Source organism: Caloenas nicobarica, chromosome 1 (assembly GCF_036013445.1).
Source record: "Caloenas nicobarica isolate bCalNic1 chromosome 1, bCalNic1.hap1, whole genome shotgun sequence".
NCBI classification, from domain to species: Eukaryota; Metazoa; Chordata; class Aves; order Columbiformes; family Columbidae; genus Caloenas; species Caloenas nicobarica.
The window spans coordinates 81702538-82279253 of NC_088245.1; the positions used below are offsets into that span (position 1 = coordinate 81702538).

The 576716-nt window shown below is 38.4% G+C and overlaps 4 protein-coding genes across 4 annotated transcripts; 2 read left to right on the forward strand and 2 right to left on the reverse strand.

The window, feature by feature from the left end:
* Positions 1–121856: 121856 nt before the first annotated feature.
* CAPZA3 (capping actin protein of muscle Z-line subunit alpha 3) lies at positions 121857–122778 on the reverse strand. The gene has a single exon (XM_065626950.1). It carries the CDS (start codon positions 122748–122750, stop codon positions 121857–121859), a length of 894 nt encoding a protein of 297 aa, XP_065483022.1. The 5' UTR covers positions 122751–122778.
* Positions 122779–123092: 314 nt separating this feature from the next.
* Positions 123093–179327, forward strand: PLCZ1 (phospholipase C zeta 1). The gene is made up of 13 exons (XM_065653408.1): positions 123093–123106; positions 123707–123830; positions 127355–127589; positions 137299–137500; positions 139152–139296; positions 140758–140910; positions 152633–152860; positions 155027–155183; positions 156611–156727; positions 168718–168890; positions 174392–174524; positions 175916–176065; positions 179245–179327. Exons 1-13 carry the CDS (start codon positions 123093–123095, stop codon positions 179325–179327), a joined length of 1914 nt encoding a protein of 637 aa, XP_065509480.1.
* A 2460-nt stretch (positions 179328–181787) lies between these two features.
* On the reverse strand, positions 181788–381479 carry PIK3C2G (phosphatidylinositol-4-phosphate 3-kinase catalytic subunit type 2 gamma). Its single transcript, XM_065643202.1, has 32 exons — positions 380817–381479; positions 374914–374996; positions 371268–371425; positions 367776–367887; positions 361056–361158; positions 353023–353093; positions 346605–346668; positions 341821–341943; positions 335654–335687; positions 327760–327955; positions 324552–324674; positions 317192–317323; positions 309602–309716; positions 307709–307839; positions 300898–301086; positions 293365–293458; positions 292431–292525; positions 262934–263114; positions 261482–261589; positions 259121–259213; positions 256813–256942; positions 254561–254697; positions 251869–252038; positions 237739–237895; positions 233064–233173; positions 225052–225244; positions 224357–224478; positions 219484–219592; positions 211324–211399; positions 203920–204014; positions 188354–188479; positions 181788–182413 (listed from the first exon to the last, which is right to left on the reverse strand). The coding sequence occupies exons 1-32, from the start codon at positions 381477–381479 to the stop codon at positions 182261–182263; spliced, it is 4446 nt and encodes a 1481-aa protein (XP_065499274.1). The 3' UTR covers positions 181788–182260.
* An 89400-nt stretch (positions 381480–470879) lies between these two features.
* Positions 470880–480788, forward strand: RERGL (RERG like). Its single transcript, XM_065657145.1, has 5 exons — positions 470880–470946; positions 471089–471145; positions 473626–473699; positions 477320–477468; positions 478614–480788. The coding sequence occupies exons 1-5, from the start codon at positions 470895–470897 to the stop codon at positions 478894–478896; spliced, it is 615 nt and encodes a 204-aa protein (XP_065513217.1). The 5' UTR covers positions 470880–470894; the 3' UTR covers positions 478897–480788.
* Positions 480789–576716: the final 95928 nt, after the last annotated feature.

The window sequence follows — 576716 nt, forward strand, 5'->3', positions numbered from 1 at the left end:
TCTCATGCGAAGGTGCAGTCTTCAGAAGCGGGAGTAAAGAGATGCCTTTTTTTGGTTTTTGGGTTTTTTTTCACGTAAACGCCCCTGTCTGAACCCAGCGCCTGTCCTCCCAAAGGGATCTACGATATGACATGCGTACATGTTTTCAGTGTTTAAGGAGGTGGTAGTAATTCAGGTAAAAGGCATGTCTGCAAAGATGAGTGCGTGTATGTATTTTTATTCACATGAATAGTCAGATTGCGTGTGCATTTATACAGAACTATGCACACCTTTGATTGAAGTTATAAATGACAAATGTAAATTACTAAAACTGTGTAGTGGCCATGATATCCAAGAGAATCTTGCTTTAGGAAAACACTTTCTGAATTAGGAGTAAAGCTGGGAAGTCTGATGGTATTCCTGTGTCCACGAAAACATTTGAAATTCGCAGCTGACAGTATTCTGCACAGCAGCTTTGTCCTCTCTCTCATTTTGAACACCTTGGCAAAAATAGAATTTGATGGAACAAGTTGCTGTGTGGTTTGGTCCACACCACAGCATGTGGTCAAAGCCAAAACCCAGCTGTCCCACATGAGATACTCCAGACCTGATGAGCAGTGAACATGTGAGCAGATCTTAAGTTATCCTTAAGTAACGGGATGTAAGATAAGAATTCCTCCCTGTCCAACAATAGCTTTCATTTCCACTCAACACTGACAGCATCTGGGATTTATAGTCTACCAGAAAAAAAAGATACGCTAGAGAAAACACAAGTTACCCCACACGGTTCCCTTCTCTCCTAAGAGCAAGAATCCTTGGGTGACAAGTAAAAATGAATAATGACTCTTCCTCTGAAGGGCTGTGGAAAGCTGCCTGGCAACAGCATGGGGGAAATCACATGCGCGTTTTGGGCTGCTGAGGTGGCAGCGGTCGAATCCTGATACTTCCTCATGCAGCCTGACTAAAGCTGAGAGCAAGTGCTCTTATCTCCAGAACACTGGATACCTTCCACCGTGCAGAATCAGTTTTCTTCTCTAGCAGAGGAGGACATGCAGCATACCAACTTATATTGTCCCAGACCCATAAGTTAGGTATTTCGGTAGGTTTTAGGTCCATAAATCCTGTCTAATCCTAGCATGTGCTTTGCCAAACACCTTCCTGAGACAACTAAATTTTGCCAGTACCTTGCCTTACAGCCTCTTTTCTTCTTTGCATATGCTTAGAATTGCTGCTTTCTTCGTAAAACCAGGAGCGTGGTACCTAGAATACATCAGAGCCTGGCTGAATTCTCGGGCAAGACCTTCCTCCAAGTGCTGTGGAGGCCTGATAAATCAGATACATTCAGGCCACACCTAAGAAGGCCTTAAAAGATTAGTTTCTGTATAACTCACAGCAAACAGGTTGGCGGCAGAGTCATCACCATTAATACTACTGAAAACCTCTTCAGCCTGAAGGATGAAGAGCATTTAAAACGGTGTCACTCTATTCCCCGGAAGATGCTTTTGCTCCAAGCTAAAAGCCATTCTGAAGCTGAGACTATTCAATGAGTATACTTAAGGTACTCCTCCTCCCCTCTGAAGTCATATTGTTTTGCAAATATAATTATTGGGCTATAGGGTGGTGACATGACTTGCTGGTCTCATTAGTAGGAAGCTCATCCAGGGAGTGATGGAAGAGCTTGGTTCTACTCCATTGTTCAGGGACTACTGTGCATTTTACTCACCAAATTCTATATTAGTTCTTGAACACATGGAATGCACATTTTCACTGTATTTGTGGGAGCTAGTGCTGCCAGGTGCCCTGCACCATGATCTCACGGTCATTTCTGAGAGCCCACAGTTTTGCCATTTTGTGAAATGGAGCTCATGAAGTTGAAAGAGTCCGAGAGAAACCACACTGGCATCATTAGTGCAGGCTGGTGCCATCAGTTGTTCTTTCTAAAGGCTGCAGTTGGCTAAAACTTCTTCTTCAAACTTAGTGTAAAAGTTTGATAAAAACAAATTACACATCAAGTTTAGACAAAGTTCACTAGAAGTACGTCTTTTTACAGTTGGATAAGTGCTCGAATGCTTTTAAAAAAAGAGACTCAAGAATAACATTTTTTAAAAAGGCACATCACTAAGGGGATTAAAATCTCTCTTAGAAGCAGTTTATATCACTGCAACTCCATGCACAATTTAAGATACTACTTATTGTACCTTTCACATGATTCTTTTTTACTATAAAAATGAGCTAATGATTCCAAATGTGAAATTGGTCAATCTGATTCATAAGACACAGATAAATCCATCAGGATGTTCCCATCTGGCCCAGTTTTTTGTTTTGTTTTGTTTCCCAGGAGAGCTGAAGATGACCTGTTGAAGTGGTGCCCGTCACTGATACGACTGTTCTCTGCTTTCTGCATATCTGGCCTGATCTATCTGCTGCTTCTGCCACTGATGGGAAGTGGTTAGAGGACGTGGAGCAAGTTGTTAACCTGTGTGTGAGGCAGAGCCCTCCCACCGGTATATTGGCCCCCCATCACTAGGAGCTTGGCATAAAGTAAAAACCCAGCTCCACTGAGCTTTTTCCCATGGTTGTCCATTCTGATCCCACCTTTTTTCCTTCTTCTTTCATCTCCCCATGACAGTAGCTTTCCGAGCAACTCCCTCAGGGTCAGGGAGCAGTAAGGGAGCAGTAATTTTATTGATGTTTAAAAAAAAATCCATTTGGCTCAATAATATATTCATAATCAAAATATTTTAAATTCCTGAGGCAAAAGAACCCTACCCACAAAACAATGAATCCCTTTAAATGGGATTAATTAAAAAACAGCATTGAGAGAACGTTCATTGAATAAGACTCAGAGAAATCCACCCACACCTCTCCCAACAGGTATGAGGTGACAATGAACATATGATGAGCCAAGGAAAAAAAGGACAACATCTAAGCACAGCATCTGACAAAGCCAGTAGTCTCTGAAGTAGGGAGTGGACTGCAGTCCTGACACTCCACCGAAAACCTCTTCACAGGATTGTGTTTGTCAGGGTTGATTCTGTGTATTCTGTCCATATGAATCAAATTGGATGAGGTTATTTCATGGAGTCTGTGACTTTACATTTTTTATACTATTTAACTAGCAAGATGATGTAACACTTAACAGGGCAAGAAAAGCTAGGGCTGCAGTTTTATGTTACACATTCTCATGAGGGAGCTGCTTCTGAAGGGTGGGTTCCTTTTTGCCCCGTCCATTAATATGATTTTTTTCTTGCTTCTGCAACAGTATTAAAGCCCATGGTGAATTAGATCAGTTTGCTGATCTAGTAGAAAAGTAACCAAAAATCCTCTCAATTTGTTTCCCATCAGATCAACAAGCTGATCCAAGTTGACCTGAGGTCACTTGATAGCTAGATCCAACACACGGGATGGAAAGAGAAGATCCACTCCTTTTAGGCGACGTTCCTCAATGAGAGAGGAACAAACATGCTGATTGACATTCTCTGGAGTGAGGGTATCTCTGTGTAGATGAAAGAAACAATTGGCCTTGGGCAGAGGAAATAAGAAAAAGCAAAAAACCTGTCTAACACAGCCTCTGCAGACAGCTCTGTTGGTAGAATGGAGCCTCTCCTTTGCTCTCAACGAAGAGCCTGATAACAGCCCAGCGGCTCTGAAGGCTGCGAATGTTTCTGGAGGTCATTGGTACAAGTGGCACAGCAGTCCAATTCTGCGTTAGTGTAAAGCGTCAGTCTGACTGAACAAGCATTGGGTCATTAGCCTGCCTGTCATCAGCACAAGATATCCTAGCAGCCTGGTTTCACAGACTGTGAGATACAGAACTAAAGCCTGCACCTACTCAGGCACTAGAAACAAAGCGTTTGTTTTACGGTTTAGTAAGTTTTGCAGTCTATGCTTGACAGAAAAAGCAGGTTAGCTCATTTCAAAACCTTTTTTTTTTTTAAGTTGAAATTAATGATTTCCAGGTACGGCAATGTTGTGTGAAAATTTTGTTACCTTTGAGACAGTGAATCCTTCTATAAGACGAATTTATGTTAAAGTTCCTGTCAGACTAATACAGAACAAACTCCAAAGCCAGAGCATGAGATTTGTTTTTCCCTGGCAAGAAACATCAGGAAAGCAAAAGGGCTTATTACTCTCCAAACCAGCATCATCTTGTCAGAATCATATTGACCATTCAGTGCAATTTTGAACCATGAACACTCTTTTTGTAACAAGTTTCTTTTCAGAGACTTGTTTACCTTACTGTCCGTGTCATTTATACCATAATGAGCGTCTTGCCTAGTCTTCCAATGTGAAATGACAGACACCATAATCAGGACCTTCAGGTTTCTTTTACTGATCATACGATATCTCAGAAAAGACTGAGGCCTCAATATCAAGAGAAGCTTTACTGGAACCTACTTTTCTTCCTTTTTACACCATTTCACAGCCTTCATGTTTAGGAAGCCCTCAAGCCTACCACAACTGATGTTGTCTGTGACTTTCTCGCAGCAGTCAAATGACATTTTAAAATCACATTTATTACCAGGATTAGTTTAAAACAATACTAGAAAGGAAAGAATTTGTGAGGGAAAATGCAGCTATCTCAATATCCCACTTGTCCCCTCACTGGCTGAAGCCAGGAAATTTCATCTTTCAAATAACCCTCTCTTTTGAATCATCCAGAAGAAAATCATATGCAGTACAACACAGATAAATTCTCTGTCTCTCAGCAGGCTCCTCTGTTTCACAGATCTTCAGTATCTGGTAGACTTCAGCATCTGCTTTTCCTCAGTTCTCTTCATTGCTGCTGTCCAACTCCTCACAAACCTGCTCTGTTTCAAATCCTAGGAGATGCAGAAGCTCTCTGTGTTCTGGAAGAAGCAGAAGATGACCTGTATTTCTCCTAAGAATTGTCTTTGTTCAGTAATTGTTTGTACAAAGAAGAAGAAACTTCATGTGGAATATCTGGAAGGGTTTGCATTATGTAATATATACAGAGCCCTATGGCTGCAAGGCCTTTCACTTACGTGATCCTTTCTCATGTGCATTTCCCCCCCACCTTTTTTTTTTGTTAATGGGTCTAGTAAGTATCTTTGCAGTATCTTTATATTTAATACTACCAACTATATAATGAATTTTAAACTCTCCTTGTTAAACTTTCAGCAGCTGATAGTCGGTTTTCAGAGTAAGGCAAAATAATGGTGTTTCACTCTTGAGATTTTTGTAGACACCTTTGTTGCAGTCTTGATGACATTTTCCATAAAACCATTATGTTGTGGATAACTTGGCCTTGAAGTGCTTTAAGCGATACTATTTTTGCAAGTCATTTAGCATCATAATCAAATCATGGTCCATTTTCTGTAATTACCACAGTTGGTGTTATATGTATGTCAGTCTTTATGGACTAGACATAAGATTACCAGGGTAGCAGTGATTTTCTTTAATAGTGTTATAGGAGAATAACAAGAAAAGTAATGTGTTTTCAGTCTGTAATTTTCCCAATATCATAGGCAAATCCAGGCCACCTCTTAACTTGTTGATCTACCTTTTCCTTGAGTATACTTAGATAGGAGCTAGTATTTGTTCCAACACTTGTTTTGTTGTTAACAGCACTCACCTTTTATCATCTTAGCACTTTCTTTCTGGCCTGGACAGTTTGCTAGAAATTCTATTCTTATTTTGCTATATTTTTGTGTATTTCAGCTTTCATAGTCACATCTTTTTTAGTTTATCTTCATGGACTCCTGTTCTTCCATAGCTCTCCCAGTGGGAGGTAACACAGTCTTGTTCTTTCACATTAGTTTCCTTTACATCTGATTTACATTCTCCTCACAGTAAGAATATTTTGTTCACTGCATGACATGAGTTTTACCGACTTGTGTAGATATAGGTGTATAACTGAAAAAAAAATTATCAAAACTTTTGTTGCAAAATTCTGTCTAACTCATATTCATGATATTTCAGGTACTGGGATAGGATTTTTCTGAGCAAATGAAGGTGTGTACCGAGGCTGCTTTTACAGCAGCAGTAGGCTAGTCAATATAGTCAACACAGTCTATGGTGCAATTCTTCTTATTCTGATGTAGGTGCCTATACCTGCTCAGTTGGATCACACCTCGAACTGTTCTGACCACAATGATTAGCACTTGACTAACAACAATGGGATTCTTCCCCAGGCAGAAGTAGAAACCTACATTGTAAACTGCTGCAGTCAGAGGAGATAAATCCCACCTGAAACATAACTATCGTTTGAACAGTTCCCGCAAAGAAGCCCTCATATAGAATATTTCTTTTAAAGACACTGGTAGTCACTGATGGGAAATTTTTGCAAAATATTTTTGCTTCTTATGAATATAGCTGTGCATTTTCTTCCAGTGAGTCTCTTCCATTGTTTCTTGAGAATTTGCTCTGATTGATTGCGTTTTTTAGACTTCACCTCTGAATCTTCCAATCTGTTCTGCTTCTTCATTTTGTGACGTGGTTCTGTAGCATCAGCTGGCTTCCATTTCAAAACTTGTAATCAGATCTAGCTCTGTTCTGCTGCCAAGTTAATTCTCACAGTCCTTACTAAGCTAAAACTGTTCTTCTAGAAGCCTTTTTCTGAGTTTTGAGTCTCTTTATCCCCATAGTATTCTAATCTTAGACCTGATTTTGAAAATTACACGACTCACAGTACTTTTGAACATTATAAGTGTCTTGGAAAATTTCCTTTTTGGTTTCAGTTATGCAACGAGTATGTCTCAAATATTTCAGTCCTTCCAAGAGTGCAATATTTTCTCAAATCTCTATAGCACAGGATTTCTCATTTGCAATCTGGTGCTTTTGGTCTTGCAGTATTCAGAAAGAGAGTTACCTTAATTCATACTCATTTTCATTAGTCCTATCTCCTTTTTAAAGAAAAATTGTGTTATTTGATCGAATCTCCTTCAACCATAACCTCCATTTCTGGAGAATTTAATCTGCTTTGAACTTTTTTAGTTTCTGTTCCGTAGTGTTTTCCACTTATCACTGCTCCTAGTCTTTTATTTCTCTGTGCTGTCTTTTATTTTTACCTCTGCTAGTGCTCAGATGTAAGCCTTTTAAGTTGCTTTAAGGAAAATGCTGGATTAATGATAAAAAGGGCGTCTTTAATACAAAAAAAGGGTAACATGCATACACATAAAAGTAATAGATACAAAAGCGGATGGAATTTGTGAAGGAGAAACTAAAAATGCTCCAGTAAGCCAGTTGCTGGCACCAAGTGTTACTGACAACAGTTGCTGCACTGGAGAATGTTCCATCCTCTAAGGCAACAGGTCACTTGGTTACAGCCAGAAACCCACTGTCATTTCTCTCACTAGTTCTTACATAATCTCAGTTGCTAGTCTGTAGATTAAGTTTTATGCTCATATAGTACTGTCATACTCTGTATATTCTCATATATTATTGTCGTTCAAATGGTTTTCAACCTTTTTTTTATTTGTGGAGCTCTCTGTCCCAGGGGAGGCAGGAGACCTGTGTGGCAGGGTTGTATTCACTGAAAACAGGATTATCTTTCATTAAACGCTTAGTAGTTCACTGATCACACACAGTCAGCAGCTCCCTGGATGAATATTGCTGTTAATACTTTTTTTTTTTTTCCCCAGTTATTTCTGTTTGTCCCAGCCAGTAGCAAAGTTAACCCAGCTTGATTTGTAAGAGTTCACTTTTATTGTTCTACTTTATGTTTTCTAAGATTAATTTTTCTTTTTTGAGCAATATTCATCTCTAGTTTTTTCTACAGATTTCTGCATATTTGAAATATCTTGTTTAAAGTATTTATTCACTTAGAGTTCGCATTCTTGCAGTCCCTGTAGATTGTCCCCCCTTCATTATTTGGCATTAAATACCCAAAAGCTTCCGTTTTGGTGTTTGGGTTTGTTTGGTTTTTTTTTACTTAAGAATTGCTGTTGTCTCTTGCATCAAGTTCCCTAAACTTTTTAATTCAATTACCTCACTAGTCAATTCCCTTACTGCTAGAAGAATCTTACAGAAAAATAGCACTGTATTCTGTTTGTTCAGTGTTTCAAATACCTCTTTTCACTATCATATAAGTTTTCTTTCCCTCTGTTTCTTATCTGCATCTCTGCTCCGTTGATCCCACTAGCTTTTACCTTCTCATTTTTGCTCCCTTTCCTTCCTTTTGGTACCTCTGAAATGGTTGATGCCCATTCTGCCTTGAACCCTACTACCTCCTCATCATCTGTGCCTCTCCCAATGTTCCCGTTTAACTCAGCCTCTCTCTCCTTCCATTTACACTTCTGCTCTTTTCTAGAGAGGACCAGCATAGCACAGAAACAGCTAAAAGCTGGGACAGAATTAGCTCTTCTCTGCTCTTTGTTTTCCCCAAAGGCTGCGTCTTCTCTCCAACACTGGCCCTCTCTTGTGATAATTTCAGCAAAACTCTGCACCTCCAGCTGGTCCCCAGAGGGGTCTGATGGGTGCTGTGAATGATGAGGCTTCCTTCCCTCCAGTCTGTTTTGTCTATCGCTTCTTTTTTCTACCTGCCCACTTGTTTTCTATGTTTAATGTTCATGTGACACACATTCTTCTCTCACTCCTGTACTAAGATTTCTGTTACAACTGGCTTCTGGCTTTCCATTTTGCTTTTTGTGTAGCTGATGATTTCATTTTCTACACATCTGTGCTCCTCTGTAATTCTAGATCAGCTGCTTTATTTCTCCAGATAGCCATTCAGTTTGTTTTTCTTTCCTCGTGCCACTTTAGCATATTCTTGTTCCTTCCACCAACCAAGCTACTGACAACATTAAGCTCTACTGTATCTTTTTAATATTTCAGGTTTTAAAGCGGGCACGAAGGCATGTGGCAGACTTGCAAATTGAAGAGATGAACTTCTTGAAGCTTTGCCACCATGAATTATTATTCTTAAAACATCCTGAGAAAAAAATGGATACTATTCTCAAATTAGGAAGAACACAAGAAAATCTCTATGAGATCAGGCTGCTGGGAAAAGCTTGAAAGAAAGACAAGCAAACTCTTGGAAAACTGAAAGAAATTAAGTAATCCCAAATCTTAGGAAATGACAGAAAAAGAAAATCAGGATTCCTGAGTCAAGGCGGGGGAAGGGCATTTAAATAGATCCTATAACAAAGACAACTGCAGAGGGGATTGCAAAAGCACAGAAAAATGAAGCAACCCTACTCAATAGAAAACAGGAGTAAGCAGCAGCATGACAGAGGCCCCGGAGACTGCTGGTGTTCCGTAGCAAGCTGTGAGAGCAGAGCTGCCCGTCACACTAGAGAAGTTATGTAAATCTCGTGGGTGTATTAAACTGCATTCAGAGGAGCCGCAAAAGTATCAGATAAATGTCCTAATATTTGTGGTAGGAGATGGGACAATGCAGTTGTTATAATCTCTGTATCCCTTTATTAATGTTGAGGGGAAAGGAGAAAGTTTGCAGAGGAAAGGACATGCTTGATTCCTGCTTGATGGTGGACAGGTTTTGTTTCTAGCACCACTTATAAAGACTGCCTGTTGCAACAAAAGCAGAAAAAGAATATGGTTTTTTTAACAAGAGTTGTTCAGTGCTGTGTACATGATCATGAAAACAAAAGATTTTACCAGTTCAGCTATCCCAGGAAACAGTTTCTTAAATTTTCTTGACCACTAGTGAAAAGATCATGTAAACCATCAGAACTGTTTATGCCACCAGCAGAATATACAATGTTTCCAGTAACACAATGAAGTCAAACGAAATGTGAGAGAAATGAGAAAGACAGGTTTCCGTTATGATAACATTAATGCTGTAGAAATACTCACACCAGAACATATTTAAAAAAGAGAATAACAATAAGCTGCACAAGAGGCCATGGTTGTAGGCTCCCTCCAGCACAGGTAACAAGAAGAAAGAAAGGCAACAGTATGTAACCACATCGCAGCAGCGTACAAGTATCTAAAAATACTGGAAGCCGCCCCATGAGGACTGACATCAGAAGATACTTCCACAATCCCATGGGAAATAATGTAATGGGATAGACAGCACCATATTACACAAAAGATAAATCTATTAATAAATGGACGAGAATTCAAGTTGATTCTGGAACGGTTCTGCAAGGGACAATTGTGCCAAAAGAGTACAAGTGTTTCAGCCATATATCTGAAAAGATTATAGATTCTATGTCCACCCAGTAAAGCTGTGTTAGATGTTAATTGACAGTTCTTAGGGAACTGCTACAACCAAATACAGAAGAATGAATGCAAGTGGAAGAAAGATAAAACTGGTTTTGGAGCAGTTGTCATTGGGGAAAAAAACCAAACCAAACCAAAACAATCTAACAACAACAACAAAATGAAAACAAACAAACAAAACCCACAAAAAACCCCACCCAAGCCCGTTCAGTTGCAGACCTGAAAGAGACCTGATTGAGTTCTGGACATATGCAGTATTACTATACTGCATATATGTATAAGGTGTTTAGAGCCAGTTCCTAAGGAAACTAGAGAAAGGAAAGAAAATGTTCCAAGAAAAATATGAGAAATTATCAGCTACTTTTACTGTGATTGCTAGGAATGAAAAGAGTTCTCTGTAGAAGGAGAGCTTGGTTACACTGGTGATAGAGAGGAATCTATAAATAAATGCATTTCACAGGTCTTCACAGGAGTAGAAAAAAAGGAACAAAATAAGATTGAGATAATTTGCCACTTCCTTTGGTGTCATAGTTCTTCATTACTTTTCAGTATCAGGGCACTATAGTTATTTCCAAGATAGGGCATATTGAATAAGTACTTTTTAAGTAAAAATCCAGTTACTTCTATAGACATCACAGAACTTAATACAAGTATGGTTTTGGAATTATGCTTGCTTCATTCAGCACACCAGATATTTGTTAGGTTATCCAAAACCAAAATACTATCAGAAATAAGTAACACAAGAAGCTTTTGGCAAATGATTTCATGTGGAAGAATCGACACTAACTACAGACCCTGTGTTTACAGTCACATCCCTTAAACATTTCTTTAATGCTCTGTTAGTCTTAAGAAAGAATCAGCCTTATGGGACCAGATTATTAGCATAATATCTGACTGGTAAAGTCGTCAGAGAACACAAAGCTGAACAAAATGTATAGCCACATGTAGGTCTAACAAGATAACATTGCCTTACATAGAAGTAAACATCAAACTCTAGAAAATCTGAAGAGGAAATGAGAAGTCTTTCAAGCCTTAACATATATAATTTTAAACAGGATCGTAAGAATTACTTTATTTTTTTTTAACTTACTTTTTACAGATTCTGTATGTACCAAAACCTGTAGGGAATCTGAGATGAAGGTAGTGCGTAGAATCTAATTTGCTTGCCAAAAAGGTCCATTCCCAGTGTGCCTCAGCAACTGTAGAAAACAGTGCGTCTTTGTAACATTTAACAACTGTGTTTAAGAAGAACAAATGAAGAGGAAAACCAGAAGCCTGTCACGTATTTCAAGCATTGCAAACACACAAACAAACCCAACCCAGCATTATGTCCCAGTGGAAATGAAAGTCTTAGTAATGACACAGACATTTGAACAGCTTACTGAGTATTTGGTATGGTTTGTTTCTGTTGTAAAAATGCCTCTCTAAGCCTTTAGTGGCACGGTTGAATCCAAAAACGTTAAATGAATTTTTACCCAGAATACAAATGCTGTTACTGCAGCTTGGCAGTTTTCTTTCTGAACTGAGCTCTTCCCACAGAATGCAGTCTTAGGGACACATGTTTTGTCAAGAGCTCCAGTTACGCAATAACACAACAGGAAAGAGCTCAGAATCAAGGAAAAAAAAAACCAACAAACAAACCCGAGGCCTTTGCTGACCTTACAACGAAAGCAATTTCAGCATCAGCCAGCTGACTGGAGCCAGTGAGAGATGTACGGCTAAAAAGCCTGCTGGAAACTCACACAAAGCTGGGTGGAGCTGGAGAAACAAACCTCTGCCAGGTTCACTCTCCTCTTGGCAATGACCTCTCTGTCACTGAGAAAGTGTTTCTGAAAGAATAGCATATTTTTACAATTTCAGTGCTTTGAAAGTAGCTGCTTTATGATATCCACAAATGATTCTGATATAAACAAGCCTAGGACAAAGATACAGCAGTCAGGTGGATGGCCTTGACCACACAGACAGACTCATACTCTATCACACAGCTGTAAAATACATAACCTAAAGAGAAAAAAACAACCTCTTTTCCCACCCTGCAGAGTCACTTAATGGATTTCAGCAGCAAGTAGGCCACGAAGCTGTTTTTCTGGAATGGAAAAGTTGTAGTTATTTCCTTCTTTAAATACACAGAGCAGGCAATAATGCTCAGAGAATCTCATCCGTAAAGAAACAGAAATCAATATTGCCAGACATGATACTCGTGAAGTCCTGATTTGGCTAAAAGCTCTTAATATCCGGTATAGCCCTTCATGGCATCTGTGCTGCTGGCAGGAAGCTGCCCAGCAGTGATTTATCAGCAAGGAAAATAGATATCTGAAACAGGCCTCTTATGTCCATACTTAGTTACTGAAATAAATTGCCTGACTTTCAAGCTTGCCAAGAACCAGAAGCTCCCAGGAGCACACATGTGATAGAGAAGGAACAATTACATAGCAGATCAAAGCTAAAGCAGACTAACCACAGTCCACTAAATTACAGAGGAAACCAAGCCTTTAGTGCCAACTGGAACATATCTTATTTCTTTTCGCTTTTCAGTTCCAGGTCTGTGACCCACCGAGAAAGCTAGTAACTCCAGAAGCACCTGTTGGTGACCAAATTTGACAAACTGGAGACCAATCCAGGAAGTTTTCACCTGACATTTTAGGACGGGTTTCTGAAGCTCTGCCAGGTCACTTACACGTCCAAATATCTTCTAATCCAGGATAATGTAATGCATTTCAAATCACTGTCTCCAGATGTCTAACACAGAATAGTTTAAGACACCTTAAACTCATTTAAATCAGCTTTCAGTGGAAAAGAGCATAACATTTCGATATTAATGCATTATCTGCCATGTTTCCTGCTTGATACAAGCATAAAATTAAAGGTCTGTATTCAGAAAGTGTCTGATATTGTCAGAGCTCCATGTTTCTTATAGCTCCAAGTGGCCAGAAGTCAAATCAAACTACCTTGGGCAGATGCTGTTGACCCTAATTGGTGCCACTCAGGCAGAAGAAAATAGCCCCAAAACACAACAATAATTCAAGATATTACAAATAATTTATTCACAAGTAAAGCTTCAGGCTCCTGTGGACTACAAACATTTCATGTTTCAAGACAAATGAGAAAAAAAGTGCTAATAAATTCAGGCTTGTTTGCTGCAAAAGAAGTTTTTCAGTTTGATTCAAAGATATCTAGTTGGCAATGACTGAGTGAGCATCCAGAAAACAAAACCTAAATATTTCATCCTCATCACATGTTACCACTTACATAAAAGGACCCAGATTGCAACCATAATGAGGTCAGTGAGGGCCCAGTCTCGTTAGAGGATATGGATGCCACTAGAATAAATATAATCTCGGAAATATTTAGCACATTAGAAGAAAAAGACCTCAGAATAACAAATCTAGTGTTCTATGTTTATTCTGACATATTAGAAAAAAAATACTGTTACCATTTGCAGCTACATCTGATCCAACATTTATTTGAAGTAGTGTTAAAATCACTTATGTAGCATTTTAGAGCAAACTGTGTAGTCAGATAGAGTCATGGAAGGTCTTTCATAAGAAAATTACATAGCAAATCTGTTTTGGTATAGCAAAAAAATTTCTCCTCGTTATATCCCGTTTTGTTATGTATTCAACTTAGCTCTCCTCTTCCAATATATTTTTTCATCTTGACACAAATATGGCTGATTTTACGATGACAAAAAGTTAAAATGCTCAGTCTCAAATGCGCCTACACTAACTTGCAGCATACAGGTTAAGTGCTATTCAACTCATATTACAGGGAAGTGGATTAGACCTGTAGATCTTGTAATACTGACTGTACCTGGCATGACTCGACTGTATTTTCGGTTTAAATTAGTGGTGAGGAGCATGAAAGGTTCCTTCAGTGAGAGACTTGCTGTTGTTGAAGAATTACCTAGAATTTTTACATGTAAATCTATTTATTACCATGAGCTTATGATTTTTTTGGGATAGTTCTCTTCAAATTTGCATATCTGTATGTAGGGCTCAGGCATAGTCTCATTTGTCTGCTCTCCTCTTCCTTGCACGCTGGTGACACAGTAAGGTTCTAAGCTCTTGCAAAAATATGACTCATATGGAAAAAGGTTTGCTTTTTGGAACCTCCATTTCATTAGGTCTTGTATGAGCCACCCTCTTTTGACTGTCCCAGCTCAAATATTAGAGGACACCTTTGTTCGAAGACTTCAGCTGTCTCATTCTCTGCCAACTCCTTCTCATGAAGAAAACTGGCCTCATAATTTCTCTAGGAAGCCTCAGCCACAGTCTTCTGCTTCCCTCTCTAATTCCTGGACTTCACAACTTTTATTATTTTGTTTAGAGGCTCTGTCGCCACTCTCTTTCATTAGATTCTTCAGGACACAGGCAGAGTTCTTAAAGCTCATCAGTGCCCAAGTTCTTGTGCATGTCCTCATGGACCGAGTGGCTCTATCTGAGCCCCATCTGAAGACCCTTCTCCTTGCCCTTGGCCTATCACTCTTGGACTAACCACCTAACGCCCATTCTCATCTCGTCTGACTACTAAAAATATCTATGGTCAAATCCTACATCAAAAGTCTGTGTTTTATGAATGCTCTGCTACTTTAACTCAACAATGTTAGCATTAAGACATCGCAGATTTCAGCATGAAACTTGCAGGCTGCAAGTGAAAGTCCTCAAATCCATTCTGCACATATTTTTCTTCTTAGAAATCTGTGCTGAACAGGTAAACCAAGTATTGTAACATACTTGGAAAAAACACACAGTGGATCAACCCAGTTGAGTCTAAAACCTGATCCTGGAATTACCACTTGTTTTATTTTAATGAAAAACATCCTGGAAAATAGGAATCATGAGATTATTTTGCTATTTGTGCAGCCCCAATATTCGTTGTCCAAATATCTGTGAGCAAGAGTTGAATCTTCTTGAAAATAATCACACATCCTAAGGTTCTTATTTTTTTCCCCAATTCTTACTGATTAGCACCATTTTCTGATTTTTCTAGATACAAATTCCTTCTCTGTTCCTGTGGCATTCTGTTCTTGTGGCATCCAGTTTGGGGGGAAAAAAAAGAAGTGACCTTATGCATATTCAACTTCAGTGTTCCAGAAAATCCATATGCTTGTTAATTCCCTCAAATTACTTGAAAAGCATTTATATTGAATTTAATACCAACCTAGAGATGCCCAAATAAAAACAGCACAACTTACTGAGGAATAGTTTGAGAGGCCACAGTTAAAAAAAAAACCAACACCAAAACCACAGAATCAAACAGTCAGAAGCTCAGCAACCTTACAGTATAATATTTTGACATACTAAGACAGCAGAGAGAGATGGGTCAGATTTCCCATTTCCTGTGCTCATATGATATTTGTGCTCATAATGATATTTGCTTCTTAGCAATGTTACTTTAAAGATATACCCTCTAGCATATCAACAACAAGTGTACTTGAAGAAATCAGGATCAGTTAAGAAATGATTCATGAGCATGAAGAAGGGCTGCATTCGTAACAAATATTCAGCCATCTCTGCGCGTTTTCTCTTCTCACCTCCTGCCTAATAAGCAGCTTCTGTTTGAGAGTGTGCAGTAATTCCCTGTGGAAATGGAAGTGCTAGTCCAGTCGTCAACCATACCTTTTTATTTTTAAATACATGTATTAGCACCAGGTGAGTAAGGGTTTTTCTTTCCAAATTAAACAAGATGTTTTCCTACATAATCACTACTCTAAATTTTTCTTGCTGCTTTAAAGCTTTGTGGAGACAGCAAATTCTTATTTTACTGTGAAACTGCATGTGGAGTCACTTACAGGTATATGATGTAGTGTTGACTTCACTTCTCTGCTCTCAGTGGAAGTATAAAGGTTTCTCAACACTGGGATTTTAAAGCAAGATAACCACCGTGACGTACTTATCTCCCTGTATAAGATACAGCAGTGGAGAATAAGCTTGAAGTGTGAACTAATTTCTTACTCATCAGCAAGTATGTAGAGCCTCTAGACCTTGTCACATGCAGTTGCTGAACATGTTGCACAACAGAGCCACAGTGACTCGTACACCTGTCACGAGGGAGTCTTGTCTTAACTGAGCATTTCCCCGATGTCATCAGTGTTAGAGCTGACGAGGAGGTGTCAGAAAAAAAGATTTGAATTTTTTCGTAACAAGACCAATGAGGGTAGGCAAATCACAGACTGGGGTGGGAAGTGTGGTTGTGACTTGCTGAGAAGATCAGACCCTTGGAGTGTATTAAGCCTATGATACAGTAACACGTTATTTCAGCAGCAGAAAGCACCCTCAAGTTATAATCTAATTAGAGACATTAAGATTCATTTGCATGTTATGGGATGTATTTTAGGGACAAGCTTCTTTGATCTTTAAAAAAGACCGATAAATAGTCGTCCTCTACTGTATCTAAATCAGGTAACTCGAAGTGAATATGAACTGCGTTTCAGTATGCTAGAATTTACATAGAGATGATTAACATTTCAAAGGGAACAGAGCAAACATTAAATGCAGGCATGTTATGTGTTTATGACTGGCAGGAGGGTTGGTTTATTGCTGTCCTAGGAGATGAGTCCTAGGTGACTTCATAATCTTTCAAACAGAGTAGACAATATCCAGCTGGATTCAAGTACCCCCAAAATGGGTTATAAAAAGCATTACATGATGGATGTAAGTACTGGAGAGAGGGGGAGAGGGAGAGAGATTTTACTCTCTAATGGAGACTATTTTCCTGAAATACGATCATGGTTTTTTATTCAACTCCTTCCTTAGGTTAGTATAATCAGGTAATTCTTCCAATCTGTATTCAGGACATTTGAGCCAGTAATAATTTAGGAATGAGAAAAAATATTCAGGTCTCTCTTCACCTTTGCAGAGTCTGGAAATTGACTGCAGACTGTGGGCTCAAATGCCTCATGTTATATCTGGGAACAAGTTGCAATCAATCCCCTGGTTTAGTGCACATGTTTATGTGAGTGAGATTATTAAAGATCATATATAACAGAGCAGCCTGTTTGTGACTCTCTGTGAAGCCCAAGTTAAAATAAAGTGGATGTATGGCATACAGCTCTCTCCTCTCCAGCTGCATTTAAGAGGGGGGAAATTCCCCTTTTTTTAATCTAGCTTGCTGAACAGTTTCCACACTAAGCTCTGCCTGTGTTTTGGCCAGGGCACTGTTTCTTCTGTTTCTATGTACCTCTCTTTTTCTTCTGTACAGCATCAGCAGTCTGAGGTCCTCACTGTTGGCATCCTAAGTTATTTTCCTATTAGTTGTTTATTTTACAACTGTGCTGTCTGCCTGCCTTCTTCTGATGCCGTTAGCTATCGCTGGATCTACAATACGCATTACAGGCTTTTCATATGTGAGTCAGTTGCTGCACTAATGTAGAAACTGTGCTGTGCTGGAGATACAAGTGCTTTGGGGTAAAAATGGTCTTTTTCTTATACGGAAATCCTGCCCCTAGCTGCCACTCATTGCTGCTCACATTTTGTACTTGCATTCAGAGAGCTGGGTAAGATAGTGCAAAATAATACCAGCATCTTTTCTCATGCATGTTTACTTTCTCCAAAGAAGATTTAATAGATTCCTTGTGTATTGAGAAAGGCTCTGTGTATAAGCACATAAAGGAGATGGGTAGACAGGCTGCAAAAAAAGGGAGAAAGGAAAGATTATGGTAGAAAAGATAAATAAAATCTACTAGTAGAATTTTTTTTATAGTGCTCTTATCTATTCCACATCTAAAGCCCAATGTCACTTACAATTTCTTTGTAAGATTATCATGGTTGTGAAAGACTGTTTCTCTTTGACATTCTGCTGCATCAGTGGCCTTTTCTATTGTTTTTAGTTTTGTACATGGGCAACAAGTCCTTTGAGGCTCTCTAGTTATTTTTCATTCCTACTGCTATTAATTATTATGAACAAATTATATGGGCCATAACAAGTGAAAGGTCAAATGTCTAGATCATGAAGAGATGAAAACCAGGTCACTGCTAAGCTTATCTTTTTCTCAAGAATCCACAGATTTAGATTGTGTTGTGTGGCTTTGAGAAAGTGTTCAGTTGTATCTTATCTCAACTTGTATCTGTAAACACAATTATAAATAATAGCAATACTATATGACTATTGCAAATATTGACTGTTTTGGGAGCTTCAAATCAGTAGTGTTAGGTAAGGACATATTATTATTAAAGACAACAAGTATTGCCTGTAACACTAAATATATGTTCATACATTCATTCATTCATTCATTCATTCAGTTTGGACCCATAAAACATACTGAGCCAAAGCCTGAGATCTCCATCCAGGTTTTTAAATGTTTTATTTAGACTAGCCCGAGGTAAAAAACACGGTAAGCAAACATTACTTATAATGCTAACTGAATGAGTCTAGAGATGCTTCTTGGCTGTGCTGGCCTGTTCATTCCAAAGGTGGCCAGAAAAGAAAAATAAATGGCACCCTCTTCACCCTGTTTTATTCTGTAGTGAAAAGTAAGGAGGGTCTGAAACAACTTTTTTTTTTCTGTTTGTTTTTTTTTCTGCTGTGCTTTTTATGTCAGAAATTCAGATTCTTTTTACACTGCCAGACCGGAGGAAAAAATGACAAGATGATAATAAAAGGCCTAGAACTAGGGCCAAAGGTTTTCATTTGATATTACGTTGAAATCTTTTTGCCCGATACCCTTGTCTATTCCAGATTTTATGCTCTTCAGATTATCCAAAGGAGCTAAAATGTACCTGGCTCTGGCAAGGTGGCAATTCTCTGTGTGGATAACTGGTTTCAGCAGTCACAGCATTCCCGCCTCTGTATCCTGCACCGTGCCCCCTCTTACCTGCCAAAAGCGGGAGGGAGGGCTGAGGCCCCCCACCAGAGCCCATGCGCCTCCCCCAGCTGGGGTGCTCTCCCTCTGGGAGCATCGCCAGCCCTCAGGCTTCTTATCAGCCACTTTTCCTTCACTGAACCGACTGAAAAATCTGCCAATGTGTGGTTCCGTTTTGAGAACAGGTACGTGTGACAAGCGTGGGGGTGCTCCTGGCTGGTGTGTAATAGTTTGGAAAAGGCTGCCGCTCGTGTGGTGTGTTTGCATTATGAGCAGGATAAATATTTCACTCTGAAGAGGTCTGTCTAGTTAGCAGAACTATGCATCTGGGCAGAGGCAATTTGTCCTTTTATCTGAACACAAGAAGGGTCTTCAAGGTGCAGAGCCAGAGCAAACAGCGAGAAGAATGCAGGGGAGGACCAGGTGGGCAGAGTTCACAGCCACGTGCAATACTGGATGAGCTTGAAACGTGGCTGCTAATTTTGAGTCTTTCTCTAGTACATTATTCTAGCTACTAAATAAAAATTTTACGCTATAAAAACATGTTGGTCAGTATGTATATGCCTATGTCACATTATATGTGGCCCAATGTCGGCTTGAGTTTTGGGACCCAAGCAGTGTGATCCAATTGCACCTGTACAGACAGTGAGGTAGAACACAAACATGAGCAGGTGGCTGCACCTTCAGTGGCAGGACAGTAAAAAATAATGTGCATCACTGTGTCCTCTTTCTGAGAACAAAGAAAGGTCCCTTCCTGGGGGAGGGATGGGCTATCAAGTGTGAAAGGTAAGGGCCAATGCAAAACTTTCAGGATAAACCTGGAAGAATGGCAGGATTATACCTGGGGGGAAATGCATGAGTGTCCATAGCCTAAGAAAAGACAGAAGCAGAGCTGCCTGTTACCATGACAATGGGCAACAGTGTATCTGTGTGCAGAACAAGATTAGCAGTCATCCAGGAAAGATTCTCATCAAACCCCTACCTTTCCTACAGTCTAATGAAAGGAAAATTAACCTTTTAGTTGAAAGATTGTAAACTCATTAGAGTCTCACCTTCCTATCCCACCAGCGACTAACACATCCTGTAGCAATCACCTATTTTGTGTATTATAACATTTTTCACATCCACCCAAAGGCGTATTAGAATTTCATGGTAGCTGTAAGTGTGATGTGAATGTGTAGAACTTTTACAAGAAAAAGGGTCTATCTGTAGTTTAAAATTTTGCTCTATCACTCTAGCGAATCCTAAATAAATTTATATTTTTACCCTTGATGCTATTATGTGGGTGGCCCATTAATTCATTATTGCCTTTCACATATGCAATCATTTGCATAAGTATGAAATGGTTATAAAATACAATCATGCTGATGAGTTGATATTTTACCTCTACTTTGCACTGTTAAAGTAATGATTCCTGGTTCAGGGCCCTGGTTAATAAAATTTAATAGCTTTTTCCACTGGAGCTGTTTTTGTGATCTTTCAGCTATCTCTGCTCTCATGGGGTGAAGAGAATGATATATCCAAGACTGGCATGTTCTAAGGCCTCAAACTGTCTACCATATGCTTAACTAGAAATATGAGCTTAAAAAGTTAGGCAAATGGTAGAGTAACCTAGGTGATGTGTTAATAGCTTGATAGAGGGACCAGCTTATTAAAAAAACCTGAAGGCAAAGAAATTGTTCTTAAAGTAGAATGTTTTACTGGATATTAATGCTATACACTGTAAATTAATTGCTTATTCTTATGTAGTAAGCGATTTTGCTTAATTCATGTTTGTCCGGCATGTAAGTCTATATGCATGTTATGAAACAAAAGGAATGAAAATGCGCTGATCTAGATGTACAGACACACGCAAAGAGCAGGTTAATTTGACTGGCTTTATACAAATACCTAGGAAGGCTTGTTCGGAATATTCATTCTAAGCTATTAGTCATCTTCCCAAATATTCATTTAGATTTTGTTAAGCTCTTAGAGGAGATATAATCAAATATTTGTGAAGCCTGTATGCAGCACTGCTGGTGGAATTGTGTTTTAGATTCTGTAACATGAGGGCAGAGTTACGTGATTTGCTGCTGTGCACTCTCTAACAGGCTTTGTGAAGCCTTCTAATTTGAAAGACAGCTATTATTTCCCCAAAGCCTGACACAGTGAGTGTTCATGTCCTGATTTTCATTACTTTCATTTTTGGTAACCAAAAGCCTCAGTCTGTGCACTACAGAGGTTTCATTCTAATCAGACTTTTTTTCTTTTTTAACTTTACTCAGCTACTGTTTGCATTAGAAGCAAAAGAAAGGCTTAAGTATTGCACTTTCTAGTCAGGTTCCTTCAACATACGTAGCATATGCAGGCCTCATTATTTTATCTTTGTACATAACATCATTCTTAAGACACATTTGGTGGTGACTCTTAGGAGGTTCCCCAGTAGTTTCAGAAAGATACTGCTTGACCTCACTCACAGTCTGTTTTTTTTAATCATGATAGGTGTGGACAGCCTATTTCTTGAAGTTTAGATGAAGTTTTAAAGTAATAAGGGTTGTAAACAGACATTTTATTTCACAGTGCTCTGCTTGCACTGGATACAATAGAAGAATTACAACCCTACATATAGGTATATATATTCTGTATAAAAGTCTACAAAACTACATAAATCATCATAAGAAAGAAGTAATCATTCAGTTTCTCAAGCATAATAGTCTTTAAGTACCAGTAGGAGGACTGTAAAGTGCATATAAGGGGCAATTTCTGCAGAGTAAAAATTGGCGGATACAAAATTTGCCTAGAGTTACTAATAATTTACTACTTACAATCCATGTAGTGTTCTGCAACTGATTTTTTGTATGCTAAAGTGAAGAGAGGTCTTTGTGCAATAGTGGTAGTTATTTACTACGGCTCAAGTGTGCATGTAAACATGTTCAAACACTTCTCTGTGTCTTGGAAATTCAAAATGCATTGGCATGAAAATCAATATTGTAGCAAATTCAGAATCCTGACCCAGTCAAACACAAAAGAGCATCAATTCATTTTTAGTTTAAGAACTTAATATGTTTTTGAATATCGGACTCTACTCGGGCTAGGTTTAAATCTGACTGTTAAGGGAAATACAATAAAACCATCAAAAATTTTGTCAATGTTTTAGAAACTCTTCCTTCTGACTCTGGCAAGGCCATAATTCAGAATACAGAAATATGGAAAGAGAATTCAAAAATCACAAACCCCAACTTTTAAGGCACTGCCTTAACTCCATTTACTTTAACAGTCTGTGTCAGTTCTGTGGCTCCATAATCATTCCCCAGATCTCAGGTCCAAGCACATATCCAGTCATGTTCAAATTCTTCTTCAGGATGAGACCTGGGTGTGCACCTATGAGATCTGGATGGATGGGCTAGGAGACACCTGCAGTGCTCTGGAAAACTTCAAGGCAACTGGTGGAGCAGTAGGGTAAAACATACCATGCAGTGCTCTAGACAATGTAATTGAGTCTTAGATGCTTAACTTCTCTAATTCCTCTTGAAATTCTTTTGCTGGTGGCTAGAAGAAAGGAACCACAGATCTTGTTTGTCTGTTTGCTTTGTTTGGTTGTTTTGGTGGTTTGTTTTGTTTTGTCTTTTTTAAAGTTTTGTTTCTGGTGGCATTTAGTTATGTTGTCTTTACTAGGGATATTTAAAACTCAGTTTATCTTATTGCAGAAGGGCAATAATGAAACCCACTTGCAAAATCAATATTGAATTTTAAGATAGCTAAATCACCTTTATCCAAAACATTCAAATATGTAAAACACTACTGCTGTGTGAGCTGCACAAATGTGCCCCATTGCTCAGGGAATGACTGGTTCTTGTTGTATTGCAATCCTCTTCTAATGAGCTGTTCTTGTAGTTCAAGATAGAAAATGTAAAAATAATCAGCTGGGATCCTGATTACTTTTGCCCATGTTATAATAAGACCTTTGTGATAGCAGAAAAAGTTCTGAACAGTAGCGTCTGCATCATCATCAAAAGCCAAGATTTAAATAAATGTTCAGTTATGTTTGGGAAAGTCTGATGGCCTGAGTATCCAGAATGTTTGGTGTATGGAAGCAAACTGTAATCAAGGTGCAAATGATAGAGAAAGTTAAAAGTAAGGTATTTACTTGTAAAGAGTAGTCAAAATGGAAAAAGTTAGAAATCAACTTTTACAAAATGAGTTCCTCAATAAGCCATGGACAATAACAACTTTAACAGAAGGGAAACTAAATTTAGTAGCATATATGGAATGAATGATTTAATCTATCTCTGAACAACTGCCAGTGCTGGGGTGGAATACAGCAGATGTTTTTCATGGAAACTTTAAACATAATTTTCCAATAGAAAGTGAAGCATAATATTGTCTCTAATTGAAATAGTAGGAAAATCCGTAGTGGATCCAGTAACTACTGCCTTTCTCCTACTAAAATAATTTACAGCCCTCTTTCTCATTTCAATTTTAATCATTTGTCTGCTAAAGAAGAAGGATATTTATGAATAAATTAAACAAACTGTCATAGTAAGATAAAGTGGAATGAATTCTGCAGAGTAGCAAAAGATTTAGCTAGTCTGAGGTGAGTAAGCTTGTGTACTATGCAAAGCCTACGTATTTAGACCGTGTTACTTAGCTGCTACATAGATGAGAGAACAAACGCTTGAAAAAGCTACTCCACAATTGCACCGCCAGGTATTAGAGGCAAAACAACAATGCATGATTTAGGTAATAATCAAATATAAGAGCCTACATTTGGTAAAGACACAGAAATGCCAAATGAGGCACTGGGAATTGTGACCTCTGACGCAGCTATTCTCATAACTTCTGCAGAGGATCCCTTTGGGGTATACCCAAGACGGGCTCTGTCCCTAGAGCTGTGTAATGCCAACTCAAATCTGAAATAATTGGGTTCTAACTTAGAAATGTCTATGCTAAGATGCACAATAAACAAATACAAAGAATCTTGACCCATAAAGGTCTTGCTTTACCTAAAGTTTCCTAGGATTAGACCAAAGAAGAAATATTTAGTACTATGCATAGTTATGGAGAATCCACATCACAAAATGCTTTCAAGAGTGAGCCAAAAGTTTTAAATTAACGTTTATATTTTTAGATCACCAGAAACAGAAGAACGGCAAACACCAGGACATTAATTCTGTTGGTAATCTTATTAATTTATTTGGGATAAGTATCTCTACAGGTTTTAAAGTCAAATACATTAATGTGTTGATATGGATTATCCCATAGTTCATGCCATGGAGATATAGAGGGAGCATGCTTGATTAGAAAGAGGGAGACAGAGGAACCGTAAGCCAGCCAACAGCCCCCACATTGTTGCTCACTATAAAGCTATTCCAACTCATTTAAAATGGCTCAGTGATGAGGTTTTCATGGCTACCTCTGGGAGTTTATTCTACAGAATTGCAAATCTCAGAAATGGGAGGTGTAAATATTCCCTCAGTTAATTTAATTAAGCTACTCTCCATTCTTACTCTTTCACAACCCAGTAATTTCTCTCTTTGCGTGTTCCTCTAAAACTATACGCTTGAATGGCTACTAATCTAACTGGGAATAGGGAGATGTCCTTCCTTCTCTTGTTTCTCCATGTTTGATCCACTGCTTGACTTGTGCTTGGAAGGGAGGGAGGAAGCACCGCCGGGCATCAGGAGGCCAGAGGAATGCAGGCGTTCACTGAGGGGCTGGCTTGGTCTGCACCACCACTGGAAGGACACCAGTGGAGTTCTGAGTGACTTCTTTCACTGTGCCGCCCCAGTACTTCAGTAGTATACCTGACTTTATCCCTATAGCACTTGCATAAGGAAGCAGAATAGCCCTATTTTAAGATGCTGGAAGTAGAAACTGAGGGATTCACATAAGTTGTTAAGCAAGTGATAATATGTCTCCAGCACGCAGTGTGGTACCAAGCTGAGATACTCGAGATACTTCTAACAGATTAGGCAGAGTGCCGGAAGCAGCATCTGCTGGTGTGCTCTGCACAGAATAATTTGCGCTGTAAAGAAGCTGACTTGGGTATCTTTACACTGCACTAAGAAGTGTAAGCGTGGTGTCTGTGACAGATGTTAAATGAGATCAGCTCTGTTAGGCAGCTAAGAAAGAAAAGACTAAGGGACTCCGGTGGAGTCCTGGTGAGAAAGCTGCTGACGGGCATGAAAATCACAAAAGATGATAGTGATACAGGACCTTTCTTGGCAAAAGCCCGGCATAATGTCATTTTAGCTCTGTAAACTTAGGGTAAAAATCAGTGAATATTAAAGCTATGGTTTTCATACCATTAATGGCTTGCCTCTGTTGCTTGGTTACTTATTAGGCTGCTAATTTTCTACTTTTTATATTCAACAGGCTATAATCTGCTGCCTTCATAATAATTGGAATCGGGTCACCTCCTCGATCCAGTAGACCTATTGAAATTTTTCTCCAATTTCACTGAAAGTGGGGTTTAGTCATTCTCTGTAAGGGGGAATTAGTGTTTACAGGCTCTGTCACATATGAATAAGAATGGTTATGCTCAGCTATCCTTGTCATACTAGTGATGAGAAAACTGCATGAAACTAATAGGACAGGAATACGTGAAGGGATTCAACCCTCTCTCTCTCTTAGTCAGAGCAGTCAAGATTAACAGATGTCCAATATCTTTCACCCTAATACCTTTTTTGTTGATGTTAAAAGAAATACTCTTTTACACTTCCTGACTTCCTGCTCATGGCTAAAATCCAATTCAGAGTATCAGTAGATCTGATGCTTGGAAATAGGAATCACTGACTCGATTAAAAATAAAAAATCAAGGTCAGATGATGAAGGTTGCCATAGTAAAGTCAGTAGAGTTACATCAATGTTAAGCAATTATAAATGAAAGAAGAACCAAACTCTAAATACACTCTGTAGGATTTGACCTTTAATGCACAGCTGTTACTACTTCAACTCTACTTTTTGTACTTTTGCTCAAATCTCCACTCCTGCCTGTTATCTCCAATTCCTTTTTCTACTTGGCCCCAACATGTTCAAATCTTAATGTCTACCCAATGACCTTCTCTATCCACATTTTTTCCACCTCTCTATTAACTTTCTCTTAAATTTACTAGATGCCAAAAGCTTGTTAAACATTCCCCTCTTTGTCCTTTACTAGCTTCAAACCTCCTCCCCACCCTCTTTAAAACCCTACTGTTCTTCTCTGCCTGTCTCCTGCTGGCGCTGGTACATACACTCAGTAGCTTAGAGGAGGCAGTTCTGCTTCTTCAAGCTCAGGAAATGGATCAGCTCAGCAGGGAAGGTCAGGAGAATAGCATGTCAGTGACAAGAAGATGCTTTTAAAATTGTCCAATGAGAAATGGAAGAATGAACAGCTAATGGTCAAGTAAGAGAGGGTAAAATTAGGTGGCAAATCTCTCCTGGGTTTACTTTATTATGTTAAGAATACATCTCCATGACAAGTGATGTGCAATATTTTCTAATAAGCTACATCTCATGTTCAGCATTTTACCCTTCATGCCTGCAAGGCATGTTTTTTTTAAATTAGGCTTGTGACCTTTCTGATTCATAAAATATAAAAATAGAAAGCTCTTATAGAATTTTTTTTTCTGGTAGTGTTGAATTTTGAAAGCATATGAACAGTATGAAGATTTTTCTTTGGAGTTACAAGCAGTGTTTACTCTGACACTTTGTGAAGGGATGTTCTATTCTCATGACGACCTTTTCTCCAAAATACTAAATAAACACAGAAATTTTTTAAAAGGCAACTATCAACCACATGTTTAAGTACATGTTCAGACTTTGTTTTTGCTGTCATGCTCACTGTTTCATTAACTGTTCTGGGTTTTTTTCATGTATAGGTCATCTTTATAAAGAATGCAATTTTGCTAAGAATGACCTTTTACTGTAACTGTTTTCAGGTTTGTAGAAAATGCCATTTTGCTCTCAAGTGAGGTGAGATTCCTGCAGGAAAGAGTGCTGCTCTGCAAACCTGAAAGCACTTGCACACTTCTGTCTTCCTAAATAGGATAAGCAGATGCTTTCTGCAGGCCTGCCTAGAAGAAAGTGTGGCTACCTGCTCTTAGTCAAGACTACTGTTGGCATGCCAGTTAGCCCTTTTCACAAAGACATATTGCACACTAAGGTACTGTTATCAAACAAAATGCTCTCATGTACTTACATAGGTTGCAATATTGCCCTCATCATTTTATACTTAACCTCCTGATAAACTTTAATCAATTTGTCAGCCTTTAAGGTATAAATCCCAAAGTAAAAATGACAGAAGTTCCCCAGAAGGCAAAGATTCATTCTAATATGTTTAAAAAAAACCCTATAGAAGAGGGGTAGAATCTCATCATGCCATTGACTACCCCATATTCTAAACCTTTTGGAGAAAACCTCTATCCAAAACGGTGATAAGATTGAATAGGAATTTCAAACAAGGAATTGGCATAAGCCTTCTAACATATTTGCCATGAGGTTCCCAACTAAGGTGCAGAGGCTCAGTCACTTCTCCTCACGCCGAGGGCCTTGGCTGCCCACATCCAAAGTGCTGGTGCAGTGCAGCAGTGACTTTGGGTGAGACCACTGGGCAAAGAGCTGGGTGAACAAGAGCTGGGAGAAACCTGGCTGGGGATCCCCCTGTTTGCACAGGAGCCACATCTAAGCCCAAGACCTCCCACTTGGTCCTCACTTGAGCTACACCACAGCCTTGCCCATCCCAGATACAGATGGAGAAAGATTACTTAAAGCTACTTTTATTCCTCAAGACATTATCTATGGGGAATTTCTGTTCATGATATACATGCAGCTTATTCAGAGATGTACAAAGACTTCCACCAGCAACTTCTTTTAACCTGATGGCATAGCCTCTGGAATGTGCTCCTTTCTGAAAAGTGTGATGGGTGGAAAGAACCTGGCTGCCACTCAGCATCTGTGATCCAAAATGGATGTGGGAGGGCGGGCACAGTATGACAACCATGCTCAGAGAGCACCTAAAAGAGTAAGGTATTGTAAGGTGAATAATTTTTGTCCTCTGGAGTAAGCAAAAGGATCCCCTTTAGGATGTTTAGCTGTCATTTGATTTGCAGATGGAAGTTTGATTTTACAGATGGAAGTAATTTTGTCCTCTTTAATGAAAAGAGAGAAGATCTTAAAGCTGTTCCTCCTAATTCGAACATTTAATTTCAGTGCTGTGATAAAAAACTAGAGAATTGTTAATGTGTGGATAGAAAACCATGTAGTTAGTTACACCTCTCTTATCAGCGTGGTTGTGAATAGGTCTTTGTTTGTGAATAACGTATTTCACTCATTTATATATATATATGGATCTGATATTTACAAAGGGTAACAACACTACAAAAGTATAGTCCGATTTTGTGTGCAAAGTTATTTTTAAATCATTAGATTGCTGCTAATACTTCGACGTTTCTCCTGTATTTAGTCAGTAGTAACCAGTGCTGATGTAGTCCCTGATCTGTTAGAGAATTAGCATATTGTTAAGTTTTTACAATGTAAGTATTCCTGTTAGCTTTGATAGGACTAATCATTGGACACAAGCATGTGTAAAAGCCTTAGTGAGAGCTGATGCCAAGTCCCTTGCTGTCTAACTCTTGGCAGGAGAATGACCCCAGGCTGGATTGGAATACTAGGAGAAATAAAAAGAAGCATATAGAAGCTGTTACTATTCTCCTGAGTCATACAGACTCTAAAAATATTTTAAAAGCTGTACACTTCAAAATTAAAGGGTGCATTAAAGCCTTCAAATTATTTGTTTCAATAGAGTATGTATAAATATACACCTCTAACTTTGTTTTTCTGTCTTTATTGAAAAGTATTGTTCCTTAAGTTAAAGGCATTTTTGTGGTTAACCTTAGAGGAGAATATCTGTTTATTAACTAATAGAAAAACTACATTGCTTGATGATAGCAGGAACAGCATCATCCTTCAGTTTGAACAGCTGCTATCGCTATGACCAGACCTGGCAATCCTTTTTGAATGTATGCACAGAATAGGCCCAAACAAGAAGATGTGATTCAGCAGTGTCCCTAGAAACACTTTTATGACCTATACTGAACCCACACCTATGTGGCTACATATGAGTCAGCAGAACAGAAATTAAATTTTCAATGAGTCTAGTGAATTCAGCGAGCAAATAGAAGTTGTCGCTTCCTGGTAATTCAGCTCCCCGTTGTGTCACTGACCTTGGGCAAGTTATTCAGCTTTCCAATATTTCATCTTCTATGTAAAATGAATTTAACACGACCTAATCATCACACAGTATTCTGTAGGCCTCAGTGGGACTGCAGCCATATAAAGGAGGGCAGAATTTAGCACGCAGCTCTGCCACAGTATTTTGCAGTTCTCACATGACTTTTGACCAAAATGAAACATAAATTGTGCATGAACTAGCTAATGTTTAATTAAGTGAAGCTTCTTGGTATTTCGAGAGCAGTTTTTTAACAAGCAGAATTAGCAGAAATATTCTGCTGGTAGAAGCCAATAGCTTCTTCAGGCAAAGCTGGTCTCTTCCCATCCTGATAAGGCTGTAAATTTCTTCTGTGCTTTGGGAATCATGTATCTCCCAATTTCTCATATTATGGGTCCAATTTTTCCTTTGCTTAGCACTGAAGAACCAGCACTCTAACAGGGTAAGATGAGGGCTGTTACCTTTGTACATCCATGAGCAGTATGGCTTAGTATAAGCCACTTTGCAACTGTACAAACACACTGTGAGCAGTAGGAATGCATTTATGTCTCCGAAGACCTAATCTGGCTTGCAAAACTTTCACTATTGGCGCAGATGTGCAAAAAGCAAAAAAACCAACTTCACTTTCTGATTGCATGTGCAGAATATGGATGTAGCTAGAAAATAGTATATTAGCATTTCCACACTGATTTTTATTAATATTCTCAAAGAATTTTATTTACATTGAGTGGTAAGAATCATATTGGTTTATATTTCTTATTTGGAAACTAAGCCCAAAAGTTACAAAATCATCCAGCAAGTCAGTCTTAGACAGAAATGGGCCTGTTTCACTAGACCATGTTGGTCTGTATATATCTTCTTATTTATAAACAGCTGTGACTATTGGAATCTATTATTTATATTTCCACTAAGTTTTTTCCCCCCCTGCAGTAGATATTCAACAAAGGCAGAATTGTTGTCATTTTTCTGCAGGTACTGTGATTTACTGGAGTATTATGGATGAACATGAAGCGGCACTGCAGATGCTGTTAAGCAAGAATCTTTGTAAAGCCATTTAAAATTAGTTACCTAAAACCAGTGTATCGCTTTAAAAAAGAATGAAAAAAAAATGCATGGGTTGTGATTTTTAGTGATAAGTAACTCAGAAAAGGTTTGTTCTGGCTGCATCATTGACCCCATGCCATCAAACATTTTCAAGCAGTGTCAGTGTTTATCCTCAATGCTAGCAGTTTGATTTACATGCGTACACTGTACTAACAACACATACACTGAGAGATGGTTACAACCTTAAATAGGGAGAATTTGTCACCTGTCCACGATAGTGGCCTGAGGTTTACACTGGTGACAAGCGAATTTTAAAAAGCCTAGAGGATTGGCTCCAGGCCCAGAATTTCAAATCATCAGAGGTTGGCACCCCACTAAAGAAAACAATGATAAAATGACAGAAATGGTTACTGCTGAGCTACAGAGCTCCCTAGCACAGAAGAAGTGTGTGTAAGGCATTAGTGATGGGAGGGCCTTGCTGCATGCCCTGTGATCAGTGGTCGAGTCATGTTTTAGGAGTCGTGGCTGTGGGGAAGTGGTAAAACAGGCTGTGCGAAGTGCAAAAGCTAACTAGCATTGACTGAAGATGCAGACGTCTGTTTTTAATTTGCAAGAAGCTGCTAATTTTTAAAGGACAAGTTAGCTTATCTCTAATTTTAACTAAGGGTATATAATTAGTATTTTCAGAAAATGTGGCAGTTGCTGCAGGCTTTGCCAGAGCAAAAACCAGGTCTGCACTGGTCACCTGGAGGAACAAACCCCTTTGGCCAGTAGGAGTAGGCAAGACACAGTGACCATAGCACATTTTGTTCAGTAGGAAAAAAACTCGGAAGCATCCCCCCCCCCTACCCCGCCCTCTTCCTCCCTCTCTCAGAAAACATCTTGATTTTCTCTCAGAGAGTGCAGCATTCTGATTTTCCCCCTGAGTGACAACAGACGGATTTGAAAGAAGTCTCTACTATTACAACAATATTTCAGTCCCTCAATTGTTCCCCCCCCTTTAGAAAACTAGTAGCTGATTTCATCCAATGCAGTTTCTCCTTCACAGTATTTTACCGCTCTAGAATCTATATCCTGTTTACTGAACTCTGGTTGATCTTCTGGTTTTCTCAGGTTCAGAGGTCCTGTGTCTCGCTGTAGAGTCACCTCACAGCCATCTTATAATGTCCACCCTGGTCACGCACCAAGAGCTGAGGAACCATCTGGCTGTTTCAGTGGTCTCCAGTGGCTGTAGATTGGGAAGAGAGCAATTCCTTGTGATGCTGAAACATGACATGACAGCTGTGTAGTGCATTATCTGCCCCTGACAAACACTTGGAATACCTTCCTTAGACTCTGGCAACACTCCTCTTGCTTGTCAAGCCAGTGAGATATTTTTTAACTGAATTGGAATTGAAACATTAACTCAGTTCCCAGAGGGGATAGTTTGGTTGTCTAAGCATCACATTTAAAATACCCAGACACTTTCAGTCTTGCAAGATCCACTTAGCCATTCACTCTTCTGAGACACAGAAAGGGAGTTTCATACGATTTACTTGGTATGTTTTCTTTTTCACATAAAATCTTGAAAATCAAGTAATGCATCTTGTGGCAATTTTTGGGCAAAGAGTTCTCCTTTTTAGCTATATACAAAAGAAACTTTAAAACCTACAATGATCATTTTCTCTGGTCACCTCTATGATGTTTATTGGATCACACCATGCAGTGATAACTGCTTTTTAGGTGGTAACCTGTCAGCATTACATAGACCAGCAAGCTGAACCTTGGTCACTCAAGACATAGTCTCAGCTTTCCACCATCTACATTTCCCCTGCCAGCTCTTGGCACTGGTTGAGCTTGTCCCCATCAGCAGTTGCTTTTAAGTGGTTAGGCAGGCTGTGTGTATAATTTGTAAAGTAATTTGTAATTCTTTGGAATGGAAAATGTAATACAACGTATCATCATGAGCCAGTTGCTCAGCATTTCTCTGTTGGCTTGAGACCTGTCTCAGATGAGGATGTGAGTGTTAAATATGTTCCTTTGACATGCTGTGATGTGCTCTTCAAAACTGACTTTTCATGAGTTTATAGCAATCGAGTTCATCCAGGTCTACGGGATTTTTTATTTGTGAAGTTTTGCATTCCAAAGCCTCTCGCAACTAAATGAGGAGCCCTTTCTCCCACAGATGACTCTGTCAATGCTGTGAGATAAACAAGGGTGATACTTCCAAAAGAACACGAGATTCTCCTACCTGCATAACAGCAGACAGATACCAACCTATATTACCATGCCACAATAGCTCCATTCATCACACTGTTGTTTGGTTATAAAGGAATAAAGACATCTTAGAAACCTGGACAGCCTCAATGGGAGGAAACGTGCAATTTAAATTTTGATTTAATGTCTAGAATATGGCTTTTTTGATAAAAAACATGGGAAAAAAATCTTAGAGATGCCCTTAAATACTTACAGAGGCAGGCCAAGGCCAGAGCTGGGTGCCTAGCTCTGAAAAGCCATGGACTCCTTCTCTGCCTGGAAAGGTGTCTTGGAGACCTGCTGGAAGGCACAGCACCTACTGTATTTTCCTACCTTCTGGCAATAGACTTCCTTTAGGGCTGTGTGAGTTCACTAAAGGCCTTTTTCCTGGGTATATCACTAACATTGCATCTCTTTTCTGGTGTAGTCCATACTAGTCACCAAGCCTTGCTATACCCTTTCCACTGTTTCTCCCCTGGAAGATGAATCATAGATCACAGGGGCTGATAGGGAGAAGGGAAAAGAGCTGCACAGAGATATCTGATATTCTGACAGAAGAAGAACAACTGTTCTCATGGGGATCTCTGTGTACTGAACTTGGACAAAATGTCTATATTCCACTTTTAAACCAAAACCCCCAAACCAAACCAAAATAACAACAAAAAATACAGTTTTGCACCTGTTTTGCTTTCACCTACTAGCTTTAGCTCTTCTTCCTTCTCTTCATAGCCCCACTATCATGATCTCCTTTGCCAGATCTTCTTTTTATAATGTATAACCTGCAATCTACAGATAGAAATTAATAATGTCAGAATATAGATGGACTGCTAATGGGAGATGTAATCCACTGAATAATGCTGCTTCAAGAGTTTGAGCTGTGTTTTTTAGGAGCAGCCTGGAATTTTCTGTAATAGTTCATTTTTACAAGAGCAAAACTCGTCTTTTGTTGTATTTGCTGTTTTCATTTCCTCCTGCTTTTTACAATATTCCTACATGTGCAGGAAGTAAGATTTCTTTTTTTTTTTAATTTTTTTTTACTGCACATCAGTTAGGTGAGCAACAGTGTAATACCTTTCAATATCTTGATTTTAATTGTATGTATATATATTTTGAAGCAACTAATATGGCTAGTTAAGCTTCCATGACATCTGGATTGCAACTGGCAAAGTTTTGATGTTTGACTGCCTGGCTTCATAGCAGAGTGACAATAAAAATACATTTAAACAAAAAGTATGAAGAAAAATAATACGATTTAAATGTTTCCCCCTCCTTTTTTTTTTTTTTTCCTGTCAGACAACGCAAGCACGATCATTATACAACAATCTCAGAGTGTAATGAACTAATTCTCTGAAACGAAGGCTCCAAAGGCTTGTGATTATTTTCAAACTGCCTGCCAAGATCCTAAAGCATGATAATTAATGAACTTTAACATATGTGACAAAAATCCTAATTAAAATAGGAGGGGTGCAGGGAGCATTAATGAGATGCAACTGATTTTTTGAAGTATCAGTTTTGAACCCTTCAATTTTATCTTTAATTATTAGTTTTAGGGAGAGCCTCCAGTTCAGTGACATTCTTGGTACTGTCAGAGACATTGTGGAGAACCGTGGAGAGAGACAATACCTCCTTAAGAGAGTTTTCAGAGAAGCTGGCAAACTTGCAAGTCTTGTCTATGTTTTTTGCAGACTCAGGGCCTAGGAAAAGGGAAATGGTGAAAAGCATAAGGAGATGAAATGGCTTGGGTGTACTTCACAGAGTAGGCAGGAGAGGCAGGAATAGGATACATCTGTTCTGATGCCTAAACCCAGGGTCCTACCCTTCAGGCCTCACTGACTCTTACCCCTCCAGCACTCCCATTCATATTTACAATGGAAATGTGATCCCAACAGTGATTAAAACCAAGTTAATTTGGGCAAGTTAGAAAAAGGCTAATCACGGAAATAAATGATAGAGTAGTTCTTGCATGAATGTGTCTGATTGGTTTTCGTTTTATTTTTGTTATTTTCCCCAATGTTTGACATAGTCCAAACATAAAATAGAATCTTATAGAAGAAAAAACCCCACTACCGATATGACAAAAGAGAGCAGTTATGTTCTACAAACCTTTCTTTATCTGCTTAAATTGTTGGTTATACTGATTTTGCATATCTGCATACTAGCTAGCTGATGAAACTTAAGCCATGTAACAAAATAGTCTTTTAGATTGTCTAGTGTATGGAAAATGCACCAGGCAGATGGCGCAGGAGTGAAGCAGGGGCCCAGCGACGCCGTGCATTCTCCATCCTTGGAGGCCTTCAAAATTCAGCCGCATGAGGCCTCCAGCAACCTGACATTTCCAGAGTTAGCCCCACTTTGGGATGTGGCGGCAAAGGACCCCTAGAGGTGCTCTCCAACATTTGTTCAGTGGATTTATTCTGCAGAACCAGTGCTGCTGTGTGTACCCTGAATCTGGATTCAGTTCCTCTTGAGAGAAGTGGAAACCCTTATGCATGATTGCATATAAAGGGGAGCAGAATTTGCTATGTGTTTATGGCTGCATCAGAAGAAGCAAGTTTGAAATAAAACTTCAGTTTTCTAATCACCTTCCCTTTTACTTATTTGCTTAAATAAAACCCAAAGAAAAAAAAATGACCTTTACTGCTGTTTTTCATTTGCTTTCAATTAGGAAATGCAATAATTCCAGCATGTAGAATTTGCTAATATTTCAAAGGATTCTAGACATAGTCCCTTAACTGAAGAAAAGTATATTGTAGCTTTTAAACTAATCCGGAAGAAATTCCTTTTCTAGTACCCCATATTATTTTAGAAATCCTTAAGACTGGTTCCTTCAGAACCATTGCATATATAAAAGATGAGAACAATGCAAATATCTTATTTTATGTTCTGCCATCTTAGGCTGAAAGTTAAGAATGCCATTTGACTCCAATAATATACACTTTAAATTATACTCGAAAATAAAACATTTTTCTTTTTAATACCAAAGAGTTCCAGGTTCCTTCAGACTACTTTAGAGAGTCAGAAAACATGAGAGTGAAAAGAAAAATGAAAATGCAAAGATGGACTAATAGTCATATTCCTCGGAAGAGAAGCAAATGCTACTATTAAAGTTTAAAAGAAAGGCAGAAAACAAGCCCAGTTCTTTGGCATTCTTTGCCTGCCATCACTCACATTTTCTCCTTCGAGAGGCTTGAATCCTCAGCGAGTCTGCAATTACTGCTGCCATTTGTGCTCTTCTAGTGCCTGCAGGTCTCGGTCAGGGACTGGGCCTATTGTGTATGTGCTGTACAAACACATTGAAGAGCTCATTGTAAAACTCTTCTAAAGCAATAGCTAAGCAGAATATGAGAAACAACTGAAGAGCAGATGAGGTGGTACACGGTCGGAGGGAGGTGATTATGATCACAGCTGAAGCAGCAGTCAGTGCAGCCACAGACTAATCACTGCTGAAGGGCTTTTTGGCATTTAATCTATGCAGCCATCGTTGGCTTATGTAGCCGCCAGCGCTGCAGAAAGCGAACGTCTTTAATATGTTTATCTTCCCTCTCCCTCCCTGTGATGGGAAAGCATTAGCCTCATTTAACACGGCATTCACATACTTCTCTCGGTTGGGGTACTCCACCCTCGGAGGAGCACCACAGGCAGATCCCCCCCCTTTCTCTTTGTCCTGGCCCCGCAGGGCACTGGGGGTGTCTGGCAGCCCCCAGCCCACCTGCCAGAGGGGACACCTCTGCATGACCCTACACACCAAAGTGTTTCAACCCCAGATCTCCCCAGCCCACCAGCTCCACTGGGCTCTTGGCTGTGTTCTGGCTCTGTGGCAGGGCTAAGGCAACCGTGATACCAGCAGCAGTGCCGACAGCTCGACCAGACTAACCCCGTCTATTTGCACATTATCTGAATCATGTGGTATTTGGATAGCAAAGGCAGTGGTAAAATATTATGACTGCCTCTGTCTTTCCCTTTCCTTGTTCTACCTCAGATTGCATTTGAGAAAATTACGTGTATATACATCCATATCCACAGCTCTAAGTGTTGTGCTTTTTTTTTTTTTCTTTTCTTAAATAAATGTCGAAACCCTGGGGAGCTTGATAAACCATTTATTTGCCTGATTTGCAAGGCAGGTAAAACGTGAAACCAGCATGTCCTCAAGGTCTCAAATAATTTCCAGTGCGTACTATTTTGAAACACAACCGAATGAAAATCTTGTGAATATGTGCCAGATATGGACTCATTTGCTGAAATATTCTTCAGTTTAATTTTGTCTGCCTCCTTTCAATTTTAATAACTAATTATCTTCCTAAATATACAACACAGATTAATTGACTCTGTGGTTTAACTACAAAAAATAGAGGCGTAATCAATACCCTTTATCCAATTTATGAGGCCTGCATGACATTTAGTAAATTGGAAAGCAAAACATAAGGATCAAAAGAGCACGATAATATATTATTAACAGTAAAAAGGACTCTGTTTTCTTTCCCAAGTGAAGTGGTATTAAAGTAGCTTTAAAGAGATAAAAATAGAAAGTTTGGCAGATGCATTTTGCCTTGTGTACACTGTTGATTCCATGTGCCTTCAAGGCCATTTAGAAGGTTTAGTATTATAATTTAAGTCTGTTATTCCATGCTGAATAGGAAAACAAACACACAAAAAATTGGAAAACTTCATGTTAATAAATAAGACAAAGGAATCTTGCTCCTGCAGCTTGCAGCCAAACAATGTTCCCATTGAAAGTGAAAATCCAAGTGTACACACTGGGGTTTTTTGCCTTTCCCCCAATCTCCTAACTGTCCATTTGAAACTATTATAACACTCATTTCATACACCTGAATATACTGAAAATTTTCTACTGCCATTGGTTCCTCATATGCTCCTTTTTCATTATCCACCACTAACATTTACCACAAACAAGTGCAAAATTACCAGCTATCGCTGCTGCAGGTGAGTTGATGACTTGCTGCATTGCTCTGACAGCTCCTTGTGCGACTCAGCTGCCCGTGCCTAATGCTGAAATGTAAAATACCACTAACCGGCAAAATAAAGAAAACCATGCCCCTTAACTAGGCCTCCTTCTTTTTTCCATCTTGTCTTCCCATGGCCCTTTCCCATGTAGTCCACTGTACAGAGGGTTTTTTTGTGCAAAATAGAGCAGGGCAGTCTGGTTATATAAAACTATGTGTGGCTGTCACCAGCTTTGTCACTGGCACGTAGCAGCTCTGAGCCTGTTAATTAGGGTTAGTGCAAATGCAGTGCGCTCCTCTTCTCCAGGAAGGCCAGACATTTCACCCCGTTGTTCGTGTTCAATACTTGCACCTGGCACACTGATCCTCAGCAAACAGCTCCAGAAAGTTGTTATTGTAGCCTGCAGTTATGTGAGTTTATACTCAGTTTTTGCCTATTGGCACACGTAATATTGAGCACCGCATTGCATTTTATATTCTGGAAGACTACCAAAACTTTCTGCTTCATGTTGGCCAGAGAACTGAAGGCCAAGACACAAGTGTTGCTCTGTTCTACATTGGCTCAATTTCTAGGAGTGATGTTTGTGTAAGGAAATACAGTGAAAATAATAAGTATTTCACTGGAGAAGCATGGAACTGCATTTTGCTTTCACTTTGTGCACTCCATTCAACAAATTGGGAGTTTTGTTTGGACTTGCTCAAAGCAGGAGGAGTAAATAACTCCTCTGCTTGTTACTCCAGCCTATGTTTGCCAGAGAGGAAATATCCCTAATACCCAATGTTTATGTATACCAGCCCTCACATTGGCCCTAAGCATCTTGGCAGAGCTACTACCAGCTTATGTTTGTGATATTTCTGCAAACACAGAACCTTCAAATGTCTCCACACATTCAGCTTTATTTGGATTTGCTGCCTTCATGGAGATGGAGTAGCCTGGGTTTGCCTATTTCACCTCACTGCACTTTGTACTCAAAATACTAGGCAAGGGTAGTAGTTTGAATAACTCCTCCCTCAATCACACAAACACACACATTTGCATTTATTGAGCAAGATTTGATGATGGGATATCAGCCAGACTACTAAAAGCAGGTAAACAAGCAGAGCAAGCATAGGTGCAATTCTGGGTTCTCTTGATAACTGGATGCCCGGTGTCTGTTAGCTAGAACACCTCAGGGGCTTTCCAGCTTTTCACACTGGAGGTTTAGGATATCTGCTAACGATACGCCGAGACTGTGCAATCTGAGGGACTTTCTTTGTGCCCTACTGGAATATCTCTGGAGTTCGAATTTCAGGTGTAAATGTGACTATTCCTTAGAGTTCCCCGGAGGAGGCTTACCAACCCTCTGGGGTACCGAATGGTGATTTCCCCTCAGACATAATTATTTGGGCAGACGTGGGTTGTGCAAATTGTTACTAAGGGGTCTGAAAGCGTGAAAGTTAAAAAGCTTTAGCTGTGTTCTTAGCTTGCCGAACCCACGACTGCCTCCTGTCTCCACCTGGGTAGGGCCCTTTATCTGGTTTATTGACACACTCATGGTAAGCAGACCAGGCACTGGTGACACAGACTCGCTGGAAAGGGTGACACTGCTGCTGTGCTGCAATTTTTTTTACAAAGAAAACATATGTGACATGAAGAATCCTTGTGACAGACTGAAGCCTAGTGTGAGCTTTAGGGGTGCAAAGCTTGGTATAAATAGAGCCTTTAACATTTTCAGATGTTTTGAAAAATTGTGTCTTGCTTCTCCAGTCTTTTTTTTACTTCTGTCATATTGCCACCAGTGGCCAAAGGTAATTTTATAGCTACTGACTCATTTCTGTCAGGTTACTCTTCGCTGTCTCTATTTTTCATCTGGTGCTATTCTGGGACTAGAGTGCTGTCTACTAGTTCCCAAGAAAAAAGTTCCCAAAGATTTGCAAATGAATGACAGATGAATTGACTTTCAAATTATTGACTTAAAAGTGTATGTGATTTCTAATTGAGTCTAAATACATTTTTCCATTTCTTTCTATTTGCTCTCTCTAGAATCAACTAGTTGCCCACATCACGTGCCTTTTCATTTTTTCTGCCTGCTGTTTACAAAGCTACAAACTTGAGGGCTGACTGTATTACAAATATCTTAGGCATTACAGAGAGCAAAATAAAAATGTCCTGCTGAGCATGTTTAGTAGAGTTTTGAAGAAGTTTTAGTACCACCTGCTGTAGTTAGCATCCAGAAAAAATACATCTGATCAATTAACTAGTCATACTGAAATCTAACTGTAGTCTAATTTTGCAGATGCACGTCATTTGATATGCACAAGATTTATAGATCTTTTGGTGCAGGGCCTTGTCTAATCAAGTTGTGTACCGTAGTCAAATTATGGGAGTACCAAGGCACTTCATGCAATACAACATTATTGTTAGGGTAGGCAGAATTCTGACAATTCATTATTAAAAAAAAATTAACCACAGCAAATATTCCTGCTTGTGAGTCACAAAAAGTCTTTCCTCTTCCCTCAAAGCCTTAAGCTTATGACAGAGGTAATAACATTAACTCACGTAACATTGTGAGGTACTAGGGGCTCTTATGCTTTTTTAAATGCCTGTCCAAATGTGGTAAAAGCTCCTTACACTACAAAGCAGTCCAAAACTCTTTTTCCTTTCAAGTTACAGATACGGTCACTTTTTCTGACCAGAAAACAAGTGCCGTTTCAGGCTGATGGCACTAGACTCCAAAGCATCATTTCAGCTGTCCTTGGCCTGGGTGAGTTTCCTGGAGCAGAAAGCAACAGGTTGTGTCAGCATAAGGAGCCCAACCAGTCCTGGCAACCTCGGCTGCTTATCCATGTAACTCTATTGCTCAGAGAAGGTTAAACTTGCTTGCGAAACACTGTGATGTTATTCTGCTAGACCATTGCTGGACTGTAATTCAGGTACTTACCTTTTGAGAAATATAGGACTTTAAAATAATCAAGTCCTGTGTGAAAGAAAAAGACATTTTGCTACTTAGCCGCGGGAACCAGGCTGTACATGCACTCTCCTGCTCAGCTTGACAGTGGCAATAACTGGTTTTCCAAGAGACACAGAAAATTAAGTTAATTTCATTTTAAGTTTTAATACAATTCACTCCTGTTCTTTCTAGATTTTGCAGTAGATTCTCTAAGGATGTCAGCGAAACAAAATCTGCAGGCATGTCATAACAAGACTTTTGTGTTATCTAAGAGGTAGCACGCTCTTAGTCATTTCTTTCATTCAGGTATTTTATCAAGATTGAATATTTATAAGCTATTGTATAGTTCAGCAAAAAGAAAAAGGAAAAAGTACCAGTCACCTGATCTCAATTTAGCCTTATTTACATAGCCCTCCTTTATAATAGTTATTCCCCAAGACAGGTTGCTGCTTAACATGTACCAAACACTTGGGAGGAAACATCACTGATATTAATAAAAATATTTACTCGCATTTTACAATCTGCAATGTCCTTTCCACAAAGCAGTTGTACAGGAACTTTTACTATGTGTAGACATTTTTGAGGATTATGTTTATGATGATACTGAGAAAGGAAATGTATTAGATTATGCTGTGGTCTGCTAATTTTCTGCCTTTCAGGTTTTAAACTATTTTTTGCCGTGTATCTTGTAAATACACGGCTTAAGCATTCTGATACAAGTTGATGTTAAAATGTTAGATTCTAATTTTAGAATTAGAAATATTGAACAAGGTAAGTCTATTGTACAAACTAAGCACTTCCAGTGGCACACTGATGTTAAAACTTGAGCTGCTTGTAGCTATCATTATTTTTTTCCTTTATTTTCTTCGTTTTTAAGAGTGTGTACGTATGCAGAAAACTGTGATTTTGTGCTCAGATTTGCTTTTGTTTCTTGATACCTTGCTAAATACACCCTTTGACTTCAGAAATCTTGAAGTTTTTCTTCCTTATTTTTTGTTTTGTTTAAACTAAAAAGCAATTAACATTTTGAGCTACTACAAAACATTCTTTTGTTTGAAGATGTGTTATACCACAGTTTTAACAGTTACATCTTTTCATTTCATAGTCTGGATTACACTGAGTTACTGAAACTGGAGAATCTTTCTGGAATTTTTTCACGGTCTACTCTGGTTTGCTGTTGATTTTACAAAAACTGGTGTTCTGTCCCTTTTTGGAAAGAAAAAAAAAAGAGCCAGATTTTAGCTTGAGATGACAAAAATTTTATTCGCTTAAATTTTATTTTTATTCACTTAAATATACGGGCGTCTCGAGACAAAGCTTTGGGCTTCCGAAAGCACATCAAACAGGACTGTAATCTGGTTTTGTAATAGTAGGTTTTCTTTGACTATGGTTTTCAGGCATTCAAAATCTCTGCGTGGTCTACAGAGAGTGTGTGATCCTTGGTAAGCAAAGCATAAAGGCAGTATTCAAGCTTTGCGGAAGCTTGTTTGGTTTTGCATATACTTGTAGTTGTTTTTCTAATAAGTAATTTTGGTTTAGTTGTTTGGTTTTGCTTAAAGAAGCACGATTGGAAAATCCCCTAATTTTATAGAACAGATTCTTTGCTTTATGAGACTTCCATGTAAAGTCCGGGGGAGTATCCTAAATAATTTCTGACTTCCTTAGTCAAATGTGTTATGGATGGTCCAAAAGAACTGGTTACATACCAACAAATTTCCCCTCTCCCTCAAGTCTGTATTCTCCCATCTTTCTGCAGAATTATGTCTTTTCATTTATAATTAATTAGAAAATCAGTATCCACAGATGATGCTTATTGATACACTTGCTAAACAATTTACTTTACATATGTGATTCTTACACTGTAGTGAAGTTTCTACTTTTTCTATTATCTTTTCTTAGATCTTCCTGCTTTTCTTTCCTTGCTATCATTTTATTTCTTTCTAATTACAAAAAAATGTATTTTCTTCTAGACAGGAGAGATACTTGGTAGGTCAGGTCTTTAAAGCAAGTATTGTCTTGAGCAGGGAAATCGTAGTGTAAGGGTAGTGTAAGGCGGAGGGTTCCACACAGAGCACAGGAAAGTCTTACTTTTTAAAGGAAAGGTGTTGGGTCAGCCCTTGTGCTGGACAAAGTCTTTGGAGGCTCTTGACCAGGGAACCGTGGCTGTGAGATGGTGCTTGTAGTGCAGACTCTCTGGTCACTTCAAGTACTAAGTTATTGAGGAATGGGAGGTAATAAGCACATCGAAGTTGTAGCATTAGTTTGAAACCACTTGGCCCACTTAGCACTCTAGTCTCCTGTCAGCTGTAGCAAAGGAGGATTATATCCCAGCTTTAACTCTAACTCTGTTTCTCTAGATATTATCAGCTGATCTGTCAATCTGCAGAGAAACTTCACAGTTTCTTTTTTATGTAAGCTTGTCGAAGATGAAGAATTTCTCCCTGGTATGAACTGATTTAAATGAATTTAGTGATATTTGCCTTCACTTAAAATACAAATTTTTGTAACTTATTCATCGCAAAAAACCCAAGTCTAGGTGACTAATGTTGATTGTACCGTGAAGTACCCAGCAGATAATTGTATTTAAGTATATGGGTTTAAGAATAAATAGTTGTAGCAAATTAATGCAAACTAATAAAGTTGTTTCTAGACGGAAGTAATTTCTTGAAGGAAGTACTGTGGCAGTTGTTTGATTTGTTTTTCTTTGATTTTTACTTTTTGCCTGAGAACATGTTTTAAATTGCGGCACTAAGTAAAAGTAAATAATAGAAAATGAGTGTGAAATTAAGAATAAGCTTATTTTTTGGAATTCAAGTGCAGTCTTTCACAGACTTACCTTAAAGTAGTCCAAAAGAAGAATCAGGCCTTTTGTCTTCACATCAAAGCAACCTTTGAGTGTGATTTTTCATTTTGCAAAGCAGGTTTTGATATACCATGTGGTATTAGAAATAGTGAAGACGCGTAGGTGTGCATCTAAGTCACTCTAATTGCTAGCTATGAACAGATGCATGTTCTGGAGCTGTAGTATTTTGGACAGTGACCATATTAAACTCCTCCCCTCAGATTAGTACATAGAAGAATATAAATCACATGTCATTTATTGTGGAGTAATAAGCACCATTCAGGTCAGGCTCTATGTAAAAGATGTTCAGTGCCCACCTCGAGACAGCAATTCTGAGTTTTGCATCAGAGTTTTATGACAGTTCAGCTGCATCTGAAAATGATGCAGCATGAATGTAATCAAGAACAAAAGAAACAGGCCCTCTCTTGTGCTAAAGCACAGCAGCAAGTGGTAGGGAATACTCTGCCTTGTTTTAGCTGTCAGCAAAAATGGGCTCCTGATTGATCCCTCTTCAGAGGAGGAATGGAGAAAAGAATTGTTCAAGAAATTGAGAAGACTTCCTATTTGTCCCTCTTGGGTACCTAAAGATAGTCTAAGCAAAACCTAAGAAAATCCTAACAAAGTGTTCATGCTGTTTGGATTTGAAAAATGAGTACAGTGTGTAAGGTACCAACTTAACCCATGGAAACTCAAGCATTTAAAGTTGTTCAAGCTAATTATCTTTTCACAGTGTCTCTGCTTCAGTTTAGGTTTTAGCTGTGAAGAGTTTGGTGAACTAAGTAAGAACATTTATGATACTAATAAAACAATGAAGCTGAAAAGAATAAAACATCCAGAAGTCAATAGAAGGAAGTGCAAGGTAGGCTCATAAATTTTTTTATTGTACAATTACTTTGTGAATATAACAGTCTGGCCACATTGGAAGAAAAAAAAAAAATCACCAACAATTGTTAAAGGCGAAACAAAGGCATACAGAATTCATGCAATTATGCCCAGAGTTAGGTGAAATGAATACATTAGGCAATTTATGCTAACTAACACTGAAGAGTCATGGGTTGAATGTCAGTCAGTCATTATGTATTAGTTCCAGTACATCTGCTTCAAGACATGCATCCATCCAGACGCCCTTCAAAAAGTGAGTGAAGATTTTGAGTTTTCCCTCTGCACAGAGAAAGTTGTTTTTCTTTTTTCTTTTTTTTTTCCCCCCCTAAAATCTTTCTAAGTTTCTAAAGCTCCAGAGAGCTTTGCAATTGTTAACTCTCACAAGATTCAATGGAGGCAGGCAGTATTATACAAAGCGTAGAGAAAAATTGTGGCACTTGCTAACAGGCTAAACTGTGGAATGGTTTGAACTTGTGACACTCTGCCTGTGTCGATATTACTCCCACCAAAGTGCTTCTGGGAGGCTTGCCTTGAAACTTGCCTTTCCTGAGACTCAGGAATCTTATCTGTCTTTTTGTAGGTGTCATTAGGGCTCTTTTACAAAGAAAGCCAGAGTTCAGAGGGCAGATGGGACAGCTTCAGGTCCAGAGCCCTTTGACACTGCAGGCAACTGCTTTATGTTGTAGATATTTCTGAAGAGTGTTCTATATGTGAAGGTTTGCCCTAATAATTATATAAAACACTCTCAAGATCTGGCCCTGGGAGTACTCTAGATCTCACCTCCTGCGGCCAGATACCAATTTTGGCTTTGACAGTGTTCCTGGGACATTACCTGCAGCAATGCAGATGTATCCATAAGGCTACATTTTCAGGAGTGAGCACAAAACATGTCAGTAACATCCAAAAAATTAGAATGAAAATATATGCTCCTGTCCAAATGGCTAGAGGACATCAAACAGAGAAAAAAGAAAGCTCTGTTTCGGTGCAGTTCTTGGAAAATGTGGTAATAAGAAATACAGCTAGTAATTTTGCGTTAATGGAACTCCAATAGATTTTCAAAATTTTGGCTGCACCGAAGAGGTTTTTGGTTTTGCTGCAGTTAGAGAAGTTGAAGCAGTGACTAGTATGTAAAGGAAGAAGTGAAAAGTTTAATAAAAAGAAAGGTAAGCTTTATGTTCTACTCAGAATAAAGGCTCATCATATTTTGCATTCCTCACATTTTTTGCCTTTGTTCCTTACGGACATATAATTATTACAGCTTTTTTCCTTTTTTTTTTTTTCTTTATATGTGCCTCTTTGAATAGTAAATCTTCTGTAATGTGAGCTATGAGACTGAGATGGATATCCCCTGCATAAAAGCAGAAACCTGATAGTTTTAGTGTTGTGTGGTAATTTATTACAGAGCTAATCAGGTTTATTATTCACTTTAAAAGGCAAATAAACAAGTGTATCCAGTTCTAGGTTGTGAGGGCGGGTTTTGTATGTGGTTTTTTAGTTCGTTTGTTTTTGGTTTGGTTTTTTTCCCCTTCTCATTTCACCAGTCTTGAGGTTTTTTGGAAATGTTACAACTTTGATTTTTAGTTACTTGTCCTCATGGAGCAGACTCCAGATTGGTGATTAAATTCAGACAGCAGAAAATTTCTTTAACATACAGTAAACAGGCACTAGTTAAACTTTGGGGGGTGAAAAGGAATGGCAATTCCTGGAAAATCTTCAAGCAGGAACTCTTGTCCCTGTCTAAATAGTGTAAAAGGTCAAAAGGAGAAGAGATTTTCACTGTGTATAAAATTTGATATTTACAGCTTAAGAAATTTTTTATATTGCACTTGGTTTACTCTAGCCTGGGAAATGGCTGGTTTTTTGAAATGTGATTTGTCTGAAATCAGCAGTGCCCAAGAATGTAACTGAGCAGTGAAACCTTTGTCTAAAAGCTTTTTTGAGTGATGGTCAGACTATTCTAAGCTTAGTTAAAACTATCCATGGTGAGTGCTTTAAAATGAAAAGCTCAGAAAAAGAAGTCTCTAGCTAGTCCTTGAAGGAAGATTCCTTAAGATTTTGGGCATCCTAAAGGCTTACCAATCCATCCTCAAACCAAGGCTAGCTATGACGACTGGTGAAATAGTCTGAATACTGTTGCCCTCTGATAAACAGGCAATAAAAGATAAATAATTTCCTCTGCCTACTCTAACCTACATGCAGTTATGTTCTTTTATGCTCCTTTGGACCTTTCTTTCTTTCGATTAAGTTTCCAACTTATTTTGATAACAACTGAAGAGAATGAAAGTGCCCATAATTTAAGATACTGAGGCAATCATAAGTGGCTGAACAGTTCTCACAACATGTTTGAGAGTTTGGAGACAAGTCATGTTGCCAGTGTGACCTACTGGCTTACAATTCTTGGCAGTGCAGCAGGATCCTGCTGTGACAAGTGAAGTCTGAAACCATCTTGATATATACATGTTTCCTAATCAAACCTCTGCTGATTTCCAAGTCAGGGGTGGATAAATCCCAGCTACTGCTCCCTCCTTAGTAAAAGGGTGGAGGAGTAAATGTTGTGGACAAGGCTGAGTAGGGGTCAATACAGCTTGTCCACTTCTGACTGGGCAAGACCTCTGTGTAACATTTTCTCAGGTGGAGCAAACACCTTCCTTCAGCTTTGGTTCATATTCTCTGCTGCACAGGATGCAACAGACATGTCTGGTGACAATGCCTTCTGTCTGTCTTAGTCTTCTGTCATACAATTGGATGAATCTGCTGATAGAGATGACTGCCTCGCTCTCCTCCCTCTTTGTGAACTACTGGAAGACTGCGGATGAACAGCTGTGAGGTGAAGCCTCCCTTGAAAATCCACAGTGGGATCTAAAAGTGGACCAAAACTGCCCGCTTCTTTTCAGGCAATGTCTCAGGGAAAAAACAAAACAAAACAAACAAAAAAATGCAAAAAAACACCCCAAAACCAAACCAACTGACCAACCAAAAAAAAAAATCAAAAAAACAAAACAAAGAAAAGAAGTAGTTCTTGAAAGGAAAGAAACTACTCCAAGGGGCAAGACTGATGACTACTGTTTTCCTACCACTCATCACTAGCTTGTGGCTTGTTAAATGTGCTGGGTTTGGACATGCTGCTGATTTTTTGTGTCCTAAATCTTATTATGAAATACTTTATGTTCTCTATGCAACAGATTGGCAACTAGTATGCCTAACACAGTTTAAGGAGGGCAGGTGCTTAGAAGTTGCAGACTTTTACTTCTGGATAACCTATCTGATAGGGAACCTTAATCTTACTAGACGTCAGTTCCCACGTATGTAAAGAAAGGCTAAAACCAGCATGTTAATACGTGCTCACTAATATAGGCAAACAATACTTTTTTGAATCCTACTTGTGACAAAGCCCCCCTAGAAAAATCACCACTGGTTTGGGAAGGTTAAATTAGAGTCCTCACCATGAGAATCTATTACTGAGCCAATGATTATGCTAGCAGTAGTCATAACCATTAAGGTATGAAGGCCTGTAGCCAAAATGTTGATGCTACACTTATTGTTGTATGACCTTTCCTATGTTTCCAAGAAAGCTTTGCTGTGCTGAGAAGAATCTCCTGACCTAAGCTTTTTAAAAGATTGGCAGACTGTTCTGAGTGGGAGGCTGCATGAGAGCAAAGAATAAATATTTGCAATACAATGGATATAAAGAGGAGGCTGGAAATGTTACTGCAGTACCAAGGCTTTATTTTACTTTTGCATTTGGGTAAGTGCCAAAAGAACTAAATCAGCACACTGGAAAATGCAAGAATGGACTTAAAAGAAAAAGATAAGTTACTAGCATCAGGAGTACAAGTTTCGTTTTTAATACAATTTTTTGTCTTCTGAACCTGAAGTAATACTAATGGAAAAAAGTGTTATGTTTTTATTTTCAGCCCATATATTTCTGCCTTTATAATTTACATAAGTATTGTAGTGGAATATTAACTTCCATTATTTATGAATCTATTGAACTTTGCAAGGATGTGCTGGCAGTTGAAGGATTATAATTTTAAAGGTAGTTCAGTTCACACCATAAATATCCTTAAAGGTCACATCCTACTTACAGTAACATCTGAAGGAGAAGGAGCTTAAAGTCAGGCTTGTTTCTGTCAATTCAGAAAAAGTTTCACCAAAATTATGATAGTAGAAATCCAAAAGTACATATTTGTTACCCTACGGGAATATTTTTGTACGTGTTTTTGTGATGTTCTGTGCTTACGAGGGTATTGTGTTACTATGTGAAGTCCCTCCTCTTGGTTCTTAGAGGATGCCTTCACTCTGGGGATACCAAAGACCAGAACTGAGACCACAGCATTCCCAATACCTTCATACAACAAGTACATTGCAATATCAGAATCCACTGGGTTCTTAACATCTTTGTTTCTGTTGTCTACCTACCCTTGAATTATCATAAATAAAGAAAGGCACTTAGCGTTTCTGGCCGTTAGGTCAGCTTTACCTTGTGGAGGTAGAAGAATCCAAAACATGGAAGTAATGAAACTTACTGTTTACCTGAAAACCTTATGCTGTGTTAATAATGACAAGCATAGCGGTTCGGTCTAAGTAGTTTATATGTGAGTGGTTTCCATTGAACAGAGATCACCACACCAATGATCATCACACCACTGTATCATTGAAAAAACTTTTAGTAGGCCATGGATAAAATACTCACAGGTAAAACTGGAAATAGTTTGTACAAGTGCACTGACTAGAGTAAGGAGTATTCATTTGTAGTAACTGTTCGCTTTTTTTTTTCTTGACAATATAATGACGAATAGTCATTTATTTTCATTTACCTATTTGCAATAGAGAGGGAAAAATAAAGCGCCTGTTAACTTGGTGTATTAAAATGGATGATACTGAAAAAAACCTGGAATATTTCATTGCATTGTAAAGGGTGCCTGTAAAATTTCTTGTAATATCGGTTTTACACGTGTTGTGTTATCTTCCATAATAAATACTACTAGCATAGATTTATAAGAACTCTTTATTATAAAGATGCGAAGGAGACTGACAAATATAAACTGATGCATTTTGGCTGGATTATTAAGTTTTCTTGAGATAGTTTAAAACAGCATGCTACACACACATTCGTGGTCAGCAACTAAGAATAAGGCCCAATATCTACACCAGGCATATTTTTGTTTATGACTGTTGGAATGAAAGTCAGGAACAACCTATTTTTGATTTAAACAGTTCCTAGATCTGAGACTCTCGCACTGTACCAGTAGTTTGTATAGCTTAAAGGACCGATCTGCTGCTACAGAACAGAGCAGTAGATCTGTCCTTAGCTGCTTGCGGTCTGCACGCTGCTGCATAACACGTGCCAGGCTTTGAACAAACTGGCCTGTTCAGATATGGGGAGCTGAAGTATCCCTATTCATGAAAAAAGTTAGCAAAATTATTTTCTAAGGAGAGAAATTCTTTTATTGTTTTAGTATTTTCACTATCATGGTAAAGACAAATTCTTTTTGCTTTTCAGGAGCAGAAAATATGCACATCAGTTGCAAATTTCAAGATTTCTGGTTTGGGGTCGATGAAAATGCTATAAACTTACCGGAAAAAAAAAAAAAAAGCCTGTGATTCTCCCTTCTTCCCCTCCCCGCCCCCCCCCCCCCCCGCCCCCTTCCTTCTCATAATTGAAAATAAGCCCAAGTAATCAGTGGGTTCTTAGAAGTGATCGTATAAACTACTTGGGCTAAGGGAACAGCAAAGAGAAATACAGGGCTGTCCAAGTGAAACTCCAAAGGAATTTAGGCAAATAAGCTCAAGAAATCAAGATGAAACCAGAATATCAGATTACTATACTTAAACACTTTCCTTAGGAAACAGTGAGTGATATTAACCCGCAGTCCTTACTGGAAATGTGTGCTCAATGGCTTTTCTTAGGTATTTCAGAACCAGGATTCCACCCTGTAACTTCAATGGGACTACTTGATAGGCAAAGGACGACAAATCTTGTCCTAAAGTGGAAGACTCTCTTGATAAATGTGCATCCTAATTCTCAATGACGTTTAAGTGAGTGAAACATATGTACAGAGAGAATAAAATGCCAAAATGTATTGCTTCGCCAAGTTGCCACAGTTGGAAGCTTTCAGTAAATTTCCATGTGTTTGTTGATAAATCCTCCATTTTGAATAAAACATTATTTCATTTTTAGAGCAGATTTAGAGTGACAAGCTCTTGAGGCTAAGCAATACCTCACTTTTCTTTGAAACACCTGTGAAAGAAAGTTGTTTCTTCACTTTTGCCTAGATATCTGCAAGAAATCCGAGTTTTCTGGTAGCTAATTCACTTGCTATACAAATTTGCATTTTTAAAAGCTTAGAGGCAAGTTTATTGTTAGAAGTAGAATGTTTATATATATATATATATAACAATGTTCATTGTTAGAAGTTATATATATATATATGTTATATATACATATCCCAATGTTTATTGTTAGAAGTAGAAACAAGCTTGGTTAATTGTTAAACAATGGACAATTTCCTGGGTGATTCAATACATCACAGGAGATAGATAACCTTGATCAGGACCTCAGAAATAATTGAACAAGATAGATTACAAAACTAGCTTAAAGTGCAAAGAATATAAGAAAGGAATTCACTCTAACATGAAGACTATTATCTTCATATTTAATTGTAGGGTTTTGGTATCATTCTACAGCGCGTTTCTTAGCTTGCTGCAGCTATTGAAAATACAGAGAGATGGCAACTAATATTTGGAATTTAAAGAGTATTATTTAATTATTTAACTTTACAGTAGTCAAGAAAGAGATTCTGTGGACTCTCATTAAAATTGGGTACTGTGAAACAATAACAGACCATTTTGATTGGTATTAGATTGCTTGATAATATGAGTTAACACAACACCAGCTCCTTCATGTCCTTAAGTGATCCTGTGATGCAGTTCGCATAGCACACAAGTCCTGAACTAACAATGCTGTAGCTGTTTCATCTGTCAGAAACCTTGTATAAATCAGAGGGCTTCGTAATGGCTGTACAAAGAGTCACAATATTTCGAAACCGACACTGTACTTTTCTCGGTTAAAAAAATCCATTCCCCTGTGCATCTATTAACCTCTTACCCTCTAAAGCTGCGTCCTCTATCAGCTCAAACTACAAAATCAATCAAATACCTAGGACAGTAAGGAGATCCACAACAGCTCTCAGCAAGGGGCTGTGCTCTCTGACCACAGCTGCCAGCAGATGCCCAGAGAAGATGTAAAGACATGGTAAATATACAGTTTATACCTCCAGAATATTCTCTCAGTATCCACCAATGTGTGACTCAAGGCCTTCTTATTTATTAAGGTAAGCAGAATCCAAGTTCATGCCTGGATGTTGGTAGACTCGTATTGCAGTTTTTGGAAGCATTCTTGGTGCATTGCTCCTTTCAAGCCATGAGCAGTGGACCTCCCAGTGCTCCAGAGGCAAACCCCATTGCCTCCACGAATGGCCACCTTTCCTTCTGTCGCTGTGTTCTAAAGGTCATTCCTCTCTTTGCTGTTATGGACTGGTATGCATTGTTTGTGGCTATTTGCTTCTAAAACCAGATTCATTCTCATTTTCCCTAGCAATAATTCTAACAGCGGTTGTGGTATTTTCCATCCAGGAGGCACCTTTACAGGATCCAGCTAAATCAGTTTAGACATTTTCTCTGCTACTTGATGAAGTTGCAGGGAAAATTACTGTAAAAAACTGGAAGGTTAGAATGGCTTGCTTACCCGTTATTTTATGAAGTTTGAAAATCTGTAGCATCTCAGACCAAGTGAAGGTTCAGTCTGACAGAAAGCTGAGTATTTTTCTGCAGAAGCTTATAGAAATAAATTGCCAGCAATTTGGTTACAGAAAGAAAATCAAAGCCTTTGAAATGCCACAGTGGCAAAGCTTTTTTTTTTTTTCTTTTTCTGTAGTATGGCTACTGTAGGCGATATGCTATACCTGGGTAGGTAGAGATTACAGGTCTATTTATATCTGTATCTGTCTATTCATCTCTTTCTAATCTCTATCTGTATGATATCATAGAAAATATTAAGAAAGCAAGTAAGATATATACAGTATTTGTGCTGGTCCTGATTATTATCTATCAATGAGTATATTAGGAAATCTCATTTACTAAGAAAGGAAGAGGTGCCTGGTCCAAAAATCGTGGATTCTGTAGAGTTATTAGTCTGATGGCACATATGGTCCTCACCTCCTGCTAAATCCTCCGTGTCTCATCATCAGCAATTACCTGCCCATACTTCTGACTTACTGGAGCCATCAACCTTCTCACCTGTTCCCTGGTAACATTACCTCTTGCTCCATATATTCCAACCACCTTTTTCTCTCGAGTTAGACTCAAGCCCCAGCCTGACTAGTGGAGTCATTTTGACTCACAGCAACAGTTCTCAAACTGGACTTTGATTGAGATCAGTGGCTTCTGAATGGGAACTTGGGTCCCTCAAAGATGGTATATCCAGCTATATCACTGTGTATAAAGGCAGCATATTCTCTTCTAGGCCTTGTTCTTAACTATTAATAAATCATTAGGGTAACTATGTAGGGTACTTCAAAAGCTCTTGCAAACTAGACAACTTCTAAAATGTAAATGGCTTAATCACAGTTTCCAATTTGTCCAAGTATCCCATTAAAGATGTGTTATTTTAAAAAGATATGATCACTTCTGAGCTTCACATATATTTTCTTTTTGATATCTTTGCCAATATCAATCCTATTATCATTTCATTCACCAACATGACTGCAAAAAGCTGGATGTTTGCATTCCTGAAGGAGATGTTAGTAGACGGACTAGATCCAGAAGCTCCTTGTAAAATCTATGTAGTCAATGAGCAGATGAAAGACTATTTTTCCAAATACACATTAGGTCACTAATAAAAAAAATAATCAAAAATATCTGCCAACCTTTAATATATTAAAATCATAATACATAATGAGGAGAGTGGGGCTATTTTGTAAACTTCTTTTAAAAATATATTGGTTCCAATGAACTGATCGTATGGTAAAGAGTATTACTTCTTGCTTGTATCTTGCTTTTGCTAGTTGGGTCAGCATTTGATTTTCACCACATACAGGGATAACCATGCTACCTAACTGTTCGCATTCAAACCAACCTCTCTGCCTTGGGGAAGGACAACCCGTTACCTTGGCTGCCAGTCTCATACAGCAATTTGAGCCAAGAAAACAGCACCACTGAGGATGTTGTCTGCAGAAGAACCAGCTAATGCCCCAGAGAGGACATGCAAACAGATCTGTAACCTTTGACTGTAGGGAGGATGGCTACAGGCAACAGTTCCGTGTACATGTGTATCTTCAGACATTACACAGGGCCAACCCTTTTTCTTTGCTATGTTACCTTCACAGACACATCCAAGGAGGTGCAGAAGCAATTTGGACCTTCTTGGAGACTGCCCAAGAAGACAGAGCTGAGCAAAGGAAGATTTGAGGATGTTTGCACCAAGACCACTGTCTCCAGTTTCTCCTGGAGAGCTTGGAAATGCTGTGGACACATGGAGAACCCACACAAGTCCCCGTACTGTGCAGGGAAGCTCATTATGTATTCTGGAGACCGACTAATCAACCCTCGCTGATTTTTTTGAAAGAGATGGCAACTGCTCCTGAGACATGGAGTGGCCTGAGCTGGAGAGCAACAAGCAGATCCTTGGAATAGTCTCACTGCACCTCCTGCCTTACCTATTTCTGATTATATTCTTTTGGAGTTGGGATTCTGAGCAGAAATCCAAATTTTTTTTGCATGACCTTATCTTAATCTAGGCTCTGGGGCATTTAAATGAACATATTGTCCATTTGTGGCCCATGCCTAAATATGCAGATTGTGGGAAGGCTTTTCCTGCAATTGACTGATTAGGAATTAAATATTTAAGATTTGTTTCTGTTTTGTTCCTAACCAGACATGTTACTACTCTGGAGTAAACTAGTCTGAAATAAAATGTATAATATTGAGTATTTTGTTTTACTCCACAGTAGCTTCATTTCTGTGCATTTCAAAAGACCATGCTAACATTTAATTAATTTAAGGCTCAATTTGTAAAACATTAACACATGAAGAAATCTTTATATATTTATTATTTGAAATGATCCAAAATGGCAGAGAAGTTTTGATTTCAAATATGGACTTTCACAAAGTTCAGGGTTGTCAGAATCAACAGTGTTGGTTCAAGCCATTCTAATAATGACTATTTACAGAAGGGATTGAGTGACTCACAAAAAGAGCTTTCAAGCCAAACTGTAGCAATATATTTCTAGAAAGTAGCTAGTTTCTTTTCAATTGTCAGCTTCTCACTATGATCAAAAAGCGTTCAACAGCGGTGATTTGTAGCACTCTTCATTTTCATCAATATTTCAGAATTTGTCACTTTCATACCTAAATAATACTGTATCTCACTGCAAAAGTACCTATAATCCTTTTCTCCTCCAGTCACCTGGTCTGCAGAACTGCAGAGGAAAACCCCCCACTGTTCAGCACTAAATATAAATCCTGCTTGAAACAGATGTCTTCCTCTTTATCTTTTCCATTGCTTTGTTGTTGCATTTAGTGATCTGTCCATGATTTCCCTTATTTTATTTCTTTTAATAACCAAGGAAGACCAGACAAATCCAATGTAACACACTCACTTCTTTGAAGTCTCCCACTTGATAATTATAGATAAAATGATGCTAAAGAATATTAAAAAAAACAACTTTAAGGGAGCAAACGTGCAATGTATCTGTAATATTATAGTCCATTGTACCTTCCTGCTTATTATAACCCTCCTTCTTTGAATGTCATACAAGAATTCTGAGACACCAATTGGTGTCAGATTTTATTATTACCATTTTATGGTGTAATTTCTGCATATTGATGGAGGTATTTTACAAATTGAATATTTTTATTTTAAAAATGTTATTTAAATAAAAAAAAAGAGATAGATATATCCAGGACATATGCCTCCTTTCCCAGTGCTCATCTCTTTAATGCTCAGTTGATATACCCCTTAGGTCTGATTTCCAAAAGAAACGAAAAAGCAAGGCAGGAATTTGAATATCCTACTTTCCTTGAAATCCTTGTTATTTCCTTAGTGTTTTGTTTGGGTTTTTTTTGTTTTTTGGGGTTTTTTTTAAATGTTTTGTTGTTATTGTTGTTTGGTGGTGGGTTTTGTGGTTTTTTTGTTTTTGTGTGTGTGTGTGGGATTTGTTTGTTTGTTTGTTTTTCTCAGCTTATTCTACAGAGTTTGCCAAGGTGTTGGCTTCCTTATCAATGTCAGAATTCACCACATACCTGAGAATTATCTCCTTCATCTCTTTGTTCTGTGTGACGGTGGGTTCCACAATACCATATCAGATTTCATCCTTCAGAAAGGCCCTCAGCATTTTTATTACAACTGGACTTGAAATGTTTTTATTTCCTGCAGACAATTGTGGCCAAGTAATAAGCTAGACTCCTCATGTTCTATAAGCAGCAGGTAAGCTGAGAGGGGACTGAATTCAGAGGAGATGCAAAAAGTTTGTCTGGATTGCAAATCAATTCTTGAAGAATCCCCTTGGACCTCATCACTCTCCCTAAGCTCTCCTCTTGTTCAGAGAACAGGGGTACTGCAGCAAGTAGTTTGTAGGTCCTTGAACTTGGGTAAATTAGTATAATTTAGATATGAATTCCATGTATATGTAACTGAGAGCAGCAAATTTTACTAGAGGAGATCCTTTAGGGATCCCATTGTGAGGCTCTAACTGGCTGTCTGTTCTGGTTTGCAGCAGAGACCAGAGTCCACTGCCCGGCCACACGTCAGGTGATGTGATTAGTTTGCATTGACATGCCCAAGCTTTCTTCTGCCCCAAAACAGATGATCACATCCAAATTGTACAGAACAATCTCTGGCATATTGTATCCCCTGAAAAGCACTCAGCATGAAGAGAGAGTGCTGGAAATTGGCATGTACTACCCAAAAGTTAGATACGTAGCATAAGTTCAGTCAGAAAAATTGCATTGTCTCTGCCATAGTTTTCCAAGTGCAGTGCAAATTACACAAGGATGTTTTAAAAGTCTTAAGAATTTCTCTAACATTATCCAAATGGGAGATACATAAATCAAAGGATCAAAGGATAGTTCTTGTTGGAAAGGACACCAGGAGGTCATCTTATCCAACCTCTTTCCCAAAGCAGGGTCAGATTTTGGATCAGACCAGCCTTCTCAGAGTTGAGTTCTGAGTCCAGCTGCATTTTGACTATCCCCAAGGATGGAGAGTGCACAGCAACAACTGTTAGGATCCCTGAAGCCACCCCTTTCCAGGCTCTCCAGCCCCTGACCCACCATGGCAGCGCTGCACTGAACCTGTGCCAGTTTGTCAATGACTTTCTTGTACTGGGAATCTGCAAGTGGACATTCCATTCTGGGCTGAGCAGAGGGGACGATCCCTCCGTTCCCAGGAGCTGCTGGCCGTGTCCCCGCTGGTACAGCCCAGGAGGCCACCGGCCGTCTCTGCTGCCAGGGCGCTGCTGGTGGTGCCCAGCTCGCTGCCCACCAGGCCCCGGGGCCTTTCAGCAGAGCTGCTCCCCAGGCAGGCAGGGCCCAGCCTGGGGCTGCCGGGGCTCGTCCTCCCGGGGCAGGGCTCTGCCTTCGGCCCTGCTGAGCGTCACTGGGCTCCCGGTGGCCCCTTCCCTCGGCCTGTCTGGGTCCCTGACCAAGGTGGAGAGCATTTTTTTTTTCCTGCAGTATATCAGTTAATTTTGTTGAAAAAAATTCCTTTTTCTCCTTGAGATTCCTCTGCTAATATTTCTTCTTGTGTCCTTCTTTCTTGTAGGTCTCTGTCATTCGTGACATAAATCCAATAGATGACTATTGCACTCCTAGGCTTTGTTACTTGTGAGACTGTCTCCTGATGTCTCTGAGCACTTGAAGTATTTTCTGCTGTTTCAAAATGTTGTCTGAGATATTTATTTATTACAATATGAAGAGGGATTCATTGACATTATTTAATAGTCATTTAGATAAGAGGTAAAAAGAAAGGTTTTAAAATCTGTGGAAAACAGTCATGCAAATTTCAAAGGAACTTTTAGAAAGAGTGAAACTGGTCCTTCTATCTAACCTGAACAGGCTTTTGCTATAATACAAGCCCTTCACTGCTACTGGCAATATCTGCTTCTACAAGATCTGAAATAAGCTACATCTTTCGAGCTGGAAAACTGGTAGATTGGATTGGCAGTTTGTGAAAGCACAACATACAGAAGAAGGCAAGAGCTTGATATATTTTCTGACATTATATCTTTGTTCTTGTATTTGTTAGACTGACAAATAACTGTGCAGTGCAGATGCATAAGGAAACCTTTTAAAAGAGAGCAGTGAATCAGTGTTGGGGACTGATGTTATGAATGATGACAATTTCCTGGCTTTCTGTGGTATTTCTCCTGTCTGAAACACTGTTCTGTATGTCATTTCCCATAGCTTGTTTTCCTTTACCTCAAGTCCCCTCTTCCCTTGTTTTCTTATGTAATAAAACACTCTAAAACATATTGCTTATACCATTCTGTCCTGGTTTGTTACACTGTCACTAGTGTCTTGCCTCCCACACATATGCATCTTCAACACAAAAAATTTTAAAAGTGGGAGCAATAGCTTGGAGGTCAACATCAAGCCATTCAGTCTGCTTCCCTAAGGAGAGGCATTGTTAACTGCACAAATATAGATGCATGTGAACAAAGACGCTAATGCTTCATTATCGCTACAACAGAATAATTGGTACTCTAATTTACATCCTCCCAACACTATCTGTATATCAAGATGTAATGAGATATTTAACATGTTGATTCTCTATGTACGCATATGTTTTATACATAACAACCTGTTATCTGTCAGCTTAAACCAGCACTGTACACTACAATTAGATTCTTTCCCCCATAATTATCCTAACATGTCTAAGCAACCCCACTAAAGTCAAGTAATATGCACTGGATATAAGTCATGACAGAATAAGGTCATGAACTCTTTTAGTTTGGTGTTTTATATTATTTCACTTTCTTGAAACTCCAGATACTTAAGAGAAATGGATTTTTTAAATGAAAAATCTATTCATTCTTCCAAGCAGATGGCATAATACTTATAAATGTCTTCTTTACATTCTTATTCAAGAGAAATAAGAAGAGACATCCAGCAGGGTAAAATATGGATCAATATGTGTTTTCAACGGCTTCTGGTTTTATTTCCGCTGAAGTCAGTAGGTGTTTTGCCACTCATTTCCAAGAGTGCAAGATCAGGTCCAAGTAGCTAAAATTCATATTGGTCCTGTCTATATCATTTTTAGGTGCACAAATACTCCAGAAATCTTAAAATTCCATTGCCTGTGAATAAAATGTGCTCAGAAAAGTGGAGTTCTTCCATAACTGAAAAGTTCTGCCAACACACAAAGTCCTTCCAGTTCTTCCATTCAAATGGCTGCTCTTGCAAATGAACTTTCTCAGTAAAATCAAAGCAGTAGTTTTTTCCTTGTTCTCAATTATATTAGCATCTGTTTTTTTCATGGTCATATACAGTAAGAGATTTTCTGCCTTCTGCGCCTCCTTTGTACAAAGAACTGCAGCGAACAGAGTATTTATATACTTAGTAGAGGTGATGCATGATAACATCAGGGATGTATTATAACAGGTTATTCTCTTCACCTTCCGTGGCTCCTTCTGTATGAGCAGGAGGTGTTCTTTTCTGACATCAGGTAAGCACACCCATTTTCCTTTAAATTCAAGAGATAGAAAAACAAAATTATTAAAAGGGAGTGATTCATTAAAAAGAATGAAGAATGTGCACTATTTTGAAAAACATTAGGTGGAAACAACTCCAACTGCACTGAGACTGATTGGACTGTTCTGTTCCATAGACATGCTGCAATATACTGGCAAAGTGATTTTAGCCCTCACTTTTGTTTCTTTTTCTTGAAAAGGAATCCCTCTCATGCAGACAATTTCTGTGGGGTGTGTTTTTTTGTTTGTGTGTTGTTCTTGTTTTGTTTTTTTTTTTTTCTAAACTACACCAACAGCAGTTTAACTGGAGTGAAGGGGATCTATTGCACCCAGTTCTCTTGAATGTCTCATAACATCCTTTTCTGTTAGCTGCTTAGATATCAGCAAGTAGCAAACTGTTACGCAATTTTATTTTCTTAAAGAAAACTCTTTAACAATAAATGTGAACTTCACAGAGATATTACTTTTGGATTTTTAGGGACTTGAGAGCTTAAAAAATTTTTTAAATTAGACCTGTTCATAGTTTTCAACTACTTTTGCTTTGCAGACAGTAAGAGTTGATAAAACATTGGGTGTACTCTCAGCATGGAGAAGCACTGAAATATGATTAGGCAAATGCTCTAGAAATTAGTGCACAGCCCTTTGGCATTCCAGATTTACATCTTAATTTCACCTTCCTGTAGAAAATTTTAGATGTATTTCCATGTGCTTTTGACCACCTAGCATAATGTGCTATGATGTATTTCATGTGTACAGACATTATGCTGAAATATAGCAATCTGAAGCTATTTGATAAATAGGTCTGGATGCTTTCTTGCAAAAACATTTCCCTTTCATTTGCAATTTCATATCACCTTACTGAGACTCTATTTATTCTCCTACAGACAAGACTGTTAGACAGATCAGTCCTTTCTTCTATACAGTAAATAACTTGGATCAGGGACTATAATTTACTCACTATCTGTACCATTGTCAAAATAATGTATTCTCAAATTGATTGACTTCTAGTTGCTACCAAAATACGAATGTTAAAATGGGGCTACATTTTATATTAAGGCAGATATTAGCCAGTCCTCATGGAAAGAAAATTTAATACGGGCTTGGCTGACTATCTACACTACACAGTTCAAAGTTACAGTCATCAAATGTCTGAAAGGAAGTATATCAGATAGCTAACCGGGCAGTCAAAACAGCTCAAATTGCAACTATCAGACACTTAAAATGAGTTGCTCATGAATAAGCAGCAGGCTAAGAGTTACTGACAGAAGCTATTCGGAGAGGAGTTTTAAACAAATACAGGAAAAAAAAATCATGCTCTTTCAATGACAGTTCACAAACAGAGAGATGACATTTGGCAAACAGATAATTCAACATGAATTACTCACTCAAGACTAGTAATAATACCTAGCAATTACATAGTGCTTTACACATTCAGTGGATTCTACAAACTCTGACATTAATTAAGTTGAACTACCTCTTCTTGTCTACTCTTTGCTTTAAAATTCTCCTTAGTAAAATACTTAGTTTGGCACACACAGATTTTCACACAGGCTGTCTGTGCAACTAGCAAAATCTCCATCTTTATGTGTAAAAGCAAATACATAAAAAGAAACCAGGTTAAAGTCTGAGGTAAAAACACAAGGCTAACTTGTCAGTTCATATACGCCATAAATTAGGAATGATGCACAGTTGTTGTGACAAGACTAGGGATGGACTTCTAATTTCTCAATTAGTGTCCTTATTACAAGGAAGAGAAGGAGGAGAAGGAAGGATTTGCCTGTTGAGTTGGTCCCAGCTGAAACCCGACAGCTGACTCAGGGGAGCTGGGTGGTGAAGAGCCGGCACACCCTACAGTGCCCATCTCCACTCCTGCATGGGAAGAAGGACCGCCACCCTTGCTGGAGATATTTACAGATCATTTAGCATGTGAAGTGTGTGTCAAAACACTTCAGAGGGACAGGAGGGAAAAGGTCTTTGCATGGCCTTTTTTTCTCCTTACCATCTCCCTGTCTCCTTTCCCATTGTATATATAGAAGTTGTTCAGGAGTGTATGTGAAAAAAACAAAACAAAACAAAAGCGGAACTGTACAACTAAGATGAGAGTAAAAGCTGTTGGAAGAAAACAGGAAGACTAATAGGTTTGGACCAGGCTCATAACCAAAGGCAGTATTTTCTATCCTAAAAAAAAAGAAAAGGTATTTTCCCCTAAAACATCTATGAAATTCATTTCTTAATATTGTCAAATCTCTCTGTTCAGATAGATGATGAATGCATCAAGTTGAGTAGCCTGTAAGGAATATATACTGAAATAATATAGGGCACCTGATACTGGTGCAATCCAGATTTTGGAGGATGTCTTGAATAGATTAGGAATTTTTCTTAATACACTCAAGACACTGCATTTCGATTTGTAGAGATGATACATGTTCTAAAGAGACAAAAAAAGAAAGAAAAAGAAAAAGACCCTCAGTGTTTTTAGTTGATGGAGTTAGAAGGCAAACTCATTAGTACATTTATAAGACATTTGCTTATCTGTACACCAGCTTTCTGCTGCTGAACAAACCTCCAGAGTATCCACTGGTTCATTTCTCCACCATTGTCAGCAGTGCCACATATATAGAGTTCAATATTGTCCTAGTTATTAATCACTGGAGAGTAATGAATGTCCCCAGTAGCCACTCACTCATGTAAGAAAATCAAATGGTTCAGAGTCTTGGATCTCATTGCATTTCATTGGTTGTGTAATTTATAGGGCTGATAATTGAGAGTGGTACAGGTTCCCTGAGTTAAATTCTCTGTTCATTTTATAATGTGCTTTGATAAATGGAGTAGGTTGGTAAGTATAATTACGGTTCTGTTTTTTTATATTTTTTCTCTCTTTTTAGGATTATATTTAGATATAATAGCAGTACAATTTTTAAAAACAGCTTTTCTTTAACTACCATATGTCGAGTCTGTCCCAAAGCTCAGCTCTTTTAGGTACAAACTCTTAGAGAACGTGTAAGTTTCTGACAGACAACCACCTGTCATGTATTTGAATATATGCATTACAAATTGTGTGTCCCTTTATGACTGCAGAAAGTGAACACTCATACTAAACATTAAAGGTTCATTAATAATCAATAGCTCTATCTTTTCCTGAAACTTTGTTATTCAGATGGAAGGGAATACATTCATGACGGTGTTCAAGTCTAGTGTGAAGTTTGGCTACACCTACATTACTAAACTCTCCAGCCTCAGGAAGCAATTCCTGGCTCTGCATCCCTGAGACATAACTAAAACATTTTATGTTTTCAAAGTGATAATAAAGTGAGATAATCTGAAAAAAAAAAAGTGAAATCTGTACTGCAGCCTACTGGAGCAGTGTCTCCAGAGCACGATGCCAAAAGGATGCGTTGCTTGCCCTGCAGCCTGTCCTGAGGGTATGTGCATGTCTTTGCGGGCACAGGGCCTGCTGGCATCACGTCAGATGTCTGTCCCAGACGGAAGGAGCCTGCTTTGGCACCACCTATTTCATGTTTTCTGCCTGGAGTGAACCCCGGAGCAAACTACTGCACCAGCTGTGCCCTGGTTTCCTCCTGGAAGGAGTGAGTTTACTCACTTGGAAAGGAGCCTGGAAAGGCCCTGCAACACCTGAGGTGTGGATAACCAGCAACCCAGGCTGGGAAGCTCGCTTGCTTAACAGCGTAGACGCCCCTTAGAACATCATGTGGTCTTGCTATACTGACTAAGGGCTATAAGTGCTACCACAGTTCAAAGAGAGAATTAAATACCACCCACACCACATTTTCCATGACTATGTGAGCTTGCAGAGCTTCTTATCCTCATCTGTGGGGTGTAAAGAGTAAGCTTTTTGTCCCTTGCAATGTAAGATCCTGGCTTTAGTACAACGATTCTTATTAAAAGACACTGTGTTCACGTCTTTTCCTATAGCATGATTTTTCATTGCATATTAAATAAGTTCAGGAGAAAATGGAGACAAGTGGTGAAGAGTAGTGGATCCCCACAAAGTGGCTATCAACATCTAGATGCTCCCTGGAGATCTGCCTTCCAAGCACTAACCAGGCATCATACCCTTTTCAGGATAGCTCTTTCAGTCCACGGCTTTTACAAGTATTAAGAGTAATTAAAATGACAAAAATAAAAAACATTGACTCTTACACACCTGTTTTTTAAACTGTAGCTTAATATTTTCTTAATTTTCATAATAGTGTTTAGCACATTCACTTCTTGTAGATGGTTCTGTAACCATAGCAACAACGTCATAATCTCATAACACATTCTTTAAAACCACATTCTGGAAACAACGCATTGTTCCAACTTGTATTGTTTACTCCGATGCTTTGAAAAAAAATGACTGAACCTATTCTGCTGTTGCAGAACGACACTCTGCAGTTCAGTAACTGCTTCCAAAGCACTTTTCACATGTCACTGAGTGGTCCTCAAAACCTTTGTTAAAGCTAATCTGCATTCCTACCTAGGTGAGGAAACTAAGGCGCAAATATATTAGCTGGCTTGTCCACTGTCAGACAGAAAGTATAGGCAAAAAGAGGCACCAGCACACATTTTCTGCACTTCCAGGCACAACACGTACTGTTCATCAGTCAAGCAATGAGATATCTTCTAGATCCTAAGTGGAAAAAAAAAAAAAGAAGAGATGTTTTACTTCAAAAATAAAGCTGAAGCCGATTAATTCCAGAGGTCTGAGTGCAATGCAGTATGGGTAAAAATTTGTTTCAACATCTAGGTCATTTGCCATAAAACACACTCAGAAAGCCAGTGTGGGATTTCTCTGGCTTACACGGCTATGTGTTTATGGTAACTGTTGAATTTCAAATTTATGCTGATTTGAGAGCAGAACTTGACCTCTTGTTTTCATGCAAACATCCACCAGATGAAAAGAGAAAGAAACAGTAAGAAAATCCAAAAGAAGCCGAATAGTTTCTCAACAGCACGATTTTCATAGTTCCTTGTGAGGCCTCTCTGAAGGGCGCAGTTGTGCTGCTTTTTGAGTAAAATGACATATTTTTGCCCCTACCCTTTTACGGCTATTCCTATTAGAACGGTGAACATTTTTAACGATGATATGTTTTCACTGATGATTCAACAAATATATGCAATGTCAAGTTAGAGGAAATGAAGCATGGAGTACTGCAGGCAGAGTTCATACAATGCACCACAGAGGCTTGAGAGCAGCTGCTGAAAGCCGTTGTGTTAAAATTTCACTTTGAAAAAGGTACACTTCTGTACAATAGGCTATAATGTTTCTAAAGGAACAGCTCAAAGCCTTTTGTGTAAATCATTTACATTCCCATTATGTAAATAGTTTCATTTTAAAATGCCTAGTCAGTTGAAATGTCACAAATATTTGTATGATTGGCATTTGGGCTTGAAAATGTGAAAATACAATTAAAATATCCATTATAAAGGCTGCAGGTTGTCCTTGGTTCTCCCTGCTTTGGAAACAGAGCATGTAGGGTAAGATACTCGAAGCTGCCTAGCACAGTAAAACACCTATTTAGTTGGAGCTAGGCACCAAGACACCTGTATTGGATTTGTGTGACAAGGTTTTGTTAGTGGGTGGACTACAAGGGTGGCTTCTGTGAGAAGCTGCTGGAAGCTTCTCCCATGTCCGCAGAGCAAATGCCAGCTGGCTCCAAGACAGACCCACCACTGGCCGCGGCTGAGCCCGTCGGCAATGGTGGTAGCACCTCTGCGATAACATATTTAAGAAGGGGGATAAAAACTGCACAACAGCAATTGCAGCAGGAGAGAGGAGTAGGAATATGTGAAACAACTCTGCAGACACCAACATCAGTGAAGAACGAGGTGGAGGAGGTGCTCTAGGTGCCGGCGCAGAGATTCCCCTGCAGCCCGTGGTGCAGACCATGGTGAGGCCGGCTGTCCCCCCACAGCCCATGGAGATCCATGGTGGAGCAGAGATCCACCTGCAGCACAGGGAGGACCCCACGCTGGACTAGGTGGGTGTACAAAGGAGGCCGTCACCCCGGGGAGAGCCTGCACTGGAGCAAGTTTGCTGGCAGGACTTGTGACCCCATGGGCAACCCACGCTGGAGTAGTCTGTTCCTAAAGGACTGCACTCCATGGAAGGGACTCACGCTGGAGCAGTTTGTGAAGAGCTGCAGCCCATGGGAAGAACTCACATCAGAGAAGTTTGTGGAGAACTGTCTCCCTTGGGAGGGATCCCACACTGGAGCAGGGGAAGAGTGTGTGGAGGAAGAAGTGGCAGAAACAACATGTGACGAACTGACTGCAACCCCCATTCCATGTCTCTCTGTGCTGCTCACGGGGGAGGTGGCAGAGAAATCAGGAGTGGAGTTGAGCCCAGGAAGAAGGGAGAAGGGGGCAAGAGGGGGAAGGTGTTTTAAGATTTGGTTTTATTTCTCATTGTCCTGCTCTGATTTGATTGTTAATATATTAAATTAATTTTCCTCAAGCCAAGTCTGTTTTGCCTGTGATGGTAATTGGTGAGTTATCTCTCTGTGTTCTTATCTCAACCCATGAGTCTTTTGTTATATTTTCTTTCTCCTGTCCAGTTGAGCAGGGGAGTGACAGAGCAGCTTTGGTGGGCACTTGGCATCTAACCAGGGTTAACTCACCACAATACTTTAGTAAATCTTTTCCTTTCATGTAAATAAACCTTCTTTAGTGCCATCGATTTTAATGGGACATGAGGATGCGTTTATATTTTCATGTTGCCAGATTTAGAAAGTAGCACAATGATGTCATTTTTATACTAATATACCTTCTGGCAGTGCTGAGCATGGACTGTCAAATGCCATTTCTGATGACTTATGCACATAACTGGTCATTCTTTTGCCTTGTCTTTCCTTTGATACTCCGGCCTTTCAACTTCTTTGTGATTCCTCTGCTCTTCTGAGCCGCTCTGAGTCCCCATCTGACCCTCACTTGACTCTGAACTCTCCGTCTCTCATATTAGGCAACCTGCTTCCTACCACCTATTTTTTAAAATTTCTTTAATTTTGCATAGAGTTTATCAGACTTCTTTGGGAGAAGGGAGAAATTAGTTTACTTTAGTGACAAGAAGCACAGTTTTAGAGCTGTGGATACCATGGTATTTATGAATGCTGAATAAAAGAATAAGAATACAATAGACCATAATATGTGAATGAAGGACACACTACCTGAGTGAGTGTCAAGGAATGGAAGGAAGCAATTAATTTTACCTTGTCCCTACTTTTTTTTTTTTTTTTTTTTTTGTTAAATAAACTCAAAGAAAAGGGAATTCCACTTAATTGAATACTGGTATCACAGTCTAAAAACCAGTAATGCACTCCAGCACTTTCCACAGAGCTGCTCTGTAGAAGGATGGGTCACGTGGTCTTTGGGATTTTCTGCTGATGGCAGAAAAACAGAAGACTCAAAACCAGCTGTAACTGGGTCCAGCCCTTTCCCAGCTCTTCCCCTGGGCTCCTTGCCCATCCAACCTCCAGTCCATTGCCTCCAGCTTCTTGTCCAGTTGGTTTCTCCCTTGTTGCTGTGCTGTCCACACTACGCTGTTCCCAGACTCTCTCTTAGGGCTTGCTGGGAAGTTTCCTTGTGCTCCGCCCTGTGTCTTTTCTCTTGTACCTGTTAAGCGTTCTCTGGGATCCAGTGCTACATCAGGTTGAGATAACTCACTGCAAGTCTCTTTCCCTGCCTCACTTTTCAGTTTCCCTATCCAGTGAAACTTCCGTCATGGCAGAACTACCCTTCACTGATAGCTACACTAATACCTTTCATTTTCCCAATGAGCATAACTTCAAAAAAAATTTAATTATCCTTATTCACTGTTACAGTTGGATGATGTGGCTCAGCCTATAGTTAACATCTGTACTAAGGCCAATATCTAGTATGGCAAATTTTAGCTCTTTCAGTAAAAGTTTGCTAGATTAAAAAAAAATGTATTATAAGGGATAGTGTCTGGCAATCTTAATAATAACCACAATAACTTTAATAATAATAATACCACCAGCAGTCACTCATAATATATATTTTTCCTTGATTGTTATGGAAGATTTCCTTGTAATATTACATTGAAATTATGCTATCTTTTCTCTCTATGAGTAAATTATAATTGACACTACAATTTGTCATTTAAGGATAGCACTGTGACATTACATTTTAAAAGGCTGCTTTTATTCAGTTCACACAATGGGACAGAATCTACACAATAGAAAAGATCATGTAGTTTGTCTTTCAAGGTCAATGAGATTACAGTGAAACAAGCAAATTTGGTCTACCATTGAGACATTTATTACAGCTGTATGCCACAGCTCAAAGATCTTCATTACATTCTTAAATGTTCTTCTGTTTCAACCAATGTCTCCTCTCTCTGTCTCTCCCCTTTCCAGGTCAAACAGATGTTAGCAGAGGAGAACAGTTTACTACTGTTATCTCCCTTCTCAGAGAAGAAAAGTGAAGACAGAATGTAAAATTTAAAAATGTACACTGCATTTAGTACTGAAACTAAATATAGGTGGATTTTGGCTTTATGTTTTTGAAGAGCTGACCAGAAAAATATTAGTGTGCAATCCAGGATGTTGATGTAGAGTTAATAATTTTCAATATTTCTTGCAACTTAAGAGAAAGTTTCCCAGAAGTGTGAGGGGGTTAGAGGCTGTGTTTACACTATGAAGGAAGCCGTTGCTTAGATTACTGAAAGGGAAATAAAGACACCTACAATACTACTAGTATAATTTAAGTATTTTTTAATCTTCAATTCACCCACAAGGTATACAGATGTCAGCAAAAATATCTACATAACAGAGGTATTATAAAGCTTTACTAATGTGTAATCAAAATCTGAGAGAATATATACCAAATACTATGATTGCTTTGCCTTGCCTTGCCTTGCCCGTTGTCTTTCCCCTTTCCCCTTTCCTCTTTCCCCTTTCCCCTTTCCCTTTTCCCCTTTCCCGTTCCCTTTCCCCTTTCCCCTTCCCTTTCCCCTTTCCCCTTTCCCTTTTCCCCTTTCCCCTTCCCTTTCCCCTTTCCTCTTCCCTTCCCTTCCCTTCCCTTCCCTTCCCTTCCCTTCCCTTCCCTCCCCTCCCCTCCCCTCCCTTCCCCTCCCCTCCCGTCCCCTCCCCTCCCCTCCCTTCCCCTCCCCTCCCCTCCCCTCCCCTCCCCTCCCCTCCCCTTCCCTTCCATTCCCTTCCCTTCCCTTCCCTTCCCTTCCCTTCCCTTCCCTTCCCTTCCCTTCCCTTCCCTTCCCTTCCCTTCCCTTCCCTTCCCTTCCTTTCCCTTCCCCTCCCCTCCCCTCCCCTCCCCTCCCCTCTCCTCTCCTCTCCTCTCCTCTCCTCTCCTCTCCTCTCCTCTCCTCTCCTCTCCTCTCCTCTCCTCTCCTCTCCTCTCCTGACATTTTTAGTCATAAAATCTTCCACATAGTTTCCCAAATCAAATTAATACCCTCAGTAATACTGAGCCTGACATATATGTTTTTCCTAAGTAAGCCTAATTTAGCACACAATGTGCAGAAAAGTTTTGCACTCTTCCTGTAGGACATTTTGCTGAAATTACTCCACATAAATAAAAGAAAAGGAACCAAAATAACTTCAATGAGTCTCCTGTTTGCTTAATATTTGCATGTTGGACGTAACAGATTCACTCTTTAGTGTGCCCTAGAGAGTTATGAAATCCAAAAGAGGAAGTGTTCTCCGTTGAAATGGTATAGTACTAATCATGAAAATAAAACAGCATTGGAAAAAAAAAAAGACCAATAATTAACAGGGGTCTACTGCAAACAGATCTATTATTTCCCAATATTAAATAATTAGCATTTTTATTACTGTACCATTACATACATAATTGGCTTATTTATTAAAGAGATGTAAGGGTTCTTAAACTTTCATGAATATGTTTTGATGCAGAAGAGAATTGCTTTACTGGAACAAACTGCTCCAATCCTTTTTTCTCATATTCATCACCCATTCTTAAAGGAATGAAAGCTGATGAGGCCAATAAAGCTGAACTTACTGCATATTTCCATATGTACGTGTATCATTACCATGACATATCAGTATGTTGCTTCTGTCATCTTTTCACATTTATGGTTAATACAATTCAAAAATAAACTAATTCATTAGCTTGGTCTCCCTACAAGAGTGTCTGGAGTTCTCGGAAGTTTTATTTGGAAACCCATCTTCTTTCTAAAGATGCTCAGTAGGAGTCACACATTCTTTAGTACCCTCATGCATTGACACAAGTCCATGCCCTGCGAAAATGTTCTAAAAAAGGGCACATGACAAAGTATAGACATATTTCAGTGCAGTCTGAGAGAGACACAAAGTACTTTAGGACTATCTTTGACTGTCCTCCGGTGCCAAAGAGGAATGCTGCAATGTGTATTCTGTTTCTTTCTTGGCAAAAATTTGATTGTTTTTAATAACTGGGTGTCAGTTCTCATTGAACAAAAAATGTCAGAACAATTGCGTGAACTATGGTCAGTGTCCAAATAGCTTTTGGCAAGCATCTCTGTATTATAGTATTTTGCCCACAATTGGGTTTGTTGATCAAACTAACAGCTATCTATTTATTAGTGGTGGAAGCAGTATGAAATTCTATTTATAAGCTATGGAATATTCTGACTTACTGAACTGTACAATCACAATAGCAGCATCAACTAATGTCTACATTCAATTTTTAGTGTTGTTCTTGGCTTATCTTTGCAAGCCTAATGCAGCAACAAAGTTGAACTATGCACTGTTCTGTATAGTTATGTCCAGGCATGCTAAATCACTCAAGTGATTGGCTTCCATGAGTGGATTTTTCCCCCTTTGCAAGGAGAGTGAGTTGGCAAAGACTGTTACAGCTTTAGCCTAACTTATTTAGACACAAATATTCTTGAGAAAGAACATTAGCTTGCAAAATGGAAGCGTACCCACATCTCACAGATAGAGGAAATAATTACAGAATCCATTCATAGGGGACAATCTCCCCTCCAATATGTAAATATTGGCCTGATTTCCAAGTCATCATAAAGCTAAAAATCATCATTATTTATGTTCTCAAATAAAATTGAGTCTAAACTGGCTGTGGTTACATATTCAGATCTTTCTGAAGATCCTTGTCTAGAGTAAAAGTGATAGAGTAGTTTGCAATAACAGAAAATTACAATCAAACTCTGAAATACAGAGCAATTCATGGCTTTGTCTTTGATATGTACTTAAAACTTATTATTGTAGGTATATGGTATATGGCAGAATTTGACTTGCATAGGACAGAATGCGTGTGTAATTTTGTATGAGGGATTATTTTTATTTTTCTTTTTAAATGATTTTTCCCATGGTATTCTTAAAAATGTAATCTGAAGTTAATGAATAACCATATAAAAATAATAAAGCCAACTAACCTAATACAGCTATTAGATTCTTTTAAATAAAGTACACTAGCGTACCATGAGCTGGGAAAGATTTTAAAGAGATTATGGGCTGAAGATAAGAATCCCTATCTGACAGATCCCTCTGGAGGTCAGGCAAGGAAACAAACAAGAAGCCATGTGGCCAAAAGACGATCCCCTAACAAACAGTTAAAGGCTGTATGGGTCAGAAAAGGAGGAGAGAAGGGAGACTAAACTGGAAATATTCAGTTCTGCAGGATGACGGAGTTGCTGATGGAAACAAGTATCATATTCCGTCATGCTGCTGATGTCTAAGCTCTTCAGCAGTTGAAACGCCATGTATTTTTTTAAAGGCAGTTGTACCCTGGTCTGGTTGAGCATTTGCCAGTGGTTCCCTCTCTCTAGCACATTTGTAGCTGATTGCAGTAAATGTTTCACGCTCTCCATAAGCAATGCTCAGCCCTCCAGGTTAGGTGGCTCAAGCTACTGCAGAGGTGGGAGAAGCACCACATGTGTCAGCTCTCCTCCTATCACTCTGTGAGATCCAGCTGCCCACAGGATAGTCCAGCTGTATGTGAGCAGCAGCCCTGGTGCTTCCCCAAATAGTGGACAGGCTGTATGTGTGATACGGGTCTCCACACATCCGCAAGTGGCTCCTGGAAAGGCAGTACCCAAGAAGTGTCAGATACGGACATGGAGCAAATGAGTTATCTGATGACAACATCCAATTCTGTCTGATTTCTATTTCCAATTCTATCTCAAATGCTCCGAATTAGACTGCAGAAATGATGCCCTGGTACCCATGGTGTATTGCACATGGCTCAACCTGAGAGTGGAGGAACTGGGTGGTTTCACTCCATATCAGATGCTAGGTCACATGTGAAGTACAGTAAACTCTGGGGTAATTATCCTTGAAAACATGACAACTTTTTTCAAAAAGTTCCAAGCTAATATTAGTGCTCTGACCGTTCTCATGAAGAAGAAATTGCCTCAGGAGGAAAAATGTCATTGGAAGGGAAGTGCCAACATTACAGATCTGGGGAGAGGCTGTAGATATGGGACAGAATGAGTAAGGTTTGCTCAAACAAGTCAGATTTGTATAGCATGGGAAGAAACAACATTTGCTCCTGGAGTCATGACCTTACAGGAAAAGAAAAGAATTTTACAGTCTCCAGTTGTTGAGGTTGTAACAAATGTGAATTCTCTCCAAAGACCTCAAATGCACTTAAATTATTGCTAAATTAATTTTGTGAACAATCCCAGCTAAAGTTAGGAGGCTGGAGAGGATGAAATTGCTTTTTATTTTTACTTGCTGTGAAAGAATACCTGCCGAATTAGAACACTAGAAGAAAGATGGATTCCACAGCATAAATTAGCAGTGTGCTGGACTGAAGGTTGGATTGTGTTTTCTGGCTGAAGTAGACTCAAAAATAGCAATGTCTATTTACAGAAGAGGAGTCCCCAAACAGAAAAAGAAAACAGTTAAGAAAAGGCAAGAATACAACTAGTTTGAAGTGATGCATCAAGGATATATTTAACATTTAGGTAACATACACTTTTCTAATATTCTCTGTTTCTCTGACTTTTTCTTTCTTTGTCACTTTTGTTGTTGTTGTTGTTGCTGTTGTTTTGATTTAGGGTTGATTTCCCCACCCAGCAACACTTTGGTCAGCTGTCCTATACATCAGGGGTTTCAAACTCATTTTCACCAGGGCCCACGTAAGGCTTGTGGCTGCCTTCAAAGGGCTGAATGTAATTTTATGACTGTATAAATGTAGGAGTAGTTACATTTATATAGTCCTAAAACTACATTCGGCCCTTTGAAGGCAATCACAAGACTGATGTGGCCCCCAGTGAACATGAGTTTGACACCCCTGCTATATGTAAATAATTCTTTTGCAATAATTCCTAGAGCTACTTTACTCAGAAGAAAAGATAACTGCAGAAGTGTTTTCTTCCTAAGCATTTCAAATAATCCTACACTAGTATGTAAGAAAAAAGATACACTGAAAAGTGAGTTGGGAGTGAAGGCAGAAAAGGAAAAAGACGGAAGGAAACACCAAAACTGCTGATGGCATCGTAGCTTTCCTGGTAAATGCACAGGATTTTTGTCCAAACCAAAAGGATCACTCGCTATTCAAGATAAAACAACTCGTGAACCACAGAGAATACTGATGAGTACCATCAGAAACACAGAATGTCAGTTGTTCATGGCTTTTTTCTACTCAGAATGATGTTCAAAACCACTGGACTACTTATTAATTTGCCCTTTTTTACCCACACTTCGTTTCATTTTCATTTGTTGTCATTATGAGATCTACTTAGGGTATGTAATGTAAAGCTAAACTGGATTGTATCAAAATTTTTTTCTGCAAAGAAATAATACAGAAAAACCAAACTCTTACTATTTCTGCTATTATAAAAGGAAGAAAGTTTTTGTTGTTGTTGTTTGCTTTCTTTAAAGGCATTTTTTTCTATACCTAAAACATTATTCATATTGGGAAATAAGACTTTTGTAACAACAATCCCCAAGTCAACTCTGTGAGTACTATTGAACTAATAACACTAAATTTAGATTGAGTATTTCATAAGCTACTGTAGCTTTTCAGAATTGTTATCACTCTTACATGCTAATTATATGTAATATGTCACCAGTTGTGCAAAACTTAGTTTGTCTCTTATCTATTTCTCCTTTCCAAAGCCTTTGCTAATGCAAGTGTTGTTAGTTCATATTTTTAACCCATCCAGTAAGACTGTCTGCACCATATCAGTGAAATTCAGTGGAAATAGCAATGGGTCTATGTAAAAGAGAGGTGGGACATAACCTGGGTGGTTTTACCCACTCAGGATTTAAAACTCTTTTTGCATGACTGTCTTGATTATCAGTCCTGGAAATGAAAGTGGTGCGCTTACAGTGGTGGTTGCAAACACCCCATGTAGCCATGCATAGCAAGTGGGAAAATCGGTCTAAATGTAACTCCATTCCATCACAGCTGGGCTGTTTCTGTTCTTGAGCTAACTTCCTTACAGCTGGCTTGTGCACAATCTCCAGGGTCGACATAACCAAAGGAAAACAAGGAATGTTTTAAATGCATCCCTGTGTGGCTAATGAAGGATCTTATTGGACTGAAAATTACAGCATTCATCATGTAGTTTTGTGCCTGAGCTCTTATGTGGAGGAGGCGAGGGTGTCTTCACCCTGGGAAGTTTCACTGGCGCAATTCACTGCAGCCGCTCCACTACACAGACACATCTTACACAACTTTGTTAATTAGTCTAGGCTTCATAACACAGCTCTTAGTGTGGCATAATTAGAAGGACTGCTGGACAATAGGTATGTGATGTAAATCACTGAATCAGGTCCCCAAGTGTGGAAATCTATGAACAACCTGGAAATATAACAAGAAAAGAAAGAGCACTACAAGGAAAATCCATTTGTATTCCGAAAACACAGTCAGGATGCAGTAAGGCAGAGTACATCAGAAAATGACCATGCAGAAGAAAAGCATCACTCAAGGAAAAAGGAAGTGAGCCGATTGTCATGATGGAACGGGAGGAGACGGCTCTCTCAAGGGCTGTATGGAATACGTTTGTGAAAGAGCAGAATGCATACAAATGCAATGCCATGGAAAAGAACTTAGATGACAAGTGAAGAGACAGTGACAGGACAGATCTGAGACTGAAAGTAGCTGCAGACTGAAAGAGAAGGCATGATAAAGAAAAAAAAAGGTGTTGAAAGAGTAGAACTTGTGACTCAGCTGTTGCACAACTCACAGGTGCTGGAGAGATGATGAAACCATTTTATGTCAGGCTTTTTTTGGAATCTGAAAAAGAGGATTTGTCTCATGGAAAAGGCAGCAGGCAAAGTACTCCAGTGCTGGTCTCTGGTTGCTGAAATGACTCAATCAAGCCATAAGCAGCTACACATAATTAGGGGTAACAGACTGCTCTAATCTGTGACCCACGAAAGTCCAGCCAATTTATTGCTACCTCTCCACTTTCTCTTGAGCTGCTGTGCACACAGCTCTTGTTTGGCATAGTTATGTTCTTCAGTGAGCATAAGATGCTCTCTGAGAGAAAAAAAAATGATGTAACTACTGTTTAGTGAAAAGTTGGTTAAGGCAGAAAACACAGAAATGCCTTTTCATCTGATCATTCAGACATTAGCAAGGTCTTCATGGTAGAACAGGTGGAACCAATTTGCAAAATGCTTTTCAGGCTACTTACTTTATGATAAAATGTTACTGGCGTCAGAACACTTCATTATAAACTTTGAAGAAAACACCTATTAAAATAATTTCGATCATATGTTATACACACACAAATACATACATATGAGAAAAACAAACAGTATTTGATGTGGAACAGTAAATGGCAGAAAAAAAATCCATCAAGAAAGATCAGGACTCTTTATAAGACATAAAACCCCTGGAGTTTTGTGTTTACTGACTGCAGGGCACTGAGGACAGGATGTAATCAGGTGCTCTGCTAAAATTCCTCATAATCTAGAACTCTCAGTATGGAAAAGTCTGCTCGAATCATGCTGCGATTAAAGCAGCATTGATGATATATCTTTGTCTGTATCAAGGTTCATTCTCTGAAGATTATGCTAGTACATCCTTATAAATCATGTTATGGGTGTCTTCAAATAGGGCTCTAAGAAATGTTGTGGCCAGAGACAATGAGTACATACACTAAATGAAGGCGGTTTGTTCCTGCCTGTCCGACATTATTTTAGCCAGAAAGAATATGGGGGAAAAAAAATCTGAAAAGGATGTAATTTCTGTATTTCCCTGTAATAAGAAATTGTTCTCATCAGTTTCTAAAGCACATTACAGGTATTTGCTAAGTTAAAGACTGTCATTTCCACAATCTACTTGTGAAGAAAACAGAAATTTGGACTCCTCAGTGAAGAAGGAAAGAGCCTTCCACTGCCATTTTAGAGTATCTGAACAACAGAGGTGTCCTTTAACAGCACACACTGAAAAATTTACTGCTTAAATTCATATTGAACAGAGCTGTCTGCAGATATAGCTACAAGCTCGGCAATAGCTTCCGCAGTCAGATGAGTACTCTGGAAAAGTATGCAAGATGACCCGGAATATGCAATCCAATTTACAATAGTATGGGTCAATAGAAAGTGTCCTCACCCTAAGTAAAGGTGAAGGAATGAATGGTGGTTTCTAACACAGGAATGGCTTGTTTAAGTTCCCTCATCATCCTTGTAAAGACAGGTAGTGTAACTTTATGGAACTGTAAACCCATGGCTGAATTTCAGACACTAAAATGAGTGGTACAGATAGAAAATAAAAAGAATCAGCTGCCAGAACATGATTAGAATTGTGTCTAGCTTGCTTTGTTCAGTTTTTGCTTTAGTAGTTTAAATCACAGTTCTTAGTATTAAAACATGTCAGTTCAGGCAGCTATTAATATCCTCCGAGATTTAGAAGCAATTACATTTAAAAATGGAATTGCAGAAGATGTATAAACAGGAATGATGTTTTAAAGAAATTAAACAAAAACCTTAATTGCAAATCCAGTCATATGGCTGAGAACAGGAACAAACCTTTGTTAAATAAAGTCTCAGTGACATGAAGAAGTAATAATCTGACATTTTATTGCATGAATTGGGTATTTCTTTCTAACTACTAAATACTTGCCTGACGATTAGTTGCTGTCACATTTAGAACTCTAAGTTTCACCAAAAATATGGAGTGTGTCCAACGAGATGCATTACTCACTATGCATCTAGGACAACAGCACCAGGGACTAATATAGACCGTGGTCCTGACACAGACTGTGACTGTAACATGTTAGGTCCTTTTCAGTAATTTCATGGAATAAATAATCACAATGAACGTTTGTAATTCTAAATGAGGCTGAGAACAGTCTTCGTCTCTTTTTTGGTCAGGTACTCTTCTCTAGCAATCCATGATAAGAAATATTATCTCACCCACTGTAAGTGAAATTGTCCAAGTTTTTTAGTTTTACACTTTAAATAAAAAACCTGAATCCTGTCCCGTTGTTCCACGCTTTCCTTATAAATTCCTCAACAATATGAAATCTACCTGGGTTCAGATTTTTTTACAATCCCCAAATTAAAACTGTGTTAGTTTTTGTAAGCTTAGCCAGAATTTTCAAAGAGGTTTGGGTGAAACGTAGAGTTGCATTACATTTAGAGAAAAATTTGGCTGATCGATTGGGTTGGCATTACTAAATGCTGATTTTACAGCACAATGACAGCTTGGCAGATACGACAATAATTTTTCTATCAATATTTATCTTAATTTTTTATGAGACTTCTCATCAGTTGTATTTTCCCAATGTTTACGTCTATGTTTGAGAATCCTGTAGGTCTTATTGAAGATGATGTTATAGTGTACAGTAAAACACAAGTGCAAAGATCTGCTGAAGAAAATGAGGCAAATCATGATCATGAGGCAAAAAGACACTAAGAATGTGAACAGTTATATCACATGCACATATACTTTCCTGACCTTAATCCTTAAAAAATGACTTCACATTTTGATGTGTTACAGCAATTCTTTAGTTTGTAGTTCAGGAAGCTCATGTAAAATTGAGAAGGAGGATTATTCTAGGTAACCTTTGTGTACAGTAACAACAAAAATAGCTCAAATATTAACTACTCAGAATAAATATTTGAAGATACTGTTGCGAAATAACTGACTTTCAAGAAAATAGTTAGCCAGCCATATACAATTTAGAATGTAAAAAGTAAGGATTTAGACAAAGCAGTTAGCCTGATTTGTTTTCTCAGTTCCAACTGCAATGCAATATCAAAAGAACATTTTAGCGTTTATTTAACTTTGTAGTTGAATTGTATACCTTAGATTCTACACAGTTAAAGTTTAAATCTGAGTAAGATTGTCTGATTTTATTGAACAAAGAACTGGAATTTTTAAAAGTATTCATTGTGTTTATCAAATTTTTCACTCGTCAGAAAGCAAATCCTTTCAAAATTGTTACGACTATTTCTTGCTCTTTTTGTAATAGTACATTCTAGGTCTTAAATGTCACCTTTTATAAGAGGACATTTTCAAAATTTTTGAGGCTATTAAACAAATGCTTTCTCAGCCAGAAACATGAATTAGAAAGGTGCTTCCTTTTGACTATAGAAGAACAGAAATAAGAGCTTCAAAGCTGTCTGCCTGAGTGGCCTGATTCCCCTCTGTTATTGTGTTAATCTGCTGAATTTTCCAATTTAGAACCTGACTTGGATAACTGAATACAACAAGAGATTTCTTGTTAACTTCTGAGAGATGTGTTGATGTCTTTAATGAAAAGTACACTCCAAATTGTTCTCTTTTTGAGCAGAGTTAGACAGGAACGGAAGCTGAAATTACAGCTTCAGTAAAGTCATATTTCCAGTCTTGTAAGAAGAGAAAAAGGTGACCAGGAAAATGAAAACAGCTATAATCACTGATCTCTATATTTTAAGCCATCAGGAAAAAAAAAATCTTCAAAACTAATGAATTATCTTTATCTGTAATAATGATATGAGTGAAGAAACACCTTTTTACATACTCTACATTGCACTTCTGAGCAGGTAGAATTGGATCTCCAGCCCACACTGCTCCAGGATAGCTGTACCTATTCTGTCAACATTATGACAATTTTCTGGGTATTTTTGAACATTTACTGTCAAGCTCTTTTGTTGCATTTACACTATGTAGTATCAGCACAGATGCTTTGTCCTAGCAGCCTTTGAAGACAAATGTTAATGAGGCTTGTGCATGGGCATGAACAGCAGGATCAGAGCTCTAGGTAATACAGGGAAGCATGAAACTGCCTGCGAACTAGGCATAAAATGAGAGTTAATGACTGAGAATGCTTGTTGCTTACTGAATATATAGCTCAGGGATATTTCACAATGCATTTTCATTGAACAGAAGCCTACTAGAAGGTGAGGAAAATGCACTAATTTTTGATACAAATAAAGGTACAACCTTCCCTATGAATACACCTGCATGTGGGTGCTTGCTTATTTTATCTGCAAAGGCACGACTCTGCTTTCTCAGTGGGATGAGCTATATGTTGCAGTACATCCTAGGAAAGGTAAACTATGAATCGAACTTGAAAGCTGAATTGTATTCTCACAAGTAAAGCTCTGAGCTTGAATGGAGTTTTCAGATGGGAGGTCAATATAACTAATAATAAATCTAAAGGATTATCCTCTAGTCCAATCACAACACAACTAATTCCTAGCATTCTACAGATTTTAATTCTGTTGAAACCAAGTTTAGGTGTAATGGTATTGTAAGGCAATAACCTAACATAACTATATTTGCAAAAGAGACGTCCTTCTGGGTGAACTAGACATAATTCATGACTTCTGCATATAGTGTTAGGAATTTCAAAGTTCAAGCACATGCTTAAGAGAGTTAGAAGCCTGGCAGATAGGGTGAATGATTCTGACTTTGTTTTTCTAGTTAAGTGACTGAGAAGTTCACTTTGATTGAAAGACAGCTGAACTCTTGCAGAATAGTAAATGGGCACCTGCATTCTTTGTTGCAGATTTTACATAAACATTTAATAAAGAGGAATAAAACCAGCTAACAGTAGTGCACTTCTGCTGTCCTTTGTACCATATATCACATAAAGAAAACGTACAGTGAAAGAAAAGAAAAGCTGCAAAATTAACTACAGGAAAAAATTGAATTAAGATTACCTGTATTTGAAGTTATCTTTCCCTTGTGTATATTAATTATTCTACAGTCTAATTACATGATCACATATTAATTTTTTCTCTAGAGTCCAGACTCAGTCATGCACAGAATGGATGGTACACGCTGCCTAAGGATTTGTCAACATTTGGTTCAACGTGCAGCCTCAGGCCTCATATAGATTCAAACCACATTCTGAAAACAAAATATTTCCTTTCCACATGGACTTTTCTACTTATATTACAATATCTAAGTGCCTAACCAATTTTAATTAAACGCGTTCCTAACAATTTTGTGAGCTAAATGGCCTCATGGCTTCTTATTTACGAAGGGAAAGTGAGGCACAGCAACATCTGCCTGTGGCAAGTAGTGTAGAAAATGTCAGCCAAAAAGGTTGAAGCATGGTGATGTCATGAGTTGCTAATTAGATGAACTAGTGATTGAAAACATCAACACCATCTGTAAGTGAAATTGTGCTCTGTGCCCTCTTATATTTTTCAGCATTTTTTTATAGCTACTTCCATCATTCTAGGGTATATTAGTAGTAATAACACTTTAGCCCTGCATTTCAAGAATATTATATAATGCCTTAAAACTATGGGAGTAATAGGATCAATGCCTAAAGCTGTTTTAGCTTGTTTATTTGTGAGCTGTGATCTCTTAAACAGAAGAGGGTCATGTTAGGTAAATACTTCAGAGTACCATCAGGAGAGGTTTCCAAGGAAATTTTAGATGCCACGGGGGATTGTAGGAGCATGCTTATTCTTCAGTGAGTGTTGCACATAGCTATACTTTCAACATGTTGATTATCTCCACCTTGCTGTGAATTTTCCAAGAGAGGAAATGACCATATAATGAATTTTATTTTGGGCTAGTGGTGATAAATCTATGCAAATCATAAAGACCCTAAGTTGTTATACCCAAACCAATGCTGTGTGCTATAACGACCAAAATAAATGAATAAATATATCCAGCTGTCTGGCATACCTTGCCAAATAGAAAGCCATTTTCCTGTATATTGAAGAGTGTACTAGTATAAATGTAGAAAAGATACACTGCTGCATAGTAGAGTTGTCAGAGAAAAAGCTGGTGATCATAGTTGTTTTATTTTGTTTTCAGAAGCAGAATATATTTTAAACAATTCAGAATAAAGGGAAAAAAACCCCATGCTTGAAGATACACTGCCAGAAATTAGTACGTGTATAAGAGCTGGTGCAAGAAGGTAGGAGTTAGTTGTATTCTGCAGATGGCACTCATTCTTTAGGTGTCAGTTACTCACCTTTGCATTTCCATTGCCTAGACGAGGATAATATTATTGCACAAGGTTTCTGTGAAACTTAATATAAAGAAAACACTTGGAAATGCCAGAGGGAAAGGTATTTTATAAATAACATAAATACTGGAAACTGTAAGATGCTATTGATGGTTGCATACTTATTCCTGGGTAAGAATTATGAATTTGTTCCTTTTCCTTGCATTGTTTATATTCCTTTCAATATATATGAAACACACATTTTACCCATGGAAGATCTTGGATTTTTATTTATTGTAAGACATTTTACTCCTTTGTTTTAAAGGAATATTGCATGTATTTATCTGCAAGCAAATTTCTTATTCTATTCAGGTGCCTAAAGCTTTCAGTAATTGAAGTCAGAGTGTAAAATTTACGGTTTTATTTGTAAGGTAGCTTACTGGAAAGTAAACCAAAAAAATCTAGTATTCTCTGCCTTGAATCTAGAGCAAACAAATTTTAGTTTCCCTGGCTGTTAGACTTAACTCTACCTCCTAGGGTCTTACTGTAAATCTCATGCACCTTATTAATAACACTGGTCTGAATTAGTAGGATAAAGACTGTTGTAAGGCTTATCTCCTGCTCCACAGTTGTTAAGTTGTCAAACCAGGGCACTTAAGTTAAGATTAATTCTGCTAGAATGCCTACTCCAATTAATTCCCAGAAACACTCTGCAATAGGACATATCAGACCAAACACCATAAATAGTTGTAGCGAAATATGATTTTAAAGTAAGACGTATGTACTGCTGCATTTATGGCTGGCTTTATTTGTACCAGGCTAGAAGAACAAGAAATTCATATCCCTGACACCTCTCCCCAATGTCTCAGTGTTGCAATCTTATAATTTAAAGCATATATACACTCACAGCCTGCAAGAGTCATGATTAGTTCTCTACGCATGAAAAAGTTACAGTTCGTACAATGGCCTAATGATGTAGATGGTCTTCTGATGATACATGGAAACAAAAGAATTTGAGAATTATAAGATTAAAATTAGAGGTGTCCAAATTGGCCCTGCAGTCTTCCTCTCTCACAATAGAGACTAAACTCTGTCTCTGACATTTTACTAAAACTACTTCTCAGGCAAATTCTTTGGCATCAAAGATATTTGGCCTCCTGTACCTCTGCCTCCTCTTTGGAAAGGTATATTTAACTCCGAAAGTGTCAATGGGTGGCTTTGAACTCCCTTATCAAGAAACACACAAAAATCTTACCAGCCTGAGACATAATCCAGTCAATAAAGGTTAGAACATGGAATTAGGGAAGCTGGTTTCTGGCAGCTACTGTTATATGCATAATTTAGCTACTTGAAGAACATTATGAACTGAATGGGACCTGCTCTACTCACACTTAAGTATTTAGCTCAGTTTGAACATGAGTCAAAGGCTGGTGCTTAGAACATTACAGCAATCCACTACACAGCATGTACCAAATGATAAGGAGTTGTGTGCAGTTTTAATTTTATTTCAGTTCTGTGTTAACTCAGGAATTCCTAGGCATGCATTTTTGCCAATTATTTCATTACCACGTGAAAGACTAATAGCACGATCTAAGTGCTGCATATCTAGTCCCACAGGGGGATTTGATGAAGCAGAGGTCAATGACCTGGCGCAGTATTTATGCTAATGGTTTCCAATAATGGATCAGGGCTCAGGTTTTCTGTGTGTGCCAAAGAATCTCCATATCCTATGGCACAGCAAACAGACTGTCACTTTCTTGAGCTGTATAGGTCTGATCCCAGGTGTGCAGCTTTTATTTGAAAATTGAACAATTCTAATTGTTGTGACAACTGAACACCACAAATATAACATTTCAAGAACAGCTTCTTTAAAAAAACAGGAAGCAAAAATGCAAAAAACCCTAGCTGTCCCAAACTATCAATCAGAAAACAAGATGTCCCCATCTAGAAAAACCCAGATGACATTTTAAATGACCAGCAGTTTTGCCTTTTTGATTCATATACTCTTTTATATGCTATAACTCATGATTATTGGGTGTGAATCAATTATATCTACTAAAACAATACAAGGGCATCAAAAACATGACTGTTTCAAAATACACCATTTTGAGACAACTCTTGTATTCTATTTAAAGATTATGAGATATACATAAATGCAGTTGGCTTTCTGGTCTTCCAAGTGATTATATTTTGCATGACTTGTTGTACCTGAGCTAGTTTATCACAGGTACACTTACCTGCAGCTTTTCAAAGAAGCTTTTAGACTATTAAATCCTACTTTTCTAGTACTCCAAGGGAGCAGAGCTTCATAGGTGTTCTTTAATTTAATTTTCCTGTTACAATACAAAAGTATCACAGAAGAAGAATTTGTATATATCAGAAAATCTAGAAACAGTGACCTTTCCCTGTCACCTTGATATAAAAAATCTAGTCCACGACTGAACACATCTCTTTAATCAGCTGAACAAAAGAAGGTGAGATATGAACAAATGGAAAACAGGAAAGACCAAAATGGATTTCGAGAAAGAAGGGATACGTACCCAGAAGGCATTGCTACAAATACGACTGAGTGTCAAACTGGTCTAGGCTGTTAGCAGATTTGCTAAATGTGTGTGCAAATCCTATTTTTGTATTAGATGACTCATGTTAACTACACACAAGCTAAGTAACTCTCTGAGTACAACAGAAATAACTTAAGTGCAAACATGTCCTTCGAAGAATGTTGTGTGTGAGCTATTATTATTTTTTATTTTTTTAAACAGACACATGACCTGTCAGTAGAACTGGTACAAGACATAGGCAGTTTCTTCATGAGGCTGTTGACAGGAGGTGGTACACACCTCCTTAGCCTATGCCCACATGTAGTTAGGTCAGGCTTGCTGCCAGCCAGCTCTATCAGTGCCACGGCAATTTGGAATTTAAACTGCCATCATTTTCGTCCACCAGAAATGAAAGAGTGAGGCCACATTACGCAAATAATACTAGTCAGGAGAAGACCACACTCACCAACCAGGTAGGTTCGGTACCCTTTCTCTCAGGAACTTGCCTCTTATCCTTTGTATAAGGAGCTGCTCCCTGTGTCAACCCTTTTTCTGTGTTGAACTGGAAGTTACATGAGAGGTGCGAGAAGTTGCAACTGGAAGTTAAATGCTTTTCTCAAGGACAGACCCAAAAACTTGTATAGCTAGCTAGATATTAGAAGTTAAGGTGCTTACAATAAAACTATAATTACTTTCTGATACAAATATCTCCATTTGTCTCTTGGGTATAATAATATTTCATCACATATCAAATACTTTAATCTTCTGCTTTTACAAACATCTTTCTCTCTGCCATTATCCTGCTATAGAGAAAGAAATTGGAGGGAAGACAAGCAAGTATGTATTGTGATGATCAACACGTGCTTCTGTAGCTAAACTAATGGAGCATAAGGTAGAAACTGTCAGCTTCACTTCTCAGAAAGATAGATCTATTGAAATCTGGCTCTGTTTTCTTAAGCAAATAGCTGGCCCAGTCTTAAACTCTTTATTTCAGATACACCTGACTAACAGGATTGACTTAGCTCTGTGTTAGCCACCCAACATAAACCAACAGGAACCCTATCAGAATTAAACTTAAGACTTCCTGGCAACAAGAAATTGCAGCTTCCTTACTGCCAGAGATGTTGGACTTAGTTGCATTCAGAAGTGATCACAAGTCCTCAGACTCACAATTTCCCAAATCTACCCCTAATTCCAGTTTTATTCATATCGCAGTGAATAGTTTTCACTCGACAACTAACAGAGCCCAGTAGGGTTACAGAGAGGGAGTTACTGAAGTGGTGCAGAATTCAAAGAAGGCAAGGCAAACCTGAGAACCGGGGCAGGTATGGGTAAGTGGCTTTTCCTTAGTTATGGTGGGGGATAGATAACTATGAGGCTGTAACCATCACAATGTAATAATAGAGTTCTCTTGGAGCGTTTGGGGAGGTCCTGGTATGGAGCTCTGGCTAGGTTTAGGATGTCTAGGAGTAGCTTTTAAGAAGGTACAGCAGGGAATGCTAAGTACAGCAGTACTAAATAACTTTAGTGTTTAGTTATAGGTCCTGTAAATATCTATGGGCTATGATGTATGACAAGGGTTAAAATTGGTGGTATGGGTTAGGACTGTAGCATCTAGAAACTAGGAACAATAAGATTAGGGAAAAAGCCATTGGTGGCAGATATTGCCTTATACTTCACTGTAGGAGAGGGTCATGTTCTCTGATATGGTTTTAGGAGTAAAGATAAGGATAAAGTACAGGCTAAAGAGACTAGGATTTACAAGACCCGCTCCAAAGCATCTATGATCCAGACTCCTACTGTTACCAGCTCTCTTCATTGTTGTACTTTATGACAGCTCATCATTCTGTCTCCAGTCATAATCCTGACTTCAATGCTGCTTTTTTCATCATAACTCAGCCCTTCTGAAGGCTGTACTTGGATCATCACATACAGAACCCACTACATTTCTAGAAGCCACGACAGCACAGTATTTTTTTCTGTGAATTAGTATTGAACCATTAAATAGTATCCTTAGTCAACCATTTGGCAGGATATGTTGGATGTTTCCAACAAAAATAAATACTGCTTCTTGCCAATGCTACCACCTCCACATCCTTAATCATTGTTTTAGGATGAAGAGGAAGCTGTTTATTTGTTCCTTCAAAGGGATTCACAGGCTATTTTAATAAAAGTACAGGTGATGTGTTGTTGGCAAAATTTTATTAATTACAATCTGCCTATCCGATATCCCTTGTTGTAGCTGTTCACTTTCCAGCACAGTGTTGTAGCATCTCTTCTATCAGAGATCACAAGGATGTTGTGTTTTACAGATAATGATACCATTCTGAATTACTGTTGTGATTTGTTATAAAATGCACCATATGTATCAAAGATTTATATAATGAACTGTACCATTCAAAGTAGCTGTTGGTTTTGTGGTTTTAAGTAAAAGTTTAAAGCTCCATCAGCTTGACCAGCAAGATGTTTCATCATCTAACTATTGCTTTGTCTTTGAATCTTGACTGTAAAACCTATCTAGCCTCTCATTCATTAAAGCATTTTCTAGCCTATGATAGAATGTGAGAATACCATAGCAAATAAGAGATATACATAGATGCTGTCATTGCATTTTCAGGCTAAAGTTATTAGAGGACGGAAACATGAATTACTGGAAAACATTTTTTTGGATAAAACAGAATGATCAGAAAAAAAGGAACGGAAGTAGGCAGAGTTTCATATGTTCCCTATATAGAAGTTAAAATTTTCAGATAGAGTTTTCTCTGCTGAAACCATGGTTAGTAATTTTGTGTTTGCTAAATGTTATAACCAGCAGAATTCATGAGCAGAACTTAGCATTGATTCTCAAAAACCTACTCTCTTTAAGAAAAATTACCTGTACACATTTGCTATCTGCTAACTGGAAATCAAAGTTCCCCAAGTAATACCAATACACAGTACGGTATATTACACATCTTCTTAAAGCACTTTTACTTTTCTGAAACCAGAAAAATCACCTATGCAAAATCCAAACACGGGAATAATCAAAGCATTTACAGATATTTGAACACTCATGAGAAAACACCTACAAGAGGGTTCTGAGTGTTTATTATTACTGATGTGGCCTACAATCAGAACATCAGTCAAGGATTCATTCTGTCACAACATTTACTGTCAGAAAGATAATGCTTACGTATAGCTAACAGCTAGAGAGATAGCACTGGCATATATAAATGGCTTATATGAGAATTGAGCGTAATAGCTTAAATATTTTTTACTTTGCACACAGCAAAGGATTGTAATAGATCAGCAGTTTAAATGGGGTTCCAAATGTATGCTAAAAATACCAACTAGGTGCTGCAAAACTAAACAGCAATTTTGTTCATTGTCTTGCCCCTGCTAGTCCTTGGTCCAGTGTGTAATACATTCACATAGGTTTATCCTTTTCTAACATTTCATTTAGTTCCCTAGTTTCAGAATCTTCTGAAAAGAAAAAAATGATCCTTCCCTGAAATGCCCTTTTTTAGTTCTTTATAGAACACTTGATCACTTCCCAGTGGGATCCAATAACAGCACATGCAGCTATCAGGATACTAGCTTCCTCAACTTTAGAGGACTTCTCCTGGAAGAAATATAGAACAGTCTCATTTAAAGAAACAAGACTAGTTTACTTTTAGTCATAGAAATGGAGTATTTAAGGACATGCTGAATCATATTATCCTAGTGTGATTCACACTGTACATCCACACACCCACAACTTCGGAATTTTGAAAAGGAAAAGGGAAAATTTACTATTTTCTATGTAGTCCTCTCACTCTCCCATGCGATTTGAAGAATCATCACTTGTTCTTCCCTGATGTCACCTCCCAACTCTACACTTACAGCACCACAGCCGCAGCAGCTCAAAATTGCAGGTAGCTGCAGCAATGGGCAGAGGAAAGGGGAAATTATTTGTTATTCACAGCTAGCAGAGAACTAGAGACCAGACGAGAGTAGAATATGTGGGTGGAGAGAAAACATGCTTTATAACAAGTTTTTGGGCAGCTAAACAATGATCTGAAAGCAATTATTGCATTGCACACTTGTTGTAGTCACTGACTTCTCAATATTTAAACTGGTTTGTAGTTAGAATATCTAGAATATATCAGGGATATATTCTGCCTTTTACGGTAATGAGAAACATCAGTTGTAAGAGAAGCATGGGGAGGTGAGTGGTGTGTGTCAGTAACTACCCTCTGATAGTCCTGAAAGGGTCTTACACTCTTCTGCTCCTGAAGAATTTATGAATTTGACCTCAGCAAGACAGAGCATACATTCTTCATCCTATATGAGTGAAAGCAAGAAGACATTCAGAAAGACAAAGTACTGCCATAGTAATACTGCAGTCCCTGTGCTAGGCTGCTGGCAGCACAGCGGTTGTCAGCAGAGCCAACAGTGGAACTGAACAGAAATGTTAAAAAGGCTGCATAAGAAAGCTTTAAAAAGCTAACATCTGGATATAGTTACTGGAAAAAAATTCACTGCTGTGACCGACATCTGGACCAATGACCTGCCAAAAGCTACCCATTAAGCAGCAAGACAGCAATTCTGTTGCTCGACTGAACTTCGAGGGATGTCAAATAATCACAGGGTCCCGTTTGTCAGCTGGAGGAGGATCGCAGCAGCGGCTCTGCGAGCAGCAGGAGGCACCTTGCCCACCTGGCTGCCAGGGGCTCCCCGGAGGTCGTAGCCCCACTCTCTGGTTGATGTTCTGTCAGAGCTCGTGCCAGCCTGCTTCCTGTTGCCATGGGGGGCATGGGGGTAAACAGCCATGGCCAGGGCTGGAGGTGGCCCCAGTGGGCAGCTGTGGGAAGCCCAGTGCCCCAGGGTGCTCCTCAGCTCAGTGTTGTACTTTCCCCTCACCGTATTTTCCCTCCCACGGCAGCAGAAGCGCAACTCCAGCCTCAGCTCCTGGCCTTGTGATGGAGCAAAATTCAAGAAGCCTGAAGCTGGCTCTGGAAAGAATGCAAAAGGCTCAAAGGTGACCATAATGGATGTACTAAAGAGCTACATGAGAAAAATAAGGCAGATTCCATCATGCAAGACTTTATTTTGATTTTGTGTATACTGAAATGGCAGTTTGCTTCAGAGTTTGCTGACACCTGTCCTGTTTGTGCACACAGATCTTGGGATATTCACATAGTTCACTAGGCCTGCAAAATGAGAGGCTGAATTCAAAATACCCCTTCTGAAACTATAGTTGAATGTATTTTTTACTAACTCTCTGTATCATCAAAGTTTTTAAGAGGCTAATTCTTTGAAGTCAGTGTGACTTTTGCATATGTACTAGAAGCAAGATTACAGGCTCAGCCATTTTCAGAGAAGAAATAAGCACATATTTACAGAGTTCTACAGTAAACTTGATTAATACTGCAGATTTCATGTGAAAAATCTGTTTATTTTACTTTAGTTAACAAACAGAGCAAGAGGCCCCTGCTGTCACTTGAAATAATTACATCAACAAAACAAGATTTCTCTGTCTGAATTTTGTTTTTAATGGTGAATGGAAAAGAGGAGTTGATTATATGATGATCATCATATTGTCTTGGAGAAAACAATTCAGCCCACATCCTGATGGCTGCACAAATGGCTAAAATTTATGTTTTGGAGAAAAGTTATGTAACTGTGGAAAAGCTAATGCCTATTATGGTACATGGCAGATTTACTACCTTAAGTTCTGGTGTATTCCCTGATCTTGAAAGTTAAAAGTCTAGCAATGCCTTTATGAACATAGCGCTAAATGTTCCATAAAGAAATTGCACTTATATCAGAATGTATTGTCTTCCATGTACATAGCTGAAAGTCAAAGCTGTGTTATTACATTGCTATCAAGTCACATTAATCCTAGGAAGCAGTTTGCCATCCTTAGCATCTGCACATCAAACAAATTACCAAGAAGTGAGGTGATGGAGAACCAGCAAAAAGTGTTAACATTGAAATATGCCCAAAACAAGAGGCAAACTACAGAGAGGTGTGACACACTTCATATTTTGAATGAACGTCTGTTCAGAATTTGCAGGGCTTTCTATGGAAAATATTCCAAAGTACTTCAAGGCCTAGGACAGTCCTGCAGGTACCCTGCTTCTCCTCTGCTCAAAGTAATTAAAATAACATTCTCTTCTGGCATAATTCATTTTTACTTATGGGAATTAGCTTCCGTGCATTCATGGCTCTTCTTGGGACTGATCTGTTCCTCTCCTTTACTAACATTTTTTGCAGGCTTGCACTGCTCTTTTTCCCACCCTCTGTAGCCTACAAGTTCCCCATTCCCCGAAAAGCCGTGCTTTCCAGCCTGGTCTGCCATAGCTTGATGATTCCTGGCACTCACTTTCTTCATTTTTCTACTCTTGGCTTTGAGAGCTCTGTAAAAAAGCCCAACTCTTGAGCAGGTCTTGAGACTTCACTGTACAACATTTGCCTAACTGTTTAATCCTTTCCTTCTCCAAGGCTTTTTTGTTAGGTAAGAGAAACACCTAGGCTCTAAGATGGGAAATGGCTATGACTTTCTTGACTTTTCTTGTCTCACAATCTTCCTTTCTGTTATTTACTGCTTGAAGTTTCCTTCAAATAATCTTTCTTTCCTATTTCCAGAATAGTGTATATGATTTTTTTTCCCCAAAAAGACTCTTCATCACCCCTACTTTTTCCTACCCTTAGATGCTAAGTATTCATTACAAGGGTCTTGACCAACTTTCCTTGAAGCCAACAGGAATTTTTGTCACCTCAAATAGAAGTCAAATCTTAAAATAAATCCTGTATATTTTAGTATATACTTCAGAGAAATATGATAGTTAGCTCACCTTACCTACCCATCCCCCAAATAAGGACAAGTAATTTGGTCATTAACTTCTTATTCAGGCACCTAAAATGTGGCCTTAATTTCAAAGTATTTACCATCCAGGTAGTTTCATTACACATAAAAACCCCACATGAAACAAGAGCATGAAAACAGCAAGGGTATGTTTTGAATCTGTTTAACTGCTACTAAACACATCAGTAAAAACAAACAAACAAACAAACCGAAACAAACAAAAAACAAAACCCACAAACAAACAACAAAATTGAAGAAGGTAGAGGAGCACAAATGTAAAAATTTTGTTTTCGTTATTTAAATGGCAAAGAAATTTTATCTGGTATAACCAAGAGTAGATAATTTTGAGGATGGAAAGATGTGCTGTAGCCATTGCGAACTAAACTGGATGTGTAGTTATGCATCCAGTGGGGATTTAAAAAAAAAGAACAAACTAATATGCTTTACTGATATTTCAGAAGATAAAGCCATTAAAGGGGAAAAGTTCAATTCAGTCTCTGAGCTGATGTGACAGGGGTGGTGAAGTATGCTCTCCATGAATAAAAGTTGAAAACTTAGAAGTACATAAATGAATCAAGAGCCTCTTAAAACACATGCCCTACAGCATTCACTTCTAGCAGTTTTGACACATTTGTCCATCCGTATAAGAATCAAGGAGATTATCTTGAAATTATTTACCTTGGAGAGAAGGAAAACACAAAGAAAGAAAAGAGAAAGAGTTTCTTTGCAACAGCTTCCATTTCTTGCTATCAGAACACTGAATAAAATGTTTTATGTACAAGTTGCCAGGCTGAAAAATATGGTTCCCATGCTGAAGTTTCTCCAATTGTCTGCCACATTTGACTGCATGCAAATAATAATACTCTCATGATGAGAAAGAGGATGAAAAAAAACCCCAAAAAACAACAACTAGCATTTGTATGCCAGAAATAAAAATCTTCAATGCTTGAGAAGAAACATGATCAAAAGCTGCTAAAGAAACATTTTCCTTTAATGAAAGTGTTACCAGAACACTACTTATGTTTTTAAGACAGCAAGCAGACAGGCTCGTTTCATAAGACACGTAACTACGGGGTACCGACATTGATAAATTAATATGATATTAATAATAATATGATATTTTTCAGCATACCTCATTGACCTCATATGTCATATTGTTCCATATAATAAAACTAATAGAGATCATTCTTCTCATGCTCCCCAAAAAGCAGTTTTTTCAAATGCAACAAAAAGTTGCAATATGTTACAAAACCTAAACCAAAAAGCACCATCCTAATAGCAATGTCAAAAAATTACTTCCCTAAAAATAAAAATAGAATTAAGGTACAAAAATTCAATATAACAACATTAATCATGTTACAACATTTAGAGTTTCCTGTGTTACTAATCTTTCTGGCTCAGTTCAGCTGCTCTTTCATTACACTTCACATGCTCTATTTGGACTTTCACAGGGCATGAAGCGTGGGACCTCTCATCTGTAGTACACAGCTAATATAAAGAAATTGAAGGCAAAGAGCAAGAGACACAGATGGACAGTCACTGCAAATCTGTAACAACGATACAGCATTGGCTTTGTGAACTGTAAAATATTTTCTAAATAAAACCACACACATATATCATACTTTGATACATCAAAATATACATACATATATGTACTCATAAAATATGTTATTTTCTGATATTTTATTCATTTATTATGCCGCAATAAGTTGTCAAAAATATCTTGTCTCATATCAGGCAAAACATACCACAGTCTAATAAAAACAATGGCAGAGACATTTGGTCACAGAACTCAAGTGTTTGTCATCTGTGCTTGCCAACAGCAAATCCCACACCAGCTAAAGGCAGACAAACAGCCTTCTCTTCCACTGTGCTCTGGCAGCTGCCAAAAATCAAAATTGGACAGATCGTGCATAGAAAAAAAAAAATTGGGGAGTTCAAGACACATTTGAGGCATATGGTCACTGTATTATGTATAGTTTTCTGTCATTCATTGTTTGACAGGACAATATTATTTTTCTTTTATATTCTAGTTTTCCTCTACCAATACCACTTATTGAAATTTTGAGGTCAAATGTGACCAATGCTTGCTGCAGGATGAAGATTTTTTTAATGATTAGGCCCTAATCCAGCTCCAATTAAAGTCAATGAAAAGACTCTAACAGCTACATTGAACCAGGCACAGGGCCATCACTTACAGACTTTACAAAAGCCCGAAACAAAGGTGCTTATTGTACAGTGAATCCCACATTCTCTAATCCAGCTATCTGCATCCTGTAAAGTGGTAGCCAGATTTTTGCAAACTGCTATAGCCTTTCTGACAGGCACTGACTTGCAAAAACGATGGCCAGGTTCTCTGGAAAGCTACTGAAAAAATGTGTGAAACAAAACATAAAACCACGTTTCAGTCCTTCATGAGCACAAATTATATTATTTGCCTTCTTGGTAAGAAGCACTTGTGAGTCTCCATTTGCAAACAGTGGGTTAAAGTGATTTACAGGAGCAGAACCTTACTAGGGAGCAGAGTTGAAAGGGAAAGTCAGTAAGACTAACAACTTGGAAAACTGAACAACCCGAAATGTGCAAGACCATCACCCCTCAGAACACAATGAGCGAGGGCAAAAGTAACTACCCATTAGCCATCCTCAGCAGTACCTTACATGCTCACTAGTGTATGGATGTGGATGAAACCAACTCCTGAGCAGATGGATCTGTTCCCCCAGGGACAGGCGTTAGTGGTGATCCAGGTTTGGGAATGTTGCTGTGCACCCCAGCCCCCATGGTCAGCATTCACTAGGAAGCAGAACTGCCAGTGTAGTTGCTGCTCTGGGCTTCTGATCTTGATGGACGTGCTGTCTGCCACCACTTCTTCTTGTGAATCTGGTTTGCCATTAGCTGTTCCCATTAGTCTCCTCTCTGGAGACCATTTCTGCTCAGAGCTCTGACCAGAGTTGCTGAGTCAGATCACAGCAAACCTCTGCAGCATCCCAGTTCTTCTTTAAAGGGGTGAGCAGAACACAGACTCCCTCTCAAAAAAACCCCTCAAAACCCCAACAAAAAGCCCCCCAAAAACCTCATTCCCTTCCTTAAAAATCATCTAAAAAAAATCATCTAAAAAAAGATTGGCTGCTGCAAGTCCTTTTGCCAACGATTCTTCACCTAAAACTGCAGCTATAAATACCTGCTTCACATGATTCCTTCACTCTGAGGCACAGAATCCAGCCATGTTGTCCAGGATCTATCAAACTTAAAGAAAAAGGCCATGTTTTCTTCAAATTTACAACTAGCAGTTTTTGAAAGAGAACTAAAAAATATTACAAGATATATGTTTAAATCAAATTTACCTGGGTGTGGCCCTTTGTAGCCATCTTACTTATCCCAAAACTTGAATGAATGGCGTGCTCATACTGCTGTGAGCACCTGTGCTTTCAGCATTTTCAGGCAGACACTACTTGCCTTCCTTTGGCCACTATGTTTTCTTGTCATTTCCACCAAATTACTTAATATGTATGCTTGATACAGTCCTCCCGTCAAATTAAATTAGTGTTAAGTGTTTTTTACCTGCAGATGTTAGCAAGAATTTGGGGAAAGAATTCAAGAAAGTAATCTAGTACTTGGACACAGTAGTACAAGGATGTAAGAGGGAGCAAGACAAAGTAGATCACTGACAAGGATATTTTTAAATCTATAAGCTCGAAGTCCCAGAATCACCCAGAGAAGGTATATATGACATCAGCAACACAAAGCAAAGGTAATGCTCTCTGCCCTGGGAGACATCGGGTTCACCCTGTTTTGGAATGGCTTTGCTGTGACTCTGGGGCCAAATATTCTGCTGGTGTAAACCAGCTAAATTTCAGATAAGCCAATGAAGCTGCATCAGTTTAAACTATCACAGAATCTGACAGAGAACTTTTAAGTTTTAATATATTGAAATGTCTTATATCTTTGCATGTATGCTACAATAAGAATATACTAATAATACTACCAAGAAATATTAACAGACAGTTCAGAAATGCTTGCCCTTTTTCACTGCAATGATCCAAGAGGCTCAAGAACAAAGCTTTATAAATACAAACGCAATAGAAAAAAGGAAAAAAAAGTTATTTTTGTACAGAATTGACATGATGCAAAAGCTCCCTGTCAGCAGTTCCTTCCTATGGTGCTGTCAGTGGTCTCCGTTATGCCGCAAAGAGTGAGTGGTCTTGGGGTAAATCTAGGACTGAAGAAATTTGGACATTAATTCTTGGTTTGGCATCAGGTCAAATGCTTGTATGGTTCACATAATCCAACACTCATGTCATTTGTCTTTTTGAAATGTTCAATTATAAGACAAAGGCTGTATCCTGTTGGGTTGGTAGAGATCAGTAGAATAGGAACCTGCTCTTGCTCAGCTAAGACCTCACTACTGTAGCTTTATAATGAAACAAGTAGTATCATATACATCTTTCCTCTAAGTGCTGGTGTGCTAGTGTTCTCAAATAACTGTAAGCCCCCAAAGGCTCATCTGGTTTCTAATGGTTAATTGAGGCTATATGCAGGGTCATCTCTCCAGAACAGATTGTTCCCAGAGACTCTGTATTTGTCAACAGACTGAAAAGGATAAATAGAAACTTAGTTTGAGTTGTGGGTTTTGGTTTCTTTTTTTCTTCTCTCTCTCTTCCCCTCTTCCCCCCCTGCCTCACCCCCCCATTTCCTCCTTGCAAAAAAATGTTGAAAATCTTTGTAGTTCTCTAGAATAAATTATTGCATCACTTTAAATGTAGAGAGGAGAACTTTTTGTATGCTATTCCAACTGCACTACAGAAAACATTTTAAAAGAGTAGATGCTATATTAAGTCCACATCACAGTGTTGTTTGTTGTGTGCTTGCCAGGTCCAATTAAGCAAAATTTATCAAGGCTGGCAACAATCAGCTTGTTTCATCTGCTTGTTGAAAGGCCTGATCCATATTTTATGTGAGAAAATTAATGGTTGGCCTGACTTAGAATACTGATCACCACTTTAGGTAAACAGTAAAAGATAAAGAAAGTTGAACAGACCAGGATGGTCTGTGTAGTTTATTATCCTCTGTGTGAAGTATTACAGTTAATACTCTTTTTTTTGTTTTGGACAGACAAAACATGATTCATTAACAAGTAAAAAAAAGGCCTAGATATAACCATCATGCATGACATAAAATTGGCAAAATACTGCTATTTTCAGTTAGCTGGGATCTGAGATACTGTTTATCATCTTACTGGAAATCTTTAACAAAATCACCATATCAGTTACGTTACACGTACCCAGCCTAACAAACAGGTCACTAGCTTTCTATCTAGCCTTTCTATCAACTGGCTTTTCTTGAAGGCTGTAAGAGAATGTTATGAGAGCACACTGAAAGTTGTGGTGCTAGACCAGTAGAGAATAGATAGGTACAGCAGTGTCAGGAACAATTACAGGATAAGTCACACTTTACACAGACAATTTTAGTGTGGCTCACTCTACAGAAAACATCCCATGCTGAAGTGTGGAGTAATGATGGGATATTCTGCTACAAAAAATGTTGTGACATACTCTTATCATTGTAAAAATTCTAAAAATTGTGCTCCATTATTCAAGCTACATAGTCTCCCAAAAATACTGGTGGACAGTCTTTTTACCTGTTTCCTTGCCTCTGGATTATGTTGGCTGTCACCAGTATGGCTCAGTTCTTTAAACAGGAAACTGTAGGTCATTCATTTGACAGCCTGGAGAGGTTGTTTTCTTCTGCTGTTGCTTACACAGTGGCCATCTGGGAAGGCTTCACTTGCCCTTCTGCCTTTAGGGGGAGGTCACTGATCATCTGAAAGAAGATGGAAGCTCATTGTCTCTTCTAAAAGACAGGTTTTGTGTTCTTGAGCTGCTTGCTAGCCAGCTTGATTTCCAGCATTAGTACCATTCCAAAATAAAGGACACAGATGATGTGACATAGCTAACATTCTGTAAATGAATGCTGACAGTACTAAGATAATTTACTGAGTTTCGTTATCTAAAAATCTTCATAAGTATTTTTGGAGAAAATGTTTGACAGCAATGATTTAGAATATGACAACTTTGTTTATCTCTGTAAAAGCAATCTCTGGAAGAAAACAAAGTCTGATGAAGAAAAAAGTTGTACCTATTTGCTCCTTTGAACTCCACTTGAAGAAGTTAGTTTTTGACTACCATTCTACAGCTCATATAAAGATTACACTGAAGCTCCTTGTTGAGCTACCTGAAAGAACACAGCAGAGAACAAAACATCTCAAGTGAAATAAATTTCATTAATTTGGTATTTTATTCTTCTTGCGACTCAAAGAAACAGCTCAAGATCGTTTTTAATATCAGGCTGTGGCCTCCCTTCTGCACAATTTATGACAGTAAATAAGAGTGTACCGTTCCCTTCCTCATTAGTTTTCCTTTCTGGTCGGAGACTTAATTTTGAAATTTCTATTGAATAGGCATATTTAAAGTAATGAAGAGCCAACAACTCAAGAAAGGCCCAGGTCTATTCTTCAGTCCAAATTAAATTTGACAGAGGAGAACTATCTTCTGATTGTTCCTCAGTACCCTTGCTCCAATGGACTCGCTGAAATCCTTCACAATGAAACTTAATTCAAGATTTGACGTAACGAAATTTTAGATGCCTGGAATTAGAGACCTCTTAACTAGACTGCTGTATATGACCCACATCCTTTGAATGCTATTTGTAAAGACAAAATGGACTTGCCAGGGGCAAGATGGGACTTTCTGTCTCAGGAACATTTGTTTATTAATTTCCCATGGGTTTTCTATTCGGCCACACTAATTTCCAACAAAAGCGTTGCTATAGTTTCTCTCTTTCCTCCTTGTCTTTAACTTAATACCCTTTCTGATCTATCTAATGATTCTTAGCATTTGCTAACAGACATCTCCACCTGAGCCTCTTTAACCAGCATATAGTTTGTTCACAGTAGCAAATTGTAGTAATTGCATGATATTCACTGGCAAATACTGAGCTAACTGCAGAAATGTAATTTTATTATAGAAAGCCAATAATAATGGAGGCAATTTATTTAGGATATTCTGTATCTCTGCCAAGTAAGTATTTTTCTTGCTTCTTCTTCAAATAACTGCTTATGAAACAACAAAGCATCTATTTTTAAGCAGTACACTAGACATGATGTAGTAATTGTCCTGCTTCCCCTAATCAGGCAGTGAATAGGGCACTCTTGGGTACTATTCTGAAAATATACATCTAAGTTATTAGGCACGTTCATTGTGGCTATCAGTGTTCATTTGTTATAAACAAAGATAGTGCATGCTTTGTTAGAGCACGAAATCTGTATGAAGAATACACAGTAGCCATTACTTTCCTAGTAACTGAAAACAGAGAGCAAGTTATCTGTATTGTTAGTTTATGTAGAAGTATGTTACAGTATTCTGTGAACAGAGAGAACAAATGTCAGTATCAATGACACATTCACTATTATACACTCACTATATAATAAACTCCTCTATTCCTGTTTTCCAGGACAGCTGGAGGATATCCTATCACTGTTACATTGTAGCCCATTACACAACTGAAAGAATAATGTCCTGACGCCATATTATTTAAGTTCTTGCTCCTTCTGCTGAGCCTGGTCTGTTCTGTGTACTTTTTATTTCTTACCATAGGCAAGCACAATATTGGATGACCCTATCTGCTTATTTTGTATTTCGTGGTTAATCTTTCTATCATGCTTATCTAGCAAAACATAAAAGTAGTTCAATTCAGATACAAATGTCGTGAACGGAAAATGGGATTCTCACAACCTACTAGTTACAGTTGCTCAGTTACTTCTGCTGTGTGATATGTATTTATCATAATCACATGCCTGCTAAAGTAAGGGACTCGTTTTGTGTTAATCTGATTCAGTGCTACGAAAGTCCAGTTTCAGTGTCAACTTCAACAAACCATTTAGGGATGTTACGCTGCCTGCAGGAGCACTCCTGAGCACTCAGAGCTCAGTGTTTAAGTGCTACAAAGGAACCGACCTCAGGCGAAGTGGTTATGGAATTCCATGCACTGGAGAGAAAGGAAGGTGTATTCTGTAGAATATTATTTACCCAGATGCCTAGATTTGTGTATAGCTTTATATATGCAGAATATACACATACTATATGGCACCATATATTTTTTCTTTTCCCCTGGAGAATTTGCTGAGTAAGCCAAACACCAAACAACAAATATCAAGAAGAACATTTCTGTATGAATATCAATATGCTGTGACTGGCTTTTGTTTGTTTGTTTTTTTCCTTAATGAAACAACAGTGATCATCTCCTTTAGCTCTCGCAACAGTTATTAAAAGACTAGCAAAGATCCAAGCATTTGTGGTGAAGGACATAGGGTGCTTCTGGAGAAAAAAATATCAAGATTTACTTGCAAGACAGACCTCTCCTGAGTTCTCAGCCTAATCTGCTGGACACATGGAGTAGTTTAAGATTGCAGTTTCAGTGTTTCAATGTTGCCATTTCTAAAACATGAACAGCAAGCATTGTAGGTGGTGCAATAGTTGAAACATACCTCAGCCCTAATTCAAGGATTCCACAAGTCAGGGATGCTCCTAATACAGTCAGAGGGACACATCGGTGTCTACTGAACACTTGCATCAGATATTGCATTCGCCTTCCTCAAAGCCTGAAGGTTTAAATGACTACCTTTGAGCTTTGTCTGCTGCTCATATATATAGAAAGTAGTTGAGATGTATATTGTGCCAGGAAGTTGTTCACAATAGTAATCACAACGTTTCTTAGTTATCAAGTGTTACATGCTACCATTTTAGTCTTCTGTCTTTTATACTCTGCTCAAAGGATATTGCACTATGCCACCACAGATAATTGCCAAGTCTTTTAACTTATATCCTTACAAGACAAGCTAGAGTAAAATAGAGTAAAATAGAAAAAATAGGACCTGCAATTAGTGCAGGTTAAGAGAGCTTTAGTATGCTTTCCACACCCCTTAAGTTACCAATGTAGTTATAGCAGTTAATTTTACAATACCCAAATCTCTAATAAAAATATTTCATCTACAATTTTATTGTCTGTTTGAAAAGACATTTTTGTGGGTCTCAGAAGAAAAGCACTTATATTGTCAAATGGCACATTCAATGGCTAAAAGACTTATAGATAATGCAGTAGCTTTTCATAAAGGGTCTTCTAAAATATTGTTGAGAGAAAATTTTCCTTTCTGGCAAAAGGAAATACTTAATTAATGCTATTTATGTTTATAAATTTTGGCTGTCCTACTAGAACAAATTCTGAAAGCAAACATGTGGTCAACAGATAGTTTTTAAGATAACTCTTCTTTTACTCTTCACAGCCATTTTGAACTTGAAAGTTTTTAAATACAACAGAGCTACCTGTTCTACTTGTGTATACAAGACAGGATACAATGCACAAGACATTATGTAAAACTGGGACTTTAAGTAGCCAAAACAACAATGAATCAGACCAAAAGCTGTCATTCTGCAGAATCACTTATTTATTCTTTCTGACCTTGGCTTTTTTGGTCCCCCCTGTTTTCATCACCTTTCTTCCTACTGCATAATATTTTTCTTTGTTTAGCACTTTCTTTTCCCTTTCTCTCCTAAAATGCACACTGAAATTAGTTTATTTAGCTTTTTTTTTTTTAAGTACCACCTCAATTGATAAAGGTCCAGATTCTTCCACTCTGTCTCACTCTACAAAGAACCTTATTCCGTATTCCAGCATAAGCCACTTTAATTTCTAGATATGATTTGTTGAGGGCAGCTGAAGACAACAGAACCAGGAAAAAAATTAAAGAGAAACAAACCTTGATTTTATTGCACATATGTGTCTTCTATTAAAGTGAATGATGTCCCAAATTGCATTTGGGGTTTTTATATGTCCTCTGTAAATACCGGGATTATTATTATTATTTTTTCAAATCTTTGTCTTCTATTGCGAAACTGTATGTTCCAGGCAATTTAAAACATAAACACATTGGTGATCTACACGCTCCAAATATCTGCATTTACAGTAGGAGATAAAGTACTGACATGAGTTTGATGACCTTAGTGCATTGAAGCCATAAAAGGATGCAAAAATTAACCTGGCTTATCACTACAGTGAACTTAAAAAATAAGTGGTGGAGAGAGGAATGAGTCTTGATAATGACTGTAACCTCAGCTAAATAGAATCCATATCTGAAATGCAGGGAGTTCACCAGCTGAAGATATGAGTATTACTGAGTTAATGAGTAGGTATGATTGCACAGAAACATGCTCTTCTTCCCCTCGTTTCTTCAGTGAAAATTGGCTATTAGAAATCTTTCACCCTTTCAGTGATTGACGCTTCTGCAATGTTTAATCTGCTTAATATCCGTCCCTATTCTTCCCGATCCTTGTAATGAATACAGTCTTGAAGGTTCTCCAATTGAAATCAGAACCTATGCTTTGCAAAGCACCAGCTGCATCCCAAGGGGCTTACAATCTAAACAGATCACAAAAGGGCAAAAGAAAGAGTCTATTTCATCTTCATTCGAGAGACAGAGAGCTGTGGCCCAAAGCATATGAGTCATTTCCTCAAGTTTATGGTGAAGTAGTTATTAAATCACATTTTGTACATCTCACTTCAAGAACTCTTATTCATAGTATCTCCTTTTTGAAGATTCATACTAAACAAGGAAAAAATAATTTTATGAGAAAATGGCATATAATAGTCAAAGAAATCTTATTGCCAATGACTATATTCTAGTCAGAAACACCAGTACTTTCTGAGGGCAAATGTGCTATTGTTCCTGACTTGAGGATGGGACAGCACCTGGGAGAGGAAGGCTTTTTGGCACAGGGGGAAATCCAGGGAACAGGAATGAGGGCAACCTTCCTGGAACATGATTCAGATAAATTCATCTGAATCACAGCTTTGCCACTGGGCTTTCTGGAAGGCTATGCAAAATCATTGTAGACAACATCGTTCTGTCCCTAATATGAGGAAAGTACTTGCTAAGACATCTCAATATTGAGCCAAAACAATTTCTGCTACTAGGCAGACTAATGGTTTGGCAGGAATCAAAAGCTAAGGTAGCAGCAGTACACAGAATTCTGAGGACAGAGAAGAAAAGAAAAAACATACAAATACATCTGCTTTGATTTGCTAATGATGGCTCTCAGCCAGACTATCGGTATTTGAATGCCTGGTAGTCACTGAAAAGTGACAGTAGTTATAAAGCAAATCACAAAGACACAGCTATTTGGAGTGACAATAATTACATAACTGGAAATTATTTACTTTTATGCATTTAAACTGAAACAACTTAAATAGGCCTCAGATTTGACGCTATCATCAGAAACACAGCTCAAAGCAACAAAAGACAAAATGTAAAAAAACCAATGCATGAAGTAGGAAAAACAGAGAAGAAATCAAACTTAAACAAAACTCTCAATTTACACTTGCTAAACTCTCCCCAAATATGTGTTCAGAATGACGGTATTTGTAAGACGCTCTGCAGATCCAGTATGCATGTAATCATGCACCAGCTATCATGTAGCATGATTGGGTTGATTATTTCTATAAATTGTGATCATGTGGACTAAATGTCAATTTTTTATATTTTTCAAAACATACATAATGTTCATAATAATGCTTTGGCAGTGTTAAATACTGCCTGATTATGTTTTGGCTAGCCTTAATCTTCATATGAAAATTTAAACAATTTTTTGTACTGAACAAATTGCTGTTTGCTCCCCTCTGCCTTTTGCTCTTCTGCCCTGAGATTCCATGGACCAAAATTTGTGATCTCATTATGTATTATAGGGGAGGCGTGGTGTGGAAAAAAAAAGAGGAAAACTGTTGGTTATTGGGACAAGATTTATTTGTATTGCTTGGAACAAACTGAATATTAAGGTATTTAAAATGGTAACTCATGAAAGGTACTCATGGTAACTCAATAAGGTACTGATTTCTAGTCTAAAATCAATACATGACATTTCTACAAACTATGTAAACATAAAACTTGTGGAGCAGAACACAACAAAAGGAAATCAGCAAGTAATTTAGGAAATGTTTGGAAATACAGATCTTCCATTTATTGTGTTGTCCACTTCAAAGTACAAACTTGTCTGCTCAATGTACACTAATTCACTGACATAAAAATAATGGGAGACTAATTTTGTATGTATTTTCAAAAATGTCAGTACAGTCTGTGCCAAATTTGGATGTCAGTGGGATTTGATATGAGTACTTGAGAGCAGACTATGTTCACCATCAATCAAATTCAAGGATTGACAGGATGTAGTATTACGCAGAGAAGTACTGTAGACATGTAAGTTCCCCACCACACAAATAGAGCATTTATGGGACAGCATGTGATTTAAAATCAAGATTTAGATAATTCTCCATGTGTACTTTTCAGAAGAGATTGAACTGGTAGATATTACTATAACCTTGACAGTCAGCTATTCTGAAAATGAATTATTTGTGTCATAGCTGAAATTTATGGAGTTCTCTTTTTTATTTGATTGGCTGCCATAGGGTTGAAGCTTCTCCCGTGTAAAAGCTTTAGGTGTCCAAAGCTGAGCGCAGATACACCAACTGATAAACAAACCAAAGTGAAACACCACGTATACTGATTACGAGCAGTATTATGGTCCACTTCTAGTAATTACTGTGAATTTATACCTAAATAAATTTCTACAGAAAATACTGCCCTTTTGTTAAAAAACAGAAAAGTGAGGAGCTTTTTTATCCCCTGGTATATTAGCTCCCATTTCCCAATATAATACAGTAGATTTATGTTCACTTGTTTAAATTTGTATGCTACACATATGACTAAATTTTGATCTCTCTCATGGCAGTAAGTTCACTGTAAATAATGTGATCTGCTGTTCATTAAAATTACGTGTAATTTGTGCTCTCATCATTACAACTCAACCTGAAGTCAGCAACAGCTATTGCTGTTTAAACTTTGATATCTAAAAATTTGATTAGAAACATTTTTCCTTATTTTTTACTGTTTTTCATATATGAAGACAAGCCTATATGAATTATAATAAATAATCGGTCTGTTGAGCAGAAATTCCAGGTGAATGAGAATGGTCTTGGAGGCAGAATTTGTGGTTACTTTGGTTGTAAGAGTATGTAGCATTGTAAAATAAGTCTTACAAAACACACACAAAAATGCTGTATTTTAAAAAATCCTAGACTAAAGTGACAAGGGAATAGCATATTTTGATATATATATTAATTATGCAGGTAACTATTGCCAAGCACTTTCTAATGAATTAGAGACAAACTATTCAGCAAACCACCTTTTTTTTTTTTAATTTGCCAGTCACCTTCAAAAAATAATAATATTACCTAATTTTTGGCATCAGTTTCACTGATGCTTCATTGCTCTATCAAATACTTCTACCCAGAATAATTCTGTACAGAATAGCATAGCAGAATTGTTCAGGATACATATAATATGTCTGCCCACACATCTGTGTTTGCAAATTAGCTTGCCAGCACTCTTCAATCCCATATCAGTCCCAGTTATACCTATTATAAAACCCATAACATTTGTTTCACAGTTTCTGATATAATGCTGTCTTGTAGCTGTCTGTCCAAAGACAATTTTCAATATATGTATATTTTCATCAGTGAAGTGTTACTAGCAGCCTTACAGACATTAGCCATGAGGCGAAATACATAATGTTCCACATTCTATCTTATCCATCAGCTTGCATTAATTTTCTTTGTATCTCAGAAAGTTATCACTGTACATTTGGTTCCAGGAAAATGTTAATTCTTAAATTATATCTATAAAAAATGTTAAGTATTTCTGTATGAAGTCACTGAGGTAGCAAGGAAAAATAGAGTAGCTTTTCATTCCCCAATGTTATATTCAATTTGTCTATGACAGAGTAATCAGATACATCTTCATCTATGTTAAAGATTCGAAAATACGAACGATTGGCCTGAAATAGGAAATAGTAAAATATGTGTTACACTTAGCAGCCTGCTAAACTGCTATTCAACTTTCTGATAAAAAACATGCCTGTCAACAGCCAATTTTTGAGATGATTTTAAGAACAGAAGCTTGGACCCTGTGGAAGAGTTTTCTGATTAATTGAATCATAGCACACAGTTCCTGTTAAGGATGGCAGAACTTATTCAAAGACGTAAATTCCATAAAGTAAGTTGCTGCTTCTGGAGAGGTAGAGTTAGTAGAATTGCAGAAAATCTATTGGGGTCTGGGAGACTCTAGCAGGAGCCTATAGATTGCAGCAAACTAGATGTTGGATGTTGAACTGCTTAAATTTAGGCTTTTAAAATTTTTTTTCTTCCAAATGCAAACAATGTCTGAGGACATTCTGGGTTAGATGTGTTAATCTTCTTGCTTGGGGAAATCACCTATCAGTGCTTATTCCTGTACTATCTATTTTAGAAGGCCTGTGGACTTCTGTCTGATGATAGATACAAGGGAACAGACTGCTCCTGATGTAAAACTGGGTGATTAACCTAATTAATTATACATTTTAGAATAATGTCCCTTTAATTAGGAGTGTATAAGAGAGAATACAGTACAGCAATTGCATCTAGTACAGTGTAAAGTATTATGGCCTGGGGGTTGACCGTGCAAGAAAACCGATGTATACAAATATCCAGCCATGTTTCCTTGTAAAACTGAGATATTCTAATATTAAATAAATATGAGATTACATAAAGAAATTACAGAAGACAATAAATTTGCTAGGGTACAATCTGACTGAATCAGAAAGACACAAGGAAGAAAACTTGAATACTTCTAAGAAGTCTGAGTTGGACATAAATGTGATTTACATTAAAAAAAAATGGAGATAGCTTCTCTCAAGCAGAAATTATCTTTCTGATCATATGAATTATGATTATCTAGGCAGGGACATAAGGGAAACAGTACATTTCTCAACAAGTGAGTTCTTCATGACTAATCACAACAAACAATACTTCGAACAGGTAAATATATCACAACACTACAACACATCTGGGGATCTCTCAGCAAAGACTGGAGTAAAGGCAAGTTTTTCAAGAAAACCAAACGTTAGTGAACAAACTGCTGGCTCAAAAATATAATTTGAACTCAAAAGGGATAAGTCAAATAACTGATTTTGGTTTTCAATTAACATTGTTTTGGATTTCCTCTGTATTTAGATCTCAAAGCAAAATTACATTTTGACCTGTTGTTGGTGAGCAAAGATCTGCAAACTAAACCCACTGTGATTCACAACACAGAGATACTATAAAAGGAGCTGGATGACTAAGATTAAGGCCCTGCTTCAACCTTCTATTCAGTGTTTAGAACAGCATAATGTCACCTACTTTATGAATAGTGGAGACTCATTCACCACTTTGACAGCAGTGCTAGATAAAATACTCCAGACAGGACCCACTGGGAACTGACAAATTGAAAATATGATGAAAGACATTCATAAATTTTAGATGGCCTTTGGTAACCTTAAGGACAAGAAATCAATTATTCTTGTTATTATTTGATACATGATTGTCCATAATAATTAAGTACACAACATTTTGAAGGCTGTAGTTCAAAAGGTTTGGTGACTGGCTGAAATTCAATAACAAAGGATTGACTTCTGTGGTACCATCTGCTGGAATTATTAAATTTCTTCCTTCCCAATGTTGATCCCAGTATGAGCAAGGGTACCAAATTTTCAGCCTTTAGTTTAAAATCATGATTTAATTATTTAGGTTTCCTTAAAGAGGAAAACTCCTGTCTCACAGATACGTACAATAAAAAAAAAAAAAGAGATAAAGTTCTGTACTTTCTGGCTCCAAGGTCCAAGTAAGCTCAGTGACAATATTCTAGTCCCAGGCGAGTAAAAGAATGAATCATGTCAGTAAGTCAACATCTTGGAAGCATTTGTTTGATATTGTAAGGGACGGTGGCTTTCTGCTTGCACAGACAACACAAGCCTAAGCAATCCTTTATCACAAAAAAGCAAAAGAAATAAAGGTCACATATTTTCAGTTTTAGAAGTTAACCTACAATTAGAGTAATTGCTTTTCGTATATTCTTACCTTAAAACTTTTGAGCCTTGATTACTTACTGCTGGCCTTTCCCCAGACAAAAAGTGGAGCTTTTCAGCTGTACATCCCATATAGCATCAAATCACACCTACAGATTCTGTTAGCACTCGCTGTTCCCTGCTTGATTTCTAAGTGGAGAAATAGCAGCAGAAAGAGATGGTGAGGTTAGAGTTTATGTAGTTTCTTCCCCTTTCAGGAGCTGGCAAAGCAGGAGAGGTACACCAAGGTGAACGTGCCCAGCTTATCAATCAGCTCACAGTGAGCTTCACAGCAGTGCAGAGAGTGAGGCCTGGTGGGTGACTGTAACCTGGATTTCTTTGTGATAGTTTTTGCCCAGAGAGTGCTATGCTGCACAAAGACTGCAATTTAACCTCTATTTCCTTCCCTCCCTACCCCTAAATGGATATATTTGGAAGTAATAACAGGGAGTGCTGTGGTGGTTAATTCCTTTTACTTAGCTTACCTACTTAAAAGAGAAAAGGTAAATTATTGCTGCTCTGCTCTGGTACATGACCTAACAATCTATGAAGTTTATGTATGTTTTTAACACCATGTAGATTAGAAGTTCCAGCCTTAACATGCTTTTGATTTTAATCTCTAGATGAAATATCGATTTTCCTGGTTTAGCCAAAACAGCAGTCTGTACAGCAGGAGATTTGTCTCTGTGGTTAGGCCTCAATCCTGTGTGCTCTCATCCAGACCCCAGTGGAGATCTGCAGCAGCTCCTAGGGATTCGTGTGATAAGACACCACTGCAAGAGTGAGGCTTTACACTGCAGAGTTTGCCTTCAGGGAATCTAAATTTTCAGGGAACCTCATTAGAGTTTCTACATCTTTTGTAATAAATCTTTTTGAAGAAAGAGCAGGATATGCAGCAAAAGCAAGGTCCTGCAGCTTAAATGAGAACAGGATCGATTTCCTGAAGCATACTCCATCTTCTCGAGACTAGGAACAAAAATTCAGTAACTGAAAAGCTGAGAGTGTATGTCACTGAGGTCTAGTGGTTTAACTGCCTTTCTTTTGCATCCAGGGTGTTTCAACTAATTAATGACAGAAATGAAAATCTGCAGTGCCCGTTCAAGTACTTTTGTAAAGAAATAAGATGAACAGTTATGTATAGCAAATTGGGGCTGATAGTCTGCTGATGAAATCGGGGCTGCTAAATTGTACCATTCTGGTTTGTATTCTATACAGCAATAGCACTCTGCTTAACCTATTTTAAAAACAGCACACCTCAAAATAAAAGATCTTTCTTCTTTTATCTCAATATATTTAGTGTTGAAAAAAGTAGAAAATTTAAATGATATCCCAAATTTATCCAAGAGAATAATCAAGGTAATGAATGAAACAGAGCTCTTACGCAAAACAAACTAACTACACACCAGCCAACCAAGCTGAAAATAACTAATGTATGATTGCACATTTAAAGAATGATTCAGAAAGTATGAATACTTAAAAGTGAATATCTTAGTGCTTTACTTTCAGTATATTGTTCTTTAAATAGAAAATGTAAATATAATTTTCAAAGAGTAAACTGACCCAAACAAGAATTCTTAAATCTGAAACAACATCAATATTACTTTCATGCACGAGAGTGGATCATTTAGCTATGCAGTGTAAATGTCTGTTACTTCAGTAAACGAAGGAAAAGGTCATAGCAAATTGACATACAGAGACCTAGCCATAAGCTAGAAGGTTATAGTTCGGCACAGAATTTCAGAGCTATATGCAAATAGTAGAATAAATTCAGAGTTGAGTTGCATGCAAAAACCAGAATAATATTCAGGAGCTATGGGCAATTGTGTTGGCTACAGAATCTGTTTGCCTTCAGTCCTTATCCAAGTCCCATTTTTCAGCTTCCTGTCCCTAGTTATCCCTCTTTTATCCTTCACAAATTTTGCTCCTCTGCATTGTAATACAGTTAATTGTCACTTTCTAGGCTGTGTGTCTTGCTATCACAGAAGTAGTAAAAACAAAGAAGAGATTATCTGTCTGCTTTCAGTGGCATGTAGATGTAGTTTCAAGAGAGATTCTTCCTAAACCTGGAAGCAATCTGCTCAGTAATGATGGGCTGTCTGAAGACTGCCCCTCTGTTCAGCACTTGTGAGACTGCATCTTTAGTACAGTCTCCAGTTAAGGGCTCCCCAGTACAAGACAGACACTGACATACAGAAGTAAATCCAGCAAAGGAGCGCCTTTGATGGGAGGGACAGGATGTTTGAAGAGGGGCTGAGAGAGATGTTCAGCCCTAAAGAGAGAAGGCAAAAGTGTGATGTAATTGCTGTCTACTGCTACCAAGTAGGAAGATGTAGTGAAGACAGGTTCAGTGTCCTAGAGACACACTGCGGAAGGACAAGGGAAAATGGGCACAAACTTGGAACATGAGAAATTCTAAATGAATATAAGAAAACATTTTTTTATCATGAGGTTGGTCCAACACTGGAACATGGGCTCAGAGAAGCTGTGACCCTGTTGTATTTTTTAGGGTGTTCTCTTTTACAAGTACCCCTTAGGGAAGCCAGTTAAATTGCTTAAATCACAACAGGCTACTTTTGCTCACTGTCTCTCCTGAGAGCCAGATGCTTCCTGCTCCATCATGTGACAGCACATATCCAGTCCATGCGATGTGGAATGTGCCTTATGGAAAAATGACTGTCTTGGGGAGTAACCTGCTGCATCTGCAGGCACTGGTTCCCCTGCAGCCTGATCTGCAGGAGCACGTGCACGGGGCTGAGGAAAAGCAGTGATGGTCTGTCTGAACAGCACTTGCAGCAGTTCCCCACGCCTATCCCTAAACTTTCCCAGCAGCAACGTGAGCCTGGACAGGAACTGTGTGCTCATCGATCTCACTGTGAGGTTGATAGAACTGATCCCACTTGGAATGAGGAGCTGAGTTTGCAGCTCCTCTCTGTTGGATGCCAGAGCTCTACGATTAACTCCACCTTGTTTCTCTGGGCGAACTTCATTCTGTCTCCAGGGGCTTACTATTTCTCCCACCTAAGACTGAATTATGGCTTGTTACAATTTTATTCCCCTCACAGGTGGAAACTGATTTTTCTGATGCTGTTTGTCCTTGCCCAAGAAGCCAAATTGTATTTTACTTACAATTTTTTATTTTGAGAGGTCTGTGTATGTAATTGCAAGTATTTCTATGTCATTACATCAATTCATTAGGATGTGACTTCCCATAGGATGGATACATGATACAAGATGGATGATACTGTTACAAGTACAGTTTATTCTTGGGAATTTATGAGAATATACAATACTATTATAAGCAAGATAAACATGTCTGTAATAAATATTTATATTCCTTCTTCTGTCTAGGTTTCTAAACAGGCATTGTCATAGCTACAAAAATCATGTATACACAAGCCTTCACTCAGTCTGGAAGCTTTTTGGAACAGATACGGACTCTTCGTGATATTTCACATGATTTGACACAACTGAGGCGTCTGAATATTATTTTAATATAAATAACAATTAAAAGTTAAATCAAATATTATTTTTAAAGCTATCCTTCTTTGTATAAGTGATGTATTTTTATGAATAGAATACATATGGGAGTATATTATTTTAATGTGGAATAGTTTCTTATCATGAGGCATAGTAAGTTTATATATAGCAACTCTGGTTTTAGAGGTATTTACAGTAATCTGTGATCAAAAATATTTTAAGTCCAATATTTTAAGTGATCAGATAGCATTTTCAAAGGCCGTTATTCTGAAAAACATAGAATTTGCTTTTTTTTTCCTTTTTAAATTATGCAGGCACCAACACATACCACTTATAAACCTTCAATGTTCTGTAATTATTATTAGATACAGTAGCTAAATCATTAATTCTAACTGCATATTTGTAAATCTGTTTGGCAATGAGGGAAAAAGTTTAGCTGTCAATCAATTATTATTGGATCACTAATTTTTGTTTCAAAGGAAAAGTTTGATTATGCTGAAATGTGTAGAGTGTTATAGATGTACGCATCATACTGAGCTTCCTCTTCCTTAGTTACATTTAATTTTCAATAATTCCTCAAATATGCCTTTCACCACAACCTTGTTTCTTTTGAGGATTGTTTGAAATCTGCATAGGATGAATCTTCAGTGATACAACACCTTGTATGTGGATTAAAGTTTAGACCTTTAATGATTTTTAGCCCTTTATTGGCTCTATTTCAAAGTATGTGTATATATATGTATACATATACAATCTTTATGTTTTTATATACACACACACACACATATGCACTTTATGTTTTTTATATATATAGCCTTTTTTCCTCCCCTAACATACTTTTTCTAATGTGAAGTCTGTCCTGTCCTATTTAGGGCATTTCATGCCCACAATGCATTTGCAGTGACCCCTGAGGTAGCAACATCAATGTTGGTGTAGTTATACTATGCGGCACAGCTGGGGATTCTATCAGAGATACAACATGAATTCTAAAACTAGTCTGGCTGCAGCAGCTCCATACTGCATGTAATCTCATTAGCCTGGGTCTTAGCTCTTCTCACAGAGCAGTAATGAATTTGTTTCAAGAACGAGGCTGATTGGTATTTTGACGTCCCAGTATCAAGATCTACTGTGCAAAGATTTTAGATGGATTTAATAACAAAAAGATGGAAGATTCTTACTTGATAGAAGGTACTACCCAAAATCTAGACAGCAATCAGCACTTAGCACATCAGTTGTAAAATCCTGAGACCAGGTTTTCACCTGATATAAAATTGAGTGGCTAAACTGTGACAAAAATATCCCAAACTGATCTAAGTGTAAAATGACACTTTTAATGGAGTGAAGAATAGGTTTTTCTAACACCTAATGCAACATGGTTGTGTTTTAGTGCACTATATTTAGTTAACATGTCTTTTGACATTAGCAAGCCATTGATCATATGGCATTTTTTTTAATACTATAACTGTCTTTAGTTGTTCACTCTAAATAATGGCTACGTGCTGGATTGGAAATAACAGTCCTTTTTTATTTAAAATATGAAGTAATAGCTTTTGTTACATTATTTTTGTGCATTATTCTTATGTAAGCACCATACCATCTAGAGGACACCGTATTTACTCTGAGCATTCTGAAATGCTCTTGTTCTCTAAGGTTTTTCTCTTTCAGGGTTCACTAGTCCTTAGTCTGACAGTCTGATAGAAGTATGTATGTCCTGCATGTGTTCTATTGTCTGTCTTCTTTTTCAGAAATGGGTCAGGCACTACTCTACTCTAAGAACAAGCACTCTTTTCCCCCACCCCATACTTGGATTTTTTTCTGTCTCCTTCCTTTTTTTTTTTTTGTGTGTGTGTGTGGGTACTCACATTCACTGAGCTGCTTGCCAAGACCTCTTTCCTTTCTATGCATCAGCAGAATACAGGATCTTCATCCTTTCCCTCTAACATGCTGAAGGAGAGCTTCTACTGTTCCATCTGAAGCTCTGAGTCAAGAGTTTGCTTTATAGAGAGGAAGCAGTCATTGCTCAGAGCTCTGGGTAGTGGGCGAACCACTACACTGAGTATGCAGCACAGGTCACACAGTGTGTACTTGGCAGGGAGAAAGATGTGTGCTAGTTTTGGCTGAGACAATTGATTTTCCTCATAGTAGCTAGTACAGGACTGTTTTAGATTTGTGCTGAAAAGAGTGTTGGTAATACAGAGAAGTCTGTTATTGCTGAGCAGTGCTGACATAGAGTCAAAGCCTTTTCTACTTCTCACCCCATCCCATCAGCAAGTGGGTTGTGGGTGCACAAGAAGTTGGGAGGAGACACAGCTGGGACACACAGCTAATGACAGACCAAAGGGACATTCCACACCATACACTGTCATGCTCAGCATCTAAAGCTAGGGGAAGAAGAAGTAAGGGAAAGACATTCGGAGTGATAGTATTTGTCTTCCTAAGTAACAGTTATGTGTGATGGAGCCCTGCTGTCCTGGAGATGACTGAACACCTGCCTGCCGATGGGAGAAAGTGGTGAACGAATCCCTTGTTTTGCTTTGCTTGTGTGTGGCCTTTGCTTTGCTCATTAAAGTGTCTTTATCTCCATCCACAAATTTTTTCACTTTTACTCTTCCGATTCGCTTCCTCATCCCATTGGAGGGGAGTGAGTGAGTGGCTATGTGGTGCTTTGTTGCCAGCTGGGATTAAACCACGACAGGCATTAAGACAAATTTCCAAGGGGAAAAGTGGAATCTGCTATTTCATACCAGCTTCTCTGGCATCAAAAACAATAAGCCTAGTTGAACTCCTGTGTGTGAAGTCTTTATTCTCTTTTTGACCAGTCTGAGCAAACAAACTGTCCAGCATTTAACTTGTGCACCCGAGAAACAGCCTTTAAGGTACTTAATACTCATGTCACACCAACCTAGAAGCTGACTTTTGGCCTACATGGTCTGAAGTCATGATGTTAATTCAGCTTTTATTTGAATTTTATTCAGGTCTCTAATGGGAGAAAGGAAACACAACAGGATGAGTCGAGCTCTCCTGCAAAATCATAACTTGGCGGTTAGGTTTGCACAGCTGAGAAAAGAGAGAAGTGGCAAAAAGAATAAAAGCAAACAGATGCTGAGCAGGACATTTTGGTTTTTTCACTGTTTTCCTGCCTCTGGATGAGGCAAATAATGTACCCAAGAAAGCATTTCTGCCACTGTTTATATGAGACTACAGATCTGTACGGAATACTTGAAAATGCATAAATTCCTCACTAATTACATCTTAAACAAACACTTACTATAATTTCAAATTTCGCTTCATCATACTAATTAGCTACAAACAGCTGTCCTTTGACCCACAGCTAACAGCCCCTGGCGATTCCTTCTCTACTTAGCACATCATGATGTCTTGAGGTAGCATTTTTACGGTATGACATAGTTAATAATTTGGCCTTTTAGAAGAAAATGAAATAGAGGGTATTCTTCTAGGGAGATAAAATTATCAGGATTATGCTGCCTGTGAGGCATTTAATGTAACAGGAACAAAAGCATCAAAGTGAGTTTTGAACACAGAATTTTATGACAAACATATTGAGTTCTTTTTGTTTCCGCTCCAACTTTTTGCTTATAAAGTCATTGTGCCAGTATCAAAAGAAGACATTGAAATTATCTATTTATTCACAGGGGTAAACTTGCAAATGCTTTGACCTCTTCTGGTATGGTCCTACATGTTCACAGAATTCAAAGAAATAATTTTAATAGTTAAAAGTATCTCTAGGAAGTTCTTAAAATCGATCTTTTTAAAAAAAATAGTACTGGAAATAATGTCAAAGTCTAAAATAAAAATGCTAATGACAGACAAAAATCCAAGTGTGTTTCTTCTCCTCCATTCTACTCCTAATTTTTTCCCTCCCGCCTGTTATCTGAAGACATATAAGTAGCCCCCACTCTTGCAGAATCTCAGCAACTCACATTCTTTCATGTGTTTACTTTCCCAATACACAACAGTCAACTACCTCATCATTAAAAGAATTATACTCTACTGAATCCGCAAAACTAGTTTGGAAAGTTTAAAGAATTTGTTTTATACCTTCATAGTACAAAAGAACAGATCAGAATGCAGTTCTCTATCTACCTTCCAGCTAAGTCATGAATTATTTTAATCTTGTTCTTTTGATGCCCCAAAATTGCACATTCTGTGGTACGCATTAATACATTTTCTACAGGTGTAGTGGAGTGTGCTTCCTATGAGTGCCAGTCCTCAATGCAGCTGTAAGGGCACTCCACTGGAAGAAGGAGACACAGAGTTGAACCTCCTTATATTAAGATGACATTGAACACTCTTGTAGGGAGTAAGCTTGCTATAGCTCGGAGCCTAAATAGCCATAGGCTGCATAGGTGCTTCACTTGACTGTTGTGTATTAGACTAGAGAATAAAGAAATGCCTATAATTCAATTTACTGAAGCTTCTAGACTTTTAAGTCCTTTTCTGGATCTATTGGTATTAATTTAAAGAAAAATGGATTGTTTCATAATCAACATGCTTCATAGAGTAAGACAACAAAATAGCACAGGATAATGTAAATTAATTTGTAAGACAGATTGGAGCAAAGGGCTGGAAATGGGTCTGTAGGAAGCTTCTTCAAGCCAGTCTAAAGTTTACAGTGAAAAGAGGGGAATATTTCTGCTGCTATCTGTACATTCTATATCAGGTCCTTCAGCTTTGTATGATCCAATTTAACCAGCCGTAGCATCATAGTACCTATAGCATACTATTCCTCCCGGTGGAAATAGTCAAATTCTTATAATTAATCAAACAATTAAGTACTTTGTGGAACTGGGACTTAAACAGAGGAGCCAGAAAACAACTGAAGGCAAAATAGAGCCTATGCATTTTAATCTTCTCTTTCTCCCCATTAATACTTTGCAGGACATAACACATTGTTTTGGAAAAAACCCTGCATTTTAGGCACAGTTTGTTCCATAATCTGTATCACACATTTGGCATCCTATGTAACTTTGATAATGGAAATAAATTATTGCACATAGAATACAAAAATATTAGTTATGCTTTTCATTGGCTTCAGCTAAATCCATGCATTGTAGTGGATTTAGGCATATAGAACTATAGCCCAGAAGCTGAAACAACAGCTTGGTTTTTGCAGGGCTTACAGATCATAGAAAGCATGTTGTCGATGTGTCTTCAAAATGACCTTTATTTGGGAAGAGAAAGAATGGAACTATAGATGCTCCATGAATACATACTGCACACTTGATTATAATTACTAAAGGAACTGGTCTGAGCAAGAATGTATTAGCAGATAATGTTAATTATTTAAGAAAGAACAACAGAATAAATTTGCATGTAGATGTTATATATGGAAAGCAATGGTACCAAATCTATGTAACACAGTACCTGAAGCAATCACATTTATTTTATGGACATGCAAAACTGATGAACAAGAAGGTGACTTTTTAGTGCAGATACACTTCTGGCATTAATTCATTAACAATATGAGAATGAATAACAAATACTTGAAACAAGCTGCACTTCTCATATCTGTCTCTAATGAGGACATAATTAAAAGTAAGTTGCAAATGAGAAGCCTTGTGTGAAAGTTCTTAAGTAAAATTAATAATATCTTCAGTGAACTGGCAAAAAATGTTTTTCTCAGAAGTAATCACAGGGATTTGTATAAGATATTTACTAATGAACTAATGAATTAGAAACAAAACCTACTTTTTCTAATCTGTTGAATGTTATAAAGCAAGGAGGATATCACAAGGAAACTTTATGACTTGGAATATATTTGATTTTAAATGTAAGTCATCTATGGCATTTGCTTCAAATCAATGGAGTCCTAATTATTTCATGATACATACAGGACAATGCAGCTGTTAAAAGCATATAGAAGAATGAAGAGTTTCTATTTCTCTGTGAGTCTGACTTCTGAGTGCTGAGATTCTACGAGGGTATTCTCTTAATGGTATCTTCAATGTAAGGTAAAAAACCCCAAAACTCCAGAAGGAAAAAAAAAAGTTTAATGATTTATACATCTTCTCCTTCCCTTTGATTATCTCATTCTAGACAGAAATTATTTCTATCTGACACCAAAGACATTTATTGAAACCCAGTGTTTTCCACTGAAACCACTCTCTATGAGGCTTAGCTGTCAATTCCCCACTCAGAGAGAAGTGGCTTGCAGCGTAATATGTATTTTTCCTAACCTTTTGAGGAGCTCAGGCTCTTTCAGCCGGTGAATTCCCAGATCTGGATACATTCTCCAATCCTGTCCCAACCTCCTGTCAGCACAGAACCCCAAATTATACATTCACATCCAAAGATGAGAAACATGGGAATGTAGGCAAAAAATGAGCCACAGGAAATGAACAGCCTACCATGTGCCCAGGCAGAATAACTAGCAGGGATGTCAAAATCATTTTCACCAGGGACCACATCAGCCTCACGGTTGCCTTCAAAGGGCCAAATGTGATGTAAATACTCCTACATTTATACAGTCCTAAAATTACATTCAGCCCTTTGAAAGCAAATGCGAGGCTGATGTGGTCCCCGGTGAAAATGAGTATGACATCTCTGGACTGGAGGACTAATGTAAGGAAGTGCCACTGTGACTGTCTCCAGTCGTGAACATAAACTCATATTTTCATCTTATTTGTGTGTATAGGACTCTGTATGGTGTGTATTCATGCATTTGGGTTAAAGTCTGACTCCTTGGTGGACAGACTATGTCTCAAATGTCAGATAACAGTGAAATTACACAAGCGGCACTGTACTCAATGTCTTCTTGTCTTCCTTGGGCCTCTAAATGTCTTATGAGCAATATGTGTTTAAGAATAAACAATTAATTGTAGATAGGAGAAGACTTTTCATCCCTTGCTTTACCATCACTCTGCCCCTGAGGGCTGTTCCTACCTGAAACATGAGCTCTTTGCAGTGAAGATTGAGATGAGAGTATCTAAGTAGCTGTGGGCTTTCAAGGGCTGGTGCACTGATCTATGATCTGTGTAGGCAGACCGTGAAGCTTTGCTGATAAGGAAGAACGACATACATGAGAACATAGCAGTGTGCTTGAGGATGTAGTTTTGTAATTCTAAGTTTCAATTAGGATAGAAAATTTACTGGTTTTTAATGCTTTTTCCTTTCGTGAAACAAACTTGTATTAGCTATGAAAGTTTCATTTGGGATCATGGTTACTTAGCTTATCATGAAATTATTCCCTATCTTAGTTATTAAAAGCCAAGTATTGTATTATTTATGAATAATTTTAATACATTCTCATAGGGTACCTCTAAGATCAGGAAATAACTGTTAGCTTTCCTGGGAACAGAAAGACTGAATATGGCATATACCAGACTACTGATTTGAAATCTCTAGGAATCTAGACCCATGTGACTCACCCAAAAGTTAAGGAAGGAAAGAAAGTGGGAGAGCTGAGATTTCAGTTCTCCTCTTCCAGACAGTCTCCTCAAGTTCCAGAACAGTGGAATTATGATATTCATCTCTATTTTCAAATTATAATGCTTGTCTCTTTCTTCTTCCTTTCTCCATTTGTGAATTCACCTTATTCATATTTTTCTTTTACTTCCCTCCACTTATGCCCTTTCCCTTATCCCTCCTGTTCCAGGTTGCTAGTTCTCCTATAATGTCATACTAGACGCTGGGCTTCCATTCCCCTAAGGAGAGACATCTGCCTCATACACATTTCTGGTGAGATGTATAGGTAGAGCCCTTATAAAGGTCTGTTCTGCAATCTGTATTTTAAAATTCTAATGTTTTATCGCTATCAGCATACTTTGAAGAGATTACTATGATTATTGACATACAGACTTTAAACTGCTGGTTCTGGAAGAATATTCAGAAAGGCTCTCAGCTGTTCTTGCTACCAACAGAGAAATTACAAATTCTATTTAAGAAGCAGTGTATATAGAAGTTGATATGTTCCTTAGTAAACAAATAGAAAATGTGAACCTTTAATTATGTATAAAGATTCAAGACTGAAAATCCTATACCTACACGTAGAAAAAAGCTGAGACTCACACTCCCTTTTCTACCAAATGTGTTATAAAAACAATAACATATAAAAACAAACCAACCAACCAAAACAAAACCCCGAAACCAGCTAGATCCTATTATTAGGATCCCACAATCTCAGGATATTTTCTGGGTATGAATTTAATGATGTTTAATAGTGCCTGTTCCATTAAAAAATAATCTGCTACAAAAATTATTTAGCATAACATGGGCCATCTGTTTTAATTATTATTAGGTCCCCTATTCACTTAGTTTTGTATGGTGGCAATTTTTAGGTCTTACTACAACAAATACCTCTTGTATTTTGGAGAGTCCCAGGATACTATGCTTTGAACAGTTCATAATAATTAATTGTTGAAATACTGACTTTTTGAAACCACTCCACTTTTCTTTAATTACTCCAAAGTTTTCATTAAAAAAATAATAAAGTCCACTGTTTGAGTAAGAGTGGCATACTGGCATAAATATGTGGAAAATATCTTGCACTTGGAATGTCATAAATCTGCCTTTTCAGATTTGTTGAACATGTTAAATCATTCTTACTGTAGAAGGGAAAATAATCCTTGAATTTGGTCTTATTATAACTGGAGCATGAATGCATTGATTATTTGAAATCAGTGAGAGATATATGCTTGACAGAACATAAATTGTATTTCTATCACTGAGGGAGCTGGGTCTCTTTAGCTTGGAAAAGAGGAGACTGAAGGGTGACCTCATTAATGTTTATAAATATATAAAGGGCGGGTGTCACGAGGATGGAGCCAGGCTCTTCTCGGTGACGACCAACAGTAAGACAAGGGGTAATGGGTTCAAGCTGGAACACAAGAGGTTCCACTTAAATTTGAGAAGAAACTTCTTCTCAGTGAGGGTGACGGAACACTGGAACAGGCTGCCCAGGGAGGTTGTGGAGTCTTCTTCTCTGGAGATATTCAAGACCCGCCTGGACACCTTCCTGTGTAACCTCACCTAAGTGTTCCTGCTCTGGCAGGGGGATTGGACTAGATGATCTTTTGAGGTCCCTTCCAATCCCTAACATTCTGTGATTCTGTGATTCTGTGATCACTTTTATTTCCCCTGTTTCCAAAACATGTTTTCCTTTCTTCTCCACAGCTTGATAAGGAGTAGGGAGCAAGGAATATGATGGGGTTTATAATACAGGCTACAACCTGGAAAGCTTACAAGTAGGAGTGGATTTTCTTTACAATATTGTCTTTCTCATTCCATGAATGAAGCAGAGAAATCATTAGTAGTGTTTTGGAAAATGTAAGGGGGAAACCATGAATTTCTTCTGAAGACAAGTAGTATTAATAGACCTTGCTTTCTGCTAGCAGATAACTTGAGGTTTTAGTGCCTGTTAAGTTCGGGCTATTTATTCTGAAACTACAAAGAAAGTTGATTTTAATTCAATACATATATTTGAAAACGAAATTATGAACCTCATTTTGCTAAGTGTCCTAATTTTGGTAGGTTTTCCACATGCTGTAGTACTAGAAAAACATGAAGCAAACCTTATAATGTGAACATTAAATATTAAATACTAATATTAAGTGTTGATTTTCTTCCCCTTTTTATGCAGCTGGAAGCTGACAATGAAGTCTAAGCTAAGCTTGAATGTTACTGGTGCAATAAAAATGATAATTTTCTTATCAGCAACAATCGATGGTAGATACAAAATTATTTTCAGAAATCAAAAATTTGAGCCAATTTGGTTTGGATAAATTGGTACGAACTTTATGATTCCAATGAATCTGCCAGCTTGTAAATGGAGGAGGAGAGTTTCAACAAAAATCACATTTTATTTTGAAAGAAAATTATATCTCGTCATGCAAATGTTCTGAACCGATAGAATAGGTGATCTTCTCCTTGAAATAAATAACCATGGCCACTCAATAACAACCAAAGATAAGAAGAAGGAGAAAGCACTATTGAAAGCATATTACAGAAAGATACTTGATGGTAATGCATTTTTGCAGACACAAAGCAAGTCCTTAACAGTAGGTAGTTGTGATTGTAAATAGGTAGACATAGCTTCAATTGTAGGTATGCTGTATTCCTGGCTGCAAGAGAAACCTATTGTAAAGTACAGTTTGACAACTTTAATTTCTGTTTTAGTTTTCCATGTCTATTCTTCATTTATTGTCTTAAAATAAGGGATACTGATGCCAATAAAAAAAGATGGATTCACAAGCAGATATAAGAACGTGAATGCTTTTCAAAACAGTAGAAAAAAAAGGAGGGAGATTTTAGATATAAAGATAACGTGAGTGGGAATGTATTCCCTATATAACAACAACAAAAAATCCAGTATCGGCAGAAGAGTAAGAACTTGCAACTAAATCTCAAACACATTCAGAGTCACAAAAGTGTATATGTACAAGTTCGGTGAAGTTTTCGATGGAGTTGCTCACCTTCACTTTCTTCTCATAACGTTTATTCCTCTCCAAGTTTCAGCTTTCCAAAAGAAAAAAAAATTCCAAGCCCATCATCAATAGTGTAGAGGGAAAATCGACAAGGCCTGTATTGTAAATAACTTTTCCAGATTAATTTCACAGGCCTTGCAAAAAATGAGTGAGCATTTTCAGCCAGATCAGAATCTTTAGTTTGCGCAAACTCCATCCCTCTGAGCAGCTTTTCTTGCAGATTCTGGTATCACAGATTCCCTCTTTTATAGAGAAAGGAAATTAAAGGAAAAGTTCATAAAGGTAGACTGATAGGGAAGATAGGAAAATGGCATATATTTGCATCTCATAAGGGATTAATCTGGTGGATTAAATGTTGAAACTGAAAGTCATCTGACTGCTTAATCTTTTCCATTGTTCCCTTCTGTTCCTTATTGTTGATTTATATTCAACGTTTGTGTTTAAATAAAGTGCTTTTTTTCACAATACAGAATTTCCAGTGCTATGACCCTGTTTCTGTTAGCACTTAAATTTATGTCCACGATTTTACCTATTATTCTGTACTGCAGACATGAACTACACTCAAAACAGACCATCTTCATTATAGCAGCCCTGGGTTACATAGCATCTTTAATAAAACTGCTCTTATTTTCAATAAAGAAATAATCACATATTCAAATAAATACCAGATGAAGACAGCTGCTTGCTCATTGAATGGTCTCTAGCGGCATCATAGTCACTAAAAAGGCTGGATTGATGTTGGATGGATCTCAGTAGCAGCTGTGGGGTGAAAAGATAATGGCCCATAGGCAATGCAGCTTTCTGTGAAGAACCGGAGGAGCACAGAAAATGCTCTCCATGCTCCATCCTTCTCCCTCTTCAAGTGCGTGGTGCAGATTCTCTAACAAATGGGCATCTGTAAAAGGCGTTGTCAAGGGACATTGTTACAAGGGCAGCAGTCTGCTTTCTGCTTGCGGGAAGGGAACCCTGCATGATAAGTGCCCTTCTGCACATAAATTAGTGCAACACTCGCAGAATCTTTGTGCTGAGTGACCGTAGAGATGAACAACCAGATGAAAAGTGTGCTCTAGTCAATGCCAATCTGAAGAAATTCACTATATATCAAAGGAATGATTTCATTTATTTCAGTTTCATTCCAACATTGGCAACACTACAACCTGTGTTAAGAAATTAGGCTTTGTAAATTAGTCTTCTCGTAAATAAAAATTGGGCATATGACTTTGTCATCAGCAACATAAAATGATGTAGAATGATGGTTTTCATATGATCATATTAGACATCTTTTTGTCATTGGTTCCTCTGGATAATTAACTATATTCAGGTGTATAGATTAAGAAACCTCCTAAATCAGGTGTAAGCATGGATGCAAAATCTTCATTTGGCTTCAGAACAGTAATCTGAAGATGGTATTTTCAGACAATGTTGGTTATCCTCAAAACCATAACCAGGTATAGTTCTTCACTACATTTTTAAACAAAGACTGTGAAAGCAACCGTGTCCAGTCTGAGCACTGAAGCCATAAAGCCACTGATCAGTATTTACAAAAGGGCATGTTCAACATGGGCGTGATGAACAAAAGCAAAATCTTATGCTTACATTAATAAATCTAATACTTGTAAGAATAATGTGTAAATGTTCACGTCAATATTTTTAAATTTAATTGTTTACGTCACTGCTTGAAATTAAACTTTGTCTCTAATAAAACTCTAATTTAAAGGTATGTTTGCAGAAAACAGCAAGTGTGGCAGGCACTTCATTTATTGTAATAAACATGTTGGCAATGCATCACTGTCATAGTTTGAAAATAAAGCAAGCATATGTGCATTCCTTTGACATTCACAATAAACACTGAGAGAAAGTAAATGGCATTACTTTGTTTTGTAATGCTGCAACACCCAGCATACATCCCTGGCCATTCCTGAAATATCTTCTGCACTAGTTATAAGAAATTTATTCCTCCTGTGTACTGATCTTGCTTCGTTCATGTGACTATGGTAGGGATGTTTCTTGTGCATACAGAGGCACATGCACAAGCAAAGCCTGAAGGCTGAATTTCCTGGGTTTCACTGTCAAAGAAAAAATCTAGAAATAATGCCTCAATATTTTTCCCAACCTACCTTACTGATTTCTTTATAACCAATGCTACATATAGTATGAAGTTACGTAAGTAAATAGAATACTGTGTAAAATTACAAAGGGAAGTAAGAGTTCGCTTGCTGACTCACCTCTAACACTGTACTGCCTTTAACATTTTGACCATTACCAGCACTTCTAGAAGCACACGAAAAGTACATGAAGAAAAAAAAATACAGCAAATTATCTTCAGTCACGACAGACAGGAATTATTTTCAAAGTGGTGATTGACTGATGACAGTTTCTACACTCTCCTGAGTAATCCAGAAATAAATCAACTGAATACCTTTATTCTGCCTTTTTCTTACTTTTTTTCTTTTCTTTTTTTTTTTTTTTTTTTTTTTTTTTTTTTAGGCCAGCGTATCAAATAGTATGTTTCAATAAGCATGGAAGCACTTCTGTACTGGAGACACCGGTGTTCAGATGCTGATCATTCAATAGCTCCTTCCAGTTCATAAAAGTGCGAGTAACAGGAAGTTTCCTTCGCAGATTTTTCTCCCATATATCCTCTGACAAAGCCTGAATGTCTTCCAGAATGGCAATATGAAACTTGGTGTCCTCAGCTTTCACAAATTTCACAAAATCTGTGGCAAACTGGCTTTGGTCTATCATGCTTAGAGTCTCACTCACAGACTTGCTGACACTTACGTGGAGGTTGGCATCTTTGAAGTAGTGTATCTGGAGGAGAAAGATCCCTGTAACCTCAGTGGTAAATGGAGTCAGGGCAAAAGTCCAGTCTGACTTCCAAAGGCAGTTCCAGGGATTCGAAGGCTGATATTGATGAGCCTCAATGCAGGCCACGAACATCTGCCTCTTCCCCAGGCTTTTTTTGAACACACAGCAGTTCCCTGCAGGGAAGTGGCAGCTCACATAGGCCTTCAAGCCCTTGTAGAGGGCGATTCGCCACAGTTCCCCCTCATCCAGCATCACGCCGTGCAGCTGGGGTTTGCTGGTTGCCCCCCGCAGGTGGTCGAACTCAAAAGAGAATTTGTCCTCGGGGTCAAAGAAGCGGTTTCCCCCTAAGTCGTTGTAGTGGGTCAGTAGGACAGTGTGCCCGTTGATTTGGATGGGGATGAAGTTGTTCTTGTTGTGACAGGCTGCCATGCAGGCAGCCTCCTTCCTCACCAGCTTGTCATCCTGGATAAGGATACAGAGATCATGGACAACATAGCCAAACTCCCCCGGAGGAGACTGGCGCAGCAGGCTGCACATGAGAGACACCTTCTCCTGCTCGCTTGGCTCCTGCCTTGTGCACATGCGAGGGGTGAGGGCTGTCCAAAGGGTGGGAGACGGCAGGCGAGGGGAGGGCACACTGGCCGCTTCGTGCTGGAGGGAAAGGGCAGAAGATGGTGGCAGGGGTTGGGGGAGCGGTGGTGGGAAGGGGCCTGTGCTGGTGTCCCGTGGTTTGTGACCTCACAGTGGCGCTGGGGCTGCGCTGGTTCGGGGCGGACGAGGGTCGGGGCTGTGCCGGGAGGGGGTGCGGGTGTGAGGGGAGGGAAAGGGCTCCACCAGGAACCAGAGCAAGCCGACGTGATGTCCTGCCCAACGACGCCAACACCACTGCAGTGAAGAGACCAGAGCAGGCGATGCAGAACCACCATGGAGGAGAACAGATATCCTCGTTCTGCTCTACCGCCTCCTCCTTTTGCTGTTCTGTCTCCTCCTCCCTTTCTCTTCTCCCTGCCCTGTGACAAATGCCATTGTGTGACCTTCCCCTGCGTGCCCCTTCCCCACCGGGCCTGAGTCCTGGCCTGTGCACACATGGGAGGTCCTGGGGCAGCCAGTCCGGTCTGGTCTGTCCTGGTCCAGACAGGGCTGACAGAGGCTGGTTGGACGGGCTCAATGCTGGGCACCCTCACCTTGTTGCTGCTGGTTCCCCACAACTCCTGAATCCCCTCGACCCCCACGCATTTCCCTCCTCTCGCTGCACCCATTTCTTCAACCCGATCACCCCTTCTTTGGCCTCACAACTTCCCCTTCTCTTTCTCTGGCCCTTTTTGTCACCTTTGCCCTCAGAGACTCTGGGCGTGGAGCAATAACGTCTTCTTGCTTGCCTCAGTGTCTGCTGCATTATGAGAAGACAAGGATATTTTTGAGTATGACAAAAGAAAAATGCAACCTTTTTAGGTTTTAAAAAATTTTACTTCTCCCTCTCCTGCCCCTATTAAAAGTCAATGACACAGGACAGAAGTTTCCTTAACCTGATCTCATACGTGGTTTTTGTCCATCATTCAGGATGAGTTCACGAGTGGGAAGATTGATTTAGACAGCACAATTAGGCTATTTGAAAAACTGCAAATGCCTTTTGATTTTGCACATGTAAAACATGCTTTCAAGGTGAGCAATATGTAGATTAAGCAACTAAATACATTTAGAAGTCCAGTTATGTGTCTTGTATTTGCTGACTTTTAAAAGTTAATGTTTTGAGAAGTGAATTTCATGCTAGTAGGGTGTGCAAAATCAGCAAATAATTTGCCTCCTTCAGGTCATTTGTTTCTGTGTAAAATAGATAACTGAGCGGTTGCATTACCACCACACCAAAATAGTGAGGGTTTTGGAAAATACCTAGGTTTTGATTCCCAACATTTTTGTATCAAGGCTTCGGTTGAGAAAAATTAAAATATTCTGGTTTCATCCCATCCAACTGTTCTGTGGTCAAGGTAACGAGCCCAGACGTGCCTGTCTGATGCTGAGCAGAGCCATTAGAGTGACTTCCTTAAAATCCTTTTGCCAGAAGGATAATATGGAGTTTTCTAATCTGCTCAGACTGCAGGTCAACATAGATCCAGCACACCTGTTCATTCAATTATCCACTATACCTCTCCTTTGAAGTATTTAGGAGGTGTGCCCAAACGCATGGGAATTGCACTCTAACACTTTGGAAAGGATATGGCCTTGAAATATGACAATGTTTAAAGATTTCTATGAAGGTTACATGATACAGATATAAAACGGACTTAGTAATTTAATATAGGTAAGCAAACTACCATGAAATGCAAGCAGTCCCAGTGAGCAAATACAGCAAAATGGAGTGTCTTTGCACATATTGGGTTTTCACATTCTTCAGGTTCCCTCTAGTAATTACTAAAAGAATGTATGATTTTTTATTTTAGCTCTTATTTTTTAACCAAAAATAACTGTTTGGTAACGCTGTTTTCCAAGGCATGAAATCATATATATATATATATATATATATGTGATTTTTTTGAGAATTTTTTAACCAGCTGGCCAATTCTGTCCAGATTCATAGCCAGTCAGCAACTTTTAGGCTATGTCATCCTGACAGGCAGGTAGGCAGGCAGAGGGAAGAAATTAAGATTTCCTCACTCCGTCTTGCTCCTCTCTAATTGTTCTCTACCTTGTTGAGCTGAGGTAAAACCAGCAGCATGAACTCAACCCTTGCTGAAGAGGCTGCCTGTGGTTTTTGAACTTGCACTGCATTGAAAGAGTTGCCAACCTTGAAAATCTCATGAGAACTGGAAACTATTTCTCATTGTTTCCTGTATTGTCCAACTGCTTTGCTTTCTGACAGAAATTTGAGAGGATAATCAATTAAGGGTAGAGAAGAGAGTCATTATTTGAGGAAGTAACCTGTACAGAATAAGTCTGATTTAGTTATATTTAACAATATACTCAACAGTCTGATCTATAATAGTTATTTGTAATGGCACTGTTAGGTATTTGCTGTTTGAGAGAGATTAGAGTATTTTCAGTAGTTTCGAGGCTCAAGTTGTTCATCAGTATAATAATATATAAAAATGCAATGCAGTCTGGAGGAATATCTTACTGGCATTGTCAGTAATTATGCATCAACAGTTATTCAAATGGTTATACAGGACAAAATCACTTTTATAGAAAAGAGTTTTAAAATAAATCTGCTTTTTTCTTGCCTATTCTCTTTGAATTTATTTTACTGTAGTGCTCCTTTGAGCAATAGCATAATTATGAACATTAAGACCTTAAAGAAATAATACATTTTCATATAATTCCTCTCAAGACTAAATCTTTGTCCAGATACTTCTTTCTATGAATAGCAAAGATTTGAAATGTATGAATAAAAATAAGAATAATAAAAATCTACCAAGAAAAATTTTATAACAATCTTTTTTTTACATCAACATGATTTTCATGACTTTAATTTGAAAAGCTTCCCTGTGTAATATTGTTGCCTATAATTCATCAAGAGGCAACTAAGACAGAAAATTTAATTTTTTGCCTAGCTTCGCTTTCTGGCAATACCTAAGTGAACATATCCCAAGTCCTGATAGATTGATTAATTCCAAAATAAGTTGCTATTTTCTTTTTCCATTTAACAGTTATGAATAAATTTGCAGTTTTCTTAAAGATGTTAAAAAATAGATTGGGAGTATCAACCTTAGATGTGGAATTTCTCAAGCAGTAATGAAATGCATATTATTAGCACTTGTATTGAATTATTTTGTTGCTGGTGATTTTTGTTAAAAATGATCATTACAATTCTCTTTCACAAACTCAAAGCAAAAAGTTAAGAACTGTTTTGTAAAATTTTTGGCTAGAACTCCTCATGAAACTTACTTTTGTACTTGTTTTGGTTATCTAATGTATTCTTACTTTTATTGTTATACTTATTCAGACTTCTCTTAGTACGAACTGTACTCCATAGGAAGAAGCTGGTAATGTATCATTAGGCTTTTAGTTTTTATGACCTCTCTTCAAAAATAATTTAGTAATAATCCAAAGTCTTCATCAAAGACCAGTCAGAGCTCATAAGCCATTTTACGTTTATGAACACTTTTGGGGAAGCTCTACCACATGCTATGTTATTAGTTGCTGAAATTTAGTCTCTTCAGTAGTCTCAGTTTAAGGAACCAACAATTATGCGTTTTGATCAGCTTACAGTGATAAACAATGACACAATGAATTGCCATTTATTTATTATTTTAATGAGTAGTTTTGTCAATAAATTTCCAAAGTTTCTCTTAATTTGGCAATTTTTTTTGAATAATACAAGCTAAACTGTTAGAAACGTCTATATTTCATATGCACAATTACATGCTTCATGTAGAAAATTTTAAAGGATAAATAAAATTGTTAAGCCTGAGAAAAATGTAAATGGCAGAAATTGTAAAAAAGTATTATTCTAGTCAAATTCTTTTGCCCTTTTGATTTTTCTAGTGGCTTTTATACTGAAACACTGAAATTAATTAATGTGCTAACATTTTGTAAACTCTATGAAAACAAGCTTACAGTTTAAGAAATCTGAAAGTGTGAATAATGAATCTGAGTTAAACATTCTGGTGTGTTAAGAATGGAACACTATGTCATAGGTTATTATAAAGTATCTTGTCTCCAAACTTCAATAGCGTTTCTTATCTGATGTATTGAAAGACTTGGATCTCATGATAATTTTGTCATCCTTATTTCATTTTTTAGATTGCTATTTGCTGTATACAAATTTGACTGATAGTATTTACGATATGGTTTAAAATGCTGTTGGAGAGTTATTATATTAAATACATTTTCCACTCAACAATTGCATGTTGCAGATTTTTTTTACTGCATAGCGTTTTAGATGTTTTATATAATGTTTTAATACTGCATATCAGTTATATAGAAATTTATTGTAATTACTGAGATGCTAATTATTATGTCTGATATATTTTAATTAGTATAAAATATTTCTAACGCACAAAGTAAAATCTAAAATTTACATATAGAAATAGAAAAATATAATTTAATAATGCATTGCAGTCACTGTTGCCTGAAGTTTTCTCTATTGTTTTCACTATTCTGATCAGTTATAATAGAGTTTTTCACTTGTATCTTTGTATCATTGCATGGGTTTATATTGACCAGTTTGATTTTTTTTTTTTCTTTTTCAGAAAACAGTTGACAAAAGGAAGGAAAATACGATTAACATGGAAGATTTCAGGTCAATTTATAGAACTATTGTACACAGACCTGAATTTCAGGAAATTTTCCGGATTTACTCTCCGAACAACAAAGTTCTAGTTGACACCGAGCTCATTGATTTTCTCAAGAAAGAACAGCATGAAACTGAAGGTTGTGAAACAACTGCATTAGAAATTATTTTGAAGTATGAGCCCATTGAAGAAGGTATGCGTAGTTTAAGTATTTGTTTCCTAGCTTTTATTTATTGTGCTTCTGTCTGTGACTGTGTTTATATTTTTGAATACTCGTCTGACTATGCAAATTGAACATTTTAAAGAAAACTAATATAAGCAATTACATTATAATTATGTATGATGTATATCTTTTGTAAGCACTTTTACAAAATGTTGATTATTTGAAATTCAGTTCTTTAAACATTGTGAATGTAACAATATAAGAAACCATTAATAAAGCACAATAAATTCACACAGAATATTGCTCAGTTATAGCACATAGCATTACTTAACAGATATGCCAATCTTCTTGTTGCAACAGGCGGGTCCAAGAGCCACATGTAGGTTGCTTCAAACAAAATAAATTTTTCATCCAGTAGATGAAATAACGTAAACTGCACTAAATCTTTTTAATGCCCACAGAAACATGTGAAAGACCACTACTGGGAAGCCAGACTAATTTTTTTTTTCATTTAGCTAAATGTTTAAAAATAATTTTGCTTAATTAATTAGAGGCATATAAATATTGGATTACAAAGAAAAAAGATAGAAAGTATGGGTTTTTTTAGCAACTGGTCTGTTCAGTACAGGATATTTCTCTTAGAGGAAATCAACCATAATTAAATCAGTAATAATGGATGAATTATTATTTTTTTTTAAATTCAGTGTTATAATCTGAGGACGGTATTTTTGACAGTATTTCTGAAGACTAGAAAATATCTGAATTTAATGTTGTGTAATTTAGTTTGGTATAACTACTCAGTACTGTGATTTGCAATCACTATGAAGTGAAAATAAGTTTAGTTAAACCCATTGTTCTTCAAAACATATTTTACAATTGAGATCGTTCTAATCCTACTTGGAGGTCACATTAATTGTTATAGCATTGTTAATATAGTAGAGCTTTCTGCTTAAAGCTTATCTTACAAATGGAAAGAATACATGTTACTAGAGTTTGATATAGTACTTCCATTTTGTAATATTTAAACCTACAATTTGTTTTAATAGAATGGTCTCCAGGAATCATACTTTTTGCACTGGGTACATCTATGTTTCAGTTTCATATGGCAGAAAGTTCAAATGTAGAAGTAATCTAGTAGATATTTCATAGAGGAAAACAACTTCAAAGGATGTAGGTACTGCAAAGGTTATATATCTTTTTCTTTACTGAAAAGACTAAAACCTTACATGGTTACACTCTGGTTTGCCCTCAGCTGGATATGATTGGTAACAGGGATGCATTGAAGCAGTCTTGCAAATATGGTGGAACCTCAACACCTTCAGCAGGAATGGAGTGTGGTTATTAATCTGTCCCATCATGTGTCTCCTGCTGTCATTATCCATGTTATTTGGGTTAAAGCTGAAATGCCATTTCCTTTTTGTTCTCTCATCAGCTTCTAAGAGTAAGAGTAGATCTCTAAACACACACTTTTACTATCACAGAATCAGGGAACTGTTCAGATGGAAAGGGACCACTGGATGGCAGCTGCTCTAGCCTTCTGCTCAAATCAAGGTTAACACTGAATTCACAATAGGTTCCTCATGGCCTTTTTTCAGTCAAAATTTGAAAACTGCTAAGGATAAAATAAGGATGAAAGTGAGGCTGGCCAACCTGCAGTTCCTGAACTGAATCATAGAATCATTGAATAGTTTGTGTTGGAAGGGACCTTCAAAGGTCATCTAGTCCAACCCCCCTGCAATGAGCAGGGACATCTTCAACTAGATCAGGTTGCTCAGAGCCCTGTCCAGCCTGGCCTGGAATGTCTCCAGGGATGGGGCATCTACCACCTCTCTGGGCAATCTGTTCCAGTATTTCACCACCTTCATTGTAAAAAATTTCTTCTTTACATCTAGTCTGAATCTACTCTCTTTTAGTTCAAGACTATTACCTGTTGTTGTATTGCAGCAGATCCTACTGAAACGTCTTCCATCTTTCTTATAAGCCCCTTTTAAGTACTGAAGAGCCGCAATAAGGTTGCCCCGAAGCCTTCTCTTCTCCAGGCTGGGCAACCTCAGTTCTCTCAGCCTATCCTCATAGGAGAGGTGCTCCAGCCCTTTGATCATTTTGGTGGCCCTTCGCTAGAGCCCCTCTGATCATTTTGGTGGCCCTTCGCTAGACCCCCTCCAACAGGTCTTTCCTGTACTGAGGCTCTGGAACTGAAAGCAGGACTCCAGGTGGAGTCTCACTAGGGCATAGTAGAGGGGCAGAATCACCTCCCTGGACCTACTGGCTATGCTTCTTTTTATGCAGCCCAGGATATGGTTGGCTTTCTGAGCTGCAAGCACAGAAAGTCCTGGTCCATTTCAAACTTGGGTGCATCATTTGTATTTCTGCAGTCCCGGGCACCTCCCCTGATCTCTGTGGCCTTTCAAAGATGGTAGAGAATGGCTTTGCAGTGATACCAGCCAGCAGTCTTAACACCCTCGGATACATCTCATTTGGTTACATGGAATTTTAGGTGTTGAGTTTCTTTTCTCCTCGAACCTTGTCTGTAGGCACAAAGCCTACACCCCTCTGATGAAGACTGGGAAAAGACAGCACTGAGTACTTTAGTATTATCTGTGTTTGCCATCATGAAACCACCCATCCTATTCAACAGCAGCCCCACTTAACTCTTTTATAAAAACACAGCTAACGAAGTAATAAAAGTGCTTGTTGCCGCTGATGTCCCTTGCCAGTTTCAATTCTGGCTGAGCTTTGGCTTTCCAAACACCATTTTGTCATACCTGAGCAGTGTTTCCATATTCCTCTCTTGCAACCTGTCCACACTGACTAGCAGTTTTATAGTTTCTTTCTTATGCTATTTCATTTTTACTCTGTCTCAAAGAATCCATGACATTGTTCTTTCAGTAGAAGGAAGCTTTCTAAGCAGCTAGCACTGGTAATTCAGCCTAGAATCTGCAGCTTAAGCTGGGTTCTTCAAGGTTTAAGTAATATTTTGCAGAGGAAATATTTTTCTAACCACTGATTTCTTCTTCCTATTGAGATAGGCATACATACAGAGCTCATAAATTCTTCTTTGTTTGGCTACTATGGATGGGTTTCTGTGTGATTGCCATTGTTTTTTGAAGGAAATTTTCCAGTTATATTTTGATTAGTGTTTAAAGTTGTCAAAATAATATACTGAAACCATTATGCAAAACCCTCATACATTTATTACTTTAAAAGCCTGATCTTACTTTTTATATATTTATTATTTTTTCTTTCTGTGTTTTAATATATTTATTTTTATGATGCTCTCCTTTCTCTGCTCCCTTCTTTTCTCTGTCACTTATTTATTTTTTTCCCCTTGTCCTTCTAGATACTCTGTTCCTCAACTTGTTGTTGGTCATTACAAAACATTTTTTACTTTATTTTTCTTAGGGTTCTTACCTACCATTTTTGTTGTTTGCTCATTATGCTGTCTTCTCTCACTTGAGTCATTTAGCGATAAAATATACCCCTTCCCCCTCAAACCCAAGGACTTATATGTGCCCTTGACTTAATTGCAGAAGAAACACTATGTAAGATCTTCACAGCTGCCTGATCACCCCTTCTGAATTATGGGAACTCTGAGATGAGTGGAGGTTTATTAAATCTATAATATGCATATTCTTCAGCTATTGAAAACTGCTTCAAGTTATGGTGTAACATTTCTGCTGAGTTTCACTGAACATAACTTGAGGCAAAAGTTGCAACCAAACTAAGAAGAGGAAATCTGAGCTAACTGCATTTTCTTGCAGTCTGCTACTTTGTTCAGTGGAAAATGAATCTCAGACATTTAACTTAGTTTCCTTTGGTTCTCAGTCTTTGATAAGGGATGGAATTGATAACTGGTTAAGAAAAATAAGCCCAAGAAGGATAAAATCTTCCTTTTGGGATAATAACCCTGAAATATCAGTGTCGATTGCTTCCACTCTGGCAGAAAGAAGAAACTGGATCACTCTTCCAACAAGAAGCAGAAGACATTTGGTGATTCATTAAGTCACTCAGTCCAGTAAGATCTACGAAACCTTTGATTCCTTATGCCATTATGTTCTGAGGTTGCCTTTCAAATTAGAAGGTGTTTTATTGAATATATTCTACTCTTTGTGAGAACTAATGTGTTTACTAATGAATGATATAAGTTACCAGTTTAAAAGCTTTATTTTGTTTTGAGTTATCTATTTTGATAGGAAAGTTAGTAGCTATCAAGCGGTTAAACAATGAAGACTGTTTAGTCAGTTAGAAAACACATTTGTAAATATCAATTAAAGTTTCTATTATTTTAATTTAATGTCTAGTTTAAGTTTCAGATGCTGAGCCAAATTCTTGTTTGTTTCTTCATCTGTGATAAAATTATTGGTCTTGTAATTGGAAACAGTCTTACTGAACAAAATAATAGCTGTATTGTTCATGCTCTTTTGAGTGGAGTTAAACTCCCACTCAAATATATTTAAGGAAAGTTCCAGATATGATTGACATAATAGTTGATTCATATGGTATTCTGATAGACCATTTTGTGTAACTGTCATTCTGAATTTGGTATAGGATATTCTTCATCAGGATGGTGTGTTGGACTCATCTTTGCCATCCTTGTCCTGTGAATTGCAGAAAGCGGAAGGGACAGATTTTGACACTTGATTGACTGGTTTGCTAATAGTAACAACCATTATATGATATACTTGATAGCACCAGTATATCCAGATTAAGATGAAAACAGTGACTAGATTTTGTACACAAAATGGTGATAAGTCCATCTATAACATTTAGTGCATCCCTAGCATTTGCATGCAGAGAGAGATGACTTTTCAATGCCATTGAGCTAGGTAACTCTGAATTAACTCTCTCAGGGTACTGTAGCTAGTTCAGGAACATTATGGAAGACATTACCCTTCCATTTGTATTGTACAATTTAAATTTCTAATGACAAAATGCTGCATTAACAGACTTTTGTGTGTGTCTGTGTGTGCTAAAGCTTGTATTTTTGGATGAGGGAAGCATTTTATGCAACTGAGCATAGAAGGGGTGAAAATGTGATTCACACCTGACAGTTGTGTCTTACTAACATCCAAAAGTCCATTTTTTTTCTACAAGAACACTTGATTGTCTCTCCATTTTATTATTTATTTTGAAGAGAAGTCTTGAGTAATTGAGTTTACAGAAAACATGCCGAACAAATGCACTTTATTTCTTTTAAGATTGGTATATATCTCTTAAAAAAAAAAAAAAAAATTGTTCATTTTTCAGTATTTACATGAGCAGGATTAGAGTCCCAGTGAGGATAAGAAGGTGCAGTCTGCTATCATTTACAGTGTAGTGACATTCAAAGACTTTGCTCTTGTCTTTGTATTTTCCTGCTAGCCAGTACAAAAACAGGTCAAAAATACAATCATGTCTTGAAAAACTTGCTTACTTTGTAAATAACAATATAAGCTTGGTGCATCTGTCAGATAAATGAGCAATCCAGAAGGTATTTGTAAATTAAAAAAAAAAAAATCATCAGTTTATCCCTAAGATACATATTCTTTTAAACTTGTTTTTTGTGTGCGTGTGCACGTGTGTGTGAGAGGACCAAGAGGAAGAATGTGCATTTGCAGGACACAACTTTTGATCCCACTGTCCAATGTAAATCAACTTTAACAGAGTAGAGACTTCAGTCAAATTCCTAGAGATTTCATAAAAAATAGGAAAGATGACTTAAAAATCTTGACTAAGACAATGGCTGAAGCTGGATTTATGACACAGAAAAATTAAAATATGTAAAAGAGTGTGTAAATATCCAGCTTTAGGAAAAGCTTTCATGAGAAGAAGAAAATTGATCGTGAGCTACAAACCCTTAGAAAACTTAACTGCAGCTCAGACTGCTACTTATTCCAGTATGTACCAGTATTAGTTACAAGTATGGGTAAGGTGAAAAATAAACTCCCTAGAATGTAAACTCAGAGTATAAAAGGTATAATAGTATTCTTACTTTAGCCAAGGCAATATTTCTGTCTTTACTGTTCATTTACAGTATAAGTGTTTTAGTATGACTTTAAGTAGCTAAATTTCATATTATGAAATTCCATCTGATAATGTTTCTGCCTTGAGTCTATTATTATTTGATGCTTTTAACAGTTATTGAAAGCCTCCTTCTTCCAATATAGCAGCATAACACCCTTGTCTCTGATTGCAAGTATTTCTCAGGAGTTCAGTCCTAAGATTTCCGGCAGACATACTTGTACCAGTTTCAATATCTCTGGTGGCCAGGTAACACCAACATTTAATTACTAATTTGGCTGTCGGGAAATAAAGAACACACACATTTAAACACATGGAAAACACCTTTCTCCCCATTCCCCAGGCTCAGCTTCAGTTCAGGCTCCTCTCCTCCTCACTTCCTCATCTCCAGTTCAGACACCTCTCCTCCCAAGGAAACAGGTGTTGAAGGAGGCTGTGGTCAATGTACAGTGATTTCTTTCTGCTGCTCCACCTTTCTCACACTTTTCTTTTGCTACTGCTTCTTTCTTCCTTGTTTTATCTGCTTCAGCGTGGGTCGTCCACAGGCCTCAGTCCCTTCAGGGTGGCAAACATCTTATGAAAGATTTCATTTTTTTCTTTCCATAAAGAATAGAATCACAGAATCATAGAGTAGTTTTAGTTGGAAGAGACCCTCAAGATCATCGAGTCCAACCATTAATCTAACACTGGCACTAAACCATGTCCCTAAGAACCTCATCTACACATCTTTTAAGTACCTCCAGGGATGGTGACTCAACCACTTCCCTGGGCAGCCTGTTCCAATGCCTGACAACAGAAAGAAAAATACTTTCAAAGAAGTTCCAAGATAAATAAACAGAAGCAGAACGTAATAAACTCTAAAAAGCATAAGCGTATAATACAATCCAAGTCTTTCAAATACTCAGGTCATATCCATAATTCCTCTCTGACGTGGCAGTATTCATATATAAGAAAGAGGTGGAATTTACCCTAACTGGAGAAATGGGGAAAACCTTTTCTTTTTCAGGATTATGTTTGGAGAAAAAGTATATTATTAATAAATTGTATTCCAGACAGTCCAAAAGGGGAGGACAAGAAAAAAGCTTTGCGCTTTGTAAACAACAAGAAGCTACAAGAAGACAGATATATTTCCTTGCTTTCTCTTTCTGCACCAAAAGGGTATGTTTGCACAGTAACTACTGCTAAAAGATCCTAATGGAGAAAAAGACTGAAGTTCTGATCAGGAAGAAATGCAAGGCTTTGATGAAAACATGTTTTCACTGTGGAATACTTATGGAGATGAAGTCTCTTTTCTTTTAATGTAGAAGCAAATAATACCTGCAAATGGTCAGAAAATAGTATGACTGTGCTACTCCTAGAACTTAAAAAGCACCCTCTTCCATTTCTAACTAGTTTTGATATCTTTATCAGACAAAGATAAGAGAGAGTTCTAAAGAAACCCAGTATGTATTCTACACTGTACTCAATGCTGGTGAGGCTCCAGCTCCAATCCTATGTTCAATTTTGGGGCCCTCACTACAGGAAAGACTTTGAGGTGCCAAAGAGAGTTCAGAGAAAGGCAACAAAGCTGGTGAGGGGCCTGGAGCACAAGTCTGATGAGGAACAGCTGAGGGAACTGGGGCTGTTTAGCCTGGAGAAAAGAAGGCTGAGGCAAGACCTCTTTGTTGTCTACAACTACCTGAAAGGAGGTTGTAGCGTGGAGGGTGTTGGTCTCTTCTGCCAAGTAACAAGTGACAGCATGAGAGGAAATGGCCTCAAGTTGCACCAGAGGAGGTTTAGAGTGGATATTGGGAAGAATTTATTCACGGAAAAGGTTCTAAAGCACTGGAACAGGCTGCCCAGGGAAGAAGTGGAGTCAACATCCCTGGAGGTGTTTAAAAGACATGTAGATGGGGCTCTTAGGGACATGGTTTAGTGCTAGATTTAGGTTACGTTTGGACTCAATGGTCTCGAGGGTCTCTTCCAACCAAAATGATGCAACGATTCTGTGAATCTGTGATAACAGGGAATAAGATTAGAAGTCAAAGTCATTTTGGCAAATGGATAATATGATAAAGAAGGGTGGAGTTCAATAAGGAGAAGCACTATTTTCAATTTAGGGCATCAAACGTCAAGAAGGAATTTTGCCAAACAGAAAGTGTTGTAAAGAAACAACAAAAACTACCAGAAGTTGAAGAAAACCTAATCTTAACAGACAGATACAGTGAACTGGATTTATTTCTTCTGGAAAGCAGTGGAATGAATAGAAGTGCAATAGCAGTCTTCATATGTGTATAAGACCGTGAACGAAAAAGAAGAGGAACAGTACAAACCAGAACAAATATTTTGGACAGCTAGGAAGTTTCAGGGTAAACTTTCTATTACTGAGGTTACTTAGGTACTGAAATGGGATTACTCGGGTGTCTGTGGATTCTTCATCAATGGAAGTCTGTAAGAATAGTGTTGATAGACTGCTGGTAGGAATAACATTTGTATGGTTAAGGACAACAGTGTATGTATTTATGATGTCTGCAGGGCCTTCATCCTTATTTTCTATTTCGGTATAGCATTTTAAAACATTGCAAAGTTTTCTAGTTAAAAAACCTGTAATTTAGAAATAGTTGGTTTTTGTGTTACCATCATCAGAATGATTTTCATAAATTCTCATTCAGATAGAAAACTTTCAGTCTGTACACACCCTGAAGATTGATAATTGCAATTCTAACTTGTAAATTGTGATTTTTGTAGCTGTACTAATAATTAACAGGTCAGATAAGTAGTTTTGGTCGTTGTTCGGTTTGGTTTGTGTGGGGTTTTGTTGTTGTTTTTGTTTGTGTTTGGTTTTGTTTTTGACAAAAGTTTCTATGCATTGACCTCTAAGTTCTTGTTAACATAAAGTGATCTTGGTTTACTAGCCTACTATGGTGACGATAATAAGGTCATTTGAGAGTCAGAACTGGGCAAAATCCCTGAATAATTCAAACTAGCTTATCTTTTGAAGCAAAGCTGACTTCTGAGATCATATCATTTGCAAAGTTATTACATTTGAACCATGACATTGGAGAAGCAGTTGGCAGTATAATGGATCTGTTTGTCATTAAATCAGTTAAAACCAAAATGAATGGTATGACTATCACTGTTATGGAGGCAATTAGCACTTTTTGTTTTAGATGCAGTAAGATAATAAGCTTGATTTGCAATTCCTCTTTGTGGGCTGTCATTTATTTTGTTAAGATGCTATTTTTATTTCAAATACTTCTAATTAAAACATTATTTCACCAGTATTTATTTGGGATTTTCTGCCGCTGAGGAAGATATTTGGTGCTAGGTATCATAGTTTCTGCACCATTATTTTGACAGTCTCCAACTGACATTTTGGAGAACAATTCCTGTTCTTTCTACAGAGAAAAGATTCTCTTTGTGCATTGACTGGTATGTTACCTTCCAAAACTAAACGACAAATATTTTCCTTTATATTTAATTAGGACTACTGCAAACTCTTCTCACTGGTGTCCACAGAAGAATAAAAATGTCAGAACACATTTATTCCGTCTCATAATTTTGAAACACAGCAATTCATCTCCAGAATTGCACACATCTGATATTTGTGTTTATATTGTTTGTTATGAATTTTAAAAAGCATTATGCTGTATAACCTTTAGCAATGTTCAGAATTGGCTATTAAAATTATGGAAAGTACACAGATATCACCATCAGTTCAACTTCCTATCAGAAATTTTTTGCTTTCTTTTGTATTCAGTCAGGAAAAGAAGACAGATCTCATTTGAAGGATTTATAAGGTACCTGAGCTCAGACGACTGTTCGGTATTTAAAAAAGATCACAGGACTGTCTACCAAGATATGAACCAGCCATTATGTGACTATTTTATTTCGTCTTCTCACAACACCTACTTGATATCTGACCAACTAATAGGGCCCAGTGATTTATGGGGATATACCAGGTACGGAGATACTGGGTTTTAATATTTTAAACTGTTGTGGGTTTTTTTTGTTTTGTTTTGTTTTTTTTTTAAGGAATACTAAGTCACATTCGATCCTGCTTGGCAACAAGGAACAAACTCATCAAAGATACAAGTAGAAAATGCAACAGTGGTATTTTATTTTATGCGTACACTTTTCAATATATGTGCCAAACCATCTGTTCATAGTCTGGAAACAATCTATTTTTTGCACATACATCTCAAAAAATCGGCCTTGCAGCAAATGGAATGTGTAGTATGCTGCACAGTATGTGACTAATTCAGTTTTTAATCTCAACCTGTCATGCAGAAATAAAAAAATTCCCTGAAATAAATGTAAAATTCCTAGGCAAATTCTAATCTGATCAATATACAGGACTTTAAGGACACAGTATGATGGAATACGTCAAGGATATCTGTAATCAGTGTATGTTGCAATGTGGTCAGTTTAGAGGCAAGAACAACATCAAAAAATGGATATTATAGTAGCCAGGAGAGAGAAGAAACTTTGTCTTTAAATGTGCAGCATATGACTCCAAGAAGAGACGGAAAGCAGGATGCCTTATTGCCAAGACACACTTAGAAGAAATGGTCGGGGAAGGAGAAAATGGGTTATGTGATAAAGGTAATGCAGAGGGGAATTTGGAAGACAGGTGTCCAGCATTCCATACCTTTGTACTACTTTAATGATGTGAAAGCAGTTGGAAGCTTCATCTATCTGAACTTTTTTGTTTTGGTTGTTCTCTGGATATTCTATAGTGGCTTGCAAGCATCAGAAACACTAGTGATTTTATTTCTAACAGTATTAAAAATATTATATTAATAGTCCATTGCTTTAAGTAATTGAAAAGAAGGTATAAATGCCCTCTCTTCCTCTTTACCTACTATTTGTGTAAGGAAAATATAAAATGCTGAAGCAACCTGGAAGCATCTTTGAGATATCGTTAGCATGTAAATGGCAGCATGTAAAAGACAGATTGTTAATTATGTTAAATAGTCTACAAGAAATGTTTAAATTAATAACAGGCCAAATATTAGAAATCTAAGACCTTTAAGGGGTGCCATTAACATATTAAAAACTAAACCAGAGTAAATTTAAGGCATCTGAGAAAATTTAACAATCCCCCTTAGAAATAAGGTGGAGGGAGAACAACTGAATTATGTAAAGACCAAGCAAAACCTGATCTGCAAGTGTGATGCTGTTATTATCAAGTATAATGATTCTCAAACATGTAGACAAATCCTGGAATAGTATTAAAAAAGGTCCTTTCAAAATTTCCTACTCTATTTGAAGCAACATTTTTCCATCATTTCACAATTCTTTTACTTAAATCTTTGACCTTTGTTTTTAGTCTCTTAATGAAGGTTATTTGGACAATCCATCTTATTCCTTGGTGCTCTAATAGAGTTTGTTACCTAGCATGCCAAGATAAACAACAGAAAATAGAACTATCTCATGTCAGTATAATTATATAGGATTTATTTTCTTTTGTGATGAAAAAGTAGTTTTTCTGTGCAATTATTCAATGTGCTTGTAATCAGAAATAAAGTGACTTGTATAAGAGTGTGGTATCTTTCTTTTCACTGTTTGTTGTTTGGTTTTTGTTTTGTTTTTGTTTTGTTTTTTTTGAAGTGCCCTCTTAAAAGGATGCCGTTGCCTGGAAATTGACTGCTGGGATGGCTCCAACAATGAACCTGTTGTGTATCATGGTCACACTTTAACAAGCAAAATTCTTTTTCGTGCTGTAATTCAAGTGGTAGACAAGTACGCATTTATGGTATGTGTACATACTTATATAGGTATGTTGGTTAACAAAGCCCAGGGATATGATTGCTGTCAGAGATTCCCCAGGGTAAAAAAATATGAAACAGAGACAGTGCTTGTGGTTGTTGAAATAAATTACAGGGAAATTGTGCTATCTGTTCTTAATATCTTTTTTACATATTCTGTTGATAATGATTATAAACCAAACTTTGTGCAAGGAATTCACAAGATCTTGCTCAGATTGTTAGATGGAATTCTCACCTGAGGTCATTTAAGCAAGGACTGAATATAAAGTGATCAGTTACTTCAGAATCAGTCTGATGTTTTACTCCTCCTTTATTATACCTTTTCATTTTTTTACCGCCCTTATTCTTATCTTGCTGTCAGTCTGCCTTATGACCTGTGCTTGAATTTACAAAATAGAGAAAAATGTTAGATTATAGCTGAGTCTGAGACTCACTCTGTTTTCCATTTCCTCTGTTTTTACTTTGAATTCAAGGCCTGTTAAAGGTTACCGTCTACTGCGGTCTTTTTGTCAGATGACTCATTAGGCCAATGTCCCCTCTGCCTATCTCTGGCAAAGCAGCAAGAGCTGGAGAGCTTTTGGCACTGTCTCAGTCTTTTGTATACATTCCTGGCAAAACTCCTACTCAAATGAAGTCCTGAATGACTATTAAGATAGTGCCTTCAGGCTAGCAGTAGTTGTGTGAATACATACACCTATGATCATACATTTATATGGACATTCATATATACTTATATCCTTCTCAGAATTAAGCAAAGCTATATTTTTCTGTCCTGATTTCTATACAAAATTTAATTAGCCTCCAATTTTAAAATATAATGAAAACATAAATATGGTTTTATTTCACTGTTTTTCACAACTCATTAGATGTAACTCACCTGTTTTTGCTAATACACAGCATATTACACTTAACTGTAATATAAACTTCATTTATTTTCTCTTCACTTTCTTTACATCCAACACTAACTGGTATGTTAAATACCTCTGATAAAGAATTTTCTATGGATTATTGGACAAATACACTTCAACGTGTGCTTTCCAAGTATCAGCACAGATATTACCTGGTTTCTCTAATGAAGTATTATGTTTTTTTTAAGTGATCTTAAGCCAAGAAAGGTTGGACCAGATGATCCTCAAAGTCCCTTTCAATCTATTTTTTTTTTTAATCTCTGCATATGTCTAGCCATGTTTAACTCTCCTAAGCTTATTGAGGATGCAATTTTTTCTCTTCTTCTGTTGTACTTTCTCTTTTCTGTAAATATTGTGAGGTTTTTTATTATCTTACTGAGCTGAAATGACTGACCTATATTCTGAAAGTTTTGAAAATAAAAGAAAATGCAGATTATTAAGGGGACTTTTGTAAGATATTTTGGGAAATCAGAAATTTTGGGAGGAAGATGTTCTCCTTTTTATTTATTAATAATAAAAGCCTTTAAATTTTGCTGCCAGGCATCTGACTATCCAGTGGTACTGTCTTTGGAGAACCACTGCAGCCCTACGCAGCAGGAAGTAATAGCAGAACATTTACAAAATACTCTAGGTGACAAACTTCTTACTTCAACACTTGGTGATCCAGAAGTGACTCAACTACCTTCCCCTGAGGTAACAACCTTGATTTTCTCTGTAAAAGACAGGGAAAAAACTCTAGTTTTGTTTTTTGTTTTTAATTTTCTGAAACTGAATTTATGAAACTGCTCATGTGGGGTCTGAAATAGACTTCAAGTGCTAACAAAAAGTAATTAAACAACACAAAAAAATCACACGAAAAGATAAAGAAAAGACAAAGCAAAAATTAAACATGCGGACTGATATAGAAGGTTTTGTTTAAAGGAAAAGTATTTTCAGTACAATGTTGCAGCATGTTTTTGTTAAAAGCTAACATACTAACATTTTGCAAAGCCTTAGATCTTGCAGTTCACATCAATCCAACATGTGGTGCTTTGGATGCATTAAAAGCTTTATTTTATTTTATAAAAGTTTTATTTTATTTTATACACAAATACAGTTAAGTTTGCCTCCTCTCTTTTCTCTGAAATGAGGCTTCTGGTGTTTTAGTTTTAAAAGGAGAAACAAAATATAAATTTTTAAACAACATTGTGCTTTGAAACAAAATTTTAAAATATTTTCTTTAAGCATATTATGGTATCTTTTTTTTTTTCTGCTAATTTATTTTTTATTCCTTAGATTGAAAGAATGTCCTGAAATTTAAACATGTTATTGAAATGGAAACCAGAATCTAAATTTTTTTGTCAAAAACAATGTTGATGGAACTATTTCATCGAGTTCTGTTACTGCAAAAACATTCTCTCTTTCTCAGTGTTTGTCAGCTGGTGGTTTGAGACCCCTGGGATATGAAGTCAGAAAAAGCAACTAGATGAGTGTTGAAAATTTTCTTGCAAACTAAAACAAATTAATTCCATTGTTTTAGTCTTTGCACATAATTTTCTTTCAAGGACAAAAGATTTTTTTTTAATCTCTTACAACACAAATACATGCATACATACAAAATAGGTACTTGAGCTTGTCACTGTTATCAGTGATATATCAGATTTTTTTATACCTTTTTTTCAGTAATCAAAAAAGGAACAATGCAAATGAAAATGTGGGGAGGAAACACTGTCATAAGGAAGGACAACACACATGTCTTTTTTTAAAGGAGTTATCATGGAAAAAAACATTTGGAAGTGGTGTGTCCAAAAGTCTTGCTACAGTATTACTATACTGTTATATTTTCATAGCAATGCTGTAAATATGTCTAATATCTATCTTAATAAATTTCTCAGTAAGGCAATGTATTTTTTTAGATTGTAGCATTATATTTTTTATATCACACTCCCCATTATCACTTTGCAAACCTGAAAACTGTTCTGTAAAGTAGAACAAAAGATAAACTGTATTAAACATGAGGGTTTGTTTTAAAGCTTCTCATAGCATAGCCGCGTTTGGTCTAACAGATGTTGAAGGATCATATGTTCTCTGTAGCAAGCACAAAATCAGTGTACTGCATCTGAATCATGGAGTCACATACTTAGAAATACTACTACTTAAAAATACTACTTTCTATGAGATATGTCCCTTACCATATGTTTCCTGTGATATATGGAATTCCTACTTCATATTTCCATAGCTTGGAGTTTTCTTAAGTCAGCTCTGTAGAATTATTTGCCAGAAAATGCATTGGTGGGTTCCATATCTATTCCTCACTTAAATGTATGCGGTTCAGGTGAGATTCATTCTATTGAACTTTTAATCTTTTAAAGTTATATGAAATGTATTCTACATCTATGTAATATGCAAGAGTTACCTAAATAATACCACTGCCCTCAGGTGATTTACAGAAGTCTGAATTTAATAAATCATTATGTTGAGAATGAACAAGGATTAGGATCATCTCCATTTCTCCTAGCTGCTCTGATCAAATATGTAACAAAAATCATTAGGATTTTATTTTGTGATAGAAATATGTAGTTATGATTAAATTTGAAATAGAGTAGTAAGCTTGACTTTTGGCTAGCATCTTTTTGAAGAACCACTTTTGGTCCATGTTCAAAAGGAGTTTAGTGGCATCACATCCTTAAACCATGGAACGTGGTGCATATTCAAGGCCTGGGTAAATTCATTATCATTTGAGTGAGTCAGATGCTGAACTTAGTCTCAAGCCTGCTTTACTTAAGCACTGCAAAATAGATGTTACGGAACTATAAATGATGAATTTAAAATGCTGTTGGTAAGAAGGGTTCTCAGTATAAAAAAAATAGTTGCCACCTATATAATATACTATTCCACTTTTTTCAAGACAGAGCACTAGCAAGACAGGGAAGAAGCTACTGCATCTTGTATGGTTCTACAGGAACCCAACTGGTAAAGCTATCCCAGGAAGAAAATGGTATCAGAGGTGTTAACATCAGTAACAGCATAAAAGCATTGTTCTTTAAACATGACAGCCTTCTGGTTTCTAATATAGGTCCAAGAAAATACAGTGTCAGGATGGTTAATGTTCATTGTAATTGCCCAGATATGAAATTTGTTCAACAGAATGATAAGTGTTCATTGATGTGGCTGAAGCACAGTAAATGCACTTGCATAGAGGCTGATGCAACTGATAACCTGATAACTCATTTTTTAAAAAATTACCATGAATAATGCACTCAAGGGAAATGGTGTACCTCCCTACATGAGTACTTCGACTAGCAAAATTCTTATCAGACACCTGTATCTATCTCTACTGTATTCACACACAACACAAAGGGAAAGCTTTGAAATCAGTTTCCTCTTTTGAAATTTTCCTACATAACTCATCTGTATATGTGAACCTGTATCTTTCATTGAATATTGAAATTTTAAAAAATAAGAACTAGAAAATATTTTAAAACAAGTAACATTTTTAAAAGAAATTATAATTTAACCTACTAACAGGTCTGAAGTTTTCTTAGTACAGTCCTGTTCAGCATGTTCTGTGGTCAACATACATTACTTTTTTATTATTAGATCATATTATTCTTTATTATTGGAATTATATAGTCATAGAATAGTTTGCATTGGAAGGGACCTTCCAAGGTCATTTAGTTCAACACCCCTGCAATGAGCAGGGACATCAACTAGATCTGGTTGCTCAGAGCCCTGTCCAGCCTGGTCTTGAATGTCTCCAGGGATGGCGCATCTACCACCTCTCTGGGCAATCTGTTCCAGTATTTTACCACCCTCATTGAAAAAAATTTCATTATGTCTAACCTTTAGATTAAAACCATTACCCCATGTGATATCACAACAGGCCCTGCTGAAAAGTCTGTCCCCATCTTTCTTATAGGTGCCCTTTAAGTACTGAAAGACCACAATAAGGTGCCCCCAGAGCCTTCTCTTCTCCAGGCTGAACAACCTCAACTCTCTCAGCCTGTCCTCACAAGAGGGGTGTAGCATCCCTCTGATCATCTTGGTGACCTCCTTTGGACCCTCTCCAACAGGTCCATGTCTCTCCTGTACTGAGGGCTCCAGAGCTGGATGCAGGACTCCAGGAGGGGTCTCAGCAGAGTGGAATAGAGAAGCAGAATCACCTCTCTGGACCTGCTGGCCACGTTCCTTTTGGTGCAGCCCAAGATATGACTGGCCGCCTGGGCTGCAAGTGCACATTGCCAGCTCATGTCCAATCTTTCATCCACCAGTACCCCAAAGTCCTTCTCCGCAGGGCTGCTCTCAATCCCTTCATCCCCCAGCCTGTATTGATACCGGAGGTTGCCCCGACCCAGGTGCAGGACCTTGCACTTGGTCACTTGGCCTTGTTGAACTTCAGGAGGTTCACATGGGCCCACTTCTTGAGCTTGTCCAGGTCCTTCTGTTTGGCATCACATCCCTCATGTGTATCAGCTGCACCACTCAGCTTGGTGTCATCCACAAACTTGCTGAGGGTGCACTTGATCCCACTGTCTATGTCATTGATGAAGATGTCAAACCATACTTGCCCCAGTATGGACCTTTGAGGGACATCACTTGTTACCGGTGTCCATTCAGACATTGTGCCATTGACCGCTACTCTCTGGGTGTGACCATTCAGCCAGTTCCTCATCCACCCAACAGTCCACCCATCAAATCCATACCTCTCCAATTTAGAAAGAACGATATTGTGGGGGACCATGTCAAAGTCCAGATAGACAGCATCCATAGCCTTTCTTTTGTCCACTGATGTAGTTACTTCATTGCAGAAGGCCACTAGGTTGGTCAAGCAGGACTTGCCATTGGTGAAGCTATGCTGGTTGTCTCAAATCACCTCCCTGTGCCTTAGCATAGCTTCCAAGAGGATCTCTTCCATGATCTTCCCAGGCACAGAGGTGAGGCTGACAGGACAGTAGCTCCTGGGGTCCTGCTTTCTTTCCTTTTTAAAAATGGGTGCGATGTTTCCCTTTCTCCAGTCACCAGGGACTTCATCTGACTGCCAGGACTTCTCAAATATCATGGAGAGTGACTTGGCAACTACATCAGCCAGTCTCTTCAGGACTCTGCGATGCATCTAATCAGGTCCCACGGACTTATGTATGTTAGCTTTTTCCTTAGCATGTTTATTGGATATACTTTTAAAGTCTGTTCTAAATATTAACTTTAAATTATTATTCAGTGTTGCTTTATTTTTTTAGGCTGTTATGCTGTCTTATATTAAAGCAAAATAAAAATAGGTAGTGAATTGCTTATATGCTAAAATATTTTCTTATTTTGATTATAAATGAAGTTCAGTATTAAGGTGAATATACTTCAAGTCACTTTACTATGTGTGTATATATGTATATATATATTAATTTAATTACTCTTAGTTTAAAAATTAAAGTATCTGGATGTACAGTGTCTTACCTCAATTTTCCCTACAATCTTGTTTACCTTCTTGTGTCATATTCACTGACACTGAATTGAGCTCCACCCTCCTTCCTTCTGGTTGGATCTTGGCAAAGAAGACGGGAGGGATTGAAAAGGTATATATGCTCTGTTAGAAAATGTTCCAATAGGACACAGCACAAACCTCTTTATTTCTACACATGCCTTACATGCCTATAAATGCAACAGGTATACTTCTGTCCCTCAAGTCCTCTGATCATCTGCATCACAACAAGGTATTGATCACTTAGTTGTCTCCTCTTGTGTTCATAACCTGTGCTGTTGCATTCTTTGCTAGGCTTTTTTTTAACAACTTGCTTGTAGGATCCCTCAGAGATTGGGCTCTAGACTAACCAGTTCAGTCCTACTTCCCTTTTCTCTCAGATCTCTTTGGCAAGGACCTTCAACATCCAGTTTCTCCCTGTCACATGAGACTGAAACATTATGTTTCTTGAGTTGGAAATCTTTCTCATCTGACAGCTGCTATTGTTCCGATTTTTGCTCCTCCTGTGAAAAAGTACATGCAGCTCATGAAAGGCTTCCTTTTAATATCCACTTCTCATTGTTCTTCAAGATCTGAACCATATGGTGCCCTTATCTGTACATGTAGTGGAATATCACGTAATTTCTCCAAACACTTCATAGAAACATTTGCCAATTACAGGTTCTTGTTTAGATCTTGGAGGTCTGGAAATCTCCATGGAGATAATTTTCTCCTCTGTGGTCTGATTAATCTCCTACTTCTTTTCTAAGTAGATTTTGTGCTATACTTTTATCAGCTGAGATGATTGCGTGTGTTTGGAAGAAGGATTAAAATGCAGAGCAAACCCACTCTTAGCTGTTTCCTTGGACCAGAGCTCATGCATGATGTCTCCTACCATTATAATTTTAAGTGAAAATCACAAGGAGGTCCAGAAAAGAAAATTGGATGGTCACTGAAAGCTACTGCTGTCTGCTTTTTCTCAACACCCATTTACTCTGAAACCCAAACCCAGAAAATTTCAGGAAAATAGTTTTTTTACATCTTGTTCTCAGACATATGTTCACCCTGTAGCTGACTATATTAGTACTGTTAATTCCCTGGAATATTACTGTGTTCTGTAACATCTCAACAGACCATTCTTCCTCTACATGTAGAGGAAAGAGAAGGCTTTTGCACTGTTCCATTCTTTCACATCCCACTTATCCACTGAGATAAACTGAAGCCACACTTCAGCTTCACTGATCTCTTTGACTGTGTCTATCCTCTCACCTCCTTGCCATGCAGAAATTTTGCCACCCAGAGCAACAGACCCACTGCAATCTTCTTGCAGTCTTGGCCACTATGGTGATTCTAAAGAGATTTCATGAACTTCCTTTAATATTCACTGGATTATCAGGTCCTTTGAATCAGTTCTTACGTTAAATTATGTTTGGCATCACTGACTGGCACCAGAGACCTCTGCCGATTGCACCAGCCCTCCTGGATTATGCTGATATAAAGTGAACAGAACGTGGTATCTTGTGCAGCAATTTGTAGATGAATCTAGAAAATCCGAGAAGATAAATTTTTTCTTACCCTGCTGAATCCCTCCTCTCTAATAGGTTTGACAGCTACTGAAAGAAACATGCCTCAAATGTAAGACATAAAAAATAATGTAAATGCATTGATGCTTTTGATGAAGGTGTGTTTCTCAATTATTTTTCATCGTAGTACATCAAGCTACCTTACACTGCTGTCATGGTATATACATGAAGTACTTAGAAATTTTGCATTATTTGCAGGTTTCCTATCACAAAATTGGAAAGACATATTGATGCATTGTTAACTGACAGTAAAGTGGCAGCTATTGTTATTTTGCAAGTCATCTTCAATGTTTACCACACAGTTGCAAGATCAAGTACTAAGTTGTGGTGGTTTAGAAGCATTTCTGGCCATGATATCCAAGGTTTGCCCATAGTTACTAAAGCTATCCTACCTAAATTAAAGGAACTATTTAATAATCTCTTTGAGAAAGATTCATAGAAGGTCTCTGGTAGAACTTTATGCTATCTGGGAATTTTAAATCCTACTATTATATTAGGGGGAAAACCAACTAACCCTGTAGCCAGGATTCCTCCTTCACCTTTTTCTTCCCCTGTATCTACTCAGTATACAAACGAGCTTTCCATATGCAGTCATTGTTTTCCCAGAATAGTCATGGTTTTCCATGAATGCATCAGTCCGGATGAATCAAGTACAACAGTCTTTGACATCTAGATATAACATTTGAGTGGACGTCTAAGAGATTCATGTTGCTACTACAATTTCTTCCATTCTCTGTAAAGACCTGTCTCACTGAGAAACTTTTAAAACTTGGTCATACCTGGCTGTCTATAATCTCTGACAAATAGTTACTTATGGCTGTCTGTAATGTCTGACAAAGAGGTAACAGTCTGATGAAGCTGTGGCTACACAATTCAACTTTCAGTCTAACCATCTTCAAAATTTCGTCTCCCATACCTTTATGGGGTTTTACAGTCTTATTTTCTTGTCATTGAAAAAGTAGGGCATGAAGATTTTCACTCAGAAATTGAAGATCAAGACTGCTTTAGCATATATAATTCTGTTGCTTCAGTGATGAGACTCATTGCTATTTTTTGACCTACAAATCACATATGCAAATGTCTTGATCAAGTCTTTACATCAGAAATATATTTGCTCCTCAGCAGGTCGAAAACATTTCCAGTCCACTATTTTGCGTTTCAATCTACCTTTAGCATCTATTCTTCAAAAAAAATGGGAAGATGTTGAAAATGTTGCATGCCTTGGTGATGACCTCAAAACCAAGAAAGTCAATATTGTTTGTAATAAAATTTCTGGATTCTTTAGATTGGGCTCAGGCTTTTCTCCGTGGGGCACAGTGAAATGGCTAGAGGCAGTTGAGAACAAACCGGAATACAAGGAATTCCATTTAAACACGAGAAAAGTAATTTTTACTGTGAGGATAGTGAGGCACTGGAGCAGGTTGCCCAGAGATGTGATGGAGTCTCCATCTTAGAGATACTCAAAACCTGACTGAACACAGCCCTAACTCTTATTGACCCTGCTTTGACCAAGAGGGTCGGACTAGATGGTTTCCAGGAGTTCCTTCCAAACTCAGTCATTCTGTACTTAGATCATATGTCTTCCTGGTTTGACCTTGGACCTGCCTAGTGACTTGTCTGTCAGTCACTGGGCTGCTTCCTGAAACTTGCCTGCCACCACCAGACCTGCTCTACTTGTTTTACTGTTGCCCTAGTTGGTGAGATCATTACCCCACGCCTGCCATCACCCCCAGCTCCTAGGTTACCTTGTGTAGCTGCTGGTCCTTGTTGCTCTCTGAGTTGTTGCTGATTCTTGAATGAGAAGCAGCAGGTTGGTTGATAGTGATTTGCAACAGATTTGCAGGTCATTTACACCCAATTTTTTTGACTTAAAAGTGTCTAAGAAATGGAAAATCATCTGCACTAGAACTTTTTCCAAGACTACTGTCAGATGTCTTTTTGAGACCATGGTTGGGAAAGTCTGTATGTGTTTTCATATTTCTCTTACATCTGATGGAGTCCTCAGGTAAAACAGGGCAAGACATCGCCAGCTAGGGGTCCTGTTTTTCAATGGGATCTAACATTACTGCCAACAGTTATAATAGGTCAAGCCATCAGCAAACTCATACTTTCTCTGTCTTTGAAGCTTCTTTCCTGAGTGTCACTCTTTCAGGTAGACAAACGAGAAATAATACCTTACAAAACTGTTTTTAAGCACAGAGCGTTTCTTAGAACACATACACTTTAACCCAGCATCATGACAGGTTTTCACTTCATCCAGAAAATTAGTCTGCCAGTGTCACACCTCCCAATTTCTATCTTTAGGCATGTTTTCCCCTTTTTAAAAAATACATTTTTAATAAAAGGACATTTAGATTCTCTCATGTATTTTGTGTCTACTGCAAAGCACAACACAGAATTGGAATTTTCAATGTAGGGGACTCCTCACTAGGTGACTGTATCTTATGAAATGTTGTTATGAGATAGCTAAAAAGGTGGGTCTGGTATAGTTAATATCCATCTAACTAGAGCTCAGATGTTACTGGTAGTATTGATTTGAAATATCTCGATAACTGTGATTTATAAGGCTGCCACAAAGACAGCCCTTCACACTTTCACTAAGCATGATTCTCTTCTTGAATTGTAGAAGAATGCTGGTGTTGGGGGTTTTTTAACAGTTGCACTTAACAAAAGTGTCCAGTCATTTTCAACATAAATTTGGTCAATGACTCAAAAGCTTCCTTCATGCTAGACTTTATGGAAGGTGTCACATCTTAACCCTATATCAATATTTAAGACAGTAATATAATTCTTGAAATAAAAAATATGTAAAACTTTAAACTGATTTCAACCTTGTTAGTTAGCAATATTTTCAGGATTTTATGTTGCTCTTACTAAGCACCTACAGGTGGTCAGGAGAGGAGAAGAGAGAAAAACATGCTAAGTTTAAATAAAGGAAGATATTATCTTTTTAATACTCATGACCCAAATCCAGGGTTTATTCTCTACATTTCTGAGGACTGAATTTTTTTCCCTTTTTTCATTAATTGCAGTGATCAGGAGGTGGGTTTGCCTGATCCTTTCCAAAGTGCTTGTGATTTTGTCTTAGAGTCTTGTATTACTTCAGCTGTTCTGATTTGTGCTGTACACCACGGGAACTAGAATACCTATTTAGTACACTAACTAAGTTTTGTTCATTTAATTATTTAAATATCTGTTCCAACTGATTGTACTTGGAGGCTTTTGCTTATGCCAGTTCCATCATGCTCTAGGAAAGATCAATTATTATTTCACATATTTATTTATTTATTTTTAGTATGCTTACAGTTTATATATAAGTACATAGTAAACGTGTATTTTTAAAATATTTTCTACTTTAAAGTACAAAAGATAAGTTATAGTGACTGTTCAAACTCTCAGGTCATTATCTGCTTAAAAGATAAAAAGATTTGTACAAAAAGATACCACGTGTTTGGCACTGCTGATTACTAATTAAAGAACTCAAATTTCACATAGTCACTAATTTTGTAAGCATACATTTGTCGTCAGTTTTTTTGAAGCTCAGACTTAAAATCCATGGTATATATTTTTCAATTCATGGTTCAATTTCAGTGATTTCAGTTAAGTTTATCGGAATCTTCTTCTGGCCAAAAAATGACAAAATTTATTTTTGCTAGAGTATTTTCTGTAACTTTTTTGAAAAGAGAGCTTGATTTTAGCATGTTATCTTTATAGGAAAAAATATTTGTCCTACCTCAGGGTTTTTACATCTTTGTTAAGAGTTCCTAAACAGAATTTTAGAAACTATCTAACTTAAAACATCATGGCCTATTTTTATATGATGATGCAGATGATGTTGTTTTGTTTTTTTAACATAAAGCAGGTTTAGACACAGGAGGCTGAAATATCCATAGAAAGGTTTTCCTTCCCTTGTATAACAGATTTTTTTTTTTTTTTAACTTGTGGAATTAAATCTTACCTATGAATAACAAAATAGAGGACCAAATGTGAATAGAATTGCTTTTAAATATTGGGAAATATGAAGATGCAGCGAAAAATTCAGAACTCTTTAAAATATGAGTAGCATTACTCACATCAAAACTCTTCTAAAAATACCACAGGAAAAAAAAATGAGTGCATCAATATGAAATGAAGGAAATGTTAAAGGGCATGCTTATTCTGAATCACCAGAGCAGAGAGACTAATCAAATCTTACACTAGTGTGGCATTGATAGATATTAAGCATAGGATATCTCACTCCACTGGTACACTGACAAGCTACTAGTACAAGATCTGAAGTGATAAGGGGATTATCAGCAATGGAGACTGCAAAGTAAATAAATGAAATGTCTATTTTTTTGCCTTTGGCTCTAATTTCTATTACAAATATTTGGGTACATATATATGTATGTTTCTATCATCCATGCTTTTCACATTTACTTAATGGATACCTTAAAACACAATATTTCAATTATCTTTTATTTAATGTATAAATATTTGTTTCTTGTTTCTGTAACCTTCCCAGAAGTATAGCCTTCCTTTTCACTAGTGCATATAAAACTTTAAGGAATATTTTTGTGGATCACTTTATCCAACAACCTAAGCAAGTTCTGTTGCTCACTGTCAGTTCCTGTGTACAGAGATGAATCTCTGCTATATAATAACTGTTTTACTATTAATATTATTTCATGAATCTAAGTGAAATTTATACTCATAGGATCCAGGCTCATAGATGAAAGCCATCTGATTAGAAATGATAACCTTTAATGATTTTTTTCCTGCATACTTTATTTTGGAAATTGAAACATGCCCATTTAAAAATAGAGAAACTGCTTAGGCAATAAATTATCAAACTCTGTTAAGTTCCCTGACTCGGTAATATCAGCGTGAGGATCCACGGCGTAATGACATGACAACGAAAGTTTTAATTTGGTACACTAGATAGATGTGCACAAATGCACTAATCAAATAATGTAACAAATTTCCAGCAGCTGCAATGACAACAACAACAAAAAGCCAATTAATATCAGATACATATCTATAAACGTATAAAGATGGATTAATGCGTAGTAAAAAAATTTACTTCCTGTGTCTTACTTCGCCATCACCTCTAACACTTAACTTCCTACCTTAATCTTGCCCACAGTTTCAGTATCTGTTTATCTGTCTGGTGGAGAGCCTTTTTTCCTGACATGGGCTTAAATATTCATATTCTGTTTTGTGCTTTGATCCCCAGGTTCTGTTTGTTTTACTTGCTTTTGACTTCTGCCTCACTGATACCTATCTTAACTTCATTGTCTTACCTCACTTCATTATATTTAATAAACAGCTTTGAACGTGGGTCAAGCAATATCTGCATATGAAAACCTGCAATTAGTCCATACATCATTTTAGTCACTACTGTTTAACCTCTTTTGTACAGGCATTAAAATTCAAAATTCTGATAAAAAATAAAAAAGTTGGAACAATTGAGGAAGGTATGCTCAGGAGAAATCTTGACCGTCAGGGTGAGACAGTAGAAATTACTGATTCTGAAAATCTGTCTGATGAAGATGAGACTGATGAAACAGCCCCTCTTTGCCCAAAGAGTGATTCCACAAAAAGAAAAAGTGACCGTAGATCTTCACCCCCACCTCGGAAAAAAGCAAAGGTAATTTTAATCTCGACTGAATTTAGAAAACATATAGATGTATTCCAGCCCAACATTTTTTTAAAAAAGAAGGAATTTATTATCTTATAATAGAGACTAAATTTAAAAGGTAGGCTTTAAAAAAACTTAGAGCAATATATTTCGAAATAATATTTTTTGACTCAAGGTTTCAGAGTTTTCCTGATTCTTAAAAGACACGCCAAACTGTAGCGTATTTTAGTAGCCAACTAAAAGACAAACTTTCCCTGCACTCCCATTCTGAACTCCACCTGTATTTTTCTCTTTCAAAACTTGTGCTTGTCCCAGGTGCTCAGTACCACAATAGATCTAGTATAAAGTTGCTTGGCTACTTTGTTGGTCTCAAGGAACTCCTGGAGTTATGTGTGGAGAACATTCGTAGCAGTCCCTGATGAAGAAGAATGAAGGACAGAGACAAATATTTCTTCCTGCTGTCCACCAGTCTGTCATGGAAATTTTGAAGAGTTCCCATTCCCCTAGTTTCTTCTGTTCTGGATTTATACATGAAATTAGGTGTAAATTTCTGGCTGTTCTAAAACATTTTTAAGCATTTATAATAGAAAAGGTATTTTTACATTTATCATGTAGAGGCAATGTTAAATACTACTTCTGAGACCATAAAAATTGGATGCAATTGACTTTTTAATACTCAAATTTAACTTATTTTTTTAATCAAGTAGTAATTCTCTGCCACAGAAATGTCTTCCTCCATCATGATTCAAACTGCTTATTTCAAATTTATTCAGCAGGCAGGAAGCACCCAGTATCCAGTCACTTTTGCACATCATGCTCTGATTATCTGAATGCCAATAGACTGGCGTTGCTCCTCAGGTGTCATTGGTTTCGCTGAGAGCCAGTGTCTCTTAGTTTCTTTTCTCTAACAGATTTGAAGGTCAAGATCTTTGCTTTTCTTTTTCTTTCCATCTGATATAGAGACATAGTAAAGAAAAATTCTGAGGAAGGATGGAGACTCCCTTGAGCAGGGAATACCAAATTTCCAGATAATAGGGTCATATATATTTGTAACATCATGTTACAGACTAGAATATATACCACATACATCTTAATTAACAGTAGCAACAACAGATGTCTGGTCATGTTTCAAAGGCAGAAGAGAAAATGGTTTCCAGGGTCCCACTCTAGTACTCCGTTGGGGGGTGGGAGAGGATTTGAATCCACACTCAAGATACCTTGGTGATGCTGTCATCTTTGGCTGTCGCTGCCTTCCACATCCTGAGAGTTCTATTATTCTGGAGTTCTGTGCCAGTAGGCTCCTGGTGGTCCTTATGGCACATAGCTCCAGAATAATTAATGCACTTGAACTTTGCATAGTTTAAGAGTCACGAGCAGGAAATCCCTGTTATTTTGTCAGAGGAGAATTAATTGGTCTTCAAAAGCTTTCAGGGAATGTAAACATTATTAGTGCTATCAGCTCTTTGCTGGTTACTACCACTGATTAGTTCACAAGTTCAAATAAACAGAAGAGGTCACATAGTACCTCAGTTTAAGAGATAAGACCCTAATAAAATTTCAGTTGCTTCATTGTATAGTGGCCTTTGCTTTTGCTTGCTTTGGTAATGGAGTAAGACTAAAGAAAAACTTTGGCCAAATAACTTTCCATCTTCATTAAGAACAGAGTTTTCCTAACTTCAGAGAAATATTTGGAGGAATATACGTATGACTGATTCGCTTGGCATGGTAAAATATTCTCCTCCTATTCTACATTTTGTTGTTGAGTTTGTGCCATTCATGTATAGATCCTCCTGCTCTTTTTTATATGGACATATATTTTAAATAAGTAATGTTGAGAGCCATTAAAAATTATGTTAGTTTACATACCAGTCTCAGAAGCAGGGAAATGATAAAGCTGTCCAACAGAACACTGTGCTAGGAACCACTGGAAACATGTCTCCATTCACACTACATCTACTATGATGAACATAGAGACAATAACCTTAATTGCCTCTGACTGAATTAACTCTCACTATCAAGTAATATCTTAAGCTCAGATATTCATTACTTGTGACACATTTTCCCATGCTTTATGCATCCAAAATGACAGTTTTTTCTGAATTGTTAATAATAATACTTAAACAGATGTTACTGTAATTTTGTTATTCTTCCATTTTTTTATCTTATGATTATTAGATGAAGAAGATAAAACTTGCCCTTGCGTTGTCGGACCTTGTGATTTATACCAAATCTCAGAAGTTTGTGAGCTTCGAGCATTCCCTAGAAAATCAGAAGTGCTATGAAAATAATTCGATTGGGGAGGTTCGAGCACGAAAATTTATAAAAAATTCAGGTAATTTCTTTTTATTTAATCAGATAAAAGTCACGATGGTGCTATGGTTCACTGCTTAGGCACTGGAAGGGTTAAAATTTTATGAAACACATGCTGTACAGTTTCTTTTGGTTGGTTTTATTACATTGTTTTAGAAATAGTTTTATTTGGGTTTAGAAATAATTTTATTTGGTTGATTTTATTATATTGGTTTAGAAATATCTTGTCATTTGCACTGCATTTTTGTATTTCAGTTGTTTTTGTGAGGAAAATTGAAACCCACCTTTGTTTTACTTTCATGTAGTTTTAGAAGAACAAATATTAACATAGTATACAAAATGCATTAATACCTTTTGGTTCATTATTTTCTGCATCAAATAATTTAGAAGTTCAGTCGATACTTGAACATATGTGGAATAGATTTCACCCCCCCATATATGGTCTGTAGTACTCATGGGATTTGGGCACGCAGTACTACTGGGTTTGATAACTGCAGATAAGAGAATCCACATTGATGGAATAAATAAATTCCATGGCAGGCACTTTGTTCCATCTGACCAGATATTTCATACCAGCCAGGTTGGATTACTCAAAATTCATTCTGTGCTGGAGCATCTCCGTTTGGTGCAGCCAACGCAATGCAGCCTCTGTTGTTTAACTCCAGTTGTCTGCCCACACAGCGGGTAGGGGACGGAGGAGAATGGAAAGGATCAGAGTGATGATCCTGGAAATGTAAAGCTTTCTGTTTAATTATGAAACAGGAACAGTGTAGACAGAAGTCATTTGAAGTTTTCCACATCTGTTTAGTTTATGCCTTGGTGGGAGAGAACACTGCTAGGAGGAAGAAAATCAACTCTCTTGAATACTTAGCATCTTCTGAAGATTATAAAGGAATCAATTAAATGTCTTTCAGAAATGTGCTGTTCACTTATCGAGAGATTATTCAGTCATTTTATTTAAACCTCAAAACAACAGTCATGCGAAGATCATCTTGGGATGACTTTTTTCCTATTGGGCTTTTTGATCGATTTCCTGCTTTGTGTGTTTCCAATTTTCCATGAGAACACAGTGAGCTTTAGTATAAAAATCATATATTTACCTAACAAAGAAGTGAAGAAAGAGAATATTTCCATGAAGGAATGATCCTTGGTTATTGAACCTTTAGCAAATGTCTGCACTGTAGACAGAAATACTATCACATTCAAATATACACTAAATACTATCACATTCAAATATACACTAAATACTATCACATTTTAAGGTTTTAAAATGGGATATCAGCAATATCTCAAAGTGGCCCATATACTAACGTTAATATGGATAGAAATGTCCTAAAATATAAATACATTGATATGATACACTGATCATATTATTATTATTATTTTCAAATACAATCACTTTATTAGTAAAGTTTTTCTCACAGAGGTTTTATCATTTTATTTTTTCAGCTAGGGAGTTTATTTCACATACTTCAAGATTCCTTACAAGAATCTACCCCAAAGGAACAAGAACGAACTCTTCAAATTATAATCCTCAGGAGTTCTGGAATGTGGGGTGTCAAATGGGTATGTATGTTTGCAGAGACTCTTGCATTCAAGGCTTTGTGAAGACTATACAGATACAAGAGGTTTTTTCTTCCTATGGTATTTTGTGCTATATAAGTCACATATTTTTCCCTCAGTGGCATCACTTCTATTTTATGTTATCTAACCTTCTCCTTCGTCTACACATCCTAGTAATTTTACATCCTGGAACCCAGTAATTCTGATATAGAATAACTAAGGGGAATATTATTTTCAGCTATTTACTTTTGTAATTAGTTACGATTAGGCCCTAACTAATTATAAATATCACTTTCTGTTAAATAGCTGTATCTTATCCCAAATATCTCTCTATATAATAATTCATTAATTCCTTTAAACTATTTTTTAATTGAATAATAAGAAAAACTCTACTAGGAACAATAATACAACATTTTAAAGTTCTGAACCTTTTTTGCATTACTCCTAGCCATAAGACTAAACAAAGCACATTTTTATCTTACGAAGCAGTGTAGCAAAAGCACATATATAAACAACTTTCAACAGCTAAACCAGAATTTTCTTCTTTTTTCACATTATATTGTTTTTATTAATAATTCTATGATATTTATCTGTGGGTGTCTGTAAGGAGAGTCTAGATTATAATTTATATTTTACTGCCTGTCTCTTTGGGTGTTAAGATGTTAAGTATATTACCTTAGGTTTTGAGGTAAAAGTGAGTGTGCTATGCATTAAGCATTTTACTGCCAATAAAAAGCAAGAAAATGAAAAATAACCCCACATGATTTTGCATACTGTATTTATCAAATTCCTTAACCTCTGTGCTTGTTTGTCAGCTGTGGCTAAGGTATAAATATAATGCATTTATATAAGAAAATGGGAATGTTAGCTGCTCTCCCCCCACTTCCTTTTTCCTTTTTCCGGATTTCTCTTAAAAATAATTAAAGAAAAAAATCTTTTTTTTCAGCCAAGGACTAGCACGCTTTATAGCTACTTTGTAATTAGCAAGGGAATAGAAATAGCTTCCTGTTCAGCTAAAGGTGGGAACTGTAGGAATGCAATTGCATTTGCATTTTGTCTTTTTCTATCTTCGCCCTATCGCACTGAATTAGTAGAGGTGATGGAAAGACAGATATATGCGATTTAGGAATTTTTACACAGCAATGGAAGCCTCATTTGAAGCAACTGTAGGTTTTCAATGGTTTTATGTAACTGGAGTGGCACAGATGCAGGAGACGTGGGCACAACAATTCATATTGGTGCCAAGAATTCCCGGATTATAATATGCTGCTGCAAAGGAGCGCTCAAAGGCTCCTGGTCAGCAGAATATTTAGGTACAGCTGGGAGCTGCTGGGAGTTCCCAGTGACTATAGATGCAAAGCAAGTTTAGCATCCTAATTTCCAGTATAAAGCATATTAGTTCCCTGGGCAATGAAATAACAATAAGTTCTGTTTCTCTTAATTTCAAGTTAGATTTTGATTTGGAATTGTTAAAAATAAGCATGACTCTTCTATGCAGCAGGTTTTGGAAAATCCTCTCACCTGTAAGTACTTTCCCCTTTTTAATGGCTTTAGAGGCAAGCTTGCCTTCATCTCTTTTGTTCTTCAGTTTAAAAGATTCTCAGTTACAGAATATTTTTCTACATAAGTTTGCTACACATTCATCAGCCTTAGGTAGAGAACAATATTTTTTGCATTCATATATATATATTCTGTCTTTTATTCTGATTCTATACCAAGGCCACCTGAAGGAGACTGTGGGGTGAACAGGGCAGTTTGCCATAGGCTCCTAGTTTTGAGAGGTGAAAGGTATGGTCTCACCTTTTTATATTACAATCCACACTCTTACAGACAGAGAAGGGCACAGATTTCACTTTGACTGCAGCCCCAAGCTGAGATTTCTTACTATTTACTGTCAACGCCACAACACTGAGATAATGTGGGAAACAATGACTAGAGAGATTGCATGAATTTGGCCACTCAGTGAAAGAACTGAAATGTACCCAGAAACACCCTATAATTCTCTTGCTGTTACAAATTCTGCTTCTCATCCTGACTGTTGTATTGAGGTATAGTTTTACAGCTGCAGTAGGAGTAAAAAATTAGTTGTTAGTGTAAATTCTGTTTGTGTCTGTGCCATTATAAATACTTATTTATTTATAATAAAGATTTGGACTTGAGCTAGGCTATTGCTTAAAGTATCTTGCCGTTACCGTACCATTTGATATTGGTTCAATTATATTCTGTCCTTGTGATTGATCCTCACTTAGCTTGATGTTGTGCTATTGCTGCATTATCTGCCTGGGCTGGTAGACTCTATATATTATGTACACTGCTATTAAAAACTAGTAAGTTTCTTTCATGCTTAGAGGAAGCTCTGGCCAAAGGTCCTTAATTTAAAATGGAATCAATTTCTTAGGATTATCATATGGCAGTTTATTAGTTTTCTTTGTGGTGTGTAAATCTCCACACTGATCTCTACAAAGAATATCCATTTCCTCGATCTCAAACAGGACTGAAGTCTATCAAAATGAGTACATTGACTGTTGTCTCAGAGTGTACTTTAATGAAGAGTCATTCTAAACATTAGTACACAAAACATATGATTATTGCAGTATAGGGGCTTTGGGCCCCTTCCTGGAAGAATTAAAAATATACAGGAAGTGGTTAGATCTGCCCTTTTGGTCACATCATGTGCATCTTCATTTAAAGAAACATTTTTCTCATGGGAATAGGCTGATTATAAGCAATTCTCCACATATATCACTTCCAAGCCATGTCAGATCTATTCCTGATTCCCTAATCTGCTTTAGATAACTGTTTGGCAGAAATATAACTCTGCTTCATAATTCATCTCCCAAAGCTCCACTCAGTGTATCTTCTGCTGATGTCCTTCCACTCATTTAACACAGATTTTTAAATTTTTGTGTTCGTCTTGTGTCCATATAGCTCACGTACCCTCTCTGTCCCCCTGCCATTGCACTCTGCATCCCATGCACAGAAATAATCCCTCCAGATCCCTTCTACCACTTTTCTAAATCTTTTCACAGGACTCCCAGATTTCTCCTATATATGTCACCTGTTCCCCTTCCTCAGGTCTTTTCTCCCCACATCTGCTAGCTTACCCTTCTCACCCACCTTCATGTTCCTCCAGCATTCATAACTGTTATGGCTGGGCAAATAAAATCTATTATGTTTTGTTCAAACCTACAGGTAATTCTCCCTGCCAGGCCCCTGCATCATGTAAATGATAAGAGTTGAGCTATTCCTTTACCTCCCTTAGTGACAAATGTAAAACCGTGCTCTCTTCTGTACCTTGCCAGCAATTTTCTCTAAACTGATTGGAACATATTAACTCAGAGCAGCCTGGCACTCTGCTGAAGAAGGGTGAAATGGTCCAATAGGCTCAAGATTTGTTGGGGCTGAGGACAAGAATTATGTAATTGTGTAAACCTAATTTCCAGAGGAAGGCAAGTTAAAAACCACAGTAGAAAGGACAGATTTTCTACAAAATCGCTTTTGGATATCATTGTGCACTTAGTGTCCATTCTCTGAAAATTGAGACTCATAAGAACAGAATAGGCTTTTGTGAACAAAGAAATCTTATGAAGAAAAATACCTACAATAACTTTATATAGTCTGGGAAAATTAGTATGCCTCCTGCATACAACTGCAGTGTGGCACTGGAAAGAACTGGTTTGGCATTTCCATATCTCCTTTTTATTTAGTAAACAAAATGGAAAGTAAAGATTTATGCAGGGAAAGAAAATTTAAGACAGTTATTTAAATAAACAAATATCAGTTGTATTACATTGACTGAGAAAAACAAAGACAAACAAACAAACATAACCAAATGAAAATAGAAAGACTTAATATCCTTTTGAATATGTCCACCGCATGCAGTAGAAAACACTGCACGTGTATTAAAACCATCTACAGGAATGACCAAAACATGTCAAAAGTTATATGAGAAAGCCATAGTAAGGCAGGTACAGAATTTTATTTTAGAAGAGGCTATAAAGAGCATATGTTTTCTGGAGCACTCATAAAAATTCATATGCTACTGTGAAGGTTCCACTACTTGTATGATGGATTTTTTTCTTATCATAGGTTTTGTTTTGGCCTGTGACATCGAAATGCATCTTGGCAATTTCGTCACATGTTTGTGGCTAAATCTAGTGTGCAATAATATGATAAAAAATAATGCATAGAAAGATGAGTGATAAAGAGTTCTCTAACTAGGTCTGATTTTAACCTCCGAAGCTACCTAGGGAAAAAAGACTCACTTATTTAATCTTGGTATGCCTCACCTGTGCAACTTAAAATGACGGTCAAGTCTGACCTTGCTTGGGTTCTAAGTGAATGAAAACTTACAGAGGCAAACTTTGGAAAGCCTTGTAAAGAAAATAAGAGGGCACAGGATCACTAATTTACTTTGGAATTTTTGGTTGTTTTATGTTTTCTGTGAAACTGTGTTTTCCTTTCTTGCTGGAAAAATGGCAAGACTGGAAACAACAGGACTGATTTTTTTTTTTTTCTAAATAAACAGATTAAGTCTGATCATGGGAAGTTTAGATATTCTCACAATCTTACTGAACATTATATATTTTAGAATATGTGATTGACTGCCAAATATAGTAAAGGAAATTACGAAATAATGAAATTGAATTTAAGGGAAAACACAGGCTCTTCCATCAGAAGATGGTGGGATACTACTTTTTCTTATAGATTTAATTAGTTTTTCAGCATGACAGTTTTATACTCTTGGTTATTATTTTTACTGGAAATTTCTTTATAACACAGCAAAAGTGTAAAGCAAGCATCTTCTGTTAGATGGATTTTTCAACAGTTAATGTGACATCTGAAACAAACCGAGAATATTCATTACATTATAGCTCTGAATTGTTGTCGCTTGAATTTCTAGTGAAATTTGTGAAGTGACATACTTTAATGTTTTTATTTTTATGTCTGGTTAGGTTATTAGAATACCTCAAATCCCTTCACAGTATTTGTTATTGCAGTTAGATACTAAGTGAGCACTCTTTATCTAACATTGTGATCCTTAAAACCTTGCAGATGAATTAACTCTAAACATTGCCCATGACAGGGAAAAGACAGATACGACACAGCATTTCATCTTTGTTCATTCTGCATTGCGATGCCTAATAGTTAGTCTCCAGCCATTACACAGAGCTTCAGCTATCTTTCCAAAATGGGCTCCAGATTTAGTCCCAAACTAAAACACCTCTTCTGCTCAAAGGCAGGGGGTGAGCCTGACACATCATACACCTCATAGCAAAAACATGCCCAGGCTGTTTTGTACAGCCATCCTTCCAGTCTGGAGCTCATTCTTTGTTTGGGCTTACTGTGACTTTATCCCACAACTGACTCAGGGAGAATGTGCTGTAAGAAAGACAGGAAAGATTCCCTGCTAGTTCCCAAGCCAAGCAATGCCCTGGAAGAATGAAATGAGACAGCATAGAAAACTACCTCTTGGTTGCCCACTCCCTCTTGTTGAGGTTTCAAGGACAGGACTAGTTATCATAGGTCAATTATGGAAAAGGTGAGGGGATCAATACCTATATTATTCTTCCTAATATGGTTTTAACAGTCCAAACATTCATCTTTAGGAAATGAAAACTAGATTTTGCACAACTGACATAAATCTAACTATATACTGTTGAATAGTCTGTTATGGAAAGATAATACTAAAATGCCAAACAAATAAGGCTGTTTATTATTAACAAAGTCATGTAGTTGGAAAAAAATCCACAGCTATGATAGGCCCCATGACCATCATCATTTATGGAACCCCCAGAAAGGGTTGCTTCACCTCTTACTGTTTCCTCCCATAAGTCCCCAGCCCAATGGGACAGCTATTAGAGTTCCAGACTCCAGGGATATGATTATTCTCACACTTAAAGTAGGGGCCCATTTTTGGTGATGTTGTCCTTTAAACTTAACTGATTAGATTCTCACTGGCTGTAGTGGGGCAGCTAACTCATGTGTAGACATCTATAAGTCAGGTGGGACAATATCAGCCAGGTATATGAAGCTAATTACACTCACCTTTCCTTTGGAATGGCTCTAAGGGCTGGGAGGTGTTTTCAATAAAGTTTTCATGTTTCTCTTGCCGTCTCTAACTGTGAGGTTTATGACAAAGCTCTTGGGCTACTCTGGAGCTGGCTTCTTTTCAGGCAGAATTTTCACTTAAAAGTAAAGAAACACAGAAATTTCATTTTGTCAGCATTTCGTTGACATTAGCAATGAAAATAATTTTCCCAGATATCTTCACTAAATCCACAACTGCAGATAACTAATAGAATATTAAATAATTTGTCTCAAATCTGGTTAATTTAGAAGAATGACAGAAAAAATTGCAGGAACACAGTTATCTCCGAACTCCTTACTGAACTTGTTCTAAACCCTGTGTTAGAGACCCAGACTAAAACAGGAAAGGGAAAGCTGATAACATATACCGTTCTGCCAAGATGCACAAGGCAAACAGATTTTAAACATTTATTTGGATATGTATCTGTTTCAGCTGTGAAATAAGTGAAATGACAATGAAAAGATCCTCAAACTTGTACTGAAGTGTAACTTTCAGACTGACACGCTAATCAAATAGCAAAAATCAATTTAGATTTTAGATTTGATAGTTTATCAGAAATGCTTTAGGTACTTTTCCCATGAGAGGATCCGTAATTTAAACCAGTTGCATACTGTGAGAATGGATGATGTTTAATCACTTGACATCTTTTTTTTTTTTTTCCAGTAGAGCTACTTGTAATTAAATAGAAAAAATGTCAGCAATCATGAACGTTAGAATGATTGAACTCTTAACATTTCTAATGACAATTTCTTTAGAGCTACAGTATTGAATTGTCCCAAAGACAATAAGGATAGTCTGACTGTTCGCACACGCTGAGCATGATGTGTCAGACAGTTATGCATATTACTCAGCTCTTAGGAGAGTAGTCTCTCTTATTTCAGCAGAATACCTCATGTTGTAAGTCATTCATAAATTACACTTCATTAGAATAAGAGCATCTATTTCGAAATGTGTCAGTAATAAGCAAAGCCAGGAATTATAATTAAGCTTAATAAAATCTGGAGTCTGAATAGCTAAGAGGAAAAAGGAGAGGAAAAAATTACATACAGTTTGACCACATTTTTTGGTCAGAAAAAGAGACGAGAGACAGTTTGTATGCCAAAATTTATACTAACCAGTTAAGTCTGCTGCATGTTGTCATTCTAACTTTTTTTTTTTTTCCCTCTGGTAGACAGTAAGTCCTTGTTTATAAAGATTGGGTGGGATCTCACCTATTCACTGGCTTGGCAAGAGGCCTAAAGCTGCATAAAGATTTTAAAAGCTCATAAAACCTGAGGCAAAGAGGATGCTGAGGACACTTAAAAGGCTGACTTTGGACAGTATGTCCACAAGCCTGAATTATCAAGCACCCAGAGATGGCAGTGGGGATCAGAGTGACATGTCAAGACAGGACCAGAACAGCAAGTAATTCTCAGGCTCAGAGCAGCCCTAGGAGGCTGCTGTAATTTGGCAGAGAGTCTTAATTATGCTGGAAGTCTTTCTAGTTTCTCAGATAGATGATGAAATAGGTGTTTTAAACCCACCATATTCCACCATTTTCCCAGGTTACATGTTCTGACCACTTGGTGACAGAGCACATTATGTTCCTCACATCTGTTGTTATTGAGAAGGGTTTATGGGGCACTATAGTATGCATCGGATTTCTCTTATGCAAATTCCATCAGGCTGTATATTAGATAGAATAAGATTTTCGATATAGTAAAAGGGAAATATTATTTGTACCTGAGGACATTGTGATAATTAAGGTTTGGCCAGGGATTAGAAATTAGTGTTATATTTATCATTCAGATGACTGAATATCTTCCCTTTCCATCCACATTTTAAGTCAACTCGTACTCAGTATGCCTTTTATTCAGGTTGTGGATGAAATTTTTTAAAAGCCACCTACATCACTTTGGAAAAAGTAATATGATCTATGATGTCATACAAAGACTTAGGAAAATATTTCTGTAAATTTGGGCAGTGATGGATTGGGTGCAACTGTGACCTACAGAGGAGAAGAAGGGATAGGCAGTCAATGCCCAGCTGAGAGTACTAATGTGGAATGAACGCAGTGTCTTCAAATCCAGTCACGTGGATAATCTCACAACCAATGGCAAAGTACGCCAGATCACCAGGACATGATGCTGTTTACATACTGTTTCCCAGTCAGTGTGGAATTGCGTTCAAATTTTGGACATCTAAGGCACAGAATATGCTCTGCATTGATTGTGAGTGGCCCTTTTTAAGAACATAGACAAAGGCAAAAATCTGAGAGAATGGTAATAAGACCGATCAAAGGGTTGGAAGTGTGATATATTGTATCTCTTTAGACTGAAATAAGTGAAGTAAATCATGGAGATAGGGACATTGGCACTGAGTGCTTTTTGCATAAAATTCAGATATTTTGATATGGATTTTAAATGGCATAAAATGCAATTAAGTAAATAATTTTAAGAAAAATTGGTGACAAATGTGTGCTTATCCATTTAAAAATCTTTTTAATGCAAAAAATATATTAAACCTTAGGGTAATAATATAGCTAAGAGAACCAGGAAGCAAAAAAAAAAAAAAAAAGAGAGAAGTAAGTCCTAATAGAAATATACATAGAGGCAGCATCACAGACAAAAGACATGCAGTTTTCCTAAACTGCCTTCATATCATAACCACTTAGAAATCTAAGAATTACAGTTTTCACTTTGGTTTTCAAAAGCTTTTGCTTTCAGTCTAAAATTCAATTATGTCTTGAATGGTAGTGCTTATGGAAGGTGCTGTATTTGAATACTTAGATTGTGGTTAGTCCTGCAATTAGTTGTGGGACTGACTTCAGTTAATTGCTTGTGATACAGAGGTTTGGGATGAAATATACCCTTTGTATTCCTCTGTGCATTATGGGTTGTTTCATCTTTTTGGAGCTAGGCTATTGCCTAATTTGCATTTGCTATATGAAGTTATTTACATCTGGGGCCAACAGGGACAGCCAAGGCAGCTTTGGTACTTTGCAAGAAGACTTGAGTATTAAATACTCTGATTTGAAGGAGATTCAGGGAGACTTGATTCCATTTCAGATGCAGGAATCACACTGGGGATTTGCTCAGGTTGTCCTCCAAGCCTGTGTTTTGGTCTGCTGTTCTGATTTTGATGCTGATATTAAAAAGCTTTCAGTGCTTAACTGAAGGACTGAAGAGAAAGTTTAACTTACACAGTGCTAAACTTCAGGTGCCTGTACTTTCCCATGAAAACCATACATTAAGATTATGTACTGTTTAGATGGTTTCAGAGTAACCATATTTGGGCTTCCTTCCAAAATAAACTAGCGATTTAAAGCTTTGTACATACATTAAATTTCTACTGTTTCATAAAACAACAGTACATTGCATATTATTGACAGTTCTGTTCTTGAATTCAGCAAAACTAAGATGAAACATTGGGTAGAAATTCAGTCTTCCTTGCAGAAAGATGTTGCTAAGACAATGGAAAACATAGGTTTTAATTTATGAACTTTGCCATTTTTCAAGAAGACTAAGGGTTATAACTGCATCTGATTAATAAGAAAAAACTGCATCAACAGTGCACCATAAAGCATTGTCCTACACGGCTCCAAGCAGCTATGAACCTTGCAAACTTTTGTGGTAGAGGTATGCATCTCAGAGAATATAATACAAAATCGACCATTCACTTACCTTAATCGAGTTCCAACTTGCTATACCGGGAATTCAGGAGGTAAATTAAAACTACTGTGCAGTGTGTTTTTAACTTATTCTAAGGTAAAATTAAATTAAGTAAAAACATAGTGTTGATGTTTGAAGATATCAACCTGTAATAACATTGCCCTTCACTTGTGTTGCAAAAGTAATTTTCCTAATATGACAAAATGTAAAGTATTCTCCTTTGCTTTTTTCTGTTGTTAAATCAGATTTTCCTGCTTAGTAGCCTATGAAGCTTAGCAAATTTAGCAACAGTCTCATTATGTGCAATCATGTAATTTGTTTCATCATGCGAAAGCTGCTATTTGAAGCTATGACTGTTCAATTTGCCTAATTTCAGGTACACTTTTTAAACCACTTATTCTGAAAATATGGCCTAGGAGTCACCTATATGCTGAGAGATCTTGGAGTTGTCTGTAGATCATGCCAGGATCTAGACTTCAAGGGACCTCAGGGTTGCAGCTCTGTAGCATTCACTGCACTGCTTGAATCAATGTATTACGATACAACAAGGGTCATATAGCACCACATTTGGGTCTGGTTTTGGATGATGCGTTGAGTCATAAAAACCAAATTGTTAAGCACCACCAAAACTATACCAAGAGAATACTTGCCCTCTTAAAAACAGGCAATGGTGTGCAATGGGCAATATGAACATTTTGAAGTTTAATTTCTGTTGTCAAAGGTAAAATAAGCTTAAAGTTCCTTTGCATATTGATACAGAATCTATGCCTTTATCTAGATTTGCATTTGCTACAAAGTAGGAGTGTTTTTTGGTGGTAGTTTTGGTTTTTTGTTTGTGTACCTTTTTAGGCGAGGTTCCCAATTGTTCCTACTTACTACATGTTGGTTCACGTTGCAGAGCAACCTTTGCTAGCACAGGTGGGATTCCTTTTGGATGAAACAGAGGATGCACTCTGGGAACACTTGCTGTATCCCAGCCATTAATTGGTATTGAGCTCATGGCACCAGGCTAGACGTCTTCTGAAGTAACGCCACCAAAAACAAGCACAGCACAAACATCAGGTCTGCAGCACCAGCTGCTTCATTCTACAGATCTGTTTCTATTTGTGTCATTTACTACAGAATTTTTTTAAAGGATCATCAAAGCAGTTAAGAAACAAACATTTTTTGCAATCAAATATAAACAAATTTCTTGCATTTCCCACATGAGATAAGGATTTCTGAATTCCAGCAAATGTTCATTCAATACATGTATATTATCTCGGAGGAACACATAATAAGGTCCTCTTCCTGAACTATTATGAGGATTCACTTGTACTGCTTAAAGACTTCATTTTTTTTCCTGCCAAGACATCAAGTGAATGATTTTTTTATCATTTTCTATTTAACATATGTCATGTTATCACCTCACTGATTTGACTTGTGCATTTTCTATTTTGAATGTGACAGGAAGCTCTTATGTACTGGAATAGGGGAAAATTTCATTAAATAGGTCTATTTCAACATTGGCTTTATCTCATGAGTTACAATACCCTGTTGATGATAATTGTGTTATTTTATGGTTGCTGCTGCAGCAAACCAGAAATGTTTGGAAAGGAAAATCTGTCAGGTGTACACTGATAATAAACACCAGTGCTGGAAGATTAAGGTTGAAGAGGGTTTTCTCACATAAATTTAAGAACACTTTAAAAATTGCTTCTGCTTCTCTCAACTTATATGTATTTGCATGGAACAGTCTAACCCTAAACTAGAGCTTCTTGATCTTGTGGATGATAAGCTTTTATGAAGAATTCTGCACCATAACTAAGGTTAGTTACAATCCTATTTTTTTCCCTCTGCACTAGAACTTTTTAAACAGGTTCAGCATGCAGGGTCTTGCCACTGTAGAGAAATTAGTATGTGAATTTAGTTCTTATAGAGAAAAAAGTTCTCTCATTTCCTATTCTCCAAGGTCTAATTTAGAAAGAAAAGAGAAAACGTACAACACACTGCAGAGTAAAAAAGATCTGTAGGGTAATACTTAAAATGTGGTGTAGTTCAAAATAGAATGCACTTCTTTTGACACGAATCAGTCATTATTGAATAATGTTAAATTTAAGAAAAATAACAAGATCTTACATATGAGTTGAAAGAGATGTATATATATGTATATATCCCTGTTGCTTTTGTTTTTACTATTCTTGTCAGAGAGATGTTTCATAAAATGGTATCAACTCTATTTCACTAAAATCAATATTTATTTATTTTTATAGTGGCATTAAACTTCCAGACACCAGGAGTACAAATGGAACTGCAAAATGGAAAATTCCTAGACAATGGTGGTTGTGGCTATATTCTGAAACCAGAATTCTTGAGAAATCGTGATTCAACATTTACCCCACAGAATGTGGGAAGATACAGTAAACCAATGTCTCTGTCAATAAAGGTAAGCTTAGTTAATTCTTGATTTCTTCCATAAAATATGGAAACAAATGTTAGGTAGTTCAGACCCATTGTTATCTATTATTGGTTTTTAATTTTCCCCCTATTCCTGGTTGTTGAGAAGTTTAACATTGTTTTTTAATAACACATTAAAACTCTAATTTAGTATCTACTGCTGCTTGGGTGGTTTCTCCTCTGTAGTTCACTAGTGTTTGTTAAAAATACGTAATTGTTCAGAAGTCATAAGAGTTTATAAAAATACATAATTTTTCACTATATAGTGTACAGAAATATAAATATACCTTGCACTGTGTCACAAGTGTAGGTGACAAAGCGGCTTGTCAGTTACAGTTGTGGGGACTGAACTCTGAGAACTCAGAAATCGAATGTGCACCTCTGGTGCTTTTTTCTTTAAGTGTTAGTAATGCCATGTGTACTATTATAATGCTAATTGACAAATGAAAATGTTTAAAGGTACGATAAGAAGCTTTATGCTTCTTTTAAGTTTCATTATCTTCCTATGCATACATAAAAGACTATTTATCATCCTAAAATGGTATAAATAAGTGTAGAAAGGGGGAATGAATCAATAAGTCTTTGAATTATTTCTACTTCTTCCAAATTCAAACCTGATATACTTCTTAAAAATATTAGAAATACATGTCATTTAAAACTAATGGTTTAGAAAAACCCTTCATTTGAGGTTAAGCAGATTTTTTTTGGTAATTGTTCACTAGTTAGAAAACTACATTTTCCTAATGAAAAATTGCTATTTCTGATTACACAGTACAGTACTTGCATAAATGTTATTTAATTAGCATAAAATTAGTGTATAATTGCTATTTTGTTTCTTTTAGAGAAATAAATAGTGGAGATAAAACATTAGCTAATAATAATTATAAAATACGTACACAATGCATACAGCTAATCAAGAACATTTTAGTGTCCTAACAGTGAGCATACCAATTATGAATAGACATTACTGGATGATTTCAAGTAGCCATGCATACACATCAGTTATTTTAGCCCATATTTGTCTATAGCTGGAGTTAACTAAGATGAGGAAATATCCCCAATTGTAATGCGGGAAATAGAAAAAAACCATTGAAAATGGGAAGGAGATGTCTGAGTCTGGAAATAGTTGGAAAACAGAAAGGCAGCTTTTCAGACTGAGAGGAAAGTCTGAGTACTACAGGATACAAAGAAGAAATGGCATCCCACCAGTTGTAGGGATGATGAACTGTGGGGTGCAGAGAGCACCATTCATAGAGCCAGCAGGAAAAAAACCAGGAAATGGTTGAAGACAAAAAGAGCAGGAGTCACAGGAAAAACAGTTTCTGCTAAAGAAGAGTTGCTGACTTGATAAATGGAGAAATTACTTAGCAGAGGGCAAAGATATAAAAGATCTAGGTGTCAAAACTCTCAGACTGACTGTTAACGAATGAATGAACAAATGAATGAATGAAAAGCAGAACATAAGTGAACATAAAAATCACACTGGGCCCAATTTTACTGAACTCAGTACCCTTCTTCACCTGATGTGCCACAGTTCCCATCAACACGATACATATAGCCTTTGAAGCAGAAATACATATATTCAAGGTATTTAATAAGAAACTTCTGAGCCTACCATGTTATTTACTACTCTCTCTGTATGTCTGCTTCACCTTGGGTCTCAAAAACGGGTTGGATTTATGGATTTGGGTCATACTGTGCTGAAAACAGCTACTACTTTTTCCACCAAGTGGGAGATTTAGACTGCATCTAGCAATGGGATAAGAGTGGGAAGCAGGACTTGGCTGATTTGGCTGAATTTTTGTCATGACATTAAAGGTATGTCAAAGAATCTCCCCTGGTTCTAGAGTGGGTAGTCCATCAGTGCTTGCATAGAATCGTAGAATCATTTTGGTTGGAAGAGACCCTCAAGACCATTGAGTCCAACTGCTAATCTAACACTGACACTAAACCATGTCCCTAAGAGCCACATCTACATGTCTTTTAAACACCTCCAGGCATGGTGACTCCATCACTTCCCTGGGCAGCCTCTTCCAATGCCTGACAACCCTTTCCACGAATAAATTTTTCTTAGTATCCAATCTAAACCTCCCCTGGTGCAACTTAAGTCCATTTCCTCTTGTCCTAACACTTGCTACTTGGGAGAAGAGACCAACAACCTCAATGCTACAACCTCCTTTCAGGTAGTTGTAGACAGCGATAAGGTCTCCCTTCAGGAGACCCTCCAGGCTAAACAGCACCAGTTCCCTCAGCTGCTCCTCATAAGACTTGTGCTCCAGGCCCCTCACCAGCTTCGTTGACTTTCTCTGAACTCTCTCCAGCACCTCAATGTCCTTCTTATGATGAGGGGCCCATATCTGAACACAGGATTTAAGGTGGAGCCTCACCAGCACCGAGTACGGTGGGACGATCACTTCCCTAGTCCTGCTGGCCACACTGTTCTTGATGTACGCCAGGATGCTGTTGGCCTTTTTGGCCACTTGGGCACACTGCTGGCTCATGTTCAGCGAACTGTGACCAACATCCCCAGGTCCTTTTCTGCTGGGCAACTTTCCAGCCACTCTTCCTCAGGCCTATAGTGTTGCATGAGGTTGTTGTGACCCAAGTGCAGCACCCAGCACTTGTCTTTGTTGAGCCTTATACAATTGGCCTCAGCCCATAGATCCAGCCAGTCCAGATCCCTCTGTGGAGCCTTCCTACCCTCAAGCAGATCAACACTCCCATCCACCTTGGTCTTGTTTGCAAACTTACTGAGGGTGCACTTGATTCCCTCATCCAGATCATTGATAAAGAAGTTAAACAACTAGCCCCAATACTGAGCCATGGGGAACACCACTCATGACCTGCCACCAACTGGCTTTGATTCCATTCACCAGGACTCTTTGGGTCTGGCCATCCAGCGAGTTTTTGACCAAGCAAAGAGCACACCCTTGAGTGGTCAGTTTCTCCAGGAGAATGCTGTGGGAAACAGTGTCAAAGGCTTTACTGAAGTCTAGGTAGACAACGAGCACAGCCTTTCCCTCATCCACTAGGTGGGTCACCTTGTCATACAAGGAGACTAGATTGGTCAAGCAGGACCAGCCTTTCATAAACAAATGATGACTGGGCCTGATTACTTGGTTGTCCTGTATGTACCACGTGATGGGACTCAGGATGATCTATTCCATGACTTTCCCCAGCACCGAGGTCAGACTGACAGGCCTGTAATTCCCTGGATCCTCCTTCTGGCCCTTCTTGTAGATGGGCATCACATTTGCCAACTTCCAGTCAACTGGGACCTCCCCGGTTAGCCAGGATTGCTGATAAATAATTGAAGTGTCTTGGTGATCACCCCTGCCAGCTCCCTCAGCACCCTTGGGTGTAACCCATCTGGCCCCATTGACCTGTGTGTGTCTAAGTATTGTAGCAAGTTGCCAAACATTTCCCCTTGGATTATTGGGGCTCCATTCTGCTCCACATCCCTGTCTTCTGACTCAGGGGGCTGAGTACCTGGAACACAACCAGTCTTACTATTAAAGGCTGAGGCAAGGAAGGAATTTAGTACCTCAGACTTTCCCTCATTCTCTGTCACTACATTTTCCACTGCATCCACCAGAAGGTGGAGGTTCTCCTTAGCCCTCCTTTTGTTGCTGATGTGTTTATAAAAACATTTTTGTTGCCTTTTACAGCAGTCACCAGATTCAGATCTAGTTTGGCTTTGGCCCTTCTAATTTTCTCTCTGTATAACTTCACGGTATCCTTGTAGTCCTCCTGAGTTGCCTGCCCCTTCTTCCAAAGGTCATAAATTCTCCTTTTATTTTCAAGTTCCAGCTGCAGTTCTCTATTCAGTCAGGCCGGTCTTCCTCCCCGCTGGCTTGCCTTTCAGCACGCAGGGACAGCCTGCTCCTGCGCTTCTAAGATTACCTTTTTGAAGAGAGACCAGCCTTCCCGGACTCCTTTGTCCTTCAGGACTGCCTCCCAGGGGACTCTGCCAACCAGCCTTCTGAACACATCAAAGTCTGCCCTTCGGAAGCCCAAAGTAGCAATTCTGAATGCCCTCCTAACTTCTCCAAGAACAGAAAACTTGATCATTTCATGATGGCTATGCCGAAGGCAACCTCTGACCATCACATTGTCCATGAGTCCTTCTCTATTTACAAACAACAGGTCCAGTGGGGCGCCTTCCCTAGTTGGCTCACTTAGCAGCTGTATCAGGAAGTTGTCTTCCACACACTCCAGGAGCCTTCTAGACTGCTTCCTCTCTGCTGTGTGTTATTTCCAGCAGACATCTGGCAAGTTGAAGTCCCCCACAAGAACCAGGGCTAACATCTTGCAAAGCTGCTTTCTAGTGAAGGTAGTAGGTATTTTCTAGGAAGAAAGTGGATGGCATCAGGGTTTGCTAATCCACTGCTCTTGGATTTTTCAGGCTAGAACATTTCTTGGAGCAAAGTGTTACAGAAAATACCTTAGCAAAAGGTGGAATTTGTGAGGTTTGATCTTTTGGTCGTTGACACGGGAATTAGAATCTGTAGCTTGACTTTTGGTGCTTAGTACTGAGATCTGGATCATAAGAGTCATATCTTTCACTTAGGCTTGCAGGCTTGTATATCTCTCTTGATACACTCCATACATTGATTTCTAAAAAGCAGATTAGTGTAGAGATTGTTATTCTCTCCTAGGTGTCCTGAAATACAGATAGAAAGCAGACAAAATTGTGACTTTCATAAATCCTTGCTTAGACTGGGTGCCAGATTACACAGCATTCTGAGGCAAAATTTCTGGGTAGCTAACTAAAGGATAAAAACATCAGGGAGCCTACTAAATGCAGAGCTTTTGTGTGTTACTGAGAAAGAGAAGGAACACAGGCGAGGCACTCTGCTACATACCCTGTAACACAAAGGTGATGTCACCATGTGTGTTAGCATTGGTCCACTAGACACAGCTTCAATAGGAATTCATGAGCTTGATCTCAGAAAATGTAAAAATCATGAGGCTGATCCCCCCAACATCATTATTTTGCATGGTACTAAAATATAAGTTTTATGGCTAGTTATCGAACAAAAAAAGCTTAAATCTGAAAATTATTTAGAGTGTGGTATCAGATTTTTTTTTCTTTTTCACAATGATGGTGGTAAAACACTGTGAACAGGTTACCCAGAGAGGTGGTAGATGCCCCATCCCTGGAGACATTCAAGGCCAGGCTGGATGGGGCTGAGCAATCTGATCTAGTTGAAGATGCCTCTGCTTATTGTAGGGGAGTTGGACTAGATGACCTTTGAAAGTGCCTTCCAACCCAAACCATTCTCTGAAATTAACCAATAATTAAATCAAACGGGAAGCACCATGTTCTTAATTTCATTGTGTTTAATATGTATTTTTATAGCAGTTTATGGCTGGTATATGCATCTATTAGCAGTTTCTTATGCAACAGTCTTTGTTACTACAATTACTATACAGCTACTACATGAAGTTCATTCTTGCAGTTATTTCAATACAACTTTAATTTTCCAGCTCATCAGCGGTCATCAGTTACCACCCAGTAACCTGTCGAAGACTAACAAAGCTGACCCTTTAGTGCATGTAGAAATTTACGGTGTGCCAGAAGATCAAACAAAAAAGAAATCTAGTGTTGTAAAAAGCAATGGTGAGCATTAATCTTATTCTCTTGACTGTGAGCAAAGCAGAATAATATTTTATAAGGAATTATTATAGCATACTTACAGAGACTGCAATTATTTTTCTCTAGACTAGTATCTTTTGGCACAAAAACTGTAGCAGAAATTCATGCTACGTGCCATTTTTTGTAGGTTAAGGAAGCACAAACTCTTGTAGTTAGTAGCATTCTCCTGAAGGAAGATGGAATGTATTGTCTTTACTCACTGTTGTGGGCTCACTCTGGACAGCAGCTCAGCACCACACAAGCCACTTGCTCAGTCTCCTCCAGTGGGATGTGGGACAGAGTCAAAAGGGAAAAAAATGAGAAAACTCTTCAGTTGAGATGAAGACAATTTAATAGGTAATGCAAAAGCCACATATGTGAGCAAAGTAAAAAAAAAAAAGTTCATTCACCATTTCCCATCAGCGGGCAGATGTTTAGGCATTTCCAATTCAAAACGTAGCACTGTGTGGTTGATATGAAGAAAATTCAACGTTATCCCAGCAAAAACCAGTACACTAATTGGTAAATTTAAGGCATTTTTTCTGAAGAAATTTCTGTGACTTCACCACTTAGCTCATATGAAGTTTCTAGTAGGACTAGTCCCTTAACTGCTTGATAGGTGAAGTGTGTACTCTTTGTAGTTGTCTTCAAGCACTCCCTCACCTTTATCAGATAGAACTTCTTGATGACTAAGACTAAAGGTTCCCCATGATCTCCATTCTTCTATGCCTCTGTCTTCTATTTTTCCTTTTTCATTTTTGTAGATGGCTGCTGTTTTAAATTGGCTTCTGAATTTCTTTTCTCTCTGTATGAATATTGTTCAAGACAAAGCACCTCTTCTCCTGTTCCACATCCTCTTTTTGGAATTTTAATCAAGCGATAGCTTTATGGCTCCTGCCTCATTTCCAACAATGTAAAAGGAGAAACTTTGGCAAAAACTTTAAACTGATATGGCTACAGGAAAATTTAACTTGAGCAGCAGTTCTTAACCTAGCTATTGCTGTCCCATTTTGCTCTCCTCTAAGAGACGACACCAACATTCTTAGGCATTTGATTTACAATATTATGTAGCTAATACATTACAAAGCCTCAGAAGGGGCTGGCCTGCATACTGTAGGCAAGTTTCAAGCTCTCTGTTTGCTCCATTCTGAGAGTTTCCCTGACAGTTTTGTTATAACTCCATAGTATGTACAAAAGACCTACATATCACTGCAGTCAGTGGGAATCTCATAGCTTATTTAAATGGGCACAGAAATCTAGGGAAAAAGAACTAATCTCTACCAGTTCAGACTAGTGGTAGCAGATACAATAATTCAGATATTAAGTAGAATAATTGAAATGGTATTTTGATACTGTGTATTTTTTCTTTTCATCAGCTTTGTGCCCTAGATGGGATGAAACTTTCTCTTTTACTGTCCAAGTTCCAGAACTGGCATTGATACGCTTCTGTGTGGAGGATGAGATATCTCTGGTTTCAAATGAATTCCTTGGTCAATACACTTTACCAGTGATGAACTTGAGTAAAGGTAATATTTTATGTGAGCCACCTATGTGAGCTCAAAAAAAAATCTACAACATTCCATGCTTTTATCATTACTGTAGTCTTGACAGAGTAGAGCATTATGTTTATTTCCTAAAGGAGAATTTTATAACCATAGGTAAAAATTGCACTCTTTTTTTTTTTGTAACTCATTGTAGCCTCTGAATGCAAATCCATGGTGTAGAAATCAAAAGAATAGTAATGACAGTTAATGTTTTCTACTGCAGTATTCCATTCTAGTTAGAAACTGCTCAGACGGTGTTTTAAGTCGTTATAATAAGAAGCAGGAAGAGAGATTAGTCAGAACTACTAGAAAGGCAATACTTTTGTGCACTTTCTATTCAGGCTCAAAAGCCAATACAAGCCAAATTAAAAACAAAGACAAACAAAGAAACAAACAAAACCCCTCATGTAACCTATCTGCAAGTTTTCAGACTGGAGAACGAAGAATGTAAATTAAGTAAAAGATTTGCGGTATTTTTCTTGATAGTGTTTCTTTTATGGTATCAGTATAGCTTCTGCAATCTTATGTGGTTAATAGGCTGCGCATAAAGAGTAGACACAGGAGTCAGTAGGCCAGGGAGAAAGGCTTCTGTAAAACAGTTGTTTTCCGTATTGAATTTCCAAAGCTATTTCTGACAAAACAACCAACCAACTTTTATTGGTGAATAAAGACATGAAGGCAAAATGTTGGAGCTGGCAATGGGCACTGCAGCATTTTTATTAAACTTAATAGGATTTTAATGGCTTTTTCTTTCCAGGTTCTGAAGTCATAAAGCTGTTTGTGATTCTTAGTTGTGGTTGAGGAATTAAACAAGAACAAAGATTACTCTTAAAATACACTTACTTTTCTCCAACATACATTTTTACATTGATCCCCTTTTACTTTCCTGTTATTTGTGTATATCAGAATAATGAAGAAAAACCTCTGCCAACTTGTGATGTCTCAGGCAAATTTAAATAGCAGATGTTGAAAGTTACATATGCTTGTAAAACCATCAATTTGGGCTTTTTTTTGGTATAATTTTTCAGTGTGTCTCTAATGTGCGTGTATGATTAATTTTAGTCACAAATGGGGGATTCATATTTTGGAGAAGTAAGAGCAAGCAGATTCTGCAGGAAAGATTTTTGAGTGAAATAATTCAAAAACGCTAGTAAATAAGTGTAGGTACAAAAACTATAAACAGTGCCAAACAAATTGCCCAAACCTACAATGTAAAAATAAATTAAAAAATGATGCCATCAGGATGCTCAGAGGCATAAATAAAATGCTTCTAAGAGATCATCTGACAGATAATTTCAAAACTTATTGCAGTGCTTAACATTGAGACTTCTGGATTCCAGATTTGGAACCATGGTTCCACTTTAGGGCCCTAAGCTCCATAAATAGTGAAAGGGGAAAATAATGCATCTTACAGAGGAGGGGTCACAACAGTCTAGAATTCTTAGGAAAGAACTGTCTAAAGCATGCTGAAGAGTGAATTAGGCTTCAAATTTCTCATCAAAGCTCTGACTGCTTTATTCTGCACTACGGGACTCTCCCTCCTTCCCTGGGATTCATAACCCTGAGGTGTCCCCTGAGGGCAAGTTGCTTCCAAATCTGAGCAGTACTTACTTTTTTTTTTTTTTTTTTTTTTTTTGACAGGCAGTAGGACAAAGGTTTGCCATTGCCACCACCCCCTCCATTTCCTCTTGAAAGGATTCAAAAGTACATTATCACTTCCTTTCCCCAGCTGTAGTTTACACTGGGGAAAAATGCTTGTTACCCACTTGTAGCAATGTTTGATTTTTCATGCAATGATTAAGTAGACATATTCAGAGAGGCTGAAGGTGGGAATAATTCTCTAGCTGGATGGTTAAAGGTGAGAGGAGGGGGAGTCCTGGGTTACAGTCCCTGTCCCAGTGCATCTGCCATGTAGAATACTAAATAAAGGACAAGAATTCAATTACTACCGCTCTTATAACCGGATCAATGAATAGTTAATTATTTCATAAAAATTGGAACAATTTCAATAAAAAAGAAGTTTTACATCTCTCAGTACACTTTGTAGAACATTCTGCAGGTAGGGACTAGAACATAGTCTTCAGAAATGAGTCCTTGAAGTGTTTCTGGATAGAAAATAAACCAATTCTGACACATACTGTGTGCATACTCTAAAAGTTGATCTCAAATGCGTACTGCCTGGACTCAGCTTTAATATCTGCTGCCCAGAAGCTGAACCTTAGATGCCAGGTAAACTTCAATGTTGTATAAAAGAATCAGGAAAATCCAAACTCAAACAAATGAGGGTCCCAAAGACTACACACACATCCAGACACACCTAAAGAAAGATTTTGAAAACTGCAGTTCTGAATGTAGATACTTATTCATAACATATACTTAAATAACTGCAGTTATATATACATAAATAACACAAAGATTTTTTTTTAATTAAAAGTGATATTGTTTACTATTATGAAATAATGGACATTTACAGTCATACAAAGCAATACAGATTTGGGGTTTTGGAGAGAGGATCGTTTTGTTTACTGAGCAGGTAAGTTATAATAATTAAGTTCAAAGCTGAGAATTATAGCTTCTCCAAATACTTCCACTCACCGGATGAACATGTAGTTTCTGAGGCATGCCTCATCTCTGATACTGGGAATCACTCTCACATGTAAAAGGAGATCCTTAACAGGCTTAAGATACCATGGTAGAAGATCTTGCATGACACTTTTTTCTGCCCCAGCTGGACAGTGCATTACTGCTGCAACACTATTCTTCTCTAAGGAACTGTCACTGCTGATTCACAAGTTATTTAATCTGCAGTAAGAACAATGTGTGCAGCATATCACATCTTTGGATGTTAAAATGTATGCTTTGCCCATGTTTATTACAAGTATCAAAGGGCTAAAACTCTTCAGTTTGAAAACACACCACATCCTGAAATACACTGGAGTTTCACTCTGTATCCAAAAATGCCAGAATTGAAATACTGTTTATGTAGAGGAGAAAAACAGTAGAAATGGGATTTGGGTTCTGCGTAATTTCAGTTTATTTTAATGAGTTATTTAGAGAATAATAAATTATGCCATGTTTGCACAGTAGACCATGATGTTACTCCATTACAATGGAGTTGCATTTGCAGTTAATGAACTAATCAAGTGTCGTTATATTTACAGGTTACCGTAAGGTTCCCCTGTTGTCCAAAGATGGTGTCAATCTCGAACCCGCATCACTGTTTGTTCATATCTGGTACTATTAATGATGCTCTGCAGTAACAGTTGTTCTGGAGGATCACAGCCTGCTCAATAAAGCAACATCACTAGGCTTGCAATAATCCAGTGCTCTGATTTCCAGAGTGGTGTGTTCTCAATTATTTCATTAAGCTAATGGGACTTCTTGTGTGAGTAAATGGTATCCTGAATAAGTAATGCCCACTGACATTGGCCCTACCATTATTTAGAACAAATTCATAAAGACTGAACTTTTCTGGACATTCTTAAAATTCAGTTAATTATTTCATTTGCAGCTAATTTCAAAATTATGATTAATTACTGGGAGTAATAGTCTAATATTTATGATTGGAGACTGAAAAATTATGAGCATGTTACACCGACATTTTTATTTGTATTGAACAAAATCTCTTACTATTGTATCTTTCCAAGGGAACAGGGAAAATTACACATACAACGTACCTTTTACATTTATAATAACAGCAGCTGCTGATTGGGATATACCTCTTTAATGTCCACTGTAATTTTGCTACCTGGAAAAATAGTATTGTGAAAAAAACAGCTCTTAAAATGATAAAAGCTCAGACGATGGTACATTTTCTTAGCTTAGTCTTGAACCTCCTGCTGCTAAAGACAGACAAATAATTCACAGACTGATTTGTAAAGGTCTATGTTCCTTATAGCAGCAGGGAGCTCAGGATACATCTTACTGTGGACTAAGGAAATAGGGAGCACAAAGCTTTGAAGTGGACAAGAATTTTAGAAAATGCAAGGGTTGATTTTGTGATTTAAGATGTCTGAGGACAACTGACATAGCTAGTGTGACATAGCTATCAGTGTAGGTCTTGCCCATAAGACACAGTTTTCCTGTCTTTCTTACAAAAATTAAGTAGAGCTTCCACAGGACTGTATCTATCAATTAACTGCAGCTTTGTTACTCGAACCTGACTTTTTTTAATTTTTTTTTTTTAAAGTATGTTATATTGATAGGTTTATTTCTTTAATACCAAAGAGTACTGCTTATGTTTGCAGACAGTTCTGATAATATTATATTTTAATGGTCTTTTTATTTAATGCCATTTTAATGCTACTTTATTTAATGCTGTTCTACGATGGAAAATTGGGGCATGCAGTAAACAATGATTAGAAAATGTCACAGGAAATAACACTATTATAAAATTGCATTATAGTTATAATAAGGAAACCAAGACAGTAGACTAAGAAGAATCTAAAATCAATATTGAACTGTTACATCAGATAATCTGCTAACATTGTAATCAGGCCACAATGTGTTTTGTCTGCTTGAGTGACAAGTCACTTGATTCTTGACCCAGGAGAGCCTATAATCTAAAACGTTAGACTTTGTAGTGATCGTATCTGTATGCTAGCCAATATCCCTCTAATGTGGTAAATATTTCATAGCTTTTTTCAGCTCTGAAGAATACTAATAATATTAATATAAAAGCAGAGTTCCCCCTACCTCCTCTTATTGAAGAGTTTAATTTCCCAAGGCAACCTAGTGCATCTATTCTCATCTAAAAACTGAAAAAGTGACACAGTCAATTGGTTTGATGCTGAGAAAAACTCCAGATAATTTCGTTTCCTAAATAACACTCCTAGTCCCGCATCAGGAGTTCTATATAACATTATCTTCTGAAGACTGATTTGTGAGTGTCCTTTGGGAGAAGAAGGTGATTATCTTCAGCTTCTGGCATTATTATCCCTCCATTGACCACTTTTCCACCTGGTAGAACAAATGTCAGACCTACAGAGTATAGGGTAACTTAAAATTTTACAGCAGATCAGATCACAAACCATCATGTCTCCTGTGCCTTAAAAATGTGCCCTTAGTCCTGGAAAGGTATATATACATGGTCAGCTATGAGTGTGCAAGACGCTGGCAATAATGGACAGGTCATTATGGCTGCTCACATGCTAAATGTTTAAAGATGTGCTTAAGTGCTTCCTCAATTTAGGTAAAAAATGCTTTGAAGAACAGAGCTCATAATTAGCCTCAGTGAACTCAAAGGAGCCACTCATGTTTGTTATTCAATACGTATATACACATTTTATAGCCCTGAGGTCAATACATGTATTGACTTGATTCCCTTATGCAGCATAAGAATGCAATAAGGTAAGACTGGTGAACAAAGATCCCTTATAGTATTACCTTCAATAAATACCAGACCAAATGTTTGCATGCAATATGTTTAATTTATTTGTGAATATTAGCTTCTTCCTCCTCTTTTCTTCTCACAAATGACTATTATATCTGCTTCTTGAATGTCAGAATAAAAGAAACAATAACATAGCTTATTAACAAATGAATATCCTGGATTGAATGCTACATTAGATCAAAAGCTGAACACACCGATATATACTACACAAAATTTGTAAAGCGCAAAGCTTTTAAATTCTTAAAAAAAAAAAGAAAAAGAAAAAGAAAAAAAGTATTGATTGTACAAGATTTAACACGAAATTTGCTAGACATCTCAAATGTATTGGCTCCCAGGGAACCATCTTATGGTTCTCTGATGAAATTATCACATGGCAGTCGAGTCATAGCAGATGCTGATGAATTACACCATTATCGGCATTGTTTCAACACAGTCAGTGCAATTAATAGGCAAAGAATTAGGCCCCACACTTCGATGTGTACAGAGTTCAGTATTTTTACAGTACTATTTAATATGAACAAAATAAAAATCTTTATTGCTGTCACAAGAAATTGCTGCATGCTGTTACAAGTTCCTCGCATGTGATTTCTTAAACTCACACTGACAGGAATCAGTTGCAGGAAGATGGTAGCAATTTTAAGACAATAGCCTTATGATTAGAAATGTTAAGGTACGTGATCAGCAGATGACTGCATATTCTCAAGGGCAACTGAGACAAAATGTACCGTGGGAAATGGGATAAAGAAACATTAGTGGATAAATAACTGAATTATCTTAGACAACATTTAAATTACACTGTTTCCCAGTGGATACCACTTTTCTTCATTTAACTGGACACTGCTCAGCTGAATGTTAACTGCTCCCACAAACATTCCTTTGCTTTTCACAATAAGCTTCAGTATATGGCCTTTGAGCTCTGTGACTTTGTCGTACACAACCTGAAACAATATGTATTAAACAGAAAAAAAACATACGAATTTGTGAATCTATTTGACTGGCAAAACCCACTTAGTTCAATACAGCATTCAGGATGATGATTACAACTTTGTAATAATTGCTTTAAACTGCCCTCCAGAATTATAAACTACTAATCATGAGCTGAATTCACCCAACTTACTGAATTTACCTCAGAAATATATTTGACCTTATATAGTTTATATAAAAGAGACTCTGCCAGCCTAGCCTTCTGAAATCTGATTACTAAGCATTTGTAAATAAATTCAAAACCCATGTTGCCCAATGCTTGAGAAAAAAATAGGCACACATACTTTTCCCTGTGAAAAACTGAAACTCTAGCATAAGCAGAGTTTTGAACTGAAATATGAAGAAATATCAGATCCTCCCTGATGTTCACCAGGAATGATAATTGGTCGATTTTGTGGAGGAGAGATTCAGATGGAGGGTACTCATCATGGACAGCCACATGGAAACATAAGATAGGTAATTCTCTAAAAGTGTAGATTATTATGATTTTAAAATATCTTTCCATAGCTTTGATAAACCGTATTGCTCTTCTGCAAAAATCAGAAAAAAATAGGAAAACAGTTTTGATGTCATTTTTTTTAGCCTATCTATATTGTATTTGTTACATGTTCCTTAGTAGTGCCTTAAAGAAGCTTTATGTTGCATTGATATGTCTTATGAAGATGTATCATCACATCAGTGCACAGTACCACAGAATTTTTTCTCAGTAGTGTACTTGGGATAAAATCTTGGGCTACATACCAGAATTAAAAAAAAGATAAGCCAACGCAAAAAGAAGTTTTCTTCTAATCAAGACTTCCATAAAATTTCACAACTGTTCTAGGTCCAACAAACCCACATCAAAAAATACAATAATCTTCCTTTGAAAATTGTCTGTATAAATTTTACTATTTCAATACAAATAACTTTATGCATGATTCTAGATGTTAACTGTATCCAAATGTGCCCATTATAAAAATTCTTGTATTTTTTATGAAATATCAACTATTAAACATGACAGAAAGCTCCGCCCACTCAATAGAAGTTGTAGATGTGGAATATCTTTGAGATAAGACCAAATTTAGTAAGTTCCACTTGGAACTTGGATGTTTCTGTTACCCAAGAAGTGCTGTTAATATTCCTCAAATTAAATGAGAAAGCTTGCTACACATCTCTTAAGAAAAGTACTAAGGCCTATAGTTTTTAAAATATCCTTGGAATTACTGTAATACTATGAGAATACACTGAGGTTAATTATGAAATGTTAATGATGTATTTTCTGAATTTTAAAAAAAAAATCTGTGGTTACAGGCTAACAAGAATGAGCTGCATTCAGAACAGATTCCTATGTTTCAGTCTCTGCATTAGAACTGCTGAGTGACCCGCATGTGGGTTGATAAAATGTGAAAGAATGCCCTCAGCTAGTTTCAGGCCTGAAAGGTAAGCTTTGTTAAGAGAAGCACATTTAATCTAAGATTTGTATGGCTGGAAATGATTTTGCTACTTCAGTTGCAATGGAAAATGCTGTAAATTTTAATCTCTCTGTGCGGTTTAAAAAGCTAATGCATTGCCATACCGTCACTTCATGAGAATGGGAAAGTGGAACTGCCTAGGGAGGAGTTCACCATGCAACCTGCTTGGATTTACTGTGCAATCTGAATGCAGTCTATACATATCACAGAATTACAGACTGGCTGGGGTTGGAAGGGACCTCTGGAGGTCATCTAGTCCAACCCACCTGCTAAAGCAGATAGACCAAGAGTGGATTGCACAGGAATGTGTCCAGGCGGGTTTTGAATGTCTCCAGAGAAGGAGACTCCACAACCTCTCTGGGCAGCCTGTTCCAGTGCTCTGGCACTCTCAAAGTAAAGAAGTTTCTCCTCATGTTTAGATGGAACCTCCTTTGCTTCAGTCTGTGCCCATTGCCCCTCATCCTATTGTTGGGCACCCCTGAAAAGAGTCCGGTCCCATCAACGCCATCAAAACGGCACTGTTGAGGAAAAAGAAAAGTCAGACTGAGGCCCTTCTAGCTTGGATCTCTGGGGGCTGGACTGCCAAGTCTTCTCTGTATCTTATAAGAAGCAAAACCAGCCATGGGCAATGTCCTTCAGACAGGGATAGAGTTTATGAAAGCTCAGCCCCAGCAATGTTCCTCACGCTGAGTGGGAACAGAAAGGTGGTTATGAACTTCGCAGGTGGACTCAGAAGACACAAAACTGTTGGTTCTTCCAGACAACCCCAGCTGGCCCTGGCCACCACTTCAGGAGCACAGAGTGGTCACGTCTGTGCTGTGAGCTGCTGGGGTGAACAGGCAGGACACCAGGTCAAGCTCTCTGGTGTATGGAGACAACTTGTGCTGTGGGGATCAGCAGCCACTGACACCATTTGTGGGAGAAAGAAAAACTGTCCCACTCACTTTTTTTAACTGGCTTTTACTAGAAAGGTCTTACCAGGGAGCAACACACGTTATTTTTTCATTTATAAACCTTTAGAAATCATAGTTTGGAAAAGCTGTCATGAAAGTCATGCCTGGTGCTTTTCAGTTTTGATGTTTACTGTGCCTGTTTCACCAAATTGTACGTAAATTGAAACTTCCAGCTTCTCTGTCCCACAACGGCATCTTTCCACCAAAATCAAAGTGAAATGATGAAGAAAATCCAAAAAGCAAGGACAAGTACAGTAAGCGACCATATAATTTAGAGTAAATCTATGGTTTGATTACTGAAGTGATACTAATGTTACCATAGAAAGGTGCCTTATTTCTTTGCCAATATATTAAAGGTATCATCTTTAGCTGTTGCTTTGAATCACCAGAGTTGTACGTGTAAGCCGTAAGAACTAAGAAATCTTCAGTACGGTGGGTCACAACAAGCGTGAACTGGGGTAATGAACAACTTTCAATCTTTGGACAAAAAGATGCTTTAAGCTTTGGGCAATCACAGACCTTACAGTGCAGGGTGGGTGCTTCTAAAATGATCCCAATGAACTGTTCCTAAAATGGTTATTGTAAATTCAGCTGGAGCAAGGTATGTATCATCAGGATGTAGGGACAGAAGTAAGATCTGGAGATAGCTGAATTAGTATGTGGATAAAACAAATGCCACCTGTCAGCATTTCATAATCTTAACAGTTAAATCCTGAAATGATTGTGTAGTAAGAATATTTGCTAGATCAAGTGGAGGTGAGTTACGCACCGCCATGCGGCAAATCAGTGGGACAGTTAGGGCTGGAATTCAAGTATTCCTGGCACCAAAAAGAGCAGCACTGTCGACCTACAGGAGTCTAATGACATTTTAATTGCAAATGCGGGACAGTTGCTTCTCCTGAGGTAGGCATGGCACAGTTCCTAGATTTGCTCTTAATTGCCTGAATTAGCTTTGATGCACGGTGCTGGAGGGAGCGGCTGTGGCTCCCGGTGCAGCTCCCCTCACCCCTCCATTGGGCTTGCTGGGGCCATTTGGGGTGTCACAGGCCAGCGTCCCCTCTGCTCCCAGAGCCACTGCAGCAACACTAACAGACTGATATGGCCCAGGTGTATTTGCTCACATTTGGCTGCACCCCACGGGCAGGATGTGGAAAGTTCACTCTTGTTCTGTCTTCATTATGGCGACACACACTCTGCTTTGTCTTGGAGGTTTGCTCATTGCGTGGGTGTGCGTACATGCAGGCACTCGAGACAAACAGGGCAACTGAGACCTTGAAGCATGTTTCAGGGCAAATGCTACTCATATGAGCAAGACTCCACTGCAGTTGGTTCTGGTCATTGCAACTTTTCTTGGCAAGAGTTTAAACTTTAAATCATTCATTTTTTTTTTTTGCTCAATTACTCTGGAACCTACCGAGTAACTCTCATTTATTCCTAACTGTGGTCTATAAGCAGGTATGTTATTCTTTTTCTCTTTACACTTCATTCCATTTTTCCTTGTTCGTTCTCCTCTTCTTCTCAACCATCATCTTTAATGCAATGTTACACCAATGTGAATGCAACAAATATCAAAATCCAAATAAAGGAATAAAAGGAAAAACGAGTGCTTGTTAAAAGCAACTCCAAAACATTTGGCATAGTTCATTCCATTGTTGGTCCTCCTGGACCTTCACATCTTTACTCTCACACATGAGTGAAAACCAAAAATAAAATGCACTTTTGCAAGGCTGATAATTTGCTGTAGGCAGTCATAAGCAATAAAAGTACAAAACTAAAACCAAAAATACCCAAGAGAAGCACATTTCAGAATTTTCTCAGTCTCAAACACAGAGAGAAATTAATATATAGCTTCCTTCCAGTCATTTGGCTTTAATAAAAACTTATGAACTCATAAAAAAGGCTAGTACATTTCTGTACACAGCGTTTTGGACAGTAACTAACTTAAAAGACAGCGGACTTATATTTTTAGTAGTTTTTCTTCCCTGGGGTGGCTTCTACCTCAGTCTACCAGCCTTGGACAGAAATTGTATACAGAATGATATCACATATGGAAGAACAGAACTGCTAACAGCACAAGCAATGGGTTTGAAATGTCCAAGTTCAATGGAACCATATGTCCCCACTGTGATTAGCCATTCCTGGTGAAAAAGATTGAGCATCTGTGAAGAAGGCTCTCAGTTTTGAGTAAAGGACATTAAAGTTTTCATGGAATTTCTCTTAACATCAGTGGAATGCTTCTTAACCACAATTAAATGTCCTCCCAGTAACTACTGTCTGACTGCAGACAGGATTTTAGATTTTCTTGCATTCAACTTGATCTAATAATGATTAGAAAGATAATTATCTTCTAGCGTTGCTGGCTGTTTCTTGTCTGTAGTCCATTTCGGATACTTTGCAATTAATGTTATTATAAAATCATATTATATTTCTATGCCTCAAATATCCTTCAAATGCAAAGGATTTTCTTTAGACAGGTCAATTAGACTCATTTCACTGTCTCTTTGATTGCAAAACAAGGAAAGAACATAACAAAAAAATAAAGCCTATTTCCCTGTTATTCTACTGCAGTACCATAGAGAGGGAAATCTGTCTCAGCTTTTAGCAGCAATACTGCTTGAGGAGCCTTCTTACAGAAGCACTGGAAGTCATCAGTGTAAGTAGGTAAGTTTTCTAAAAAATAAAAGGAAGATATTAAAACTCCAGGACTGGGAAACTAGGAGATAAGGACTCAGTCTCAGCTGACTAACTTAAGCTTCATCATATCTGTGAAACAGGGTGGAGTGGTAATATTTTCCATGCCTTCTACTTTAAAGCCTGCTCCAAGTGCATTTGTAAATTGCTTTGAGATCATTAGATTTGTTATATGTAATAATTTTAATGTCCAATTCCACCTCCTGTTCAAATCTTATCTGGTCTTACAAAAGAATATCATTCATGCCATTTCCCATTCTGTCATAAATTTTTCTCTGTACAAATGTTTCTTTTCACCCCAGAGGCGTGAGCACTTCAGTGGTGTGTGAAATAATTATATATGGCTGTGAACTGCTAGCATTTGCACATAAAATGAATGAGGCTGTTTATTATTGTATTATCATTTAGGACAGCGACAATCAATTTCGTCGTCTGTTTTCAAATGTGAATTTGAATAATGGCATCCGTTCACCTAGTACCTTTTATGTTATTGTATCAATCTGCATTCAAAATAGCCTAGGTTTTGGTGCAATGATACTTGGTGTCACTTGGCTAACATGTAACTGTGGTTATGGTGTAAGACAGAGCAGTGTGAATAATCCAACTGCTTTCCTGAAGAGAGAGACATAAAGAGACTGTTCCACTTCTGAGAAACATGCAAAGCAGAAGATTATATGTTCCTTCTTCTTGATCGTACTTATTGCAACAGCTCTAAATTTTGTGCCGTTATTTTATTTCAAGAGTGGGCAAGGAAAACCAATCAAGTAAGAAGAGATGGGAGAAAGCGAATGGTACTCACAATTTCATTGTAAGTAGGGTCAGAGCTTTTTGGAGCTGTTCTTGTTTTCCTTCGACTGACCTCATAAGGATCCGGTAGAAGATAAAATTCAGCATGTGCACTTGGGGCAGAGCCATCTGGGAGGCGCTGAAAAACAAAATGGTCATAAATATGAATGCCCATGTTCTAGCAATGAAAACAAATAAAAAGTACCAAATGAAATCTGGACCTTAAGCAGACACAGAAACACATGACATTCAGTTCTCTTGGCTAAACTGGAGTGCTAGTGCAATAAGCAGGAAATTTTAGAATTCAGCTTATGACTGAATCAGGAAAATAGAAATGAAATCATACAAGAACAAGGTAAAATTGCCTATCTTTAATATTTTACGTTCTGATGGAAAACCTCATAAGCTTCGACCTACTTTAACTAAGCTTAATCTGATACAAAGTCTAGCTCTCCCATTTTCCAGAGCAATGCATAGAAACTGGATTATAGTCAGTAAGCTCCTATTGATTTTAACCCTTAAGCAGCAGCGCTGATGCTAGAGAGAACCAACTGTTTCTAAGGGTGTTTCATAAAGCATATTACTACAGAAGAGCCAGGAACATTTCCTGCAGCAACATGAGCAGAACAGGATTCTTATAGTAACAGTCTTTCTGATCTCTCCCATCACACAGCTGCAATTTTCTCTTTTATTTTCCAGTTCAGATTACTTAATGATATTCCAGATATCCCATCTTATGGTAGCTCCTGGAGATCAGAGCCAATCTATTAACTAGGCTCAGTCATAAGCTAATGCTAGTGGGCAGAGTTTTTTTTATTAATTCTGAACAGCTGTAAGGTTATTCCTAAAGTAATATTACAGTTACTCAGAATACACATTGGCAGTATGAGAGGCTTTAAAAGAACACATAAGAAACATAATCATGAAAACCTATGGAACAGGTATCTTGCCAGGATATGTGACTTAGTACTTAGCTTATAATTAAGCAGAAACCTTTGTGTTGGTAACACAGAATAAAATCAGCACAAAATGGGGCATATCAAACCATCAGTAATTTTAATCCTATTACCAGCACTTTAAGCAGCAAGTTTACCTGACAGCTCATAGGCAATCCAGTGACAGGATGTAAATGAACATGCAGGCAAAAAGGAGATATCATAAAATGTTTGGAATGGATGAACCCAAAGCATTACACAGGCAGTTACATTTATATTTCCCATTGTAATTTTACCTGGCTCAGAATAATGTCATTTCTCAGATTCTGATTATTCACAGTATGTGTCTAGAAATATGGGACTTTCTACAGGCATTATCAACAACATATCCTTGTGATAGGAGAAACCAATGGTGTCCTAGCAATAAATAACTTCTCTTTTGGGAAGAAAAACAGTGCTTGTGTGTGTGAGCAGCCAGTTCTTGCACAAAATAAAAATCTCTGTTTTTTCTTATCTGAAATGATCCTCCAAGGCAAATGATGTGGTCAATTGCAAAGCTTGTTACTGCTATTGTTACCACTATACAACATAAAGGATGCACTACTCAAATCATTACGTATTGTCAGCACCATGTGAATGATTAATGCTATTAATGCTAAGCTCCCTGAAGTATCTCTGCTTTAAAAAATATGTGGAATTTAGATAGATGGGATTCAACAGCCAAAATAATACCATTAAATGGCAGTGAAACTAACAGGTACTTTCCTAGGACAGAGTAGTGTTTTGTTAATGCAGGATTTATAATTTACACTGTCCAGGTGAAAGCCCATCTCTATTGATCTAAGACTATACTAAAACTTCAATCAAGGATTACATATAACAGTAAATTGAACAGTCTCTTAAAAATCAGGAAGGAGAAAGAAACATAGCCTTAAATACCAGTCCGAGCAACCAGCATCCTAACTGTAATCAAGCTCTTCCCTTCTCAGTGAATAGATAAGCACCACTGTAATTTGGTCAACAGATTTCAGTTGTTTCTGACAAAAAAGGGAACATGGTTAAAAAAAAAAAGGGGAGGGGTGTCATTCTTGAAGAAGACCTTATCAGCTCAACTGCTGAAGCCCAGCACAACAGGGAGAGTCCTGTAAAATGTCAGGCTTTATAAATCATCCCAGCAGTGTATTGCCTAACCAGGGATCACGTCAGAGCTAGTTTTGAAAGCTGAGGTCAGCAGCAGCTGCAAAGGACAATGGGCTGAGAAGCCCAGATGGTCGGCAAAGGGCTACAAAGGTAACGAGAGAACGTCTGCACCCATCCAGTTCTGCTCCCCTTTGAGCTGCCCAGGTAAGACCGGGTGTAGTCACAAGTGCTGTGCCCCACTGCACACCTCAAGGCAACCAAAGCACAGATCGTGGCAGTGTTGTTTGCATTTGAAACAGGCATTTAAAACTGCAGGGGAAAGAATCCCAGCTGATTGCTGTGTGATTGTTTAACAAGACCGTGGTACCCAGAAGTGCAGGGAATGAATAAAAAAAAAAATCAGATAAAATTGTCACTAAGCCTCTGAGTTGCTCCTTGTACCCTGCTAGCAATGCTGGCACATCATCTGGCCTTCAGCCAACTAACCTTCCTCCACCAGCTGATTCCTTCCAAAATCTACAGAAGGCACTTTGCAGCAGTGAAACTACTTCCTCACTACCCCTCTGAATGTAGCTAAATACATGTTGAAAGAGGTGAGTGGGAGCAGAGGGTCAAGAGAGAAAATGAAAAAGGAGAATATTTTAATGATTCACAGAAGAAAATTCAAGCCAGAGCAGTTGCTCTGGGATCTTTCAAAACTAAAACAAAGCCACTTTTCATGAACAGTAGCAATCAGCAGCCAGGCTGTTGGAGGTGATTTAAACTGCAGCCACCTGAATTCCAACTAGAGATCCTAGTTCTGGCTGCTGGGCGTTGATTTCCCCGCTTCCACTCCTCGCTTTGCAGGTAATGTTTTCCCACTTCATCTTCCCTTGCCCAGGAAAGGCAAACAGGCCACTCCAAATTCCAGAACGGTCCCAATCCTCCATGTGCAGAGGCACTGTTATGCCATCAAGCCATCAAAAAGCTTCAGCTGAGCAATGTTCAAGCCAGGTCACACCTTCCATCTCTCACCTGCCCTCCCTGACTCCTGGTAGGACACAATACATCTAACGAGGGCCTCCAGCTGTTAAAAAGGCTCTGTCCCACCGCACACTGATCATCCAAAACTACAGCCGATGAGCGGGTACAAATCAGCCACAGCTTTACAAGGGCAGAGTATGGGTAGCTCGAATGATGAGTTTGTGCTGGTTTGTCTGTCGATTAGGCGCAATAGTTGAATCTTTCCTAGTGAAGAGCCGCCTTCACCACGGGGTTTCTTGAGACAGGCTTGCAACAGCCGTGGAAGGATTTGTGCTCTGCCAGACCCTCCCTAGCAGGGACCAAGCGGGATCTTGGCAGTTTTGCAATCATAGTGTGAAAACAGGAGCGGGATTAACGTGGCAGAAATATCTTTTTAAACCCAAAGTAGGTGAAATTTGGAGTAAACGGTTTCCTTAATACAATCGACAATGGCAGGCAAAAATCCCAAGTTTTCAGGCAAACTAGTCCTTTCTTGGGCTTTCATATGAGTTTGACCATTTTTTTGAATAAATGAGAAAGGAGAAAACATCAGGATTCTTTTTTCTTTCTAAAGATTATGTCTTCTGTCACATTACAGTGTCACATTTAGTGAGTAAAATCCCTTGATTACCCTTTCACTTCTAACTCAGACTGCATTAGCACATTTATAAACTTAGGTAAACATGAAGAATACCTGACCTAAACGCCAGACTCATTTGCGCCAAAGAATATCTGTTCTGGTGGGTCCATTATAAACAAAGAATAACATTTCTAACAGGCTTATGAGTGATTCTGAAATCCAGCAAAAACCTCTTTTGTTATTATTAACAGCTCAAAACTCACTGATCTCTGTCCATAATCCAGGCCAGAAGGAAAATCAAAGGGTACCTTAGGGAATGTCATTTTGCACTTTAATTGATCTGCAAAACCTTTATAGCTTGATTGGACTTGTGAACAAGCAAACAAAAAAAAGCAAAAAAACCCCCAACCAACCAAACAAAAGTTGTAGATTTAATTTGATTTATGTTTAAATCTGTAGTCATCTCACGAACCCCCAAATAAAGGAAGTTTACTTCCTTTAAAAGAAGTTACTCCCAATTTAAATCATGGTCTTAAATCTTTGATTATATATGCTTGTGAATAAATTCAAGCTCTAAAATGTATAAGGTGGAAAAGGTATAAAACCAAGCTCCCAACAGAAAGGCCATAGCTCTTGTTGTTATGCCTGTGGACAAAAAAACACCAGTGATTTTGATCTGCCAATAAAAAAATTTGAATTGAATTTAGAAGTTGACTCTTAGTGCTTTCTTCAAATACAAAGAAGCCATAACTGAACAATTTTATCAGAGAATGACCTGCTTGCTTGACCCTGATAATGACAGATGTTTTTAAGGAACTCAGTTACCACTGCCTCTATATGTGTTTAAAAAAGCGGTTTATTTTTGAAATGGTATTTTATTCTAAAGTCAGGCAGAAGGTGATTAAAATATTTAAGAATGAAGGGGAGTGAGGGAGGGGAAATAATATTCTGGATTTACTTCTCTCCAGATCCGTAATTCAATACTGGAAAACAAATAGAGACATGTATCTGTTATGGCTGTGTTCCAACCTTCACTTCAATTTTATTTTCCAAAACCAAAAAAGTATTGATATTTACTTACAGAAACCCACACACATAGGTTATGTCCTGTGTAATTTAATTTTAAATATACTAGATGTAGCTGGGAAATAATGGATGAAATTCAATTAATTTTTCCACAAGAATTACATTATCCTAATGACTTTTCTCCCTTGATCATTACTAACCATCCATGACTCTCTTTAAGGATGGATTCTTTGTTAGCATTATGAAAGGCCTAACTACCTCAAAATTTGCCATATATTAAACTATGCAATTTAGCAGCCAATATGAATATTGGGCCTTACTCATACGAATTTGAAGGAAAGTTTTACAATTTAAAAAAAAAGTACTTTGAGTATAATTTATTGTAAAGATTTAAAAACTCACCTCTTCCTAAGTGACATAAAATTTTCTTTTTAGGTCACTATTGCCTTAAATTTAAATCATGTCATCAGTTTCTCTCAGTGTCAGACATGCAGATATTTTTCCACCTTTTGTCCTAGAGTGAAACAGATTGATGGGTCCTGAACATTTGATAGTTCCAGCTGCTGTTAGCTGTTTCCCATTTTTCATTGTCAATCCTCTTGACAAAAAAAAAAAAATTAAAGTACTTGTATTAACTAATGCCACCTTTCCTCCTCTATAAAAAACTTCCTTTCTTCCCCTCCAAACTAATTTCCTGCACCTTTTTCAAATCTCAGTTGCTTTCTTCCCCTTCTTCAATGAAAAGGAGAAATCCAGGCTTTAGAAAGGTTTCTATTTCCATTGCTGCCCCCAAATTAAAAAAAAAAAAAAATTTGTTCGCTTTGTCCAAACTCTCAGTTTTCCTATCCTTTACCTTCATCTTGTATTTTTCTCTTACATGCACTGCTGTGAGAATTTATCTTCTACATAGTGATGAAAGGACTACAAAATATTCCTAATGTTTAATATTGAGATATCCTTATATCTTTAAAGATCATATCACTATAGTAAATGGTTAGAAAAAAATCTTCACAGCTACATAGCAAAATGTGTATATATTAAGTGTAGACGTGCAGCAGATTTGATTATTATCCAATAAGGGAGGATTAGAAAAAAAATCCACAGAAGAAATCAGCCTTGCACCCCAGTAATCTGTATAAATTACCTCTTGACTAAATTAAAACTAGAAAGAAATGTGGAAAAGCCATCACTGATGCTACATTGTCTTTCCCTTTCTCTGAGTCTCTGTGTAACTTAGCAGAGAAAGGCTAAACCCTGTCTTTGTAAGCTGCAGCTTAATTAACAAATACAGCCTCTGCCTTAGAAAAAGAACATCCTCTGGGCTAATTCTAAATTTAAAGAGCTGAGAAAATAATCAGCATTAAGACAACGATATTACAAAGCAAGAGGTTCCATCGAAACCAGATTAATAAGATATATAAGCCTTCAGGACAAATGGGATTGCTGTGTGAATGGTCAGCTGTCTTGTTACCTCATAAATCCTAACACGGGACTGAAGTCCCTTCCTTGTTTTTCCTTTGAGCTCTGCATATCCCAAAGCACTGAACACCTCCATTCTACCCTTCTATGAAGCTTTTAGTTTTCCTGTTACAAAGTACTTTCAAAGTACTTCAAAAGAAAATTAAAAATAAAATCACATTTGCAGTAATTAAATCATAATTACAAAAGAAGATAATCCACTATATCGCTATGGCGCACCCTGCACTGTCTGCTGTTGGCAAGACAAAACAGAAAAGCAATCAGCCAAGTGATTGCACAAATAAGGTATTTTTTCCCAAACAACTGCTTTTTCTCACCTAAAATTTGTAAACATTTAACTGCTTCTCTGCAAGGTAAGTTTTATTTTATTTTCTGATCCAAATTTTCTACCCCTCTTTACAGTGAGCAACTTCATTCTATTCCTACTTCTTCCCTATCTTGTGCATGCATCTGGGTGTGTACATGAACAGAGAAGACACGTTGTGACAGAGTTTCACTGACACAGAGGTCAATGGCAAAGCAACAAAAAAAAGAAATGAAGTTTATAACCTCAATTTAATGGAAATAAAAAGACATGTTGCTTCAGAACAACATATATTTTAGTATCAGCAAACTTCAGGAAAGCATTTTTTGGAGCAGGTATTTTCTATTATACCTTTCAGAAATCTGGTAGTGTCAGTGGAGCAAGGCTCCAGATGGCTTTGTCCTTTACTATGATATAAACACAAAGGTCCTCTATCCGTGTTACTGATTTCGATCCCCATATATATCTTACGCACTTGACGCAGTCCAGTACCTTCACCATCCTCATCAGCCTGCCTGGTCTGCACGTCCCTTCTCAGTGCACCAAGTGGGCAAACCGTGCCTAATGTGGGTGTTGCTCATTCAAGGAAAAACAGTGCTTTTGTCTCTGCAGTTTATTCCAGCCCTTTCTCTCCCAGGTGAAGTAAGACTTTTTTGGCAAAAAAATGTGCAGGTTTACTGGTTCAGCTTTTTTTGTAGTAGAGTAGCAAGGATGTGTGCAGTCTTGCCGTTAATAAAGCGTGGTATGCTGCTTTCCTAATGGGGAGAACTACGCTGGCAAAAAAAGGGGTCTAGAGCTGTTCTGAGTCACAAAATCTCTAAAGACTGAACCAACCAACACTGTCCAGGCTGTCAAATGGGAAAAAAACCCAACCCTCAGTCACTGAGATAGAAGGAAAGTGTCACAACTGACATCCTGCAACAAACACACCAGTTCTGGGCAAAATGTCAAGGTGTTGATCTATCCTGGCGCATGTGTGAGGTTGGTACATAAGTTCCCAGTACAGCCTCAGCAGATCTCTGTAATGCTGTGAAGGAGGGAGCCAGAAAGAGGCTGAACTCATCATACATCTCCTGGCTTGGCTTGGTTAAATTGCCCACACATTGGTGTCTGGCACCATCTGAGACACATAAGATGCCTGAGGTATCTGCACAAACTGTCAGACACAACACAGGCCTTACCTCCTCTTCTGCGGGGGTGGCTGGAGGCCAGATGGGATGTGTTAGGTCATCTGCTGTAAGTTTAGGAAAACGAATCGGGACTTTAGTCTCCAGTGACCAAAATGAGAGCTTAGCCATCTAGGCTAAGATCCAGTTTTTAAAATAGCGCTTCTTCGTGTCACCTCAGATGACAAAAGGTGTGTGTAAAGTTGGAAATATGACATAGGCTTTTTGGGAAACTGGCACCATTCTGGAGTGGTCATTGGAAGTCAAGCAAGGTACTTCATGGCATTCAAAACAGCCATGATCAGATAACTGAGTTCCACCACATCATATAGGTATGCATTTTCATTTCAAACTGAATCTCGCTCCAATTAGGCCCAGGCACACAGATAGTGGGGTTTTTGAAGTGAAAAAGTATTATCTGTTAAATAGTTAAAAAACCCAAGGTGTTTGTTTGTTTGTTTGTTTGTTTGTTCTTGTAAGGAGAAAGACAGTTCTAGGAAACAGGCTGGATCCCAAAAGAATCAGGGCTTTCAAAGAACTACGTAAAATGCTTCTGATCCGCGTCAGTCATCTAGAGAGGAAATCCTATCTAACTCTGCTTAAAAGAAGTAAATAAAATGAAAGCTGGCGTGTGATATCCACAAGGTCATAAGGGTTTCTCTTCCAAGCCTTTACTTCTATAGGGCTCTGAAACCAGAATCTAACACTTTCAGAAAGGTGAAGAAAGGAACTGAGATGAAGCTCTGACACCCTGTTTAAAAATAATAATGTATTGATTTGATAATCCAGAAAGAGCTGTATATTAGGATAGACAAAATCCCAAATGAAATGGGGAAGAGTCTGTACAACCACATCACTGTAACTGTCAGGTAAAACAGGCTCTTGCCTTTTACTGACCATCGGCAGTAGCCGACAAGTGCTCCATGTGAGTATACAAAAGTTACCAAGGCTGCAAAAATAATATAAAAGAAGGTGACTGTATAATCAGAAGTGTGAACATATGAAATGTACAACGCCTAGTAAAAAATTTGAGCAAGAATCACACAGAAGTTTTTTTTCCGAAACAGGAGGTGACAAGGTATGTTCTAGATTTCTGAACCACATGCTACATTACTATCTTCAAGTCATTTAAACTCTGCTTTTTTGCATAGATGAAAGAAATAAAGGTTGAGATGTGCTTTGAAATTATATTATTCTATGGATAAGCAATGTTGGTGCAGGGTGTAAAATGTAGAAAGCAGATTTCATGAACAAGCTTTTATTCCAGAATTACCACCAAGCCTGTAAAGAAACTACATTCCATTGCTTTCAACCTTGTATTATTGTTGTGCTTGGAACATTTAACTTTCAGATTAATATTTAGCTGCAGAATCTATTACACTGGTTGAGAAAAGACTGATCTAGTTTGGACCCTTAGAAACATATATCCCAGAATTTCTTTTCTCTTGAATAAAGCACAGAGGAGAAACAAATACTAAAGACAAATCCCCATTTTGCTTTTCTTTTGAAATCACCCAGGATTAACACCATTGCTGTTAGAGGGCATGAAAGAAAATTAGCCTTTCAGAAAAGAAACACAAGCAAATACTGCTCTGTTTCTTTTTGTCACGTACACATTCTTTTCCCTCCTTGCCTAGGCACAGATAGTAAGTAAAAATAAAAATGCATCAAGAAACAGTGACACTGTTATCTGTGTCTTTACCCTGCACTGTTTTTCTTCTCAAATTCTTAATTAGTTAAAAAAGTCTGTATATGCTTGATGCAGACTACTTTTAAATTCTCAAACTGTACAGAGCTCTTCTTTGGATTATTCTACAGCTTTCCATCTCCCTTTGTAAGAACACATTTCATTTCATTATATGATGCATGCAATTTCTGCTCCTTAATTACCTCTCATTACTTCTACTTACGCTCTTGCTCAATGTCCTAAATAATTCCTCTTGGACCTTGCTGTCCTCTCTGCTAATATTTGCACAATTTACTTGTGTCCTTGTTAGTCTGTTCTTAACTAAGTTTTAGTAACAATAAATCACTCCTGAAGAATCAATCACTTCCAAGTAACCCTACTGAGAACTATTCTTTGAACTTATATTCTAGTTTTAAAAAAACATCCTGAGAGAAATATTTTACTATCAAAGCCTTATAAAGATGAACTACTTTCTTTCTACACCATGACACCAGGATCTGGCCTTTCTCATTGGCATCTCTCATAGCAACCTCATGTCTCACCATTTGCTTGTTTCATCTTCACATTACTATGGGATATAGATCTGTACTTCCCTGAGGAAATACTTTTCATTTGTCCAAGCTGGTTGCAGGGTTCTGAAAATTACTTTTATTCTCTTGATCTTGCCCTATCTCCACTATTATTTTTAATGTTTTCTTCATTTGCAACCACTGACAAATTTAATTTATGTTCACCTTCATCTCCCAGATCACTCATGTTATTAAACAGAGCTCACTGTTTGTTGTTATGCGTTCTTTTTTTCTTTTTTTTCCTTTTTCTTTTTCCTCATTCAACACATTTCAGCTATGTAGGGAGTTACTCCCCTAAAAAATAGCAGTTAGAAGTTACAGCTGAGGCAGTACTGAGACTGTGACAGATTAAAGGGTTTAACAAGAAAGAGCAACACAACTTTCTGTACAACGTATTTGTCAAATACCTTTCATAACAAATATGCTGGAATCTAACAGTAATCCCTGTGCCACAAGAATAGACCTCATCTCTTCCCAATTTAAAATACTACTGAGTAGTAGTACCCTTTGTTAACAGGTGTTCAGCTAATATTCAGTCCAAAAGAGAACACAGTCTATCTAAGTTAATTTCCACTGATTTTTAAAGTAAAAGCATTTTCTATGAATATAAAATTAAATCCAAATTCTTTAGAAGCTACAGTTAGTACAAGAGCTTTCTTTCCACGGCTTTTTATTCTGTTTTTCTGTGCCAGTCTATGGAGAATTCCATCTGAATGTGTTACTTCCCTCCGTCAGACAAGCTGCTGATTTCATTCTGTCACAAATACTTTCTGGATAGCTTTTGTCCAGCTCAAAGAGATTTTTTTTACACTTGTTTTCCACCCCTGGATGACTGACCAGACTTGGCCCACCTATGCAACTTCTTCTCAGTCCCTGTTGGCTGATTCATGGGCTGCAGTAAGGAAAGCAGGATACACTCATAATGTTCCGAAATTATAATGTAGCTTTTTATTTAATTGGCAGGTACTGCTTTGCTGGCAGGTAATATATTTTCCATTTAAATCTATATAATTATATTCATAAAGTGTAAAAGTCAGTGGGCCCATGAGAGGAAAGATGGGAACTAAGACTGAAGAAAAAACCCCACGTGAAGCTAGAGACAAAACACAGCAAGGGCAGTGGAGCCTCTACTCAAAACTGTACATGGGAACTTCCCCACCGCCCTGCACCTGCAGGCTTAGAAATAGATTTCATCCTTGCTGTTTACAGAAAGTTTGGCTCCCACCTTTCTTCCCAAGGCATTTAAGCCATCACGTCTCACAAACATTTTTAGAAGTAATTTGTACTCGGATGGTGTAAGACATGAAATGGGAAGAGGCTGGATGTCTGTGCAAGCCTAAAGCTGATTACTAATTCGTCACCCACGTATCAGCTATCCCAGAATCATTAATCACCAAGAGTGGTACATGACAGCTTCAGAGCTTTTATAAAAAGAAAGCTGGAAGTAGTTTTGGAAAGTACTGTAGGAGGTTTTATTTTTCTCCCAGCAAATTTCCCCCCTGTAAAATTGGTTCTGAATTCATTACCCACACACGCTTCTGTAAATTCTAGTAACATTTTGCATTTTTTGGCATGGGGTTCAGGACAAGTTGGCTTTGTTTCTCCTCCCCACTAGCCCTGAGGAGTTATTCTGCCCACAAGAAGTAATGGGCAAAAATGTTTAGCAGCAAGGATTGAATGTTTAGCTGCTTATCTAGAAAAACAGGGCATGCCTGAAGTCATGGCAATGAAGCTGTCCGACAAAGCAGAGTTCCTTCTGAGCCAGCGCTGAACCACCGTTCTCTTCTGTTCCTCTGTGAAGCAGGAAAATAAATATACTAGCCAACCTTTTCTGAACTTCAGAAATGGCTATTTATTTTACCTCTGGTGTCTTTCTGAGCAGGCCCGGCAGAGCAGCAGGAGGCAGCCTGGCTGTTTCTGGCTGTGCAGGACTCAGCTGGCCCATAGTCTGCTCCATGTCAGGTCTGCTGTGGTCTTGACATCCCCCATTCTCTGTGTTGGTTAATACAGAGGAATGGAACGAGACTTGAGCATTTCAAGCCCAAAACCTATGTGTCTTTCAGTTTTCTTAAATCCACCTCCACAGCTTCTACACAGACCTACATTTTTAAGGTAAACTCTCAGACTTTCTTCTTATCACTCTTGTGCTCCTGTTCCTGTCTGCTGCCATTTTTCTGGGTATTGAGCTGCCACAATTGGACTACTTTTGTTCTTAGCTAACAAGTCCTTTCACATGCCAAAAGAAACTTCCCCCAGGGCTCCTGTGTCTTCCTCCTAAGACCACTTAGTGCACTTTGCCAGGTACTGCACTGTTGTGTTTGTAGAAGCAGCCTGCTCTGTTTCATCCCCTCCAGCTGTCACATCCTCCACGACTCCAGAGGCAAACTGTCCTGGTCTCTCCATATAACCTCTTTCCATTTTATTAAGGCAATATTGCCTGTACTGCCTATACATAAGGTGCCCAGTGTTGCACTACCTGCATTTGAGGAGGGCAACTAATGCCCCAAGAGGCTGACTTAAAATTATATAATATACATGTTTAGAAAATGGCGGTTTATTGGCTTTTATATGTTTGAAATTGGATTGAAATATTTTTTTTTTTCCTCAGCAGTCATGATGATACCGTTCAAATCACACATAGAAGCAGTGAGACTGATGTGAGTCACCTGACTTACAAAATCTCAGGATTCAAATAAAACTATGAATTGCTGAGAAAAATCTTGAGACTGAAACACTGTTAGTATCTTACAAATATCTATTTAACAGAACTCGTCTTCATTATGCACCCACAGTCTTAAACTGTAGACAAACATTTGCAACTAGTCTTAACATCTCTCTGTTCAAATAGTTTCTTTGGCTGCATTGTCGGTCTAGATGTAAGTATTTTCTCAACAAAGAAATATAGCTTATGCATAACATGAGGTTAGGTTAATGATCCTTTCCAGTCACAAAATCTATAAGACTGTTCTTCTCTATTGTTGGCCTCTGAAGATTTTTGGTGCAGTTTTCTTCAAGCAGGACTGGCTTTTGTAACATGACTGAAATTATTGCAGTGGTGAGAGGACATTCTGTGGCAGACACAGGGATGAGTGACGTACATCTGCAGCAAATCTGGAATATGTAGATGCATCAGATCAAATGTGCCTGCACTGTGGAGTCCATGCATGCACCCACATTAGACACACTTCTGGCAGGTCTGCACCAGAGCAATCCTCTCTCAAGTGCTATCCCGGTTTTTGTCTATGACTTCCCACGTGAACAGGGTTAGCTTAATGAAAAAATCCTGAAAAGCTATAGCATTGCACTCTTTTGACTTCTTCTTTTAAAGGACCTATGTGACACTTGACACTAGCTATAAACAACACCAGCTCCTATAGGGATTCTCTTGTGCATTGTATATTAATATAGGATTTGCAGAGCAGACGTAGATCTCCTATTAAAATCCCTAGAAGTAAACCCACACAAATACTAAATAAAATCTATTTACATGGATCAAGTCTCTATCAGAATTCCTGTCATTTCTGTGAAGTTACATTTGAGATTAATTTGGCCCACTACAATTATTTTCACATCTGAACACATCATAAAATCTCTATAAAGAAATAAAATAAATGGGGAAGAGCACCATAAAATTATTTACTATAAATTATGAAATAAAACAAGATAGCAAAATAACCTCTGCACAGATGAACCACTAAAATACAACTAGTGAGACTCTGCAAAAGACTGAATATACCTGAAATAGCTTTAACATGTCTTGAATAAGATATGACAGGTTACTTTTAGAATCCCTGTTCAGCTCAATCGAAAAAAAGAAAAAAAAGATAGAGAGAGAAGGGAAAGGAAAAGAAAAAGAAAAGAGAGCACATCAGAGAGATTGATCCATATGACTGGAAAGCTGAGAAGATTATTAATGGGATAAAGAACGTTTCTGTTATAGGTTCTCGTCTGAAGGCAGTCCAGCATCACAGTACCCCAAAGCACTACTATTTCATAATTTCAATCAGATGATGATGGATGGATGGCTGGATGGAAAGAAGGAATTGGAAGCCCAGAATTTAAAAACATGATTGCCTCAGTTAGGCTGCTAAAACAATGACCAGTTTTCAAGTCATGAATCATTGCTAGTCTTACTGAATTGGACTCCTACCACTTCTCCATAAATGCACTAAAATGGATTTGATTTAAGTTACCTACTTTCAAAAGCTAGACAATAACTTAAAGTTGTATTGTCCCTTCCCGTTATGAAGTAAACTGAACCCTGGATTTTATGTTTGTTATACACAGCTATCTATGCTATAATTTATTCCCATTTAATTAAATGGCTGGAACTTTCTAAGTTAAAGAACACAGTTAGAAACCTATATGCTTGAAATGGTGGAAACAAGGAGAAAGACTATTTCCAACATCTGTAGCTCTGTGTGCATCTCCACATCACCTGCTCGAACTCACACTGACATGGCGATCACTTAAGTATACCTGTCACCAACCAGAACTTTACCGGAAGTTTATCAAAGTCACTTAGCTTTAAAAAGCACAATAGAAAAAATAAAGAGGTCTTACACTATATCCTGAGGGTAAAGTTTGTATAAATTGGACCTGTCAGCGGAGGCTGATCTCACCTGCCAAGGTGGCACACAGGAAATGAAAGACAAGTCTCTCAGGACAGAGATGTATTGGATGTTATAGATCAAAGTGAACTTGCTTGAATTGCAAATCAGAAGCCAGAGTGGCCAACAGAGAACAGTTGGAGCTACGTAAGCCTCATGTGTCTCATACAACTAATTAAATATTCAGCCTCATTTTATTATTGGCTGATGTCCACACAAGCTCCTCAGTTTGGCCCCATTTAGGGAAAGCGATTGCTATCCACTTTGGGATGGAGGCAGCATCAGTGTATGCAACGAGAACCCAGAACAGCTTTAATCTCCTAGCTAAACAAAGATACTGAAGGATCTCTCTCCCGCAGCCATTACTTGGGACTTGAGCAATTGGGAATCCTGGAGCACATCTAGGTGGTCAAATTCATGACGAAAGAGCACCAGGCTGCTTCAGCCGGGAGATCGCACACGGCACCAGCCAGATCTCTCAAGATCTCCCCGTCAGCCAATTTCACCTGCCTTGTGCTGCGGGAGCGCTGCCAGCTCCCCCCTCTCGGAATCTGGCTCCAGGAACACGCTACATTTACCACTCAGCCTCGTGACAGGCAGCGTGTTACAAAGCTGCGCATCGCCCCACCATCGCTTCTTAAAATACACCACTGCTCCCTCTGCTGAGGTCTGCTTTCTTCGTAGACCAGCCATGTCAGACTTGAAAGAAATGTTACGGATAATCAATCAATAATGCCAGGCTGACATCCTACAAAAAGTCACACCGCTGCATGATGCCTTATGTCTGACTGGTTTCAAAATGCATCGGCTGCAAAGGCCAAAACAGTCATCAAAATTGGTTTTCTATATGGCCTGGAAAACGCCATCACCAGCCATGCAGTTTCTGTATCTGCCCCATACTTGTAACCATATTGAGTGAGCTCAAAGGAAGAAACTAAGTCTTTAATGCTGACAGAACAGCAACATTGTTATTTTGAGGTAAAATCAGTTATCCCAGAAAGGGCGTTTGAGGATTAATGTTTTCACAGTACTCTGAAAATGCAAGGACTTATGAGTTACAGACTATGATAAAAATACTCACTATGTTCCTCATGTGTTTCAACATTATTGTCAGACGGCTGCTCTCGTAGGATATGACTAATTGTACTCCAGGCTTATGATCAGTTGACTGAGGACCTAAAAAAGGCCAGACAGTTTGATTTTTGAGTTAACAGCTCAGCAGAAGTACAGCTGTAAAATTTGCAGTACACATGAACTAATACATAAAAAGGGCCTATCGCGTGTTTAAATCAGGAATGAAATTAGGAAACATGGATAAGGAGTGTGATGGAAGAAAGTGGTCTGACACGCAGTGCTCCTTTTCTTTCCTGTTTATACATTGATAGTGAGATATTTTTGATTTCTAATTACCATCAACTTGAATTTCAGTAGGAAATTTATGCTTGAGCAGTAAATAATCGAGTGGGGGTTGAGGTGGCAATAATTGATGACACTAGTCAGTATTGTTGCAATTCTTCTGTCTTGTTAAAAACATTGGATTACTTTTTTTTCATTGCCCAGCAGAAAGGAAAGGAAAAAAAAAAAAAAGAAGAAGAAAAAAAAAAGAGCAAGTTTTCAGACCAGTTCCAAAACAACGTTATAGAAACAACATCTATATCTATCCTACTCATTCTGTATTTTTCCTGTTCCAGGCTGGTTTTCATGCAGCCCATTGCTTTCATAGATTTTTCTACTAAGATGCATTTACAGAGTTTGATTCCGTTCCCACTGAAATAAAACATTTTTCAGTTTCCAAGCAAGAAGGATCAGTCTTAAAATGTGGAAGAAATGACTAAGCATATCTTGTTCCATCTTTCTGCTGGAGGCATTGAGCCAGCTGTCTTCACTGCCAAAAAGGTGTGTCCTTGCAGCTGAGTAAGTAACGTGGCTTCCCTGTCCCACAGAGACAGCAGAGAAAATACAGATGGCTTTTACCACAGTATAATATATACACATTATACAGGTAACGGTGAACACAACAACCTTTTCTTGGTATCTTCTTGACCTTCTTATTTGGCAGCGCTAAGCCTGAGCAGGGTGGACATGAGCCATTTTGCAACACTTGTCCTGAGACACGGGGTCATCCCCATGTGTTGATCACCAAAGACAGTCCAGACACTGCCTGTGCGAACTAGCCTGGTTTTACTTATGCAAACAGGACTTCATTTAACTAGACCAAGGCTGTATTACAACCAGTATTATATATTTACAATACTTGGCAAAATAAGAACTAAACCCTGCTAACCTTATAATGATCTCTTATGAGCTGGGCACTGTTCTGCCTGCCTCCCTGTTAAAGAAGTAGCTGAACTTGAGACCCCAGATGGAGAAGTCCTGTGTCCCTGCATGCACACTGAGATCTGCCACCGACACAGCAGCCTGAAACCCACCGCAGAGTGGGATAACAGCACGAGACAAAACGATATAGTCGTAATTAGCTCTTCAAATAGAAACATATCTTTTAAGTCACAGAAGGAATGAGAAAGGATGATGGGAACGGAAGAACTGCCATCACACGCGAGGCTTATGCACTAGCGAGAAGAGGCTTTTTAGAGAGTATCGGGACAGTTCATCCTCGGTAGCAGGCAGGACTCTCACGTTGTCCTTTCAGCCTCAGCAGACACCCGTGCGCTCTCTGTCGTGCTCCTGCTCCCTCTTTTCCACGCGTGTACCAGAGCTGTTGCAGACAGGGTCGTACAAGCAAGTAATCAAACTCCCTCCTCTCGGCCTTTACTCTGTTATTCAGCGGAGGAGGAAGCAGAGGGGAAGTTGTAATGAATAAGCCATGTTGGCTGTATTTTTCTGAAGAAACCAAATGTGTAATCTCTGGAGCGAACACAGGCTAAGATAACCGCTAAGCAGACAGCATTACAGTGGTGTCACGTACTATTGACAGCCAGAGAGCTAGTGCAATTCCCATTTATCCTAAGGAACGGAATTCAAATGAATTAAAAGTAACACAGTTTGTACATACAACTGCCATAGTATATTTTTTCCAGGCAGCCTGGATATCGACACTTCTCAGTTTCTGATGTTTGGATTGGAATTGTAGAATATCAATCTATCTCACATGTCTTCCCTTTAGAGACTACAAAAATACATTTTTAATCACATCCTAATTAGAGAAGGGCTGAAATAGACTCTCGAAGAATTGAAATCTTATGAAGAAATCACTAAGCTGAGACTTAGAAAACCAAGGTGCAGTTCTTCATTTGTCAATCTCCTTTATGAACTTTGACAAATCACTTAGCCAGACTCCACTTTATTTCATTTTGTTGTGTTTGCAAATAAGGACAGGGAGTGATAGGAGATGAAAACTCCATGAACCAGACAACGCGGAGTTTTTTCCAGGGTAACTAAAAGCCCACAAAAATAATTTCTTCCCGCCACCATGCAAAAGCCATTTCACCATTTTTTTTTTAAAGTTGTGGTTCCTTTTTCCTCTAAGTGGCAGCAGGAAAGGCAGAGTCCTAGACCATTAAACATACTGTAGCATAAGGGAGTTGTGTTTTAACATAAGGGCACAATTGACTTGCGGGGCTCTGTTAATTTTGCGAGTTGCAGTGGGTCATCCTGAGTGTTTTAGCAAGAGCAACAGATCTCAGAGGCTAAATTACATCGTTAGAATTCAGCTGAACACTGTGCCTTTCCTCTCATACTGGTACTACCAGTGCCTTTTTCTGAATTAAGATTTATACTGTGAGTGCTTATATCCGGTCAAGGAATTTCTCCATGGGAGTTGGCATTTTCATTTAGAAAAAAAACCCCCGAATGTTAAATAAGTTTCTAACTAAGCTGAAAATAATTAAAAACATGGGAGGAGAAGATGCATTTCTAATTGGGTATGTGAAATGTAGTCTGAAACAGACACTGTGGGCATAGCTATTAATATTACTAAAATATTTGTTCTTATTAGATAAATACGGCACTAACAAAAAAATAAAAAAAATAAAAGGAAGGTAAAGAAAAAAATAACAGTGCAGGGAATCTGACAAACATGGAAGAAAATTCTATCACTTGTATTTCATAATAAAGTCTGCTTGGGCAGATGGACCTGAGCTCAGGCCCTGCATTTTTAGGAACCGTCATGCTCTACTTGCACTCCTTTATAGGCCAAGACCAAATGCTGGTCTGTTGTAGACACAGGACAGAGCTCCACTGACTTCAGCTGAAGCAAGATTTCCCTCCCAGGGGTTGATTCTTTGCTCACTGGTGTCAATGCAAAAGCTGTCAAATATCAAATGAGGACCCTAGAGTTTGGCTGCCCGCAGACAGAATGGCACTTGTAGCATTTTTCTATATGTTTTGTGCTTGTGTGTCCCAGCACTCTGCAGTGGAAGTTGGCCACCGGCCCCTGCTGCAGAGAAACTCAAACATTGTGCCAGTTCATAATCTCTTCTATCAAGGAACATTAACACTAGAAAACTGTGGGTCCGTTCTTCTTTTTGAATGACCGAATTAAGGCAATTAGTGTTCAAATTTCTACGGAAGGTGGAATGATCTTCAGAATAGCGAAGTATGCAGTTCTCTTCTCTATCTACATGGTCTTTCCTAGCATGCAGAAGAGCTACCAGCTCTATATTCTATAATTTGTGTAATGTTTTCATTAGCAGCATTTTAAAGCAAGCACTGCATTACACTTTGCACAATGCATGAGAAATAAACAGTGAGGAAGGTGCTACACAGAAGACTGACAAAATCAACAGGGAAACCATAATTTCATAATACACTGCATTTTACACGTGGACTGCAAAGCAACATGAAAGCACTAATTAACTAAGTATCAGAGCACTAGCATTAAGCAGTTAAGTATTATTCTGTATTCTGGACCCTCTGATTTGTCTTAGACTCTTTTTTCTTGGTGACAGCTTGTTTCAACACCTGGCACCAAAAGATACTGGAACCTGTTTGGTTTTCCAGGGCCAGGGCTGAATGCCCCAAGCCAACCAGCTGCCTTCTTTAGCTACAGCTTGGGTTTACGAGCCTCCAATGTACCCAGCTTCGGATACTCAGCTGTAAATACCTTAACTCACTGTTTTCACCCTGCCAGCCAACAAGAGGTGCTTATGGCCAGCAAAACAGCCTACATGCAACTGAAGTAGGAATGCAACTTGCGGCAAAAGCTTTACACTGAGAACGAGCAACTGCAGCAGATCGAAACACTACGTAACGTGAGCAAAATAGCTGATTCTCCTGAGGAACTACTCAGGAAGACTGCAATTCTGCATGGAGAGGCGTACTGTACGGTATTATTTTTGAAAAGCTTGGATCTTCCTTTAGAAGGACACAGAGCCGGTTTCACTGCTGCGCTGAATGGAGAGCAGCCCTTGAAATGAGTGGAGCACTAATCAAACACACCAGAACTGGACCCGGGTTGTGCACTGTTATAACAAACAGCAAAGGAGACTTCATGATTTCATAACTTCGGCAAAACAACCTGAATTATTAATATTTTCAGGAGAAGCAAACTCAAGAGAAGAAAAATAAACAAGATTGATATAAAAATGATTTTGACAGATTTTCTTTCTTCTTTTTTTAAAAGGGTCTTTATAAAAGGCTGTATGTGAAGTCATTGCTGATACCTGCTCTCACTCCCTTGCAGTGAGCTCAGTATAATGAAATACTGACAATATTCAGTATAATTCAGAATTCACCCCACCGGGAGAACTGAATCAGTATTCATGTCAAAGTAAATTTAGCACTGATTTTTAATCTCTTCATTGCTAGGAGCACAGTACAAATTCATAAATTTTAATTTTTATTTTACTTTAGTAAGTGTAATTACTTACAACATTTGGAAATTAAAGCAGTGTAAGAGAAAGATGCTGTCTTGATCAAAATTCATAACCAGCCTCTATCAGGCATTCATTTTTTTTTTTTATTGATCCTAACTAAGACACAGATGATTTGCTTGTGTAAAGGCTGAGAGAGAAATCACCAGATTAATGGAAAGCTACAGTCCGTATTAAACCTGAGATATTCTTCAAATCAGGCAAAAATTAAGGCCCTTATAAGCTCATAAAGCAATGAAAGCTGTGGGTGAAAGACATATTATTTTCATGGAAATTACTTCTCTCCTGCAGGTTCAGTGAACTTAATTCCTGCCCCAGACAGACTCTGGCATTACTACAGGCCTTAGTTTCAAATGAGGAGTGTTTCAGTGCACCCTCAGCAAACAAGAGCCCCCAGGGCCACTGTGCTCCTCCCAGCAGCTCCTGGTTTGCCACCTGGCAGCTTGGCATGATCAGCCACCTCCTGCCTTAGCTGGACTCATGTCTTCTCCTTCTCACAGGACGGACGATAACAGGGTGCAGAATGCCATGCAGCAAAGATCTAAATGAGCTGGCTGGGGTATGGCAACAGTCGAACTCCAACAGTGAAGGCTGAAACATGGACTAACATATATGAAAATAATTTTTCAGGTGGGTAATTAGCACATGCATGGGTTTGTAGCTGAGCTAGCCCATTTACAGCTCAGCTCACTCACTTCCACAGTTCACTGCAACTGATGGCTGACCAGGAGCAATCCCCTCCTTGCTGACCAGAAGTGGTGCAATACCCAGAGCAACTCAGCCCATTAGTCATGTTCTCTGTTTTTCGAGTCTAAACTCATTGGGTCCTGATTTGGACCCTGTGTGCTATGGGTATTCTATTGATAAATGACAGTGATGAATTTTCTAGGCCAAAGGGAGGTTTTGTTTTATTTTGTTTTTTTTTTCTCTCCTGTACTAAACAAAGGTTTTGCCCTAAGTCTAGAACTTTAAAAGGCAGAGTTCCTGAGAGGAAAAAAATAATCCCTCTGTAACCATACTGCTTGAGGCCAGAGACACATTAATCTCCTCCGACCAGGTTGTGACCTTCACCTCCACTAACTGTACAGTGAACCAGCAAATTGGGTTACCTGTCACATAGCTTTTGTCAAACACTCACTAAACACATCCTTAACTCTGTTTCTTTATCCTCTTCCCTGATTTTGATGTTGTTGACAACAAAAATAAAGGGCTTACCCTTCAGACTATATTGGCTTGGGACACCGCTGCAGGAATTATGAGACTATAATTTATTTCTCAATTTTATTACAGATTCAGTTCATGCTTTTGCATAAGACTTTTACATCAAGAATCTCTGTAATAATTAGGTATCTAAACATTAGTGAAATGTCAAAATCCTTCTGAACACCTGAGACTTTAACTCCTTTATGCCTCAGCTCACTCTCACATGTCTGCATCTTTGGTTGAAGAGTCTACAGAGATTGGCAGCCCACAGAGCCAGACTACATGTTACATTTGAACTCCGGTTTGGATTTTCTGTGACAAAATTTAGCCTTGTATATTTCTAACACCTAGAATATCTTTGCATTATCTCCTCATTTCTTTGTAAAAGTTAGAGCAACCGTTAGTAATTTCCAATAGACATAATGGATTTAATATGATAATGGCATGCCCTAATCAAATAAACTCTACACAGGGGGAATCTTCCGAAGGCTGAGAAGCCAGAATGGGATTTATTTTGTTCTGATGGATTTAAAAAAAAGGTCCCAGCAAAAGAGATAATGAAGCCTCTGTCTGCAGAGAGATTAAATTAACTTAATGGACATGCAAACTAAAAATGCAGAGATACTTTTGCTCCTTGTTGAAATGCGAATAACTGGTGATCTTGGAAACTATCCTATCACTTGGAGCATGTACCAACCAGCTGAATTATTGTGGTGCACAGTGCAGCTGCAGGCTTCTCTATGAGATTTTGTTTTGCCTAAAAGCTGCCTACGGAAGATTATTCTCAGTGCAGAACTAGTGCAGTGGAAGACAATAAACATTCACAGTTTACATTTTACGGTTTTTGTTTTGGCTCTTAATGCTGTAATACCAGAGATTAGATTAAATTAGGTGCTGGAGAGAAGAGGGAAATGGGTTAAGTATTCGGATAGGCTAAAGGAACAATGCAGAATCTCATTTAGTAAGAAGTGAATTACCACTATCATTAATAATGTATGCCTAGGCATTAACATAATGTTCTGCTATTTACCTGCTCCACTCACTGTGGAAATGACTTTAGAAGTCATCCCTAATTTTCTTTGCTTGTCCAAGCACACATTGTGCTTTGTCATGACTTAGATCTTTTCTTCCAGACTCTTCTCCGAAGATCTTGTTTTGTAAAACAAGAAACCTACCACAGTTTGTGTAAATAGGCTTTTACTTTGCATATAGGTATGTTTATTCAAAAATAAATGAAGCAAGGCTGAGGAGAATATGCCAAAGCAAGCTACAGGTCACATTACTAACACATTTTCAGAGACCTTAAGAAATCAGGAATTATTTTTTAGTATCTTTATATCTTTAAAAAAAAGCAGCCACCTAAACACTTTAGAGTCACCTTTGCATTATTATATTTAATATTATTAAAGAAGTTCTTCTTAGAAAACAAATAAGATTGGTAATCCACATACCTGAAGTCACAGGTGATGAATCTTCCGCCAAGGTCTTTTTGGACCAATTCAGGAAGAAACTGAGTACAAGCTCATTCTGAAATAAAATAAAAATACTTTAGGGAATATCATATGTTGTGCTCTGTTCCTTAAATTACTCCTCTCTGAGCAGACTGCTGGTAGGCTCCTAATGTGTATATTTGGGTTAGTGATAAAGGGGATCCGTTCCCTTCTGATCATGGGCAACAACCCCAGGGAATGACTCCCATACGGGCACTGGGAAGACAACGGTGCCCCTTACCACTGGCTCAGGGATGCTGCATTGCTGCCTACCTGGCCCCCTTCTGTGAACACACTTCCAAACAGCAACGTGGGCCCTAGATTTGCATCCTTGCTTGATCCCTAGTGTCTCAAGATATGTATTAGCAGCTGCAACTACTTTTACAGAGCAGCCCATCTGTGAAGCAAATGCAGGAGAACGTCTTTACTGTGTATTGTGTAGTCAGCATGAAATTTGCCCTTGGCACAGGACCAGCCCCAAGCATCTGACCTAATGTGTGCCTCCCTGAGGCTGAGATACTGTGCGCACCTCCCTCACGTGGTGTCTTAATGGACACTCACACGGAAAAGCTTCATACAGAGTAAACTCCTACCCGAAACCAACAGGGAGTGAAAGGGATGATCATATTTCGCCATCCTGTTTAAAAGAGTAATCCACCTTAGGTACTGCACTATAACTTTTATTTTTATGTACTGACCTGTACTGCTCTACTGAACATACATAACAAGTAGTTACATTCAACTGTATAGAATTAAAACAATAAATCAAATCCCCAGATTTGAGTATTGTGCAAGGCAATAAAAGGTGAATACTGAAATGGACTCTTATGATTCTGAATCATAGGTGGACAGTAATTGCATTTTATTAGCTTTTTCATAAAGCTGTATTTCAGAATGTCCATTCTTTAGGATGGTTAGAATTGCTACATTCATACTGATGTGACTTGGACTGACACTGTAATGAATGGGTAGAACAAGAGACTTTTCAGATTCTAGCATTAAAATGTCACCATTGTTTTTTTCCAGGCCATGGAAAATAAGGTGTCTCTTATCAGCAAGATGCAGTTCAAGTAGCATTTGTCTTATTTCAATTTGACAAGATATGGCATGCTTTGTGCAAGGAAAAAGGAAAAGGAAGACTTCAGTTCAGCTAGTGAGGAGTTAACATGTGGTTACAGCAGACAGAGGAACAAGATGTGTATGTTCAGCCCAGAGACAATACTTAGCGATCTGGATTTATTTTAGCAGTTGCCTCTTATTTTTCATTCTACTGTTTGTAATTTTTCCTCCCACACTGATATTTTCTTTAAAAGAAAAATGAGGGGGAAAAAAAAAGATAAACCAGCAGAATTATTTTCCTGGAATTCAATGACAATCCTTAAGCTATTAGCAGTGGACTGCCAATACACCTGTCTATTCTGAGCATGACTAATTATTCTCTCATCTCATGAGGACAGCTTACAGGGGAAAGCCAATACACTTCCTCCAGCTTCCAGTAGCTTTAAACAGGCAAGTTATTCGCTGTGGGACTTCCATGTACTCTATCAGCACAAGTCCCACGTCTAGGAAATCTCAGGGGTTAAAAGCATGTATTTTTGGCAGCTCAGCCTTTATTTGACAGCATGAAAATAAGCAGAGAAACTTAAGTAGCCCTTTGAGTTCAAAGATCTTGAGAGAAGTGGGCAGGAGGGGGAAGTAAGGATACACTGACTTGAAAGAGAAATAAAAAATTCCACACTGAGCAGCCTGGTGTTCTGCTTCCTCTTTGCTTAATCTTTCAGCAATAAATGGAAATATATGAACAGAGAGTTTTGTAAACACGAGGTGCAAAGATTGTTTCAGGTGATAGTTCCAAATTCTAATTTCTAAAGGAGACAAGACTCTGAGAAAACAACACTTGACTTAAGAACAAAAGTGGAATTTGTGCAGATCTCACATCAGGAATGAACACAACAGGCTTGTACATTTCTGGTGCCACAGCACTGATTTCAAAGCTCTCCCTGTCTGTGTCCATTGCACTCAACAGGTATTGAAGCATATGGGGAAGCAGCAAGGTTGTTAGCAAATGGAAAGCAAAAACATAACAGATCAGGTTGCAGGGGCAGATGTAGCAGTCCATCCAGGGCAAAGTGCTTCTAAAGCAATGGAGATGATCTCCCACATGTTTGTGGAAAAAGGCATGTTGCACACTGTTATTCACAAGACAGCAATTTCTCCCTGACTTGTTTTAATCTGCGTGTTGCAGGACTCCATCATTCAGATTTTCACCAGCAAAGTGTGTAAGTACCTTCTGAAGTTTACCCTTTGCCTGCAGACCGCCAGAGCACAACTTGAACTTTCAGATTTTTACGAAATCAGTTGGACTCCAGTCAATGGGACTGAAGCGTGGGCTTAGAGTTAAGCATGCATCTAACTACACTGCTAGAAACAGGCACATCAGAGCCTTGAACATATGTATGATCAAAAGTGCACTGTATTTAGGTGGATAGAGTCCACTTCTAAACAAACAATTGTTTTTACAAAGATGTGACCACAGGTGGGAACCTTAGAGACCCCGTGACAGTTTTGGTAGATAGGCAGGCACTGAGGATGACCACAGGCACTCATCTACCTTTTTTTCCCTGGAATTATTGCCTTTAAATCAGTAAGTGGAAATTCCCTAAAATACTGCCCATTTGGGGATTTTTAGAAAAGCCTCCTATCATTTGTCTAGCAATTCTTACCTAATAAGACCGCAATCTTTAACAGGTAGTGCTGATTTTTTTCCAGGTCACTGAACATTAGTCTATTGGGGAACAGCCAGGTATGTATGGGTGCCTCAGCGTTACTCTGGCTAGAACTCATGCATGACCTTTATTCAGCCTTTGAACTCAAAAGGGACAAATTCCACCTTCACTCACATGAGGATACAACATAAATACCCTATTTCAGTGACGTTAGGGGAGCTGGCACAGCCCTGCAAAACTGTAGCGTGGTAGAATCTGTCTGCTGCTCTCCATCAGAGCCTAACTAGACAAGCACTCTGCTGTTAGTGAAATACAGCCAGATTTCAAGCCAGATTTAATTTTGTTCAAAAGAAAAGCAGCCTCTCCTCTGCTTTCAGCTTTCTTTTCAGCTGTGTTAAGAGCAGATTTGGGGTCAGAGAACACCCATGCACCTGTTATACTTTAACAGGATGGAGAATCAGCAGGAAAGACAGAAACCAGAAAAAGCTGACCTTGCTGCAGCTATTATAGCTTCAGGAAAGGACAGTGGAAAAGAGATGACTTTGAACCCTCCCCATTTTGGCTCTGCTGGATGCCTTGCTGTGGGAGTATGGGAGTGGGTGGAAGTTTAAGGGACCCATATACCTTGGGTGCACTTTGTACGACCACGTTATGTAGCTCCATACAGGCACTGCGGGAGCTATTTTCTCATCTCTGCAAAGCCCAAGTAGCACCAGTGAACAAAATACAAACGAAATATGGGAAGCTCTTATCAAACTTGTTTACTTTTACAGTGTAAAACATTAGTCACTCTAGAACAATGCTGTGGGCCTGGTTTTCACTGTATGCTTGAAAGTGAGTGAACAGAATTTACAATCATTTCCATTTATATCCTCTTTAAAGCCCTTTTACACATCCTATAATTCACCATAAAGCTGTTCATAGAATCTATCCATACCTGATACACGGTTACTGTTTGCTTACCTGCTCGCACTAGGTTTATCTTTGGACCCAAAGTCCTCAGATAATTTCAATACTTAAAGAGAAAATTTTTATAGAGGTACCCAGTATACCCCATTTCTTTCTACTGTGCACTTGCACTTACTATGATGTTCACTAACACCCCCAACATCACAGAGAAACTCCCTCAAACATCCAAGCCCACCGAACTTGCACACAAAACTAATCTACGTGAAAGATGTGGGACAAAAAACATATGTTTATTTAAGGCAATGTAGTTTTGCAAGATCAGTATATACATCTAGTGTCTAGTGTTATCAGTAACAATATCCACAAAGTAAATGCCACTTCTTTTAAATGATAAGGGATGGGAAGAATATCTGTAGAAACTTACTAGCTGCGTGATAGTACCAAATCCAGGTTGCTATATAAAACATTGGTTTAGACTCAGTTTTAGACTTTTCATTTGCAATGCCCAAGACAGGTGCAAGTTGTCTTTTCAAGATAAGCATGAAGACATTCAGCTTTGTGAATGCTGCTGTTTGACACTAGGGCCAAGAGCAAACTAAATTAAGGGAGCCTTACTTTGCTTTTGTGTCCCCTGGGAGCGTACAGCCCTCTTACAACACCGCATTAAAATGACAAGCCACTAGTGCAGCTCTAATTTATATGATATGTTATGAGATTTGGGCTGCAATCTCCATTCAGCCCATCACTCAGCTGGAGTTAACAGGGAAATAGAGAAAAATGTAGAAGTGGCGAACAGCTGCTGCCTTTTCTCACAGATTTGATTTATACTTTGATAATGCACATTTTTGTCCTCCTCCATGTTACCAACCTTCAATTTACTGTTTCTTGATGCTTGACCTGTTACTGGCTGTTTTGCCACTTAATGAAGCAAAACTCCAGGAGTCCAAACATTGTTGAGTATGTTGCCTTGCTGATCTAGAAGATCCAGGCATTTCAACACATGCAGCTGATCAGCCAGTTGGCAATGGTGCAACTGGCACAAAACTAAATATTCTTGCAGGGTGATCACATATATTGCTACTGGTTTGGGAGTGGGGGGGCATTAGAATGAAACTAAAAAAGGTGCTGAAACCTGATTTTGATCCTGTTCTAAAGGATTCAATATGACAAGGAAGGTGCATCAATTTCTGCTTTTTAGTGATTGATGTAATGAATATAGCTTGTTGTTGATGCATATAGTCTGGTGGTGTAGTTACTTATAACTGAGTGCTAACCTGAATTTAGAAGAAGCACTCCTAGGAACTCTTTAATGAATGTCTAAGAGGAAGTCAATGAATGAGACTGGTGCTCAAAGTAAACCACAGACTGAAAAAAATGCTTTGAATAAGGATGGGCATGAGCACATTTAAGCATTTCAACTGCCCCAACAACAAATATCTCCATCAGCTCCTGCTTCTGCATTTATTTGATATGATACTACAATTCAGAGATAAAGGTGGCTTGAAGTTTCTGCTCTTTAAAGAAGGGTTTGAAGAAACATTTAATTCCATTTGAGCTAAAGTGCAAATGAGAAGGCGGCTACTTTCCACCTCTCCTCCTTCGTTTAAACCATTTAGCAGAAAAGGTCAGTGACATTCTGACCTGCTCTTAATTATAACACAATTTTCATAATCAGAACTTTGTCTGGACTAAGAATCATGCACTTAAGGCATGACTGAGGAAGGAATTTGGATATAATCCAATTCTTTCTTTATTTCTAGGATTTTTAATTCCTTAATTCGTAGAACCAAGCGTGTAGTCAGTCTCGTGTGGACTGGACTAAACTTTTCAGAGCTGAAAATGGTGTCTAGTCAATCAGGGTAACACATCTACAGTGACAGCAAGGGTATTTTTTAACAAAATAAATGCTCTTCTCTCCATCCCAGACAATGCTCCAGTGTACCATACAGTTACAATACAGTTATGATACCGTACAGGTACAATTCAGCAGAAAGAAATGACTGTCGAGAAAGTAAAGGGAATCCTGTTCTACAGGCACTTGCTCTTACAGGATTTCTTCGCAAGTTTCTGAATTAATTATTTATTCCTACATAATTTTACTATTTTATAGGAATGACAGTTCAGTAATGCTTCAGAAAAGACAACTCACTAAATGGTTTTGGTCAGGCTCCCTAGCAATTTGAGAAAAAGGAGAAATTTGACTGCAAAGTTGTCCAAGGCACAAAGAGAGAAAAAATAATTGTATTTATTTTGATCAAGAAAGCCTCCTAGCTTGGCTTTCTGCTCAAAGTGAAACCAAGAAGACACCATGACATTTTCAAAAGAGCCATACCAAAGAGAAAAGTCAAAAAGAAGCCTTCAGCTGGGAATACAAAGGAAATTACCCACTGACTAGGCTCCTTGTTCTAAGTGGGTCAGAACACATCAGTATTTTCTAAATTTCTCACATCTCCCAGCAGGAGAAACATATTGAAGTAAAAATAATGATTCAATGTTTATAGAGTATCAATAACCTTAAAGGTTATCATCTAGAATTGCAGGTTAGCTGCATGGTGGTAAGCAAGATGATTTCCAGCATGCAATAGCACTTTACTGATGGAAACAATCTGCTCTTTACTCCATTTATTATTGTGCCCTACAAGTCCAGCACAAAATTGTTTTCTTCTCCTCATGGCTCAGCACTACAGGGTGTACCAGGCTAGAACAGTTTTCAGCAGCTGCATAGTCCAGCATGTCTGTAGAGCCCCTCTGGCCTGGTTCAGAGCCACACCAGCACATTTCCATGTCGTGGTTGAGACGGACAAATGACGTTTCCCTAAGCAGATCTGTCCACAGTTCCCTCTGGATACCTGACTTGTGGTTCTGCCCCTATATCCCAGCAGCAACATGCTGGGAGAACTTACCCAGCTCCATGGGTGCGTGCTGCAGGACTGTAAAGAGAGGAGGAAAGGCATGGGGAAGCCCATGGCAAGGCAGCATGCCCTGGCTGGTTATTAGCCCATTCACAGACCATGGAGCAGGAGGAAGAGGAGAGCTGCTGCGTGTGACCGGGAAATGTTCTTATTACTGTCCCAGGGCTCTAAGCAGCCTAATTTTTCAGCCATAGATTAGGCTTCTACATAGGAGTGCTTGGCCCAAATTGAAAATCCATGTATCTTACAGCAGTAGATACAGAGCTCTTCATTTCTAGGTCACTGGCTTATATCAGTTTTAACTCAGCTGTGACCAAAAGGTGCTAATGTAAAATAAACACATGACCCTAACACTAGTGACAGAAATTGCACAATTAACCCCAGCCTGTGCAGTTTATTTGGCAAGGTCAGTCAAGGGAGCAATCCCATGCCCCCAAGTCAGCTGTCCGTACCAAATTAAGTGTAACTCCATGACACGGATATTATATATCCTCTTTGCAAATCTTCTCAATTTCAACTCAGGACACAGAATTTAGATTTCTGTTAATAAGAAAACTCCTGTTTGTTTTATATATGGACAATTTCCACTTCAATCTCTATAACACAATCACAGATGGTAAAGTTACATAGTTAGGCAACAAACATTTTTCTCCTCCTGCAAGATGATAGAAATTTTGGAGGAAAAAAAAAATCCCGTCATACCGTCTTTTGGCATCCTAGGCTGTCTATGCTTTTAAACCAAACCAGCCCGAGTTTGTACTATAGCCCTGAGGCCAGGGGACATGACATGGCTCACCTGGTAGAGGCCCAAGCCCTGCCAGGGAACATGATAACAGCAAAACAGCAGTGCCAACGCATGAGCTCGTGCCCTGCCTCCCTTGCATTTACTAGGCTCTACGTAAGCTTAGGGTCTAAAGTAAAACACCGTCTGGCAGCTTTCCTGACAACTGCTGGTCTCTGGAAGATGCTCCTTTCTCTCAGACCCTGGTGTCACTATCGGTGATAGACCATTCAACTTCCAAAGTGATGCAGTGCAATGATTCAACATCCCCCCTCAGGGGGATTAATGGACCCAATGTACCATTTGATCACATTGAAACATTCTGGTTTTGGTCTTATGTTTGAAAAACAATTTCTTACACATGTTAACTTAAATTTAGAAATGAAGGGTATTTCTGGGCTGAAATAATGTAACTTTTCATTTAAAAACTGTCAAAATCGGAGTTTTCAATATTTCAAAACTTACTCCTTTGCTAGACATTACATTCCTCAGAACCTACTTCTTACTGTCAAAAACGCAGTGAATCACTACTTTTGGATGGCAGCAAAGGAAGACAATTTAAAAAAAAAATGCCCTGCCAGGTCTAATAAACTATTTTTCAGTCATTCTTGTCTTTCTCTTAAGATCTGATGAATGCTAGAATAGCTCCATCTCAAAAAGGCTGCATTAGAAGACATGTCATTTATGTAATTTATTTTTTTTCTCAAATGAGGCCATGGAAAGCTTCTTGAAACTTTTCATACAATGCTACTAAAAGTCCTATTCAAATAAAATAAGTGCTGGAAGTGCTTACATTAGCCAGTTTCCTGGATCCACTTAATAGCTGCTTCAGATAGAGATTCAAATCCTTCACTCTTTTATGTTCAAGATCTGTAAAACGTAAATGCCATGAGTGGGGAAACCTGCAAAAGAAGAATATTCATAAGTATAACTCTTGTGTTTGCTGTAAATATTTCTAGCTCTACTTAACAGAAGAAAGTTAACATTTTCAAAGCAGTTTTGCAGGTAGGGGAAGGGATGGGTGCGGTGTCCAGTGAACTGTTTACCTCCTGACTCTGTGTTTTCTAATAATTCACTGGTGTTCTGTTTCATACTGTACCTCTTTTTCTGTCTAAGTCATTAATTAAAAAAACCAACAAAACAAAACCAAACAACAACAACAAACAAACAAAACCAAAAAACCCCAAAAGACACAAGCAAAAACCATGAACAAACGAACAAAAAACCCCAATCAAACAAAAAACTCCAAACCTACAAGACACTTATTTGCATTGTACTGTGGTATCTAAATAGCTCTACAAAACTGTCCCTTTCTGATCCCAGGAAAACTACACTCTCAATTTTTTGCACTGTGCACAGCACAACAGATCTGTGACTTTAACCCAGGGCTCATGCTGTACAAACCCGTACCATAAAACACTGAATACCCAAGTCTGACAGCAGCAATGTAACATTTTAAGAATATATCATTGCTTGCTTTTTCACCTCAGCTATTTAGAGTGTAGATTAAGTTTTTCAGAGCAGGTCCCTGATCCCATATGTAATTTCAGCGGAGAGTATAATAAAAGTAATATATGAAAACAAATGATCATCACAATAACAAAATCAATCCCAACAAAAGCAATAACAATAATAATAGTAATGTTCTTGCTGAATTTTTATTAAGATTAATTTCATTTCAGTTTAGTAAATAAACCACACATGCATAGAATGGCCTTATGTACATTTTCAAATGCTTTGGTGATTGAAAATGTCAAAACCTCACATTTTTTTTACTTGAATCATCTTTGCATTTTAGAGACAACACACATTGGATCAGTCAAATGGTTAGATTTTTAACAATACACATAATCAATTTATATTAACCTTGCCCTGACAAGGACTATTTCTCTCTCAGGTTGAAGGAGCATTAGAAAAGCTATCTGTGCTAAATTGCGTGTCATGGGTTTTGTGATATGGATTGCTAATATTGGGATTCGTAACTAATATTATGCTTTATGTCCCTTAAACTGTGTAATATAGAAAGGCAGAAGTTTTGATCTGGTTGCATTTCATGTTATAAAGTCACTGCAAAGAGTTAACTGTGTCTTGTTTATAAATCTCTTTTTTTTTTGGTACAACCTTGTTTATCCACTAGATCTCAAGAGATATCTGAAGGCTTCAGACAAATGAGTAAAGAGCCACTTAGCAGCGAAATACACTGAAAAGAGACACTTGGCCGGCCTTTTGAAAGGCAAGTGGTCAGGTCCTACTTTGCACAGGTTTCACTCAGTTCCAGAGCTCAGTGATAAGATGTCATCGGCTGTTCAAAGGCCGACCAAATAGCAACACAGCACTGGAGGGGAACACTGGCCAGCTTTGCAAACCACCCAGCTGTAAAAATGGTAAATAGCAGCCTCACCTAGTGAAAATAAAATGACTGAAGATGATTAACCCACAGTTTCTGTTACCAAGAGATTCAGTGTAATGAGATTTTATGAACTGTAATTAGACCTGTTGGGTTGGGCTTTTTTAAAGCTTGTTTTGTAACAGATGGCCTTCTATTAAGAGAATACTGATTAACAAGATATTTTAACTCTTTTTAGAAGCATACAGATCTTTACCGATCTTATGCAATCATTCTGAGGAAGAACTCAGCACTGGCATAACTTAGTCTGCAATTAAAACAGCAAGGGGCCAGGATGATAGCAACTATGTATGTATGACCTTTTGATTATTTTTGCCTATAGCACTGAAAGATCAGGGCTCAGTTATGGGCTGGACAAATGAATAACAAGAGGCAATTCTTGCCTCACAAAATTACAGTGGCAGGACATATAATGAGACGGGGGGGTGATATGACCCAGGACCATGACATATATGAGCTGCACAGATAAAAATAGAGCCCAGATCATTTGGGACACATAGCTGGCCTGTGAACGTTTGGGGTTCCTCTAGAGCACAAAAAGGACTTCTTTCAAGAGATGGTAGGGAGGATTTGTTTGGAAGCAGCTTAAAATTAATGAGGCTGTAAAACACAAAGAAAGGATTCTGGCTGTAAAATGTAGGCCCTCAGAAGATGCATCCTAAGCACAGTGGCCAAAGCGAGGACAGAGAAACTGCCAATTGATAGCACCAATAACTCCGCTGCAGTGAAGGACAGTGTGAACCCTGTGGTAGTACTGACACTTTTCTAAAAGGCCTTCATGCTTTTGCTGAATTGCGCCTCCGGCTGAAACTGACCTTGCACTTGTGAACACACTTGTGTTTGAAAAGGGTAACTTCCCAAGATGATTTTGAGCTTTGCTTTTACCTTAAGTAGATCAGAAAAATATAAACTTGCACCACATGCAGACATCCTGCATTGCAGATTCCATTTCCTATTTATTAGCTTGAAGAACATTCTGTATATAAATTAAATGTTTGTTTGGATTAAATGACTTTTTGCCTTTCAAAAAACAATAATTAAACAGAATTAATACTCTGTCTGAAACCAAACAAGAGGGAAGATGCTGGAGTGCAATGGCTTGCTTGGAGCAGCTGTGCTTTGACTTATAAATATGGGCTGAATGTTTACACGCCAATAGCAAAATTTCAGACACTGAGAACTCTGAGGTTTTGCCAGTATTTAGCACTTGTATGAAGCAGACTCATATTGCATTATTTCCTTCTAATGAGACATGAATATATATAATTTCATGAATCAATACAAAGCAATAACCAAATCCTTTCTGTTAGCAGTTCCAATTACTCCAGTAATATTAGACATTTTACTTTTAAATCATACATTTTCAAACTGATTTTGTGGTTACATTATGGAACAAGGCTTTTTGTTTCCTTTGAAGCATCTGGCATTGGCCAGAGCTGGAGCTTTGTAACACACAGACAGACTCATGGTCTGACAGGGTACGGCAGTTTCAGTCATAACCTCCTACAAAGAAATAATTAGTTTTTTATTATTAGAATAAAAGCTGGAATACATGAAAAGCCTCAAAGTGATGTTCTGTTAGAAAATAAACCAAAACTTTAACATTAAAGAATATACATATAAAGAAACATCATAAAATGAATTACTTCAGCACAGTCTTGGGGAAAGATCATACAGTGACAGGTTACTGCTGGGACTGCATTATGACAAGAAAGCTCTGGAGCTCTTAGACACAGCCTCAGTATACGCAGATTAACTCTCTGTGAGTTCTGGAACTCTCTTTTGCAGTGAAAATGTTGTGAGGGATTTTATTAAAGCCAGATTTATCTGAAAAATGGCTAGTACTATTTTTGAAATTCACTACAGGGTTTCTGAGGTCTACGCATTTCTAAACAGAAATATATTTTCCTTCAAAGGCCTCTGCTCACCACAGGAAAAAATCAGAAATAGGTACTTGTTAAATATTTTATTTTACGACCTAACAGTTAGTGTGCAAACATCTCCAAATCAGAACAATGAAGCAAGCCCTTTCAGTGTTTAGTGAAATTCAGATTCTTACCAACTGCTGCAAACCAGTTCACATGAGCCAGTCATAATGAGTAAAATTGGAGTCAATTAAAATCCCCTCAAGGTAGGAGATAGATACTCTAGAACTAATTAACCTAAAACCATTTAACTGAATGCCTCTCACAAACTTCGGCGAATATCAAATTCGGATCTGAAATTTGTGGAATTTTGTGTTTTAAGTCAAAACCATGTTGTTTGTGACTATTTACCCCATGTCAGACCTCAAAGATCTTTCTGTTTTTCAAGCATATTACTTGAATCTTAGCTTGATTCAAGTAAACTGCTTGCCTTTTTGGCCAGCTTTATGTTTTATTCTAGACTGAGCTTGAAGAGGGGCTTTTATTAGATGAGTCAGCATGACTGTTTAAGAGAGGACTACTTTGTTCTCAATGGTGTATGCCGTACAATGTATATGATATTTGTAGAACACATAACTTCACTTGTATTACCCAAGCCATGGACAATCATTACATAAGGCAAAGCTGTTTCACATAAAACAGAAACGAACTGTGGGACTCACTGTCCCAGGAAACTGTGAATAAGATTCAGAATATGAAAAGCAGGAATAGACATGCACAGGGATAAAAAATAATATTCAGAATTATTGAAACTAATGATTGCATATTTTTCAAGAGATATGAAACTGAAGGAGAGCAAGGAACAAAGTATTGGTTTTTGGGGCCAGGATAGTACACAACATTATTGTGTATTTCTCAGCAGAGGAGTATGTGCATATTTTTGTAAAAAGGTTGATCATGCCTGCCAGTGTCAGAGATGGGCTTGTTTCTGTTCTGACCCAGTGTGAACGCTTCCACATCGCTTTAATATATGGATTTTACTATGAGTTTTGATCAGCATCATGAAGAAAACGAAAACTATTAAAGGTCTTATCAGGCCTTTAATGAAGTCAATACCACTTACTCTTTGATTTCAGGAATAGTTATGTCAGGCCCAAGCTGTTCCCCTCTTCTCCTCCCATTAAAAAAAGGAACAGTGAAATACACAAAAGTTAGACTGTCACAATGGTCTATGATTCCATTTCTTCTGGGGCTGAATGAAAGGCTTGATAGAATATGTTGCATTGCCTTTGTGTTTCTAAAAATACGTCTGCGGTACATTTTCTCACATTTTTATCTGTGCACAGAGAGAACCATTTAACAGCAGAATAACGTTTGCTAATATGCTGCCTTACTCTGGGAGGGCATGTGATGGAAATTGCTTCTGGAGGTTGCTGTGAAGTTTTGAGAACTGGTCAAATGATTTTTCCACAAAAGTGACCACATTGCAGGTTTGCACCACCTGGACTAGATACAGCTGTATTGGAGAAAAGGAAAAGGCAGAAAAGAGAAATTACCAGAGAGGCACATTAAAATAAATTGTACAAGGGAAAATATAGGGTGATTTTAACAAAGAAAAACCTTTCTTTAATGTAGTGCCAAGTGCCAGAGAATTCAGTTTGTAATTTATAGTCTTTGTTGCACAGAAAGAGAAACTTGCCTGGATAGCATACAACTGAAACACTGAGAGATCACTGCAGTGTGTGAAAACTAATAACACACCATTAAAGCATCATATAACAGCCTCCGATTTCTATTAGGCTTCCTAATTTTGTGCCATGCTTTCCTTCTGGATGCTTTAATTAGCTCCTGATTTATTTTTCACTATAGGGCATGAACTGTTCTCCTTAATGGCTCTCTGCTAATAGCTGTCTGCCTGGTGTTCTTTCTCTCTGGTAGCTCATTGCTTATGGCACCACTGTTCATCCTGTGATCCTTTTAATGCAGCACAAGCACATCTTCTATACAGGAGGAGGGAGAGTACACAAGCTCAAAAATGAGTCATTAAAGATCAAGGCAAATGAGGGCAAGCAAATAACATAATACATACAGGGTCAGACTTTTTGTTGAACCCCAAAATGGTGGCTCTTGTGATTGACTTCTCTACGTCCAACATCATCCATTCTTGGGCGTCAGTCTCTGGAGCTGGAGGTTTTGCAGAGGCTGCCATTGACATCTGTACAAGTGTGTGGATCAAGTTATTGAGTTTAACAGGAAAGCACTCCAAACTTTCCTTTATTTTCCTGAAGAACAAATAAAGAGAAGAGCCGCTATTTATGCAACTGTTCCATTTCTATTTTTTGATCCTTGGTTTCATGGATACAAGAACCAAACCCCCCGCCCCCCAAATTCTAAAACCTACCTCACAGGAACATGTACCCACATACACTCCAGTCACCATCATTTGCAGCAATAGAGCATATCCAGCCCCTGAGCTCTACTGCTTAAAGCAGTTCTCTTGCCAAAGCCTGTCTCATGGTTCACCTTGAGGTAGTTATTCTTCATGAGCTGGATACCATCAGTTTCTTTCAGACAACAGAGACAGATAGAACATTTCCATGTGTGTTCTGAGGAGTTCCATGGTAGAAAAATACGTGTTCACTTTGACAGGTAGGAAAGAGCACCCTAGCATGGTTACACTAACCTCACATGGACTTACATGTGTTTGCAGAAGGCTCTTGCATCCAGTTCATGATTTAGCTGTGCATAATATGTTGCTAAATCCTCTAGCCTGTTCTTAAAAGCTCTATCCCTGTGGAGCTGCTTAAGATAAAAAAAAAGAGAAGTTTTCTCCCCCTATCTCCCCTCATCTCATCCCTGTGCAAGGGGAGCCAGAACACGCTTGTAATTTCCTAGAGTTCTAAGATCCTTCATCAAAAAAGACATAATAGATAAAAAAATAATGAGATATACATGTAGATAAGTACTGCAAACATGTTTTAACATCAAAGTGAACTCAACTTGAGAAATAACACTGCAAGATAATCACTGGTCTTTGAAGAGTAAGATGCAATACTCATTAGAAAACACTTGCCCTCTTGAATTCAATTGCTGGTTAAGATCTATTTAACTTGTGATATTTTTTTTCCTATTTCCCTGCTTATTTCTACAGCACTCTGAAGTTATTCTGGATAGGTTCTGATGTTATAAAACAACAACCCATTAGTTTCAGGCCATAAGGCAACAAGGTAGAAAACCTCTACCAAATTGTCAGGTGTTTTTTTGCGTGGTGTTTTTTTTGTTGTGTTTTGTTTGTTTGTGGTTTTTTGTGGTTTTGTTGGTTGGTTGGTTTGTTTTGGTGGTGTTTTTCTTTTTTTGGGGGTTTTTTCTGGTTTTTTTTCCCATCCGGTTTTGGATTATATCTAACTAGCTTACAAGGGCTGACAATACCCTTAACCACCTTCATCATCTCCTTTTCAAAGCTGAGCAAATGCTTCCCCTGTCATTTTAAATTAAATTCATGGGGTTCTGTGAGTGGGTTTGATGGCATATTGCAATCAATTGAAATCAACTCCATTCATTGCATTAGCCTGATTTTCATCATCTCGTATTCTGGCTAAAGTCTGTAGCTTCACAGATGCAACCATACCAAAACCAACACTCTACCTGCAGATAGCTCCCCAGCTTGTCTCCCCAAAATTGACATTTCATTCAAAACACTGTGTGAATTTATCATACACTAATTAAGCATACTAAACCAAGGGAAGAAGATGTATGTGTTTTTCTTAATGTAATACAAGAAAAGGTATCTCTGAATTGATTCAGTTAATTATCTTAATTATTAATTACATTCTCCAGAAACAGATACATACAGATTATTTAATAAATGACACAAATTAACACTCAAATGGAAAACAAGAAAACAAACCTCATTTCAAAATATTAGTACAAAATCAATTCAGTGCTGATTAATTAGGTTGCATATGTGGTGAACTTTTCCTTTTTAATGTATTTAATTTAATGCATAGTTTAAACACTTCCTAGATCACTGAGACATGATATAGGTTACAGAATCTGTAACTGGGCCATATTATAGCAAAGCAGATAAGGATTTTGCAATATTACTATAAGATGCATGTTAACTTTGCAGCTAAACACAGTGCAATTTAATTTGCATAATGCAGACCTTGGCTTATAAAGTAGTATTAATTCAGACATCATCACTACACAGAACAGCTGATGTCAGAATACCACTATTCTTTCCATGGGTCCATTAAGCTTCTGAAATACTTTTAACACCCAGATTGATAATCACATACTTTAAACCTAAACAGAGGCTTTTGTTGTCATTGCTGCAGATTTTCCCTGTGAGCTATTTTAAAGGACTACATTTAAAACAAAATAAAACCAGAAGTATACGTTGTTTTCTCCCTTTCCTGATATTCTGTTTTTGCTCTATGCAGTCCTCCCTGTTAGGATAAAAAACATTAAACAATCCTTATGTCATATTATAAACAAATAATTTAAAATGCCTCTTTGCTCCTCCAATAACGCCTGAGAGTAATTTCATTACTGAAAAGTAATGCCTTTCCACTTTCCACTTGCTTAACTGACTTAGAATTTCAGATTCGGCTCACAATCTTTGTACAGAACTGTGAAATGACAGTATTGGGTAAAACGTGCACAGACTGGTTGGCTGCTTGTGTAAACAGAAATGGATGAAAAGATTGGCTAACATTTTCAAGAGTGACTTGTGATAGTTGGTGCCTTGATTGTTAGGAAGCAGACAGATCTTACAGGACAGGTGTTCTGAGGGCTGCTGCTTGGGTATTTTTGGACACAACAGCCTTTCTGCACAGCCTTTTAAGAGCACACATACTCATTATTATTGACTAGTTATCCAGATCTTAGTCTTGGTATACATAATAACAAATATTCACCCCAAACTTCAGAACAATTTTCTTTATCATTCATGATGGCATCCTGCTTCTCATTTCTATCTAGGCCTAAAAATAATTTAGAGTATAATGAGCAAAATTTATTTTCATGGGATTCTCAGATGTTAATGAACATGGTGTATCATTTATATTCCAACTTTTTCGTCCATGAATTTAGCAGGTTGCATTTTAAAACAAACTGGATATTATGCCCCCAACAGCTCTTAACAGACTTTTCCAGAATATTACTGCTTTGAGGGACAGATCTTTTCTAATTTTGAGCATCCTTTATTCATGGAGATTTGATATTCCTTTTTTTGTCTATGGTAGTGATAACTCTTCAGTTTAATAACTTATTTCCAACTGTGATAGTACATGGCCAATAATAATATTCTTTTTACCCCTTGTTTTGCTAGTCTTTAAAATTCAGGTTTATTTCCAGACTTACTGATCCCATGGGCTGAGCACATCAGGTACTCTCTTGATGTGTATCTTCTGGTCCTGTTTCCCTGCTAGTCCTCCTGTGCACCACTCCCAGGACAGAGGACACTCCTCTCCCCTAAGCTGGTGGCACGTGGGGTTTGTATAGCAGTATGAATGCCTCAAACAACATAAATTCAAGGAGGAAGTCTGCCTCTGATCCTTTGAGGCACATAGACTACAGACTTTACAAACTGCTTGAATGCCACTGAGAGACGCTAGTACTGTAGTTTTGCCTATGCCCTTTCAGAAGTCACCAGCTTTTGCTGGTGTTTCAGTTGTTTGGGAGATTTCTTCTTGGAATTTCTGCAGCCACCTGAGAAACAGGGATTGGCTAATCAGTTTATAGATGAGCATCAGGTTTTGAAAGGAATTACTGTGAATTGTCCAGCTTTGCAGCTGCTGGCATTTGTGGTTTGGAGTGGATATGCTTGACCTGGGCAATGAGAGGTACCTAACAAATGATTCTGTTAATAAATATGAAAAAATGGCAGCTGACCCGAGCAGCACCCTCCTCAATCAGGCTGCTGAAGATATGCTCTGGTGCTTTGCTGGTAATTGTCAGATCTACTGTGTATCTCTTATTCATAAGCTTCTACGAGTGGGTTAGATTGCATACTGCAATCAATTGAAATCAACTCCATTCAATGCATTAGGCTAACTTTAATCCCTTAAAAATAATTTTAAACATACATCCCTTACAGGCACATAAAAAATGTCAGGAAGCATGTGACACGACGCTGACATTTGAAGACATCTGCAGAAAACCAAAGGGGAAATTTATGTTCAGAGGTAAGATGGGTTTCCAGTTTCTGGTAAAACTGTTGTCAGGCTAAGAGGAAAGGAGGGAGGGGAAATGATGAAATTGAGTTTCAAGGATCAAGCTGAGTTCAGGGCAGATGCTGGAGAGACAACAATGTTTCATTTGGCACTAGGTGCACAGAACTGACGAGCAAACACAGAAGCTCTTGTATAACTCTCAATTGGTGCATTGTTTATCCACGATCTGAGGGTGGGACCTTCCAGAAGGCTGTAAACTGTGAGGCTTAACACTGCCCCTCATCAGCTTATAGCAGTGAACTGACCCAATGTGAGAAGAATACAGAACACAAATGAGACCACAGATTGTTGGACATATCTTAAATCAAGAATGAGAGGAAAGGAATTTGGTAAAACACAGAATGCTTTACGATCCTGAAAGGGGTCAGTACGTTACAGCCCAAACTCTGGTAATATTATTCTGTTGGCTAAAAAGGTGATGGCAAAGAACAAATTAACATCATTTTGCCAGGAATATTTGTGACGTCGTTCATCATTTTACATTGTTTTTAAACTACAGTAGAAGCAACGCCAGTATTATTGCTCAAACCAAACTCAGACAATTGCTAAAAGCAACTTATTTCTACAGTGAAATGCTATTCTCCTATTTCCACTAGAAGAATATTGGGGTTTTCAGCAGACACACATTAGATGATCAGATTTGAAAGATTACAGTAACTACCTTGTACATACAATAAGAAATAACATTATGTTGGCATATTTTATAATTCCAATGACTACACCCTAGAAAATACTTAAAAAAAAAAAAAAAACACAACCAAAAAACAATAAAATGTTTTTGGAAGTAATTATGGAGAAAAAGATGCTACAAATTGTGAAGGATTTCAGAGCTACTGGAAGTTATGCTAATAACTGGAACTTTCAGTTTCCTTGCCTTTCTAAGGATAGCCTGAAAAAAAGATACAGCAATAAGTTGCAGAGTGATCATGAGAAATGGGTCACTGGATTTTTTTCTCACACAGACTTTTTGTATAACAAGGAAATAGGAAAGAATTTTTCTGAAGGACAGGAATAAATATGATGTAGGTAATTCAAAGCTCACAAAGTCCTCAATATATCAACATTTCTGGAGGCAGGTCATAGCATACTTATACAGAGGGCTAAGTTCTGCATTGATCCAGGTATCAGGCCATCCCAAAATCTTTATTTTGAAAAGTGCCTGAATATGCTTTCCAGAAGTTAAAATATTACTAGACATGAAACCTGACATTCTGCCATGCTTAGACATGTAGAAATGTTCGTTAATGCACATGTCGAATTAACACAAATTATGTTACAACATGACTAGAAATTAAAATAAAGGAAAAAAAAAGCACTAAGAGAAATGAGATCCATGGAAATTCATTAGCTGGTAACAAGAGACTTTCTTCTTGCAAATGAACATATATAATACAAACATACCATAAGAGTATCAAAGAACAAAATATGCACCCTAGTGATATCTGACCTTACTACGCGATATAGTGATCTCTGTGGACAAAAACAAATCTACACTTCAGCATTTTGAAGGAGACTGGAACAATAGATCTGGAGCACACTAAAAACATTTTAGCAGAAAATACAGTTTCAAATAAGAACAGAGCCCACAGCGCTGTCCAGATCTGCACCATGACGCCAGTTTTGTTGGTAAGTAGGACTTGTGTGGCCTTCATTATCTGAACATCAACCCTAACAAAAAATCTAATGGGAAGAAGGACATGCTGGCCTCTGAGACCTACCTGCAGTCTCTCTGGGCTGAACCTAATCCTAATGTGATCCTGTAGCAGGCAACAAAGAGCACCGACTCTTCCCACTTCCAAAACAGTGTTGAGCCACGTCTCCTTCCTGAGACCAGCTGTCACTTCGTGTGCTTTGGCTGAGAAAACATTGCCCTTGAATTCGCACCCTGAAGTTTCTCACTTCCTTCACCCTAACCCTCAAAACACCACAACCAACTTGCCCAACTCCAAGAGGGTGGAGCTACGGCTCTGACCTGAACCCAGCCCTCATCCTCCATCTTCCAGCTAAGCAAGACTCCAGTGATATGAACCCGAACCACAACAATTGTCCTACCCGACTGAAAAGCAAACCGACCCTTTCCATCTCCAGAAAAGCGCTAGGCACTAGCTCTGACCTAGCAATTTCCACTCTGAAGACTCATTTCCATATTTGTTATGTACATCTGAGCCTTTTTTTCACTTATTAAATGAACTGAGATTTTTACTCATGAGGGACAGACAAAAACACTCAGATTATTTGACAGAATAAAGATTTTGCATTTTAATTTGAAACCGCGTGTTTTCCATTTGAAGTGGAAATATAAGCCTGTAATTTGGGAATATTTGAAATTTTAAAGGAAAGTGTAAGGTAGGAGTAGATGGTAAACATGAAGCTGTAATTAAATTTTAAAACAAAACAATTTTGTTAAGGGGCAAGAGGCAAAGCATATGAAAAAGTAAGTGTTAAAGAAGGAACTCAGTGCTCTACTGTGTGTAATGGAACAATAGTTTTGTGCGAGAGGTTTCCCTCTTCCTCTTTAAAGCAACATCTTCCTTAAACTCTCTAGGTCTCTGTTCCAGCATTCTCTGAATCTGCAGCCTCAGTTTCTGGTTCTAATACGTGAAAAGGACACATATAAACAACGCAATTCAAATTGCCCAAAATCTTCATAGGCGCCTTTGTAAGAGTAATGAGAGTCAGCTGCTCCAGTTCAAGCTTTCATCTCATTTATTCATTGCAACGTGCCCTCTGGCTGTACTGAAGGGCAGGGGATTGCTCTTGCCTCCAGGCAGTTTGCACAGTGCAGAGGACTGTGCCGCCTTATGGGAGCATCCTTGAAGCCTCTGATTTGAAAGGAGCCCTTCACTCAGAGCCCAGCGCTGTGACCTGGAAATGTGCCCTGCGCTTGGGCCAGAGAAAGACGTCAGAAGAGTCTGGATTGCTTTGCCTGCGTACGTGGTGTCCAGGGTGCGTGAATTCACAGGCTGTCCTTGGGAAATGATGGTGCTGCACAGGACAGGGTCTGACAGGGACAGATTTTCTCAGACTGTGCATAGAACGGGCAAGTGAGTTTCCAAGTCCAGTCAGTCTCCACTGGCTCCATCTAGAGCATCGTCGCATAAACAGCTGGAATTATCTGTAATGCAGAGGCCTGACCTGAAAGATCAGAACTGAAGGCTTCAAACTGATTTTATACAGGTCATCTGCAGTTCCTCATAAATAATCCTCTGTTATTATCACAAACAAGTGAAAGTTTTCATTATCCTAATGCAAATCAAGCTTTAAACATACATATATTCACACACAATGCTTTTCTGTGATGGATACGTTAAGTGCTCAAAAGGAAGAATCAGTATTATTTTGCAGATGGAGAAACTATGGCTAACAGAGGTAAAGTAACTTGCCTGAAGCAACACAGAAGGCCAAAAGAAGAACAGAAAAGGGAATAAAATGGAGGAATTCCAGGTCTTCACTCAGTCCACAAGTTGAACCTTTTAATGCAGTCCAAATCCCGTTGGATGTAGCTGCTGCATTTAGAAGCAGAGAGGAAAGGTGGCTAGAAATAAGCCAGGATGGTTTCACCATGAAAGCCAAAGAAACCTCTAGGTGCTGAATAAGTGACTTGTTACAAGTGTACCACAAATGCACAACTATTTCTGCCAGAAATTTCAGGGGATTGGTAAAAACATGCATAAGGAAAGGACTTTTTTAAAGTAAACATGTGAAGACCAATTATCCTTTTGTATAATTTCACTGATTATAACCTCTTAACAAAACAGAAAAACTGTCTTTTTTTTTCTTTTTCTTTTTTTTTTTTTTTTTTAATTTGGCAGCTTTGCTTCATGCCTGAAGGAGGTAAGGTTTCTGGATTATATTCCAGTTTTACCTGGTAAAGTAGCTTGTAGCCTGGAGGTCTGAGTCCTGAGGGCGGAGGTTATCATACACGTACTTCAGATCCTGAATACTGTTTAGCTCAGGCAATCCTGCATGCAGCATCTAAAAGTAAAGAAATATAATTAGTCCATGAAACGAGGCTGAGACAGGACTGAAGGACTTCTTGTAAAACACAAAGTTTTACTGATCTGAAAAGTGGTTCTGATGCTAAAGCAATGTCTGGAACACTAAAGTGAATATATTGCATTGTAAAACTTCACAGTGAGGTGCTGGAAAGAAGCATGGGCCAAAATAATCAATCCATTTTAGTTATTTATTTTCCAATCCCTAACATTCTGTGACTCTGTGATTCTGTGTGATTCTCTTCAGATATCATCATCTCAACATGCGCATTGCTAAACTTCCTTCATAGTCTTGTAATGGTGATAAAGGGAAAGAGACCAAATTCAGCCACCTGAACAACAGTTAACCATATTTGTTATGCTCACAGTATTATCCTAGTCCTAATCCAATTTAGTGCAACATCACCTTCTCATTTGTAACCACTGATCCCACTATCACTGCTCTGGATCCCTCCTGCAAAGGGATCATATATTCACTCCCTTTACAGTCAATGGAGGAGGAAGCTTCCTTTAGATGTTGATTCATAGCAGAAGCCCTGACTTGGGCACAGAGAGTTGCCCTCTGTAGAAGTGTATCATTCTTCATGGATGTGGGACAGAGCTGTTCCAGTTAGGTTCAAAAGACAAATAATGCAAATATTCCCCTTGCAAAGTAACACAACAAGTAGGGTAGACAATTGAGTGTGTCCATTTGCCCATACGGCTCTCTCCAGGCATTTTAAAATGTCAAAAAAACCCAAATTGACTCACTTCAAAACTTACTGATTTTTCTCAACAATCACAGTAAGTTGAGAGAGATGATTTGTGTGTACTGGAGAAAAAAAATCGCTCCTTCACATTGCTTGGAAGGAAATGTATGTGAATTTGCAGTCACTGCTGTGCATTATTCATTGATATTTATGTCTAGCTCAGACATAAAGACCCACTGAGTCTTGCGGATAACAGCACAGAAGAAAGGAAGCTTTTATTTTAAGGTTTGGTTGAGAGACGTATAGAGTAAGGGGAAAAGACATGGAAAGATATTTTCCTCATTCCTTCAAACCTTCTCAATGAAACCGCTAATGAGGAAAATTTTGCTTTGTATTTCACCCAATCTGTGCAACCACTGGACAGTTAGATTGCTGTCTCACAGAGTTCTGGCTAGCAAGGAACTGAAAGGCAGAAAGCTCAATGAGGTGAATTTAAGTGAGTTGAGAGTAGGGACAATAACAACACTCAGCACTTAAGGACACACAATGCTATTTATCTGTATGCCTTCAACCCATTTATAAAAGATTTTAACAACTCCTGATCTTTTTAATTTAAAGAAAAAAAAAAAAGAGTTGCTGCATGGGCGAATTAAGCTTCTTGCCCTGTATCAGAAAAGGGAACAATGCCAGTTATGAACGTAACCACATAATCTGAATGATCTGTAGTGCAACTGGAAACCAGGATTTTTTTAAGGTTCTTTGCATTGCAGAAAATGGAAAAACATTTGCTGAAGCAAAGAAATGTCTTTAGCTGGGCACTACCTACATAGTGCTATGCTGACTGAAAAGGCACCTCAAGGCTTATTATAGTGCTTCTTCCCTTTTGCTCCATACAGCATATTGTTCATGTTTCCAGTACCCTGATGCAGGAGGCTTCTGAAAACGGTGACTAGTGATACTGGAGGCTAATTAGATAAGACATGGAACAACTGTTCAGAAAACAACTACAGGTCGCCTAGGGCAACTCAAATGTCACTAACTGCCTAATCATCTGCATTTCTCAATTTCTCCCCTTGTTTGGCCTCACGTATGTCTTGACCAACCACAGCTGGTTATCCCAGGACTTCTGATTCACTGAATGGAGCTGCCTATGGTCTCCTTGGGCCTTGATTCCGAGCTGGTGTGTGACACTCAGCCCAAAATCCCACAAAAAAATGAACAGTTCTGACATGTACTTTGCATGCATTAGACCTCCAAAGTAGGAGTATTTCCTGCTCCTCTTTTCCCAAGTGGCGTCTCTGAGTTGTAGAAAGGCAAAATTACTTGTATGGGGACAGGGGATTCTTGAGTCTTAGATAGGCTCTAGGTAGTCTCCTGTTTTTTATGCTATTAGGACGACTTGTTTATTGTCACAACAGAGGTAAGTGGATCAATTACTTGCTGTCTAGTGCAACCTCTAAGCCCCTTTTAATAATTCTCTACCCAAAAAATCTTTGTAACAGCAATGGATTTTGCATTTTTTTAAACTAATCAAAAGGTGTTTGTGTCCTGTGACGACCCTCTTTATAATAGTTCACATCAATTCTTTAATGAGAGCAAAGCTGATGAACTAAAGGCATTTGGGCAGCTGAACTCTGCCAGCAGACTCTCGGGTCTCCCACAGATGTTTCTGCTTTTGAAAGTGATGGAAACTTCATGGATTATTTCTTACTCCCAGTAGCAAATGTCGCTACAGCTCAGGAAACATGCTGCTCACCACCAAGAAAAAGCATTAAGTCCCAAACTGGGCCAAACCTCCCAAATTGTTGTTCACAATCAAGGTTTGCTAGAAACCACTAACAACTACTGACCATGCGGAGCACAGTTCACTACACCTGTGAAGTACTGTACTTTTTTGAAATAGCCTTATTGTTGAGATTTTTTAACCATGTTTTATAAATAGCATCTCAGAAAACAGAATGTGGGAGGGGAATGAAAGATTAATGATGCAGATTTCCAGAAAGTGCGAGAAATCTTAGACTCTCACTGACATAAACAGGTAGTGGTTAATTTATCTTGCCCCTTCACGATAACATCAGATATTTTGCATGGAAATGAATTCGAAGTGGAACTTAGTCACTTTTCTAGAAATGACCCACAAAACTAAAACATTTTGATACTTACAGTTTCAAACCAACACCCGATTTCAAGTGCAGAACCAGACTCACCTTCCAAACAGCACTGGCAAAAACAAGGCGTTCACAAACTTGCCTTGTTTAATTTCCTTTTGATATGAAGTGCTCAATGATGGGGTGTGAGTATGCTGACAGTTATTTTTCAATTATGAAATGCAAAGCAATTGACTGAACTGCAGCCCATTGACAAATGTTAAAACTTATCTGTATGCTGATTTATAGCTCAGCACTATTAATTCTCCTTAAAGATCAGCAGAAACAAAAGATGCAGTATGTCCTGAATATAGACAAACTGGAGCTATACCCAGGCAGAGAGAGCTAGTTATTTCAGAGCTCCTGCCAGGAACATTTTCCTAACGCTCTGTGTCTTATCCCAGAGTAATCTAACATCATTATCTCTGCTGGCTGCCGAACAAGGGACTGCAATGGGGACAAGGAGGTACAAGATATAGCTATATTTGCGGCATGAGATTTTAGGCAACCTGTCCAGAAATGCAGAGATTACTGTTGTGGATGAGGGAAGCACAAACACTCCTGAATTTCTCAGAGGCTCTTTAAGTTAAGACACACTCAGCACTGCTTTCAGCCAATATGGTTACAACATAGTTGGGCAAAATTATGCTTTATGATGGGAATGCAGTTTTGCTGCACATTTGTGACTACTCAGAAGCCGGATTAAGAGATCTGGGGCAATCCTTCCTGCTCCATATTGTACTGTACCACTGCATGAGAATCAACAGACAAGACAGAAAGAAGATGAACAAATTCTTGCTGTTTCTTCCCTCTTGGTTGCAGAAGTTGGAGATGATACAGGAGTGTTTGCAGAGCAACTTCTTGGCTGTACCCCAATCTCAGCAGGGGTTCTGTTCATAAAGTCGTGTAGGTTTTTTCATGCACAGAGCAGTCACCTAGGTTTTGCATGGGGCCGTGGACATAACTTTTAGATTAATATCTTAGCCAAGCAACTTAGCAAATATTAGCTAATTTAATATTCTCATTCTACTTGTGAAGGGGGAAAATCATTAACCTTTCAAACACAAGTAAATAGAGGCATAAAGCAGTTATGGAATCTGCCACATCATGTGAATTGGTAGGAATAGTTAAGGGATAAAAACTCCTAGAAGTCTTAAAATCCTATGCAAAAGGATTTTCAAACCTGTGCTAATATTGGTAGTGCTCTTTCCTGTGTTTGCCATCCTAAGAACAGAATGTGGAAATGTGAAAAGAAATGCCAAACAAAACAAAACGAGAAACATTCTAATGGCATCACTGTTAGCTGCAGTGCTGCTAGGTACTATCAAATCACCCAGTCTGCGAAATATTTATTTTTTTCTTGCTGTAGCCATGAACGAGATTGGTAAATGATTGTTAGAAAACCTCCAAAAAGGGCTGAGTGAAATTCATGAATGTGAAACTCGTGCTCATCTTCTTTTGCAGTTTTCTGCTATTTTGTAAAAAAGAACGCACTAAAAAAAGGAAAAAATCAAGCAGCTTAGCTTTTCTCAGAAATTAGTACTGAAACTGGGTAGTCCCTTTGCACAAGAAGAGACAGCACTAACATTTCCTGCAGTGCAGCTGATACATCTTCAAATCACAGTGATACTGAAGGCAGCAGAGAAGTCGTAAAAGGGAAGAGGATACCAGAAGAAATTGATTTTTGGTTTCATCCTCAAGCTTCTTACCATCTCCAGCAGGTTCAAGAGTAACTGGCTGTGTTTCCTGACTATATTATAAGCTCGACAACAAAGCTCCACAAACTCTTGAAAACGCTGTGGGTTTTTTCCACCTTCTGTGATGAAATACTCCATCTCTGATGTGAAGATGAAGGGAGCTCGGTCCCTTGAAAAGAGAACAATTACATGAGAAATTTCACTGAAAATAGCAAATCATGCAAGGCAGTTAATATTTGTAATTCATTATTCAGATTTGTTTTTCCAGTATCACCTTCCTCATTATTTGAACTCTCCCCTCCTCAATATGGACAGCTCTACTGCTTTGTCTGGTGTCACTGAATAATTGGGGGCAGAGGCAGGTATCGCAGCAAGAGCTTCCTAGTGAGAAAGCCAACAACTGAACAAGTTTGGAGCTTACATGTTGTTTACTTCTGGTTATTTTTTGCTTTTCTTTTTAAACTATCATTGCTTGAAGTTCTTGGCTCCAGCCTGAAAGTGAATATAGAAACAAGTCCTCTCCTGGTATTGAAATATTTAAAAGTTGTTCTCAAAGAGGATGGGATATAAATATCAACTCCCCACTAGGTAAGGAGTGAATTTAAGAAAAAAACTACAACTCCACAATCCAACAACAACAACAAAAATACAACATATGATGTTATCATTAAATATACAGCATTCTAAAGTGTTGTTTCTGACCCAAGTTAGAAAAGAATAAGCCTAAATACATTATGTTGTTTTTGCTACAGTTAACTCTGTGTTCAACCTAGAGTAAATGAGGTGCAGAATCTGATACCATATCTTGCCTTTTTTTCTTATCACTAGCATAGTTGGTGGCTATGGCATGCTATTGCAGAAGAAAATAGACTAGCCAGACTTCTGCTAACAATCCCATTATTTGATAGTTTCAGAAAGGCCTGATATACTGCATCCTTGAACGGACAATACTTCTGCAGTGATTTACTCATCACCACTGTTGTATACAGAGGCATGTAAACTGATTAGAGGGCTATATTCCAAGGAAAAACACACAGCGTGTCAACCCTTAATTCAAAATGAACTTGAGTAAACTAAACATTCTTGGGAAGCCTGAATGCAGAAACAAATTTGAGGATCTCTGTTTCTTGCTAAAACCTCAAACATGAACCTACTCTGCTTGCTGATTCATTGACAAATGAGACAGAGCAGCTTTCCTAGGAGTTTTCCTTATTGTCCTTTAAAAATGCCTGTCTTTTTTTTTTATCACAGAAAGTCAGGTTGCTATGAGATTCTAGGCTGTAGCTGGAAGTCCTAGTCACAAGAAACGTTCAAGTGGCCTTCCATTTCTTATGTCTGGAAGTTCTTCCTGTTTTGCATTGAAGATAACTTTGAAAACAGATCTCCTATAGGTATCACTCACGTCAAAGCAGCCCCGGCCATTAAGGTTTTTTAAAAATATATTATTCAATTTCAGCTAGGTAGTACGAGGAATGATGAAGGTCCAGAATAGTTAATCTTATTCTTTCCTTCCACATTTTTCTGTATCATGGAATATATGAGTTCAGTGTAACAGTTATGCTGCAGTATTGACTGTTACACAGTTATTGTGCAGTTTTGTGCTGTAGCTCTCAGAGAATTACAAAACTGTGGCTATTACTGATTTCAGAAAGCAAGATTTCCCCAGTACCTTCATTCATTCATCTTTTAGCTTATCTTTTGTTTAGCAGAGGTATTTAAAATAGACATTAAATATTAGATAAACTGATGTAACTAAGGTCACACAGGTCAATTTGTTGAAGCCAGAGAGACAGAGCCAAAAAATTAGCAACGTTAACGTTTTCACTTATCTATGGACAGAAGTCCAACCTAAATCCTGATTTAAAAGCACGGCAGCATCTTGAGAGTGTTTAAAAATTGAATCTGTTTCTTTTCTGCATTTACATATTTGACATAAAATATTCCAAATCAAAAGTAGTGCTGTAAAGGTCCCATTTGATGTATTATGTTCAAAATTCTTATTTGATTTCTGATGTCCAAGTGCATCAAGAGACACAATGAAAACATAGCCCTTTCTGAGCTAGTCCAAGTCTTCCACATGAAGCTACTCGGGCTGCAAACAGATACTGCAATCAGAATTTACTTTACTGGAAGAAACATTTTTGGGTTGGGCTGTGGACCAACTTCCACATAATGCAATGACTGCAACACTAGCCAATTGTCTTACTGTTGTTGCTAACGGATCCATTTGAACATACAACTGATATTTTAGTATTTATATTATTTATATATTTATTTTAAGATCTTTTTATGCAGTTTTACCAGGTTTAAAATTTCTCAGTATCATTTGAGACTGTCTTCTAAGCTGGTAGGCCTGTCCTCCCTTGTTAACATATAAAATGCAATGTAGAAATTTGCTTTCCCTGGTTTTGCTCAAGGTCTTGTGATATCAGAGCCACCCCTGCAAAGGCAAACCCTGCAATCAGATGCTGAAGCTCCATTCCTGCCTGTGTTTAAGCTACTCATAAAGGGAACACTTTGCAATTGAAATAAAAAAAAAAACCACATAAAAGCAACTTAGTATAGGAGATGAGACCCACTAGAAGGAACAAAACAGTCATTTCTCATGATAATATCAAAAAGCATAGTTTCAGTGGGAGGAGATGCTTACTCACTGAAGAGTACATTAAGGACTCTGAAAAAACAACTGACAGGACCGAATGTCTGCATATAGATGCAAAATGTTCCTTGCTGCTTTCACAAACTCCTTCGGAATACAAAAATGTAGAAGGGGATAGTCTAAAATTTACTCCAGCAAAATTACAAACAGCCAAGTCAAGTCACCATCCATAATGTGTGGGAAAATTTATATCAGCAAACAATGGAGGCTGTTTTAGCCTACATAAGAAAACAATGTATACCCTGGTGTTGCATGAACATTCTAACTTACACACATATACACATTCAAATGAACCTTATCCCCATGCACAGCCTGTATTTCTATATTTAAATCAGTACATCTCTAACTGACAGCCTTCTTTGTGGCACATTGTCAAGATCATATTACATGATGGCATTTATTCAGAAGATACGCAATGCATCCAAAGGCCTGGTAATAGTAACTATGACAGATATCACTCATTTGGATATAAGTCTACTACATAACTTGCTCACATGAAGTTATCTGAAAGATATAAACATGAAATACTGCTTAGTCCAAAACATACCCTCAAGATCACAGCTAAGCCCTATAATACTTTATATCCATAGGATGTTCAAAGACCAAAGACTGTGTCACAGTCAATGGGACAAGAGCCCCTTGGCCTAAAATCTGTGTCTATTACAACTTGCTGCTTCCATCAAATTAATGAAATGACTGGCATCAGTTTAACAGAACTGGTATGATGAGCCTTTTACCATATCTCTGTAGAAGACCAACCCCCTCTTCTTTATGATGTGCTAAAGAAATATAGAATTGAAGCATTATTGAATGACCCCTACTGTATAATAGTAATGTCGGCTACCATCATTTCTAGAAAGAAAAAAAAAGCCTCATTAAGAGATCTGGTGTGGCTTGAGATAGACCAAAGATCTACAGCCAATAAGTCTCTCAAAATCATTAAAGCTACCTTACCACAGCTTGCTCACTATTTATTTTCTCTTTTTTTTTTTACGCCCCCACTAAAGCTCTGGATGAGATTAATGAGTCCTTTGGTTTTATAACAGAAATCAGTCAAAAAGGCAATATACCCATTTATGACAGAATCCAATTGCAGTCCTGGACTTTAAAGACTCATACTTTACTATGGCTGTGACAAAAGAGTTTACTCAAGTGATTCAGTGAGAAGCCAGGCTAGTTTTATAGGTTTGTTTTGTTTTGTTTCTTTCTTGTGTACTGCTTTTAGAAATTGAAGATTTTCATGGGAATGCGTTTTGCACTTCCTCTGGAGATTAAGAATGTTTGGATGATATGTCATGAGAGGGAGGAAAGAAAGGAAACCTCAAGTAAGAAGAGATAATCATGCAAAAACAAACTTTGTCTGGGGTGATGGGAACATTTACTGAGACTTCACTGTAGGCTGGAAATACGCTGCCTTCCAAGAAGACCAGTAAGATCATCAGGATTTGTTATGAAACACTGGATGTAAACTGATGAACAAAGCCTGTAAGGTCAACAATGGTTTTAGTTTTTCCTACTATGAATCTCACAGTACAGAACAATTAAGAATGATACATTGAGCTCCTTTTACATTAAGTCAAAAAAGCAGATGAGATCATCAGCAACAAATGACCTTTACTCTGATCCAATCTAAACTTCCTATGGAAAAGTTCAAGTCACACACAGTAATGCAACATCAAAACTGTTGTAGTCCAAGTTGTCATATGGACATAGTAGAAAGTGCATGAGAAACCATACAGAACTGTTTTAATTTAAAAATAACTGCTCAGCAGCATATGCCCCTGTATATTCCCTGACTGCTTTAAAAACATTTTGGCTGAGTCAAGAGTGACTGATAATATTCAGTGTGACTATGTGGAATTTAGATGTATCCAGTAAAATAGGAGAAACTTTTAGGGAGCATTTGAATGCTGACATCATTTGCTCAGCCGCAAGAGCCAAAAGCTTATTGAAGAACACACTGACACAAAGTAAATGAACGAGTGCTTAATTCTCCAAGCCAAGTGAAAATGTCTAATCATAGTAATAATATGCATTTGCAGACATAGAAAAAACACAAGCAAATGTATTCCTTTCACATATTAAAAATGAAACAGTGAACAACGGCACAATACAATTAGTCTCAAGCAAACACATAGTCATAAAAAATATGCCTGGAAAGGAATCACAAGCAATACCTTATCTTTCTGCATACCAAGACAAGATCAACCATAAACATGCTTCTGAGATGCTTATTTAGCCTATTCTCAAAGATTTTTAGTGACAAGAGTTCTTCTCCAACCTCCCTATGAAATTTCTGTTCCAGTATCTCCCCTCACATTTTTCCCTTAATGCCTAATCTAACCTTGCTGTGCTTTTATCCTATTAATTCTTCTTCTTTCCTAAGGGAACAAAAAGATCCCGTCTTCTTTACAGCAGCCTCAAATGTACTTGCTAAATGTTATGTCTTTCCTCCATATTCCATAGACAATTGTTTCATCCTTTTGTCATGAGTCTTATTTTCCAGATGTCTGATAATTTTAATTGCTTTTCTCTGGACTCCTTGTAATTTCTCTGGACTCCTTATTCAAATCTTTCTAAAAGTAAAATGTTGAAAATACTCCAGCTGAAGTTTCACCACTGTCACGTGAAGCAAAAGGATGACTTCACATTTAATTCTTTCTGATTCAATATTCTATTTTCGACTCATATTTAACTTGTCTGTAGTATAACTCTCAGATACCTTTCTGAAAAGCTACCTATCACTGTTAATCCCAACTTTCATCACAGTCAAAAACTCTTATGACAGACCTCTAATAAAAAATGAACAAACATATCCTCATAATGAAAATATTGAAAGATGTCAGTCCCATCACAAACCTGTTATAGAAGGTGACAGTCTCCTCAGCAAGCATAGAATCTAAATGAGGTAAATATCTTTTAAGTGACCTCGCAACAGAGCAGTAGTTCTGAGCTTTGTATAAAATGTAAATGCTGGACTTGACAGCAGTTTTCCCATTGACTTCAATGACAGTTGATACTACTTGCATTTTCACTGGTTTGTATGGCAAATCTATGTTCAGATTTGTTTAGAAAACGTTTGTTTTCTATTTCTTTTAGTGAAAAAATCTTGCTAGGACTTCCACAGACACTTGTCTGCTCAACACTGTAAACAGACTCTTGCTGAGACTTCATTCCTCAAATCATCCAGACCTGACATATATCCATCCATGTCTAAATAAAATGACAGTCTAAACTTCAATAGGCATATAGTCATTACAATGCTATAAAAAGGAATAGAAGTGAGAAGTGAATTAGCAATTTGAAACAGCTTCTCAAAAAAACCAGGATTTATTTATCCTGAGGGATTTAATCTCAACTGTATTTTTAATAGCTTTTATTTCCAGTAACATACACAGAGAGTTGCTTGCTCAAACAGGGAACTCATGACTAAGCTTCCAAGAAATAAAGACACCTATAGGAAGTGGAAGTAAGGACTGGCCACAAAGGAGAAATATAGAAAGTCTGCCTAGGCATGCAGAAATGGTGTTAGGAAAGCCAAAGCTCAACTGAACTTAAAACTGGTGGAGGACATGAAGTGCAATAATAAGTTCGACTGATTCATCATTAGTGAAAAGAGAACAAAGAAAATGTGGACCTACTGCTGACTGGAGATTTAGTGACACGGGAACACAGACAAGGCTGAGGTACTCATTGCCTTCTTTGCCTCAGGATTCACTAACAAGACACCCCAGGTGGTGGACAGCGAGCTGAGCATGAAACAGTGGTGGGCCAAATATGAGCCCTGGAAGTGATAAAGACTAACAGCAGCCTGGGCTGAATTCATGGGAGAGCAGCCAGTAGATGGCCTTTACTTGGCACTTGTTCATATCTTGCCAAACCAAGAAAGATGTCACTAAACTGGAGTAAGTTCAGCAGAGGGCCACCAAGATGTTTGGGGGCTAGGGCACTTGCCTATGAGGAGAGGCTGAGGAAGGTGGGCCTGTTTACCCAGGAGATGAGAAGGTTTTCAGGAGACCAAACAGCAATCTTCTAGTATCCATAGGAGGCTATGAAACAGATGGATCCGGGCAAGAGTAAGAGAGAAAATTGAAACAGCTGAGGTTCTAACTAGCCATAAGAAAAAACCCTTTCACTATGACGATGATTAAATATTGAAAAAGGTTGCCTGGAGAGGTTTTCAAGATTCAACTGGACATAGCCCTGGGTAAACTGGTCTGAATTTAGTGTTGATCTTATCCACTTAACACTTAGAAAGATTCCTGAATGCCATGAGCATTTAGGTAGACTACATGACCTGGATGTTCAAAACATGCATCTCATATTTTTCACCTATATTCTTCAACCAAGTGACCAGAAGTCAAGTCTATTCCAGAGAACATGGTTTTAAATCTATTTTCTGCCATTTCTGCAGCTGTTTGAGGTATCTACTGTGTAAAAAGTTCTCTAACCACAAATTTGAAATCTCATTTCTTATTACAGTTTTACCTACTTTATTTTTATATTAACATCTATCTTTACAGGCAGAAACATCAAACTAGAAATAATCTTCTCAATTGCTTTGGTAACTGAGGATAGTTCTTAAATGATTACGGTCTTATTTATTCATTACTTCTTATGTGTGTATACATATATATATAAAATATATATATGTATATGTAGTGTTACTTCTCCTTATGTATATATCAACTTAGCTATTATAATTATTTTTCACTATCAGAGCCTTAATGTTAGATTTCCAGTAAAATCACTGTGTTGGACATGCCCACTATTTTGATCAGTATTGAAAGAAATATTTCACACATTGGACTGGCCTATTTTGAAAGATTTATGTGTTTCTGTGGTAATTGAATTGGTTACATTGAGATTTAATCATGCTTAACAGATATTGTAGAAAACAAGCTATAATCCTTGCCTAAGCTAAGGGCTTTGACTCATCATTCTGTTAACATCTAGATTCCCCGTGTAAAATGAGCCACAGTATCTCTTTATTCATGCCCCTTTGCCTGTGCAAAGTGCAAAGGAATGCGACAACTAAAATCCCTTTCATTGTGGGACAATTGAAGTTAGTGAGTTTGTAAATCATGGAGATTTGATTACACCTGGTCTCATAAGACCACTCTGCTAAGTGACAGTACAGCTAACACAAATGTTGACAGCTGAGGTTAGACATGGTCACAGTTCTTAGTGTAGACCTAGCATTTGCAGTGTGTATTGCCTCTGGTGATCATCTGGAAGCTTACCTTGTAACAAGAAATTTGCAATAGACTCATGATGGTTAAAAAGCAATCTGTGTCCAGCTCAGGCACCTTCTGAGCTGAGTTAGGATCCTCTGTTCAGATAGACACATATAAAGCAGCCTGCACTCAGAGTCACCAGCAACAAGACTGCATAACAATGTTAAGGTGGATTTAAATCCTTTCTAAACTTCACATTCAATACCTATATTTGAAAGTGCTCAGTACAGCATTCCTGATGCCTTATACCATTTTCTAAGACTTTCAAATTTTACAGGTTTGTTAGGAGCTTATTACTAACCCTATTGATAAAACACTTGGGAGTTAATTCACGGGGAGATTGGAGCAATTCCTCTTGTTAATAGAGATTGTTGGACAATTGCTTTTTGTGTTCTGTCTGACCTTCAGTACTGAAAAAAATACTTTAAAACTCATGCCTATAAGTTGCCTTAAAATAAATAGAACAAGTGGGCTTATATCCCACACCTACCAAATACTCCATAACAGGTCTTTTCAGTATGAGATGGCTATTTGGAAAACACAGTAGCAGGTGGTTGCAGGGGTTTTCTATGTCACCAGGCAAAATAGAGAAATAAACCAGTGATGAAGAAGCTAAATTGCACAGAAATTCCTTAAGGCAGGGGACTCAGTTAAGGATGAAGGACAAAGGCGTCATACACAGAACAAGTAGAAAAAGATGCCAAGACCATGCAACCGAGATTAATTTAAAAGTGCTTGATATATACTTGACTGTGTGTGAGAACAGCTTCGCCTGAAAAAGGTATGTACAGAAAGCTTTTGGAGAAAGAGATGATGCAATAAAATGTTTCTGATGGGAGTAGGAAAGAGAAAATATTTGTCTCTGTAAAGAGTTATACTTTGACAAGAATAACAAATAAAATCATATAATCAAAACAGACAGTGAATATGATGTCTTTTTTCCCTTTTCTTTCTGTTTTGTTGTTGAACTTCCTGTCTCTAGAGTCACATTCTACAAAAAATCGTGGATTGACTGGTAGAAAGAAAAGGAGGGAATGAGGGAGGACAGGAAGAAATCTCTAAAGCAGGATGATGATAGGCAATCATCTAAATAACTCACGTGCAATAAATCTGTCAAAGCAGAGGGAAATCCATTGGTGGCTCTGAAGGCATCACACAATTTCTCTAGCCCAGAAAATTGTTAACAAGAACACATGATAACCCCTTCAAGAAAGTGGCTGTTCCTGAAGATAGGAAAGCAGTTTATGTCATGCTCGAAATGAATGAAAAGCTAAGAAGGATACTGAGAGTTGCAGCAGCTGAAAGCTGAGTTCCAGGGAACTCAATTCAGCAGAAGAACAACTAGCTTGGGTGAACAAAACTGGATAGGGTCGAATGCATACAGACACTGCATGGGAAAAACAGTGCCTCCCTTAACTGTCAGGGTACTTTGAAAAGGATAACCAAAAAGATTAAGGATATAAAGTGGGCAGTGAACATATTTTACTCTGATTTTGAAAAGCTTTAGTTGAATGCTCTCCACAAGAGGCTATTACCAAAAATAAATAACCAATTGCAAAGGGCAAACTATTATACTATCCAGAGTCAATAATTACAGAAAGCATCAAAACGGCAACAATAAACACCTACTCTTCAAGGCAGACAAAGATAAAAAGTGCATCTGAAACTCATGACTGCAACTTGGGCTGCTCATATGTTCTCACACTCGACTTGTACTTTTGGTGTTTATTTTGGGGCAATTAGACACACCTGAATTTCAGAAGTGATGGACTTCTTGCCTCATAAATTTAAGGCCCTTTAGGTCCTGTTACATTGGAGGTGACATTGTTTCACATTTAGGTCTTTATGCATATTTCATCTTTCAGTCTTTATACAGAGACTTATGCATACGACTACCTTTAAACATCTGTATAATCGCATTAAAAACATTTTGGCTACTAAGGTGCTTTAAGTCATGAAATTAAATCTTTCTAGGATTTCAGTCAGAGATTTTTGGAGGGTGGCATAAAGGAAGTGCTGAAAGTGGCAAAGAATTAGGAGTTATATAAACTAATAACTCCAGGCTGATCATGTCAGGAAAATAAATTTAAACTGCAGAAAATTAATTAATAAATAGGCATATTGAAAATTGTTAATGAAATCTTTCAGCAGGTAATACAGGTTGGTTAAACAATTTTCATGTACAAATTTAGAAAATTAAAAGTGATTATACTTTAAGGTTTTACTTTCAAATTTTAGACTCTTCCCTTGACGAGCACCCTAAATAAAACTTTAAGAAGGCAAAAAGAAAAAAGGAAAATTCTCAAATTCCTATCTTCCTTCTTCCTATTTTTAGAAAATAAATGAAACAGATATAATGTAGTCAAAGAACATAGATACAACATATTTTTTCCTGACATACAGCATATAGCAAATTTTTTTTGTTTTAGAAAGAAGTATTCGAAAAGAATGCACTTCTTTTTCAAATAGACACTTCCAGTGAGACAGTAACACTTATTTTAGGTTATTAACACTAAAAATTAAATGTGTTACTTTTAGAATGAAAAAAGGCACTTCTACTTTTTTACATACTCAGATTTTCTTAAGTGCATTTAGGGAAACACTGACATAAGAAGTAAGTGTGGGAAACATAATTTTCCCATATTTTTAAACTTCCTTTAAAAAACTGGATTTTCCCAATGGAATAGTTAGGCTGCCTCTAGTAATTAACTTTGTAGAAGAAAACCAGCTTAGCAGATTTAACTTCTGGGAAAACCACACCAAGATGCAATATTAGTTTGGCAAAGAGACAAGAGGGTCCCTGTGATTCAGATCAGGGAAAAAAAGGCCAGTGAGTGCTGTAAATAATCAGAATGACTGGATATTACAAAAAAAAAAAAGAATGGACACCTAGCTTATGAAAAGATGAATATACAGTGCACCATGAACTGGACTACTCCATAAGTTGCTATCAGGTTTCAGCCTACATATCAATGACTGAAAAAATGTGGATGACAGTTCTGGAAGTGACTGGTAGTAGAGAGGATGAAACTGCTGAGGTTAGGATTAGTTCAGTTAGCATAGGATTTAAATGAATCTCTTGTTGCTTAATTCACCAAAGAAGAAACATTCAAAAGGAACTGGTCAGAACTAAAAAGAAAAAAAACAAAAGCAAAGAAAGCATGGGAGGTATAACCATAAGCCAGACACCTTCCGTATCATTTGATGACTGACCTAGTCCCATATGATTAGCTGGATAATATTACACCTATTTCAGCTGGAGTTGGTCTAAGATGATTACCACAGAATACTCAGTAGATAAATAAGAGGATGGATATATGAAATTAAATGAGAAAAGTTTCTTCATGCAGCTTGAAGTGTACCTGCAGAATTCATTGCTTTTGGTGGAGTGAAGAGTCAAATGTGACAGCTGGATTAGAGAATGAAAGGAGGAGTATTTTATTAACACTAACAAAATGTGTAATGTAACATGATTAAAAAAAAAAAAAAAGATAATGAAATCTCATGTTTTGGCAGGAAATTCCCCTGTGGGACTTTGGGAATAATTTTTCTGCCAAGATCTGTTGTTATGCTGTTGTTTAGATACATCATATGTGTCTCTCCAAAGCTTCTGACACAGTTTCTAGACCCAGGTAAAGACAGGTTATTAGTATTATTAAACATAGTTGCTACACTGTGAAGGTACATGGAACTGGAAAAGACAGAAAGTTCCTGATTCCTCTTCCCTCTGAAATAAGCAAGAGCTGAGCTACTGATTTGTGTGTTGGACTCAAAACTGAGTAGCTTTATTGGATATAACTTAAAGATGGGGTAGGAATCAGAAAGTAAAAAAAAAAAAATCACTTTTTTGGGTGTTATACCATCATGAATACGAAAGTGAGTATGACTGCATGAATCATGTCAGCTTCAAAGGGTTCTCTGAAGACTTGTACTGGATTTGATAGAAAGAACTGCATCCCATGCATGCAGCATGCAATTCTCAGAGCTGCCATGTATGCCTTTCGCTTTATTTGCGTCAGAATAAATCCAGCATATGCAGAATACGGGAATGAATCTATCCTCATGAAGCTTTCTGAGGAATAAAAGTCAATGGCAAAAAGCACTCCCTGAGAACAGAAAATGGACAGCTGTGGCAAGCAAGTTATCTTTTTAAATTCTCAAAAGAATGATTATTTTAAACAGTTTTGATAGGGACTCCTTTTCTATAAGCATTCATTAATTTGCATAGATTCCATTTAGAAAAGAAAAGGAGTTTGTGTGATGTGCATAAAAAGTTTGTGTAATGTGCATGTATAGGGATTTGTATTGCATACTTTTCATTCTTTAAAGTCACCTATAGAACTTCACAAGCATGTGTATAGCATCCACTGTACAAAACCCTAATGGTCAGCACTTACAATTCTAAAGATTTGAAAGCATCGCGCTGCTGTTTTATCAATATTATTTTAGGAGCATGATACTGTTGGGGATACAAAGAACTCAAATAAAAACCTAAGATAAAGAAAATAGTGGCTAAGCCTATTTCAGGACTTGCCTTGTGGGAACGAGTAGATACAAATGGCACTGAGGGTTTCAAATTTTGAGAAAGCCTGAAATTTATGGGATGTAGAAATGTGACATCCCTGTATTCTTGAGTTGCAAGTAAAATGTTACATTTCATGAAGGTGCATGCAGCTCATGAGAACTATAGCCATCGATATTGTATCAGCTCGGTTGCATGTAGGTATGAAAAAGACAAGCATTGTCCCTTGATGTTCACAACCTGCTGTTAAGTCCTAGTTTTACTGAAGAACCAAGAGGGCACGCTATGAATGGAGGTCCTAAAATATATTACTTTATTGAACAGTTTTAAAGCAATATTCTGCATGGACAAACAGGAAAAAATGGCTGCTGTTTATGGAAGTGATTCTATTTTAAGCCATTTTCTTAGACTTTATAAGAAGGTGTAGTATGACTGAGTTGTAAAACTGTAAAATTAATATTTATTTTTATTATTGCTATTACATGATTTCTGTCTAAATTTGGTTGTTGTGTCCACCCTATATTTGCTTCGTCTTGCCGTTCAAACTAGGTAATTCTTTGCTCACGTAAAACTACTGCTCAAGAAAATTCCTGTTAGGTTCCAAAAGGAGGTTTGCTGGAGTGAAGGATGCAGCACTTGACTCAGAGTGTGCATGAGTGTCTTTTTTCATTACTCTGTTCTGCTTTATTCTTTCACATCAAATAAGTAGGATTAAGGGAGTAGATCTTGAATGATTGATGATAATTCTGAGCACTGCAACTAAATCTTTTGACTGCCTGGCTTAGAAGTACTTATTATCCCCATCAGCTTCTCTCATATCAATACTCCCATGCTGTTATTTCTGTCTAACACACTGAGATAGTCTAGAATAGCTTAAAGAAAATAATAATAAAAAGGAACCAACTTAGTCCAAACTTAATTCTGGGAATAATTCTGGAAATTATTAACAAACATGGCGGAATTCCGGATCATTTATCCATTCTGTACTCTGCCACAACAGCTTTTTTGTGTTTTGCACATATTGGCATTATCCTAACTATTCTTATTCCATTCCAATTTATTCATTCTAGTATGTTCACATTAGGAACTAGAATACATGATCACACTATTGTATTTATCATGGGACAGTTACATCACAGATAGATACAAACACAGAAAAATCAGTCTTGTTTAGGTAAAATCAGACATTTGGAAAACAGCCCCTGAGCTCAGTGCAGTTAGATGTAAAACTTCAAAAGATAATAAGAAAATTGCAGTTCTACCCACAGAAGCATAATGTAATTATTCTCCGTGTCTATTTGGAAAATTTAGTTTCTTCTCTGAATACGGGAAGAAAGTAGTCAATTAGGTACATCTATAGTTTTGTATCCATGATACGAAAACTTCTCTATTAGAAAAAAATAACAGGTATCAGAATTCTTTTGGCATAGGCCAGTCTACTGTTCTGGTCACTACTGAATTCCATCATTCAAATCTCTGACCAAACAAGGATTTAGAAATTTGTTTTAGACTGAAAGGGCATCTCCAACATCTCATTTGAATTCTCTTTCCAGTCATTCCTATATTTTCAGAGGTTTTTGTGAACAAAAAGATGTTGTTTTGGAAAATTCATAAAGGAAAAAAAGCATGATCTCACTTCTACTTTTTCCATGGGTGTTGATAGGACTGTGAAATTTCAGAACACTGCTTTGAAGTTTAATATGTGTGTTACTATAGATACTAACCTTCTTATGCCTCCAAATGTCTGTGCATGACCTAAAAATCTTCCAAAATCTATGTGGAACATGTGTCCAGCACTTGTCAGCATTATGTTGTCACTGTGTCGGTCACAGACTCCCAGAATGAAGGTAACAACACACCAGCCAGCACAAGAATAAAAGAAATTCCTTATTGCCTAGTTAGTAAAACAAAAGCATTTACTGGAAATATACAGAGATGCATTTGGTTTTGACACTAATAAGAAAACTAAAAGTTGTAGTTCTATAAATGCTATGTTGCTAAAATTGTAACAGCAAGGTGTTGGTAGGAATGGTACTCAAACAAGTAATACGCAAATTTCAAAGTTACAACGAAAGAACAATTATATGCATGAGGTTCACACCTTGTGTTTTACAGATACTTGGAATTCTATGGAAAACTTCTAAGGTGAAATGTACCTAAGAAAAGCAAGCTTCTTGGCAGGAAGCTGACATTTTCTGTTCAATAGCAGGCAGTATATTGTAAAAACAATTGTTTGGAAATTAGTTGGAAAGCTACAAATGTAACCATTTGTTTTGCAAAGAAAGGTTATTTTACACCCACTGTACTGTTCTGTACCTGCATGGTTCTTTTTTGTCCAGAACTCTGTTGCCTTTCTCAAGTCCTAATTAATCAAGTCTCACAATATTCCAGCCCAAAGAATTAAACCCCATTTTACAGAAATGAACTGAAACAAAGAAAGGCTAAATCGTTTTCTGCTCATAGCATCTGCGAATCTGAATAGACTACGGGATCAAACCCAGTATCATGCAGGGAGATACAAGAGAGTGATTAAACCAAAACCCAGCCTAGCAGTTGTGTTTAATATAACCTATTCATCTGATGCTCATTTACATGGTGGAGATGTCTGCTTTCATGGTTAGTCTGCTTCATGTAAGTAGATAGACTCATTCAGTTTTATCTCATTAATCTCTTAACAATATTATATTGTGGCATTGCTGTTTGCCAAAAATGTGCCCATGGCAGATGCAGGAAAATGTTCGAAGTAATGATCTGCTCATCAGACACTCAGAGGAGGATTCCAAGTTTTCTGCTAACTTCAGTGTGAAGTATATAAAAACTGCAACTTCTCCTAGTAGAAAAATCTACCCAACCTCTTTCGCAACACACAAACTCAGTATCCTGTCTCAGGGGAGAGGTATTCCTGATTCAAATAATGATCACTTTTCTATCCCAAAGGATAAGGAATAGCTCGTCTTCTTTTTAATTTTACCTACTACAGTTTAAGAAGTGAAAATGTAGTTCTTGTTCAGAAGTCTTAATCTCCCATGAATCTCAATCACAATGTGATTCATTTATATAGAAACCCAGACAACCCTAAACTGTGATCTTTATGGACAAAAATTGCATTAGCCAAGGTAAATCATTATTTCGGCATTGAGGATTTCCCTGCAGATACAGGGTGCTGCCTGTGATGGCTGATAGGGATGACAGCACTGTGGAAGACTTAGGCCACATCACAAGAGTTTGGTGAATTTTATGTTTAACTGTACTACTTACTCACTTTGGTGACCTTGGATAAAACACCTAAGCTTTCTGTGATTTTGTTCACTCAACTGTAAAACGAGGATATTAAAGCTTATTCCGCATGAGCTCTTTGAGCACCTTAGAAATAGTATTGTATGAGTAAAAAATTATGAAGGGGTAAAAGAGAAAGGTTTATTCACCAGTGAGAGCAAGGTGAATGTAGAGTAGTAATTTTATGCATGCGCTATGCAATCAGATTGGACTGTATTTCATACATTTAAAAACTGAAAGAAAATAGGTAGAAATTGGTTTTAGAACATTCCACATTAATGGTACTTTTTAAAAACAGCAGCAAGAAATCAGAGTTTCAATCAATAACTAATAGTATCTCACTTTTCAATTGAAATGTTGGATGCATTTCTACAACACTGTAATTACAAAATTACTAAAGTTTATTAAACATTTATGTTATACATCTACTAAAACTGTTAGAAAAGCACTTTATTTTCAGAGTGGTAAATACTGTGGGCATTGAGTTGGGTTCTAAAAATCAAACCAGCCACACAAACATTAAAAGGTTTTTCATGGGCCACAGAACATGCTCAGACAACAAAGAATGAATAGAAAGAGTCGCCTGGGAAACTTTTGCTTCTATAAATAAAATCTCAAAATTTTTGGCTCATGCATAATTTCTACTTTCATAAAACCAGACGTATTACATGGGATCTCACAGTGTGATATGAAAAGTATGATCTTACGTATCATATGACTAGGCAGTTTTGATAAAACAGCTTTCTAAAGCTGTGGGTATTGACATGGTTATTTCCAAATACAGGAAATCCACTGAGACTTTGCATGTGTTATATTTAAATAAAGTATTTAGAAAGCTGACCTAAAAAAGAAAAGTTTTTGAGTTCACTACTTAATTTCTACTTAGCTTCTTTTCACTTTAGTAGTAAACTTCAAAACATCTCTATGACATTTTTATAGAAAATATATTACAATGCACCTGATCCAGAGCAATATCTCCTTAGATGGAGAATGCCATTTAAGTCTGTTCCCTGGCTTCTATGCATTTGGCTTGTTTGTCTTGTGTCTGAGTTGTTTGTTTTTGCTGCTTACTGCCATTTGGTTTGGTTTTTTTCCTATGGTAAAACATGAAATATATAATAAGCTTCATTACGATGTCACCTCTTGGTAACTTGATTCCAGAGGATGGTGATGACGGAACCATTTTTTAATTGTGTTTTCTTTCAATGGTCCTATCAGACCAGACTCCCTGTGGATCTTCGCTAGTGTAGTAGCATCTGGCACCATCTGTACCAATCCTAATCAGATAGAAAAGAGTTCAAATGAAAAAACCTTCAACTTTAAAAAGATATGAAGACCATCAATGAATATTGCTTATTGTTGGATTATTCCATGCAGAAAAAAATAAATGCTTAAAAGCTTATAAAATAATGAATGCAATAGAAAATAGAGATCAGGATTGCTTTTCTCTTTCTCTTTGGACACAAAAACCAAAGGACACTTAGTAAAAAGTGGCAGTTCTGCAAATGAGAAATCAAAACATCAATAACAATATTGTGGAAATAACTGCCTAAAGGTACCAACAAGGCCAAATATTTAACAAGATTCAAAGTGAGTACAATATGGACACAAATCCCAAAAATCTATAAAATATAGGATCAGATACTTACTATGAAATATAAAGTTATTTCATATGTGTTTACTGCCAAGAATGCTACACAAATATTTCAGCAGTATGTGATGCTGATCACAGCTGGGAGAAAGGATACTAGATGGTGCAGAAATTAGTCTGATCCAAGATGACATAAACTGGGACTTGGAAGTGCAGAGAGAAGCCAAACATTTTGCAATGCTTCACTTGAATCCTCTGCCTCTACTGCATGCACTTAATTCCATTTTTTGGAACTGAGACCTGGCTTGCCAGCCTTCTGTCCCTGTGTGTGGTCCCCTGGCATGTCATCTCACAACTCACATTACAGGAAGGGCTTCCTCTTACAATTTCAGTTGGTGACAGGCTCCTCTACCATACTCTGCCTGGAAAGTGGGATCGTACCAGTGCTTCATCTGCTTTTCATCTTTCTATGAAAACTGATTTCCATGTTCCCATGATTATGAAATTATCACCTGCTATCTGCCTTGTGTAGAAAAGGTGGCCCATGAAGCAAGTTGTTAGCCTGGGATTTGCAAGACCTAGGTGTACAACACTACTTTTGCATGTCCTATGTGGGTCACAGGTATGTCACTTGGTCCTTTTATCCTTAATCTTTAACTGTAAATCAATTATATTAACACTTATGTAGCTCATAAGGAAAGGCACTGTGAGGAAAATCTGTCAGATACTGAGAGAGTGTCAGGCAGAGAACATTATTTGCAGATGATCCCTGTATCTTTCTTGGCAAAAATCAAGTTAAGTGTTAGTATATAAAAGAGACAATACCGTTATGTTCAGAAATAGTATTCTTGTATTACTTGCCTTTGAAGTAGAAGCCTTCAAATTTTAACTCTGACCTCTACAAAGAATGAAGGAGTCTTTTCCAAGTCACCTTAACTACCCACCATGTCTGTGAACTTATCTCTATTTTCGCCTACCTCCTCCCAATCATTCATCCTCTCATTTTCTCTTTGTGGCTCAGAAAGCAATGATTTTTTTTTTTGTTGTAAGTTTTTAGTTTTTGTACAGCAGGTAATCTGAATACATCCGTCTTCTACTTGTGCAAGAGTTGTTTTTAGTAAAAGATCCGGAGAGTCAGTAAAAAATAGTAAGCTTATTGCTGTCAGTAAATTTCTGTAGCAAGCAATTGGTATCCCTGCTACAGCTCTGCTGTAACAACCATAAAAGAGGCAAATAAAGCTTTCGGATGAGTCAGGCCTGCCCTAAGCAGCATAAATCGCAAGAGTAATATTTCAAAATCAACACTGCGAAGCTGTCATCACTTGTCTACAGGTACTTTGTGCAGCCACTAGCAAGTAGGTTAGGTACTTTGTGCAGCCACTAGCAAGTAGGTTAATTTAAGCATCTGTGCAGGATCACACCAGATTAAAACTTTAGTAGCTATGGCAAATTTTCTCCAAAACTCTCTTTTTGATGTGTGAAGTTACTATTAAGAATCTGGTGCAAGCTGATGGTGTTGAGGCTTTCGGAAAATTCTAGCCTAAGTTACTAAAAACTTAATGAGTTTGGTGGTACATATTTTGGAGAGGCAGAATGAATAAATAAAATGAACATGCAGGAGTAGGCAAGTATACAATTTAGGGCCTGAGTAACAGAAGTTCTGAGCATTTTTCTTTCTTTAGGGAGGAAGATAAATAAGACGCCCATTAAAATAAAAGCTAAAGGGTAGATTTTTGTATACTGCTGTTTACATGAGATATGAATAACGTAATACAGGTAACTTTGATAATGTAAAACTGACCTTGGCCTTTTCCTGTAGATAAACACCTATAAATGATCATTTGCATATCCAGTCCCTCTTGGAGCCAAATGCTGTCCATCACCCGAATAATTTGCAGAACCAGCATATCTTGACGTAGATCATCGCCTATCTGTGAAAATTGCACAAGAAATTCAGGTTTCTACTTCAATGCCACACAGAAATAACTTGCTATTTCATTTAGATTTTTTCCCTTACCAAAATAGCTGTATTCATTTTACAGTAAACCCCTCTTTTTTTTCTTCAAAGTTGCTACTTATCTTTCTGTGTCGGAAGAGGACAGAGTAAATGGGACACATAGGCAGAAACAGTCTTGGCAGCCACTCAGATGGTAACAAATGCTCCCTGATTAACAGCAGCCTTTCTGCCTATTATTCCTATATAATTATTAGAGTTTGAAAATTTAATCTGGAGGTAGGATCCTAATTTAGTTACATTTTAAAGTCTACCTAATGCTAGATCCTTTTTCACAAATGACAGCTTTTGTCTAATGTTAAGCTTCACAACTTGGTATTTGCAGCAGACGGAAAGGGAATTTTATCATGAATTTGTATTTTATCCATGACATAATGCATATTCAGTTTCAAACAGTGATGCCGTGTTGACTGCTCTCCCCACGGAGCCAGTCAAACAACAATCTTAGTGAAATGGGGCTTTAATTGTAGCCACAAGAGGTAATGAAGAGATTATCTTCAACCATGGCTGAGTAAATGGCCTGTGAAAACAAAAGCCCTGCTTTTTTTGTTTCCACCTCCCCTCCACTTCATCTAAAATACATGTGACTTTTACTGGTATTTTTAAGTGCTCTATTCTTTTATTACACTCTTTATGTACAAGCATTCCAATCAATGAACATTTAATGCTATGAAATGAATACTTAAGGACACACAACTATTCTTCAAAAATACATGTACATTTCTTTCATTTAAAGGTAATCTTAACTCCAATTAATTTTTTTTAGTACCTAAACATGAGAAAAATCTTGTTCTCTCCACTTATCTTCCCTCCTTCCCTTATGTATAGAGCAAGAAGACAATTTAGTATGACACCAGCGGTTACAATTTTATGTATGCATTATCCACCTGGAACAAACAATGGAACTGCAGCACAAGTAAAAGATACTTTAACACTATGGTTTGCTGACAGGGGAAGGCGATGTCAGCTATAATACTTCTAGAGCAACTGGAGAGTTGGCTGTTTGTTGAACGTTACTGAGCAGGGAAAACACTGTATCGGTAAAACCAGCACAAATGTTTAAATGCTACATAGTTAGGCATTTGCTGAAATTGCTCAAGTAAGTAGGAGGTTGTCTATTTAACATTGATTCTCAGATAAAATAGCATAAGAACCAGATTTCTAAATGTTCAGAACAACTTAACATCACTAGCCTCCTCCAAACATGCCTGGAAAGCAAACTTCTATTCCTGAGAATCACAGCTGCTCTAAAGGTCAATTTAATTCAAGAAGGCCTAGAAATATTTTTTATCCTTTTAATTTTATTTATTTTTATAACTTTTTAGCCTTCTGGTTTGGAACATGATACTGCAAAAGACTGAGAAATAATATTTTTTGCAATGCTGAGCATTTCGTATCCATCAGCCATTTTATGAACTTCAGTATTCTCTGAAAACAGCATCCACTGTTATGGAAGACATTTTCTCTTTTCAAAGTAACTTTAGATTGCATTTATTTTCTTTTGCGGATGGACACAGCACTCCCATCAACTCTGAAGCTTTGAAGGTGACCACTGGAAAATAAACTGGAGTTTACTTTCAGAGTCAGGTCCTTCCAGTATCTCCAAAGAGAGGGAGCTCCTCTGCAGTTCTCTCCACCTCCTTCTTCCTCAGCTCACTCCCCTGAGCTAGCTGCATTAATTCTGTGCAGCAAACGCAGCCTCTAACACTCCAATATTTTGATACATTAGATGCATATGTACAAGGCTACTGGATTCAGACATTCTGAATTATCCTTCCTCTTAGACTTGCCCTCTGACTCCAGTGTGATAAATAAACTACGTTTATAAGATAAACTTAATATTTTATCCTGGTTCTGTCCACTAAGAAAAAAAATTTCAAAAACTTGTTTGAATTCTCTACCGATCAAAAAGTTGATACTTCAGTGCATTGCCTCAGCATATTCCATTATAAGTTCTACTGCTAAAAATAATTGGGAAAAGTGAACAGCAGAGCCAAATCCAACATCCTTAGGCTCAAGGACTAATATAAATTAGGAGAATTTCAAATCAACACTTTCCATGCAAAATGAACTGAAGATTAGAGGAAGAACATACCTTAAAAATAACATTGATGTTTCCACTTGGAGCATTTGCGTTGATGAAGGAGATTTTTAATGGAAAAGCATTGGATGTAAAATATGAACATGACTTCAGGGAAAAAGAAAACAAGAGAGAAGAAAAACAGTGTCACATATATGAAACATCAGGCTAATACAATACCTCCAAAAAGGGTACCAGCTTTAAATATTGCTCAGTAGCACCGATAACAAAAATAAATAATTCTTGATATTATTGACTGTTTAATTGGGTCAAGAAAATAAGAAATTATTTTTCCTAGACAATTTGTTCCACTCAATAATCAGATTACACGAATAGATAGTATTTTCCATACTGTTTTTCATTTTCACCCACGTCTATTAATGATAGACTTTGGCTGGGACTGAGTAGACGCAGTACAAAAGACTGATCTAATGAGAATTCATAAAGCATTGAGAAGCCTTAGGTCTTATTATTTTACACTCACACACACAAAATATTGTCCAAGCATACAATCTTTATGGGAGCAAAGAAGCTGCTAATTTCTTTGGTGATCGCACTCTGGCTGAGAATACAGGAAATTCTGAAAATCACAATCTATTTTATGTGGAATTTATCTTAATTAAACATAAACTCTGACTTCTCATGCCCTACAGCTCCTTCCACCAGAAGACCTCAAAGGGCTTCAAAAAGCATTAATGAGCCGAGCACTGCAAATCCTGTGTGAGTTAGAGTGGTATTATTACCATCATTTAAAAAAAAAAGGGGGGGGGGGGGGCAAAAAAACGACTGAAAAAGCCACCAAAGACAACAGTAAATTAATGGCCTGGTCTCTAGAAATAATGAGCGCCTCACAGGAGCTACTGCTGTCGTGACTGGGTGGAGTGCAATGGAGGCTAATTTGAACAAAACTGCTACTAGACACAGCTGTCTCTTGCTTTTCATCGAAACATCTCAAAGCATGGTACAAGCACGCAAGTATTGTCCGAGCCACATCATACATCTGTGGCATGCAATAGCTATTACTGATGATGAAATCCTGACTCCCTATGGAATTTTGTCAATTGAAATGTCTCAGTAAGTGCTTGAAAGGTTGCTGTGAGACAATGCATTACTGACAGAGCTGAGAGCAGTGCTTGCTTCAAGTAAAATCAATAGATGATGCCAAAATGAATTAAATTTAGGTAATTATAAGCACTTAAAAATTCTAATTTGCATGATTATACTGACATACAGTTCAATCAAGAAACTGCATATATTTATAGCAAGATAATGGCCTATAATGATACAAGAAAAATGAAAAAAAAAAATCTCTCTTTAGATTATTTAAACATTCTGTATCTGTCCAGCTAAGCTGGTGCAGTATAAATAGAACGACTATACGGTGAGATACTTTCTCATTAGTCATTATTTCCAAAAAGCCTGAAAGCAGTGAGAAGCAGAAGGCTTCAAATTCTCCTGACTTATATCATACACAATGGGCCCAAGCCTGTGGGGTGCTGGAAGACTTCTGTTCTCAGTGAGATCAAGGCTGAATAGCAATCACTCGGAGAATCACAGGTCAAAGGCAATTGAAGGGATCAGCACCTCCTAGAATCAGGTCCACTGTAGGTAATGAGCCAGAGAATAAAAATAGAGCACAAATTGCTGTAATTAGGCAGCCATAACTGTTAATATACATGGCTCTTCAGGTTTGTTTTCTCTTGCTGCTGGATACCTTTTCCTTCTCTAGAGCTGGAAGAGCATATTCCTGGCATAATATTGTTTATGAAAACATTTCTAAGCAATGAATAACTGAGTCTTAGCACTGTGGCCAAAGTAAAGTAACACTAATGAGCACTGTTGTTTCCTTTATTTTTAAGTCACTTTTAATAGGGGTCACAGGCAGAGGTAAGTTACTGTCAGGATTTAATATTTTAGCAATTATCATTCATGTGCCTATTCTCTCCTCAGCAGAAAGACAGCTAGCTCTAGAGGTTTAGCTGCTCCTATCCATGACAGGGGAGAGTCTTGGATGAGAAGAAAACTGCCATTGAGAGCTGCCTGGGCAGGATGGTTACCAGGTCTCAGCTTCAGCGGAGCCAGGCATCCTTGCCATTCAATGCCACGGCAGGGCAGCTGAGCTCGGAGCAGGTTGCCTAGAGTTTGAAACCTCTGCTGCTCCTGCACAAGCTGAGACGTGCATGCAATACCCACCCCACCAGTCCCCTGCACCTCTGCCTCCAATAAAGGCCCCAGTTTCAAAGGAATTAGGACAGATGTCACTTTACTGGACGACTTATGCTTAATACCAGGTAGATTAATCCCCAGTCAATGCAGCCTTCTCCCTCTTTATACTAAAAAAAAAAAAAAAAAATCCATTCCATGAGCTATACTTACGTCTTCCTCTACGCCTAGGACAACAAGCGCAGGATTCAGGGGAAGCCGACAAAACTTTACCTCCTGGAAGAACTGCGAAAGCCTATTGAGTTCCACCTTTAACACCTCCTGCAACATGTGACTCATTATGGCAACATGAAAGAACATAACAGCAGATTTTGAGCCGTTTACTGGCTTTCTATATTTTAAGCTAGCAGTACAACTTCTGGAGCTAGTAGCATCCACGTAACCTTATAACAGCTAATGAGGTCATGCTGAGGTGCAGTTGTTAAAAATAAGAACTGTCATTTTACTCCACATTCATGCTTTTTCTGCCTAGATGCACTACCAGTTCATGCTGTCATGTAGGTTCAGATTCAATACCCTTCATTAGGGGTTGATTAGCCTTGCGCCTATTCTGCTGCATCCCATGTCTTTTTTGCCTTGCTGGACAACATCACAATTTGTTGCCTGTTGCCTCAACACTGTGATCTCCCTCACCTAACTGTAGGTGTGTTAATTGCAAGGTTTGGGAGTTTCTCAGTATCACAGTAACTGCAGCCTTGAGATTAATCTCTAAAATCTGAATTATGCATCAGTAATGTATAATGTATCACTACTCTTTCTTTTTCTTTACATGGATTTTTCTCTTTGCAAATGTTTTTTGCCTTTTTACTTCCATGTTTGCTTTGCTGCTCTCAGTAGCAACACTGAGTTTTCTGAAAAATCCTTTGAAAATCTTTGAATCCTTAACAAGGCAAAAAGAATTCATGATAACCAGCAGCGGCACGTATATTTTTATTTGGCTTTCTGGTCTATCTTGCTGAGATCTCAGCAAGAAGCAGTTTTATACATCATGTAAGTAACAACCACTGTCTTGGAAAATTAACGGTTTTGAATTGGAAATGTACCTAAGCAATATAAAAGCTGCACCCGCTGGAGAAGATGACTGCAAGCCTTATACTGCCAGGAAAGCATCTCTGCAGATATGCGTACAGTATTAGTTGCTGAATGCTATATTTTAGATATTAAGTACAGTTCACTCTGGTTGGCTTTGCTAAGAAAGAAGGATGTTCAACCTGTCAAGGACAAATATTAGTAAAGTTTTCAAGAAACACTGAAGCTCTACAGGAGTCAAATATTTTGGGATGAGGTGCTGAACGTGAGCGTTCCTTCCAGTAAAATGTTAATCAGCTTTGTTGCCATTATTTCTGACCAGCTTCAAGTCTGGTTGAGAAACCACTGATGAAGGAATTTAAATGGCTTAAAAGATCTGCTGACTTCAAGAATAACAGCGATGAGAGTTGTCCAATTAAATACGTGTTTTACTTGTTTTCAGAGTAGCATAAAATTTTACAAATTTTTGTGAAACCTTAGGTTATGCAAAGGCATTATAGGAAAGAGGTGTCACTTTGGAAAAAATAAAATTACCTGAAAAAACTTAGATGGAAGGGGAGGTATTTTTTAACAAACCTTTCTTTTTGCGTCACTGGCAGCTTTTACTTCTTTGGCAATGTCTTCCAGAATTCTGATAAGTTTCCCCTCCTTAGAAAACTCATTGTTCAGAGCTTTTCCAGCACAGAATTGCAGAGCAGCCAGTAGTTTCTGATACCAGATTTTGAAATGAACTTCATTCTGTGCATTCTTCAACAGCCTAAAGGAAAGAGAGGAAAAAAAGCATCTGTGTATTTAAAACTGATTTTTATTTTCTATCACCTCTAGCAGGAACAACAAATGCACTCCAGATTAATCCATGTTTGGTGACTTTGGGCAGGAGAGAATGAAACAAAATGTTTATTTTTTGGCCGTACTCAAGTCCCATTTGATAACTAATGAGATTCCAAGTGTGTTGAATCAATAGGAAGCTGTCATTTCATTTTGTCATACGTAGTGCAGCACCTGTATTGCTTCTTATTTCTCCAAGAAAAGTTTACAAAGAGAAAATATGTTGTATTTTTTGAAGTCCAGTCTTAAATATATATCTCTAAATCTATGATGTTCTTTTCTCCTGCCAGTACACTTACACAATCAAGCACATCTTTCAGCTTGGAAGTGCATTTAAAGATCACTTTAGTCTCAGACATTTCATCAGTTCTAGAAACTTGCAGTATTTTAAGCCGAGGAGACATTTCTGAAATTGGCTATACTGCTAAGGAGTGAAATGAGCCCAATTTATCCCCTTCTTTACTGGTAAGTATTGGTCTAGAGCAAAAACTCAGCTCTTAATTCTATACAAGTTTGTAAAAGCTTTGGAGGTGGAGTTATTACTAACATAAAAGTCAGAAATAAAACTAAAAACTTTTTTTTTTTCCCCATGTTTACCATAAACTCTTCTCTAACTACATATTCATTTGGGCTAGGAAAGCTGTGGAGTTTAGGGATTTTTTTAGTTAATTGAATTGATTACTGTTATTTTTTTTCCTTATGTGGGCCAGAGTTTTTGTACATATTTGATTTATTTTTATAAATACAGATGGACTCATCAGCTTTATATTGCTACTAACATCCTGCCCATCGCCTGAGATTTCCCTTTGCCTGAAGGACGGATGAACTTCCCTTTGCTTTTGTCTGAACTTTCCTCCACACAACTTCATCCTTAAGAACATCTTGAACCTTAAATGTCTGAATCTTCATGCAGTTTCCTTTACCTGATGAGGTTACGCAAACCTAACTAATAATGCTAGTTTTCACGGGACAGAAATCAGAGAAGCTGTTGACTTCCAAGGCACAGTACATATGAGTGTCACATAAAAAAGCAAGAACAAGATATATACAAAGCACTGATATTTAAAGGAAAAAAAATCATAATTCCTATAGACACTTCAACTCCTTCAAATCATATATAAGGCATTACGATATTGCTACTGCAGCCCATGCATCTTTTGGTGATGAGGGATTCTTGTCATCTTTTATGAGGCAATGATTTTTCTAGGTCCTCTCTTCCCATATAATTCTATGCAGAATAATATCACCTACTGGTTTCTCAAAAGCCTTTCCAGTTACAGAAAACCTCTGAATATCTAGAGGTTTATAAGTATTGAAAATCTTAAAGAATGTATGGTGTTTCTATTAGAAGTGCCTAGACATGAAAAGGAAGAGAAATTTATCATCATCACACTCTGGAGGAGATTGAAATGACATTTCTTTTTGTAGACTGGCAAAAACAAATAATTACTTTTTGGATCAGAAAGAAATACAAATTGCATTGCAGTGCCTGATGGAAGGCAAACAGCTGTATTCTTATCATGAACCCTCCCCAAAATGAAGAAGGCTGAGAGCACATGCATATATGGTGGTGGATAAATGAATTTTTCCAGATTTCGAGCAAAGTCAGTCCAAGATTCCACAGACTGGGATTCATTTGCTTAAACGTAGATACCTCGTGCCATTTTAGATATCCTTGGAAATCCTATTCCACCTCCAGCTTCTGCCTTGGAAAGGCATGGGTCCACTAGAGACAATACCTTATGCGTGCATGTACATGCCTCAGATGCCCTATGGTGTATAAAACAGCCTATGTTTAGGGTACTGAATCACACCCTGCAGTGGCTTTTTAGCTGAGTTATAGGCAAACAAGGTGATTTAAAAAAAAAAAAAAGCATACTCTGTCCGCTTCAACAGCAAGTCAGGAACAGGCTTGGTGATTATTTTTTAAACAGTAGCTTTACTGGCACAGTCCAAACTGTCACATAGGCAGGAATTTTAGTCTACCAAAGCAGAGCCCGGCTCAGTCTCAGTCCAGCTAAACAGCTTGCATTTCTCTTGGAGCGCAGGCAGAATGAACTTGTACACTTCTGCTGTGCAAAGACAAGTGCAACTGCACCTAAGAAAAGATGACATCACTGTGATATCTATTTTGAACTGGTCAGGTTATGTTGGTGCAGAATCTTCTGCCGGCACTTGGGCTTGCATTGGAATGAGCTGAGAATCTAAATCATATTAATTCACGTATTCGATTTTTAACAGTATATATTTAGGGAATCCAGATAGGCTACCTTTTCGTGTTTGAGATGTCCTTTTAATCCTTTCAGATATAGAGAACATTGAAACAACTTTTATTAGCCTAAAATAAAAGCCTTAGGATTTCACGTACAGGAAGCAAAATACTAAAACCAACATGTTTTGCTATTTTAAACAGAGCTACTCCCCGCATAAGGCAGATCAACTTAGAAGATCCATTTTTTGATTAATCTTATGGTTGAGTGTTCACAGAAAATAAGCTTATATATATATATGATATAAAGATTTCTTTTCAATCTGAGAAAGGATTATGTGCCAGATTCAGATAGTTTATGCATAAGGTGTACGTGAGGACAGAGGATATATAGAGTCTGAATCCTCTCACGTGCTTCTCGAGCCCAGTCCATGCGGAGAGTGCAGGCAGTCATTACAATCTCACTGCTAAAATCCCTTTCCATGCCAGCTGCAGCTCAGCACACACCCCAAAGGCTGAACCTATGTGGCAGATTTTGACAGCGCATGTGCTTCCTCAGCAGCCCCATGAGGAACTCAGGGTTCTGCACTCAAAATGTGTCTGGCCGCTACGGTTCAGGCAGCACAACCTACTTCTGCCTGCTCACTGGGGTAGGTGTGCTTTTAAAAGCCTGTAGACCTTAATTTGCAAAAATGATTTGGATTAACTGGGTCTGACTTTTATATTCATTTTTAAAAAGCCATCTCTAGGAGCACACAAAAGACAGCTTTTAATGTGATGACTCGTTACAGGCTTTGCTGAAATGTTTATTCAACAACTAAACAAATATGTAGTTGTAATTCTGTCTTCCCAGTTTCCTGGCCCACACATCTACAGCCTGCCATTGCCAGAATTAAACAGAGGTAGGAAAGTCTGCAACTTCTGAGGTTGCAGGATGGAGAAATACTCAAGACACTAATGAAATTTTCAAGTTAGGACAAGATGCCAAGCTGTGAGAGAGGAAGACAAAATTAGAATGATGTAAAACTCAAGGGTGTCAGTAGGGAAATATATGAAGGTGTCGGGTTTTTGTGCGTGTATTTGTTTTTTTGTTTTTCCTGACAATTTTCACAGGGTTCTGCAAGACAGAACTCTATATAAAAGCCAGGACTATACAGAATAGACTTCCTCACTCTTCAGGGTTCTCCGATTTGGGACAAATGCTCTCGTTCTCAGCCAGACCAGGGTAATTCAGATACACTGTCCCAAGGTCACTTTCTCGGAAATACCACAACAGCACTGGAAACAGAAGGATGCTGGCCTGAAATCTAGTAAAGAAGTAAACTAAGCTGCCCCTGCTTAGCAGCAGTCAGAGGGTCCGAGTCAGATTCTGGGGTGCCCTGGAAGATGCCCCCAACTTCTTTACACAAGCAGCTGATTCTCTTCCTTTCTGCATGCCCCCACTCCATGCCTGCAAGGTGGCTCCAACCCCATTTTCTAGCACTTGCAGCAGCAGAAGCACGTGTATGGTTTTTTTTCTGGGTACAGAAACACAAGCGTCCTGGAGAAATTTTTGGCACAGGGCAGAATTGAAGGTACGGTTGAGCGGGGTTGAATCAGGCTGAGTTGGCTGCTGTGTCAGAGAAGGAGAAACAGGGCTACAAACGGCAGTTATGGACAGGGGAAAAAAAAAGAAAAGAAAAAAGGAAAAAAAGAAGAAAAAAAAAAAAGGGAGGAAAGGAATGTGATGGGACTTGGTACCAAAACAGGTGAGCTGGCCTGTTACTCCTGTGGTGTGGGGAGAAAGGGAAGCTGGTGCTCTAAAGGCCTTGCAGCACAGTCTGCTCTCTGACTTGGATTTGGCAGACAAGTGAAAGAGTGAGGCTGCTCAGACAACTCTGCTGTGTGAACATCTGTTCCTTGTCTCCTTCAGAAAAGGGAGCAGGGTGAACCAGAGCATAATGCTTGACAGGACAGATTAGCTTGCAGGTAGCCTGTTAAATCACACTGTAGGAAAAGAAACCCAAGATAAGGCCAGGATCTCCAGTATCCTACTGCAGGTTTTAGCCCCTAGCTGCTATAAGAGAGTGAGGTAGACTTCGACTGGGCTATTTACATGTGGTGTCAAAGTCAGAGTAGTGACCCTATTTAATTTGTTTCCAAGGGATGTCTGGTATTTATTACACAAAAGCTCTGCCTACCAGCATGCACACTGGGTACACTTTGCTTAAGGTGTTTTGAATTCAGAGACGCACAATGAAAATGAGGTGCCTTAGGGTTTTAAGGCGAGTGCTGAGGTACTTACTGTCATTGGTCAATCTCTGGTAAACCTGACCAAGGAAATCAATATGCTTTGTTGTGAAGGTATATTTTATGCTTGTTTTCTGTTTCACTAAGCTGGAGGCAGGACGAGTCACAGAAGAAGATAACATTAGTACAAAACTGCTGCTCATAATAGCAATAATTGTTTTAAAATTATACTCCACAGCCCTTCGTATAAAATATTAGCACACAAGCACACTTCTCTACCACTGCACAGCTTCCATGTCTGAGATTGCCATCCATTTTGATTTTCATTAGACATCCTGCAACACTCTTAAGCTGTCCTTTGTGCTCTTTTGTGCCATGGAGCTATGGCACACACCTGAAGCACATGACGGAGTTAATTTTCGACTCATTGAAGAAAACATTTTACTGTTTGCGTTCTTAATCAGGAGATTAAGTAAGAGGGGTGATTTGCCAGTGGGGTTGCATTTAGGCTTGGCAGCTTCTTAAATCCTACTGCAAGTTACTCACAGACACAAGGATGAGAGAGATGACAAAACTGCACAACTGAAGATTAATACCTCCATCGAGCCTGTGACTGGCCAAGAGGATGAGTGGGCAACTGCTGCTATTAATTACTGAGTCGCAAGTGAAACTTTTCTCAGTTTTTTCTTTTATCTCCCCAAGATTACATTGGACAAGGTTTTTACTTCCCTGGAAGTGATAACAGAAATAATCCCTTTGACAGAGATATCAACATAGCAAGTGCTGCACAAACACTGTGAACTCCAGTGAATTCCAGATTCTAACAAGTACCCATCATCCTTCTTCTCCTACACCCGCGACTCCCCTTACTCCTCTCAGAGTACAGCCAAGTCTGCAGAATTCATATTTTTCACTTGCGAGCTGGTTCACTCAGGCACGGCTTCTTTAGACACAGCCGAACTCTAAGGTGGCAGAGTGCCAAGCTGGCAAATATGACTGTGGCTTTTCTGATCTCTTTGCCAATGCCTAGGATGGATGACTGAACTTGGTGAAGCTCCCAGGAACATGTCCATAGGATGGCAGCTCTTGCTTCAGAGAACAGAAAGGAACACTTGCACTCGTTGCAATGTAATCTCTGTTCTCAGCCTCCTTCACGGCCTCGGTGAGATAAGCCTTCACTGGACAGCAAAATCTAATTTAAATAAACTTACTGGAAGGCCTTAAAGTGGCTCTATTCTCATGGTCCTCTTTTATTCAAGAGATACATACAGGCTATCTCTGTCAACTTCCTTTAAAAAATGGATAGAGGATAGTACCTCCCTTTTTAAACTAACCCCAAATTCTAGGAAGGTGTGATTTATGTACTACAAGTCAGAAAGAAAGACATAGAAAACAGCAGCACTGTTCTGTGTAGACCTATCCGGGTATGGCAACCAACAAAGTAAAAGACATACAAACAAACGAACAACTGAGAAGCACAAATGCCTAACATGTTGAGAGCAATGCAATTTCTGCAGGGGAGGGTGGGGAACAAAGTCAATTAGTCAGAAGAGTTAATGTACAAGAAAGACAGAAGGGACACAGCATCTCTCCCAAATGACTGTAGCACTGGGCCTTTTCCATAGCTTTACAGAAACACAGTGCAAGGTCATCTGGTTGATTGGAAGGACCAAGACTGAACTCCCTTTCACTCTCCCTTTCTTTGACTGAGTACAAAGCCAGCAGATAGAGAGAGGCACCAGAGACCTGGCAGGACTCTGCCTTGTCTGTTGATCTTTCTATTCTAGACAAGGGGAGAAAGAAAGCTTAGATTTCTTGAGTGGACTGAGTGAAATGTGGTGCAATATTTTCTCTGAATCTTTCTAACCAACTAAGTCTCCAGAATAGAAGAGCAGCAGCTGTTCAGTAGCTTGCAGCATCTGTCCACTTCTGGCTCTTCACACCTCTCACATAAGAAACCTGCAGTCAGTCTCACCTGCTGCTTCTCATATAACAGAGCTGCTTTTATAGACTCATTTTTCAAAGCATTACCCTTGAACAGAAAATACCTCTGCTTAAAGTGAAATTTGGTTTTAAAAAACCATGCAAAACATTTGCTGTCCTTTTTTCTGATTTTTTTTTTTATAGCATAACTTAGAGCAGGGGTCTAACACATTGGTATCCCTTGGACAACAAAATATTGTTGCAGACATTATAAAGTATGCTGGTAGGCTTGAGAAACACAACATTTCTATAGCAGACAAGGAACTAATTGTCATTATTTGCTAATCTTCTCTCAAATATCTTTATGAACGAGGCAACACAATTTGCATCCAAACAAATCACTTGATCTGGTAGATTCAATCAACCCAGTTCCCCTCACTCCCACTGAATGCCTTAACATGTGGAATGCATGTCCTGCTGACCCACAAAAATCAGCAGAACAATGAAAACAGAGGCTGCGCTACACTATGCAAGTAAGTTGCCACACCCTGCTAAGGTTGCCTAGCAGAACAATGTTTTATTCGATATGTAATATAGTTAGTTGCACGCACTTCTGTATTAAGAAATTAAACCCCAGATAAAACTGGTGTTATCTGGAGAAGAAAGAGGATTTACCTTGAAAACCAATCGTATCAAGAATTAATAGGAGAGTATAACGGTGCACAGGTACCACTATAACTACCAGACAGCAGATGTTACCCGGTCTAAGGCCTAAGCAAGAAATTATCACCCTCAGAACATGTCTTCTCCAATTTGTTGAATGGACATGTCAACTTTGATATAAGTGCTACAAGAGTTGTCTAGTAAAAAGAAGTGCTAACAGTGTGTCTCTTTCTGCTTCAGTTTGTAAAACAACAACAACAACAAAAAAACCCCCAATTGTTAGCAAAGCTGGTCCCTTTCTAGTCTGTTTCTCTTCATTTGATGGGGTCTGCAAGCAGCAGAGGACCCAATTTATTAACACACTATCATGAACACAAGAAATACCTGGAGCAAAACACCAACATAATAGAATTAGTGGTTGTTTCCAACAACATCTGTATATAACAGTGCTGACCTTGGGTAACTTCAGAACCTATGAGTGAGGGTTCACAGTCTCAAAAAAAACATTGTCGTGGTTTAACCCGAGCTAGCAATACAACCATGACAGCCACTCGCTCACCCCCTCCCGCCCTCACCTCTCAACTGGGGAGAGAACTGAACGGGAAGGGAGAAACTTGGATTGAGATAAACACAGTTTAATAAAATAACAAAATACCAATACACTACTAGTAAATATATATATATATATATAACAGAAATAAAAGATACTCAAGGCAGTTTCTCACAAACTCCGTCCATACCGAGCAGCCAGTCCCTTGAAAGCAGCACCTGGTCCCCAACAGCACAGAAAAAGGAAAAAAGCAGAAAGGTTCAGAGGCCTCTGCAAAACAGCAAAAGCCAGACTAAATGTCCCACACAGACCTCCCACAGCTGCACCCCAGAGAGAGAGCAAGAGATAGTGGAAGAGCCAACCAGAAGGTCCCACTCCAAAGCATGATGCCAATGGGGTGGAATACTCTCATTGATCAGTCTGGACGTCAGTCAAGCTCTGCCCTATTTCTGCCCGTCTTCCTTGATGCCTCACACCTGTAAGCAAGCCACTCAGAATGTCATTTGCTCTCAGACCAGAGCAATTAAAAATATTAACTCTGTGCTGGGGTGTTACCTGCTTGTTCTCAAACTAAGTCCAAATAATGAGCGTGCTAGCTATGAAAAAGGTTTGTAACTGCATGAAGAAAATTAACCTATTTTCAGTCAAACCAGCACAAGCATTAAGCCAAAGCTACAGAAATGAAATGCCTTCACATCAAAGTTGAGAGTGACTTAAGCTCAGGCTTACAATTATAATTGCTTTAAACTATCAACAGAAAAAGTACCACTGTTTCAGTAAAGAGAATCAAAGAGAATGGTTAACTTTGCCTTCTAAAACCTGTATTCTGAATAATTCCCATTAAAAAATCTGCTTGAAAAATGTATTGCATTTAATATCTGCATGAAGATTACCAAAGGGGCAGTATTATTTTGCAGTCAATGAGAAACATTGCATTCAAGTCTGGCGTTAATTTTGAAAAGTCTGGTTCTATCTTTGCCAGTGCCTTCCTCATGTGACTAGGTATGTCCCTGTCTGTGCTTGTTTCAAAACTGCAGATTTTCACCTCAGAACAAATCCCATACTGTTGTCATGCAGTGTCTTGCTTAATACCAGAATCAGCGAGCCTGAAAGCTACAACCATCTATCTTTGTAATAGCTTAGAGTAAATTTGTGGCATAGGAACTGAAATATGCCATTAATTCCAGGCATAACAGAAATTGTTGCATTCCTCCCAGTGGGTGACTACATTGGAAGTTTTCAATGAATGAGATTAGATGGGATAATCACCAGTGAAATAAGAAGACCCAATGGCTTGAATGGGATGATATCCAAATATGCCAGCAATTAACTGGATACAGGAAGTGACTAAGCTACTTTGCATTCAAACCATATAAATAAATTGCAAAATTAATCCAGGTTCAAGTAGTCCGCTAGAGCCAAGGGAGTTGCTAAGCTTTGTACTGTATCTGAATTTAGGCAACAGTTACCACAGCAATACACTGAGAAGAATCTGAAAATGTTGTTCTTCATCTGTCTGTTGTTTGGGTTACTCATGTCTACCAAAATGGCTTTGGATAGCTTCTGTAGCTTCCCATTAGCTTCACAGCTGGAACAAAAAATCCCTCATGACACTATGAAACGAAATGTATGACACAGAACTAATTATGCATGGTTCTGCATGCACTGGGAAATCCAGATTTACACAAAACTGCAGAATTAAACCTGAGTTACGCTGCAACACTTTGGTTAACTTCATTCTAAAATGCTGTATGTACTTTTTCTGCTTTTGTTGTTGTTTTTACTTTTTTAACATACTAATACAGAAGTAGACTCATGGAGAACGCAAAAATTGTCTTTCTACAAGGTCATTAAGGCCTTTGGCTGGTCATATTAGGAGCAGTTCCAGATTTTATTCATACATTCTGAGCTAGATCTGTGCTTCATAATCCTCAGGTTTTCAGATTACCATTCTTATGACTCAGCCTGGGCACGGGGAGGGATGACTTAGGTTTTTGGGGTAGAGGGTGGGGAAAATAGGAAAAGAGAGTGACATTGTTTTGCAGATATGATGTCATTCAAAAAATTTATTCTGCAGAGCAGTAGATCTTGAGATGGTTTGTTATTTTTCCTATTTTCTCTGCATTCAATTACAAGGATTTGCTTTGTTTCACAGTATCTACTATCAAAGCTGTAGAGCCTCAGATTTTTAGAGACAAGGTGCTCAGATGCCAACAGCTGAGGAAGGATAGATAAGACTTGATACATTCCAAATACATGTGGACTTAATGTTTCTTTTAAGGCAGCATCACTCTCACCTCTCTGGAAGAACCTGTCTGTATTATCTGTATTGTAAATTCAAGTAAAACAGATGCAAGAACAACTAGGATCCTGATCCCACATTATTTCCTGACATGTCTGTCTTTTCTGGATCTTTACTTTCATCTGGACATCTCTGCTTTAAATAGTGGCCTGGCTTATCTTCTTTTCCCCATATCTAAAAAATGGAACTTCTTTCAGGTCACTGCCTACACAGGAACAGGGTGGTATAAGGATCCTTCGGCAGGCACCGTTTTAGGTGTTTCAGCAAGGATGGTACCACAGCGTAATTACAAGATTGCAAAACTTCCTGTTTTAAGTATTCCTCTCATAAGTGACGTAGTATGTTTTTTGTAGATGTTTAGTCTTCTCTTCCTGGCAATTTGCCATGTGGCATCTCATTAGAGAAGACTACTGAAGAGTACAGCTTCAGTAGTAGGACCAATGCTGAACAACAACAAAGGATGCATGGATCAAATCATCAGATCGCAGCAACCTGTTTACCTCTGGGCATGCATGTGTGTGACTTTGTCAAAAGCATAACTTTGACAGAACCTCCACTGCTCAACTAAAATAGCATAATGAAGACATATGGTCCTTTACACTTCAGAAATAACTAGAAAAACTCATTTGTTTTCAGAGAACAGAAGACAGAGAATCAGAATTTTCAATAGGGGAGTCTCTAAAGTCCCAACAATGCTTTTTCATCTTTTTACAATTCTGACTCTTCCAAGGGAGAAATCTCTTCAGACTATGGCTTTCCTTATGCATAAGGCTACTCTGCAGTCTTCCTCAAACAAGATGCCGCCTGCCATGTTTTCATTCGGTTAAAGGAGAGAAGACCATGAGAGATGGCTCTTGTCAGCTCATTTCTGTCAGTGGTGGAACAGAAGAGCAAGAATTTACATTGTAAAGAAGAGCTTATGTTATCTTCATATCCCTTCTTTCTATGCCTGTTTTCTTTTGTCCTCTCCAGTTTTATTTTTCTTCCTCTTTTCTTGGTCTCTATTAATGTTTTGCTCCGCCTTATTTGCAGCAATAGCATCCTATGGAAGGGCAGAAAAGCAAAGCAGAGAAGGAAATATCTTTAGATTTCTCTTTTTTAAATACTGGTTTGGTTCTGATCTTCCTTCTGTTTTACCACTTTATTCCCACCAAATATTGGCTTTGTAAAAAGAGAAGTGGGAATTTGAAGTTAAGCTCATATACCAGGGAAAGCTTGCTGTAAGATATTAGTAAGAGAAAACTTTTCTTTTTTAGTTGGCCCAGGGGTATTTTCCTAGTCGACAGCTGGCCTAGTTACCATGGAAAACAGAGGAGCTGGAGGGCAGGCACAGTAGGAAGTGAGGCATAGACCTGTGTGAAATGAGGTTGGCTTAGTTTGTAGAGGCTTGCTGAAATTAATCTCTCATTTCAGACAGCTTGTTGCTCTTTCATTCCTGGGTAGTAGCCATTAAGTTTTACCTAGGCTTAGAAGCCCATCTCAGCTCTATTGAGACACCTTCAACTGTGGGACCAGATCTGCATAAACTTTCTAATAAGCCAAAATCCCTTTTAATGAACCCCTAACCAAGAAAGCATTACTTCTTGAGCTTTTATCAAGGAAATCTTACATTACTGTCTTCAGATCAAACCATATAGATTTGGGGTTAAAATTCATATACTTTAATGTCAGAAAAAATTAAGGCAGATATAGGAATGAAAATCCATCACGAATTCCTGATTTTACGTGCTGGGTAACCTTAGCAATTTTTAATTTTTTTTCTATGCTTTTGTTTTCCTTTTCAAAAGATGAAATAATTATTTACCTTCTCATGGGATGCTGTGCTTGCTTGTAAGCTGCTCTTATGCCACAGAGGTAAATGCCATGGCAAATAGGTCTATTTAATAACATTGCCACCTCCTTCCCATGTGGTACTCGTATAGCTAGCATTTTTCAATCATATGGAAGAAAAGAGCAGCCATGGGCAATTTTTTTGCTCATGAGAAAAGCAGAATTAAGATTTAGTTGTTGTGATGAAAAGTTCAACTCTAGTTCCAAGATTCACAATCACATTTGTGGACGTATTACTGCAGTAAGCAGACATTGTATTTCCCTATGTCCTGAGTCAGGTAAAGAGCAGAGGGTGCTCTCCAGGGGCAGCTTCTGCATTGGCAGAATAAATATAGATCAGCCATCTGACACAAAATGCTGCTGGACTTTGAAACTCACTGGCTCTGCTATAGGTTCCCTTTTTGTGCCCAAAGTGCTGTCCTTATGTTCAGTCCATGTGAGAGTGCAGCTGGACAGCAGACTGAGAGGCAGAAATCATAACTTTACTCTCTTCTCCCACTACACACATGCTCACTCACTTTTTGTCGTGTGAATACCTCTGAATCAACCACATTTCTCCTTAGATGTGTACTCTGCTGAGTGAGTAAAAATCTGTGTGTGCCAAAAATTATTATGGATAAATGCCACATTATCTCTACCAGCAAAAGAGTGAAAGTACTCACAGGGTGGCAGCCATGGACAAGCCCTGCAAAGCCAGGCAAATTACCATTTAAACCTCCTTTAAACTGCTGTTTAAAAAAACTCCCAACGATAAAGCAGGGCAGCAGCCAAAGACTGCATGTGTCAGCTTTAAACTGATGCAAAAAATGATATTAAAATGGGCTGTTATTTAAGTGACTTTCCATTTTCATACCATGACCAAGCAATGCACTTCTGAGCAACACACAGCACAAAGCACTGGCAATTGCAAGAAAATTTGCCATGATGGCTGCTTAAATTCATTTCAGCAAACTGCCCTATCGACAGAAACACACACATGAGATCTTATGCCAGTCACTCAGAAGCTGGCTAAGCGGTGCCTATTAGAGAAGTTTAATTAGTAAAAATACTTCTCCTGAAAGAAATCATCACACACAATGGAATGACACTGCAGAGAAGGTGAAGTAGAAGAATAAACACTGACTTCTGGTACCAGACTTGACGAAGGAAGCGCTACAGGTCACACTAGAAATTAGCTGAGCTACTTAAGCAGAGTTTTATCAGCCGCTGTCATGCCCAGCCCTAAGATGTGCTGAAATTTTGTTTACTGTCTGACCTCCTCTGTGCCCAATGCTCACAGGATAATTATTACAGATGCTAATACCCTATTTCCTGGACAGAACTCGATTTCCCTTGATGATGTACAAACAAGGTCTTCCTTCAGTTTAAAATGTGTAACATGTTACAGCCCTCACAAAGAGGGACTGTTCTTTAAGTTAATCCATGACCATGGATTTGGCTGTGGAAATCCCTGTTCAATCCCTTCGGCATTAGCCAAAATGGCAGCTGCCACACTAAAGCTAATGAGCCTGATTAATATCAATTCAGTAAATTAATCTTTTTTCCAGACATCAGATAATTTTGTACTAATCCAGACATTTATACCCTTTTAGTATCAGCTGACATAACGTACGTTTTCATTTAACACTAATTGAAAACTACCCGTTCCTTATTCCAGGGAGCATTTGCTGTCACTTATAGCTTTTTATACAGCTATTTTTCAAATAATATCATCATCAAATTTTATGTTTTCTGCCTAGTTGCAGAATTTTTATACCCAAGCATGTGACTGGTGATGTGGGCAGAATAGAGCAATCACATAATTTCTCTTAAAGGTTTAAATTTTTAGCATTTTTTCTTCATATTTTCCATTATATATTTGTAAAAATTCTGATTGAAACAAATAAAAGCAACTCATCATATAAGTAGTGTTGAACTTAGCCTCTCTAGGGGTTTTTTTGTTAGTTGGTTGTTCTTTTTTTTTTTTTTTCTTTTTTAATAAATAACTTTGGTTTTGTTCAGCTTGCCTTTAGGCTTGGTTTCTTCAGATGCTACAGAAGAAAGTGCACATCCCTACTGCTATGCCATTTGCTCTTATTCTAATGTAAAAGATAAAATTCCTTACTGCCTACAATTGAATATCAGTATTTATATATCAAGGAACTGATAAGAGGTAGGAAGGAGCATACTTTATTACACTTCTGGTATTAACATAGATGCGATAGAGTGTTTGCAGTGGCCCAGCACTGTCATTGCTGGTGGCAAGTGGAATTCCTCAGGGCTGAACATATCGTTTGACCATTCTTGTCTGTCTGGCATCCCACTCTGTGATTTTCACCATGATACTGTCTTTTCAGCTGTACCCTGACCTGCGTGGACACGTTACAAAAAGTTACTGATGAAAGTCTCCATCCAACAGATGATACCTATTACCAAGTTGCCTATTTAGGAAACACTCGTATCATTCTCAGTCCTTCCTAAGATGAGAGCACCCTTTCTGCAAGACATTTTCCAAGGACCACCCTGATGGCTCAAGAATTGAAGTACCATGGAGACTGAACCAGTAAAGAAGCCAATAAAGTTACAGAACTCCTTTGTAATTTACAGAAACATGTAACAGCTGATGTCAGGAGGGACCTCAGGAGGTCCTCCGGTCTGTTCCCTGTCCAAAGCAGAGCTAGCTCTGATATTGGACCAGGTTGTTCAGCAGGCTTGGCCTCAGCAGCAGGTTGGGAGAGTTCCTGAGACAGGGGAAGGAGCAAAGGTGCAATTCGACCACATGATTATGAGTCTCCAGAACACGAGGCAGTTTCAAAAGATAAAACCTAATGGCAGGCAGGTCTTCAAGGATATGGTGGTTCACCTTAGGAAGACTTAAAATTCTGTTGACCATCATAACTTTTTGGAAATAGTAACATGAATAATCAGGCAAAGAATTGCATTTCTAGGTTGCGAACATCACTCTGGTCTGCCTTCAGTCGTACCAACCGCACAGCAACTGAAAGGCGATTTTTGGCAAAAACACTTCTAACTGGGGCCCAGATGTCACAGGAACAGCAAATGCTTCAACATTCCTGTGATACAGATTAATTTTAGAGTATGAACAAAGACTCCATATTATCCTTTACACTGTCTAAACAACATCAGCCAGAATTACCCTTGGGTACAGAATAGCAGAGACAGGGGTTTTGTCTATGCCACTGCCTGGGTAACATTCCCTTGCATGTTTGCAATGGAAAAAATTTAAGAGCTTCTCTCTGAATGAACAGCTGAATATTTAGTTACCACTATTTGGCCTACAGACTTCCAGGTTCTTAGAAAAGCTACGTCAGGCGAAGGAGGACAGTTCATTCGGAGCCAGAATTTATGTGAAATGATCACGTACGAGTCTCCAGTGGCTCCTCTGAAAGTGAAGTTGATGGTTCTTTGTTTTCTAGAATCAATAATTTCACCTGAGGTAGAAGCACAGAGTGGTTACATGTATAGGCACAAGGGTCTCCAGAGGAATATGTAGCAATATAGGCAATCAAATCAAAATTACACTATATAGAGAGGGGAAAGCAACCACACAGGTTACACTTGGGAATAATGCTTTTTTTGTGAAAACGGTTCTAGATCTCCCAGTTCTCTCAGGAGGTCTTTGCCTGAATCTAAACTTCATAGCTGGGAGAAATTAACTTTCTTTTTTTCTCAGAGAAAACAGCAGAACTATATTACTTCCTGTACTGTTTACCTCTGCTCTGCTCTTTTGGTTTTCTGTATGCTTCCTCCTATATTTTGCTTTGCTACCCTTCTCAGTTCCCTCAGTGACTACTTTGTCCCTCAGCCTGCCTAAAGCCTCTTTTGCATCACTTCAAGCGTAGTTCCACTCTTTTGTACAGCCACTGGGAATATCGTGGCAATTCCTGCCCTTCCCAAAGCAGTGAAGACTGCCTTGGCTTCTGAGCCTGGGAGAAGAACTGGGGTCTTGAAGCAGGAGAGACAGAAATGTTTGCAAAGCCGGGTGGAGGAAATGCCCAGTTTCAACCCTTGCAACTTCCAGGAGCATGCTGCTTTGCACATTACATCTTCTACCCATCTCCGAATGAATCTCGAAGAAAGCTTTCAGTTTCCATATATGAAACACAATAGATTAGATTATAAAGACTGCATGTAGGAAAGCATGTGCACTAGTGGATGTATATCCGTAAACATAAAAACACCACTGCACACATGTGAGAAAGCTCCGGTCTGGAAGTGGAGTGTAAGGAGGCCTTGGGGGAAGAGTTATTTTAATTTTGTTGGATGAAAGACTGTGAACAATTGCTGGGAACATGATAACTGAGGACTTTTGTAAGGGAAAAGAGATATATTTATTTTTTTTAATCTACTTGGATATAAGCCCTACTACACAAGTTAGCAAAATGAAGAGTAAGAAGCATAAAACTGGATTTTATTGAGAGAGATGGTGAGGGCTGCTTTGTTGTTTACACTGAAATATTTAGAGTCACCTTTTATGTCTAAGGATTTGAAGTCTCCAAGCCATTTATTAGATGAGATGAGAAAGGAAATCTCAGTTTGTGAGAGAGGGATGGTGCTGATCCGAAAAGATCATCCATTTCTGTATGTGCCATTGCTTCTTTATTCAAGTGACCATTACCTTTTTTGTTACTATGTTATATTATTATAATGACTACCTCAGTGCTCTTTCTCCTTCCAATGAGGGGGACTTTACTATTCTTGATTTTACTATCAAAATGGTTCATTTACTTGCTCATTCACTACGGTTTACAGTTCCTTCGAAGGGAAGAAAGAACAGTCAGCAGTAGAGAAATCCTTTTTCTAATTCAGGCCAGGCAATCTCTAAAAGCCATTTCCTAAAACTTCTTAAAATAGATCACCTCTGCTGTTCTTCTCATCATTAATAATGTTAATTATACCAACAAAAGATGTTGGCATTACTTCAATGTCTGTTTATCCACACAACAGAACCTGCAGCACCCTAGAACTGCCAATGCTCCATTGCACTTGGCTTATGTGGCTCAAACACACCTTGGAAATTTGGCCCTCTAATTGTTTTTTTTTTTGATGAGACCAACATCCAGCATTTTATTTTGCTTCCATCTACTAAAATCCTAAACCAAGTAGAAACAAAGTATGAATAGAAACAAATCTGTATTCACCTTTTAAAATTTTCAGTATCAGTAATTTGTTTTAGCTCTTTGAAAGAAAGACAGAGAAATGAAAAACAATAGCTACTCCAGCACTGAAGCTGTGGTCAAATCTACAACCAAATAATTTCCTATATACCCGCTGCCAGCAATTTATCCTCTCTTAAACCCTATCCTGCACTTAATATCCACTTAATAATACCTTTTTTTTTCTCATAAATCGCTAAGTTTAAAAGATAGCCTGTTTTCCAGCTAAGAAGTAAGACAATATGTTAATAGTTTAGGATTGAGCAATTCAGATGAACACCAAGAGGAGGAGAAGTACCCGACATAACAACTTTTGTATCAGGGATTGCCTTAAAATATGCATTGCGTCTCCTCCAGGTTGAGTTTAAAAAAAGTGACTTCATTTAGAATGAGTGGAGTACTTTTCAACAATAAGGGGGAGGGGGAAGATAAATCATTCAAAATAGCTCAGTGTGGCATTCACAGGGTCACTTCAGTCACAAGTCTCTCCTGTTAGATCTCTAGTGACTATTGTAACTATTAAGACTTTTTTCAACTTTATTTGGCACTTCAGACCCCATCTAAATGTTTGTATCTAAGCCCAATGTTTCTGTGAAAAGCTTTGATTTTGACGAACATCTAAAAAACCAAAAAAACACCAAACAAAAAACCCCACCAAAACCCACCAAAACACCAACAAGAAAACAAAAACAACCAAGCAAACAAACAACACAGTGGTCAAAAATCCCTTACTACCTTACACCAACAGCCACCCACTATTGGTATAATGTTGTGATAACATATCTCTGAATATCTTTATACAGTAATAATGGCCTTACAGAGACAAAAGTCATTTATTGTAGTCTGATTTTCTTTCTGAAACAAAGAAATAATGTCATGAACTTCATCAAACAATATCCTGTGTTTTTGATGGACACCACAGTGGAAGCTAAAGAACTATCCTGCTCTCTTTTGACTGAGATGTCTACCAGTTGTACAAACTATTGGGTAGAGCTTTACAAGTTTTAGATTTGGAAAGAATCTTAATTCCTCTAGATTCAATGGTCACTTTCTGTTATTTAATTCAAATACATCAGTTTTAACCAAGTGTGCTCTTTGCCAAGAAAACACTGAATGAGACGATGTGAGACATGGTCTGTTGCAAAATTTTCTTGCTTAAAACAAGGTTATTCCAACCTGTTAGCAGTGTTGTTCAAGCAAAAAAGCCACACAAAGACAACCCATCTGACAGTTCTTTCTTTCCTCTCTCAGTTCATTTTTAATTTGGTCCCTGTCATGGTCAATGGGGCAGAGTCATGGTCAATGGAGCAGAGTCCAGTTGAAGGCCTGTATCTAGTGGAGTGCCTCAAGAGTCAGTACTGGGACCAGTACTATTCAATATATTCATCAACGACTTGGATGAGGGAATAGAGTCCACTGCCAGCAAGTTTGCAGATGACACCAAACTGGGAGGAGTGGATGACACGCCAGAAGGCTGTGCTGCCACCCAGTGAGACCTGGACAGGCTGGAGAGTTGGGCAGGGAAAAATTTAATGAAATATAACAAGGGCAAGTGTAGTGTCTGGCAACTGGGTAGGAACAACCCCAGGTTCCAGTATAAGTTGGGGATTGACCTATTAGAGAGCAGTGTAGGGGAAAGGGACCTGGGGGTCCTGGTGGACAGCAGGATGACCATGAGCCAGCACTGTGCCCTTGTGGTCAGGAAGGCCAATGGCATCCTGGGGTGTATGAGAAGGGGGGTGGTTAGTAGGTCGAGAGAGGTTCTCCTTCCCCTCTACTCTGCCCTGGTGAGACCTCATCTGGAATATTGTGTCCAGTTCTGGGCCCCTCAGTTCAAGAAGGACAGGGAACTGCTGGAGAGAGTCCAGCGCAGGGCCACAGAGATGATTAAGGGAGTGGAGCATCTCCCTTATGAGGAAAGGCTGAGGGAGCTGGGTCTTTTTAGTTTGGAGGAGACTGAGGGATGACCTCATCAATGTTTATAAATATATAAAGGGTGGGTGTCACGAGGATGGAGCCAGGCTCTTCTCAGTGACAACCGACGGTAAGACAAGGGGTAATGGGTGCAAACTGGAACACAAGAGGTTCCACTTAAATATGAGAAGAAACTTCTTCTCAGTGAGAGTGACAGAACACTGGAACAGGCTGCTCAGGGAGGTTGTGGAGTCTCCTTCACTGGAGACATTCAAAACCCACCCGGACACATTCCTGTGTAACCTCATCTGGGTGTTCCTGCTCCGGCAGGGGGATTGGACTAGATGATCTTTTGAGGTCCCTTCCAATCCCTGCCATTCTGTGATTCTGTCCAAATCACAACATTATGATGACAGAGCAATACACCATTTAGCATGGGTGAGCATTCAGAAAGCAATTAATGCTTAAGGAAATATTTTCAAATAGTAAGGGGTTTATGAATTTAATCCTGAAATACTCATCATCTGCAAATATCTAAAAATACTGAACCACAATAATTCTGTACTGTTGACATGGAAAGAGCTTTTATCAATCCTTCTGCCTCTCCTTCCTTAGAAATATTGTCTTTTATTATAATTTTTGATTTTTTAAAATTTCAAAAGCTGCTAATAATTTTATTTGGGTTTACATTAGGGACTTCTTTTGTTAGAAAAAATCCCATTAGTCATAAAGTTATTTTCCATTAAATCACGTATTGATGGAACATATTCAACAAAGACTAATTAATGATTCTCCTTTTTCTAATGTTTCAGTCATTTAGACAAAGGTCCAAGACCTAGCTTTCATTCTGGTGGAAAATGATGATTAAACCTAGAAATATTCCCTACAAAAACATACAACTGACAGCAACATTAAGATGACCAATAATTCATTACACTGAATGTCCTGTATCCACTTGAAGCCTCTCTCTGTTTATTCATACTTTTCCCTAAAGATGCCACTGAAAGTGTTCAGAAATAGGAATGATTTACTAAACTCAAACCTGCCAGACAAGGCTGTGATCAATTGCATGATAACTATAAATGAGGACTCCCAACATAACAATCCAAGAAACTTGGAGCCTGCACTGCATTTATTCAAGTCATGTGGTAAGAACTTTGCGACACACAAAGAATAATGGATTAAAACCAACTCTCTAAGGTTGTCTAGGCTCAGGACAAATTTTGCCAACAATTGGTTCAAACAGCTATAGTTAAAACACAAAAGCTCGCTAAACCGGAGAGAAAAAGACTTAGAGCATGACTTATAAAATGTTTTACATAATCAGATGCAATTTTGAAACATCTGCAGATTCATTTTGCATACAACAATTGCCCTCCATAGGAAAAAAGCTTTATACAAAGGAGATCATAATGAAATAGTTTCCCAACATTCACAAAAGGTAAAAAGTGAAAGTGCGAGCATGAAATGCAAAGAAAATAATCTTTTTAGATATTATATCTGACGAATTTAAAGCGAGGTGTCGTCTCCTAACATTCCTCCTGGGTAGTCAGGATGAGGCAGGCCCATAGCTGTGCCGCAGGGAAGCGGCCTGCTGGAGGAGCCCGCTGCGGATTTCACTCTCCAAAATCATTGCAGCCTGACTTGGGAAACCTGTATCACCTTTACATTGCAGCTGTTATCATTCATGATTTGGACATATCATATTATTAAAGCTGGTCACTCTTCATATGTTGGCCTAGCTCAATGAATACCTAAAGCAAATCTCAGTTTAAAGACATAGCTTCCTGGATTACTTTCAGTCATCTTTTTCCAGCAGTCTTTCACAGTATAAAAAACAAAACAACTCCTCCACATCCATTAAATTCATGACTGAAAATTATCCATTTGAAGTGACAGAACTAGATGAATGTTTTGTCAAAATCTTTTCTGATTTATTACCACACTGGTTTACATCCCCAGATGTTCCTCTGGGACAAGCAAAGATTATGTGAGGTATCTGTCAGGAAAGATTTTGGCTCTCTGTTTTGTTTTTGAAGGAACCAACGAGAAAACATTTTTAATGGAAAAAAGATGAAAGGCACAGATGAAAGCCTGGTATGACATCTGCACAGAGCCCTGCTCTGAATCCTCCCTTGGCAACACTCGCTCTGCTTCCCCGGTCCTGTTCAACCCCACAAGCGCATCATTATAGTCCACCCTGTCCCAGCATTGGAGACATAGTAACACACCCCCAAAATGGAGTGTTCAGGCCTTTCTGCAGAGGACATCCAGAAGGCAACACCCATCTTTCACATTTAGTTACATTATTGGAAAGGTTACGATTTATATGACTTGAAGCTAGCAGCGAGTTTTCCAGCATAACTGAAAAACTAGATTTGTCAGCTTCAACATTTCTAAATGTAAAAGAAGCCAAACCAAAAATAAATCAGACAAGCAGTGTTTTGAAAAGCAATGTACTGAAAAACATTTTCATTGATGCTACCTTATAAATCACAAAGCAACTAAAAGAATTAAAGCTAGCTGCTCTTGTTTATTTTTTATTTTCAGAAACCTTTCACCTTTTTAGTTTATCTTTCCAACACTAAGTAGCTTCACTTGTACACATACATAGTGTTGTACTTTTTCATTACAGTAACATCCACTGATAACTTTGGCATTTGCAGACTTTTTAATGTTGCACTTGACAATGTTTCTCCTCCTCAAACATGATTTTCAGCATGGAATTTCCTCTGTTCCAAAGAGGACACACACACACACACTCCTCCCAAGTTATTACTGTGTTCTGTAGCTTATTTAGCTGCAACTGAGTACTTGCCTGCACAAATACACTCAATGATGTGAACAATCATGATTCACTCCATTCTCACCTTGATATATGTTCACAAGGATGCCTTGCCTCTTCCTTTTCATGCTTGTACCCAGTTTGGAAAAACACATAGCATTCCTAGATTTCTAAACATTCAAGAACATATTCATTCTACTAAGAATCCTTAAAACAATTAAAAACAGACGCATGCACAACTATGTTATTTATGTCCTTTGTCAAGGATTCACCAGACTATATTAGATTCACTGAATTACAAAAAGGCGGGACTTTGACTGCTTTATTAATTTTTACATGATTTTTTTAAAGTAGCAATTTTTAACACAGTGAGAAAAATAACTCCCTTTTTATATTTCAAATGTTAGAATGTCGTTTGTAGGTTCTTTGTTAACCTTTCTGAGTTGCGTTTGTAGTTTTTTTAAATTCTTTGCAACTTTTCTTCTATTTCCTTTTAGTTGGAAATTTAGAAGATAAAAGTGTTCATTACCAGGGAAGTGGTAGATTCCCCAACATTAGACACTTTTAAGATACAGCTGGACAGAGTGCCGGGCCATCTTGTCTAGACTGTGCTTTTGCCAAGAAAGGTTGGACCAGATGATCCTTGTGGTCCCTTCCAACCTGGTACTTCATGATTCTATAAATATTTCTACTAAAGGGTAGAACACCTGCCAATCTGCCTGTAGATTTGCCTGAAAATATCATTTCTAGCATGCAAACCAGGCCATCCAGCCTTTGGATTACCTCAGTCAATGTCAGTCTGTTTTGCAGGGTGCATTTATAAGATTGACACATGGGGTACTTCCTGGACCTGGAGTCAAACAGCACCAATGTAGTAGGGTGAGTTCCCTCTGCAGCACACAAACTGCTTCTTCACTGCCCACCACTGGGCTTTGGGACTCCCTGGTGCTCCATGTGCTGTACCCTGTAGTCATAAGATTTTGTGTGTGTGTGCTTGAGCCCATAGCTTCAGAAATACCATGTGATGGTTATGTTATAGCCCACAAATAGTAGAGAAATTAAAAGAGACTGAAAGTCAGTGACTCAGATGGTTCACAAGAGCGTGCAAGTGTGGGCAGAGCAGTGTTGGAGGACAGTTTGTCAAAGCTGGAGCACTTTTGCCCATCTTGTCTTTTAGGGGTGGTTCCTGGGGTGAACTATTCCCAAACTGTGCTCCAGTGCTGTTTCAGAGAAAGCTGTCCAAGACAAGGCCAGGGAGGAAGGCATCAGTTACAAAGCATGGCAGAGCAGAGGTCTAGCACTTGGTCTTGCTTCCTGGTCCTCTTATATTGAGCAGCATTGACAGACCCAAGGTAGCTAGACATTGACAGTAACTGGTATTGACAACCCAGAGTTGCAATATACTACCTCCTTTTATTAAGTTCAGCTGTGGTCACAGCCAGCTTTCCTTCTTTAGAGCTGGAAAAAAAAGTGAGTCTAAAATAGCATTTTTTTTCTAAAAACTAAAATGTGTTGACTTAAATGCAAGGCATGGTTCTCTTGATTTGCTCACTCAGTCTGTAAATACTGAAGGTCAAAACCAATGAGTTATGTTACTTCTTTGCACTTCACAACAAAATCTCCTTGTTTCATTTGACACTATCTTTTTCTAAAACTGGAGTCTGAGAAAATTAAAAGTCTGTAAATTAGGAAACAAAACAATTATCTGTTTTTCAAGGCAATAATCCAAGTCCCACATGGTCAATAATGAAACAGCGCTGTAGACAGCTGAATCCTTATCCCACAAAAATAATGTTCTAATGGTGTTATTTACTACACACATAAGTAACTAGAGAAAAAAACCCCACCAAATTATTGGCATTTCATGAGTAACAATTACCATTTCAGAACTAAAATCACTAGATCTGAATCCACTCTATGGTTGAGGTTCTCTGACATTCAAAACAGTGACGACCACACCAAGTACTCCAAATTCAGACGAAATTTCTAATCATCACTTGGTTGAATGACGTGTTACCTCAGAAGGCTATAAGATTGAGCATCTCCAGACTTGAACTCAAACCCTAATGCAGAGTAGCAAAATAACTGATCAAACACATACTGAGACCAGTTATTCACAGGTTTAAAGTTACATGCATGATTAAGAGAACTTCTGATTCTGATCAGTAAGAAGGACCGAATTAACACAAAACATAATAAAATTTTTTTGTATTTACATTAATGCCATGTTAATGGTTTGGGCTTTTCAGCTTGCTCTATACAGCTACTTAGGAAGTTCATTAATAATTAGCAGACTTGACAACTTCTTACTGTGGGAGAAAGACACCATAATGTGGGAAGAGATAGAGCTGGAGGATGGCTGTCTGTTTAATGTTCAGATAATTACAAGTGTTGGACAGATTAGTATCTGCTTGATTTATTCCTTCTTTTGAACTCTTCAAGTAAATTATGGCTAATGTAAACCAGCTCTGACAGTGGAAAATATATTTCCTTTCAGAAAACATGAAGCAATAGCCTATTGTTTCAGTGCCGGAGTGCTGAATGAAACTAAGTGGTAACAATTTTGGAAAACACAATACCAAGGGATAAAACTCCCAATAGTAGAGAATTTAACTGCGGTCTTTTTAAACTTTTACACATTAGTTATGATCTTTTTTTATTCTTGCAGTTCTTTGTATATAGAAAAAGATATAAAAATAAAATATTATATTCTAGCCTTTAAATCAATAGTCTAATTCATATTGCTTTCAGTTTGCTAGATTTCACCAAGAGTTCTTTTTTAATTTCACATTCTTATTTATCTACAAGATGTGGACTGGAAAAGACAGAAGACTACTCCCTTTCCTCTTGGTTGTCAGTCAAAATGCAGGGAAATATTATAAACTAGAAATGTTCTGTAAAGTCTTAGTAACTTAAAACTGTAAGAGAACTTAGAAGACAAGCTACAATTCAGCAAAGATTTCACCTAACTTTTTCTTTTCTTGTGCTAACCATACCAAATTCTCGTGCTCCACCAAAATTTACAAACACTTGTACTCTTCCACGACCATGAAACGTATTTCTTAGCACCACCTTCAAGCAGCTGCCACAGCTCTTGGAGGACACTACACTTCTCGCTATTCAATCCCCTTGTGGAAGGCAACCATCTGTGAGACATGCTCCTGGCCACCTGCTGCCCCAGACAGCTGTTTCAATTCCATGCTACAGCTGCCACCTGTGAAACTATCCAAAAACCAAAAAACACTCAGCAAGTGGCAAACCAACTGGCAGGTGAAACGGTAGCAAGGAGCTAAACAGAGACTTGCAGCAAGCAGAAGGGCCCAAAAGGGCTCAGCCGGTTTCTTTCCCCTCAAGCAACTTTTCTGCTTTGCTAGAACCAGTTTAATAGCTTCTCAGCATAACTCCAGGGAATGGGAAAACTTGCTACGGCCTTCTCTCCTCCCAGGAACTCAGATGGGAGCCTCACAATTTTTAAATAAAATCTTCAGACAAACTTATCACTGCTTGATGGAAAGGAGTTAACAATTTATTCTCCAAAACTAGTATTAAAAAGGTGATGAGCTAGCACATCAGTATTGGGTAACAGCTCTGGTGTGCAGGGAAATTGGGGCAATTTTAAATATGAGACAGTATTACAAATTATATGTGTCATTAAAATAAGTTAATGTTTGTTGACAGTCACCACCAGTTAAGTATTTTCTAGATTTACAATAGTGTTGTAAAACATGGCAGTTAAAATCAGTTGACTTTTCCCCTGTGGTTCTGAAATCACATCACTAGTTTTCTGAATTGCATTAGAGTCTTCTTTTCCAAGTTTTATTTTGGGCAGGTACACTGTGCACAATGTTGTATTATTTAATAGTGGAATGGTAATGTTATTAATTACAATTAAATATAAATATAATCTTGTTACTAAAGTTTGTTTTACCAGTCCTTGCTTCTTGATTGCTAATTTGGTAATGAAACAGAATGCAACGTGGGGGAACAAAATGTTACCTAATCGCATTTATGTAAGTGTACATGCACATGTATGGTCCCCATATTATTAAATCATTGAGCTTCTTTTTAAAATCTCTTTAGAAGATAAGTGGAAGAAAACCTCTGTTTTCATATACTTGTAGAAAGATGTAAATTCAATTTGTGAAGTAAATTTACTAATTAATTAAACCTTTATTAATAAAAACTATGAAATTACCGTTAAATTTTGTAAATAGAATTTATGACTTGGGAAACTGCATTTCAAAATACTGGAACAGGAATATGAATAATTACATAAAATAAAATGTTAGGTTGAAAACAGTTTACTACTTAAGAACATGGTGGAGGAGAGTAACCAAAGGAAAAAAAAAGTGTATCATGTGATGAATACAGGGAGCAAAATGTTAAGAGATATGTGACATATTAACGTTCTCAGTTTAGATTGAAATATTTGAACAAAATCCTTAATAAAAGAGGTACCCCAGTTCCTTCCACTAAATTGAATGGGTCTACTAGATGCCTGCACAATTACTTTGTGCAGACTGTTTAAAATTTACCAATTTTTGAAACTGAAACAGCCAGCCTGCAAGTATATCATGTGAAACAACCTCCACACCTGAAACTAATGAGCACTCAGTTTATATTAGGTGTACACAGTTCTACCACTATACTTCCAAGGATGACTACCACAGAAGTGGCTGCTCTGATTTATGTCCATTGTGTTTCATTATGTTCCCCCACTCTCCCAGGTTTTGCCATATTCTAAGACATACCCATTTGGTGAATTTGTTCTCAGAAACGAGTAATCTGTTGCAGTTTACTCACAGGTTGTTCCATGAAAAAGACCTCAAATACACACACCTGATCCACTATCACAGTGTTTCCCTCTTCTGCTATTGTTATATCTGGTTTTTTTGGCTAAGGAGGCCCTGGCAGCAAACTCCTAAGATTGCCAAGCTTACAAGTAAAGTTACCGGATGGCAAATGTTAGATGGCTATGTATTCTTCCGTTATGTTACCAAGAACCTAATGCTGAAAAAACCACATGCATATCTGTCTTGTGACTCAGTAACACAATAATGAAGAGTAATTATTAGAGAAAATATATTTTTGTATTATAAAGAAAAAAACCCAAAGATAAATCTCTTTGAATATTTCTAGACATGCAGGTGTGTATATATATGTTTTATATACATACACATATTTACGCATACATATGCATATTCATTTTAAGATTTAATCAAAAGCTGTCCCTCTAGGAAACTGAAGTTTACATTTCAGGTGGAAGATACTGTTTATTTAGGGATATATAGCAAATCACTATTATACAATTAGAAATATTATTTATAGGAAGTGTCTACGATCATGTGCAACTCCAGGATGTCTGTAATTTTAAACAAGTTTAGTAAACTAGTAAACTAGTAAACTGTTCCATCTGTAACCAAAGCAGAGGACAATAATCAAAATATTTAACAAACAGTAGCTGATGTGATATCTCTAATTGCTAATGCAAAGAGGGAGAAAATGTGCTTGAAAAACAATCCATGGGTGGATGACATGAGCTACTACCAGCTGAAAGGCAGAGAATATAGTGAACATTGAGAAATATTCTACTTCAGGGGTGTCAAACTCATTTTCCCCGGGGGCCACATCAGCCTCGCGGTTGCCTGCAAAGGGCTGAATGTAAAAATCTTAAAATTACATTTGGCTCTTTGAAGGCAAACACGAGGCTGATGTGGCCCCTGGTGAAAAAGAGTTTGACACTCCTGTTCTGTTTGATGTGGGTATGTGTAGCTATGCTATATGTTAAGCTGAAAGATGAGCCCATGGGAAGGAAGACTGACCTGGCTGAAAGAGAGCTTTGGCTCAAACTCAGGCATAAAAGGAGAATTTATGACCTTTGGAAGAAGGGGCAGGCTACTCAAGAGGACTACAAGGATACTGTGAACTTATGCAGGGAGAAAATTAGAAGAGCCAAAGCCCAACTAGAGCTGAATTGGCTACTGCGGTAAAAGGCAACAAAAATGTTTTCATAAACACATCTGCAACAAAAGGAGGGCTAAGGAGAATCTCCATCCTCCAATGAATGTGGAGGGAAACATAATGACAGAGGATGAGGGAAGGCTGAGGTACTAAATGCCTTCTTCGCCTCAGTCTTTAATAGTAAGTGTTCCAGGTACCCAGCCCTCTGAGCCAGAAGACAGGGATGGGGAGCAGAACAAAGCCTCAATAATCCAACGGGAAATGGTTGGCGACCTGCTACACCACTTGGACACCCACAAGTCTATGGGCTCAAATGGGATCCACCCAAGGGTGCTGAGGGAGCTGGCAGAGGTGATCACCAAGACACTTTCAATTATTTATCAGGAGCCCTGGCTAACTGAGGAGGTCCCAGTGACTGGAGGTTAGCAAACACTACTAGCAGACCTACGCTGCAAAGTAAAGAGGAAAAAGATGGCAGATACTTAGTCATTTTTTTTCTGAGAAGACAAGAGGAATTAAAGAAAACACAGGCAAACCAATGCTATTCCTACTGTCTGTTGAACTCTAGAAATAATTTCTAATTGTACAGGAAAACAACAACTCTCTGAGCACATTACAGAACTCTAGACTAGACATTTTATATCCAGTATGACTAGGTTTAATATAAGATAATAGAAACTGTCTCAGGCATACTTCAGCCACTGTCAGAAAAATGGCTCGCTAAATGTGGTTCCTCTTTATTTGACAGATATGCTCATTAGGTATGTTATTGTTATCCTACTCATTTCAGTGAAACAAACACATTCATAATTCTGTTTTATGCCCACTAACACTTCCAGAGATCATGCAGGTATTAAGTATGATTTATGCTCTTTCTGACCTCACACTTCATCAACTAAATGATTATATTTCAAGTTGTTGTCTTTCCTTTGCAGGGAGGAAAGCTTTTGCTTTAAGGAGTCTGGACCAATTGAACTGTAAATGAAAGCTCAGTTCATCCATCATTACTAAACATGAAAAAAAAAAAAAGAAAAAACAAACCGAAACCCCCACAACAGTTTGATTTTCAGATCATACAGCAATTGTTCAGGTGGCAGAAAGCCACATACATATTCAGAGAGCCTTGAAGTACCAACACAGCAAACCAATTAACCACTGCATGCAATAATACAATTTCAGAGGTCCTTATGTTGTAGAAGTAGATAGTGAATAGGAGTTACTGTCAGGACTGGTGCATCTCCATAATCACAAACAGGAACTATTGGAAACTCTACCGTCATAAGTCAGATTGATAGGCAAAGGGGTAAGAGATGCACTTTGACACACATGAAAAGTCTGATAGCTTAAGGAGAGGTCAGAGAAATCCCCAAAGCAGGATCCTTTTTACGTAAGCCAATGCTGTTTGGAGCTTGCAAATTTTGAGGAAGGCTATTTTTGGTTCAAACCAGAAAATGCAGAAAAATACAAACGATATCTTACTTAAGTGAACAGAACTTCCTCCTCCTCCCTCCCACCTGGGACAGGATGAAGGCAGACACATTAACAAATAGACAGATACTTAATAAATTTACCCATACCCACTACCAAAAAGAGAATAAAGAAGGAGCAAAAAACTATGTTTTCTGTTCATTTTAAACAAAAAGAGAGTTTGTGATCAAGAGAATAATGGATAAAGTTCACTGTAATGGAAATTTACTATTGTAGTAATGGCAAATGATCTTACCAGTAAAGTTGATGGGCTACTTGGATGCTCTGAAGAGAACGATTCAACAGGAGTTTCACTAGAGGGCTTTCAAGACTCCACTCAAACTTGAGCACCTTAACAAATAAATTAAGAATCACTTATATGCTGGCTTTGCTGGCTTTCCTTTATAACAAAATTAATCAGAAAGGACCCAGGGCTTAGTTTGAATGAAGCAATCCAACATATGGAGAATGCCCTGGCAATGCAATGAGCAAAGAGACTTCAGGACACAAGTGTCTATCTACCATCATCTGTAAGACAGGCAGATATCGCCCTGAGTCTGGCTGTGTTAACAAATATGTAAATATGCAGTTTTCTTCACCCACTTAAAACTTACAATGCTGTATTTAAATTTTTATCTGATTACCTGGTTTGTAAAATAAAGTTCTTTGTGAAACAAGTTGTGGAAGGTGAAAGGTAACATAAATGTCTCACTGAGTCAATGCTGTAAAGCTGTGCAGGTTCCAAGGCTACATAGTAGTGGATTACATAAATATGTACTCTGTGCTGACAATCATTTTCCCCAAATATGTGTATTAAGAAAACTATGATTTGTTGTGACACCATTTGCTTCCTTGACCGCAACAAAGCCCTGCCATCACCAGCCCCTGATCTGGTGGTCATAGAAGAATTTCTCTTGTTCGGATGCATTTTCTATTTTTCTTTGATAATTGAAAATGCCTTCTTGTAGTACACAGAAAAGTTCGATCAGCATGCCAAAACAACTATATTCTCTTGAGTGGAAAACAGTCTGTACCTCAGCCCTGTTGTTAATTCAATCATTGCATCAGCTGACCAGCCTTTCTTATTTATTCTTCTTACAGTGTATCAATCAAACTGAAAGAATCAAAAGTATTTAATGAAGTTATTGATTTGGACAGAAGACTTCCTTGGCTATCAATTTCTTCCTTACCTGAACCAGCTGTGGGAGGTATTCTAACAATTCATCATTCGACAGATTTTCCATTTGTTGGACTGCTGTTTTGCGAATATCTTGATCTGGGAAACTAGAGCACAACAAATCGGTGTCATTAAGAGCTACTGAACCACTGCAACTCTCCTGAGCTCTTACTGATTTAAAATGTCAAAAAACAGGCTTTCTCTCAAAATGAAATGGGAAAAAAATAAAATCATGTGCTTTACTGTGATAAGAGTCAAGAAACATGTAGCAGATAACTTAATGGGACTGAATGTTACAGTGTCATATAGGGAAGAAACAAAACAAAACAAAACTGGTCTTCAAATACCTTTTTTAATTTCACTTGTCATGTATTGTAGTTTCCTGAAATATGAAGCAAATTCTAGATCTTCTCTTGCTGTTCTTAATTACCTGAAGTAGAAATTTCTATGCCACAGGAACTTTTAACAGTCACTTGAAGAACTATTCTGTTCTGCGCAACAACACAAGAGCTTGAAATTTCCCCCACAAAAAGGGTTCATTTCAGATAATATATTTGAATGTGAGCTCTTCTGCTTCATATCATAATACAATAAAATTTTGAAATAGAAAATAATTTTTGTTTTACTTTTTCTAAAGGAAAACTTAGCAAAAAATCAACACCTTTCCCCAGAAAGGCTCCAAGTCAGTGAAACAGCCAGTTCTAATGGGAAAATGTTTGAGTATTCAACATAAGCTGTATTCTCAAAAAATTCTGATTGAAACTAGAGTAGCTGTAGCCTAATATAGATTTTGCGGTGGAATACCAACCATAAAATTGATGAAAGAGGAAAACATGGTGTAGCACCAATGATAAAACAGAGAAAGAAGGCTCGATAATATAGCTGGTCAAAGCATTCTTCTTTAAAAAAGAAAAAAGAATTAAATTTTGATGTAACTTGACTGATCAAAACTGACTCCTAACAACATTCTTCTCTCTTTTCAGAGAAAAAACCAAAAAGTATACAGTGTTTCTTTTAATATATGAAAGCTGAAAAATAATCTTTAAGGACTTCTTTTGAAAAAAAAAAGTATGAAAATAATTTCCACTTTTTCATATGTTGCATTTCTGCCATTAATCATGACAGACAGAGAATTTTATGTACATAGAAGTTGCCTAGATTGGTTCACAGTTAGCTGTTCTGCTGTTGTCCCATTTTCACAAGTAAAGGATCGGATGTGCTCTTCTCTGTATGTGGGCTATGTGGTGTCACCCTTAACTACCTGTCAGTATTTGAAGCTTGTCCTTTGCCATCCTGAGACTCTTTTCTGTCTTCTCCTGAAGCAAGCTGGAGATGTTCATACAGACCTTTCAGTCACCAGAGCCACAAGAGTGGTCATCTCTGCCGAAGGGGCAAAAATGTCTTTAACCAGCATCACAGTCAATGAGATGATGTATAACAGAGCTGCTGGGCTTTGACCGAGTTCTCTGAGGGCAAGTACCCGCCCCACAAAAAGTGGTGAATCCCTCCTCTCCGAACTGATATGGCTATTAGGCTCTTCTGAAAAATCTGATTTGGCAGTCTAGGCATACATAAAAATGATGAGTAAAGGACACAGATTATCCTGTCAATTTGCCCTGGAGAAAATCCTTTGAAATCAGAACTGTCATGTATAGCAGAATGAGTCACAGAGCCACCAGCATTACTGCTTTATGAGCTCGACACAAAACTTGACTGCTTTCTTCCCAGCTTCCAGTCCAGCACCTTTTGTCAATGACATACTCACTAGAAAAATAAATCGGAAGTGAAATACAGGAGATAGTACCACATTTGCAGCAATGACTGCTCAGTGCTATCAAGAGAGAAAGAAAAGAAATTGTAAAGTTAAGTGCTCAGAGGCATAATGGCACCTGCAGCTCTAAACTTAAGCTTTTAAGTTCAATAAAAGAAGCTGAAGCAAAACAATATGTACACTTTGATCACTGAATTACCTACAAGCCATCAAATAATGTGGATTTAAACAAAAAAAAAGTCTAACAGTCAGATGTACTTGAAAGGCCTGGCTTCTGTGCTGCAATCAGCTGTCACCCGTAGCACTTTCAAAACCCCTTTTAACAGTGTGGCTCAGATCTGATTTTATTATTTTATTCGTTTGTTATGGCACATGTTTGATTACGTTTTTAACACAGTTTACAATTGTTTGTATAATGCTGAGAGGACCTCGATGGCAAGAGAGTGAATACACTATAAATAAATTATCCTGATAGCCTCAACTTAGCCTATTTCACAAGGAGCCTTTAGTTATTTATTTATTCTAGGCAACCTATTAGGGATATGACGTTGTTACTTTAATTTTACTTTAATGTTACTTTAATTTTACGTGGCTGTTTAGAACAAAACATATTTGAAGGAGGACTGCATATTAAAAACATTAATCCCTTTCATATCATCCTATCATCTAATTATGCAATTGCTTCGAAGTCCTGTGTGCTAAGCATGTGTAGATATTATGGAAATTAGTCTTCTCCTTTCCCTTCTCGCCTAGTTCAACAGGTTACTGAACAGTGAAATATGCTCTATACAGGCACCACGTCAAGCAGAAAAGTGTTATTACTTAGATACTGCTCGTCCTTACTAGCACCCAACATTTGAATATATGCAAAGCTATGATGAGAATAAACTCCCATATTTTTTCCAGCTAAACAAAGAATGATAAAATTATCTTAATCCCAACCTTTTCAGAAAATTCAACAGCTAACATGTGATTCATTTAGAATTTATTCACTGTAAGTCAAAACAGGGGCTATATCTAAGTTAGCAAAAGTATCTATAGAAAATGTGATTAGAAGAATGATGAGCTCAAGAGCAAAGGCACTATGGTGAAAAATCTACAAGTTAGTTTGTTTCAGGACATATGGCTCTTGTCACTCTTCTTGAACGAGATTTCAGTAACTTGTTGGTCCTGCTTACTAAATTGTTACCTTCAGTTTGTAAATCTTGAGGTCAGCTTGAGGCTGAGTTGAATCTTTCAGACAGAATGGGCAGTTAACATTTTCTCTTAACTATCTGGCAATTTTTTAAGCCCCAGATGTAATATCCATTGCTGTCTTGAATTTCAGTGTTGCTCAGGGCCATAGGTACAATACAAAAACATTTGGTTTACCCCTTACATTTTTACTTGAGCAAACATTTAAAATCCTATCACATTTTATTATAAATATTGGTTAGAGAGTGAGTTTCTCATATATTGGTATACATCCCAACCTTTGAAATTCAGTAGCTACTCTGCTACGTAATGTGCAAATCAACAATAATACTGTGGGAGTCAAAGGCTGAAGGATGCTCTAACCAAAAGGGCAGAGGTAGGAGGAGTCATAACTTCCCCTGCTTTGCCTGCTCCATACAGGGGATTAAGTAAGTAGCATAAAATCCCTCTGAAACCTTAATGTCTGATCTCAAAATCCTCTGAATCGGAACATGGTTTTAAAGGAATGTCTTTTTTTGTGCACTTGCCCTGACAGAGCTAGAATTTAACAGAAAGTTTCTAGGAAAAATTGCTAAGCCTACCAGTGAGGTTATGTCTTTATCTCCACTCTCTACTGATAAAAGTTCTCTCTTCAGAATGTTTGCAGCCATGCACAATACTGGAAAATGGAATACCTTCTTTGATGGCTGTTTTCTGAGTCTAGCTTGATTTCCTGATTTCTAGCCATGATACTTCACAGGTCTGCAACTGTACTCCAGATGTGCCAGAAAAACAAGGTTGGAGCAAACATTCTGCTATTTGGGTTAATGAATATGTTTTGGCTTTCATGTTCATTAATTAGAATAGTAAAATAACATGAAAAAAGTTTTTAAGTGCAGTTGTTCTGTACATATACAAAACATGGCTAGTGTGCCATGCAAAGGAGATACAGTTATAGAAAGCTCTAATTCCACTAACGCTTGGCTTTTTACCAGACTCAATAAGTGAAGTGAATGGCAAAATGCACAGGGCACCAATAAGCAGTGCTGAGTAGGAGGGACCAGTTCTATACCTTCTGCCTTAAGGAAAATTAGCAAAGGCTTATAATCACCCTTCCCTGAAATTAGAGGTAAAGCTGACTGCAAAATCTTATTCTGCACTTCCCTCTGCTATCCTTTCCATCCAATCTTCATTGATTAAAGAAACATTAATTGTTTTTTAAATTGTTTTTTCTAAGCATTGGCTTCTGGGGCTTTAAGAATCAATGCACTTGCTGCAAGGGTTGGATGCAAGTTTGCTTCCAAATTTATCTGTGAATTGTAGCATGATTGTTTTTCCAATTTATGAAAGTTCTTCCTTTCCACTGCATAAATGAGTATGTTATCATTTGGCTGCCCTGAGATGTGCCTGCAAAGTGGAAGAGAGCTGGAGAGACATGCTCAAAGAACAGGAAACATCTATTAAATTGTACATTTAACCATGTAGTGAACAAAACCGTTTATAAGTTTCAGAAAGTTGCAAGGAGCGTTCTAACTCAGATGCGTGATAATGGAGCTTGATTTCATGGGCCATGATACCTCTCCCTAAACTCTGTGATGTTGCCTTCTGACCCAGGCAATGAGGTAGTGCCTCCAATGATTTTCATTTCTTTGTACTTGCAAAAGTGAGTGAGCTCAATCATCAGGACAGATGCTGCTTTTTTGCTCTGAGAAGGATAATTTAGAGTCCCCAGCCTAAGCCTTACAAAAGTGACTTGTCATTTTGAGTTCCCTCTCTAAACTCTATAAGAGTAAGCACATGCCTGCAAGAGGTTCTCTTTAAGACACTGAAAACTGAAGTTCCAGCAAAGGAAGCTCCAAAATTCAGAGTGATTGGAAACTCTTGGTCTCTTTTATGGTATTGCTAACAGTGTGGTAAATTGTGGTACATAGAAAAGATACAACACAGAGCTGAACTGTGGATCTCCTTGCTACAGGATGTTCTGAAAGCTGAATGCTTATGTGGAATCAATTTTTATTTGGAAAAAATCACAGAAGAAAAATGCAAGGGGGCTATTAAGCTAAAAAAATCTGTCTCAAGAAGCCTCTGAGCTGCAGATTACTGGAAGCTGGAAGAGTAGCACAGTGTCACGTTTGGCCCATTCTCGTCGTCTTCCCTAGGTATCTGCTGTTTGTCACCACTGGAGACTGGATGCGCTAGACTGATTTTTGGTCCAGTTCAGTGCAGCTGCTCCCACATTCTTGCATTATGTTAACAATACATGTAGATAAAAGATCAGCCCTAATTTATTTTACTTACCTATGATATAATAGTGATGGCAACACAACAGACATGAATATATAAAGAGCATTTATTTTATATTCTGCTCACATTTTAAATGAGCATGGATGTTTCAGCTGTGTCTCAGTGATCACAAGAAATCAGAGAGCTGTTTTGTGGATGACAGAAGTGAGGAACTGAGTTGATGAATTGTCAGTGCCAAACACAATACAGGATAGAGTTGAATGAGCCTTCAAAAACAGCTCAGTTACGGAGTCTACAATCCAAAGTTAGTGAAGGTAACGGTGAAGAGAGGTTGGACCCTATCCAGTGTTACTTTACTTTTCAAAATGACTGAGATCTAAGAAAAGGAGAACCAAGTGAAGAAACCTCAGGAATCCATTTATATGGAAAGTACTCCTCTCCTTCAACCCACTCTCTTAATTTGCATATACATGTCTCTCAACAGTTAAATCGTGTAAACCTAGACATCTCTGAAACTAGACATTGTTAAGGAAATGTAATCCTTCTGTTTCTGAAGGTTTGCTTCCCAGTTGTTCTTGCACCTACAAAATATTGTGGATATGTGATGGACAGTTTGTTTTTTTTTTTAAAGGATTTATACTGCGATCCAGAACTACTTTCTGTAGTGTTAGCATGAAGCAAAACCAAAACACAAACAAAACAACAACAACAAACCAAACCAACCAAACAAACCCAAAGCAAAACAATAAACCACCCAGATTGATATTATCTTTTGTGAGAAACAAACTAAAGGGACAAACCGGCTAAGAACCTGATCAGAAGCACTTGTTCTTTGGCACCACTGCAGGTGCCAGCCACTCCCAACGGTGGCACCAAGAGAGATAAAGTGATGGCATTCTCCCTTTTTCATGCCAGCAATCTTTGACGTAGCCAGAATGAACAGTGTGTACACTGCATCCACTACACACTGAGAAGCTCTGTGACACGCTGAGTCATATTAAACATCCTGGGAAGCACCTGACAGGACTGATATTCTACGCCACACTCTGATGCAGAGCTGCATCTTCAAAGAACAATCAAACTCTTCATTTGCAGAAATGCCACCCATACACAGAAACAAAATTTGACAACAGGTCTGATCTGAAAGCCTGGCACGCTCTGACAAGTCATCTCAAACTCTCTCGCTGCTCTGGGGTATGGAAGATCACACACTGCCCATATACTCCTTTCTACATAGTTATTTTATAAATTAGAAAAGTATTCTAATAATTTAATAATTATAAGTAAGAGAATGATAATATGCTTCAGAACCTGACCTTTCAGGATCTTTTCTTTCATAATTCCCACGAAACGTAAAAAAAAGACATATATGCAAACATGGGAAACTGCTAATAATTCAAATATAAATGTGAGACACAGGTATTCTTAGGAAATCACATTCAGAAGGAAATAAAAGCCAAGAGTCAGTTTTATATTATTAAATAATCAGTTTTTAACATGCAGGTGAGTGTATACAGTCTTTTCTCAAGCAAAGCTTTAGATGAAGTATTTTTTCCTAAAGGCACAACACGGAACTGAGATTGCAAAGCTAGTGTAGCTTATGCTTACCCACACAAGCAAGGGCTTGATAAACCACATGTGCTCAACCATTTCATCCTCACGTTTGATGTTTTTATAGTTTGATCACTTAATGCAAAATACCTCCCAAGCTTTTGGAGGAAGTGTAACTGCTGACGCAGATTCTGTCCCTTGACATCTGCTATTAAATCATAGGTAAGACTATCTCTAACATCAAGAAAGCCTTCCAACAAACAAGTAGCTCGCCGTCTAAGAAGTGGGGGTGGAACATGAGGCATCACAACAGAATTTATTCAAGGTGTGGGGAACTGACTTCAAAGTTTCATCCTATCTACTTCAGAAAGATAGGCTACAGGTGGGACTGTACATATTTACACAGTATCACAATCAGAAAACATACTTCAGTCTTCCTTATCTCTTGTTATTCACTCCATGCGTGTACAGCAGTTTGAAGATACGGAGTGATATATAAGTGCTAAGTATTTGACTGATCAACTGCTGCCAGAAACTGACTGAATCTACTACAGAGAATGAAATCCTCTTTTCATTATCCTGAGGAACAGAAAACCTTCTCAGGCACTAAGGTAGGGTTGGCATGTTCAGCTCAAGGTCATCACATGAGTTGCAAGCGTATCTTCACTTTGACACAGGAACAGAATCGAAAGCACAGTCAGTGAACCAAAGCATGATAACCGTGCTGAGAAAATTGAAGTGCTGAATTAATCAGTACATGATCATTATGTTTATTGTTATTTTCCTACTTTGTTAATTTTCCCTTACCTGAAAGTCAGAAGCCCAAGTGCCTCCAGAGGGCTAGAAAATCTCCATGTCTTCAACACGGCATACATTTCTGATACAGTTGTTCGATCCCAACTGGGGGCACTGCCCAGTACCAGAGGAAGTGAACAATTTTGATTATTGCAGTAGTAACGATAAAACCATAAGATTCTTCTCTGTTGCTCTGAGAGCCTGAAAAAGAAGATCAGAAATTCAGTTTGAAATTAAAACCACCTGGAGCTTTGTGTAGCAACAAACTTTATTGTACAGAGGGGCCAAGTCATACAGTACACTGCTTTTCGGCTAAGTATGTGTTTTCCTGCGGGTAGGATATCATTTTCTGCAGACCAGCTTTTATAAGAAAAGTGATACTTATACTCTGGATCTGTCAGCCTTGGGTCATATAAAAATGAAGTGTCAAAAGACACACATATATGGTTATTTCACTTCTCAAGCACTCTCATTTTTCTTCTCCACTGTCCCTGTTGTTGATGTTGTTTGTTTTTACTGCTTTTTTTTTCCTCTGACAGAGACAAAGAAGGTACAGTTATCATTGGATAAATTATTTTTACATCCATCTGCTACACATCATCTTTAACTAACCACTGTAACAACTAGACACACAACAGTGCTAGCCACAGCTTCCACTCCTGCCCTTGCTTTGACTGTTTAATGCATGTGTGTCTATTTTTAGTGTATTTGCATTTAAAATGGGGTTTAGGTACATCCATACACAAGAACATAAGCACGTGCACGCACACACACACACACACAAAGTATGATTATCCCCTGCACTGGTGTGAGTTTGGAAAAGAGAAGGAAATGTCCCAGCAGTGTCTGTGTCTGTTCACAAGGCCTAGAATGCTGTGTTTCACTGTACTCACACACAAAAAACCGAAGCAATACCGAATTCCTCGTATTAGACAACTATTGATATATTGAAAAAATAGTCAGTCATCACATCATATTTCACCACAGTGAGAAATGCCTCAGAGTAATATTTGCTATGTATCCTCTGATTTGTCAATAATTCTGATGTCTGCCTCATGCATATTAAATCCTAGGTTTTGATACCATCAGAAAACAGAAAAAGAAATTTCCCATGAGAGATAAGCTCAGACAATCTCCTTAGTTTCATATCAGAGCCTTCAAAAGCAAGCTTTGAGAGTGTAAAGTGATCTCCAGTTCACACAAATCACTACTGAAACCGTGAGGAACATCGGTTTTCTTGGTCATACTTGACCAGATTGGTGATCCATCTACTTAATAACATAATGTAACTGTGACTTTAAATGGACCTACATATTTCAGAGCAAGGTTTGAGAAACCCTGTAGAAGGCAGCAAGTAAATAGCTCATTTCCAGTCAAGCGTTTCCTTATCCATATGTGCAAGCAGGTCTCAAAATCAAGTGTTTACATTCCTGCCAAGGTCTTCTTCCTTCTATTTGCAATATTTGAGGACATTTTTAGCCAAAAAACTATCTTAGCCCTGCTCTATCTGTCAAGATTATAGCTTTCACAACTCATAGCAATGAGTTCCTTTGGCTCTGTATGCACTAGAGAACTTTTCTTTGCAATTTTGAATTGCCAAGCATTTAGGAACAGAGCGTGGTGGTACAAAGATGGGCCTGTTTTTTTACTGTAACAGAAGTGAATGTTTATTTCTTTCCTTTAGGAGAATAAACTCATAAATGTATGCAGAAAATTAACTGTTAAACAAATGCTGTCAAGACTTTCAGTAATCATTTCAAGAAAAGTATCATTTTGGTAGCCATTTCAAGAAACGCCTTCAGAATTCACAGCATGTCTCTTGTGACAATAGATAGATGTCTTTGTGTGAAGAAGTCACACACCGAAAAAGAGATAAAATTAGTCCTAGGACTTCATTGCCTGTCTGCATTCAGATAGTATTCTGCAGGACGGTGTGGCTAAAGGACCTCTTTCATATGTTGACTAAACAGAGATTTAAGCTTTCAAACAGCATCCTCCAAACTAGATGATCTGTTGTTCAGATTAAAGCAGCTCAAGCCTCTATTGAGCTTACAAAGGGAGATAAGAAATCATTCTTTGTACCAGGTTTTCTAAGTAACAGATTTTTCCTTCTGACTTTACTCCAGAGGCAATGCGATTTTCTCTTTCCATGTTTTAGAGATCGTAGATGGCATTAAATGTTGGGTTTGGTGGGGTTTTTTTAGGTTTTGACTTGAAGGTTCTCAGTTGTAACAAAAGTTTACATATATGTGTAACAGAACATTTAAGATAGACAGTTAAAGTATTTTGCATACATAGAGCATTCAGAAGATTGTTCTGCTGATAAGGACATGCCTTTGACTTATTGATAAAAGCACAGTTTACATTTTTTTAGATAGAGTTGAATCTAAATTTCCTTCCTTATAACAGCTACATTAAAATATATAGCCTTCTACTCAACACAAATAAAAAATAAAGTATCTTAAAATCTAAATAATTCAGTAGTTCTCAGTTTAGAAGTTTTCCTTAATCCCTTTAGCTAAATGAAGGAAACAGTTTCTGTTAAAGCTTTATTAACTGGGCTTAATTATTTGTGTGGGGGTTTTTTGGTGGTTTTTTTTTTTTGTGATGGAAATGGCAAAGATGAGTTTAAGTGCTTTTGAGCTGGTTTTGTGGTTCATGTTCAGTACTAAAGTACAACACAAAAGGCAAAAAGAGGAAAAAGCCGCAAATCTAGCAAATGTAAATTTCTGTCCCCTGGCACTGATTCTTACTTTCAAGTTTCTCTCCTGTGGACAGACTAGCAAAGTATGTAACATCAGTGCACTTTTTCAGACCTGTTCCACTGTTCACCCAACTGGAAGTAGCCTTTCTAATTATAATTCACAGCAATGGCACTGTCATGACAACTGGTAGGCAAACTAGATTCTTACCAGGTAAGTGGCAAAAAAGGAAAAGAAAAAGGCAAACACAAAGAGAGGAAAAAGTAAGATAGAAGGAAAATGATGAATGAAGGAAAGAAAGATGGCAGAAACAAGACTGTCATCTTCCTGGCTTCAAACCAGTCTCTGATCCTTACACTCGGAGCCACTGCACACGAGCAGGCTGTATCACGTTTGAAGAGCAGCTATTATCTCAGATGGCTAGTTTTCTGGGGTCTGTATTTCAAACACAGCAATCCTAAAAGGAATCAAAGGCTCACATCTGAAATGTTTTCAGAAGTCAGCCAAAGTGGCTGGCAATAACTAATGAATTCTCTTGGTTCCCCTCTATTGCCTGGTTTGGTGGTAATGCCAAAGATCACACAGGGCTGTGAGGAGCACAAGAGCCATATGGTGAAGTTCATTTCCTTCAGTCCCATTGATCCCCTCACTAATCAACATCCAAGACATGCTGGCCATGGGGACCAGTGATGTGAGCCAGCTACCAGAGAGATGGGAGTCCGGTGTCAGCTACTGGGAAGATCTTATGTCTGGACCAGCTAGTGGGGAAACCCACATCCGTGTATCAGGAAGAGGTCCAAGCACCAGCGACTGGAGTGTGGTTGTAAACTTTGTGGGTTCACATGTCTGGGTGTCAGCAGCTGGGGAGAGCAGGGAGATCTGGGACCAGCTACAGGATTGACTGAGCCCAAATACTGCAGCAATTAATATTCCGATACTATATATAAAAATATATTTGTGTATGTATATGTATTCCACCAGTGGACTTTGATCATGATCAGGCAGAGAGGAAGAACAGAATCAGGCTGGCTGTGCTGTCCATTTTGTGGCAGTGCTCCATGTTTGTGTGTGCAGGTAAGGTACTGCTTTCTGCCTGCACTGATTTGTTGATATTCCTATCAGGAGTATGTGGTCCACCTCTCTACGGGATTCAACAGCCTATAACAAGGACAACCATGCAGTTGTCTGGTTTTAACCATTGTTTCCTCTTTTTCTGTCATAGGGTTAAGAACATCTTCTGTACATTCACATATTCCTCTGCTTTCAGCAGAATGACCAGAAAGATCCTGACAGCCTTGGAAAGTTTTCTTTTGTCTTCTAACCACAGACAACCATTTATTTCAAAATCATATTTCAGGCTTGTAAGCCTGAAGCATCGTCATACAGATATATCGTCACTGAAAAGCTACGTAGATTCCTCTCTTTTTCTTGACATACAAATAAAAGGGAGAGATCTTCAGATATCACAGTAATAATGTGTTTGGATACCAATATGTTGTTACAAATTTTTTTTAATAAAGCTCTGTCACAACCAAGGAAAGGTAGAAAGAATGCCTCTGATACAGATACAACAAATATTACAGGCTGACAGATTCCTTTCGGTCAACAAGTACTTAAAAATGAAATTCTTTCATTCACACACCAAATATGCTACCCTTAACCTTGATGATTCATTTGGTAGACCAGCTTGGACCACAAGATAGGACAACTGAAACCAACCAACTATGGAAAAAAACAGGACTACCATTCTCTTTCCTCCAAGAATCTGTTATTGAATTTATCAAAGCCTTAACTCCAGCCTGCTGACTTTCAGTGGTCTCTTTCCTTCATATTCCCACAGAATCCAAAATTATTGTATTAGGGATCTGATAAGTCCTTCTCTTGCGTGGTCTTTGTAATATCTATTTATGAACCTGTTCTCTATGAATTTGTGTATAGCCTTCACGAATCTGATGATGTTGTCTACTTCCACAGCTTTGTGACAGCAGATTTTTAAAGTTTACCACTGACTATCTTAGGAAGTACTTTCTTCCATTTGTTGACAATTTATCTACTTGTTTCATTGAATGTTCCTTGTTTGACTATTGTGGTATTCAATGATGTGTTCACCTTATCCACCACCATCATGATTTTATAAAAATTAATCATACATACACACACATCCTCTAGTGTTATGCTCTACAAACTAAGAAGCCCCAGCCTTTTTAGCTTCTCTTGGTAAGCAGCTGCTTAATCCCTTTAATCATGTTATTTGCCCTTCTCTGTCCATTTTCCAACTATGCGGCATACTCAAAATACAGCATGTCAAGGTTTTAGACAGCAGTGAAATAGTACATGCTGGATTCTTCTCTACATCCTTCCTGGCAATGTCCAATATTTTGTTGGCATTTTTGGCTGCTGCTGCGCATTGTACTCATGAACTCATGGAAATATCAGCAATAATGTCAAGATGTGTTTCCTCTGTTGTAACTTCCAGTTCTGAGTTCAGTGTTATATAAAGATGCTTAAATAATTTTTCCTTAAACATATCCCCTTAAAATTATCCACACTGAAGCTCATCTGCCATGTTTATGCCCAGTTTTGTAAGATCCTTCTGGATCTCCCCTCCATGGCACGGTGTTTGACAATCTGGCAGAGCTTAGTGCCACTTGCAAACCTGGAGATTTCCTCACCCACTTTCTTCTCCATGTCATCGATGAAGATACTTTATAAAACTGGTCCCAACTTTGGGCACTGAAAGGCCCTACTGCTGATTCTTCCATTCTGAAAAGCCACCATTAAACATCCAGTCTTTGCCTTTAACTACTTTTCCTCTAAACCCATGGCAACTTCAGTTCTTTAACAATTTGATGTGGAATCTCAGCAAAGCTTTTTGAACATCCACATAAGCCCCAAGAGCCAGGCACCTACTAACAACCTAGGACAGCATCAGGTTGGTGAGGCAGCATTTCTGTTCAAAGAAGCCACACTGTCTCTTTCCTGACAAATTACTCTGTACTTAGTTAAATGCTTAACGATCCTATGCCTTCTTACAGAACCCACCATTTTACCATGAATAGAGCTTGTAGTTCCTCATTCCCTTCAATGGCTTGTACTTCCCCAAATCACTTCTAGAGCATCTTTTGCAGGTGGAAATTTTTCTGGCAACTTGCCAGTGCCCTGGCACAGTGGCTATTCAAAATAAAATACTGATCTCTCATTCATACTTAAAAATAAAATAAGAACCAAATCACAAATCCTATAGTTAATAAAAATAATTTTACATATCATACTGTCTTTTTGAAAGTCGAAGGAAATATCAAATACACCAGTAATTTTGCCTTATCTTTTTTTAAAATAAATTGTTTAAAAAAAAAAAATCAAAGAAAAGTCCTCTTAACAGATACATCATATCACACTGAGAGGGCTGAACTGGCTCTAACTTATTTAGTTACTGTACAACTAATGCACCTTTTGGCCTTCGATGGAGGCTTAATTCACATAATTAACTGTGATTGGTATAATAGCTCTCTGTAAGAACCTGCATTCCCAATTCCACTCTATATTTAAAATTATTTTATATAGTACATAATCCTAATTGATAGTGTAACATAAATATAGCTGAGCACACTAATCTTCCCCAGGATATAGTGTGTTTTGTTTCACTTTGTCTTTATTCACTTTCTGTGAAAGATAAACTTTTCATATTTTTTTCATTGCTTACAACTTGACACAGATTTTTTTTAATGATTATATGCCATTTAACTACTATAGCTGAAGTCTGAGTGTATTATTATGAAAGGAGGCTGATTTTAATAAAACCCAAGGAGTTTCTTGCTAATGCTGATGTAGACTTATTGTGTCACCTGAAAAATCTTACGTTTTGAATCAAAAATTTTCTCACCTCAAAGACACCAAAAGGTATAGTAATAGAAAGGGGAAAACAATTCTTTTCTAAACTAGCAAAATACACTGCCACCTCCAGGTGCTTATTTAGGCTTTGCTGTGATTTATTCTCTCTTTTAGAAGTGTTACTTCTCAAATCAATCAAGCTAGGCTCCTTTAGAGGAAAAATTTGTTTTTAAATAATTTAATTGTGATCGACGGGATAAGTACAGCAAGCCAGGCTGGGTACAACTTACAGCAAGAGAGAATGTGTCTGTGAAAGTCTTGTAATGTGCTTCAGGCAGTCTTTAGTTGGCTCTTCAAGATGATCTCTTCTTTCTTCAGGTTCAGGTTTAATGAACTCCAAATTAGCTTCTGGAAAGTCAATCTTTATTAAAAAAAAAAAAAAGACAGAAGTCCTTTTAGCAATATGTAGTCTCAGAACTGTCAATGAATGAATGAATGTCCTCTTGGATTTGTAGAGGAGAAAGAAGAGGGGAGAATTCTTCAAGGATGTTCACTGTATATAATATACTATTTAAACATGTTGGTGATAAACTCAGCCCACAAAAATCAGTGGGAACTTTGTTACTGCCTTTACTGGGAGAATTTCATCCACTGTATTTCAGTTTTATTAGAAATGCACGAACTCAAAGCTGAAATATTTTTTTTCCCTTTTTCTTCCTTTCCTAATTTTTAATAAGGTGGTTCTTAAATGGAAAGCTTCCATTAATGTAGATTTTTTTTCTTTTTTATTTGTTTATTTATTTTCTGAAAAAAATAGCGATAATTCTGATGTGTAGTTTACCAATGTAAGAGATGGAAATCAGATTCCTCATTTCAATTCTGGATGTTCAAATCTGTATCTATGATACAGTGTATAACAATTTTTCATTCTTAACACTTCTGTATGGGTGTCAGAAATTTAGAATAATGTTTTTAAGATAGAGAAAAAGAAAACATTCAACCAAAATTACAAAACTTGAGGTGCTTGATAATCTGAGTACAGACTTCGTTGATAATTCAGGTTGTTCTTCAAAATTCATCCCAATTTGCACATCCTGATTTGGTTTATTAATGCACACCAAAATCTCTTATCTATATCTATTTCTTTAATATACGTATTTGATATGCATCAGCCTTCTAAAGATTAACAAACATATTCCCTACAAAACGTAAGTGTGTTGCGAGTCACATCAGAAAGGCTATCTTTATGACATTTCCAGCATGTGCACAAATCTTGTTAGTGTCACATGCATGGGAATAACTGAAAACGAGGTGAGGGGGAAATGAGACATCCTCCTCTTCCATCTCTTTCAGCAGAGAGAGATTATAAATTAGTAGCCATTTACTGCCTCAACTTCCCTTTATTATTAATAGGAGGAGCTATTTCAAGCCTTCGAATTTGACTGGACTCCTCAGACTAGAAATTCTCCATTTGCTTGTCTATTAAAAATAGGGCATTTTTAGGCCAGCCTCATTTATCTGTATTATCTGTTTTTACATGTCATTTACTAATAGTCATTCAGCTGTTTAATACAGAAAACAATTGACTTTGCTCTTGAAGTGTCCAGTTGCTAATTTAGCCTGGAAAGATGACAAAACTGTCATGCAGACCTAATGCATTTTCAATACTGGGAGCACCATTCTGCCCAGAATGAGTGGGTGCTCAGCATGTAGTCAGTCATCGAGGGAGAGCTATACTGATGCCTATTGACAATTTGCTTGCAGCCACTTCCTTTACAAATCCTTTATGCTACTCAGTCTAATTGCAAGCTGTATGTTACACTTACAATGGCACGCAGTTCAATAGTTCTCAGAACAAAAGTTCAGATTTGAAAAGGCAGCTGTAAGTCAGGTACCAAGTCATTAATTTGTGTAAAAGGCATTTTTGGAATCAAAATTATAACAATAAAAATTACCCTACAAAAACTTTCTCTAGCCCTCAGACGTAGTATTTGATATAGAAAGCATCATACATATTTGCCACTGTGCAGAATTATACATTTCCATCCATTAAGATTAACACGTTCTCTTCAAGCAGCTAGAACGGAAACAGGATTTTTAGTTTGTGGGGTCTTGATGAGCTGTGGGAACAATTACTTTTCCTGCACTTCGCGAGAAAATAACCCTTTCCTTTTCTTTCTTACCTGCAACGTTACTGAGGTTGGTGTATCAGTTCTGCAGATACCTGGAGTGATCATGGTTGTTGTAAGCGTGCTGTGCAGCGTCATGCTAAGCAGCACAGTTCCGTGAATGAGCCGCCTGCAATACACACAGACAGAAATACTGCATCAGTACTGGAGACAAGGCGAACAGGGTTTATTGAAATTACATCAAAGAACATGGAACTGGGTAGCTTAAAAGACAAGCAGAAGGACAACAAGCCTTTTATCTTTATGTGGCTAGTCCAAATCCGGCCTAGATCAGTAGTGGCTGTACACTGATGGCCTCACTGCTGTAGGGGTATCTGTGCCATTGCAGGGAACATGACACAAATCAGGCTGCCAAGACAGTCCAGGTCAGCTCTGCACTTTAGCACTGACTTATTTTCTGACAGAGGTTGCCATTTAAGCTAGATGTAAATCACAAGATTTAATTTTGAGGACAAATACATTAGAGATCATGAAGTGTCAACACACTAGGTAAGGTGGAAGGCAGTATAGATTTATTCCACAAAAAGAAGCAGCTCATGGCAACCTACTGCAATCATGAAGGATCCTCACTGATTTTCCTTGTAGATGGCAGGGAGGCACGAGTATGATATCAGTCTCCAAAAAGCTGAAAGAAGTCTGAGTGGGATAGTCTATACTGCATGTGCTGTGTATGGTTTTTGGACAGATGAAAGATTATGGTCTGAAATACCAGTCTGAGCAGTACATGTACAAGAAAGTCTTATCAGAAACAGGTATGTACATGCTCTGCAGATAAGAAAACAGGCATAATTTGGCAGGTCAACACAATTCAGCCTAGAGAACTTGAATAAAATCAGAAAGTTCAGGTACAAATTCTAATCGTAACCAATCCACTCAAATGAAGAATGCAGTACTTGAATAAAGGAAGATACAGTGTACTGGACTTACCCTTTCACTTATCCGCATCTTAATAGTTAATCAGGTCAGAGATTTGATTATGTTCAACATCTCTTTTTTTACTGACAAATAATTTTTACTATGATAATTCCAAGCACTGCTCAGTCAATACAATTGAGGGAAGGTGCTAGATTCTCTTCTGCCTGTTGCAACAGAAACAGCCAGCCAGGCAGATCGGTTTTGAGTACACAGCTTGTACTTTAGATGAGGATGTTAGAGGTACAAGAGAATCCAGATGGATGTCTTGATCCCAGCACGAGTTTGCAACATTGCTGTAAAAAAGTACCTTTTGAACTGCAAACTGAAATAAATCGTTGCTAAGTCATCTAAAGAAGAAATAAGAACCTCCCACAAGGTATTTTTTATAGTCAACACAGTGTAAACCTAATTCAGAGCTAATTTTTCTTTTTCACTTCTCAAGCTATTCATGTTGTTAGTACAAACATTTTATTTTATTGTGAGAACACAGCTCAGGAGGATTAAAGACAAAACCATTGTCTGAAGTTTCTTTTACAACTGTAGGTGTATTTTCAGGGGAATAGAGGCAGAAAATGGAGCTGCGCACAAGATAGCACTTGGGGGAAAGCAGTTGTGTGATATGAAGTCTGTCACATTTAGGTCACTGATGTGAATGTGGACATGATCAATGGTGGTTCAAAGTTGTTTTTCCTGTGAGGTGTACTCAGATGACCTTTAATAAATGAATCATGTCTCTTCAACCACTTGTTTGTGGACAGTGGTTTACATCATAATTTGAACTAATTGGCACTTTTCTTAGAAGGGAGAGGAGTAGCTGAGAACTGAATGAAAATAAAGACTAAACTATGTTTTTGAACTCTCAGTACTGCTTTCATATCGTTCTCTAACACAACAGAGGGCTTTAAAAAAGAATCCATGCAGTGGATTTTTTTCCTGGGAAATTTGGAAGTCTGTATAGGCAAATACAAGAAGTAGCACAGACCTCGGAGGCACCAAAGATGTGTTTAACTGAGACATTTCCAGAGTTCATTATTTCAACCCATTTGCACCCAGTGCATATGTAGCTAAAGACTATCCAGAAAGATGAGGAAGAATCAGAACGTGGGCTTCTCAGAGTCCTCAACTGGAGAAACAGCAAGGAAAGCAATGTATCTTTGCTGGAGTGAGACGACTTCACATGTTAAAGCAGCTGACAGCACTGTGAGTCAAACCAAAGACATTAAACCACTTTGATAGTATGGAGATGATATCTCCTACAAAAAAAATGCGTTAGTTGTAAAAACTAGACACATTTATGCTCTGTATATAGAGTAGCCTAATTTATATAAATAAGAGAGTAACATGCATCTTCTATCAGCAAGTCACTCTTTGGAATAAGGTTAGTCTGTAAACACAGGAGGCATTTTTAAAAAGATGTGAACAGTCATCGACAACTATGAAATATGGTTTATATTTTTGAGACACAGCTTTCCCTAGCAATCTTTGGGCCGCTCTATGTACTGTGCAGATAACATTCCTCAGGACCAAGTCTGCTTAAGGCCACACAAATGGAACAAGAAGAGCCATGTGGGTGAATGAAACAGTAAAAAATTGCATGATTATTTTTAGAAAAAGGAAAAGAAGCAGGAGAGTGTGCAGGATCCATTCAGAAAACGAAGGAGACAGCAACATGAGCATGATAACCATAACCTTTCCTGAATGGACAGAGACCTCTCTCTGTTACCTGATTCGGCTGGAGAGCTCAGCCAGGTCACTCTCAATTCTGCTGCCAGTTTTCCCAGCTGTAAGGCGAGGATTGTGATACTGATCTTTGCAAAGACTGTACAATAATCACAGCCATGGACAATGGCTTCCATGTAGCAACTTCTGTTATCAAGCACATCAGAAGGTGAATACGCAAATGCTGCTCTGTGCCTGCTACCATTTATTTATTTACATGTTCATGGAAAAGCAGGGCAGGCTGAGACCTCTGGAATTACACAGATTCCCAGCTCTTGTTTGTCACCGGAGCTAAAAGAAACTTCCCGTCTTATCACAGCAGAAGAGGACACTGCTGCTTAAAGACCACTCAAATTACCCTAAATTAACAAAATCAACCTTGTGTCCTGAAGTCATGTGGGAGACTTCCCTCACCACACCCAGCAAGGGGATGTTTTTGTTGCTTGCTCTGATCTGAAAACACCAGTTCAAATAAAATGCACTGTTAGAATGAGTGAAATCAGAGCAATGGGCACTGTGGGGGACATTACAAGTCCAAGATTGCTCCAAATGACAGATTTCTGACTTGTTAATTAGCTCTGCATCACTAAACTATTCAGCTCAAGACACAAACATGTTTTTCGGTTGTGAAGGAATGGAAAGTTGGCACACAGGCTTCCAAACACTTTTTGAACTGCCTCTTATGTCTAATAAGTCTTCTTGATACAGATGCACCATCAAGGGCCTTATTGGCATTGATTTAGGGGCACTATCTGCAGTCAACTATCTGATAAAGATGAGAAATGGGATGTGGAGGGTCACTTACTGGACAAGTTGGCTGGCAGCAACAATCATTATTACTGTGTTCATTCCCAAAGGTATATTATATAACATTAGAGTTACTGTTTAGACTGGATATACCAGAAAAATGAGGACAAAATACAGTGTAAAAATAATGTAGTTATCTCCAAACCTGACATTATAAGAAATTCAGAGTTGAGGTTAAATTTAAAAGAAATCTAAAGCTGTAAAACTATAAACCCCCCACATTTTATGGCTCAAGCACTCTTAATTCTGCATTGGGATTATACTGTGAAATAACTACTTTATTATAACTACAAATACTACAGCATTCTAGAAAATTCAAATTAGAGATACGATTTTCAACTGCAAAGTAATGCTAAATGTCCTACAGACATTTATAACAACCACGTATTCCATCCTCACGGTTTCTAGTTTAAACAGCTTCCAGAAATCTGGAGGTACTGAATACAGCAAATACAAAATTATCAGATTATTTCAGACTTTTCAAAAAAAATTGTAGTTATGTTCCTGATTGTTTCCCAATTTTGCTCCAAAATAAAATGAAATAATAAGTGTACAAGCAATAATTTTAAGGTAAACAACTACATTTGTACAGAAACATGCAAAGTTGATAAGCAATAATCCCAACATGCATTTGATAAAGAGTATAGTGCCTGCCCTATATATTTATCAGCTACTCACATTATAAACCAGCACACTGCAAGACAACTATCAGAATAGTGAGAGATATTACTGGAATTCAGAAAATAATGTGAATTAAGCAAATTTTAAATTTACTAAACATCTGTTCACTGACAAGTCTTCAACAACAACAAAAAGAAAATTAAACAGGCCAAATAATTGAGAACATTTTTACGTATTGTGTGGTTTCAATATGGGCAATGTATGGAGAAGAGATTGCAATAAGAAATGCTAAATAAAGAGTTATATGATTTATTTAAACAGTAGGGGTTTGCTTCTGCTTTTCTATGTATTTCTTACACTGCTTAGTCAGTATTTTTTAGACATGAGCTGGAGTGTTAAAATCTCAGGAAACAGCTACAGCCCTCTCATCTGGCAAGGGACATAAAGAATTAAACTACGGAGGAGAGCAGCTACCATACAATGACAATAACCATTTTAGAAGAGAAAATAGATATCAAATTTACAGAGAGGAGTAAATTTGGAGTCTTTTAAAATAAAGTGTTCTTTTGCCCTAGGTCACTCAAAGATCGAGATTCCTAAGTAACATCTGGGAATAACCCAAAACTGTTGTGGTTTTTTTTTCCTTTTATTTTTAACATAGGATACAACCAGCTTGAAGAGAATTCCTATGCTTTTGATTAGAAAAAGATATAATGTGACAGAAATGAGGAACTGTATTTTTAAAATGTTTGACATTTATTTTCTTTTTCCAGTGTTTAATAAAAAAGTGTGGATTTTTTTTAACAAGAATCCAAACAGAGAAAAAGAGACCACTCTGCCCTTATCTTTGCTGACTCTGAGAAGAATGGCTCAGTGACCAACTGGGACAAGGCTTTGAACAAGGATGTTTGATGACCCAGGCAAATACCTCAGGGCTACTGGCTTCTTCAAAGAGCTTATTTTTGTCCTTTCCCCTAATAAATTAAATCCTAGACATGAGAATGTTAATACTTTTTTAGAACTCGAATTCACCTCTGAGAAAATTTTTCTTTTAACAAAGCGGTATTTTCCAAGTTCAAAATGTTTGTCAAAGATTTTGTGGTCACATTTCTTTAATCTCTTTTATATACATTTACAGAGTTTGTTCATTTAGAGATCCTAGTACCTAGTACCATAATGTTTGCAATAATACAAGATACAAGGTACTCTTGACACATTAGCGTGACACTGCAGGTACAAATCTTTCCTCAGTATATTCTTTCAAATTCAGAAGTATTCTATTGAAATAAGTCTTGAAGTTTAGGTGCATTCCAGCAGCGAGGGGAGTGAAGTCGGGTTCATTATTCAGTTTATTGTTTCCCACAAAATTGATGAGTCAAATAAAAACAATTATTCACTTTTTTTTTTTTTTCTGTGGAGCAGTAAATGGCCTCTCAAAGCCCTACTGTTGCTTCTCAATTACTTCAACTAACTTATAGCGTTACCTATTAAGAATCACCTGACAGTTTTAATCCTGCTACTTTCTAAGCAGGTAAACCTGAGAGCTAGTTTACCAAAACATATTCATGATCTTCCAAAGAAAAGGAAAAGCAACCTGGGTGAATGTTCAGATATTTTCAAGTTTCTTGTTTTAGAAGGAATTTCAGGGCTATCCTTATTTTTAAATCCATCTAACAACTGAAATAATGGTGAATGAATAATTCTGTGGCGTTGTCATTGGCTAAAAGAGCAAAAAGCAGTTAGGTTTCTTTGTGTAATTACTATAATTGTAAACAACACAGCTATCAGATTAGGAGGTGTTGAGCATGCTGTTCCTGAATCATTTCTCCTCAACAACTCAACTTGTATTTCTCCTTTGAAGGGTCATTTCAGCAATGGTCTGTACAATTATGCAGCAGATGAAAGGAAAGTAACTCTCTATCCCCTTCATTGTGCTGATTGTGTGTACCATGAGAGAATCAAGCCATTTTTCAGTAAAATTTTTTAAACTGCTCGGGTGACTTGGAGATCTACCTAACGAAAATAAACGTGCTTGCTCCAATGGCATACATTAAAAAATATAGATCACAGGGAGCTGAGGGCTTTCAGATCTTCCAAAAAAATGATCCTTCGAGACTCAAATGCTGAAAAATACGAAAACCTCACAGGTCATCAAGAACAGGATTCTCATGTATCCATTTACCTCCAGAGATACCCAAGTGTTCCCCAATTAAGTTATCATGCCTAGTGCTCTGCTTCTGCATGTACTCAGCACATACTGGCACACTGGGGATGAGGACACCTTAATGTTTCAGCTCGAATTAGATTCTCAGCCAAGATATTCCCTCTATCTATTTCACCCTAAGCACTAGGATGGCTGAAATTCTCAAAATAAACATAGAGCGTGTTTTTTTTTTTTAAAAAGACACACACGATGGAGGAGTGAGTTGTGTGCTCTTCTTCAGACTAACTTAAGGAAAAAAAGTAATTTAATAAAATGCTCAAGTAATCCTTGGAGCAGAGATTTGATTCATGTTTCTTTCCTTCCTTCATGCTAAGTGTTCTAATCACTAAGTCACTGAAGAATGCTTTCTTTTTCTGAACAAAGTAATCCTGAATTTTCTTCTGAAAAGATGGAAAAAGCCTCTAGCCCAGTCCAACCTATTTTCTAGTGTTTTAAGCCTCTCAGCTTAACAATTCAATAGAACCCTATTTCAAACAGTAAATTAATACAAGCAATCAGATTTTTGGGGTTTGTTTTGTTTTAAATGGTGGCGCAGAAATAGATTAAGATGTCTCAAGATGAGGAAAGACCTATAGCTTAGAGATGGATGCTAATGCAGAACCTTGTCGGGCTTGAACATAACCATCCATTGCCCAGAGGGCATGCAGGACTATGGAATCTAAATAAAAATTAAGTATCATTGTAAAGGCTTGACCTAAGCTCAGATGTCTCAGTGCTACTAAAATAAATTTACCCTAGAAAATTTACCCTAGATCTCTGTCTATGCACCACTGCAGAGACATTCAAGGCTACAAGTATCTTTAAAATACTGTTACACTGTGTGCTGTGTAAAAAGAAGAGTTTAAAAAAGAGGGGAGAGCTGCTCAAGTGGTGTGCGGAGGGAAAGGTGCTCGTTGTGGTCATCACTAACTGCTGCACTCTGAGCAGGATGAATGGGTGTGAGAACAGAACACAGACTGAAAAAAACCCAACCATTGTGAACAAGAGGCTATGCTGAGAAGGATTTTGAAAGCTACAGGAAAGGGTATAGCAAGGCCTTTCAACAGGTCTAGGGAACTTTATTTTAAGTGTCAAAGAGTTGCATAAGCCGAGTTCAAAAACAATGTATTGGAAAGGAAGAAAAGCTTACGGACGCAGTTCTTATTGGCACATCAAGAGTGGTTTACTGTAAGTGACTGAGTCTTATTACAGCAAGGTCCTGAACTGAGTATTTTTGTCTTTTTATATTTCTCCCAAGTTGAGTGCAATATTATTCAAGTATGGTCTTTTCTTAAGCTGTTGTACAAAACAGAACTTACTCTTTTCGATACAATGGGGAGCATGTCCAAGCAAGCACTTCTGTGTTTTTAGAGGCACTGTTTACTCCAAGTAGTTTTATTGTCAGCATAGTTTCCCTCGGAAGAGCCTTTATTCGTAGAGGAAAGTTGATTCTAAAAGAAAATCAGAAAGGAAAAAAAAAATTAAAAAATAGCACTGGTACCATTTTTCTAGATGCCTTAAACACATAGATCAAGCTATAAATTACAAGAACTGCACTCTAAAGGAAAATACAGCTGACAGAATCCTTCAACGCATTGATGAGTACTGCCAACTATTAACTTGGGTCATAATAATTGAAAAGAGGCATGTAGAAAACTCATTCACTTCAGTGGTAACCACTGGAGCTGAAAAAGGCAGAAAAAGCTTAGTTAAACTTTTGCTTTAGAATTACCTTATCAATAAATGGCTTTTTCAGAATAAGCATCCCCTAAGGGTGAATCGTAAACCAGTAGTTAGTTATTTGCTGTCTTCTGTCTTCAGGGGAAAACACTACTTAAGAAACTAGAAGTTGCTTGTGAGTATGATAATAATTCTCTTGTTCTGATGTGCTTTGGTGGTGTGTTATTTCCCAAGCACTATTTAAAGACAGGTTTTGTCTTAACAGCAATGAGAAACTCACATTTTTAGTGAGAAAATTAAGATCTATCAATATTCATCTCAAATTCATATTGGCCATTAGTACACTTGGTTGGTCATTCAATTTGTTTGTATAGATTATACAAATTGATTTAAAATAATAACTTAGAACAATTCTAATAAATATGGTACTTTTATGCTGTACGGAAAAATCACGCGTGTAACTAGGTAGACATACGCAAGTCTATATTTTCTCTTTCCTGAAGAGAACACTTATGGTGGACAATGCATTTCTAGCTTTTCCCATGTATTTTCAGTATAAATTTAAATTCCTCAAGTGGAAAGTGAAATTTATCACATATTTCTGTATAAACAAAATCAATATAATGAGCTAAGGGAATTATTCTGCATTAAAAACATAAGCATTAAGAGAACAAAAGATCTGCATAAACTTGAGATTAAGAAAACAACTAAAGGATACTTAAATAATACAGATTACATTTGTTTTTCAGGTATTTACAAGCTAAACTGGCAGAACAATGCAACTCTCCCACTTTTTAAAAAAGGTATAGTCATATTTAAACAGTAAGCAAACGTAGGAATCCATATTTCAGTAGTAGCCTGAAAAACATTAGAATTATGGGTAGCGGAAATAAGATAAGGTAAAAGCACAAGGTAAAATAAGCATAAGATTTTGCTCCTAGTTCCAAATCTGTCAAAATTCTATTGGCTTCAGGAAAGTTTCCTTGAATGCACTGAGGAGCCACTGAAAGATAGTTTTCAGCTGAAATTCCGAAGTACTCCAAATTATCATTAGTGTCAAAATTTCAGATGATCAGTCCTAAACATTTGGAAATTATTCAAATTTGCATACCTCTCTCTTTGAGTAACAAAGCAAGTCAGTGATTTCCCACTCTTTCTAATTAACATGAATAGAATTGAGAAGCAATTCTTAACTGTCTTCCCATGTGTCCCTATTTATAGCTTTCAATGCTGCTTTCCCTGTCTCATGTCCTCTCCCTCACTCATAATTAGTTAGAAACAATTATTGGGAAACTGAACCACTTTACATGATGTAGGTAGTTTGTCTACCTTTTTCACTTAGAGACCAACGACTCTGCTCATGTTATGTAAAACTGTTTGACAGAGTTACACTTAACTTTAAAGCATTATTAATGCTATGAAGGAGACAAAATTAAAAAAAGAGACATGGCTTTTAAGAACTTTGATTATTTAATGTCTGAGCTTACCCAGTTGGTATTATCCTTTCTGACTGCAGGAGGCTGAGTGAAAGGGATGACTAAGAAGAGGAAATGGAACAGTGGCCAGAAGAAAGATACCCTGTGGGTGAACAATTTCGACAGTAGTTGAGAAGAACAGAGGAGCTACTCACTGAGAAGGTGCTATTCACAGATGTTAGATTATACAGCTGGTTTAAAAGGCCAAGGGTCTAAAATCATAAGTACACTCAAAATAGAAGAGCTCTGGGCAACTCAGACTTTGCCTTGAGAGAGTATAAACAAAACAGACAAGCCAAACAAAACATGGAGAAGAGGAAAACCCAGTGCCAAGAAAGTATCTGAGATGATTAATGGTAGGCTTAATGTTAATTCCATTTTTCGTGACTGTAGGTTTAACATAAATTACAGAGGATGCAAAAAGAGGAGATGGTCGAATAAATATATTAGGAGCAATCCGCTAAGACAAAACAAAGAAAATAATTAAGAGGTCTCAGTCAATGGAAAATAAAACTGATGAGAAAATAAGGGGGCAACCGTTGGACTCTACTGATTATGTGCAAGATGGTATCAGCCTGTTCGAACTCTGCACCAAGGTGACAACTACACTTTTCAAAGATAACATACAAACTCTAACGTAAAAAGTATACTCTTGAAAAAGGACAAACAGAAGAAGCACTAAATGAGGCAAAGTCCTTAGGTATCAAGTGATTCCCATCTTTTCTGAGAACATTCTGGGAAAGAATTAATAAACGACTTCAAAAGAAGTTCATGTTTAAACACAAAAACGTATCAAGTTAAAGTTCAGACACCAACTTGTTAAAGCACTTGAAAATACAAACTAAATACATGAAAATCAGCAAATAAAGCAAGTTTTCCGTATAAACTCTCTTCCTAGATTCCTAATCATCAAAACACTACTCTCAATTTTTTTGCCTTGTTTGAATCAATCCTAATCTAAGATCAGGACTCATTTTGAATCAGCTAGGTTTATTTTTCAGCCTGATTGATCCCTAATAATCGACTTTCTAATGTAATAGAAGGTCTTCCTGGTGACCTTTTACCACATGCATTTTCAATGGCTGTGATTAACTGAAATAGCATATGGGTTAGAATGAAAGTAGAGCTTTCTAACTCAAGGCAAGAAACTTTACAAAAAATAAATTGTCTCTTCTGTAATCTTTTTATGCAAACATATTCCCTTCAGTCTCAGAAATGTGATGTTATAGCCAAAAGATAACCAAGAGGGAACGTAGTTTGGTTACAGATTTGAGTGACCTAGACTTCCTACCATAGGAAATGGTACCACTTGATGGCATGGAAAAACAATTGCAGTAATACTCACTTTATCAAAATACTCTATTTTTTAATCAATTCCAGCTTGAATTTTTGCAAAAAGTATTAATTAGCGTTTATATACATGCATTTATCGTAGGAAAGCAAACCAGCCTGTTCTGGACTGTTTTAAATTATGCTAGTTAGGCACATAGCACCTTCAGTGACAATGTCACACCACTGCTACTGTTCATTCTCTCTATATGTTTCAAAATACTCAGAATTATTCTGATTATTCTGTCAAGTTTGGTGCTCTTTGTTTATTCTTTCTTAGAGAGTTAGCAGCACAAATAGCAAAAAACCAAGTTTTCTCATTACAGAACTGTGACCAGTATTTCATATACAAAATAAATTAAAAACAACATAAATATTTCCTTCCCTACACATACTTCCATACAGGGAAGATCTTCTGGCATCACCATTCTACCTTATTTTCTGCTACTATACCAAAGTCATACTGTGGTAAGCACAACGCAGTAAAGAAGTCAGTTCCTGTCTTTACGTGGAAATGTTTGATTTTGTTAAGTGCTGTGTTAGATTTGGAATAAGACCAGAATCTATTGTCATGATCTCAATATGTTCAAGTCCTGCAGTAAAAGTCTGCTTTATAGGCAACTCTTCTCTGAGAAGAATCTGCCCTGCCAACCCAGGAACATTTTAGTGACTCACAGACAGGAGAATCATAGAATACCCAGTTGGAAGTGACCACAAGGATCATTGGTCCAACCTTTCTTGGCAAAAGTGCAGTCTAGACAAGATGGCCCAGCATCCTGTCCAGCTGAATCTTAAAAATGTCCAATGTTGAGGAATCCGCCATTTCCCTGGGGAGATTATTCCAGTGGCTGATTGTTCTCATTGTGATAAACTCCCCTCGTGTGTCCAACTACAATCTCTCCAGGAGTAACTTGTACCCATGATACCCCATCTTCTTCATGTGACTCCTTGTAAAAATGGAGTCTCCATTTTCTTTGTGGCCACCATTTAAATGCTGGAACATGGTGATGATGACTTCCCTAAGGGTTCTTTTCTCCAGGCTGAACAAGTCCAGTTCTCTCAGCCTTTCCTCACATGGCAGCTTCTCAGTCTTTTGATCATCTTTGTGGCCCTTCTCTGGAACCTCTCTAGCCTGTCCACATCTTTTTTGTATAGCAGGGACCAAAACTGAACACAGTATTCCAGGTGTGGCCTGACAAGTGCTGAGCAGAGTGGCATAATGACTTCTTTGTCTCTGCTGGTGATGCCCTCATTGATGCAGCCCAGCATCCTGTTGTCTTTCTTTGCCGCAGCAGCACACTGTTCACTCATATTGAGCTTATTGTCCACCAGGACCCCAGGTCCATTTCCACAGAGCTGCTCCCCAGCTGGCTAGATCCCAGCCTGTGCTGCACCCCTGGAGTTTGTTTTCCCAGGAGCAAGGCCTTACACTTGTCCTTGTTGAACTTTGTAAGGTTCTTGTTAGCCCACTCTTCCAGCCTATCCAGGTCACCCTAGAGGCTCTCTCTTCCAAAGTGTTCACTTCCCTACTCAGTCTGGTGTCATTGGCAAACTTCATCAGGGTACGCTTGGTCCCATCATCCAGATCACTTATGAAGATGTTAAACAGTGTTGGGCCCAATATCAGACCCTGAAGGACCCCACTCATGACAGGCTGTCAGTTTGAAAAGGATTCATTTACCACCACCCTCTGCATACGGCCTGTCAATCAGTTCCCCACCCACCACACAGACCACTTGTCTAGACCGTAGCTTGTCAGATTCCCTAGGAGGAGGCTGTGGGAAGCTGTATGAAAAAGCTTGGAGAAATCCAGGTAGACAATGCCCACTGCTCACCCCACATCAACTGAGTATGTTACTTTGTCATAGAAGGCGATCAGGTTTGTCAAGCACAACTTGCCCCTGGTGAATCAATGCTGGCTGTTCCCAATTGCATGTTTCAACTGACTCATGACAGCCCCCAGGAGGATTCGTTCCATAACTTTCCCAAGGACTGAAGTAAGACTGATGGGCCTAGCATTTTCTGGATTCTCCTTTAAGCCCTTATTGTAGATGGGGGTGACATTAGCCTTCTTCCAGTCTTCCGAGACATCCCCCAATCTCCACTACTTCTCAAAAATTATTAGGAGTTAAAGCTCGAGCTGTAAGACTGTTAGCTGATTTAAAATACTCATTTGCATTTTGACTCAAAAATAGCATCTATTCACAAAATCCAGTTCTGGATCCAAGCTGAAACATACAAAAGTAATGGCACATCTGGCTACCTAGATTCTTGGCCTGTGCTTCTGGACCTCTGGTCATTAGGTAGAAGAAACCTGCCCCCATGTTTTGAGACTTAAACTAATACAGACCAATGGGCTTGAGGTGGAAAATATGTGAATATCTTTGAAGGTTGAGCGAAATATTGAAAAGTCTGCCAGACAGATGTAAATTTTTGGGTTTGTACTTTGAAACTTATTTGAATTGGATTTTGAAAATTATTTTTGAAACTCATGCAACAATAAAAAGGTGTTCTTGAAAACTAGTATTATTAAGTTTTGTACAACTCCAGATCTTGGTTTTGACGTTTAGAGCCTCTTACAAGCATCTATGACCTATGAAAGAATTTGGCCTGCATACTTAACGGCTTCTTTTTCCTATAAGGTTTTTGATAGAATTGCAGACATATAATACTGATTTTGAAGAGGCAGAGGTTTAAACAGAAACCTTGAAGCTTTACTCTGATTTCTTTACATTTTCATGGAAATGGAAGTAGACCGGTTTCTGTTCCAGTTATAGCTAAAGAATTTATTTCTACTCTATCTTCTTGTATTTTGTTTTAGAAAAAGGCTGTGTAAGATGCATTCCAGAAAGGCATCAGCCAATTTTTAGAAGCCAAAAATGCTCATAAACAATGTAATCCTTCCTCTACGTTTCAGTTATATTTGCCCATTTGTACCATAAGATAGTACTTGACCAAAGCTTGAACTAAGTGAAAATTCCTACAGAGCAAATGGGATAACAGTTACTTTCCAATTATACAAAAGATTGAGATTGGACATTCAAACTCTATGGATTCAACTGAGGTATCAAAGCAGATGTTATGCCTTAAAAAACCTAATTTGGATGCTTAGCAGAAATGCAGTCATTTTGTTTCTTAACCATCGGGCAGACATACTAAGCTTCCTACATCTTTTCGGGAGTGTTATGCAAGCAGGTCATATGAAACCTCCATTAAGATAGATGTGTAATAGGTTTGACATAAAAAGGTCTTCTTCTATTTGACCAACTTAAATCTGTCGTCTTACACAAAGGCAAACAGAAGTTATGAATTACACTCCATTTTCAATTATAATTAAAAACCCTTCCTTCCGCATTACTTGTAGTCTTTGTTCAATTATAATATAATCAAGCTGCTTTCAGATTTAGAATACAGTAAACAGTGATGTAAAATACTGACAATTTGAAAGAATATAAATATAAGCATGTCATGCTCAGGAAGCTGGAAGAACACAATATTACTGACAAATCATAAAAAATTGCCTACTTCTTCTCTCCCATCTATTGCCTTAAGCGAATGTTATTTGAGTGTGTGCCTTGCTTTTCAATTGAATTATTTTCCTCAAAGCAGACAGGCTGGTGATAGTCAGTTGGTAGCCTTTACTATGAAATTCCAGTCTCAGACTAAGGTCCTAATTCTAAAACTGCAGATCCTTCTTATTAAAAACCAAACAAAACCAACAAAAAAACACCCATCCCACAAACATCCCACAAACAAAAACCATAAAAAACCCCACAACAGCTTCGTTCTTTCCTTAGGAACATTACAATAGGTTCTCAAGTTGGATTGCGTATATATTAGAGGTGGATCCAAATGGTGGAAGTTCTCAAAAGAGAACAGAAATACAACCTCGGTTGTACCCCCTTTCGGTTTCAATATTGCTCCAGGATGTCCCTGGTGAATGAAAGCTATTCTCAGATCAGCTTAGTGTAGCTTATGGTCAGACCAGACTTAGCTTAGTCTTATTTCTCTCCCTCTGGCTGTCCCACTCCTTCCTCACTCCCATCTCCCTAAGCTTCTCTGAATTCTGTGGAGTATAATTTGCTCAGTAGAAGATCCATAATAAAGATGTGGGGTTTTTTTTCTTTTTTTAAATGTATATTCAATGTGTAAAATCTGTCAGACAAACATTTATCAAACACAGACTAAAACTTACTTCTCATTCCAGTCAGCCAGGAAGAAGAAGGATCTTTTAGCTGGTATATTTTTGCAGATCTTGACTTGACATATTGTCTTCCCAGCGTAAGTTAGTGAACAGGAAAAAGAGAAAACTTTGTAGCTACAAAGGGACGAAAAAAGAAAAAAAATTATTAATTGTAATGTAACACAGAAAATTTGGGACTTACCATTCGGAAACTTGGGAAGATCCATCCACTTAAGATGCCTGAATTCTGCTCCATGTTTTTTTTCATTAAGGCTAACATTTTTTTCATTATTACAGTCAAGGGAAGTTTAGATATAAGTTTTGAAGTGGTACAATTTCAGACAACAGTAAACTTATTTATATTTACTTTTCCCAATCAGTAAAAAAAGATTAGTAATTAGGGGAATGTATGCATTTATTACAGCAGAACCATTAAAGCCCTCTGTGTTGCCATTCTTCAGATGTGTAACTGACAAGCTTCATAGTGTAATTTGGATCTGGGGCTATCTGTTGGTTTCATATTCTTCTTACTGAAGTAATAAAATTTCAGTCGAAACAGAGGAATAGTGTATAATCAGCTAATTTTCTCAACTGGTCTTGTAACATCCAGATCTTCCTGCCACTCTCAGACTACATTCTGAACAAGAATGATGAACATGACAAACAGAGTCAAATCTGAGCAAAAAAATGTGAAACATTTGCAGACTGAAGGTGCGTGGTTTTGCCTTATTTACAAGTATGATTATAGATCTCTTCCAGAACATTATAACAATTGTTACAATTATTGAAGCAGATATACCTTTGCTTCCCCTCCCCCCCCTTTTTTTTTTAATTCAAAGAAAAAGATCTGGAATCTGTAGTACCTAAGAGGCATCGATGCAGAGAAAGGAAAAAAATACCTCACAAGACTCGAAAATGCTTCTGCTCTTAGACATGGCATCTTTCCTCTAGAGTCTAAACATTACAAACAGTTGGAGGATAGTGCAATAATAGGTTTTAATACAATAAAATGATCAAGCACTGCTGTTTAAACAGAAGTACTGATACATGATATACAGATATAACCCTGATTTATACACCATAAGGACCTAATCCTGAAAAGATTAATGCTTACGCAATGCTTCAGTCTAGCTGAAGTCAGAAAGGTTGTTCAGAGCACACGCGTGCACTTCAACACATTTTAAGTCTTTGCAGAGCATTTTGTCTAGGTACCTTCCCTGTGAGTTCAAAGGGATGACTCTATATAGTCTTGTCCCCAAGATAACCTCATATCATCCAGATGTAGATAGGAATCTGATTTTTGGGAGATGCAGAAACAAATGCAGTCAAACATGAAGCTAACAACATTATGTCACTGGCATCAAATAGTGCATATCTGCTTGGGACTTAAATGAGATAAAATAACAAACTGATTGAAAAAAACCAACCAAACAAAAACAACAACCAAAAAAACTAGCCAAGAAGGAATGAAAATGCAGTCAAGGAAGGCAATCAGTTTTGCAACATTACTCTGCAACTTGTAAGGTGTCTACCTATCTCTTTAACAAGGACAGTAACACTGGAATAAAAATTGAGAGCATAAATAGAAACATTGACAAAAAGCCAATCCACAAAAGTGAACTTGAAAGGGATTTGACAGGACACTAACATGATTCTGTAAAACATAAGACAGTTCACTCTCCCTTATCCCAAATGACTAAAAGAAAAGGGGTTTATCACATGCCAGTATGGACAGGAAAAAAACCAAAAATAAACAGAAAACCACCACCAATGTGAACCACCGAGGATTGTCAAAATTCTAACATTTATAATATATATATTATATATATATGTAGGAACATATATTAAAATACATGTTATGATCAGCAGCAAGACCATAAAATGTGACCTTTGGGAAAGGGAAAAAGAGTTGTGACAGCCAGCACCAATTCATGCACTGCAGTAATAAGAACATGGAGTATGCACGTGAATGACGTTAGTAAAAGTATTTGAGGACAGCAGGTGTCAGAGTGGCAGCCCACGTTAAGAAGTTCATGCTGGCTATGAATATTGGAAGGACTGGAAAGGGAGGTGAAGGAGGAAGAGATATTCTCATTTTCACATGCTTGAATATAGCATTCAAGTCATCAGTGGCCATACGTAATTCCACATTTTTCTGGTAAAACATAAAATGCAGTGGGAATGGTATAACCGTCTGCAAAATCAGGATAGTGATTATAGTTCTGTATTTTTATCTTAACTAATGCAAGTTCTCTTGGATTTTTATTAAATGCTAATTACAGCTAACACTGTATAGTACACTCTCTTGCTCACAGTCTAATGGAAATGATCCCACTGGTTTTTAATCAGTCATTTGGAATTCAAGGTAAAGTGGGAGCAAGGGAAAAGTATTAATAAAAACTTAGAGAGCAGCATTTTGACTCAAAAAAATGCTGCCAGGCTGGAGTGGTAAGAGAACACTAGTTTTGCTCAGAGTAGGAAAAGCAGCTATTTGAAGAGAAAACTAGTTTGACCAAATAAACAATTCAGAAGAGAACTTCAGCTTTTTATTAAAGATGCCTCCCTTTCTCTTTCCTCTGCTATGCTGGTGTACCAGGTATACTAGGACCTACAAACCATACTTATTTTAATCACCATCTATAAAGAGGATCATCAATGCACACGCTTAGCCATGTCATGTGGATTGAATAGATCAAGGGCAAAAATTGCTGATAAAGCCTCATTCAGACTGAGTTTAAGCAAGCACCCCTCTGTCTAACCTGGTCAACTGGCCTTCAGTCTTTCCAGTTACTTGTAGTGCAGAGGCCATGCAAAGCCTCAGTCCAAACGCTCCTGGCACGCAGCACTCACCCCTTCCTCTCTCCCTCTGAGCAAGCTGGTCACACAAGAATTTGTATGCGTTCCCATCAAGGCCAGTGCTCTGACTTTGCTTCTACTACTCTCCTTCCACACCGATCAAGGGCAACCATCTAGGCCACCTCCTTGATTCTCCACCTAGGAGGCCTGGGAGTCTCCTAATCAGTGAAGCTTAAGTGCACTTCATGCTAGAAAGTACGTGCATTTTATGCTAGAAAAACAGTAGATATACACCCACTTACTCAGTCTCTACCATTAGTATTCGAGTATCACCAAAGCAACAGAGGTCAGCTAGCATCTATGAAAAACATGATCATAAGAGACAACACCCCATCTTGTGAACACCTGCTAGATCTCCTCCTACCTGTTCACCCAGGCTTCTGGGATGTTATGAGCAGCATAAACGGTGAAGCTGAGCTGGGAATCTGGGCTGATGTCTGCACATGAAGGGCTTTTAGGTATGCCGGCAAGTTGGAAATTTGCATCAAAGCTGCTGCTGTAAACATGGATGAGACAAGAAATGGCCATGGAGAGTTCAGTCACAGCAGCTTCTATTAACACTGAGAGAAGAGAGAGAAATAAATAAAAGTTAGCAATAGGTCATTTATGAAGAACCATATTTATCTTAAACCATCAGTTATGGCTTTGAAATGCTTCCTAATAAAATTTAATTAAAATGAACATAACCTACCAACTGAAGCCAATTAGCCATCTGTGCTTCTGAAACCAGCCTTAGCTCATTTCTGGTGTACCATTAACAGTCTTTCATTACAGTGCTTTCAAATTAAGGCATTTTGAAAGTAAGCACTTTAAACTACAGCAAGTTAGTGTGTGCCTCAGATATGCCATTTTAGTCTGTTAATTTTTGTTCTGGAAGGATTTTTATTATGTAGGTATTTTGTAATTTCAGCAGCTAAGGAGCCTCTTAGTTTGAGGGAACTGGCAATGCAGCAGTAGAATGGAGAAAAGGCACAGGTTAAATTTTATGACTATAAATCTGTTGCAACTATAGGTAAACAGTTCATAAAATATATACAGTAGCAGCCACAATCAGACCTAGTCAGCATTCAGATGGTCATGGACTGGTGATAACATTACGCAGTGGAGGACACTGAAATACATATCTATACAGATATGTATGAAATGCAGGCTGTACTCTCATTTATATCACACCTTTATTTATGTTATTTCCCCTGGCTTCAGCTCTGCAGTGCTCTTTCTCTGCAATTACTGGCTTTTATCCATCTTTCCTCTCTCTGTTTGGAGCAGCTAGGGGATTGCCTGATTGCCAGCGTAAATTAAAATCCCGGGTCTTGGCAGCCTCCATCGAGTGAAGAGAGCCGGTACAAGCCCTCATTTCTCAGGGAAGGGACAGGCTGAGAGCTAATGTTTCAGAGTACACATCATTCCAAAATCAGGATGATTTGTCTTCTAAGAGGAGTTCCACAACGTCTCCTTCTCCCCTCAAACCCCAACTCATGGGTCCTTACACGATCAAGAAAATAGTCCCATCAGCTGTTACACTTCCTGACATATTCCCTAAACTTGTCTGGCCACTGTATTTGGCATCTATTAGCTAATACTGTCTATTGGAAAAAAAAAAAAAAAAATCCCAGGAACAGGAAGCCTGAGACTTGCTTATATTAACTTTTTATAATTGTGCAAGAATCCTGCCCAACATCAGATACAGATACCACAATTCACTGGACTTGGCTATCTGTTTCCCGACACAAATGTCTCAAAAAAACACATCCTTGGTCTAGAATTTTATTCCCCTTTTTTATAGCTTTTTGCCTTAAAACTAGCAAATACTCAGAACTATTGAGTCACAAAATGTATTGCAAACAGTGCAAAGGAATTATTTCACTCTTCATATTAGGCTAGTGCAAAAGTAATTGTAGTTTTTGCACTGTTGAAATTTGCCGTTTGATTTTGAAAAACATTCTTATAGAAATGTGGCTATGTTATACATCATTTTAATGAGCTTTTCTCACTTTATGTTATTTGCTAATGACTTATTACTTGCTGTTTATTTTATATTTATTTTAGACTATGGAAATGATGTTAAACAAAAAAAATTTTGAGCAATTTTCTTATTCGAGTTCAAAATGGGTCGTAAAGCAGCGGAGACAACTCATGACATTAAGAACGTATTTGGCCCAGGAACTGCTAATGAACATACAGGGCAGTGGTGGTTCAAGAAGTTTCATAAAGGAGACAAGAGCCTTGAAGATGAGGATCTCAGTGGCTGGTCATCAGGAATTGACAACAATCGATGGAGAGCAATCATTGAAGCTGATCCTCCTACAACTACACAAGAAGTTGTCAAAGAACTCAATGTTGACCATTCTACCATCATTGGGCATTTGAAGCAAATTGGAAAGGTGAAAATGCTCGATAAGTGGGTGCCTCATGAGCTGACCGAAAAATAAAAAAAATTCATTGTTTTGAAGTATCATCTTCTTTTCTTCTACACAACAACAACAAACCATTTCTTGATCAGATCGTGACATGTGACAAAAAGTGGATTGCAGATTGCATATGACAACCAGCGACAATCAGCTCAGTGGCTGGACCGAGATGAACCTCCAAAGCACTTCCCAAAGCCAAACTTGCACCAAAAAAGGTCACAGTCACTGTTTGGTGGTCTGCTGCTGGTCCGATCCACTACAGCTTTCTGAATCCCATCAAAACAGTTACATCTGAGAAGTCTGCTCAGCAAATCAATGAGATGCACCAAAAACTGCAGCGCCTGCAGCCGGCATTGGTCAACAGAAACGGCCAAATTCTTCTACACGACAACACCTGATTGCACGTCACACAACCAGTCGTTCAAAAGTTGAACAAATTGGGCTCTGAAGTTTTGCCTCATCTGCTATATTCACCTGACCTCTCGGCAACCGACTACCACGTCTTCAAGCATCTTGACAACCTTCACAGGGAACATGTTTCCACAACCAGCAGGATGTAGAAAATGCTTTCCAAGATTTTGTCTAACCCCAAAGCATGGATTTTCACGCTACAGGAATAAACAAACTTATTTCTCATTGGCAAAACTGTGTTGATTGTAATGGTTTCTATTTTGATTAATAAAGATGTGTCTGAGCCTAGTTATATAAAATTCATGGTCCAAAACCACAATTACTTTTGCACCAAGCTAATAAAAACACTCTATGGTTTCTGTGCTAGTCAGCCTTTTTTTGCCCCCACTCCTCACTCATCAAGCCCAGTGGCAATTAACTAAATTAAAGACAAAAATCTTGGCTAGTCTGTAAATGTCGATTACTCAAAAGAGTTGGTCAGCATCTTTTCATTGTATTTTTATGAGCTGCTGAATAGAATTTGGTATGCCAAAATTATCACTCATTGACGAAGCCAGAAAACTTTACTGCTTTTTATGACTTTTATGATTAATAAATCTTAGATGAGAAAGGACTATGGTGTTTCACTGATTTACATAGCACAGGTTATGGACTTCCTACAACAGATTCACAGCTTCAGCTAAGCCAGAGTTTATTTTCCAGAAAGATCTCCAAGGCATAGCCATTATCTAGGAGATACTGAATACACCACATCACAAAGTGAATTGTGACCAAGATTAATAAACCCGCAACTCAAACCTCGTAATTTATTTCTCGTGTGAAATTATTTGGCATCGCCTTCTCACTGAAGGTGAGAAAAAATGAGACTTGCAGAAATAAGATCAAGGGAAGTGAACCTACAGAATCATGGAATCACAGAATCATAGAATGTCCTGAGTTGGAAAGGACCCACAAGGATCATCGAGTCCAACTCCTGTCCCTGCATAGGACAACCCTGAAATTCACACTATGTGTTCGAGGGCATTGTCAAATCGCTTCTTGAACACTGCCAGACTTGGGGCTGTGACACCTCCCTGGGGAGCCTGTTCCAGTGTCCACCACCCTCTGGGTGAAGAACTTTTTCCTAGTGTCCAACCTAAACCTCCCCTGGCACATCTTCCTGCCATTCCCTCAGGTTCTATCGTTGGTCATCAGAGTGAAGAGTTCAGTGCCTGCCCTTTAACTTTAACCACCGCTGCCAGATATGCTTATTTCTGACATGTTGCTTGTACAGTAAGTTGGAAGGAATAAACTTCACCCTTGGTGAGAAACAGAACAATCCACACCATCCTCTAAAGTGTTAATGAATATACCTGTAGGTACCTTCAAGATTTAGCTCATTCCTTACAGAAAACCACTTACTTTCTTCTTCTCAGGCCAATATTTCAATTCGCATATCATTTTAGTTGTAGACTTTCCACAGAGTAGGTGCTTTGCTGTTATGGCACTGGCAGATGATGCGAATTCAACACACATTAAACACGCCCTCTCTGACTCTGTAGGCACATTTTGTCTGGCTAAAACATGCCAAATATCTGGTTGAGCAGAATTTAAAAGGAAAGCTTAAGGTCCTTTTGACACTTTAAATATATTTTGGAGAACAGAAGCTTGATATTGTTCTTTCCCACTTATTTTCAGAGAAGAAAAAGAGAAAGATCATAAATACTTTTAAGTCATACAGACACATACAAAACCCCCAGAGAAAATCCTTGAGATTTAGGTAAGGTGCTATGCAGCATTAATTAGACATTTATTATTATAAGATAAAGGAAAAACGTGAAAAGGCTGTAATGCAAATACTGATCAGATGCAGTTGCCAAGCACCAATATTTACATTATTGTTTCCTTCTACTAGTTGAAGAATCCTATGAATTAACCCTTGAAATAAACTTAAAAATCTCCTGCTGTCCTAGTAACAAGAATGTCTCTGCTACTATATGCTTTATAAGGCCTTTGTAACTTCTAAATTTTTTTTTGAGTATTGGAGGGTTGTACTTATTTAAAAATTGGCCTTGGTTAAAAAACCCCTAGCCTTCAGAACAACGTAAAACCTTTACATCCTTAAACGAAATGACAGCTTCATTAAATGTATTGTCATCAACGTATCCAATTACTGCATTCACTCGAAGAGACAGCAAGTCCAGCAATTCAACTGGAAAAGACTGTTGATTCAATATCATCAGTTCATGGTGCAGAGCAGACTTTCTGGGATGGGTCCCAGAGAACTGCTGATCAAATTCCAAAAGCTGCTTATTATGTCTGATCCAGTGAAATCCCTGCCTGAGGTAGCAAGGCTGTAGGCATTGTGTAAACATTCATTCATCAGCTTTTGAGAAACATGCATGGACTCAGTTTTGTACCACTTTGCAGCCTGTCTTTTCATACTCCGGATTGCAGCAAACTCCAATGCTAAATCTCTATTAATGCGAATAATCTTACTCTTTATTTTCTGGGAACACTTGAAGCTGGAGAAAGGTGCTAACATCTAGAAATGCCTATTGCTCCTCACATTTAGGTTTGAGTACTAAAACGTTAATATAATCTTCTAAGGCCTTCATACAGAGGAAAAAGAACATTATCCAGACTTAGGCATAACATGGATAAGTACTGCTCTATTCACAGCAGTGGAATAATTTGGTCTACAGAGATAACACTGTTAATAGAGCCAGTTATTGCAACACTAAATCAAGGCTAGATATTGTGAATATAGTCTTTGACTTGCAGTAACTTGACTGTCCATGGTGAATGGCTAATATTAAACCTCTGATAATCTTTTATTAAAGAGAAAGATTAATGCAATTTCTAAACAAATTATTAAGTAAGGCTTTAATTTTGATAGTCTCCTCTATCTTTTTCTCTTTTGTGGTAAAGAGAAGCTATAATGAAGATAAACAAAATTCTTTTATGAGACTCAGGGTAATAACTATCACTTGGGGGAGGAAGAGGAGAGGAAAAAGAAATTATTAGTTGGTGTGACTGATCGCTGCTCTTGCCATTCAAATTTGACCCTGTTTTCTTCAAGATAAACATGAACATATCTAAGAGGCAGAAGAGAACAGTACAGCAGAAATGGGAAATGCAGTCTGTTTCTTCCTCAGCTGTCAATGCTGACTTCATTTGCAATTGTGCTGCTAGGGAAAGCAAAGCACATGGTTTTTACCTTCTGAGATCTGGAAAAATTTACCAGCAGTGAGCTAAGGCAGTGATTTTACTTTAGGGTCACAGAACCCCCATGCCTGCAATTCTAGCCAACTAGGCATAACGAAGTAAAAAGAGGGCAGGAAGCAAATGAAGTGGAAAAGAAAACAGAAAGGTGATTTCAGCAGGAATGCATAACTCACCGACTACTTGTTTTTTATTTCCAGCTTCAGCAGGTGAAAACATCATCTGGATTCCTCTCAGGCTCAGTGTCCCCAGGTCAATGGACAGGGGGCCTCATGGCATTATCATGAAGGTGAGCACTGAGAAGACGGGAACTAAGGAAAACTCGTGGTCCTCAAAAGAAAACATGTATAGAATGGCTTTGTCCACCTCTTGGGAATCAGGCCTGGGTTCCAGAAGATCAGTTGTGGTCATTGCTCTCACACATTGTTTTTATCAGACGTACTCTTAACATCAGCTTTGATATGATAGCTAGACCTGTTACCACTCGTTAGCCTGACTTTAAATATTTTGCTGGCTTTTAGAAGTTTATTTAGCAGGTCCAGATGTAAGGCATGTAGCACATTAAAACCTATATGAAATGTGTATCACTGCATGTAAGTGGTCAATTTGAATTTTGTTTACCTTGGACAACTTTGAGTGTAGGCTTCTCCACAGAATGACTAATGGCCTGGCAAGTTTTGACTTGCAACTGGTAAGCTGCATTTTCTAACATTACACTACCAAAAGGATTCTGCAGTTGTTATGAAACTAAGCTGTGCCGAGAACAAACACAGAAGCATTACTCTTCAAAGGTGAAAGTTTCCTGGCATAAATAAATTTGTATATAGAAGTAGAGAGTAAAAGAAAAATCTGATTCCTTTACAGTTATTTAATAAATCAGATTTGCCTTGTGGAAGCTGCTGATTCAATAAAGTCCAAATTTGGAAATACCTTTAAGCAGACGAATGTTTTTCCAGCCAGGTGTCCTGAAGAGTATGCAAAGCAAGATATTCCTAAGGTAATTGTTGATGAGTAACTATTCATTCTTTTCATCATCAACAGTTAGTTGCCACTAAGAGTATTTAAAAAAAAAATAAAAATAGTGGGATAAATTACTACATCCAAAGGAGAAGAATCCTAGAAACGGTATTTACTTTCTCCTCCCTTCTGCACCTGCATGTTCTCCCCTCAGTTCCCTGGCCCTCCAGCTGCTTAGCTTTTCCTGGCAGCTCAGAAGTATAATTGCCATTTCTTTCTTTGCTGTTCATGAAGTTGAATAATAGTGAAACAACAAGCCTGGCATTTGGAATCCTGCATTGAGCCACCTCTGTGTTTGAAAGGCTGCTGCAATCTTTGTGCTTGGTTCACCTTTTTGCCTCTTTGAGCACACTGCAAGGGAGAAAAGCAGACAGAGGGAAAAAAAGAGGAAAAAAAAAGAAAGCATCTGAGAGGCCATATTTTTCCTCAGACGAAACGGAGAGAGACCACCATTCCACAGCACACCCCAGCCCACCGCAGTGTTCAGACGGAGGGCCCCCAGCACCACATCGCGGGCCAGACACAGAGGGGTAGGGCAGGACCCATGTCCCAATGTGCTGTCCCCTCTGGGAACCCAACACAGGCACCTGCAACAGGACAGACTCCTGCAGTGGCCTCAGTCTGCAAGCTGCTCCGCAGTAACGCTGACGGTACCCAGCATTAGCCAACAAGTCTGAGCTGATTTTCACTGAGGAATTAAATACGGCAGGGTCTATGATTTTGTCCATTATCTTCAATTAACCTACTCTTCTTGTGACAGTATATCATTTTAGACAACACACTATGTGTGCAGCAAAAGACAACAAAGTACTAAAGCTTAAGGAGAGAGGAATGAAAGTTATCAGAGTTGAGTAGAAAAGCCATAAAAAAAAAAAATTTTTTTAGGATTTCATGAAGTTCCTTATTTTCCCTTTTCTTCATAGAAAAAGTTGAGATTAAGTAAAATGGCTATGACCACCAACTGTAATAAGTTTTTTCACTCTGCTATTCTTTTTCCGTATTTAAATCATCAGATTAGCTTTGAGAAAGACTATGTCTTATTTACATTTTTGATCACTTAAATTTTAACTTGTCATAATTACCTTACAACATGACTAAATATGTAAACATCTGCAATATGCCAACTACAATGGTTCGCTAACACAAACAAATAGCAAAACACATGTTTTCTGATGATACATCTTGAATTAACATATTTTTAAAATAATACTTTACCTTTGTCTGGTGTTTCCACACTTTGAAGAGAGTTCTATAAAGACAAAACCCAAGGGAAAAAGTAATCAGTTAGTTGAGAAAAGACCAGATAGTAGTTATAATGGTTTTAGGAGTAGTACTCATGGAAAATAAGGTGAGAAAGGGGAAGGATGTATCCTAATGTTATGATGACAGCTTCTGCATTAGTATAACAGAGATAAGAATACCCTCTCCATCCCTTTGCATGCCTTATATATTCATACTTAAATCCCACAACCACAATGAGGAGGCAGAACCTCAGTATCCTTTCAAAGCTGAGTCTCCAGCCAAGCAACCTACATTTCACCTATGTTGCTTTGCCAAATCAGCAAAATTAGCTATGCTTTTCAAAGGCCTTTGAGCAGGCAGCTAACCAGAGATGGCCAACAGGAAATAGGAGGTGCAGGAATGTAGGGGCGTTTGTGCCCTTGATGCCTAACATTAATTCAGCGTCTGGATTCCCACCTCTCATATCACACTGCTGTCAGCAGGCACTGCTGGGTACTTATGACCATTGAAAGGTCAGGCCAGTTGTTTAGACTGAACTGACCAGTCTAATTGAACTTTTTTTTTTTCCCCCCGAAAAGCTGCTTTATTAAATCCCCAAGTACAATAACTGCCATCGATCAGACCTTATTCCAGCCTTCTCAGACACCAGGCAAAATTAAATATTGCTACGCCGCCTGTGCCTCCCCGTCAACACAGGAAAAACCTTGGTCACGGCAGGTAGCTCGGCGTGTCTCCTGGCAGGACAGGTGGCACCTGCAGCCCCAGGGCCACCGGTGGGACCTGGCCTCAGCTCAAAGGCAAGGGCCGGTGACCGGCTTCTCCTGCCAGCTGCTCCATCTTCACCTGGCTCTGACATCAGACTCACAGGTACCAAGGTGACATAGAAATAAGTTACCGAGGTGCAAACCTTGACCAGAGACACTAGCAAGTTAATTCTGTGTTTCAGTATTGCCCGTGGCTTGCACTGCTTGCATCCGTGTCCCCGAAAGGTTTACTATCCTTACTTAATCCCCCTGCAGCGGGCTGAGGATGCTTTGTGTTGGTACGTGTGTATTCAGCCAGATGCTTCTTAAAAATTAGAGTGCATGCAGAGGTGACATAAGAAATCTAATGCTGGATGTACATTCTCCCTCTGGTAACCAGCCTGGAGCTGCCAGCATTTGTCTGGTAAATATGAAGAGAAGTCAGCTGCTTACTTGAGGGGAGAAAAGCAACCTCCAGGCTGCGAAATATGTTTTCACAATCTTTATAATGCAGTGAGACAAATGGGAACAGAGACCTTTGTTCAATTCTCTCAAATTTTGGAAAGTAAACAACGTTTTGGAACAGTGCTTATAATTTCAACATAGTGTAGCCCATTTAATATATAGTGGATTAGTGCCTGTTCTGGCAGAATTTGATCTCCTAGGACTTTTTGTGAGCTGCTGTAAGAAAGGAAGGAGAAAAAAAAAAAGAAAAAAAGAGATAAAAAACATTAATTGTGCAGCAGACCCAGAGTTTCCCCTGAATGGATTTTAAAATCCCCGGGTTAGGTTGGTTAGAGACTGAATGAATCACATTTATAAAGAGACTCAATCAGTTAAGAAGAAACTGTCACTGGTGCCAGTTGCTTTCATAATCTCTTAACCACGGTATGGGAATGCACAGTACTGGGAGTGAGGAGGCAGTGAGGAGGTAATAAGTAGTGCAGTAGTACAGTATCATCAAACACAGAAGACTGGAAGTAAGTTTCTTTGTTTTCCTCTGTTTTGTTTTGTTTTCATAAAGCTAGATTCAAATATAAGCACACCAAGATATTGTTTTAAAGTATGCAAGCACACATGTACAGATATGTATACTCAAACATATACTGGCACTCTATGTAATTTACATTGCAAGGAGTAAGCAGTAGTTTCCCTGAGGCATTATGTGCACATGGAGTTTGCCAAATGGATGCATTAATCGGCATTCCACACAAAACCACAGCGTACATCACACTAAAGCATCAGGAAACCATGGGGAAAAAGCAATTAGAATTTTTTTCCAGGGATTTCTCCCTTACCCAACATGTAAGGCTGCAGCACTTGAGACGTAGCAGACTCAAGAATTTCACTTTACTTGTGGTGCAAGTTACCTGCTTGTCTGAAAAGAGCTTCTCTTGTACCTAACAAAAAGTTTCGGGAGTACTCTGCTGGTGAACATAATAGAAACAATTCAAGTAGACTGACAAAATAAGCTAACATTGCAGTAGTAAATCATTTTGTCAATATCCAGATTTCACATTAAATGCCCCTACACTTCAGTAAGAGTTTAACTCAAAAGAAGTTTAGAGGAGTTGTTATTCCATCAAACATCCAACTGCTGAGTACTAATTTTGGCTACTTATGTTGATACAGGCAGAAGAGATGGTCTGTTGTCTTTGTATAAATATTGATAAATATCGATAAAATCTGATTTGCTACATTTATATACTATTCTATAAATGAGGTAGTTGCATATAATGACTAATCTCTATTTTCATAAAATGGAACAGCGTTCGCGTTACAGAACATGCAGAAATATATTTTACTGCTTTTATGACATTTATGGTTCAGTTGCTGCTGAGAAAGATGAAGCTCTTCATAAAATCAAAATTGAATATTTTCTAGATTGCTCAAGTCTAATCAACTGTCCTAGCACTTATTTCTCAAAGGAGTAAAAAGCAAGCAGTAGCAATGGCATTTGCTGGTGCAGGAACAGTTTGATGGGGTTTTTTTACGTTATTTTTTTTCCTCTTTTTGTTTGAAGTCAGTTGTTAGTCAGGTCTGCCTCATCCAGGGAAGGGAGTAAGGTGGAGAGGGGTGTCAGTCAAGGTCATAAACAGCCTTTACAAGAAGGCTTCAAGGGATAGACAACTAGTTCAGCAAACCAAGCCTGAAAGAGATTGTGTTAAAGAAACAAACCCTCAATAGCTTCAAAACTTAAAAAAAAAGGAGTAACAATCTAGTCAGTATTCTCCAAGAGAAATGCAGAGACAAGCAGATTCTTACGTGAATATTAGGACAGAAAAATATTTTAAGACCAGTGATAAAATATTCAACCAGGACAGAATCTTTTTAACATTCAGAGGAGAGTATTCAGGACCAGCATCATTTCACTCATTACAGATGAGCAAACACAAGCATTATAATCACCATCACCACCACTTATCATTTTTAGCCTCTGGAGACCACAGCCAGGACCAGCACTCCACTGTGCTGGAGACTCTACCTACAGATGAGGAGAGGCGTTCCTTGCTCTGAAGAGCTTATAATTTAAAAAGGCGAAACAAAAAAAAGGAAAGTGTATAACTCCCTCTGTGCAAGTAAGTACAGGGAAGTTGGTTCAGCACAACCTGAACATATTGGAGATTGTCTATACAGTGGAGATGGAAACTGGACACAGGCTAAAACAGCAAGCTGGGAACATTTGGAGCAAGGGTTCTTTTTGTTTGTTTTGAGGGTTTTGTTTGTTTTTACAACAAGATAGATCACCCCACAATTCAATTATTTACGTAGTAACAATCACTTCACCTCTAAAATAAAAACAGTATTTGCATGGCAGAGACTCAGAAGAGAAGTAAATGTGAACATCATCATCAACCTTAGGCTTGAAAAAGATAACCTTTTGGCTTTTATCCCATTATCTTATTCTTCATGGCATGACGTGGGGTTTTCTGATTGCTCTGGACAGACCACACTAATATAAACTGATTTGGCTCTTTGACCGTTACATCTCTCTCTCTGCTGGAATTCAGAGAGAATGGGTCTGAAAATGGACTCAGGGATACTCACTAGATATAAGCCAGTCATAAGAGGCAGTTTACACATTGGGTTCACAGAGCTGACTTAAAGACTCAAAGAGAAAATACACTAATTTTCTCTTAACTCTAGAAGAAATCTTATAACAAATTACTCCCAATACGTTTTGTCTCCTCAAACTCCTTCCTAAAGGAGAACATGTTCTGTTACTGCCCTCTCTATTTTTTTACTGGACCAAGCTCTTTATCTACCTCTAAAGAAAGACTCTGGGTTGACAAAATTATTTTCTCGAGCAATCATACTGCTCTGTCGGATGCCTCTCAGAACAACCTGGGTTTAACTGAAAAGCAGATCGCATGAATCCCTTGTTACTTCTTTTATCTCTTCACTGGATTTGCTCTCTAATACACAGGAAAGACTTTTCTTAAATGGAGTTTCAGTCAGGACGTTTAGTCCGGCCTTTTGCCATTTTGCAGAGGCCTCTGGGCTTTTCTGCCTTTTTCCTCTCTTCTCTCTCTCTTTGGGATCAGCTGCTGGGACCAGGCTGTTTCCTAGGACTGGCTGCTCAGCGTGTTCATGAGGAATTGCCTTTATTATCTTTTATTTCTATTATATATGTATTTACTAGGAGTGTATTAGTATTTTGTTATTTTACTAAACTGTGTTTATCTCAATCCATGTTTCTCCCTTCCCTTTTGATTCTCTCCCTTGCTGGGGGCGAGCGAGCGGCTATCGTAGTTGTATTGCTAGCTCAGGTTAAACCACAACAGAGACACAGCTGGCTCTGCCCAGGGCCATGCAGCAATGTCTGCTCTATGATCTCTAGTGTCCTGTGTTCCAGAAACATGGTGCAGGGATTTACTTACAATCCAGACCTGCAGAGAGCCACATTCATGTTCCAGAGTCTATTTGTTTGGGTCCCGTACTTTACCTAAATTGGGACCTACTCCCTCCTCACCCTCCTCCCCCACCACCATCTAAGAGCAATAAACAGAGGCTAAGAATGCAGACATTTATTACAAAAAAAGAGGTATTCTGAGCATCACTGGAGCCTCTTCAACTAACACACCTTCTGCTCTTTGGTGAATCTTTTCACTTCTCAGGAAGGAGTTTGTCCCTGTAAGATGATGAGTATTTGAGGGTTTGAACCTGCCAAGAGTAAATGTATACGGATGACAGTATATAATTAATTTGCTATATGTGACTCCTATGACACAAGAAAGGTTACAAAAAGAATTACACTAGCTTTCTCCAGTCTTATGTTTGGGACCTTGAACTGTGTATCGAGCAAAATTAAATCAATTCCACTTATGTAGCTAGGCAAGTTTCTAATTAACACTCACTAGTGAACTCAGTTAACATTAGTTATCCCACAAACAAACAAACTCCCCCCACCAAACAAAAACAAAAACCCAAACAAACGAAAACGTCAACCAACCAATCAACCAAAAAAAAAAAAAAAAGAAAGAAAAGAGAAAGAATAAAAGTTTTGTCAGCAGGTAACAGTCTGAGACTACAACCATCTGCCAGTTTGGCATGTTTTTCTAAATAATAGTTGCTGTGAGAAAGAAAGACGAGACAGAGACCATACAAGGAAAAAAAAAAATTCCTTACTAAATTATTAAACTTTTAAAAATAGTGCGAAGAGGGAATTTCATTAGGGTGGGAAACAGCATGTCTTAAGGTTACATGAGATTTAATCCAAGTGATTAATGGCTTAATTTTCAAATTTGCTGAGCACCTGTATTTCCAACATGCTGACTTCAAAAGAATTTTTGGGTGCTCAGAACTTCTGTAAATTAGGTCATAGTGACTTCTCCAAGGTCATACCATAGTGGCTGATGACGAAACTGAAAATAGATGCTGCTCTCCAGGGTCTCAGTTCACAATTATATAGTAACCTCTGGAGAGCCCACTTCAATGTTTTAAGAGTGAGTATTCCAGCTAAAATCAGGACTATATGATGCTGGTTCTTCTCTGCATACATAGCAGAGATATTTCTATCTGAAAAACTCATAATTTAAGTGACATTTACAGAAGGATTTTTTTTTAATTGTTAACAACCTATGCTAAATATATGAAAAATGAATACTTTCAAATTACATTATTTGGTAAATAGGTGACGTGGCAAAACGGAGATTTGTGTTTGGTCAGAATAAGAAAGAACAACCAGAGGAGCACATCAGTAACAATTAAACACAGGACAAGTCCCCTGTTGCTCCTCTGTCACACGTTGTCAACAATATTTTTTTTCATAGTGCCTCTATGTAATGCTTGTCAGAGAAAAAATACACAGTAAGACAGTAGAATGGCCTCAATCAATCAGAAAATTCAAGCTCCAGTTTTAAAGAGAAAAATAGGACATCAGCTTCCATCTTTTACCTGTGGTTTCACCAATGGCACTGCACGGAGTTTCTTGACTGCGTCAGTAATGTCTCTGGTTTCCACAAAACAGAGGACACTGCAGATTGCTTTAACCAATTCAATAACATTATCAACTTTATGCTGTTGAGAGCAAAGAAAGAAAAAAAAATCAAACAGTAGATACACACCATTTATCAGAAATGCCTTCCCATAAACTTCATTCCAGTGACTATGTGAATACGTAGAAAACAATATCTGCTCATGCAAAATTCAAACACATCATGCATTAGTCTGGCTATGCTGGAATTGTTAGTGACCAATAGTTTCTAAAGACAGCATGATTTTTGTTGAATTCCAATTCTCTTCCACAAAATGTGCCTTGTTGAAAACTGTGACAAATTTAGTATCTGACCGATTTTGAGGCAAAACATTGGTTTGTTTGAACTTCAGGAGCATAGAAGCACCATAAAGAAACTCCTGGGAAAACCTGAACCCAAATGATTCACAAACCTTCTGAGGTTTTTATGATACTACAAATTTATCCCTGCTATTGTCTCCTACCCATCTCTGTGAGAGCTGGCAGACAGCCACGTTCCTCCTAAAAATAGTGACTGTGTGGGAGGCTGCATAATCTGACACCCGTGGACTGGGTACTTCTGCAACTAGCTTTTCTGCGATATATATATACACACACACTATTAAATCTTATTGATAATAAATTTAGATCTTTAAATATTACCATATGAAAAAAATCTCTAGATGAATAATCTCAGAAACACTTTGGGGAATTCACGAAAAAAAATTTCGATCCCAAAGGAAGGAAAACGCAGTCTTCAAATATCAAGTACCCTGTGTTCAGGAAAATAAATTAAAATTCGTGGGTTTCCTGCACAGCTATATGGCTTCATTAAACCTTAAAGTACATTCTCTGAACAAGTAGAAGTTCTCCTGTAAATATTCTCCATGTTTCTGTACTGATAAACATTCCTTTTAGTATGCTACGGCATGTCTATATACTGATAAAACTATTTCTCTAACTCATCTATGTCATGCCTGAAAAAGAAAAAAATGTACCAAGATGAACTTTCTATTTTCAAGCTTAAGGACTACATCCAGACTGTACTGAGAAGGTTACCATTCATCATTAATACAAATAAATATAAAAATATACTGAGGTTACAAATTACACATTACCTGACTGGAGCAGAACTAAAGCAGGAATTAATTACATAAAATATCCTCAAACATTAGGTGGTCAGAATTCTTTAAATACAAGTTGTTGGGGTTTTTGTAGTCATTAAAGACAGCAACACCTTTTCATAATAGAGGTTCTAGAGAGAAAAAGGCTATGGCTGACTGTGATCTCTTGAGAACTTTAGACCTCCTTTTGGTCTGAAGTTGATCCACCCTTCTGCCAGTGCATTTCCTTTCTTTCATATTTCTTTCCTACCACTTAGATTTTTTAATTGAACTCTTGCAGGATTTCCTCTCTATGCACACATACATTACCAGCAGAAGTACAAATGTATAAAAATGGCATAGCTTGTTACCACGTATAACATTGAAAAAATAAAGCATTACACGTGCTGGTTTACTGTGCAGTTGTTGGAATGCATATATATACACACACATATTTTTTAATTCATATATATATATAGTTTGTAATTAGAAATTAAATAAAATCCTAATTTAGTATTTAATTTAAATACACTTCAATTTAGCTTTTTCTTCTTCACAAGTGGATATGGATTATCAGAACATAATAAATGTCTATAAAGACACATTCATGCAGCACAATTTCTGAGCAGTATAGGAGCAATAGACATACACAAGAGTAATCCCTGAGTAGAGAAACAGCTATACTGCTGGACAGAAAAAAAAAAAAAATCTGAAACAAAACACAAAAAAACCCCCCAAGAGTTTATATATTTTTGCATGTATAAATGCTGTCTTGCAAAAAGAGTTGAATATCTTGAGGATTGTGTTCATTTCTGTATAATATGCTATTCCATGTAGAAATAAATTAACAAAGTACTTAATATTTTATAGACGCTATTATACCATAGATTTTGTTTATATGGTTCCAAGGAGCATATTGCAGATTAAGGAGAGCAAGCATATTAAAACATTGTGTAATACTGTATACTATGAATGATGGCTTCTTTCACACTATTTCTCTTTTTGCATATTATCATGTAAAGGCTTTTTCTTTTCCACATGTAGATATATTACATGGATTTTTGTCCCAAAGAGAGGAAGACAGAAATTCATTTCTTACAGAAGTTTTAAATTTTCTGAAAGTCCGGAAGAATTATAGTCAACATCTTGTAAACGTTTTTTTCACTTTACATATTTAAATACCAGCAGAACCTTTGAAGGACATTTTTGTGCTTAAAATATTTATATGACAAAAAATGCTACTTCATTTTAGAACTTCTACACTTTGTATTAAAAATTTACAAAGTTTTCTCTCCACATTAATAGTAAATTCTGAATAGATTTGAAAATGAAGTGCGTGTCAAGTGCTTATCAGGGCAATCAGAATGGCTAGTTGTCTGACTGCACACACTTTTTGGGATCACTCCTTACATTTCAACCCCAACAGCACCAATCCCACCCTCGCCTTACACTAAATATCCTAAACTTTTTAACTTCTTTTTTTTTTCATTTTCATTTTATAGAGGCATTATCCATCATAAAATAAATGATAATGACAGTGGGCTTTTCATATGAGCGAGAAGCATTGGTATCTCCAAGACTTTTTAACAGACAGCCTTAAACAAGTAAAGTTGGAAGGAAGTAGATAAATGTGGAAAAAAAAAAAAAAGTGAAAATCAACATAATAATTCTCATGTAACCATGGGATAGGGGGCAGTTATAAAGATCCCAATTTTAACCCTTCTTAAAGGAATCTAACCAGATGTTAGAGAAAATAAGTAAACAAGGAGTCAACCAGCAAATAAAGGGTTCTCATTTTTTGCTTTACTACATATTTATGACTATAACTTTTTATACTACAGCTCCATAATTTTTCAAGCCACTTATTAAAGCAAAGCAGTAACACTAGTTTTAATTATTATAGATTGGAAAAAGCCCCATTCACTCTGGTGCCTCCGAACAAAAACATCTGCATGGTGATCTGACCTATGTCATTGACTTGAAATCCCAGTCTTTTAACCAATTCATATGAGCTTTATTGAGTGTCCCTGTGTAGAAAAGACCTCGTTAAAAAAATAAACTATGGAGAAATTTAGCTCTAGAGTAACACATGCATATTTGTTGCATAGCATGAATATTTGAAAAATGTCCTGTCTTCCCTTTATAAAAAGTTAATGATCTCAAGTAATTGCTTACTCAAGGTAAAAACCCTTAGCAAAAATAAATTTAAGAGTGCTTCATTATAGGTTTGAGGAATATCTACAGACCATCAGTTGCAGAGGGTGGATTGTAATGCCTCATTAATGTTGAGATTATAGCTTTCTTTGAATTTGGAATCTTCTTACTTTAGGCCCTAAAATTTCAAGTAAGTGTAACTACACTGATGGGTCTACTTCAGTAAATAAATACATATGCACAGTTGAGTTTAGGGACCTCAGTCTTCCAAATGGTTATGACTGCATCACATTTTATACACTAAATAGTCCCCTTTGATAAGTTGCTTACAAAGGAAAGTTCAGTGAATACCTACCCACACAGTAGCAAAACTAGAGCTTTACTTTTTAGCTAGGCACAGCTCAACAGCTTTTAAATTTGTATGCATTTTGCAAAAGAAAAGTGTCAAAGATTTACATTAAAATGTAGAATATTTTTATCCACATTTACGTATATTAATATATATATTTATATTCATGTACATGTTTGTATGCATATGTGCATTTATATATGTGTATATGTGCATTTATATATTTGTGTAATGTATACACACTTGTATGTATGTATGTCTTCTGGCTATTCTAAATAGAAATACCCATGGATCAAGAATACCCAGAGAGATTAAAATCTGGCATTGAATACGGGTGACAGATTTCTGAAACAAAGTAAGAATTCTATGCTTTAAATACATTTCAAAGAAATTCATACTTCAGCATAATGAGTTATAACTCTGGAAGGGAGTCACTGGAATATCTCCACCTTACATCGGCATTTTTTGATTTTACTAACATACTTTATTTTCCTTCTAGTTCCAAACCCTAGAAAGTCAGTTAGCATGACAACCTGAAACTCAGACCAAAATAGCCATTTTGGTTTCTTCTAAGCTATCACTCAAATAGCATTTGTCCTTTATACAACTGTCCTTAAAACATCAGTTAGCAGAGAAGGTTACCTAAGAGATTTTTTTCCTTCAAGCATATAACATTCAATTGGCAGCCCACAATACTTCAAAATAAAGCTCTTACCAGTTTTGCTGCCTAAACCTAATCCTGCAAAGTATCGCATGCTTGAATATATATCCTAGATACGTAAACTTGTGGGTTCGCAAAATCAGGGAGAGATTTTGCAGATACATATAGTGTATTATACACCTACTAATTCCAAATATTACACTGCCAACCCAAATCATCCTGGTTTTATTTACAAGTTCCTTGACACTTAGAAACAGTCACCTTTGATATTTTAAATCTGTAGCACTTTGTTCCTAATCTCAAGCCAAGTTTTATTAAGAGAATTTATATCCTTTCAAAGTCAGGTTAAACAGCCTTAATTAAAAGTCTTCGTTAATTGCATTTGAGACAGATTAATAATTAGATGCCTTTCACATAGAATTTAATGGTTTCCTGGTATAACAAACTGAGAATAAATACCTCATTTTGCAATAGATATTCCACTTGACTTCTATATTTCGCAATAAGTGAAACAAGGTTTTGCCTGGAAATCAAAATAAAGAAAAACCATCAGGTTAATAACAACTGGATAAAGAGAACAGGTTTGATTTTTTTCTAACATTCTATAAATTGGGAGTAGTTTAATTGACAGTGATTTTATGTTAGTATGAAGACAAGTGCTTATGTAGACATCATATAATTCAGTCTGGATCTCCATGGGTTTTTAGTAGTCATTTGCCACGAACCATAGATATAAAATTCTACTTATACCTGGAGGATACACATGGCCCAAGTGAAAGAACTCCACTAAGCAATTTGCTATTTCATTGTCTCCTGAAATCCAAATCCCATTGATTTTACTCTTGAAGGTTAAGCAAGTGCTTAAATATTACCTTGAAAAAGGATGGACTTTAATACATGCTACAATGCCTTGTTTCTCAATTGCATCACAGACTAAAGCTGTAGAGAATCAGGCAAAACTTCTAAAAAACATGTGGGAAAGCTCTAAGTTTCAAAAGTGCACACGAAGTCTCCAGTATCAAACTGTATATTATAAAAAGGGACACCATTACTACATAACTCATTAAACTTTACTTGCTTACAGTTCTCAAGTTAACATGCTCAAACTGTTCAGCAACTACCTTTTCCAGAGTATTACCTAAGCTACGACTTTGTTTTACTCCTGTAGATAGACATATACCACTCTGTAGTCCCATGCCTTTGTCATGCTCAGAAGTTACCACAAAGTTGGTACAGGCAGATAGCTGTGCCTCAGCGAAGCTTCACTAAATTAATGAGGATTCTGAACAGGAGTATACAGCTCTCTACACTGAACTCCAGGACAGAAACTTCAGCTGTAAATCTCACCATTTCAGAACCACAGACTCTAAGTGCCACCCTCAACAGATAACCACAATCAGAGTTCAGCTTTCAAGAAGCATTTGTGTAATTTTCTGTGTTTCAAGCACAGTGAAGTTTTAGCTGTCATTTATTTGTAAGTTGGAACAAAACAAATAAGGTGCCTATGAGACCATGGCTAAGGTTGTTACAAACAGGAACGCACCTTCCCTTTCCTTTAACAGCCTCCTCTGTAGGGTCAGATCTTCAGGAAAGGGTATGGAAACCTTCATTCACACTTCCACACTCTGCCTAGCCTACTGATTCACAAAACAGACACATTATTGCTTGGATGGTACTTAGTGGCAGGGTTTGCATGTTGCTAGGGTTTGCATGTGCTTTTATGAAAAAGCAGAAATCTCAATTTGTGTTCTTTCTTCAATGTTTATTTGGTTTACTCTGTCACTTTACCCTTTACTTTCTTTTTTTTTTTTCCCTCATATTTCCCATTGACTCTTTGTATTAGCATTCTCTCTCTTCAGAAGTCTTAGAAGGATTTTCCTCCCTTTCACTGTTTGGTAGCTGAAAGTCACCAAAGTATTTTGATTGCTTCAGAGCAAATGGACTATTGTTTACAGAGTAATTGTGTGTGTCCTCATATCTCAGCTGGGCTAACTGAGCAATCAGAGATTAGGGTTGCAACTATAGTCCAAAGTACAGGTTTCATGGTATGTGGTTAGACTTCCATTATATATATTGTATATATATTGTAAGTCAAAAGAAGGAAAGAGAGTCATTGCACTGAAATCATCACAAAGAACAGAGGAGTGCTGGGTGGCCTACCCTGTGCTAATCCCAGAGTGCATCTTCCCGTAGATGTCTACTGTTCACTTCCTCCTACAGATGGTTTTGCCTTTACAGCTTTTTATTTCCCATCTGCAGTAGCCTTATCTAGCCAGGCAGTTTGTGTGTTGAGTAGCTGTCTGGCAATGCCTCCTGTAATCCTGTTAAATCATAGCTAATACAAGTTGTTGCTCTCTTTGACCAAGTCTCCAGGCATAACATCTTTTTCATGTGTTACCCAGCTCAAAAGTAGTTCTGGACATGTGAGCTTGCCTGGTTGCCGTGACGCATACAGGTAAGCATGTTTATTAGTATGCTTTGCCTAAATGCAGGCTTCAGAATAATTTCATAAGTTATAATACTAGTTCCAAAAACTAGCATATTTTCCATCAGCTTATTCTACCCTAGAGAATTTTCTGTATAAAGTAGCCATATTTTTACATAATTAATAGGAAACAAATCCAGCAACTTGTACCAACGATCAAAATACCTCTACTAATGCTATCCTGGATCTCTGACTGCTAGATAACTAATAATACCCATATGTTATCACACAAACATACCTCATACTAACTAGTACATCTCTGATAGCTGGGTATAAATATGGCAATGCTAACCAACCCATGAACATTCAGTGTTTCTTTGATATCTAGGAAATTTTTGGAGCTGGCAGGGAAGGGAGAAAAGAAATAGAGTACAAACAACTTGAGAGAGTCATTCTTAGATCCCAGCTGGTCTATATGGGAGGAAGAAGACAAGTATATAGCATATAGTTACAGCATTAATTTTTCAGTTTCCTGGCAGCAGCACCTATGATGGAGCAATGCTAGGTTTCCTTTCTAAAATGCTGTTTATCACTGTGCTGCATAACTAAGCTGTGCCTAACTGCATGGATCAGAGTAGTTATCATGTTATAGCTACTGTCACCTTAGTGGCAGAGATTATGGGCCAATGGACTGCAGTTCTTCCGATGTGCTCATTGATTTACATCATGTTTGATTTTCAAGCTATGAAAATCAGTGTGTGAAGTGATGCAGGGGCTGCCAGTTTTATTCGTTCACATTTCCTGTGAGAAAAAATCCGATTATTTCACAGGTAAGGTTCCAGTTCATTCTTTTTACTTCATGTCAAGCCAGTTCAAACAGTTTTTTTCCTTCTCTGTTGGATCTAACCAGACTGAGCATCTCAATCTATATGTTCTCCACAACACAAATGTTTGTGTGCTACAATCAGAAATGTAAATACAGCACATGCAGACAACCCTAAGCATTATTTTATTCAGCTAATCTAAATACTGACAGCTGTGAAGACACAGCAATATGGGAAAGTAATCTGCTGGCCTTCCCAGGTGCCAGGCACATTTGCACAGCCTGTGTTGAGCCCATGCTACTGCATCTCCATTCCACTCTATCCATCTACTCCATCTCAATTAAGGCCTAGCTAGATACAGAACTGAAGAATTATAACATGTTGCAAACATACATTCCAGTGCAGAATAAGCACAAAGACGTTGCACATTATGTTAGGAATAGCTGTTATGACTAGATATGATATCATTGACTGGCTGACTCATTAAAAAAAACCCAAAACAACAGAAAAAAACAAAAAAACCCCCACCCAAACAAACAAACAAAACCCAAAACCAAAACAAACAATGGTGACTCTGCTTATAAGAATAAGGGCTTTACTTTATGTCTTATCATATCATTTTGGTGATGCTTCAAACCTAAGTCCCTTCTCAACATAATTGTGCCAGTGCTTTCAGTTCAAACTAGTTGCCTCTTATGGGGAAAAAGGATATGTTAATACTGCTAAAAAAATTTGCTACAGGGAGCGATTTTTGATCCTTAAGTTAAGGAGTGCATGAAGACTTGTGTTCACAATATTGGAGTAGCCACAGTTAGATAGAACTGGCTGTGCACCCTGCACAGCGCCAAGTGGAAGGTTACTCCAGGCCCCCTACAGTGCTGCTAAGACATGTAGGGTTTTTTATTCCCAAAAAAGTGGGGGCTAACTTCAAAATGCTCAATATAACATGAGACAGTGGTCAGTCCTGAATCCAGTACCGTTTAATATCTTGCTTAATGACCTGGATGATTGGGCAGAGTGTACCCTCAGCAAGTTTGCTGATGACAAAAAACTGAGAAGAGGGCTGGTACACCAAAAGGTTATATTGCTATCCAGAGGGATGTCAACAGACTGGAGAAATGGGCTAACGGGAACCTCATGAAGTGCACCAAAAGGAAGTGCAAAGCCCTACACCTGAGGAAGAATAACCCCATGCACCAGTACATGCTGGGGGCTGACTGTCTGGAAAGTGGCTTTGCAGAAAAGGACCTGGCCAGTCCTTGTGGACGGGAAGCAGAACATGAACCAGCAATGTGCCCTTGCAGCAAAAAAGGCTAAATGTGGCTAAACATATCCCAGGCTGCACTAGGAGGAGCATTACCAGCAGGTTGAGGGAAGTGATCCTCGCCCAGGATGGTGAGGCCATACCTGGGACTACTGTGTCCAATTCTGGGCTCCTCGGTACAAGAGGGACATGGAGGTACTGGAGAGAGTCCAACGAAGGGCCACTAAGATGATGAAGGGACTGGAGACTGGGAAAAACTGAGAGCTGGGACTGTTTAAAATAGAGGAGAGTTCAGGAGGGGATGTTCTTGATGTATATAAACACCTGAAGGGAGGGTGCAAAGATGATGGAGCCAGGCTCTCTTCAGTGGTGCCAGGTGACAGGACAAGTGGCAATGGGCGCAAAATGAAATACAGGAGGTGCTGACAGTGACTGAGCACTGGCACAAGTTGCCCAGAGAGGTTGTGGAGTCTTCCTCCTTCAAGATATTCAGAAACCATCTAGACCTGTGTCCAGATGTTACCTGAGTCTTATACAAAGAAATAACTGCTCTTGTCTGTTTTGAATCTGCTACTTTCACTTCATGCTCCCTTTACCCTGCATTAGAAGATACAATAAATGATCCTTTCCTGCAGACATTCTCTGCGCTCCTCAGTTTCATAGACTTGTCATCTATAAAATACCCATCTTCTATTATCTCTTCATCAGGGTGAAGAATATTGTTACTTATTTATTTCTCATAAGGAAGGCATTTCATTCCTCTGAACATCTTTTCTGCCCTCCTCTTCACTTTTCAACTCTTACATTATATTTGAAATGGAAGAAGCAGAACTGCCATCCAAACTCAAGATAAATGAACACCCTACACTGATATTGTGGCATAATATTGGCTTCTGGTTTTCCACTTCTTCTATAATAACTCCTTTTTTTTTTTTTTTTTGGCAGTTGCTGTGCACCAAGCTGATATTCAGAACTACTTATTACAACCCCAAAAACTCACTCCTGGTGGTAAAAGTCAACTCAGAGCCTATGATTTCATATGTGAATGTAACACAGTTTCTTTCCATCTTAATTGATTTTCTCCAAATTTTATCTGCCATTTCATCATACATTCAACTCAGCATTGTAAAATCCTTCTGCAAATTATCACAGGCAGCTCCTGTGCATATTATGGACAGCCCACTTCTGTCACTTACCTGTTACCTCTTTTTTTCTCAGATAAGTTAGAAATGCAATTCAGAGCACAGGGTCTGACCACAGATCTTTCTGGGTCATCACTGCTGGAAAATGTTTTCTCCTACCCGTAAACAATCCATGGGACAAGCTGAAATAGTGATCAAACGCAGCTCAAGCTTTTACTTTTTCAATATTTGCTGAACTTGTGGTTGAAGAAAGAAATTATTTATTGCCTATGCTATCAGTTATTCATTGCCCTACAGTATCAGAGGAAATTTTGTGGACCACAGTTGATTTGCAGCTCAACATCTTTTATCACATATCCCCTTTGAATACTCTCTTTGCTGTGGAAAAGGCCACACACTTTGTATCACAAGAAATAAAAGTCAGTAAGTGGTGTGTGTATAGACTGGACGATTGGTTTGATCTCTTTATAGCAAGGACCAGAACGGAAATTTGGGCTGTGCTCCTAGGAAACCAGATGGCTTCTCAGTAAGCAACAGATATTCTCTTGAACAAGTCACTACCTCTCTGTTTTCCTCCATTTCCTAAATGGCAGGTGTGGCATTTACCATTCTTGAAAAAGCACTTTACAACACATTGATGAAAAACATTACAAAAAGTGTTAACAGCTTCTTTATCTAAGTGCATGAAACGGAACATAATGAAAGTTGAATGAGGAATCTATCTCATTTAGTGCTTGTCCATGGCAGGTTAGCTTTAGAGACAGATGCACTTTGAGTGCCAAGTAAAAACTTGTCATAGCCAGCCTCCATTAAAAAAAATAAACAAAATAAAACATCACTCAACTGTGAAAACACAGGCATAGTGAATAGCAAATCTGTTATTTTTACAGTATTTACTCTTGAAAATTCTCTAAGAGCAACATACACATGAAAATTATGACACCTTAATCCCAGGAATCCTTGAGAAACATGAAAGCTTTAATAAAACCTTAAATGACATGAAAGGGAGCAAATAGGGAAAAATTATACAGATCTAGAAATGATTGTTGATTTTTGCTAAGCAATCAATAAGTTCTGAAAATAAGAGCCTCAAACATTGAACCAATTCTCTTTCGCTTTGGCATCATTCCTGTCCCCAGTAGGTCGTCCTTTGGGGCCAGGAGGCTCACTACAAATATGAACAATTACAAATAGAAATACTGTTAAATACCAGTGTTCTTACCAAATCAGTCTCCAGGCACAAGTGCCTTCTAACAGCTGATTCACACTGAACCGTCTCTGGTCATCCTCAAGCTGTGGAAGAGAAGCATATAGTGGGATATAGTATTCTAATAAGAATGTATGTTGGAGAGGTTTGCTTGGTATTTTCCAAAGCCAGTATGTTCTTTTAGGAATGCTCAGAGCATTCAGGATGTTTTGGTCTGAATTTTTATTTGGTGAATCTCTCTCATGTTACACTGGGTTGTACTATACAGGAGGCCAAACCAGATTGTCACAGTAGTTCTTTCTAGCTACATACAGATTCAGACTATAGCCAGGCCTTGGTAGACCCTGCCTCTGCTTTCTCATTACAGGCAGCAGAAGGCACCCTTTCACAATGGCAATATATGCTAGTCGTGATGCAGAAATCAGTTTACATCGACAGTCTCTCTGCTGCTTTCTTTTCTGAGACACCATAATGGAGAGTATCTGCACCATCCTTTGCAAACCCTCTGAAGGAATTCTTCTCAGTGAAGAGTCACGGAGATGATCAAGGCACTTAAGCATTTTTTATATGAGAGGTGAGGCTAAGCTGGGACTGTTCAGTCTGGAGAAAGGAAAGCTCAAGGGGAATCTTATCAATACGTAAAAATATCTGATGGGAAATAATGAAGATAAGGGAGCCAGTCTCTTTTCAGTACTGCTCACTGACACAACAAGAGGCAAAAGACACAAATTAAAACACATGAAACTCCACCTTAACACAAGGAAAAAATATATATATTGCAAAAGTAGTCAAATACAGGAAGAAGTTGCCCTGACAGGCTGTGGAGTAGGTTTGAATATCTGCTGAGATATTCAAAACTTGACCACACATGGTCTGGGACAACCTGCTCCAGCTCAACCTCCTTGAGCAGAGGGATGGGACTAAATGATCTAATGAGGTCCCTTCCAGCCTAAACGATCCTGTGATTTTGCCTTATTTGACACATTGTGCTGACCAAATCTGTTCCCATTCAGAGACAGTCTTTCCTCCAGCCCTATGAATTTGTAGCCGTTGATGCCTCAACTCCTCCCACTCTTTGGAGGTAGCTCAGCCCACGCTAGGCATGTACGGCCAGCTTGCAGGCACCGCCATGTCCTGAAAATTCTGCCCTTTTCCTGACTCATGTTTGAGCCCATATCCCTATAACTCATAGGGAAAAATTACTGAGTGGCTTGTGACAAGCATGACCCCAAATTCACTGGTCAAGGATGCTAATGATACTTCTGAACAGGTAAAACCCTGAGAGGTTTTACATAAGCATCTAGTGATGAGCTTCTGTTTCCATAGTGGCTGGGACAGATGTCAGACATTATTCTTCCTAGTATCTCTAGAAATCCAAACGAGGGCTGAGACAGACGCAGCTTACGCAAGCAGGCTACGGCCTATTTATTTACTTGTGTATCCATCTAAAACATTTGTATGCTCAAAGGCAAAGCAAAGGACAGAAATTATATCTGGCCAAGGATACAGAAGAATCTGAAAGGTGACTCCATTTTAGCTTGGACTACACTAATGAAACTTTCAGGTTCCTTGTGAAGACAAAATGGTTTAACATTAAGCAAAACACTTCAGCAAGAAAAAAAAATCTTCTGTTCATATTGTTTTAACTTTCATACAACAAAAAAATAAAATTTTTAAAGAGTAAACAACATAATCCAACAGTGATGAAGTATGATTTATGACTTCCGCAACCCCTTAAACAAAATTTGAAAGAAATTTGCATTTCCTAAAAGAAAAAAAACAATTCTTTTACTTGCTTGGCTGAAAAAGCCTTCTCCAAATATTTTGAATGTTAGTGAATTCAGATATTGAAAGCTTGTTCAGAATAAGGTGACAACACTAGCATTTTTTTCTAGTTAATTGAAGTATAGCAGTGGTCTAAAGCTAACATTCCTTAGCAACTTGTGTCTCGGCTATGGTTGGATTCAATTTAAATACGTTAATTGACATCTGAATTAATTCACACTAATTCTGCTTTACATCATTATATAGAGGTTTGGCAATAGCATCATTTAAGGATCAGGATCTTGCTGAGCTAGATACGTTACAGATGTTCTGTAAAGAATTCCCATATGGAGTGCTACTATTTCTTTTATCACATAGTGGCAATAAGTGAAAGATTAATTAGATGAATGAAATGGAAGGAGGTGAAGGTAGGAAAAGCATTTTCATGCATTAAGCCTTGAATGTATGTGTCTTAGCCCTAAGCACTAACTCCACTTTGTCTGGGCATTTGCTTTTACATAATACAAATACCTGTGTTCCTTATCTCAGTGTATTGACATGAGAGTGCTAAATGTTATTATAAAGCAGAAGACAGGAAAAGTATTTGGGGGTTAAGGGATGCATTTGAGAGTAGATGGTCTTATTTCAGCTGATTTTGGAATCTGTCTCTGAACCCCACTGAGTTGCTCCTACAAAAATGACTACAAGACATACAAAATCAGCTTATGTTTCCTGAGTGCAGCACTAGTTATGCTACATATGGCTCTGACCTAATAACTGCTGGTTTTGTTCACAGCTTACGTCTTCTGTCCATACCATACTCTAAGCCTTGGAGCACCTGACCTCTGACAGCTATCATGCTGCTTCAATGAACACTAGAGGATGTGTTTAACACCTCAAGCCTTAAGAACATCTTGGAGTGCTACCATAATCAAAAGCATTCATTCATTCCAAGAAGGAAATAACACCAAGCACTCTAGAGTTGCTTGCTATAATATCATGATCTGATTTTGCTACTTCTAGACAGAGAAACAGTGAATCACATCCACCTTGAATCTCAGCAAATCATTCCCCTGCTTTTTCTTTAATTATTTTTAAAATCATATCACCCTATAGACAAGTAGTGTGCATGTTCTGCAAAATCCACTCTGCATTTTTATAATGTCTCTTCATGCTCAGCTGTCACACTTCCACCTCTGGAGACCTTACAAATAGCACAGCACATCTAAACTGAGCAATCAAAGGGGCAAGGCTTGAGCTACAGAACAAGATTGATGGATGACAAACTTCCTCCTTGATGTCTTGCACTGACAGGACCAGAGCACCAGAACACAGGGAACCATGAACTTGTAAATAATGTGACACAGACTGAAGGAGGGAGCCCTGAAGCTTAGAGAGAAATTAGATAGGTGTGACTGCTAGGAACCCAGAAGGCTTGAGGGGATCTGATGGACTAGGGCAAAAGGTGGGTGTTTGTGAATTATTTAGCACTGAATACATATGGGTGATTATTATATAGAAGAGCTGTCAAGATATGAATATGTTTCTGTGAAACTAGTTAAACTGCAACTTTAGTGGAGATTTCTATAAAATCACATATTCCAAAGTTCAAAATTTGGAAGGATGCTACCCATGAGCGAGCACAGATTAACACACACAAATAAACAGTAGCTGTGTATGCACATGACTGTCTGAAATAGCTGAAGAATCTTAAAACTCTCAAAGTTTGTGCCTTTAGAAAAAAAAAAAAAAAGCATGCTTTTTCCACATCTTTTTATATGAATTCTGAGGGATGGAAGTTTACTTTCTATAAACTGCCTCTAAGTCTATGACTTTCGAATACATTTTATGACCAAAGCCACAAGTTTCAGAGAACAGCAACAACAAACACGACTGTGAGCTCAGTGCAGACTACCCTCAGATCCTTGAATTCAGTGTGGTTGGAGCAGGTTTCAGTAGATCCAAAGAGATCTACAGAACGAGGTCCAGAGTGAAAGTTGCACCAGAGGAGGTTTAAATTGAATATTATGAAAAAATTCTTCACAGAAAGGGTTGCGAGGCTTTGGAACTGGCTGCCCAGAGAAGTGGCGGAGTCACCATCCCTGGAGGTGTTTAAAAGGTGTTTAGACAAGGTTCTTAGGACATGGTTTAGTGCTAGAGTTAGGTTAGGTATGGTTGCACTTGATGATCCTGAGGGTCTCTTCCAACTGAAATGATTCTATGATTCTATGAAAGGAAACACTGCAGCTTTCAATGCACCACAGTCTGTGTCTCCTCCGTCAGGTTTTGTCTGGTCCTGACAGACTTGCTGGTGCTCCTGCCTACAAGCAGAACCTCTCCTTTCCGACACGAGAGCTCTGTCACAAGCATGCCCTGGAGCTGGAGGAAAACTCTGGGTCTGTGACTTACGCCAGCACAAGAGCTGCTCATGTTCTTTGCTATTATTAGTAACCTAAAATAACTTCATGGCCTGAAGCTTTCAGAGCCGTGTCAGTTACCATAAAGAGGTGATCAATAATTCACTTGAAGATATCTTAAAATGTCATCCTTCCTGGCTAAACTCTATTGTAGGTTATTAATTATAGTTTCACAAATTCTTTGAGACAATAAATGTTTTCTAATGGTCTGAACAATGATAATTTGTCTTTCAGCTTATTAGTTACTTGCCTGAAAGACTATTTTTGTTTGTTTGTAATCATTCTACCAGGTAATTCTAACCAATTCTGAAATGCAAAACATTGAGAGATGCTCAGTCTCTGCTCCTGGCCTCCATAGTGCATTGAAGTATATTAAACCTCATTTAGACCTGTCAAACTGCAGAGTTGAAGGAGACTTTGAGGATATTAATAGAACATGAAGCATTTCACAGTAGCACAGTTTCAAGGGATATTTAAAAACAAGAAAAGCCTTCCTTCTATTTGAGGTACTACACAATCCCTCTAAAAAGTCAGAAGCACTTAAATAATGGAAAAAAGCCCCCATCTTCTTGTCACAATGGATCATTACCATTTCTTCTCAGTGATTATACTCAGAATGTTAACACTTAACTCATTATGTCTGGTAAAATGTTAACACCATTAACACTGATATGTATGAAAATAAGAATGTTTTTGAACTTTCAGGAAATATCTCTTGCTGGCTGCTTTAGTCCAAAAATCCCTCTCTGGAAGCAAGTGAGGCTCTTGTTAGAAAGCCATAGGTATTCTTTGCTGCTTCTCCACTGCAAAGATTCATGCTTTACCCAGATAATTAGCGTGTGGGGAGAACTCTTAAAAAATGGGTCTCTTGGATAGGAGCACTCACTGGAAATGGTATCTGGATAAAGGTTTCTGCTTCTACACTGTAGCACTGCGCATTTCTCCCTAAACACCACCCAGCCACTAGGAATTTAACATTCCTGACCCACTAGAACTTGTGGAATTTGCGCTTAAGAGTCACCTCTTAAAGACTCCCTAGGTTAAAATAGAGACTAGGGCAGGTGCAGAGTCAAAACAAACCTAGCAGTCATTATTCAGTATTATTGTAACCCATGTACACTGGCCCATCATTTGACAAGAAAACTATTGTATTTTCTCCACATTCATTGTCATTCTCAAGGTTTCAGTGTGTGGAGGAAAATCTGGAAGATGTAGAATTCCCACTCCTGTCAACAGAAGCTCTCTGGGTAGACTGTATAAAACTCAGCTTTGATATGTTTCTATATCATAAAGATAATCTTATGTTCTCTGTATAAGCTTTGTTTGGGAGTTTAGTAGGAATCTAGTATGTTGACAATTCAGATCTTAAAAGACTTTTGTTCAAGAGTGTTAAGGCTGATAAATCTCATGTCTCACAAAACCAAAATCAAATTAAAGGCCACCCACTTGCTTGTAACTGCTCAGTTCAAGATAATTTCCTCTTTCTTCCCAGCAGAATGCCAGCTTCCCACAAAAGGAAAGGAAACAAGTATCCACCTTAAAAAAAATGTTTTTCAGCTGAATTCGCAAAAGCATTGCTAACATTTAGTTATTGGTCGAAGTTCATAAGATGTCTGGTTTAAAAAAAACCAGCTGCATATCGCTTATAAGTATACACTTTGGTTGGTTACTAAGCATAATAGTAAAATAATAGTAATTTGCATGTATGGACAGATATTTTTAACTATGCATCCCGATTTCAACAGTGTTATGTAAGGTAAGACAGAATCATTAAGGCAGTCTTCTGATAGCTTTGGTAGAGAGGTCTGCTTCCTTAGCACACAAACAAGCTTTAAAGCTTCAGAAGAGACTCCTGAATCATATAATTAGGTTCCAAAGCAGATAATGTTGAAGATCTATAGTAACAGCAGATCTATATAAAGCAAATACATCATTTGCTCTACATTTTAGTTTTTCTGTTTGAAGACAGAGTAACTAGTAGAGAATCCATCATTGGCTTGGAAGTTTGAAGAGATTTCCAGGAAGTTGTCTGAGGGTCCCTTTTTTAAGTATCTACATGTAAAAAATACCTTCACCACATGCTGTAAGCGTATAAGTAACAAAAGGTATTTGTATCAAACTTCTAATTTGTGTCACTGATTACTGAGGCCATAAAATGTTGGAAACCTGCAAATGCCCAGCAGAAGGGTCAATAATATATTATTCCATTTAAGAGATGGAGACACTAACCTAAAACAGGTAAATAATTTTTGCACCATTATCATACTTACATGCAACCATAACTATATCTGATCACCAACAATCCACTCTTCTCAAGCCCTTCTTTGGCAGCACTATATGGAAAAATGAAGTTTTCCATTTCCTAACACGGGATATCTTGTCACAGATCTAACACCAGAAAGAACTATGATGACCATCTAATCTCTGTTTAATGCAGACAATGGTGATTCCTGCTTTGATCTCAACAACTTGCAAATGGCAACAAGGTACCACAAATACTTTCTCAAGACAAGACTCATTACAATGATCACTGGATGTGTTCTTTTTGCTGCTGTGACATGAGAATGGGGTGAGAAAGGATGCATGAAATGGACGCTTGCTCATCCCGTTCTGTGGATATATCAAACATCATTTATTTTCCCTAGACTGAAAGCAAGCAGTGGGCAATTCATATATCTGAATCCTTTTTGAGGAATAGACCTGCTGATGAAAGCTTCCATGTTCCCTAATTTAGTTTCTTTTGGGTGATGCTATACCAAGAAAAATCAATGTTTTTTTAAAAAAATAAATAATTAAGTGAATAATATTGGCGGTGAAGAATGCCAATAATTTAAGCCAGAATTGTACATACCAGCACTCACTTATCCTGTTGTTTGGGGTTTTTTCTATAAACTCGTTAAAATGTTAAAAATATATCTATGTATATTTGGCCTCATTATAGTCCTTTTTTAATGCTCCAAGTAACATATTGTATTGAACTTGATGTTTTACATGGTGACACAAAAGAAATGAGAAGAAAGTCTCTACTCTTTCTTTTTAGAAATCTGCCATCTGACCCATCTATTGACAGCCTCAGGCTGACAACACACCTACGCAAAGCAGGTAACTGGTACTCTTTGTGAACAGAGTCAACACTCTGCCAGTCAACACTGCTCGGAACCAAGCTTCTGCTGTACTGCAGACTTTGGGTTGGAAGTAATTCCAGGTGGTCCACTGGGAAAAAAAAGCTCACATTTAGTAGCATAGGTCAGTGGTGTGAAAGCTCAGTATTTCACTGCAAGGCTGCTTGAACTCAACCTGAACAGGAATCACCCTGGATTTAAGACAATGATGAAACGATGTTTACTGTAAGGACTGCATGTCCTGACAGACAACATTTCTGCATGTCTAAAAACAAGCACGTACACACACAGACAAATGTGCATCACATATGCACAAACACACCAGCCTACCCTGGTTTTCAGTGATAATGACAAGAATCCAGATCTAATTGATTTTACACAGAACTTTGAGTGGTTTTGCGCATTATATTTCAAAACATAGAAAGGCCAATCAAAAATACGAATTTTCTGACCACCTAAAATAAATAGCATTAAATTCTGAGAAAACTGATCTTTTTTTCTAAAAAGATAAGTTTTGGTCTTTTTCAGTTGTTTGTTCTCTACAGTAACTCACTAGATAGAAGTACAGGAGCAAAGCAGAGATGTTCCCCAGTATGTTTCAACTGGAGTTCTGCAATAATACATAGATTCTTAGGAACGCAAATAATTTCTCTTTGATTATTCCTGCAGGTTGCTACATAAAAGGATTAGTGGAATTTTATTCTTTCAGGGATGCTGAAAGAAAGAAAATAATAAGACAACATACCGTTCGAGCCAAATTTTGCTTCAAATTACTATTGTTGTGTAGTCGAAGCTGAATGCAGGTGGTTGCCTTGCGAAGAGTTTCATGGCTGCCCAAAGTATGATTACTACAGTTTGGGGAGAAATAAAAAAAAAAAAAGAAAAAAGAAAAAAGAAAAAAGTTACCTCTGCTTGCCACTTTGCCACTTCCTTCTTTTTTACCTCTCCCCTTCTCCTAAAAGCATCGGTGGAATAAATTCTAAGTGCAAAGCAGACTGAATAATATAAAATCTGTACTTGGCACCTACTTCTGTGAAAACTGATGGAGTTTGGTTCTGGTATATTTTCTGGTGAAACAATTTGAGAATAATTGCTTAGTTATACCTTTAGCCATTGACTACTGTAACAGAACAACAATGAAACAAAGAAACATCAACCTAAACAAATTGCACATGCTCCCAAACCTTGAGATTATTCATGCATATTCTTCAAACCCAAATTGAATTTGTATAAATTTGTGCAATTTATACAAAGTATCTTGGTTTTGAATGCACCACTGCAGAATGACTTGTAGTGTTTGATACCCAACTTGAAAATCAAATATTAACTACAAGTTTGAAAATCACATACATTAAGACTGATGGCCCTTGATTCTCAAAGAAAGCAGTTCCCACCCTGTGCAGCTCACACAGATGGTTAAAGCAGCTGTGAGTCAGTCTTCTCCTTCTCAAATCATGTCAGCTAAGGTCAGATGCAAAGCTATACTCAGCTGGAGTGGTTCCTACCAACTACTGTGATGGTCAAGGATACTCTAGAACTCCAGGAAAAGGGAACTACTTGTTCTTATTTGACTCTTCAGAGTAGTTGCTAGTCCACTTATCACTCTTGGCAACCTCTTCTAAGCCCTAGTTTATCACTCTTAAAATTACTTGGAACAAAAATAATCTCAGCCTTTCCATTCAATTTTTTGTTTTAATCAGGTGAAATAATGCAAAACTTATTTCAGAATTAAGGCAATCTTTTTTTTTACATTAAAAAAAAATCCTTTGGGGATTAATAGGTAGGAAAAATGACACCTATTTTTGCAAAGGCAAATTTATCACCAAAACAAGTTAACATGCATCATCAGTTACAACTCTAGTGTGTGTTCAACTAGATTCATGTTGCTTTTTTCAAGCCTTCAGCCATACAAGCGCCAAAAAGTAAACGGTGTTTCTTTCTACCTAAAAGGGCTTTTGATAGAATGTCTGAATAAAACTGGCTGGATTTAGTTTAAAAAAAAAACTGTTGCACTATGAATAAGCCATGGGAAGTGTGACTTACGGAAGAGACTCATACCTTACATGGCAGCAGATGTTAAACTTAAATAAATGTTCTGTACATAATTGCCATTCAGCACAATTACAGGGAATTCAAATATCTTGTAATATCTTGTTCTGCACAAACCTACACTGTAAGCGTAGATATAGGATTTTTACATTTCTGTTTTAAACATATACATCACAGAGGACAAACCAATTTCCACATGACATAGCAAGTACCTAAAGCAAGGTCCTCTGATGGCGCTTCCATATATTTGCAAAATTCCTTGATTTTAAAGAGCATGAAGTACAGATGTAAGAGTGAGAGAAGTTAACATCAACACAGGGAAATACCTATACTGGTGGAAAGCAGATCACTGTTATGCCTCGGCCCTTCTCTAATCCCTTTAGAAGCAAAAGTCCAAGCAACTGATTCCCGGTTCCTGGGACTGCACCAATGCAGAGATTCTCTTCTGTTGCTCCTCAGCTCATGTCTGTGTTGTGCCTACCCATGGCTTTCTTGAAACTTCTTCCTCTCCTCATTCCACCTAATCATGTCTGCCTTGTGACTCTAATGATGAAGTCTCCCATGATCCTGGCATCCTTTAGAACTGTCTCAGACCTGTTTGTTTTTACCTTTTACCCAAGCATTATTCCTGCTCTTTCCATTCTGCCTTACCTTCAACCTTAGGACTGGCGTTGTAACAAGAAAATTATAAAGAAGCACATCTGTGAATCCTGAGTCACCTTCTGCTGTTTCCTCCAGTATACAGATTCCTACTGCAACACCTACATTGCACCAGGCCAATAACAGAAGTCGGTATATCTATAGCAATACAGAGGAGCATTCTGCTAATATAAATTGGTACAGCCCTACCCTCTGTAGTTACTTTTGCCAGTATAACTATTCCATGTCATCATGCTCCCAGGAAAAACAAGCTACACCAACAGAGGTTGAACTTTGTGGTAATAACTACATTTAGCATTAATGGGTTTTGTTAGCTCTGCTGTGTCAGGCAGATGCTTTACGTCAACAGATCCTTTATTGACATAGCAACGCTGCCTCAAACATTGCAGTCAGAAGTACTGGCCACACAGTTGAATTAATGAGTGGATTTCATTTGAACAAATACAAAGAGAAAAGTTTTGACAGGTACTGTGGCACAAGAGACTAGACAAAATGAATTAATGCCTCAATAAAATAATGTGGAAACCTGGTCTAGATGACAAGTGAACTATAAGAAACAGAGGCATAGCTTTGCCATAGATTGACAGACTAGTTTTTAGCCATACCCCAGGCTGTAACACACTCTTCAGATCTGCTGCTATATCTGTACTACTAAGATAAAGTTAATATAGCCCCCTTTGGTGTATGGTATAATTACTAGTAACTGGTTTACAGCACTCTGAGCTCTGTAAAGGAAACACAAATAAAAATGCACAACATCATTAACTCAACAGTTTTCTCCCCATTTTCTGCTGGAATTACTATGTGGAGAACACAGTTTTGATCAGAATGCCATGACAAAAGCATAAAGTAGAAGGCAGTCTTTGTCTTTAAGAGACAAGGTAATTAAATGGTCGAAGTGACTTGCCCATGGTCTCATAATATATCAGAAGCAGAGAAAGGGAAAAATCGCTCAGCCTTTTGAGAATCTCTCACCACCAGATGATTTGGTTCTGCACATCAAGGTTCTCTGATGCACTACAAGCTCCAAATCCTAATGCAGTTCAATCAGACTTTTTTTTTTTTTTTTTTTAAAAAAAAAAGAACTTAGGTGAGCAGCATCTCTGAATGAGAAAGTTAAGCTACAGTGACAAGAGAAAATGAATTTTATTTTTTATAAAGAACATATTCATGCAAAAGGTGCTTGCTTCTTATGATCCCAACCTGCATAAATATAACTCTGCCCAGTGTACAATTAATAGTTTAAACTTCACTTTGAGTGAAAATCAATTCTTATTTAGATATCAGTTCTCAGAGAATAGAATTAGTAAGGAAAAAATGTCATCAATAAGGTCACAGGCAAGCATGGGAGCATAAATGATAAGCATTTAGACTTTTCTATTCCATACCCCTGCTCACTATGTTGGCTCAACTGCAAAGCAGTAATCAGTAAGTAAGCAAATTACACTATGGTAGAGTGTGGATGGAACTAAAAATATATATGAAAAGATCCTTTACAAAATCTGATGCCTTCAAAAGAAAAATAAGAAAGGCATGTTTAGGACTAAAGCTTATAAATATCCTTGGACTACATTCCTTTGCTGGATCTGTATTACTGCAACCTCTTGCTAACAGACAGATCAATTAAAAAAAAAAGGGGGGGGAGATGTGTTTAGTCTTATTAGGCATTTCAGGATGCTCTGGCCTGTAGCTCTAAAGGCAAAAAAAGTCTAAATGAAGGATTGATTAATTGCCGTCACATGAGAAGGCTTGGTTTTGGCTTGCTTCTGGTATTGAGAGCTAGGAGTTATTTGACACAGGCTGCTTAACCCCAATTCAATTCATTTTTATATAACATCTTTCATGAAGGGTATCACAAAATCACTGTTAGGGGCACCCATTCTAAATCTAAGGAAAGACAGGGAACTGAGAGCAAGACTTAAAGGTAGATGGAGAGGCCTTGGATGACAGGATGGTAAAGCAAAGAATTTTTAGAAACAGCAGATGGCCCTCCAAGAAATAAAAGACTATCATGAACAGGATAAGTGTAAGGGAATGGAGAGCACACCCACAGCTGGAAAACCAAGAGAAGGAGGGTCTATGGATACATATGAAAATCAGAAACTTCCATGAACAGTGGTTAAAACTGATGACATAGATAGGGTTTTAGTCCTCTCTGCTTTCAAAGAGCCTCTGTCTTTCAGACAGGGTTCTGCCTCCAGATGCACTGAACATCTCAGCAGAGAACTTCAGCAAATCAGCTAGTGAAGTGACTTGTGCAGTTACTGATAACGACAGAAGGGGCAGGGGCTGGTGGCAATGTCTCCTGATAGCTTCTCCAGGTGCTGTAAGAACAACATGTGAGAAAAGGAAGCCTAGGTAAAAAAAGAAAGCCTGCAGGTCAAGACGAGGCCAGGATTTCTGGTCAGTAAACAAAATGGAACTTAAAGACCAGAAACCAAATGAAACTCCCAATCAGAATTTCACAGATGGCTCTATTACTTATGGACTGACCTGTGGTCTACACACAGCCTTCTGATGTTTTTAAAATTTGGATATTCAGAATCTGATATTCTACTTGTGAGTCAGATAGGACGTGAAGCTCAAAGACATCTCCTTAGGAAGGAATAATGGATGATGAAATCTTGTGGTGCTGAGTATAATGGTCATAAGCACACAAGTATTTTTTCCCTGTCTCATTCAAAGCTAAATGGATTCCAGAAATCACCAAGTCTTACGGGTGCTTCTGCAGGAAGCAGGGTGAAGTGCTCATTAACACAGTCCAATATAATAATAAAAGAGAGCTTTTGACACATCTTCAGAACGTTGTCTGGTTCACTAAACCACTCTGGTCTAAGAGCAATTCATCATGTCACTGTCTCAGCTTCACTTTAGGGTTTTTTTGGATTACAATGAAGCCAGAGCAGCAGAGTGTTTATTCCCTTTACTGCCTCTAACTCGGGGAACTTCTACTGGAATTCATCCCTGAATTATTTCCAAATACTCTTTTGGGGAAGAACTCTGCACAAGTACATCAAATCACTGTTAACAACAGTGGGAAGAAAGCAATTTGCACTAAAAGATAGCACTAACACAGGAAAAATTTCACCCTGAGGCAACTCCGCAGGCCATGTTAAGCTACCCAAGGGATCATTACCATCTGGGGTTTCAAATTTCAGATACAGGACACTTACGAGGAGGCAGAGGAAAGGGAGCTGAAAGTACGGCATAGCATAGTTACGAGCTACTGAAGCCAGAAGTGCAGCTCAGTGCTTTCTGCACAACAGCGAAGGCACAAAGCAAAAAAGCTGAGAACATTATTGACCTTGTTTCACTGCTAATGAGACGTGCAGAGGTTCTGCAAGTGCAGGAATTTAAACAGTCCACTATTGATGCACTCTTCCCAACAGTGAAAATAAAACTGTTTAGAACATACTGTACACTGTACTGAAATGGACTCAGCTCACCCTCAATACAATGACTCATTATTTCCCTTTTCTTTAGCAATTAGTTTGAAATGAGAAGAGAGACTTGAAAAATTTTTTAAAAAAAGAAAAAAAAAAAGTGCTGGCTGTCTTATGTAATTAATAGATCCATGTATGACCTGATTCTCTGCTCAGCGGTTCCAGCACCATAATGCTTCTCACAGCTCTCTGCTGTACCAGCTGCTAATTTATGGAGATTCGAACAAGAGTGGGCTCAGAAACGACCAAGTCTTTATCTTTAGTTGCAAAGAATAATTCATAATAAACATCTGAACATTTGACCTGTAAAAGTGTCCAAGCTGGCTACAGAGCAAAGCTAATTTCCACAGTGTGACACTTGCTCTTGCAACTACATCACTTCCATTAATCAGGCTGACTTGCTTTGGGCTAGTTCAGGTAATCTTTACACTATACTGCAAATATGACTGTTTCTATTATAAAAATTTCCCTTTCAATTATAGATGTGTACTATTTTATCCAATGCTAACCGATGAGCTGTGATTCCTGCAGTGCCAGCCTAGTATGTTACCACAGAGAGCTGACAGCTTTTCCCCTTCTGCTGAAAGTCACTGTCCCCACAGCACAGCTGACGAGAGCCTGCACTTTAGCTGCTTCAACACGAAATCTGCTCACTTTTGCTGACAGCTGAATTTAAGCGCCAGAGGGCAAGAAACAACTAGCTGAGTCCAGTAGTGCTTTCAACCACCACAAGAGTTCACCAGAATTAATGCAAATCAGAGTATTTACTTTCTTTCTTGTATACTACATATATTCAGAAAGACCTGTTTGTATGTATGTGTTTTTCTTCCACTTGCAGTCAGCACCAAAGCGGTGACTTCATTTACTTTACTACTCTTGCAACTGGATATGAAGAAAAATGACCTGCTATGCAGCTGTATAATACTGTTTCTCCCCTCTTTGGTAATTTCCTTCTTTGAGGATATGCATATTCCCTCACGCTTATAACATTCCTGTGAGGTATCGGAAGTAGCTGCATCCTTGTACTACAGAAGAGAAAGACCAGAAGAGCAAGGGAGTGAAACAAATTATTCAAGGCTGCACTATGCTTATAGAAAAGAGCCAGGATTTGAAGCCTTGCACTAGAGCACATTGTCATCTCTGTAGAACATAAGTACCACATGTTCTGGGAGTTTCAGAAACTATACATTAAGTGTTTGGAACACAATACTCTAACTCTCCCTGTGGTTCTGTTTACATGGCATGTAAGCAGACTGCATTAAATGCACAGCTTATATTACACAATGCATAACATTTCTTAATGAGATACTTACTTTTGCAAGAATTCATCAGACCCACAGACACTTAGGAGACATTCCTCCTGGACTGGGTATTGATTTGTGCAACGGAGGATCTCTACAATTAAGTCATGAGTGATACAGCCAGCTGTAAATAAAGATAGCAAGAAAAATTAATAGTAGCTTGCTAGAGAATTCCAGGTTAGACACCTGAGCAAAGAAAATAAGAATTTCTTTGCAATTCCTGACTACTGCTGCAAACTAGCTCCATCAAGCGGAATTAGATTGAGCCACACCTGATGATTTTTTTTTAATTTCACTTCAAATGCTTTAAACCAAGCCACAGAATCTATGCCCATTCAGAGAAAATTAGCAATTTTTTAGGTTGCTGAAATGAAGAACTAAGCAACTTTCCCAAGTGGAAGAGAAAAATAGCCTTTTTTTTTTTTTTTTAATATCCCTGATGAATATCTTGGTACATTTCCCATGTGCGAACATGGCCTGATGCAAAAGTTCACTCTGTTGCTGCTCATGACCCAAGAAGGCTCCAGAATTTTACTTGCTATTGTTTCTACTGTGCATGTGTCTTTAGCCATAATCAAGAGGTAAATTAATGCTCATATGCATTTTTAATATATGTATTATATACGCAATATATCGTATAGTACATTAATATTATTTAATATTATGTGTAGTGACATTGTAATAGTATATAACTATATACTATATTATTATATAATATGTAATGCATATAAACTAAGTTCTATGTAAATTAGTACAATCTGCTTTTCAGAAATATTCTAGCATTTTGAGCATTTTCCCCAGCACTACTTCAGCTTTTTAAGCCATTTTCCAACCCTGCCAATACACTTTCTCTCTGTGCATTTTAGAAGACCTGATCAAAAAAATTGAAAACAATAGCTGCATAATTTGGCAGTCAAACTGCAAACATGTCTGCTAAATTTGCTCTTCACAGGCATGCAGAGCATACTACACCAGCATTGATGCTGCAAGTCTGAGATACCTCTCTCTAGCAGAAAAGAAGATCTGACTCTTCAGTGAAAAATCTTCATACTGTGTACCACGATGGTTTTAAAATGCAAAGTAAAGTCTGGACTTCCTCCACAATTCTCAGGTAATCTCATTGTCTGTAACTCATAACAGAAAAGCCAAAGTAGATTTTCCTTTCAGTTTTTCCTACATGGTGTTTATTGCTTCAAAATTAGCAACCATAAGAACTCTTTACTAGAAACTTTAAGTGAACCTTTTGATACAAAAACGGACATTACCTACAGTTAAATACAAAACCCCAGAAACTAAACACGGAATCCAGACTTGTGTGTTGACTAATTTACACTGTTCCAGGCTCATTCAGACAACAGCTGCAGACAGAGCTTAACCGACCAGTTTCATTGGGTTTAATGGTGTTCTGAATTACCCAGTTGTCCAGCGCAGCCAATTCATACCGGCAAATCTGGGTCAGAGTTGCCATGCTATTATTTAGAACAAACCAGGAAATGCAAAATTGTTTTTGCAGGGAAGTTTAAGGGAATGCGATACTGAAAAAAAACTTCAGAGAACAGCTGACATTTCTAGGGGATGAGGCTGTGACAAAAACAAAGCTGAAATAAAACAGAGCTGGTTAACCATAGCTAGCCTGTTTTTTGCTTTGGTTTGGTTTTCCTCAAGGAAAAACAAATGTGTCAATGGATTCAAAAGGTCCTCCTGAAAATTTTAATTTTCTTCACAAAGCCATTTTTCTTAGAAAGCCACCTTGATTAAACTTTTTCTACCAATTTTACTTGTTATGAACACCTAGCCTTTTGACAAAGCATTGTTTTAGGCAGCTCCTCATAGCTGTTTTGACACGTAAACTGCAGCACCCATATGCTAAATTTATACACACCAGAAAAAGAAGAATGGCACAGAATCTTGAATTAAAAATGTAACAAGCTCTTTTTTCAGGTCACTTGTTGAAAAAATCTGAAATTTACTGGTATCATTCACTTGCACTCCACAGACCCATTTGGCTTTCCTTTCTCTGCCAAATATTTTTGCGTGACTGAACAATTCTTTGTACTAGATGAGGCAAAAAAGTGTACTCCCTCCCCCCACTTTAACTATATCTTATTGTTTACTTAGTCTGTAAGAGACTTTATGAACAGGGGCTGTTTCTTATAACGCCTTCAGTTTTAGTTGTGCCTTCTAAAGTATTTTTGTAAAGTAAAGCAGACTGAAAATCAAACAATCTGTAGAGTAAATGATGCTATATGATAAAACATTTGCCAGCAGTTAAGACTTTTGCATTACGGGGAACTTAAGTGTAGATCCCTTGCCTAGCTGACAGGAGTGCTGGAAATGCTACCTTCAGGTCCGAATGTCCCAAGATCTTCGGCCCTTTGTTTCACGGAATCTATAAAATATTGGTTTGAGGGGATACAACCTCCTACTTTTCCAGCCTTTCCAATAACTATATATTATAGATGCTCCCAAATCAAGCAAATAAACTTGTATGAATAAATGTGTAAATCTTGGCTACTTCATTTATGAAGATTTTTTTTAATATATATTGACTGACATTCTGTAGAGCTTCGGATTTTCAGCTTTCAACCTGTCAAACGAACTAATACTCAGCCTGTTACAACCACATAATTCTTTGACAACTGAAAAAAAGATTCATAAAAAAACCCACTATTGCTTAAAGAAGCAGCACAGGAAGAGAGGGGGAGGATGATTTAATTTATTTCATTTTTGCATTTATGTTTTAAGTAATAAAAATTACCAGAGCTGGAATCAAAGATCCTCCCATTTAACATAGATACAGGATGCACAGGAGACATGGTAGCTTCCCACAGCCACTAGTGACAGAATAATTTAGGTTGGGAAGGGCCTCATTAGGTTCATCTAGTCCAGCCTCGTCCCCAAAGGAGCGTCAACACTAAATTCAGGCCAGTTTGTTCAGGGTTTTGTCCTGTTAGACCTTATAAACCTGCAGGAATGGAGACTCCACAACTTCTGTGGGCAAACTGTTCTAACCCTTAATTATTCTCCACTTTTTCCACCCAGTTGGAATTTCTACTTTCATTTTATGACCTATGTGTACTTCCTCTGACCTGTACATAACCTTGGGTGCAGAGGAGTCTTAGTGACTGCAGACTAAGTCTTGGATTCAGAAACAGGGCCAAGGCTGCGAAAAGTTGCATGACTATATGGGGACTACCACTACACTTTAAATTAGGCACAAGCTTAAATTCCTTCTGGATAAAAGTCTAAATGATGGCCCATTTGAAACTGCCAGAATTGGTCCCAATTGTGGTTAAAGAAATTAGAGATCTACACATTAGCAAAGTTTATATATTTTAATGTGATTTTCATTTTACTTCAAATATACTGAATATGTTTGACAAAGTATGCACTCGAGACTCACAGAAGGCTTCCTTTCCAAGTATCTTTCCAGATAACAAATGCATTTTGTTATCATTCTGTGGAACTGGATTGTAGAAAGATATGAACACCCCAATCACATACCATGTTGCGTAAGAAGCAGAGGATATGGTGAAGAATCTGTCCAAACACTGATTCTGAATTTTGATTCTCCAAGGATATACTCTGGGAACCTTGTTGCGACACTCCAGATTTTCCCAGTGTTTGCCTTCAAGTCAAAAGCAGGGTAGGCACTTCTTATTCTGAAAAGAACGTGTGATGAACTTATGTCTAAACAGGTATGCATTTCAGTTCTCTTGTAAGAGCAAGCCAAAATTTTACAAGATACCTATAATAATAATAATAGTACATATTAATATCTGTTAGTAATAAAATTTTGTGCAGAGGGGAAAATGGTAGCAACCCAAGCTTTCTTTTCATACATTAGTGAGATAACTACATTTCAGATAGCGTACATATAACTATACCTTTTACTTAACAGGAAAACTATCAGTACAATCTTCATGCACTTCACAGAATCACTGGTGAGCTTGACCTCAGTGAAGCCAAAAGGAGTTTAAACACAGACTTCAATGTACATTGAGCACAGCAGAAATTAGGGTGCTCAAATATGTGCTTAAATAACAGAGCTTTAACATAAAACTAACCAAGAGCACGTGCACAGACAGCTGTGGCTAGGACAGCTGGTCAAAATGAATACATGAACATGCTTTCTATGCAAAATCTTAAAAACTCTCTATTTCCACAGTGCTCTAGAATCCAATCTGAAATCCTCATTACTAAAACCCTCGGTATTTATGCACATGTCTGTAGAGAGGAATAACTGCTATAGTCATTGAGTCCCTCTGATCTTATATACCGTTACCTATAAAATATATTGCACTTCCTCCTTCCAATTACCAAAGACTTGCAGAAACTAATTCCTCCTGAGATACCATTTCAAAATGAACACTGGTCACAGGTATTAATGCCTGTCAGCTGAGATTAAACTTGCTTTTTAAGCAAATACACTTTGCAGCTGCAGGTAACGGTACATATTGTATTACATCAGCTGAAGCTTTACATTTCACTAATTGGCCTGAATATTTTAGTAGCGAAACTAAAACATGCTGTACTAAGCATACTGCATTCTTTTTTGTTTGTTAGTTCAAGCAGCATTTTGTAGCTTCTGAGTTGGCAGCACTTTATACGGTCTCTGATTGCAGTGTATTTTGAACCGTAGTTCTCTCACATAAAGTTCTTCATTACTATGTTACCTCCTGCCTCAGGGCTGCCACCCAAGTCTCTTAAACAAAAGTATGAATGCCTCTTTTATGCCACGTATTTCTAAAGCATGAGAAGGAAGAAAAGACTAGGCTTCCAAAATTAATAATCCAATGAAGCAGCCCATTTCTTATAATGAAAAGCCAGCGGGCATGATGTTTCAGTGGGGTAGGAGGAAATGAGGCTTGACAATACCTCCAGTACATGAGATAGATTTATACTCATGGTGAAAAATCATTATAGCACAGAGGCTGCTTTGGTGACCTATGTTGTTGATGTCAGTCTATTTTCTTTGTGAGCAAGGTACACATTAAGCTTTCCCCTATCACGAAATTCACTCTCGTAACCTGTTTCTGTAAGAAGGCCAAAGACTGAATAAGGCTGGAAACTTCACAACCCTTTCTCCAGCATCAAATTAATGGGCTACATACACAAGTGGGACATGAATCACATCCTCAGGTTACTGACAGTCCTTTAGAAACTAAGCAAACCTCATTTTCTTCCCTGCCTCCTCACTATCTATATTTTAGGATAATATAGGGACAGAAATTTGCTTTGTATGCTTTGCAGATAAAAATGCACAGGTCCAGAAACTGTCGCCCATTTATGGCCATCTATTGTTTTCAAGTGATTAAAGGGTTTCTGGCCTGAGCGGGTGGGTGACAGATGCTCATTGCAACATTTTGTAAGGTTAGCTCTTCCAAGGTGTCACTCAAATACTGCTCAAGTAGTATATGAAGAAAATCTTGTGCTACTTGCTTTCTGTGCTGCAACAACTCAACGTATGCAGAAAGTACTAACATTTATAGGGATTTGCTATTTCTCAGCATTTCATAACTCTATGTATTTCGCTGCAGTGCACAGCACATCCTTGAAGTCGGTAGGAGGTGGAGGGACTTGGCATTTTGCAGCATTGAACCCTGGCATCTTCTGGTATCAAACTCTCTTTTGGATGTATTTTGAAGCCACCCATGGATGAATGTTCACTATAGCCATGTTCATGATTGTGGAAGTAACCTGATAAAGGGATTTTAAAAACAGCTTTACAGTTGCGTACAATGAAATGCTTCAATTATAGATTGCTACCTGTACAAATATTACCTAGAGAAAAACATGACGGGTTTCTATTTGAGCTACATGCTGGAGGTGCAAGTCTGCATGACATAGGGTTTGAATTATACATCTTGCCTCTGATGTATAAAACTGCCAGTTATTGAAATTCTTTGGGGACTGGAAGGATGCTCATTTGGCAAGACTGAATATGTTAGTTATTTGCAAACTTATGACATTTTTTGGTCTTTGGTTTGCTGTGATATTTTGTCCTAAGAATGCTTTCCCATTTATTTGATAGGAGAAAAGCAAAAATAGCTCTTACTTTCTTTTTAAGAGTATTTGCTAGGGATGCACACTGAAGAAGTCACTGCAAAACAGAAATGGCTTCATTTTGTTCATCTTTATAGCCCTGTAAACAAACTCATTTATTTATTAAAAAAAATCAATAGAAAGCTTTTCCTGTAATTATAGCATAAACTTAAATGTAGAAAGCCTGTCATGTGGAATGTGGAATGTGCCTTCATGCATCTGATGTTAGTAGAACAGGGTTGGGGTTCAGACTGATGAACTGTGGGGTAAAAAAAAAAAAAAAAAGAAGGGTAAAACCCCACCAAAACATATGTGAATGAGTATGTTTTTAAGCTGACTGTCCACACTGTATGGATATGTAATATATTCACTGTTAATTTCAGGGCATCATCAAACTGGATTTTTTTTTCCTTGTAGAGAAGCAGGCTTGGCTGATCCTGAATGCAGTCGATTCATTAAAGTCTAATTAAAAAAAAAAAAAAATCGATTTTCCAGCTACTTTTCTGGGGGAAAAGCAGGCATTTGTGCTAACAACTAGATAGTGTGATCAGTGAATATCTACACAGGAAAATGAATCTGCACAGATGGTCTAAAAACTTGTATTTCTTAGTGCTCTTGGATTTCAACACAATTTCTTTTTCTGAAGATTAAGTAAAAAGAGTTCTATCCCATTAAGCCACGCTATTAACTGTAACGATAAACAATAATTAAAGCAGTTTTTGTCGCTTGCTATGTCTCACTTTTCATCATGACAGGATGTAGTAATTCTGTTTTCAGTCAGTTCCTGCTCCAAGCTACACGGCACTATTATTGTCCAAGACAGTGGCAGAAAATGGATCTTAAGTTTCACACACTATAAACCACCAGCACTGAAGAGTTAAATATACTTATCACTGATAAAGGGGCCAGCTAAACGAGAAAATATTTCCAGAATTAATAATCCTTTGTGGATTTTAATCTTTAAACCAAAATTAGGAGCATTTCCAGATTTAAGTGGATACTGGAATTATGGCACTGTTCAGGAATGCAGGGATAACCATTACAAATAATGTAAGTGAAATGTCATAGTTGGCTGAATAAAGGTGGGGGTTTTTTTATTACTTACTTCTCCACTGCATTGCAAAAAGCAACTGTGTTTTCATTACTTCCTTGATTTGCTTCAACCAGTTGGATAGACCAACCTGTAGCCTAAAAATACCAAAATGACATCAGAAAAAACAGAGCTCAGTTATTTAGATAACAGAAGCAGAAGTAGCATAAGGCTAACCTTGCATTTGGTTCCATGAGAACTAACTTTCATACTTTATCATCCGTCCCCTGACTTGATGGAGCTCCAAATAAGTACAAATAAGCCCATTTTGACTGCACTCTAAATGCTTTCAGAGAAAAAAAAATAAATCACAAAGCATCAGCTACTCTGGTTTTAATGATTTCTTCCCCTCCATTCAGAACATAAGGAATTCCAGGCAAAACTTTCAAAATTCACCTAGTGTCAGAGCACGGATAACTCTAAATGCAGAAGATGTATGCTTAGTTTACAAAAGGGAGAGGGGACTCCCTTCAAACTCCATAAACCTGTCAGGTAAATAAGTCCCTAAGACAGATAACAGGAAGCCAGTGTATTCTGTTGAACACTAAAAATCCCCAGATACTTTCTCTAAACCTTGAGGACACAGGTCTGAGCTGCTTTTTGGGTCAAAGCACCCCACCCCCCTTGTCTGTTTGCCATAGTACCCTTCAGTCAGAACGTTATCTCTAGGAAGGAGCTTAATAGTATTATATCCGCAAGCCTACTCTCCTGTTGTACAGAGAGGTAGGTACAATGCTCATGTGAGACGCCAACTTTTAAACCCCTTCAGAAAGAGAAGGAACTAATGACATGTCACAGAAGGGGACACTCAGATATGGCAAAATATGTTTTTTATTATTTTAATGATAATTTATATACAAGTATGTACATTTGTAAAAATTAATAACATCAAGCAAATTTAAGATGTTTTTCTGGACAGGGAAGTACAATATGCACTAAAAGATGCCAGCTAGGAAACTTCACAGTTTAAAAGATGGGTTAAGTATAAAAGATGAATGATCTGTTGGGAGCTGGCTACTGGGGAGATCACAATGGCGGAACTGAAAGCTCCGAAGTTACAAACCTTTCATAGGTATCATCAGCCTCAGGTCTCATTGTATGTAGTATTTTCATTAACCACAATAGCACAAGCATTAAGGAAGTGCTTATGAAATTTAAAGATAATAAGGGGGCACCGTCAATAGAGGGAAAAATTGAAATGTCTGGTAGAAAAAACAATGGATAACCCTGAGGTCTCAAATAAAAGAGTGAAACTAAATTTAGCAATACAAATTAGTAGTGCATCAACTCCTGATTCTAAGGACTGCTGAAAAAACTTCTTCAAAAGTCAGTGACAACATAGCACCTCCACTGGTTCATTTTTTTCCACCTCATTTAGAGACCTACCTTACAGTTCACCTCCGCAGATAGTAATAAAAATTTCTGGTGGAGGTTTACTATTTAGAAATTATGAACGATTTGGTAACAGTAATGGCCTCCCAAAATTACATAGTTTAAAAAACCCCCACAACACAAACAAAACGACAATTGCAACAACAAAAAAACAACATTCCTGATCACACATCAGTGTAGACGGTTTTACACAAAGATGCATTGACAAGGCTCCAGGAAGTTTGCATCTGGGATGTGGTGTACAATACCTTGCGTACCTCTACATTCCAGATGGAGGAACTCAAACCAGAACAACTTCAGAGAGACATTGCTGTGTTTGTGGGTGAGCTCTGCAGCCAGGAGCAGAAGCACAGCTCGCAGGTAAAGCTACCGCAGTTGTTGTGGCAGGAGTGCAAAGGGAGCCCAGAACCTGCACTGAAAACTACGCAGTGATGGTGGTGATGTACCACATGGTGTGATCTCCATCACAGGGTGCAGAAAACTGCCCCTGTGGACAGTGGAGACTTCGACCCACATGGAGCTCCAGAGAGAGGATGCTGCAGCCCAGGTCTCTGGCTGCAGGGTTTGTCTGGTGCCTCTCCCTGGGGCTGGGGAGAGCGGTGGCCTCGCTGGTGGGAGCTGTGCTCTGGCTGCGGTGCCAAGCAGCTGGTGAAGGAGCTGCAGGAGGAGGTGAGCAGCCAGGAGGAAAAGAAGATTGGCAGGGACTCTATAGGGCTAAGAACCACCCAAGTCCTGTGCTGCAACAGGGGGACAACCTGAGACTACTCTACAGGAGCCATGGATGGAGACTCACACAGAAGGGAAGGCTGGAAACCTGCTGCTTCCAGCAACACAAAAAGGCTCCTCTTCAACCTGCAGTTCTGTCACTACAAAGCATGTGCAGTGGAAAAAGTACATCGAAAAAGAGAGATAGTGGATAAATGAAAAGCTAAGAAAACTAGGCCATGGGTAAGAAAAGGTGAGGCTGGGACATGTCACTAAATGGGACTGAAGACATTAAAAGAGCAAAATTGCATTTGGGAACTGAGGAAGGAGGAACAGAGAGGAATTAAGCAAGGAAGAAGAATTCCCCAAGACTGGTAAAGGAAAATCAGCCATGAGGACATGGCCATGAATCCTCCAGTTCATGGCTTGAAGAAGAATGTGACTGTAAATAATTACTACAGGATGGCAAAAAGGAGCTTGACAGACAAAGCTGGAATCCAGACCCTCTCCTGCAGGAGACAGAAGCAACATAGGAGGCCTCTTGCCTCTCTGCACCTTTGCTGGCAGCATTTCTGAGTGAATCCGAATGGCAAACACGCATCCTGTGTAGACTAGTAATAGTCTACATGAAATGAATTAATATACCGTTGCTAACTAACTCAAATTAATTCTGATGGCAGACGTGTACTTGGTAGATATATAGTTCCAACTCCATTGATGAATCAAGTGGATCAGTTATGTCATTTCTCTTTTCAGGTGTCCAGAAACTTTAATTTCTTCACATTGCATATGAAGGTAAAATAAGAATTATCACACATTGCTATTCTATAGGACTACAGTCTCCACTCATTGCAAATATCTGAAAGTGTGCAGTGAATCAGACAGAAAATGGTGGATGAAGAGAACAGATGACAAGAGGAAGAAATTAACAGAGTGCATCCCTGGATGATCAGCATCTTCGTCCATCCACAGATTTCTCACATTATGCTAATCAAGTCACCTGAGCCATCCTTCTCAAATATGAACACTAACTGTCTATTTCTCATTTCTAGAGCACCCAAACTGAAATAATGAAGTTTGTTCTGATGATTTGGCTTGTGTGAAGAAGTAAGTCTTGCTAGTTATTCCGAAAACATTGAATTCTGAATACTGTAGATGGAGCAGCCAAATCTCCTGGATACATTTTAGGATGTATTTCCATTCTCTTTCTAATACAGACAAAATAAAATCTCTTCTCACAGGTATGTTATGAAGACAGTTTCTTTAGTACTTTTGAACATCTGACTTGGTCATGACGAGGCCAGATACAATTAACATGCCCTTTATTACACTGGGTGCATTTTGATTAGTACACATGAAATAAAGCCTAGGGGCACACAACTCCATCCAAGAGCTAAGGATCAGAATGACAGTATGATTTCAGCAATGTGAATATTTCATCTTGCCTATCTATGGCTTATCTCCATGCTAATCTCCATGTTTCAGCATCTTTTCCATTTCACTCTGTCTGCAGTCCTGGTTCTCATCTACTACTCAGATGCACCAGTCATTCATCCTGGACCTCACCAATCCAATCTGTGCTCTTTGTCTTTCTTTTGCTCTGGTGCTCCACCTTTGCAACCATTCTGACAGTCTAACTCAGCATCAGCCCTGTCGCACCACAGCCCTTATATTTTCCCAGCCCAGTAGCAAGGATTTACTTCTTCATAGATTTTTTTTTTTAACTCTTCCTTCTCTTGACTTTCTTTCACTCTTGTTTTCCCTTTTTTACCATCTGAGGGTTCAGTTACCAGCTCCTTGCTTTGGATCTCTTTCTATCCTGACATGCCTGTTTCTCCCTGAAGGAATTCCTGTGACCACACTGATTTTTCTGCTACAAATCAATTCTCTCCTCTCTCCCATTTCTTCCTCTTCTAGCTAAACAGCTCAAATACTTCCCTGACTTAATCAAATCCTCCCACACACTCAATTGTAGTCGCCCTTGACTCACTCATCTCTTCCCTCCCCTATAATTCTCTCCTCCTCCGTCACAGAAGTGTTTGTGCCTGTTCTTATATGTCTGCTTCCTCTAGCACCTCTTCTTCCCATACGACAATTTAATCTCCTGCTCATTTGTATCCCACTATCTCCTACTTCTCTCATGAGAAGGCTTGTTTTTTTCATCATGCCACCAGCATCCTTTAGTTTTCCTACCATAAATAAAAAGCATCCTCTCCCCTTTTGTATTCATCACTGAACTTCCAAAATGTGGTACCCAGGATTAGTCTTAAGAGGTCCTGTCCTCAGATATATTTCCCCACCTGCCTCCCTATCTGACTGGGTCTGCATATATTTACCTCTGTAGTTCTCCTTATTCACAGACATAGAAACAAGACAATTAATTGGCTCTTCCCCTTTGCTTTATGATACTGTGATCACTGGGAGTTAAAAGCAGAAGGTGAACCTATACCATCTTTTAATATTCGCGATGCAGAGGTATTCTGTAGGCTGTTTCAGGATTCCTATAATAATTCCGAACACTAACAAGGAACAGAGGAAAGGGAGGATTTATCATTTTCTTTCTCCTTCTCCATGTCAGGACTTTGAAGGAAAGAAAATGAGGAGAGATATAGCATCAGAGAGAGTCATGGGGCTCCCATAAGACATCATTATTAAAAACATCAAAGCCACAAATGGAGCTATGAACACCTGATGGAATGAGGAAAAAAAGAGAGTATTTGCTTCAAAAAGACAGAGTGTATGTCATAGGATGCAGCTTCCACAGTTACAGTAGATATGTATGTTTTTAGAAAATAATTATACAGGCGCACATAAGTGCATGCAGAACATGGTGAGGGCAGGACATGGTATGTCTCATCTCTCAGAATGAGGATATCTCAGCCAAACTACACACAGAGACAATAGTCTGGCTCAACAGAAAAACAGATTCAGCATAATGTATTGCTATTTTTTAGGTTTCACATCAGACCATACAGATTTGTTACTTCTTTCAAATACACCTTACTCTATATTTCTGTACTTATCTCTCCGTGGTAGTTATATGGTTCAGTGAACCATAAAATGAGTCTACTGGAGCATTCTAGACCATAATCTAGATTCTTTTCTGATGTAAAATGGCAATTTTCCATTAGAGTCAATGGGGATACTTCATTTTATACTAGGTGAGAAACTGGCTCTATTACTTTCAAATTAAGTCTTTTTTAATAGGTAAGTTGCAGAAATGAATTGACATTTTAAGTTGGTTAAAACGTGAAACAGGTAGGACAGAGATTCTGCCAATATCAAATTCTCATTACTTAGCCATAGTAGCCACCTTCCCTTCAGAACTAATTTTTTACAGTCTGCTGGGTTCTCTTCTGATATTGGAATCAAAGGAAGAGGATGCTCAGATGTTTTCATACTATATAAAAATCTCTTAACTAATAATGTACTATTCGTTTGAGGGCATCATCCTTGTAAAGATACAGAAATACCGTGGGAAATTCTGACTGCCAAGAAATCACGTTACACAATTACTAGAAAGATATACCTGACACATCTCTACATCTCTGTCTTTGGAAGTAGTAAAGACCAAATGCGAAGTGAATAAGAAGTCTCGCATTTGCTTTTGGACAGCTGAATCATAAGACACATGAGAAAAACTCTCTACACAAGCAAAAGCTTTTGCTTTCCCCAAGGCATAAACATTTTATTTTCCACCATGTCTTTAAATCAAGTGCTTCTAATCCATGTTCCATCAATGTGAGTGAATACACAAAGAGCAAGGACAGAAACAAGAATCAAGAACTTTAAGCACTGTTAATATGTGAAAATTTAAATACCTCTCTGTCACATCCAGAGCTGCTGGGCCAGGTAGGTTCCTTGTTGCATTTTCTGGAAGCGTCAGTTAAACAAGCTTCTCCATATCCACTTTCATCTCTCACTTGTCCAAATTGGTAGTTGTCTAAGAAAATGGGACATTGAGCATCTACATTGTCGATGCCTATCTGAAAACTCGGATTTGTGTTGCCTCTTTCCACATTTGAATGAAATACATTTGTGACTGGAGTTGTATTATTCCCTCCATAGGTTTCTCTCTCTTGGCTGTAGGGGTAGGGATCCACTAGAGAGAAGTTTGTGTAATCAGGTAGTAAAGAAGATCTGAAGCCAACTGTTGGTGACACTGTGCCTTGCTGCCAGTGAGAGAGAGGATTTCCAGGGTAAGGTTCACCATAAGCAGCTAGAGGCTGACCACAGAGCTGCTGGTCAGGCACAGGCACATTCAGACCAAAGACATCTACTGGGAAAAAAATTTCTTCATGATGATGTGAATGTGATGAACCATAAAAAAAAAATTCATTGCTGACTTCATCAACTATTTGATCAAATCCTAGACGGACCTCTCCAGCAGAACCAGTATGGTACATTGGGTAAGATGCTTGGTCCCCATCCTGTCCTTCATAAAATTCGTTGTGTGAGAAGGGCACCCTCCCAAAGTATGCCATGGCTAATTCTTCTCTTCAGCCTTATTAATCCTCGGGGATGTGTTACAATAGTTCCAAGGTCAAGACAGTAACGTTCAGAACTGGAGCGACATACCCACTGAAACAAAGCACAGAATAAAAGTTAAACCCAAGAATATCTAGTATAATGAAAGCAGTATACTACTTTGATTTTTTTTTTGCTTTAGAGCTTTCTTCAAAGGGTGGAAGGATTTTCTCAATTTGGAGCTTGAATATTCTTTTGCCTGACTCTTATTTCTAGTTGTATTTATTATTACTATTATTAAAGAAAAATAATAATTATCATCATCATCCTGGACTCCTAAATAATAGCAACAGGATGCCTATAACCATTGCTCTAAATACTAAAATACTATTTCTGACAAATATTAAAGAAAATCTCCATATTATTTCCATTATTTTACAGTTGTATAGCACACTTAATGGAGGAATATAAAACAAGCAGGTAGGAAAACTTCATATTAATGGTCACTTTAACAGCATTTCCATTCATATCTTCCTCTTTTTTTGGGCCTCAAATTTCTTTATATTCCACTAATCTTTATCTTACTGTAATCAGGTGAAGTAAAAAAAAAGAACATAGAAGACAAGGACCTCCAATTAATATTCAAAACAGTACACCTCAAAAGCTTGGATAAGGCATATATAAAGAAAAACAAATATAAATAAATCCATTTCAGTCTCTTTTGTTTGTTTTTCAAAAGAGACAGATATATCTTCAAAGCCTGAGGTAGTATCTTTTTTAGTAAATTAACAGGCAAGGCATGAGCTTCTGCAGAAGTTCATCATCATTCATACTATTACTAGTAAACTTCCTGATATTATTTTGGCACGTGGCAAGTAGTCCTATGGTTCAGATGGGCAGTGTCTACCGGAGGACTGCTGTCAGTGGGCAGGAGAACATCTTTTTTAGGAAGAGTGATTAGTTCTAAAACTAAAATCTATTCTGGGCCACTTGCCCTCAAGGCCTGGGCCTGTTTCATTTACTGATACAAACCTAGCCTAAAACCACAAATGACACAGAATAGCAATACCACATAAAGTACACAGTTTTGCTGGGTACTTTATCACATAAAAGAAATAGAAATATCTGATTTAAGAATTCAATTAAAAAATGTATTCCCTGGCAGGAAAAAAAAAAAAAAGCTACCAAAATGAAAAGTGTACTCAGAAATTGCTAAAGCTTAGCTCTACAAATAGCTTTTCCAATATGTCTCCAAGATCTATACTGTATTAGCTTAGACAATAGTGCCTTGCAATGAAAATCTATATTGCAACAGAAGGTATTCATCACAACTTTATTTATTTTTGTTTTATTTGAAGTCAAACTCTAGGTGACATAGGCTCTTGTCACCTGCAATGAGGAATGAGAAGAGAAATGAAAAGTTAAATAGGCTGAAATGAAATCTCCAACTTCAAGGCCGAACTACTCTCTCAAGCACTCAACTTAGTGATTCCATGTGTTGTGTGTTTGGCTTGCTTTAACTATGTTGGGGAAAAAAACAAAAATAAAGCATTTACGAAGTTACACTAAGCCAGATAACCAAAACAATGCATACCACTTCAAATGGTGATCTAAGCATGAACTTCAGTTACAGTCTCTGCGCCATTCTCTCAGAAGTTAACTACATTTTTAGATGGTACCATTTTTGCAGGAAAAAAATTAATAAAAATAGCAATAAGGTTTTTTCAGGAAATTGTCCTCATTTACAACTCCCTCTGTTTCTCTTTTCTACAGCAGGTGAATAAAAGAAAGAAAACAAGAAAGAAAAGGATATACCCATTGTCAGGAAAGATGACTTTTTTTTTCCTCTCTTGAAAATGTGAATATTTCAGGAAAAATAGAAGATAAAAGAATGATGCCTCCCTCCTGATCGACCTTCCTTAATAAAGTTTAGCTACCTGGAAGACTATAATAGAGGCACAGAAAATAAAATACCTTTTATGCCCTTTCAACTGATTCTAAAATATTTTCACTGCATTTCAAACAAATTCTGATACATAAATGTCTAAAAGCTAACCTTGCTTATTCAGCACTAGGGCTTTTATGCGTAACATCCCACATTTCTTGGACAGACATTCTCACACACAAAGCCCACCTCCATCTATCTGTATATGAACGCTTATCTCTCACATTTTCCATATTGTTCAGAAGTATCAGCATGTCGTGTCATGTCATGTTATGCTGTATATGTCCGTGGTTTAAATTTTACCTGCTAGGTTGGTTAGTAAGACTAGGCTCTGTATCAGGGCCAACTCCTGATACTTTTCAAAACGGCATACAAAGTTCAGGAAAGGATCTGGCTCTTTGCCAGCCACTGTTACACAACTCGAATCATGTAAAGTGCAATGGTAACACTGAATTTTCAAAAAATCACTAATAAGGAAAAATTCATAATGCATTTTTTTAAAAAAAGTTAAATTTTTAGGTTCATTTTCTTTGCCTTGTGGTTTCTGAACTCATGTTTTGAAGGGTTTGGCTTTTTTCCTCCTACAGCTGCGAAGTCCTCCTTTTCCTTTTAAATGACAGCCATGTTTTCCCATAAACATGTGGTTCTGGGATTGGAGGTTTTAAGAGAAACTCACAACAAATACCGTAAAACATTCACTACGACTCAAGAGATTTGACAGCATTACGCAATGCTCACAGTATTGTAGTTGCCGTCCAAGCACATGAAAATACTTCCCTTACTTCAGCATGCACATACATTCTCGTATAAAATCTTGGTGCGCTGTGGGCTCAACTTTCCCTTTTTACCAGAACGCAGGAGGAGATGATCGGGCCACTTGCTAAGCAGTAAGAATATTTGTTGCACCCTCTTACCTGAAGCACATAATTTGTTAGAAGAATATACAGTCTCCTATGTCTTCCGTTGCACAGACAAATTCAGATGACCTATGTTCTTTCAGTATCAAGAGGGTGTAACTTTTTCCTCAGACGCTTTACTTCCTGTTCAACCGGTTTACTATGGTAATGATTCTTTCACATCTTCCTTCAGGGAAATTTCAAACAGCAGTAACAATAAAAAGCTAACATCTTATCTGTTCTCTTTCTCAATTTGGGAACCCAACTTTTTTTTCTTTTTTTCTTTTTTTTTTTTTTTAACACAGTGATAGATGATGTCACACTTCCAGGATGAGTATCAAATATGCTTAAAATAACAAGACAACTTCTCCAACAGAAGGACCTGCCTCTTAGAAAGCCTTCTGCACTACAACAGGATTTGGGCATTTTACTCTGCTCCATCTTCATGCAGCTTCCATCTATCTGCACTGGTGGTGCGTGCTCTGAAAGGAGCTCCTGGCGCTGCTCGCAGGAGAAGGGGACAGTAAAAATCCTGCATGGCAGAGAAGCTGTCTGCCTTCGGCTCCTCAGTATGCAGAGCTGGGACAGTCTAATGAGGGAAGAACCTCCCTTACGCTGAGATATTTCCCAAGGACTGCTGAAGCCTTGCCTCTCTGCAAAGGGCCTGCTGAAGAGCTGTAGCAAATACAGCACTGGTCACAAACATCTCCCTGGACCTCAAGGAGCCCAGGACCCTCCATAAAAGGGAGCAGTAGAGGCTGCTCCAGGCACAACGCAGTGGGAGTTCCCTTAGGGACCATCTGCCTCCACGCTTCATACCATTCCTTAAAAAGGTATAAATTGCTCCACTGAAGTGACTATTCAGAATTCACACAAAATCCCAATCCTAGTTTACTCCAAGGTTGTCACAGGCAGAAAAATATCCTCAAAAAGGGTGAGGGAGTCAGTATCAACAAAAGAGTATTTCAGTTACAAAAGGCTGTGCAGTAAGACCAAACAGATTAGGATAAAGCATTTAAAGTTAATAATTAATCTCAGATATCTTATATCGGATAAACTGAATGAAGTAATAAATTGATAAAGCATTATAGGGAAAATTCTGCCCTTCAAAGTAGCACAAAAAGCTGTCAGTGATGTCATTGTGATTCAAAAGCAGTTAGCCAAGGGCAAAACTTATTTTAGTCGGCAAAAGGTGATGCATTTTTTGTCATATATTCTCCAACCTTTAAAATGTCAACTTGCTCCACAAACTATTCGGTGGCATTTGTGCTGTACCATAGTCATTAGTGGTGATGACTGTGAAGCGATCCTGAGAGAGAGGAACATGCCAATTTTAGGAACTGCCATTTCAGAGTTTATGGCAGTGTGATGTTGCTTCATCACACAGGGACTGGACACAGGAAGAGTACTAAGAAAAAAGAGGAAATATGCATGGGAAGAGCTCCTATTCCCAAGCAAAGACAGAAGTCTACACGTGTTAAGATTAACGGAGTTGGGACATGTCCCCCTCTCTCCCCACAGTGATTTCCCAAAGAAGGTTATGAAGGATTTTCTTGGGAAACTCTGAACATTTTCAGGATTTTATTAGGCTTTTAAGGTGGACACTGTTTTTCTGTTTCCTACTGAAGCAGTAGGCAGGAAACTGCTGAGTCACTTTCTACCCTAATTCCTCCTAGGACTACCATGAATTGTCTCCTCTTTTGCTGGCATGTGGGACAAAATCTCTAGAGGCAAAGAAAACCGTATACTCCCTACTAGGATGCTGCTTCTCTTTCTGTTAGATGCTCTCGCTGCTCCACCAACCGGCAGGAGCCTCCATCTCTCAGAATAAAGAAGAATCACGGATTTGATTTAGCCATATGTGAGTGTGCTCGTATGAGCTAGGTCTGACAGAAAAATGAGGGTAAAGAGCTGGCAAAATAGCCGCTGTAACACACACCAAGATGAAATAAAGCATCTTCAGCAGGCTTTTGCTCTCAGTGTTTCTTCACACACACTTTGGAGCTTTCCCAAACTGCACCCTTGCATTTGAAGCCGTGAGGCTTTGAGTAATAACAGGCTTGCAAAAGGGAATGCAGCAAAACATTTCACAATCCGTGGGGCCAGAAAACTGGCTAAACAGAGAGCCAGTGAGGAAACGGCTACATTTCATAACAGATCCAGCTGTCTGTGTTACTATTCTCCAGTGCCACCTACTGTCAATTCCCTAAAACTGTGAGGCAAGGAACAAAGATCACTATGTCAAGCACAGCAGCAACTATGCTTTATGTCTGGCTGCAGGGAACATCATAATATCTGTCATCATCACTGACAAACATGGCCCCTGTCAGAAGGTTGCCCTTTATGGGAAAGATTCATGATCATTGAGATCCTGCTTGAAGATGGTGTGACGCTACTTCTCTCCGATCAGTGCTCCAAAGTACTGCTGCACCATAGCAATGACGAGGTATCAGCAAAACTATTATACATAGGTACAACCGGATTTTTCCATGTGCTGGTGAAAATGAAGTGATCAACGTCAATATTTTGTCATGTTTAAGTGGCAGATGAACAAGAATTCTGATTTTAAAAAAAGAGATGTTAAGATCTGAGGGTTGTGGGGTTTTTTATTATTATTACAGCCCCTTTCTTTCTTTCTCACTTACAAGCTTCATCAAGCAGGGGTTCTGCCTTCTTACCTGTTTAGTAAAACCCAGCAGTGTAAATGCTGCTGGGCAGAGAAAATAAAAGTTGCAACAAACACAATACAGGGTTTGAGTCATTGTCAAATGATTCATTGGTAAAAGAGACATTTGCTGTAAAGGGCAAAAAGGAGATTTCAGGTCTGAAAACACTCCCCACTCCCCAGTCATACAGTAGAAGTCTGGGAAAGGACAGAGAGAGAAGAGAGGGGTGGTAGCAAAGTTACACTTTTCAAAGAAAAATAAATACAAAACATTTTGTTTTACATAGAAAATGTTTTCACAGGATCTGCTGACACCTACACATAATATACAAAGTTAGTGTTACCAACACCCTCATGAGGTTTGAGATACGCTGTTGTGAAAGATCAGCCTCCACAGTCTGCATGCACAGACTGCAAAACCGGCCATGACTAAATGTAATCTACGGATTTTAATCTCTCCTTTTATTTGAACATCTTCTGTACTTTGATCCTCTGAAAGGAACAACACATTTTACCACAGATGTTTCTGGCAGAAACAATTACTTCACCTTAAAAAAAATCAAATTGCTGAGAAAATTAAGTACTGAAATGGAGAACAGTCTTATCACAACCATCTTAAAATACAGAGTTAAAATAAGACAAGCAAGCAGATTTTTGTGTGTGTATATACATGTATACACACACTCATATATGTATGCTTATATATAAAAATATGTATGTAAACATACATGTATATGGATACATGCATATATATGTGTGTATATTTAGATGTATATATATAGATCTGTCTATAAAAGCCTAGTATATGTGTCTACATACATAAAGACGCCTAATAAACACCAAGTGACTCAAGAAAAGAGCTGAAGTGCTTCAAGAAATAAGTCAAGCCACAAGTTTCAGCTGAGCAAGTCAAACATCCCAAAGCTGAGGAACGCTTGAAGCCAAAGCTTCTTGTTGATATGGCTTTATAAATTTCACCTGGTGCTGTTTTATTCCATTTCTCTTACCTTTTGTGATTTTTTCCTCTGTTTTCTTCTGCTGTTCTTTTCATCTCCCCACTCTCGTGTGCCTGCTCAATGGCTTTCTGTGAAATTCAGCTTTATCATTCCAGTGTATTCAATAAGGTTTGTTGACCTTCTAGCAATTGTTCATATCATACACTGTACAAATATAAAAACACAGTCTCGTGATACTAGCACATTGTTAAGACAAGCTCCCTAGCCACTACAGCAGGCTTTTTCCTATGGAAAATTTAGTGAGCTGGCTCATCTCCACCCCTAAGACCCTTGCCCATTGCAGCTCGTGGTGCCTGGGGCTCTCCAGGAGCAGGAGGAGGGCAGAGGACACTCCACAGCACAGAGTTCGGCCACACCAGCAGACCTGAGTTGGGGTGACAGAGTCAGGGACACTTTGCTACTGTAGTCTGGCCATGCTGCCTCAGGGAGCTGTTAATATTGTGATTGCTTTGAAGAGGACCTAACTTAAGTATGGTTTTAAATTCAGCTCCAAAGTGACCACAGAAGAAGGAAGGGGAAATGGTAATAAAGACCCACTCGCACTCCATCTGTGTTTTTGCTGTGAGTGGACCTTTGGTTCACATGATGTGTCAGCTCAGTGGCTTGTTTAGTATTCAGATGAAGTAATAGGACTGAGTCCATTTCTCTTACTGTCGTCACAGGTACCTTCAGTAAAACCAGTGAAATTATAAAACCTTAGACTAGGTTTAGACTATAAACCAGTATATATGATACTTTAAGCTAGTATATACTGTAAAACTAGTATAACATCTGAATCAGCTCTACAGTCTTTAGCAAAGAAAACAAATTAATAATGGTTTAAGCATAAAAATACAGGCATCTGAAGTCAAAACAATAACTTGCTTACACAGTATTAACCTTGTATCAATTTGCCTTTCCACAAGGATGCTTTGCTTCCATTTGCAATAATGCACATATGGCAGTACTACAATATCTTAAATAATGCAGTATTTCTGATTTTTTTCCTGAACTTCTTGCACATGAGTAGCTTTTTACATCTTCCTTCTGATTTTAATTTTACTGTCATAATTGCTCACAGTACAACTGAAACACTTGCTTAAAAAAAAAAAAAAAGCCACACACAAACCATATGGCTTTTACAGAAAATTGTTTGTGGGTGTATATATAATCTTTAAACCAACTGAACAGCATTCCTTATATGCAATTCAGGATATAAAGCATCTGCTTGGATAGCTAATTTGGCTGCATACTTAGGTTGTCTATGCATGCCAGCAAAGCATTCATTACTGTTTTCATTAAAACTTTACCTGCAGCATGAAAGCTAACAATAATTTAGTTGAGTTTTCACATAAATAATGCAAAGGGACTGCTTACCTGCAATAAAACATATTTCTGCAGACTGCTACATGGAAATTAAGCTCACAGCAGCTCTCCACCACAATTGGATCAGCCCATGAATGAGTGGCTGGCAAAGAGATACTTGCAGCGCTGAGAGTGCAGCTTCATCTGTCACCCCCAAGTACCTTCCCCATCAATGGTACCCACAGATTATTCTTAACATAGCAACTGCTCTCTGCTGTGTCAGGTCCTATGCTAGCCTGCTCATGGTTTTGCTAATGATGTTTTTGTATTCATGAACCAGGCAGGCAACAGGGAAGAAGACTCTGTTCACCAGACTTGTAGAATTAAACAGGTGAGGTGCATCCACTGGGGCTGGGCAAGATACACCGCTGCACTTCTGCAGCAATAAACGTAGACCCTACTCAGTGATACCGAAGGTATTCATCCCATTGCAGTAGCCAAGACTTAGATTCGTGTTCTGCCTTGCACTACTTAGGCAGCCCAGCCAATCCTTATTGTTTCTGCTCCTCTGGCCTCCCTACCTTGCTCTGTGTTCCATTCAAGTGCGGGAATAAATCGATGCCAAGAAGTGAGTCAGCAGCATGGTGCTTCACATCAGAGGTGAGCTGCTACACACATACAACTCGGGGGCAACTGTGAGGCCCAGGTGGGCAGGGCAAGAGAAAGTTGTGCTGATGCAGGGATACCTCGGGGGAAAATGAAGGAGAAGGAGTTAGTATCCAGGCGCAATGGCCTCTACAGGTGGCTGGTATCTTCCAGGGAGAGGTTTGCAGCTCACAATTAGATCAGATCATCTGGCAAGCATTGGGTTATGAAAGGAAGAGAGAAAAGCATGAGAGTGCCCTACTCATCCCCACCCATTCGACAGCCCATAAAAAACCCTCATTCAAATAGTTCAATAGTCTGTACAAAGACAGTAGTTTCCTGGTACTGTTGGGTGGGGGGTGACAAGTAACCACTATAAAATAAACAAGTAGTACCACCCATCACCATGGCCTACAAGACGGCCAAAACCGCCATGCACTGATGACATGAATTCAAATAGGAAGCGACACACTTTTCACCACAGTTGCCTGGGAAAGTGAAAAAACAGAAAGTTTGGGGTTAGGTACATTCTCTACATTCAGCGGTGATGTCTTGTCACTCCTGCTCCACCGGCCTGTGTGTAGGTCACCTCACTCTCTTTTGAGGTTCATGCAAAATAAGAAATCTCAGTTTAGAAGAAGTTTTAGACTGAGGGCAGTGACCCTGTCACAATGAGATGCACCACAACCAGCACAACCATCTCCCTTCTTTCCCAAGGAAGGCCTGAACTTACCAGATCCATCTGATCCCAAGCACGGGAACACCAGACTGCTCCTTCCAGTTCTGGCAGCGTCGGTGTGGGATCTGTCCTGATGCAAAGCTCTGAGCCTGGACACCTGACTGCAAACCTGCAGCATTCAGGCCAAACACGAGCCTGGGGTATGCCTAAAAGCAAATGAATACAGAACTCACTGTCATTTCAGTTTTCATTAAGGGCTGGTTGTTTATGGAGGAAGAGAGGACAGGAGCTTCAGAATGTAAACCAGCAATTTGACCCCATATGTTGAGAGCCTTAACAAAAGAAAAAAATAAAAAGAAGGAAATTTAAATACGCCTGATATTCAGGTGCTGAGATGTCATCTCAGAAGGATGTACTGCAGGCCTCCAGGACACTGTCTAAAATAAGACATCATGTTGTACCACAGTAACATGCCTTTCCTTTGAGGCCTAGTGTCACAGCATGCTACAACTGATGGCCATGAAAAAAACCCTCTATACTGGAATTTGAGAACATAAGCATGGTTTAACTTAATATTAAAACTCATCCACAGAATTCCTTGAAGATCCGCACTTTCTTCTGCCTGCCTCAGTTAACTGAGTCATGCCTACATTATATGATAGCAGCAAGTCCAGGAAAAATCCAGACATCCTAGACTGAGGCTGGGGCCCACTCATAAAACATTGTTCATGTCTGCTACAGACTGGGAATAGTCATCTCATTCTTCACTTCGTTGATCTACTTTTATACCCTTGATTCAGATGGAGTTATACAAACTTCATGTTTGCTATCAGGCTATGAAGAAGCCTATTGTAACTAGGATATGGTTTTCTTAGATGTAAATGCACATGCAAAATAGAAAGAGCTTTGATATTGAGATTTTTTTCCCCCGAGGTTCTAGTATTTTATCATTTTAATAATATTCCATTTTCCTGTTGCACTCATTTTTAAAACATCTTTTGTATTAGCTTTCAGTATTATAATTCCTTCAAAATTCCTCTGGAGGGCACTATTACCATAACTATACAATTAGCTACAGATGGATGTAATAGAGATAAACACTAAATAGCCTTGTTGGCAGGAGGCAGAGTGTCTTTCAACCAAGACAGCTTTTTTACTGCTGCCTGGGTTTTACTCTGCTTTTGAGGGTATACGGAAATCTTAGCGAGAAAAAGAATTTAGAAATTATTATTGTAGAGGTTTGTTTTGCAAAAAGGTGGTGTGATTTGGGGTGGGGGGGGAATATATTTTTTTTCTTCCAGTCATCATCTTTTTTAGCAAGTACTAGAATTCAGTTTATCCTTCAAAGGCTTTGCAAAAGTCATATTATTGAGGCACGGAATGATTTGTGACAGTTTGGGTTGGGAAGGGATGGAAAAACCGATTTTCTTGCAGACTCTCCTGGTCTCTGTGGCCACTCCTGTACCCTTGAGGCTGGACCAGCTACTGTGAGGCCTGTACTCCGCTCTCCTCCTTTCACCAGCACTGCTCTGTTCCACAGTGCAGAGCAAGATCATCTGTTCCTCCAGGATTTAGAAAAGCCTGCCCAACATGAAGAGAGAGAAGGGTAATAGTTTGGAGCTAGTAAAGAGATTTTGACATACCAGGGTTTCTTAGTAGCTGTGTGTTTTTCAGAACTGAAAAGAAAATCAGAAGTGAGCCATGCGGTTCATTGGACAACTTTTCTGAAAACAGGATAAATTCATGAAAGCATGGAAAGGTCAACTTTAAAGCAAACCCGTATGTCTAATCTGGTCGCCCTCTTGTGATCATGCAGTGTATTTCATGATCATTTTATCTGACTGCTCTGAAATTTTGTAGGGTGAACTGCAATCCTCAGAGTTCAGGTTTTGAGTTTGTTTAGTTTTTTCCTGCTGCATCTTCTGGGAAACATCATAATTATGTACAAAAATTATTTTCTTTACTTTGATTTTAGTACTTCCTCTTTTTTTTTTTCCTTTCATGACTTGCACATGTAGCTGTTTCATTTATTTTCCAATTAGACTAGAAATTATTTAGGTAGGTGCAATACTTGTGTGAGAGATTTTGTAACAAGTAACACAGCAAAGTTATAATAGTGATGAGGGTCTAGGGATACTATATCATATAGCAGAAAATGATACGGATATATTGTGTTTTTAATTAGGCCATCAAGCAAAGAAAATAAGAGGGAAGTGTATATTTCCATTATGGCAGGAATTATATATAACAAACTAATACTACCAAGAAAGTCTCAGCACACATAACTAGAATGAAAACTATTAGAATAAAAATAAATAGTGGTTTTGAATTAACTTCTTGTGAACTTAAGTTTGGATCTGCATTGATATTTTCATTAGTAAAAATTATCCTTGCTCTTTTTCATTGATCCCTTACCCAATTCCACCTGAATTCTCTGTTACTAATTATCACCTAATTCAAAGACAGTCTCCATACTTCTGTTTTATTTCAGGATCTTTCCCTTTTCCTGACATCTGCATCGCCACAATAAACACTGAAGTCTCACAGCTCCCCCTCCTTATCACCAGCCTTCAATAGCAATTGAACCATTTTGTTTAAGATTTAAAGATTTTTAAAAACATAAAAGCGAATGACATGAACTTTTCAAATAGATGTAAGAGGGAGAAAAAAAATGATAGGTCAGATTTTGGGTATACTAACCTTGACATTGTCCTTTCAAAGTACTCCCCAGGCAGCTTTAACTTTTGCAACCAGCACTCCAGAAGCCACGCACCCCAGGGCCCAGTCAGCTTGGCAGGATGACAGAGGTCAGCATTTCACACGAATGAACAATTTCTCCAATATATAAGGGCAAGCATTCAGCTCGCTCTCTCTCTTTTCACCTGTCCTTTAAAGTTTAAACCCAGACTATCACAGGTACTGTATGCAATGCAATGAAAATCCCTCTTTCTATTAACCCTTTGAACCCTTATGATGAGAAGTGATACCCTTTCAATTCTAAACCATGAGACAGAAGCCACAGAAGGGCTCCTCTTCCCACCTGCCCCCCATACCAGCTGCTGCTTCTTATGCAGTTTCCCTCACAAACAAACCCACATTACCTCTCTAACTCAATCGCTGAGTATAAGAAACTCTTGCTGTTCTTGCAGAGCATCCAAAGCACATGCACATGGTGGGGCTAAATGGGAGCAGTACTTTGACCAGATTCACTTTTTGGATTATAATAATAAACTTCTTTCTGCTTTGAATGTGACTGGGTAAGAACAACATGTTTTTCACTTGCATGTAAAACTATTTTTGGGTGGGAGAGGGAACCTCCATACAGTGATGTGGTTCAGGAAACCACCACACGGACCTTGCAGTGAGGCCAAATAAAACTGACTACAGAAATGGAAACCTTTTTAGTGAATCCTAATCAAGGCACTAGGCAATATGCACAAATTTTAGTAAACTCAAAGGGGTGAGGGTTAAGCGATCACAAATCCACAAGCTATAATCAAAGACTTAACTCTTCAGTCCTAAGAAACCAAAAGCACACACCTTACCTGTAATTAGTTGAATGGTTTGAACAGGCATAGAAACTCAGGTATCCACTCAAATTGTCTGGACAATTCTCAGAATGCACCTCTGCGCCTTCGGTTCAAGCTCGCTGTCGAAGGAAGCTGGGAAGGAGAAAGCAAATGGAAGCCTGGATAAGGAAACCTGCATTAGCTTTGCTGTGCTGTTACATAGCTAGCCAGTTTCTGAGCTCCCAAAATTCAAAACTCAGATCAGATTTCACTGGGGTAGGCTGGGGTTCTGCTTTAAACTTATATGCGTTTTTCACTTTAAAAAAAAAAAAAAAAGAAAGCCATTCAAAAACAAGCCTCTGGGCAGCAATAAAACATAAAATAACTATTTATCAAGATTCAATTAAGACAGGTTAGATAGATTAAGAAGTCTAAGAAAATAGTAAAAGTCTAAAATTAAAAATAGTAAAAAGTGTAGAATTTACTAACTACTTGACAGCCTTTAGGTTGGCCATAAGATAATTTTGTGGGCCCTGGTGCCACATGCTGGTGTGTGCCATGCCATATTTCTGCACATAAGAAGGGCACCCAGGGGGCAGAAACAATTGTGACTGCAAAACAAACCCATGCCTCCTGAGCTCCAAACTGTTGCAAGAGCCTTTACGGTCCCTGCTTTTGTACCCAAAAAATGCTTTAAGCAGAGAAAATCACGGATGGGCCATGAGACTTGAATTTATGACAAGAAAGCTTTAAGAAATTCTGAGCTTCTAACAGTCCAAGTTGTTCCAACCTCAATGTCACTTAGAAGATCGGGTAACTAAAATGTTAAGATGTGCAGGATTCACCATAAAGTCTGCACTTTCACCACACAAAGCACCACTTTGCCTTTTCTAGTCAGAAGACTGTAACTGAGTATGCTACAGCCAAGCACCAGATACACACTTATTGAGACATATATACCAAATGAAGAAACATGGAATGGCAGATGGTGCCCCTTTTAGCTAACAAGAGAAAAGCTTAAGCCATCCTGATGCTGACAAGCGTACAGAGATACTAGACAGTGAAGAAAACTGTCGTGCATTGCATTTTTTTATGCAAGCGTTCTTGTTTTCTTTTTATTGCTCTTTACCTCATCTGAAAGTATAAGCTCCAATGAACTGCTGAAGTTCAGTTACTGTCTTTCTCAGTCCTATATTGTTGAACTATTTCGTTGCACCACTGAAATATTTGGACAAGCCAAACGATACCCTCTTGCAGCTAGACACAGCTTGTTGAAAGAGAACTGGAATACTCAAAACAAGAAGCCCTTATGGAAATACTCTTTGTTTTTCTTTTTTTCTCTTTGGGTGATGTTTTTTAGAAATTTTACAGAAAGAATAGTGGGGTTTCAGGGCCCCCTTGTTCCTCCATTTGCCAGAAGGCAGAAGCTTATGATCTATCCATATCTCTGAGGGCTGAATTTCAGCTCAAATTCCCTGGAGCCTGGCCCGAAATGGATGTTGCTTCAGTGAATTCAATTTTCCAGGGTATTAAGAACTGAGAAAGTATAATAGATGACAGGCACTAAGGGTGGAATTCTAGCTCCACTGGAGGTTAATGGGGCTTTCTGACACCAACTTCAGGTAGGCCAGGCTTTCAGCCCAGCTTCAGGAAGCAGAGCAGAATAATGTTATAGAAGATTTAAACATTTATTGTGTAAGGCTGGGTTTGGTAGTAAAATGTGAATGATGATACTGACTTTGCTTGTAAAACTCTCCAAAAGTTATGGAAGGAAAGCACTACTTAAGAGTGCAGTATTAGGGATATTCCACTGCAAGACTGAAAGAAATCAAGACTGTTTCTAAAAATTGCTATTTTAAGGATATTAAGACTTTGAAGGGTTTAGCCCTAAAGCTACATTCTCTATTCAAATTCATTATGGAGAGGAAAAATGAGCCTTCTGAACAAACGATGGATTTTTATATTCCTTTCAAGGTGGAAGGCACTTGAACAACACAAAATAGTTCCAATTCTCAACAGTCCCAGTTTGTCACATCCCAAACACGTTTTCCATAGCAGAGGCACAGCACCACAGCAGAAGAAAACATTTCATATAATGTAGTGGGGCAGCATCATCACTTAGACCCTCCACAGCTGGGCAGACCAAATGCCACTGGGACTGGAGACCAACAATCTCAGCAGTCTTTCTCTGGCCTGCCATGGTCAGGGCTCCTGTGAGATTTGTTGTAAATCCATTTCTACCTCCCGTCTTCCAGTTTGCTCACCTCCCTTTCTACTTACAGCTGAGGAAGGTTTTTAATAAACATTTTGCTCTGAAAGTCTCTGAAAACTTGTCTCTAGATCTACTTAGATACTTGATATTGTATCTACAGAGATATTTCTTACTGTGTTTCTTCTCTCTGTTGCAGGGATACGTTTTATGAGTCATCTATAATGGTGGTCTAAAGCTTCACTGTAGATTTTAAAGTGCTAATGTAGCACAAGTAAAAGACATTTTAAACTGATGTAGCTTGAGGTCAATCACAAATTTATTGGAAGCACATTTGGTCACTTAGTAAGGAATTATCAACTGCTAACATTCATTTTGACAACTAGAAAAACACTATTGATGTACAAGAGGTTTTTGATCCTCTGTCTTATCCTCAGAGAGGAAAATTAGGAGAAATGTAGAAGAAATCTGCCTTTAATTCCAACTCACATAAAATTTCATTGGTCTGGATATTTTACCTTGATCTCAGTGGTATGAAAACAAATTAAGATATAGGCTGTCTTAATACTACCAGATGTAGGGAAGAAAGGAAATTAAGAAAGAAAAACGGCAATAAAGAAAGCAGGCAAAGCCATGTGGCAATGGATCAAAAAATCAGAAGCAAAGGAAAGAACAGCAAATAAGCAGGGGAGAAAAAGAGACAAAGTCATCAGAGAGGGCAGCAGAGGATGGAAAAAGAAATAAGCAGAAAAAGGAAGGCATTATCTAGAGAAGAAGTGCAGTGGAGGCAAAATAATATTTAAACAGAGCAGAGATGTCACAGAAATAGAAAACAAAGTTGTAGAGAGAAAACTGATAAATTATGAGAATGGCATACAAAAGAGAATAAGGAAAGCAAAGGAGCTAAAGCAGAGAAAGAGAATAGAAAAAGACAACACTTCACCTCTGGGAATACAGCTAATTCCAGTCAGGAGGTGGCTTGAGGTCTATCTTTAGTTGACCAAATTCCTAGGGAGTTAAGAAAAAAGAAAAAAAAAATGTCTAATGCCTCCCCAAGCCCATAGACCAGTATAGGTTCTAGATAACACCATTACAAGCTGCCTTTCAATGCCTTTAGGCTTTCTATGGGCTACCTGGATTTCTCTCTTCTTATTGCTCCAACATTTTTGCCACCCTGACGTTACCTCCCTAGCTGCCTCCTGACTCTGCCTTCCTTTACACTTTTTTCTGCTTGCTATTTTTCACCTTGATTTAAAAGGACAACCATAATGAGTGCTTGTTTCTAACCAAGAGGAACTGACTGAAAGATGACAGCATATCCACAAAAACTATACAACAATTGCAAGGAAAGAAAAATATGTCAGGAAGAACAAGCAGCCCAGAAGTCGGTGCAATTCAGTAGTTTGTCTTTTGTACTCCTGACTCTGGGCAAACATATTCATCCACATATTAAGTATTACAAGTTTCTCATGGGCAAAAACATTAAAAATCTTACACTTTGGAATGTGTAAGTGAACAGCCCTGGTAACGTCAACCAAAATTGATTTTGAAGGGTTCGTCCTTTTTTGTTGTTGTTTTGGTTTGGTTTTAAATAGCTTTTTCAGTAATGCTGCCCCAACTATGCTCTTTTGGCCTCCAAAAGTCAATTAGCAATCAGGAAAAAACTTGCAACTCCAATGTCAGGTCTGCCAAACTGCGTCCCATTTCAGTATTAAAATACTTGGCCAGAATGTAGAAGTCCTACACCCACGACTGCAACGCTTTTGAAAGTGGACTTGATTCTATTGTTCCAGCATTTCATCATACTAAAAAAAAAAAAAAGCTAAGTTTGGCAAGCAGGCCCTTAGCAAGAACCCTTCCCACTCCATCCTTTGCTGTGAAGAAAGGAAAGCAAACCAGATTTGCAGCACTAATGAAGTACTTCAAGAACTAACAGTATGCATGTGAATGTGATGCTGTTAAATGTGGTTCTTTAGAGCTCCTGATTAGCAGCCATCTTGCTGAAAAGAGTGACAAAACCATTACTCTTGCTGTTTGGGATTTTGAGCTAAGCAATGCCATACCAATTGGTGCACTGTACTAATGTAGCTGTAACTATCACACTGTATTTTGTAAATAATAGGTCAGATCTAAGGGGCAGGAGGGTAACTAATTAAGATTTTCTTTCCTCCTTGTATAAAACTGATTGGAGTGACTCATGCTGGGACTCCACACACATGGGTGAAGCTCCCTGTTTCGGTGACATCTGTTATGCGTTAGTACAGCTAAAATGGATGTCTCCCTATGTTAAAGCAGATTTATAAAGAGGATAAAGCCTGTTTCACTCACTAGACCCAGTTCTGGAAGTGCAGGAAGACTCAGCTAGGTTTTGAGCGTAGATGAACTTGCACCATTCTCATGGTGAGCAACCCTGGATGGAGATAACTATGGATTCTGCAGCTCAATCTCTGTTCTTTGTTCTTAATCTTTCAAACCCAAAACCTTCTATGAGAATGTAAAACTTGCTAGAGTACTTTTCTCCACCAGGAAAGTTTCTAAACTCTATGGTGGGTTTCCTAATCAAAACCGGAGAAAGCACTCCAGGGGATGATCATGCTGAAGCAGAGTGGGGAAGCAGCAATGCAGTCTTTCTTTTATTCTAGGTGACTTTAAGAAAAAACGAGAAAACAAAAGCATTTCAGCTAGTGTAGAAAAATACTTTTAAACATTTTTACATGAAGCAAGCATTTTATGAAAAGGAAACAAGAAAAGGATTGCAGCTCTGATCACTGAACTGAGGGTTAAACAGGAGAAAACTCAGGCAAGTGAAAAATTACAAGCATGATCCGTAAAATATCCTGACAGCCGGACACAAAGTAAGCCTCACTACTCAAAGTCCAAGAAGAGAACCCAACTGTGCAACTGGAGCTGCTCAAATTGCCTGACACAGATGATTCAGTGAAAAGTTTTTCCCACAAAGAAAACAGGAATGGAGCACCCACTCATACTCCTTTCTGCTTGTGCTGCCGTAGTTGTCCAGCTGACCCACATGTGGCCTCTGAGCTAACGCTTCTTAGAATGTAAGCTTCAAAAATATTACAGTTTTCTAGTTGTAACATACCAGTGAACCATCAAAGCAATGGACAAAAGGGAACTGCCAAGCATGAAAACCAATCATTGCTAAAAATTTTGCTTAACTTTGAGCAGAGTACAGGGGCCTCAAACACCAGAGTTACAGATTTTCAGTTCAAGCAAACAAGATTGTTCACAGGCCTTTAATAATTACATCTTTATAATCTATGATTTCCACATAAAATTAAAAGAAGTATCTCCTCAGTATAGGCTGTGTAAATCTAACCTATTGTAAGCTGCCCTCAGTGGTTATCCATAGAAACAAATGCCATCCGGGCAGCTGAGCACCAGACCACGTACTCCCCTCTCTGCCAGGTTCACCTCATCTTAAGCAAGTTTCTGCTCATATATCCACATGCAAGTAATTTCAAAATTACTGCTTCCTAAGTTTGGATAAGCATGAAAACCTCACACCAAGACTCCATAAAGTGAAGGCTATTCTGTTAATGAAATTCTTTTGCGCATGTCTCAGTAACCTCCAACAATAAGTGTGTTTACATGTATTTAAATTGCATGTAGGTTAGATCTGGCAGAGGTTTTTAAAATCCTGGTAAAAAGAACCCATTTTGAATCCATTGTCCTCTTATTAACAGGGTTTTAAGCTCTTTTTAAATGTAATTCTTACAAGAGATGTAAGAGGAAGCAAAGCGGCCACAGCCCCGTGCTGTAGATTAAAACAGATCCCAGAAACAGGCTTGCTGTGGTATAAGTAATCACCAGCACTTAATAAACAAAGAGGACTCAAGTTCAGCAAAGCACACCAGGGCACACCACCCCTGCAGCAAACACCAAGGTCAACTGCTCGAACACTTTCCTAAAAGTATGCACATTTCTCAGCTCTTTGCTGAGCAGGGATGAGCTGGTCCCCAAGCCAGCAATCCATTACGGTGACAAAGCAGCTCTAAGTATGCCCAGTAACATGCATGACAGCAGCAAGCGTTGAGCTGCAGCCAAATTCTGTCTCTAAGCGAGATAAAATCAGATCCAGGAGGCTAATAAGATAAGGATCAGTGCTCTGTGTACATCTATTCATTCATCAAAGCACCAGTTTAAGTACGGAAAAAATAAAAGGTATATAGAAAAAGTAAAGGGGAAAAAAACCCCTCTTTATATATTATTTATATTTCAGAAATTTTGTGAGAACATTGAGTAGTTATTGTTGTTGTCAATAATATTTTTCTGAAGGTGTTGACTAGCATAATATGGAAGAAGCTGTGTTAAAGGCAAACTATTAACTGCCTTTCACTCAAGTCCCATTCTACAATAGAGTCCTTTCACAACAGCTGCAAGAGGCAAGTTTATAATTGTAAATAAGACATTATCAGTCACAATGGTACATATCCCTATTTCTTTTACTGCATATTCCTGAAGGCAGAGACTATTATTAATGCTAAATATATTAAAATTCAAATTGAATAGCAGAAAGGAAAATAAGTAACAAGTTTAATAATTAAACTTGAAACCAACACTGCATTGGAAAATGTTGCAAACACCCCTAAGGAAAATTCAGAGTACAGAAGAACCTAAAGAAATTGATCAAATGGGCAAAGAAAAAGTTTTCAACTTGGAGATAATACTATATCTTCAATTTATGAGCATGAAATCATGTGCTTACTGGAAAAAAAAATGCAAGCTTCTCTTTTTACCTCTGGCTGAAGAACTGACCTCTTGGGAAGCTTGCCAGAGCTTCCCAGTCATTTGCCTAAGGTGACGGAAATCCTGATAGGGTGTAAACCAGCGCAGGTCTTGGTCCTTTTCGTCTCAGCCTGTATTGTCCTGTTTGCTGCTGGCTGACTCACAAATCTGGTCTCCACCTCTCTTATGAAGTATTGGGTGTGGGTGCACCCTAGGGAAACAAACGTCACCATATGACTGAATACAAGCACTTCCACACCTGTAGGTTGGCAATTAGAGTCCTTTGCACATACAGGAATAATCCAGAAAATCACATTTGTGAGAGCAATATGGGCTGACAAATGATTACAAGTGACAAAGTTTCCACTAAAACACAGAACATAGGTTCTTTTTACAATCGTACCTTGTTAAATCCTCTCTGAAGAGTAAGTCCCTATTGATAAGCTAAAAAAGTCTGTCCTGTGAGTCTGACTCAAAATACACCTTTAGACCTAGTTTTCATAACTGTAATTTTTTAATGAAATTTGTCCCTATCTATGTTTCCGTTAAGTTTTGTATATGCTTCAGGCAGGTTTTGAAAACCTATTACTGTTAATATCATCAGGATCCCCACACCTCCAGCTTCTATTAAAGAAATCAATGCATACCTCATGTTACTGCTGACACCATTAAAAGCAACAGACAAGCACAGTGATGATTGTAGCATGAACACTCTCCTGCAAACAGTCAGCATGAAAGCTTTGAAGTTCAGTTAACAGGAATCTTCACAGTTGTGGTGCATAGCTAATTAGTTGTGCCTAATTCATTATATAGAGATAGCAACTTTCTAAAAAATAACAAATATCAGGGATTTTCATTTCTTTATTAGTTTCAATACAGCTATAAAGAGACTTAATGGTATTCACAGCTAGTGAGAATATAAATCTGCCTTGGCCTCAGAAGAAAAGAAAGAAAACAACAAAGTTATTTTAGGAAGATAACAAGAAGATTCTTTGAAGTAAATTCATTTTCATGCTAAATAATGAAAAGTTGGTATGAAAATTGTTTAAAAATTTTCTTACTTAATAGAACTTTAGCATTCATAAAAAAAGATCCAGGTTGGCAGGCCAAGAAGTGCTTTCAACCCACTAAAGAGGCTTAGTATGGACAATATACACATACTATTGTCCATATATCAATATATCCTTGTTATTGAAAATAAAACTCATCCCAGTGCTGAGGAGAATCTCTTTTTGGAAGGACAGTAGTTGCCTTAACTATCCTTTCAGTCTTTGTCATCTCTTTACTGAGTTGCCATTTCCAACACCTCTAATTCGACTAGACCTCAACAAACCATATGGAATAACTAAGACCACTGATTCATTTTACTTCGGCTAAACAAACACCTCTGGGCAACGAAGCGCTATATTACCTTCAGAGAAAGGCAAATCATGTAATAGTCAAGAGGTTAAATCCTAAAAATCACCTAAGAGTTGCCACCCAAGTCTGGCACCCAGTGGCACTGGACATTCCAGCACTTGCTCTGTGCTTTGATTCCTCCATTTGTTTATTCCTGGGGATTGCTGATAGCACAAAAGTGTAAAATTAGAGCAACATACATTTGGGGGGCAGGGGTGGGGAGAGAAGGTAAAGGGAGGACTTTTAAGTACTTGACTAGAAAATTCAGTCCAAGTTCATTAGTAACGTGTGAATGTAACATGTAATTAGTAACATGGTATACCAAATGGTACTGGGTAGAGTACTGGTTTCCCCTGGTAAAGAAACACTAGAGATTCTTTACTTGTAAGAAGTGATGATTTTTAAGACATGAGCCCAAATACCACACCACATGTTCAGTATTACCATTATTTTTTTATAATGCAGAAACACTGAAATGTCCATATTCTTTACTTTGTATGTGTCTTAATAATTTTATCCTTACTTCATATGTATTTACTGCTCCACCATTCCATACACTTGGAAAAATCTATCTCCAGAACTTCTTCCTATCACTGACTTGTGTGCTTTGCCATTCATCATCTATAACTCTTTTTGTTCCTGTTCACTTTCTTCTGAGAAATCTGGAAGTGATGCTTTTAGGTTTTTTCACTCCTCTGCCTCACTTTTTGGGAAAGTCTGCATGTTCAGTGAAGTAAAATAGGCGATGTCAAAAAAACCCTTGTGATCATGAAACATTTAGGTTAAAGCTGTGCTGGTTTAAATTAAAACATTGCATTGACAGTGCAGAAGCCTCTATGTCCAGCTGTAGTCTGATCTGTGTATGAAAAACAGATGTATTAGACCGTGTTTGGACAGCATCTTTATTAACGGAGATCTGGGATTACACACATTCAGCAGTTAACATTATCTGCTTTTGCTTGAGTTCACAAATTTTGGAAAAAGATCAGAAAGTAGAAACACATTTGCAGAGTCTCTAGCAATATTATAGTATAGAAGACTTCACTGGCAAGGGATATGGTTGGGAGGAGGCTCTAACCATATTCCTCCGAGAAAATCTGTTAGAGAAAGAGCTTTATAATTTCTTTTTAGATACTCACAGATGCACATTAGGAAGAAGCTGAAAGTGAAAGTTTGATGATTTTAACAATCAAAACCCAAGAACTGCTCTTTACTGCTCTTTACTGATGAGAAACTCTTCTACTCTTACGATACAGATTGTACTTCCCCAGATGTCTTTATGAAAGTATAATATATACTTCTTCCTTATGCAGTAATAGTGATTTTCTTGTCCGGTACTTTTCATTTACAACAGTACTTCTTGATTGCCTTCTGAAGAAATAAGACAACAGTTGCATTAAAAACTTCACCAAAATCACTGTCAAATATAATTATTTTAACAGCAGAAAAAAGTTTTTGATGAAAACAGTAAAACTCTGCCTCACCAACAGCAGCTGAAACACACAGTTCAAGCAACTCCTACATCATGTCCCTAGCTTCAGGTATATCTGGTTCTTCACTTTCATGCCAAGCAATCGCAAGCTCTTAATTTTCATTTCATTTTCTATCACTTCCATTTTTCTGTGAATGCCCAGGGTCTTCTTTACCAATGCTACAGATAAATGCCTAGCCCTTTCAGCCTCCTCATTTAGACCATTATCATTCTGATTCAGAGCTTGCAATTCCTTTCCAAAGGTGGACATTTGATCCTCCAACTTCGGCACAAGTTGTTCCTGTGCCTGATATTTCACATTAATCCCTCCTCCTAATTCTCTAATCATCTCAAATGCCACATGAGATGGACCTTCAGAGGATAAATTCACTGCTAACGTTCCTGCCTGCTTATGAGTCATCACAAGTTAGGGACTAAGAAACTGTAATTGAAAAATGCTTCTCTGCAACTTCTCCTGAAATATTAATATTTTGCCTGGTCAACAAATGATGCTCATAGGATTTCTGTCTTCTCAACCTCATCTTACAAGTCAGAAATAAAACACTATTGTATCAGAAAGTTAAGGTAAAGCCTATTTAAAGAAGAAAAAACAAGCACAGAAATTCCTAGGAAAGCAAACTCACATTTCACAAGTTATCAGAGTTTAATTTTTATTATTATAGCATTCTACACTGGCACCTAGATGTCTCACTTTAGATTTGGACCTCATTCTGCCGCATACTGCATGAAAACGTGCTAGAGTTAGCTTACTAGTGCTATAGTTAGATTATGGTTGGGCCTGATGATCCTGAGGGTCTTCCCCAACCCGAAACGATTCTCTGATTTTATGAATTCTATGATTCTAAAACATGGCGAAAAAAACAGACCCTTCTCTTTAGAGTCTTAAATCTATATAAAACCTATACAATAGAAAGTACTCACAGTAAATGCATTTATATAGTTTTTCTGCTCTTAGTTTAGGAAATATAGTTGAGGTCATTTCTGATGTACCTTGAGACCACCATCCCCTCCTTCTGCCAGTAGCCACAAGCCAGCAAGGAAACCAACAAAAGAAGGTGCAGAGGCTGCACCAAAAATGACACTCAAGTCAGAAGCAAGGTGAGAGTTAAAACAAAGACGTCTCCAGTTCCACAAACAATACCCCATTATCCATCCTACCCCCACAGATTCTGCTACCTTTGCTTAGAATGAGGTTGTACTTTGCCAGTGCAAAGCAGATTTTTATGGGACTGTTAGCATAATGCACTGTTAAGCAGTGGTGTAAAGGCAGAAGAATCTGTGCAGTCTGTGTTGTCACCCAGCTGCTGTTGTTCTGAGCCTTGTCTTTCTCTGTTGTCCTCAGCCTTGATATTCATTCAAACTTTTGATAAAATACCAACACTGAGACATGAGTGATTTGTCATCTTTATACCCTGTAAATGCAGCATAAAAATAAGTTAGACTGATTGAGATTACACTGTTGAGGCAAAACAAAATAGGGATCAAATCCAAACTGACAGCTACATGAATTTTATTAGTTTGAAGAGAAAAATTCATGAAAAAAACCCTAATCCAAAAACCAATAAAGCACTTTGCCAAATATGATGTTATCTGAGACTCGTCATATTAAAAAAAGTTCTATTAAATCCCCCACTTTCAAGTTCAGCATCAAAACCACTCAGTTTAAATGATATTTCTGTCATTTTTTTCTTAACCTTCATGAAAAATTTACTATACCATGCCTAGAATTACTTGAATAATACATATCTTGTTTTAAATTCAAGTTATTACATGCACTTGTAAAATGCTATTTGATTTGATTTTTCCTCCCACACCTTAAGCAAAATATGTGACAATTTTGTTTTCTCTTGGGTAGCATGTATATGAGCTAACCCATTCCTATGGGATTTTCAATTGCCAGCTAATCCAAAGCCATTTCTTTTAGAATTGCATGCAATGAAGTTAAGGGACTCAAGGGGCTTGCTTTTTTATTTTTTTTTTCTTTTTTTTTCTCCAGGGTGTGTGTAGGGGTTTTTTGGTTTCAGTGTTTTGGGACTTTTTAAATTAAAAGGTCCACAACATCTTCTCTTTTCTAGGCCTCACACAAAAAAATAAATTACAAGACTACAACAGCATGACTAGCAACCTCTACTACCATAAAGGTTCTGGTCTTGCAAGATGACCCATACTAATAGATGTATGTTTTTTTCAGAGTCTCTTTGCTCCTGTGAGGGTTACATGCAAGTCCAATGAAATTTACCATGTATTTTACAGAGGTATAAAGCTTGTTGTTAAATTAAAATAAAAAAGTCTCCCAATTACATATGCATCACTGCTACTTTGCTCCTCTCACAACCTCATTCCTCTCCTTTTCTCAAATAGATTTGGTCTTAGAATAAAGTTTACCATATCTTTGTCTCTTTCTAAGAACTTTAGATCTCATTTTTCCAAACTAAAACCTTGAATTGTTTCTGGCTCTGATATGCTTGACAAAGTGGGTTTTTGAGAAATAATGGAGTTTTCATCCTCATATTGGAGAGTTGACATCAGTGATGGCCCTGGTTCTAAACAGCAAAGTAAGTTTCATCCTTTTGATGCCCAAAATATCACAAGGTCAAAATGATCTGGGAGAAAGGGAGGAGAGGTCTCTCATCTCTACTTGAAGCAGTTCTGTTGGACTCCTTAACTCTTAATGAACCTCACAGAAAAAAATGAGTATACAAATGTGTTCTCACGGATTCAAAAGAGGGTATCCCAAGAGCAGCTAATTTAATATTAGATCAAATGAACTGGTGTTGAAATTACTATGTTTTTCTTGACTATTTTAATATGTTCAGGGAAGTCATAGAGATCTTTAAATATTTCTGATTCTCTTTATAGTATCATTCTTCATATGTTATACCAGTCAGTGTGGAATACATGGATTTGAAGGGATGAGGGGGTGGGAGAAGTTGTGGAGTAGATTACTGATGTACTCCAGAGAAGTTTACTAAAGTGATAAAGGAAAAATCTTACCACAATTAATTTCCAATTTTTTTTTCTGCTCTGTTAAACTGTGCATGCCTCTAACAATAAAAATATCTAAAGGACTTATTGCTTTTGTAAGAATTAGTATCTCAGCTTAATGTACAATCAAATTGTCAGAGAAGCCACAGTGTTCTTCTATGTGATCTCTGATTAAAAAAAAAATCTTGTCCAAGACTTGCAGGAATAGTTTCTGGCAAATTTCTGGCACAGGAAGAAATCATCACAAGAAACTGCAACTCTGCTTTTCAACTTAGCTCTGTTTCTTCTTTCAGAGCACTAGCAATGCTTCCTCATGTTAGGCCGACAGATTTTTTTACAGCAAGATGGGAGAGATCAGGAACTATTTAAAGTTTGACAGTCAACAATGCTTGAGGTGCACTTCAGTGGTACCATTAGCCTGTGTGCTGAGCCAATCCAGTTCACTTCGACAACCTGCCTTCCAGTACAGGTTTAAAGCATCTCATCGAGTGCCTGTGGCTTTGGGTATAAGCTAGAAATGTGTGGTTTCAGTTTAATTCTGGCTGGAATGCAACCATTTCACATCGGGCCATCCTCATTTCTCCTACATCTCTTCCTAAATGGATAAACGAAGTTCTTCTGCATTTTACTCAGAAAAAAAAAAAACCCACAACATTCTAAATCCATGGACTATGGTTCCAGGAGAACAGAAATAGTGAGGACCAAACAGAACAGTTATTATTTTACTCTGAATGCCCCCACAAGATCTCAGCGTCAGCTCAGCAACTCAGCAAATGAGTTTTATGCGTGGATGCAGTGCCAAATGTGCCTGAAAGTAATGGAAATGGAATTTTTTAAAAATTTTGTGTGTGTTTTAAGTGACTGAAAAGACAAGAGATATATTTACTTCTAGCTGTTTTTCTAGAAGATTGAAAGAAGATAGCCTAAAATTCTATGATGCAGTGATAGTTCAAGTTTCAAGGAAAAGAACAAAATCTACAGAATAGCTATAGACTGGATTCATTTGACTGGATAATGAAAAAAACACTCCAGTAAAAGTGAGATCTGTGCAGGACAGCTACGAATCTGTTGAAGGATTAGTTCTCATCTTTTGTCACTAGCAAAGACTGACATTCCCAAAAAACTATGCGGGTTTATCCATCACCACACAGGCAGGAAAAAGAAGGGGGGCAGTCAACCAGATCAAAGATGGCCAGACGCTTTTGTTCAGAGGCAAGTGATCAGTAGACTGAAAGCAGCTGGCAAAAGATGCAGTGTAAAGACAGATTTCATTTCCAGGCCCTACCATCACCAGTCACGAGCCACACGGAAGAACTGCTGAGCAGAAAGAGGACAGTGAACTGAGGCACCTGGCAGACACGTGTCAGCCTTAGCACACTGTTTGAAGAGAGGACAACTACACCTGAATAGCAACTGTGATGATATATTCCTCCAATCTAAACAACAAAAAAGAGAATAAGAAAATAGAAATCACAGGCAATGATAGAAAAACCTTTTCAAATGCAAAAGAAACTGGAAGAGAAAATGTCAGAAACTGGTATCCAGGCCTACGCTAAACACAGCTGATTTTTGAGAAAACAGTGCAAGACAACGTTGAGGTTACACAAGAGACCCACAGTGCTGGAGATCAGTTACATGCTGAGGTACAGAAATAATTTAGGTAAAGAAATACATAATAATTTTTTAAAAAACCCAAATCAATGTAATGATAAACTGTACTAAAAAAAATGTCTGAGGTTATGACTTCAGAATTATGATGCATTACAAACCAAATGGCTCTAGACAGACCTGTGAGTTGTAAAACAGCTGAGAGCTTATTGCAGATGGTTGAGGACCAAATGCTCAAAGAAAGAACATGCAATATTTGGCATGACAGAAACATCGGCCTAAAAAGTTGTCTTCTTTCTAGTGTTAATCCAATTTCCCCACACATCGTCAGGGTGTGGCGCAACCTGCAAGCACACACATCACTGTACAGATGAGGAACAACCAACAACTATAAATAATATTGGAACAATCATGGCTGAGCTTTGTTTGCTCTGATTGTAACATAGAGCAACATCTTCCACTTTTCTACCTTCTCCACAGCTCACTGAAATCAGAGGAAGGATTACCACTATTTCACTGTGTTTGGTGTTCATTACCTCAGATGGAAAGTTTAAAGAGATTTTTCAGATCAATATTATTATATATGCTTTAATTTTTTTCAGGAATCTTGCAATTCTGGATGGCACATCAGACACTTCCAAACTTTCTCAATTCTGCACCAAAGTGTTTACTGTTCTGCAAAGGGTATTTATACACTTTTAGTAACTTCCTCAACAATCTAACTTATATCTCTGATAAGACATTGTTTTAGTCATAAGGCAAAAGAAACAGATGGAAGTTCACCAGTTTACCTCTCAACTATTATCACTATCTTGACTCCATGTATTGGAGCAGGATGTCACCATGCATAGCTGTGTATACTCATGTATATTTGTATTCAAACTCAAAACATATAAACTGGTATTGCCTAATTTTGGTGGAATCTGAAACTTACCCTCACCTTTGCCATCCTCCTCCAGAGTCTCACTTCTTTTTCTTAAAGAGTAGTATCCAAAATAATACACTGTTAGTCCTGCCGATGCCTTATGTCCATTTGGGAGCAAAGAGCAGCAAGTACCTCCAGGGTCTAACACACCATTCTTGTTTATAAATCCCAAACAATGTTTCGGGTTTTTTGTTTGGTTTGTTTGTTTTTCCTTAACAGCAGTCTAATGTTGACCGGTACAATCTGGAATCTACAACAGCCAGATTAAGATTCTGAGTGCTGTGGCAAAGCCAAATATGCCCCCTGCCCCCTTCCTACCCATGTTCTTATTTTCCAAGTATGCCACTTAGCACTAGTTCTTGTCTCCTGGCCCAGATGATTTCTCCTAGATGATTTCTACAAAGTATAAGGAACACTTTGAATTTCATTCTGACAATGCAGTATGCTCACTTATTCTCCCATTTAGATTATCATACAGAGCTGCTGTTCTCATTCAGATCTTTAGAAACGTGATCTTAGGAGTTTCGCTTTTTCCATTTTTCAGGCTTTATAGAAAAGCCTTTATAACCATTCTGCATATGATTTTTCGAACAGTTAAAATCAACTCACCCTTCCAATGGCAACTTCATTTGAACCATATTGTAGTTCTCTGTTCAGAATGATACCCAAGACAGAAAAGGGTTTTGTGCCTCCTTTTCTAAACCAATTGGATGTCATTCTGAAAAGAGCTAAGAATCATGGAAGTTCTGAAAGAACTGCTTTCTCTCAGGGCTTCATCCATCCCTACAGGAAGGAAGCAAGAATTTTAGATTGATTATTAATTATGCTCAAGATGGCAGAGGAAAGCATCCAATAGAGTAGGCATTCAAGGTAAAGTGGACTAAGGATGAAGACAGAAAGGACTGAGATGGCAACCCAAAGCACTCAGACTGAAAAGCCTGCGGCATGTGGGCAGTTACAGGGTCAATGACAAACTGATTTTTGGGTGAAGCAGCCGAGACGAGTTTATGTAACAATTTCGTAAGACACACAGAGAGACAGGGCATAAAAACAAAGGGTTACTTCCAGTTTCTGCCATCCTCCTGTTCACTAACAGCAAAGTGGCAGCTGGAATTTACTGGACATAATGAGCCTACCATGCTTAGTAGTCTATCTAGACTGCAATCATCAACCAGACTGTAGAGCTGTAAACTCCCTGCATTTAAAATATGAATATGTTTAGACAGTAAAATGTGAGAGAAATATTGAAAATAAGAAATCAAGAGCATCACTGGTAGCAAAGGAGGAGGTAAAGCACAAAACCCCCCACACAACCAGAGAATGTAATTGGAAATAATCCAGGACATTTTCATTGGGCCTATGGAAAACAAAAAGTGAGCTGCATTCAACTACCATATCAACCATAGCTTAGCAAATGTCTTGTAGGTATATCACTCTATTTTGAAAATACTGAATTAAGCTGAAAAAAAATGATTAAACAAAGGATAATAGTGTCACACAGCCACTGGAAAAAGATGTGATGATTTCCAAAGCAGGCAGGTCACTAGGTTGTGTATAGATTTCCACAGAATAAATGTGATCTCATTCCCCAATAGGTACAGGTATAGACCTGTGGAAATCTGAGTTTACAATGGCATTTGAACCAGATGGTATTGGCAGATATCTCCAAAGTAAATCTTTTGCATACCTGGAAGGCTCTGAATTCAGAACAAATGTCATTCATTTACACAGAGAAAATAACAACATCGATCGTTTGAAATGCTCATCAACCCACAAAGAATATGCAGCTCCAGACCTACATGATATCATGATCTCCAATGAATGATGGGGAGGATCACAAAATTCTTTAAGTAACAGCAGCAGTGCCGCAATAAAAAACAAATCAAACAGGGATGATTGCAAACGCAGACAAGAATGTGGCCAGGATTTTCATGGATTAAGACAAGACTATGACTAAAGCTTTTGGGACATAATGTATAAGCTTGATTGCAGCGGAAACAGTGAATGTGAATATTACACTTGGCTAGTTACTATAAGCTCTAGTGCCCCCATTTATAAATGATAGTGCTACCGATAAAATTGAACAAAAGCAGACTAGGAAGACGGGGCGGGGTGGGGGGTGCGGGAAGAGAGATTGCTAGATATCTAACAGACTTTACCTGGCCAGGGAAGCACCATGTCCACATCCAGTGATCAGAGAACTGAACAGACCTATTTGATTATTCTGACTAAGAGCTACCGGTGGGGAAAGCCCATGTGGACAGAGGAGAACCAAATGTTTCTCACACTATACTCTGACAATACAGCTGACTGGAGTGAGAGTAGTCATGGAGAAATTACACTCCTGAAAATTGTGCTCTTGAATGCAGAAACAATACCAGGGGGGGGAAATAAAAAAAAGGCCCAAGGTACTTGCTGTCACGCATTTTAAATCACTGAGGCATTGTGTCCCACTGTTTGGTTACATCAAATTATCACTAATGACAGACTGTTGAGGCCCCAGCCTCTAGCAACTTTCTTTTTCAGTATATCATCATTAAGAGAGAACAGTTTTTCAAATTTTTAAAAAAACCTCCTTCTATGGAGGTTGAACCCTTCCTCTTTTTCCTCCTTTTGCCAAGGGTGGAGCATGATGAATTTTGGACATCAGCAGGATTTACCTATCACTTTAGGTTTTTTATGGCATTCGAGAAGAAGTTATAACACACAGAACTCAGTTGTAAAGTTGTTATTCATTTAGGCTTCTCAATGGGTGACTGAGCGCATTTAGCTATTCGGAATATTAAAGCACACAGGCCACAACTGGCAGTGTGATTTGGGATACTTTTGGACACAAAAACAATGGCTGAACCAGTGTGCTTGACTGTCCTGATTTATGCAAGCCCCCTTAGAAAATAATGGATTATAATAGGATGCACACTGTGGAAAATGTATTCTATATTGTAACCACACTAAGGCAAAAAGAGTTACATCGAGGATTAATTTGGCGTTTACTCTTCAGATGTTTTTTCTGTGCTTGTAGCTATTACTGGTTTTTTGGCACAAACCCAGATTAGCCATTAGTGTGTAGATTGCCACTGCTCTGCCAAGCTTTTAGAACATAAACAAAAAATAAAAGCCACTTTGCTAAAATGACAATAAACATTTAAAGCCCAATAATATCTCCTTGTAACTTTGGTAACAGTAAAAATATGGAGCCAGCTTTCATGTACAAACATGGAAAATGGGCTAAAATCATTAAGGCATTAGAGACCTTACATAATTAAAATTGTCATTTTATATTTGCTGCAATAAAAATAGCTATTTTACTTAGAGTAATTACCAGTGATTTGTGTTATTGTATATGCTTATTAAAATGTTTATTTCTGTGAAGAGAAGATTAATTGAAGAATGGCACAAGAAAACTAAGGATAAAGAGTAGGGCTTTAGCAATACTTTACATCACAGGATACCAAAAGGGAGCCTTAACCTATTTTTAATTTGATTTCCTGAGAAATGTCTTAATCTAAACTGTGGCTGCCTTGTTATTGCTTTGATTTAATTAGCCTGAAGAACTATTATGTGTTTCCATTTTATCTTCCACTTTGTGGTAGAACAACCCAAATCTTATTGTTGTCTTCATGTGGATCATACAAATCTATTTGATGGAGTAAAGAATATTGAAACTTCAAAAAAAAAAAAAGTTTATTTTCAACCCTAATGTTTCAAAAGCTAGAAGAATTTCAGGCATATGTGACGGAGGAAAGGGGTAATGGGCAAATTATTTTAGAAATGTAAGAATACTTGCATTCCTTAAACAAAACCACTTTTCATAGCAGAAAAACATTAGCACAATTTGTAGTGCACTGGTGGCCATAATAGATTGGGATATGGATATTATATGAATATTTGTGTGCAGAAAAAAATCCCTTTGACTTTAGACAAGACAGACAGCTTGTTTGCTAATGGCAGGCTAGGATTCACCTCTCCTTCCCCCCACCCAAAACCAAAAATATTTCAATGATGCCAGAGTTTCACCCTGGATAACAACTTCTGTAGCAGTGATGTTTTTTACTTTAATGCTCCACTACTAGAACAACCTCTCTGAGATTTTATTTTACTAGGAAGAAGAAACAGAGCTCTTCTTTTTTCCCTTTCTTGGATGGGTGCTCCAAAAGCCATCTCCCTTCATCATCTTTGTAGCACTCTTCTTTTACCCCAGCTTGGGTTTATTATGTTTGTGGAGTACGTGTGACCAGAACTGTGTGCAGCATTACAGGTTAGTGTCTTCTACAACATGAGTCATGTAATGGCAACAACTGTCCTGTCACTGTGGAAATAATTACCTCTATTTCAGTTTTGGTTTGTATTTTCCTGTCCCACAGACACACCACAGTGGTGGCAGCTCAGAAGTACTCTAGGAGTGCTCCCTCCATCTGAGTTTTTCATGTCAGCTTTCTCCAAAAGTAGCAGTCTGCACTTTATAACACAAATGGATGTTTTTAATCCTTTAAAAAAAAAATGACTTAACAGTTTGTACTGGTGAACCTCTTTTTCTTTTTAGTACTTCAAGGTCATTAAATTCCTATTGTAAAATATTCTGCATCTCAGCTTTCATTCCCTTTCTCCCTTTTTCTTTCCTGTCTTTGAGCCCACATTCAGACTAATCATCCTTACAGATTGTGCGGCACATTATTTATTTTGCCGTTTTTACACTTTGTCTTATCCCATGCTACAACCTAGAAGGCTTTTCTTTCTTTAGTCTCTTTTTATGTATACAGCTTTAAAACCTTTTCCTATTTGCTTTGACTTCTTTCACAAGGACTAAGTCAGCTTGACTTTTATCAAATCTTATCTGTACATAGCCTGAGCTCCAGTGTGTAGCCTCCTATGCTGCTCAGTGCTTCTTTCACTCTCCAAAGGTGTTTTGCCCTTGCAGATTATTTTTGTCACACTGGATTTGAAACTCTTCTATATCTGCATTTTCCACTGCTTAGTATTCTGGTTTCTCATGTCTTTTGTATCTCTGATGAAATGTGAAACCCCACATATTCAAGTCTCTGAGCTCTTCAGCCCAGATAACTTCTCTGACCAGACCTTTTTATGTTCTCCTGAGCTTCCCGATTTGAACAACTGAAGCAACAATAAGAGACAAGATGGAAAGTCCAAAGAAACCTTTTACTTCTATTCTTGTGGTCACTATATCCAGTTTATTTTCCACCAAACAATATGAACTGGAGAGACTCCTCAAACTAAAAGTATCTCCTAGTTCTTCTTATCTTTATTTTTTGGCATTCGTGCAAAATACATCATCTGTACTTTACAAGGCAAAGTCCTGGAAAGACTAAATGATTTCTCTCAAGATCTCAAAGCACAGAAGGGAAGCTTTTGGTTTCCTGTGCCAAAATGAATGAAACCTGTTCTCCTCCTCTGCATTCTGATACAAGCCCCTTATAGACCTCCATCAACAAGCAGTCACTTGTTTCAATGCTTATTCTTCCAGCTCACCTCAACTTAATTTCACTAGCTAGAAAGCAAGTCACGGGGTGAAGCAAGAGCAGGAAAAGGGAAGGGAAAACATAAGCACTGCAGACAACAAAGATATTTATTTACCCATGTAGGTCATTTTCTGGTAAAGCTTTAGTCTTACCCTGTTAAGGATATGTAAATAGATAAAATTCAAAGACCAGGGAGAAAAAGCTCCTGCAACAATGCTGCTTAGTGTACTCTACCCCAAGTTAATTTTAAATAGCTGTTCTGACACCACCAGTTATAGGATTGCAGAAGCATCAAACACAGCATGGGTTAGACAATCCACCTCAAAAACTCCATAACGCTTTCACTCCACAATCTGTGGCACCTAGACTTTGTATACTAAAAGAATGGCATTACAGTACGGCCAGGGCTCAGGTACCTTGTAGAAGTGGGCTGAAGACCTTTGAGGAAATAATTGCAATGCAACACAGTACTTCTGAGATGTGTCCGGATGGTTTGAGAACCAGAAATATATCTGAGCCATAGCATCAATATGATTTACAACTTAATAACTTTCTGTTTCCAGAAATAAAGAAAAGTTGTTATTTAATGGCTGAAATACTGCCATTTTCTCCAAATGCCAGTAATAATTTAAATTCATGACTTCTGTATTATTCATGTGGTCCAATTTAATATGAACAGTATTTCTGGTGCTCAGTGTTTATGAAGAGTGTCTCTTTAGGGTATACCTTACTTTATGACAAACAGATGCTAGAAATAACTTCCTGGTGCTCTGCTGCTGTGAACTGGGGATTAAAAATAGGGCTCATAATTGTCTATCCTGAACTAAAGAAAACATAAGGATCTTTTCTTGACAAGATGCTAGGGCAAGATAGGATATCTCATCTCTTTTTTTTCCCTACTTCTCTTTCCTCTCTACTGTTCTCTTTCTCTTCACTCAGAAAAAGCAGGTGCTACTAAGTGTGATTTACAGACTCATAATGAAAACCCCACGTTTTTAATTTCATTATTTGCTATGCCATCTTTTAGGCCTCAGAAGCTTCAAAGATTAAAAATCAAACATTTTATTTAAAAGAGACCAGACGCAGAGGGATAACTGGGCCAAGCCACCCATTTTCCCTTCTGAGAACACACCTGCAAACATAATGCTATGGACCAGCATTACTCCTGACATGATAAGCCAAAAAGGTGAATGTGGAATCTTGTAAACGTGAATATAGCTTAATTTAAAAGAACAACAAAAACAAACCCATGTTGGCACTACTTGGAAAATAAAAAAAAAAAAAAATCAACCTGAAAAGATAGTGATTCCTTCACATCTCTAATGCTTTTTGCTTGAACAAAGTACTTTTGGATCATTTTCATGCCTGTGTTTTTCCACGGAGTAGTAAGAAGAAAGAGGAATAGATACTTGATTTTCGGTTAACAGGCAGAAGTCATTAACTGGAATAAATACTTTTTAGAACAGTGAAGGATTCTCAACAACAGTGCAGCAAGCAGCAGTTCCATCTCAATGTCACCTTGGAAGGAACAGTGTAGACTCAGGAGATCCCGCTTCATCCCACTACCAGAACCTAGTGCCACACAACACCCACTTTGTGACTTCAGTTTTTACTTTGTTGATTTTACCAGAATTAACTAATAAAAGTTGTTTCTAAGGATGCTGAATGCAACGATTCAATTTTATGTGAAGTAGTTCAGTTATAACTGAATATAACTACAAAATGGGTTCTTAATTAATTCTTCAATTAATATCTTCACTTCATCAGACAAATCATTTTATCTTGAAAATTTATCTAATCTTAATGACAACATTTATTATAAATACTAGAAGTCCAGAATGGTTCTTCTATCAAAGTGCGTGGAATATACAAATTTCAGTTTTGAAGATGACAGCTACTAGTCTTTGACATGTGCTCTGATAGCAAAGCATCTCACTCAGACTTCATGGGATGGGCTCTTAGCTGGTGTGAACTGCTTAAGTCTCGTAGTCCACATCATACAAACTGAAAACCTTACTTCAACTTGTATTTAGCAAAGAAAATCAAGGAATAATTTTAGAAATATTTCTTTATATTATTTATACTATCAGCCATCCTATGAAGCAACTGTGTTCTTTTCCTGGCATTAAAATCTAGAAATGCATTTTTTCCTGCATGATTTGTTTACTATCTATAAACGTAACTAGTGTTAAGTGTCGTTCTTCTGTTTCCTGTTGACTTGTTCCTCTAGGCTGAAAATGATAGCTTGATTTAGTATTATCTGTACCAGTAAGCACTGATAACTATACAATTAGTGTGGTCATAGTGGGACATATGTATGAAAATAAACTAGGAATATGTATTTAGATACAGTGACAAAGTTTGACTTGATACTTTCCACTTTATGGTATAAAACATTTTTGACCGTGTTCTTAACATCTTTGGATAAATCACCATTTATCTTCCATCTCTTTCTGGATATTATTAGATTAAACATCAAAGTTTTTCTCAGCTTTCTCCTTTTTGTTCCAAATTCCTGTGGAAACATACAAAAATTAATCCTTGCAATCTACAGCACTAACTTGTGCATCTATGTCAAAACTGAAAAAAACCCCCAACCTGTTAGAAAACTGGGTAGGCTAAATAAACTTATCATTGCTAACCTGAAATCCTCTACACTTAAGTTTGGTTTTGCAGGGAAAAAAAAAATATTGATATTCTAATGCTTTGGGTATTTGTGAGATTTAGTGCACTTGAAAAAAAAAAAAAAAGCTCCTACTTATTCATCAATTACAGCAAAAAGAATAGCAGTATCCACTGGTGACTTAAGGTAAAGCACTCAACTTGCTGTTCTTGGTCAAGATGAAGACAACATGTGAAGGGACGACAGTAATTCAGGTACCACAACAATCAAACATCCAATTCAGCAAAATACCAATTCCACGCTAAACACAGCACACACACAAAGTTGTACACGAATTTATGAAACGCAGAGAAGCAAGATCTGACCAAAGACTTTTTGAGGGATGCAGTCCCACCACAGCAGTTTCCTAAGAAACAGCCCATCAGCATACAGCAGCGAGTAGTTACCCTGTGATGAGGTGCCTGTGTCAGGAGGGTGGTACCTGATGCTCTATAGAGGCGATGCATGACAGCTGAAGAAGGAGTTTGCTCCCGCTGAGCTTCGTCTCTCCCTCCACCCAAGACACAGACCACAGTTGCCTCACGCACTTGCTGGACTCAGCACGAGGCTGTTTCATGTGTGGCGTCCCAGAACCTGAGGGATGTTCTGCTACTGCATGGTAGCTGAGAAGCCTGTGCTGAGGTCTCGCTTTCTGAAGACCTGTGCAGGAGGAAGATCGTCCCTTGTCTACCTTGTGATCTGTACCTCTCTTAGCTGGATATGCAGCTGAGATTATAACCTTGCTTGGTTAAATCAATGGAAACAGACTCCAGTACAGACAATCTGCTCCCAACTCACAAATAATAGATTTCAGCTCCTCTTAAATTGACTATAAACAGAAAAAGCTGTAACCAAAATAAACCACTCTCTAAACCCAAGGAAGAGTCCCTCCAGGAGTCTGCACTGTTTAACAACATCAATTTAGGTAGATGCTATCGGTGGCACATGAGCCTGAGGCAAAAGCACTAAATGTTCCCTTCCTGTGTTGAATCATTTCACACGCGACTGTTATTCGGGAAAAAGCACATTAGGAAACGTACGATTTAATTTGTTTTATTACAATGATGAATATTGCTCAGTTGCTTTCTTGTTTGATAGTGGAAAATTAATGATTTACACATCACTAACTGTTTACTATGATGTCATGTACTTCACTGATTATTTTTTTCTGTGAAAAGTGAGAATGCAACATATAATAGAAGAATTTTTCCAAAATATTTTGATATCTGAGATATAACCACACTATACTTCAACTACTTACTATTGAAAACTCTATCATTGCTTCTGTTACACTGTGTTTGTCAAGTGTTATTTTTAGCGAAGAAATATCAACTTTATATTAAATGTATTTTTTAGACTAGATGTTGTACAGCAACTACATAAGTTCTAGAAAGACTACATCATCGAGAACATCCTTAATCAAACCACAGTTAAGTGTTTTCAAAATACAAGATAAAGTTTTCTAAAACAGATACTTACACATGAGATAATTGTGCATCTAGCATGTAGACACTCAGATTGGCGGGGGACAACTAAATTTTAGTGTAAAGTGAAACCCCAACTTTGTCCCCAGCCATGAAAAGGTCTGTTTCTAAGGTCTGTCAGTTCTTTCAGAATAAAACTAGCTGGAACTTTCCATAATGTAACATTGATTATTATATTTATGCTGAGCTAATCTTGAAAAATTAATCCTATACTAAAAATTGAAAATCATTAATAGGCCTCAAGGGAAGAAGATCTCACAGACTTGGAAGCATAACTATTTGTTCATCTTATGTCCAGTCTATGAACAAATACACACTTAGCTTGGAAAAAAAGATCTTTTGGGGTATTATGAAGACCTCCAGCATGGAGGAGCAGGCATACCCACTTAACTGGGAAACTGCTGCTTAGGCCTGCTAATAGGCTAATAGGCTCCCACGTGGGACCCACAAAGAACTTCAAACGTGATAAACTGACGGACTAGAAATCACCGACTGCTCTCTCTGACTGAATCACAAGAAAGACTGAACAAGGTTGAACTGAAGTACTTTCATATCAAATAGTCCTGTGCTATTAGGCTTTCAGTCTCAAATTCACAAAAAAGAGTTTTTAACATACGTTAGAAACTTAGGGTTGTTCACAGCATGATGTGGCTTGGAATAATAAGATGAACTGATTAAGGATTAGGGGTTTTTTTGGCTATCTTAAAAGGGATTTGAACAGAAATTAGGTACCAAGTGGGTTTTTTTTTCTTTGTAAAGACATAAACATCAAATACAAATCCTATTATGCCTAACTAGAGAATGAAAGAAAAAAATATTAGGCAAAATTTCTGTACTCTGATTATGACAGAATTCGGCAGTTGAATAAAACTGCAATAAAAGAAGAAACTGGATTAAAAGAGGTTCATATTCCCACTGACGTATTCTATAAAAACTAAATTGGAGCAGAAACTTCTAGTGGGTCTCCTTTCATTCCAGGGGACTTCAGAAGAGTCATAGTATATATCCGAGAAACTATCTGTGGCAGACCAGCAAGGAAACAAATGCCATTACTCAAAGGGCAAACAAAATTTTCAACAAAGAATTCACTTTACCAAACAATGCATTTTTAGTCAGCTGATCTTTTTTCTTTAAATCAGAAGTTTATTCATCTTACTCCTGTGACAAGCAAAGTGGAAAAATATTAGAAAATGTGAAATGTTTACTTTTGATATTCTTAACAATACATTACTCCCAATTTCAAAATAAATATGGAATAAAAGGCATCTAAACTGCACAAGAAGTTTAATTTTAATCAAGCCATTTTTGGAGGTGTTCAAGAGGGGAAGATATATCACAGATATTTTAAACACACTGGTAGGGAATGGTATCAGCTAGGACAGGAGAAGATAGATATTAGACAGGCATTACCAACTTACATTAGTACAATTAAAATTGTTTTCTCTCTGCACATCAAGGGTCCTGGCCGTAAGCCAAGAATCTAAGAATACCTGAGTATGCTGTTAGCTTTTTCACAAAGTTTGTACCCGATGTTTACTATATCATTTTTAATGTTTACTAACCTGTTTGCATAGAACGATGAAGAGGTCAATTAACTGTGTCTTTATCCGAAGAAGAGAAGTTCTCTTCTGTTGCTTAGTGGAACTATAATTCACCGTGGCAATCAAAACTCTTGTAGCATTACCGTTCTCACAGTGAGAGTGAGAATATTTCTTGTAGAGCAAGAACACTTTTCCTTCTAAGTAGTAGAAATTTTGATTCCGTTATTATTTGCTTTATACAATAATATTTTTTCCCTATTCTGATCGGCAGCAGGTAACAATGTCAAATTTTGCTGTAAAAAGATATGCAAGAGAGGAAACCTAGGGAACCTAGAATTTCATTATTAGTAATATAAGTCAAAAGAGTTTAAACTTTTAAACCAAGTTCCATCACAATACTGGAAGTTTCCCAAATTTTTATTTTAAGCAATTTCTGATGAGAAAAAGGGGGGTGGAGGAGGGGGCAATATTTTTAGCAATGTTAGTTTGTAAGAATAAAATACTAGTTTGGAAAAATTATGACTCCTTCGTTATATGTAATTCATATAGAATTTGATATTCTCATGACTGTAAGTCATCATTGTTCATGGATTTTTTTTTAATTTTAAAACATTGCTAGTGTATGAAAGTATCACCTCAGGTTGCAGATGGAGACCCCACTCATGACAGGAACTGCCCCAGATTTCAGGCATCATTCCGTACATTGCTAAAGCAGCTTTCCTTTTATGGGGCTAAAATTTCTGTGTGGGATCTAAAATAAGGACACCAACAACTTTTTTTTTTTCCTACTTGTTATCCCTGTTCAGTGAAAGGTTTTATCTGATAACCGTATGTGCATGAGTGACATCATTCAGCAGTGATGCTGACAGGAGTTGGTCCTCTGGCACTGGTCAGTGGCTTCCTGCATTATCTTTTTCCTCCCATCTGGCCTTCCCCAACAAAATGCTTTCCTATTTGCATGGAGAAATCTTTTCTAGATATGCAGGCCATACAATAAAGTCATTTCAAGTGTATGGATTTATACAGCCTCACATGCTCTCAGTCTATCTCTTTCGACTGTCACAGACAAATTCAAAATGTGTAAATTTAATGTAACTTTTTTTATGAATACTTAAAACATAATCGCATCTTCTTTATGGGTCTTCTGCTAGCTTAGTCTCATTAAAATTCATTCTTATGAATGTGCAGTGCAGAGAAAAGGCTGCTAACATGTCACAATAAACCAACTGTCTGAAACCCTGCAGAAAAAAAAGAGGTAACATTTGCCTTGTACCTTGTAGTTTACGAGACAAGATATCTAGAAGCAGCTGTAAAATGGTCATAAAATAAAATTGGAATTTATATCAAAATCATTCTTAATACCTTGGGGCTTTTCTATCTCTGCATAGTTTACCCTGAGAGATTTAGTGGTGGAGTTTTATGCTAACCATCTGAAAGTTATAGTGGAGTTGTCAGTAATACTACCTCTTTTTGGTGTGTCTGCCTATATATCAGTCTATTTATTTTTAAATAGCAAGACAGTAACCCCCAGAAGGTGTAATATGAAAATGCTATTGGCAACAGCTGAACAGTTATAGAGCTGTTAACCATCCTTAATGAAAATGCTACTGAATGCAAGCTGCTTTTTTTTATTTTTTTTTTTTTTTTACAATAAGTATTTTTTTATAATAAACAGGGAGCATGAGGTAGAATGGACTTGCACACCACCCTTGCTGAGTAGGTTCCCCACAGACCAGGGTATTTTTCTGACTTCTATTTAGAAATTCTGCCAAGAGAGATTTCTTAAAAAAACAAAACAAACCAAAACAAAAACAAATGCAGCAGCATGAGAAACTGCAAGAAAATTCACATACATCCTGAATGAATTATGAAACATTTCCTTTATGGTGGTGTCTGGGGCACTGGTGGGAAGCAGTTACCATAAAGTGATGTGAAAAAAAGGATGTTGAACTCAAGTCCTCTTCTCAGATAAGGAGGATGTGTATGTGTACATATATGTAATGAGAAAGTGCAAGGAGCAGGTTTATCAAAATTGAAGGACTTGCATTAAAAAAAAAGTATTATAAATGCTTGCATCTTACTCTAGGTTCTGCCTGATGAGTAATAGCCCTAATGATTAAAAGATTTCACACAAAATATAGTTTATTTGGCAACAAAATCATGAAATTTTCACTTTCATGCTCAGACATGATGCTTCCTAGTGCTGTCTGAAGTTTTACAAGAAAAGTTTGCACAGCTTTGTTATCTCGTCAGCTGAATCACAAGTCTAACCTCAGTATTTATTAAGCTCAGCTTTTATCTATTCTCTATAAGCTTCTAAAAATGTGTCATTACAGAACTCAAACAATCAAGGTTCCTGTTCCCAGATACACTAGTATTCCAACCCAAAAAATCTGTACTGGTAACTTTCAACCAAAGTCAAGTCTGAAATTATTACTTATTTGAAAAACAATACTAACTGCAAATGTTTAGTGGTGGAATAATTACTGAGGGGGCAAATTATTGAAACTAGTTATTGAGGATACGCTTACTGAGAATAAAGTTATATCCACATCTTCAGCACATAAAGCAGCTGTGCAGTGGGTAAGGAATCTGCTCTGCATGGTTCCCCCTCCAAACCTGGCCATCATTCTTGGATAGCAGTGCATGGGGGGAGCCCAGTGTGCTGGCACTAAGGAGTACAGGGGGCTGAGCGGTGTGGAGGCACTGTGGGCAGGCTCTGTGTGCAAAGCAGGTACAGGAACCAGATGGTACCGTGCACCTAGCTGCTGTCAATCAAAAAAAATAAATGTTCCATTCCATCAAAAATTCCAGTTGCTGAGCTAGCAGATGTGTTGAAACTTGTCCTGTGGATATACTTTGCTCATTATAGTATCATTATAACACCAAAACAAACCTCCACCCCTAAGTATACACACCTCCATCACACCCCTATGCTCCCTTGAGCATGCACTGTGAAGTTTTTACCTTAAAAATCGAAGCGAGAGTCTTTACGGCAATCAACAACAAAGGCATCCTGGCTCATATCAGGAATAGTGTGGCCAGCAGGACTAGAGAAGTGATTGTGCCACTGTGCTCAGCACTGGTGAGGCCCCACCTTGAATATTGTGTGCAGTTTTGGGCCCCTCATCATAGAAAGATATTGAGTGCAGAGAAGGGCAACGAAGCCGGTAAGGGGCCTGGAGCACAAGTCTGATGAGGAGCGGCTGAGGGAACTGGGGCTGTTTAGTCTGGAGAAAAGGAGGCTGAGGGGAGACCTTATCTCTGTCTACAGCTACCTGAAAGGAGGTTGTAGCATGGAGGGTGTTGGTGTCTTGTCCCAAGTAGCAAGTGATAGGACAAGAGGAAATGGCCTCAAGTTGTGCCAGGGGAGGTTCAGATTGGGTATTAGGAAAAAATTCTTCACAGAAAAGGTTGTCAGGCATTGGAACAGGCTGCCCAGGGCAGTGGTGGAGTCACCATCTCTGGAGGTGTTTAGAAGGCATTTAGACAAGGTTCTTAGGGACATGGTTTAGTGCTGGAGTTAGCTTACAGTTGGACTCGATGATCCTGAGGGCCTCTTCCAACCAAAACGATTCTATGTATGTATTACTAGACTCACTCAAGCTCCACCTAAATGTACAAAATAGTATAAAGTACCCTAACAACAGGGAAAAGTTAGGGAAGATACCATCACTGAGAAGTCAAGAAAACAGCATTGCAGACTTCTGGGATCAGTCAATAGCTGTGCCAATCTTCTCCCCACAAAAGGATGCTTTTGGGTAAGATTTGTGCACTTGGTTATACCAAGTGTTTCCTCAGGACACTTAGACCTCAATCTTGTATTTATAATCACATTAGTAGTGCTATATAGTCATCTTACAATTTATATATATTTGGTACCAATAAGTGTTCCTTGCAAATAAAGTGTATTTTTTCAACAGCAATCTAAAAGAACTTGTATCTACTGCTTTAATAAACCTCATTATTTGTGGATCTAGTCATGAGAATTTCTCATTGGATGTGCTCAGGCTTATGGTATATATTATAGTATTCGTGAATTTGTGCAAGCATGTAAACTCAATGACCACAACCTGACACTGCACTATTAGTGAATCCATAATCATGTGAATTCAGTGCTGGACTGGCTGTTGAGCACAATCAGACTTATAGTACCGACTGGGGTCATTTGATGTAATTGGGCATCAGTCGAGTTCAGCTCAGCCACCCCCAAGTGAAGTACTGAGGACAAGCTGGAACGCAAGGGAGCTTAACTTCTGCTAAATTAACCCTCTTAATGCAACGTTAGTATATTTCCCTTTATTTGATTACTACCTTTCACAGTGTTGTATAACACATTAGTGGTGAGGACCAAAATGAAATAAAGAACAAAAGAAAATAAAGAATAATTACCCACAGTTGTTTACAGTATGATTACACAGGGAACAGTCAGGCTTCTTCTCCCGATTAGAGGAGAACAATCTTCTTCCAGGTTCATGAAAATTATAAAACAGAGAGTTCTGCATGGCATAAAAACAGATTATGAACTACCAAGCCTCAAAAAGTTACCTGCTGTGGAGCAAAGCTACGGCTACTCTCGCCCATGTGAGCACACGCCACTCCAGTATGAACTAGAAGACGTTGGCCTAGACCACTGCTGATCATGGATCTGCACATGATGGGCGTGCCCCGCTGCTAGGCTGAGCTGGGACCTCACATTCATAACGCTCCAAATCTGAGGACTGCCTGCTGCTGGCTAATAGAATGGAAGCTCTGCAGATTTCTGGACATATATACTTCTGAGAACAGTGCCAAAACTTGCATGTAATACTTCCTCCTTATTTCCAGCCTTCCCTTCACTTCTATATCAATAGCCACTTTGTTTTAAGATACGGTGCAATGGCTCTTTTCTTACAATAGGCCATGCTAGGTCATGAAAATTCACTTCTCGAATGCAACTTCTCTACTCATGAAAAGTGCAAGTCATTAAAGAACTCCTGATATCTTTTAAGTATTTCTTGCTGGAGAACAGAACCACAACAGCAGTCTGGTACTACAAGATCTTTCACCACTAGAGCTTGAGGTAGCCAATTATATGCATAGTGGTTGGAAAAGAAGCTGAACTGTTATCTTGTGTCATGCATAGCAATGCAAAATTTCGTAGTCTTTTTAGATTTGGTACACCTGCAGCAATATCTAGAGCAGTAGGCATTGCTACTGTAGAGAAGATTTAGGAAGCCCAAAGATGCAGTAATTAGGCTGATACAAGACTATATCAGGGAAAGCCATAATCAAATATTTTAATATACTAGGCTTTGCTTCAGGTCCTTAAACACTGTCTCAAATTATGACAGAGCTACGGGCAGTTTAAGAAATAAAGCAAGAAAAAAAACCCACGCAGCTTTCTTTTCAAGAAATTAATTTCCTCTGGGAGTAGAAATGCTGGGTTTGAGTTATCCTAATCCTCTTGAGCCACTACATGCCTTTAATGAAGTGTGGACAAAGCCAGAGAGTGCTTAAGAAACAACTGAAAAGACTCAGTAAAAGAGTTTGAAGGCCACAGAGGATGCCACATTTCTTGTTGGAGTACATAGGTTTAAAAATTCTGAAAAATGAATCAAATCTAAATGGGATTTACATTTCCTATGAGCAAATTGTCTGATGACTTTATCTTGGCTACAGAGTGACCAGAGCTAACTTTAACCAGAATTTGATGAAGTCTAATAACCTAGGATTTGAAACTATCTGATTATCTTGGGACCAAAGCCAGGTAGGTAATGTATTCCTAGGGAAGTGTGGATGAAAGTATATTTGATACCAACTGACTGTTACCACCCATGTATGATACCATCTGGAAGCAGACTGGCAGCTTGGGAAAAAAAAAAAAACAAAAACGACAAACCCACATCTTCAATAAAAAGATGAAAAGCTGTTAAATGGTCTCAGTATGTGCATTAAACAATATAAGAGGTTTGTTTAAAAACCCGTTTGCTTTATAAGCTGAGACTATATCAAAATATGTTGGGTGATAAGGCAAAAGTAGTACCTTTTTACAGTAAGATTTTTTGTGGTTTAGGACCAATTAGATTATGTACAGTAAAAGCAGAATCACACTAGTGAGAAGCACAATGCCACCAGTCTCTTTTTTTGGGGCTAAACCAGTGAAGAAAACTTAGGCGTCATACTCCAATGCCTAATAGTGAGGTGCCTAGTCACCCACAGAAATCCTGAGCTAGGACTGGAGCGGCCAGTGTCTCAGACACATGGAGAACATGAGGGTCCTTAGAACAGGATTCACGGCAGCCCGTGGGCCTGGCTATCCAACATCCAGTGTGGAGGCCCAAAAACAACTACTTATGTGGTCTAAAAGTTAAGCATCCAAAGTCCATGCTATAAGACAGGCATTTATTTCCTCTTAAGATTTACAGCATTGATTCCTTTCCGGAGGTGAGACTCTTTCCTCCCTTCTCCCACTCCACCAGAAAAGTGAGAAAAAAGGAAGTCATGTTCAAACTGAGTTGTACCTCGTTCCTCAAGAAATCAGTGGGACTACTCAAAGACCATGATGCTCCTAAATGTTAGAAAGCACAGCAGAGACTGGCCATAAATCTGAAAATCTTTTTCAGATACATTGTTATAAAACAAGTTCATCTGCAAGTACTTTAATTTAGTTATTCAAAAAAAAAAAAGCTTAAAAGTGCTCTGCACAGCATTAGGTGTCTAAGGCCTATCACAAAAGCAATCAGATCACTTTGGAGACCAGCTGTGCATCAAGTAGATTGCTTTCATCTAAGTGATAAAAACCTTGTAGACTGTGAACAATACTGGGCATAAAATGTAACATTTTTAATGAACAACATAAAAGAAAGAATGAGCACAAGAAATGGCAATTTAGTCAGAAGATGGGGAAAAGGAGTCTCCCTAACCTGACATTTTATAGCAAGTGGGTTTTGCAGTAAGCAGAATTTAGAGGGGAAAACAGTATTTTTCTCTTCTAATTAATCCAGTTAGGGTACCTTGCAAATCAATCAGGAATCTTCCAGCATCAGCTGACTGAACCTAAAGAACAAGCATTAAAGTATTCTGGACCTGCTTCAGATGCAGGATAAGTTGATGAAACTCCATTAATTTCAATGAAGATGCAAAATTGGCCTTTTTACCGTAATCTTCTACATCAACATGAAAGAAAAAGCATAAACCATTAAGCATATAACTGCCGTTATATTTTATTTCTTTTATGAGGACATTAACAGCAGATTATATCTTTTGTGAGCCATCTAACAGGACATTAATGATGGAAGGGTGCCCAATAAATAAAATGACTGTTATTACTACTAGTTATAGTTGGTCTGCCAGTACCAACCGCTAAAATTTTAATGTTTGGAAAGTCAGGAGTTACTTCAGCACTCTGCATTTCAAACCATCTTCTTCAAGTGTTAGCATTATTTTGTTCAGCCCAACTTAAACACAACTAAAACCTCATTTCAGTATCCAAATTTCTTTTTACTTCCAGGTGCTGAAGGTTCATAGTGGAGATTTGAATGCTGCAATAACATCCAATGCAGACACAGGCCAGTCGAGAATACCTACAAGTGAGGAGAAAGTAAGGAGGAGTTTAAACTCAGTCTGACAGAAGCACAACTGGATGTGGACTTGGAAAACATCTGCACAAATATTTCATGCCCTTCTCAACACTGGTTTTTCATCTGTGCTATCCCTTCTATATTTTGTTGTGCATTCTCATCCGCTATCATTCCTTATGTAGTGATCAATCGCACTATTTCAAAATTCAAGATATTTCAAAATATCTCGCTCACAGGCAAATATGAGTATTTTGTATTTCATTATAAAAACCAAAAGCCAACTGAAAACTTGGAATCAAAATTCATTTTTCTAAAATGCCTCATTCAATGTCAAAGGCTCTAGTCATATTAAAAAGATGAGTCAATCGTTTCCAAGAGCAATAGTTACACATGTGAAACCAGTGTATGTGGATATATACTCACGTACACACAGACACATTATTTTCTTAAAAGAGTTTAAGCTTTTTAGATTCAGCCTACAGGTCTGGATTGTGAAACAAAAATCTTGGTTTCAGTTTTCTCCTGTCCCAACTTTTCACTTTCTTTTATCCTTTGAGGCAGACAAAATCTACAACCTTGACAACACTCTGCTAGCAGTTATATCTGAGCAACCTTACTGAATTTACAGAGACTGCACAGAAACAAAGGTGAACATATTTTGGCTACAGAAACATGCAACATCTGTCTTGGTTTCAAAATTGTGGAAAGTAGCTATCGGTCCCTAGATACCAGTATTGTGTCATTAGACTACTGCTAACACTTGCCTTTTCCTGAACTTCTTACTACTGGAAGACACACTTACATGTTTCTGTTTTGGAAAACCTCGTCATTCAAGATAAATGCATTTTAAAAGCCCAGAAAGGACTCAAAACAAAATGTTGAAACAATACAATACGCTTTTCTTTTAACATACTGATGTCTTGGTATAACTCAGTTAAAAGCTTAAAAGGGTGATACTTGTGCTATAAATTCACAGTCCACAACTGGATCTTGAGTACTTATTATTACTTGATCTTCCCTTCTTTTCCTTCTCCCTCCCTCCTCTTTTTTTTTTTCTTTTTTTCTTTTTTTGAAACATTATTGCCCTGTCTTTCTTTGTCTCTTCCACACCCAGGGGAAATCTTCTGGCTGACACCTAAGTTAAGTACTGCACGCCTGACTCCTTTCCATGACAGAAGAATTGTTTTAGTAGGCCTTTAAAGATACATTTTGATGTGATTAGTCCTAATAAAGTGTACTAACCACTAAGCTCTTGGAGAGCCAGCCCTACTCATCCACAGCAGATCAAGGATACAAGCAAAGCAATCTCTCCAAGAACTCTTTCAAATCAGTCTTCCCACTGCAGGCAAACCTCTTTTATTTTTGAGAGAGTATCTCAAGTTTCCATATACAACTGTTTTTTGACTGCTGAAGACAGACTAATTAAAAAAAAAAAAAAAGAACAATCCTAGCAGTATGGCCAAACAGCAGATAGAGGGGAGAGGAGTGAACAAGATCTCCCACTACCACCCAGGAGAGGGCACATTGCCTTTGGAACAGCCAGGCCTCCTCACAGCCACCAAGTCCAATACCCTACACAAGGCAAAAGAGCATCTTGTGGTACCTGTTTGTTTCAGCTGAATGCACAAGAGAGGCAACTCACTGAATCTCCAAGCAGTTTTATGAAAAGTCTCACAAAGCATCATGCAGGTCAGGCATAGGTCAACAGGACATCAGAAGCAGCAGCAGATGCCCCATAGACACCCGGTAGCAAGGGGGGTGATAAGGCCCAGCCATAGGAATTCATGAAATAACTTAAGGCCATACAGAAATGCAGCTTTTTCTTTCTGTTTGGTTCCTCCCCCCAGTCTTTTTCTTTCCCCCTCCATATTTTATAGAAGGGTTCTTCAGTGTACCTGCTTATACAGACACCTTCTCATGTGAAGACGCATGGAGCCAACAGTCCTGACTCATGGCTTAAAAGAGCAAAAATACTTGATGACTCACATTTTTTTTTACTACAGACATAAGGACATAAAACAGTGCTACCAAATACCTTCTTGTTTTCCCTTCTATGTTAACAGCTTCTGCTTATATTCTGTCTCTCTCTGAATAAACTAAGCTGTAGCCCATAGAAGCAGAATTTTTGATCTGAGTGACTTCTAAGAGACTTCAAATGGCCTCAACAAACAAAAGAGAGAGGCGAGAGGTGTGATGAAAAGAAAGGAGGCATATTTTCTACATAGATAATCTGCATCCTGTATCTACAGATACATGCCCTCTCTTCTGGTTTACATGTGCCAGTGGAGCTGATCCTGGAGCATGAGTAGTCCTGCGAGCAGACTTCCTCCTACTATAGCGATGGTGTTTGTCTGTACCTGCACATACAATATAGTGGGGAACTCCAGAATAGGATGCAGTCTTGTGACCTCTAACTCTTGGGCATGGAACACTAAGCTGGGACATGTAGGTAGGTTGTTGGGTGATGTGTTTCCATTGCCTAGTTAGGCACAGATAAGAGGCAGCCAGCATCTGCAGGGGAGCAAGTTTGCAAACCTTTTTAACCAGATACCGATCATTGCCATTGATCAGGAACAAACACAAAACTTTGCTATATTGGAAAGATAAAGACAGAAGGACTACTATGTCAGAAAAGATACAGAAAGACTCTGGAAAACACAAAGGAAAAAGAGTGTGTGTGGAGGCATAGAGTTCTGCGGCACACGTTAACCATCTTGATGCCTGGTTGTGCCTGTGGCTGCAAAGGAGCGGGAATGGGATACAGGAGGCAGACACTAGTGTCCCAGAATACATCCATCATTGATACCTCTGGTCTCTCTGAGCCACTGCTGGTGGTAAGACCCTAATGTTGCATGCAGTGTTTGGGATTGCATGCCCATCTATGGCTTCAGTAAACTCTGAATCTAGAACACGGTTCTGTCCAGGATGTTTTGGATGGCAACAAGCCCAGAGACTAGTGGAGATACAGCTTCACAGACCTCCATGAGTCAGTGACCTTGGCAGACCTACCAGCATTCAGCTATTATGCCATAAAGTATTAAGAATCACACATGGATAGCTTCCAGAGTCTGACACAGTCCAGATACATTTGTGTTGCTTCTCCAGGTCTTTCCAGTTCATAATATAGATCCCACACCCCAAAATGGAAAAATCTACCATTGACAACCCACATTCTGGCTGATTTCATGGTCTCAAAGATGTTGCAAATCTATGCCAAAAAACTGTCAAAGCACAGCAGTGTCAGTTTGCTGGTGGCAGACTCTTAGCTATGTTCTCCAGGTATTAAAAACCAGCTGAAATACAGTTGTTGTTCACACCAATCATATGATTATAGACTCAGAGATAAACATAATGATGCTTTCTCATGCAATTCTGGTCTTATTTTCCCTGGTTCTGTCCAGTATGAATTTTCCCACTGTTTTTCTCTTGTCCTGAAATCTTGATAGCCACAAGCTATTGCAACATGTTGGTGCAGGAGGATGACTATGGAACTCGGAAAGACAGTAGGTCTCTGTCTCTTACACATAACTTCCATTATAGGGCTGAGAACATTGCAGGCAAACCAGGGAAAAGCTAAAAGGGACTTGCTGGTGACTGATGCAAAGGCTTATGGATAAGTGGGATGCCTGAGAACTCCAAGTGTGTTCAGTATGAACAAGACAAAGCCATTCTGAAGCTGTCCTAAGAGAAGCCAGTGGTGGGTGCAACAGATACTCCTTTGGAAAGGTCTGTCACAGAAGATGTGGCTGAAGGATAGCAGCATATAACGTAAGGACAAGCTAATAAAAAACAAACTACCTGCACATCAAGGCTTAAAAAGAGGTCACAATTGTGACGGGGGAAAAAAAAAATCCACTTAGGCAAAGCAGTAACTGTCTGAGTTATATGACAGAGAGGAAAAACAAGTTCCCCAAACTATATTGCTTACATAGCCATTCCCACTGTACAGAGACAGCCTCATAAAATACTCTAGCTAAACGCAGGTAACCACATATATCAAACACAGTCTTGCTAATACAGCATATCTGACAATAACTACAGATGAGCAGGCTCATCTGTAGAAATGAAGAACATTAAGGTTTCTACTTCTACTACTTTTCTTCATGGAGAACCATCCCTACACAATAAATGCCTACTCCAACAGACAGGAGGGTCAGACTGGGTTTTTTACTTATGCTGTTTAAGTTACAGAATGGTATCAACAATATAGAGGCTATCAGATGCTGACATCTATTGCACCAGAACAATGTAAGCAATTTTTTTTTTTTTTGAAAGTTACATCGAAATTCATGAGGATTTGCAAACATCTAAGGATACAGATACAATAAAAGTCTCGGCTTGATTTAGAGTCCCAGAAGCTGCTGTCATTTCATGAAAGCAACACTGTCCCAGCTTTGAGAGGAAACAATGTAAACTGCAGCCACCTCCAAATGGCAGCTGTGAGGCTGCTGCCAAAGACAGGTAAGTTGTGTAAAGTAGTAGGTAATATTTTATCTTTTTGCTTGTAACAAAGTAAGAGACTGTGACTAACATCTTTTGTTAAAAAAATGTTCCAGATGCGTCATCATCACAGGTAGAACTGCTGAATTCAAGGACGCAATGGTGCAGACTAATAACTACACTGCTGTCTTACACATCTTGGGAAGACATGAAAGTCCACAAAAAAAATGAGGCATCTCTGAAACTGGCCTGAGCATAAGCCATCTAACTCCAAGCAATGGTTCTGACATTCTTAACAACAAAACAAAAAAAAATGCAGTCAAAGGAACATGGTACTGATATCTGATTGTTGTTTGGCTGGTGCTTTATGCAACTTCATCACTAAGAGGTTTTTTCAAGAGTCAGATTTTATACAACACTGACCTGTTAGACAAGACTTGGACATTGAGTGAAGCCTGCCACACTTGCAGTCATTGTTGAACAAAATTTTTTTTTTTTTTTTTTTACATTCCCCAGTTACATGCTTTGCTCTTGTGAGATACTGCGGGGACTCAATTCAAAGCATTTGACTTAATTCTCTAGATGTTGATTTACTTTCTCCAGTACATAGAAATTTACTGTTTTGATGACCAGCAAAAATTCAATTAGAAAAATTAAAAATGCTGCATGTTCAAAGTAACTCAAATGTAAGGAAATCTGCCATAACATTGGGATAGTTACAAATAAAAACTGTCTGGCTATTTGCTACTACTCATAACGGCATGCAATACTGCAGCATGGATAGTCTGTGAAGAAAGAAGTTCAATATATCCAACAGCATAAAGTATTTGTAAGAAAGCATAAGTTCACATCTTGCAGAGATCAGCAAATAAGCAAAGCAGTAATTTCACATCCGTAAGTCAGGGACTGCTCACAGCACAGGTTCAGTATTCACTTGCTGCCATCTTTATGAAATCATAGGATCATAGAACAGTTTGTGTTGGAAAGGACCTTCAAAGGCCATCTAGTCCAACCCTCCTGCAATGAGCAGGGCCATCTACAACTAGACCAGGTTGCTCAGAGCCCCGTGCAGCCTGGCCTTGAATGTTTCCAGGGATGGGGCATCTACTACCTCTCTGGGCAACCTGGGCCAATGTTTCACCACCCTCGTTGTAAAAAATCTCTTCCCCATGTCTCAACTGAATCTCCCTTGCTTTAGTTTAAAACCATTACCGCTTGTTGTATTGTAATAGGTCCTGTTAAAAAGTCTGTCCCCATCCCTCTTACAGGCCCCTTTTAAGTACAGAAAGGCCACAATAAGGTCTCTCCAGAGAGTCTTCTTTTCTCCAGGCTGAACAATCCCAACTCTCTCAGCCTGTTCTCACAGAAGAGGTGTTCCAGCCCTCTGATCATTTTGGTGGTCTCCTCTGGCCCCCCTCCAACAGGTCCGTGTCTTCCCTCTACTGAGGGCTCCAGAACCGGACACAGGACTCCAGGTGAGGTCTCACCAGCACAGAACAGAGGGGCAGAATCACCTCCCTCAATCTGCTGGCCACGATCCTTTTGATGCAGCCCAAGATACGATTGCCCTTCTGGGCTGCAAGCGCACATTGCTGGCTCATGCAAACCTGGCTCAGTCACTGGATAAAGAGTTATGGAAAACAGGAGGAAAAACCAATTCTGAACACTGCAGATTGTTATTTAAATACACACTGTGTGTCCTTATGCATGTGTGCATGAATACTTACAGTGAAAAGCACTTTACTAGAATTGAGGCTTTGCTCATGTCTTTTCAATTATTCTTTAGATCCTATTTGTCAGCATATTTTGTAGGTCCTTACTATTTAATGGAAATTAGCTTTCCAAAATAAAATAATCACTCTCAAATACTAGATAGGTACTCCACAGCAGAATGAACCATTTTATCTGATAATCTGGCTTCTTGCTGATCATTAAATAAATTGTCCCTTTCAGACATTATTATAATTTCCTTCTCTTCTATAGTTTTTATTTGTGGATAATTTAGAAATAAGTGATTATGTTTATTTGAAAGCCAAAATTCAATATGTGTTTTACTGGTTATTGGTCAGAAAAAATTACCAGGCCACTGATTTTACTCTGTTTACATGCTGCCAATACATACAATATGCATGTAAATTCGAGATTTGATTTCTGGAAGAGCTCTGTAGGAAATTATAAATTTTATTTCCTGTAAACATTTATCCTATTAAAATTCACTAATTCACAGGTTCATGAAAGTCAAACACTGAAAACGTATGACTAACTAAAACCAAGTTCCCCTTAACTCTTAGGTGATTTTTTTTTTCAGCACCAGTTCACATGCCCCAATCTAAATTTTACTTCCCTATTTAAAAATCTATGTTTTGTACTAAAAATTTATATATCAAAAAAAAATCACGAATCTGATAGGAACCCCAGAATAGAATCTAATCCACTGTTTGGAGCACCAATGGATCAATTAATCTCATGCAATTCTTGGTAGATATTTATTTAACCTGTTCTTAAAGGTCTCGCTCTTTAGGGCATCAGACCAAGTGGTGGGAGGGTTTTGTTGTTTATGGTTTACGTTTTTGCAGTTTTACTGTTTTTAAAGTTCTTGCAAGTTCTCTTATTGCCTATTCTATAATAACTCATCTTTGCTGCAATGAAATCTATTATCTTCCATTCCATCTAGCATACAGACTATTCTTGCTCCCTCTGAAGCAGTTATTGACATAGATGAACACTGTTGCATCCTTCTCCCATAGCCTTCTCAAAGCTTACTAGCCTTCTTGAGGCCCATTCGGTATTCTGATAGACCTCTGCTCATTTTCACTGCTTTGTCTTTAGTTTGTCCTCCTTGAAGTAGAGCATCTAAACATAGACACAATGACCCAGGTAAAATTTCTACAATACATCACTTGATTTTCAGGTTATACTCCTATTAACATATCCTAGGACAATATTTTACACAGCACTATGATATTGCTCATTTAGATCCAGTGCAAGACCCATTAAATCTCCCCAAACTCCCCCATAAGTTGTTCTCTGCTCTGCGTGCATGTCTGTATCAAGCCAATTTTACAAACATGTATTTACAGAAGTGGTTAAATTACATTTAAAACCCTAGGATAAATAGTGAACCACAAACAAAAGGTTGGTTAAGATAAAGGCCATAATAGCCTTTCATATTTCTTTTGCTCTTTTTCAGTTCCATTCTCCTTGTTTTTCAAGGAAAACTTTTAAAGCCAGGTTCCTTTGTAGAGAGATACTGCTAGACTGGGCTTGCTTCATAAATTTTCATTCCCAATGATTGTTCTCTTTTCAAAAAAAAAAGCATAGAAAAACTATGGCAAAGCTGCACAGGAAAAAAAAAAAAAATCAAAGAAAACATGCCTTAAAAAAAACCCCACCAAACCTAACCTGAAAAATTAATCTCTTTGGATTCTGCACTGGAGTTGGGAAAAGGTGAACAGAGAAAGTTTAAATATGTGATATGAAGTAAAGACATATATAATCCTTTCCCTGCCTCCCCTCTGTACAGACAGAAAAGTACTTCTTTCGTGAAGTGTGTTTAACTTGGCATTTGCACCCTTGTACAGAGCTCAGACTGTTCAAAAGTCTGACACACTCCAGAGATGGATTTTCTGTTTATGGAAATAGCAACTTAAGAAATGTGTTACGTTACATTTCATCAAGTTGTTGGTACATTAGGCACAAACATACCCTAAATTTGCAACAAGATTGGGTTTTTTTTCTTTTAATTACTGAAAATAACAAAAAACCCCATTCAGAAATAGAAACAGATGGGGAGAAACAATCAGAGAAACACTGTAGAATGTATTAATAAGAGTCTAGTTAAAAGATGCTCTCTTCTGAATGACCGACTAAGCAAGGAAAAGTGCAACAGCATTATTCCAAGAAAAACAGGACCCATGTTGTTTTCTAAAACAATTGCTTTATAGATTTCTCTGTATCTGTTCTGAAACAGAGTAAGGGTATAGACACAAAACTAAAAGATTATGCTATGAAATGCATATTTTCTGACAGACCAATACTTTTCTTCCAGTAGGTCCTTGATGTATGATAGTCTAATTATTACAGGTTGCTCTTGTCCTGCAGACCAAGAGGATCTAGAATTTTTATTGAAGAGAACAAAACTACAATGCTTTCTAAAAAAAAACCCACCAAAAAAAAAAACCCAAAAAAACAACCAACCAAAAAATGACAAAAACCAAACAAAAACCACACCCCCACACACAAAAAATTGTACTGTTTAGTGTCACCAACATGTTGCTTCCAATGTAATGTTTCTTGGTTTCGAGACCACCACTGCCTCGACTATTGGAAGCAGTACAGACATACATATGGAACACTTGTTTTTCTTCACTGCCATCCATGACTTACTGTTTCGAAAGCAGATTGATCGATGGTGACAAGGAGGTGAGTGAGGGCAGATCAGAGATGGTGCTGCAGACACAGTTTAAACTGATGAGGACAGCAGGGACCCAAAAGCTCCCTTTACCTCCAGACACTGAAGAATGGCAAAACCACCTGGCAAATGAAAACATCTTCTACCCCTTACATGAGGAGGAATATGGAAGTAATGTTCACCACTTGCAGTCCAAATAATTCTGATAGTTTCAGAGGTGAAGCAAAAAGTTGTGAGATTATGCTACAGTGCTGCAATTTTTGTGTTAGAAAGGGACAATTTTCCAGAATTAAGACGGTGTACCTTGTATTATAAATTATACTCACTACAAACATAGCTTTGCTATAAAAATATAATACAACTTCAGAAAAACATCAATTCAGTTGAACTAATCTAACTTTTTCAAATATAACATTTACAGAAGTACACTCTTTACCCACAACTTGGCAAGCGAAGACATTTCACACATACATGTGGAGACAGGGTAACTTTGAACATTTTAATTGCCTTTTGCTGTCCAGTAGGTGTTCTGTTCATTACCAGGAAAAAGCAGGGAAGATATATTTTCACAAGACCTCAAAGCAACTGGATATGATATGGGAAATTTCAGCTAGGCTTTCAATATAGTCACTAGCACTTAAGGAACAGGAAGTTCTATATCAAGACACAGAACTTAAACAAGTATCACATGTCTCTATAGGGGCCTGAGGAGGTCTATTTTTGTTCCCAACAGGTAATGTCACTGGACCCAAAGTTTGCCTGCAAATGCTCAGAGCTACCTCAGTACTGTTGACCTGAGCATCTCAACACCTTCTTCCTAAGAACTGTAGGTGTAAACTAGGCATTTTTTCTTCCAAACTCTCCTGAGCTGTAAACCTGCTATAGACACAGCAAGTTTGCCAGACACACAGGAAATCAGATCTTCACAAGGAAAAACATATCCTCCACTTTTGTTTAAGTAAGAGTGGAAAAAATATGGGTATACTACAGTGTGTGCACAACAGTCATTTAAGAACACACTGTGTATATGGAAAACTCTAACCAAGTTTCTTTTTTGACCTACAAGAAGATAATTGCCTATAAATTTTAATAAATGCTGATTTATTCCTAAGACACACAGAGACAAAGGACCTAGCCTTCAGCCTACTTTTCAAGCTGTGCTGCTTTACACGTAATAATTTAAAAAGTCACAGGATCATAAAAGGAAGAATCTCTCTATCTTACTAGTTAGAGTACTTCTCTGGAAGGAGGATTTATTTCTTTCTATTGCAAGCAAGAAGTGTTTTAGATATTTAATGCAACAATTGCTCAGTGTGCCCTTACAAGTCATTCCACAGTGTTAGACTAGAAGATAGAGCATTCTTCTGAGAAGCAACAGATACAGGCTTGCATCCTCTGGAAGAGGACAGGACTAAGAAAAGACTGCACGATACAACATTAGAAAGGAGGAATATGACCTGTATCTCCAGCTGTTCACCACAAACAACAACAACAACAACAACAAAAGACAAAACAAAGTCTTCTGCAAGTTTTAGAAGAACACGCATTTCTAACTTTCTTGCCTTTAAAAATATTTAGGGCTTAGCACTATAGTGAAAGCAGGCAAATTTCAGCAGCCCAGTGACCATACAGGTCCATGAAATGAGGATCTACCAGAAGTCATCAAGCTTGACATTTTCTCCTGGCTACCTGAAACAGCTTCATGTTTAACCTCCTGGTTGAGAATCCCATTATAAATTTTTTTAATTCTTCCCCCTGTGACTGTGGGGAGCACAGATATCACATGGCCATCAGACTGGAATTCCAGTGTGATTCTGGAGTGATTAAAAATTACATAGGTCTTCAGTATTATCTCCTCATGTCCTCCTATGAGGCTAACCTTCAGTCTCATACGAGACAGATCACGACATTTTTCAGAATATGAATTAACACTGAAAAATTAATTTTTGGCTGCCCATTTGAAAGAAGAGTCCAGGTTGAAAGAAGCGCTTTTCCCTGTACTTTAGGGGTTCTGAGCTAAGAATAATTTGCCTATCAAGATGAGCAAACCCACAACTGTTTTCAAACATAGACGTTGAAATAGAGCAATCTCCCAGCCATAAGTAGCAGCTAATGCTTACTTTGGGAATTTGACAGCAGTTACGCATACTGACTCATGTCCAGCTTAACACACAGGAAGAAATACAAAGATGACACTCATTGTATCAAGCTCCTGCCTCTCTTTCTCCAACCTGCAGCAAAGGAAGGCTGGGCGTTATCCAAAATATAATGGCTGGTATTGAAGGCTCTTGGAGATGTAAACTAACATGCAGGTTCAAAGGACTTGGAATGTGCAGCTTCCATGGTACAGAAAAGGAAGAGTCACCATCAAGAACCTGGCTATATAATAACTATCGCAACAATGGTCAACAGCTTAGCAAAGAGGGGCCTTTCCTGCCAGCTTTCAAGAAAAAACCCTCCCAGTACAGCTTGGAGAAAACATATAAGAGCACAGACTCTCTGAACTGGCATCCACGGCGTGCACAGCACATCCCCATTCAGCACAGACTGCAAACAGACCCTTTGCCATGCCTTCAAGAAGTGAAGCTAGTCCCATTTGTTCTGTTTTCTGATTGTACCACTTCACATGGTTTTGGTTAGTCTATGTACAGCTCTGTATTTTAAAGGAATAACAACTGAATTTAAATCTCCTTTGGGAAAAAAACATGTTAAAACTGTAGCTTGTGTGTGGCAACAATGAATTTCTTTCTTACAACAGAGAAAGAAGACTGAAGCTAACAAAATCATATTGTTGCTAGTTTGATCTACTGGAGAACAATGTCAATTCTGTGGTTTAAAACTGCTTTCATAAAAAAATGAAAACCATTGTTTCCAGTGGGAAGCTCTTCTCCTGTTGAAATTATAATGAATTTCAATTTTTTTTTCATGGATTTATGGATTTTAATTCTTTATGGGTGAGCTATTTGTCCTGGAATTAAACTAGAAAACTATGCTATTGTTGAATTTTATTAATGTTCCAAGCAATAAGAGAGACAGTAGGACTTAATATGCATCTCTGTGCCTGGCAAAAATTCACATCAGTGCAATTAGGAAAAGTCAGAAAGGGGCACTGCAGGGAAGAAAAAAAAGTACTCCTTTGCTATGCTTTCTCGGTGAAGCATTTCAGTGGTATCCATATTCTCTGAAGTCTTAGCTGTGTTATGACAAATCAAAATAATAATTCATTTACATTGCTATAAGTCTTTTTCATCTACAGATTTCAAAGCAGCATTAACAAGGACTCATAGTATAAAGAGTAAGGGTTGCATCAGCCTTCCAATATCGCAGCTTTGGGGATCTGCAGATCTGCAATCACACCCCCTTTCTTTTGCAAATGGAAACAACTGACATTTTCGTTATTTACAGGTTGAAAAATCCTTAAGTGCAATCGAACACTGAAAACCAGTCACTGGGTAAACACCAGCAACGTTGGGACAAAAGAGGACTGTTCTTCAGCGATCACGTTTCTTCAGGCTAATTCCAGCAAGAGCTCCTCCCTCCGTACCCTTCTGTGGCAGAAAGCTCATCCCATTCTACGAGAACAGGCTTCTCTGAACTTTTTGGTATTTCTTGCAGTAAGCTCAACTCCCCAGACCTCACACTACAAACAGTTACTCATTTATGATCACAACATTGGGGCTATCTGTCAAGCTCCTCTGTCAAAAAAGGAAAAAAAAAAAAAAGGTCAATCAAAATCCCTTAAATGTAATACAAACCTTTGAGGTGCTGGTTTAGTTAAGTCAACCTGTTTGTTCTCATTTCTCTTCTACTATCTTCACTCAATCTGAGTGAATCCTTCTGACAAGCATGGTAAGTCATTCTAAGGAAACATTTAAAACAAATAAAAGAACTATTCTGAAGGCCTCACTTTTAGGTATCTCAAGCTGGCATAAAAAGTAGGACTTGGCTGAGCCAGCTTCAGAGAGTTACATCCTGATCCAACCTAGTCGACTAGACTTCCTTCAATCAAGTGAAAGAAAGACACTTTAGGATGGGAATCCTGGCATTCAAACATAAACACACTCTTGTGTTCACTGAACACACTGAGAATTCAACCTTTGCCTCCACTACCGAAAAATACAAAGCAGAACCCTAAATTCAACCAAGATGAATCTCCCAGCAATCCCTTGCATGTGATTTTTTTTTTTTTTCAGTTTACACACATTCAGTTGAAATGTTCAAATGTGCAGCATTTCTAAAAGGACTTAGAGCATTTCAGCCTGGAACTTACCCCTAAATGAAGCACTTAAACATATGTAACCAATTGCTATCTGTGAGAAGTGTTGGCTTTGCTTTAGAGTGGGTATAAACTGGTCCCTAATTAATTTAGGAACAGAACAGAACTTTTCCTCTTGAAGTTTAGGGTACTTAGGTGGATGGGTTATTTCACTCGTTTTCAACTGTGCTGTAGCTGGCTTGATGCTCACTTGTAGTTACCTTGATCCAGCAGCTCTTTACAATGACAAGTGGTCAGAAGGAATTCACGAATCAAAGTTACTGCACATCCAATTAACATCACTGAAGATGTACACAAGACCCAATCTAGGAAATCATGAAATAACTTGCACCATCTAAATTTTTAAAATAAGGGTTTGTTTCTTTAACATTTCCTCACAGATCACATTTATTTCCAAGAAACAGTCTTCTCACAACTTGTTTTGAAGTTTGAATTTGGTCAAGATTTAAAGCAGTAAACAATATTTTGCCTACATTTATTTCTTTAGATGGTTAGTTTGATGCTCTCTCATTTTTTCTATACAGATCTTGCAATCATTTATATGAAATTTATAGGGATAAACTAAGAATGTACACTTTTGATACTTCCATAATTTCTAAACTTCCCATAAATAGTGCGAAGAACTGAAGTCAAACTCCAGATAAGAATCTCTCCTTTGCATAACCGACTCCTGAACTTGGTTCTGCCTGTTTTCAGAGGATTCGAGGATAGTTGGTATTTGTTCCTGACACAAACTTCCTTTTTAAAATCTATGATGCCCTCCATTTTTCAAAATTCCTTTTAAGTTTTCAATAGAAAAATTAATTGGCACTCTAACATACTCATATTTGGTACCTTATTTAAAACAATATAAACAGAACTTATAAAAATGAAGATAAAGATTTCAATTCTACAAAAAATCCACTTAACTGTGTGGTGCGTGTATTACACACATTTAAAGATTTAACTAATGAAGGAGACTACAGATATGTTCACTTCTGCTCTTCAGGAAATGGAATAAGAAACGGTCAGCCATGCTGCTGTTAGCTGCGAAGACAGACATACGGTACTATAAATTGACAGAAGGGAAATATTTCCTCTCATTTTTCTGTCTTTCTTCACAGTGCAAGAGTGTAGTTAAATATATTCAAATAATTTTGAAGACGTCTCACAAGCATCAACATCATCTGTCCTCCCCACACAATGCAAGAAACAACATGTACTCCACGAAATGGTCTGTAGAGCAGAACATTCTCTTTCCATGGCATTCATGTCAAACATCCTGTTTTCTGAAGTTATTAGTTTTGCAAACTAAAAAACTGCATTAAAAACATTCTGAAGCCAGACAAGTGTTGACTTCCTCCATCCTTAAAAAAGAAACCATTGAGAAAGTCTGGTGAACACTGAGCCCAGGACCCAAGCCTGAGAAAGGTCAAGCCTGTTCTAAATGTAGAGCCAGTGATGTTCCAACAGAGTTCAAACTTCCACATCCTCTGCTCTCCTATTCCAAATATAAATCCTGAATTATTTAGATAAGCTTTTTGGGACAAAGGTTAATGAGTCTTTAGGTCAAAAAACTAACAGTAATCATTATTATAAAATTAAACAGTTATTCTTTTTGTTGTGTTATCCATTTTTCCCTTAGGAAAAAAAAGTGTTGCTAATGAAAATTTTAAAAGGACAAAAAACAACTTTTCAGAGAATATTTTCCCTAAGCATGAATGCTGTACACACACCATACAGTCCCTGTATAATCACATACCTATTTATCAGATACTACGTTTCTATGTGATTTTTCCAAATTATAATCACGATATTAGTTCATTCTATACATGGGAAAGGCACAATCTTTCCTGCCTCAAAAAAGATTTTGGCAACTAAAATGAAAAGATAGTGTTTGTAATGGAAGAGAGGTATGTGATAAAAACATGTACTGGAAGTAAATTGAATGCTTATGTCTATATGCCTGAAATTAAGTAGCAAAACAATAGTTACAAGAGATCAGGATTCAGGGCACTAAGTGTATTAATGACCGTCACAATTAACAGACACACCCTTCACTGAACTTTTGTAATTGCTCACGTTGCTGAGATAATTTGTTAAATGCCTACATCACAAACATGACTGTATTTTCAGTTGTATCTCACCATTCTAGAGCATACTATGTGTAATGGGAGGGCACGAGATTTATTAAAGAGGTCAGGGAGCCCTGGGCAGTTCCCTGCTCTTACTCAGGTCACAATGACAAGGAAATGTTGCTTGGTAGTTTGTTTCAGGTTTTTTGTTCGTTTGTTTTTTCTTCCCCCACTCAGGAAAAGCTTTCTATGGATCTATAAGGGCAATAATTTTAAAGTAAATCCTGTCAGATGTTAATGTGTTAACTAGAACATTGTGAATTTATAAAAAGCTACCCACTAGCACAGGACATTGAGTCATACTGATACGGAGTTTTACTGCTTGCACTTCAAGGCATTTTTTGAGATCAAAGTTTGAAACCTTCTGCCTAGGCCACTCTAGAAGGCAGAAGAGGCAGCACTACTCCCACAGGACCAGCCCCAAAATCTCCAGTTACAAAATCCTGACTTCAATACTCATAAAACTTTACTGGACTATACATTTTGGTTCATATTTTCCAGCTATTTGCCTTATTTTTTTTAAAGTGCTTTCCAAGTTTCAAGTAATAAGATGGGGGTTGAGGGGAACAAGCAAACAAACCATAAACACCAAGTGAAAACATTTTAATGGGGGCTGTAAACCTGCCATGCTATCAAACAGGGATTTGAAGGTTGGCAGGAAACAGCAAAGCCCTCTACTTCAGAAATGTAGTTTCCATAGCTCCCATGAAACTCCCTACGGGTCTGAAAAAATTACAGTTACCCTCCTCCCCCCAAAGCCTTACAGCTCTTCAGTGTAGGACTTGTTCAGATCTACAACAACTCACAGCAGTTCACATGCTCAAGCCTCTCAACTCCTCATTTGGAGTACAGACAAGTCCCACACAGCGATAAACATACTTCAGCCAAAAACAGAGCTGGATTTTTACTGCAGTTGGCTTTCTCCCACATAGTAGGAGAAAGAAATAATGAGCATCCAGACTGCTTCCACTATATTCTCAGTACTTCTGCTACTGGTACTTCAGTATCATGAAGGAACAGGAGGAATGTTAAGACTCTAGAGGAATGAGAGCAAGAGAGAGGCAGTGCGAAGGTTAAGTGAAGAGACAAGGCAGCACACCCTGTGGTTTCAGGAGTCATGGGGTTGGAGGCCAGGAGACTATATGAGAAAAATACCATACGTGTATTGGTCCTCCACTGGTCTCTTGGGCATCATCCCCTGGCCTCCAAGCTAGATGTTCAATCTGACCCTGCACAGCCGTTCTCATGACTGTATATTTAAGATGGGTTTACAATTCATAGAAGATACCTTTATACCCAGACGCGTAGAAGAGACTTCTCTATTCTTCCTCTTGTCACTGTTCTATTAACAGATGCTATTACTTTCCAAATGAACATGTTTTGAGATGCACTAACATCTTCATATTGTTTCATAAACAACACTGGACAGAATGGCTGTGCATTTGACACACTATATTCGCTGCTTCCATCAAAGGCAAAACTTCTGCTCTTTTCCTTGTGTGCCAGGAAAAGGTGCATTAGTGCTGGTCATGAGATATATGTTTAAAAAAAGCTATAAAACATTTAGATATTTTGTAAAAAGCTAAATAGATTAATACTGATTTCACATTAACCACCATAAGTTAGGAGAAACTCCAATCGTGTTACCTCAGTGCCAAAAGTTGTACGGAACCAGCATCCAACCCTAAATGTCTCTAACTCTTCTAGATGCAAAAGTTCAGGAAATATCAAACTGCTAGAAATGCACAATAAATTCTGTTATATATTTTAATAGCAAGCTTTGGGATTAGAAGCATTGAAGTATCAAACATTAAAATGCTTGCTTTGCCTCCTTAGCATCTTCTGATCAACTCTCAGCCATGAATTGTAAAGCCTCATGGAGGCATTGTAATTAGCATGCTTCCTTCCTTTCTGGAACCATGCTGATTTTTTAAAGGGAAGTGTAAGACATTCTTCCACTTACAATCGAATGTAAATTGTATAATTTATTAATTATTTCAGTAGCACTTGATATTTATTTTAATTAATCTTTAAGTCAGACATGAACACTGGGGAGTAACAGCAGGACATTAGAAGAGGCAAAAGTTTTGGTTTTTGCTTGAGAGCATTTTTAATGAAAAAGTAGCTAAAGCACTTTTTTTTTTTTTTTGCATATGATAAATAAAGTTTGGTGAAATTAAACCATGTAGATTGGTTGTTTCCAAACAAGCAAGAAAGCTGCTGAATGTGATACTTGTATGAACAGGCCAAGAAATAAAAGCCATCAGCCCCACTTCACCTCAGCCTTCCCTGCAGAGCCGTGCAGGGCACACTGGGATGGGCAGCCTCTGCTGGGGCAGGATTCGGAAGTTCAGTTAAGACTCCTGCTTCCTCAGGCTCTGGCGGGAGGTAAAAAACTCTCCATGGCACCCAGCAGAGTTCCTGGGCTATGTGTCCTGACCCAGGCAAAGCACCTTCTTCCCCTTGTCTTCTCTTCAACCAAGGGATAAACCACACACATACACCAGAGACTTCACTTTTGAAGATAATCCTAAATTTTCAGAGCTCTGGCTTGTAGGCAGGGCTCTGACTAAAACACCTCCCTGGCACAAGGAAATTCATGCTAAAGATGGGTCAGCAACCCTTGCTGTGCCCTGGAGCTGAGTGCCTTGAGAAACACACGACAGCAGCAGAGGCAAAGGGACCTACAGCCTCCTGTGCCCATCTCAGGTCAGGCAGTGCAGCAGCAAGCCAGAGCACCAACACCAGCTTTATCTGCCCCAGGAACTTGTAGCTGAACTGCAGACTAACTTTTGCCATGACATTAATAACTTAAAGTGGCAAAGTGGCAATAGGAATGCACACTTTAAATTTTTTTTTTTTCTTTTTTTTGGGGGGGTGTGTTGTGGTTTCTGGTTGGTTGTTTTCTGAGGGTTTTTTGGTTGGTTGGTTTTCTTTTGTTGTTGTATTTTTGTTGTGGCTTTGCTTTGTTTTTTTTAACCCACACATTACCCTGGGAATCATTTTTCATGACCAAGCTGAGCTTCAACAACCCAGTATTCTGCTGAAACTTTTATTACAACTGCAAAACAGGAATTACTTTGGCCTTTGAAAATATTGAGCACACAATTCTCAAGTTTTAACTCCATTTTCACCTAGCCATATGAATTATTCCTTAGTACGATGCTATAGGTTTTACATGAATGCAGGTCAGTATTAATTGCTTTGTCTGCATTTGGCCTCTACAGATACCAGAAGCATATCAACATAAAGGTCATACTTCTGGGAAAACACAGGCCCTCTTTCCTCAAAGAAATCCAAAAGAGATTAAAATAGCAGACAGACTGATCTAAAAACAGTGTAGTTTCCAGTGGGGTTTTTTTTAGTTTTTGGTCTCAGTTGTTTTGTTTTGGTTTGTGTGTGTGTTTGTGTGTGTGTTTTGGTTTTTTCTTTGTTTTCTTTTAGCTTTTTTTTATAAAATAGCAAATAAATCTGCTTAAATATTTTGGTTGTCCATGGCCCTAAATAAGTCACTTAGTGCTGTGTTTCATTTTCCTCCATCCATCAAATTGCAGCTGAAATAGGAGAAAGAACAAGAGAGGAAAAGCAATTTTGGCATGACTTTTGTGCCAGGATCATTCAGGAGCATGCTTGGCCCATAATGTGGACAGAATCAGCCCTGCGTTTGCTTGAGACACTGGCTCACAGGAGGGGTGCAACGTGCTCAGCACATCAGCTCCTCACCCTCCACCCCCAGCTCCTTCCCTGTGCCCACACACTGTTACACCCAGATCTGGAAGCGAGACAGGCACGGAGTCTCTATCCAACTACACCGAGTTGCACAGAGGGCAGCTACTCTCTGGAAGACATTTCTTCTATTGTATACTGCCATCAAAATGTAAACAAAACACCTCAACATAACCAGAAGAAAAAAAAAGGCCACAGTTCATATCCTTTGCAGTCTCAGACTGTGCTTTCACTAAAGAAAAATATTCTTCTCTCATTTCAGCTATTTTAACTGACTCAAACTCACAGTTGAGAAGATAATTTGAAATTTGTGCATGTGAAGTAAAACCCACATTCCTCCCTAATATTCACCACATATCTGAAAGAAGAAAAGCATCCCATGCTATTTGCCCTAAAAGCCAAAACAGGAGAACAAATCACCTTCTCTCCAAACAGAGACAAGCTCAGATAACTAATCTTCCAAGTATCTTTTCAGAAGTGACTCACAACATCATGAAAGAGATCTACAAGTCTCCTCACAGCTGAACCTTGCATCTCTTTACATTTTGTCTAGCGGCCCCATCCTTACTGTTATCCCTCCATTACAGGGTAGCAGTTCCTCCAGGTCTTTCACATTTGTGTCCCACTGGAGAACGGCTCAACAATACTGAGTCTAGTTGTACTGGAATTATATCGGAACTCACAGGCAGAACTCCATGGCACACAGTGATTAGAAAGCTAGTGGAGAGAGCCCTCATCTGAACTACTTCTCAACATTTAACATAGCTTCAGATACTAAATACTTCCACCACTCACACAGCTATATCCGTTCAAAAACCCCTCTGCACCAAAGGAACACATAACCTAAGATGAACGTGAAAATTTTCACATCTTCTTTGCACTACATTAGAGTATTTAAAGTAATTTGAGACATGAGATTAAACTTCATCCGATGTTGCTCAGCAAATCCAACTTGTTTTTCTAATCAGTGCATGGAGAAATGCAGTGGAGAAAGAAGCTGCTTTTCACAGGCAGGCAGTAGAAATGCCACTTTCAAGGTCAGTCCAGATAAGAAGTTACAGAGCACAAACAACATAACTTTCCTTTTCATAATTGTTTTCCAAATCTGTCTGGTCACTCTGAGTTCATGTCATCATTTGCCTTTTTTATATGCCTTGCTGCTTTGCACATTTCAGTGCATCTTCACATATGATATCAAATACGAACAATATAATGGGAATTAAAGCTCCTTGGAAGCCTATGCTCTGAATTCAATTAGCAGTATCAAGAATCTGGTAGTGAGCAGCAAGTCCAAACCACATTACAGGATTACTTAAGAATTTACTGATGAATAAAATCCTACTCAAATACCTTCTTTTCTGCTTTCTCCTCCTCTAGAAGTGATTACAATAACATAACTGTTTTTATTTTGAAGTCTAGCTTATTTCTATATATAAAGTGGCATTTAGGTTGGTGCAGAAGAGATTTATCAATGGGATGCCCACAAGCTCCACCTGCCTCATCACATTGCAGCCCTACTTGCACCGAAAGTATATTCGGCTGCAAGAGCAGACACTAGCAAACGCCGCTAAAAGCAGCCACCGCTGAGAGTGATCAAATATGTCTGAACTCCTCAGCACCTACGGCCTCTGACTCAGACAGGTCCCAGCAACACCACACAACATTTGGCCTGTGTCTCCCATGGGCCTTGCCTGGAAATAAGAAGAGTGCTATCACAGCTTTCTGCTGTCTGATGCCAAAAGCAAATGCTTCATGCTCTGATGAGGTGGAGATATTTGAGGATCCAAGGTCTTCAGGGATAGCACTGGAGGATTTTTATAAAACACAGGAAGCCAAACCTGTAACAGCCTCATCCATACTACCAGCAGAGATGGCATCTTGGAGTAAAGTATCTCCAGAACTGTAACTTTCATTAGTCTGGGAGAGATCTATTTTGCTCCAAAGAAAGCCCATGAGCAGGGTGACAAATACCATGAACAGTAAGGGAATTTTGTTTCAGTGTCTACAGTTTAAAATACAAAGTTAATCTTTATTAATAGAATTGATAATATTTCTATTTGCTGCCGCTTCCATCTCAGGACACATTCTCTGCCTGGAAACATGGGAGGAAGGGAAGAATAAAATTCAATACTCTGCCACTATACAAAAGAGTTCTTTCCAGGCCCAAAATTTTGACTCCCAAACTTATAAACAATCAGTTCCAGACACAAAACTCCAGAGCAGTGGAGCCACTCACGAAACCGGAGTCAGTCCCAGGAGAAATGCAGAGCTACAGTATGATGCCCAGCTTGAGAGAAGCAAGTTTTAAATAACCGCTCCAGGAATCAGCTTGAACAAAACAAACCACATCTAGTACAGCCCTAATCTGAGCTATAAGAAAGCTCAGCTCATAAAAAGCCCATAGCCAGGCATACACCACACGTGAAAATCTCCACTGTTTAGTTTAGATAAATCAATTTTTCCATCTCCTTTGTAGTGCTCTGGCTTTGGTAAAACTGTTTCAGTGTTCTTTAAAGCCTATACAATGTTAAGAGGTGGGTTATGTAGGTACTATTAATTTATTGTCAGACAATGCCTTTACTATGTCTAGGAACATCCCAGGGGGTCAGATGCGATATATATGCCTGTTCGGTATATTGGAAAGTCTATCTTTTTCTGGTAGAATTCTCCTCTTAACTGATGCACTGAAGGAACATTGAGCTCTTTAGCTGGAAAGAATTCATAAAGCTCCGCAGTATTAGCACACTAGAAGGGGCAAAAAGCTTTGATGTAATTATTACCAGTAGGTGGTATGCGTTAACTACTATTTTCAAACCAGCAGGTTATTCAGCAGTTTTAGAAACAATAAAACCCTCAAGACTTGACGCAAAAAAAAGCTTAAAAAAAAATCATTAACAAATCTTACGCATTCATGATAAATTGCAATTATAAGCAGGCATTCATGCTGGGAATAATTAGCAACATTTCTCAACATTATTGAATGTCAATGAAGTCAAGAATCTTCTTCATGAAAGAACAATACAGAGGAGGTGGCCAAGTTGTATTTAAAAGGAGGCATGAGCAATTTTATTAATTGCAGAAAAAATGCCAGCTATAAATAGGATGGGCTCACAGTTTGTAGCATTTCTTCAAAACCAGGAACCACACAGACTGAAGTGCAACAACTTTTCTCTAAAGATTTTAAAAGAGGATAGGGTACTTGCTGGCCATTTTAAAAGTATTTCTCAATAACAAGATGTTGTTGCACTAAATTAGATCTTTGATGAACGAGTATTTTGAGTTTTGTTATCCACAAGAGTCTCCCCAGACTGTAAAGTGTACATCTAAGAAATATTAACATGACTATAAAATGTACATCTCAACGATATATGGGCAGTTAAACAATGTACCCTGCTCAGTTCCTGTTGAGTACAGAAATAGAAAATTAATTAAAAAAAAAAAAAATCAGTAGTCTGGACTCTTGTTCCCCTACTTGTAGTAACCAAACTTAAGTTTTATTTCTCAAGCATGCTTTAGTAAATACAATAACTTCTTACCAAAGTTGTCAGTGACAGTATCTCAACAGTGGTTTAAGTTGTGTTTTTTCTCCCCATAATAATATACTGCTGGTTTTATTTGATCAAAAAAGCAGAAGATTTATTCTTTAAACGTGACGGCAAGAAGCTGAAGAAAATTCCATACCAATATGTAAAACTCCAAATCTGTAGCAATCTAAATGCCTTTAAAATCTGACTCTAAAATAATTGTCTCAGGCCAACTGGTAGCCTGTGGATGAGCCAATATTTTTAATTCAGACCTCTTAATATAGCTTCTGCTGCTATAACTTCATTGGCAAATCTAAACTACATGAGAAGAACTAGTAGAATTCCTAGCAAGAGGAAAATCCCTGTGCAAAGACAGGAACATTTTTAATGAAGTCGTAACTCAGTACATTTTTCTTGTAAGCTTGGAAAGAAGCAGGATGACAGGCTAGTATCACAACAAGGTGATGAAGTACTTTCCAGTCCATTAGTAACTAAGGAGGATGTTAAACAACATGTACAAGAAATAAACATTCTTAAAATTAGTATACTCAGATAACTCACAGCCAAAATTTGAAATATATATATCCAGCAGATGACTTCCCTGGCCTATCTGCATCCAACTCCAATACAATTTATGCCCTGAGTATATTTTATACAACTGGAAAAAAAGCTAAAAGTCTACCTGTACTCCAAAGGGAAAGCCTGAATACAAGCATAAACCCACACTAAAACCAAAAAACCAGCCAAACAAAAACCCCCAAAAAACCCACAATCAAATCTAACTTGCTTGGCTGAATGCCAATCCTGAAAAAAGTAATGAAGTCAATAAAGATTTAAATAATTGGCACTAGATATATTCTTTTCAAAAGAAGACTAGAGAGACGTAAAAAAAAAACCAAAACAACCAAAAAAAACCCCCCCAAAACAAAACAAAAAACAACAAAAAAAAAACCCAACCAAAAACCCACAAAACACACACACACCACACAAAAAACTCAAACAAACAAACAAAACAAAAAAAAGACAAAAACCCAAACCAACCAACCAAAAAATCCCAACAACAAAAAAACCCCAACAACAACAACCCAACCAGAAAAACCCCCACCATAGTTCTGGTTTTATTGTGGTTTATACAACTAGATTTAAACTGAATATCCTTTACTTGTGTATCACATTTGAATTCATACCCCACTATATTCTCATCAGCACTCTTTAAAAGCATAGTATTCTTAATTAAAATAAAAATAATATTTAAAAATATATTTAAAGAAACATTTAAAGACTATTTTTTAAAGAACTTTGAAAAAATAGAAAATTTTGCTCAGAAGATCCCTGAAGGAAAAAAAAAAAATCTTTTAGAAGATTGAAAAACTTGAAGTCTTTTTAGGTCATCCAAGAGATCATCACCACTGTGCCACAACACACTGTGGAAATACTTTCACAGATACAAGTTACTCCGTACTAAGCTGACCTTTAACAAAGCCGTTGTTGACATTAAGAGGCAGCGCAGTCCCACTAGGAAAGGATCAGTAGGGTGCTGAGGGCCTGACGCCCGCCCTGGTTAGGGGTTTGTGGGGGTGGGAAGGAGGTAAAGGATCAGCAAAGTGGCTTCAAAGGGCACTCCCGATCTGAAATGACACGCTAAAGCAGATGTACCCAGAATCCTCACAGGAATTGAGCACTGGGAGCTGAAGTCAGCCAATTGCAGACTGAAAGTGAACACATAATTATTATGACTTTTACACTTTAAAGGAGATTTATTTACTCAAACCAGCTAACCACATAAGAAGCCAAGACCTCCATTTCTGGCCAGCTCAAAACCCACGCAGAAAGCCCTTCTGGAAGATAGGAGCAGCTTTGACTAACGCTAAAGTTAACAGAAGTCATGGGACTTAACGGGACACGTAAACAATGTCAAATTGAGGGGACAATAGCATGATTTTTAAACTATATATGGATTAGACTATACAAGCAAAAGGACCCTTTCTGGTTTTATATACCCTGAAGTTATGAAAGCTCTCATATAACTGATACTAAACAACTGCAAATCCAATTGATTTTGACAGAAGTGGAGGCCACTCAACACCACAGAGAATAAGATAAAAAATATCACTGACTTTAGGTGAATTGTGCTTTATACGGTTTTGTAGTAAGAAAATGAAACCTTTCCTGCTGATTTATTAAGTGTTAATTATAGAAAACATAAACTGCACAAGCCATTGTAAAAGCAAAAAAACCCCGACACTGGAATTTATAGTATTATAACAAAGTTAAACTAATAAATTTGGACATATTGGTAATCACTAAAAATGGGAAATCTTAAATAATGCATAGTAATGCATTCCTTTGAAAAAATACAGGAGAAATTTAGCTGCCAGCATTCCTACAGCCACTTGATACAGCAAGATTACTCATTGAAAAGGCTACATCAACAGGTGCTCATAATAGCCATAATATATGACATTGAAATATTTATATTTATTCATATTGTATTAAATGTATTTGCAGGAATTACTGCTAGGGGGAGGAGGGGGAAGAAAACCACATATGAAGGAGATACAGGTGGAGAAGGCACAGAACCCACTTCTCAAGATGCCAAAATTCAGCTTCTACCTGCTTATTTAGGCACCTGTATAAAACAGTGTCAGTTTTGCAGAGGTAATCTTTCACAACAGAAAAAGCAGCCCAGCAGAATCACGGATTCTTGATGTTTTGGGGAAATCAGGTGACATGCAGGCAGGCCTAAATCCCAAGTATTTACTGCATATAGTTATTTGCATACAAACTTCCAGAAATTCTAGTATATGAATGGTATTCACATGAGTTTGGAAGGTAGCCAGGACTTAAATCAGGTGTAAACTAAAAACTGGGTAAAATAATTTGTTTAGTGTAAAGGAAGAGCATATTACTGTTACAATGCACACATTAGAGACAAACACCATTTATCTGCATTTCTGTCTAACATCAGCAATACCACAAACACAAATCCAAGCTCTGTACATATGGATTACGAGAGAGATATGACATTAATGAAAAAGTAAAATAGCACTGGCTTCTTGGGTTTGATTCTCTCCCATGAACAAAACTTGAGGATGTCTGTCTTTACTCCTCAATTATGACAGTACTTCAGCTTTACTAATGTGGTGTCCCTGCTCATAAACAAATTATTTCAGCAGGAAGCTCATAGTGTCTTCATTGATTCTATTCATAAGAACTTCTTGGCAAACATCAGTAACAGCACATATATGGGGATGAGTCTTTATGAACTACAAAAAAAGGCCTTTTTCAGAACAATTTAAAGCATAAAATTTTCTGATCACATGAAAGAGCTTCTTATGGCTTGTCCGCTTCTATAACATACAGGACATACATAAGTTTTGCACAACAGACCTCACAGTTAATGTCTTCACTTACAAGTATATATTATCTTTCTTTGAAGAAGGGGAAAAGTCAGAATTAATAAGCTCAAGCACAAAAACATTCTGCTATGAGGCTGCCTCTAAACCATAAACTCACTGTTTGCTGAAAGATCTGGAGGCTCTTTTGCCAAAGAGTGTAACCCTTGGATGTTCTATTACTGGGAGAGCATGAAGCAGAGCTAAGGTTAATATGTCATTAACTTGAGTAATTCCGTACACTCTAGTGGGCTTCTTTGTTTTCCCAAATACGGGAGGGGAGGGGATTTTGTTGTTTCTGCTAGGTTGCTTCCTGGTTTTGTTTTGTTGGTGGATTTTTGCTTTGTTTTTGTTTTGTGGGTTTTTTTTGTTTTGGGGTTTTTTTGTTGGTTGGTTTTGGTTTGGTTTTTTTGTTTGGTTGGTTTGGGTTTTTTTCAGAAGATGTGGAAGTTTCCAGAAAAGAAACTTAATTGCTGTACTACAAATCTGAGCTACGCACACATGGCAAAACTGTAATACAGAACACAGTGGATCAATGAATTCAAGTCACTGATCTGTGTGCATGCATAGTCCAGCTTTACTACATGTTTGCACACAGGCATTTTTACCTAACTAGGAAGAGATCACAGATCCTGAAGAGACTACACAACACAAAGGGAAAGCTGGATCCATGTGAAAACATGATCGTACCTTACTGCAATTTGAAAACTAAGAGCAAATCACCTGACTTCTTTAAAAAGCAAACACATCAACAGATACCAAACACATCCAATTTCCGATGCTGGATCTTGAGGATACCCAACATAAACAAGAAAGAAACACTAGCTTCAAAACCAGAAAATTCACATCAGCAGGGCAAGACACTAAACAGAAACATTTGAAACCAACCTGCAGCCCAAGGGTGGCGTTCTTGAAGGCTGGAACTCTTCCAACAGCCTTTCTTTCTCATTCAGCAGCTGCTGGCTGGAACAAACCTCCTGATGTTAAAGAAAGCCTCTTTTGCTCTATCACCTCCAAACATTGCTGCAGCCCCCTTGCAGGGAAGCTCTCTGCTCCTTTCTAGTTTCTTACTCTCCAGCCTTCTACCTGCTCCTCTCTTCCTCTATCCCATTCTTTGTATCACCCAGCACCTCACAAAAACATCCCTCACCTGTGCACACTTAGTCTTTCTCTGGGGAGGAACAATCTTCCTCTGCCCTTCCAAGGCTTACCAGTGACCAAGAATACAGAATGAGATCAACAGGCAGCTCTTCTCCTCTCTAGGCCCATCCTCATTTTAAAAAGTCTTATCTTCCACAGATTAACAAACTCGTTACAAAGTTCTGAAATTCACAGAAGAAAGGAAGAACTTTACAGATGAAGGCAATTGCCAGTATTCTTGTGTCTTTTCATTGGTGATGAATTTGAGGAATTAAAAAAAAAACCTAGAGAAAGCATGAAAAAAATCTCCCACAGTAAAAATCTGACAAGTTTTTCTAGCATATAAGGAGTTCAACTAGCATATGCTTACACTTCAGAAGAATCATTAATATTTAGCTGCTCTTAAAAATAGCTATGGTTTCAGACAGGAGACTTAAGTTCCACAAAACATTACTCAACAGAGATGTGTGGTATAAAGCATGGCAGAAATTAGCACATCTTAAAAATATGCATCTGTCCTGTGCACTTCATCATAAACAAGCACACACACACATTCAGGCACTGGGAAGACTACTATTCTTCATGATAACCAACAAAATAAAGATCCGGTGGAAGCTACTTTAACTCTGAAATGATAATCCTGGTTTATCCTTTTATTAGAAAGATGACATTCTCCTCTGGACTGTTTCAGTTACTGCAAAGCTTTAAAGAAATCTGCCCTTGGTGAACTTGTGATGGAAAGGAAGAGCTTTGGCCTTTGCTTTAGCACTAAGCATACTTTTTATGTAAGCTCTTTTAATCAAACGAGCAGTTTAAGATCAGATGATGTATGTGTTGCCTGAGGAACCACATCAAGACTCTGAGGTCGGGGTCAGATTAAGGCACAGATGTGACAGGACAGTGTCTGCTAAAGCCCCTCCTGTGATTATATAAGGTTAAGAGCTTCTAAATAATAAACTGAATAAGTTGTCCAATCCATATCTGTGTGTAACTCAGCAAACCTTTGAGAGTAAACAAGGAATTGCATGATCTGGGAGGAGTCACCTCTTTCAGGTGTGGTTTCTAAAGTCTTAAACGGATCTTGAAATCATGACTTGTATCATAAAATTTAAGTACTTTTGGAAAATGTATTTTACAGTGAAGACAGTTTACACTCTGTAGTCCCAGACTAAAGCAATCTGAAAACATTAAATCATTACCATGGCAGAAGTTAAGGATTAAAGTGTAGGTGTAACTAGAAGAAATACATAAAAATGTCCCTTACTTCCCCAGTATATCTCCTTATCTCTACAAGTCATATCTGTTTACTCTTCTAACAAATAAATTTTTACTGTGGCAGCTTTTGCCCTCCAGAGCTAGGATAGACATAGAAAGGCAGGCTGGATTTAGCCATGCATCAGCAACCTGTCAACCAAGTTCTAAATGCAGAATCTTCTGCAGACTGAAGCAGAAGTAACAGTTTTGATTTTTCAGACTGAGGCTGACTTTGCAGTTCTGGAAGTCAATAAAAAATGTTTGACTTGTAAAATGAGGAGATTTGGTCTGGAAGACAGTGAGAAAAAGTAAATGTAGTGCTCCCAGCATGTCAGCTTGACAAGGTCACTTTGCTTTTCTGACCACAATTCTACTTTAAATCTAACCTTTCAGCAGCTGCTCAGTTTCAGTCAGCAATCGTACTACTGTTGAAAAGCAATAGCAAAAACACCCGTTGACTTCAACAGGAACAGGATGAGGCTCTTGATAGTACTTATAAGTGATAGTCTTATGGCACACAAAATGAACATAAAAAAATCTCAGTATGATTTACACAGGCAGAAAATAGGCCTTTTGATCCAACTCAGATTACTAGAGACCTACATCCATTTGTTTTCTGTTCAACAAACAAAAGGGTTTATGTTTGGGGTTTTTTTTAATAAACCAAGACAAGGATAGGATAGAAAACAAAACCTATTCTATCTCAGGTGGAATCTGACCAACAGTTTTGTAAGAAGGTAGAAAATCTCTGACTTTTAACCATATCTAGTAGGCAAACAGAGCCCCCAGCCTAAGGCTGCATTTTATAAGCTGCACTGGGTCTACGCTGACCTGCAGGTTCTGGGCAGTCAGAATCGAAGGCTGTGCGAAGAGCAATGCAGAAAATATTGCTGAGGCCAGTCTGGAACTGAGTCATATGCCCAGAACAGCCATGCCCAAGACTGTTCAGCAATGGAGCAGCGATACTCCCTTTCATATCAGTCTTGTGAAGAGCTCAAAAAATGCCACTCCTGCCTGCCCTATAAAAGGTGGGGTAGTAGTCTTATGACTCCTGATGTATTAAGGTCATGATATATGGGCTGCAGGGAGCTTGGCTGCTTCCATATGAGCCATGATGTGATTTATCATTATTTGCTTTAAGAAAAAAAATCAGATGTGAAATTGGGAAGATCAGTTATTTATGATACCTTGTGACAATAAAGAAGTGCATGGAAAAGTCAGTGGCTGTACTTTTTCTATCTAACAGGTAATGTTGCATCAACCATTTCTAAACCTAAGTAATTTCCTCAATGATCCATAGTACTTTCAGCTCAAAATCCACTTTTGCTAGTTGTGATGCACAATAAGCAACAAATTGCAAGGGAGTGGTCTTGGTTTCCCTCCTGACTTGATAATTCCAGGCAAAATCATTGCTGGTTTATCAGGATGCTCGAAGAAAAATGAATGTTCAACTGCAAATATGCTAGGATGTGCATCAGTGCTCTAGGGCTGCTCCTCACCACCCTCGCTGACACAGTTGGCAACACTCATTGCTTACCAAACTCAAACAATTCCCCTTTGCACCCCAGCTTCACTGAAAACTTCTGCCCTTTAAACGGAGCAGCAACATTGTAATGCAAATCATCAAGTTGCAGGACCACTAAAACTCTCCTATTTCATTGCCCTCAGGGCAATGATTGATACTGAGACACCAACAGGCCTCAAAGGTAAACAGAACAAAAAGACAAGCAAAGAAGTAATTAATTCTTATGCAAGTTTCAAATTCAAAATTTTACCTTTGCTGCAACATTTTACCACAAGTTGTGCCAGCATAACGTGCTAAAATGGATGTCTCTTCCCCTGTTTGGTTTGTCTGCTCTGGCAAATCCATTCAGTAACAGTCTGTTTGGTTCTTGCCTTTTAGTACATCTTTTTCAAACTGTCTAGCTCTACCAGAGAGATTCTTCCCACCCCACACACTGAGCTGTCACCACTATATCAATAGTTCTGAGCAGTTACAGCTTTATATACACTAATTAAAGCTTCATATAGACCCTGGGCTAATCAAAAAACCCAACAAATTAAGTGTGAAACAAACTGGTTGTAACTGGGTATTTACACGCTGCAGATACCTGCTGATGAATGTGTTTCTATTCCGTTTTCCCTCCTGCTTCTTTCAGCAGCAGAGTCAACAGCTGTGGGCACACGAAGCATCTGTAAGAATTCAAGATTCAGATGTTAAATACTGAAGTTCTTTTTTTTTCCTCACAGTTATAAGCCCCATTAGTGTCTCTACAATATGCTCTGTAGTGGTATATACCTGGGGCTTGTTTCTATCCCTGAATTCCACAATCCTACAGCTACCTTTGATTGCTCTTTTTTTTACTACTACTATCCTCACTACATGCATGAGCATTAAATAATTTATAAATTTCTCATGAGAGTCTATGTACAAGAACTTCTCACAGTCAAATGAAGTCCAAAGAATGGTTCAGCAATAAATTTACACATCGCCCTCAAGAAAAAAACAAACAAAAGAAACAAACAAACAAACCAAACACTCACACAGAACCCAAACCCAAAAGCTTTCAGTGAACACGCTGTGTTTTCCACTTTTCATTTCTTAGCCAGAAAGATGCCAGATGCTATACCAAAAAAGAGGTGGTGTTCAGTACATTACAGCTCAGCAAGGTTTAATGAAAATAGGTCCTTTTCAGATCTTAGCAACAAGATACACTTCTAATGTGGCACGATCAAGTCAGTTTTGAGTCAGACCACCTTCTAGTGAATTTCAGACCAAGAAAAGTATTGCATGCCTGTTGTTTCAATTCCAATGGCAATAATTGTCTAAATTAGTAACTCTAGCCCTGAAATGCTTGCATTCTCTACTGCACCAAGCAAAACAAAATGCCTAGTGAGAACTTAAAAGTAATGCTGGCCATATGAAACGGTAACAATTTCCATTGCCCAAACAGAGAAAAATTCAAAAGGTACATAAACAATATAATTATTAATACTAACTTGGATCATAAAAATCACTTCAGAATCTGAGGTTTTATCTATATATTTGGTATTTTCCTCTCAGTATTACATGACTGTAGAATGTAGCTTGTTTGTTTGTTTGTTTCCCTCCCTGTTGATAATTCCCACTAATGCTGTGGTGTTGTATTTTTGGTTTGGTTTTTTTTTAATACAAAACATAACCAAAATAACTACCTGTAACCATTTTTATCTGCAGTAGAACTCTATGTCTGAACCCTTATCTTAGACTACAAGCATCTTATTCTGATGAAACTGCATTTAGTAAAACATTAAGTAGCATTAAATGAAAATATGATATATTTAATTAGAAAAACTGACCATAAAAACTTAAAACAAATTGTGGGCTTTAGCATCAGAATGCTTCTTAAAAAAACCTCAGGGTATTAACTGCTAGTTTTCCAAGAGCCTACTGAGAGCCACTGGAGTGTTCTAGCTAGAATGACACACTACAATACACTGATAAATAACTCTAATTATACTCTACTTGCAAATTTTCTGGCACTATTTTAAAGGTGCACAAGCCTATTAGAGAGTGCAAGCAAAATCACATAGCTATATCATGACCTAACTATTCCGGCTGATAGATTTTGGAGTGCTCAGCACCTTTTCATATGAATTACATCTCGCAATAACATTACCTTGAAGAACTTCCAACTTCTTTTAAAGATGTTTTTTTTATGGTTCCATCATAATTGCAATGGGAATGAACTTAAAAGGACATTCAACCAAGTTTACCGCAAATAAAAAAAATGTTTCTACAAAGCTGGACATTTGCACTAATGCAATAGTGAAGGGTCTGGAGCACAAGTCTGATGAGGAATGGTTGAGGGAACTGGGGCTGTTTAGCCTGGAGAAAAGGAGGCTGAGGGGAGACCTTATCATTGTCTACAACTACCTGAAAGGAGGTTGTAGCATGGAGGGTGTTGGTCTCTTCTCCCAAGTAGCAAGTGATAGGACAAGACGAAATGGCCTCAAGTTGCACCAAGGAAGGTTTAGATAGGATATTAGGAAAAATTCTTCATGGAAAGAGTTGTCAGGCATTGGAACAGGCTGCCCAGGGAAGTGGTGGAGTCACCATCCCTAAAAGTGTTTAAATGATATGTAGATGAGGTTCTTAGTGACATGGTTTAGTGATAGTGTTAGGTTAATGGTTGGACTTGATGATCTTCAGGGTCTTTTCCAACTAAAATTATTCTACAATTACAAAAATATATTTCTAAAAGCAGTCTCAAATTTAGAAGTAGTCAGATCAACTGAGTTTGTGTATCGTAAGTAACAGAGCACTTCATTGGCATGTGTCACTTTTTGTCTTTCAAAATACTTCTTTGAAAAGCAAATATTTTAGAATTATAAAACAGCTGAAGAAATGGATAGTCCCCAGGAAATCCTACAAATAGCTGGAATGAACCTTAGGATATTGTCCAGTCCAACTCCCTTGCTCAGAGCAGTCTCAGCTAGAGCAGGATGCTCAGGACTCCATCCAGTTGAGTTTTTAATATCTCCAACGACAGAGACTCTATAACCCTTCTGGGCAAGCTGGTGGAGAATTCTATCACTCTCATATCAAAAATTTTTTTTCTTATGTTTAAATTGAATTTCCTGTATTTCAGTTTGTGCCCATTGCCTATTTCCCTGTCACTGTGTACCGCTGAGAATAGTCTGGCTCCATCTTCTTTACACCTTTCCATCAGGTGATGATGTCTTCCTAATGAAGCCCAAATGCTGCTGGCTTTCTTTGCTGCAAGGACACATTGCTGGCTCATGTTCAACTAGCTGTCCACCAGGATTCCAGAACCTTTCCTGTAAATGGGCTTTGCAGCTGGTCAGCTGCCTGTCTGTATTGGTACATGAGGAGATTTCTCTGCAGGTAAAGGAGTTAGCTTGTCCCTTTGCTGAAGTTCACGAGACTCCTGCTGGCCCATTTCTGCAGCCTGTTCAGGCACTTCTGAATAGCAGCACTCTGTCCCATCATCCAGGTTGTTAATGAAGACATTAAACAATATTGGCCTCATTGTTGACCACTGGGCTACACCACTAGTGACTGGACTTGGTGACATTCATCACAACCGTTCGATCTTAAGAGTTCAGCCAGGTTTCAGTTCACCTCACTGGCCATTTATCTAGCCCATACTTCATCAGCTTGTCTACAAGGATGGGCAATCTGTTACACTGCCTAACTGACCTTGTAGCAGAAAGCATCTGCCTTATATTCACTCTGAAACTCTCCTTTTTCAGCTCAAGTCTGCTGTTTCTTGTCCTCCCACCATGCACCACTGTGAAGAGCCTGTCTTCAACTTCTTGATAAGCTCCTTATAGCTACTGGGGGGCTGTTAGGTCCCCCTCCTCACAGGGTGAGTGCTCCAGGCCCCTTGCCACCTTGGTGGTCTTCTGCTGAACTTGTTCCAGTTAATCAGCATTCTTGCATGGGGAGAGGGGGACAAAAACAAATGCAGCTTTCCAGGCATGGTTTAATGAATGCTGAGCAGAGGGGACGATCCCTCCGTTCCCAGGAGCTGCTGGCCGTGTCCCCACTGGTACAGCCCAGGAGGCCACTGGCCATCTCTGCTGCCAGGGCACTGCTGGTGGTGCCCAGCTCGCTGTCCACCAGGCCCCGGGTAGACCATGACCTATTAACCACTACCTTCTGAGTCCCAACATCTAACCTGCTTTTTACTATCTGGTTGCCCACCCATCCAGACCATCATGTGCCAGCATGAACAGCAGAGTGCTGTGGGAGACAGGAGTGGAGAAGTTGCTAGAGTTGAGGTAATGACATCAACTGCTCTCCCCTTATTCAGATATCTAAGCATTTTGTAATAGAAGGCAGTCAGGCTGGTCAAACATGAATTTCCTTTGGTAAATCATGGTACCTTTGATATCCATGCTGACTGTTCTCAACCACCTTCCTCTCTTTCATGTGCCCAGAAACAACTTCCAAGTATTTTCCCAAGAACCAAAGTGAGATTGACTGACCTACAGCTCCTTGGATTGTCCTTTCTGTGTTTTTCTTGAAGACGGGTACAAGATTTACTTTTTTCCAGTCAAAGTATAACCAATCTCCATGATCTTTCAAAGAAGATAGGGACTTGTTTAGCTAATATTTTTCCAATGCTGCTTGAGCTGTTTCAAATGTAGGCTGCATCTGAAAGTAACAGGCATGCTCTCCTTCCTTCTCATGGCTACATACTCCTACATCCTTCTTTATACCACTGTTTGTGATCCAGTGTTGAGTCAGGTCATTTAATTGATCCAAGATAGACCCAAATGCAATAACGTTTTTTGAAATTTATATTTATATCAGATCAGCAAGCTGATAATCATGGGGCCACAAGACTATAAGATTTAATATTACAGAAGTAATGAGAATCCACAGGAAGGAATAGAGAGATAGTTGTCTGCAAACCATCTTCTGTCAGCGTAAGATGAACACTGAATCTTCTCTTGAGTGTTTTCCTGAATCCAGACTACAGCAAACACAGAGAAGGAAACAGCTCTGTACTTTCCTGCAATGTTTAGATTCTGATACGTATAGCACATTGTATTTGGAGACTGAACATCTCCCATAGAACAAGAAGTTATGAATGAATGTTGATTATTTTAATTTTCTAATTTATTCCTTTAATACGTGTTGGACATAACTTAAGCTTGAAAGCACTCTGAATGTCACAGTACTACTCTAGCAGAAACCAAGTATTTGGTAATTGCTTATTTATGTTTTGATCTAATAAAACCGCCGTCTAAAAGATAGTAGTATGAGGTGCCATATAACTCATAGTAAAAAATTATAACACATAAAACACAGGCAAGCATTAAAAAGTATATTAAATACATAATATGAAAACATAAAACCTTTAAAAAGAAACTGTGTTCCTCTTTCTCATATCCCATAATGATTCAAGACATGGATTTGTAGAGAGATAAGCCTCCCTGGGGAAAAACATCCATCCTCTGCCTCATATATACTGTTCAAATGTACAGATTTTGCAGAACATATCTACAATTAGAAAAATGCAGGAGATGTGATTTAGAGAGTTGAGAGAATTGCAGATGACAAGAAACATGCTCAGCTGGAGTTTTCCTTCATCTCTAAAATCACAGAATCATAGAATCATTTCAGTTGGAAAAAACCTTTAAGACCATCGAGTCCAAGCATTAACCGAGCACTGCCAAGTCCACCACTAAACCATGTCTCTTAGCACCACATCTATATGTCTTTTAAATACCACCAGGGATGGTGATAGAAGCCACCTCAAACAACCCCAAGCCTCTCCTGATTATTGACAGAGCTGACATTAAACTTGAAAGACATCAAGCAGAGGGTAAGATAACATCTTAAGTACCATGCAGAAAGACCTTACCTCCATTACAGATCAACAAAACCCACATGTTTACTTGAGATAAGAACATATGTGTCGGCCCTTTATTGCAAGCTGATTAAAAAGCTGCAAATTCAAACACTAGTTAATCTCCCTGTAACTTATTTAAGAACTCTCAGGAGGACTTTCATCACGATGTAGACTGAACAAGCATCAATGACCACTTAAAACCATTTGCCATCACAGCAGAAGTAGGCTAGGTGTCATTTTCAGACCTAAGCTTTAATAGTGACTGGGTCTCCAATCTATTTCAAAGTTCATTGTTCATTACAGGCTATTTTTCCTACTTCATTGTCAGCAAAAATTTGTAATCTAATGCTATGCTTGTGTCATCTGTTTCCGGGACCTTATTTCTTTCAGGTATTTTGGGGAAAGTAGATCAGTTGCAATTTCTGCAATTTTTTTATATGGGACACTTGTTTCTAGATTGTGGGAAAAGTAATGTAAACACAGGCTGGGTTGCCTTTCTAACATGTCCAATCCTCTTCACATCACAAAAAAACCATTTTTTTTCCTAAGGAATTAAATAAAGGACATTAGTTAAACAAAGTAATGACTTTCTTTTTCTCTTTTTTTTCCCTGAAAGTAGTCAATTCTTAATTGCTCCTAGGATGCAAGTTCATGATTCTTTTTTCTCTAATTGATGGAAATGGTATTTTTTCACTACATATTTTTCTAAGTGTGATTTTTTTGACAGCTCACTTTTTTTTTTAACATATAAACATGCAAACAAGCAGAATAATAGAAATAATGAAGGCGCATGATGCTAATCTTGTACATTATTCTAGCCAGAACACTCCAAAGTCTGTTAGTGGAATTGCCCTTTGAAAATCAACAGTGAGCACCCTGAGGTTTTTTTTTAATAAGCCTTCTGACACTTAGGTCCAGATGCATTAGGAAAATCAAGATAGATTTTCTTTAGTTTTGACTATGAATGAGAATTTGAATGAAGTATTTCCATTGTTGAATATTGTTTCACAGTTTCTCCATACAAACAACAAAACTTGAATGCTTCTCTTTTACTTTAATCTCTTAAGTGCAATCACTGGCAATTATTTTAGAATCTCAATCAGAGCATTAGGACATTAAGAACCAGAAATGGTTTAAAAACGACAATTTTCTTTAGTCAAAATTCTTCTCAAATCCGAGATGGAAATTTAAGTGAGGGGAAAAAAAATAAATGCACCAAATAACCTTCTGGCAAAGGTTATTGTTGCCCGGAATGTGAGGGCTCCTTACAATATTTTTCACAATTGCTTTTTAAATTTTTTTCTACTTCTTGTATAAATGGATCAGTGACAGAGAATAAAAACTGTTTTCATATCCTAAGAGCACTGCAGTCACCTGGGATGTAGGAGATAAAATTTAAAATCCTTATTCTGATTCAGGATAGGGACTTGAGCTTGGGTTTTTTCAAATATTAAACAAATACGTCTCAATGACAAGATTATTTAATTACTCTAGGATGATATTCCCTGTCTTATTTTAAAAGTCTTGCAAAACACATCTGGAAAGTAACCATGTTTCTCCCAATGCCAAAAGGGGGGGGCGGGGGGAGAAATCTTCAACACTGAATTATTTCAACAAGCAATATCACTTTCTGGTCAATTCTGTAACAGAAACAGATTTTTTTTTTTTTTTACTTCTTCTAAGATTATTAATAACCTCCTCTACATACTGTGTTTAAGTTGTTAATGTAAATTACAGAAATGAAATTCTAGTACAGACCATAGTTAAAGTTGTGTTTTGTATTTTTGTTACAAATAGAGCTGCATAAATTGAGATAACGTTCCCCTACGCACTAAAAATAAAAAAGTGTAATCTTTATATTGGGATCTGAGTATAAGCACCTTCTGCAAGTATTTAGCCTTGCAACTCAGATTTTACTGAACTCGAATTAAGTTGAATGTTTAACTACATAGAAGAAGATTTCTGTTTTCTGGAAAAAGTCTCTTATATGAGACTCAAGCTGAGTAGAATTCTGTCTAAAATTAGAATTTACAATAACTACATATGAGGAATATATATACTATTTAAAAAATCCCTTGCCTCTTGTCATTAACACCTTAATTATTCAAGAAGGATTTTTTAAAGCAGGATTTTTTATGGCAGTCCAAGTGGTATGATAAGGCTATTTTTATGCTGTAATATTTGCATTACAGTGAAAGTAGCAGCCTTTATCATGGGCTAGTCCCTTCGTAGTTACACATTCAAAACATAATCTGTGTCCCAAAGTTTGTGTAGAACAGATGTTAAACAAATAGATGGTTTATGGACTTAATTACTTGAAGTAAGAAACTGAAAATCAACTTGACAGTTTATCTTGCATTAAGGTAACATTAGTGTGGGACTTTCACAACCCAAAGTACACGGTTTACAAAAGAGTCACACAACTCAGATTTCAAAACATTCTGAGCATACTTTTCATGCTGTGAAGACAAGTATTTATATCAACAATAGATGATACATGCTATGAATGTTCAGGTCTAGATGCCGCAGATTTCATTCCCACAACACTGACCGTAAGCTGTTCTCACTAGACTACGTGGTGTCCAAACTTTGGGACCAGAGTCCTGCAAGCATTTGCCCACCTGCATGTGCTGCTGTGTGAGGTAATGGCAGCTGTAACAGGACTAACCCTGTTGTACTGCCCTTACTGCTAAGGGCTGTCACACAGGAGGCACATCACGAGACTGCAAAACCCTTTGTAACACCGTGGGGGATATGTACGTTCAGAGTCTGTGAGAAATGTGTAAGAGCCTATGAAGTTTTGGTTTTCACATACAATGTGACTTTTCTTGAGTACTAATGGTACTTCGTCATAGATCAAATTAGTAATTTCTGCTAAAATCCCCACTTTCTTACGGCCAGCAAGATAAAATTTCAATCTCTGACTATAACAACTTGCCTCCAAGAGCAGTTCACCATTTTCAAGGGAAAAGCAGCAGTTTTCTTCTTTTCCAGCACACCACGCAAACAGAACACGAAGTGGGATTGTGCTGTATCACGTCTTCTTTCTGTCATGAACAAATACCTTTGAGTATCCCACTGAGGAATATATCCAAGTCTATAGATGATGAAAACATCACATTTAGCTGAAAATGCTGTTCTTCTAGTTTTGATTGGTTTATCATTGTTTTAAAACTACTTGGCCAGTTCACGTGCCATGGAAGCAGTTAGAGTAGCAGATATAAAATTTACAGTGCTCTACCTGAAGATTTGGTGGAAAGCGGACTCCAAAAGACAGATCTTCTCTGGGAAACATTACTGTATAAGCCGAAATAGAACTCATTCTGCAGGGATGAAATCCTGTGCCATAGACAGCAAACAACTGGCACCTGCTTCAGCCAGTGGTTTCTAACTGTGCTTTTTCAATCGAAGCGTTATGGTCATATACAGAGTACAGACTGTCATATAATCCCAATTCCACCTTACTTCTTGCAGATGGGCTGCATGAGAAAAGCTAAAAAGGAAAGCAGATGTTTTTCTGATCTTAATTTGCTCCACAGCAGTTTTGCCTCCCAGAGGTCTGGCATCAAGCCATGAAAGTCCTAATCTACAGAACTGGGAATGAAATGCAAAGTGACCTCACCTGACCAGTGATCTGCAGACTTGTGAGAACTTATAGCTTAAACAGTTCAAAATCAATCCTCCATCATGTTAACTGCAAAAGTAATTTATCTAGTTAATAATTTATTTCCACTACACCTATTGGAAGCCTACTATTTTCATAGCAGAGCTTTCCACATGTTAAAAAGGTTTACTGATTTCTAACTTGAGCAGCATAGAGTTGACTCCTGTTTGATGACCAGACCTGAAACTAACACGCAAGCTTCTGCTCACTAGAGAGGTGAACCGTTTTCTATGCCCTTGTACAGACGTTTACACCCGTGGGCAATGAAATCAAAACCATTCCAGTACAGAGGGATGGCCAACACAGATTTAGTACTGGGTACTGGAAGGAACTGAAACAGACAATTGTACAAGTTGCAGGTAAGGTCAGTCACACTGAAAGAAAGCATGTGGCTGAGGCAATTTAAAGATGCATTACTACTACACCTGCCACACTTTTCAACCACGAGCATATGCTTTTACATAAAAGGCCAAATCTATGCAAATAGTTCATAAAGAATGTACACTGACTTTGCAACATTTCTCCTAACAGATGATACTTTCCTTCAAGCTGACTGTTATTCAAAGTATTTCAATAAGCTGATCAACAAAAGTGTTCACTGCAACTTGAAATGTCAAAAATGGCATTGTTTAGATGGGTGAGCAGCTTCTGCAGTTGAGTTTTGTGTGGGCATCCATATAAAAGAAATTTGAGATTTTCCCTCCATGTGTGAAGGAATTAAAAAGTATCTCTGTATACACACTTGTAAAACGCAAATGGATATAAAAGTTTATGAATAAGATGGAAATTAACTGGTTTAGAGGAATTTCTTCCATTATAAATTTTCTTAGTTCCACGAAATGGAGAAAGTCAGTCTTTCAGAAAAGATACGTCCATGTTGTTTAATCCACAATTAAAACTTAATTTTCCTAATGCTTTAAGGAATATGCATACATAATATACACAACAAACTGTCTCAGTCGTCTTCAGAAACTTTTTTGTATTATTAAAAGAAATAGAAGTTCCATGTAGTATATTCTTTAACACAGGCAACACTCCAATTTGGTTATCATTTCTGCTGTATAGGTGAGAAAAGCATTCATGTAGTTAAGTCCCAGCAGAACAGGAAAGCTGGATTCCATTTTTAACTTTGCCAAGGGTACAAAATAAGAGTATGGACACTTTACATCCCAAGTACAACATTCAGTACTGCAGCATTTGATTTTGAACAAGCTGCCACAGCCTTAATATTGATGCCTAAGCTTCCTGTACAGTGATGTCTCTCACTTTCTGATTTCACTTGCACTCGTTTGGCTGCAAGAGTGTCTGAAACAGAGGAGAGTCTTTCCTCAGTTCCTGGGATACCTCCAGCATGGCTGTATCACAGAATTCATTGTGCTGAAACAATGTGATTGTTTCCCTGTTCGGTTTCACAACACACCTGCACAAAGAGCTGTGCTGGCTCACTATGCCGCAGGGCCAGGAATGAGTGACAGGACTATAATAAGCCAATATTGCCATGAATGAGCAAAGAGTAAAAAAATATCACGGAAGAGAAAAAGTCATCCTGAGGAGTGCATCTCGAGCACACTCCTTCTCAGGAGTTAACCTCTGTTCTCCTGTACCAAAACTGTGTTAATTGGCCTTTCCATGGCATAGTGATAGTCTGCATGTACTTCAACAGAAACCAAAGTACATTCCCAAGCTGTGAGAAAACCAGGTTCAAACCTTACACCGCTGCTTAAATGGAACAACAGAAACATTTAAATCATTTGCAAAAGTCGCAACCTTGATAATGGGTGCACATGGACAAGCAGTTTTAGACTTCCCTGTTGCAGTAGTTTCAATGTATATGAAAAAGTAAAATACTAAGTTATACCAGTTATACTAATATTGACTCTAGCCTAGTGATCTTGGCATCCTGCTATTTCAAAAAATAATGTTAAAATAAGGGTCAGACTAAAGGCCTTTTTAGACAGTGACGTTTGTCTTGTGAGTGAGCAATAGCAGAAAACTACAAAAAAACCCCCCACAGAGCAAATAGGGGCATCCCCTGAACACACCTCCAGCCATTAGCAACTTGTAAGTCAGGGACTTTGGAGCCAAGTTGTGTCTGCGTGTTTATTCTTAGATAGATTTTCCTCCACTAAGTCTTCCCTTCAACTGTAACAAACCTGTGTTCAAATACCTTGTCTGCTTCTGGTTTTGAGCTCATATAAATCTGTCGTGTCTGTAACACCCACTAGCAAGCATACAGAAGCAGTACTTTATTGAAGCATTTATAAAACACACAAGTGTTTCATCAGAAGAGAGTAAAAATAAAATAAATATATCCAAGTTATATAAACTCAGTAAAATAAACATGAACAGAATAAGTATACAAGTGTAACTTGGATGCTAGAGCAGTCTCCTGTTCATCAGTGGACTAACTAAACCTATGCAACTATTTAATGCCCTTTCAGAGCTCAATAGCCACTGGAGAGCACTTGAGGAGCCTCATAATGAAATCAGCCATAGAGCAGACACAGGGTGTCTCTTTCTGCGGGGTTGGCCCTTTGTGCCTCATCTTCCACATCTGTCATATTTTCCTGCTTCAGAGTAGTGTTGTAAGCCTCAGCTATGAACTAGCCACTACACGACTTTAAAGTTAAATTGAATAAAAACATTCATGCACGTAAAAGGGAACGCTAGCCGAAGTTTTTTGCAAGACTAGAGGTTTAGTGAGTGATGAGAGTTTTGAAATGTGGGGCAAAGAACACCAGGCAAGCGCAAAACACTTATTTTTAGCAAGTTCCCTCAGAATCATTTAAAATAATAATAACAACAAAAAAAAGAACCACTATAGTTTCTTCACTTTTACACTCGTGGTATGAAAGGATGACAGCCCGCAAACAAACTTACAGCAAAAACAAACACACACACCCCTCCCCTCCAGTTGGAGAATGTCTTTTCCTTCTCTCTTCTTCCCCCCTCCCCCACTCCGGTTTTTTCCCCTTTTCCCCTTAGTTTCTAACCGCTTTGCGGACTGCCGGGCCCGGGGCCGGGAGCGAGGGGAGGAGGAGGAGGCGGTGGGAAGAGGAGGAGAAGGCGAGGGGGGCAAAGGCGCCGGGCCGGGAGGCGGGAAGGCCGCCCGAGGAAAGTTTGCGCGGTGGCGGACGAGGCGGGGGGGTCGGAGGGAGCGAGGAGGAGGAAGGCGGGCGGGGAGGGAGGCGGCGGGGCCGCCTGTCAAAGAAGAAGAAAACAAACCACCGACGACCGACGGACCCCGCTGCGGGGAGCTGCACCTACCGGCATCGCCGGCGGGGCGGGGAAAGGCGGCGGGAGCGCGGGAGGAGGCGGGCTGCGGGCTGCGGGGCGGTGTCGCCGGAGGGGCTATAAAGAAATAGAGGCGGCGGGGCGCGGTCTGGCGGCGGCATGACCGAGGTGAAGCTGGCCGTGCTGGGCGGCAGCGGAGCCGGCAAGTCGGGTAAGGCGGGGAGGGGGGCGGTCCCCGTAACCCCCCGGCTCCCCCCGGCTGGGCTTTATCTGAGGTTTGGCAGAGGGGGACGGGACGGGACGGGGCGGGCGGCGGGACCCCGCTAAATCTGGCGCCTGCTTCCCTCCCGCAGCGCTGGCCGTGCGGTTTCTGACCCGGCGGTTCATCGGAGAGTACGCGTCCAACGCCGGTGAGCGCCGGGGAGGGGGCGGTGGGAGCGGGACCCCCGCGGGAGGGAGGGGAGTGTGGGCTGTGCGATGCAGGCTCTCCGGGGAACGCCAGATGCGACGCTTCACACGTTTACTTGAACAAGAAATTGAGTAGGAAGGCAGTTTTCGCAGAACTTTCCGGGGAGATTGAAGTTTTGGCTTGCTTGTCGGCGAGGGTTCCTGATTCAATATAAGCTTTGAAGACGGGGAAAGGCAAGCGGGGTATCTGCGGGGAGATCACGGAAAACTCCAGTAGCGCGACCGGGCCCTGGGCTGGCGAAGTGTGCTCATAGCAAAGCAGCTGCGAAGGGACTTCGGAAGGAAAGATAACTGGGCTGCATGTGCAAAGCACGGGTAGGTTATAGGAAGCTCAATCAGGAGATAAGGATGAGAGTAAAGAAACACACTTACAAAAAAACCCCACAACCCAACCAAAAAAAAAAAACCCTTCTAATTGAATATCCCCTTCTCAGCTCTAGAGGAGAGGTGAAACAGATTATCAGGCACTACTGGTTAATCAAAGCCCAATGTGAAGCCCCCTGCTTTTGCAGGAATGCACTGATTTGATAGCTTTGTGGAAAGCCTTGCCGTGCTTGAGGATAGAATTTCTCATTCATGCCAGAACAAACACACTGATCCTTAAGACACTTCTAAGATCTTGGGAGTTGGCAAAGCAGGACTTGAACTTTCACGTCCTGGGTAGAAGCACTTTTAAACTGATACGCAAACGGCTTCGGAAGTGTGCTGCTCCAGCTGATGGTGCATGAGAAGTCCTGACACTTAATAAGGAAAGGAGATTGCAACCTACCTCACTTTCCCTGCCAAAGTGAAGGACTCTTTCAAAAAACATTCATTTTATGAAAATCAGAGTAGCTTTCCACGAACCATTAAGAAAAAATAAAATAGCAGTACTAAGCCGAATTGCATTGAATATATCCAAATAAACTTACTCTGAAAGTAGAGTAACATTTATGCTCTACCAATACTTATTGCTATACAAACATAAACTGAAAAGATAGTTTGTGCCCCAGATGGCTTATCTAGGTCTAAGCTGTCACATGTAAATTATGTAGTGCTCTCTATGTTCCATGTGTGTTCCAAGCCACCTACAACTAAAACCAGGTTTCCTTGTTCTGAACTGCTGATACTGCAGGTCTCAGAAAAGGCATGTCAAACCATCCAAACACTTTAACAGATGTTTTTCAGAAGATAAGTTCAGCCCTATTTCTAGAGAGGAGGAAGGGGGAGGAAAGCTGGAATATGGGTGATAAAATGCAGATCATCCCACTGTTAGTGGCGTTGAAGTTTAATTAAAATTTGTTTAATTATGGAAACCACCAAGGAGCTGCAGATTTTATATCCTTGGGACTGATAGTTCATCAGGTCAACTCTTAAGACGTGCATGGAGGATGCTTAAGATGAACATGCTGCTGAACTGAAGATGCTGAGTTCCAGAGATCATAGACCTTATCTGTGCCCTCATTACACAGTTCAAACTGTATTTTCAGTAGTGCCAACACCAGTTCTTGTCTTTCTAGTTCAGTACCTCTGAGGAATTATACTGTAGGCAGCCTGTTTGTGACCAGTGCCATGAACACAAGTTGGTTACACTTGCTTAGAACAACCCGCTGCTTAAATTAATAGTGATGGTCTGTCTGCAGTAGAGTTCTCAGGTTTGCTAGTGCTGGTGGAGAGTCCTAAATCTGAGAACTGATGCTACAGGAATATTTTAGGATCTAGTATTTACAAGATCGTATCCTTAAACTACTGGTCTAATGCTAGCTAATATGAGAACTATTAAAGAACCAGATTTCATGGTAAACATTATTACCAAATAATGACTTTTGTGCAGAATCGGAACTTACACATAAAATGGTTTACCACTTTTAATCCTAAGCTTTGGTATCAAGCTGAGCAGACATCACCATTTTGCTGATTCTGAGCAATTGTGCATCCCCTTTGCCTTCATTTTGGAAGAGAAAAACTGAGGTCTAAAAGTATTAATTGCACAAACACTTTGATGTGAACACCACAGTGAAATGGTGTTGGTCAGCCTAAGCGGTTGGGCAGCTCATGTGTTGCAAAATGAAACAGGATGAAATAGATTTGTTTCAGTGGGATAGGGGGAGTGAAACAAAAAACCCAAACCAAAACAACAATAACAAAACAAAATGAAAGGAGGAGAAAAAAAAAAACCAAAACACACACACACACACAAAAAAACAACCCATACAAATCATCAAACAAAAAATAGCCCCAAAACCCTCAAGAAAACAAAAAACCCCAAACATCCCCTCCAACCCCCAAACAAACAAATGCCCCCAAACCTCTGAAGAACCAAACAATACTCAAGGAACTCAATGTCTCCTCAGTATTATCAAATCTTACCTTTGCTGCCTTTTTTTTCCCCACTATCTCAGCCACTAATGTTTATTTTCTTTGGATGCCATGTATCTTTTAGAATGCATCTACACTAAACACTTGTGCCTGGATGGGAGGCAGATACACTTGGAAATTTATGACCCTTGCTCACAGGTAAGAATTTTAGGGGGCAAAGAAAGGCTGTTCTTCATTCTGTCTCTGTAATGGTAAAAAGGGTCTGGGGATTACAAACTTTCTGTCTTTGGAATTTGTGTTTGCTGTATTTTTTAAAAGACTGAAATTTTATAGTTGCTGTGGCTCAGAACTGCCAAGTACTTCCCTGGTTCATGGAAGAAGCCCTTCATTGCTTAAATTTTCTGCTTTTGCATTTTTTGAATATTATTGACAGAAATAACTATTCCCACTTCTGCATTGTATAGGTAAATACAGATACAAGTTATAGGATTATATGCAGTTTTCCAAAATACCCTAATTGGATGAAATTTAGTTTATAAATCAAGCAGTTTATTAAATGTCTGCAGAAATGGTCAAAGTAGACAGGCCTGGATGTAAGATTTGGGTTCAATAGAACAGATCTGAGAAAAGCCATAACATAGGCTTCTACATGCTGACAGCTGAACTTTGATCACAATAAACCTCTTTGAAATAAAGTTTTTTGTATTTGTTTATTTCCTGCTATTGCAGGAAGAGAGAAACTTTGGTACTGTGTAACACATCCAGACCTAGGTAGGTCTGTCTGTCTGATCACATTAGCTCACAAGGTTCCCTTTTGGAGAGCGATCTTGCCTCTTTCCAACTAGGATGATGAATTCTAATGCTAAAGCAAAAGCACTGAAACCCTGACCCAGGCTTAAATTCAAGGACTTGAAGACTTAGCCCAGTGAACACATAAAATGAACCACCAAACAAATCTGCCTTCCTAGAGACAAGCAACAGCATTGCTTATCCTGGGGTGATGGGCATCCTTAAAATAGCCACTGTACCATGTTACGCTATTCTGTAGAGTCCTCCCCTGCCATACAATCTGTTAGAACCTACTGTTCTGTGGGCTTGTTTCCACCTTCCTCCTAAGCTGACCTATAGCTTCCACTTGCTGTCACGTTCAATCCTGTGGCACTTGGACAGCTTTTTATTAAGATAGTTGAAACATGGGAGTAGCAGCTAGCTAGGATAAAGCAAATTAGCCTATGTTGTGGGTAGAGGCTTTTGGTTGCTACAGTTTGGGCACCTTTTTGCTTTTAGGGAGACCAGACATCAACTGTGTTAAGGGCAGCTCCTCCTGCCTGCGTACATTAAGCTCCATGTCCCAGTTCATCCCTAGGAACAAGGCCTCACTTTAGCTGTTTGCTGCCTTCTGCTGTTCTCTTCCTGGCTTCTCTTTAGTGGCAGAGGAGTAGGCAGGGAGTAAGGGTGGTATTGCTTTTTTTTGATGCTCTCTGAGGCTTCACTCTAGTATCTGGATCCCTGTTCTGAAAAGCTCAGTCTCTTCATCACAGGTTCATGAGGGAAAGTCCTGCTTAACTAACTTAATTTCTATGATAAGCTCACCCATCTCATTGACCAAGGGAAGCCAGCAGATGTGTGGTTTTTTGGATTGTAGCCAAGCTTTTGATACTGTGTCTCATGGTATTCTTCTGGATAAAATGTCCAGCACATAGCTAGACAAGTCCATAATACACTGAGTGAAAAATTGGCTAACTGGTCAGGCACAAAGAGTTGTTATGAATGGGGTTACATCAGGCTGGTCGCCAGTCACTAGTGTAGTTTCCCAGGGCTCAGCTTTAGGGCTAGTTTTTATAAATGATCTGGACACAAGTATTTAATGTACATTAGGTAAGTTTGCCAATGGTACTAAACTAGCAGGAGCTGTCAACTCCCTTGAGGGTAGAGAGGCCTTACAGAGTGATCTAGATAGACTAGACAACTGGGCAATCACCAGCCAGACAAAATTTACCAAGAGCAAGTGCCACATTCTCCATACGGGTGGAGTAATCCTGGTTATATGTACAAATTGGGGGATGAGAGGCTGGAGAGCAGCCCTGCGGAAAGAGATCTTGATGGTTTTGAGTTGACAGCAAGTTGACCATGAGCCAACGGTGTCCTTGGCAGCCAAAAGGGCTGACTGTGTCCTGGGGTGCATCAAGCACAGCGTTGCCAGCCAGGCAAGGGAGGTGATTGTCCCGCTCTGTTCTGCACTGGTGTGGCCCCAACTTGAGTACTGTGTGCAGTTTTGGGTGCCTTGATATGAGAAGGACATCAAACTGTTAGTGTCCAGAGGATGGTGACGAAGATTGTGTGTGGTCTCGAATGCAAGATTTACGAGGAGAGGCTGAGGTCACTTGGCTTGTTCAGCTTGGAGAAGGCTGAGGGGTGACCTCATCACAGTCTACAACTTCCTCAAGGAGGGCAGTGGAGGGGGACGTGCTGATCTCTCTGGTGACCAGTGATAGGACACGAGGAATTTGAATGAAGCTGCATCAAGGGAAGTTCAGATTGGACATTAGGAAAAGGTTCTTCACTGAGAGCGTGGTTGTTCATTAGAACAGACTCCCCAGGGAAGTGGTCTTGGCACCAAGCCTGTCAGAGTTCAGGCAGCTCTTAGATGATGCTCTTGGTCATGTGATTTAGTTCTAGGTAGTCCTGTGAGGAGCGGGTAGTTGGACTCTATGATCTTTATGGGTCCCTTGCAACTTGAGATGTTCTATGATTCTGTGATCCAGTCGGGAAACAGCTGTGACACACACAAGTCACCTTTCCTCGCCTTAAACCTGCTGCACAGTCGCTACAATGTTAAAGAACTGTTGTATTAAAGATACTGAAGTATTCAAGTAGTTCTGGAAACCTATTCGATCTTTTCTTTCGCGTGCATCTCCTTTCACTACCAACATTCTGTTACCATCCCTCAGGGTTACAGCCTTCCCAGTACAACTGTTTCAGGCTACTGTGCTGCCCTGACACTGGGCTAATCAAGGCAACCAGGGTGGGATGTTGGTGTACATTACAAGATGCAAAACAGTTTCCAATATTTTACCTATTTTGAGTCACATGGTCTTGCTAGCTGCTGCCAAATCATCTGCAGGGATAAGCTCATTTAAAATAGTTTTGAAATTGCATTCTTTAGCAGTTTGCAGCTGTTGCTTCCTAGAAATCAAAGTGTGACACTTTCTTGGGTTGAAGGTACTCAAGGATTGGTATAACCCCATTATCGCTTGGGTGGCTTTTGCCACTGATTTTATTAAAATCAACTGGAGCTTGAAAGGAGATTTTTTTTTTCTAGCCCTGTAGAAATTTCTCTTATGGGTAAAAACTGTTTCCAGCTTGAACTATGCAAGGAAGAAACAGAATAACTGAGTGGGAACAAAGAATTCTTTAAAAATTAAGCTTACTGCAGTCAGGGTATTAGGAACATACAAAACAGAGCTATAACCAGAAACAGAACAAATGTACTGATGGCTACTGTATGTTTCATTCTCCTGCAACTCTACAGAATATTCAGCATAAGCAGTGGCTGTACAGGTTATGCAATTTTACTGCTTAAACAATACGTAAATATTTCATAATTAATGTGTCGATGATCCAAAGTGCCATCTGTAGTGATGGTTCTTTATTATGCTTTTGGAGCAGGACTCACCTGAATTCAATGCCAGCACCTAAACCTATTAATATCTTTTGCACTAAAAGATACAATATTATGACATTCAGAGGGACAAAGAAAATGCTGTCAGGTGACAATAGTAACATTCTTATTGCATGTGAATTTGAACTTCTTGCAGCCACAGCGGGGGAAGCTCTCCCTCACGGACGAGCTCCACTGGGCTGATGGATTTATCATTGTTTATGACATCAGTGACAGAGCATCATTTGCATTTGCAAAAGCATTGCTGTACAGGATCCGGGAGTCTCACATAGGAGCCTGTAAAAAGTAAGTGGCAAAAGTAAGTGGCAAAAGTAAGTGGCAAAAGTAAGTGGCAAAAGTAAGTGCAAATGTATGAAAAAGCTGAGAACATTTCTGTGAGCTGTAGGCGTCCTAGTAGCAATAAAAATCCAGCAGCATCCTGGTGGCGTAACACAATACCAAGAATAAGGTACCTCAGTGTAAACCGTGTATCAAATTGCAATCTATTTTCACTGTATCCAAAGCCAAGCACATTGAGATTTTTGTTCTTATTTCTTACAGCACTACTGTTTAAATAATTCCATAAATCTGTCTGCTGTAAATGGGAAAAAAGCCGGCATAGTCAGTCTACGCTTTTACTCCCCGACTCTATTACCAATGGAGATGCACCAAGGTGGGGTTGAAGAAAGCATTTCCCACAATAAGTGAATCTAATATGATATATGTCTCCTAAACTGCCTTTAGTGGCAACCCCAACAGTATTTGTGCATATGAGTGACCACATGGTAAGAAACAAACAATTTATGTTTGAAAAGAACCACCAGAATTGCAAGTATGAGTACATGCAGTGGTATGTATCCCTGCTTCAGTCAGCTGAGGTGCTTTCTAAATACATAAGAGTGAAATCTTTTCCTTATATCAGAAGTGGAGTAAAAAAAATACCACTTTTTGGTCTGTTTTATTGCTAATCTTTCTTTATTAAGGTTTCTCTGGAAGGAGTAATTTTAGCAAAAGCTTGGAATTAGGATTCCTGTGTTTTCTTCTGAATGCTGCCACTGATGCTGATGCATCTCTTTGACTCTATTCTGTTACCTACAAATGGAGATAATGATCAGCTTGCTTCTTCATGAAGTCCAGGAGCTGACAACATACTCAGCAATACAGAGTATGAAAACTGCAGTGGGTGAAAAACATTAATTCACTGGGTAGAGGAACCACAGTGAAAACTTAATGATAGAGAATAGCTTATCTAGAAGATCCTTTGACATTTGACTATGGCCAATGGAAAACTATAACTCTGGCAACGTTACAGGGTTGGTTTGTTCTTCTGTGTTTGTTGTGATGCCTATTATCCTGAACATATGTACTTGTAATACACACTGTGCATAGCACAGCATACAGCACAGTATTGTAGCATACCTTTTCTCTAATTTGAACCTTTTTTATTTCAGAATGGTGGAGTCATCATTATTTTTGGTTGGTAATAAACAGGATTTATGCCACATGAGGGAAGTTGGCTGGGATGAAGGACAGAAGCTGGCAATGGATAACAAGTGCCAATTCTGTGAACTGTCTGCAGCAGAACATTGTCAAGAAGTTATGGCAATGTTTACAAAAGTCCTGAGGAATATCACCTCAAATTTCAAAGTGAAGGAAAAGAGACGACCAAGTGGATCAAAATCAATGGCCAAGTTAATCAACAATGTGTTTGGAAAGAGAAGGAAATCTGTGTAAAAGATAGTTGGTCTTGAAATAGGAAGAAGCTGAAATAATGGAGTGCAAGCTGATCTTGGGATTCAGTCAGTTTCCTCCGAAGGTCAATGTCTGGAGGAATAAGACAGTAGAAACCAAAGATGAGAGACAGTATGGTCAAGTGAACTGGGTCTAGACCTAGAAGACCTGATGTTCTATTTCCAATTCCACTACAGATTTACTGTGTTAGGGCTATATCACTTAAACTCTAAGATACTTGTCTCACATTTTATCTCCTGAGTTCTTCAGAGGAGAGTTTTACTCTGTATTTATTCAACACCAACATGGTCTTGGATAGAGCTTCAATGTGCAACTGAAGTATAAACAGTTATTTCCAATGAGCTCAGCCTTGCTGATCAAAATCTTACTTCAGAATTCTGAGCAGCAGTAGTTTTTTTGTGCAAGAATGCTTGCACTAAGGAAAAGCAAAATACCGCTGCTGTGTGTGATCATGTATTTGTATTTAACTTAAGGAAGGATAGCTGAGATCTTCATGTGCATAAAGGGCCTTAACACCTGCTGAAATTCATATGAATTGAATGCCCGGACACCAAATCTGCAAAAGATGTTTACCTGCAAAGCTGCAAATGCAGAGGCACCAGAAGTAGGGAAACAGATGTACAAAGCAGTATTCTCTCCTGTTTCAGTGTATCTTTTTTTTTTTTTTTTTTAAATGAATGATGAAAGAAAGTAGAGAGGATTGAAGAGAGTAGGAACTGAAATGTTAGTGAAATGTTAGTCAGTGAGCATTGGACTGTTTTGGCAAGGTCATTGTCCAGTGAAATAATTTTACAGCTAGGGCCAGTGTAAGGCCTGGGTAACATCTTGGGCTGATCCCTTTCACAAAGCAGTTTTCATGAGCTGTACCAAAGTTTCCTTACCTGTAAGGTGGATGTGCCTGTTCAATTTTAGATGGGAGTGGAAAATTGAGAAGCACATGGGCTGGTAAAGAGCACAAATTCTTTAGGATGTCTGCGTGGATTTAAAGGTCAGCCTGCTGGTAAAACCTGTGCTCCTAACTTGCAGAGTGTTTTTCCTAAGGACCAATGTCTTTACAACTAGTCATCGCTATGGTATTGAAATGCCACTGGAGAGAGCACTAAGGAATATGTTAACTACACGTTTCAAATGTGGATATTAAACATCAGACAGGTCTAAACATGTTGTCAGTTGACATTCAGAGCTCTTACTGTAGACTTAACTAAATAAGGGCTTAGCCCAGTGTGTTTGAAAGTGCTGTGCTCATACAGAAATTATGAAAGGAAAGAGAACTGATCTGAAGATGAATTACTGCCTCCTACCCATTCCAGAGGTCAGGTGGGATTCAGTCTTTCTAAGTTTCTGAGATAAAGCCTACCTCTTCTCTGCAGTTTTACCTGCTTTGAAACTAGTGAGATTATCAGTCACAGCAGAATACTGATTTTCAAATGTCCACCCCATAAAATAGCATAAAAAAGTTATATAATCTTAGCATTACTGTTGTAAAATAAAACTAAAGCACATTTTAAAAAGTGATGACCAAAGATCACTTCATTTTTAAAGGAAAAGATACTGTATATTTCACTTGTTTTAGGACTACAAATATTGGAATATAGTTCTCGGTGTTGACAGGCACAGTGTTGCTTTATTTCTATGCAGATGCTTCTCTGCCATATTGGGAGTAGCGTATTTAACTGTATTGTCAATATCTATGAGGCTGAACTTGAAGACTGCTCATGTACACCTTTCAGCTTTCCAGCACACACGGAATTCCAGAACTACTAATGTACTGTCGATCTGTCAGCCAGCTGTATCTTGCCAGCTCTAGCACTGCCGGATTCGAAAACTCTTATCTGTATTTACTGCTATGATATAAATAAACTGGATATAAGATGGATGTGTCAATGCTTTTCTGTTTACTATGGTGTAAAGCTACAGACTTTTTTTTTTTTTTTTGACTACTGGAAAAGTGAAGCACCACACAGATCTGGAATCCAAATTAGGAAAAGTAAATCTGGGAATCAGACACTTGTACAGAAGAGAGCCTCTAGCTGTGTTTCCTGTACACAATTAAGAAGTCTTAGGGTACCTTTGCACAGTAAACAGTAATTTAAAAAAAAAAAATTCTTTATCCTTTAAAAATTTGTCAAGACAGCCACAGGGAAGGTAAATAGTTTTGCTTTGCTCATATTAATCAGGTGGAATCTGAAGTATAACCCATAGTTTTCCTTTTCTTTTTGTCTAAATAGGGTATTTTAATACAGTAGCTGTCTTCTGGCCCATGTGTGCTAGGTTGCACTCTGTGAAAACCAGCTGAAACAGCTGCAGGATGCAATTAGACTTAAGTATACTCAAGCATCCAGTGTAGACATCATTTGATGTTCTTAGGATCAGGATTTCATTTGTCTCTTATTGGTGCTAAGTGCAAATGAACTGGAGTGCAGAATTTGTGAAGGAATTCAGTTTTAAAGAAGTAAAGCCGATGTACTATCTCCCTTTCTATGTGTATTTTATCAGTTGTGGGTTTTTTGGTTTTGTGTTCTGTTTTTTCTTTTTAGATGTGTGGAGGGGGGGTTTTATTATTGAAGGCCTTTTAAAGAAAAATAAGATAATTAAAAGACTAGAGTTTTAACAGTGAAGGTAGTATGTTACTGGCTCAGCCACGTTTGGAAAGGGAAGCAAGAACCCTGCTTGCATAACAAAGTAAATGATGCAACTGGTGTTTGATGCTCACCCTTGACTGTGACAATACCTAGAGCATATCGAACTCATTGAAGAGAGTGGAAATGGAGCTGTTTGTATTGCAACAGACTGCTTCAGCATGCTTTCTCACCAAAAGATTTTGAAATTGCCATACAAGTGTTAAAAGTTTCTTGCTGTCATGTCTGGAAGTCCTTGTTTATATCAACTTTCTAGTTTCAGTAAAATTTTGCCTGAGAAAGGCATTCAGAATTAATGTTCTTTCTCCCTGTCTTCAACTTCTTCTTTTTTTTTTTTTTTCTGCTTTAGAGACAGTGACATAAAAGCAAAGATACTCTACTGAAGTATAAAGGTAATAGCCCCTGGCTCCCAAGTGCTGTCTTTCAGAGAGCTTTCAGGTGTTTTTCAAAGCTCTTTCGAAGTAAACAAAGATAAACACAGCCTCAGCTCCTTTTCCTGCTGTCATATCTGTACGTATTAAACTTTTTTGTAAATCCCACTGTGGTCACATTCACAACAGGGCAGAGAGGAAAACGTCACAGAAAAGGCATGATACTCCTGGAAGTAGGAATAATTAAGTTCAGTATTGAGTAAACAAAAAAAAATGCTGTTGCTTTCCGATATATTTAAATCAAGATAGCAATAAAAAAGATGGATCAGAAGTTTTGATGCAGTGCTATACTCTGAAGACAAAATAGCTACCATCGTTTTTTAGTCCATTGCTAGAAGCTGATTTCTGAAGTGAAGGGTGAACATGAAAGTCCAAAGAGCTTGTGAGTCATGTGAGGACAGTCGTGTTGCTTTCCCTTCTATCTGACTGCACTGCTTTGAAGATGGTGCACTAGCAGATATTTGGAAATGTCTGAACCTGGCATTCTGTCCATCTAGGAGGCAGAGAGAGGGATGGATGCTGTAGCTATCAGCCTGAACAGATATGATGCTCTCACTGACAGCTGGATCCAGATCATTCAATGGTATTTTCAGAGGGTACACTTTAAAGAAGAGGGTATTATAAATACCACTCAAAGCAAAACTAAAGTGCAGTAAGTATCCAAGAATATACTAATTTTCTATCAGGATGCCTGTTGAAGCAGGTGTTTTAGGTTAATGAAGTTTTCATACAGATCTATTTTGCTTATGGATAGAGGAACGAACTCCAGCTCTGATTAATATTCTTGAAAGGAAACCTTGCCTATCCACTCTGAAGCAAGATATACATTAAAAAAAAAAAAAGTAATATTAAACTGTACTCTATATTAAAAAACCAAACTGTCTACCTCCTTAAACCTGTCCACAGGAACACAGGCCTCTGCATAGCCTTAATCTGCCCATGAGGAATAAAAACAAGGGGAAACTGAATTTTGATGTGCTGTTCAGCCCGTTTGAAAAGCAAATCCTATGTTTACATGCCTAAATGCGAATATGGACACCTAACTGTCAACTTCTATTGTTTCAAAACTTGGGTTTGATTTTTCTGTAAAGAAGCAGTTCTGTAAATGCCTAAGTGTCTGGGTGTTGGTTTTGTTTGTTTCCCCACAATTGATACTATGTGAGACATGCAGGCTATTCTGGGTAGGAAGTTATTTTTAAACAGACGTTACTCTCTTCCAGAAACAGACTGTAAGTTTCTGTCTTCTCTTAACTGCTTTACAAAGTAAATCGAGTCCCTCTGGTTGTATAATAATATCCGTGTGTAGCCCTATATATTTGTCATGACCTGAGCCATTTACTGCTACATTAATTTTTTAAGACTGGCTGGGAGTTCAGATACGTGTTTAATTCCTGCTGAACTTTGTAAAACATCCAGAGTTTTCTTTTTTCCAGTGGAGGCCTCTAACGGTGCAGAGAAATATGTTCTACAAGTGAGACAAGTGGAGAACGGAGCTGTTGTCATGGGGCCTGAGCCAAATATCTAAGCAGGTCTGTCCTCTTGTACACTCCTATGTTCATATTCAGCAGCAAAATGGCATTGTATCTATATTACATACTGTATTTTACTATTTGAAATAAATATAAAGGAAGCAGAAATTAAAACATTTGACCTTAAAAGTATAGGCATAGTAAAGATTTCATTTTTAATAGAACTTTTTAAATTGGCTTCATACAGATTTTGGTTGCTTGGTTGGTTGCTTACTTGCTTTTGAAAGTGATTTCTAACTTTTCAGGTGAGTTCTCTCCCAGAAGAAACTTTGATGTTCAAGATGCTGTGAGCTTCTGAAAAATTAACAATCTTTTGCTGACTGCCTTTTAAACGTAACCATCTGCTAAATGAGGAGAAACCTGACAGCTTTACAGCTTCCAACAGCTCCCTCTCGTGGCTCTTTGCCCACATTTCATCCTCCTCGGTGAGCACCGAAGCCTTTAAGCTTCTCCCCAGGCTGAAACATCAGCGCTAATAAACCCAGGAACGCTGATCACGAAGTACAGCTAAAACCTCTCCTTCCTTCCAATGCTATAAAATTCTGCTATCGATTATGCTGAGTCTAACAATATGACATTTCATAGGTTTCATTTGATGGTATCCTTACTAATAAAACTGCAAATGTTGATAAGGTTTTTCTCACGACTGACTTCTGAGCTCAGCTGTTTCGCTGAAGTAAAGTTCAGCTATCTCATCTAAGATGCTAGAAGGCTTCCTATTAACATACCACATGCATACCACTTCCTATTAGCATACCACATGCATATTAATATCCTTAAGAAGGGATTGAAAGCTTCTGTCATTTTCCCAGCTACACCTATTGGTCTGATAAGAGGTCTGACCTCTACCTTGTCTTTCTCCAGCTTCCTGAGGTATTAATCCCCAGAACATGACAGGGAGACATGGCAGGGAGGTGAGGCAGAGTTAGGCAAGAGTGTTTCTTCTCTCATCTGTAAGCTCTAGTACAGATACACTATTTCAGTCTTGAAATGAACAAGGTCACTTACTGGAAAGGCTCCATGGTTGTATTCACCTGGCCCAATACAGAGGTCTGCTTCTAGAGTCCCAGCTCAGCTAGACGTCTTTCTACCAAAGAGTTTACTTCATCAAGGTGATGCCTCAAATAATGTAGATGAATCACTTTCCAAAAGGCATTAAACTCTCCACCAACTCCAAAGCTAATTAGGGCTGGAGAACTCTAAAGTTAGGTGAGATGAATCATGTTCCAAACGTGGCCTCTCAGGGCTCTTTGCTAGCTATTTTGCCCTTCATCTTCAGCCTTACAGAGCCCATCTGTCCTACTTTACAAAGTCAATTGAGTCCCTATGGTCAGACAATTAACATCTAACTTGAGCTGACCATTGGGTCATTTAATGCTAAATTTATTTCATGTGATTGATCAGTGTGCTGGATTATATTTGATCCTTGCTGAACTTCATGAAACACCCTGAAATCCAGCTGTCACACATTAAATTAATGGATGAACTGGAAATGAAGCCAAGGATAAGTTAACTGAGTACTGCTACAGATTGCATGTAAGCTAGCTCATTAAAAACTAACTAGCAGATCTTGATGCTTCACAGCTGTCTGCAGCACAGATATATTTTAAATGCTTGCCTATGGTAAGTCCAAAAGACTAAGGTAGAGCAGAAAGTTAAATCATGGCTTCTGACTCCCAAGATAGTGATTCAACTAATTAGTTGTTTTCTGACTTGGAAAATATATTTTAACAGTTTGTGCGTGAGCAAAGATACTAGCTCATTTTGTGACTTATTCTAATGGTATTTACCAGCCATATGGAATGAACCAAGCTCATTACTTGCAAATGGACAGCATAAAATCTCTGCATCACTTATGCCATGATTTGCCGTTGAATGTCGTCTTCTTCATAGTTGGAGGTTTTTGCACCAAATGGCTCTAACCTTAACTTATTTAATTAAACAGGCAGCTTAACTAAACAACGAAGTTGTTGGGTGAGCTGTTTCCTTTAGACAACTGATGTGAGGCCACAGTCACATCAGTTTCTTATCACATCTCCAGCTATTACAGCACTACAATATCTACACAATGATATGAGAAGTCCAGATGTATGCATGTTGCTGATGGACCAGATGGCTGCTGCAATGGTCTATACACAGCAGCTGAGTTGTAAATGCCTTTCCCTCACTGAGAGCACTAACCTGGGTCTCTGTGTCTTATTCTGTGATTTCTTTTCATTAATCTTAGGGGAAGACAATGCATTTTGAAACTTCTTCATTCGAATTTGGCTGATATTTACCTACAGGTTCAGAAGTTGTTCTTGGGACAATGTACTGACAGGGTAGTTCACGAAAGGTTCAATGGGCATCTAGACTGGAATCTAGGCTGAATTATTACTTTACGCTTTCCTTTCCCCCTTATACAGTTCAATGGGTAAAATATCACAGAAACTGCTTCATAGTTTCTTCTGCGTGAGATATCACCAGGGTATTATCTTTCACTTTGCAAAAAGATGGCTGCATGAAAAAAACAAATTTGAACAATCCTCATCTACAATAAGGAACTGTTAGAAATGTGTCTTGCTGGCATATAGCGAGGCCTCATTCTTCGAATTCTCTGCATGACAATGCCCTCTGAGTGAGCTTTCCTACTTATTAACGAGTCACATAGGTAAAGCTACTTGTGTATAAGGGTTCTTGTGATTGCTGGGTTGATCTAAATGGATGCACAATTATATGATTAAATGAAACAACAATTTTTACTAACTACATATAATTTTGTCTGTCACTCAGAATTCAATTGCATTAGATGATTCAATAAATGATTGAGGTAGTCTGGGATCTGTCCTATACAGACCTTAGGGAATACTGCAAATACTGAGCTAAATCACATAACTTAGACACAAACGGAAAAGCTTTACAAAGGAACTAATCTATACTAATCTTTTACAATGTTTGAAATCTCCTGTTTGCTTGCATTGTGTTTTTTATCATTAATACAGATTTACAAACAAACACTATTGTGCAGGTGGGTGTTTCTCTCTCTAAGTGTCCAGAGTGCACCCAATTTAGCCTACATTAAAAAAAAAAAAAAAAAGCACAAGTATATACGAGGTTGTCTGTCCTGAATGGTTCAGTCTGGCTTCACAGAAGTAGTAAAACTAATTTCTTCCCACCTAGCCATTAAACAGTGCCTCCAAAGAGATTTTCTCTGTATTGCTGATGTAACTGCCGTAGGAGCCACACCAGCTGTCCTCAGCTTAGCAAGTTACTCTTTCTCCTTTCTGTTGTTTCCTTCTTAGTCCAGCTTCAACCTCTGGATCTTATTGTGATTAATTCAGCAGCAGAGGGTGTGTACACTCTGATTACTAATACATAGAACCAGTGTAGTACAGCTTATTATCATGCTCTGATCTATTTTTAACATAGTGCACTGATACATGTCTGGGAAAGCAAGGGGTGTGGGAGAAACATTTCCCTCTCTCTTCTCTTCCCTTATGCACACACAAATGCACATTTGATAAATTTGCTCTCTTTTTTGTAAATCTGTGCCAACATATTCACATACAGGTATACCCAGGTGGAGGTCAAAGTAAGGCAATATATACAACACTTTAAATATGTATACTTAGCACTTCTCAGGCATAAGTTAAGGGAAGAACAGGTAACACAGAGCGGAACTCCTGCATTTCCATTCTGGCCAGAAAGTACATACGCCTACATGCAGAATGGGAAAGAGATCCTGGTCTAAGAGAAGTTCTCGAGATTGTTCATAAGAGGACACCACAGCCAGCAACCCTCTCCCCTGCTATTAACCAGTATTTTTTCTCCCTATTATTCCAAGTGAAAGAATTGGTTTTGCACTAAATCTATTTAGTCACTTATTGCTTATTGGGAGAATCTTTGGGTTAAAATTACTGTCCAAGTATCGCAGACATATTCCACATGAGCCCTGTTGAGACCCATGTGAAATCTGATCTAAGCTAGGTCTGAATGAGCAGGTTAGGAATTAGAAGCAGTCCAGCCCAATCTCAGCTTTACTCTTCACAGCAGATATCTATTCAAAGGACTGGGAAGGTGTGCTGATGAATAAAGCACTTGTCTTACTGGTTCTGCCCAGCTTTTCCAAAACTGCCATTTCACCAGATCCACAGAGCTACCTTGTACCTTTGCAAGGAATATACACAGAAGCTTTAGTCTAAAGCCTCTCTTTCCATAGCTATCTTCCTTCCTTTGCCCAGCTGAGCAGAGGAGATGCAAGCCTCTGTTTTTAATTTGGCTAAACTTGGGGTCAAATCCTGCTTGCTGTTATTCTGGAACAAACCCAGAATGACTCCATATTTACAGCGGTACAAGTGAGAACTAAATTATGCCCTGAAAATTCATTTAAAAATCTTTCAGATACCTAAACAGATGGATAAATCAAGCACAGATTCTCAGGTCAACCTCTACCAGAAGGAATCTCTCATCTGACTTACGGTAGAAGTAAGATGCTATGATAGCAGCTAACAATAGAAAAGGAGATACAGTAAGGGAGGGGAATATTTTTCCTTACCAAACTCACTTGATTTAATACAAGGCACGGAGAATTAATGATGGCTTTGAGTGATACCTGTATGTTTTATAGGTTTATAAATTGGTTGTAGTAAAATCTTATACATCCTATATCACTGGGTATTGTTTCAGCCTATTACAGGAGATATCTATCTAGAGTTGACTGAATTGTATTAATCTGATCCTAGTTTAATGATGCCTTAACATTTTTATGGGAGAATTTAATGTTTGCAATATCCACATTCCTTATTTGAAAGTGTGACTTATAGGTTCTCATCTTCCTTAAATTATGAAATCCTTCAGCTAATAAAGGAAAATGATTATGGTTTGCAAAAAAGGCAAAGTCATTTAACAATCCATATAACTGTCTATTGTAGGTCTTTGCATAATAATTGTAATTTAGCTATTAGGAGTTCTAAAGGCAGTTATCAGTCATGTGCCGCAATTCTGAGGAATAAGGGAAAACTCAAATTATTTAAGGGCTTTGTACTTTCCAAAGGGAGAAAAAAAAAAGCAGCAGAAATCAATAATAATTTTAGCAATGAAAAAAATGTTATACTGAAATAACCAGTTGTTGATGGCAATTTTTCTAACCAATATTAAAATCTTCAGCTTTCCCTCATTTCACGGTAACAATATGAACTCCATTTTATACAGATACTTCTGTAAATCAGGAAAGTCAGATTAGGAATTGACCCTGCAATGCTTGATGCCCAAGATTTTTCCATTTTCACCCTAGGTACATGAAAAGAGGTGTTCAAAGAGATCAGATGGTCTGTAAACCTGGAGAATATTTCTCTTTCAATTTGAAATGACTATCTGAAGTTGACTTTATGTCTATGGCACATTTTGACTATTTCCTTCACCGATGAGGAAACTGCACACTTGAATCCAGCTTAGCTAACTGCACGTGCTTTCATATTTCCTGCACTATGGTCAAGCCTCTGCAGTTCTGAGATTCCCTTTAAAGATCTCACCCACCTTCCTCCAACTCCTAGCTGTCCTCAAGTAAGAGCTGTACCAGAGAAGTGGATACCTGGCTGAGGTGGCCACCCTCACATCAGTCCTTATGAAGATTATGTAGCAAGTCCCCTATAAACCATTTCTAGACACATAATTGATAAGAACATGACTAGGAACAGCCAGTACTTATTTACCAAGGAAAAAAAAAAGTTCCTGACAACCTAATCACTTTCTATGATGAAATAAGTGTCTATCTGCATATGAGCAGAGCAGGGGGATGCAATTTACCTTGAATTTCTCAAAGTAAATTAGAGAGATGGACTAGACAGGAGAACTATGGAAAATTGGCTGGATGGTCAGGCTCAAAGGATAGCGCTCTGTGGTTCCAAGTCTAACTGGGGCTGGTTTCTACAGGCATTTGCCAGGGGCTGATACAAGGACTGACACTATGCAGCACCTTCATTGACAGTCCCTGTGGCAGGAGAAAACCCACTCTCAGCAGGTTTGTGAATGACACCGAGTGGGGGGTGATGGTTGAGACACTGCAAGGCTGCCCCATTCAAAGACACCTCCTGGAAAGAGACAGAGACAACCTGGAGGACCAGGCTAACAGGAGCCTCATGAAGTTCAGCAAAACAAATTAGAACTCCTACATCTAGGATGCAATAGCTCCATACAACAGCATGGGCTGGAACTGAGCAGGTGAGAGGGCAGCTCTGCAAAAAGGGAGTTGATGGTCCTAGCGAACAAGTTGGACAGGAATCAGCAGTGTTCTCTTGTTGCTATGAAGGCAAACTGCATCCTGGACTGCTTTAGTAAGAACACAGTCAGCAGAATAAGGAGAGAGCAGATTGCCCTCTATCTGGCACTTGTGTGGCTGCTTCTGCAAGACTTTGCAGTTTCTGGTCCCACAGTGCAAGAGAAACAGGTTGGAGTTAGTTCAACACAGGGCCATGAAGATGGTTAAGGGGCTAGAGCACATGTCGTGTGAGCAGAGGCTGAGACTAAGTGGGTTTAATTTAGCATGAAGAAGAGAAGGTTAAGGTGGGATTCAATTGCCCATTTCAGCTACCTACTATTAGGCTATAGAGAAGACAGAACTAGCCTCTTCTCAGAGATGCACAGCAAAAGGACATGGTTCAACAAATACAAGGGGCAGTTAGGGAAATTCCAACAGGATGTAAGGAAATAAATTAACAATGAGAGTGTTTAAGTTTTCAAACAAGTTTCCCAGAAAGGTTGTGGAACCTCTGTCCTTGAAGATGTTCGAAACTTAACTGTAAAATGGTCTGAGCAACTTGATCTAACTCTAAAGTTAGCCTTGACTGGAGCAGGGATTGGACTAGACGACTTCCAGCTACCCTCTCCAGCCATATGACTCTGTCACATACAATGTCCCTTTGCTCACTTCTCAGAGCTGCAGTGGAGATAGCACAGCTTCTAAGCTCCAAGCTAGTGGGAAATTTCTGCTTGTCTAAAAGAAAGCCGTTGAGCTAGGAGGATACTTTCTGTGGACCATCTGGTTGGGCAGTACTGACAATCATTGGCAAGTCTTTAAGAATAGTCACAGAGATGTGTCTGGTCATATGACAGCTACACATTTCTTCCTCATCCTTGCAATATCCTGTTACAAGGATATTTATAAAGAATTTCAATGTACTGTTAATGAAAGCTAAGACCACCAAATGAAAATGGTCTAAACGTGTTTTAACACGTATGAAAATAACAATAGCTAGAATGTAGATTATTACATAACATTGAAAAACCATTGTGATAGGATAACTCTGCCTTTACTTCAGCTGTGACATTTGTCTTCCAAACACAGTGTTGTCACACTTTGCTTACATTTGGTATACAGCATATTTTTTGTAGCAGACCTGGAGGTCGAGGCACAAAATTGACAGATGTACCATGTACACAGCTACTAACAGGCACTGTAGCATGCAATATCGAGAATGAATGTGAATCTTGTCATTCACCAACTACCCATAACACAAAGCACTATTTAACAGACCAAAATATAGACCAACAAATACATATTTTGAGTACCTCCTTTACGCTCTATATTTACTAGAGTGTTAACTATCTGTTGTCGGTAAATACTGACCATCTTGCACACCAATTGATTTTTGCAGCGACATTCTTTAGGTGGATCTGCAGAACATGCTGAGAAAACAAGTGGTAATGGCCTGATGGTAAATGCACTACTTCTGTGAATTGCTTGTCTTTAATTCACTTAAAATAGGTGCAAAACACACAAGCAAGTTAAAAAGAAAGAGATGCCAGGTTAGTAAAGGTGAAGAAAAAAATAAGCTGTTTTCATGCATCCTGTGGATGTTAACTCCTTTGGGAAAAATGGCTTTGAAGAGTCAATTAGTTTCTTACCTCTTAAGAGTTATTTCACTTATTGTTACAAAAGATTCTGATCTGTATCTTTGAATGGATATTTTCTGCTTACATCAAATCTAGAAACTGCTTTAGAAAAAGTGTTCTGGATGTTGTATGTCCTTAAAAAACACCCCAACATCAACAACAAAAACATCCAAATAATAGAAGACTTTTTACTTTTAATTTAACATTTAAACTATTTGAAAGTGCCCTGCTAATGCTGTCTGTGTGGGTATTAAGAAATGAAAGAGTTTCTAAGGAAAGCCTTTGATAAAAGCATAATTACAGGTTAAAAAGAAAAAAAAAAGACTCTTAAAGTGTCACCTTTGTACTCAGAAAAACTGCTCCCAGTGGCTTCTTAAAGCATATCAGCCCTTGCTGCATCAAAAGAGCTTTTGTATGATCCTCAGACACTTTAAAACTACACGAAGTTCTCAAGTCCTCAGCAGGTGTGACTAGGACACAGACAGGCACTTCCACCCACCACTTGTTTCTGTAAGAAGTCTTCCAAATTGTCCTTTGCTGTACTAATTTTTCATAAGCCTCTGTTCACCTCAATTATTCTTGTTTCTTTGAATCTCATTTGTTTTCTCTCAGATGACTAGCAGCAGTCTTCTCAGCAAAGATGTCAGCACTAAAGAAATTAGGAATAAACACAACACACACCTTCTTGGTGGCACAACACCTAGGGACATGTTATGCAAGATTTAGGTGGCGAGAGACTTGACACCAAGATGCTGGAATCACTGAAAATCTCTTGACTGGCATCAAGGTGCTGCGCATCAGCTTGTATAATCTCAGGTTCAGCGAAGGGTCACAAACAGCCGCAGTCTTTCTTTCTGCTTTATGGAAAACTACATCTGGGTTTCAGCGGGGCTTTCCACTAGTGACCTCTGAGTAATTTGGGGTAAATAGTGTTGAGAGAAATTTTTACCTTATTTACAACATAATAAGTAGTTAGAGAGCTACTGAATGCATGTCTTAAAACCCAACTGTTCCATGATTTAGGCTAATATAATACACCATTGAAAGCTGATTACTTTAGTTAGTTAAGCCATAAAGCTCCATTTAAATATGACTAGTAAGAAACTGGGCTATTAATAATAATTATTGCAAATGTCACTGATTTCAGATTATAAAACTTAATAGACTATCACCATTAAAACATGTGCTCTCCATAATTACACTGTGTACCAACTTGTGCTTGATTCTGTCTCTGTGAATCACTTCAAGACTCTTTTTAAAGCTCTTTAAAGAAGAAAACAGGTGTTTTCTAGGCAGTTGGGGAGAGGTTTAAGGGAAGACTCCTTTGTTTGTTCAGGGCTTTGGGACAGAAACAGATAAGAAGTCTAGACATTTTCCTCATTGTAAATACATGTTTTAAGCCTTGACTTGTACATTTTTCTTTATTAATCGATCTTTATGAAGCAAAGCATAAATAATTTTTTTTAATGACACCTTGACCACTTCCTGTGTTCTATAGTGTGAGCTTAAGTGACAGGCTTTTAAAGTTGGACAGATGGAGAAGGCAGGATAGATCTGACATTTGTGCTACATTTCATTTCAAATCACAGCAAGAGAATGTGTCACTGGCCTGATCAAGTTCTGTCAGCTGACCCTTTTTCTTTTTCCTAATTCTTTCTTCCAGCTTCTACTGAGTGTCACAGACGGGTAGGTAAAGGTGATCTAAAGTACAACATGAGAATGTCAACTGATGGACCCAGTGCTTATCCTAATTTCAAACACACAACAGCTCTTGCAGAACAAAGTACTGCAACAGGAAGATTTTTTCCTGCTTTCTGACTGTTCTACAGAAGAAATGCTTATGAGCTCCAGCAATGGGCAGAGAAAGAGATGTGGGAAATATACACTAGTTGTTAGACTGTAGATCCAGGTTCTGGAAATCAGGAAACACAGATTCTATACATAATAGAAAATAAGTGTTTCAGAACTCCTGACTACATGGAAGCCCAACATCCCACTTTTCAAGCGACTAAGGCTTTAAGTCTTTTATGAAAAGGAGGATTAGCTGCTGTGAAAACATGTTACAGTGAACCTTTTACAGCTGTATGCCTCGGTTTCCCACTTTGCAAAATCTGTGTGTTACTTCAAATGTTTCTTTAAACAAGGCTTGGAAATCTTCATCTTAAAACATACTACGTGGTATACAAACACTTGCCATACTATTACTCACAAAATTGGCAAGTTGTTAATATAAATGAGGCTCAAAATTATGCTATAAAGCCAGAAATACCTAAAACCAAAGTGACATTTTAACATGGAACAGATGCATTTACAATGAGAAAAGCCTCTAGAAATCAATCCAAGGGGCCTTTAAGTAAATAGCTGAGTTTGTCAATTTAGAACATTAGTGCACCTAGCAAATCATAGCTGCTAATGTCAACATATCATCCTAGTGCAGGGGACATACAACAATAAATGAGATGGTAAATATTTTCTGAGGAAAGGTCAATATTTGCTATACTTGATGCTATTTAATTCCTCAAATCCATTAATGCTTAAATGGTCAGAATTCAGAAGTGCTCTAAAGCCCTTGCAGCTTCCTGCTGACTTTGGTTGGAGCTTGGGGAACGAGCGCCTTGCAGAAGGATGGGACCCAACCTGTCTCACGTAACATGTATACCAGTTATAAATCCCAAGGTATTAATCAATTTTACAATTAACCTGACATAGAAAGGCCCAAGACATGACGCGGGGACCATTTCTGATCTCTTTTGAGAGTTTACTTATAGTCACAATTTCCATAGGTTTTGTGGTGGACCATCTCCATCCTTTCTTTAGTGAGAGATTATCTTTAAAGTTCCTGCCTGTAGAAAGTTATATGTAGCTGAAACAGAAACCATGACTAAATTATATGGATAGGATCATGTGGCATCTTGTTCTTTATGTAGATTTGTGGGGTTGGGAACAGTTTTATCACCAGTATTGAATGAATACATCTTCCAGGATTGCTTAGCTAATGAGAAAGTGCAAGTTTTCCCAAGCTGCATTTTCCATCCATACCCAAATGTCTATTGCCTCAAATTATGAGTATGTTCATATTTACAAGTATGAGTCTATGTCCATTTTATAATCTGTAGCAATCTATTATATTAGCAAAATAGATTTATAGCTTTTTTTTCAGGTAGTTTTTCTTCTTCCATCCCAAATCCAGTTACCAATCACAAAAAGACAAAAAAAGTCACCAGTTATACCCAGTTAGTAGCCCAGATCTTCAGAAAGCTGGTGATACAACTTCCATGTGTTTGTTTTTTGGCAGAGGGGGAGCGGAAGCAAGGGGTGAAGGCTGATATACAGTTTGCTATACCTTTCAGGAGACTTGATTTGCCAAAGTACCAAACACTTGTTCTCTGAAAATCTGTCTCAAACTGCATAATCATTATCTCCAGTAACTTTAGAAAAATATAGCTCAGTGTCATATATGAAATTCCAATCCAAAAGTTGTCATGTTTCTATAAGTTCACTTGCCAACTATCCACACAGTCCCACTATTTTCTTCTGAGTTATTCTATTCATCAGTGAAGAACACCAGTCATGTCATGAAATGCGGCAGGATATTTTACTGACTGATTAGACACAGATTTGACTCTTATAGGAAGGGAGATGAGCAGACTCCTGTGGGCTGGTATGATGTGCCAGCTTTGTCACTTCTAGTTGCCGGTGTGTTACAACTTGGACTTCCCGTGAGAACTTGAAAAAAGGTTAATGCTCAGTCCAACAGCTCAACACTGTAATCTCCGTGGAGAAGTAAACAAATTAAACTGAAACAGAGAGAAAGTGACCTTGGATAAGTTGCTTCAGCAACCTGTGCCACTTTGTGCTCCCAACCTCTATTTTGCAGGCAGCCCAGGACACGGTGCGTGGCTGTTTGCATGACTGCTTGGAGCATCTTGACAAAAGGGGCAATACAAGAAGTAACGACTGGCCTAAGGTCCTGCACATGAAGAGTTTCACAAACGCCCTTTACCTCCCTTTTCAATATGGCTTAATCAAAACCATAGCAAATCTCTAACAGAGCACAAGCACACTGATATAAATGTACTGAATTTCCAAATGTGTCTAGAAACGGAAAGAGGATTTGGGACCAAGGAAATGAAGCTGCCTGAACTGAAAAGAGCCAAGACATAACAGTTTAAATGATTGCCTTTGTGAAATTCTTAATTGGGCTTTAATGTCCACAGAAATATCTGCAGAATCATTTGCTTCAGTGTGCAAATAGGATTGTTTATGCTTTCTCACAAACACTTAGGACAATTTTTTTAAAAAATAAATCTGACTGACCATCTTCAATAGTTTTCAAATAAATTAAATTTATTGTCTGCTGCCAGCACCAATATCGTACATGTTGCTCCTGATTAATCTTCTCTTTCTGCATCCAGTTATATATAACTTGATATCCACAAAAGTTTTTTCCTCCCTTAACAAACTGTTTCTGGGAAACAGGTCCTACAGTTAGGACATTTTTCTCTCTCTTTTTGACAGGCCTATACATGAAGATAAGAACCCTGTTGGGATCCTGAATAGACTATTTGTGTACGGTGTTGCTCTAAACATATGGCTCTAAAATTCAGAACAGATATATCTTCGGTGAAGTCCAGATAATTGATTCATAAGTCAGCTGCATCAGGCAGGTTTTTTGATGGTATCTTTATAAATAGGTTGGTGCTTTCAAAGTGCCTGATGGTATCTCTCATATTGACATGAAAGGCATTTGGAGGTTGGAATATGCTAGCTGTAGAACTTGTATTCTTGATGCGGTTCATGGGGGCTGTCAGCTTCTCACAACACTAATCCAAACATTTGGGTAAATATCTTTTGTATACTTATATTTTTTAGTATTTAGTTTTACAGTCTTTCTAGTATCTTACTGAATTTTGTTCAATAATTTTGAGTTCTAAACTTCCACAATGTAAAGAAAAAGCATGGTTATTCCTCAAAATTAACATGAATACAAACTGTTCATGGCTTAAAATTAAAAAACCACAATTCAATTCAACAAAAGACTCTTGGTTTTTTTTCCTGTAATATTTTATGGTCTTCTACATGCCTTTCAGTCTCTTGTTTTCAAAACCCAAAAATACTAGTTTGTATAACTCAGTAGAAAACAGATCACTAAGACCTTTAGAAACAGGAGTTTAATAGGCCTACACATTCCCTACTCAGTGAAATATTTGATAAAACTGTAGAGACAAAGAAGCCAACAACACACAAACCCTTGTTGTTGTTCACTTCAAGCACACGAAAGTACTGGGCAACCCACACAACTTGGTCTACAACCTTTAAAAGTGAAAGCAAGATCAGCAGCTGACAGAATCCCCTTAACTTGCAGGAGGAATTTCCTTCCAGGAGTTGTGTGAGCAATGCCCACAGGCTACTTCAAAAACTCTTAAATATATTTTTCTTTTTGAAAGACGTGATGCCGTTGGTAAAACCAATAAGGTTTTTTTCCTCCTTTTTAGACATAGGCACTTGAATATTGATGGCTTTTATACACACTTTCTCTCTGCAATATATACATTAGTCTATGGATAAGGCATAAGTATATCAAAGTTCTTCTGACAGAAACAAAAATATTGTAGCAGAGAAGAGGGTCTAGTAAAAATGAGGTAAATGCACACATCCTGGGTTGATTAATTGAAAAAAAAATGCTGATCTTAAAGAAAAAAAAAAAAAGTTTTTCCCTAGGTGTCCTGGCTACTGATGTACTGATGTTACATACATCACATCACTGACATTTTCAATTATTCCACGACATAAATAAAATGAAACACTATCTAGTACACACTAAGATGTTTTACCTAAAATTTTACATGCATGTGAATGCTCACTAGTACTTCAAATTGTATAACTATGGTGAATCCTGAACACACGGTTAAAAAAATTTACAAGTCCGGAGGGCTGATCGTGCTCTCACACCTAAGCACATGCTGGAAGGCTCTTGTGGACACTCACGTACCCCAGCAGAATTATACCCTAAACATTTACAGAAGCAAGATGCATTGAAAATCACTGGTTTGGAGGCCTAGTGACATCTGAAACTCTGCCCGGATTGAGTTTCATGGTGCTGTTGGGGAACCTTAGCAAGTGCTTCAGGTGAGAGCAGGTGAACGTATCTCCTTTGTTATCATACACAGGCTATGTAGACCATACCATCACTCGCTCAAGATAAGCTACTGAGATATTTCACTAATTAAATTCAGCATTATGATTTGCACAAGAAATGGCTGGCAGCTTCACTGAGGATGACTTAAGGTGAGGCTCAAACACTATGTCTGTACCAGCAAACTAAGCGGGCATGTTTTGGCTTGTACCACACAGCTCTCCCTGATGGCGAGGAGACATGACACAGGAGACACTGTAAGCCAGGAACTGTTCACTGTAAGTAACATGAATGAAACTCTGCATGGTCTGGGACTTTTTTTGGGAGTGGGGAGCAAGTGAGAGTAGGGGCAAATCTAATTATGGGTATATCATTCTGCATAGTTTTAACCTAATAACTTGGGCTGTTGGGGGAGATGAATGTTCACAGAATCACAGAATGTTAGGGATTGGAAAGGACCTCGAAAGATCATCTAATCCAATCCCCCCGCTGGAGCAGGAACACCCAGATGAGGCTACACAGGAAGGCGTCCAGGCGGGTTTGGAATGTCTCCAGAGAAGGAGACTCCACAACCTCCCTGGGCAGCCTGTTCCAGTGCTCCGTCACCCTCACTGAGAAGAAGTTTCTTCTCATATTTAAGTGGAACCTCCTGTGTTCCAGTTTGTACCCATTGCCCCTTGTCTTATCATCGGTTGTCACTGCGAAGAGCCTGGCTCCATCCTCCTGACACTCACCCTTTATAAACATTAATGAGGTCACCCCTCAGTCTCCTCCAAGCTCAAGAGACCCAGCTCCCTCAGCCTTTCCTCATAAGGGAGATGCTCTGCTCCCTTCATGATCTTCGTTGCCCTGCGCTGGACTCTCTCCAGCAGTTCCCTGTCCTTCTTGAGCTGAGGGGCCCAGAACTGGACACAATATTCCAGATGCGGTTTCACCAGGGCAGAAGGGAAGGAGAACCTCTCTTGACTCCAGGGAGCGGAGTGCCTGGTTTAAATGCAACCTCAAAGGCAAGAACCCCCAGAATCCAAAATATAATGCAAACTACTATTTGTGCAAAAATACCAGTGTAAACACTTTGGTGGACCACACAACTGGGAGAGTTACTATTATTTCAGGGGTACATTTTGGACTGGGGACTGAAACCCAGGAAAAAAAACCCCAGCGACATCACCATGGGCTGCAGCCGAGGGGGTGCCACGGGCGGGGGAGGAAACCGTGACCGCGGGAAGAGGCGGCATCACGGCCCCACTGCCGCGGTCTCAGGGACAGCCGCCCCCAGCACCGACGGGACTTGCGGCAGCTCGTCCCGGCAGGGCCGGGGCCGCGGCGGGCCGGTCCAGCCTTCCTCCCCACACACCTCCCGGGTGTCCTCCTCCCCCCAAAATACAGCTGCTGTTTTCCCGCAGCTGCCGTAGGCACAGCCGTAGCCCTTCTGCGGGCAGGATTAATCCCTCTGTCTCATTCCAGAGGGGAGCATAAGGGACCACGGGCGCCCCGCCGCCTCCCCCGCCCCGGGTCACGCCGCGCTGTCCCGCCGCTCTGGCGGGATCCTGAGCGCCCCCTGCCTGTGCAAGCGCCTGGTTAAAACAGCTGATGAAAACTGGTTTTACCACCCTGCTCCAACACGCATCTCCCCACGACAGCTTCCAAGCAATCGTGACGGAAACGCAAGGAAATTTTGTCAAGTGGGGAAATACCTGATAGTCTTCTCTCTTATCTTCCTTCCTTCCTTCCTTCCTTCCTTCCTTCCTTCCTTCCTTCCTTCCTTCCTTCCTTCCTTCCTTCCTTCCTTCCTTCCTTCCTTCCTTCCCTCCTTCCCTCCCTCCTTCCCTCCCTTCCTTCCTTCCCTCTTACCACAGCAATTGGAAAACTCAGAGGGTGGCATCAAAGGGGCCTTTGCGTGCACCTGACAGCGTCTTTTAAAAACTCTCAGTGCTTAATTTGAATGAAATCTCCAATCCTCAGTGTTATAATAAGGGCAAAGAGTTTCTTTGCTGCTGATAGAATGAAAATATTGGTTTTAAATGGACAAACATGTCCACAGGTAGCAATTCTTAAACTCCAGAGTTAATATTTCACCTCATTAATCTTTCTAATTTGGAGTTGCAGAAAGTATGTTTTAGCAGGAAAAAAAAGGCAATTTTTTAGCGTACTCATGAATGGACTCACACTATGGCATCAAATCTACAGAAGCTAAACCATCTTCTGTTCTCAGGTATTTCTATTTTCAGGACACACACTACTGTCCAATGACAGAAACATGTATAAACACACATACACATGCATGCTTAAACACCTTCTTGGATGGCCTCTTACTTGCTATCCTAGCTACTGTTTACAATAAGCACAGAAAAATACATAACTTAAGTCAAGAGTATCAATGTAATTATTGAAATATTTTCACAATAAGCTGAAATGAAACCACTTCTGACATGAAGAGCAAGCTGCCTAATAGCATCTGTTCACATTTCTACACGAGCTTGGGAGCGGTAAGAGAGGGCACACGCTCTGGCCACTTGCACTGCAAAAGGTACCGGTGGACTCACCGCAGGCTCCCAAAGCCTTCCAAAAGTGCCTGTGTGGGAACTATTTTCCCCTGCCCTTATCTGAACTGAATGTTTCTGATTGAACTTCCCAGATAGGAAAAACTTCAGGGACAAAAACCTCCATACAAAGCAGAATGACCACTGCTACACTGTACGCTGCTGCTGGAGAGGGATGAAGAGCAACACCAAACCCCTCTGCTATTCCTAACAATGAGAAAGTCCCTTTGTGACCTGAAATGCTTTCCCCCTCCCTTGCAAACACTTTAGAAGTAAGTCCGTCTCTTCAAACCTCCATTTAAAAGGATTATCCACAGAGCTCAAGGCAGGCAGGAGTGCTGAGCCCCGGCATTCGACTTCCCCAGCAGGGGGTGAGATCCAGCATAGCGGTGAATTAAAATGGACTTTCCATTTTCATAGAAACAATAAGGAGATGTAAGGCAGAGGTAGAAATTTTATTTACACAGATCGGAACTAGATGAGAAGGTTTCTAAATAGGAATAGGCAGGCAAAGAAAATAAGACTTGAAGGACAGACCAGATTTCCTCTACAGCGTGAAGTTTGCGTCTTTCGCATCTTTTCCTCCATCAAGACCCCTGGACAGAGCAAAGGACAGTTTATTTAAATTCTCCTGTTTTGTCAGTGCCTCACAGATTTTTCTTTTCACTTATAGCTCTTGCTCAAAATGTTACAACATTTTAAATCAAATTCAACCAGCACATCCTTAACCACCCCAAAACCTTAAAACAAAGGGAAAGCCCCAAATTCAGGTGAGGTTCCATGGAGTAACACCAGCGGAGAAGAGTCAGCTATATGGAAGTTGTATTCGCTACTGCTTTCTCATCTGTCTCTAATAAGACCAGTTTTAAGTTTGTACTTCAGATTATAACTGCGCACTCATCTTCCACAGGGGCCTCATGATCCTGCTGGCTAGGATTTGCATGTTTTGAAGAAGCCTTTTTTGCACCCATTGCTATAAGTGGGCTGCTGGAGTATGTGGTGGTAACACAACACCCCTGTCACACCATGCTTCAATCTGCAGCACCAAGGCAAAGCAGAACAACCACTTCCCAAAAATCAGTGCCCACCAGCCAACATCTTCACAGCTCATCTGATCTGCCTCCAAACTGAGTTATGAAACTCAGGTTTCTGAGGGAAGGGGGAGAAAATTAGGGGTAAATGAGTTGTATGTCATAGTGGGGGCTTTGCATATAGCAACAAACACTCCTTTTCTTTTGGAGAACTCTATATAAGGGGTTAATCATCTGACCTCCTTTGTCTATTCTGCAGTCAAATTTCTTCCTTCTTCAACCCTTCCCTTCTTTCTTTGTCTGGCCCCTCAGATCCTGAGGTTCTGAGCTGTTGTCTCTACTGATCAAAATATGAAATATTTTTCCCTTTCTTTCAATGTTGTTACATTCAGAATGGTGGCATTCACTATCTTCTGGATATGTTAATGGCCTGCTCAGTCAGGGCCCCCGGGGATACAGAGTGTTATCTCTGTGATCTATGGTATCTTTTCTGAACTTATGCATCTTGAATTACTGGAGTTCCTGTGTGAAACTTTTCACTACAGCATCCAAAGGACCGGAAACCCTTTCAGTCACTAAGACTTGAATTTGTCCTTAGAGCACCACCTTATTTGGTCAGTTTTTTACAGTTTCCACCCATTTAACAGGGAATTCTTCTACTTTCTCCATCACTCTCTTTAAGAATCAAAATAAAAGCATCGGATACAAGTGGAAGCCAATCCCAACGTTGTTTCTGCCCCACTCCTCCACCCTCCAAACTCTGGAGAATAATTCAAAGCTGGAAAAAATCTCATGAAAAGATCTGACATGAACTGGACAACTAATGACCAAGACTCAATCCGAGCTGAAGTGATTGCATCCCATGAGTTTGACATGCCACTGCTAGAGCTATGATTTACAGAGGCACGCATTTTTTCTCCTCTGCACCTTATCATACTTCTAGGACTACATTACAATACCTGAGTGCCTCACAATCTATAATGCATTTAATCCTAATGACATCTCAGTGAGGGATGGAGGTGCCATAATTTTCATTTCAGAGATGGGTAACTGGGGCATATTACAAACTATGGTCTTGTCTAGGAGTTATATCAGCAGGTAAGATTCCAGGTGGAGACTGCTACAGCAGAATAAGGATATCCACAGAGAGGATTATATCAGCATATGTATATTAGAAAATCCCTCAGTGCAGCCACTACCTTCAATAACATCCACACTTTTCCAAAGGAAGCAATAGAGAAGAATCTCATATGCCTTTGCCTGGCACTTTTTCAGTGCCTGACTCCTAAGCCATCCTTCCTCTTGTGTATCATAACATCCATGAAGCCAGAGTCACAGAATGTCTTCTAAGCACACCTGCCACAGCACAGCAGAAAGCTGGCGTGCCTCAGCACCATCGAGGCAGTGGGGATCCTTTCACCAATGATTCCTTTCCTGTCTCTGCATGTGTGCCTGGGGCAGCCACGATCACAGCTCTCCTCTATGAAGAAGATGGTTTGGGCTACTGCAGTCTCTAGTTTTTGTTGTTATTCTGACTGAAAGAGTATGGACACCTCTGTTTTTTCTTTTGGGTAGTTTTAGTACCTATATAAAGTGGCAAAGCAATCCTCCAAAATCTGTGGAGGCTGTGATTTGAGATTTTTTTTTTTTCTTTCAAAAAATTAATGTAATAGTGATAAATCTACTTAGAAAAAAAAAGCAGTTTTTTAAAAAAAACTAGTTTATAAAGTCTTGTTATATCTTGGTGGGTGATGGCTGTAGCTTTTTCAGATTCCTTCTCCCTGAAGAGGACCTGGGTCTCAGATGACTTCTCTTTTGAAAGATGGTCCCTTTAGTCCCATTAGGGTCTACTGTTCTTCTCTGCTGGCAGGCTTTCTCCTACTCTGGTCCAAAGCAGATTTATAGTTTGGCCAGAGATAGGGAAAATCTTCAAAGCTAATAATGCTGGCTTTATCCCTTCATAATCCTTCTCAGTATGAATATTGCATTTGCTGTTTTCCAATCAGATGGTACCACTGTTGGCTCAAATAGTTTATAAAAACTTATTTCTACTGGACCTGCTTTGTCATGCACCATTTCCTGTACAATTTGGGGATGGAGATTATCTAGTCTCCCTAACCTGATAACATCTTATTCACTTCCAAACCAGATTAATGCAGTTCTGTTTTAGGCCCTCATTCCCAGTACTTACTTTGCTTTTCCCTCCATGTTTTATAGAAGAAACCTCCCTGAAAACTGGTACAAATTTTTTTTTTAAGTTTCTGAGATCTACCCAAAGAAACTTCAGAGTTTTCTGAAAGATGCATGATTTGAAACAGTTTTAATAATTTCCTACAATTTTTTTTCCAGACAGAGTCCTGCAGAATATTTTGATAGTGAGCATCCCAACAAGCACACCATTGTACAGTTTGCATAAACTATCACAGCTCCAAATTAATCAGAAACACTAGGCTACCTGAATGCTGTATTTGAAGCAGCATCTGAGGAAAAAAGGTACAAACACTAAGCTTTTTTTCATTGAAAAGTCTATGAGTTAGGAACACTACCAGTATCATCACTCTTGTGATCATTTAGGATTTGGTTCTGTGTTGGCTTGTTTTTCAGATTGAAAAAATAATGAAATAAAAATTGAGAAGTATCAAATAGCACATTATAACCACCTGAAACAGAAGTCTGACAAGGAACCAAAATTCAGCTTCGGGTTGTTATCAGCTTAATACTTTCAAATATTTTGTAGAAAATAGGGATGTGCCAGATTCCCATTCTCCGAAGGCTAAATATCCTTACTGAACAAACGTATGAACGTATACTTTTTTGATGTTACCTAGAAGATTTATTTTAGCCACCTATTCCAAACACCTGATTAATGCAGGGACAAATAGTTATACTTAGAAATATACTCTAGCTTGAGGAAAATAATTGAAATAGGAATATATTAATAAGTATTAATAGTATGGTATCATTAAAAGAAAATACTTGTTATGATATAGCCAATCCTTAATCATGAAAAAACCCAAGCAACAGAACACCAAATGCTAAGAGACCAAAGAAACAGGCATATATTTTTCTCCCTTTTAATGCATGATATAAAAATTGTTGCATTTGTACACATGCTTTTCTTATTGGATTTTTTATATTCTTTTTCTTTAAAAAAGTGTCAGTAATAAAAATAACCAGCCATTTGACACCAGATTTCCTTGAGAGATTCATGAACTTTTTGTCAGACCTGATGTGAATTTCATGTTACAGATGAAAAAGAAAACCCAGACATGTTACATGTAGGTTCTCGTTTTGTCACAAACATTTCTCATAGCTTCAGTCAATAAACAAGAATCCTTTCAGCATTACATTTTTAAATCAAACTCCTACACACGTATTGCTATTTCTCTTTTTTTTTATCAATCTCATAGATTCTCTCTTCCATTTCTTTATCAGAAAACTAAGTTTTGACACTTACAGCAATTCCTTACATGAATCCCCTGGGTAAATAAAAGTAACCAGCTGCTCCAGAAAAAAAAAAAAAATTAAAAAAAATAATGAGCCATAAAGCACTTGGAAATTTTAGATTAAATACCTGGGCTTTTATGAATAGAGCTTTGTTCCATGTTGCTGATTGTCTTTATTTTTTAGGTGCTGCAACATGACCATTACATTATTAAGCAGGGAGCCCTGGAGGGATACAAGTCCAGTGTTTGCTGGCTTAACATAAGCATACCCAGGATATTTCTAAACCTTGAAGTTAGATTGGGAAGTAGGCTGCAAAATTCAGTAGATTTGCAAGCAGAAACAATCAACCTAAAGATGTGCAGTCAAATTGCATTTTCAAACTCTAAGGCAGAGATAACAAGGTTGCATGAACAGCTTCAGTTAGAATGCAAAAGAGGTTGTATCCCATCACGACTCTACAGGAGCTCAGCAGAAGCATTTTTTATTGCCACCATGAAATGCAGTCAGAAGCGAAGCCTACAAATTCCAAAACTTTGCAACTATAATAACGACTGGATGCTCTGTGGGCGTGCTGTATATCATGTATAGTATCTAATTCAGCAGTGTTTATGGTATGATACATTCAGCCTTTGTTCAAGACCCCTGTTTGTTAGAGAAACTGGGCTTTCAAGCCTCGGATGTCAGTTCCTGACAGGCATTCCATGCATAGCTCCAATCTCTATCAAGTTCTCACAGATTATTCTGGAACAAACTAAAACTTTAGGCAAGCTTGAATCCAGCTTCTAACTAACCCAGGATGCAGAGTTAGGGGAGAAAGCACCATAATGATTCAAAATGATGGAAGCAATGCTATAGGAGATCAGTTGCCTTGAGACACATTTAGACATTTTCAGCTGAACAAGGCTATGACCAGTCCAGTTTTGTTAGCTTGGAGATTTTAATAAAATCAAAGAACCAAATCAAAAGCAACAGTTCTGTGTTTCATCTTATTTTATGTAAATGCCATGTCAAAACTGAAATTTTGTAGGCTAAACAATACAAAAAAACTCAAAAAAGTTTGGAAAAGGAACCTAGATATGACTAAAATAATATGTACAATTACAGAAATTGAGCATACCTGACCAGCATTTTGTGTTTGTAGCAGAAACAGTCATAACTTTTTAAAGAGAAAACTGAAAGACAGAGAATATCTTTTAGTAGACCAAATAGCATAGCTGGATAAAACTAGATCAACTTCTGGGCACTCAGCCCTTTTTTTGGGACTGAAGCATAGCAACAGCTGGTTCTTGCTTCAGCAAAAAGGAAGGAAAAACCCACCAAAATTAATTTAAACATCTTTACACAAGCTGGCCCTGCAGCAGCCTCCATTTACTTTGATTTATTTTCTGGGAGGCTGGAGAGCTTGGCTGCCACTTGCACCCCTTCTGTTGGGTCTTCAGTGACGCTAGACCCTACGTCCCCATGAAGGAAAAGCACGCCTGTTGTACATGAGCTCTGTGCATGTACCTTTGCAAAGCAGAGTGGGTGCAACTCGTGTCTTGGTGAATGGCTGCGCATGAAAGAAAAGATGTTTTGTTATGTTGGGACAATAAGATGTAAATTTTAGTCTTCATCTGGTTTTGCATGCCAAGCATCAAAATAGAGAAGGGACATAGACTAAAAATAGTTCAGCCAGTACATTAAAAACCACAAGACCCACTCAATGAAGTTTCTAATAAAAAATTCTTCCTAACTGGTTAATTGCAGTTGCTAAATGATTTCTTTTTATAGTAAAAGCTTTATAATTAACAAGCCAGACATTGATTTCTAGTCATTATCAATTTCTCTATGATTATTATTGCTTCTATAATAATCTTCACTGTATTAACATAGATTAAGAAGCTCTTTAAAGCAGAGCAGCTTCATTAGCTCCTGCTATCACAGGAGGACCTGCAGAACTCGGCACTTCAGTTCACCACCATGCAGAAGCTGAAAATAAATGCTGCAGTATTCTATTCCTAGGGGCTGATGTGCTTGGAGAAGTGTGAGAAACCTTGGCTTTCAACTCCAAGCACCTAACTCCCAGTCAGTAAAGCTTCTAAAATAATTAACTTGGACAGCCATGTTAACAATATTTCTGTGTTAAACTTTATGGCTATGCTAATGAAACTTTTTTCTTTTAATCCTATAGACCTACTACATTTGAAATCTTTATAAATCCGATGGCAAAAATAGAATAATTTCAGCTGGGTAGATGAAAGCATGGTGAAACACAGCAGTGCAATGGAACACAGTAGCATGGGAGAGGGGAAGAATAGTTCACTCTGTGTAAAACTCAGGGCTTTCAGGCATTAAGAGTACCTTGACTGAAGTGAGAATCAGGACCTGACATGTAATTTTGGTCTTGTGAAATGGGCCACAGAATCTTTGCAGACTAAGTGGCTATTTTTCATCCAAAAGCATAGCAGCTCACTTGCTGGAGATGTGCTAAGACTGATAATAGTTATGGCTGTCCTTTAGACATAAGCAGACCACTCATTTCTGCCTGCAAATAACTAAATTAAATGAAAATTTTAGCACACTTTGGATTTGTTTGCTTTTAAAGCTATACTGACTACTTTGCACTGAGATTTTGATGTACAATTCATATGGCTGCAAAAAGACAGATATAAAATTGGCAAGAGGACAACATTTTTCTGAGCTATGCAGGAGTTTTATTTTAGATATTGTTTTCCCAGATAAATTAATTCATGACATATGAAATATAATCTAATTACTGGTGTTTTGGGTAACTATTCCTCTCAAACATTCCAAGGGATCTCACTCAACATTCCTTCATGAATTTGCAGAAGAAATCAAAACCAGAGCTCAATGCAAAAGGGTTTTGAAAATATTGTGTAATGTTTTATACAATGAATGTAAAAGATAGATGAAGACCCATGCAAGTCTTTGATACCTCAACACAAGCTTACGACACATGAATCTGGACTTCCCCACATTCCCAAATATGTCAAGATATGAAGATTTTTTGGCCTGTCACCGAGATTGAGAATAGCTGAGCAATTTAGAGCTTTTTAAATGCTGAAACTGAGCTGAGCTCAGACCTGTCCTTCTGCCTTTGCTCATTTTACCTGAATATTGCAATTGTTGATGACAGAATGCAACAAGAAAATGCACAAATTGGAAAAAAAATATACTGCTAGATTAAAAATAAGAAGTATTTAAAAAAACATTCTCATATTTGAAATATTGCCTCTATATTTCAGCATTGTTCAAAAAAGAAATGTGTTGGAGCTGCTTGCTCTAGTTATGTACAAAAATCTTTTCTCCTCCTAACAAAGTCAATCATTGTGGGATTTTAAATCAACATCATAGATCTACTTTGTCAACCCTGGCCTAAACTACGTCCGACCTCCTCTGTATGTCACAGGAACCTACCCTATCCACCTCTCCTGCCCCAAATGCTAAAGGACAACTTTTTGTGGTTTCCTGGGACTTGTCCAAGTTCATGAAGATCTGTTAGACTCAATACATCACTCTGAAAATAAACAGGAGTACCTTTCTCCTTTCACAGCTCTACGCCATTCAGACATCCTGCTCAAGGAAGTACCAGACACATACTTAGCTTTAAAGTAAACCTAAGTTAATTATGAATTTATCAAGATATACATGTCAGGGACATTCGGGTAAACAAAAAAAAAAAAAAAGAAGAATAAAGCCTTCAAGAGAGAAGAGTGTGGGACTGGTCATCCATTTTTACAGACATTTTTATTTGGTGGCCAACAGTTAGAAATAAAATAATAATAATTAAAAAAACAGTAATGGTATTTCACAAAGATTAGTTTGTCTTGAATACACTTTTTAAAATGCTGCACGGTGGTTTAAGAGCCAAAATCCACATGAGAGAATGTTAAGTGTACTGGTAGCATGAGGTGGAGGACTGTACAGAAACAGAGCTTGTATCTGAGAGAGCTTTGAACTAATGAGCTCTAGAACTCATAGCACTAACTGGGACAGCAGCATGCTATTTTGCTTTGCTGTGGTGCCAATTGCATGGAATTGGTTTGCAGCTGTGCACAGACACACGTCTGTAGTGCATTACATTATTGGCAATGAGTATACCACCAGAGAGTGTTAAGGGGTACTCCCCTTGTAAGTTTGCTCTTGACACTTGGAATTTCTAATATATAGTGCAAATATACTCTAAGATCCTTTGCCACCTGCCTGCTTTTAAAAGTTTTAGAACAAACCTTACTTCCATGTCCTGAAACATAGAGATTCACATTTCATGGTCTTTAGTCATGATGCTCAACTGAAACTTGATTTAGGAAAAGTGAAACTTTGCCATGCAACAGTACAAAATTATTAAAATTCATTGATCTGACCATAATCATCAGTGAACAACTGACAATATAACCAAGAAATCATCAGGCCTTTTGAAAACTGTCTAGATAAACTTAATGGATACATACAGCAATATGATCTAAGGGAATACATGCATTCATTTCCCTTTTCCATTCACCTAAGAGAGTATTGAAACTTTTATCTGATGCCACATTAAGGTATAATGTACACTGATATGCAACAGATAAGGAATTCCCAAAACTTTCTTTGATGTCTTTCAGTCATATTTCCATCAAATAATTCACTATAGAAAGAACACACAGAGAAATTACTAACTACTTTGTAACTAAGCAATTTAGACCAAAAACATACTATCTCTTTTGCATCTTCAAATAATATATTTTTTTTATCCTTGTTTTATGCATCTGATCTAGAGGGGAATATTGTGCATATTCTTCTGAAAAAGTTATGGAGTGAGAAATCAAACCTGAGAACAAAGTCCAAGTCTTTCATCCTGTAATAGAGAGAACATCAAAGGGCCACACCTATGAAAATATTATTTCTCCTCTAAACTTTTTGTCCCAAAGCCATCACAAATCTCTCTGCTCTTGTCTGATTTATGTTTCAACAGTGTTTTCAATAACCTCTACAGCTCAATGTCTATTGAGTAAATACTCTGGAAGTGTTGCAGAGAATTGTTATGTCCTAATACAGCACATATAGAATAATAAATATATTGAAACCAATCTATTTTCCCAGATATGAAGAGTACATGAATGTAATTGGTATTCTAATTTATGGTAGATATCCTGTGGCTGCAGTAACTAGGGCTCTGAACTGTAATATAAAGAAGAGCTTTGCATCTTCAGCATCTCATTGGATGGGGCTATGCACTCTGAATTCAGTGCGTGGCTGGTTTAGATTCACGCTATAGTACTGAGCATGCAAGCATTTCTTATAAATGTTTCAGAGCAAATTCATCTTGGTCCAGCCCTATTATCTTCTTGAGAGATGTCTATGTTTCATCAGAGGGTGGATTAAAGCAATTAAAAGCTCAAGGCATGTAATGATATAGGTGGCTCCTGTTATGCTATGATCCCACCCTGTTCATTGCACTTGGAAAGCAAATGGGCAGGCTACAATCCTCTTGTCATCACAGGTAAAAGCACTAGCAGTAGTTACTCTATTTGCATTTCTTGATCATAAAATTAGCACCCCATTTTCACAATTTTCACTTCTGTGTCAGAAGACTTAGGCGGACAAGACCATGTTGGTTTTCTCAGGACATGATGAGAAGAACTTCTTCACAACTGCAAAGAACAGTAAGATGAATCAAGATTAATTACTTCCTGTGTTGAGATCAATAAGACTTCATGGCTTCATGTAGATAATGATTTTAAAACCCACAAGCCCAAGATATACTTAGGTTCTGAACTGAATCCCAGATACCACCTGGTTTGAAGAGCTAGATACACACAATATCTATACTTTACTCTAACCATGTATTAATTCTATACATTCACTGGTATTTGTTCTCCTTTCTTCATTCTATATTTATTCTAGACATAATTTTTAATGCAAATCCAGATGTAGCAGAGTAACAGAGACCATTTTGAAATCTGTTTCTGAATTTCACAATTAGACTTGCTCTGCTTATATAGAATTCAAATCTAATACCCATGAGCTTTGGAGAAGCTAGCACTAGGTTCAGCTGTGGCTATCAAAGTGCCCATGGTTCTTGAAAGCCACTCATACATACTCTCCTTCTAACCACCCAAACGTCAATTATATCTGCACTTATGAAATAAGAAAATAGGAAATAATTTGCAAGATCAGAAAGTCAGGCCCTGTGCTTTAGACAATCTATATCTCTAGGTATTTATCCAAGCATAGTATGGTCTGGCAGTTCCTAATAGATATGATAATGAACGATAAATTATTTTATAGCCTTACAAGTCATGAAAATTCTATTAAATGGAGTTAATAAAAATATTCTGTCAGTATGTAAAAGATAACATGAATCTTGAAGTAGGATCAAAAGATGGGTTCGATCATAAAAAATTGTAAAGGAATCAGTAAAAAGAGGGACTAATCCAAAGGACAGATATTCCTAAAATTTTATCCATGGATTTAAAATTAGTGAGTCAGACTTCAGAACAGGAGATCCATAAAAAATTCTGCCAAGAAACATTTTAATGCCCTGTGTTTGTAACATGAGCTGCCTTGAGATCACTAGCCCCATCAACTCAGCATCTCTCAAAGAGGTGTTGTAGTAGTTTCTGGTGTGAACTAATAGCAAGGAATAAATAGCAGGCATGCTATTGTACTTTAGACCAGAGGAGCTCTACAAGCTTTTACAATTCTTTGGTGGCAGGGCCCTTTGGGCCCTAAGTCTTTGGCATATTTATCCTAATATTTCCTTTTTCTCTCACTTTCTCCACCCACACATACTGGATTATTGATCTCAGTTCTAGTTCAGCTGAAAGAGATCCTGGTGGTGCCTTGAAGGATGATTTGGGATAACAGCATAAGAAAGTCCCTTTACAGAATGCAATCAGATACTTTGAGAGCTGTTACCCTACAATATCCCCAGGCTGCAAAGACACAGATGTATGGTGTAATATCTCCCTGACGTTATTTATACCGGCGGAAGGAAATGAATTTAAACTGCATGAAGCTAAAGCAACTCAATATTGCATGAGAAGGAGAATGAATTGGGAAAGTGAAATCCATACTCCAGTCTGATACAAGGACTTTCCCTTTGCATTCCTGAGAGTACCTTGGATTCTCAGGTACTGGGTTGGAGGAATGCCTAGCTATTTGCAGTGTGATGGTGAAGAAACCAACATGGATGAGGTCTCATGGTCTCTCCTCCAAGGCACTAGATCAACACGTAGGCCCACTCACCCAATGCTGTGCCCCCAACATCCCCCTCTGCCCCACACCAGTGGTCATATGTGTGGTTTGTTTGAACCCTGGTTATAGAACCAAAGAGACTTCCTGTCTGGACAGTAATACTGACCTGCCTTTTCCCCGTCTATGTCTTCTTCACAAAAGATCATCTTGTATCTGAGCTTTAGTTCTTTGGATACAGGTATGTATTTAAGCTCAGGTTAGATGAATCTAACCTAGAGTCCATTTTATTTAATAGTTCTACCAACACCTCTTCATACGTTGAAAATGGCAGGAAATTATATCCAGTCAGCAAAATTTCGATGCACATATTAAATGGCAGACACAAGTACAAAAATGAATTATCAATGATACAGCCATTTTCTTAAAAGAAGTAGACAAAAATGTTTCAGGAACAAGATGGCTATAATTTTCTAAGTTTTGCAGAGTTAGATTATGAAGTCCTAACAGCATTGAAAACACATGACGTTCTCGACAGGACAAGCTTGGGGAAAAAAAAAAAGTAGTTTATTCATCCATATTTCATTAACTCTAATACCATGATTACTGTTTCTGCATCTTTTATTTTTGAAAGCTTCACAAAGACATAGTTAAGTATATCTAATAATCTTATATTTGGGAATTCACCATTTTCATGTCCAGTACATAAAGTTGTTTCAGGTGAGAATTTAGGAACAAGAAATGGTCAATCGCTAATTTTAACACCAGACAAACTAGATGAAACGATGAGAGAGAATTATGCAGAAAAACCCTTGGAAAAGATATTAGGGTTCATTACCAGTGTTCCGTACAATTCTGTACAAGAAAGTCACATCCCTCAAATCTTTCAGGATGAATCACAGAATCACAGAATCACAGAATGTTAGGGATTGGAAGGGACCTCAAAAGATCATCTAGTCCAATCCCCCTGCCAGAGCAGGAAAACTTAGGTGAGGTTACACAGGAAGGCGTCCAGGCGGGTTTTGAATGTCTCCAGAGAAGGAGAATCCACAACCCCCCTGGGCAGCCTGTTCCAGTGTTCTGTCACCCTCACTGAGAAGAAGTTTCTTCTCACATTTAAGTGGAACCTCTTGTGTTCCAGCTTGGACCCATTACCCCTTGTCTTACTGTTGGTTGTCACCGAGAAGAGCCTAGCTCCATCCTCGTGACACCCACCCTTTATATATTTATAAACATTAATGAGGTCACCCCTCAGTCTCCTCTTCTCCAAGCTAAAGAGACCCAGCTCCCTCAGCCTTTCCTCATAAGGGAGATGCTCCACTCCCTTAATCATCTTTGTGGCCCTGCGCTGGACTCTCTCCAGCAGTTCCCTGTCCTTCTTGAACTGAGGGGCCCAGAACTGGACACAATATTCCAGATGAGGTCTCACCAGGGCAGAGTAGAGGGGAAGGAGAACCTCTCTGGACCTACTAACCACCCCCCTTCTAATACACCCCAGGATGCCATTGGCCTTCTTGGCCACAAGGGCACAGTGCTGGCTCATGGTCATCCTGCTGTCCACCAGGACCCCCAGGTCTCTTTCCCCTACACTGCTCTCTAATAGGTCATTCCCCAACCTGTACTGGAACCTGGGGTTGTTCCTGCCCAGATGCAAGACTCTACATTTCCCCTTGTTATATTTCATTAAATTTTTCCCCGCCCAACTCTCTAGCCTGTCCAGGTCTCGCTGGATGGCAGCACAGCCCTCTGGCGTGTCAGCCACTCCTCCCAGCTTGGTGTCATCAGCAAACTTGCTGATAGTACACTCAATTCCCTCATCCAAGTCATTGATGAATATATTGAACAGTATTGGTCCCAGAACTGACCCTTGAGGCACTCCACTAGATACAGGCCTCCAACCAGACTCCGCCCCATTGATCACAACTCTCTGGCTTCTCTCCTTCAGCCAGTTTGCAGTCCACCTCACTACCCGATCATCCAGTCCACTCTTCCTCAGTTTTGCCGTGAGGATGCTGTGGGAGACGGTGTCAAATGCTTTGCTGAAGTCAAGGTAGACCACATCCACTGCTCTGCCATCGTCAATCCACCTTGTTACGTCTTCATAAAAGGCTATGAGGTTGGTCAAACACGACTTCCCCTTGGTGAAGCCATGTTGACTGTCCCTGATGACCCTCTTATCCTTGATATGTCTTAAGATGGCACCAAGGATAAGGTGTTCCATCACTTTCCCAGGGATGGAGGTGAGGCTGACCGGTCTATAGTTGCCCGGGTCCTCCTTCTTGCCCTTTTTGAAGACCGGAGTGATGTTTGCTTTCCTCCAGTCCTCAGGCACCTCTCCCGTTTCCCAAGACTTGGCAAAGATGATGGAGAGCGGTCCAGCAATGACTTCAGCCAGCTCCCTCAGCACCCGCGGGTGCATCCCATCTGGACCCATGGATTTATGGATGTCCAGATTGCTTAATTGCTCCCTAACCCAGTCCTCATCAACTGAGGCAGACTCCTCCATTGCCCTGCCTTCCTCTGGGGCCTCAGGGGTACGGGGCTCCTCAGGACAGCCTCCGGCAGAGTAGACAGAGACAAAGAAGGCATTCAGTAATTCTGCCTTCTCTGTATCTTCTGTCACCAGGGCACCCACCCCGTTCATCAGTGGGCCTACATTGCCTCTGGTGTTAGTTTTATCTGCCATGTATTTGAAGAACCTCTTCCTGTTGTCCTTGACCCCTCTCGCCAGGTTTAACTCTAAGGAGGCCTTAGCTTTCCTAGTTGCCTCCCTACATCCTCTGACAACAGCCTTATATTCTTCCCAAGTGGCCAGCCCCTCCTTCCATGATTTGTAAACCCATATCAGCAGGATGGCAGTGAGAGTATGCACTCTCACTCAATTCAGCTTTCACAGAGCCTTTAACAAGTCTCTCAGAACAAGGAATCTAGTTATATAAAAAATATACTAACTCAAAGTAAACTTTCCAAAAAACCCCCAAACATAACAATTAATAAGTATTAGTTTTTAATATGGAGCTCTTCTAGCTGATGGAAAGTATAAGAAAACAGTCCTTGTATTCTTGCTGCCAGAAAAGTCCCTTCTGCTCTCTAGCTGCCAGGATAAGCCTGAACAGCCTGCAATCTGCTTCCATGTGTGGTGGAGAGCTGACACCAGTGGAGGGTGACTGCAGGCTCAGAAAAGGGGATAGAAACCTGCCAGTGACTCTTACCGGATCCGTGCCTCTGCACAAGGAGTCTTAAGTGTTCCTTGGCTGCCCTTGAAGCCCAACACTTTGTACCTGCAATTCATTCTGGTAAGTATCAGATAGAATATACATATTTTAATGTGAAAGATATTGAAGATGAGAGGACACTTAAATGAAAACATTTATTCTCAAGTATCTAAAAATATTTTCTCTGAGATGTGCAGATTGTTTGAAATTTTTCTGCTCTTGCCCTGTGATATTAAATCTGAAGTAGATTTTACTAGCGCAACAGAACTAATGTCATTATTTCAGTAATTAGTCCCATTTCTGCTGTTAGCACAGAAAACACTGGCTTTTTTTCCCAGTTTGCCTCCTTCAAAGACATGCCAGATGAGTTCAGACTGTCTTTTGAGACTGTCAATTAATAGCAGTATTTTGATCAAGCTGCATTTAAAATGACTATGATCACTTAAAAAGCATGTTAATTCCGAGCCACTGAAATGAATGGCTGATGCTCTTCAGCTTTCTGTTTCCCGTGGGCAGCCACAGATACACAAGACTATGAACAAAAACCAGAACAACATATCTGTCCATGTTAATGTCAAGCAACAAATCATTTGATTTCTGTAATACATTTTCTTTTTCCAAAATAAACACAGAAACTGACAGTCTGCTTTGCTTTACATTTCTTTTCTCCATCAGCTGTAGAAACCACCCGTTGTGCTTGGATATCATACAATGCATATGGCATGCAGGATCACACATGGTTCTGAAAACTCTGCTCCTACCTCAGTGTAACAATACGAGTTATGGATAAAGTGACAATTTTACAGGAACTGAATTTTCTTTGCTTTTGCAGTCTTCAGATAGACTCTTAAAAGAACACTGTGTTAATGCAGTTTGCAAGTGGCACACATATGGTAGTCACGGAAAAGGTACAGTACAGCTAATCCTTAGCCATATTATTTTAACTATTAAAATCTGGGGAAAGATAAGAAATATCGATCATAGAAGAATGTACCTATGGTAGCAGAGCTCCCTATTCAGTCAGAGGCACATTGCTGAAGCTTTTTTTTTCTTTCTTTCTTTTTTAGGGAAACAATGGAAGAAAATGTCAATTTTTGAAGAAACATTTGAGACTTCTTTTTCTGTGTGTTTTCTTTTCAAGCAACAAGCATTGTTCCCCAAATGAGATGTGTTTTCTTCATTTCTAATTTTTTTTATTTTATATTTTTAAACAGAAATATGAAAGCACTACCTCCTGGTTTTGCTAGACAATGCGAAATTTCTTCTGACATCCTTAGAGCTTTTGATGTTAACAACAGCTACATAAAGAATACTGTATTTGCAAATACATGCTGTAAAAACCATGATGGGGTTGTGAGACTTTCTGAATGTAAATATCTGTGTAAGTAAGGCATAGAAAAGAAATAGTTTTTTTAATGTAGACTGCAATCACCTGGTAGCATATTTGAGTTCCACTTAACCCCCACTCCAGAATACCAGTAAGATTATTTGTGAAGCAACACCTAAGCCATGTTTTTTCTCTTTCTCTCCTTAGACATCTCTATAAAATTGGCAGACCCCTTCCCTGGCGTCATAAACCAAAGGAAATGCTTGCCTTTAAGAGACAAACTAATGGTGAGGGCCTGGGGTAATAACTGTACCTGTCAGCCCGCTGAGAGCTAGAAATAGTTTAACCTGCTTGTTGTAGTGCTATATTATGGATTTTTCTTAATATCAAAAAATAATGTTTCTGCACAAGTGCTGAAGTGCATCTGTGCATATGTGATGCCAACGCACTCCTGCTTTTGCCTCTCTGAGGGGTGGTACCCACCTTTCTGTCTGGGCCTGCTCCCTCTGCAGGAGAAACTGGTTGCACGCAGCCTGGACAACCATGTTCAATATTCTGGATCCGATGTTACCAGATACCATATAGTGTAATTCCTTCTGTTTGCAGTCCCCGCACAACACTAATGCCAATCACGGGAACAGCTTTGCCTCAGGAATTGATTCCAGGCAGAGAACAAGGCAAAAAAACACCAAACAACCAAAACATTGTTCAGCTTACCTCTTTTTCAAAGCTGTAACTGCACAGATCCACATACAACTAAAACAAAGGCTATCTTGCACCACAAAAATGAGAATTGTCCTAATCTCTCTAAAGGTAAATGCCAAGCTCTCATAAACCTCAACAGGTCCAGGATTTCATCTAGATTTTTCCAGTACTCATTATTCAATCACATAAGAAAAAAATATAACTTGGAGAAAGAGGTGCGATGGTATTGTATACCATAGCTCAACCGCCATTTCACTGTAAACCCATCTGGCTCCTAACAAAGATGGCATAAATAATGCTGGCTCAAATGCGCTTTTGCGAGAGCCTCCCTCTGGACAGGGCTTAGTTTGCTTCCACCTTGCACTTGAACTTGCAGATGTTGCCAAGCCCAGCACTGTGCCAACCAAAAGAGCATACCCAAAATAGTTCCTCTCACCTACCCAATAGCCTTAAGTGCAAAACCAGGCAAAAACTTAACTTTTTACTTTATGTCCTTGAATTGATGAAAAACTTTATGGTGTCTTCTAAATATCTGGATGCTTTCAAGTTACTTCACCAGTATTTGAAACACACTCAAACCCATCAGCCTCAGAAATTGCCAGTACTCCTTCCAGAACAGGCAAACCTAACACAAAGTGGTGTAACTGTGGAAGGGTTTATTTCAACCTATCAAACTACTGAAAATCTTCATATCTGCAGCTCAGTGATGGTGTTAGGAGGAAAAAAGATTCAGACAATATTTTAACAAAGGCTAATACCTCCAAAACCAAGATTGGGAATGATTCCACAGGTCACTGAGTCTGTTTTCACTTATTTTAAAAAAAGACAAAAAAATTCTGTATGGTAATTAATCACACTATCATAAAACCTCTTCATTTGGAGGCAGTTTTTTGCCTCCCATCCATTTGAAGTCTGTTCTACAGCTCCATTCCTCTTGTTTTCAAACCAATTTTATTCAGGGTTAGTTTATATGCATCTCTTAATGCAGTCAATCAACCCTGCCCATCAGCTCAAATGGTTCTTTTTCTCCTGGACATTTATCTGTGGGTGTTGATGATCTAAGCTAAAATCCACCAGAATATATTCTTTTTTAAATCTAAATCCACATGAGATTTTAAGTTACCTAATTATGTCACTGGGCCCTTCTGGGGCTGCCTTTCAGCATGAGAACACAGCCACAAGATAACTTTGTTTACAGCACAAGTATGTTTCTCTAATAGGACACTCCCTTCTGAGTTGGACATCCCACCCCTGTTCACAAAATACACATAGGCCATAAGACATACACACATGAAAATAAAATTAAAAAAATAAGTCACTAGTTAAGAATCTTAATAATCAGGGTGAAGCATTCAATATAGATAAAGGGAAGGAAAGGACTTAAAATCCCTGAAACCTAGCATAAATCAACAAGACTAAAAGCCATGCTGTTGCAAGAAGTCCACCAGGACATCTTAATGAACATAAACCGGGCACTAACAGAAATAATTGCAGCGTTGGGACCACAGCCGATTTAGTGACATGAGGTAATGTGGAGGAGCCAGTGTGGAGAGCAGCAAACACAACCAGGCACTGGGACTTGGGCAGCCAGCGGGACAGGAACTGGTCAAAATGAAAGGGTGAGGAAGAGATGATCATTTCTGTTCCCTTCTGGAATCTCTGTTCCCACGGTCTGAAGTCTGGCCAGTCCCGCTTCATCTACCCTTTGCAATGCCCTGTGAACCCCAGATGTCATGAAAGGCCTTTATAAGAGGCTGATAAGAGACAAATTTCAGCTGATGAAAATGCATGTACTACTTCTGAAGTAAACTGAGCTACACCAATTTGCAGTCACCTCACACTAGAATATAATAGCCATTAAACTATTATTATAGTTCACCATAAACCATGAGCTGAGCTTGTGTATGCATTCCTAAGGAAATTATCACCTTTCTCCTTTTAGAAATGCTAGGCCTCTTTAAGAACTCTGAAATGTGTTGTTTTTCTTTTTCCTTCCTCAAATTGTTCTTGAGCTTAAACAGCAGTACCACATTTCTAATTAAATGGACAGATAGGATGCTGATAACATCTGCTTTCTGTAATAAAAACTATTGATATTGTTGACCTGACAGATTATCTGCAATAGACAGATTATCTGCAATGACCAAATCTAAAAAGCAAGGGAGGAAGAGCAGCTTAGCGCAAGAATACATATTACTATTATTATCTGTTCTTCTGCCTTTTGGAATTATTAAGAATGATTATAGAAATTATCAGTCATCTCTGCTTCTTGTTCTGGCATATGAGATGGAAACAGTGATTGAATGTCATGAAGAACTTTGATCATTTTTTTTCTTGATACAATGACTTTGTAAGGTGAGCTTCTTATTTTTTTTTATGGTAGCATCCCTTACAGGGATCCCCAAGGATTATGACAGCAGATGCCATTTTTCAAAATTTTTGTCCCATGTTTTATGGAGCAAAACTTCAAACAGTAAAAGAATATCTTAATAATAGCTGACATCTGTTACAAAGCTTTTTATTCGAAAACCTTAGCACTCCTATCATAGCCCAATCCTGATTCTTACTTAAAGTTGGTTTTCTAGGATTTGCATTAAAAAAATTGGTCCTCCGTGAGTTAAGGTCACACAGCTGCCTAGTAAATACCTAGTCAGCAGTGCTTAAAAATCCAGTATTCAAAAGTGTCATATACTCTCCTTAATGAAAACATTTATGTTGTCGTAGAAACACTGGATGTGTTTTGGTCTCTCGGAAAAAAATAAGTTAAATTTTGACTTGGCCCTTCATGCAAGGACTTCAAGAAATATTAGGAACTAAATTCTTTTGCATGGTATTGGGTTTGTAGCTGAAGTAATTTGTCTGGACTCCACTGATTTTAGGGCAACATCATGGAGGGGGCCTTGGGTCAACCTCAGCTTTCCTCTCTAGGGCTGGAATATTGGCTGTTTACCCATTCTGGGACAAGCACTGTAAGAGCCTGTGCCACTCAGTTTTCTGCATCTCTGGATGTCTGGAGGTCATGGTAAAGACAACAGCCAACTATTTATCCATTTTGCCAGTAATCACATGAGTTGAGGAACATGGGCTTTAAGAAAGAAAAAACCCCAGCCAAATACCTTAATGGCTGGCTATGTAGGACCCTTATCTTTGGATTAGAATTTTATTTTCTTTGTGCAGTTTTTCTATGCACAAAAATATTACTGCAGATAGAAAAATCAAAACTCAAAGTTAAGAAAGCCTAGAAATGTACCATATGTACTTCAAATTACTGGGCTTTAAGAAAAATGAGGGCAGAAATTTAATGGAAATATATTTCACTTTTACCAATTTTTCATTAACTCTTCTGAAAAAATGTTCTCTTTTCACAATATGAATGAAGTAAGTTCATTTTAAATCAGATGGGATTTCCCAATAGCTATTTCATCTTAATTGTCTGTAATCTCTCTCATACTTCACAATAGGTTCTTCTGCAGCCTAATATATATTAATTTTTAAATTAAGTGGAACACTGGTAAGATAACTTGCTTGCTCATGGTATTCAGCAAGTAAGGTTTATTTTTATTGCAGCTATTTTTAAATTATATGATGCCATTTCTCCTAAATTTCATCCTAAAGAGAACTTTCAGGCCATTTCTAGGCTAAAAAATGTCCACCTGTGCTCTTCTCCCATTTCAGTGAGCTAAAACTCCAACAAGCTGCCTCTCAATTTTCCCGGCTTCCAGGGTTTTGCATATATGCCCTTCCACCTCAATTCTGACTGTCTGTTCCAAGGTGAAAGTTTGCTTCCCATCTTAAATAGTGTCCTATCAAATTCCATTTTTTGTCTCTAGTGATGCAAAACCACTAATGTGCTTATAAAAAATTATTACAATATTTTCTGCTGTTACTTGAATTACTCAATAGCCCCCTGTTATTTAAGTAATAATCTATTAAGTAATAATCTATTGATTGTGTAACTGCTTGATCCTTACTTACATTAGACAATCTTCTTAGCTTTCGCCCATTTCCCTGGACATGAGGCCCCATATCCAACATCATTTGTAATTAAAGCCTAAATTCATAGATTGATGACCTTTTGTTGACTTGTGGTTGAAATGTCATATTTTATTTTCCTTCTTGTTATCAGCCATATAAATTGACTTGTATACTGAACCTTGGGGTAATAATTGACAAAAGGCGCTTGTTTCAAGATAGGAGCTCAATGGGCACTTTAAAGACAAATTGTGAAAACAAAGACATCTCTGTGACTTCAGATGGAAATTAGGTAACTTTTCTGATACTCTACAGCACCTAAGAATATATCATATTTTGCAATTCTAACACTGAACTTGGCAACTAATTACAATTTTTGAAAATATTGTTCTTTCGTTGATAGTAATTTTACTTTTCTTACACATGACTGATGTAATTTTGATTACTCACATAAATCTATTTTTCTTGACAGACCTATGTAAAAATACTCCTGCAAGATCAACAAAAATGATATGTAAACTTGTATTAAATCAAAGGGTGGAGTCTTTCCACTAGATATCCATGGATGAATTAAATCCCTGGGATACAGAGGACTAATACTAATTATCTACTGTCAGGACATAAAAATATTAATAACTGTGAGTTTCACGGGTATGAAACATTGTGAAGCCAAAGTCATGGTTTTGATGCTGGGGGATGCTTATGAAAAAAATATGAAACACTCAACGTGTGATTTTTTTAAGTTGTATTTCTGTGTAACAAGATATTGAGGGTATATAGATCTAAACATTAAGGGTACACAGATATAACTATATATAAACAGATTTCACATGGCATTTAAGATATGAATCATAGTGCATCACATCAAAACTTCAGTAAGTGTTGCATTATTTACTATATAAATGGAAAATAAGGAGTAGTAGAAGGTGCAGATGCAGATAGTTGAAACAGTGGAATATTCAATGAATTGCTGAACTCTAAAAAGATGACCTTGATTCACTCTTTTTCAGTAAAAGACACAGAGCAAACAGTCAGATTTTGAGGCATCATGTCACTTTCCAAATGGAGGCATGGTAGGAAGTGATTGATGGATATATTGATGTATAGAGTGCAAGAAAGAGAAATAGAAGGATCATAAGCATACATGCTGAGTAATGTGTATGCATACATACTGAGTAATTTGTATACTTACATGTCTGTTTGCAGATATGCTATAGGAAAATTACTCCTCCTTCATTTAAGCGGTAATTTGAATCCTTCATTCTTTTAAATTTCATTTTAAATATAATCTTGTAATTCTAAGCATTATCCGTCATCCAGCAATGATTACAGAGTTATTCTCAAAATTAATGGAAATTCTCTCTGTTGGCTGCGTAATTGACAATATGTTTACTTCAGGAAAGTCTCACACACAGGATGACTACTATAGGCAAAATTCAGCTTTGGGACCTGTAACATTACTATTATTAATATTAAGAGTAAAATAGAAACATTCTACATCTTAGACTCAATAGAGTCAGAAACTGGACTGATATCTCCTTGAGTGGAGCAGTTCTTATTTTCTCAACAGGTACCAAAGAAAAAGGCATCAGATCTGAAAGGTATAGTATATAATGCAAAAAAAAAAAAAAAAAAAGCGGCACATGTTGGTTATAAGAATATGGTATACATCACATTTTTATATGTCCTTGCAGAATTATGCTCTTAGTAATTATAATTCTGCAAGGACATATAAAAATGTGATATATCAAGGGTTGATATCATGCCACTTTTCAGCAAAAAAACCCCAGTAGTTTGATTCTTCAAAGTGTCAATATACCGAACTTTTAAGTGCACAGGAGCCATTCTATAGAGAGAGGAAGTGTTACTAGAATTCAGTACAGAGACTTTGCACACCCTAACACTGTCTGAACTTGAACTTTCTTAATTCCAGTGAAAGGCAAAAGTTCTTCCAACTTCTCTGTATGATGAGGCAATTTTTTTCTGAGAAAAATTTACAGCTCTTTAAGTCTTATTTTTCTTAATGCAGGGAATGTTCTATTAACAGCACCTTCATCTCTGACAGCTTTCTTATTACAGCTTTGCTTTCTACTCAAAAGGCCTTGAAATATGCCTGATAGCCAAACTCATGTTATACCTTTCCATCTAAATAGCAATGACTTCCATTAAGGAGCTCTGACAAGCTTCAAAATCCTTCTAACTGAACTTTTAGCCATCTAAATTTTTTGAACTTGTTTATGCAAGGAAACATCTTGTCCTGTACTTTTTTTTTTAAAGTTACAAACCAAGTTGGCAGCATGTATGCAGCCCATTGCCCAAATGAATGTAAAGCTACTATGACAATAACAAATACAACAGAGTTTTAGAAACATTTCAGATAAACCCAGATATGTTTCTTACTGTTGAATGCATCGGCTGTCAAGCTTTGCTGGTATTGAGGATATTAAAAGAAAAAAAAGTAAAGGAAGGTAAGCCAATGAGGGAACAGACAAATCTTAAGTGAAACAGGAGGAAGACAAAACCACTAGTGTCTTCTCCCCCTCCAAGCCCTGTATGCTCTGACTTAGGTCAAGAGGCTTACTCATGGGGGCTGCGGTGTGGATAAGGTTATGGAAGAAACTTGAAGATTATTATCTTCACAATTTAGAACATGAAACAACAATAGATTTAACTGAAGTATATAAGTTGTCTGCAAAGTAGATCCAACTTTTGAAGTACCAGTGAAAAACAAACAGGTGGAACTTCATTCTACATTGCATTGAAAGACACTCCTAAAATATTTTCAGGGGACGAGATTCTCTTCAATAAAATGTACACTAGTTGAAAAACTGCCCTTTTAATCCCCACCCCCTTTTTTTTCAAAAACATCTCAGGCTTGACAAGCGTTTGCATGCTACAAAGAAAGTACCCCAGGAGCTCTACAAGGACCTTTTATGGGTTTTACTTGAGGTGCAGGACAACAGCAGTTTTTCCACCCCGTGGTCCACATATGACTCACAGGGAGGTGGAAGCTTTTTTGCCACCCACATCATCTACTCATGTTCCTGCCATTACATCATCAGAAAAAAAAAACCCACAAAGGTAATTTCAACAAAGGGCTCTTGGAATTTTCAAAAACTTGAAAACCTGAAATTTTCAGTTTCTTCTTTTAGATTGATAAAATTTAAACTTTTTTTTCACAGTGAAGGTTAAAGAAAGAAACACTTATGGATGTTGGCATGGACTTAAATTTTAACTTCATGCTCAATTCTGGTATCTGGGAGATGTTGTCCTGATACTGTAGTAGTTACTGACTAGCAGTATCTATCATCTCTCTGAAAGGAGAATCCCCTTTGTTCTGCCTTCCAACAGTTAGATTTCGGTGCACTGGTAATCCCTAATGGCTTGACAGAGACATGTGAAGGCTGTTCTGCCCTGTGTTACAGTCATACCAGAAGCAAAACTGAAACCACATTTTTCTATCTCTAACACACATATGCAGGTACTAACACACATATGTTTTGTTTTGGTTTGGTTTTTAATTCCTTGCCATATGTGACAAAAACAAATGAAAAAAGAATCTACCTGTGATATGGAATCATAGAATCATAGAAGTGTTTTGGCTGGAAAAGACCTTTAAGGTCACAGAGTCCAACTGTTAACCTATCACTGCCAAGTCCATCTCTAAACCACGTCCCTAAGAACCTCATCTGCGCATCTTTGACTCCACCACTTCCCTGGGCAGCCTGTTCCAATGCCTGGCAACCCTTTCGGTGCAACATGAGGCCACTTCCTCTCATCCTATCACTTGCTACTTGGGAGAAGAGACCAACACCCTCCACGCTACGACCTCCTTTCAGGTGGTTGTAGACAGCAAGAAGGTCTCCCCTCGGCCTCCTTTACTCCAGGCTAAACAGCCCCAGCTCCCTCAGCCACTCCTCATAAGACTTGCTCTCAAGACCCCTCACCAGCTTTGTTGCCCTTCTCTGAACTGTCTCCAGCACCTCGGTGTCTTGTCCTGAGGGGCCCAAAACTGAACACGGAGTTTGAGGTGTGGCCTCACCAGTGCTGAGTACAGGGGGACAACATGACCTTGGGTACTGCCTTTTGAAGTGCTAAACACAGTGGGTCACCCACCATCCAACAGTTTCAGCAGAAATTGTTCTTTGTCAGTTAGCACAATTCCACTAAGAAAGTTAACATGTAACTCCTTTGCTTCTAGCAGTATTTGAAGAAATCCTAATGCACCAGATTAGCAACAACAGCAGCACTAATAGCCAAGAAGCCCAAATGGGCAGTAGCCAGTGTTTCCTGTGCTGTCTCTCAAACCTTGCCCCAGGCTCCCTTCTCACTATTACTGCAGACTTTGTAGACTTGATGGGACTCAAGTGACTTAATATTTTCCTCAGTTTTTCCTCTGGCAGAAGCACATACTATACCAGGGATGAGGTTTGGTTTAGCCCCCTTGGCTTTCAAAACTCACCTCTCCATAGTCTCTGCCTGTGGCACTCTCAGTCGCACAGGATTGCATTAGAAGAAAAACCAGATCTAACTATGGATCATTGAAAGGTAGGCTTGCTGTAATCCCTAAGAAAGCAGATGTCAATACCATCCATCTTAATGGCTTATGTGTTTTTCACAGCACAGCTGCCAAGCAGCTAGCTTAGGGGGAGGAAGATGAATTTAATGGGGCAAAAAGATCTCATTGAACAGACAGACTGTGCTCCCTGAGATGTTATCAGGTGAGAAGGCAGCATGGGACAGAAAGGGCAGCCTTGGTGTGGCATAGGACCAGAGGAAACACTCATTGAGGCTCAAAAGAAAAAACATTTGTGTGAGGAGAGGTGAAAAATCCATTTTCCATGGAAGAGAAACAGACAAAACAAAGGGAAGAGCAGAAAACAAAACCTGGAGGAGAATTAAAAATTACTTCTGTATTTGGAAATCTGTTCTTCAGAAAGTAATGGCATTGTTGGAAAACATATTACCTCACTGTTGCCACCATGACCTTTAAATTAGGAAAAGAGTAGAAGGATAGCTGTTTTTTCATCCTACAATTTTAACTTTCATTAAGTACAAACCAACTCATTACGATAACCAAAACCTCAGAAGCAACTGAACAAACAGAAGTTTTCAGAGTTCAGATGATGGATCATACCAGAAATCTGTGGATGGACATAGAAAAAGAATGGATAACTTTGTGAACAAAATGATGTTTACAAGCTACCGTTATTAAGTGAGATAACTGCATCCCTGCAGCATTATGTGTGATGAATTAAAATGAAGAAAGAAACCAAGAAGCAATATAGTCAACCCAAATTCGTGGTGGTGAAACATTTATGGCATAAGTAAACTGTCGCTGATGCAATATCTATATACACAGGTCCTTATTAAGACACAGTAAACTTGGGCTTATGCTTCTTGAAGGGTTACTATATATTATTATTTTTATCTATCTATACACACCCACACTGAGTCTTTCTGGCCTATGAAGAGGACTTTCAAAATAACAAATCACACAGGTCTTAAACCCTCCCACTTGAGTCAATGACCCAGAGGATGAGTTTTTGGTCTGATCTCCCCAGCAACTCCACGTGAACAGCAGAAGCTGTTATGACAAGACCAGAACAATCCAGGTGGCACAGTTCATCCACAGAGTATATTAGGATCAATTATCAAGCAACTTTTAGTTGCCATTAGCACATGAATGCTTTGAAGAAAAGGGACTGCTCTCCTTCTGCCATTTCTGCATAGGGGAGAAGCACCGCACAACAGGTATAAAGAGACAGTGTTAATATTTAGGTGAGGCTTTTAGCACTTCTAGGATGTACTCCATGACACTGTCTCAGTCTAGAGTACCTTATCCCCATGTGCATTGTGTCATAGCTGAGGTGTGGTTAGTGGTACTCTCATCTCACACACAGGTGCTGTAGTACTAAAGGGGCTGCTCTTGCTTCTCAGCTATGCAGAACTTCTCTACAAGTTTTGGAGCCCTACATACACCAAAAAGCCTCAGATACCATGGCCCTTCAGAGAGTGACACATCTCACAACTAGCACTGGCCAGCCAGCAGCTACTACTTGCAGACAGAGAGAATGTGGAAAGGGTACTCTGTAGGGTGACAACAACATCTCTCCCCTACTGAAATCACTGACAATACAACACCTGCAGCTATACAAAGTAACTACATCCACACCTCAGTACACTAAATTCAAGTTGGAGAAGCTTTCTTCAGATAACAACCAAGATTTGTAGCTGTGTAACAGGATCCTCCAGGAAGTCCTTCCCTCTACTGAGTACAAGGATCTTCAAGCTCTCAGTAGTGTAAAGATGGTAAAGAGAAATATTGATCCTGGAGAGCACACCCATACAATTCTGCAGAATCCAGTTTCTATGCCAGATCAAAGCAGTACCAAATATTTTCATTTTTACTGTAATTGATTAATGAAAAGATTTGGCTTTGAATTACTTCCCATTCTCTTCTAGGAGTGGTGTAGAGACAGAAGCCATGCAACAAGCATTCTTTCTGCATCACATATCTCATACACTGTGGTATAGCCATCTGTGAGGTCCCATTTCATCCTACTCTGTGATCTCATGCTGAGGATGGAGCTGGACAGCTGACCTATTAGCAGCACCTAGTGCATGTGGCTGGCAGAGATGGACCAGAAAAAACAACAAGCAAAACAAGGCATGGCATGATCTGTAAATCTGTGTTGTGGGAGAGAATTGTTTGGAAATGCTTTGGGAATCATGGGAAGTTTCATAGATGCAACAAGTACAGAACTGACAACAGAGGTCTGCACTATGAATCAGAAACAAATAAGTGATTATTCACATGTGAGTTATGCCAGGTAAGTCAGCTGTCTCTGCTCCACAATGGAAATCTTCATTGATCTTTGAAGGTCAGGGCATCAGAAAAGTGATCATTTTTGTTTAGGCCTTTGTTAAGAGATGTAATTTTATATCCTAAATAAGTGTATTAAAGAAATGTGTGTAAGTGTATAAGGGGAATGTTATAAGAAGTTTGGAACTGGGATTGTTCTTTCAGTCAGAGTACTGATTTTGGTCCAAGTTGTAACAAAAAAATAAAAGAATGTTCATAAATGTTCATAAAGTTTTCAAAAATATTTAGCTCAGTTACAGTATTTCCTTTCAATTGAAGTCATCTCACCTCAGATTTAGACTTCTGAAGAAAATAAGATTTGGAAATAAAAGTAATCTCAAAACAAACAAAAAAGAGTACATTTTGATTAAATTTAACTGAATATATCTGAATTTCCTAAGCACCGACCTAGTCCCAGGAAACAGTTCAGTTTGGATATGATGGCATTTTCCAGCAATACTATTTTGCTGAAAACTTTCTATCCCCATCTAATTATTAACTCCATGGTCTTTTTATCTTTGAGACATTTTCTTCTCCTTAATCCCACTTAACACCAAATCTGAAGAATACATTTCAATTCATAATCCTGTTGATGCATATAAGATCTTCAACTCATGCTTCGCAACAAGTGAGGTAAAACACACAGTGCTTAAATATTGTAATAAAGAGATTTGTATTAAATGGCGGTTATTCTCTTTATGATTCTGGCACTGGAGAAAAGCACTGAGCTGATTATATTTCTTGTTTTAAATATTCATGTGACAATGTTGAAGAGAGAAATGAATATCAGAATGAAACAATGACAAGAAAAAAATGACTGCAAGAAATCTCTAGACATTTATCACAGACCTAGATGATACAAACCAATCAACTTCTAAAATCTGCTCTTTGATCGAGATGCCCAGTTAAAGCCTACATTATTAATATATGACTCTGTTTAAAAAGTCTATTAATCAAGCAGAGATGAGTGATTAAGTGGATAAAGCACTAGCCTTTGACCTGGCAGGCAACTTTCACAAATCTCCTGTGAATTCAATTCATTAAAAAAAAAAGAAAGAAAAAGAATGCTTCGCTATCTGTATAAATTATCTGGAAACAGTGATTCTCATTGTTTTTCTCTGTGTCATTAAGTGATTTTCATTTGCATGCAAGACTAATTATACGATTGCTAGGGTGATAGCTTGCTACAGGATGGGATATGATCAATAAAGCGTGTGCTGGTTGTGTTTTACCTAATAATAACAATAACAAGAAAAAAAAAACTTCTTTGACTTCTCCACGTTTTTCTTCCATGTGTTTTCTGGGGCTTTAGAAATATTAATTAAAAAGGTCTCAACTCTGAAAACAGCTCTGTATGTAGGAATTATTATTTCAGTGTGTTTTGGTGGGATCCTGGATGGGTAAATAAAGAACAGCTTGAACATGTGCATGTTTTGAGGCCTGAGGATCCTGAAAAATTCAACGGTAAACTCTGTCATGTGTTGCTACCCTCCAGGAGCACTGGAAAACCAAAAATTTCAATGAAGTGAATATTAAAATTAGTAATGAACTGAATACATAGCTCTTTTTAAAAGCCAGGAGGTCCTAGGTATTTCCTACTCTACTATTATTTTTAGGCTTTTTAGTTTTTTTTAAAAACATACATCAGATTTCCAGTGCAAATCAGTGTTTCCAGTACCTATTTGCACTGATGGCAGAGATAGGAAGGAGTTTGCAAATTCTGGTGGTCAAAGGCAGAAGTACTCTTTGTCATTTAGCATTGCACAGGAGATCCTGTGGAGTTTGAGCACCCAGGAGGTTACAGTCTGCTATTTTCCTCCTTTTTGAGGAGAGGAAAGGTAATGTTTTTTAGAGCTTCAAACACTTGTTTCCATACTATATTACGCAGTAACAGTAGCTCTATCTGCTCTCTCACTGAGCACTTAATTTGCTACAATGCAATATCTATTAAATAATATTGTAAAATATTACTTAAACTTTTTGCATCCCGCTGGAGGGTTCTTCCTGAATGTTGGAAGTAAAAGATTGCTATAGATATGCACAGAATCACAGAATATTAGGCATTGGAAGGGACCTCAAAAGATCACCTAGTCCAATCCCCCCGCCACAGCAGGAACACCCAGATCAGGTTACACAGGAATGTGTCCAGGTGGGTTTTGAATATCTCCAGAGAAGGAGACTCCACAGCCTCCTTGGGCAGCCTGTTCCAGTGTTCTGTCACCCTCACTGAGAAGAAGTTTCTTCTCGTATTTAAGTGGAACCTCCTGTGTTCCAGTTTGTACCCATTGCCCCTTATCATTGGTTGTCACCGAGAAGAGCCTGGCTCCATCCTTGTGACACTCACCCTTTATATATTTATAAATATTAATGAGGTCACCCCTCAGTCTCCTCTTCTCCAAGCTAAAGAGACCCAGCTCCCTCAGCCTTTCCTCATGAGGGAGATGCTTCACTTCCCTAATCATCTTTGTGGCTCTGTGCTGGACTCTCTCCAGCAGTTCCCTGTCCTTCTTGAACTGAGGGGCCCAGAAATGGACACAGTATTCCACATGTGGTCTCACCAGGGCAGAGTAGAGGGGGAGAAGAACTTCTCTTGACCAGCTAACCACCCCCCTTGTCATACACCTCAGGATGCCATTGGCCTTCCTGGCCACAAGGGCACAGTGCTGGCTCATGGTCATCCTGCTGTCCATCAGGACCCTCAGGTCCCTTTCCCCTACACTGCTCTCTAACAGGTCATACCCCAGCTTATACTGGGACCTGGGGTTGTTCCTACCCAGATGCAAGACTCTACATTTGCCCTTGTTATATTTCATTAAATTTCTCCCCGCCCAACTCTCCAGCCTGTCCAGGTCTCGCTGGATGGCAGCACAGTCTTCTGGCGTGTCAGCCACTCTTCTCAGTTTGGTGTCATCAGCAAACTTGCTGACAGTGCACTCTATTCCCTCATCCAAGTCATTGATGAATATATTGAATAATACTGGTCCCAGTACCAACCCTTGAGGCACTCCACTAGATACAGGCCTCCAGCCAGACTCTGCCCCATTCACCACAACTGTCTGGCTTCTCTCCTTCAGCCAGTTCACAGTCCACCTCACTACCCGACCGTCCAGACCACATTTCCTCAGCTTAGCAGCAAGGATGCTATGGGAGATGGTGTCCAATGCTTTACTGAAATCAGGATATACCACATCCACTGCTTCACCATCATCTATCCACCTGGTGATGTCTTCATAAAAGGCTATAATGTTGGTTAAACATGACTTCCCCTTGGTGAAGCCATGTTGACTGCCCCTAATGACCCTCTTATCCTTGATATGCCTTGAGACAGCACCAAAGATAAGTTGTTCCATCACCTTTCCAGGGATGGAGGTGAGGCTGACCGGTCTATAGTTGCCCAGGTCCTCCTTCTTGCCCTTTTTGAAGACAGGAGTGACATTGCTTTCCTCCAGTCCTCAGGCACCTCTCCCATTTCCCATGACTTACCAAAGATGAAGAAGAGTAGCCTAGCAATGACTTCAGCCAGCTCCCTCAGCACTCGCGGGTGCATTCCGTCTGGACCCATGGATTTATGGATATCCCGATTGCTTAATTGCTCCCTAACCCAGTCCTCATCAACCAAGGCAGACTTCTGCATTGTCCTGCCTTCCTCTGGGGCCTCAGGGGTACGGGGCTCCTCAGGACAGCCTCTGGCAGAGTAGACAGAAATAAAGAAGGCATTCAGTAACTCCGCCTTCTCTGTATCTTCTGTCACCAAGGCACCCACCTCACTCATCAGTGGACCTACATTGCCTCTAGTGTTAGCTTTATCTGCCATGTATTTGAAAAAGCTCTTTCTTTTGTCCTTGACCCCTCTCACAAGATTTACTTCTAAGGAGGTCTTAGCTTTCCTAGTTGCCTCTCTACGTCCTCTGACAACAGCCTTATATTCTTCCCAAGTGGCCAGCCCCTCCTTCCATGATCTGTAGACTCTCCTCCTCCACTTGAGTTTGCCCAGCAGTTCCCTGTTTAACCAAGCAGGTCTCCCGGCCCCCTTTCTTGCCTTCCTACCTGTTGGGATGCTCTGATCTTGAGCTTGGAAGAAGCAGTCCCTGAATGCTAACCAACTATCTTGGGCCCCGTTACTTTCAAGTAGCATGGGATTTCCCCTAGCAATTGCTTGAAAAGGTCAAAGTTGGCCCTACTGAAGTGCAGGGTTGCGATTCTGCTTGGTATTCTGTTCCTGTCACATGAGATCCTGAACTCCACCATCTCATGGGCGCTGCAACCAAGGCAGCCCTCAACCTTTACTGCTTCAACCAGACCCTCCTTGTTAGCGAGAATGAGATCCAGCAGCGCTCCTCTCCTAATTGGTTCATTCACCATTTGCATCAGGAATTTATCACCAATGCACTGGAGGAATGTCCTGGACTGTGGCTGGCTGGCTGAGTAGTCCTTCCAGCAAACATCAGGGAAGTTAAAATCCCCCACAACAACCAGGGCCTGTGACTGTGAAGCCACTCTCAGCTGCCTGTAGAAGGCCTCATCAACTTCTTCACCCTGATCTAGTGGCCTGTAATAGACACCCACAACAGTATCACCCCTGCCAGCCTGCCCCTTAATTCTCAGCCATAGACTCTCAACTTGCTCCTCATCTGCCCCTGGACAGTACTCTATACAGTGTAGTTGCTCTCTCATGTAAAGAGCAACTCCACCACCTCACCTTGCTGGCCTGTCTTTCCTGAGAAGGACATAGCCATCTGTGACCACATTCCAGTCACATGAGCTGTCCCACCATGTCTCTGCAGTCGCCACTGGATCACAATCTCCTGACCGTACACAGGTTTCTAACTCCTTCTGCTTATTCCCCATGCTGCGTGCATTGGTGTACAGGCATTTCAGGGAGTGAGCTGAGCACACTGATTTCACCCTAGGGGGACCGGAGGCCTCCCGGTCTTCGTCAATACTAGAGTGCTGCCTTACTGGTGCAAGCCCAGCTACAGCCTCATCCCCCTTCAAATCTAGTTTAAAGCTCTTCAAATGAGCCCTGCTAATTCCTGTCCCAGCATCCTTTTGCCCCTGTGAAACAAACCTTTCTCGTGTATTACTGTCCGGACTGGTGTCTTATGAAACCAGCCATTATCAAAGAATCCAAAGCCCTGTCTGTAGCACCAGTCTTGTAGCCAATCATTTATGGACTGGATCCTTCTATTCTGTCCCACGTCATCACCCAAAAATGGAAGGAGGGAAGAGAAAATAACTTGCGTCCCAGACTCTTTCACCATCCATCCCAAGGCCTTGAAATCTTTCTTCATTCCCCTCAGACTACAGGATGCAGCTTCCTCCCCATCTGTCTGGAAGATCAGTAGCGAGTAGTAGTCCTTTGGGTGCACCAGGTTGGGGAGCGCCCTGGTGATGTCCCTGATCTGGGCTCCAGATAGACTACAAACTTCCCTATGATGAGGGTCAACTCTGCATATTGGGCCCTCTGTCCCTCTCAGAAGTGAATCACCTACGACAATTACCCTTCTTTCTTTCTTATTGGAGACAGTCTTGAGGCGTGGTGTCAACTACTTCTTCTTTTGTAACCTCATATAGGCGGGCCTTCCACCACATCCTCACCTACCTCTCCTTCAAGATCCAGGTCCTCAAACCTATTACAGAGGGGCACCTGGGGGAGCAAAGCAGGTAAGGAGGGGGGTTGCCAGTGATGCCGAACTGGGACTTGCTTCCTATCCTCCTTGTCTTTTTGGTCCCCTACCTCTGCTGACAGTGACGGGGGCTGTCTCAGGTCTCCTCCCTCAGCCTGACAGGGCAGGCGGTCCATCACACTTTGGGGGGTATCTCCCTGGTGCCTTTCTGACTGGCACACCAGGGAGTTACTCCACCAGTCAGTCTCCTTCTCACACTCCGTGATGGTCCTCAGTCTCTTGACCTCCTCCTTAAGTTCCACCACCATGCTGAGCAGAACTTCCACCTGCTCACACCTCACGCAGGTGGAATGCCTGCCTCCCTCCCCCAGCAGCAGTGGGCTCTGCACTCTGTGCAGCCGGAGACCTGAACAGCCACAGATCAGGGCAGGCCCTCTGTCTGGGTTGCCACAGTCTTTTTGTGACAAGCTCTCTGTCTGGTGGAGACCATGGTCAGCTGCAGTCTGAGAGACTGCCAATAGTCTACTATTGGTCTACTGAGCAAGGAGGGACAGCACCTCTGCACCCTGCTGCATGAGCTACCACACCCGCTGCTGCAGCACAGTGTGGGTGGTATGCACCCGCTTCACACGGTGGTCGCACCTCCCAGCGCTTGGTGGGCAGTGACACATCGCTGCCCTCCCTGAGGCTTTTTCAAGGCTGGGGCGGGGGTGTGATCGCTGTTACCCTGGCAATGCTCACGCCATGTCAGCCGCTCTCAGAAGAGCTGCCAGGTTGTGCCACTCTCATGGGGTTCCCCTGGCAAAGGAACCTCCCGTAACCCCCCTGTACCTCAAGATCTGCCGCTGCGGCTCCGGCTGCGCCGGCTCTGACCAGCTGACCTCGGGGGCTGAGGGCTTAATGTAGAAATTCGTGATTAAGGCTCTGTATCTGTGCTATGCTGGTTGTTAGATTAGATCACACAATCATCCTCCTGTTATACATGGGGGAAGTTATAAATAGTGTCTATAATAAATGCCCTTGGCAATTGTTGGGATTATCAACCACAGTTACAAAGCAATAGAATTTGTCAAATGTGTCTCACAACTCAGGTGAGTGTGGTATAGCATGGTGGTTAGCATGAAGGCTTGTCTTCTAATTGAAGGATTTGTCTGGAAGACATTCAAAATACTGCTTAATTTCTGAAGTAAATCCCTAAATATTAACAGGAACAAGTAAGTTCTACTGACAAAACTATTCTTGCATAACATTTTGGTAAATATATTACAGTAACTGGTTTTCTAGATGACAATTGATTGGAAATTATAACCAATTTTGTTACTGACAAGGAGCAAAAAGAAATTATACTATTTACCTCAAGCCATCTCCCTAGGTGAATGGATCCTGAAGGGAAAAAACATGAAATATTTATTTGTTTTATTAAAATAAACAACAGTGGCCCTGGACACATACAGGAAGAGCTGTGTTATATGCTTGCAAAACAGAAATTTATATTAGCATACTGTGGAGGATTCTTTGATTTTGAATGATATGGGCAACTTACTGCCCTTTAAAAGACTGAAAAATAATAAGGTCACTTGAAAGTGATTACAGTTTTGGTAATGACAGAACTAGTTTTGCTCTTCACTCCAGCATCAGAGCCCTTGTCTACTCACTTTAGTGTCAGAATGTTACATTTGCGCAATCCATATAATCTATTTTTTTTTTCCATCTATGAGGTCCAAAAAGGAAGCCATACTGATTTCTGTTTCTAGCATTTTGTGATCCTGATATCTTCCAAGACTCATTTAAATACCCTGGAAACACTAGCATGGGTGACTAGAAAATTTCCAGTGTTAATTTACAAATTCAAGTATAATTGCTTTACTGACCCTTTAATTCACTTTATAGAAGTACACTGAAATGTCTTTTCTCCCTAGGAACGGCTTTAGGTGGATGATAAAACCAAAATATGCTCCCAACTCTCTTCCTTTTGAGCTAAAGAAAGAAAAAAGAGGAGTCCAGTTTACAGCAGAAAATGAGCTCAGACATTGAAAGTATTTAAAAATCATAGAATGTCCTGAGTTGGAAGGGACCCACAAGGATCATCGAGTCCAACTCCTGTCCCTGCACAGGACAACCCCACAGTTCACACCATGTGTCTGAGGGCGTTGTCCAGTCTCTTCCTGAACGCTGCCAGGCTTGGGGCCGCGACACCTCCCTGGGGAGCCTGTTCCAGTGTCCACCACCCTCTGGGGGAAGAACCTTTTCCTAACGTCCAACCTAAACCCTGCAGAACCCTGCTAGTGACTGGTCGCCAGCCCGACATAACCTCATTTACTAGAACCCTTTGAGCCTGGCCCATCAGCCAATTGCTCACTCACTGCATTGTGTGTTTATCCAGCTGGGTGCTGGACATCTTGTCCAGGAGGATACTGTGAGAGAGAAAAAAGTAATATAATCATTCCTATTCTCAACTCTAACACAGCCTGAGAAGAGATCTCATGCCTGGTTTGTTACATACTTAAACCACACAGTTAACAGGACAAGGTTTGCAAGTTACCTGTGCAGACACTGCACAGACATTGCGCCTTTCTTAGTGAATGCCCCATAGGATTGACTTGATTTGAATTAGGCGGGCACAGGGAGTGCCAGAATATCCAAGCTTTGATATGAAACACCTGCTAGAAGCTATCCCACTTTTGTGTTGCATCCTCAAGCAGCCTCTAGCTTTTTGTGAGTTCATTTTGTTGCTGTAAGAGAAAAATGAGGCACTTGATATGAAATCACCAATTTCCATAGAGATGCTCAGCTGAGATTCAGTACCGATTCCACTGGGTGTTGCTGTGACAAACAATTCACTGCTGACATTAGATACATAGTGACAGAATTAGTTACTTATGCTAATGAATGAGTGCTGCTTAATTCTATAGTGTCATGTATGACAATCTGCTATAAATAATATCTGGTACTAGGGTATGTTACTGTCAGATGGGCTCAAAGTGAATGCTGCACCTATTGTTTAGGTGAGGGAATTTAATGGTGCCAGAGGAAGCATGAGGATGGTACCCATCCTCAGGTGAGTTATTTCCTCTTTCCAGAGATCTCATCTAAGGTGCTGGGATGGGGAAGATAACTTGGAGAGAAGGGTTACAGACTTTGTACACATTTGGGCTTATGGAGACATTTTGGTTCAGATATATGGAAAAAGAAGCGGAGTTCCCATAACCCTCACCTAACAAGGTTGGTCACAGATAACTGAATTCACATGAAGGGGAAGCAAGGCATGCACACTGGCCATGAAGATTCCAGATTAGCTGGGGCAAAACCAATTTTCTTTGCATTCTTCATATCAGAAGCTAGAACTGAACTGCTAATTCAATGGATAAAATTGTTGGGTTGCCACAGACTAGATATTACAGAGAACTAACTGGGAAGAAGACGAGATGTTATAAGATGACCAGATGCAGAGAGAGAAAATGAAACAAGCTCAGATTACTGACCTACTTTTGCTGAGACAATTGGCTGCAGTTCCATGCCCCTGAGTGCTGTTTTGAGCAAGTGGTCACTGGCCATGTTAGATACATAGTGATGGATCTTTAAAAAAAAAAATGTTAAAATATAAAAATCTACTGGGAGGTTGATGGGAGGCAGTTATGTTTGGTAGAAAAGCACTAAAACTTCAGTCAGTCCTCAAAGTGATCAGTTATTTTCTATTTTTCACAACGTGATGCCTATTGAATTGAGGGATTTTGCTAGTTCTTAACTAACAAAACTAGTCCCTCCTAATTTATGAGGAAAAAGTCTCAATACCTCACTGGAAACAGTCTATGCACCTGTGTCAGATAAAATCCTTTCTTATTGTCCATCACAAAATATGGAAGTTGTATGTCCTTACAAACAGCAGAACTTCCTGACTGGATGTTATCTCTGTAAAAAGCCAAACTAAATTCTTGTTTAGTTATTCCTCCACACTCCGGACAGCTACATATCTGAACTGATCTTTGACCTTTACAGATTTGGCTTAACTTTGTTGTGTATCCAGGTGTATTTCTGCATTGCATTGCTTGACAGTAACAACATCATCAGAATGATTAGGAACATTTGTAATACCCATGAAATGCATCTGTCATGGTCAGATCTACCAACAGAGCCAACAGGTAGAACAGTAGAGTCGATTGGATTCACTCCCAGTAGTAGAGATAACACTAAATTCAGTTAAAGACTGGATGTAAATCATGAACTGTACTCCAAACTTGTTGTTATAGCTAGAGAAGAGGTCCTTCTCTCAGTGTGTTAGTCCCTAGCAAGGCTCAGACTGATTTTTGAACTAGTTTATATACAAGAAGTTGTGATACTTTTTGTTCTCCACCTATTAACTGAGATAAGTAGTCATCACTATATAATAAAAAGGGAGCATACTTTCTTGTGGTTCAGAAGAAAGTCTGGAGAAAAAAAAATAACATTTAAGAACAAATACAGACATGACCTTGGTGTTTTAGAAGAAGGATGGATGAGGATAAAAAATTTTTGAAACATACTGCTCTGAGGACATACTGATTGGAATTCCTTCATATTATGGCTACCTAGGAGGTCATTTGCTTATTCTCTTGATTTACGACAGGCACTTCTTGTTAAATGTGAAAGTAGGTAAATATTTTGTAAAAGAGTGCACACAGTATTCAGAATTCACAAATGCCAAGACAGGCTAAAAGACAAAATCCTATATTCTTTAACCGTCAAAACTTCTGAGCATATTTGTAAGCCTCTAGCTAATCTTGAAAGGTCAACAGACTTGTATTTTTTCAGCCTGAAGGGGTTAGTCTTGTCTACTTCTTGCCCACTGCCAGCTGTTTAAAAATGCTGGAACTACAGACAAACGACATCAAATTAGGAATATTATTTCTGTTAAGTTAAAGTTCCTTATATCCTCAAAGTGAGCAATACTTCTTACAAACTGTAACTGGTTGTAAGAAAGGTTACTGTTCTCACTAATTTTCATGTCTGAATAATGAAAAATCAGTGAGGGCAATAATACTGTAGATATGTGAAGCAAGCAAGCAAACTAAATTAAGTTTGTGAGCTCCTCTCCATGCTTTGAGGATAAATTTTAAAAATTTTCACTTGATATTAGAAAAACTGATTATACTTTGACAACACATAATATTTAATAAATTTACTGTCTTTGCATAAGTTTTATATAGGTAATTTCACTGCCAAGTGTAATACTGAGGTTACTTCAGCACACACAGAAACAATTCCCAACAATTTAGAAAAGGATAGGAATTACAGTGCCAATCTGATTAAGAGCAGAGGGGTAATTAACAGAATTGCACAGGACTGCTTTGGAAAAGTTAAAATCCCTGTTCTGCGAGTATTAAGAAAATTAACAGAAGCAACAGGTATGATTTCAAGGATTTGTTCAATGTACTAAAAAGAAGCACTTTGAGCTATTTTGCACCATCCAAGGCCTGGGTTTAACCCTGGTTCCAAAAATTCTAACCTTCCCAGTCCCAATCCCTTTTTCTATTGGCATCTAGTCCGGACCTCCAGCATTCCTGTCATTCTGCAGGAAATTCTCATGCTCTAGAATCTTCTTCACTCTATGGAATGCACCAGGCAGTATCTGTTGTTGCTGTGAGGTTATTCTTCTTACCAAATCAGGGCCAGGGGATTATCAAGATTATCATGATTATCAAGAGCTGTATGAAATATCTCATGGCCTTTGAGTATGCTTGTTTTGTTGGCTGCAGGAAATCGCCATTCCTTTCTTGTTTTATCCAGCCTTTAACCTAGGCATCCTCTCAGGTAGCCCGGTAGCCACTTTCACCTTAACTGCCATTTCAAGCAATTATTAGTTATTCATTAATAAAGTTTTTATTTAAAAAAAAATATCCTGTCAAGATGGTTACCTCTCAATTCCAGATAATTTTTGGTTTGAATTTTACGTAAAAATCAGGCTTGATCTGCTTTTACACATTTGATGTTTCTATACTTTCTGCTGAGCATCTTTGCTTCTCTGTCATTCAGCAAACTTTGAACTGCATTTGTTATTTTAAATCTACTTAAACTCCTTGATATGTATGTGTACTGTTCTTAAATTCTGGTTCGACTTTGCTCAGTAAGCCTTTTATCTGTTCAGGACTGAATATCCCTATTGTCTATGCAGTATTTATGTACATCTGGTTGTTTCAGATACATTGCAACAACGAATTATTCATGTTACAGAGAAAGCTTAATATAGATACTGCTATAAATATTATTGGATATTATTTATAGTTACATGCCTGGTTTGTATCTAGTTTGTTGAAAAGAAGGAATAGAAATCATATTTAACACTTCCTTGTGACATAAGCCTAAACATTCTATGGTAGAAAATATCTTGTTTGCAGCTGAGTGTTTGTCCTCACTATGAGTGCTGGTCTGATAAGGCAGGCTTAAATAATCACTTCCCCTTGCTTGGTTTTAATTAAAATGACAGTAAGTAAACACCAACTAGAAACTGATCAGAATCAGTAGCCTTATGGCAAACTGGCAGAGAAAAATCTGGTGTGTCAGTCAAGATCAACCCAAACAGCCAGTTTTCGGGCTGTTGCATGGTGTGTGCTAGGAAGGGAAGAATTTAGATCCTGTAACACTTAACAAAAAGGGTAAAAAGAGCTTGACTCAGCACATGAATTACATGAACTTATGAGAGAGAAAAAACAGTCCTAACAGTCCACCTGCTTGTTTTTACCCTACTTGCCTTTCAAAGGAAGAACAAGTAACAAAATGTTTTGATATCTGCTGTCTGATTTGAAGCTGTTACAGCCACTGGAGCAAGGTTGTAGGATTTGGGGTTTTTTTCAGTATACACTTAAGCTAAACAGAATAGATGTGTACCAGAATAGATCTAGTCGTTTTGCTGCCTAGTCATTTAACAAAAAAATATTTTCCCTGTATCTGTCTTCAAAGTTATGCCTCAACTCTGCACTTAAATATTCCCTTTCTCTAGTGAGTGTTCTGCACACACCAAGTAATCAACAAAAATAACCTAGAACTGTGCCGCGCATGTCTCACATTCCTACCTGCTTGGCTGAAATAAGCCTGGTCTCAGAAAAGCTTAGGTGATTTGGTCAGGGAGAGCCAAATCTCTGCCATTGGGATCTCTTCCTTTGCTCGGGTCCCAGGACACCCCTCCCCCTGTAGCACTACTTAAACATTTCTTCCTGTCTCTCTCTGCCCAGACATGAGGCAACCTGTTTATTTTTGGGTAGAATACCGTGTTTGTTTTAAAGATAAATGAAGGTACATTTAAAGTCTAATGACTGGATTTTACTCCTTATCGAGGCACTTTTCTTTTTCAAAAAAAAAAAAAGTTGGATTTAAATTTTCTTTTTAATGCTTTTAATGCTAAAGAAATTACACTTCTGAGTAACTACTTTGTAATTTGTGATCATGCATGATTCTGATAGTGAAGGAATTTCATTACAGGTACGGTAGAAAGAGGAGAATGCATGTACATTTGCATGACCATGTGCAGGTAAATAAATAGTAAACCACATTGATAACACAGGCCATTATAATTTGAATAAGATTATATTCTCTCTAGGAGAGATAAAGGGTAATGAAAGACAATTCAAAGCTAGTTTGTTATTACTTCATCAAACACCTCAGCCTCAAGCTGATAAAATTCCCTTGTATAGCTCCCATGAGACATTAACTGCAATGATGCTGCCAACCATTTGTAGTGATCTCTAAAAACATTAATATCACTATTTAAATGAGTTTGTGATGTTGTATAACAGAGGGTAAAGCTAGAGGTGAAACTGCTACATAAGCTTTCATAAAATGACTACAAGTGTGTTACTGGGCATGACAAAATGAATTATTTTCACAACAGACAGGTGCTCCAAAGAGACTTTAATAGACTTCTGCAGAATGCAAGTTGGAAAGTATTCCGCAAAGTACCTTTCACTGTCCTCACCACCCTCAGTGAAAGCCAGAACTTTTGTTTTCCTTTCTTTTCAACCAAGTAAGGAGTATCAGATGCCAAACTGTTAAGGAGTTTGACTCAAGTCTATTCGTTCCTGTTTTTCGCTGGCATTGTCATATTTCCTCATCCTTAATTAATTGTTTTAAGAATTTTTCCTTTCATGACCCCAAGTCCCTGAAGGTTTGGGCAAACATCCCCATGATTGCCATAACACTGTGCATGGTGCAAAATTAAGCATATGTGTTGGTCTCTACCACATAGTGACTTCAGTGACTTTCTACTCAAAGATGGAGAATTATCACAAAGAACTCATGTCATTCAGAGAACACAAATCAGAAGCATGCCATCGTTTTGCATCAGGGGCTTCAGGGGGAAATGTGTTTAGATCCATTATATCACAGTTCCACACATTTTTACTGTGTTAATCCCTCCCCTAGTGCGGGGAAGAACCCCACCAGGGATTCAGACCTGAGAAGGCGGAGGAAGAAATGCAGCCGACTCAGTATGAGTGATAAAGCATACTTCAGTTTATTAATAAGTTGCACACACTTATATAGTCCCTTAGATAATTATGCCTACTAGTCATTCAATAATTGGAGAGAATACCTAAGTAGCCCAACCCCCCTTGCGGTTTCTCTGGTATGCAAGCTCCTCTTCTTCCCGGAGCTAGTCCCTCAAGGTCGTTTACTGAAACTCCTCTTTGCCCGTAAATAACCCAGATTACCCTCGGTCAGTACTTTTCCATCAGCAGTTTCTGACTCTTGCTCACCGAGGCCTACCAAGGCCTACTCATGCTGACTAGAACAAGCTTTCCTGATACAGCAGATCACTGGACCCATGCCCCTTTTCCCATAGCCATTCCCCAACACCCTAGAACCAGGAACAGCCAGTGTCATTTAGAATTAGGAAGTTGCTGGCACTGTTGACTTGCAAAATAACTTATAAATCTGAAAAGTAATTAATTCACATTTTCTGAATCCAGGAAGCGATGGGGAAAATAAGGCAAGTAGGGCAGCTGTTTGTCTTATTTTAGATCCAAATGTTTGTATACTTAAAAAAAATCATGCTTGACTACAGACTTCTGTTAAAATCTTTTCATTGGAAGCCTGTTAAATGAAACTTTCTCTTGGGGAGTATTTCATTAACACTTGGAAAGAAGAGGCACAGCAGCAAAAAGTACTGTTGTCACAGTGTGTCGCTTGACAGGCTGTGAAGAAATTTACCATTCTTTGGTAGATGTTCAGTCCCTTCCACGAATATTCTGGAAAACCAAAGTAATTTTTTAAAGGGGTAAAATAGGCTGGTCTGAGGGATGGCCTGAGGCATGCACATCTTCCCCATAGTGTTTGGGTTTGATTTTTTTTTCTTAAAAAACTTATTTTGTAAGTTTATTCCATCAGTTACATACTTCTACAGCACAAGGACTATCCTGCTCCAACATAAATAATGAGTTAGTAAAATAACCTCTCCTCCACAAAGACTGATAACATGACTGCTGATCAGGATTTAGCCACTGGTCATAAACTTTGGTTATGAAAAACTTGGAACTCTAACTTAAAATCAGAATATTGTGACTTGAAATTTTATGTAGGAGATCGGGTTTGCTTAATTTAATAATAATTATAAAACCAATGAAGGAACAAAGAAGTAAAGAAGAGAAATTTTTCAGGCCTTCACTAATTTAAAAAAGAAATTGAGAAATCATTTACAAAGTTTATTGTAGTATTTGGGGACAAACTCTTAAAGACCTTGTATTGTCTGGTTTGCTAGCTAATGTCTTTAATTCAGTGTCTGAAATAAAGTGCACATAGTGCACACGAATGCTAGAAAACACTGTTTTTATCCATACCCAGGTAAGGGAATTCTTTCTCTCTTCTACTGCCCATGTGTGATACCTAAGACTTGATCAGTAAAATAATTCCGACTGTGCTTAAATTGCCTTCCAAATAAAAATTCTTACTGGAATCAAGAGGCTTTTGAGAGAATAAGTTCAAGGAGAATATAAATTCATATGCATGTTAACATGATTATTCATTGTTAGTGTTAACACAATAGGTTATTTTCCTCACAAGAAGGGACAATACAAATGTTAAGACTATTTTGTGGGTTTGATTTTCAGTATCCATCCATCTATTCACATAGACTTCCTTTTGGAATAACAGGTAATGCTGTCTTTCCCCCCCACCTTTAATTGGGATTTTAATTTTCTTAAAGGGCAGAAAAGGATTCTTATTTTTAAGATATATTGTCTCTTTCTCACATCTAAAATTAACACAGTCACCAAAAAATGGTTGTAGTGAAATGGGATTTTTCACTTCCAATCTGTTCGTTCTTTGTCCTTTTACAATTACCAAGTGACTGAGAGTGTTTCAAACTATACAGTAAATACTGTATGATTTTGCATTCAAAGCTACCCATTGTTCAGAGCTTACAAAATAATGAAGGTAAGAGTGAAGTTGCATGGAATAGCTTTCAGTAATAAACATATTTTTTTAAGAGTTGAGGTTTCTTAAAGACAACATACTTTCTTTTCCTTCTCCTTTTTCTTTTCTTGTCCCACCTCTTTTCAGTTAAAAGCAATTTTAACATGTAACAATAAGCACTGGGACAGTAGAATACATGTCCATCTCTTCAAGGACTGATATTTCACTCTCTGTCATACACACAGGCAGACTTAAGAGTTTATTTGTCAAGATTGTTTCTGTCAGCAACTGAATCACACCCTTCTGTCAGAGACATGTTGCGCCAGGACTCTGGCAGCACCGACTGTTCTCTTGCAGCAGAGGGGCGACACTTGCTCAGTTTTTGCTTTGCTTCCAGGCTGTTCAGATGAGGATTGACTGCTAAGTGGTGGTGCTCTTCAGTGCAATATGTTTAAGGATATGGACCTGACCCACTTGAAGAACCTTCTTACTGCACGAACCAAAAGGAGAAATAAAAGGAAGACTCCGATGGGCCAAAACCCCAAATGCTGTGAAACCAAGCCTAATTTTACCCTGCATGACTACCTCAAGGTGCATTATATAGACAAAAAGCATATCTTCTATAAGAAGTTTATCAGCTCACTAAAATTCACACTACACAGACTTAAAATGTATATTATGACAATTAACATTATTTTCCAGTAGGTCATAATAAGAAGCCATACCCCTAAAGAGCTCTGTCCTCACTGAGATAATCAGTAAAATACTTCTATTTATCTCAGTGAGAGCAGCAATGGACACATAGTTAATACCTAAGGCCAGGAGGGAGGAATTAACAAAAATATTTACAATAGAATTTCCTTTGTAAAGATTAGACTAGAAACCGGAGATTAAACGATTGTAATTTCAGCTATAGAGACACATCTAGAAATTTATCAGTATGACAAATCACACTTTCTAATGGTTTATGACTTCCTAAAAATATTTTTAATGCATTTTCTTCAGACTACGCAGAAATATTCTCCTTTGGGATTGGAGACAACTTGCAGGCTAGATCACCTTCCCATGACAAAATATTCCTCAGGCAGGGTGAAACATGCAAGCCATGCTTAATCCATTGAGAGATTGTCTCAATATTACTCTTCAGAACGCTGTGTTGTGATGCAGATGGAGTGAGTAATGAAACTTTTTCATTTTCCAACAGAGGATCATGTCCTAGCATCTTTGGCTGGACAAAAAGAAAAGTAGTACTTGAGTGGCTCAGCGACAGGATTAAAGAGCAAGGCTGAGATCAGCCTCAAATCCTACTGGAACTGTAAAGCTTCTGAGTGTCCCAGGACAGCCCTTAGGAGTCCATCATCCCTCAGCCAAGGACCATTCCCTCTACTTCCTTGTCTTTGCTTTGGCCTCCTTCCCAGAGGTACAGCTCTGGAGAGGAGCCTGAGGTGCCTGCAGCTGGCTAATTAGGGCACTTTATGGGATAAGGGCAGCAGTAGGCCTGGCCCTCTCTATAATGAAGCTCTTCCTGTGCAAGTTATCTAAGGACAAGTCCTTTGCGTAAATGATGGGCACCTATGCCAGCTATGCTTTAGAAGAAAAACATTGAACATGCCATCCACACGTGAAGAAGCTTTTTTGATATTTAAGTGCAGAACTGGTTTATGACTCCCAGCCCCACAGCTGCTAACCCTTAGTTTTAGAGAGGCATCCAAATTTCAGGAAAGTGAGCTTGGATTTCAGTGTTTCACCAGCCTTTCCCCCAGCACAGCCAGGCTGCCGCAGTGATTCAGGTGCTACCAAAAAACTTTCTCTGTGAGATTAAGGATCTAGTTGAGATCTGTGCATCCCACTCCCAAAGGTGGAGCCCTGCAGGTAGGCGATGTTACAGTATTGATTTTGACTGATGCCGTACCACAAGTCTGTCACAGCTGGCTTCAGTAGGACTATTAATGGAAACTTCAGAAAATGCTGGCGATGGGGCTTTCACAATCAGAGATGGATCTGCAAAATCAGCACAGATCCACATTTTCATTAAACAGTTCAGATGTTTTTCATGTTCAGCTTTTTCTTTCACATTGATTTGCAAATCTTGGTTGCGGACCTCACTCTCCAGATTTGATGGATATTCAGCTCTAGCACCTCACTCTCACCCTTGGAGTCTTCAAAGAGATAATATATATCCTCCACAATGTATCGGGGAAAAAAAAAAAGAAAAAAAAAAGAACAAGGGTAAAAGTGTGTTTTAATGCCCCAAATAAGTGGTATTGTATTATTCTTTTGAAGAGTTTGTTCCCTGGGGAATAGGTTGGGTGAAGATTTTACGGTGATATCCCAGACCTACTTAAAATCGCAGCAGATATAATCAGTTTTTGAAATGCCCTTTATACCTGTCAAACTAAATAAGATTACAGATTTATCTGTTCACAAAAGTGTGATGTCATATAGTCCCATTTGCTGCAGTTCAAGTCATTATCTATCTTGTCTGACAGTGCAGTGTGCATGATCTGCAAGATCAATGTTGGGTTTGTTAAAGGCGAAAAACCAAATATGACGGCTGCTGAATTCTCAAATGGAAAAGCAGAAGTCAAGATGCCATAAAACATGGCTGTCCCTGTATAACCTAACTAGAGACAGGTAATTTCCTAATCAGCGAGAGGCAACAAGTTTAAGGCAAATACCCAGAAACGGAGAGGAGAGGAGAGGAGATAGATTTATAAGAGATAGATTTATAAGAGGTGAGAAAAGACATGGAGGTTGGCTCAAAAACCTGGATGATAATACTGGGGTAGTCCTGGTTTTTAATGTAGAGACCACTGTGTCTGCTTTGGGGCAGAATTCTTCCTCTGTTGTTGATTAGCAGAACTCTAAATGAGAATGCTCTACTTTGAACTGGGATGTTCTTCATCTATTTTCTTAGAGACCGGAGTATTCCTAAACCAGCTTGGCTCATCTGTTTCTACAAGTAACACTTTATGAGTGCTCAGATATACTTGACTGGGCAGAAGGCAGTCTCTTAATTCCTGCTATTCAGTATGGACTTGGCTATTTTACAGTACATTAACTATATAAAATATTTTATTTATTTTGCTGTAAAAAAATGTATGGCCTACTAACCTTATTTCACTCCACTTAAAACTGGCTGTACCCTTGCATGTGACTTTCTGACAGTATTATTCTCACACTCTGTATGTACCGCAATATACATATTTCTGCCTGTTAAAGTCTGGAATGAAATTCCAGTTTTCTTCCCATACACCTATGGAGGTTTTAACTTCAAATCACCCATGAGCTATAAGCTTATGTTTCAGATATTTAAGTGAAATTCTATACTGGGTCACACTGTTTACAAAATTCTCCATCTTTTGTTCTGCTAAATAATAAAAAAAAGTATTTACTATCTCTTATATAATATATAATTATTATATATTATATATTGTATGTTGCATATTGCATATACTATATTATATTATAGTAATTATATATTATATATTAGATATCATATATTATATAACATATATTATATATTATGTATTATATATATTACATATTGTATATTGTATATTGTATATATATTCAGTGTTAAATTATCATTGTCACTTAATTCAATAAAAGCCAAAGCTAATATGTATCTCCTTGCTGGTTTCATCTTTGGAGGCAGAATGGGAACAGGGAAGGAATGCTTTCATTGTTAAGTTTCAGTATTTTGCTTCGTATTTGAATATATAGCAGTTAGCTTCAGAGAATGATGATCTCAGTATTCCAGTCCTATAAATGGGACAATATGAGGAATCTCAAAAATGTGGAGTGAGAAAACTGTATCTGAAAACCTCATTTGTGACTGAAATAACATAATGAAAGTTTCTGAGCAAATATGTCCTTCATATTGAAACTTCTAGCATTTCTCTGCCATAATCACTATGATGGCAGAAATTTCAAACATATCATAACAAAATCTTTTTCCTTGTCCCAGTTGCTTTTATTAGCTTATGGGTAAGTTTTCGTGCAAAGGGAGCGAAAAGGGAGTGGAGCATCTCCCTTATGAGGAAAGGCTGAGGGAGCTGGGTCTCTTTAGCTTGGAGAAGAGGAGACTGAGGGGTGACCTCATCAATGTTTATAAATATATAAAGGGTGGGTGTCATGAGGATGGAGCCAGGCTCTTCTCGGTGACAACCAACAGTAAGACAAGGGGTAATGGGTTCAAGTTGGAACACAAGAGGTTCCACTTAAATGTGAGAAGAAACTTCTTCTCAGTGAGGGTGACAGAACACTGGAACAGGCTGCCCAGGGGGGTTGTGGATTCTCCTTCTCTGGAGACATTCAAAACCCGCCTGGACGCCTTCCTGTGTAACCTCACCTAGGTGTTCCTGCTCTGGCAGGGGGATTGGACTAGATGATCTTTTGAGGTCCCTTCCAATCCCTAACATTCTGTGATTCTGTGATTCTGTGAAAAAAAAAGAATCTAAGTTATTTCATCATCTAACGATACACACTTATGCTTTGTGATATTTTCAGTCCTGCTTAATTAGGTAAAAGGACACAACACTGACTTTTGATGAGATCACAGGCCCCATGATCAAGGTCCACTGAAAACTATGGGGTTTAAGCATATCTAAGAACCAAAGCCATAGATGCCCAATTGATTTTGTAGCTACATTCCTGCTGAGATTAAGACATTACTTCTCCCTAAATCTGCTACTTACTACTTTCCACTGATTACCCCCCCCAATAAAGTCAGAAGCACAAACCCCATAAGCACCTCCTCTTCAACACAAAGTGGTTTGGCTTAGTACAACTCATCTTTCTCAGATGTTCTTACATGTTCTTCCACATCCCACCTACCTGACTGTGTCAGAAGTGATGTAACCAACTCAGCTACTGACCAGTAACAAACAGTACCGGAGACAAGGAGGTGGAAGAGAGATAGTGTTGTTATTGAAGGAGTATGCTATTTCTACAGCTATTTTTCTCTTCTCAAGATCACACACTTTGCTATTTCTAATTTTGAAAGAAAAAGGAATTTAGCCTGCAAGTTAAAAGCATAAAAAAAAAAGCATGCTAAATATTAAAAAAAGGAAAATGCAGCTTCTGTTAACTAGAGTGACTTTAAAATGTACTCATGAAGGGGGTGGTGGTGGTGTGTTCATTAACAATTTTGTCAGGTGCACATATTTTAGAATAGGTGTTCTACTGATGTAAACACTTAAGTCAATGAAGTTTCATGTTCATGAAATAAAGCTATAATTAATGAAAGTTCAAATTCAAATGTGCAATTGCAAGAGATTACTTAAAAAAAGGCCTGGCAAAATGCAAGCCAACCCTAACTCTATGATCAACAGGATTGCGTTAAGTCACTCAGTCATGCTAATTCATCCAGTTTTATTACTAGCTCTTCATTAACACTCACAGTCTCTGTAATTATGCAAATATCTCTGAAGAAAAAAATATTCATTTCAAATCTGTTTTTTAGTTCTGAGAGAAGTGTAACAACATATTTTTTTCAGATACTGAAAGGTTGCACCTATGAATATACCACCACCAACAGCATTTCATTAATTTAAACAGTTTCCTAGCATCACTGTGGCTGAAATTTTTTGTATGCCTGGATCTAATCTTGACCTAATGCTGAAGTCCACTCTGCCCTGAAGAGAGCGCTGGACTTGGTGAAATTCCTTGTATCCTTAATTATTCTAAGATGTCTCATTGCTTAAGAGATACTCTGCTACATAAGAATCTCCTGTTTTGGGAACAGTATCAGCTTTCTGGTTGTAAATGTCTGGCCTTTTCTCACATACCAGGTGTGTTTGGAATGTGAAGCCAAATAATGGAAGAGAAGCAGTAGTGTTGCCTTCTTTTGGACAAAAAGGAAGATGCTGCATGGATGTCTGCTCCAGGGTAGGACTGCAGGCCTTGCCCTACCAAATGACGTGCTGTACCAGACTTGTCTCCTTCCATGCAAATGGATATGGTGCTGCCTCATGTACGAGAGAAGAAAATGCTTGAGAGTTCTGAGCATGGTTGACCAGGGATGAAGAGGTGCTACAGGATTTAAAGGAGAATATTTTTTCTTGATATACTTGATTTTGGGAATAGTCAAGTCAGAGTACATTGCAGTACTGACTCCAAGAACCTTGAGTGTGCAGAGCTGTGCTGCCTCTGCTCAGTTATGCTCAGGTCAGTAATCAATAAATAACCCAAAAGATGTGAACAAGAGAGAAAACATCAAACATTTGTGAGCCCAGGCTGGATCAGAGTCTCCTCAAAGATCAGCGTCTGTCTCATTGCTGACTGGAGGAAGGAAAAGGAGACATGAAGGTCATTTACTGCCAACTGGTTTTCCCCAATGCAACCACAGTCACGTACCCTGCAAGAACCTCCAGCCTTCTGCAGCCCTCTTAGATCCCACGTCGGATCACAAATCACAAAGGGCAGTGAATGAATTGTTTATGTGTGATTCTGCTTCAACACAAAGTCATCTTCGACATCCAAAGGTGTTTCTGGAGTTGGTTGTGCTAAAGCATTGATCCTAAAAACACAACTTCTCTTCATTTTCGCCCACAGGACTAGCTGTGTCTATTACTCAGCACATTCGACACTGAACCTCAGGAACAGCAGAGCAGTAACAGCCTGAGTAATTATGATCAGTACCAAGACCAAAAATAAATATCTCTTTCCTCTGCTCTTTCCTATAAAAAAATGCCGGAGAGCTTAACTGTTATAATTAACTGTTCTGCTCACTGAACAGCTATAGGATCAGGTTCAAGTTTGACTCCGTTTTTAAGGAAAGCTTGAGTGTGTGGGATTTTCTTTTATTTACAATAGGGAAGATAAGGACTGAAGTTTTGGCCACAACGAATGGAGGAACAAATCTTCCTGCCATGTTGTGGGAGTGTCAAGTGGGATGGAACTTCTTTTAAGACGGGATGTCTGAATCATAGATGCAACAACATCAAGCAAGCCATATGACTGAATCTAAGATGAGGCACTACTTGGACAACTCCTCCTCAGCCCCCACATGACTCTGAGGAATCTCCTCCCAAGTCTGCATCCAGTTCTGTATATATTCACCCAGATATCACCAAATATTGTTATGTGATAGGTATTTGACGTTATTTGCCTCTTGAATTTGTCTGATATCAGTATTTAGCAAAAATATTTTCCGATTTATGTCACCAAGGAAAAGTACTGGTTCTATGTAGGTCATGTTATTTCAGTTTCTTAGGACACCATCATACCTAGAATACTCAACTCTGCCCCTCATCCCCCACAGGAGAAGGACCAGTGCATAGCAGTAAATTCAAAAATAAGTGAACATATTATTATAATAAAAACAAGATTAATATCAAATGCTATGTCTCTGGGCACGTGCACACATATACTTCATTGCTCCATGATCTCACTCCTCACAAAAAACAAACTGTTTAATTCTGATTTTTAAAGAGCAAAATCATTTGCTATATTGAAACAGCCCATTCATCACATAAAGCATTTGATTCTGTCACCTCAAGTACTTGTTAAATCACTTCCAGCTGCTACAATCAAGGGCTAGGTACTTCCAAGGTCTGACACTTTCTGAGCTCTATTACACATTTAAGTATGATTCTTCAATCCAATTCTAGCCTTCATAATAATCAAGTGCCCACTCCACTTAACTTCAAGGCAACCAGGGAACCTGGAATTCTCTGTATATGCCTGTATCTGATTTTCAATCAGATCTCTTCAACCTAAGACTGAAAGCTCCTGAATTATCAGCTCAGTATTAAAATGGCATCATTTGAAACTGCAGCAGTATCATCAGTAGCACTTCCATTGTTAAGCTCCTGTTTTTCCCAGATCCAAAGCAGAATGTTTAGGCTGAGGCAGAAATTAAATATACAAGGCAGAATTTAACTGCAAGTACGTACAGTGCTTACTACATAAGCAAAGTCTCTCTGCTCACACAATTTGGTTATGGGGGCCTCAACTAACCTGCTGCATGTTGCTAAATTATGCTTTGTGTGCTCACAAATATGGGGGTGTCACACAGACTGTAAACACTAAAACACAGAGGTTAGTAAAAAAACGTGACTCTGGCTGTTAGCATGCTGCTTGTAATATTAACCTCGCAGTTGAAAGACTAACAGGAGTCATTCCAAAAGGAAGCATCTTTTTACTTAGGAATTTTTCCCACTTCTGTTGCATGAGTGGGAAGAACACTTACTGGTTTTCCATTTGTTTCTCTTGAAGCACTAGCTCTTGTTCCCCTGAGGTGTGCACTTAGGTGCATTAATGCACAACAGTTCCTGAGACCCTGCAGCTGTTAGCACGACAAGAGATACACACAGATTACTTGACTGTCCCTGTCCCCTGCACCCTTGATCAGGGTCGCCTGTATTTGCCTGCTTGTGCAATCCTGCAGCTGAATAGCCCTAGCTGTGCTTTCCTTTTCTTCCAAAGAAAATGGGAAGATTCCTCTTACAACAACCAGTAGGGGGACAGCAAGAAAAGTGGGACAGCAATAGTTTTCCACAGACACTAAGGAATCCTACAGAACTTCAATTTTCTCCTCTTCTGACAGAAGAGGATAAAACAAAACAACCCCTCAAAATATACTAGAGAATAGATTACGTTTGGCCTCCTTTTCCCAGTGCCAACTAGTAAACTGATGAAATACTTACCCTTTTAATAAAAAATTAAAACAGACAAACAAAGAAACAAATAAACCAAATCCTAAAATGCCCCTCACAAGAGCAGTAGCATGCCGTAAATCTTGTGTAGCTCAATTTAATGTGGTTTTGCATACTATATTTTGATTCTTTCATCTAGTAAGGTATAGATAGCAGTTTAATATTTTTCTTGTAGTTGACTCATTCCTCCAGCTCTTTCAGGTATTAATTCCCTAGGGGAAAATAAAACTGAACTTCCCACTGGAGTCTTTCCATGATAGGGACACTTGTGGGACTCTGTCCACTTTCTTGAAACTTAATAGAGACAAAAGACAAAAAGTGTCCTTAAAACTGTTCCTCTCTGCAACATGGTTAAAATTAGACAATGTATCCAATAGTTATTAGCAGAGGCAGACAGACAGACAAGAAATCAGAAGCTGAAGTTTTTCAGGAGATGGACTTGAAAAGGGTCAAACCACATTGACTTTCAGAGGTCTTTTTTTCCCCAAACTATTTTTTTAAGATATCTTTTCCCCAAAGTATGGCAAAATCTTCAAATTCTTCCAACACACTTAGCTTAGTAGCTTAGTTGCCTAAGTACTCTTGTGTGGACTTAATTAAAAAATATTTGATACAACCAGTTGTGATGTTTAAGAAAGAAGACTGTTTCCTTTATTTTCAAAAATATAATTCTTCCACTCTACTCTGAATGTTACAGCAATCTGAATATGTTTTACATGCAAAGCTGAATATGCAAAGTAAGCACACACCAGCTAAAATTCAAGGTGTCAAAGAACACTACCAATATCCTTTTAAATTAAAAGCTTCCTATGTTATGTCAGAAAAGCACTTAAATACTCTTAAAACAAATATCTAAAATAAGATACCTAAAATTAGGCTGGGTATTTTTTCTAGACGATTTTCGATTGGCACTCAGTCTGATTCTGCTTCTGCTGAAAGGGGCTGCGCCACTGACTTCAGGAGGGGCAGAAGCACACTCAGTGTCCCTTTAATTCTTTCAAACTGGGAGCCAGAAATTCCAGATGTGGCACTCCTTGCTGTTAATGGACACACAAAAGCTGCTTGGTGACAGTAAAGAGAAGCAAGGCATATGGACACTATGGTATATAGATGAGAAAAGCTGAGGTTTGACACAGATGCATTGAACGCTGCCATGAAAGAAAGGAAAAAACCAAAGTACTATAGCTTTCTCTAGTCTAGTGAATGAATAAATAGAAGATGACAGAAAGTCTTTTGGATGTTTATGAATGTCAAATACTTTTAAGTGGCTGCCTTTCCCTGTCACTTAACATTAAAGAGCCATATAAAAATACACCTATGCTTAGTCATTTTGCTAAAGACATAAGGCTTAGCTGTCTTATAACTTCAATATCGATTAGACACAAATTTTAAGGTTGCCTTTTATTTTGAAACAGCCCCCCTCCTTGCTAGTTCGTCCATTATCTTTGTATAGATCTCCCACCATTTGCGTGTATTATTTAAACAGACTAATAAGAAGAATTGTTTGTCCCTAAAGAAATACTTTCAAAGTCAATATCTGTTATTTTTTCTTTACTATTTTTTTTTCCTTTTTCCTTCCCAAAAGAGGTGCCTGTAATGGATATATACATGAATACATTTCTCTGAAAGGTTTTGCAAACCAAGCATTATAGTGTTTTGCTGGTGCATGATAACAAAACAACCTAACAAGAAGTGAAAGCAACTAATCCTTCCTAACTAGAGATGTAAATTTTGCTTTCTTCACATAAGAAGTAACTGATCAGAAAAAGAAGATCATTATTGTTTCCCAGTCTCCCATTAGAAATTTCCATCCTTTCATTTGTGCTAGGATGTAAATTAACTCTTTGGTGACCGTTCACAGACCGAGTGAGCAAGAATAGGTGGTCCTTATGAAAACAGGAGTAAGCATCTAAGGCCAGAAAGTCTGTAATAATATCAAACAGCTGGATCAGCTGTTGTCTGTGAAAGCGAGTTGAGTGGTTCTAATTCTAACACAAAAGGTGGGAAAACCTAGAAAGAAGCCAAACAGCATAGTTTGTACCAGTAAGGAGTTAAAGTTTTCCTGCTTGTAACAGTGAACCGTGTTATTGCTAATTACGAAAAGGAATTATTTTTATCTCCTTCCCCTGTGTCAAGCAGGCATAGATAGTTCAACTGCACCATTCAAATCTTTCTCTGTCTTTGCTTTTTTTTTTTTCTTTTTCTCTCCCTTCCAATTCACACATCTGCATGAGCAAATTCTTTTCCTTTTACCACTTAAACTCATGTCTGCAATGTATCTACATCAATAACTTGATATTAAAATTAAATCCCAATGAACAGTTAGGTGTTTGGGTAGCTGCAATCATTTTGAAGCCACTTAAAAAAACCAACCAACCAAGCAAACAAAAAAACAACCAATGAGCCAACAAACAACAACAATTAAAATCACCCCCAAAACCCCACTACTCCTGGAGACCTCATATCACTGAGGGTTTTACACTAAGCAGAGATGTACACAAGATTCTTAAGGGTATAGAGACAAAGCCTAAGCCCAAGTGAGGCCCTGCACAGATATGTTATTTCAGAGAATTACAGTATTATGAAAAAGTATTAAATGCACAACAGGATGTTAGGACAAACTCCCTGCAGTCATGTCGCTCTTTTTGCTTTCCATAATGTCCTATTAAAACATGGTGCCTTAAGCTCATTTTCTTTGCTTCAGGTTTCTGTGATTTAAAGTTCAAATGAATTGCATTTTTAAGTGTTGTGTGTTGGTTTGTGTTGTTGTGGTGTGGGGGTTTTTTTGTGTGTTTTTTTTGTTTGTTTAGTTTTGTTGTTTTCTTGGGGTTTTTTTTGGTTGGGCTTTTGTTGTTGTTTGTTTGTAGATTTTGTTTGTTTGTTTTTGTTTGTTTGTTTGTTTGTTTGTAGACTGTGTCACTGTGGGTTGAAGTTCAGCTATGTACAGCAGAGACACGACAAGGCAGGAGCTCACCACTGACATGGCAGGTCTGGCTACTTTCCACATGCATACGAGATTTGGAGGTGGGGGTAGATAATCATGACAAAGAGTGTTCATCACAAATACGACTTGCTGGCACTACTGAATTGAGAGGTAGCAAACCCAAAATTCAGTTGTAAAGATTTGTGAAAGAATTTCTTAGTAGTAACATATAAACATAAATAAATAGCAAATTAAATTCAGTGCACATAGTGAAAAATAAGCCTTCCGCTCATATCTCAGTGACTGTATGCTAGCTGTTAGCATTAAGGAACAGGGTCTTGGAGCTATTTTGGCTAGTTCAGTAAATATGCCACCTCAGAGCTTACTAGTGATCAAACAAGCAGACAATGTTACAAATGAGTAGGACAGGAACAGCAAAGAAACCAGAAAACTTTGTCATGACACTGTATAAATCCACCATGCGTTCACATCTCAAATCATCCGTGCAGTTCTGGTCTCCTCTCTCAGCCAGGTTATAACAGAATTAGAAAAAAAGTTACGGCAGGAGGGCAATAAGGAGAAGCAGAGGTTGCACATCTTCTGTTCAAGGAATGATTCAGTATGATTCCGTTATAAAGGAAGAACTGGCAGAGAGAAGGCAATAAACATCATAAGAAGCACACAGAGAAAATGATTATGCAATGGTTGTTCACTATTTCAGTTTGAGCTGAAAGAGGTTGAATAAGTTGACTTAAAAAAAGTGGTGAGGGTTTTTTTTTGTTTGGTTGTGGTTTTTATTTTATTTTATTTTATTTTACTTTTTTTGTTTGTTTGTTTGTTTTTTTGGTCCTTCCCCACCAACCAAGCTTCTCACTGGCACATTGGTGGTTTTTTGTTTGTTGGTTTTTAATCTTCTCATTACGCTAATTTGTCTAACCCTTCTAAACATTTTGTCATTGTCAGTCAGGGGCTATTAAAACAGAAATGCACAACCTCAGGCTCATAAAGACCCAAATCAGCTGGGAGGGCAAAATAGGGGACACATCAGTAAGTGCTTCACCATTCATGGCCACTGCCAGGGTCTGAACCCGGTCAGAGGGAGCCTTCATTTTTCAGTAAGAATGAGATTCCTAAATGCTCATCTACATTTTCTGAAAGTTGCCAAAAATGTGGATTGTATGAAAACAGGCATATGTCAGCAAAACTGTGTCCAACTGCCAAACACTATGAAGTCCTAATGTTTCTTAGAGGTTGAGAGAGGGTGGACAGGAAGAGTGAGGAACTGTCTTCTAGAGCAAGTTTTGTTCAATAACAGAGAGATTTTAAAATGATGAGCTCCCCCTAGGCAGAAGAATAACAAGCTTTTCAGACCTCCCACTGCACAAACTGGTGGGACATTCCATGTGAAAACTATACAAAAGGTCCATTGTTCCATCTTGGGAAAGACACATTCTTATTTGGTAACATGTTACCCTGCTGTACCTGACAGTACAAAGTGCTAAAAAAATACAGAGAATCAGGCACTCGATTTCAGAAATATTAAGAAAAGGCTAGAATAATACTATCAACAATGACCCTTCTTGGAGAAGGAATAATATTAAGTGAAAAAAAAAGGTTTAACTCTTTTGATCAGTGGACAATGGACATTGTGCATTCACTCCAACTACACCAATATTTTCTGTGCTGAGTGTACATTAGAGTTTTTTAATACAAACCATATTAAGTACATAATCAGCTGATGATAACTAACCCTATTAAAAGACAATGACTTTAGCAATACTCTGCCCTTCTGAGCAGAGCAGCAAGGGTGCAGATCTACCTGTAACCCTACAGAGCTGAGGGAGCATGCACAAGCCACCTTTCTGCCTCAAATTCTGTTCTGCAAAATAAAGTTAATTATACAGATCTCCCCTCTGTTTTTATAGAGCCCTTTGAACTCCATTATTGAAAAGACATTGAAGAGCAAGGTATTAGAGATCAAAACCAGACTAGAACTGGAAATACAGATCCATTGTCCTTGAAAGTTTTGATTTGGACCTCAACTTCAAAATTTGATCCTTTCTATCAGTTGTGCCGGCTGAGGATATAAATATCCCCACAAGGTTCAAGACGGTTCAGATACAAACCTGAAGGTGAACTTTTTGGCTCCTGCCCTTCTTTTGACTTTAAAGCTTATCTCAACAGCAGTCTCCTGCCCATGGTACATTCTCATTGAAGTGCATATTTTCCCGTGTGATACCAAGCACTTCAAAGCACACTCCTCTGTTTCTCTGCTGCTCATTGGCTTCAGCAGTGAACAGCAACTAAGTTGCTAGTATTATGTGTGGCTTCTACTTCAATACAACATCAAAGGAACATATGTATATTTTAAAGAATTACAACTAGAGCTGCACAAAACTTGCCTTACAAGACCCAAACCTTAGTAGTATGTTTGTATCTTCTTTCCTTATGTTATCCTTGTCATGCTTTGTGTTAGGATCACAGAAAAACTGTTGATAGAACAACCCCAATTATCCCAAATAAAACCAAGATACTTTAAAGGTTCTGATAATGAGGGATGTCCTTGGTGTTCACAGGCACTTGAGAGACTAACTTGTTTCAATTAAGAAGGAATGCCAAATAACTGCACAAATAATACATGCCTGAAGTTTGTTACATGTTTGGTCTCCTTCCTTCTTACTCTAATGTGTAGTCCCACAAGTTCCATCATTCTCTCCAAATCATTCACGCAACTACTCTGCCTCCCTGAAATAACAATGCAAAAGAACACCTCATCCCATGAAAGAGAAAAAAACCCCAACACATAAACCATTTGAGAAGTTTTTAAACATATACTTGACATTTTTGAGTTCAGGGATGCAAGTGAATGTTTTTGCTGAAGTTGTTTACCTAAAGGTACTTTAGGTGCCCCTATTATTGGGTCACCACAGAGTAGCTATAGTTCTGTCAATCTTTCACGTACTTGTCTTCTCAGTACTCCATGAGAAGTTGAGAAGTGCTGTTACCTCTTGTTCATAATCAGGAAAATGAAGACAAGAGAAGCAAAAAGCGTGGCTTCCAAAAGTACTTCAGATCCTGAATCACTTAACCCTCATTACAAGCAGTATTGTTCTGTGCTTTGGTAACAGCAGCCTTTTCTCTCCTGCTCACTGGAGCACAGCAGAGTGCTCCTCTGGGGAACAGCCTACACGCCGTTTCTGAGAAAAGAAGCCTTCCACATGTTTACAAATCACTACACCTAAACCAGAAAGGCCTTTTTGAGAACAGTGGGCTGTTTTAAGGCCTCAATTTGAAAGGTTTGCAGAGTGTCACACGGTATTACAGCATTCCTACTAGCTCGTGATCCTTGCACCATTCTGGCTTTCTGCTGTGGGCAAGTTCTTTTAAGTGATACTTTGAATTTGTGAATGCCATTTATGCTCCTGTAACACAAGTGCGCCTGAAAATTTTGTCCTTGCAGAAGCTGGTTCCCATGAAGGTTACCTGAATCTCCAGAAATGCGAAGCCCTGTCCTAACTGAAAAAACATCTTCAGACAGATCACATTCATTTCTAAGTGTACACGTGTGTGTATACGTGCAAGGGTATATAATGTCACTGTTTACTTCTGCCTCTGTTGTTCAAAAATTCAGAAGGAAGTTATAGACATACAAACATGGCTTCTTTGGGCATTTTTAAGTATGGACCATTAATCAATACCAAAATTAACAAATAAAGCAATAAGCTTCCAGTGAACACATCCATTTGCACTCATGAAATCCATGAAATTGATTAAACCAGTGTAACTTGAAGCTTGCTGTTTTTTTTCCATTCACCCTAATAAACAGGAAGAAGCTCTGACAAAAAAGCCTCAAGAAAAGTGACAGAACATAAAACTTTTCCCTTTTGCTGGTATTTTATAGATGACAAGGCATGAAATGATTGATCATGCACTGTAATGACGGATAAGGACAATTGGCTGAAAGGTCAAAACTATTAAGTAAATACTAAAAAAAAAAGAAAGACAAGATGGTACATTTCTCTCTGAGGCATAGTAAGTTTAAATGGCAGAAAACCTTTGTGTCATAGCCAGACTGATCCCATTTAAACCTAAAAAGAGAACTGAACCGAAATATCAGCAATTAGTTAAGCATTTTTGGTTGTTCTTTGACAAGAAAAGTTTGGGCAGAGTCAAGGGTGTTTGGGTTACCTCCAGTGTTTTCAAATTTATACATTTTTGCAAAGTTTTTCTTTAAAATAAGTGTATCATAGTATGATATCTTTACTAATTTCTTCCTCTTCATTCATCTACATCGTCAAGCTCTAAAATAAAATAAAAATTTAAAATTATGAGTACAAGCCTGAACTTATCCATATTTCAGGAGTTATAAATCTCTCTAGATTTTGATATACTTATTGGAAGGTTGGATGCAACCAAATATATAGATCTGATAGTTTCTGTGTTGCTGAAGTTCAGAGAGGCTTTCAGTGATACCAACTCCTCTCTATTTTGTAGGCTAAGCTCACCTAACTCTGGTAATGAAAGTTCGGGGAACTCGATGCACAGCCAGCCAACTCAGCACATAGAAGAAGTCTGTGGAGATAGTGGCTGCGCCCAGTGATCATGACCCCACTCTGCAAGAGTATAACACCACAGATTGAGAGGCTCTGTAGAAATTCTCAGTACCTCCTAACATAGCTAGACTGCTTTGCGAAAGCAGTTTCTCACACTACCAACTATCAAATTGATTTATTTCAAGTTTTGAATATCCTAAGCATTTTTCATTAGCATTAATTCTCAAATGATCAGTAATGGCACATTTTTTCTTTATAAACAGTAGCTTGTTTGTTTGTTTGTTTTCTGTTGTGTTTTTTTTTTTCCTTTCTTCTCTTCCTAAAGAAATCTCTGCAAAAATATCTCTATTACACCCACAAATCAGTGAATCTACTTAGCTTTTATTGAAGAGGTGCAATTTTAAATTTTTTTAAATGTGACTTTTTTTGTGCTGGTGCATTTGTCAACATTAGAGTAATTAGCTTAAGTTTCATCAACTAGCTGCTGCAATCTGTTCAGAAAGCATCTTGGAATGTTAGAAATCCTAATAAGCTTCTCCGGCTTCACAGCTAAATCCTAAGGGATTTGATTTCAGTTGTGTCTAAATCAGAGGAAGTCTTTTAGAAGATAAGTCTACACCACTAAAAAACACAAACAAAAAAATGTCTAAGTAAGAAAGATACTATTAGGCAAAGTTATTTTTCTGTTATTTTAGGTAGTGTCTACTCCTAAGTGAATTAGATATGCAGTAAGTAATTTCTGTGCTGTTCTTGCTTTTTGGGGGGGCTGTTTGTGTCTGCACATGCATGCATTTGTGTGTTTTAAGTGTGGATAGAATCACTTAAGTCAGAAACAGAAAGAACATGCTTTTCAATACCCAAAAAGCACTTACTGATAGGGGTTTGTCTCCACCAAAAGGCAGCACAAAAAATGGAGCCTCTGGAAACATCTTGAACAGCTGCCTGATTAAAAGCAAAACATCATTTTTAAAATACCAAAGCAATCTTTTTCCCTTAGCAGCCATTTACTAACACATTTCAGGAAGACAAGACACTTGAAATACTTTCAAGTATAGAAGTCACTCAAAGAAACTACATTAGTAACACTGGATTGTACACTAAGAATGACATGGGGATGGACATTAAGGTACACAAACATACACCTTGGGTAGATGGTGACTTTGCTGAGGTAGTTGTAGGGGAAAAATAGTATGAGAAATGAGATGAAAACGAATACCAACTTGGTCTCTTTGATTCAGCAAATTCCCACAAACCGTGAGACGTAAAAGTGCAACCAGGCACAACCTCAACAGGGGTGGAAAGGGAGAGGAGGAAGCTTCATGATTGCTACTGAAACTGGGAATAAGCACTTACAGTGAGGCTCAAAACTCCTGCTCTCCCTGGTATACCATCCATTACATATTCTGATAAAGCAGAATTAATAGACTTCTGCATGTGCTGTTTGCACAATAACAGGACCAACAGACGAGGAGCAGAGAAACACTTTTTCTGAAAGGAAGAAGAAAGCAGAAAGAGCTAGGGAAAAGGCCAGTAGCAGATGCCATGGGCAAAAAATAAGAGCACAGTGCTTCAGCAGCAAAACCAAGAAAATCCCTGACAATAGCCTCCTGCCTGCTTGATCACTTCACAGAAAATATCTTTTTCTTTAAAAAGTGCCTTCTCTGAGAGATCAAATTAGGCTATAATACATTTACTAATTAGCAGTAATGTACTTGAAATTACAACTTGCAGGGTTTTAGGTACTACTGATTATTTCTCTTGCAAACAAAATTAAACATGTTTTTACAATCTGTTCCCTGACAATTTTCCTGGCTTTCCTTCTGTTTTGCCTCACACCAACAAAAATAGAAGACCATGTTTTGATCTTTAGGCAATACACCTGTGCACCCATCTTCTGAGCACCACTGGGCTCCAGAGCTGGGAAAGCAGGGAGGAGATACTCCCTTGTTGTAATGCTGGGTAAACTCAGACACAAATTCTGACTCACATTTTGATCCACGCCGTGTTTGCGTGAAGTACAGATACTATAAATCCAGTCCTCAGCAGTTAGCTCATAAAGCCGAATCTGCAGCATCTGCTTCCTAAGCACAGCGTGGGGATGCCAGAACCATGCTGTTCTACAGGCTGCACAGTGGCAGTGTCTTGCAGGCACCTGAATGTCTTTAGAGCAGCTTTAAGGTTTCTCTGGGTTAGACTGGGAACTTAGGCAACTGCCAGAGACTCTCAGAAATTCAGAGGAGGGGAGAAGCAGAGTAAATCCCATGTCTACCTATGTTGTAGGTAAAGAGTTGGGCTGAAGAGTTGCTGTACTTACTTAGGGTCTTAAAGATCTACGCAAGTTAGTTTTCTCGCTACTTTGCTGCAGCCCCAGTAAGCGGATGCGCACTGTAACTGGGGACAAAACTGAAGTCCTGTTGCTTGCGACAGCCCCAGCCCACCAATGTCCCCTCAGGGCTCAGCGCCCTCAGATGCCTCGTTAGTAAGTGCCATTTCTATATCACATCACACTGATCAAAGTTTGGGGAGCGGAGGGAAGTTTTCCTTTTTCAGACCACAGCAGTAGGTGGAATGTTGTGGGGTTTTGTTTGTTTGGTTGGTTTTGGTTTTGTTGGGTTTTGTGTGTGTGGGGGGGGGTTTTCTTGGGGGGTGGGGTGAGGTGTCTTTTTTAGCATGGTACAGTTATTTACCATGATATTGATAACGAAATTGATCTTATTATCTTTCCTGCTTCAGTAACACAATGGTAGCCTTTGCCACAACTTTTGTTTTGTCCGTTTTTTCTGTGTAGTGTCCACTTCTTGTTAATTCCTTTTAAAAGCATGAACGGTATTCTGTGTGTCTCTGCGCTCTCTCTGTTCTGCATAGTTTATATCAAATTCAAAAACTTCTTCTCTCTAAAAGGGGTGGAAGATGCAATTCAGTCATGCAAGTGGGCCTTGATAACCAGTCCCAGGACTGACACTTTTTACCCAGTCTGTTATGACAACAAGAGAAACAATGTGAACAAGCACATACAGGTTGAGAGGGAGCAAAGCTTGTAAGTTCTCTTCGTTTGTTTGTTTTGTTTTTTTTTTTTGTTTCTTTTTTCAGATCTACATGAATAAGTGGATATGAATAGTCAATCATACATTACTTATTGCACAGAGAAAATCAACAAAAAAATGTCTATTTCCTAAACTATACTTACTGTTTGAGCTTTTTTTAATGTGCATTTTTCAGTCTGTTGATGGGTTTTAATAAGAATTGTTACTTGTACTGCTCTGGTTAGCAGGGTTTTCTTGCATATAGCACAGTTACATAAGTAACCTCTTTTTCCCTGAGTTGGTCAGCATAAGTGTTATAACACTCCAGTCTAGAGCTCTGCAAGACCGAATGCATTAAATACTCACAGCTCAATTTGAAATTTGTTTTTTATGTCAGCCCTTCATGGCTTAATTCTGTCGATAATAGAATACCTTGAGGGAAGGTTTATTTGGTCCATTGTGTGCAGCAATTTAAACATGGCCACAATCTAAGAAGAGAGCAATAGCTAACAAAGAAAAAAACCCTAAATATTAGAGCTGGTGTTCAACAGGGTGATTCAATCTCATGGGAGTATAGCTATACCATCCCTTTTTGCCATGATGTGGCAAGCAGCCAGTATACAACTGGTCCCATCTCTGTTTAGGATGCTGACCAGACTTCAAAGTTCCTCCCAGGCCTATTTTCTCTGTCAGCAAAAGATTACCTTAAATGGCCATTTGGAGATTCTCCTCATGCAGGAGAAGTCTAACATGACATAAAAATGCTCCTCTGATATTTTCCTCATTGGTCTACAGGACGTGTGGCTAGGCAACACAGTATATGGAAGGAAGGTCTTTACAGTTAGCAATGCCTGATTACAGGAACAGCATGCTGACAGCAGTTGCCATAGGACAGAATAGCCTTTAGATTGCTTTGATTTATATTTCTTCCAGTGTCCAAATAACTCCTTTGAGAAGAGGGCAGATACTGAGGTGCCTTAAAATCCTTGCACACAGTTTGGCAGTATCTGAGAATCTAAAGAACAGAGTGGCAGATACACTTACACATATTGAACAGCAAAAAGAAATGTTGGGTGACAGTCTTAACGTTCCATCCTTTCTAAGGTCTATTGTGGCAGTAACAATCTATTTGTAGTCTTTTAAAGTTGTACAGCTTGCTGTGTTTCAAACAAGATTTAGTTGTTGACAAAACAAGTCTTCCAATGGTCTGTGTATTTTATTAAAGTGCTATAGCTTGCAAGTTACCGTCTAAGCAAATGTATTTACTTTCTGAATACCACTTGATCTGTCAGAAGATAGCTGAGAAGACTGGATATTCATCTGCAGTTAATTTAATAATTCCACTGTAGCTGGTTATTATAATAATAAAACTATAATTCAGTAATTCAGCGATAGTCCTAAAGTCAAACGTTTTTCTGCTGTCAATATATTCAAAGGGTAAATCTGTATCACAGGTACAGCAACATATCCAGTAAACAGCATATGCATTTCTGAGATGTTGTTCAATATGAAAGAAAATGGAAAGCCTAAATAGCCTCTTTCAGATTTGATTTTGCAAGCTAAAGCTGCCCTTGATGTACAAATTGAGTCTCAGTGAGGTGAAAAAAACTAATTCAACAGACTTAAAATCGTAAGAAGAATTTGGTGTGTTATCAGACAGATATCTAGTGATTTTCCAGTTGAAGTGACTAGTAAAACAAAGTACTGCTGGCTTTTACACATTTTTTTGTTCTCCTGCCTGGAAACAATATTGAACGGAGAATTTTTCTTGAAGTACTGCTTGGCATCCTTACTCCAAGAATAGAGCTCTCCAAATTCCCAGAGTATTATCCCTTATTTATATTACTGCACTCATGCTATCTGTGGGCCTCCCAGATTCCGAGTGCTGCCAGGGTCTCCCTTGCTCCCAGTATAAATCAGAGCAACCTTAGAGAGTGGCTGCTACCCAGACTGTTGTAAGAGGGAGAAGAAATCAATTCTTAGCTGTGCCATGGGCTCTGTGCCAGTAGAGGACACCCTACAGATATTTTCAATCAAAAAGTTGCAGCCTCAGAACAGCATAAAATGTCTAGGGTGAAAAACGAATTGGACCCCATGGTTCTTCCCTTTTAGAGAGACAGAAATGATCCCAAGCTTGTTTATCAGCTCCAAATGCACTAAAACTTTGGAGAAAGTTTGGATCTATAGCTGTATTTTATAACATGAGCCCATTGCTACTCCTGACATATCTTGCTGTGCCTGTGATTAGGAAAGGTTATGTCTGTGAATCATGGCTTGAGGAAATGTGTAGTACACCTGTGTACAAGAGTAAACTAAATTCAGTTTGCTATTTATCTACTGTATTTATCTCAGTTAAGTAAACTTTGAGTTTGTCAAGATTTCCTGCTGGAAATTCTCATGATAATATGAGTATAATTGCCTTTTTATTGCCACAGACATCTGCTACAGTTTTCAAACAAAGAAAATGCTATTTTTTTTTCTCCCCTCCTATGGCTTTCTCTATAACAAGAGAAAGCTCCTCTCTTATTTTGTGTGTAATAGATTACAGAGCCAATGGAGTGGCAGTAGAAACCAACTAGCCAACCTTTCTTCCTCCAGACTTTCTTATCCTCCAGGAGGACAAGAAATAAAAAGTTGTACAGGAAATGTTGTAGTCCCTTAAATGAGAAGTCTGCACAATAGAATGTGGAGGGGATCAGACAGTTCCATCCTAAACCTGTTTTCCTACTAAGGATCTTGGATACAGTCAAAAAGATCATGTCAAAGGCAACATGGCCAAGAAACTATCCCCCTTGATCTACTGGCCCTTCTGCATCTATATCCTGCATTTGACTTGAACCTAAGGTGTCCTCCTGACATTTGAGCAGGCTGATGTGAAACAAAATGGACACTTCAGGAAAGGCTCAGGGTATCATACACCCCCATGCCGCCTGGTCTCACAAGCAGACTTGTGCCTTCATCCTCACTGAAGGAAAATGCAGTATCTGTCTTTACTGGATAGAATCATCACCTCACAGGAGGAAGAGGAAAGAGATTCTTGAACTTTCATCCACGGAGGTATTTCTAGAGAGACTTGCAGTGAAGATACTCAGAAGAGCCTCCCTCTTGCTACTTGCTAAGGTAAACCACCATCTGCCATAGCTTATCATCACAAGGCTATGAGTTAACTTGTCAAGCAATGTGCTCCAGGACTGATTCAGAGATATCAGAGTGATCAACCACCACAGTGGGATGAGCAGGAGCCAAGTGCTGATGAATCATCTCTTACATCTTGGAGATAGAAAACGGGGTGAGGAGTGAGAACATATTCCATAGAGGATACTGAGGCACAGACACAGATTTGAGACATCAGTTACTGAGGCATGCACCGTTTAAATCAGTTTTTGATCCCAGTCTTGCACTGGCAGCTGAACCTCTGCAGGAGGAGGGCTGCCACACAGCATTGACCTTCCACATGCAGGTATCAATTCACATAAGTAGTTTCATGCCCAGCAATCACTTGTCTGGGAGCACGATGTGGCCTGACAACAGCACGTTAAGAGGAACAGCCTCATTTCTTGTTTTGTTCACTCACTGCAGGGAGCAACAATATCAAGGTACTGCTGCAGTTTGGCAGAAGTGCTATCACCCTGTTTCAGCAGGCTAGGCTGCAGAGAGCAGACTCAGAGATGATTATGTCCTCCAGTTGTAGCAGAAGATTTCCAACCATGCCCACAGGGAAGAGGAACACACAGTAGCAGCTCCGCACTGACTGTAAGTCAGCATGACAGGGAGACTTTGAGGTGGCAGCATAAGGCATAACTGGTGGTACTACTGTAACCATGGACTTGGCTGCTAGCTGCCTATATTATGAGGAGTTTCTCTTCCTTCCTTAAAAAAAACCAAAACAAAAACCATACAAAAAAGCCAAAAAATCCCCCCAAAATAAAACAAAAACCCCCCCAACCAAACAAACCCAAACCAAAACAACAACAAAACCCACAAACAAACAGAAAAAGAATCACAAACCCACAGATCTTTGAATTAGGAGACAATTCCTTAAGGATGGTTGTGTGCCTGCTTTCATGGCTCAGGCTTTGTCAGAAATCACTGTTTCTAAGACAGGCTTTTTATCTTCTCATGGAAAAGACAACATGCCAAGACACCTATCTATAAAAGAGAAAACAAACCAAACTAAAAAAAAACCAACAATAGGTTACATGGAAGACCAGTAGGACCTACATTGAGTGAGCCAGTGAGCCACTTGAAAGTGTGTGCCCTGCATCCTCCTGGCATGCCTTAACATTTGGCACTGGTTGTTGTGCAGAGTAAATGGGAAAGAAGACTGCTACAAGACAAATGTTGAGATGTTTGAGCAGTTTCAGACTTTATTCTCTTTCAAATTCCAAAATCATGGTGCTTGCTGGAAAGTTAGCTCTTCTAATGATACATGTGCAAGATCCTCGCCTGCCAGTCAAGCTTGCTTAATATTTTTTGTTTTATGGCTTAAGGCCAAAGAGGTATCCCACACGACAGAAAGGTTTGGTTTAGAAGAACTGTCCAGTGCCCTCACACAGACAAACAATTGCATTGTCAATCATGGTTATCTTGATATCCATGCAGTTATTTTTATTGATATTGAGCTAATCTTTTAATGAGCAACAACAGACATTGAGATACTCAGATGTATGCCTAAAATGTACTTAAAACCTTCCTAAACTTTATCAGGGACTATGATTGTTGATCTATGGTTAGAAAGACCATGACACTAAAGGAACAAATGTGATCTTCTTGACAAAATGGTGTGTGTGATGAGAATAAATGAGATTGGTATTTACGTGCTGGAAAAAGCCCAAGTTTCAGAACATGGCATTTAGATGTACATAGGTAGTATGATGACATCAGTGTAAATGAAATAAGTACAGCCCCTAGAACATGATGGATTACCTAATTACATGCTGTAGCCCAGCACAGCTCTTATTTAACAGAACACCAATGGATTATCCCTGTGAAGAGTTCCAAACTGTTGAATCACAAATGTCTAGAAATCTTATTAAAACCTAACATGGAATTTTGCTCTAGGTATTTCAGTGTGTGGTTAGAATTATGCTATGGAAAAGCACAATTTGGTCTCCTCCCCAGCACCAGCCTCTTCCACTTAATGTTCATGATAAACTTCACTGGCAATAAGATACAGCTGGAGTCTGGTGTGTAGGAAATCAAAGGTCTGATCCTGTACTCAGACAAAATTCAGACACATAGATTAAAAATGCTAAAACTTGTATTCTTTTCCATTTTCATATCTCAACCTTTGTTGTGTTCTTTATAATATCTATGCTGAAACGTTAGTGATTAAAGCTCAAGATCAGTGCATCCCAACACGCAGGAAGTCAAGGAAGGGAGCCAGGAGACCTGTGTGGTTAAACAGGGAACTGCTGGGCAAACTCAAGTGGAAGAGGAGGCTTTACAAATCATGGAAGGAGGGGCTGGCCACTTGGGAAGAATATAAGGCTGTTGTCAGAGGATGTAGGGAGGCAACTAGGAAAGCTAAGGCCTCCTTAGAGTTAAACCTGGCAAGAGGGGTCAAGGACAACAGAAAGAGTTTCTTCAAATACATGGCAGGTAAAACTAACACCAGAGGCAATGTAGGCCCACTGATGAATGGGGTGGGTGCCCTGGTGACAGAAGATACAGAGAAGGCAGAATTACTGAATGCCTTCTTTGTCTCTGTCTACTCTGCCGGAGGCTGTCCTGAGGAGCCCCGTACCCCTGAGGCCCCAGAGGAAGGCAGGGCAATGGAGGAGTTTGTCTTAGTTGATGAGGACTGGGTTAAGGACCAGTTAAGCAATCTGGACATCATAAATCCATGGGTCCAGATGGGATGCACCCGCGGGTGCTGAGGGAGATGGCTGAAGTCATTGCTGGACCACTCTCCATCATCTTTGCCAAGTCTTGGGAAACAGGAGAGGTGCCTGAGGACTGGAGGAAAGCAAATGTCACTCCGGTCTTCAAAAAGGGCAAGAAGGAGGACCCGGGCAACTACAGACCGGTCAGCCTCACCTCCATCCCTGGGAAAGTGATGGAACACCTTATCCTTGGTGCCATCTTAAGACATATCAAGGGTAAGAGGGTCATCAGGGACAGTCAACATGGCTTCACCAAGGGGAAGTCGTGTTTGACCAACCTCATAGCCTTTTATGAAGACGTAACAAGGTAGATTGACGATGGCAGAGCAGTGGATGTGGTCTACCTTGACTTCAGCAAAGCGTTTGACACCGTCTCCCACAGCATCCTCACGGTAAAACTGAGGAAGTGTGGACTGGATGATCGGGTAGTGAGGTGGACTGCAAACTGGCTGAAGGAGAGAAGCCAGAGAGTCGTGGCCAATGGGGCGGAGTCTGGTTGGAGGCCTGTATCTAATGGAGTGCCTCAAGGGTCACTTCTGGGACCAATACTATTCAATATATTCATCAATGACTTGGATGAGGGAATTGAGTGTACTATCAGCAAGTTTGCTGATGACATCAAACTGAGAAGAGTGGCTGACACGCCAGAAGACTGTGCTGCCATCCAGCGAGACCTGGACAGGCTGGAGAGATGGGCGGGGAGAAATTTAATGAAATATAACAAGGGCAAATGTAGAGTCTTACATCTGGGCAGGAACAACCCCAGGTTCCAGTATAGGTTGGGGAATGACCTATTAGAGAGCAGTGTAGGGGAAAGGGACCTGGGGGTCCTGATGGACAGCAGGATGACCATGAGCCAGCACTGTGCCCTTGTGGCCAAGAAGGCCAATGGCATCCTGGGGTGTATTAGAAGGGGGGTGGTTAGTAGGTCAAGAGAGGTTCTCCTCCCCCTCTACTCTGCCCTGGTGAGACCTCATCTGGAATATTGTGTCCAGTTCTGGGCCCCTCAGTTCAAGAAGGACAGGGAACTGCTGGAGAGAGTCCAGCGCAGGGCCACAAAGATGATGAAGGGAGTGGAGCATCTCCCTTATGAGGAAAGGCTGAGGGAGCTGGGTCTCTTTAGCTTGGAGAAGAGGAGACTGAGGGGTGATCTCATCAATGTTTATAAATATATAAAGGGTGGGTGTCACGAGGATGGAGCCAGGCTCTTCTCAGTGACAACCAACAGTAAGACAAGGGGTAATGGGTTCAAGCTGGAACACAAGAGGTTCCACTTAAATTTGAGAAGAAACTTCTTCTCAGTGAGGGTGACGGAACACTAGAACAGGCTGCCCAGGGAGGTTGTGGATTCTCCTTCTCTGGAGACATTCAAAACCCGCCTGGACGCCTTCCTGTGTAACCTCACCTAGGTGTTCCTGCTCTGGCAGGGGGATTGGACTAGATGATCTTTTGAGGTCTCTTCCAATCCCTAACATTCTGTGATTCTGTGATTCTGTGATACTTTTTGTAGATTATTCAATTTATTTCCCTTAACTTATAGGATATTTAAAATGAGATTGTCAGAAAGGTGGCAAAAGTGCAAGCTCTTCAGAGGCACTGTGGTGCCTAAATCCCTACAAACTCAGCACTATGTTCTTAAGGCAAATCTCAGAACAGAGAATGCATTAGCACAGAAGACGATAATATTTTGCTATGACAGAGATCATGGGTGAAGTCTGTATAGGTGAATTACTTCAACGTTCCGTTCATATTGTATGTATTAATTGGATTAAAGTATATAGAAAGACCAAAACTCAGCACTTAATGCTTAACCTTCATGAGAGGTTATGTTTTCCCCCCATCTTTTCATTAAAAGTATTGGTTAAATAAACACACTGGAATATCTATTGCCTTAATATGGACTAATGTTCAGATGAGTGAGCATTAAAAATCTGGAAACAGCACCACTTCTGTTAATTCTGCACAGAGGAAGAACACTAAGTGAAGTTTTCAAGTATTCTGGGTTTTAATCAAATATATTCCCAATGATAAGAATTGTTCTTACAGTCAGCTACCAGGGACAGCAAGATAAGTTAGACAGCTAGCTGATAGCCATAATCATGTTCAGATATAAAAATCCAACCATTCTGTTTGCTTTTTTAATAGCTCTGGAAATTTGAACCAACTTACTAAAAGCAAAAAAGGAATTTGACTGTCTGCAAGTCATCATACAGCACTTGTATGAACAATACTCACTTTAAATAAAGGGTTGACACTGCATTATAACATTACACACCAGTTACAATTTGTCAAGGGTCAGAAGTGGTTGTTAGACCAGGAGTGAATGTATACTCAAAGTGACTTTTCAAGACATTCATCACTATTGTCCCTATGAGTACCACAACTGTTCAAAAGTCACTGCAACATCATTAGAGACATGATCTTTGTGCTGTTTCAACAAATTAAGAACTGACATACAGGAGGTGGCCAAGGATGTCTGAACAATACATCTGCAAAATAGGACACTTAAAAACAAATTAAAAAATTAAAGATGCTTTAAAAAATAATGAATCACAGCAACTAGTATTTGACCTACTACACCTTTCCACTTTGTTTTTATCATTTGGCTTGAGGAAGAGAATGTGTATCCTCACAACCCTAAACACATCAGAAGACATGACCTTAGTTTTGTGGTGTCTGTAAGGATATAGTGCTAGAAAGTAAGAAAAATCCATCAGCATGAAGAACTTACTTCTTGTATGTTGCCCTGTAGACCTTTTGGCTTCTTCCCCTTGAAGTGAAGAATAACTTCCACCCTTCAGATTCAAGAAGTGCTTGGTAGAATGGGGAAAAATAAGCTTCAAAATTAAAGGAAATTGAATGTACCCCTCAGGTTCTCTATTTCTTTGAGATTAGAAGACACTGTCACTACCACATTCTCCTGTACACTTTTCCAGGAAAACATTGTGGAGGTATGGTGAAAAATAAGTGGTCACTTAAATCAGTACCAGTTTGAGTTAACATGCTGCAGATATAAAATGTATAGATTGATAAAGAGGTTCACGAGAGATACAGTAATTTCTGGACTGACATACAGAAAACCCTACCTGCTCATTCCCCCTCTCTCTTTTTCCATATTTCCCACCTACTCAGCTTTGCCAGTGCAGCTCCGTAGAGCTACAGTCTCAACTAGCTCCATGGCAAAACCAAACAAAAACCCCCAAAGCACAAGATCCTTGAAATTTGCTTTTGCTTTAATAGTAAATGTATCAAAGCTTATCTTCCTTTCCCAGTCCATCAGTGCAGTTCTATTTAGGGGAAAAAAGAAAAATCAAGACAATCTCTTGCCCTTCCTACCAAAAAGATCATAAAACAATTAAAGGCCCCAGATTTGAACACAAACCTGACTGTTTATCTATCCCTTTTGCCAGTAATCTTCTTAGGCAATTCTTTATAAACAACCTTAACAGCCATTGCTTTCCTCTGCTGCCCTCTCTACTCCCTCTGGCAGCAATATTCAACATCCTTGTGCTTATATGGACTTAAGCTCTTTTCAGTAACATTAATATTAGGGGACTAGGGTGAAGGTAGTTGCGTAATTTCTAGCACATTGAAGTCCTGAACTAGGACTGGAATTACTTATATCACTGAAATTCTCCTGTTCCTAATAATAATAAATTGAAAATGACTGCTTGTATTATCTCTGTAAGTAATGGGATCACATTAAGACAAGTACGCTGAAGATAAATATTGGATATAAACTCCTGACAGCAAGACATCTTAGAATGAGAGATGGGAAGAAGTTCTCTTCCTTGAATTATATTGATTTAGAACAGGAAAAAAAGAGCAGAAGTTGTAGCACTAGAAAAAGTATTGGACTAGCCAAAAGCACAAGGGGAATGGAAAAAAGAGAAAGAATATCATGACCTAAATAACTTACACTACAATCCTGCAGCTATTCAAAATAAGCATATGTCTAAAATCTTTTGTGTGATCATGAACAGAGAAGTGTTACTGACATTCATGGGGGAGAAAATATCAGGAAAAAACCCCATCAGGCTAATAAATCATTTGCAATCCATCTACTTTAGACTGCTTTAACAGTTGAATTTAGACCATCACGAACAGGATCTGCCTGTGACATGAACTTTAAATATTCCTGTTGAGTACATCTGTAGTTACTGACACAGGAGTTCTCTACGTGAAAGGAAAAAGGGGAGGTCATATAGTTTATTTGTAACATAAAGCGCGACAGTTGCAAGAGAAAATCCATTTCTTGTATAGAAATGTAGGTTTTTAAAAAAATCCCTGGAAAATCAAGTGCCATTTTGTCTTGGAATTGAATGTTAGCTTTTTATCAACCTGTTTATTCCAGTTCTGATTATTAAACAGACCAGCTTTTAGTGTGTGAGTGCCAGTGAAGATCCAGTCTTCCTTATCAGCCAGTATTTGCAAATACATACTACAGGACTGTATCTGCACCTTTTCCCAAGTAAAAAAAAAAAAAAAAAAGAACTGTTGCCAGTTACTTCATTATGATTTTATGAGTAACCGCTGACTTACAGTTGAAGGTTTATATTCAGGTTAATGGTAATTACAGAAAAAGTACCTAAACCAGGAATACATTATCTACATCTTTACCTCATAGTTATCCCACATTGCAATTCTGAAAAAGCCTGATGACAGTTAAGTGATGCTGACTATAGATAAAGAAGGAATAATTCTTTGAGAACTGGGGAGAGAAGTCAAGGTTTCATTTACTATGCAGATACTTGAAACTCTTGTCTTCTGTACAGCCTTGGACAGTCATAATCATTTACAAGTTCTGAAAAAATAACTCATTTTGTAATCTGTAGGTTTCAGTTAACCAATGAAGTTGCTATGCCTATGGTTTCATAATACTCCAGTTTTAGAGGCAAAATTGGTTTCCAATTCCTTTTCCTTTTGATTTTCTTCAGGATGTTTGTTTTCAACCTAGTTAAAGTTCTTTTGTTTATTTATTTATTTATTTAAGCTGGACAAGGGAATTTGTCCAACTTTGGCTGGGAGAGGGCTCAGGGAGGGATGGTGGGTAGAGAGCTAGACCCAGTGGCATGATGAGCAGGTCTGGACTCCTCCACATACTGGCATTACTCCATAAGGTAATGAATGGTAAAACTACATAATATTGCTCACCAGTCAAGTACACTGACAACTCTGTCAGCCCCTCTACAGTAAGCAAAGTGAGAAAGAGCAGGGGAGAAGGCTTGTGGAAGAACTCAACTGCATGCTCTGAATCACCTCAGAAGTACCCTCTATGTGTTATAGAGATGACTCTCATCAGGACCTAGCTCTACAGACACTTTCCAACCCAAAGAAACAGAACAAATCCCAGCATTCAGTTAGATGCCACGTGGCAAAGCCAATATGGATATCTATGAATTAGCCTGGGAGAACCTCCTCAACCCTGCCAGGGTTTTGCTAAAGATGTGGCTTCTTGCACCAGGAGAACAACAAGCCAAATTTATTGAAGTTGCATGGATACAGGACGGTGGGGTAAATTTCACTGTTACACTGCATTTTTCTTTTAAAGACTAATGACAGTTCTTACCGTTGCCAGTCCCACTCCCCCATCATTTTTTTTTTCTTAAAGCAATTAATAATGTTAATGCCTCATTGTGTTTTGCGTAGTTGTTGGAGGGCTAATTTTAAGCTACCTGCTAACAACAAATCATGTAAAACTCTGCAGGGACTTTTCTAGTGCTTGAGCAGTCATCTGACAACTCGAGAAGCAGGAGCTGGCTGCTGCTGAGGCCAGGATTCCCATGGCAGCAGCAAGCAGATTGGAAAATTCAAAGGCGGTAATGGCCCAACATCCAAGCTATCGCAGGCTAAACCTAGACTTTCAAGTAAATATACATTGCATATAGGCACTTCACTGTGCTGACCCCTGAGGGCACAGCAATTTTCAGAACATCACAGAGCAAAGGAGCACTCAAATCTGGTTTTAAAATAGTCAACAGGAAGCAGTTCAAGTCTCAAACCTGGGGATCATCTGGGCTCCACTTGTGATATAAACATACTCTCCTTTGGCCAGAGAGGAGCCTGGAGAAACTACATGACTAATCTACTGGTGGGTGAGGTGAACAAGCCCTAAACCTTGTCCCCTATTTAATTACAGCTCTCAATTTCTGAAGTGCCGAGACTGTTCTGGCTTCCAGTCAAGTTGGCAAGACCATGGGGGCTGCCTTGCCTTCCTGGGGTACGCAATCACAGTGTACGCAATCACATTACTTACACAAAAGTAAATATATAGGTACCTAGAAACAGCTCCCCAATATCTCATGCCCTCTAACTTGCCTGGTCTCAGACTGCAAGGACCTGCCCTGCCAGAGAAACCTTTCAATTCTTGATATCTTTTACCAGAGACTACCAGCAGGAGAGCAGATAACAGTCTGCTCTGATGGACTTTTCATTCCCCTTCCCCTAGGAACAGAACCAGGATCACTTAAAATTATTTTATTCCAGAACCACAAATAAGTGGTTGCCATTGTTCAGCTACTGTAATATTGCTATCACCAATCAGATGGGTCACAGATAAATAGATAGAAATGGAATATATACACACACACACATTGTCTTCCTGCATCATAAATAAGATCATGGCCAATATTATCTGTGAAATGATGGGAGCAAATCTGCAGCAAGAGTTATTCATACAGTAATCACTGGAAAGCAACAGAGCAAACCTATATCTCTAACTTGAGCCTGGTTAAAACAGAACAATGCCACTGAAAGAAAATGCAGACAACGTGGCTCTGTCCATTACCTATAGATAAAAAAAAACCTCTTTGGAAGAGGGGATGTTTATAACTGCCCTAATCAGATGCACCTCACACATTTTTATTCCGCCCTGCACCTTCTGTTGTAAATCAGACTTTAAAAAGCACTGTGATCTTATGTCGGGAATGCGAGATGCTTGTTTAATGGGCCTTTAAATTGTTTGTTTTAGAAAATACATATACCACTGCCAACACAATAACTTCCCACCATATTTTTTAACTTGCTCTGTCTTTACACAATGAAAAAAAAATGACAGGGTAAGAATCAGTATAAATAACAATAAAGCTCTGCTTGTTTGCGTTTTGCCAAACCACCACCTCCTGGTTTCTCTGTAGTCAGCTTGTGGTTGCTATCAGTTCTTGGAAGATGCTTTTTTCAACAAATCAAGAGCAAGAAAAATACTGATTGTATCACCCTAACCTGAACAGAGGCTCTGTTTCATTTAGGATTGTTAGTACAGCTTTGAGGTTGTAATGAAATCAGAGGTCATAGAGCACACATGGGATATTAACGTTGTGAATCTAGAATGTGCCTAGGAGACTTAGGCACTTGGGGTTTGCATTTCACTGTCTCAGATTCTCTCAAGGCTCCTTTAAGAAATTCAGCATTTTTGTTCTTAATGTGTACTGTTTAAAGGAGAACAAATTATCTTGCTCAACTGTGTTAAGTGTATGTCTTGAACATTTTTCATAGATCTGATGAAATATAGTTTATTATGAAGATGTATCATTTTTGACTCATCTTTTTTCCATGTTTCTATGAGACAGCTGCAAATATCAGAGAGTCTAATTAGCTCTTGTTTTCCTTATCAGGTCACAATTGAAATTAGAATAGTTTTCAGCTTTTCAACCAGTTTGCACATTTTTCCCTATTAGGTCCACTTTGCAGGTCTCTAAGACACATGAAAGTTTTAAATACAATTTGTTCTTAACAGCAGAATGACTTTTTTTTTTTTTTAATTGCCTGTGGATGTATCTATGCAAATTCACTGCAGTAACAGTAACCATTTCAGGTCACAAAACCACTCACAATAGAAACAGAAAAAAATAAGTTAGTTCTGAGGGC

What these genes read in the sequence shown, in the direction of transcription:
- PIK3C2G (XM_065643202.1), bottom strand. Translation starts at nt 381,479, where the DNA reads ATGGCATACTTTGGGAGGGTGCCCTTCTCACACAACGAATTTTATGAA. An exon ending in CCAGAAGCCTGGGTGAACAG is followed by an intron (nt 324,675 to 327,759) that starts GTAGGAGGAGAT and finishes GTCCCTTTGTAG; the next exon opens with CTACAAAGTTTTCTCTTTTT. An exon ending in TGAAACACATGAGGAACATA is followed by an intron (nt 188,480 to 203,919) that starts GTGAGTATTTTT and finishes TTTGTTTTTCAG; the next exon opens with CGCCTCCCAGATGGCTCTGC.
- CAPZA3 (XM_065626950.1), bottom strand. Translation starts at nt 122,750, where the DNA reads ATGTGCACAAGGCAGGAGCCAAGCGAGCAGGAGAAGGTGTCTCTCATG.
- RERGL (XM_065657145.1), top strand. Translation starts at nt 470,895, where the DNA reads ATGACCGAGGTGAAGCTGGCCGTGCTGGGCGGCAGCGGAGCCGGCAAG. An exon ending in CAGCGGAGCCGGCAAGTCGG is followed by an intron (nt 470,947 to 471,088) that starts GTAAGGCGGGGA and finishes TCCCTCCCGCAG; the next exon opens with CGCTGGCCGTGCGGTTTCTG. An exon ending in TTTATGACCCTTGCTCACAG is followed by an intron (nt 473,700 to 477,319) that starts GTAAGAATTTTA and finishes AACTTCTTGCAG; the next exon opens with CCACAGCGGGGGAAGCTCTC.
- PLCZ1 (XM_065653408.1), top strand. An exon ending in GATTTATGGGGATATACCAG is followed by an intron (nt 137,501 to 139,151) that starts GTACGGAGATAC and finishes TTTTTTTTGAAG; the next exon opens with TGCCCTCTTAAAAGGATGCC. An exon ending in AAAATTTATAAAAAATTCAG is followed by an intron (nt 155,184 to 156,610) that starts GTAATTTCTTTT and finishes TTATTTTTTCAG; the next exon opens with CTAGGGAGTTTATTTCACAT.